General features: G+C 43.2%; 2 protein-coding genes and 1 long non-coding RNA gene across 10 annotated transcripts; 1 reads left to right on the top strand and 2 right to left on the bottom strand.

The window, feature by feature from the left end:
• Positions 1-130,054: 130,054 nt before the first annotated feature.
• On the top strand, positions 130,055-361,852 carry FSTL4 (follistatin like 4). Of its 2 annotated transcripts, XM_054842214.1 has the most exons (16): positions 130,274-130,335; positions 135,268-135,403; positions 148,910-148,943; positions 203,789-204,037; positions 254,628-254,818; positions 258,474-258,594; positions 320,299-320,465; positions 333,013-333,133; positions 340,504-340,665; positions 341,689-341,823; positions 343,285-343,311; positions 348,561-348,679; positions 351,568-351,717; positions 352,026-352,133; positions 355,201-355,310; positions 358,387-361,852. In XM_054842214.1, exons 1-16 carry the CDS (start codon positions 130,274-130,276, stop codon positions 359,087-359,089), a joined length of 2,595 nt encoding a protein of 864 aa, XP_054698189.1. In that variant the 3' UTR covers positions 359,090-361,852. The 2 variants fall into 2 exon arrangements, with proteins under 2 accessions (XP_054698190.1, XP_054698189.1); XM_054842215.1 differs by lacking the exon at positions 343,285-343,311 and having other exon boundaries at positions 130,055-130,335.
• A 30,160-nt stretch (positions 361,853-392,012) lies between these two features.
• Positions 392,013-395,248, bottom strand: LOC129212950 (uncharacterized). Its single transcript, XR_008579325.1, has 3 exons — positions 395,162-395,248; positions 394,878-394,984; positions 392,013-392,321 (listed from the first exon to the last, which is right to left on the bottom strand). It is a non-coding gene; the product is annotated as an uncharacterized LOC129212950 (long non-coding RNA).
• Positions 395,249-445,539: 50,291 nt separating this feature from the next.
• On the bottom strand, positions 445,540-576,426 carry RAPGEF6 (Rap guanine nucleotide exchange factor 6). 7 transcript variants are annotated; one of them, XM_054841971.1, is made up of 32 exons: positions 575,991-576,425; positions 575,495-575,623; positions 549,456-549,526; positions 548,779-548,835; positions 547,398-547,481; positions 533,098-533,167; positions 527,379-527,522; positions 494,822-494,953; positions 488,030-488,213; positions 487,056-487,192; positions 485,947-486,105; positions 485,246-485,398; positions 484,563-484,727; positions 482,266-482,373; positions 481,706-481,909; positions 480,837-480,945; positions 478,610-478,853; positions 478,116-478,273; positions 477,057-477,071; positions 474,498-474,738; positions 472,994-473,377; positions 470,645-470,856; positions 469,625-469,748; positions 467,275-467,298; positions 464,372-464,592; positions 461,802-461,993; positions 460,254-460,388; positions 458,742-458,855; positions 454,460-454,685; positions 451,952-452,463; positions 448,282-448,593; positions 445,540-446,664 (listed from the first exon to the last, which is right to left on the bottom strand). In XM_054841971.1, exons 2-32 carry the CDS (start codon positions 575,561-575,563, stop codon positions 446,639-446,641), a joined length of 4,986 nt encoding a protein of 1,661 aa, XP_054697946.1. In that variant the 5' UTR covers positions 575,564-575,623; positions 575,991-576,425; the 3' UTR covers positions 445,540-446,638. The 7 variants fall into 7 exon arrangements, with proteins under 7 accessions (XP_054697946.1, XP_054697950.1, XP_054697948.1 ...); XM_054841975.1 differs by lacking the exon at positions 448,282-448,593 and having other exon boundaries at positions 575,991-576,426; XM_054841973.1 differs by lacking the exon at positions 467,275-467,298.
• Between the last annotated feature and the right edge of the window lie 290 nt (positions 576,427-576,716).

Here is a 576,716-nt window from a genome sequence, read left to right as displayed (position 1 = left end):
AACTCTTCCTGTGCTGATGCAAACCAAGTCCCATCTTCAAAAGATCCTCTGTTTAATCAACTGATTCCTCTTTCTTATGTTATTGGTTTACACATTTATGTATGTTGTTTTGCATGACTTCTGTCAAGCCAGCGTTTCTTCCCCTACAGCTAGGACAATCAAGTGGTGTATGAAATATATAATGCTCTTTGATTAATATTAAACGTGGAGAACAAATACATTTGGAAGATCTTTATCTTCAGACAGGCCTGGTTGTTTGTGGTGCGGAGGCTGGAGCTTGTGACGGCTTCTTAGGGACACGTGGGGTCTCCTCCTTGTTTTCCAAAGCCTCGTTACGATTGAGCAAAACCGAGACCTTTCCTCAGTATTGGTTGTTGTTGCATCTCTAATATTTTAGATATTTCTTGGCTCTTTAATGTCTCACACTTATATTAAGTTTTGTAATTGCTGCTTTTAGTTTACTTTTAAAAGGCAACAATTTGCTATTATTAAGGCTCTATCTGCCATTGCTCTATCCTTCCTGATACAGCAGAAAAAAAGGCTCCTTTACACTTCGGAAGTCAAGGTTTGCTTTATGTGCACTACAGTACTATCCAAAATTTTGCCCAAAATAGTAAACAGGCAGCTATAACAGCTCTACTTTATTGCATTTTAGATTAATTTCATATTCTTTGGGGATGACAAATGTTAAGAGGAAAAAGGTATTTTTGTGAATGAAAGATGTATTAAGTATATATGAAAAGAAATGTAATGCTTGCACAAGGTTCTGCAAATCTGTTATTTTCTGGCCAGAAATAGCTTTCTCCTGCTTGCAAATTGCTTTGAACACAATCAGTGGTATTACTACCAGTCATTACATTTTTCTGTTATGTCTCTTCTGCCTTTCACAGCTTTTCTTGGCATTCTGTGTCCAACTGTTTGCTCAGTGAGATAAGGAAAGTGCCATAGCTGTGAGTAAATATTCCAGACTTTCAGGAAACTCTGAAGAATGACACTATGGGGGGTTGGGAATATCGCACACTTCTGGAAGCATTGACCAGGGTCAGAGGTTATGAGAGAGGAAAGAGAGGACACTTGACAGCAATAAGTACTAATGCTGTCAATACATTCTGACCTTAGAGTCTGTGGTGTTGGCTCTGGTGAATCAATAGCATCTCCCCGAGATGGGACTGCCCTTGGACACGTTTGTGTGATATTTGGTGCATACCCTTGCCCGAGGTGGGTGGGTGAGTCCATGCATCGCTGGCTTATGCTTTCATTAAGCTGTGCTAGCAATTAAAACCAAACAAAACTAGAGGTTGAGATCAAACCTGGATGTGTCGGAGGGAATGGGGGAGAGAAGATCTCCCCATGCCGTAGGGAAGAGCTGAAGGCAAAGACTGAAAGCTGGAGGGGCTCCCACCCATCAGTTCATCTTGTATCCACTGTGGGACACTGAATTGGTGGAGCTTTCATCAGGGCTTCATAAGGCAAGTGATGTTATCTATTACAGCAAATCTTCTCTTGTCGCTGCTAGCATTTGCAAATTATTTGTAAATAAAAGAGCGCTTTTTTTTTTTGCCTATAATAGAATTACATAGATAAATCAGTGCTCAGCTCCTTCGCTTTGTTGTAGCCTCCTGCAATTTTCTCTATGAAGTCTTCACATTGGATGGCCTCTCCAGAGGCTTAAAATGAATCACAGAACAAAATGAAACCTGACCGTATGCTGTATGTATTTTTTATGACTGGAGCTTATCTTATCAGCCGTGGTTGCCTACCTTGCACCAGAAAGAAATTCTGGCTGATGTTTCCTAGCAGAAAGAGATGTTGTTTCTTCAAGGCTTGATGATACCGTCAACCTTGTATATATGTTTCACCCAAGCATGACCTCGCTTAGGAATAAAGCCATTTCTGAGCTCTGTTTTAAGCGTGGCTTAGCAGGAGCCCAATTGCTTGGCGGCAGTTGAGCGTGGAGGGAAGGGGTGTTGTGATGGGGCTGACGGCACCGCTGTTTCCGCTTGGCGTTGACGGTAATCGGGTTGGGCAGATGTCTACAACAGCTGCGGCTAATGGGCTGCCGCGCTGGGCAGGGACCAGACCTCGACACTTTCTGCTCCACAGCAAATGTATGGGCCTTAGTGCATGGAAAAATAAAACCTGTTCCGCATTTAGCATTATTATTAAATTCTACCCTCGCTACTAAATCAACAAATTGTTGGTGCTTTACATTTGGCCTTCTCTATATAAGGTTGATTATATTTTTTTTTGAGGGGGCTTTTTTTCTTCTATTTTATTTGTTTGAAATCGCTATTTAAATTATTGATAAGATCTTAAAACTAAGCTAATTCACTTCAATTTATCCGATAGACAAAACTATTTATAATTAACAGAGAAGCAGAGGTCACTTCGGTGTATAATAGCTGCCAAGCCAAATGAATAACAATTAGGCAGTTTTTTATGCTAAGCTAAAAATTATGCAAGGACTACCTTCTGAATAGCCTTGAAATGATTAGCAAGAGATTCAGGTCGCAGACTCTGGGGAAGGAGGAAAGAAATCTGGGGGGGAGGTGTCTCAAAACTGTGCACTTATTTATCTGGTTAGACTAGCTGTGTTGGCACTGGAAACAAATGATCTTTTAAAATAAACCTTATCTTTAAATCATAGTGACAGTAGAAGCTATTGTAAGAACATGACCATACATAATTGAAAAGGACAAAGGGTGAGGGTTTTACATAAAAAGAATAAGATTTGAATGGTGCCTTGCTTCATCTGTCCGTATTTGGGCAGTTCCTAGGGCCGTTGGCATGCTTAGCTCAGGTGGAGACTGCTGTTATCAGTTGCATAACCTTTTGTTTTTCTTAACGTTAAGATAGGGGAAAAATGTCCCTAAAACGTCCCCACCGCCTTGCTCGAGGTTCCTCAGGGGCTTGTGTGCTATTTGAGGAAGCAAGACATGAAGGCTTAGCCTTGCTCATATGCTGTCTGGCTAATGTGCTTTTGTTTGCACGGCTTATTTTATTACTGTGAAACAATGAATGGTTAAAAGAAAAAAAAAAAAAGAAAATTAATGTAGGCTACAATACAGAGTTATGGTACCAAAGCTGAAACAAGTGTAAAAGGTAGCACCAGTTGCATAATGGAACGATAAAAAAGGCTCCTTACCTTTGCTTGCAGGACATAATACCAGCTCACAACACAATATAATTAGATTGCCACATCGCCCCTTGTAAAACTAGAAAGAAAAGAAATGTAGGGGTGCATTAAAACTTCTTTCATTTTCTAATGCCTTTAGAGAGCTATCGGACATAGAGGACTTGCTCTGGCAAAGAACTCTAGTGAGCTATTAGGTTTTTAACTATTTTATAGGGTTTTTTATTGTTGCCAGGCCTAGTTTTTCAGTACAATGACTTTGTCCTCTCTCCCCCTTCCAGCCTGTCGCACATTTATCAATCTTACAGATAACATTCAGAATAAAGATAAGTCCATGGTCTTATGAAGCACTGTGTCCTGCTGACATAGCCTTCCTTCCCCCTGCTTTTTTTAGCGAGTTTCACATGACTTCTTTTATCCGATGATCTTCTGATACAAATGCCTTGTGTCAGCTCCAGATCCCACAGACAACAGGAACAAAACCCTGTCATGCAAGGAAGTGGACACCATCACCTCTGGGCCAGGTTTAAGTGGAACACAGGAGAGGAGAACAGGGACCCTTGTGGGTCAGAAGATGACCTTTCCTAAACAGTTAACCACAAGCAGAGCCCTCGCTCTTGTTTCCTGTTAATTAATATAATTTTTTTGCTCCCCATTAAGACTGTAAGGCTAAAATGCTAGCAGTTGGAAAGGAAGGATTGAATGTTGAAAAGCAACTTCATTTTCTCTGTGAAGCTGATGAAATTTACTTCTAGAAGAAGACAGCTTTTGCCAAGGACAAATAGATGCAGAAATCACTACATTGCCGTGGGTTGATTAGAATTGGGCCTTTTCAAAGAAAAACAATATTACTTATTAGTGGACCTGCCAAATTTTGTCCTGACTCAAATTTTTTAAAATCTGTGGAAATGTCAGAGCTGCTATAAGCGTGCACAGCTGACAATGATAAGTTGTGTGTATCTCTAACCAGGAGTCTTAAAATGATGCATAAAAAGAGCAGTTGAAAGAAAACTTGCAAACTGATATGAGCAAGAAAAATGTTCCTGATTTAATGCAGTAGAAAAAAAGAAAGTTGAAACTTCCTTGTGTTTATCGTTTTATGGCAGTGGGAGATGTAGGCTTAGCTGGGAGTTAAGGATTGATCATGAATGTCACCATCCATGATGAGCCCTTTGAGGCTTCCCAGGCCGCTTAGCAGTGCGCTACCAAAAGCACACTGAGAAATAGATAGGATGCTGACCTGGTAAGTGAATGTGTCTTAAAGTGTCCCAGTTCACCTCTTCCACCTATTTCATGTTTAATTGGCTGTGACTGCTCTCCAGAGCAGTGTTCTTGGATCCATGATAAACAAATCCATGTTGCTGGAGAAAGACCAGGACAAGTCTGTCTGGTTTCTTCCCTGTCCAGCCATCCCTCCTGAAAGCTGGCCCTTGGGAGCTGAGATGAGTTTGCTTCCAAGCCACTGTGGGGGCTTCTGGGGCTAGGGCTGGAGTGCCACATCTGCTGGCTTCCCAGAAACGTGTCCGTGACTTTTTCCTGGTCTTAATAACAAATTCACAACATTGTTTTGGCACTAATGGAGACCTCAGCTGAGCATTTCAGTTTAGATCTGCATTTTGAAGTAAAGAAGTGATCAAGAGAAAACTGCTCTTAGCTCCCTAGGTTGAATTTTCTACCTGAGCTACAGGACTTTTAGCAGGTTGAGTATGCGGAGATGACAGAATAAGGCTGGACCATGCAGTTCCAGAGACAAGACATTTTCAGCTGGCCTAGGCTGACATGATCTGTATATTAAATTAAATTCAATACCACAAATATCTGACAAGACGGTGTGAGGCACCTCTATTAGACTTAAGCTTATGCAGGTACCGTGTGTGTGAGTGTACGTGCATGTATATGCCATAGGTTTTGTAAGTGTAATATATCTATGTTGTTCAATTATCCCTGCTATTGTTAAATTTTATTTAAACCAGGGTGTTGACTCTTGCTGCCTGCAGTGCAGCAACTGAACAGTGTATTTGTAAGCATGTAGAAGATAACAAAAAGAAAAAATAATTAACAAGACATCATGTCAAACCTATTCGGTTTTCATTTATAGCGGCAACAAACCTTGTGGGTAGTGAGCCAATTTCACATAGCATTACCGTAAGCAAACACTTCCAGGGTAAGAATAAAACTGGCTGGAAAATTCTACTCCAGCACTAGAATACACCCTGCAAGTGTAGCTTGCTCCGCACAGAGCGGAGTGGATGAGAGAAGGGCTGAGAGGACAGGTTTTGTGCAAAAAAAAGCCCATTATGAACAAGAAACTGAACAGGGGGTTCTTAGAATAGAATAGAAAAGTCGACATGTGGATAGGACTAGAAAGAGTAGGCTTAAATTGAAATAAGGGCAAATCAGGCTGGATAAGTAAGAAAAAACCCCCCACAGAAACCCAAACACACAGCAAACCAGAAGAGCAAAAGGTGTTGTACATCAGAGGGGTTTGCGCAGGAAGGTGAGGGCTGTCACTGGAGCCAAGTGACGAAGATGCTTGCTCTCTTCTTTCCATAGGGAAGAATAATGCTGTCACCCAATGAGGGACTGGGGTCTTGCTCCCTTTTTTCTCCTTTTACCTCTCCCTTTTGCTAGACAAGGCCACCAAGGTCCCAGAGTAACCGAGCAGCATGACCTGTGAGTGGCAGCACGGTGGGCAGGAGGCGTGGGAATTGCCCTGGCTACGTGCAGGTCCGGTCCAGCCAGCGAGGTGATGCTTTGAGATGCAACCTAATGGCCACGTAAATGCCTGGGAATAGAGCCAGTATTTCTACAATGGCACTCAGCACGAGAGGAAATACCAGGGAAAATCAAATGAAACTTTAAAAGTGAAAATGTCTCTTAATTGTTCAGTGGTCGCAACCTCTCTCCATCAAACCCCCGAATAACGAGTTTCTCTTCAGCCCTGTTTGGCCTTGTCTTCCCAAGGTAAAAATCTGAGCTTTCAAGCATGAGTGACAAAATTGTCACTGTTTTCTAGGTTTGTGTGAAAGGACATGCTTTTGCTGAATAAAGCAGCTCCTAAAGAGAGGAACTTACCCCAGTTTGGGGAAATTTTCCTCTCTGATGACAGTTCAGCAGTATAGGAAACGGTCTAAGGAAAGCAATTCTAAGAACACGTATTAAGATGTTAATTATTACTGTGTTTCTGCACTAAATCACGTAAGTTTACTCAGAACATAAAGCCTAGTGCTCAAGTGCTGCTGGGTAATCAGCTTCCAGAAACAACCAAAGATGACTTTTTTATTTATGTTTGATGTTTCTTGCTAATTCAAATGTCACAGCTCATATCTATGTCTCTGTTACCTCAAGGGTAGGCTACTCAAGTGTGAACTATAATAAAGCTGCATCTCAAACAGACTTGAAAAGGTACTTCAATGCGGAATGCCTCTGTTTACATTTAAAATGATATATTATTATTTATTATTTATATTGCAGTAATACCCAGCAGCTCCAGACATCTGTTAGGAAGCCTTTACGGTCAGTGCAAAACAGACTGTAAAATAATGTCCCTACCCCGATAGCTTTCATTTATAAGTAAATCCAGCCATGAATATATCAGTATGTCTTCACAGAAACCAGATACACCTGTGTTGCAGCGTTGAGGTATTAGTGTTCGGTGATACAGCTGCCAATGGACACAAAAGGCTCCATCCTCCTCCTTCCACAGCTAAAATCACCTCAGGCATTCAGGCTTGGGGCTACTCGGGTAAATGAGACAAAGCAGTATTTATGGTTTGGCTTTTAAATGGGCCTTATTTGGTGCAAATAACAACAAATTTGATAATAGCTAAGTCACCTCGCAAATTTTGGGACGTTACCGATGGAGGAGTACTATTGGGGTGTTCTCTCTCTCCCCCCTCTTTGTTTCCTGGAGCTGAAAGGTTAGAAGCCCACATCACGTGGAAACCCTTTAGATCTATTTACGCAGAGATTCCCCCCCAGATGCATACAGCTGTTTGGCCTTGACAGACAGTGCAGCCTCTGCCGTGTCTGATGAGAAAGGCCCTGCGCTAATAAGCTAATATTCTCAGTTGCACTCATAAATGATGCAATGATCCTAACAGGCTTTTCAGCTGCTACCAGAGGTCCCTGATCCATATGTTTAAGTGCACTCATAAATGCCGCAGGAACAGGGAAGGTTTGCCGCTCATATCAGCGAGCAGGTATGGTTGATAACGTGGTTTTGCCCTTTTCCATTTTTCTGTACGTCTGTTGTTAGATGAACTGTGCTCAACTGTATCGTGGAAGTAGAAGGCAATAGTACTGAATGCGGAAAGACATTGTATCTGTTTTGTCTTGAATGAGATGGCAATCTGATGTCATACTGGCAATACTTTTTGGTATCTGGTGGATGGAAGGCAGGTTCTTTAATAAGGATGCTCATGTGTTGGAGGATGTGGCACCCCAATCCAGGTGATGGTGTGTGAGATAAGAGTTGGGCTGAGATTCTGGAGACTTTGGGCTGTGACATAAGACTCACTCATGTTTTCCAAGACCCATATATAGCTCTACAGCACGTCATAGAAGATGTGTTGGATGGGCTTCTTTATCTGGAGAAACCAAAATTGCCGTCCCTCTTTGTTAAACTTGCTGAGTGCTTGGTGACATGCTCAGCCAGGGGCCCCTTGTGTTTTGTAAAATCAAGGCTTTCCAGAAACGTTATATTTTATGAACTTGTCAGCATCTCAATTAAGTTGCATTGTCTGCAAGCTGGGCTCTTGCTGCTCCTTTGTATCATGTACTATTGTTTGTTTTTCTGTTAAGAAAAAAGGGAGTTAATTTAAAAACAATATTTGAACTGGGTTTATTTAACATGCATCTATTCAATATGTAGAGGCACATCTTTTCCTGAAATTGCCTTTGTTTTCCTTGACACTAAAACATTTCCTTGACAGTCTTGGCAAAAGCAAGACCCCACTAAAGCTGTCGTGACCAGCCCAGATGTTCATCCTGCCCCAAGTCAAGGCTTGTGAATCCAGCTTTCCACGCAGTCAGTAGGAGACAGCTATGCAGAAGATGAAGAGCAAGAGACTCTTTGCATCCACTAACTGTGCTGGAAATCTGGGGACGCTGGTATCCTCGTGTGTATGTTCAACTTGCATGTCCAACGCTCACTCCTATGCTAACCATCACAGTCATACGAAGGTTAGCACAAAAATCTGCCTTTCCTCCTTTTTTCCTGCCAAAATTATCTCCCCCTTGAGTCTTTCTTTTCTGCCTTGAAAAAAATCCCCACCTGCTAACCTGGAGCCTTCTGTTTTATGTGCTTTTCTATTGACAAAAAGATATATTTTCAGGCTAAATTGTTGCTTTACTACACTTCTCCAAGAGCAGATCAAGGCACAGTTTGTTCCTCTGTTCCCTTTCTGCCGCTTGAGCGAATGCCTGTATTTAAAAGCATTTGCCTGAATTGAACCCAGTAAATGAACTCGCAATATTTAAGAAAAGCTGTCAGTGGTGCTGTGTTCCTTATATTTAATCCAATAAGTATCATATATGTTCTGAAGTACAGAATTCAATGCGAGATGTCTTTGTGTGCTTGTGGGCATGCATCTAGCTATTTATCTTCTGTCTTTCTGACTGCTCTTCAATAGCCTGGACATTAATGTGATCTGGCCTGCGACCGAAATCTCTTTGTCACGCTATGCTCATCAGAGTTGGATTTCCAGCAAGAGCTCCAAGTTCCTGCTTTATGATGGGCACTGTATGATGAGCAGGGCAGAGGGATGAGCTGCTGTGGAAGATGGAGCCGGCAGTGGCTGATGGTGATAGATCCTAGAGGTTCCTCCATGGACTGCAGTGCTCTCCATGGTGGCTCCAGTTCCAACACACTGTCCCATAAAGAAGGCATGCAGGGGAGAAGTAATGGGAAAATGGGGATTTGGTTGCTTTGTGTGGCTTTTGGGTGACTAGGGTTGAGGATATAGTGAAATGAAAGCCATGCAGCTGGTGCCCTTCACCAGCGGCAGTACGGTCAATCCTTCCCAAGGATGACAAAACACTCTTTTAGGGAGGACAGAAGGCAAGGCTACGAGTAGCAAGTAAATCCACAATAATTTGGAGCTGGTTTAATGAGAGTCACACTGAAAAGCCTTTAAAAGCTCTCTTCTCCCCTTCCCCATCTCCCACAACTTTTCATGTACTGTACACGTGTCTTCCAAAAGCACAGAAGCGGATTGATTAGGCTTTAACTACTATTGGTGTTAATAAGATTCAAGCATCTAATCAGTTTATATGCGTGTGAGTTTTTAAAAAACATGTATTCGCATTGTTAAGTACCTTAATGTCTGGAAGAAATTTGGCCCTTGAGATGGTAAATATTAATTTGCACAGTCTATATTGATAACTGTTTGTGGTTACTGGCATGCTGAAAAAACTGACTTCCCAGGCATTTCTTAAAGAAATCTTGGAAATATGGCTGTTAATAATGATTGTTGTTAGGAATGGTGTCATGATGGGGAGCCTTAACTTTGTGAATAATGTCAGAGGAACGTATAGTGGTAGTAGATAGTGGAGCCTAATTATTCCTTGATGTAATAGCTCATAGATTTCTTATACAACATTTCTTGAACCCATAGGAAGAAGTACTTTCCTACACCTGGCTTTGTAGACTTCTTGGAGAAAATAGCCTTTAACCAAGTGACATGAATAACTCCATTTAAATTAAATGGAATAATAAGAAATATGAAATCTCTAGCTAATATTTTGCTTCAGAAAGGCAAACCCAGGAAGGCAATGTGTTGGAGTGAGTAGCTTGTGAGAGAAGGTTGGAGTATCTCTGTGCCAAGAGGGTATAAAACCTGCCTGCCGGTGGCATCCCTCCCCTGCATGACAAATAATTGTATATAAAGCCTCCAGACATGCTTACCTCTTCTGCAGGAAAAACATAGGAAACTCGACAGGGAAGGAAAAGTGAGATTGATTATGGGCTTAGAGACTTGTAGCAAGGATTGGTGCTGTAAAGTGGAAACTCATCAGCTAGAAATGCCTAATGAGAAAGATTCTGGCGTGGTGTTTGATCACAGGGTGACTATGAACCACTAAAACAGTATGGCTGTATAGAAACCAAATGTACAGTAAGATTAAACAGCTCAAGTATTTCCTCCATTTATACAGAGGCATTAATTTCTTTGTGAAAATTATCAGTAAGGGTACGGAATACAGCACTGATCCCTTATGGTCAAAATAGATGGATTCAAGCTGAAAAAATATGGAGCAGTGTGTAGAGTTTGATAATGATGTGGGAGAAAGTATCATACAGGGTGAAACTAAGAGAGCCAAACCCATAGCTTATTTGGCCCAGCAAAATGAAACCTTTGAAGGTTGCTCTATATAGATAGAGAGCAAGAGTAAGGGAAGAACTTCTTAACCTAAAAGATGATAGCAAATGAGTACAGATGAGCCATAAGGTAACGGGAGATGGGAGCAGCATGGTTCTGAGAAGCCCTTGCAGGAGCTGGCAGGGTAAAAGAAAAAAGTTGTTTGAGATGCTGAAAGTCGTTTGATCCAAGTGATGCAGTTACCTCCCTCTCAGGGGACAAAGTGACCCAGGAGAGTCCTTCCAGTCTCATGTTTCTAACTTTTTTTTTTTCCTTCTCTTACACTTGATCAAGTAGTAAGTACCTTCACTTACGAATTGGATGACTTTGTCACTGTTTGCAAAGTAATTCAATTCAGATATCTGTTTAATAGCCACGAAAATATTCGTGAATCCTGATTGTTTTGTGGATTTCAGTGCCATAATCAGTGAAATAAGATGTATTACACCTTGGTGACTAGACAGTAAAACACTAGTTCTTTGCTCCATATAAAGTGACAGAGATTTTAATTGCATGCTTGAAAGGTCTGGGGTTGTTTCTGAATGAATGAATGAATCTATTAGTGCCGTTGTCTTTGACTATAAATGCTCTCGCATAATGATGAGGTAAAGCTATTACATTCACTTGTACGGAGCACTCCCACTCTCGTGTTGTTCAAATTGTTTTTAGTCAACGGTCAACACTGCTTTGAAATCGTGATCTCAAAAAGCGAAGTGGAAAACTAATGTAGAGTACCGCTGACCCTTTCAACATTTAAATGTTTTTTGGATTATTAGAGGAGTATACCTTCAGCTTACTCACACCTCGTTCCCTGGCTGTAGAGAGTGTATCTTGCATGGGTTTAATGTGAAGCCTTATTTATGCTGGTAGGTTTATTATGTTAGCGGGATTGGTCAGCTTAGGGGATCAAAGCCACTTTTTCTCCTCAAAAATAAGGAATATGTTTTATTTGGCTATATCTAGTATGATATCTTTGCAAAAGGCAATCCCTAATGCCCAAAATACTAGTGGAGAAAACCACTGGGAAGAGTTTTGTATCAAAAGCAGTACTGTATGCTTTATTACTGACAAAATATTGTGATGCTTGCTGGCTGCATTGTTCTGAATCTTGCTGTAGCATCCAAAGTCTTTTAAGAGATTCCTCTGCAGGTACAAAACCCTGTGATACGTGGAAATCCTAAGCACTGGCTGTAGGATTTTCTGGGCATGCTGGAGAGCTTTGTCAAAATAGCTGGAATAAACATGAGTGTGTCTTCGCTACTAAAAAAGGTACATTTTTCATCTTACGAATGAACTTTTAATATAAATTAATATGTATGAATGATGCCAACACAAAAACCACCCTGAAGGTTGGATGCGTTAATTGCAGTGTGTTGACTACGTCAGGTTTATTTGTGGTAAAACTGAAGTGGTTTCCTCTTGCTAGAGTCAGTGCACTGAGTGGTTTTAGGCTAAAAAGACACATCCTTTTTGTTCGGTCGTGACAAGCTCCTGCTGCAGCCATGGTTAATGCCAACCAAACAGTGCTTTGGGCACTGTTATTGTTTATATCGGTTCTGTAAACAGTCTCTTGCTGGGATAACTGGATCTTCAGTGGGGTTTTTATTGCTGCAAAATATCGTGCTTATAATTTTATGCTTGACTGGAATAGTTATCTAGTCAGTAGTTAAGTGTCCCAGTAAGAGTGAAGGGTCTGTAGACTGGGTGAAATTACCTTGAGTCATAGGTTGACAAAGAGGGCGAGTCTTGGGCAATGAAGAAATGGGCAAAATGACTTCAGCAAAGGTCAGTCCCCACCGTCCTGCATCGGGGCTGGATTCCTGCTGCTGAATCCAAACGTTTTCCTCCTCTTTGTGCTGGACTCCATAAAAAACATAAAACCACCTCTATATGTTAGCACAAAACTCAGCAAGTGACTATCGTAGACCATAGGCAGAGTGGAGAAGAATGGTAAAAAGATGATGTTTAAGGACCTATAATTATTTGCATGGAAAATCCGGCAGTTGAGAATAATGGATGGGGGAAGGGATGAGGGAGAAATTTCCATGTAATAATGTTCTGAGTCAAAGGGACAGACAAAAATTTGGAATTAGTCCTGGGCATCTCTGAGTACTTGTCTGCATATTTAGGAGCCTTAAATACATAGATCCTAAGTTCTGCTCCCACTACTGCAGACGCGTGGTTTTTCTGTTCTCATTTTTTCTTTAGTGCGTATATATCCTGAGTAATAGCAAGCTTGAAGTTACATCCTTCATTCCTAGCTGCACAAAACCAATAAGACTAAATGACTGAAATACAGAATTATGGAACAAAAGCTTCCTCCTCCCTCGTTTTCTTCCTACATGACACGAGCTGATGACATGTCCTCAGAAGTATTATATAGAAGAATATCGTCTATGAAAGAAATCCTGAGCATCACTCCTTTCTTCTGTGACATGGGGAAGCGATATCTCCATGGCATAAAATCGGTGCAACTGGGCGTGGAGTCAGATTCCAAATGTGTGATGATGTCTTAGTGTAATAGGATAAATTAATTCTTGCAAAAGACAGCAGCACGTTATTTGTCAAGGGTGTCAATAAATTTCTGCCTATGTTTCCTTTCATGAGTGGAAAGCAGACAAGAGAACTAACAAATAATTCCTTGCCTTCAATGCCTCCAACATCACTATAATGATGGGAAAACAATGGCAACTTCTATAACCATCATGAAACCAAGAATTTACTGTCATGTTTCTCATGGGATCTAATTTAAAACAGTGTTCTTAGAGAAACTCAGGTCAAGAGTGAAGAAGAAAAACTTGACGGAGATCTGGTTTGACAGCTGGAATATCACAGAGCATACCAGGTTAAACTCGGAAGGGCTTTATGGAAAAGAACTTCTTATGGGGAATGTGCTTGAATCCCAACTAACTGGAAATAAATAGCAAAGCTTTTCTGTTTCTCTGTATGTAATTTTCTTTACGTATGCCTACTCTAAGTGCAGACAATTTTACCAGAAACGTTTTCACAATCTGCTTTCTTCTTGCAGCAGTCCTGTGACATGAGTCTTGCCTTTCCTTGGGAAAAAGTCCAGGGTTTTGCACTGGGGTCAGCGAGCAGATATGACTATAGCTCTTTGAAGAGAATGCAATCCGAAGGCAGAGCGTATCTCAGTCGGTTGGTGTCTGTCTTTCACAAGGATTTCTTACCTCTTGCTAGTTCATAGACCCTGTAGCTAACACGAATTAAGAAATAATCTTTCTGACTGGTGATGACGTGGCTTTGGTCACCCAGCAATGTGGATTTAATCCGTCTTTTGGACTTAAGCGCTTCTCTACCAAAGTCTAAGAAAATGCAGTACATGCCTAAATTAAGCAAAATTTGACATCTTTGCTTTAGCTTTCTTTGCACTGTGTAATGTTCCTTCCACGCTTACTCTAGGAGTAAATTTGGCACAAACATTTGTCAGAAGCACAACAGCTAAATATTTTTTTTCACTCGAACTTCTCTGAAAGGATGGGAAAAGAATAGACTCTTCAGTTTTAGTCAATATTCCTAACTTCAGAGAAGCAAAGAGGTAACCTTAAGCTTTCAGTTCCTTGTAATTTGTTTTAAACTTTTGCAAAGGTCATATAAGTGAAGGGGTGGGGGGTATCTGCAGAGAAATGTCTCTTTACAGTAAAAGCAGGAACCCACAGTTAAGGCTATTTTTGTGGATTTTGCTAACAGAATGGGTTTTTAAAATGGCTTTATATTCTGGATATTTTTTTTATTGCTAAAGGTAGCAGACCACTTCAGCAACGTTTTAAAAAAAAAAAAAAAAAAAGGCCCCACGGGGTCTTTGAATTAAATGTTCCTTTTGCTTTAAAAGGTTCAGGACTTTGAAATAATGAATGGTGAGGTCTCCTATATTTGAGGGCTTTCCTTTTTGAAGCATCACTTTTGTTTTACCATCCGAAACATCCTCTGGGAACTTGAAAACACTTTTACAAAGCATGAGCCCAAAAGTCACCTGTTTATGGCAAAACTCTCCAGAGGAGGGGAATAAGTAAAACTGAAGTAATTCACCTCAAATGAAGATATAAAAATAGGCACAAATGTTATCAAGCTTTAATAAAATATTAAATGTTGCCAAACATAGTCCTTTTTTTTTTTTTTTTTCAAGAGAATCTGTATAAATGGAGTGCTAGACCTCATCTTTTCCATGAATGTCATTGAGAAATATTTTTGCTTTCCCTAGTGTGGCATATTTGCTTAGAAATATCAGAAGTTTTCATGGGTTATAATCAACAAATTCAGGAACTAATGTATGCCACTGAATTTTCCCACACCCTGGCCATATTGTGTTTTCTCTAAACAAACCTGTGCTCAAGAGCTGCCATAAGCTGGTAAAGCTAAAAGCAATGTGTCTGCAGGAAAGTACAATGTTGCTGTCTTTATTTTTGTAATTTAAATGGAGTAGCAAGAGCTGCTCTGTATGACCCAAATTTTCTCTCGCTGAAGTGGGACAACAAGAGATGGTTCTTCTCTATGAAGAAAATAGCTCAAGGCGGGCCAGAGAGAGGTGCTCTCAGCCATTAATGAAGCCAAGCTTCATCACAGCTCTTCAGGTCTTTGCTTTCAGTTCAGGCAAAGGACGCACGCTTTGGCATGCACAATTTAAAAATAGTTCATTTGATCTGTGTTGGGGGAAGGACATCTAAACCCAGGGACTTGGAGTAGCTTGGAACATGTCCTCTCCTGGAGAGAGCTCTTTCTCGGGTCACCAGGAGTCACTTTGACCTCCTCTGTATGCTCTGGTCTTACATCTCATTGTATATAAAGTGCATTTTTCACATAAAGAAACTCATGTTGTAATATGAAAGTATATTTTTCCAAAAAGACACTTTTGGCAACCCGACAAAGGTCATCTACACACACGTGCCAGCTATTCTTTTAAAACCTCAAATTCTCCAGTACAATAATGATGCAGAAATATGTTTTTATGCTTTAGAGACTAGTTTATTTGGTCTTTTAGTTTGGCTGCTACAGAATGAAAAAGATTATCTTCAGATTGGTTTAAAGTCTGAGATAAAGTCTCCCTGGACATACAATTCTGTTAATGTGGTAAACTTGGGAAGATTTTTGAGCTTTTAGTCTGTGAATGTGAATTCTAAAAATCTTAACAGCAATGGAATAATCCACTAAATGGGTTAAATTTAAAAACAAACAAACAAAAAAGGAGCTTGTTCTAAAGAATGCTATAGTCTATTATCCAAAGTTTATCATAAGATGAAAATAATCACAGTTTGTGTTATAACTGCAATGTAATGGAAAAGGTTACATCTGAAATGATGGACACGCAGCTTTGCAAGCTTGAGTTGAGGGTTCTGTTGGGAGCTTCACACCCAGCCGCTGACCTTGTGCGTTACTTCCACGTAGAGCTGCAGCTGGATTGAGTGCATCCCAGGTAGTGCTGTAATTTCAATGTGCCAATCACCTCATGAAAAACTAAATGAAAACATTACCAACTAATAAGGCCTAATTTCATCATCCTTTTAAGTGTTAGAGATGAATAAGCAGTATAATTAGACTAACACTGTCAGTGGCCTTCAGAGGAGAATTGTTGTTAAGCAAAGCCAACAGAACCTGAATAAGGAAATAATTGGATTTATGGGCTTTGGGATGTAGATTTGATAGCACTTTTTGATGAAATGGCTAGTGTGCAAACAGTGAAGTCCCACAAGGGGTCAGGCATAGGAAGGGCTTGAAAAGAAGGTGTGCAGCACCGTATGGCTGCTTTATAGAAGCCATAGTGATCTGACCTTGCTGCTGTAGGTGTCTTCTTGAGAAGCACTTGCGTTATTAGTCCAAATGTTATAGTGATTTTCATACACTGATCAGCTAAGAGTAAATTTAACTTTAAAGTTAGAAATACGCAGGTGTGTTCAAGGAGCTGTTAGTTCAGGTAGAGCATGTTGACCTGGGCCTTCAGTAGGTTTTGCTACCTGCCTGGTGGCAAATTAGTAGGTGCTTGTAACAGCTCTTCCCCCAAAAAAGTTCTTTCTAATTTAATTAGCAAATGACCTACCATTAAAGTACAATGCTATTTTCCATCCAAAGATTTTTCACTGACAGGTCTCAAGGTACCGGAACATTTTTATCTACAAATCAATAGCAAAGCTCCCCAACACTTGTACTATCAGGCAATCAAAGCTCTGATAGCATGGCAATCAGTCATAGCCACCGAGAGTACAATACTGCCTTCTAATGACATGAGTGTTATCTGAGATTTGCAGGACCTGATCAATTGAACGAGACAGTAGTTGACAATCAATAGTTTTCTATCATTATAGCAACCCCATTCATACTGCTGGAGTAAGAGTTTTGTCAGCATTTTCATTTCATGCATTTTTCTGGGTTTTTATCCACTCAGATGCCTGCACTCGATTTCCCAGACGTGTTCTTGGAAGCAGGCTTTGCTCACATCCCAAAGACCTGAGTGAGTTTTTATAATTGCTTTTTATTGAAAATTATTTTTCTGCATATGCAAAAAGGGAAGGCTAATGATCAGTCACCTAAGTCAACGCTTTTTTGAGGGGAGAATTGCAGAGGTGATAATGCTGCCTGAGGGCCACAACTGCTGTTGTCAGTATCGGTACCCAGGGCAAGGTGGCCCATATTCCACAAAATTGCAACCACCTTGGTTGCTACTCCATCTGTGTCTCATATCCATGGGTGTGCTTACATCACAGAGTTAAAAACCTTGAATTTTGGCGTTTATTTTATGAATAGGCCTGTGCAAGTAGAGCATGACACTAAAGTCTTCCCAGCCAATATTTTTCAAAAATAGAAGCCAAAATCAGTCTCTGAAATCTGTAGCCAGGCTCTTAAATAGAAGACCTGATTTTCTCAATGGTAAGCCCAAGGTAACTCCTATTAATTGGATACTCAGGAGTCTTGAAATCCAGTTATTTATGAGCTGAATTACGGATTAAAGAGCTTAAGTTCAAGTTTTTCTTTCCAACACCCCAGTTTTTGTCATGCCTGTATTTTTAAATTTGGTGTTCCAGCCATGCTGAGAGTCTGGTTCAGAAACTGGCCCTATCTGCAGCAAACATTTGCAGCTTCACCCTCAGGTTAGCAGCTCCGAGCTTGCTTCTACCCTTTCTCACGGATGCTGGGCTGAGCAAGTTGTTTTGCCCCCCTGCCCAAAACAGCCTGAGCCTTGCCTCAGTTTACCAAAGCAATGGTGAATTTTTGTGTTGCCTTTAGTAGGGGCTGGAGTGAGCCTTTGGTGATAACAACAACTCTGCCAGGACTAGCTTCCCTGTTAAATTTAGGGCAAAATGATTGGATTCAATAAAGAGGAGGTAAAACACTCTTGTGTCCTGGAACTACTTTGCACCTTTGCTTGATGCTGGCTTGTTAGCTGAGGTCTTTTAACATGACCGCTGGCCCGAAGTAACCCAAAACTTTCATCTGGGAGAGGAGGAGTGCTTGGGACTTGCTGTCTGGCAGAAGTAATATGTTCTAGTGGAGAAGGAGACCCAGGAGGGAGATTCTGGGGCCAGCAGGCGCCTGCGGGGCAGGATGGGACCCATAAGTTACCTTCAGCTCCAAAGTGGCTTTCTTTGCTCGGCACACAAACCATCACCCCTGCTTGATGGGAGCTAAAGTTCATGGTCTGCTTATAAGACCAATGGAAAAAATGGTTCTTATTACATAGGGTCATATACTTGTCCTTGCCCGTTAAAAAAAGTAATGGAGGTTTAGGATCAGGTTTCCACCTTTGGTTGGAAGTTAAACTGCTGGCCATGTGGAAAGCTCTGCGCCCTGCTTTCATTCATTATTTTGTTGTGTAAATAATTCAGTTTAATATTTCCTTGTGATCTCTTGCCTTTGCTGTAGTTTGCTTATCCCCACAGCCATCAATTTAATCACATATTACAGCTGGATTTGGGTTGCTGGCTGGGTATTATTTTTGGGCTCCCAGACAGGAGCATATCTCTTTATAAATTCTTTATCATATTTGTAGAGAAATATACTATCTCATTTGAATGTAATTAACTTAGTCACTACACAATTAGTTTATAGGATTTATTAATGCAACTATTAAAGCCAGCTAACAAGCTCTGGCAATCCCTATGTGGATTTTAAAGCACAATACAGACAGGCATAATAATAAAAGGGAAACTTTTTAATATTCTCCTGTGGGTGGAATCCTGGCTCCCCTACATGCTTTACACTGTCTTCAAATTAAAGTGCCTGTCAGCAGTTCAAACCCTGAAGTCCTCACTCCGGTTTTACTGTGGCTGCTTCAGGCAAATTCCTATTGCCTTTTGGGTTTTTTTGGGGGTGGGGGGGAATTTTCTGTATTTATAAGGGTGGAATTTGAGACAAGTATTTTCGATAGGACTTTATCTGTGCTTAAGCTGACATGATTATGGGAATTATCTTACTCAGAAAGATGATTATTTGAGGAGCTGGGTTCGGCTGTTGCTTTAGCAGAAGTCAGTACACCTTGAAAAGAAAATTAGGACTGCACTAATTTAACAAGAACAGACTCGGAGCATGGAAATGTTTATGATTTCAGTGTTATGTTTGAAAGATTTGTTCTTGTTCTATGTTTATGTATTCATAGCAGTTTATATAGAGAGTAGATTTTAAAAAATAACACCAGCAAACCCTAAAGCCAAAGCTTCTACTTACCACATTTTTTATTTACAAGGAAATTAGAAAATGCTAGCCTTTTTATCCTCAAGATTCCTACTTGAGGTAAAATGGCAAAGATCAGGTTTTCATTGCAACGTTATTAGATTTGGCTTTATGTGGATTCACTTTATAAGAATTAAAGGAAATCTTAACTGTGCACCTTGCCTTGTCCCTGTGGCTCTCACAGCAGAGAAAGACGTGATCTTTTCCCCAGAACAAACAATTATGCCCTTAAAATATAAAATGATGTAGTCACAGGTAAGTGCCATAAAGGCTGCATGGTCCGACGCAGCGAACGGGCATCCCCGGGTAGGGGGACAGTGTCCACAGCTGCAGTGACCCCAGCCTGGGGCCATCGTCCCCCCCGGCTGGACAGAGATGTCTCCTTTTGGTAAAGCAACCTGGTGCAGAGCTGCAACTCGTGACTAGAGGAGAGAAAACCTGATTATTGTAATTAAATCATGAGGTGCGTCATGCCTTTGAAAACAGCGATGCCTTGGCAAGCCATGGCGTGTACTTCTGTTTGTCTATAAATTGAAAATAACATGCCTTTACATTAAGAAGTCTAAATGATGCTCAGATCTTGCTGTGAAATCTTTAGATGAGGAATGGTGCGTGGTGTGAATGCAAAAAGTGTGGTGGATGTTGTTCGTTACCAAATGTGGAAAGAAATATATCTGATTATCCACTAAAAAAACCCAGCTTTCCTTCTGGCCCGTGCAAAGACCATGCTCTTCGCGTGAGCCTGGCTGCTTACTCCAGGATCTCTGTTTCCTACAGATCGGGCTGCTTTTCTTGCACAGGACTCACTCCGCTCTCGGACTTGAGCGAGCAGTTATCCCTGGAGCCCATGGATGTCTCTAACAGGCCCAGGTTTTCCCCTGAGAGCAGAGGATATCTGCAGGGGTTATGGAGTGTATGGAGCTGTGTGCTTTCTTCCAGGTCAGGAGCTGGGATTTCCCTGATTTGGACACGTCTTTGCTCTCTTTCAAAGCCTGTTATGCAGGTTTGTCATGTGAGAACGGGTGCTCCCAGCTGCGTTGGAGGTGCTTTGCCATATGTCACAAAATGAGATTTCTGACTTCGCTCCGGGTGAAGCATCAAATTGATTTGAAATTTCTATTGAGTGATGGAAGTTATTTTCAGAATAATATTTTTCTGTTTTCTCTTTACTGGATAGTTATTTTCACAAAAAGATAAAGAGAAACTGTTACTGGAAAAATGAGTGCAGTCTTTCAATTAAAAAGTAGAGGATTTATGTTTACATAAATAAACATAGAGGGTAAGTAGGCCATTAGTTAGAAATTTCAGGTTTTGAATCAACACACACTGAAGAAATGACTGAAGTTATAAGCATTAAAAAGAAATAACAATAATTCAAGTTTCATAAGCCCAGGTCATGCTTTGTAGTTTAGAGCTTCAGGTTTGGATACAGAGGCTGAAATTCTGGCCGTGCTGAAGTTAAAGGGAACTTTGCCATTACCTTCAGTGTGGCCAGAATTTCACCCTGAGGGAAGCTGCTGCGAGAGCACAGGATGATTTTCCGTGGCAAATTCAGATTTTCCTCTCATCAGAGTGTGCAGTTCAGAGCAGAGTAATAAATGGGAATTTCAGCTATTTGTACACCTGAAAAGTGGCGAAAACAGTTTCCCTTCTCCTTGTCCTGCCACCTGGAAGGGAAATCTCAGCTGTACAAGGGGCAGACAGAAAAATTACACAGTAAATGGAAATGTTTATGTGAAGCAACAATCATATAGATGTGAGAAAACATCCAAAATAAACACAGTACCTGAGAGTCTGATTATGGATAGATGATACCATTTAAATTATATTGTTATATTTTTCTAAAGTTTGTAAAACTTTAAGGTTTGATTCAGTAACAGGTGCCATTAAAATCTGTTTGTATTACTTCCTCCTTTTCTCCTTATACTGAATAATTATATTTGCTCTTTGGTGGAGACTCGTATTTTATATCAGTCATTGCTCCCTGAAAAAATATTTTCCTTGGAGGCGAGTTAAGCTTAATTAAATAGACTGACTTAATTCTGAAAGAAGCTGTCCATCTAGAGTTGCGATGCTGTTCAATTTACCCGTTCTTGTGTTCTCCTTCAGTTAACTCAGAGGATCTTCCTTGAGAAGCTCGTTCTGGTTTGTAAGGTTTTGAAGAGAGAAGTTGTACTAAGTCATGCTCATGGAAGGTGCTTTTTCACTCTCTGTTATTTAGAAAGGGGATAGAAAGGCTGTAAGGAGAATATAACTGCTTTGCCCCAGCGTGGGCTGTCCAGGCACGTTCACTGCTGCCTCTTGAACTGTGGCCTCCTAGCTTCAGGCAACTTTGTGATGGCTGTGACCCCCAGGACATCTGCGTGTGGCTCAGTGAAGGACAGAAACCCAGAGATGAGTCTCAGCGGGACTGGGAACAACTTGTTCTTAGCCAAGCTGCTTAGGTGTGAAATTAATTGCTGGAGTAATTTGCATGGAGACAATCTCTATCAGGACATGCCCATCTGTGAGGTGAAGAGACTCTTCTGCAAGTGGAAAGATGTAAAAACAAACCAAAGGCAGGCAAATACCGGGAGAGTTTCCCAACCTCCGGATTGAGGGATGTTATCAAAGTGCTCCGCAGGCTTTGCACCGCAGACCTGGCTTACCGGGGTGTGCCTGGGGACTGGGCTAATCTTCCTTTTAACTCGATGATCATTGAGCAGTAAGAAAAGTGACTTGCCCAAAATGTAAGTCAAGATACAAATTCACCAGATAGCATTTTTGTTGTATGTTGTGCATGGGGACAGAGTTAAAAGCAAGGTGGCACTTTAGGTCACTTGAAACCAAATGCTTTTTTGTGCTTTATTATTCTAGTGATGTTTGCTGAAGGATCTGATGGTTATGGCAATCTTCCTTCTGCTCGTTTTGTGGGTGATTTTGATAGGATCTGTAATTTTGGAAAGAAGCTGTTTCCTGCAAGGCAGGAGCACCTTAATGTTGTAAGTATAGTCTTCCTGTGATAGCTCCTGGTAGAGACCCTCCAGTATATTATCAGCTCATCCTGAACCTCCTACTCACAGCTCCTGCATTCCCCTTTCCGGGGCCGTTTGCCTTTACCTGCTCTGTGCGTTTCTAAACAAAACGAAACCTCTAAAGAAAACAGTTGCTTCTCTAGACAGAGAGCTGTCGTCACATCCCTTAAAACACATTTCCACCTGGGTTATGCTGACATGCCCAATCTATCATTATTTTGTTTACTTGGCAAACATTGAGCTGTCTTTTGTGTGTATTGTCTCTGGTCTTAAGTGATCCTATCAAATTTTAAATGATTTGCGTCTATTACGGTTTTGGTAGCATCTCTCTGCATTATATATGGTGAGTCCATTAACCCTCTCTAAATGCAGCTATCTTCTCTCTTAATTTCCTGAGTCAAACGTCAGCACAAAATCACAGACCTGTATGAAGTTAAAAGCCAGAAAAAATCAGTATTTTTTTTTTTCCCCACATCAAATGATATTAGGAGAGATTTGTATTGTATTTGCACTGACATTTACCTATACACTTCTGCATCAATAACCTGTGCTAGTTTGCTTTTCTTTTTGTATTGAAACAAAAACCGCTGCAGGCACTAATGCATTGAAAAAACCCTATTCCTTGACTTCTTTCCTGCTTATCTTCTTTTTCAAACTGAAATCTTCTGATGTAAACTCAAAACCCTGTCCTGCAAATAGCATATACTCCACCCAAATCCAATTTAATATGCACAAGTGAGCAGTTTTGTACAGGCACGTGAAGGAGCTGAGTTGAAGCCCCTTTGGAAAACATCATGTTCCACAGTAGAGAAGTTGAAAGGTTTGATTTCCATGTTGGTTTTCTCAGCTACATCTTCAGGAATTGAGAATCCATCTACTTAAAGATATAAACCATCGGATTTTTCAGGCCGTGTGTTCCAATGGAGATTTTCCAGGCACAAATAAATGGCAGTTCCAGCTGGCCCCAGGTGGGATATTGCTGCCAGCCGGGTGCTGTCCATGGAACAAAATAATTCCAATTTTTGAAGTTATCTGAAGCATTTGAAATTATACCTCTTTATCCAGTCCCTTATTTCATGTGTCTGTTGCTCAGAAAGCAGGCTTTCTACTGTATAGGTGGATCGTATGGCACAAGCTTGCACTGACATCCAGGCAAGACAGGCACCACCTGGGAGAAAAAAAAAAAATGTTATTGACTCTGTTTTACAGAGGAAGAACTGAGGCACAGAGTGAACCGATGCCTTATCTGACAATAGGGTGGAAGACTACAGTAGAGCTGAAATTGGACCTTGATCATTTAAAAGAAATACATAAGTCTTAACTGCACATCTGTATCTTCTCCTGCCACTTTTGGGGTGTCGAAGTTGCTTTCTATGGTTTCCCTATCGATATTTGCAAAGTCATCCTGAAGAACTCGGTTTGGTGCAGCGTAGCTGAACTTTTCTCTCTGGTTTTACACTGAGCATCTCACACAGAGGTCCCTTAACATCTGGGCTGCCAGCTGTAAGACTTTCACCTCGCTCTCCCTCTCCCACGCTTGCTGCTGAACCTGAATTGTTTTTATGATGAGATGACGGCAGCCATGCCTGTTTACAGTTAATGTGTTCTGACTACCCAGACACAGACCAAAGGCTTGCGTTTCCCATGCTGGAAATGCCCCTCGGTATCTTTTAAAATGTGCAATAATGTTCGGTTTCCTTCTAGCTAGCTTTTCCACTTAGAGCACAAGTGTAGGATTTCTTTTCAACAGCGTATTTAGCATGTAACTCCCCTTTGTGCATCCTTATATTGAAAATCTCCTTGGCTAGTCACTAGATTTGGGAATATAAACTCATTTTCCTTTTGATCTTCCTCTTTTACTTGGGCTTTTGCTTTACCCACATACTTAATGCTTTTCCGGTCTTTTAAATATAAGAGTAAGAACAGATTCCTGGATATTCCTTATTTGTCTTTGATTAAAACAGGACTGCATGAATAAAGAATCATATTTTATATTCTGAACATAAGGGAAATCTGATAGTTCTTGAAAATTAAAACATGAAATTGAAATGAAAATCAAATTTCAGTCTTTAATTAATCTGATAAACGGGAAACAACTGAGTTGATGAAGGGGAGCCAGATTTCTGCGTGACATCAAACTGCACAACCGCTGTGCTCCTACAGTTCTGCGCCTTTAGCTTGGTCGAAGGAGTCCTGTCCCCACCGCTGCTGGCATTGCGAGGTGAAACATCACCGTGCTAATGCAGATGTGAGTGGCCGCTTATTAGAATATGAGTTTTAAAATCTGTTTAATTCCCTTTGTCTCTTCTCCTGTACAAGTACGGCCGCTGGTGCTGTGTCGCTTGCCAGGTGGTGAGCTGCTTCGCAGGTTCTCCCCTCTGAAGGCAGCTAAAAATATCGCCGAGCCTTGAAGCATCAAACGTGGAGATTTGCTAAGTTGTCAAAGCCAGCCAGTGCCGCAGAGCACAGCGGCACCGCGTACATCTAAATCCTCGACGCAGAAGTTTCCTTTGGAAGTTCACTGGCAGATGTAACAAAAATCCATAGTTTCTTGGGGTAAAGTCATGCAGCCGTGGGTATTCCCGCCGGCGCGGATGTGTTAGCGAGGCGTTGAGTGTCTGGTTGCGTTGATCTGGTGCACTTTGTATGGCCTCTGTAAATGCTGAGTGGCTCTGGCATTCCTCCCACGTGGGTCGTGGTGGGGATTCTTCCAGGTCACACGTTCTCCAAAGAACGTGATTTCCAGGTGGAAGACCGACAGGAGCTTTTGCCAGCCGTTCTTACCCCAGCAGGGTACTCCAGGGTAGGGAGCTGGAGCAGTAACACGGACTTTAGTCCTACCTGCAGTCCAGTGAGGATGTGGCACTCATTTCTTACCCGTGGGACAAAAAGGATTGCCACTGAGAAAGCCAAAGCCACTGCTGATGTCAGACTGCATAATTCTCTACATTTTGACATTTGCACACACGGATACTACTGTCAAAAACTGAAGCTATCGTACACGCTTTTTTCTCCGAGGTCGGATTTGGTAATCTTGGGTCTCAGGGAAGAAGGGAATTATTGACACTTCCATAAAGAAAAGGTTCTCTGTCCGGATTTTCACCCTTGCTTTCAAAAGAATTGTTCTTTCTGACATGCAATGTGCAGGTTTCCCTTTGTGTGCTTGGTTGCTGGCCTGATCCCGGATGTCTGGTTTTCCTCTCTGTGCATAGGCAGAAACGCACACTCATTCCTTGTACACACAGTCACTATTGCTGTGTTTTACACTGTGTGCGTGGGGACGCTGATTACTGACCCTTAACTGTTCCACACACCGAGAGCTGTTCTGGCCGAGCTACTCCCACTACGTTAACATGTCCACTACCTCCCCACCAAGAATCATCCTTAGGGATTCGAATGGCTTTATCCATCAGCTCCTGAAAGAAACAAGGCAGGATAAAATGGCATTTTGTTGTATTATTATTCAGTATCTTGAGCAACTTGAGTGCTTTTCTCAGTGGAATTGGGTGAAAGAAAGTGGAAAGGGATTGGATGGCTGTATTTCTGTGGGAAAACACACAGTCCATTTTCGTTACATTATCTCCTGTGAGGTCATGAAAGGATGATGAAATAGGTCCCACGGGATGTCTTTGAAGTAATTATTTTCCCAGGTTATTTAGTGAGTGGGGTCTCCTTTTACTTACAGCTCTGCTATTTAGAATTAAATAAATGATTTGCTTTAATAGTTAGTCTCCAATCATTGTATGAATTATGTTTGCTGCGCATAATGAGAAAATTGCACTGTGCAATTTTAATGTGTATGTTAACATATTTATCGTTGGACTACGTTTATGTTTAAAGAGATGAGTAATCATCTAAAAATGTGTTAAAATGATATTTGATTTTTTTTTTGATGGCTTAACAACTAAAACAAGACTCCAACCCTCTTCTTTCCCTGATAATGGAGAAGACCTGTAGTGGTTTGGGGGGGGGATGAGGATGGTGCTGGTATTGTTTGAGTATTGTTTATCTGTTCAGTTTAACCCTGCGTGGTTCGGTATGGCTCAGTGCGTGACAATAATAATGTACAAAGACGGGTTTTAGTAATAATTCCCAGTGTGGAGAGAAGGGAATGCAGCAACAGGGCACTGAGGCACTCCGAGCACGAAGACAGGAGAGATTTAATTGATTTCACGGGTGCAGCTGCTGCCACACGCCAACCAAGCCTGTCCTGGAACTGGCACTGGGGACAGTGAGAGAAGGGAGGAGGGTGGAGAACAATAAAAAGGAAAAAAAACAAAACAAAACAAAACAAGAAAACAACCAAGGGGGGAAAGTCTATGTGGCAATGGAGGATGCTGTGCACAGGTCAGAGCTGCGCTCGGTAAAGGGCTGGGCTGAGAATACCAGACAGAACTGGGAATTCATGTCACTTTAATATAGCTGTGTTCATTTCCTTTGGCTGGTGATAACTCACTACGTGTGACACGTTCGGTGGTGATAGGGCAAGTATCTTTGGGAGCTACGGCTGTGATGCTGCCGCTGTGTATGTTACAGCTGGGGTAAGGCATTTCCCCTGGCCTCGCCGGGCTGCTGGGGCGATTCGCGCTCGTGCAGCTCCGTGCTCCCACCAGCCTGTGGTTCTTGTGCGCAGGATCGGCTCCCAGCAAGGCACCTTCCGTCAGTCCCTGGCCAACATGTTAAGGGAAACAAAGAATGAATATCTTAATTAGTAATTTTAATCATTTCAGGAGGAAAATAAATCCATTCCTTCCCCACCCCCCCCACCCCCCAAACCAGCAGGTTCCTGACAAAAGAAAGGCTTAGGTAGGTCTCAACCTCCAGAACTATGAAATCAGTAAAAGCTAAAAAATATTCAGGAAGGCACCTTTTCCACTACATGAAGCTTTCCCCCATCACTGAGCACATGCTGCCAGGTGAGGAGAAATCCCCCCGCTGCCCCTTGTACAGCCAGGGAAACATCTCGATTCATTTCACAGAAAAAGCATTTTAAAAAAAATCCCTGGTTCCCTTTATTAAACTGATTCTTAGTCTGGGCCACTCTAACTTGGGGCAATATGGGCTGCTTTTTCTCGAAGCCTTTGGCTCCCGGTCTTGAGGAAGAGGGTTTAGGTCTGTCCTCCTCCAACAGCTCCACGGGCAGCAGTGCTGCAGCCTAACTCACAGCCTGGGTAAGTTTTATTTCCAGAAGGGAAAAAAGCACTAAGGCTTGATCTCCATGGGAAAGAAATCAGAAGATGCAAATCTAATATGGAACGATCATTTTGCTTTAAAAATCTTCCATTTCTAGTGCATTTGGATAAATGTAGACTTTGAATGTGCACTAAGAAGGGCTTTATTAGCCTAATGAAAATGGATTATGATGTCTAAAAAGGTCTGAATCAGTGGGGCCGATGGCAATCCAATACGGCATCACAGAAATTTCTTTTAAGGTCTCACTGAATTCCACAGAGAAGCTGATCCGTTCGCTGAGGTGAGGGCTCTGCCCATCCAATTCCGACACAAGGATATAATTTTCTGTTCAGCTCTGCATTACAGGCTAAAAGCTGCTATTTTCTATCCACTGAACTGCTCTTTAAAAGTTGTCACGGAGGTTAATAATTGTACCCCTGGTAATAGAGTCTGCTTAAATTTAGCTCTACATTGGGATCAGCGGAGAATGTTCCCAAATGCATAATGAACAAAACCTGTCAATAGAGATCAATATAATTTTCAGCTTATGAAAGACAACTATTTTGCCTTCCTATGCTTTGTACGACTGTCCCTCCCTGCTATGCACAGTGAATTTAGATCTTTTTCCTTTTTTTTTTTTTTTTTAATAGCATAGCATAACAAAGTAAAAACTTGGTTATTTAGCCATGGACAGTCCAGCAAGAGCATGTCCTGCTCTGAGATGGTGAACATTATGTTAAACCAGTGTGTGTAAGCAGGCGTAAATGTTTCCATATGCTTGCTATGCTGCTCTAGCTATGGCAAATTGAATTAAGAGAAAGGAGTTGTCATTTTCCAGGATACACTTAGTTTCACTGTTTTCCTCCTATAAAACTACTGGATTGTTAAATGACCCTGCCAGGGATTTTTTTTTCCCAATCTAAGCTGATTTAAGCTCACCTGCTGCAAGCTGAGACCTGACGCACTGCAGTGCTCATCACATTCAGCTCATCCCGGGGCTTGGCAGGGAAGAAAGGTGAGGCGGCTGCGGAGTTTTCCCCATCACCCAGGACTCCTCCTGTGTTTGCCAAAGCCTCCGTTTACCCGCGCTCAGATTGCATGTACCTGGAGTGGCATGTTTGCCCATACGTGAAGACAAAAAAAAAAAATATTATTTTAGTTGTCCTGTGAACATTACTGATTTACTGCATCTGTGAAATCTCTTAACAATAACTATCTGGGGCTGTGCCGACTGCTCAAGGGGAGAAGCTGTGGGGTATCTGGTGGACAGATGAGTTCCCATGGCTGGGAATTCAGAGGGACTGGGACAAGAGGTATAACGGAGACAAGGAGGTCAAAGGCACTCTTGGCAAGCACAGAATGAACTATTAAGACCACAATTAATTGCTAGGACTAGCAACGGGGTATTAAGGGGGCAATCTCTGCCTGTGAGCTCCAGAAATGGGCTTCCTGGTATTCATGGACTTGTGGAAACAGGGAGGTGATGGAGCAGAATTTCCTTGGGTCTGTTATGAAGATGGAAACGTGCCACTGTCCTACTTCGTGTGCCTCTGAGCTGTCCAGTAGCCTGGAACAGGAGGAAAATTATTCCTGTGTCTGCCAAAACGGTGGAGGAGCGAAAGCAAGGGTCATGTACACCAATGTCATGATCTGGCTCATTGAACATTTCTATTCATGTCTCTTGTAAGGGACTGAGGACACGAACTAAATACGTTCTACTGATAGAAGAGGTTTCAGCTTGTGTCTGGAAAAGTGACCTTTTGGATCCAGGGGCTTGGCTATGAAGAATTGTTTGTTGGTCCAACGTTATCTGTATTTTCAGTGCTGCAGAGATGCAGGATGCTATGAATATAAATCTTCGCTAAAAAGAAATAAGAAAAAAAAGAGCAGAACAGCAAACCTAGTAAAGACCGACTGTCAGTCTTAATGCTAGAATGTGTATGTACAGTGCATTCTTGTTTATTAGAACTATCTGAAATTTGGCATTGCTGTTCTGTGGAAGACTGACATTTCAAAATTCAATGAAAAATTAGAAATCACAAATATATTTGAAAAAATGTTTCCATGCAACCAAAATATTTTTTTTTTCAATGAAGTTAAAATGTTTCATTTGGTTTTTGGTGGTTTAGTAATACATATTTTCATTTTAGCTGGAATTCCAAGTTATTGCTCTGAGATGCACTTTAAATGGTGGTCTACAAAGAATTGGTAATCTAATAATAACTTGTTTCATAATTTTTAATTGGTATTCTAATTAATTGCTTTTGTCATTGGTATTTTTATTGGATCAGCAATTGGTGCTTGGTTTTCACGTGTGATTGGTATTCAAAGTGTCCTTTGTAACTGATACCTAATCCTCTTAGGGTGGAAGAGAGGGGCTGTGGTTTCGGGTTTTGTTCCTGTTTAGCTGCTGTTGTTACAGAGCAAAGAGAGCAGAAACAAAATCCCAGGCTCTTTTTAAAATTTATTTTAACTCTATTTCTTGTTTCCTACTCTGCATTTATTCTCAAAGAGTGATGTTAGAAGAGAGACTATGCTTCAAATGACACCTGGAAAACAGTAGCCTCTACCAAAAAGTTGCATCAAGTACAGTTCATTCACTTTTCGCTCTCTAGCTAAAGTCATTAAAACAAAATATAACTCACTCCCCCCAATAATACTTAAATAACCCCTTGAATTCATTGCTGCTACTTTTTATTTGATGCACAGAATTATATTCTATAAAATACCAGAAGCATCTTAGCACTTTGATGAATGTGCTTACTGAAATATTTTATTCTGTGCCTGGTTTCAAGCCGTTGTAACAAAACGAAACAGGACCTGGCTATGAAGTGAACCTTAATTCAAGCAGACACATTTCTCTCTCGAGGGGGATGTGCTTTCCTGATCAGGATGTGTGGTGGTGTAGCCTCTAATACCGGGTTTTTGCTTCAGTGGTAGACATCCAACTTTGAGTGGAACGTGAGGGAAGTTCCCTCCCGGTGGATGTTGTCTGGGAAAGGCTGGCTGTGATGCACGGTCCCTGGCTTGTCTTGTTCAGGGGAAAAATGCCTTTGAGGAGGAGACTTCTGAGATAGTCCATGGGGAATGGCAGATGCCAGTGGAGCTGGAGAAGGTGCTGTGACGGTGCAGTGCCTAAAAGCAACTTGCAGCACTTTTTCATTTGTTTAGATTAACGTAGCGAACTTTGAAATGCAAGTTTAGAAAGCGCACCTCATATAAATAGCATTTTCTTCCCCATTTCTGCAACAGATATTGATGAAATCCAACTGAGTGGCTAGAGATGACAGACAAATTCCCTATGTTGTAATTGCAGGGGCAGATTTTGGTCAGAATGACACCTGTGTGACCCCATTAGTGCCCTGCTGATGTCAGTGAGGGTGGGAGTTCACCTGCAGCATCTCTCTTGCTGGGAATGAGCTGAATGCCAAGAATAACTGAGCTGTATTTCTGAATTCCAGGTTGCGGGCTGCTCAGGTTGCAGGTTTTTCACGAGGACTTGCTGTGAGATTCCTGAAAGACAGTAAATATGTGATAGTGTGCAGTGTTATCTTCAGAGTGATGCCTCAGACTTGCACTACCCTTTTAGAGATGGTGTTTCGCATCTTCTTTTTTCTCATATTGGAGCCAGTAAAGAATTGTAAACTTCCCCAGCTGTCTGAAATCCAACGCATAAAAATGTGCGTCTTTATGAATTTTTATGGGTATGTGAAAAACCAGCCAGAGATGAAAATGGTATTTGTTCTTCTGCAAAGCAGTGCTATGTGATGGAGCCAGGAGATACTGTGACCATTAGTAGTGTCGGCATGTCCACACTGCAAACGTAGAGCGTTGCTAAGCAACATCCAGAAATGCATGCGTTATCTTGGCACGTGGGCATCGATCCTGCAAAATTTTTCATGTGTACCCAAGCAGTTCAATTAGATTCAACCAGTCTACCCATGCAGTGCCAGACATCAACTCCTTTCCAGAAGTGGGTCCTATCTGCTGGACTAACTGGTGCTTGAGGGACAGGTGATGGGTGTTGCAGCCCGTGTCTCCTGAGATGTTGTCCAGGTGCTCCTAAGGCATGGGCGTGTTTGTCCTCCCTAAAATTCTGTCATCACTGAATGCTGATAAGTGGCTCATTGGTTTTTGGTGTCTCCAGCTTGAGGGTAAAACAAGGGGTAGAGGAAACCCAATCACATTTCAGTGATAGGTTCAGAGGTTCCCAACATAATCAGTTCGTACTTTATGATCTTTGGCTGAAAATTACTGACTAAATGTCAGTCTGTATCATCCTCCGCAGATCTTTACAAATGCATAAATGTTACTGTTTAATACCTTGCTTATTCTGAACTCTATTATAAGTTTCTATTTTTAAGGCTATTGAAATCAAACTGGATTAGCTAAAATTTAGACTACTGAGACAACTAAAAGAACATTTTATTATCAGTTATTACTGTAGCACTGAGCTTTTAAGATTCAATTATTGTTTTACTTTGCTGCTGACAGCTCCTACACCCTTCACCCATTCTGATTTAACTTCTCACCGGTCCCTTTTGGTTTCCCTTGTCTGCCAAGCATTGTTTCATCAATACTGAGGAGCAGAGCTTCCTTTCAGCAGATAGACAATAGGTGGAGGGAAGCCCTTAGGAACCTATCAAGTTAAAACCACAGAAATGTAAGTGAATTATTAGCATTTTGAGTACATACTTGGAAGGATAGACATTGGCACATTAATGATTTGTTAATTAATACAAGCAAAGAGCATAGGTTGGAAAAGACTTCTGTGAAAATCCTAAGCTTGATTTACTACATTTTCTACCTAGCTCTTGGTCAAATCTCATATACCAGCTATGAACCCAAAACTCCTGGTAGAGTCAGTAACATGTCTACGTCTGCATCAACCCAGGATGGTACCTTTAGCACAGGAACCCCCCACTTGAATGTTGTTATTGACTTGCTGGGGCTCCCTGACCTTCCATGAAGCTCTGCACTGTGAAGGATAAATAGCTGGGTCTATTTATACCGACTGAAAGAGAGGAAATTCCTAATGCAGTTTGTTCCACGCTCTGCCTAGTTTGGTTGGCAATAATCGGACATTACAAAAGTTTTATATCGGCTCTTCTGGTAACCACACTTTTTATGTAAATGAGGAACAAAGAGATCAAGGTCCAGAGGGTGTTCAAATCTGCTTGACCTCATCACTTAACTGTGCTGGGATTCACACTGGGATGCAGCAAGTACAAGAAAGGGAAGCACAGCCGATGATAACCATCACAGAAAATTCTCCAGGAGCTCCTGGTAACCAATTCATCATAACAGGTGAATTTCACCCCGGTACTGAGTGTCACTACAAGCCCTATTCATCATTTATGTCTCAAAACGCTGTATTTGGAGGAGGTAAGTGGTGCGTAGGCATTTTGCTGGCTTGCTGCTCAGGATGAATTTTGACCTACATGCTCAGAGTTACTCTAAGTAAGCAGAGAAGAAAGTGAACGTATCTAGCCCTGAGAAAGAAGCTCTCCTCCTCGTGATCAGAGTTTCAGAGGTGACAGTTCGAAATGATGAATGGTGTGTACTGCAAACAACTGAAGATTAATTAAAAAGAGAGAGTTAACATTCTGCACTATTTCATAATGATGACAATCTCCTTGAAATATATACAACATTTGCGTGCTGAAATTCAGCCAGACACAAGACGTCAGTAAATACTCTGCTTGGAAAAATATAACTTCTTGATAAATATTGCATTAAAGAAGATGATGCTGGTGTCTGTTCAGTGTCTGTTGGGTAGCCTGGCAAGACAATATTGAAATTATGCGCTGCACTCTCTGCGTGTGTTGCGTCAATTAGGGCTCAATCCATCTCCTGCTGAAGTCACGGCTAGGTTATTACGGCAGCTGGAGTACCTTTGCTATGTGTGGGTCCTAGCCTGAAAGGACATGGCACCTTCTAGAAAAGAATGCTTTCTCGCCAATTCTGCAAGCATTATTTCCATCAATATCAAACTAATTAAAACCCCGGTGATCAATATTCCAGCCTTTGTATTAGTTTCTCTTATCTATTTAAACATGTGTTCTTGCTCTGACTCTTCCTTTTGCCCAAGAGGTCTTAATTAAAGATTAACAAATCAGCTGGAATCAAATAGGAGCAACTGAGCCAAAGTAAAAATATGAACTTGTAGAAACCCTAATACAAGCTTGGAAAAATTATTAGTGGTTTTGTTTTTTGGTGTTTGGTTGGTTTGGTGTTTTTTTACCACTTACAAAGTGTCTCCTCTTCATCTCATCTTCATGGTGCCCTGCAGAGAGAAGCAGAAGCTCATCAGTGCTGCGAGAGAGGCTGCTCCTGTGTGTTTCTTCTGATGCAAATAATGACATCGAGAATGCTGTGGCTACCAGTATTCATACCAGGAAAATGCTTCACTGTTTATTTCAGTGAAGTGGGTCTTTGAATGTGGGAAGTGATTTGTTTTGATTTAACAAGGTTGTCTAAAATGCAGCAAATTCAAGTGTATCCACAGTGCCTGTCAGTACCAACGCAGCACAGGAAAAAGAACCAAACACAGAGTCGAGTGTGGGAAGAGAGCAAAGATGGGGAGATCATGAGGGCTGAGAGCATAGATTGCAGATTGAGAAGTCTGTCATGTTAGGGGACTGCTAAATTATCATTAGTGTTAATTAGTGAATAGGAAACATGAGTGTTTGTTTTTGCTGAGGTTTCTTAGCCTGACTCAGCCACACTTCCAAAGGTTTCCGAAAACTAGGAAAAAACCTCCTTGTATCTGTTGGACAACCTCAAGGCAAAGCCCAAGGCTTCAAAGCTGCCTACCAATAAAAGCTACTTGGGATTTGAACCTAATTCCAGACTTTGCCAGTAGTCTCAGTGGTGTCTGATGCCACACAGATATGAGAGGTTTAAGCTGTAATGAGTGTGAAAGTAGGGTCTTCCTGCAGCTGGAAGCTGTTCTCTATGAGCCATGCAAGATCTTGGTGGTTTCCCAAACCCTGACCTAGACCTTGACCTTCTGGAGACCTTTGCCCTGCAGATCAGCCTCTCCCTTTGCACGGGGGTGCACAGCCATCCCCAGCTGGAGCCAGTGCAGGTGGGAGACGGGCCAAAGCTGCATCTCTTTGCCCCTGCACGAAGAGCTGATCCATGCAAACGCTCTTCTTTTATTTATCCCTTTATTTGAAGAATCAAATCACTTGGCAGTTCCTAATGTTTCTCTCTTCAGCTACACAGATACAGTGCCAAAAGTGAAGCTTCTCCTGCTCCTTTTTTAACCTGTCTTTTTTTTTTTTTTTTTTTTACTTTGGCTGAAAGCAGCAAATGGATAAATGTGTTGACAAGCAGTAGCTCAGCAGAGAACAAAAGTAGGAAAGAACAGCTTGAAAGAGGTAATCTTCTCCTGCGTGAGAAGCAAATGCACATGGGAGTGAGAGATGAGCAAGTAATAAAGGTACTTTTGCCTTTAATGCATCCAGCTCCTGGTATGCAAGCAGAAATGAAATGAGAGAGAAGCTATTTCTTACCTGGACAGAACAAACGTCTGGCAGCAAGGGCTACAAACATGCAGTGCTGCTGGGTCTGCTGTGGACTTACTGATTTCTTGGTATGACGCCCATTCAGAGTTATCAACAACAAGAGATAGATGGTAGACTTGGGGTTTTTTCCTTTTTTAGTAGGTATATACAACTGTGAAGAATTTGCAATAAAGCTTGCAGCAATAAAGCAGAGAGAAGATGTAGACGCTTGACAGAGAGGCTCGATAAGGAAATAATGGGAGGGATTACACCACCAAGTGGGATTTTCCACACACGCTTTGCTGGGTTTTTTTTCCTCATAATTGGTAGTTTTCGTTTTCTGAGAGGGACCTTTGGGATATATGGATTGCATTCATCCACCACCATCATCCATAACTTCCCTGCTATCTGCCCCTCCTCTTTCACCCTCCTTCCTTCTCCACTCTTCACTCTTAGGAAAAAGGAGATAGCAGTTGTATCTTACACACGTTTCCACTCCAGTTTCTGCTGAGGTTGTGTCCTGCTTAAACTAGAACACAGCTCCAGTTATGGTTGTGAGTGCAAGTTCAAATGAATATTAGTAGCCAAGCAACCCCCAAATCTCTGGGAGGAATGCCAGCTGGAATATCAACATTAAAATAACAATTCATATTAGATATCTCTGCCTGCTGTGAATTGTGCCAATACACGAGCCAAATGGAAGTGGCAAGAACTAGGTCTAGCCCTGTGTACCTCTAGGTGGTCTCTAAATCCAAATGCTTTTCTAACCCATACCTGCCTTGCAGTGATCAGACCTGTTTCTCTTATTTAGACTAGACAAGTAGTAGGTTGGTTTTGTTTTCTTTTTTTCTGTTGAATCACATTTATGAAAACTCATGCTTGCTTTCTAGCTGGCTGGTCCATGGTTAATAGTTCTTATTCTCTGAACAGAGGAATATTGAGCTTGAACCCTTCCCAAACTGGAAATTAACTTGCAAAAAAGCAAGCTCAGCTGACCAGTGTTTCCTAGACCCAGGGATTACTGAGATGGTCTGCTCCCTGCACTAACTGACCTTCTCACCCACTGTACCTCCGTGCAGCCTTCTGGGCTGGCGGGTAAGAAAAGCATTCTCACACATTACTTTTTTTCTTCTCTATTTCTTTTGGTTTCTAAAGAGATTAAATTTCCTGCTCTAATATTTCCAGTTTCCATTGGAAATGTCTCCCTCAAACAACCTATAAACATAAATAACAATGCTCAGAGACTGGAAATACATACAGAAACTCTAAGATGTACATGCAGAAAATGTAGCAAAAGAGATTTTTAAGGAAACCCATAAAACAATGTAATCTCACTATTGATTTAGAATTATGCCACCCTTTCTCTAAAGCCCACGAGGCAAAGTTTACATTTACATTTTACAAATCTAATAAATTTCCATGCAAATAAGTAATTGCTTACCTGTTTTGTGCCTGCAGCTTCCTTTCAGTAGCACAAATGTAGCAGATGGGTGTAATGGGTGCTCTCCTGTTGGCATTGCGCTGTTGTGAAAAACAAGTAGACCAAGATTTTGCTGTTAGTAAGAGTCAATACACAGCTGCTTAAAGTATCGTTCAGATTTGGATAAACAGTTTGCGCTGTTAGGGGTAGATACAGCATTTCCAAAGAGTTTCAGCATTCTTTCTGAAAAGCTGAAGAGTAGTCTGAAGGGTTCCCTCAGCTGAGGGCACTGGGATTGTTTAGTCTGGAGAAGAGGAGGCTGAGGGGAGACCTTATCGCTCTCTACAACTACCTGAAAGGAGATTGTAGCGAGGTGAGTGTTGGTCTCTTCTCCAAGTAACTACTGATAGGACGAGAGGAAACGGCCTCGAGTTGCATCAGGGGAGGTTTAGATTGGATATTAGGAAAAATTTCTTTACCAAAAGAGTGGTCAAGCATTGGAATAGGCTGTCCAGAGAGGTGGTGGAGTCACCATCCCTGGAGGTGTTCAGAAACCCTCTAGACGTGGCACTTTGGGACATGGTTTAGTAGGCATGGTGGTGTTGGGTTGATGGTTGGACTTGATGATCTTGGAAGTCTTTTCCAACCTTAATGATTCTGTGATTCTAAGGGTGGCCAGGGGAGAGGAAAGCCATGTCTCAGCCGGCAGCAGGGCTTTGCTGGCAGCTGGAGAAAGGGGCACCAGCAGCAGCTCTGAGGAGGTCAGCAATACCTGTATGAGATCAAAGCTGCAGCCCTTCTGATTTCATAAGGACTGAAGATATGATGCAGTCCTGTGGGTGCAGGTCTCTACCGCTTTCCTAACCCTAGCAGAGACGGACACCTTGTTGTTTCCATCTGCGCTTTGTTCAGGTCTTCGTTATCTCTGGAATGGTTCTGCTACATGGGAGAGCCCGGTCTACAGCCTGTGTGTACATGAGATCTGCAAAATGAATGATTAACTCCCTGTGAATTTGAGGGGGATCCAGACATCTAAAAGTTTTCTGAAGGTTTAGGTATCTCTTACCCTTGCACCAAATGAAAAGGTGACCTAGGAGGTCAGACTGCATGCAGGCAGTCATTCAGCTTGTCCCATTACGATTTTCTCCCACTCATCCTATTTTGGAAAAAGCCTGTGGAGTGTCCTGTTCAGAAGGCCCTTGCAAAGCTCATGTGCTCTTTAAGCCTTCAAAATAGGGCTTAAGTAGAACTTAAATAGTTCACGGACATTGACCCAAGGGGGAAAGTCACACCAGTAGCATTCAAATCTCCCTATCTTCTTGGCTGGGCCTTTAGCTTTTATTCTGCTTAATAGCATTGGTGAAAAGCCAAAGAAATGATAAAAAAATCTAACTGGGTACAGAATCAGCAAAAACTCACAGTAATGGATATAAGATTTCTTTTCCCCCCTCTAGACCTTGCATGTAAAAGAAACATCAGCAGTTCGCCCATGCTGAGGACCAGAATTGAGCAGTGTGACTGACGAGGTAGATCAGTCATCCCTTCCACACCGTTGCAATACTGATACGAGCTGTCACAGTGAGAATTATTTATTTAAGGAGATTGGGGGGGGGGGGGGAAGTATAGAGTAAACTGATTTTTTTTAATGTTTAGTAGGATGGTGGACTTAAGCTCTTAGTAATTTTCTGTGGCTTAAATCTTTTCCCTACTACACAGCAAAGCTCTTGGCTATATATAAAATTTGGCAGCTGCTGTCAAGCCCATACACATTGACAGCAGATCTGTCTGTTGCAGGTAGCTTCTCTGTCAGGAACTGATACAAATCTTAAACTGATAGGGAGAGGTTAAACCAGCAAGTTTTGTAGAAAGGATTTAACAAAAATCTGGAATGAAATCTGGAAATAATAAAAAAGTATTTATAAGCTTAAACAGGATCCTGTGGAAAGGTGATAAGTATTGTGTGGTTCCTGCTAGATTGAGGGCTGGTTTTGTGCTGGCTTAGAAAGAGATAGTATTCATCTTTATTTGTGCTACAGCTTCGATAGAATGGGCTTAAAAGGTAAGATATATATGAGCTGTGCTCAGTCTCCAGTAGCAATGACAGTTTGATTTTATCACTGCCAAATGCAATATGTAGTCTTGTGTTCAGCAACCCTCCAGAAATCGAGATGCATTTTAGATGCAGGTGTAGAGGATTTTTTTTTTCCATAAGAAGAATCAAAGAGCCTGGCAAACACTGTGCCTGTTACAGAACTTGATCGTTACTTGGTGGCACAGCTACAGATGGGATTTGTGTTTCTCTGTATATACAACTTCGGGAAATGCAGAAACGTGGCTTCTAGTCAGTGGGCTACGGTAGCTAAAATCTAACTTAGCGGAGCACGTATCCTTGGATTACTGCTGTACGGCCTTTTGGTTACATCAAAGTGGCTGGCAAACAGATAATAGTCACTGTCAGGAGTTTGAATGGGGTTACTGAATTGGTGCAAGCTACTGTAAATTGAAGCGAGCGCGGCTTTTCGGAGATCCTAAGAGGGAAGGGAATAGCAAGGCTGAATCTGTAAGAACACGTGCACGTACCTTTTGGGAGGCAAATAAATATGTTCCATCCAGGTCTCTTAAAACTAAAATCTTCCTCTTGCCATCTTTGAAATAGGACCGCGTACTCCTGAGACAGAGGCGTTAGCAATTGCCGAGTGAACTGCTCTGAGAGAAAACGTGGTTGGGTTTGAAACTTAACCTTGGAAATGAAGCAATTTGGATTCTGTTCTTGACTCTGGCCCAAACATTCAATTATAGAAAAGTTATTGGAAACCCAGTAAAATTTCAGTTTCATGATAAATAAAATGGGAATGATTGCACAGGTTCTTTGATACTATGTTAAATATTAAGCGACAACATTATCATACTTAGTCATCAATATTTGCGAAGCACGTGGAAATACGTAGCTGTGGTTTCTCCAGGTAACGTTGATGTTGTAAAGCATAAGTAAATGAAGAAATAAGTAAAGGTAAATAGCAACTTGGTAAGATGTTGCTGATATTTGCTTCCCATAGATATTTTAGGTAATACAGCTCAGAGTTTGGATTTCTGGGAGTAAATATAGCCTAGTTCTGCAGTGCCTGATTTATGTGGGTAGTTTTGGGAAACAAACAAGATTTTGAATATACCCTGATAAAAATGGAAACTACTGTATCACAAATATTTCCAGCAAGGCAACCACCATATGTAAGTGCATATATATACAATCTTGCAAGAGGAAATACTGATCAAACCCCCATTGTTTTAATGGGTTATGGCATGGCAGGTCATTCAGTATTTTACATATTGCAATAACGTGAGAAAATTGTTTCACAACTTTTCCTAACAGGAAAATTTATTACATGCTTGCATTAATGAGAGGCTTTCTTTAGGGAAGGCCAGATATGGGGTAGGTAGTCCATGCTGGAGTATCTGTTGAACTATCATTATATGTCTTTAGAGTACAGTTTAGGCAGAGAAACTTATTTAGTGTCAAGGTCAAGAAAATCGTGTTTAAGTTGGATATGGTTAAATACTACTGAAATGGGTAGAAAGAACTTGAATTGAAGGAGCCCATAGAGATCACTTGCTGCCAGCTTGAGAGACATGCTTTCTGACGCTTTAGTTAAACTGACTCAAAAAAATTGCCTTTGTGAGTATGATTGCTCTTGGGGAATCTTTCTTCAAAAAAAATGCAACCTTTTTCCCCAACCCTTTTGGCCTTTTCATTCCCTCACATCTTGGGCCAATGTTGATGGTGAATCCATGGAGTTTGCCTTTTTCCCTCTCCCTTCTGGGTGGTTATGCACAATGAACCTAATGGTTCCTCCCGGGGCTACGCCTGTCTGAGCGTCGCTAATGGACATCAGCGATGTGATTTCCAATGAAGTTCCTGGGCACCAGTTGAAGTCAGTTCTAGTTTCATCATCGTGGTGCTTTGCTGAGTTTCAAAGTCCATCCTTCGTTAGTTTTGGGTGATTCCTTATGGTCATACCATTGGTACAGTATATAGCTATTAACACCATACAATTTAATTTATTGGCTATTTTCACCCAAAATCAAATCCCCTTGGGGTACACACTGGACTTCCCCATCCTTTCTTACCACCCACCAAGTGCACCCTGGTCCCTGAGCAAAAGCAATCCCACAGATGGGCTTGCCTTTGCCTGAAGCAGGGATAACTCAAACTGGTTTTCCCAACATATTTTTCATGCGCACTACAGGAACTTTATCCCCTTCTACTGAGCGTGGAAATTTTGATTGGGCAGGGCCAGCTCAATTGGCAGATCCCCTAGTGTTAACTAACCAGGTGGCCTTTGCTAAATGTGTGTCCCAGTATTTGAGGGTCCCACCACCCGTTGCTCTCAGGGTAGTTTTTAGCAGTCCATTGTACCTTTCAATTTTCCCAGAGGCTGGTGCATGGTAGGGGACTTGATACACCCACTCAATACCATGCTCTTTGGCCCAGGTGCCATGTCGCCACAGGATTTGCTTTTCAAGACCCAAGATGGTGTTCCGGGCAGTGGCATGGGGCACAGGATATGTTTCCAGCCGTCCAGTGGTTGCTTCCACCATTGTAAGAACGTAACACTTGCCTTGGCGGCTTTGTGGGAGTGTGATGTAGTCGATTTGCCGTCCTTCCCCATATTTGTATTTCAACCATCGGCCTCCATACCAGACAGGCTTTACCCGCTTGGCTTGCTTGATTGCAGCGCGTGTTTCACATTGATGGATGACCTGTGAGATGGCGTCCATGCTCAAGTCCAACACTCGATCATGGGCCCATCTATATGTCGCATCTCTTCCTTGATGGCCTGAGGTGTCATGGGCCCACCGAGCTATAAATAATTCACCCTTACACTGCCAGTCCAAATCTACCTGAGCCACTTCAATCCTGGCAGCCTGGTCCACCTGCTGGTTGTTCTGATGTTCCTCAGTGGCCCGACTCTTGGGTACGTGGGCATCTACGTGACATACCTTTACAACTAGCTTCTCTAGCCGGGCAGCAATATCTTGCCACAATGGGGCAGCCCAGATGGGTTTGCCTCTGCGTTGCCAGTTGGGTGCCAAAAAGGACTGACGTGGTTCAGCCCCAGCTGAGCACCATGCGCTGCTCGCTCACCCCTCCCCCGGTGGGATGGGGAGGAGAACGGAAAAACAAAGGCAAAGCCTCGTGGGTTGGGATAAGGACAAGTTACTGGGGCAGCAAGGGAGAGGGAAACAATCAACAACAGTACTGATAACAGATATTCACAATGGGTGATAACAGAAAGCAATTTACTGATCAGACAGCGGACGGACCGGACGCTCAGCTGGTTCCAGAGCCACGTAGAACCCGCCTCACCTCAACTAGCCCCCTTTTGTGGTGAGCATGACGTTACATGGTATGGAATAGCCCCCGGCCAGCTTGGCTCGCCTGTCCTGGCTCCTTGTGAAATTAACTCTATCCTAGCCAGAACCAGGACAGATTGCAATCCCCATAGCTGACACCACATCCTCCTTCCTCTGCCGTCCTTCACATCACTTCTAGATTTTACTCTTTTTTGGGAATCTCATTTGCAAAAATATGCTTTTCTTATGCAACATTATTTGCAGGCCTGCTATTAAACTCTCACTGCATTTATATTTTTGACAGTGTGCACCAAATTGCTCATAATTCCATTATGATCCGTATATCACCAAGCTGGGAGAGTAATTCTGGCATATGCTAATGCCCCTTGGTTTACACACATAAAATGCTATTCTGGTAACAAAGTAGTGAGTATGTTTTATAATGGGATATATATCATTATAAATGGAACACTGGTTTTACAAAATATTTTAAGAGGAAGGTAAATTAGATCATGAAAAGTGCATAAGGGCTATAAATTATGCAATAGCCTAAAAATTATTATAAAGAGATTTGGCTGTGGCCTGATCCCATGGAACCTTTAACTGTGGTCATTAAAATAAACCATATCAACCGCTCACAGCCACAGAAGATTTATTACATCCCATGGAATGGTCACCTGAAACCATGCATACTGCATGAAAATAATGGTTACGCCTAATTCTTGATGTGGTTGTTTTTAATGAGCGATATGAAATGGGAAAAGGTGGTAGTTGAAAGTGGAGTTTTTATAGTTCTCTCTCAACATTCAAAACATTTCCCTTAAGAGGCGCCTAGAATTTTTAGATAGGAAAAGCTTAATGTCTGATTTGGCTTGTGAAAGATGCTCAGGGGTGACACACTGAAGCGTATTTGAAACCATCGCTGTCGTTTAAGTTCTTCCTTGGGTATTGCGAAAAAACCCTTCGGTCTTCTTCCTGTCTAAACGTGGCATCTCTTCATCTTTCTCTCTCTTCTTTCTTTTTCTTTTTTTTCTTCTCTAATTTGCCTATTCTTTCTTTACAACATCACATTGCTTGTCTTTTGGCTTTCTTCAAGCTTATGCAGCCAAACCCTTTTCTCAGGAGGATTTCCTTCAGAGTCCATTCATGGACCTCCCTGAAAACTTCTTGGTTAGGTGTCACACCACAGCAGCAGTACAAGAATAGTCTTGAAATGAAATTCTTGGAGAATTAGCAGCACTTCCATGCCCTGCTCCCTGCTGGAATGGGGCAGCAGATCAGTCTCCCAAGCCCCACCAAGAGGTCTAAGTCCCCAGTGCAGGAGGGACTTGAGAGGCTCACCACGGTGTGTTTCTCTGCTATTACAAACTTCTTTAATTTTTATGCTGATGAGAGAGGAAATCTCAGATTATAGTTAATGATTAGCTCTGTCATGGAAAATGCCCATCAGGAAATGTGAAGAAGAAACTGCATATGTTTAATTTGTGAGCTGTAGTAGCTTTGAATCATGGCTTTAAGACCTGAAGAACACTTTGCTGCTTCAGATGGATGTAGTGATCGAGTCCATGTTAGTGTTCTGGCACCTGGGCTGAAATTTGGAGTAACTTCTCTAGATAGCAGAGCAAAGAAGTGCTGCTCATGAAAAAAGCAGAGGAAGGGATAAAATGAAGTATCTTTGAAAGAAATGAAATTAGATAATGATTAGGCATTAACCAGGTCATTAATTTCTGGACTATTTTAGGGAAGGAGAAACCCTGCAGAAATGTGTGGTGGAGGAGTAGTGCTTCTCCCCACAGACCAGATCTCTCTGGGATTCCCAAATTCTCTCTTCCCTATTCCCCAGCCTGGGATCAGCAATCACCCTCTCTCCGGGTGGGTCAGGCTCCCCGCGCGTCTCTGTGAGTCTGAGAAGTCGAATCCTTAAGTCCCTAGAAGTTTCCATTAGTCACCGAAAATTGCCACTTTTGTAACTACACCATGTGGCTTTTTGTCAACGTAGAGTAGTTTTAATGTCGCTTCTTGATCATCATCACAGCAGTAGATAACATTATTTTTTTAAAGATGTGTGTAATTTCAGTACAGCTGAATTAGTGCAGAGATGGATCACAAATGAGCAGGCTTCGCGAGGCAGAGATCCAGCAGCCAGCTGGGCTCATCAGGGGCATGTTCTCACCGACATCCAGAGAGGGTCAATGATTTTGGCATCTTGCTGAGAGACCGAGCATGGCCAAGGACTCTGAGCACCTCAAATAGCACTCAGTGACTCCAGAACGTGTCTGCAGACCTGTCTCCAAGCAGGCTAATTCTCACGTCCCGGTGAGATGCGCTGGGTACCACTGTATGAGCTGCAGGGGACTATAAATGTTACCTTTGGAAGCTGTTTCTCACCAGCATTTAACTGCGGAGCTGTGCAATTTTAGGCACAACAGCCTGAAAGCTCTATCTTCTAGATGAGGGAAACACTTCTGTTAATTTCTGTTATTATATTTTTTTTTTTCTCCTAGGTACATGTCGTAAAATCCCATTAATTTCAATGTTGTTGTTGTTTTTTATACTGCTACAAAATAGGACTGGGGGAAAATCTGCCTTTATAGATGGCCACTGTACTTATTCTCCTTCCTTTGACCCTCACTCCTCAGAAACTGTGGGGAGAATGATGAAAAGTTAATGCTACTGCCCATCTGCAGCTATTCTTGGTGCATTAGTGTCAACAGGAAAGCAGTCCTGTGCCCTTATATAAAAAAAAAAAAAAATTCTGCATATTATATACCTTGTGACAGTCTGCACAAACTTTCATTTGAATGCATTTTGTTGTTTGTGCTATGTGACAGCATTGCCAGCTCTAGGGATTTTATCATTAGTCTCCTGACAGGTTTTTTTGGTTTGTTTGTGGTTGTGGGTTTTTTTAATTTCTTCTGACAACAGTGCTATGTGGCTTTTGTCAGTTTAGCCTAGTTTGATGCTAGTTGATAATAATTATTCTAGTAGTTAACCGTACTTTTATAGGATGGCTATAATTTGTCTGTAATTGTAGCTGGAATGATAGCAATATATCTCCATTTTTAAAGGAAAGTAAAATTCTAACCTTCATGGTACTGGGGAAAAGAGCTTGAAAATGTTATTTTCAAAAGTTTAAAAGCTGGAGGGCTAAAATTAAACCTTCAATTATATTAAAGCCTAATCTTGTGATACTAAATCCTTTTTTATGTTTTGGGGATCTGACCTGTGATTTTTGTGTGTCTGGGGCTGACAGTATCAATTACATTACAGCAACCCATTAAGCCCGTGTCCTTTGGGCATTGACCTTTTCATCTCTAATGTTAAAGGAATTTATGCAGGCAGAGTTTGAGATGAGTATATTTGTTTGCTTTCTCATTTTTCACAAGTTGGCACTAACATAAACCGTTTGTAGTTTCTGGGTATTTTGCCTTCTGCTGACGGCACGCCATGGTTTCTCCAAGCCCCTTTCTAACGTCCCTTTGCTGCTTTGCAAAGCCACCATGCAGCTTGCAGTAACTGTGGGGTCTATATTTCCCTCTAGAAACAAACCCGGTACATATAAGGTGCCCATCAGGGAGCTGGATAAGCTGGAAATGTTTCTGTAGCAATACAGCAGGTGCAGCGTCGGTGCCAGCCGTACAGACACAATCCCACCATCTCGCTGGCAGTGAAGGTCCTATAAAACAGGGATGAGAAAACGATTCAGCGTTGTCTATTTTTGCTATACATCATCACTAGACGAAGTTCCTTAAAAAGGTGGAAAGAGGCTAGTGAATCGCTCCCTAAAGGTTATAAGCAGGTTTTGCAGAATTAGGCTGTTTTGTCCTCGTAATTTGTGCCCAGCTGTCTCGGCTCTGGTGGTGCAGTACACCGTCTGGTGGACGGGGTGAAGGTAGAGGTTCTGCATCAGCCCTGGCCATGACTCAGCCCTTGGTTTTGTAAGTCTGTAAAGTGTCCTGAAGCCTGTAGAAGCTGCTGGATAGTCATAAATGGTAATAACGTGAGGCAACAAAAGAGATTAAGGCTTTCAGTGATTCTTTTTTTTGTGAATTGTATGAAAATGTCTGAACAAAATAAGGAAAAAGTCCTTTTTTTGTTGTTGTTTTGGTTTTTGTTTTGTATTCCTGTCATCCTGAACCCTTATAATCCAGAAATATTTCCTGGAAGTTTTTAAGCTTTACCCTTGGGTAGATTTAACTCTGCTTCAACCGGTGAGTCCTCTTGCGTTTCCAGATTGCTTATTTGATATTTATCCTATTTGAGTTGGAAAACATGTTCCTTTTGTGGGTAATTTGTTTTAGCCAATCCACATGACTAGAAAATGAGCTCAAATGCCTCAGAGGAGCCTATTCTTTCTAATGTATATATTGGATGTCACGTATTTCTTCCTTACTCTTTAGACATTTACCATCCAGTCTTACACAGGGCAATGCCAGAAGTAGAAAAATGCTTATAAATGTACCATTAAGCAGAAGAAAAGCCTCCAGCTAGTTTTAGTGGTGATTTAATTAATTATGAACAGCACAAATACTATGTACATTTAGTCATTCTTCTTACATAGCAATTATGTGTATTATGAGTCTTTATCCCTGCTTTCTGCATATGGACAGACAAATATCTATATAATTTAACATTAATTATGTATGTATGAACCCTTAGTATGTTTGTAAGTATGCATCAGCTAATTAGAGCTGTAGATTGAGTCCTGATTACTCTGTGCTCCTTTCCTATCAGAACTGCCCTTTTGCTCACGTCTCCCTCCTGACAGCAACGTGGAAGTTGGAAGCAGGTCCAGCCCCCAGCTTCCCGCTCCCCAGAACGGAGCATCATCACCATCAGATTTTCAGCAGCCTACCCTTCCTTCATCACTGTCCCTGCCTTCCCATGTGCTCTGAGCACCTTGATACTCATTTCATTGAAGCCCTGGCCATCTGCCGATGTGTGATCTGGCCATGTATGAACAGACTGTACATTCGTGTATTTTGGTTTATACTTTATTTTCCCTCCAGGTAGTGAATGTATATCTTTGTTTAAAAGCTTGAGGGACAGACATGTAACTCTAGGTTTAACTGGTAACCGAGTTAACTCTAGCTCAGCACATGCCCAACCAGCAAGCCCACCTAGTTCCTGAGACCCTACCCTAACCCCAAACCTAAACCTACTCCAGAAATTCCTGTTGATAGAACAGGCCATGAAATCTCTAATTTCTCTAATGCAAGCAGCGCAGAGAAACTGGCCGGCCTCTGACCTAACTTTAGCAGCTGGCTAAAGTCCAGGACTACTATCCAGGACCAAGCAGACTGCAACACATCTTTATAAACTTATCTGTCCAGCAATTCCAGGGAAATTGCAGTTGCTCTTTCAAGGGCTGATGGTGGAGGAGAAGCTGAGGAAGGCTGGAGTTGTGACATGAGCCGCTCCTGACACTTGTCAAATCTAATTTTCTCCAACTGGTCATCAAGTATCCGTGGAGTAGGTCACATATCTGGAGGGAAAATGAATTATCTGGTTTCTGAGCTCTGAGGGAGGCAGCAGCTCAACCATGACATCAAAATTGCTTTTCAGCCACCTTAAAAAAATCATGTAGGAAAAGGCCTGAGGTAAAATACCGGAGCAGAGAGACAGTCCGGCACATCTGGAGGAGAAGACAGAGCTGTATCAAGGGAGGTTAAGTTACACCTTCTGGGATCTCATGTAGCAAGGGTGAGGGAATAGCTTGAATTGCAAGGGGAGGACAGGCAAACAGTCACCTACGCACTGGTTTGGCTACTCTGGACTTAATGTCTCTGGGGCCTTAGAGTTTTACAACCCAGGGAGAAAAAAATTGGTACTGTGATAGAAGGATGAGTGGAGCCATTTGCAGATTTGGTGAGGGGATGGTGCCTCCGCAGGTGTTTTGAGTGTGTCTGTTGGGCTTTCACTGATGTGACCGTGTGCACACTTTTTATGGAAAACACCCTTGAGGGTATTAGAGACCCAGCCATCTTGGGTCTTTTGACCCAGGTACCCATCCAAGAGCCAGCTCCAGACTGTTGGGTGGCTTTGGACACCTCATTAAATGGGCTGAGGCTTTTGAGCATTTCATTTCCACACACATGAACTGGACTTGAGCAAAACTTACAGTGAATTTGAGATCTCCAGCCCTTATATTGGTATTGGCGTCTGAGTAATCAAAATGGTTACAATAAAGAAAATAGTAATGCTACCATGTGAGATGGGGACTGCTTTCCTCATTGTGCACCTTCCAGCTCTGAGACTGTAATGTTGCAGCCGATGTCAAGTAAGAAGTCTCAAAAGCAGTTTGTTAGAAAGGATTTGGGGCAGGACTCTACCTCTGTCCCTTTGTTTCTAGAACACTCTCTGTCTCTTAGGTTCTTGCCCATTTATACTTGTTTCTAAATTCTTAAAGACTACTCTGAAAAGAAAATCATTGAGGAAAGGGGTAATTGAAATTTCCCAGAGGGAACGCTTTAAGGTGGCAATGACTCAATGGTTGGCCAACACCACTACGAGGCTTCCCATCCCATTGTCAAAGCTGGTTAACTAAAAGGTTTTCTCCCATCGTGGACTGTCAGGCTGAATTTGTCTTATAGCATGAGGGTGAATCAATGAACTGATTAGCAACTGTTCAGTTGGGTATTTTGGGAATTAGCACTGGTATGATTTCCATGGCTTGCTTTGTGTTTTTGAATGTAAAGGACCATGATCAGGCCAAGTATAAACAGCCTTGTGATTTCAATGGCTGGATTTGTCCCAGGGGAGGTTTTGGCCCACCGTGCAGCAGAGGAGATATTGGAGTAGAAAGCTTTCAAATAAAGTAAATCAATTGCCCTTCCTTCCTGTATTCCTTTCCCTTTTCTGTTTTAATATTATTGATGAAGTGACCAAAATGGTATCTGGGCATATCTGAAAAATCAATGAAAAAAGTAAATCTTAAAAAAAAAATCAATTGTCCTGCAGCGTGAATTTAAATGTGACCTGTTTTTGCTGTACTGTATATATACTACATAAAGTACCACCTGGCTGTCAAGATATATATTTTGCTTTATTTCCTACAATCGGATTTCTGTAGGAGCTAATTTCTTAAGACAGTAAGAGGCTGTTAATTTTAGCTGTTCCAGCAAAGGTCCCAAATCCAAGCTCCCTATGTCACAACCAAACAGTGCGGAGCAGGTGCTGGCCATGGGCAAGGGTGGGGTACGCACCAGCCATCGTTTTTCCTTTGCCCACTCTTCCTGACATGCAAAGTGAAGCACAGAAGCAACTTCTCCAAAGTTACCCGGTGCCAGGAGCCAAAGTCAGGTCGTCTTAGTGCAAGGGCAGTATGCAGTTCAACAGTCCTACTTCTATAGGGATGTGACAGCATCATTTAGCTGTACTGTAATTTACTGTGCCCTGCTACGTGTTCTACATTGCAGTGAGGCTGACCAAGTTTGTAATTTTAGTGTATATGATCAACATGCTGCTCATTTTTCCATTATCAGGGAAGTCTGTAATTCATCTTCCTCACTCGTGTCTCATACCAGAGCATTTAATTTCCATGACTGTGAATTATCAGCACCCAATCCTTGAAGGTATGATTGGAGATAATGGCCTAAAGTTTCCCAGGTGAATAATTACTTCAGCTGTCTGACTTGCGACATCTTTGAGGGCCTTTTGTTTTTGCCTACAGAAGAAAGTTTTCAGCATTTTCTGAAGACCATGACCTTCTACAGTGACTAAATCCTATTTTGTTTGAACTCTTATTTGTACAAAGTCTGTTATTACGTGTCCTCAGTTTAGTTCTCCCACTCAGCCTCTAAAATGTTAATAAAAGTATAGCAGAAAAATAAACAGTGATTGTGCTACTAGCCTTCCCCCCCCCCCCCCCCGCCCAGGTTGCTGCCTGATTTTGAAATAAGGTTTTGCAAAACTGCCCAAATTACGCTGGAGCATAAGTTCCAGTGAAAGTTCTTGGGATCTGTGCATCTTCATTTGGGTCTATTTAAAAATCCTGTCCTTGTTGCCCGGTAATCACTGTTTACAACAGTCAGAACAAAATGATGAGTTTGATATTTTGAAGGCAGAAAGGTAATTAACATCTCATTTCACACTCAGAAGGAATTATGTGCTGTTAACGAAGTCCCATTTCTATCTTTGAAACTCTCCTGTAGCATGGAAACATGGTATTTGGTACAAATATTTGTCTCAATTCTACTATATATACTGTGCAATAAATACCTGAGGTAATCTGTATATGAATCCAGCCTCTCCAGGGCTTTTGACACAGCAGAATCCCCTAAATATGTGGTGAGTCTTAACATCCTTGTCACAAATACGATTCATCCTGAGTGCAGAGCTCTAGATGATGCCTTCAGGCCACTCGGTGACACGTGTGTTGAAATACAATGAACATTGTTCTTGAATGAGCTGGTGGTTACGCCAGCTATTCTTGGTCTGCCTTATGCCAAAGCTCCATTTTTTAAAAGAAGCAAGGTTTGGGAATTTCGTCCAGCGAAGCAGAAGACCAGGCTAATTGCTAGCAAGCTCATATTGTAAAGGAATTGCTTTAACTTCTCAGCCGGTGTGAGTTTCAAAAGAACAAGGTGTGAGTTTTAAGGATTCTATGAAAGTACTCTGCGAGGCGTTAACGAAGAGCATGTTGAAATGCTGAACACAGGGAGAGCATGTGTTATTCTGGCACACTTTGCATGTGGCTACTGCGTTTTTCAGAGACATCGTTGCTTAGGTGTGCAAGTTGTGAGCTGTTCAGCTGGCCAGTAGCGTGCACAATTGCTAGGTACCTGTTGTTGTGTATGCACATCTCCATGCCTACAGTTAAAAAATTGGGCAGAGTTTTAGTACGTGAACAAACACGATGAGCTGTACTGAGCCATCCACAAGGTTTTCCTCCTGTTGGTACAGATAGCAGCAAGCACAGTCTTTCCCTGGAAGGACAATTTGCATGGTTTATCGTCTGTGGAAGTGAGAAGATTTAAAATGCTCTGTTGTAAATTATAGGAAAGCTCAGGCGTTGGTGCTGTGGGACTGTCAGGACTCGTGCAGGGTGTAGTTGATCTCCGCAGTGTTTCACTTATCTGCCGGGGTACATCTGTTCAAAATTCATTTCTTCTGACTGTGCATCTTTGTTCCGTGACTTGTCACATTCACTAGTGTTGATCACTTCCATTAATGTCAAGACAACATCCATTGACATAACTGGACAGACACGTCACTGTAATTGGTCAAAACATCTCAGAAATGTAGGCATTTTTCTGAAAATGGCTGTTACTTGTTCTAATGCTAAAATATTATTCAAGTTTGTTTTAAGAGACTGGAAACAAGAAAATTGCTTACCTTGATCTTGCAGAGATTCTGGCTAGGGGATGTCATTAGATTTAAGAAAAGTGGTTGACTACAAAGATTCACTCACAGGTAATTTATTAGAAAATGTTAAGAATTTTATTTTTATTCTTTTTTAAATACCTCAGCTTTTTATTTGCCTGCTGTAAATGCAATGTAGAATTCATTATTTGTGAGAGATATGTATTTCCTGGATATTTTAAAATTTGCAAAAATGCATTTGCTATGTCATAGCTTAGTGTTTTTATTGCTACTTAAAACGGCATAGATGTTTTATTGATCACAGGTCACGCTTTAGGAAGCACAGAGCAGCTCTGATCCCAGAGGGTGTCATGGTTTGGGTGAGCGGGTGCTGCTGGGTCTGAAGGACCGCTAAAGGTGCATAGACAATGCTTGTCTGCTGAGGATGTGACCACAAGGAGCTGGACAGAGCCCATAAACTTCTCTTAATGGTCATCAAATAGTCATCACTTGTAATGGCTTTTTATTACTGACCCATGGAGTAAAATTTTCAAAATCCAGTCAGGCTCTTGAGCCTGTGCCCTGATGAGTCGCTTGGATATAGGCCCCGTAATTCTCAAGGGTCATTGTTGTAGAGATGTGAACTCAGTGCAAATCTGGCACACAAATGCTTGCAAAGGTCTGCCCTAGCATCGGTTTTGAAAATACCCTCATGCTGGAGTGAATTATACTGCTACATTGACAAGCAACACAGCTCTCCCTCCCATCCCCACCCACATAATAGAGCGAGCCGTTAATTTTCATATGTCAATTTGTGAACTGTGGTCTCCTGGGAGCTGCTACACACTCATTTTGTGGGAGCAGAAAGCCACGGGGCGGGTAGGGTAGAGAGCGAGTAGCAGGAGTTGGCTCAGCCCTTGCAGTAAAGTCAGCCACCATACCTGAACCCACACCAGAACATCGTGCCGGGGAAATGCTTGGCCTGTATAGACACCACAGACTGTTAAAAGAATGCAGAAGCTCTCCTGTTGTGTCCTGGAGCAGTCCATTCCTTGGCTGATTTAGTTCTTGATATTTTTTTTTTAATTTTTATTTTTTATATCCTGGCAGTTTCCTCCTTTCCCAAATAGCCACACCATCATTACTGCAATAAATGGAAACAAGCATCCCAAAAGCTGTACACTTGTTAATCAATAATTGGAGTCACGTCTGGTTAGAATTAGAGTCACCAAAATGTATTAAAAAAATACATTTTTCATCGCGAGCTAAGCTAGCAACACATGATTATAATGGAATGACTAACTATTGTAATTGGGCATTGTATCACATTGTATGGCTTTAATTTAAGAAAACAAGTAGCAATTCAATAGCATAGATGCTGGTATTGCTTTTGAAACACTTTCATGCCTGAAGGATAAGTAAGGATCTTAAAAGAATTGCAGATTATTTCTCTTACGATACCTACAACAAAAGAAGGAGCAGAAGTGGCTGGGTTTTAAAAGAGCCTGGTACTTGGTCAGGGAAGGCATCCTGCATCCCACACCACCTGGGGAGGGTTGCGGTGTGATGCAGAAGGGGCAGACTGCGGCAAACTGCCTGTCCGTGACCATCACCCAGTAGAGCTCACATAATGGCATATATTATATTCTTCTATATCTAGTCTTTGGAAAAAACCCTTTTTAAAAGATACTTTGGAAAAGTAAACCACTGTGAGCAGCACTGCGCCGTTACTTTTGTAGCAAACCTGAACACTTGCGTTGGTATTCAGCTTGGGCGTTGGTATTTAAGCTGCTTTGGGTTTCACTTTTATATCATGGATTGCCTTTGCACCATGTTCACCACCTCTGTCAAAGAGCAGGTGGATAGCATGAAATTTAAGGCAGCTTTTTTTCCTCAGAGAGATGAAAGTCAAACCCTGTGGTGCAGCCATTGTGGTCCAGCAAAAGGACAACCTCTACTGGCACATTCCCTTCTTCTCGTATGACAAGACCCCTAACATTTGCACCACATAGTGAAGGGGTGAGGTAAAAATCTAGCACATTTTCTAATGTTTGCTATATGCATAAGAACACAGTGAGAGAGAAAGGGAAGGGATTTGTCTGTGGGGGTTTTTTAGGGCGTTTATATCAGTGAAGTGTACCAGCAGATGAAAATGGAGACCCAAGTCCAAAAAGGTACAGCTTAGCCAGCAGATTAGCACAAACTTCTCTAACAAATGTGCTTCAGCCTCGCTTGTGACATGCACTCACATCACTGTCACTGCCTGTTTCTGCTGCACTGCATCACTCCCCTCACCGCATGTCCATCATCTCCTGCGCGCCTAACAGCGGCGCGCTCTCTCCTCTACCGCTTCCTCCACGCGGCTGAAATGAGGATGATAGGCTGCGTAGCTGTAAGTGATGCATTGGATGAACAAAGCTTGATATAAATAAATTAGCCCCCGTGTTGCTTAAATTAATGATGCTGTTGATGATGACAAGCCAAGGTAAACTGGGAAGGCTCTCCTTTCCTGAACAGGAGCTCACATCATGCTTTTTAGGTCTATGAACTGGAAAATTAATATGAGGTTTTACAACCTCCTGTTGTGCTTGGAAATGGAGGGCTGCGATATGCTTCTCAGAAATACATATTTTTAAAATTATACTTGAAAAATATTGATTTCTTCGAAAGAACTTTTTATGTCATATTAATGATTTTTGCCATACACTTTATTTAAGTGCATAAATAATTTTTACAGAATGATATGATATTTTATAGCATCACATTTAGGCCAGTACTCCCCCAAAGCATCTTCAGAGCAGTGTGAAAACTGTTATTACTATATGAGCTGTTCACTTGCACATATAAATCTACCTTTCAGGTTGTTTTTTGGTACCCTGATGGGCTACTGCAGCATTTAATTTCTTTCTCAGTCTCAATGGACCTTAATTTTAATTGGGAATAGTAAATTATCATGGTAATTTGAGATATTCTCATGTAGAGATTTACGAATAGCAGGAGGTGATCAACATTGTTTGTTAACTCACTGCTGGGGAAGAGGCCTGGGAAGACGATGGTCTGAGGAAAACCGAAGAAAAGCAAATTATACCTTGCATGTGAATTAGAAATGTGAAAGCTAGGAAAACAACTTCTACAGGCATCTGCTTTTTCCAGGGAAGGAGAATGCAACACAGATACACAAAGTAGAGAGGAAAATAACAAGCACAAGCTTGTCTTCAACCTCCACTGATTACCAGTGCTTTCTCCAATACATTGGCTTCCTGCATGATTTAATTTCTTCCACCAGTGATTATTTCAGCAACTATCATGCCTAAATCTAGAGGCATTCTTCTGTCTTCAGTGAGAAAAAACTGAGAGTCTTGGTCCCAGTTGTTTCTGATGTGTGCTTTGCTCTGGATTTCTAACATTATTAATCTTTTTTACCCTGCAAAAATACCCACAGTTTATGGGTACGGTATGAAAAAGAAGGGCCCAACAGCCTGTTGTTAATGACACGTAATCTGTTATTCCACTGTCTACCTAACTGGTTCGTATCTCCACCTGCTCCTGCTATTCTTGGTTTTATTTCTTCTACTACTAGGCTGGAAGGGGATTCAGCATTCTCCACTGACTTTTGAATAACGGTTATGTTGGGTTTGTTTGTCATTCGTACGGTCGTACATATCCTGTACTGTTTTCATGGAAATTTTTTTCCACCTCTTTTCAGTCCTCCCCTATATCACCCAACATTTGGTGTCCACCTGCTCCTTGTATGCAGAAAATGCAATGTCTGCCTTGCTGTCTGCAAAATTGTGGGTTGTTGGCTTCCTCCTTCCAGTAATTTTCTAATAAACAGATGCATGAGCACTGGAAAAACTTTGCTATTGTGAGTCTTAGACCAGTCAGGATCTCCATAAAGGTTTGCTATTCTTCTCGCTATCTCCTGAGATAATCCACATTTAGCCTTTATCTTCTGGAAGCACTTTTGCCGAGACTATCAAAGGCTTTTTCAAAGTCAATAAAGTTAATGATGATGGGTGCACAATTCTCCTCCAAAACCTTCTTGTTTTTCTTTTAGCTGCTTGTGTGTCTCTGATTTCATCTGTGATAAAATTATCCTCTTAGGAAGTTTTGTCTGATGCTGACAGTAAGTCTATGCTGCACCGATTGGTACAATCTGTCAGATCACAGTAATTTGGCAGTTTGGCAATTAAAGCCTTTTTCCAGTTGCCTGTTACTTTCTTGCCTCTCCAGGTTCACTTGTGCTTGTTTAACAGCCACAAAGTTGTTTTCTTACATCCTACCTTTAAGCACTGTTTTGCCAGCCCCAAACGATTCTGCTGCAGCCTCTGCCTTCCTGGAAATATTTCCTCTGCAGCCACCGGTGCTGGTGTTAGGGCTGAGGGTATTTCCGTGCGCATACTGTGCACCCCGGGCGTATTTTAGTCTCTTTTTTTTTTTACACCGTCTTCTGTTTATTGATTTTTTTTTTTTTAACTTAGTTTATTTTCTTTGTCTCTCTACTTGCAGCTCACAGAGATCTCTCTGATGTCCCTGGTGCTGTGGAGGAGAGGCAGCGAGCTGCCTTCTCCGCCTGGCATGGGAGGACACCAGTCCCAACAGGATGCCCACTGCCGCAGCATCTTCCCAAACAAAATGGACTTTATCCTGCTGAACTAAGCCAGAACAGGCAATTATTTGGGGGGGGGCGGGGCAGGGAAAAGAAGGCAATTTACTGCTTTTTGCATCGATTCTTATTTGATTAAACCATAAAAGGAAAATACACAAATAGGGGAAAGGTTTCCTGAGTGTAGGGAGAAATACTGCCAGTGCAATGGTTTTGTCTCACATCGAAAAGCACAGGGAAATGCTTCTGCCCTTTTGTCGCTAGGTGTTTTGCTTTATTAACATTTGCTTCACCCCTGGAAATCCATGCAAGGATGAGTTTGACTCCTATTCTGTGGGTAAACTTTCTCCATCCCAAATAATGTCCACGCTGCCCAGGAGGCTACAAAGCATTTTGGCTTTCTCCTTCTCCCTCTGCTCCCTCGCAGCGAGTGGCAGTTGTGGACTCTCTCCTCTGGGTGGCTATGCTGCAGCGCCATTTCTTTTCCCATTAATCTGAGATTTAGGCAAGTCGTTATAGTCTTTCTCTCCGGGGTCAATGGTATAGATCCTTTTTTGTGTGATTTTTTTTTTTTTTAATTGATGTAAATAAACACTTGTAAGTAGGACCCACATTTATCTATTTACTGACTCTAGAACGGATGCCAGGATCTTATCTCATTTTGTGAATTCAGCACATGTCTGATGCTTCAAATGGTCAAAAAGCCACTCATAAAAATCAAGTTGGAATTTCCTTCCTATTTTAAGCTTGTACTAATTGTTCCTTGATTGCTGTTCTGGGTACCTGTGAATGCAAATGGGCAGTTAGACATTTTGATGCTTATTAGCGTATGCTGGTCTACTAATTTCATGCAAATTGTTAAACCTGCGTGGGAAGATTAGACAAATAGTAGCAGATGCATTTTTATATGCGCTTGATTTTTTAAAAAACAAAAAATCCCTAGTGTGAGAACTTTCATCCTTTTTTGAATACTTGGGAAGTAAAGTTTTGGTACATCAGTCACAGTTACTATGTCAGGGATGACCTAGGATCACTGTTAGGCGGAAATACAGGCTGGTTTGAATGCAGAAACTCTATGGAATCCAGTTCTAAAATATCCATAGAATATATTTATTCTGGGATGAAAAGCGAGAAAAGAAGAAATACATCTGAAAACTGCTTGGCAAGGTAGAGAGCGCCAGTATGGAAACAGTAACGATGGGAATGATGTAGAAATCTGTACAGAAGAGTTTAAATTAGAGAAGGGGGTGGTGGCAGGACCGTGCGGGTATCCTGGTCCTGTGGAAGTCATTGTGCTTTTGGGCAATCTTTTGGCTTTGTCGCTTATTATTTTGTTCATTTTTAAAACAAGCTCTTTTTCCCGTCAAATTTTGATCTTGTATTAGTAAGGTGACTTAGGTCCCGAGGAATTTCAACATTAATGGTAAACTTAAGCAAGTTTCAAAACTATAGATATAGACACGCAGGCACAAAACCACATAAACATCACTTTTCCTACTGCTAAAGCACATCCTCGGAGCGAATTTCAGTAGCTTCATAAAAATGCTGGTAGAAATTGTTCAAAGCAAGCAAAACCATCATTTTTCTTTTGAAAAACATGAAACATGCTGGTATCTAGGCAGACACCTCTTTTGTTTAAAATCAGCCAACCAACTGAAAAACAGAAGATAAGTCCTTAGAATATTTGAAGCCCTGGCTGGAGACGGTTGATCTGCAAGCAGGGAGATGAGCTGTTGTTTGTCCTTTGACGTGAGGGCTTTCTGCTGAAAGTGATGAGGGCTTACATGTCACTGAGGATGAGATTTTGTCCAAAGTAGGTCAAGGGAAGAAAATCTTTACTGCCCGCCTACAGCCCATCTCTGGAATAGGAGAGACCAATGAGAAACACCAGCTTGTGGCCCAACAAGTACAATTATTGTGTACTGTGTCTTCATTTGGATGCCACGCTCAGTTAATAACCAGATCTCCACCATACTTCTTTATTGCTTAGGCTGAAGGAGAAAGTAATTAAACTTAATAGGTATTGCCCTTGCTTTAAGGCCACTATACATTTAACATTGCCAGCGTAAGTAATTAATACTAATAGAAGTCATGAGTTCTAAACAAAGACATTTGTACACCAAGTAATTTACAACATGTACTTTTTGGAATAAATTATTTATATTCTTATACATCCTTATAACCATAAACTTCCTGCTTCGTGGCCCTCATTCTCTCTGTTGCAAATTTGTGGTGAACTTTCTTTTTTGTGTCTCTGAATGCCACTTCTCCCCCAGAATTTCTTAAGAAAAGCTGTAAGCTCACCATAAATTTGATTTTTTAAAAAATGTTAACTTTTAATTGGAATGCAAGCAAGAATTTAAAATATATATTTCTGTGTTGCATGTTCTAATAATGCTGGGCAAGCATTGGGCATAGCTAATTGACCATATGGCTCTTTGATATTCACAGAGGGGGGAGAGTTGTATTATCATCGGAAATATGATGATGCCAACATCTTAATGCAGCATCAATATCAGCTCAGAAGAGGCATGAGTACAGCTAACTGAACTCCTCAAGAAAGCTATCAGTACCATGTTCGGATGTAGCTATATGATCTTTGAATCATAATAGACAACGTTTTGCTTAGAATTAGTGTCATGTTTTCCCATCGTAAATCATTTGCTACTTACCCACCAGTCAAGCCTGGCTTGGTTGGCTGCTGCATGGGAACAGATCAATTTCTGCATAGAAGACAGACAGAAATTGCTTCTAATTGTTTTCTGGGGGAGCCATTAGACCATCCACGTGAAACCTAAGTCTGCATACAACCTTGGTGTAGTTCCATGAATAACCCCTTTCAATACTTTAGTGACCCAATTATTTTAGTTCTTGAAAAAATGAACAAGTAACTTCAACTCTCACCAATTTCCCAAGGACAAAAAGCCAAGTACCTACATGTATTCTCTCTACTGTCAGAGTGATGTCAAAAGACCAGTCTGCCAGGTGCAGAACTCCCTCCTCAGCTTGGCTTGCTAGTGCTGAGCGAAGAAGAAACAGCACAAAGTCAAGCTGTGCAGTGAGAGGAGAGGAAGTCTTCTCTGCAGCTTGAAGCATGGTTAAAAACTCTAAGTGGCAAAAAGTGAAACATCTGCCTTGGGTTACAAACTTTAATCAGTGCTAGGAAGCTGTATATTTTCTTTTGAGGTTGAGTTTGTCCAACTTCCAACGCTAAATTTTCATTATACCTTTTCCTTAATGTCAAACGTTCCCTACATCGTCACCGAACATCCCCGTGTGTGAGAGTGTTTGCTACTACTGTGTGTTGCCCTTAGGCCAACTCAACGAGCTCAGCTCAATGAGCTTTACACAAAAATAAGGCGCGTTTTATTTTTTAGCCACTGGGTATGCACTGGGTCCTTCTTGTAGTCTCTTCCCAATACTTCCATGTCCTTCCTGAAGCGTGAGCGAGAGACCAAACACAATATTTAACAGCAGTTTTGCTCATGTTGCTTTAGGAGGCAATGTTACCAGTACGTGATGCTGGTATGTTGAGGTTTTTGGGGAACTGGGTAAGGACAGTCAAGCCCCCACTGGAGAAAACATAGTGACAAATGGCCTTAATATTGTTTTAGGTAATATGTTCTCTCTGTACAGATATTGACAAAAAGGCCATTAAAAATTACTAGGCATCAAGAAGGTTACTGAAGGAAAGCAAAGATCTATTGATTTCTCACTTTACAAATATGCTATTTATCCTATTTAGCAGTCGCAGTTTTGCCACGATATCTCTTGTAAGGGCAATTATCAAACTGGTGGAATTAATTATGTGGCCAGGAAAATCCTATGGAGATTTGTATGAGGAGAGGGAAAGAAGGGAGGGAACAGTCCTGCAGCTGCTGAGGACTATCTCTTCCTTACGGTTCTGTGGAAGTGATTCATCAGCGATGGGCTGGTGCTGGGCTCCATCGTCTCTCTCTGATGTCTGAGTGCCTGATTCAGACCCTTTACTGGGAAAGAAAGCCCCTACTCGTAGGCATGGAACAGAGCATCCTCATTTACCCGTGCACTTGCAAGTGGGTATGTATACATACATATGTGTACCCTCACTGTTTATGAAAAGAAAGAACAAGACTTTCAAGAAATGCCTTGCCATGCAGGACAAGATATCTTTGATTTCGGCTTTTCATTTGACAGTGCCACGGTGGAGTCTGTTCTCGTTTTTCTCTTCTATCTCTTTTCTCCCATAACATAACACCGAAGCTCAGATTGGGATTGTCTTTGCAGTAAATTTGGTGTTCTTTCTTTCTTTCTCTCATTTTGAAGAAGCTGATGACCTCCAGTAACACTGGTTTTGTCTTTTGAACATAGAAATAGGCATGATAAAGATGTAATATGACTTCTTCTTTTTTATTTGTATTGAGCAAGCAGAGGGAATCAAACCAGCATCTCTAATGTCACAATTCAATGAAGTATGTAAAGGAAACTCTCAGAGAATGCTCTAAGCACCATCCTATGAAAAGCTCTCCAGGTCTGTTTCCAGAAATTACAGAGCAGTGGGGGTGGAAAGGATCTTGAACTACTGGGTACCAGGCTTCTGGGATATACATCAGACTAAACCCAATGGAAAGTCTTGGGCTTGATCTTGATTTGTTCACGAGGCAAAAGGTCTTAAGAGAAAGTAAATGGGACATGAACCTCATTCCGCTGGCAGGGATCCACCAGCTCTGCCCCATGGCTGCCCCTGCGCTCCCTAACCCCATCTCCAGCTCTGGGGCAATCTGCCTTGCCATTGCTCTCTAACAATTTGTTTTCTCCTTAGGTGACCAAGTTCTCTCAAGTTCCTTCATAATGTAGTCTGATCCTTTCATTTTTAAAGACTTGTCTCTTTATTAAGTTGCTAATTGGCTTTAATAATTCAGACCTTTGTTCTGTCTTTGTTCCTGATGTCTGACAGGTTGTTTCATTGCCTCTTCTCCACTTTCATCCTCTTCTGGGGTCTTCATCTCTCTGCCCTCCCTCCTCCACTTTTCCTCTTAGCCTGAAAAATTTGACCCTGCTTTTAATATCTCTGCTGGCATTTCACTTAATGATCCTATTACACATTCTTGAAGCCCTTTTCACTCAAGATTCTCAGGGCTCTATCAGTATCAATTAATTTCCAAACACCTCCGTTTTATCATGCAGATTTTACACATGGGTAAACTGGGGCATGGAAAAGTCAGACAGTGCTCAGCATCACAGACAGAAGTAGCACAGCTTAAAAAGTGGCATGATCTTCAGTGCTGCCAAGCATCTCTGGCTCCTCTAGGCTTCATTTGTAGCTCTAAGTGGTAAAAATCAAGCCCGAGTAGATTTAATACCCATGCACTCATCCATTCCCTATGTGTTGATGTGAATGAAGCATCTCTGTTGGTCTGTGTGTTTACAAAAAGCATAGCTGAAGTTAGCATCCTATTAAACTGAGTATTTCAAAGCTGAGCTAAAGAGTGCAGGATAATATTTAAGCTCCTTAGATAAATATCAGTGTCCGAAGCATCCAGTGACATAAACATTAAAGCATCAGGAAAGCTACTCTTATCGTATCATTTTGGTCTCTTCTGCTTTAACTTGTTCAAAGTAAGTTGAACACATTTATCACGACTGAGCTGAAATTTGCCACTTCAATACCAAATTCTTTAATGGCTTTTTCATGTGACCAGCACTGCAGGGGTCTTGTTTTGATGTTCAACAAGAAGGACACATAAACGTTAATGCCTTGCTCCTGACTCTTACTTATTCTTTTAAATTGAATTCATGAGTTTTCATGTCAATACAAATTAGATAAATAGCTGGAAGAACTTGTTAGCCTGTTTCTGGTGGTTTGGGTTTTTTCAGTTTACCAGACTTGATTATGCATTTGTTGACAAAGGGAAGGGAAAGAAGAAAATCCATCACAATTATGCACATTTTGCTGCAAGGCTTGAAAGGGCAATTTGGAAATCAGATGATAAAGTAGTTAGGCAGATATATTAAAAAACGGCAAGGAAACAAAATTCCTGCTTTTAAACTGTCAGGCAAGTGCTCATGCACTTGCTCTGTGTATGTCATCAAATTAAACAGTAAAAGAATCTTCATCTCCTAAATGTCCAGCTAATATCCAGAGACGACCATGAGGGATTTTCCTTCAATCTGTGCTGGACCAGACGTGATGGAATATGGTGGGTTGGTAATTGCAAGAGTCTTGAGCAGAAGTCAGAGCTGTTCCCTCCCTCCCTGCTTGAAGGCAATGACAAAGCTCACGGTGGTTAATTGTAGCAGGTCAAGAGCGCTAAGACGACCCATGTTGAAGTGGGTCTTGTGTAGAGCAAGAGGTGAGCGGGGAAGAGGCACACAGTTTGTGATTCTGGATGCCGCAGAGAAGCAAGAAACAGGCACGGTTCCTCCTTCTCAGTTAAAAGTAAAAAAATGTGGCCAGCCAGCTTTATTCTCACACTTTCAGATAACTACTTATTTGCAAATAGTCAGCACTTGCCTATTAAAAAGTAATATGTGGCAAATCTTGTCCCAGTGTGGCACTCAGATAATGAGCTCATTCACCAGAGATTGCATATTGTGGGCAGGGAAAACGCTCCTCAATTAGGGCTTTTCTGCAGGAGGAGAAGGAAGTTCATGAAAACTAATTTGTCTCTGATTGTTACCCCTTCTGACCATTTATAGTGTGTGACACTCTCCTACTGAGGGCAGATTTTTCTCCTGAACTTTCTCTAGCTCCTTCTGTGGAACTTCTCCCCTTGTTTCAAAGCTTGTTTTCAAGGTCTAACGAGGAGGGTGGCGGTATCTGAGTAAATCCTACGCTTGGAATCGCTCAATGGAAAAGAGATGTGCCCATTCATGCATATTTGATACATCACTTCTAAAAATAAAAGGACCTTTTTATCTAAGAACAATGCTTTTTCCAGTTTAAGACAGAAATAAATCAGGTGAGACTGCTATTTTGAGCTGTGTTCATGCACCTTTGACTGCAGGGTACTTTTCCTAAGCAATACCTATGGAAAAGGAGGGCAAAAGTTGATTTTCAGCTTGTTGTGGTTTTTTTTCAGTGATACCTTAGGATATTGGGGATATCCTGAAAGGAACGATGGGTGTTGCAAGTCCTATAAGATAAAGTTGAAGGACACAGAAGAGCCTTGGAAAATAAATATAAAAGGACCTGCTTTCTCATTTTTCAGGACCGGAGCAGTGGCCTCCCCTATGAGATGAGGTTTTCTTCTCCAGGCTGCTCTGAGCCTTTGTCTCTCAGAGCTTAAGGAAATGGCAGGGGGCATCTCTGCCGCATTTCCAAGCAGCGCCAGGCAGATGCCTTCATGTCTGCAGGTTGCAGCTCTGCCCCACCGCAGCTCGCTGCTGAGCTACAGGATATGCAATAATTAAAAGAATTTATCTCCTCTTCCCAGGATCCTGCCTACCATGGCAGAAAAACATTCCTAATAAAATGATCTAAATGAAATGGGAAGGAAAGGGAAAGCTTTATGTGCTCAGTGTTACTCCGCAGAGGCAGAGATTGCCATTTTTCTGGGTGAAAGTGAGCTTCGCTCATCTGAACATCAGAAGCTCAGGCTGAAACTCTGGATGAAAATGAATTCATAAAGCAACCTGAATTAGGGGCTGGATCCAGCATTTCCACCGAGTAGGACACTCTGTGTCACTGTGGTTTTTTCTCTCTCTGCATGTATGTGCGCCCTTGTATTTTTCCTGTAATTGTTGGGAGAGGCTTTCTCTCTCATTATCTTCCCTCAATTCGTAGAGATCTTGTAATCTATCTCAGACCACATAAAGGCACTCTTTCATGCTTGCCGTCCCCGTAATGATGGCTTCTGTTATGCAGGAGCTACTTTCTATCTGCTGCTGTATTCTACCCTTTCTGGAAGAATTGATATTGTTCATTTGTCTGTTGCACACCGCTATTAGGAAATGCGATGGAAGGGCTTCCTTTCCGAGACATGGCTCCTACTTTCTTAATAAGAGAGCAATGGATGCAAGGTCTTCCATGCATTAAGAGAAAGGGAAGAGAGAGCAGGAGCAGCATCCTTTTCCTCCATGCCCTATCTGTTAGTGTAACTACTAATCCTGAATTCCCTTCACCTGCACAAAGGCAAAGGGCTGAGCTGTGCCTTTGTGTGCACAAAAAAGGGAATGCAGATATTTCTAGTAACTGTAGCTTTTCTTCTTCTCCTTCTCCTTTCTATTTTTTAGCCATTTAGCATATTTTGTCTGAAATCTTAGTTAAGCCTCTGTTCTTGGTTATTGCACTGCAGTTTTGTACAGACCAAAGCAAAAAATTTATAGGAGCTGGCCAGAGCAGCAGAGTTGAGAGAGTGCGATCCTGGAATGACTGGTGTGCAGTTTAGAAGGTTGCTAGAGAGGGCCGTAAATTATGTCATGTGTGGTTCATCAATTATATAGATAAAACTGTGAAGGAGAGTGGTTTGTCAGAAAAGATAAGAAAAGAGGGACTGAACCTAGATATATATTCTGTGCTGATGATCTGGTCGTTTTTAGAAGTGAGAGGAGTCACTTGTAGAAGCCACTTAATAAATTTAATGACTATTGGAAGGGACAGGATAAAAAAAAGAGCTAGGATAAAATGTTAAGTATGCTTGCAATTGCAAAATCACTGCCACTTTTCTTTAAGTTTGCTAATGAGAGTAGGTGTTCTCTGGCAATAAAGCACAGGTTGGAGAGGATGGGGTTATCTTCCTCTGACCAAAAGGGGAAGGCATCCGTTTTTGGGGCTGGATATGGGCAGGAGCCGGGGCATCACCCGAAGGGCTTTCATGGTCATCAAAATGTCTTTTCTCAGGTGATGAGAAAACTGCAGATGTGACAAGGTCAAGCCCCCCCCGCTCCGGGTTATGTGTGCTTCCAGATGTGAAACAGCACAAGAAAAATGTGGGCATTTTTCTCATTTCCTCTCTGCTCCAAATGGAAGGAGGAAGGCAAGAACAATTTGCACATCCAAGAAAATACACATAAACCTTCCTGAGTATGACATAAGCTTGGGCTGGATTTCCTGGCATTTCTCCTCTTCCCTTACCCTGCGTTCATTTTACCCTGTGCCCCTTCGCAGTGGGGAGGTGTGGGGCAGAGCCCCTGCTCCTCAAAGGCAGCTGCAAAGAAAGTGAAAAACAAATCCCCCCCTCCTAGCTGTTGTCCCACTGGCATTTTTCTGGAGCAGAAGACAAAATGACTTCCTATATGTCAATGACAGAAAGTCCTCTGAGCTGTATTAGAGAAGGGCCCTGTGCAGGGGACAGTGACAGGGGTAGTTTTTCTTCACTGAGTTGCTCTATGGCTTTCGGTGAGGGGAAGGTCCTTTGGGAAAAGAATAAAGGGGATCTCACCTAAAAAAAAAAGGGGGGGGGGGATTGGGAGGAGAAGAAGGGGGAGACTGGAATGTGCAGTTGTCTTTTTCCTTTTATGGGCTACTCATCTGGTCATTTAATTGTCTGATTTCTGTGGGTAATAAATTGTGATGCTCATGGATGGGATTGATGGGGTGTTTCATCAAGGCCCTAAGTATGTCCTTAGCATTGAAATAGGACAACCTCCTTCCAAAACCAGCCTTAATAACACGTGTTATCAATGCACACTGCTTTGTGGCTTTATTTGCCAAAAGATGGCAATATTCGAATATGTAAAATTTTCCAAAGTGTAGAAAAGTAGAGGTTGCCACTGTGCTGTGACCACTGCTCCCTCTGCTCTGTCCTGGCCAGAGGACGCTGTCATGGTCCAGGGCCGAATTACATCGTTGTCACCTCTTGATGATTATTTGTAGAGCTCACGAAGCTCGATACTTAAATACTCCTGGTGGGTCACTGATTTTGGACGAGACGTCAGTGCGCTGTGCTACTCTCAAGCATCTGGGGTGACTTTACGGCAGAGACGCAGGGGTGCTCACTGAGGCCATCCAACACGCAAATCCTTGCCAGCTCACAAGTCTCACGGAAGAATTCAATGGGCAGTTTTTCATTAACAGTAAATGTGTTTGAGAAAATTCACCTCTGCTATAAATCTGCATGACTCTGCCGAAATTATATCAAGTTACATCCTCAGTCAATTTGGGCTATTATTTGATTTTATAAGTTGTATCAAGACAGTATTTTTTTTTTTTAAATTAAACCAGATCATTTCCCTTTTCTGTACCTTATTGCTGACAGAAGGCTCTCAGACAGCAAAGTTTACCTTTCATTTGTTCCTGTGTAATAACCCATTAGGTCTGCTGAGAAATACCATGTTTCTTATGCAATGTCAACACCTACTTCCATTTACTCTTTCTCTTCAGAAAACACAGCATGAATCCCAGATGCTGCAGCATGCTGATGTCCTTGACCCGTTGGAGTGCTAAGAGAAAGTAATTAAAGGAAACAAATTGATGGGGATTTAAGGCTAGTTAAATGCACAGCTTTTTGTTTTCTTTTTCCTTGTTGCAGTGGTGAAGTTCACTGGGAAAAGTGAGGTTGAAGGGTTTCCAGCTGGGTCATAGACTCTGTATTGGGACTTCCTGAAGGCCAGAGGTCTGAATAGTTTCAGGAATGCTTGATTTTATTTTTCAAATTTTCTTTTTATAGTTAGCATCAAACTAACCTCTGAGATTTCCTCTGTTACTAAATAATTTTCTCTGTTCGGTGAGGAGATACACAAGGTTAAATGGGAAGATCTCTTCTAAGATTTTTATCTAGGATGTTTACCAACAGAAACTACTGGCAATTTGTTTTCATCTCTAAGTCCTATCTCCAGATAAAAACCTACCGTATTTTTTTTGTGGAATGCATCAAAGTCATGAGATGCATTTCAGATACTTGAATAATTCAGGTGCTGACGTACACAAGCGCTCATATTTCCCTGATATAGTAACACAGATGTTATGCTGTTAGTTTAAAATGATTTATTCCCATGTGTTAATAAAACAATGATTCTGAAAGACTCTTCCAGTCTCCTTTAGTTAAATCTTGAGTACTCTACCAAGTTTTCACAGTACCATCTGCAAATAAATGCAAAGCAAACACATGCTTTTGGGGTTTCTCTAAAAGGATATTCTTGCTTGAAGGGTTTCTTAACTGGTAAGACTGATGATTGGTGCCAGATAACTTCCAAAAGCTGCAAAACACACAGTTTCAGCTAATTTTTCTGGTAGGTATTTTGGGGTTTGTCTTCTTTTATTTTAGGCTAAATAAATAAATAGAGCAGAGGCTTGACATCAACCAGCTCTTCTGAACTTTGAATTTGCTGTGTACATATTTACTGTATGAGATCTAGGGAGTCTTACTGGACCCAGAAAATATATTAAATCCTCCCAAGCCCTTCCCATCACAAGAGTTACTCAAAACATCTAGAAAAGTTTTGATAACTTTTCCTTTTTTTTTTTTTTTCTTTACATGCTTAATTAGATCTATGCTTTTCAGATTTCTTTCTAACTAATAACCAGGTCCTTTTAATTGCTGTTTCTCTGGCTTGATGGTCACTCAGCTGAATGGGCAGCTCATGGGTGGGAGGGCTTGGGACAGATGCTGCTGGAGAGGTCACCAGGGATCTGAGCAGTGGGAAGAGATGAACCTCCTTGATAAAAGGGGATTTGCAAAGGTAGGAGGGTGCAAGTGATCTCAGGGGCTGATACTGGAACTAAAATCCTTTGTGGAAGTTGGTAAGCGAGGGAAAGGAAGGTTAGCTGTGACTTTGTCTTAGGCTGGAGCAGTTTATTAGAGAACTACAGTATGTCATGCTGGGGGATTTGGGAAGTGGAGCAGGGAGACCAGTTTCTGGAGGTGAAGGAGTTAAGGTGAGTCCTTGGGATTTTTATATAGTGAGAGGCTGCATGAATCGAATGAGCCCCAAGAGCTGCCAAACACCAGGTAACTGAACAAAAAAAAAAAAAAATAGATGTGCAGTTGGAGATGCAGAAAACCAAGGGCTGGGGTTGCAGCTGGAAAGCAGCCCACTTCATTTGTGGGTTATGGGTGGAGCAGATGATGCTTTGCTAACGCATCTCTGCCTTGCCACAGCAAGGCTTGCATGGCTGTACCTTGCATGTCCTTGTCTGGTGAAGGACTTTACCAGGTGCATGCAGCTCCTGGCAAAGACCTGATAGCAGTGAGCAGGGAGCCAGCTTAACCCTGCTGCTGCTGCATATTTGAGCTGAGTTTTCTAGTCTTGCTCTGTAACGTGCTGCTTGGTTGCGGTGAGCTAGGTGGAGGTTTTGGAGATGGCTTGTGGACAGTTGACTTGATGCATAACAGCTCCCTCTTGCATGTTAGAGACCTCTTATTGCAACCCCCTAACTCTGCAGAAACGTAGCACTTCTGACCCTGACACATGTGTGCCAAGAGGGTCTTGCAGCTGGATGAGAACTGAGATAATAAGTGATTTGCCAGAAGAGGTAATGGAATAAGGATGGAGACTCTCAATTGTAAATATTTTGGGTAGGGAATAAATATTGCCTATAAAAATGCTTTATCGCCATTGTTAAGACTCTAACTACACCTGTGGAGGAACTAACTATGATAGCTAAATGATTGGTGTTCAAACTGATGTAGTACTAATCAAAGGGGTTTGTTGGGGTTTTTGGTTTGGTTTGGTTTGGTTTTTTTAGTTTTGCAGCATAAAGTAAAGCAGGTGGTATATAGGGACTTGAATAAGCAACACTGGCATACCTTACTTAGGTTAACTTTTGACATCAGTGTTTAAAGAGGGTGGCCCCTGCAACTTGCCCCAAAGTCAATCCATAAGTCAGCGAGGCAATTCAGACCAGACCCCAGGAGTCTTCTCCGATTGGCCTGAGCAATGTCATCTCCACCCCGTTCGGGACTTGTTCTAAATTAAGTGTTAGAAATTTTATATTTATAATGTATAATTTATGTTTTTAATATGATTTAAAAGCTGAAACATTACTTCCAATGAAGTCTGGGGTTGAGAAGTCCCTTGAGCACTTAAGCAGTTAACTTTGAACAAAATGTATGTCGTGAAGAAGTACCTAACTGCGTCAATTTAATTCCCAGGTCACCGGATTTCTCCTGGTTCAACCAAAGTAGCACAGAGTGTGTTTTTAGAATTTTCTCCAGTTCATTTGTTCATTAGTTTATTTTGGATTTGAGCCCACAAAAACCCCTGTAGTATGTGAACTTGGACTGCAAAGCTTTTTATATTGAATTTCTGTTCTTTTTAGGGCAGGTAAAACGAAGCCATTAATCACGTACCTTAAGACACATCAGTAAATGTAATATTTAATATGCACATCTTCCTATGCAATTACATTGAATGCTATGTGTACTTAAAGACCTTCATAAAATTGGTGGAAGAGGGAGTCGCTTTATGCCAGTAGGACATAGTAAGGCAAAAATACTTTGGAGTGCAAGCCCAAACGGACTACAGATGCAGTACAACGTGCTTATTTCACTGGAGGACCCGTGGCCATTAACCTAAATTGCAGAGTTTGCTCTGTATTCCCCAGAGCTGTTGTATTAAGTGGGTGAGTAGGTATTTTCCATTTCGTAAGAATCGCTTATTTTCCACCATCTTTGGCCGTGACCGCTGGCCTGGCTCGTGGGGCTTCAGTGCTGGAAGATGCAGCTTTTGGGTTACCCCCTCGTGTACTCATGGCGTTGGCTGGGAGGTGCAGGGCTTGTCCTTCAGCTGCTTAATCCTGTTTAAACAGTTGCTTCAGGCACAGCACACTTAAAGAAGTGCTCATCTATAAAGCACCATCACACATGCAGACGCACATTTATTTATCTCCTCTTTCTTTCCATGTGGCTCTATATTTCCAAGTTGGCATCCGAGTGGACCAAGGATAGTGAAGGATGTCTGGTTTAGAGACGTGTGTATGTATAAATGGACATTTGAAAGCCAGATGGGATTTTCATCTCCTCCTTGCACTTGATACTTCTTTCCTTTTTTCCCTCTTCCTCTCATACAGTGACAGAAACGTTAGAGAAAGAAGAGATACCCACTGATCCTGACCCCACGTAACCTGCCTGGATATATCCCCCACTGCTGTAGGAAATACCAACATGTGAGGAAACAAAAACCTGCATGGACTATGGTTTTTTCCAGTGATGCATTTCAGCCAGCCCTAATCAGGGTCTGGAGCACGGCGCGTGGGATGTCATTGCTGCTTTTTCTGCCAATAGAAAACTTACAGAGCTCTAACTTAAACTAAGTTATCTTTATTTCCCTAACAAAAACTGAAAAACAACTGCAGGTCTTTGAAAGAAGAGCAGCTTGGGTTAAATGTTAAAGGAGAAAACCTTTAAATCCAATTCTGTTGCATAATTTTGGAAAAGTCTGAGGTCAAGATGTTAGGTGTTTTCCCAGCACTGAAAGCTTATGAAGGCTGTGCCTCTTTCTCTTTTTACCTTCCTACTTAAACCCCTAACACTGAAATGTTAAGTAATGGAATTATTAAATCTGCATGTTGGGACCCTGTCTGTGAGTTTTGTGGCATTTTGGCAGTAACTCAGTAAATTGACCCGGGGGCTCACAGGCGTTGCTTGATGGAACAAGTGATCGAAGGATCTGGCAGTCAGATCTTCATGAATTTTACAGGGTGTTCTTGTGGCCAAGGACAGACCTGATAAACAGAGGAAGGATGATCGTAATCAAAGTCTTGAAGACAAATAGACAACCCCGGCTCTAATATGTATTCAAATTCCTTCTCCTTCCTACAGGGTTTAGGTTAAAGCTTTTCACATGTGAATCTCAAAATAGACACTTACTTTTCAAATTTTGAAGAAACTTGGGAGTACCCAGGGAACACTGAAACCCATGGGATGGCTTCAGTGTGGATTAAATCCTATGGAACAAATGTAGCGACTGGAGCCTATGAAAGGATGATTTAATAGAAGAGGTCTTGGATTAGGATTTGTAGATTAAATTTTTAGCTCAGCCACACACCTCCTATCTGGTCAGCCTGTTCCCTTTTTCCTCAAATAGAATGGATGTTTCCATTTATTGGGGTGATAGTAAGAGAACAAAATCCAATAACCGTGAGTGTCTCAGATGCTGGTGATACAAACTGTCCGGCTATTTGTGCGGAGGGTTGGGGTTAGTAAAATAGAAAAGTGGTCACCTTCTGCTGTTTGGTTTCCTTTCATTTAATTTCATCATACACAAAGGAAAGGAGTATTTGAACGACTTCCTGGACAGGAAAACAATTATATTGCTTGTTTTTCTGCTTCTCCTTTGATTTTTTTTTTTTTAAATTTTATTTTCAGTTTGCTTGTGGTTTATTGTGTGTGCATGTTCCAATTTTAGTAAGCATTTGTGCAAGACAATGAATGTGACAGGTTGGAGAAAAGAAGTAGAAATTATTGCATGCTGAAGCTTTTTAAGAAATGTATTGACTTGGGAAGGTTCTCTGCTGCTATCATGGTCATGTTCACCCATGTTGGAAGAAAAATTTCACAGATGCATCCAGGTTCATATTCAGTGATTAGCTCAAATTTTATACATTTATGTACATCCAAACTGTTGAATTTAAAAGACTTCTGAAGAAATGACATGCTCATTTTAGAGTACAGTTTTTAAGCATCTTGGTTGTTGGGAATAGCTCCAGACCAAATAAATATTTATCGAAGTCTCTGAATCACAAAGATAAATAACCCAGAATTGAATATTTAAGTCAGTCTTATGATTTTTGATGCAGTCTTGTGATTTTGGAAAGGGGGTGGGGGGAGCTGACGCAGAATATTTTCACTTCTGCTGCTGTCAGTACTGGCAGACAGAGACAATATTTTCTCCTGGGCAGTAACGTTTGTCGCGGGAGTTCAGGTCCAGGCTCTCCGCCTGTGTCAGGCTGAGCTGCTCGCTGGCTGCAGTTCAGAAAGCCCCTGAGTGCTGAGATGGGTTTCGGTACATCTACGGCTTGGGAGCCAGAAGTACAAAATTCTTCATTTCAACTTTAAGGGCTGCTAATGCACTGGCTGAGATCTCGACAACCACATCCATGCGGATCCCTGTAGTATGGAAGAAACAAGCTGGACTATGCAATATCTGTTATTCTCTTGGGGAAAGGATGAGTTGTTTGGCAGGTGCATGAAAGACTTTAATTTTGTTGAAGGCATAAAGAAGGCTTTCTCTGCCTGGGTCGGCTGATGCTCTACACCTAGCTGAACTGCACCCACGGCGCAGTGTGGGGGAAGGAGGCAGCTGTATTCCCCTTTCTACTGGGGAGAAAACCGATGCCAAGGAATGGAAACACACTTCCCTGGGTGGCTCCGTATCGCTTAGTATTTGCGGGTTTTATCCACAAGGCTTATTTTTCAGTGTTAGCTTTAGTCCTTAAGTAACTCTTTTTGCATGTTGAACTCTGCTACCTTATTTTCCACATGCTGATGAAACTTGGGCTGTTTGTCACAGTTCCCTAATCAAACTTTAAAATGTCTGTGTATTTAATGAGTAGTACTGGCAGTCTTAACTATTCAGTATAGCTGGATGATGAAAACATTTAATTTTCTCAAAAAGATACATACAAGTCAAAGCTTTGCTTAAGAATGATGCAATTAAATCCAAATGGTCTATAGTTTTCCCAGACAACAAAAAACTTGGTTTAGTTTTTCAATGTACATCTTCAACGGGGAAAGTTGAATCCACTGAAAACTAATCACAGCTGAGAAACTGGCTTTAAAATTCATGATCAGCCTTGTACACAGAGCTTTTCACTGTGGCGGATGATGAGAAGATGCAGGTTTAATGCAAGTGGAGGGTCTGGCACTTGTGCCCATCTTCCTGTTTCTTTTGTGCCATTTCAGACCCAATCCCCCTATCCCCTAATTTTACCTGTTTCTATGGTAATGTTTTAATATCAGCATGGAGCAGCCAGTTGTGTTTGTCTTATCTGATCAGTTAAGTTTTCCATGTAAGTTTACCTGAAATACCTGCTTGCTGTAGTTATTTTTGCTTTTCCTGTAACAAGGACATAATTGTGGTTTTTAATTATTATTTTTTTTCCTGCTTAATGTAGATTGTACACTTGACTTCTAGCAAGTATACCATTTTACAACCTGCCGCATAATTTTTGAACTTGAGATGCTCCAGATGGTCCTGACCTGGCATCCCAGCTGTGGGTGGCTGGGGTTGGGTGCCCGACCTGGGCTGCTGTCCCCTTCTGGCCAGGAGAGCCAGCACTATAAAAGATGAGATAATCTAATAGTATAATTCCGGAGAAATCCCAGGAAGATAGAAGGGAGAAAAGATGAAAATAGAGGTGAGGGGCAGTTCAGGAAAGCAGAAAGGAAAGGAGCAAGATGGACACTTTTTTCTTGGATTTTCTGTCTCCTGAAACACACTGCAGGCTTCACAAGTTCATAAAACAGCATTTTAAAGTCTAATCTCCTCAGGCAAGAGAAATAGATGGAGGGGGTTCCTCTGTGACTGTAAATCACGCTGGTGGCAGGAACAGTGGTGGGAGGTGGCAGGTCCTCGGGAGCCCAGATCACTTGGGTAGGAGCTGAATTTCCTTTTGGAGCCCAATGTCAAGCACCAAGGGACATATTCAAAGGTACAGATCGCAGCTATGCTCCTGACTGAGATTTGTGCCTTTGAAAATGTCCTTCCTAAATTTCAGTGCAATGTCCCTGCTCCTGGTAGATCATGAGACACTGTTTAGTCTCCTTTTATGCTTACCTCCAGGTAAACATGGGGGAGAAACACCTTTCATTTCTGGAGTTTACTGTGAAATGAGGCCACAGGATACTCAAGACTTAAAATCAGGATCTCTTGCTGATTGAATTGAAAGAATTTCATTAATGGTAACAGGCTGTTTCCTCAACCGATAAGGGATATGCATGGACTGAGCAGGTCAATGTGGCATCCAGGTACCCCCCCACACACACCTGGAGCATCCCTGACCCGCCTGCACCTGGGATGCTGAATGGCTCTGGGACACTCGGGACTGATGACATTTACTGGAGAGGACAAATTGTAACTGGCAAAAGTTAGGAGGTATTACTTTATTGCATCTCAATCTGAGTTTATTTACTACTTATTCCATCTAAATATGAGTTTATTCAATCTAAATCATTAAATATGCATTTAAAAACTATTGAAATGAAATCACTATATTTAGAGATTTTTTTTTCTTTCCAAGATGATACACTTGAGAAAATTCAATGAATTTATTCAACAGTTTTAAGTTATGAAAACAACCAAAGAGGTTTCAGCCTCCAAAAAGGCAAAGATCCAAGCCAAAGAAGATAAAACAGACTTAAAGTAATTATTAATAGCCAGCAAATATGTAGGTTTACCTGTGAGACAGTGAATGTGGATGATAATGTTTGACATGGATTTTTCCATATCAGCTAACTGCATTGCTTCTATCATATTGTTGGACTCGATGATCTTAAGGGTCTTTTCCAACTTAAATGATTCTATGATTCTATATAAAACTATGAAAACCCTAGCATATAAAATAAAAGGCAGATTGATTTCTGAAGACAAAGTTATTTTTATGAAAACTTGGAGACTTGTAGATTGAAAGAAAAAAAAAAACAACCAACAAACCTCTTCTGGAGTGTCCCATTTCCCCAGAGAAATCTGAATTTCCCCATACCCATGACCTGCTTTCTTCCTGAAAAAACTGAGTGTTGAGACTGATACCACAGGCGCTTGAAAGGCATGTTTTTGTCTCAGACCACTCACTAGCAGCACGCTTTTTTGGCTTCAATTTGATGATTTCCCTGTACTAACCCAACACTGAGAAAAGAGCAATTAGCAAATGTTGCAGTTAACGGAGTTCAAAGTGATGGAGGATACCTGGCCAGCGCAGCCCCAAACCCGCACTTCATTTTCAAGAATAACGATGCCGTTCCCTCTGCAACCAATACAGCTCAGCACTGCTGCCAACAGAAGTTAATTCCAGGTTTGAAGGACTATCCTAACTATAAAAGATGGAAGATTACTGCAGAAAGTCAATGAGTTTTAAATCAAGGAAGTTGTATTTGCAAGAAAATCTGTCTTGATGACTAGCATCAAGTAACATATGGTCTTGGATTTGTCAATAAGAGGCATCCAGGCTCCTTTTTGGGAATATTCTGAGAAGCTACTAATTGTTGATGAGGAGAAGTGGTAGGTCTTGTGATTAAAAGTAATCTTCTGTTACAGAAATTGCCCATTTGATATGAGTTCTTCAGATTTTGTCCCACTTCTGCGATTACTGTAAGAGCAAATATTTATTGTGCTGACGTGGGGTTTGGTGCTTTATGGATCGCAGCACTTAGACCAAGACCTCCTGTGTTGCAGCGAGAGCTGTAATCACTGGGCAACAGTGTGGGTATTTCCCCCTTTTCTGCCTCTATTCCTCCTTCTCTTGCTTCTCTTGAAGGGTCTTGTTTTCATTATAATGCAGATTAGAAACCATTTCCAAGACCTTGAAATAACTTTATGAAATGAATCTTTGTTTTCCAGGCAGTCTCAATCAAAGCCCCAAGTCAGGCTGTGTTTCTGTAGTTTTCTTTCGGGCTCTTTTTAGTTGTCTCTGAGGCGACTTGCTGCCATTGCAAAGAGCTCTCGAGGTGCGGGGTTTTCAAATGCCACTTACACTTGCTGGAAGACCAGAGCATTTGAAAGGCTGTAGCAATTTTATCCGATCCTTCTGCTGTTGAATTATGTGCCCTTGATTTGCAAACATTTACCATAGACCCCCACTAAAAATATGAGATGCTTGTTGGATTTTCTCTGGAGACTTCACTCACTAGGAATATTTGAATTTTCATGCAAATAGCTCTGTATTTTCTCTTATGTCTTCCTTTAAGTTTACTCCTTATCTGCAGTTTTGCCATTATTCAAGTTTGTGTCAGCTGCTGACACCATGCTTGTCCCAGGTTTAAGAAGACAGAAAGCAGCTTCAGTCTCTCTTCCCAGTCCCACCATTTTGATGCACAATTAAGCAGAGCTAAAACTGGAAGTTATTTCTGAGATGTGTGTTAGAAGACACAGCAGAAGGAGGCTGCTCAACCCCCCGGTTCCCTCCAGCCGTGGAGTGACAGTTTCAACAGTGAACTTAATCCATGTTTAATCCAATCTTCCTAAGCTAAATATTTCTTTTGATGTTTAAAGAGAAAAATATGTCATTTTCTCTAATTCTTTTTGTCAGGGGAATATATCATCTGGAGATGACGCCCTTTGCGTGTCAAAAGGCCTCCATCACCTGTTATTGTAACATTTCGCATCTTTCTTCTGCTGCCACCTTTTCTCACCCTTTTCCTTGTGTCAATGCCCAGCTGGAAGAAGCTGCTTTGGCAGGTCTATGGTAAACTGCCATCAGGATGGCACATATAAAACTCTATAAATTATTGTATTTCTAAAATACTGGTGTTTGCCTACATCTTAAGGAAATTAACTGTTCATAATGTTGTGAGTGGCAATTAATTTCCCCGTCTGAGGAAGGCAGCTCACCTCTGGAGAATCACTTCTACTTCCATTGAACTCTTTTGGGAACTTGGATCTGGTTGCTACCTATAGCCAGAAGCAATGATGATACGTGCTTATATTTGACAATTGCCATTTTTTAATAATTAATTTAATAATTTGGAAAGACTATTAAACTACCTTTGTTTTACTGTTTCTTTTGTTTCCTTTTGTTTTGGTTTTGTTGTGGTGTTGGTGGGGTTTTTATTGTATGATGCTTAGGAGTTTGGTAGGATTTGTTCATGCGTAACCTGCTCTCTGCCCATAAGTAGTCACATTTATATTGAACTTTTCCTCATACAATTGCACAAGTGAAAATGAACCCCATATTTACCACAACTAGCTGAACCATCTGTGTGTTGATGTCATTAATATGTTCTGACCTCAACCTGCAGTCTGGGTTTTGTTATTTAAAGGTGTGTCAGGAGAATGACATTTAGATTTGACTTGCTTTGGTCACTGTTTATTCTTTATTGATCAAACCTGCTGTACTGTGGATAGTTTAGTCTCCTAAGCTATATATTGTATTATTACTAGTGATAAGAGAGCATCCGTTTGTGCTATTACTGATATACATCTTTAGCCCATTAAAATGCAAATTTTAAGGTGTGCAGCAGATAGAAATCTGCACTGAAAAGGCTGGCTAATTATGACTCCAACTATTTTTCAGATAAGTGAGCAGTAAGTCATTATAAAATTCGTAATGTGAATCCTTTTATTTCCCTTGTCCCCTGACTATTGAGCTGCAGATAATCTCATAAGGCAGTCTCTTTTTTCCAGAATTAGTGCCCAAGAATTTATTCATTACTCTAAATTTGAAAGCAAATAGAGCTACGAAAACCAACCTACAGTGCCTATTATTTGTCTAAAGCTACATGAATATATGCAGCCCAAAGATGTATAATTTATGTCAACAAGACCAAAGATCAAGGTTTTTCTTATCGTGTAGCTATCACATGCCTCTTTTGTTTGCAGAAATGATTTTTGGGTAGTCCTGTTTCTGGTATCGTCTATCTCAGGGCTCAGCAAGAACCTAGAGATTTATGCCATTAAATATGACTCCAGGACAGACCTGACGACTTCTCCAGCAGAGAGCTGCCCTCTGAGGACAGACCCTCTCAGATGTTGCCTAAAACCCTTCTGTACACCAGCACCCCATGTTCTCCCGCTCTGCAAAACTCCTCGGGAAATTCCTGCCCTGAGCACCTAATTCGGCTGAACTATCACACCAGTATCTGCAAACGTATCAGCAAAAGAATCCATTTTTACCATAATTTGGTAAGAAATTGCCAGAATCATTTGTGCAATGGCATTTAGGTACGGTTAAGCCTGAACGTCAATTTTTGTATGTGTGAATACTCAGCAGGCAACGTGTACTATAGATTTCATTCCACCTGAATTTACTTTCCTGCTGAAGTGTCTCTTGATCTGGTTGGTCTGGTATTTTTATAGTCGTTCCTTTTTGAACGTGGATGGCCCCATTGTGTTGCAGTCTACAGCATGAATGCAGTTGCTGTGATTAAATACAGGAAAAATCCGATCTTCTTTGCAACTTATGATCTTCCGATATAATATGACATTTATGATGATAATTTTTCTCTTTTTCCCAGGTTTCAACTTTTTTGGCCAAGAGATTAACTGTGTATGTGTTAAGCCAGAAATAAGCCCTAGGCAATATGGCAGAGTCGCTTTGTAATAAAGCAGGTCTCAATATTTGTTCCAAACTGAAGAGGAAACTTTTCTTTGAGTTAAAGTTTAGTTAACTTTCCCCATGTCGATTTTTCTTTGACTCTATTTGAAGAGTCCACCTCCAGCTGTCTTTTGAGACACAACCAAGATCTTTGAAAGATCAGCAGCTACATTAAAGGAAGAACAGAGAGCGGTTCCGATACAGCAGGTTAAACAGGAAAGTCTGTCAGGAGCTTTAATTACAAAAATGACACTGTATGGCTACCCTGATGTACTTTGTGTTGCTTGTATGCAGAGGCAGAGAAAGGGAAACCAGATAACCTCTGCGTAGGGTACAAGGGGGAGAGACTTACCAATGGCACTTCTTGTTCCAGCTCCCACTGAATTTGGGGTGCAGGAGGGAGCAGTCCCGAACCCCCTCTTTCCCGTGGGGATTGGGTACCGCTGCTCAGCGGTGTGCGTTTGGGATCCTCTCCCACACAAGCGCTGTCTCCGCCACTGGGATTTGGTGGGAGCTGGAAGGCAGCAGGCGAGCGCTCCTTGGCCACAAAATGTTTGACCTCGTCTCAGAAAGGCAAATTCAGTTCTACGGTCCTGGAAAAGGACACTTTAGCTCATTTGAGGGAAGGAGGGCTGGAGGGAGAAAGGGAAGTTTCTATGTTAAAAAATATGTTCTGGGTTTGAGGCATTTTCTAAATGTAATTGGACAAGTGCACCTCCCTCGGTGGCTGCTGCCAGAGACTTTACAAGCAGAGAACCAAACACTTTTACGCAAGATCCCCTATATGCGCATAGCTGCTGGCTCGCCTGCAGGGCTGTGTGTCCCAGCCTTCCAGGGTGCCTTATGTAATGCGGATTTTCATTTTTAAGTTCTCTATCAAACAACGGAATGGAAGTCTGGATGGCGAGGGGAAATACATGCCTTCGCAGATTAAAAAAATAGAGGGAAGGGGAAAAAACCCCATCCAGACCCCAACTCCATTTATGCACGGATGAGTTGTTGTGTATCTCTTCCCCAATTTTCGCATGGGCATCGCCTAGAGCCTTTGCCTATAGGAGTGCACGGGCTGGTACCAGTTCAGCATCTCTCCCTCCACTGGTTTTGGGAGGTTTCTGGGGAAAAGCAGCTCCACCGCAGCCCCAGCAGCATGGGAACATTTGACTTTCAGATTTGAAGTGCCTGGCCTGAATCCTGCTTTCCAAAGCAAGTCTTTGGCATGGATTCATTCTGGGGTGCGGGTGACATTTCTCTTTGTGTTAAGCTATAGTGGAAGGGAGACAGGATAATGCAGCCAAAATTGGCTTTTTCTGCCCCTGGCCACTTCAGATCAATGAGAAGATCTATGGAAACCCTCAGCTGGGAGAAAATAAAGAAAAACAAAGGGAAAAAAGAAAACTCTTCTCCTGAGTGATCGTTTAAACCCCTCTGACAGCCCTGGAAATGGAATTTCGCTTTCTCCTCTGCAAGTCCAGCCCAGATTGTTTACTTTTATCTGCGGACTTGTCTTTACTAGTTTTTCACCTTGAGTTAATTGATTGATCGCCACAGGGTAGTTAGTTAACACAATTGCAAACCTTTCCGGGTGCTCCCCAAAGATTTATTGCAGTGCTGTTACCCTGAGCCAAGTCCCCAGTATTAACACTGGGGATATATTCGAATAGAAAAACCTGTGGCATCTTTCTACCTGTTGGTCTGTGTCAGTATAATATCCACAAATGATCTTTAGTTATCACAAATATTAAGGCCAAATTTGTGGCAGGGGAAGTAAAGGTGACCTTTCCTATTAAATAACATCTTTGTAATTTTAGTAGCTAAGGTAAACCTTAGCAGGACACAAGTAACATATTAAAATACCGATTCCCATAGTGGAGATTGTTTGAAAGTATATAGTAACTGTGCTCAGCACAGGCAACAGACTGTAGAGGAGCATCTTTAAATTAAAACTATAAGTTTAACTATGTCTTAGCAGAAAGCAATTACCCAGGCTGAAATTTGAGCCAACCATCAGGATTAATATGCCATCATTCTTGAAGAAAATGCCTTTGGATATTTAGATTTCATAAGCAGATAGAGGACTGGGTTTATATCTCAAGAGAAAGAGACAAATAGTAAATAGCAGCAGCTCTAGCAGTTGGCTTATTACAGAAAACTATTAAGATGTCACCCTTTGTATGGCTAGTGCCACAATTCCCATCACCACTCTGGCAGTTTAAAGCTCGATTGCAGATGTGGGTAACACCTTTGCCCATACAGCTATGATGTTTGCACGCATAATATAAACCATCTTGCCCATAGACCATTTTTTTCCTCTTGCATAATTTGTTGTGCCTGCATAATACTATATATTTTTATTCAATCTTTTACATATAAATGAGTTTTATTGAATAAATGTTGCCATTGTCCATTCTCCACACCATATTTTAGCTCTGTAACTCTAGTGAGTTTATGATTCTTCTTCGATTCTATTGCAGTAACAAGTTTGTTTATTGCTTTTTAAATCTCCTGCGCTGACACTGTGTAAAATTAAGGACATGGTTAAATTCTTTATAGTTTCAAAGTGTTTTTAGAATTTCACATTTCCATAACCTCGGATGCTTAACGTCACAAATCAAACCCGAGATGTTGTGGCTAGCTGCTGCAATCTGCTGGCAAAGTCACTGCAGAACTTTTAAGGTTCCCAGTGCAAAAGTAATGCACTGCTCCACTTTAGTGAGAAGGACTGAAATACTGCATAAGCATTTTCATCTAGTTTTATTGTTTCTCCTTTTGTTTTACAAGTCTGTGTAAATCCAAGCTGGGAATCAGTGGAAGTGTGTGGCTGGCTGTATTTGAAGATTTTCTGAGCAAGCCAACTTTTTTTTTTTCCTCTTGGATGACAGAGGGTGTTTGTGTATATATGAAATATTAAGACCAATGCAGTGTGGATTTGAACAGGCTCGTCAGCTACTATTATTGACAGAAACTAATTACCCAGCCAGTCTCAGGGCTAATACATGCACAAATAGTGTAACTATAACAAAAGATGTCTGCAAACATTCCAAATAAAATGAAAAACCACAAGTCCTAATCCTCCTCTTCCTTAAGTCAACAGGAGTTTTGCCTTTCAGTGCGGGTGTTGTGCTGTGCCGTAACCCCGCATCAGCTCAGGATGCGACTGGTGCGAACTGGGGCAGAATGGGGCTGGGCAGAGCCCTCGTGTGCTGATGGGGTCAATCCAGTATCACGCTGGGGGCAAGGTCGGTTCTTTTTTGGAGAAGACAAGCGTTGCGCTAGCTTCAGGTGTCCTATGCTGGAGGCTAACAGCCTTTACAGATCACTTCCAGGATCTTTGTATCGTCAAGTTTTAATAGAAAGTTAATTGTAATGTGATTTATCACAGATTTTTCTAATGCAGAAGGGGATTTTTAAAATAATGCCGTAGTGACTAAAATTGTACTTGTGTGCGTAAGCGCATGAATGTATTTGTGTTGTGTGCGTAGTTCAGGCTTTGACGTGGAGCCTTGTAATAGCTGAAATGTTAATTAATACGAGAAAATCAGAGACTTAGGCAAATGGAACAGTCGTTTCAATCACGTAACTAACACACCTTTTTACTTTGCATTTTTGGCCTAGTAAATGGGGAACGTTTCAATCCTTTTGACTGCCATGCTTGAAATCGGGGCTACTTTTCGGCTCATGAAAAGATCTTTGTGGCTATTTGGCTCTATTTTGTCTGTGCACTCTTCTCTTCCAAGTGTGGAAACGCTCTTCCCTGTTGAAGGTGGTTATTGAACTCCTCTCACACAGCACAGCCTGTGCTACAAAGCATTACATTATGGGGTCAGGAGAGAGGACATCAGATAGAAAATGAATCGCAGCCCCTACGTTCCCAGGTAATTCAATGTATTAAGGAAATAGAGGAATTTCCATGGGAGTGAAATGGCAACTAAATACCTGTTGAAACTAATGGCAGGACTCCCACAGCCTCAAACGGTCTGAGAGTCTGGCCATAATTCAGTTGCCGCTAAATTACCGCTGCTGTTGCAGAGAAGGTTAGTGAGGTTAGTTTATTACAAGCACAGTGATAGGGAGGAATTCGGGGGAAGAGGATGAGCTTCAGGGTGAGATGAAATAGCAGATGAGTCGGTCCCTCTCCCTCGGCCGGGAAGCGAATGAGCATCTCGTGGGCTGGGACGCGATGCCCGGCTGCTGCGGGCTGCTGGGGAGGGGAAAACAAATGTTCCCCAGTAACAGGGTGGAGGCGAGTTTTGTCCTCGGTCTCCAAAGAGCACGGGGGAACCAGGAGCCGTACTGCAGCTTGCCAGCAAGACAGGCTTCCATCTGCTCCCTGGGTTGAATGCTAATTTTACCGAGGCAATCTGGGGAGTTTTTTGGATGCTGAGCTCGGTTTTGTTTTTTATGTCCCTGTGGCAAATAACGGTTTTAGCCTCAGTAATGAGGGTACTACATTATACAGTTATAGGTTGGATTCAGGTCTTAAAAATGAAACAAAGTGCATTTAAAAGCTTTTTTTTTAAAAAAAAAAAAAACCCACAACGGAAAATATAGATGCCAGTCTACTTTTCTTTTATATCACTTTCTTTGCTGTGCTATCTGCATTTCTTTCAGTAGCGCTTTAAGCGTCGTGGCTAACATCTGACACGTGTTTCATTCTTCCTATCATGCAGTATTTCAAAAAAACCAACAGTAAATTCTTTGCATAATGTATGGGATGCTTTCCTTGGAGTAAAATTGTGCTATGCTTCAGGGAACAGCCTCTGCCTGCTGCTCAGTGATACTGCCCTGCTCGCAAACCCAATCTGTCGCTCCCTGATGAAGTGTTTCATGTCTATAAATGTGGTGATGTTTTATGTGGTCCACGCTCAGCCTATGATCTCGACTGCTCCCCGGCTGCTTCTTTTGGTGTCTTTTCTAGAGATAAAGGTGTGAGTGAAGCCCTCGCAGATGGATCCCAGCGAGCTGTGAGGTTGCTCAGCTTGGCCAGTAGTGACTGCAGGGAGCTCAGCGCGGACTGGGAAATCTTCCCCAGCAAATCTGCTGGGAATATAATTAGGTGGCGAGTCCAGGGTGAGTCACATGCTGCTGCAGTCAGCCTAGTTTAACTAATTAGGTTATCTTAAGTGAGCGTAACTACAGCTTTGGCCCCGATGTAGGGATGCAATGAGAGTGCAGGCGTGTGTAGGGCAGGCAGGAGTGTGGGGCTGCAGCAGCGTCCCGGGGATTTCTGCACTTGGCTGTATTATAAGAGGAGAACAATGCTTAAATTAGTCATACAGAGGCTACAGCTGTTAGGATACTTATTTGCAGTGTGGATGTAACCGTACTTTGGAGCTGGCAAATGATGTTAAGTCAAATACTCGAGGGGTCAGGCCTAATTGAGATGTTGGTATCAGATTCTGAACTAATCATGCAGGGAAAGTGAGCTCTACATCATTATGTGCAAGTTGTTGCACACAAAGGTAATGCTGATCCGTGTAGTGGAAGGAGACGTGATCCATAATGCACGCGTCGTGCTGAAGTCAGACCAACCACCCAGCTTGAACCGAGCAGCAAGGAGCAAAGGGGCTGAGGCAGTCCCAGTCGCTTACAGTTGCAAAAGCTAATTGAAAAGTGACTTATTTTTGAGGAAACAGTGGTCTGCTGGAGAATATTCCCCAAGGGAAGAACGAGGCCAAATTCGTCGGATGCCTCGTTCGTTGTAAATAATTCACTCTGCTCTAGCCGTGCAGCGAGGGCAGCCCACAGCCGCTCTGCCGAGCAGCCTCAGAGCACAGCCGGCTTCTGCACCGAAAACACGGTGGAGTGTTGAAAAGCTTCGAAAGGTGCCCTCTAACAGCCCTCCCTCCAGTTTACAACAGCTGCTTACATTTTGACGATGCTGCTTCAGTTGTACAAATGCACAAAACATCTGACATTGAGCCACAATGAAAATTTTCTGAGAAGCGGCATTTTAATAGCTGTTCTTGCTCCCACAGACACCAGTGGCCAGCTCCGCTGAATTGATGAGTAGGTCTCAACTGGCATTTCTTAAGCCAAGGGACAGAAAGCCAGAATACAAATGATAAGTGTCCTCAAGGATGTAAAAGGCTGCTACAGAAATGACGGGAATAATCTGTTTTCCTTCATGTCGTGACAGGCTTATACTGAAGGAGAACCAGGTTAGACATTAGGGAACAGCTTTTCTAATGTTAAAGGTAGGAAAAGGTGGGAATGGTCTTTAAAACTAGACATCACCCTCTCCATGCAATACATTTTAAAAGGCTCCAAAACTAGGTTAGACAAACATCTGGGACTGTAGGACTGAGACAGCTGTGGAAACAGCCTTGCAACTCCTCCCCCTGCTTTGTGGCTTTACCTCTTCCACCCTTAAAAGCCCCATGTCCTTAAATAAATTTCTCATAGGTCATCATCGTAAATAAATAACAGTGACTTAAGAAGGGCAGTTTCGCATGGGTCTTGCCTACGGGCTGTGGTACAGAATGATAACTTCTGAAACTGGCATTTTACAAGGGACTTTTCAAATCCGATTGACGTTTCATTTAAGCCAACAAATTTCTCCTCAAATCAGTCAAATTTTGGAGTTACTGAATAACTTATTTGAACTCTCTGTGCTTCAGAGATTCCTGGTAGACAAGACAGCTATGTACAGATGGAGAGCAGGACACTGTGTCCTGGTTTCACTGAGGCAGCCCATGTCACTTAGTGCTCTGTCCCTGTTGGTTTTCATCGGGGCATTAAAATGACCCAATTTTCTCCTGCTTTGCTATTATCCTCCCTCGCTTATAGGTATTGGTGATATTTAAAGTCATTCTTCTTTGCAGAATGTCAGCTGCTAAGACACCAGGACAGGTAGTGGGAATAGCCGATAGAGAAAAGCATCCAAAACCAAGGTTTCTGGACGAAGTGATGCAGATTGCTGTAGGTAGCCTGCTTTGCTCACATCCGTGCCGTGATGCACTGAGCTCACTGCTTTCCAGGCAGAAACGGTGCGTGAACAGGCAAATGGCTCGGGGAGGTGGCAGCTGCAATAAAGATGTGGGTAACAACAGAGGTTGTCATCATCACATCTTCGGACCTCATCCAAGACAGGAAAAAACCCTGATACTAGCACTGCATAATAAATGCAACATAATCAGAACCTCTTATAATCTAGTTCTGCTTGAAATTCAAGTGGTTTGGACTGGAGTTCATTTTCTATATGCCTCTAAATAAAGTTAATGTGTTCCCTACTTCCCCTTCCCCCTTATTCTATACTGTAACTTAATGAATAACAGGCTTAATCACTCTGGTATCAAGATAGCCTTTTTACAGCCATGCAAATGTTCTTTGGTATATAATTTGTACATGCTTCACTCATCTATTATCATTGTTCTTTCTAAATGAGAAAATGCAAATGTTACACCAAGGGCCCCATCTTCATAGCTTACCGAATATAATTCCTGACAGCAACATGAAGCTGTTTAGCATAATTTTCCTGTTAATAAACTGCCAATTACAGTAATTTAGTTCTTAGCTTCCAAAGACCAAAAGGTATATGATGATTTTCAGCACCCTCCCAATTAATGTCTCAGTTTATTATTTTGGTATGTCTGAGAAAACAGAAAAATGGCAAGGACTCAGTTGTTTAAAGATAATACTAATGCAATTTCCTTTCACAAATTCAGAAGCTTTTTTCATCTGAAAAGCAAAATGCAATTTTATGGGTATGCACTCCCCCTTGCACGTGCACATTCGTACATGTAAAACACCAGGAACAGCATCAGAGATACCTATATTACACGCAAATGTGAGTCTGCTTGAAAAACTACCAAATTAAACTTTGTAGAAGCTCTTAGAAACACCTGTCAGCAATGAAAAACTTTTTTTTCTCTCCCAGTAACTTCTGTTTGTTGTTCAAATGCTTCGCAAACTCAGATGGTTGCGCAGCACTTTATTAAAATCAGTGGGAAATACTGCAAAAGAGGGAGGGGGAAGACAATGTTTAAGGAAATGTTTATAGTTGCTGGAAAAGATTTAGCAGTGTTACATTTCGAAGCAATAATGTTTGGAGCAGCTCTTCACGTACAGCGTTTTCTGTTCAGATCTCTTCGCAACCTTTCTTATTAAAGGGAATTTGCATGAAAAGAGAATCCTTGTTTCTTAAGAGTTTTTCTGATCTTCCCACTTATTTCCCACCCCCTGCTCCATCTGCTCCTGAAATGATCGTTCTCTGTGATATAACGAACAATTTCTGAGGCAAGTTGGACTGATTTTAATTGAGGAGTAAGCAGTAGAGGGGATCTTGGGAATTAAAGGTCCTGCTTTCAATGCAAGTATCTGAAGTGGGTAAATGTAGGAAACAGAAATGCTTTTGGTTTGGGGAGAAGCTGAACAAAATAACCTAACTAGATGGGGCCTTTCAGGTGGTTTGTTTTGGATACCGGCTTTTTCCCCTCCTATTTGGAAGTAGCTCAAGAACCTGTGTTTTCTGATCTATTATTTCTTTCAAGGATATACCCACAGTTTCTGTGAACAAATTTTGAAAATTTTGTCTTGGGTAATTACTTCTCAGTCAAAAAAAAAAAAAAAAGAAAAAAGAGAGAGAATCCATCCTTCCCTCAACTGTGTTCAGTCCTTTGCAAATTTAAGAATCTCTGCTTTGGCAAAGCCTCCTGTTGCCTGCTGGAGGACAGAGGCAAGCTGCAAGTGATTAGACCCCAACCATAATATTTATTAGATGTTCAGGAGTCAGGTTTGGCAGAGAAATTTCCATTATCTGTATAAATACTCGAGTAAAAGCCTCCTCTGACTTCTCTAAACACCTAGAGTGGGTTGCTTCAAAGGGCTCAGCGTTGGTGTCACTGGTCTCGGTAATGAAAATGAATTGACTCCTGCAGAAGCACGGTTAGGTCGATGCTAAGCGCTTACTTAAATTCCACCTTCCCGCAAGCTGTGTTTAGAGCACCAAAGCACATGCAGTGCCATCGCCATGTCGTATTCACCCAGTTGCCTCTCGGTGCTAGTGACTGCGTCACCCCGGACCTCCGGCACCTGAACCCAAGCAGACCCTGTGCCTAAATAAGTGACCCTGCCCGCTTGCTTTTGGTAGCCAGCAGAGCAACCTGCTTGCCCGGCTGGCTCGGTGCATGGCCAACATAGGCAAGGGGTCCATTTCATCCGGAGGCTATGGCCAGGTCTGGGGTCCTGCAGCATCACCTGCACGAGCATCATGATTACCATCGGGACAGTCCCGTAGAGCCAGTCGCTACAGCAAGGCAGCTCTTTGCAGAGAAACTGCAATAGCTTTGAGGAAAAAATCCAGGTGAGCTTGTCTGGGGACTTTATTCAAACAGAAAGTGCCCTGTTAAGCTGTTTGCGTGTCTTTGATGTTGTTGATGGCATTCGCTCACTCGGCCAACTCCTCCCCAGTGCAATGCCTCAGGCAAGGGATCAAGCCAAAGAGGTTCCTCCAACGCTTTGAAAGCTAAATTGAAACAAAATTATTGAAGTTATTAAACTTTAAAAAGGTGCAAGTGTATGTGCCAGCTAGTTACTTTTTGATAAGTATATACTATTAATAGCACTTTAAGAAACCCAACTCAAGATCTGCAGCATAGGTATTCTTCACGATTCTTTTGACTATTGTGAGATTAATGGATATGGGGCAGTTTGGAACTAATGCATTAATTTTAATCACTTAGCTCAGTTTGTATTAATGAGAGATAAGTGGGTGAATCCTATAGAAAGACATGAGAACATATACCTTAAAGGCATATGTGGCAATTATGCATTTGGTGTTAAAAAATTATTGCGAAGCACTGAAAATAAGTGACAACTGAGTTCATCAGATGGACACATCTAATACGTAGGGGAGTGCAGCAATATATAACAGCGGCAATGCCACTTTTCTACGAGGTTAAGCAAATTCTGAAATAAATCTGGGGAGTGAAATAATTGTATTTCTTCCCACTGAAGACCTTCATATGTGTGTATTGGGAGTGTGCGGGGGTGTATTCGCCTGCACCTTTACCATGAATGTTGCCTTATGACCATGTTATGGTTTTTTATACACTTGATAGTTTGGTTGGAGCTGAATGACTCAGATTAATCATATCACTTTTCAAGTACCTTTGGTATCAATTTGTTTTGTTTTGTTTATAGACTAGATACTTAGGGCTCTATAGTATTTCCTTGCTGGCCTTGAAGCTAGCAAGTACTCTTCTTTTCTAGCCTGACCTCTCTCCCCTGCTCCTGCTGTAAGCTCATCGCCATAGCCTGAGGCTGGAAAAGCCTGACAAGGGGCTGCCCTGCAACCGGTGTCAGGTTATTACATGGAACAAGGAAAGAGCTCTGTATGGGAGCGACACCCCTGCAAACCTGCCTGGGGGCACCGCCTCTCTGCCTATGTGCGTTATGTCTATACGTTATCAGCCTGAGGACCGGGAGCCCCGCGGACGCTGCCGATGTTTCACCCCGTGTAGGGCAGGCTGAAGTACCGCTGCCATCCCGTTGGGTTTGCGCTTCACTCAACAGCCCGGAGGTGATTTAACACGATGGGATGGGCTTTCATTACTAGGAAGCCTACAAATGTTTGTAGTTATAATTAGGAAATGTGCTAACACTCCTATTAACCTGATTGATGTGAAGCCTTGGTTAGGCAGAAAACTGATTTTGGCCCCCCCTCCCCCAAGTGACTGCAATAGAAGATCGTTTAGTTTGAAATGGGAGTTGTAAAGAGTGCACATTTCCAATGATCCCTTTAACCAAAGAATAAATGCTTAGGTACATCTTCAAAGGTTTATAATGACAGAAGAAACCCCAAAATGAGGATGTGTGTTATAGAAGGGCAACTTTTTTTTTTTTTTTTTTTTTAATTCTATAGCTAGGACCACAGCACAGTCTGTCTGGATGGACAGCCCCTACACGACCACCATTCTCTGTCCCAACGCCGGGCTGTGTCACTGACCCAAAGCAAAGCTTGCTGATACTGTGCCATCCTCACCGGCTATCAAATTTAGGACATGTCTGTCCTTCCAAAAGGACAAGGTCATTTTAAAACTGGGAGGAGAAGAACCACATAAAAAGCTAGGCTGATTATACCAGCGCACCAATACAGGCATATAATTCGGGACCCACGCTGATATTTGCACAGTGTCGAGCTGTCCTTGCCACCTTGGGTCAATGCTATTTCCAACATCTCTATACCGTCTTCCGTGGTACCGCGAAGACGTGCCCTCACTGACCTAATGGAGTGATAAAGAAATCTGCTCTCTTTTTAATGCAGTTCTGGGAGAAAATGGCCGCTTTTCAGAAATAAAATGGTTTCTGCCACAGGTTTACCGCAGTACAAATGTATGAGTGCTGCAGTGGTAGCTGTGCTGTGTGGCTCTTCACAATGCAAAGTTTCTGACCTACAGAAGAGTTTGTGTGCCCAAAAGCTTTTTTGTTCTCCCACTACATTCACTGGTTTCATAAAAGATCGTAGCTCTCCATGCAAACCTTGCTGTCTATACCATGAATTAAACTCCTGCGTCCAAAAGGACTTGATGTTGACCTTAAAAACCTTGAAAACCTGTTAATATTAGGCCAACTGAAGAAGATATATAGAGCCAGGGTAGATCACAATTTACTTGTACGCAGACAACCAAAGTTTTGTAATATAATCAGAGGCCAAAAATTAGCTCTAATTAGATGCAATAGAGCCACAATGACAGTTATTGGACAGCACTTTGTCCCATTATTATTTATGTATTAGTTGAAGCCACAATAATATTAAAGTCACCCTCACTAAACATACAACACTTTGTATTTTGACAGCACTTCATAAACATTAATGAATTAAGCCGAAGTAAACGTTTCTCTGCTATCAACCTTTCCTGAACTGACCTGCAAAGGCAGATTGCAGTTCAAGCAGATAAAACCCCTCGTTGCCCAGCCAGGGCTTGAGGAAAAAAAAAATAAAACGTGGACCTTCCATCTGCTGCAGACCCATTAACAAGGTATCACAAGCAGCTTTTATGTGCCCTGTCATTTGGATATTATACTAATGCGGGAGAAGGGTCAAGATAAAAATACAGTTCAGAAGGACCTTGCAAAGTTCAATGAATTCGGGCTTACAGTGATAGAGAAGATCTGTGCTTATGTGCTGAAAAAAAAAAAATGTACCCCAAGCTAATCTCATATCTCACTGGTTAGTTGTCAGAATTCAGGTGACGCAACCTCCAGGGATTATATTTGTGCAAAAATAACCCAGGCTGTGAACTGATATGCAACAGCAGCAAAGTAATGCGGTGGCGGTCAGCAAAGACGGCGTGTGCTGAAACGCGGGGGGTTTGATGCCTGTAAGGAGAGCATGCAGAACTGCTTGCTGGCCGTGTGGTTTTGGCTGCAGGCAGTTTTTGGAGTGAGCCGTGCTGTCGCCCTGCATTTGGTGGGACCGATGTGCCTGTCGCCGGCAGCTGGTGGTCCCTGATCCGTGCCAGGGGGGCTTCGCGGGTCGCTCCACGAGCCAGGCAGCGCCGGGCTGGCTTTAGCACGAGGGTAAAGTACTTAACAGGCCAATTGTCTAATGACTCCTTCACGCAAAATTGTGACGGTTTTACTTGTCTGAGTTTCGGACAAGCAGAACTTAAATTTTGGACTTGTTTTTGCTGAACTTGCAGGAACTCCTGAATGCAGACTTAATTCCCCCAAAAATACGGATAAAAAAACTACCTTAGCATCTTAATGGTCCCTTTGGGAGAGCTGGCCAAGTCAGACGGTAACGTTCAGTAAATCCTTGTTATCTATGCTTGCTTTACTAATGAGCCTGAGTATCATATTTAAATCCCTGTAGCTGCATCTCATATATTGGCTGGCGTGAAAATAAAATATTTCCGTTCGGCGTTTGGTGTATATCACAGGCAGCTCCGCTCTGCTCCAGAAATGCCTTTCCTGTTATTAGCACGTTGCAGGCCTTTGAAGGGTCACCGTGATGAATGGGACGGTGGAGGCCGTCGGAGGGCAACATTTCAAACCGAAAATGTTACAGCTATCGGAGGGTAATTGAGATACTGTATATTTACACAGGTCTGTCTCGGAAATATTCCTTTAGCAAAGGCTAAGTTTGATTAAGGGCTTTCCTCCTTGGATCAGGGCAAAGACAAATTCAAAGAGCAGGAGGAAAAAACCAGCAAGGGAGGCTGGAAAAATAAACCGGGACATTTCCAGTAGAGCCTGGCTAAGGGGGAGCTGCGGATGTTGGTCGGGAGCAGACGGATGCAACTCTGTCGTGGAGGCAGGATTTTTTAGTGACACCTTGTGTAAATTTGTCACGACCCATTTTCTTTTGATCAAATTTGTGCTGCGTTATGCAGAATATTTTAAACAAAGTTTTCCTGAAGAGTTATTTTTAGTAGGATCAAACTTCAGAACCAAGCATTCATTGGGCAAAGCTCTCCTTCCTTGACGTGTTTTGCTGCTTTTCCAAGCTGAGTTGAGAGGAAAAAATTATTATTTGTAGATTTATGGCAGTCCATGTCCCCTTTAGGTCATTAGTAAAAGGAACGTGCTGAGGTGGTGTTTGGGGAGCTGTGTTTGGTCCCCTCATCCTGAGCAGGGGCTGGCACTGCCGTGGGGAAGGCAGTAGGATTTTAGAGGAAAACCACCCAGACAGCTTAGAGGGTAATCATATTTTTCACTCCCAATCTCCGGGAATACTCCCAAATGAGATGGGGGAAACGGCACAAGGGGGTGTGAAGAGCTGCTCCCCAGCGCTCGCGGGGAAGGTGTGCTTCAAAGTGAATTGTTGGTTCTGAAAACACGGGCTCTCTTTGTATGCAGAGTTTTTTATGTCCTGCTGCCTCATTATCTCGGTAACTTATTATAGTTTTATGTCTGTGTTGTGCTGCAAATGGACTGCCTATAATCCCTTTTTTATAGACTTAATCTGGTTGGTGATAAACGCCTACGGAGTCAGCATAGCATCCTCCTCTGGGTGGTGGAGGGGGGGCACAGCGCGAGCCAGTCCTGGGCAAGCCGAAAACACCCCTCCTGTCTGTGTTTTAAAATCCCTTCTATTCCAATCTGACTTTAAAGAGATGTTGGTGTTGACATTTCTGTGTGAAATACAGCTGTGTGTTTACTTCTGGAAAGATCACCGCCAGCTGTCATAGCTGCAGACTTCTGTATGCGTACAGCGATGATCTAATTAATATCCCCTTTGGTACCTGGAAGTTAACGTTGGACAAGTCTCTAAAGCTGCTTTTTGGAGATTTTGGTATCTTAGGTACTTACCGAGATAGGCTGGATGAATTTTAGAATCTGCCTTCTCAAACATTCGGTGAAATAACTATTACGATTTCACATCACCTCTACACGCAAGCCAGTTAATTTGTTTTCAGTGAACATTTGTAGAAGTGAATTATTCACCCATCTGCAATATTTATCTTTAAAATGACTAGACAATTCAGCTCTGTGTGGAGATGTGCCTCCGTATGAATTCATAAATCCACGATCACTGTCAGGACATTTTCTGCAGGGGCTGATGATCTATTTATTCTCCCTTTTTCTCTCTCCAAGGGTTAGCCCAGGCCCTCTTGCTTTGACACGAACTGCAAGCAAACAACTTGTATAATACTTTACTACTTCCTAGTTTGAATATAAAGCTCCGACAATGTTCTTCACGACCGTAGCTTGTCAGGATAGCAGCTCTCTCAGATGATTATAAGGCAGCAATTTTGTGCAAATTTTTTTCCTCGCGCACAGCAGACATAATGAGCAGAAGGGATTATGTGATGAGCTGAAATTACTGAGCTAAACGAGGAATTGCAAATGCAAATTTGGAGCCTTTGCAACTATTAGTGGTCAGCTCTGAGTCTGCTAGCAGAGGGCTAACGTTAGGGAGAGGGCGTCCCTTCTTCTGTTTGGAGATGCTCGGAGCTCCCATGCTCTGAGGCAGCACAAAGAGGACACAGAGGGACATAAAATCACCAGTCTAGATAGTGAAAATCATCCTACCAAAATTGTCCTTCCTTGCCCCAATGGCTGGGATTGCCCCAGAGCTGGTACTTCCCCTGGCTGGGAAGCGACTGGGATTGCTCTGAGTTTTGATGGCCGATGCTTTTCCTCCAGGAGAAGGGGAAGAGGATTACCGGCAATTGATAGTTACCTAAACTAATGATTCAGAAAATTGTTCCAACAGCTTCATCTGAAGAGAGTCTGGGTTTTAAAGAGCAGCGAGGATCTTACTGAAATGGCATTCCTCCGTGGTCATTAATAAAGCCGTTCTTTGTCAGGGAAGATCCAATATGATTAGCATGAGGGACTCCATCTTACTAGGCTGGAGGTTTGGGGCTTGATCTCAGCTTGTAGGAACTAGAGCAGTTCCACTCAACTGAGCAGTAATTTCCATAACCTTAGGAAGTAATCCTGAATATCCATGTTTTTGAAGAGCAAATTTGCTGAAGCATTTACTTAAGAAAATGCATTATTTGGATAGACCAACATTTACTGAAGTGCTAAGAACTGAGTAGTGCAGTGAAATACGCTGTGTGAGGGATAGCTTTCACTAGCAGTTACTAAGTGTTAGAGTCACGTTTTTGTCTAATTGCTGATACGTGGCATACAAAGAACTATACCTGAATTTCTCTCTTAAGAGTCTCTTTCTTCACATATTTTCTTCAACCCTTTCCAGAAAAAGAAAAGCATGCTTCTCTGTGACAAGCTTTCCTCATCTGCAAAGGAAAGGTTGTATTTGCCCCAGCTTTAAATTATTCTGAAATGACTCACAAATCTTACCTTGAAAGCAAAGTGGTTTGCTACATTAAAGGGTCTTGTGAAGAAAGCAGCTGAAATACTGTAACCTATTTCCACCGATTTTAGGATTTAAGGTCTGCTAATACATGTGTACCCTTTGTTAATGTCTACATGGAGAATAGAGTGGTTTTCACTTGAACCTTAGTACCTGAAAGTGAGAACAGTGCAGCTGCAGTTGTAGTCACATAGCAGAAATGATCATAGCCACCCTGACTCTGTTAAGTACCCAAAAAATAACCTGATACAGAATAGATAAGCCTTCTCCTGGTACAGGAAAGATTTGCCTAGTAAAGGAAGAGTCTGAATCAAAGTTGTCCTGGATTGACTAGACACCAGCTCTCTAACCTGTATAATTTTGTTATCTGAGCTATTATCTGTTGTGTGCCCCCGTCCATGCTCTTCTAATTAGAAGGATAACTAACGGAGCAGTGTGACACTGCTAACAGGGAGACTGAAGTTTTAGTTGAATGCACAAATTAGCTTTGAAGTTTCCTGCAGTCCTAAAGATTTTATGGTAATTTTCCATTTCTGCATAGGCATATTTGCATTTTGCATGACAGTTTAGCTCTAATCATTTGTCAGACATTGCCAATCTGTTGTCACTAGGGTAGAGCCACCAACTTGGAGAGCTTTTACTATTACTGTGCCCATTGTCTTTAATGGGCATCTGGGAACTGGCTCCTGGGAACAGACCGCGGGTGTTCCAGAGCAGAAGAGGCGTTAAGGCGTCAGTTTGACCCAATGAATCGCCCAGACCGACTCTGAAAAATGCTGCAGGCAACCAAGCAGGCATGTAGTATCTGACCAATAATGCACTGCGGAGTATTTATTACCTCCCGCTCTTCTTTTCTCATTTCCCTTTGCTGCACAGAATATGCCGATCTGAGGGATTGTGTAACCCCTGATTTTGGCAACGGTGAGAGACATCTATAGGTATTTACCAGAAATATCAGCTGTATGAACAGCTTTTCCTTGGTTACTGCTATTGGAAAATGAAGGAGCAAATTGATAGTAACTTTGGAGCATAAATTCTCTGGATATATCCTCTCCTCAGCCAGGTCCTGTTTTCATTACAGAGGCTGGCAGAAGGCTCTTGCTCCTTGGTTCTTCTGCAGTGTTGAAATGCAGGTTCTATTATCAAGCAATTAAAAATATGGCACCTCTGTGACCTGTCATTTATTTATTTGTCAGACTGGGGTTTTTTTTTTGCTGTGCAGTGTCCCTCCTCCCCTGAGCTATCACCTCCTTATCACATCACAAATTTCTTTTGTTTTCCTGAACTATCCCTGTTGACTCAGTCCCACCTCTTGCTCTGCTTGTGCATCACCTCAGCCAGCAAGTCATGCTGGAGGTTCACTTTCACAGCGCGGCGGCAGACGCTGATCCCAGCGCTCCCCTACATTACTACAGCTATGCCGCCGGCATAACATGTGCCAGGCATGCCTGGTGTGTGTCCCTGCCCAGCAGCTTCACTTTTACCTCCTCTACCTCCCCACTGCTGCTTCCTTCAAAAGCTCATTCACTCCAACTAGGGTTTCTCTTTCTGCTCAAGCCCTCTCCAGCCCCACAATGCAAAAATCTCTTTCTAGATGTCTGGTTGCAACCTGCAGAACACATACAATCAAGTTGTTTCCATGCCTTGCAATGCCTCCTCCTCATCCCTCCTCCAGTGGCCTCCTCTCCGCTGCAGCAGCAAAGTCTCCTGGCCCCTTCTTGCAGCTGTAGCCCTGTTTGTCAGCTGCACGTTCTCCTGCCTTGCTGATTTAAGATCGTGAAAAAATCCCCACAAACTCACAGTTCCTCCTTTCACAGCCCTGCCTGAACTTTAACCAGCTGCTGTCACAGCCCAGGCCTCATTTGTTAGCCAATTCCTTGTCCAATTGATTATTTCACTAGCCTTGCTGTTCTAACAGCCTTATTGAAGTTCATGTAAATCATATCTCCAATCTCACTTCTGTTCTCTCTTGCTGTCCCTTTCTCAGAGATATGAATCAAACATTAATATTGATCAGCATTTAATGCCAGACACAAAGGAAAATCTGCTTTCATGTAATATGAAATATTAATAAAACATTAATGAGGGCAAAGGAGAAGGTTGCAAACATGATGGCCAGCTCATCTCTTTCCTCCTGCTCCAATATGGTATTAAGACGTTATGCAGCGGTCTGGGCTTTCGGCTGCATTGAAATTTGGATTTGATTTCTAAGTCCAGGTTTGGAAAAGTCAAAGTACTTACTGCTCGAAAGGATTGACTGGGAAACCTTAGGTGCTTTCATCCTCTGTATACACAAAATGGGTCCTCAAATACTAGTGCTCTGAATATTAACATCAATCATTTTATCGAAGTTGGACGTGTTAATCACTTTCAAATGCTGTGCCTCATTTAGCTGGACATTTACTCGTGTTCTGCTGTGTGTTCCCATGAAGTACGGTCATATCTCTAATGGTGTAGACTGGCGCTCAGAAAGCAGCAGCTGAGCTCGACTAGTCACGGGGACTTGGACAGGTGAGTCCTCGGTCGGATTTTGGTTAGGTGTGGGCTTGCTTGAGGTTGCTCATCAGGAAACTCTGAGGTATCACCTGAATGCTGAAAGTGCATTCTCATTATTCTCCTATTAGCTTGAGGGAGAAAATAATGAATTTAGGTGTAAAGAAAAGAACCAGAAAGTTAAATGCAGTTAAATCTGTTTGGAGGATTTGGAAATAAGGAAGATTCGTAAAACTATACTTTGATCTGATTTATAACCACATCTGAGCTGCAGCAAAACAGGCAATCTCCCTCTTTGCTATGTAAAGGTAATCAGGGATAAAGCTAAGAGAAAATAGGTAGGAAAAAATGAAAAATAGAAGAGGAATATAGGATGAGAAGAACAGAAGACCCAAAGAGAGGACGAAGAACACAAACGTAATGAAAATTGCATCTCTAAAAGAAAAAGACCTCGGAGTACTGTGTCTGTTGTGAAATTAGTTTGTTCAGTGTAGATTGCGGAGCAGCTCCACCGGATGGATCCAGGTTCTTTGGATACACAAAAGCATTGCTGAATGCACTTTTGGTGAGTTGGGTTTGATGCTCTCCTGGGTTACACCTGACTTTGATGTGGTTTATGCAGGTGTGTGTGAGGGAAGAAGCTGTACTCTGAGAGTAATTGTCAACTAATAGCAGGATATAAGGAAAAAAAAAAATAGGGCTAAAAAGATTATGAGAGCCACCTAATCTGGAGATCTATCATTATACTTCAAACATCAGATCTTGGTAGGAAAAAAAGCCACTCTTACCCCAGGTAGGTTTTTTATCATGAACTTTGAAGATGCTTCAGTGTTTACCAGTATCTGCTGATTGTTTGATCTTAAAGTTAAGTGTAGCCCCTGCTAGATTTATGAGCTGCTGAAAGAAAGGGAAGCAGAGTTATATTTCTACCACACTACACAGTAACTAGAGACTGCAGTCTTCTAAATCATTATTGCTTATTAGGAAAACTTCCGTTTGCACTGCTGCTGGATGACAGTTCATTTTAATTTTGCTTTCTGAGGATCCTCTCCATCAATGACCTGCAGTCTGCGTAAGTGGGAATATAAAGCAATTGACATGAAATCAATATTAATTCAGGAGTGTGTCGGGTTTTTTCCTCCTTTTGTAACAGATACTTATCACGGTGTTACGACCTGGCAGTCTGAAGCTGTTGAGTTTCCAAACGCAGGACTCCGAGGCTCTCGGAGGGATGCGTCTGAATGAGCACAGGCAGTGTCCTTTGGGCCATGGTTGTGTTCTGTGCTCAACTACATACCAAGATTAAATGTCAGGTTTGTGTTCTTGCTTTTTATCAAAACCACTCACTGCAGATACTTCCAAGGCTTAGAGAAAACAGTCTAAATTTCACAGCTGTTTCGCTCAGAAATCTCTTGAGCAACTGGTTTGGTCAGTGTTCAAGTAACGGTGGGCCTGGTCTGGTTTTATTTTCTTTCATTTTAGGTGGAAGTGAAAGTAGAGAAAAACATAGGGGTTTTTTTTACTGTTGGGTTTTAAATAGGTCTAAAGCAGAGTTTTTCACTTGTGAACCTAGGATCAGGACTAGAGTTTCCAACCATCATAGCAGAGATATTAGGGGAAATTGTAGAGGAAGCTGAAGCAGATGTTGCTGGGTTTTTATCGTGATTTCTTCCCATGTGTGAGAGGTCAAGTGGAAGGAATCTCATGGATGTGGGAGAGAAAGGCTGATGCCTGTGGATCGGTTTGGCATTGGAGTCACTGCAGGATGCTGTATCAGTTAGTTATGCTGAAGACAAAGTTAAGAACAATTTCCTATTTAAAGACAAGAATATGGTATTTAGTGTAAATTTGAAGCAGGTAACACAGGAAGGACTCCAAGAAGAACTTGCTGTGCAAAGATTAATGAGCCAAGATGATTTTAGGGGCAACATTTCAGGAGACTGAAGGGAAAAAAGGCTGCAGTGCAGCTGACAGGGGAAAACCTTCCAGTCTTTTATCAAGCACTAATCTAAATGGGGTTTATTTCTGGCTTCGCAACTTTTTTTTTTTAAACCTTGAGCAACTGCGGCCAGCCTCAGTTTCCCGTGCTTGAAAAAGGCATTGATGGTACTACCTCCCTTTATAGTGTACTTTTCTACATATTTCATAAAAGTGTGTAATAAAAGTTTAGCACTATTTGTAGCACCTAGGAAAAGCTTTACCAGTAGCTATAACCAATGGGGGAAAAAAGGTCCATCACCCAAGGAGTCTGGCCACTGAACATCTCTCTCGTCAGTGGGAGGAGAGCGTCAAGCTGAAAGGCTGATGTGCAGATCTGCCTCCTGCATGCCGTGCCTCTGAGAGGGATGGAGGATTTTAGTTGCCAGGGCTGTTAATCTGGCACCTTTAACCAGGTATCTATAAAAACTGGGGAAAATGATGAATCATCAGTCTCAGGTGCTTGTTAAGTGTTCTTGTTAGAGACTGTTTCCAATGGTCCGTAGCTTCAGTCTGCCAAGAGTAATTCTGTTCATCCTCCTGGCTGCCCAGCAGATGAGCAAAATGACTGACAGCAGAAATATTCCAAAACAGGGGATATTAAGCAAGCACACTGATGACTGATGTCTGCTGTTCTCCCAGTGGAGTTATCACTCATGTGATTTAAGTTGACTTCAGTGACATTTTTGCCCTTGAGGATTTCTCTCCTCCTTTGCAGAACTGCGTGCACTTTGCTTGAAGTTTTGTAAAGAGCCATGCAGGGAGGATCTTCCCACCGCGAGGCTGCGTTTCCATCAGTGTCACAGGCATCAGTCGAGCAGGGCTTTTCCGGTGACAGCAAATGTCACGAGCATCCCAGGACCAAAGCTAGTTCTCTGCTGGCCACTTGATCAAACCTAAGACCCTGATGTCAAACTGTAGAGTCCTCAGTTGGCCTTGGGTTGCCCTGTGATGTCCATGACATCGTCTCACACTGAAACAGTAGTTTTTGGCAGAGGGGAGTCAGCCTGACTTCCCAGATTAAGGCAACGGTAGAGACTGGGGAGGATCTGTAGCTCTGAAATGGCTTTCCCTCAAAAACCTTGCTGGGTTTCAGGACACGCTGGCCGGAGTGGTATTTGTGGGGGTCACCTATAGTGTGGCTGATGGGAACACGCAGAAAAGGCAGGGGAGCTATTCCCCCTAAATCGGCCAAGGCAAGGAATGAATGCATCTTCCTACATCGACGTGTGCATCAAAGCATATAAATAGATGAGTAAAGTAAATTCATACAGTATCAAACTAGAAAGATGTGATGTAACAGCTTCATTATCATATTTATGTCTTCCTAATTGCACTCCACTGAGATCACTTGCAAAGCTATGATGGATTTCTGTATAATAGGATCTAGCTGTATTTGATCTTAAGCCTTTTTCAACAGGAAGCTGAAATGAAAGGTGAGATAAAGAAAAGATCATGAAAATTATTGCCTAAATTTAATACCAAAAATATTTTCTCTTAAAGGAACTTTCTTCCTGTAAACATGTGACCCATTTTCTAGAGTCCATCTGTGTGTTTGCTCCTGCTGTGGAAGCAGGAACCGAACCCCAAGGACTTCACAGGTTGGGCTGGACATGTGCTAAGCGAAGCAGGAGTTATACATCAGGAAGCGATTTGCGGCAGGGAGCAAAAGGAAGAACTATGCCTCCTGCATAGATTATAATATTGACTTAAATCATGTTAGTATCTGGTCTCAGAAGTTATCTCCAACCTTGAAGTCTCTTGGCAGTGTTGGGTTAATGGTTGGACTTGATGATCTCAAAGGTCTTTTCCAACCTAAAATGATTCTGTGATTCTACTTTTGGCTTCTATGCTCAACGTTGGTTTTAGTCACTGGTTATTTTGAGTGACAGTTGTCAGAAAAAAATATGTAGAATTCCTTATTTGGAGATGTTCAGCTCTTGTTGCAAACAGCCAAGGAAAAGGAGCTGGTCTTTATCAACACATGATAAAGCGTGACACAGCGTTCTGGAAAGGATTGTTTTAAACTTCTTGCCCTACTGCGCTTGTCAGAGACTGACGGGCAAGTCTTGCTGGCTCAAAATGCTGCTGACAAGATTGGCGGTGTATTAGGAAAACTGCTTTCTCCTGGGCATGAAATTATTCCGACAGTCGCTAAGGAAATGTATTCCGGTAATCTGCCACTTCATGTGCACTGCAGAGAACTGGAGATTGCTTCAGCAAAAAATAACATCTGTGCTAATACTGTGTAAAATCAAAAATCATCCAGTTGCTTTATTCAGTAGTCAGAAAAGTGAATTGCTGTAATTAGTGGACGTACTATTTTTTTGCATGTATGCATATTGTTATTCTACCCATTTCACAGATGCAGACATTGAGTTCGCAAAAAAAGGCATCTTAAGAGACCATAATTTCAGCTGTATGCTCATACTTTGGTTTGCACTGTGGGCTCTCACATGGACGGAATCGAACACGACTGAGTCTCAGGCCCTCGACCAGCAGCCATAGGTGACCCTCCCTCCTTTGAAGAAGTTGTTTTTGACAAATTGGCGGCTGTAGAGGACTGTGGCTCTACAGTATGATGTAGTGCTGCATTAGAAGCGCTCCATCTAGGTACGCAGGATAACGGCTCTGAGAGGTCCTTGCCAAGGAGGTTTATTTCTGGGACAGTGAGTGATGACTGAACAAAATTAATAGGAAAGTTAGAGGAACCATACTGAAGAGTCTTACTGAAGGCTTTTTTATTCAATATTAGTCTTATTCATAGCTGCTGTATGTATGATAATTGCCAGGAAGATATGCGGGGTTCCTGCTTCGGGATCCATCACTCAAAGTTAGTAAATAGTCCATCGGCTGGATCGATTCCTGCCCACTCCAGTTTACTGCAGGCAGCCCAGGGCTGTGTCTGCAAGGTCTAACCCGGGGTGGTGAAGGACTTCTTACAGTCTGTGCTCCCAGCGCAGCATCTCAAAGTGCTTCCAGGGTGGCTAGCAAAGTTAAAACCGCCTTGGCATAAAACCACCAGCCTTTATCCTCCCCATAAATTTGTCCAAGGACTAGGAGTGTTTTAAGGCACATCAACCTAAAGAAGTTTTAGAGTGCGCTGGAAAAGAGCTATAGTGCTGCGATTTACAGTCAGGAACATTCACCTGGACAATAAGAATCCTGGTGCATTGAGCTGAAAAATATGCTGCAGTGTATGGTATTGGCTTGTTTGTAATAAAACACTAGCCTAGTACATTTTATTGGTTTTACAGCCATTTATTGTTTTGTTTTCAGAAATACAGTATGTAAGCAAAACCAATAAAATAGTTTATTACATAGTAATTGTTCAAGAAGAGAAAGACCTATCAGAAGAGATATCTCTTAAAAAATATTCAGTGGGTCTCGTGTTAGGAGACAAAATGGAGGAGATGTTTGAAGGCCGACCAGAGTTCTCCACTGTCTTTAGTGGGGCTGGACAGAGAGTTTTTCACAAGCCCTTGGACAATTGCCCGTGAGCTTTATCACTGGGAGCCCAAACGAGCCAAGAATGCAAAGCAGAAGCACCATATTTAGTAATGGTTATTTATCAGGCTTTTATTAAAAGGTTTCAGCTACCCAGTGAGAGAGCAGGGCAAATCAGAGGACACCTCCGAGACCAGACACAGAGACAGAAGCAATTTGGCTAACAAGTATTGCATTCAGGTGGCCAGTTGTGGCTGTCTTACCCCTTCTTTTGGATTTTCCTCTCACAATATTAGATATGCTTGCTTAAATTCAAGTCTGGGCTCTGCAAAACCTTGTCTACTTGCTCACCTCTTCTTACCTGGGCAGTCATGTTACCACGGTGCCTATGATAAAATAACAACTCTATGTGTGTGTTTGTAAGATGGGAGCCCTGGATTTCAGTATTTGTAAAGTGAAACTTGTTAATGACAAATGAGAGATTAGTGTCAGCCTTGTAAGACCAAGTCCAAGGAGATGCTGTTGAAGGAAAATCACCAGACTTCTGATGATTTAGGACAGAGCTGAGTTTACTGTGGTTTACTCCAGGAATTTTACCAGAAAACTCAAGAAATTGACAAAATAAATGGTAAAATGTTGCATCAAATCAGTTAGAGACCAAATCATCTTGGGAACCTTGTTTTCTTCTTTGTCCATAGTTAAATAATTTATGTCAGTCTTCAAGTCCTCTGGAGTAGCTCAGCGCTGGTGTCTGGTGTATTTGGAAGAGCAAAGTCACCACTCTGCCTTTTCCTGCTCAGCTTCTGTACACACGAGCACCCAGTAAGCAGTGTCTTTTCCAGGGACGAAGCAGTTCCATGGTACTCATCTTTCCAGCCCCATTGAACAAGACTCTCCTTTATATCTCCAGATAGGTAAAAACAAACCACCAAACAAAAAACCCCACCACGTTTCCTGAACTTCCAAAGGTGCAGGTGATTTCATTTTCAGAGGTACAGAACCGTCAAGGACCATGATCCCTAGCTTTGGACATGCGAGTTTGGACTATCAGCCATAGAAGGACTACATCTCCCCAAAGGATGCCTTTGGGAAGTCGAATTCCTTCAACACATGTCAAGTATCCTAACTTTCATCCTGACCTGAATCTGTAAGAAGGAGTGTTTGGTGCACACTCAGTTCCACCTGCAGCCTTTCCGCAGCTTGCAGTGTTTGCTGTATCCCGTCTCCTATTTAGCCTTTCTATTCAGCTGCCTGTAATTGCGCAGCTCTTTCCAGCACACCCGCTACAGCTTCATCCTTATACTGCAGCAACCAATTCCAAGCTATTATTGCACTGCTTAATGATCCCGTTCAGGCTGTTTTGGAAGAGTAGTCCTTAGCTCTGCGTCTCACCCCAGAGATTTAAATAGGCTTGTACATCAAGGCCAAGCCTTGATAATTCCTTTATTTCTGGTGGCATTTTAAATCACGCGGAAACCAGGAGCTTCTTCTGAGCAGGGAAATGACTTCCTGCCATTAGGCAGCACCTATCACCGACCAAGAACGCACTCAAAATTTATATTCTTAACTCTGGCACTTGCTCTGATCTAATGAATTGGGCTGGGACAAACAAATCACTGTTTCAAATGTTAAATTTCTCATCAAAGGATTTGCTTTCAACAATGTGTCTTAGTAGTAGGAGGTTGTTGGTTGTTGGTTTTTTTTTTTTCTTTTCTGTGTTTTTACTTAGTTTACAAGCCCATATGCAATTCCATATTGCTATTTCAAACTGTATCTCAGAGAGCTATCGCACCAAATCCATGTTTTAGTATACTCTTCCCTATGTGCCAATATACTCTGGTTTCTTCCTTCTCCCTTTAATTTCTTTAGCCTGTGAGTTAAGGACTTATGATAGTGTGGAGGGAGCAAAACACGTTAAATCTTTCAAATCAAAATGAGAACTTTCCTTTTGAAGAAATAATCTTCATTATGGCAATAATGAGCAATTATAAGAAGTTGGTAACATTTCAATAATCATACTCCTATTGCTTTGTTCAACAGATCATAGTTCACATTTTCAAGAACTCCTTTATATACTACTGAGATCATCCTTGTAAAATGACAGATTTCCTGACCTTTTTCCTCTTCAAAAGATTTTCACTGAGCACGCTTGTTCTACAGAATAATTGTTGGTAGCACTCCTGAACTCCAGGTACTTTCAGTTGAACCTCAAGCAGTGTGAAGTTCTTTATTTCCAGAATGTGAAATTCTCTTGACCTTTGTTGAGTGCCATCAGAAATTATTATAGATGGATTTCTTTGTAAATATTGTTATATAAATAGAAGTTTATCAGAAACACAGGAGAGGATGATACAGCTCTTTCCTTGGAGACATCTTTATGGGATTCAGAGCTTTCCTTGCATAAGGGCAGGAGGATTGTGCCTGGAGGATAAAATTATGTTCTAAGAAAAGAGAGGTTGAAAGCAGGAGAAAGAATTAATGCCCAATAGTTCTATTCGATCACAAAATCAGATCTAGATTTTATTTAGGATGCAACCAAAAGCTGACAACAGTCTAAATATGTACTGAATTTTAACATGGGATTTGTTATACAACGCAAATATTCTGACATATTCATTACTCAATATTATTGATGTAATTGGAAATGAATTAATTGATATAACTTGTTTATGAAGGTCTGTTTAAAATGCTCAGCATCAGAACTACCAAGAGTTGTGCTGTGTTGGTTAATGATAGGAGAATTTTTGTCAATCTTTCTTCTCCCATTCTGTAACTAATGAATTCAGCATCTCTTTTGATTTTTTGCTATTTTAAGACTTACAAAAAATACAGATTTTCAAAATGGCTCATTATAAACTGTTGAAATTATAAATCACAGCACTCCCATGTTTTTAAGACAGTAAAATTAAGAGGGTTGAAGGCGAATCAGCAGCAGACCCAGCCTAGCTACAAATACTGGTTTCCTTGGTTGATATTGATAGGTCTTTGCCCCTACTTACTAATGCCTAGCGTCAGTTGTGTGATAAACTACTTGCGTTGTTTATTGTCATGCATTTAGTCTCAGCTTGCATCACTGGGATAACGGTGTGTCTCAGAAGCAAACACAGATTACGCAGAGTTTGGAGAATGGGGCTCAGCCTTGGGCTCCTGTCTCCAGCTCCGCAGTGATGCTGTGGGTAGCTCTCTGTGTAGCAGTGGCAAAGAGCTCTCATGGGGTCATGATATCCACCTCTAAGGACTGAACATCTCCTAAAGACTTGCAGACCACAGACCAAAACCAGAGATGGGCAGACCCACGCAGGGAGAGGCACCTAAGGTGGGGGGGCTGTTGGGAAGGAGCAGGCACCTGTGAGGGACAAGAGTGGTGGGCAGCCGAAGGGCTGTCTGGGTGTTTCCTTCCCATGAGGAGCTTTCTGGACCATAGACATGAACGAGAGCTCACTACCACACTGCCAATGTGGAAGGAGTTGCTGGGGCAGAGCCATGGTGGTGCTGTGGCAGCAGCAGTTTCATGGCTGTGAGTGGGGACTCTTTGTGTGTTGCTCTGGTAGGTATAATTCCCCTGAGTCCTGAACTTCACTACTATGGTCATTTCAGTGTTCAGGTCTCTGAAATGAGAACATGAAAGTTTCCTTATGATCGCTGGTACAAGAGGAGCAGCAAGTTACAGAGCCCAAACCTGCACTGCTGAGAGCATCAACCATATGTGGCTGCTGTAGCTCATGAACCCTGTGATGCCATCCTACCTCTCCCTATGAATCTTTCTCCACCATTTTCTCTATGAAGTTCTCAAAATATATCCTGCTGCCTCTGCGGTCTTGTTCTGTGACCCACACTTTCTCCGTGGTAGCTCTTTCCTCCTGACCAGCCAAGAGGTGGTCAGGATTGTTGTGTGTCCCTGCGGGTGTTTGTCACATGGACATGCAGTGATGAATAATGCACTGAACTCGTTTAACTGTGCTGCCATTTCTGATACTGGCTCTTGAAGTCAAGTACGTCTTTGGTCTTTCTTTGTATTCAAGTTGATTGAGAGGGTTTAACCATATACAATATTCAAATTGCTTTTATGCATGAAGAGATTTTCAAGAAATCAATGCACTCTTTGAGTAAAATAATTAATACATGAACTGACTGCCCTTTAAAGACAGTAGTAATGCTCCTTACCAAGACCAATGCACTAATATTACATTCAGTAATGTACTTTTTAAAAGTTAAATTCTTCAACGTCGGTATTTGAGTAGGACACAGAATTAGGCATGCTGAGCTGTATTTATTAGCAGAAAACTGATTATTATTACTGACCAATCTGCTTTTTAATGATTCAGCGAACATGTTGGTTTTTATAGTAATGAATACGGGGCTCTTAATCAGGTGATCTGACAAGTGTGCAATTTGCCTGGAAAATTATGCTGGACTGAAAGCGTTTTCATGAAGAATAAAAAAGGGAAAAGAACCTATAAAATGTTGGCATTTAGAGGAGAAAGAGACAGGGAAAGCTGAAAGAACAACATTGCAATTCTTCATGTCTATTTTTTGTATGTAGATATTTGTCCAAAATTCCCAGTTAATATCAGGGTCATATTGTGCCCAACTCAAGGCAAATTTCAGGTCTGTTTTTGCTGTTTTCCACTGGAGGTCAAAGGAGCAGGAGCGTAATGCCCTTTACAAGCAGGAGGGTAGTGTTGGTGCTATGAAAGGCCACTGCAAAATCAGTCCCCTTGTGATCTGATGGCATGTTTACCTTAGTAATTAAAAAGGAAGTATTTATTTTCACTTTGAGCGCATATTTGTCTCATTCTTTACCCACTCACGTGCCCCTAAGGCATCTTAGTCTTTCTACCACCTGATCTATTTTCTGATACTTGTCTTGTTTCCTACTCCTGAAAGATGCCTTCTCCTACATCCAAGAGCCTGGGCTGAAGGAACAATGATGGGACTTGTGGGTTGCTGTTCACACTCACCACAGTCTAAGCAGTTTCTTACACTACGGAAGTCCACGAAATGAAATAGCTGACATACATCTGGCAACAGAGATCGAACGGGGTTCCTTGGAGACGACTTCTGTTGACTTTAATGGCCTTTGATCAGTCAATAAAGAGTCACTGTCACCAGTGACCTTTACCAATGTACAACCTGAGAAAAGAATATACTACTAAAAAATACACCAAACCTTTCTTTTTTTGATTTTTCTTTACTTCGCATCTCTATCCTTATTCTGCTTTCGATGATTGGCTAGATGGTACAATTGTATTTCATTCTGTTGATCCAGTTGTAAGTGGGCATCCAGTTCTGGGATTCACCTTAAGAGGTATTGGACACTTTCCATTCCAATTGACTTTATAAAGCAAGCAAATCTATTTTTAAAAGAAAGATCCCAATAATTTATTCATGGAGGACTCAATGTGGTAAGCAGGTAGATAGGGAACTCCCTAGGGAGCTACTTTTAGGATTATATACTAGTGTTTTTCAAATTCTGGCATAGCATCAGAATTAAGATGTCAGCTTTTGTCATGTGTTCTGCATCTCCTGTTTGAATAATGAATATCAGTCTGCGTCTGCTGTCTCCCAGGTCACTCACATGCTAAAGGCTGATCAAAGGCTCACTGAAGTCAATGGAAAGAGCCTCATCGATGCCAGTATGCTTTATATCAGCTCTGACTCACAGCTCTGGGGTCCTTCGTATTGTGTGCAACTTAATATGAGGCAGCGTTTTGCCTGGAGGAGCCACCTTTGTTAGTATAAACTTTCTGAGTCTTAAGTATCAGAATTTATGCTTGAAGAGAATTTCTACTGAAGCCATTGGAACTTGTGTATAAATAAAAATGTTGGAAACCATAGTTGCCTGTTACACTGGAGGACCAGGTATACCTATGCTTTTTTCTCCTTCTGTCCATCTTCTCCTCTTCCCCAGCTGACAGGCAGAAAACTTCATTAGAATTTCAAGGTAACAGGTGTGTTTTCTTTATTTGCTTTGGAAAAAAAGTCATCAAATATGACAGACAATGGAAACAAAGCATGAAAGAATTCTGCTTTCTTGTTCTTAAAGGACTAAATGGAGCAAGGAAGCAATTTCAACTCTAGTCTCATAAATACCTTTACTTTTTTTTCCTCCTAGGTTTAGTATTATTTTTATACTGTGCGCTGACCTCATACAAAAAGGGTGTGTGAAGCTGATAGAGAATAAGCACCAGCAATGAATCAATATAGGTGAGCTAACCTCAACTCCAGAAGTAAAAGTGCATTGGAGAGAAGCAATATTGCATTATTTTTGTATTGTCTGCAACACCTGAGCCTTGAGTATCATTTAGAAATACAAAAATGTCCTTTTATCTACATTGTTAAACCAAAAGGATTCCCTGTCTATTTGCTCTTTGTCATCAAAAGCTCTTGTCCATGATTGCACGGTATTTTGTATTGTCTTCTGTAAAACTCTAAAATGACTGTTTAGATTGAAAGCCTGAAGTGAGCACTAGGTAAGTCAAAGAGCGTTGTATTTCCTTTCCAGACCTGGGAGACAGATGCGTCACTCAATAACATTTTTTCTCTATATTGCAATCACAAGGTGCTTTACTGCTTTTGTTCCACAATGATGAAAATTACTCTTTTTTTAACCTGTCTTGAAAACCACTTGGTGGTGTGAAATTTGGTGTAGAGAAGCTGTAAAGTTTAAGCTTATAGTTACATATGAGTTGGTCACTGATGTCGCCCACAGTTGACCTTCCCAACAAGTAACTAACTCAGAAACAGTCACCATAACCTCTACCTCACAGACAAAACTCCCACTGCTGCTAGAGCTATTCATTATATTCATTATGGTAAAACTTAGGTAACTATCAAAAACTGGGCTGTGTTATACCAGGAACTAAATAAATTCAGAACAGTAGACACTCTACACTCTGATGAGCTCACAGTCTAAAAAGACAAGACAGCCTTGGTCTGGGGTTAGAAGTATAACTGTGTTTTTCAATAATCTCGCATCAACCTATGGATTTTTTTTAGGAATGATGGAACGCAGTCTTCAAATGTTATGATTCCCTGTACAACTTAATATCTTCTTAGTCTTCAAAACTCTATTTTCTCAACAAAAATAAATCAGTGACGCAGTGAGCTTTTCTATACACAGAGCCTAGCCAGATAAAAACAACTCAACTTCTCCTCCAAGCTTCCAAGGCTGAACACCACAGCCATTGCTCCTCAGATAGCTGCTGCCCCTACGGTGAGAAGCCACGGCTTTCTAGCACAGGTTTAAATCACACCACAAAGTCCTACCATAACTGACCGGCCCTTTCACGAAACGTTCCCAGTATTTACAGTCCAGAAGGTGTATGCTTTTATTGCAGTATTTGTTAGGTGTTACCTGACTTGACCAAGATTTCAGCGGGGACTTAGCTTGGGACTGGCCGTGGAGGGATCTCAGACAAACTTACACCTGACTGATGCTGGTGCAGTTCTCTTCAAGTTGAGTCGTTTCTGAGTGTTTCTCACCTTAATAGCTGAAGAGCGACTGTAATTCTGGAAGTTAAGTTCATTACAAGCAACAGCAAGAATGGGACGAGGAAGACCAAGCATCCGTCAAAATGCTTTACTCAGGTAACAAATTTAAATATCTGAAAGTACATTCTATACCATAAAACATTAAAAAAAAATGCATGTTACCTAAAGTTAGAACACTTTTAGCCTTGGGGGGGGGGGGAAGATTCAAAATTAATCATCATCTAGGGTAGGCCAAATGAGCTCATGCTTTGCATTATTTATTATGAAGATCAGCTATCATTCTTTCCAGTGTCACAGTTCTAGCCATTCATTGTTTTGACACATCCTCAATGGAATAGCTTTCCTGTAGTGACAAATTGGGACCCAGTAAAGAGTCTCACCAGCAAAGGTGGCTTGTTTTTACATAACATTGTGTTGATAATCTGGAAGTTCTGTAGTAAAATGGTAAAAATCAATAGGAACCACAGGAAGGGGAATTGGAGATCTAATAATTCTATTTATGTAGAGATGGTAAGCAGGAAGATTATGGGAATTAATAGATGTTAATGTTTGTGTTGCTTTCACTGTGGAATACATGGATGACTAAGAACATTGTATGTACCGTTCTTGGAGATGCTAAGCAGCTGTCTCTATTTTGTTCCATGTTTCAGTTGTACTTTGAAAACATTTCTCCGCAGTTAATGGTTTTGTCACAAAGTACATATTCACTGCACTTTGCAAACGTAAGAACTTCTCCCTGAATAAGGGCCCATTATGGCAATTAAGAGCTGCTGGTAGCCATGGAAAGAATCACTTTTCTTGACCCAAAAAAGGTGGTGGTGTTCTCTCCTGCACAAATCGCATACCTCAGCTTTTTGGATAATTTACATGTTTCTGATTTAAATGACGCAATGCAGCTGTTGCGCTTTTGAGAATATAGGGCGTAAATCAGTGAGAGCGGTTGCTCCATAGAGAACACAACATAGTCCTTGGACGTACACATATGTCACGCGCTGACTGAAATCAATGCTGTTTTGCTCACCTAAGGACAGAATTTGTCCCGTGCACCAACTGGAAAAACTGAGCTGATGAAGAAACAATGGGACTTGCACAGAGAGAAAAAGGCTTATATCTTGTGTCATAAAAATCGAATGTGAAAAAGTTCATAATTTAAAGCTGCCCCAGGTCATAATAAATAATTCAGTCCTCAATTATATGCATTTCTCCTTAACATAGAACTATCTCCCCATTTTTTTTTAAAAAATCAGTCCATAGACCCTTATCATATATGCATGTGCATATATATAGATAGATAAATATATGTATATAAAATCTTATGTCATGGTGATAATTTACTTTGATTTATCAAGATTTGCTTTTTGTCCATGAATGGTTATCTTGTTGGGTTCTTTGTACTATATGAGCTACAATAACCCAAGCAGTAAAATAGAGGTTTTCAAGTGTGACTTCATTGGATTTACTCCCGTATTCTGTATGTATAGTACAGATGCACGAAGCAGTGCCAACATGAGATTTAACTAAACCAATAAAGCCGAATGGGTGCTTTGCCAGTAGCCTTAATTCACCCTCACTTTCTCTTCCTAGGATTGTCACTAATAGGCAATGACTACTTCTTAATTATTATTTAAGTTTAATAGCTGATTATTATTGCTTAATGACATGAATACTTTTAGCTGCAGTTGGTCAGAGAAATTACTTTGCATTTCAGGTTCCTGAATGGATACGTTTGCAAACATTTTGCCTGGTACGTTTATTTAGGAAGAGTTGAAATCCCCAGTTCATGAACATGCTTTCTGACTCCTTTAAATTCCTTTTCTACAAACACGTCAATTACTCTGGGAAAGGCAGTGAACTTTTCTCAGATATGAGCAAAAATAATTTAAAATTTGGATGAATATTGGCTTATTTCTTTGCTTCATTGCTTCTTCAGTTTTATTTGAAATAGAAAAATGTATATTGAATTAGGTAATAGGAGCTGTATTGGAAAGTCTTTGTCATGCAGCAGATGCAGAAGAGCAAGCTGAGTCAATGTGGCTTGGCTCATCCCACCTAATTTTGGGATTTAACTGAGGCACACAACTGAACCTCATTTTGAGCATTTGCCAGAATTGCCCTATGATGTGTGTCTCCCTCCTAGGACAGAAAAGGGCTTATTATTGTCTGAAGAAAATCGTCTCCTTCCCAAGTGGTCGTGACATAAAATGCTCATTTTCCTTTCCCACAAACCAGAAAACTCAGCTTTATGGAACAGAAATCATACATTAGCCAGCCGGCAGCCTTGTGCGAGGAAGTAGGTAAATTTTGCTCCTACTGAGAGGCTCAAACAATTAAATTTGTGAGCTCTTCCACAGAAGAGTTATAATGCTCATAGATTTGCTTCTGGGTTTGGGTTTTTTTTTTCCCTACCCCACCTTGGCTTCTCTTGAGCCCAGACAGGCAGGATTGACTTCCACCAGTCCGCAGTGCCTCTGGGACTGCCAACGGACTTGTTAAATTGTGATAATAATTTTTAGGCTGTTGGCCACACATTTGTTATGAAATGAAGTAACTCTCTTCACATGAGCTGTCAGACAGAAATTACTTTTAGTCACAATCAATCTAAATTTCAACTGGAGACTTCAAGGTGAAGGCTGTGAACTTTGTTACCTATTAAAGGCCCATGAAGCCATCCAAGCTTTTTCATTTTTAGCTAGAAGAATATTTCTATATTCCTGTGCTGCAGAAAGTATTGTTTATATGCCAAAACTCCATAGCATTAAATGCAATAAATCCTGTATTTCAGCAAACTACCTCCATCAAAGTTGAGATTTAATTTCTTCAGGTCAAAATCTGCTCTCCCCTCCTTCTCCTGTTCAAAGCAGTAAATGCTTTAAATAAACTCTGGGGGAAGTTTCTGGCCCCACAGCAGTAAAACCCAAAAGAGTGATCAAAAAATTATGTATTTATAACATTTCATTAGGCTTAAAATTACCTCTGTTCTTCTCATGCGAACGTTTAGGATTTATCAGGCAAATGGCAGTCTCATTACGCTCGTTACAACACTCACCCTTAAACCGTTGGAGTATGGAGCCCACGAACTGAGGCTTTGTGAACTTCAAAGACTTCTTGTGGAAGGAGCCTGAATAAGCGACTGTGAGCATCCGTAAGCACCATATAGTTACATACACGAGAATCTACGCGGTGCTTTGCATTTGAATATTTCTCCTGAATGCCTTTTGCTTACGCTTCATTTTTAATCAAGCGAGTTGAATGCAACCCAAAACAAGACCTTTACCTAATGCTGAGTTTAATGACCCTTTTAATACCAGTAGAGTTGGCCGCCTTCTCTCTCTCTGCTGTTCCCTTGTAGCTTTGGAGCGTTAAACGTGTTATAAAAATGACTTTTTGGTACGGTCCACAAATTAACCGAAAGGCGCACAGAAGCAGTATACTCATCCAGCATGAAATCAAAATCTAATCAATGCAGATTATGTTAGATTAGCTAAGCAAGTAAACAATTAGCCAAGTTAATGTTACCTACCCTGTCCTTCAGCACTGAACAGTTAAGGAATTTGTCTTCCCAGACATGTTTAGTTCCAGCTCAGGTTGGTGACATTGCAGGTTATTGGACGAATTTTTCAAACTAGCAGCTCCCGTTGGCCTGTTATTTTCATTCTGCTGTGAGTCGTGGACAAAAATGAAAGAAATGTTGGTAGGAGAAGGGGACTCAGCTGCTTGGGAATGAATTGTGGATTTTGATGTGAACCCATGATGCAGACTAAGGAATTATCTTCAGGTTTGAGTCGTCGCACACAGCAGCTTCCCGCCAGGCTGGATTACGGGGGATTATGCAAGATTAATCTGCTGCTCACTCCTGGTAAGGTTGAGGAGCTGGGTCCCCATGAACCACCACCCCACTGGTGGCTCTGGCAGACTCAGGAAGGCAAAACTGCTCTAACCTAATATTAAAGTATTTTGGCAAATATGAAAACTAAATAAGCAGTTGGGTTTGGTTTTGATTTAGTTGTTGTGGGGTTTTGTTATTATTATTTTTACTGATGGATGCATGCAAGTGTCTGATTCCTCCCTCTGAATTCCCCATACTGTTCAGATCGACTTTTTGCTCATCAAGGTCACAGTGAAAATGAAATTAGCAGCTGGAGTTCTAGGACGGAAAAACCTGCTTTATCGTTCTGCCCTTTGCTTCAGTTCTCATAAAACTCACTGCTCTGCTTGTGTGGACGGATGGTCTTTGAAACGTACGTTGGGTATGCACAAGTCTTTCTACTATATTGCATTTCACTTTTGATTTATTCTGCCTAGCTTTCAGTTCTCTTTGGATTAAGACAAGCACACCAACAAAAATAATTAATTTAGCAATATTAAACTAGTTTCAGAGCATCTGTTTGCTAATATCACTGTTACCAAGCTTCAGGAAAACTGTGAGTCTGACTTTAAAGTTCTCACAGTAATGTAGGAATTAAATTGACTTTATTTGCACAGTTAATTCCCTAAAAACAAATATAATCCATTTTTAGCTGCTGTTCTTACAGAACTATTGATGAAATGTAATTCATCCAATGGTCATATCCAAAATATTACATCTATCTCCTATTTTAATACAAGCTGTTTCGTCTTTTCTTCATTCTAAGTAAATCTTGCCAACAATATCCCCACCTATATTTCCGTTGTCTCCATTACTCGCAAAATTTCAGATCACCTCCATTTTTTTCATGTCATTATATGCTTTGTAAAGCATTACATTCCATGTTAATCAGTATTATAGCCACTAAAAGTTTAAATTGACGTAATGTATTAGTATTTAACTCTAATCAGTGCCTGCCACACCAAGGCACCTTATCATACTTTTTCAGTGGGGTGGAATGGAAATCACAGAACTTTTAAGAGGTTTGTCGTAGGAGCTGTACTTTGGTTAAGCCAGCCCTAACTGCTTTTTATGATCATGTAAAGTGCTGAAAATGTGGGCTTTTTTCTTGCTATATTAAATTGAATTAAGATGTGACTGCTTAGGACCAGCCAGCATCAGCCGTTTCTTCAGTTTTGATTTCCCCAGAGCATCCAGCAGCAGAATTTGCTCAGATTTGGTTTTGTTGGGTTTTTTTTTCTGGTGTTGGGGGCAGACGATGGGTATCTTTGCACTGCAGATGGGTGGTACCTTCACCCTTCCCTGACCAGCCTTGTGTGCCTGGCACGTTGAGCAAGATGATCCTCTGCCTTATGTATTTATGATGGCTGTTAGGACCTTTGCCGTTAAATGAGATTTGGTGAGTAAGTGGCAGGGGCAAGCACAGGTATATGTGCATTATCTTATATAGTGCCATAAAACACAGTCTCATAAACGCCATGATGTGGGGTTTTCACTTCTCTCAGCGGGGAGGATCCTGCTGGCGTAAAGTAAAAAGTTCGTCTTCTCAGCAGAAAAATGCAGAAGGTCAAATGCAATTTTGTTAACAGGCATTTGGGGTATTTTTCCACTTTAACAAATTAATTATATTTCTTTTTGATCTTCAAAGGCCTTGCCGAATCATTGTTTGTTCCTTTTTTTTTGGCAGGGAAACTTATTAGCAATTCTGAGAAATAAATTGCAAACATTTTCTAACTTGAGGCCAAAACCTGCTGGCGTTTAGGTGTTTCCAGATGGCAAATATATGAGGGATTGGAAAAAGTAAACTAACACCAACAGCTACAGAATATTTTTTCTTTTCATAAAAAAAAAAAAAAAGGTGAAATGTGTACAGAGATTCTTCATCTACTAGATACTAACTACAATTTGTAAAGATAGTTTCTTAATATTGAAATTAAGGGGTTTGTGGCTGGCTGGCTGTGTAAAAAAAAAAAAAAAAAAAAAAAAATGCAAGCTGTGATTTCCATTGTGAAATTTTCCAGAAATTTCCAACTTCTTATCAGGTGGCAGATTATCACCATGTTGATAATGCGACAAAGACACCCTCCCACCGACCTGATAAGGGGGCTGCGTTTTATCCCTCCTGCCATTGTGCCATGGTGGAGGTGCTGGCTGAGCCCCTCTAGGCTCTACTTCAGCGACAATATCAAGACCAGGTGCCGGCGTGTGGGCAGGGGCAGAAGTAGGAGTGAGGGGTCTTCGTGAGCTGTATTGGTGATGCTCTGAGACCTTCTCTTCACAGCCCAGGGAACGACCATGGATTCATCTAGGATTTCACAAGGATGCTGGTTTTTTTCTTCACATTGCAACTCACATACATAATGCGCTGTTTCAAAAAACTATGGAAACTTTCCAGTCTAGAGATTCTTTTCCCATATTTTATAATTTGCTTCCAGATTTTTTTCTAAGAGACATTTTGTTGAAAACAATAACATTTCCAAAGGAGTCTACCCTCTCCCCCCTTAGGGGGAGGACAGGAGGAGCTATCCCTGAAGCACCCCAGCCCCATCCCACGTGGCGCCTGCAAATCCTTCCCCTTTTGCTAAAGCGGTGGCAGCTCCTGGGATGCTCCTCGTCCCCTCTCCAGCCTGGTGGCTTTGGTCCCAATTCTGCTCTCTTTGCTCACACTGTGAGATCTTATTCAGCAAACAGTCTGTTTGAAATATGAGCCTAATCCCAGGGTAATGTACTATTCCTCTTAGATTTAACTTTAGCTGATCCCTACAGAATGAATTTTTTAGCAGGACAGTGTAATCTGTCTGTGAGATCTTGACAACAGGGTCCATAAGGAAAATGGAAACTTCTCAAACTTGCGATTTAAATGCAAACCTGCGATGATGTGCTGTGCTCGTAGGTACTGTGCAGAGAGGACCAAATCCTGCCAAGCACCAGTGACTTTTGCTCCTGAGAAAGAAAAATGCTTAGCATCATCTGGACACTTACCATCACCATCCAGCTCCTTGCAGACCTTCTGCAGGTGCTGTGTCCGGGTCCTGGCCCCGCTGCTCAGCCATGGCTGCAACACGGATACGGCGACTGAGAAACAGGAATGGGGTCTGTAACACTAAAGGAAAAATATGATTTTTTTTTTTTTTCCTTTTTTGGTGGTTGTTGTTGCCAAGTCTACAGCTGGATCCTTGCCAAGCAGATCCTTGTGGGTACATGGATTTCCATTTACCCGATTGTTTGACAACATCTGGGGATCGTTGCAACTGATTGTTATATTAGCGATACTGGGAGCATTTATTCTGTGAGGCCACAACGGCATAAATAATCCAAGGAACAACACAGCAAAATGCAAGAATAAGGAAAAAAAGGCTAAATATGAAAGCAATCTTTGATAGATACAAGTTTTACTTGATTTGTAAATAAGACTGATTCATATAAAAGGATTAAATTTTATCAAGTAATAGTCATGGGCTGATTTCAGTTACCTCAAAGTCTGAACTGACTCAAGCTTTAAATACTATTGCCTTTTAAGTTTGAATTCAAAAAGAAAGTATCTTTGAACAACTGAACTTGTAAGGAAATTGTACTGTGGTTTATTAAGGAAATTTTGTATTCCCAGCACTTTTTTAAAAAGAAAAAAAAATCAAAATCAAAATTTTTGCAATGTGTTTAAACTTGAAAGCTTTTGATTATTTAAGTGCTTTGATAATGTAAAGAAGTCTCCGTTAGAAAAAGGGAGCAAATCAATTTCTTGGTCATTTTCCAAAATTTCCTCAAACACACATTTTATTATTTTACTGCGGACAAGGAATCCAGATTATGAGATCAGTTCAAGTTTAACAAATGTTGAAGCCATAAAAGCGTAACTGGAAGTATACAAGTGAAAAGAACGGTTACTAAGATCAAGGGAATTGGGTTTAGAGTGAACGGCATGCCGTTTTGGCAAGGATTTACACCGTTTTCGAGACTTTGACATTTTCAATGAAATTCTATTTATTTGTGATATTTTTTTCAAGTTTCAGTACTTCTACAGCTTGAGCCTGGTCTTACTGCCTCATTCATGCTCATTTAATTTGATGGAGTCCATTTTGATTTATGGAGTTATTGAGGTGGAATGCTAAACTACTCCAGATTACCTGGTTTTGTGTATACGTGTGGATTAACAGACACAAGAATAACCACCATCTGAGATTTACAGATGCTTCTTTTTCCCATAACATTCTTATGATGTTTTCTGATACGTATTCCGGAACAAAAAGGATCAGATTAGCTTCTGATCTGGAGCAGATGCTTTTTGCCTCCTGAAAGTCAGAGGATTTCTGCCAGCTGATTGCCATGACCCATCCAAACTCTGGGAAGTAATTGTGAAAGTTTGTGCACTCTGATTCACTTCAAACAATGTGTTGTGCAATGACAGTAAAGAACAAAAGCCTATCAATAATCAAGGGGTTGCAGTTAAAAAAAAAAAAAAATGGCTCTCGATATAAAATTGGATCTCCAGGTCTTCACTCATCCACTTCAGAACTAGTTCAAAGCTATCCAAGGTAATAAAAGACCTTGCTAAAATAAAAGACCTATCCAAGCTAATAAAAAACTTGACAGAGTTACTGTGTGTCATTTTCCAGGGAGCTGTAACTACTGCGTTATAGCCAGTTCATTGAGAACTAAGTACAGAGCCCAAACACTGACGAAGCTTTGGAAGAAAAATGAATCATGGCTGGATCAGATACAGACACAAAAGTACTGTGTTAGAGGTTAAAACCATTCCAGGAGCTGAATGCCTTTGCTGCATAGAAAAGGATGTGACAATGAGTTTCATTTAAAGACTGAATTCATTTGCCACGGGAACAATGAGGTTTTGCTTTTTTAATCAAAATGCAGACAAGTAATTTCTTAGGCAAGCATAGCTCTGAATTATGCTAGGGAAGATACAACGTGAGTAAACAGTCTTTTCTGTAATACAGCTATAAAATATTATAATATACATATACATGAAATAAAGAAGTGATTGAACTTGTCATTTAATTGTATTACCAGATTTGTAGCTTGTGAAAATGTCAGGGAAAATAACATAGTATGTAGCACGGGTCAATTTATTAATTGTGGATAATTTTTGAGCCAACTCCAGTCAGTGCTATTGTATTTCTTATTTATAAGTATTCTCCAAGTTGCTTGGATAAATTAGCCAGCAGGTTACTTTTTGATAGTCTTCCCATTTTGATGGCTGGTTCGTTGTCCAACAGGATCAGTGACCGGTCTCCAAGGTCACACAGCATCCTTTCTACCTGGGTGCCTGTAACTTTTCCAGTGGGACAGTAACGTTTAGTGCCTGACCAGTTTGAGCTTTTTGATGATCTAACATTTGTGATGCTCTAAATATATGTAACCTTCCAAGTAATAGGAGAAAAGGGTTAATTTTTTTCATGCATTATCTTTTTAATTCTTGCCCATTTTCTCCCAGCTCTATTATAGCTGGCTTCACTCACTTCTTAAGATTGAATCACATAAAAACTCCAGTTAGACCAGTCCAACTGGGGGCCAAATCTTGGTCTAGTTATTCATTTTCACTCCAGCAAAAATTGTGAGTTTTATCTGAATAAGAACTTAAGCTTCATATCTACTAACTAACAAAGCAAAAATGCCAGTTAGAGATCAAAACAATCTGTCAATACACGCTTGAAGTCTAAGTCATTGTTAATATTTTCATCAGAAGAGGCACAATGACTTGAAGGCTTCTACTCATGTGAGGAGCAACACTCCCGTCCCTGATTTCAGCAAGGGTTTGGAGAAACTGTCCCCATAGCAGCACCAGTAAAACCAGCTGCCCCAAATAAAGCCTCGCCTATGCAAGCTGTCCTGGTCAGGCTGGTTCTTTGCTTTCTTGGCGATGCAGGAATGATGCAAATGTCTGGAAACAATTTGGAGAGAATTCGGTCACCTGAGATGTAGATGAGATGCACAGAGGCTCCACATACTCTCCAGCAGGGTTTCCAGAACTAGATTCAAGGTGGGCTTTAGAGTACAGAAGTCACTGGATTTTCAACATATTTCAAGGTGAGCTGTACTTTTGGTAATCTTGTTGCTTCTTTAAGTCAGTAAGAGGAAAATGGAGGAGCTAATCTAAAGCCCTTCGTCCCGTGCTCGCTTCCTTCCTTCCTTCCTTCCTTCCTTCCTTCCTTCCTTCCTTCCTTCCTTCCTCCCTCCCTCCCTCCCTCCCTCCCTCCCTCCCTCCCTCCCTCCCTAGGAGAGCAGCTCTCCGCGTGGAGCTAACACAGCTCCCCATAAAGCTCACGTATATCTCCTCTGGAGGAAATAATCTCTTATGTGAGTTGAAAAGACATCTGGGGACATGGAGAGTGGGGCAGGAAGAAAATGGGATATTTCATCCACTTCTCATGGGAATGCTGCTGTAAAAATTGGTTTTGTCCTGGTTGTAGAAGTCTTTTATTTCAAGTTTCATCAGGTTCATGCCTTGACTCCAGCATTACTAGAAGGGTAAAGATGTCTTAAGCTTGGCCGTATTTCCTCTTTATGCTGCGGCTCTTTTTAGGTTTAAAGCTCTACTTATTTGCAGAGACTTGTTTGTATGTTGCTCAGGAAGCCTGGAATAAACAGTTTCCTGGTTTTCAGATTTCAGTTTGGGGTTTGAGGCAGGGAGAGAACATTTAAATGCAGATATTAGATGGTACCCATGTGCCCCTAGGGAGACAGGATTGCAAAATCTTCATTAAGGCCATGTGAGAGGCAAAAAAAACGAAGAAAAAAGGATTCAGCTCTTCATATTATTCATAGACAGGAATACATTGTCTTGAATATTAGCTGTGGGTCTTGTCCCTCGAGATCTGAACACACTGACAATGAGGAGTTTTGAACAGGTTCCCAGGCATTAGGGAATTACACAATACATGAAGAAGGTGAGATGAGAACAGGGACTAAAGATGTCCCCATTCTCTATTGCTTCCTGTTTAAAATGCACCAATATTAAAAAAAAAAAGGAAAAAATGGAATAGTGGCAGATTTTGTAACACTGTCAAAGAAAAAGGAGAAACAAGATATATACAGCCTGCAGTTGACACTAACTTTTTCCTTTCTTTTCCACCCGAATCTGAGCTAATAGGAATAATAACTGTTCTGCCTGCCCACTGACCCAAAAGATGTGTGTTATTGCGCTAATCGACTTCTACCGGTATTGACTGCTGGTCTCTATGGGTTTGTCTTGCAGAGTCAGAAATAAATCACCCATCAGAATCAATGAAACTCATGGCTGTGTTTACGCAGATGTAGCTCTGTCACCCATACTTGCAAGTGATAAGTGCTTGCAGAGTACTTCCATACTTCATCATTTGAGTGTGTAAGGGCGTGCAAGCCACCCTTGGGAGAAACCCACTCGTCAGCGTATGGTCACTTTTGGATCATTGCTATTGCTTTGCAGTACCGTGGGGTTAGACAAATTAAAGTATCTTCAAAATCAGCATTGCTTTTGCTCCTTGGTACGGAAACAAAATGAGAAGTTAATTGAGGGTGGTGATGCTGGTGTCTCAGTGACACTGAGGTTATTGCACTCCCCCAGAACTCAAATTAAACTGAGAAAGCACAACTGCTTCACAGCCTGTGTTGTGCCTGGTGCACCTTGACTTTTAGTTAGTTTAGTTCATCAGTTATAAGCTGCCTGATGTAGATAGGTCACCGACTGTGGGATCGGTGCTGTGAGTGAAAGAAGAGCTAAGTCGCCTAATGATGACTGCCTCATGACTTTGAGAGATCCTCAGGTATCATTAAAATCCACAGAAGAGGGATGTATATACTGAGAGTGTGCCGTTAAGTTGTGGGAGAGATGGATTGCAGAATTCAACAGCAGCACCAGTAATATTTAAAGCCAAGTCAAGGAACCTCAGGCTGAAGGGAGCTGTACGTTCAAGAGAGAAAACTCTTGAAGCTGCTGGGTTGGGCTGCTGGAAATCTCTGCTGAAGCAGCAGCAGCAACATGGAGCAGTGTCACCCAAAACGTGCATGACCCCAAGCGAGCAGACATCAGTGTAAGTGAAAGATCTCAGTTCCAACCTCGTCAGGAGTTTTCATAAGAGTGAAAATGAAATAGTAGATTTTTTACATGTGTTAATCTTATTTAATATCACAGCAGCAACTGTTCATCATAATATCCTATGTGTAATTTTCAACCTAACTTCTGCTTGTAGACAGAAAATAAGACTTTCTAGATCACTTTTCACTATTGATTTGGAGTCTGAGTCTCTGCTTTGCTGTTTTAGTTAGGAGTCAGCTGGATACCAGTGACTTTCAATAGCATTAAACCATACAAGAGGAAAATACTAGCCTCGTTGCCTGAAAGTGATCATGGGATTAGCTGTTTACATTCACTAAATGATACGCCTTTTTTCAGAGGCTGATGTCAAAAGCTATTTATAAAATCACAGAACTGTAGACTAACTTAGGTGGACGGGACCTCTGGAGGTCACTGAGCCCAAGCTCCTGCTCAAGGCAGGCTCTGCTAAGAGCAGGTTGCTCAGAGCCTCGTCCAGTCAAATTTTAAATACCTAGAAGGAAAGATCCCACAACCTCTCTGAGACCTGGTTCCAGTCTTTAACTGCTCTCAGGGTGATATTTTCCCCCCCTTCTATCTAACCAGAACATCCCCTGTTGCGCCCTTGGCCGTGCACATTCACCGCGTGCCCGTGAGGAGCATCTGGGGCCATCTCGCTGCCCTCCCACTCTGTAACTGCAGGTGCAGCCTGCTGAGCCTTTTCTTCTTAAGGCTGAACAAACTCATTTAGATAAGCCTTTATTCTTTCATTTATGGAGTTACAGCGTAGCAAGTGTCATTAGCACAGCGTAACTATAGAGAAATTTGGTTTTTTTCATTCATTGTAATATTTTCTCCATCTGTGTTTGCAAATAGCTATGATACGAAGCCATAATTGTGCTGTTTCCTTTCATACAAAACTTCTGCTGGCTTCCGTGCAAGCTGTGCACTTACAATTAAGGTGGCCCATCATGTTTGGGCTTTGTGACCCAGTTTCATTCCTTCCAACCCAGAGTAACCCCCAGCAGTGTGACTCTGCCCCTCCTAAAGACAGAAGAAGATGAAACCAAAGTTCATCCTGAGGACCTGGTTAAGAGGCAGGGGAGAGCTGCTTTCAGTTGAAAGGACGCTGAAGGAAGCGGTCTTTATCTCAGTATTTCACCGCGGGCTGTGAAGCGCCCACGGCTTTGGGTGATGCCTCCAGGACTCTGCAGCACCCTCAGCCGAGCTGCGCGGGCGTCCCCACACACCGCTGAGCCGACACCGCGGGTGCTGGTGGCACCGCGGCTGTGACAGCACACAGCTACACGCAAGTTCCCAGTGCAAATAAATATTCGGGGCTGGGGTGGGTTTTGCAGCCCTCTGCTCTGCAGTGCTGGGGCTCTCAGTGCTTCCTTTAAACCCGGTTGAGTACCTCCCTGTGGGTTGTAGTGGCATATTTGCATTGCGGCACAGATGTACCCAGTGTAACACCACATATAACTCTGCAAAGCCAACATCTGGTCCCATTAAATGCGATAGAAATATTGTTATTGGTTCCAGTGGGCCTGGTAGCTCATTTATTTATTTTGCATTTTTTTTTTCTACAGCAAATAAAAGTCACTCATATGATTTAACAACCTGTCTGAACAAGTCAAAGCTCTGACCCAAAGGTTTGGTCAGTATGAACAATTACATGGTTGCTCGTGTGACTTTCACAGATTTTATGCTTTCTTCCAGGTCACTATCTATTATTTTCAGAATGGAAAATTCAAAGATCTGAAAGCACCTAATAGGTTGAGAGAGACAATGCCTTATAAAAATGTTATTGCTATTGACTTTGTGGAAGATTTGATTACAATGAATTGGCAGGGAAATGATTTAATACTAAACATTGACAACTGCAATATCCAAGAGTAATTCTGGACAATAAGAGACAAGAGAAAAAAAATGCATTTCCTTTTACTGCAGGAGAGGCTGTTGCTAAAGGGATAACAGAGACTCAGTATAGTAACTACTAGGAGTGATATGCTTCTAATAGCAACACAAAAGCAACCAAAACTGTTTGTGTTGGAAGAGTTACAGTAGAAATTTGGCCAAACAAGAAAAATATAGAAGGAAAAATAGTTCCATAAGCAGCTGAAACAAACGTAAAATTAAACTTTTACTCCTTTAAACATTTTATCAACTGTTTCAAGTGAATGGCCATAAATAAGGCAAAACAACCAAAAATTAATGTCTACACAAGGTCCCAAGACAGATTTGTTGAAGCTATTCAGCACCTTGCTTTCTCATTGGTGTCTGTTTGAGCCTTAAACATGAGAAATTTCAACTACTGGCTCAAACTACAGTCCCAAAAATTCTCCGTCAAGCTCGATTATCTCCCCACTTTCTCTGTTCTGCTGTTCACATCTCCCTGCGTGTCGTCCCAGCCAGGGCTTTACAACCCGTTGTTTCAGTTCAGCTCGAGATTGCGTTACAGCGCAGCCAAATAACTGTCCGCAAGAAAGTAAAAATCTTTGTACAATTCCAACCGGAGACTCTTTATCTTTAAAATACAGCATTACGAAGCCCAATGTCCTCCGGTTTTATTAGCTATTCTTGAGGGGTGCTTAGCTCGCAAGTGCAGCATCTGCCACCGCCTCGTCGCGGCTTTAACAGCCTGCGTGCAAACGTCCCAGCCTGTGCACAAATAACATTTTACGGGGCCCGACGGCTGCGGGTGGTGGCGGGTTTTGCTGTTCCCAGGCTGCCGGTTCCTCCGGGACCCAGGTACCGCAGCGGCGTGCAGGATGTGACCCTTTTCTGAGCCAAGGGGAAGACGGGACCTCGGTCCCCGCGGAAAGCAGTGGTCCCTGCCCCTCTCCGGTAAACCATCCTTTTTTGCAGTAAACCATCCTTTTTACCCCGTTCTAGCTCCCTGCGGTCAGGGGAAAAGGAGGGGCTGCTCTCGTGGGTCAGAGACAATTCTTCATGTGTTTTCCAGCAGGTATAAACCCTGCGTCGGAGCCTGCTCGTGCGGAGGGGACTGCGCGTAGCCAGTGACATTAATTTACCATGAGGGGAAAATTCCAGAGTAAGTGGTCTCTACTGTGTATAAAACACTCAGTACCAGTGACATTTGCCTCTTCTCTTAGCGATAAAATATATTTATTTGTGAAGTAGATCTTAATCTATCTCAGAAAAGTGTTTTTAGTTTTTCACAGTAGCATTTATAATGATTGAAAGCGTAGGCTAGAGAGGACATCTTTCTGTAGCAATGAACAAAAATAAGAATAACTTTTCAGCATTACCGTATATCAATAGCCAATTATTTTTGTATGGATGGGTTCTGGCTGGCTGCTAATGGACTGACAATGAGATAAGTCTTCCAGGAGAGAAACCATCATTTTAAAGATGGAGTGGCTGGCCTTTTAATTTTAAGGTATTACCAAAATCACACCTTTCACCTTTAAAAATTGTAAATGATCACAGTCTTGTTCTAAATCATTTAATTGCTGTTTGAACCGAGCCTGACTCATGCTTTGCAGGGGTTTGTCTTTCTTAGCACTGATGGTGCCATTTACATTTCTTACTTTTTCTTGAAGAACGACGTCCTCCTTGCTTGTACTCTCCCTCCCAGCCTGCTTTCTGGCCATCTGTCTGCAGAGGAAATTTCAGGAATCTGTACGCAATTCACCCTTGCTCCTATGTATTTCTTGAACTTGATATACAGCGTAGATATGCACAGGCATAAAGTGAAACCTATTAAGTGATGAAATAAAACCCGAAGATGCTTTAGAAAACTTTTTTCAAATGCTTCAGATGAGGCAGGCTCGCATTTCTTGCTGGTTTTTCTTCTGCTTTGGTGCATATTCTTTCCTCTTCACCTGTTTCGTTCATCCCCCTCTTCCTCTCCGATACAGGGAGTTTTGACGACGTGGATTAGGAGTCCCGTACCTCTGTCCGACTGCTTACTCGTCTGCCGTGCAGCCTGTGTTGGAACAGCTCTGCTAAAGCTCCTCGCTTTAAACTTCCTCTTGAAAACAAGCTTGAAAGAAAGATCACCATATGCTCCAGAATATGCGTTGAGGCTTCCCTATGACTCGACTGTACGTACAAATAGCCAAGGAAAAAAATCTAAACGCCGTATTATTCACTGTGCCCACGGATCAAAGTGCTTTCTTGTCTTCAGATAACCTCTGCCCACTGTCTCTGATGATCTCTGCTGTACATCTGGGAGAAGAGACCAGCAAAATACGCAGAGATGGGTAAATTGAGGAAAACAGGCGCCGTTCCCAAAGCCGCAAGCTCGGTCAGTGGCCATGGGACCTGCTCAGACGGGTCCTGCCGTCAGCCCTACGGTTAGCCATGCGCGTTCGGTGGCCTGGGGCAGTGGAGGTGGAGGGAGCCGCTGAAAACCGCCACAACAATTTTAATTCAGGTATCTGGGGCTATTTACTCGAACCCTCCGCATGTCCCCTCCGCAGCAACAAGCCAGCTGCTCTGACAGCTCCCAGGAAATAAGAAATGTGCCTTGAGTTCCTCTGACATTTTATATTCCAAACTTTGCCCAGTGGCTGATGGTTCCTTCCTCAAAGTGACATATTGATTGTGGGTACACGTAGGGCGAGTATGATTGTGTTCAGTATTTTGAGCTCATCATCTGTTATCCCATTCTCATTGTCATCCAATGCCCAGACAGTATCAAATTGGAAGCAGTAGTGTAGAAAATTACGAACAAATCAAAAAAGACTACAGCTGTGAAATGAATCAAACCACTGTTTCCACGTTTAGTATTTCCTTTGGTATAAAACATCTTTTACAATTTATTTTTTTATTATTTTTGGGCTTGCAGCTGCGAAGGCAGGGACGAAGCCCTGCAATCCAGCACCCAGTGTTTGCGGGCCAGAGCAAGCGTTCCCTAGAACGTGATGAAGACGGAGAAGGATGGGTCACCAAGGGCAGCACCCACCTGGATCTGGGCCTCGACACATTTTGACCACCCAAAGGACGTGCCACTGCTCATCCATAGACATCCCATCCGGTAATGCCATGGGAGAACGGCACCCGCCAAAAACTCCTGCGCGTTTCCAGCTCTTGACCTTGGTCTTCCCCCTTTGTTGCATCTTAAATGGAGTGATGAGGTTAGAGAAGTTCAAGGCTGAGCTCCATGTCAGCTTTTCAGAGCAGCCCCTCGGCGTGCTAATGCTGTACCCTGAGAGCAGGCTCTAAGTATGTGTGTGTTTGTATGAAGATGACCACATTAAATTTAAGCAGAAATAAATGGTAATTTAACTGGCACAGATACACAAGGCTGACATAATCTCTAAAGGTTTGAGGCTGCTATTAAATTTGTTCCTCCTTATTAATTTGTGACCAAGAGGATAATGAAAAACTGGCAACTCTAAAGTTGACATAAAAAGTAAGAGATATACAGTTGGCATGGATAATTTTATGCGCTGTCAAAGTGAAAAGTCTCTGCTAAATATATGTAGGCAAAGATACACACTGTCATCTTAATGAGCAATTAAAAGATGGACTCCTAATAATTGAATCGTGACTCTTGTCACATTTGTATTTGTTTAATATCTCTAGTTTTGGTTGAATCTGGTTTTGAGTTCCTATTTTAATCAGGTCTGATTTAGGCTCTTGGTTCAAATAACTAAAAGTGATGAGCATGAATCTTGTTGTCCTATTACCTCCTCAGCTTCTTGTTTCCAGTGAATGCAATGTTCTTTTAAAAACTCATGTTTAATTACTGCATTTAGATAGCAGGACCGGACAGGGGGTGGGTGGGTGATTCACTGTCGTTCAAAGTTTGAATTTTTAAAGATGAAACCTTAACTTCCTCTTCTGAACCTCACTTAGTAGATTTTGGAAGTACTTCAGATGGCTCAGATGGTTACCAGTTAATTCCTTTGCCGGTAGAAATCAGGGAGTCTTGGCTATGTGCATTGCTCTGTTGTGGTGGTGTTTTGTTTTTTTATTAAAAAAAAAAAAAAAAGCCCAATAAGAGAAGACCATCTGTTCTTCAAAACTCTTTCCCTTAAACTAACTGCCATGGTCACCCTTGAATGCTATCGTATCTTCAGTGACACGGAGTTCTGCCTCGCCAATCTGTTGTTTAAAATTTCTCATCAAATTCCTGAAGTCGCATCAGTCAAAGCTGACAACAGGTTGCACATTTCCAGCTCCTCTCACCGACGTACGCGAGACCGGGACTGGCCCGGGTCTCTCCTTCTTCACAGTCCTCGGATTTGCCTGTGTTATATTAAACATACTTCAGCAAGCTTCGACCCCTCCCAGCTTCCAGGGTGCTTTTACTTGCTTGCTTGTTTTCTGGTTTTAATTATTGTTTTTTTTTTTAAACTGAGTGGAGGGGAGGATGCTTAATTCTCATTTCAGTGAACTGGTTATCCTGTATTTTAGGAAAAAGAAAATTGAAAAATGGCAAACTTATTTTTCCCCTTTCTCTGCATAGGAATCTTCCCCTCCTCAAATCTGTCTAACTCATTTTTCTTTTCCTTCTAACACCAATCACTGTTTTTTTGGGCCTCTCCAATTCCCAGTTCAAAGGAAAGCAACAATTATTTTACTTCCTACTCATCCAGACCTTTAGATGAGGAATTTATCAGTTTTTCATCACCAGCCCACTCTGGAGCAAGCAGCAGTTTATTTCTGCAGTTCTGTAACAGAGCTGTTTGCTTTGCCGAGCGTGGGGGGGAACAGCAGCCCCCCCCCCAGCAAAGCTCCCACGGGTCCCTTTCCAAAATGGCCCTCGGGATGCGGCCAGGCTTCCATGGGGCTTTCAAAAGGCGTCAGGACAGATTGAAAGTGTTTGAAAAGGAGGGGGACGGAGCTGGATGGAGGCTGAGGATGTGAGGAGGGGTGCCTGCCAGTCGCTTTTTATAAACACTATTTTCAAAACATCACAAGATTTTGAACCAAAATATCAGAGAATCGCATAGGACCCAAGCGTGCCAGAGAAGACACTAAAAATGACTGTTGGTACCCAACTGTGCCGGCGGTGGGAAAGAGAAGTCTGGGCATCCCGAGGTAGCTGGGTTAGGAGCACGGGCACCACGGGTGCCCGATAGGCGATGGAGGGGCAGACGGGCGCTTTACGTGAGCCGAACTGCCCATCGCACCCAGCGCGCAGGGTAAATGCTCTCCTCGTTCAGCTGCCAGGCTTGGGCACAGGCGTGAAAACGGCAGCGACCAGCGTTCCCCGGGGACTCGACGCTGGGACCAGGGACCCCTCGCTGGGGATTCGGGGAGGGTGCGCACGGCTGACGGCGTGGGGAGGTCGCAGCAGCCTTACGGCACCGCCACGCCGAGCTCGCCTCTTCGTCTCGGCTACAGGAGTCACGCAGAAGCACAGCAGCTCCAGCCTGGGCGTTTAAAACTGCATCAGATGATGTAAAATGAGCAAAACGTGTCTGCTGCTACAAATGCGTGGTGGCAAGCGTCACCTCTGCAAGCTGTTGGTGGTGAAGAAACACGATCGCCTCCCGACTCTGTATCCTCAAGCATGTGTAGATATAAATAAATCGGGGCTGTGCAGGTACTTCAGATGTCTCCTAATGCATCTCGTGTTTATGTCCGTCTTTAACAGACACAGAGAAATTACTAAATTGACAGCACAAACATCTTTCCACAGAATAAATGATGTTGGTAACTGGCAAGACTTTTCTTCCTTCACTTCAGGAAATGGGGAAGAGTTGTCTCCATTGATATTATTTCTGATTTTTTTTCTCCTCAGGAAAAAGATCTCACTGAAGATAACATATTTGTCTCTGATTAGATTTCAGCTTTATTTTTTTAAAGCCTCAGACCTCTTAAACCTATAGGCCAGCTGTGAAATATGCACTCATTTCTTCCTTCAGGACACTCTGCAAAGCCCTGCTTTACATTGCCCGGGCACAATTCACAGTGGAGGCTCCCCGTTTTATTACATTTGTGATTTCTTTTTAATCCAAACCTTAAATCAGCAATTTCAGATCGTTCCCTTCCTGAAGAAGTCCCTACAAGCCGTTGTGCGCAGTTTGGGTAGAACAAGCTCCATTTTTTTGTAAACACTGAAAATATTTTGGAAGTGCTGCGTTTAACAGACCAGAACTAAAGGTGTGAAAAATCTGGGAAAACAACCTGTCTGATCACTTGGTATTTCCTGCAAAGAAAGTCTCTTCTGCAGCCTCGTGCCTAATTTTGTGGAATGATTTTTTTTTAATAAGCAGATTTTCTTCCGGTCTAGACCCGGTTTCTGAGAGTAGCCTTGTGTCTTTTTAAACGTCTGAACTAATGGGTCCTGTCCTTTTCACGCCAAAGCCAATGACAAATCCAATTTAATTCAGCAGGATCCAGCTGTAAGAGTCTTTTCAGGAAGAAACACAAAACCTGGCATGGTTTATCAGGTCTTTCAGACCGCTCATCTCCTTCCGTTGTTAATTGTGGCCGTTACGACACCTTTGTGTCCAGTTTGTGCCTAATCCTCCTTGCAGCCTTTGAAACCAAACATCCTAAATCCTCCTGCAGCCCCGTTGTGCCGTCCTCTCCCGTAAACATCCAACCCTTTTTAAAAAATAAATGAGAAATGATTGTATTGATTTTTTTTTTTTTTTTGAAACCAGATGCGATGGTGAAGAAGAGAATGAATGAATTTCAATGTTTGCCTTTCTGTAGAGCCACGGATCCGTGGAAATAGAAGGAGCGCTTCGCAAAACAGCGTGCTCCTGGGTTGCGCAGGGGAAGCTCGTGGTGGGGTGCGGGGTCCCACCGGGGAAAACCGGGCGCCCCATAAGGACACCCCCGATTGATGGAGCCATCGCAAGGCGTCAGGGGCCTCCTCTCGCCCAGCTCCAGAGCGGCCGGGGTCCCGCATCGCCCCGAGCGGCTCTCCCGGGGGTATCAGAGCGGGGGGTACCGGCAGCCGCACCCCGAGGTGCTGTCCACCGCCACGGGCGTCCCCCCGCCGTTTTGGCCCACCAACGGCCCCGTGCTTCCGGCACCCGCGCAGGGACGCCCCGAGAGCCCCCCCGGCCCCTCTCGCAGCCCCTCTCTGTGCTGCCAGGGGGGTCCCCGCTGCCGCCCCCCCCCCCGCTCCCCGCTCCCCGCCCCGGACCGCCCCGACGGCCCCCCCTCCCCCCCCGCCGCGTGCCCCGAGGGGGCGGTCCCGCCGTCCCCGCACAGGTGCCGGCGATTGGGTGGAATATGCAAATGCGGCGGTGACGTCAGGCGGCTCCGGCCCAGAGAGCAGAAATAGGGCCGGCCCGGCACGCGCCGCGTACTCGGCCGCCGCCGCTCCCGTCCCAGCCTGAGCCGCCCCCGGCCTGAGCCGCCTCCGGCCTCCGCCGCCCCGCTCCCCTCCCCAGGTGAGTGCCGCGGGGGAGCGCTCCGCAGCGGCTGCCCGCCCCGGGGTACTCGGTACCGTCCGCCCCGTACCGCGGGGTTCCCGCGCTGCCCCGCGTCTCTGCGCGCCCGGCGGAGCGCTGTCATCCCCGCCCGCGCTGAGGGGAGAGCCCGCGGGAGCCGCGCCGCTTCTCTCCGCCGTCCCCTCCGCGGGGCGCGCTCGGGGCTGGGCACCTCCGGATGCCGCTACCCGCGGACCCCCGTCCGCCCGCTCCGCGGCCCCGGGCTGGGCGAGGTAACAGGTGGGCGCCCGCAGCGGGGCTGGGAGCCGGCGGGGTGGGACGGGCTCGGGGGGGTGTCGCCCCCTCCCCACGCCGCGTTCCGGAGCGTGGGGAGCAAGAGGGGGGATTGCCGCCCGTGGGGCGGACGCGGCTCCCTCCCCTCGGACGCGGCGCGGGGACCGCGGTTCCCCCGTGTCGAGGCTGCGAAGCCGCCGCCGCCGTCGGTGGGGCGCGGGGCCGGGCGGCGTGTCCCGCCGCGGTCGCGAGTGGGGCCGGCGTTTCCCCCCGCGGCCCCTGGGTGGCGCCGGCGGCCGTTGGTCCCCGCGGAGCGCCCCGTCGGGGCCCGCTGCCTGCCGCGGGGCCCGGGCGCTGCCCGCGGGGCGGAGGTAGCGCAGCGGGGCGGGAGCCCCCCGGGTGACCTTCAGCCTCCCGTGTCTCCGTGCGCGGCCGGCGGGTTGAGTTTGCAGGCGGCAGCGGGAGTGATGATTTTTTTATTTATAAGAGATCCTGGGCTCCCTTCCCGACTTGTCTAAAACGCTTCTGCGTGGCGGAAGGCAGTGGCTCTCCGGTGGGGTTGGCGCTGGGTGCCCAGCTGGAGGGCGATGGTACGGGGCTTCTCCGAGCGTCACCTCAGAGCAAACCTGTGATTGAGATGTACCGGAGAGTCACGGAGGCTGTCTGGAAAACAGAGGTTAAGCACCTTTTATGTGAGGTTTAGGAACTTCTTGGTGGTCCTTCATCCCTGCTGGGCTGATGATGCTCCTCAAATTTTTTCTGGGAAACGCTGAAGTGTCTTGGAGGATTTAGAGATCAAATGAAATATTCTTACGTGTGCTTTTGCTCAAATGAAATGTCTGGTTTGTACTGAAACATCACAGCTGATTCCTATGAGTTCTTAACGCATCAAAACTTTAGGTATTTATCTAAGATACTGCAGGTAGCTGACTGAAATTGTTATTTGGCTTCATTGTACCTTGCTGAAAGGTTATCTTGGAACAGATTTTCTCCTTAATTTCGTAGCTTAATTTTGTAGCACTCAACAAGGAATTATGGACATAAAAATTATTTTGCAGGCCATAGAAATGCTGTTTAGATAAGGCTGAAGCAATTGGAGCAGTTGATGGCAGAGGAACTGATGACCAGATTCTTATCTGGTGTTAACAGAGCCAATTTGTACAGAGGTAATGGTTTGGTCTAAATGCTTTCCTTTTGCCATAGCAACAGTCGTAACTTCAGGTAATTAAGTTCAACCTCTTTCTTTCTAATGTGAAGCTTGTTGGAGATTATTAAAAGCTATTGTGAACTATTAATTTCTCAATACTTAAAAAAATAAGCTGCAGTTTAAGTAGCCTGGAAAACAAAACCAGTAACTGTTTTTGGCAAATTCTTTGATCTTATTACAGTTACCATAATTGAATTCTTAAAGCTCCATAATTGAATTCTTAAAGTTGCGGAGGAAAAAGTTGTGGGATCTCTGCAGCAATCTAGCTGTTCAGCTGCTCATACTGCATGTCACAGAAGTACTTTAAACAATTTGTGGTGTTCTCCACTCAAATGGCTGGTGTGATTAGTCTGCTTCCTTTTTCAAGGTGACCCTTTTTGCTTGAGCAGCTCTAAAACCTGTGCTTGTATCTTTGGCTTGCCTCTGCTCGCTGTTATTCCTCTTCGTTCAGAGGCGTTGTACCAATTTTCTTGCGAGTTGAGACTCTCCCTGTGCGTTGGTGTCTGCAGGAACCCACCCGAGCTCGGGATGGGTTGGTGTTCTGCTATTGCCAGGGTTACAGCAGCGCTTGCAGGGCTCGGCCACGGTGCACGATCCGGCCAGGCTGGGCACTGCACGCACAAGCGAGCCATCGTGTCTGAGCTTCTTCAAACAACGGTGCGTAGTGTGGCACTGCTGTGCTTGTGGTGGTGTTTCTTGGTGCAGCAATGCCAGCTGTAAGGAAGGCTGTGATGCTGTTCTAGTTCAGAGGAAGAAACCGCAACCTTTAAGGTAAACTTTTAGGCTTTGCATAGTATCTTCTTTAACATAAGAGCCAAAATTGCTTTGGAAGTAATTCACTGAAACCAAAGGCAATGCTGCAAATGGATGTGATGCTCGTCTTTGCTTGCTTTAGAACGGTTTGGTTTACCTCTAGTGTCTGCATTACAATTACTAATTTCTGCATTACATAGTAGATTAAAGACTGTCTTGCTAAGACCAGGTGTGTGATAGACTCCCACCTCCACCCCCCAGCTCTTGAGAGACTTCTAGTGTTAAGCCACAAATGTTGTTCACCTATTATTTTTTCTTTTGAGTATAACTGCTTGTTTGATGCAAGCTTTGATTTGATTTATCTGGGCAGCGGTGTCCATTCAGGCTCATATCGTGCAAATCTGTTGCTCATTCAAGTGAGGAAAGGAAATTGGTAGTAAAACTTGTCTGAGTTGACGCAGGTAGTCCAGATCTATTCAATCAATTCGAATTTTTTTTTCTGTTGACTTCAGGGAACTTTAGACTGCAATCCGGTAGCTGTATTGCATGATGCAGCTGCAGACCAGATTCTGCAAGGAGCCTTCCGCGTAGCTCAGGGTAAGGTGATGCTGAGCAATGGTTTAGGATGCCAGGTGACATGAAAATGCTGTATGATTTCAGAGTTAACCCTCACTTGTTATTTATGGTGCATATTTGTTGCTTGCTTTGGGCTATTCAGATATATAATGTGTATTAGTGTGTCCTCCTCTTATTACGAGTGAGAGCAATTAGTGTACTGTCAGTCAGTATGCAATAAAAATAAGTAATTTCTAAACTGACTGGAGAAAGATGCTCTACAAATTCCATTTATAAAACAACCAGAGTTTCTAGCAGGTGGAGGCTGCCTTTTCAGTTTCATCACTGTTACAGGCATCGTAATCCAAACACCATCATGCTTCCTAGCAGTTATTTACTAAATATACATCAAACTAGCTAGTTGCCTGTTTTGCTCTAGGATTGTAATTTCAAGCAGCATATGAGTCAGAGGTCTCTAGAACTGCAAAGTGAAATAGTTGTATTTGCTGTGATGGTATCAACTGAGCATACAAAATACCTCTATAAAAAACCTGTGAGAAACAGTATTGCTGTGCAAGAGCAATTCATAATGTAACAATGTACTTGTTGCTTATTGATATAGTGACTTTGGTTTATTAAACATTTATTTGTAGCCCCAGTAACATTACGTCTGAGGTTTCTAATTGGAATTTAGAAAGCCTAATAAATTTTGATTTCATCCTGAGTGCTCTCAATTCAGGGTGTTTACATTAGTGCAGAGAACAAGCAATGCCTGAACCGCATGGGCGCGCAGCCACGGGCTGTGCTTGCCCCATTGACGGGCTGTCTTCGGGCAGGTGAAATAGCTCAGCCCAAGTCAGTGCTGGTGTAAATGGTCACGGCTCCAAAATTAATAGTGATGCGCCAAGGCGCGATATACCCTGCAGCAAGTACGTGGCATGAAAACACTAAAATGAGTCCTGTCAAGACATGGTATGTCATGGTGACTTAATTCAGCTAGGCTTAATTTTGCCATTAGCAGGTAACTCGCCTTGTTAATGTATATTGCTCAAACCAAGCAGCAGCCTGTCACTTGCATGCTATAGAAATGCCATCGCTTGCCTCGTTAAGTGGTCATTATGCTTCGTTATGGGTCTGCGTTAGCATCCTCTGCAGCTGCCGTGAAAGGTCAGCACTTCCCTCAGCTGCCATGGAAATGGTACCGGGCCTGAAGACACCTTTGGTATTTTTAATGTGAAAAGTAACGACACAATCCGGTGTTCTGTTCCCAAAAAAGTTTGGACGAAGTACAGGGCTTTTCTGGCTGAGCTCCCAGGGCACCGGTGCGCGGCTATGCGCATATGCAACACATGGGGGTTCCATCTGACAGCCCTTGGAGTAACTGCACTGGATTTACTTCCAAATTCGTTAAAAAATAAAACAAACACAGAAGGCAAGAGCTTCTGCTCAAAGTGAATGCTGTTGTGGTAGAAAGGTAGAAAAATCCTCGCTTGCATCTTCCCGGTGTCCTGCAGCCGGCGCGGGGCTGTGGTGGGGCACTGCCAGGGGATGGTGCTGCTGTTGTAGGATGGGTCTGGGAGGGGTTGGAAGCGTCTCTCTGGGGCAGAGGCAAAGGAGTGGAGGAATCACAGCCCCAGGCAGGACTCACGTACGTTGTGCTTGGAGAAACACATCAGCCTTTTTCAGCGCAGAATTTGTTTCAGGCCTTGCAAGTTTTAGTGTGTTTGGTGACCATCTGGGCCCATGAGGTGCCTGCATCTGGGGGAAGAATGAGTGTTCCTGCACTTTGGGTGTCAGCTGGCTGGCCCCACAAACCTGGTTGTAGCCTAAGGGGGTGGCAGTGGCTGTGTCCGCTCAAGGCAGCATCATCCTCTGATTCTGAGGGGAATAATGATGTTTTCTGTCATGTTGCTGGAAGCCTCCAGTGGTCACAGAAGTGAGTGTGGGTGTCTGGGGCTTTCCTGAAGATCTGCTGAGGGTACAAGTGCACGTCCCTGATGATGAGTGACCCTGTGCTGCCAGGTTGTCTGGAGATGGGATAAAGCCACCCGTTGGTTTCTGCAGTACCATAATCTCATGTTTTGATGTGGTTTGCTCTTGGCTGCAGTAGTTAAGATTTAGGAATCCCAGGGCTCTGGATCTGCATGAGCTGTGTGGGAACAGGCTGGGAACAGCGTGTCCTGTGGAGGGTAGTTTTGGGGTAAATGTTTCACAAAACTGCTGCAGTGTGGGAGTTCATTGCCAATACACTGATGGGTGCAAAACAGGAAAATCGGTGTTTTGCCGCGGGAGTCTGCAAAGCTCCATCGCCACTGACCGCGCGTGGATCAGCACTGTCAGCTGAAGCTTCTGCCGTGCTTTTGAATCTGAGCTGGGTTTTGTTGTGAGATGATGTTTTACGACTGTTCTCTTGTTTTCAACAGACGTGAAATGATGAAATCAAGAAGCTTTTGGTTATCTCTCGTATTGCTTGGGGTTTTCCCGTCAGTCACGAGGGGATGGATGGATGCGGACAGGAGCAGAAGGCTGTATTCGGATGCGGGGAGGTTGCGTCAAGAGGTACTGTACACCGGCTGCTGCTGCAGCCACAACTCTTGTGTTTCTATTTTTGTGCTGTGTTCAGGCTCTCCATACTGTAAAAGCAGAAAACAAGCGAGGGCTTATCCATGTCTATTTATATTAAACACCTGCTGAGGAGGTCAGTGAAGAAACAGTGAGGCAGAAGCTCTTACACTTCTTGAGCATACTGACACCCTTCTGGGACTGAAATTGTGCAGCTGGCCATTGTGGAGGTGCTGCCTTTGCCCCAAAGACTTTATGGTATGCTCTGTCCCAGGGCTGCTGGGACCAGTGAAACTACATTTAATAAGCAAACTTTGTCCTGGCTCTTCATTTGGGTCACTGCACCTTCAGCTGAAACCTGAAAAAAGTCCTTTTGCTGCTTAAAAAAAGGAAACCTGAGCCATAAGAGGTTCTGAGAGAACCAGCAAAGTTACTGCCCGGAGCGTTTCCCTCCTGATGTTCTGATGTCAAACCCCTGTGAAGCACAAAGTAATCAGACAGGGACCAAGGGAGCACGGTGGCCATGGTGAGGGATGGTGATCCTGATCCAGCTGGAGAGGACCCCAATGCCTGGTTCGATGGGGAGGTGGGACTCCTCGTGCATTGATGCAGGATAGTAAGGCGCTCTTCAGCGTTCAATCCCTGGGCTTGTGGGAGTGGAGAAGCAGCCGGACCTGTTGTCTGTGCTGAAGGTGACAGCATTGGCTTCCGTGGTGGTGATGGGCAGTAAGCAGGTCCCTGTTCTGGCAGGTGTTCAGCGCAGGCTGTCCCAGCAGGGACGGTGCCTTTCTGGACCAGAGTGGGCTTGCTGCACAGATGTGGGTAGGCTCAGATTTTCGCATGTTTGAGGCATGAGAATAAATCTAGAAATGGGACTTTTTGTGCAAAGAAAATGATGAATGCTGAAACAATTTTAGTTATTTAATTAGTTCCTGATTACCATAGGTTTGCTAAATAAGTGCTCAAAGTGGGAGATGGCGGGGGAGGCAAGGGAAAAGAGACTTTGGTATTTTTTAACCGCTGCTGCCTAGAACACTTATGTACCGGCAGAGACGCGAGTCAGTGCCAGGCTAAGGACGAGCCCTTGATGGATTCATGCTGCAATTGGATCTGTTTAAGCCTCAGGATTCTGTTCTAGTTTGAGAATCCCATTTCTCCCAGTCACATCCCATCTACAAATACCCACAGTTGTGTGCATTATTTCAATAAAGCAGTTTAAGCCAATTAAAAAGATGCTTTTTGTTGCTTAGCAGGACTCAAAAATCGTTTCAGTGGAGCTGGAGGTTCTGCAGTTCTAAGTTCTGTCTCAGCTGTACGTTTTCCTTGAAGTATCCATCCTCTGTTCTGTAAAAGTGAAGAAAAGCAGCTCTTCTCCACACTGCCACTGTTGTTTTGTACTGTGTAGACTCAGGTAGTAGTACACTGGCACGCTGTTAAACATGTTCCTGTATTGTCTCAGATCACTTTTGCTTTTCTATTAAAACTTAAATATTTTGCATGCCTTTGCATTTTAAAAAAATCTCATTCTTCACTAATGTGTATTAGTTTTGATTTTTTTAAAAAGTTACTCTGAGAAATTAAATTCATTACTCAAATGATTTACTTTAACATAAATTGTAGCACTATTATACTACTTGAAAGAGATTAATTCATTTGATCTTCCTCTAAAACCCATGATGTTCTTGTACAAATTACTTGATCTTGCTTGAGGTGAAGGGATCTAAGCTAGGAATGTATTTGTTCAGATTTGCCTAGAATTTAACAGGTGTGAATATTAATATTTTTAATGTACAAAGAATGCAGTTAAAGTAGCTTCAAGGGACATAAGTTATAATGCAGATTTTTTTAAAAATTAACTGTACAGAAAGCTTTTTTCACAAGAAAGAGTGTTTAAACAGTGTGGCATGAAACACGAGAGGAATCTGGAAGCCCTGAACATAGCTTTCAGGTGGTAGGTCAGTGAAGTTGAGATAAGAGTTTTCTCTCAAAAGGTGTTTATTTTCTTTCAGAAAATAGTTTAGCCATAATACCTTTTGAATATTAAAAATTACCTGAAATCCTTTTCTAGTGATATTGGGCTTTGCTCAGTTTGGAGCTCCTTATTCACGAGAAGTGTTTTAGTTACCAAATTTGTGGTTTGATTAATATGTAATTCCATTAACACACATTTGAAACATTGAATCACAACTAGAAAAGCTCCTAGCAATTCGCTAAAATCACTTAAAAATATGTAAAGGGTTAATTTACAGGTCAAATAATTTGAAGTGTGCTCTGATCTAAAATTCCTGTGAATTTCATCAAAGCAAATAGTTGGGTATGGGTCACTGACCTTCACTAATACTTGTTCTGATCTACATAGGAACAAGTTTACTGAATCAAAAACATTGCTTAATTTATGTTCAGATTTCTAAATTGATTTCTTCATGGTCTGTGGTAGAATTATTGCAGTTGTGCTTTGCATTTATAAAGGAAAAATAAGTCTTGAGGCCGTAGACTACAATATACAGCCCTTCTGCGTGAGGAATGAACTCTCTAACACAGCAGTGGTGTATGTTTTCCTGATGCTGAGCCTTCCACCTCTCAAATTCATGGCTGCTACTGAAGAGGTCTGTTTTCTGAAATATTTTTAGTCCTGATGAGAACAGTAATAAACATGCACATGCAGGCTGAAATTCCATGGGTGCAGAATGAACTGAAATAGAAAACCTAGTTAAAAAAAGGGCAATGTTAGTATTTAACAGAAAAGCTGCAACTTGCCTGGTCCATATTAATTTTGGAGGATACTGCTGTCACTTTTACATTGCGAAACTTCTCATAGGCTGGTTCCAGAGGGTGCTGGAAAGCTCTTGAAGCTTTTGGTTGCTGCACATGAACTTCTGTGGAAGTAAGAGGTGCAGCTTCTCAGGGTTGGACCATCATGGGACTAACTCCTACTGAGTGGAGTATGTGCCAAAATACCTAAATATAGAGAGCTCACTGCTCTGGGGTGATATTTTTGGACAGGTTTTGCTTCTGCCTTCAGCAAGACTGATTCCATGCTAAAGGTGGATGTTCTAGAGGTGACCACATCTCCTGGACAGCTCTGTGCTGGCTTAGAAGGGCTCAGAGTTGCCCATGAAGCACCAGGTGGTGTGAGCTGGGGTCACCTCTCCTTTCTTGAAAGGAGTTCTCAAAAAGGTACCTCTGCAAGTCATTGCCACCAGCCGTGGCTGAAGGGAGGTTCCAGCAGGAGCATAGCAGGAGAGACAAAGAACCTGGATCCGAAATAACCCTGGAGTTCAGATCTGAAGGAGAACTTGGCCAGGAGATTCTGATGGAAAGCCAGTAGTACTACTCCACTCAGTGTCTACGAGATAATCGACACTAGTAGCTCAGGCCGGTTTTTCAACCTACTGGGGTATTTTACAAAAGCATCTCATTAAATGTTGAAATGTGACAGCTAGTTTTCCTTCTCCTGTTCCCTGTGTGTGAGGGGCTGCTTCTCTGTATATGCTGAAGCCAAGCTGGTTTTGCCATGGTTCTTGGGGCACATTGCTCATCTCCTCAGCCCATGGTGCAGCAGAGCAGCGCTGTAGGTCTTCATCGGCTCTTCCAGGAGCAGGGCTCCCATCTGCTGCAGGGAGCTCCTCAAACAAGTTGGCGTAGTGTTGTGTCTCAAATGAAATTCTGTATTATGTTTTCTGGGGTACTGCTGGCAGGTAGCCTGAACAACATTGTCCTAGCTGGGTAGTGTGAAAGTGGAGAATAATCCTGTGTTGGTATGTGTATAGTTGGTTTGTGCTGAATTGTTAATGGAAATGTTTGGATGTCACTGATAGCTCCTGAGCGGTTACAGCACAGGCTGGCAGGCTACACAACCAGAACTGCTCTGTGGTTTTGTAGAAATACTTAATTGCTTTCACTTGGCTTTCATGCCATGCTCTATTTTTGCCACCCACCCTCCTATTGGAGTCTGACGAGGCACGTGCACAGCATCCCCTGCTCTGGCAGAGAGGAGAGCTGTGTCCCTGGAGAGGCTCCTCCAGCATGGAGCTCCCAAGTGATGCTCCGAGTGCTCACCCAAGTACCAGTGGCTGTTGCAGATCCAAGCACTGGCACGTTTGCTTTTCCCCTGTTTGCTTTTCCCCTCTCCGTGCTGCAAGATGTTCACACCTCACTGATGCACCTTAACTGTCTGTTCCCCGTAAGGAGCAAGACGCAGTTGGTGTGCAGTGGTATATCTAATTTGGTCTGTGACAGCCCAGTTCAAGGGGAAACTAGACCAGCTGTGCCAATGTTATTTCAGTTCCTTGATAATTTTTACCCGTTATGTTTGTTACCTCACCTGGCTTATGCCTTAAATTATATCACCAACCTCAAAGTATCATGTGTAGTTATACCAACACTTCTTTGTATGCTGATGAATGTAGCAAACATGCTCATTTCTTTAAGTACTGTAACTCTTACTGGCATTTGGAAGGATATCCATGGTTTGACTTGTGCATTAGTTATTACTTGCATGGCACCTGAACTGCTTACAATCTCCGAGTAGTAAATGTCACCGTAACCTTCGCCATGACTGCAAGCACTGGGTCGTACCAGCCCTTCAGTGCCATCCTGCACAGGATAAAGCATCCCTCTGGAGTCCACTCATAGCCTCAACTGCACTTGTCCAAGGGTATCAATTACTGCTGAAACTTCTAATTACCTTCAGATTCTTAAATGTTGTTTCACTTGCTGCTGCAGCTGAAGACCACAGTTGGTTATTCCAAGCAGCAAGGGAGCCATGGGGATGATTTTGTGCTCCTTCCCCCAGCAAAGTTGTATTTCCTAATCTGACTACGAAAGGAGTGCTTTGGGAAGTAAGGTACAAAACTGCAAAGGCTTTTGGTAAAAGCTTTTGCTTATAATTCAAATAGAGGTGTAATTTCAAAGCATGAGCTTGGAATAAGACAGGCACAGTGTATCAGTTTTATATGCAGTTGAAGATCTAATATCCTGGTATTATTTTAAGAATTATTATTAGTAATGTATTCTCTGCTGTGTGTGTGCTCTTCCTGCTTGTAAGTCAGTTTGAAAAAAGAAAGGAAAGAATCAAATTTGAATTAGAATCTATACTGGGCTACAGCCTGCTACTGTTTTAAACATTAATGAAGGTAAAGGAGGATGACACTTAAATTTATTTTTGTATCACTTTGATACGTACTGATAATTCACTCCTTGTTACCTGCACTTGTGGTATCTCTAACAAGCTGTAATTGCTGTTTGTAGACCATTCCAAATCTTAACTACTATATCAGCCCTGTGGAGATGAGAAGCTTTTGCTCCGAGTGCTGGTTATCTGCAGTTCGAGGTGCTGTGGAACATTTTCATAGTAGTTGGATACGCGTGTTGGGGTCTTTCCTCTGCATCCCTAAACCCCGCCTACCCCCTCCCATGTACCCCGAGGGTTTAATAAATGCTGTATCTTATGGGACAGTACCCAGGGGGTTAGTAAATGCTATATCTCATGAGATGCTGTTATGCTTGAAGCCCTAGGAAATTTGAATGTTGGGTTACTGGGAACAAGGCAGGTACGGTATCCTTGAATAACAGCATAAAATTTGAAGAATTTTAGTTTACATAAATGGTTATGGTTCAATAGTGAGAGTGTCAGGGATTGTCAGGATGCATCTATAGCACGACTTAAGAGATGAAACCCTCGTGTATGCAGTCCCTTACAGAACCACAGTCCCACTTCCTTTGTTTTTTTTTTAAATTTCTGGTAAGATGCAGTGTGTTATACCTCTTGGCAGTCCTGCGCTACCCAGCCTGCTGTGGGTTGTCACCTTCCAGCTAGCCAGGACCACCAGCTGCTGCAGGGGTGCCCTCCCTGCAGCTTAAGTGGTGCCTTGGATACTAATGACCTTGAATTTCGGTGCTGTAGCTGAAGGTACCTAGTGCTTGGATGCGGTCCCCCAGGGAGCGGAGGGACTGTGGGCTTGGGGTGCCCAGCTCTGTGCTGAGCGGTGGCACAAACTGACCCCAGAAATCAAATTCCAGGAAGTTTTTCTTGTGTCACAGTTGAGCAACTGTGAAAAATTATACCTAGGTGGGGAAATGCTGGTATATTCCTGAAGCAGAGAATAAGACCAGTGAAACATCTTGCAAATAAAAAATCTAAGGCAATTTTAACTTGGCTGTGAAGTGGCAGAGGGTTATGCTGATGTTCTGTTCAGATGCTACTTAACCTTGAAAGACTAAATATTGACTAATTGTTTTCCAAAAGTAGCATATTCTCCCTTCCAAAAAAAAAAAAAGCTCTAGCAGTAGTTTTTAAAGGAAGACAGTTCTACCTAAAGTGCTTTCTACCATCAAGCAGGGGAATCCTCTGTTTTTTAGATTAGGAAGGGTACATCTGCAGATTTGGGGTTTCTAAAACAGGCATCCCGTGAGCTTCCCTATGACAATGTGGAAATTTATGGAGCTATACCTGGGTTTCTCATCTGAAGTCCAGAAATAGTAGTGAGTAAAATCAGAGATGCAGCAATTATCTCAATTAGCTACCGTATGGGTGAGCAGATGATGCTGTGTGATGTGAGACATCAGAGCTTCTCTCAATGTTTATACCAGACAGGACAAATCTAAATTGCCAGCGTCTGTACTGATAGCAGGCTTTTTCTCTAAACAGTAGTGCATGATTTATTTTTTCCTCGTGCCTGGCTCAAAAAAAATAAAGTGGATGTTCTCTGCCTCATTAGCATCTTTTTTGAAAATAAACTGTGTTCGTGGTTGTAAACAGAAAATCCTGATTGTCCAACTAAGCTGTGTATTAGTCATAACCACTGCAAATGCTACAATCCGTATGCAGAGTGCCTCATCTAGCCCTGTGCTGGATGTCAGTGTAATTTTCTTGACCCCTCACTTGAGATAAGGAAAAGCATGCTCTGAAGGGGGGGGGGAAAATCCCTGGGATGATAATCTATTAATAGGAACAGCCACTTCTTTATTAATTTGCTAAATGAGTCAGGGCTGTATATTTAGAAACTGTACAGCAGTTAGGCTGATCCTGAGAGCAGGTCCCTGGAGACTTGGTGTGTGCAGAGGTAACATCTAATTTAAGTGACAGACCCAGCGTGAGCCCAGCTGCATGTGCTGAATTTGATTTATCCCCTTGCACAAGCACTGCAGTCTCCTCCACAAAGTATCTGGTAAGAGGGTTGCTACGGTCCAGCAGTACAGGGAACTTGCAGATCTGAAATGTGTTACCTGTTCTTCTGCATCTCTTCCATCTGCTACATTAATTGGCTTTTGGCAAAGTTCCCTATGTTAACCTTTGCTTATGGTCATGAAAAAGGGACTCCTTTTGACTAAATCTACATCAGTATTAAAGGGCAGGAGACTGAAAGCCCTGCAGGGTTATCCTGTGGATGGCTGCACTTGAGGGCGGCTGGTACCCAACTTGGTGGCACATGGTAAACATCGGATTTGTGGGATCAGAGGCTGCTGACAAAAAGAGGATGGGAAATGTACAGCCATGTATGAGTCTCTGTAAATACTGGTCTGCAAGCGGAGGAAGTTGGGAGGGAGGACTACAAAGAGACACTGTACTATGAAGATTTGCACCTTAAAATACTACATTGAGCTACTACTCGGTGATTCCTGCTTGTGATGTGCCTCTGCATGTCTGGATTATAAACACTCGTCCTCTGGTTTTAGTCAAAGGAAAACTAGGGAGAAATAACAGACAGGAACCTGTCTTTCCTGATTTCAAGCCTAATTGTGACTGTTTAATTACTAACCTTGCAAAGCGTGCTCACTTTTCTCTTCAAATTAGAATGCAGGAAATTGCATGTGGCCACATGTGGATGTGCAGGGACAAAAGGAAGAACAACTGTTACAGAAAAATCAGGAAACAGTCCTCTCTCCCTCCTGGTTGGTACATTGTCTGTGTGCATTGCATGTCATTACAAACCAAATATAAAGTACTATGTAGCTACTGTAATTTATAACCGTGCTAGGCTCTGCATGCATTTCAGCAGTATTTTAGGGCAGGGAGCCTTGTCCCATGCTCCATCTCTTGCTGTGCCTGGTCCGCAGCCCCACGGGGCAGCGCTGGGGTTGTCCAAGTGCCCTGCGGGCAGGAGCACCTGGCACAAATACATCCCACCTAGTGTATGACAAAGCATGTGTGGCTGGGACTGTTGTCAAGCCATGGGCAATTTTAGTGTTGGGTTGGCATATTTTTATGTAGAAGGCTGCTAAGGGTGTCTGTTATACTCTACACCTTAATGGCTGGTCCGCAGTTGTAGGATCCAAGTTAACAGATTGCTTTTAATCATGCACAGCATCTTCTACTGATGTGATTTTTATACATGCATCAAGCAGTTATAAAGTCTAGATACCTAACGATTGTTTTTAACTGGCTGTGGGTGGTTAAAGTCCAGCCTTTAGACAGGCAATATTTTCTGGAGTTGAGAACTTCAAGAGCAGCTTGTTAGCGTGTTTGCATCTTGTCCCCAGTCCCACGAGTGTTTTCGAGCTTTGAAGCTGTGCTTCCTGCAGACAGTCCTGGATTAGCTTTGTTTCTGAATGACCTCCCCTTGCTCATGCTGCAATAATAATTTAGTGTAGTTAGAGCATCCACATGGCTGTTCTGCTCTGCTCATTCCTTGGCTGGAGAGGATATGTGGATGTTATTAATAGAGACTGCCCTTGAGGTGTGGGAATTTGATTTCTGCATGATGAACAAGTCGCCACAGTTTGGCACAGCAATTTCTTGGGTTTCATAGATGGTTATTTTCCAAATCAGAAATTAGCCCTTCAGTGCATTGGTCTTGCCTGTAGTTATAAATCTGAGAGGAACAAGCATGTGGTCCTTCCTTGCCCACCCCCCTGCCCCGTTTACTGGAGTGCAGCTCTAACATGAAAAATGATTAATTGCTGATTAGCATTGTTGTAATAAAGCTAATCTGAAGTGATGCTAACAGAGAAATTGGTATTCTTAGTGTAGTGGTGGTTCTTCTACGTTTCCTGGGCTTCACTTACTGAAGACATTGAAAAGCAGCACCTCAAAGGTACGCACAGATGCTGCGTGCGGCCGTCCAGCAAACCTGAGTTTGTTCAGCCACGGGAGAGTTGAAGCCAAATCTTCCCTTATCCAAGAGTGCAAACCCACCCAAGAATTCAGTGGAGACAGAAGTAAAATACAGTGTTGGAGAGAGAGAAGACCTTTGACTGTAAAGTGTTTTGGTGAAAGTGGGAGCCTGAGCTTGGAAGGTGCTGTGGGATGGATGCCCCCCTCTTCCAGTGGGGTCAGGACATGAGGGGTCTCCTGCTGCAGCAGCAGCAGATGAGCAGAAGCTCACGTAGCCCACGCTCCCTGCAGCAGGGATGTACAGGAAGAAGAGAGCCTTGTATAGCGCACAACTGGTCTCTCTGGGTATGTAGGACAAATGTAGATCTGTTCTTATACAGAGGTGTTTAAAGGTTTTATTTACACTGATACCAAACAACCTGAAAGTGGTTTTGCTGCTTGGATCTGTCAGTAAGGACTGTCGGTAAATCCATTTGCAGCACGCGGGCTCCCAAGCAGGGTGCTGTGTTGTGCATTCCCTCTGTGTAGTTGTATTTTAACTCTGCACAATGAAGTTCCCCCCACCCCGTGTTTGTTCTGAACGAGGTCTGATTCTTCATTCCAGAAGTGCTCTGCTCATCCATGGGGCCATGATTCAGCATTAATCAGGAGCCTATAACACAAACCGGCTATTATGTCTTGGCAGGACATCCAGATGCTGTCTTCTGAAAGACTGGCGTTCCCTTTTTGTAAGAGCAGAAAAGGGCTTTGTGCAAAACAGTTGTTAAATCGCGTGAGCTTCACGCAGGTGTTTGATGTGCAACGCACGGCAGCTACGGAGGAGTGGAGCCGTGTGACAGCGGGTGCCGAACTCTAGTTCTGATTTTTGCTTTTATTTTTGTCCCTCCTAATCCAGGTAGGATTAGTAATTGTACTTGATGACACTATATCAGCTCCCATGTGCTGACACCGGGTTGGTTAGTCTTTTGGAGATGCGGGTTTTTTCCAGTAGCGACATATCTGGTGAAAAGCAATATCAGAGCAAACATACTCCATTGATTTCCACATAACAATGATTAGGCACTTGAGATACAGAACAGAGGGACCTTTTATTCTGCATTGAATTAACTAACATTAAAAAGGAGGAAAATAGGTGCTAGAAGTGAACCTTGACAAATAAAACTGTTGTATTGCATTAATGACATGCTATTTAAAATGGAATTCATGAAGAAGCTTTATAGAAGGAATGAGAAATCTGAAACAAATTTTTCCCTTCAAAGCATATGATTTATGCTCTGATAAAATTAGATTTTTAGTTAAAGGAATTTGCAGTCATTAAATGGTGTCCATGAAATAAGTCTCATTTATAACCATCTGCTTTATGGCTTCTGCAGAAAAGTATTCTTCCTCGGGCAATGCATCCAAGAACTTTAGTGTCATTTTTATCAAAATAGTTTGGTTCTCTACTAGTAACACTATTAAAACCTCTGTGTGATTTTTTTTGAGAGCAGTATCTTGCACTTCAAAGAAAGGGTGACTGCTCCTTTTTGTGAAGAGATTGCCCAAGTCACAGCGTGCACCACGGTGCTGTGCCCGTGGCCATTCTTGCTGGTAATGTCTTAGCGGTGTATTAGGTCACTAATAGAAAGGTCTTATGTTCAACATGCCCTCAAGGAGAAAAATTAGCATCGTTTCTTCTTTTCTGTGCTACATGAGAGAAATGATTTAGCTGAACCAAACTAAGAATGAGAGTCCGTGCCATAGTTTCACTTTACTAGAGGGATGGAAACCACAGTTGGGTCGCTACCTGGAGCCTTTTTGTGGCTGCTCTTTAAGCCCTGCAGTGGCTGCCAGGTATTTTTCCCATTTATCTGAAATGTTGAGAGTTCTCAATGCCATTGGCCTTTCTTCCATGGAAGGGGACGTTTTGAGGGACATACCAAGTGCTGATACTTGCCCAGGTAATGAGCAGTGATGACTTGCAGCCTGACCTCACGTTCTCCCATTGCGTTTCTAACAAGCTTTTCCTCTGAATCCTGCATCTGTTTTTTTGGGGTAGTTTACATTCATTAGAGATTATAATTAGAAGGGGAACAGAGTAAAAGAGGGGAAACTTTGAAGACCATCCTTTGTTTTTCACGATGTCTATGCAGTTCTTTTCATGGAAATACCAAAAGGGTATTTAATATGAAGGAACTGACACTTGATTTTTTTTTTATAGAGTGCGATTGTCTTTTTTCTTTTGATCAATGTAATAGTTGTAATTAGTTTTAGTGTTTCTAAGCTTTTGAACTGCAGAGAATTCAAACAGCTTGTTAAAGCGAGGGACTCCAGGGGAACTTTAAAAGTACTCTTCCCTTTTGCATATATTACATGTACACAGGCTTAATGATAGCAGGCTGTATCTGAATTTTTTTATCCTGTGCCCCACCTCTCAAACTAATATTTTGAAAAGCTCTGAGAGGTCCCTGGAGTATAACAGTCTACGCAGCTGAGAGCTTTGCTGCCTAAAGAGGATAAATGCTTTGAAGTCTGTACTAATCCTGAATGCCATTTTACATATTTCTCAAGATCACTGAGGTAGCATCCTACGGGGAATAATAATATTTTTATAAGCAAATACCCATTTTTTTGTTTACCTCCCTCAGTTGACTTGGGCATCGAGGCGACTGTTTCTGCTGTTCTGATCCTTCTCAGTTTTGGTGAAAGCTTTGTTTTTGAGAAAAACAGCTTGCTGGTCACTTGTAGGAGAGAAGCAGCATCTCCTGCCTACACAACTGGTGACGATGGACAAAGTATAAGTTGTCACTGTGTTTGAGCAGAGCTGGGCCAGGAAATGTGTGATGAGGTGGGGTGCCCTGGGCTGGAGGAGCCCCTCTCTGGAGCTGGGTCCTCCCTGGGGTCCTGAGAGAGGGGCAGGAGGCAAAGGAGCATTTCTGTAGGCGGTACGTGGATAGCTATGGCACTGTAGCATGTGCTGTGTATAATATTACACCCTGGAATAAACCACCTCATTCTGCATTACCTGATGCTGTCTGATGTACTCAGGTGAGGGATGTAAGTCCTTCAGGAGTTAGCTGGGCAGGTATGGTTGTTACTTCCATAAGCTGATTTTTTTTCTTTTGTTTATGTGTCTTCTGTTTCACTTTGAAAAGCTCTCTATTTTTTATTGTGTGCTCCAGTGGCAGCTTTCCATATTTTCAATTACCCTGTGGCAGGGCAGAAGGGGACTGTGGATATATTTCATTAGATGCGTAGCACTATACTTTACTTCCCTTCATCTAAATGTGATCTGCAGGGAGGTACTTTATTTTTTTAAAAAAAATGAAAAAGTACAAATAAAACTATAATAAGCATCAGGTGGGCCAGAAAGTGCAGATGTCTGTGGAGGCTGTGTGTTATTTCCCTATCAAAAGGAGGAAAGAAAGAAACCTTTTTGTTATTTCACTCCAATAAACAAACGCCTGAGAACAGTGAGTGCTAAGGGAATGAAATGAGGTTAAAAAAGACACATCCACAAGAGTAAAAACCATACGAGGTTTTGGCAGGAGACTGGACCGCTCGCTCCTCTTCCCTGTGTCTGTGCCGTGGGGCGTACCACGGTGGAGACGGTGCTGGGGTCTGATGGTGCTGGTGGGCCTGCCAGGGTTGAGTTTGCACTGGAGTTTGCAGGGGTTAATCCTGCATCATCCCTCAGTGGGCGTTCTCCAGCTCAATGTGCCTCTGGGCAAGATGGTCTTCTCCAGTCCTTTGTGATTGCACTATTCTTCATACTGGTTGCAAGAAGTAACTGCAATGATGGAGATTATAAGCATTTGTAATTAACCCATAAATAATGTTACTGCTTGGAATTAAATATTTGTTCGTCTGGAGTCTCACCATTAGTATAAGTAGATAGTGCTGTCTGGGAATGCAATACCCTTTGAGACTTCATGCCGTGTCTTTTGGAAAGAAGTTTATTAGAGATGGTAGCGATGCCTTTCAAGAAATAGGGCGAATGATGTAGGTGTGCAAAGATTGAAATGAGCCCTCAGCTCTGAGCATGAGTAGTCCGGTTGCTTTGAGATTATTCAGTTACTTGAACAAGTCTCTGCTAAAAATATCTGTAACGGCTCCTCCCTCCTCGATGCTAAATCCTTGGTCTAGTAGTAATAACTCTCCTAGCTGCTTTCTCTTAACATCAATAGAGGGGGAAAAAAAATCCATTTTAAAGGAAGATATTGTGCTCTACCATGTAACTTATCATGGAATGATGAATCATTTTAGGTGATATATTGATCCATTAAATATCTGTGGACAAACTGAAATGTATGCTTGTAACTACTGCTCAGTTATTGTGTAGAGCTTCATAGATGCTTCTCTGGGACAATGACTAATGTTTTTAGGGGTTTCTGTTCATGCTGCCTTTGAACAATTCTTGTATTTAAAAAAAACAAACAAACCACAAAAAATTCTCTTTTTCCTTCTAGGACTCCAGAAGGTTTGAAGATACAAGAAGAAAAGGTAGGAAAAAAAATACAGTTTTCTTTCAATGTGTGTGTTGGTGTTGAGTATTCTTGCAGTAACTTTTTAAAACAAACATGAGTTTATACACTGGAAAGAGTGGACTGCTGTGGGATTTCAAAGAGAGTGCCTCCTAGCACTTGCCTGACAGTTCTTAGTGTTGCAAACTGTAGAGATTTTTTTTCAATGAAAAGTTGCTGTTTCAGCATAGAACTGCATGGTTGTATTGGGGATGGAAGTCAAGGTTTGTTGGGTGCTGGCAGAGGATCTAAACTCTGACAGTGGCGTATTTCAGGGAGAAAAAGGTCCAGACAAGGCTTTCCATGCATCAGCACACTGGAAATCCACCCAAAGGTGCAGCAGTGTTAAATCCTGCTCCTGTTAACTCTTCTGTGTTGGTAACTAATTGGCTGCTGCTGTGAGTGGCTCTTTGAAGGTTCCCAGCAGCTGGGTGAGAATCAGCCATCAAAGAGCTCATTCTGGTCATTGTTAATGTTGATTTTGTTTAGCCGATGTTTTCTGGATCAGGCAGTTGCTTGCCTCATCTGTCTCGGTATGATGTGAAGCGGGTGGCACTCCTCTTCTTCAACAGATTAATGCATTCCCCTGTTTTGTTCCAGTAGCTTCTTTAATTGCTTCAGGCATCCTGTATATTGGGAAGAAGTTGTAACTACTACTGTTGTACTGCATAAATGAAAAAGGTCAGGTCCAAGGGTAACTTGTCATCTGGGAAAATAATCTCCTTTTGGTTTTTTTGTGTGTGTGTTTTCTTTCTGTGAGTCTGAGGCAGCAGAGAGTCTTGAATAAATTAACTATATGGCCGTTGGTAAAGGTGAAATCTGTTTAGCTCAGGCTTCTAGCATATGTGTGTGTTTGGTCAAACTTCTACCACTCTTTGAAGAAATCCAGTTTTATTGGACTTCCCTTGATCTCAGACTGAGGAGGGCTCTTGGATGGTTCAGGGTTGCTTTGAGATGCAGAAGATCATCTTGGCGTCCTGGATGTGGAGACCTTCCGGTCATGCTCTAGTTGTAACATTTGTGGTGCGATTCATCATAGACATGGAGACTGAATCCAGTCTTCTGAAAATGGACCTCACGAATAAAATTTTGTGGAACTACCTCTAGTCCTTTTTCAGATAGAATTTGGATCTCCAAAGTTTACTTCCCAGTGAAAGAAAGTAAACACCTACAAGAACTTAGATACAATATAGTTAACTTCTCTGTTAGAAGGCTGCTTAGATTCAGGGATGGAGTGGAGAGAAGGGGATGGAAGTTGGGGAGTTAAGGTCTATAGATAAATTTGGCTTATGCCCAGCAACGCAGTCTGTGAATAATCAAGTATGTCTGAAGAGCTGCAGACTCCTCAGAAGTCAAGAAAATGCTAACAAACATGGTAAATACATCTCGGTCACAAAAGCCTGTGGATTTGCAGAGCTACCTGGGGGTTTTCAGTAATGATTAAATATCTTCCTCTCTGGAGTTAGTCCTTAATAGTGCCTATAAAATAATTCAACAAAAGCCTCCTTCAGAAACCTGTTCAGTATGAAAATGTGCGCAGAGCAGATACCACTCAGTGCTAGGAAAAAAAATAACAGGAGGGTCCAAATGCTTGTTAGTATAAATTTTGTGATATAGTATGATCTGATTTTAAGATTCAGGCCTTTTCTTCCCCCAAATAGTAATTTTTTTGGATAATGTTTTTTACCTGAGGAAATTAGATGAGAGCTGCAGCAAACTTGCTCTGAGCCTGCTTTTACTATCCCATGCTCATGGATGAGCCGGGATAATTAAAAAAGAGCTTTTGGTGAAAGGAGGGGCAATCCTGGCTTACACTTTTCAGCATTTTTCTTTTTCTTTTTTTTTTTTTGGACAAAAGGTTTGAGTCCTTTAGATTGAAAGCAGACACTTTTCTTTCAAAGGAAACAAAGCCTTGATTGTTGTCAAATGGTCCACGGGTAAATGCTAAAGTGCCATACTTATTTCCTTCAACAAATAGTCCATTTAATAGACAGTTGATGGTCAGTTGTGCTGGGTTGTGTTTATATTAGATGAAAGAAGGAGATGTGAAAACACATTCTTTCTTTTTAGCTGTGGATGAGTGTAGTTAAACTGGGAGGATTTTGGCTTCCAGAGTGTCAGGACTACATACGCTGGAGAAATTTTGAAGCTGCTCCAAAAGCCATTATAGTCGATGAATGGCTTTCCTTTGACTTCCGTGGGCGCTGGATCAACTATAATTACATGATCTTTTAATTGCTGTGGTACGGAGGGGAGATGCTTCCCTGACTGCAGCTGGCAGCCATCTTCCGTGATGTATGAAGACTGATTTCCTTCCGAATTTAAATGGAAATGGCTGCGGATTCATTTTGTTCCTGGGATGCCTAACTGGTGTTCAAATATTACCCTTTTTGACTAAAAATGATTTTTTAACCCAAAAAAACCCTAATTCCGGTAGTTGATTAGAAGCTGCAAGAATATTTTCCTTAATTCAGTTGAAGCTCATTAAGTTGAAAGTTTGCTCTCAGTGGGTCACACGTATGACCCACTGCCGTTTCCATCTGCATTGGGCTCATGTAATGGCAAACAGAATATGGTGTGAGGTGCCAGGAGTTTGTGGTGTTAGCTTAAAAAAAAAAACCACACCGAAACCAAACAACAAACCCAAACAAAACCCCACAAACTCAAGAAAACCCAGCATGTGGTAAACAAGAATACCATCTCTTTGTATTGCTCTTAAACGAGAATCAGGGGGCAGGTTAGAGCAGCAGGCAGACCTTCTTTCAGTTATCCAGTCTTCTCTTTTTTCCCATTTCCATCTAAATACTTTTCCGTTATTCACCCCATATGTTTATATATGGTTTCAGGTGTTAGCATTGCTGCTGGTTCCTAGGCACTACCTGCTCTTAGTGCACAGGAAAGGGAAGCTGAGGCAAAAAAAGTTAACAAACCTGCACGTTTACATCAGCTGCCCAGGACAGTGAAACAGAGCAGGAGAACAGATGAGAAGAGCAAAACAGGAGTAGGGAGCTGGGAAAAGCAGCAGATTGTGCAGATCAGGTGGATGTGACAGGCATTTAGTGAAAAGGATAGAGAATAGCATGCAGCAGAAAATTGGGTGACTAAAGGGTTTATGGTAAATTGGAAGAAGCACTGGACCAAGGGAGCACCTGTAAGCATGTGGCTTGACAGTGGCAGGGCTTAATTTTAAAGATTGGTGAGTCTTCACTCTGTGATGAGTGTAGGTGAATGTGTGATACTTACCTGTTGCTGTAAATTAGACCACACAATTTATGTATGTAAAAGCCAGATACATTCACATCCATGACATGCCCATGTCTAGCAGAACAGGACCTCCAGTGGCTTCCCCAACTAGTTCAGTTGCAAGAACGCAAGAACTAATTCTGCAACTTCTGGAGCTGACAAATGCTCCTGCTCCTGTTGGTGGTGTGGTGCTAAAGGATGCTTAGTACTGGAATAAATTTTCTGCTGAGTAAAACTCTATGCCTGAGTGTATGTATAGTCACATTAAGCATAAAGAGCCAGATCTTCAGCAGATACAAATCAGCAAAGCTGTGTGGAATTTAATGGGCCACCTTTGCTTTTTTACTAGCTGAGGATCTAGCCCAAGCACTTAAAACTTTTAATTTGTTTTTGTTGCTCGCAATCATCCATTCAACAAATTAGTGTCAAAAGATGCTTTTGAAACCATTCAGCCAAGAAATGTTCAAGCAGATTGCTTCCACTCTGTTTGTCCATATAATCTTATTAAATGAGATGCAACTCCAGATTTACTCAGTCAGATGACATCACACTACCATAAAGATATGAACTTTAACTGTCTGTTTTGAATTTAAAGGCTGAAACCTCTCTGTATTCATAAGCTCTATATTGTGGATGCCCTCTTTGTATTTATATATATTAAGGATACACAATCCTCAGCGTGTTTCCTCATCACAGCGAGGAGCGATAGAATAGAGCACACCCTGAGCTTTCCCAATTGCCGTAGTTTTATTGAAAATCTCTGGGGCTGCATCAATTAACAGTGGTGGAGGATCCAGCCAACAGCTTAAGAAATATTTCATTACTTGCCACTTGACATCAATTCTTATGCCCTAGATGAAAAACTGACTCATGGTTATAAAACAGTAATGCCCTTTAGAAATTCTATTCACTTCATCCTTTCTTCTTGCACATTTCAAATTTCTACCTATCCATGGAAGATAAAAGGCTCTCAAAACTTGGCAGGAATGGCAAGTTTCTCTCAAACCCTTCATGAACACAATGAAGTGATCTGCTGTAATTATTTTTGTAGTAAATCACCCATTAATTTCCCATCCTGTTGTTCTTTTCCTATTGCTAGAGTCCAAGAAATTGGGTTTTGTTTCTTATGACCTGGTCAAAACTCCCCCAAAATCAGTAGCTGTGGCTGTATTGCTCTTTAGAAGCAGCTTGACTCCCAGGATCTTTGGCTATCCCAGTGACATCCAGATTAGATGACACTATACCAGATATGTATATATGTAGGTATATGCTATAGACATAGAGTTGGCATGTTCAGAAACACGCTGGCTTTATCTTCAGGATATGCCTCAAGTTCAGAGGATGGGTTATACACCAAAAATACCTGGTTTGTGGGATCACAGGTAGGAATAATTTCCATGTTTATACTGATTTTAACAATTACTGAGACTTTACTGAAAGTAAAGGTTCATGTCTCTGTCCATCTCAGCTGCTTTGTTTTCATAGAAATTTTTAGTATCTCTGGCTTTTCAGGGCATATGTTGTCAGTGAATGGCAATCTGTTACCTGGGGAAGGATATTGGACTGGCTCAGAATATTAACCTGATGTTTAGCTCCTGCTTTTCTAAATTTGAGAAACTGCAGTCCCTCAGCATTTTTTTGTACCTCCTCCCACTTGAACATTATTCTTCAACTACACGATGCAGTGGGGATACCTAGTTTTGCAATGTTGGCAGAGGATTAGGTAGAAATAATGAAGGTTAAAATATTTTCAAGGAGCTGCCAAAGGTATTTTTTAGCTTGGATTTTATTTTAGAGTCAGGCTAACCAAATTGAGGGGAGAAGGGACAAAATTGTTCACTCCCACTTATTGATCAGCAGTGATGTTTAATTACGACTGGACGTATTTTGTGGCTCTAAGTGACAAGAGTTAACAGAGGGAGTAAAACCATGTGGAGGGGGAAGAACGCCGAATAACTCATTAGCCAGTGTTAGGCGCAGTAGTAAATTAAACAGTAATATGGGTACTCCTCGATGGTCTTAGTGTAGCTGTTGGTATTGCACACACGTGTATGGGACTCTGGGCAAGGAGCTGCAAACACGGAGCAGTGAATTGCAGCTCAGCCAGGGAGTTTCTGAGCAGTTTTCTAAACCAAACAGTGCTGGTTCTGGTGCTCACGTTTGGCTTCCAAATGACTGTTTGTTCATTCAGATGGATTACTTCTAAAAATGTGAACGCTGCAGTGGTTTAGCCCAGCTTTGCCAGCAGATATAGGAAACCCATCGCATGCCTGGCTCCTGCGTTGCTGGAAGCAGAAAGGTTTCGCAGGCTCTTGTAAATTGATCCATCAGTTTCTGCAGTTAAGCACTTTGGGGCAGGAGGAGGAATAAATTCTGTTCATGGCAGAATGGGCACGAATGTTTAGTAAGTAAATATGCTATGTGGCTTTGCTAGAGCAGCGGATTGATGGACACAAAGGAGTTGAAGCAAAAACTTCTTGAGCAGCAGGAAACCAGGCAGCTGTTACCAGCAGCAAGTTGGAGGAAGGAGCTTGCAGACAAGATTAGGAAGTGGCCAGACTTCAGTTCCCTGGGTGGGGAGAGGGAGAAGATGGAGATAAGCCAGAAAACTATATGAGACTTTGAGGATTTACAGGGAGATGCAAAATAATACATAAATGTATTCCATTCTACCATACTTCATAAATAGGTATCCCCAATGCAGAGTGCTGAGGCTGGATGTGCCTGAAGGCATTTCTCTTTCTCCATCTGAAAGCAGAATGAGCTGTACTGATTTGGCAGCTGAATAAGCCCCTTGTGCTGCTGGGTTCTGTGCTGCTGGGGCTGGCTGCCCCACCATGCTGCCCACCGCAGCCCTGCTTGGCCATGGCCCACCTTAAAGAAGTCCCAGTTCCTAATTTGAGCATGTGGGGAACAGCTGGAGATCAGTCAAATTCATGATCTCTTGGCACACAAAGGGAAGTTACTAAAAAGACAAAAAAAACCCCCAAAAAGGCAGGGTGCTACCACTGTGTGCATTCTTTGTATTTGGTATCCATGGGTGGATATTGCACAGCAGTATCAGATCCTAAACCCAGACACGTAGAAATCTCAAGCTGCAGTTAGCTCCACTGCAGGACAGTGGAAGATGCTGGAGCTGTCCCTCAGTGATGCTCATTTGCAGCAGGTACCACGGGGCACGAAGCCGTGCGCTGACCTGCAGCAATACAATGGCCTCATCTGCTGGCGTGGTCCAGGAGACTCCTTGAACTGCTTCGTGTCTAGGAAGCTTGAATCACTTGAGATGCTTAGGGTTTTTTCACAACCAATTATATCACACATGAATTGCTGACTTGTGACCAAAATACACACCACGAAGCCAACTTCATCAGCAGAGCTTCTCGGAACAGTTAACAGCGAGACAGAGTTTACTGAGCAGACTTTTGGCTTCAGGCTATGCAAGAATTTTAAGTCAAAAGCATGCAAAAAAAAAAAAGATATGGCTGTGTTGGGGGAGGCAGCAGGAAGCATGTAGTGTCCAACCTGGAAGGTAAATCCCTCCTGCTCGTCAGTTCACGTTATTTGGAAAGTTTGGAAGATAGATGAGCATATTTTCTGGAGTTAAAGGAGAAGTGGGTTTTTTTCCTGGTGCATGCCACGCGCTCTGCCCCTCGGGGCACTGCTGGCAGTGTCTGCCCCATGCCCGCGTCCCCCAGCGTGGCATGTCAGGGGCTTCCTGCGGGGAGATCAGTCCCAACGGGTCGTGATACTGTGCTGGTGGTGCTGCCTCTGCCAGCTCCTGCCTGACATGGGTGACCTTGCCAGCTTGAACCCCAAATTTTGATGAAGACTTAAGAGATTAGTTTTATTCCACAGGGCAGTGTCTCTCTCTTTCTCACCTCTCCCTCTAATATCTCTCTGCTCCAAGGCCTGTAAATTATTTGTCTCTTCCCAAGAGATAACCACTCTGACATTTCTCCCTTCCCTAATGTCCCTTGACTCCACAAGCTTCTCCACTTTTCCCAGCTGAGCTGAGCAGTATTTTGGAAGATACCACTTTGTCCTGCAAACCTTGTCTTGGCAGCATCCTCACCCCCAAAGCACTCGTCTCCAGCTGACCTAGAGCAATAAAACAGGACTGGTTTGCACTGGTCTTTTAAGACAACCTGTCTCTAAGAATAAGAAAATGAGAGATTTTCAGACAAATGGGCTTTTGTTGACTTAAGCATCCTTAGCAGCAGCCAGGTTGAAATTCCAAGTGAGATCTGAAGTTGTTCTGTGTGGTGCATTGCTATTCATGTGAAATACTACTTTTCTGTCCAGCCACGTAATTCTGCTGAAATACTGTTGGTACAGAATATTGCCTGATGTGGAAGCCTCTCTCAGATGGAGAGGGCACATTCTGCTTGCACATAATATTGAAAGGTGCAAATTCATTGAAAATCCAGAGTTTTCAGATGAGCTGTAAAATAAACTTCTTTATAAGCATCGAATAAAAAAACTGGCAGCAGATGTTTCTGATAATGGCAGTATAATGTAATATACAAATATTCTTCAAGTCAGCTTATCCAGCTTGTCTCAGAATTTAGCAAAATAGGAAATTCGCATGTTGAGCCAGAAAACCCAAAGCCCAGGATCGCTTATGGGCTCAGTCAGGTTTTTGAGTCACAATTTTTGAACGTGCTGCTGGTCTACTTAACACATAAGAGCGTGGTATATTTTCAATTACGGATTTATTAGATTCCAACATGCCATTTCTTCCTGAACTGAGCTTTAACCATAAGGCAGACCAATTAGGTTAATATTTTCAGAGCCTCCACTCACTGCCCAAATAGGAGATAAAATAAGACAGAAGTTGCCCTTTGTGCTCTCTCAGTTGAGGCATTTATAACCAGATGGCCATGGGTTCTCCCCGTGGCAGATGCAGCATGTTGGGCGCTCAGCCTGGATTAGCCCAGCGTCGGTGGTCCTTGCAGTACTTACCTGGGGGCCGTTACCTTCTTCCACCACATCCAATTCTCACCAAACCCCGCGGGACGTGGAGACCGAACCGTTCAGGTGGTTGGTGCCGTAGCCGCGTCCCTGGCTGCTGCCATAGCAAATACTCGGCTTAAATTAGTGCTTTTCCAGGGGGCTCTGCTTTGTTTGTAAATGTTTCCTTTGGATTTTACATTTCCAAGCAAGACTTCAGCTTAGTAATTAGTGCGTGTCAGTATATTTCTTAATAAGAACTTATGAGCCTGTGAAATGGTCCAGTTGTTTTTGGTGTTTGGGAAAGAAAAATCTACTGTGTGTAAGGTAATGTAATTACTTTTCGAAAGGAGTTTTTATTATGCACCTAACTGCACATTTACTGTACTTGATAGACCAAAATAAAACCAGAAGAGAATGAATAAGCCATTTTGGTCCATTGGGTAAATAAAACAGCTAAAGCGTTTATAAATATGTATTTAGTCAGCAGAGCTGATTGGCGACTCTGCAACTGCTCCAGTGCCTGAGATAAGTAATCCAAGTTTAATAGCCTTCCATAAATATTTCCTTTTTTGTCACGAGGCAGTAGTTATTTATCCACATCATGCTGCTTGTTTGTTGTGTTTGATGAGATCTTTTGAAGAGTATTAGAGAAGTTTGTTGTTTTGCATATAACAGAGGATGTTAGGTGTGTTTTATGAAGTAGCGTGAGAGTGGTCCTCGTATCTTGTCCCCCTCTTCTCCTTTCCACCCTTGCCTCTCCCTCGCAGGTGACATGTCTTTTTGTCACTTTTTTTACTCTTTCAGTTTTGAGGAGGTTAAAACGTGCTGCCTTTCTGCTGAACTTCTAAATTCCGTCTGCTAAAGTGGCCCCAAAGATGGGACAATCAGTAGGGCTGAGTCTCAGCCCGGCTGCTTTTTCCAATTAAGTGTAAAACTACTTGACACGTGTTCTGAAACTCATCTAGCAATGTGTTTTACCAGAATGAAATTAGTATGTGTGACAGGTGATTCTGGACCTATAGGACCTATAGACTTCAAAGCTTGTTCCTTCCAAAGGCATAAGCTGGGTTCTGGTTTTTAGATTTGTTCAGCGCATTGGTCCGGGTCTGTGGAGGTGATCAGTAAGTGTCCGTTCCTGTGGGTGGTTGTGTGCAAGAGTTGGTGGAAAGGCCACAGCTGAAATCCACCTTGTGCAGCCAGCAGGTAATAGCGTAAAGTTATGCTCTTGCTTGGAAAATAAAAAGTACAAGGGAAAAAAAGTGCTGTGTTTTCTGTCTGCAGAATTGGAAGTTTTTCAAAATGTCACTTCTTACAAGATTTCAATTTAGTTTCTCATTGCAGCTGCAAAGCAGGTGACAATGGCATGCAGTGCCCCTTCTTCTATTTGTTTTGCTTCTCCCATTGAAATTCTATGATGTGAATTGCCTATAATGTTTTTTCTTTACTTTTCATATTTGAATGTTTTAAAGATTAACTTTTCTCTCAGTTACTAGTTAGATTTTTTTATTATCCTTTCTAAGTTTCCCTTTTTGTTTTCCATAGTATTCTTTCTTCTTTTACCCATATTTTTCCAAAATTATTAGTTTTCTTTATACAATAGTCATATTTAGGTTTTAGTTCTTAATGCCCATTAAATACAGAAGTTCATCAACCGCTTTTAGCAGAATCAACGCTGTGGCAATCCTTGTTCCCTGGGAACAGAGTCGGCGAAGCCAGAAATTGGAAGCAGCCCTATGCAGCTTCTCAGCTGTTATCAACACATCCAACTCCACTGGCACCCGTGTCAGTGAGGGATGATCCATTGCCAGGGACATTTGTACGGAAAAAACAACAGGTCGTGAAAACAGAGGGTTGTTGTAATTAGAGCAGATGTACTGCCGGGCGTGCGAGGTGACCGTTTCTGCACCCCGAGATGCTGATGGGACTTACCCAGCGTGCAGGACTCGGGACTGGGGCTATAGCTCAGCGCTGCCCAACAGTGAAATAACTACATGACCCATAGAAAACCCTAATAAAGGAAGAACTATATTCTTCTAACTATATAATAAGACTTGAAACAGTGAACCTCAGCAGCAGCCAGTAACTGAACGAAATTAGTGGATGAGCCCGTGAGCGGGTCGGGCTGATGGGAGAGCTCGTGGCCTCTCTGCGCCGTTACATGCTGCTCGGGGGGGGAGCTGGACCGGTGTGCTGGGTTCCTGGTGCTGGGAGCTGGAGTGATGCACAGCAGCCAGAGTCACAGAAGAGTTGGAGAGAAGGCTGATGCCATTCTTGTAAAAACAAGGTTGTTTTTGCCATCGTGACAGGGTGAATTGCCCATCCTGGGCTGCAAAATGTGTGCTGGATGTAGGACTGTCACAGCTCGCGGTGGTCTGTTGGTCTCAAAACCAGTAAGCGGCAACTCCTTATGGTAAGGCACATCATGGGGAGTAAGTCAAAGCCCTTACAAGTACGTTAAATTATCCTGGGAGCCCTGAGTGTTCCTCAGTACTACGAGGCATCTTAATTAGAGGGAAGTCTCACATGGAGGTAGTGGTAAAGGAGCAGAGACAGCAGAAAGCCTTCTCTTTTCCTTTTGGAAGTATAATAAATGCTTCCCACATTGAGGTTCACATTTGGATGACATCCCTAAATGTATTCAAAGCAGGTCAGCTGCAGTAGAGGCATTGCTAAGCGAGCATTTTTGGTAAGTCGCAGTGTTTGTGGTTACCACTGGAACGTCCTGACGTGCGTCTGGGAAGCGTGGAGATGCTGCGGAGTAATGGGGCTTTGAGTGACCTTCAGAAAGATTTCTGTTTGAATGTAAGGCAATGCTGAAAAATTACTCTTTTACCACCTTTTAATGTTCACCCAATGTAAATAATGTCACCAGAACAAATTGTTGCCGATCTGTGTATCGGGCTTTGCAATTCTCCCTTCGAAGGAAGGGTGTTCATCAGGGCTTGTTTATTGTAGCTGAGCTGTGTTCCCTCTGATTAGATGACCCCATCATCTTTCGAACATCTTTAACTGAGCATCCTCTAGTATTTTAAACCAGAAATAATAATTACAGCTCTCTCCTTTCACCCCTCTGCCTTTCCAGCAGGCAGAAGCTCTAATGTGATTATTTCACAAGATGATGTTTGTTTGCTGGAGGGTGAGAGAGGAGGCTCGTCGTGAGAACAGGGCTGCTGGCCTTGGGAGTGCCTGTGCACAAACGTGGACTTTTGCCATGGGTTTTCGCGGTTGGGGAAACCTGAAGGATTATTTTCAGTTTCACATACTGCAGCAATTAGTAGTGGGAATGACATAACTGAAACATTTTGTTCTACTCGTTTAACAATGGGAATGTGATGAAAATCATTAAAAGTATCCAACTTGTTTTCCTTTGCATGGAGAAACTAATACTGACTCAGTACTGTCACGGTGGAGGTTCCATTTCACTCTCGTGGTTTTGTAGCAATAATTTTCAGACCTTCCTTAAACCAAACCTGTTGTTCATCCTTTCAGTGTACTCCCGTGGGACAACAGGATTTCTGTCAAAACAGCCATACCGTTCCTTTCAAGGAGCTAACTGGAAGCGGGGAAGAGAGAGCGGAGGGGGGAGCGCGGCTCCGTGCGCGCGTGTCCCCTTTGCTGATGTGCTGATCAGCAAGTGGCTGATGTTAGTGCCGCTCTCCGGGGAGAGGCAGCTCTGCCGGGAGAGCCATTAATATCCAGCCACTCTGTCGGTGGGAGCTAAGCACAGCGCACTTATTTAATTTAGACATTAAATCTTTTTTTCTTAGTGCAAACAAATGCTCCTTTGCTAGCTTAAAATTCTCCTCTGCAGCTTTGGAGGCCGAGCTTTTGTCTGCAAATCTGCTCTTTTGGGAAGGGCTCCGAGGAGGAGGAGATGATGGGTCCTTGCCTGCTCTCCTGAAGCCCTGCTGACCCGTGCTGGCCAGTCACTGCTGGGGCAAGGGGAAGGGACTGTGTGTCCGCGGTGGCTCCAAGGGCTTCAGGTCACTGAGTGGTTAAAGGTAGTCGGTCACAACTGCTCTGTTGAGTTTGCAATTGAAAACACGAGCAAACAAGGGAAAAAAACCCAACCCCAAGCTAGATGTTTTTAGCTTACCCTTGCAAAATCCAATCTGCAACCTGTGAGGAGACACCCTGTAGCTTTGCTTAGAGCTAAAGGCCATATAAGCAAGCATAAAATGAACTAATAGAGCTAATAGTTATTAAAACTGGGACTTGGGCTGACTTAAATACAGCAAAGTTGGTTGTTTTTATTTCTGGTGAGAAGGGATGAGTTCAGATTTTGCTTCTTCATGAACAGAGATGAAGCTAACCATTGTCTAGATCCATAGTGAATCCTCATCCTTTGATGCTACACATGCTGCTGTAGAAATAAATGGGTTATTTTCCACAAATACCACCTATGCTAGTATTGCTTTTTAATTATTAGAAAGACTGTTGATGCCACCACTGTTTTCTCAGGCACGCTGTATGGCAAGATGATGATCTGAGATTTCCAGAATACACCCATGGGTTCCTGGGAAAGTGATCTAAATCCAAAGGGTTGGGTTTCATTTAATAAGATTCAGTTAGTCCTTGGAGAGAACACACAAACTTTATTTTCTAAATTCAGATAAAAATATGTGTTTTATGTGCCAGTTATTTATCAGGCACTAGAATATGAATGTCAGGGTTTGTAGGGAGAAGTGATACCTTTTATTAGGGCGACTGAGATTGAAGGAGGCCAGGGAAGCTGTTGAGCACGGGAGCTGTTTGTCAGATCCAAACATTAGTGGTAATTGTCAGATACTGGATTCCCTCCCTTTAGTCTTGAACAGAATTTGCTGTTTTAAAGTTACTGTAAACACAGTCTTTTTACTTGCTATCAAAATCTAATTATGTGTGTTTGCCAGCTGTTATGATAAAAATGGCTTTCAGGTCTCCCATCCTTATCTCCCTTGTCTGTCTGATTTATTATTTTTTTAATCTTTTCTTTTTGGCTGAAAAAATGATAATTTTGATGGAAGAGTTTAACGTGACGCCAGCTGACTGTAGGACTTCAGATAAGATGGTGATCTGGCAGCGAAGGCTTTGGGGGCACGCTGCTGGGGGGACATCAGCGGAGTCTCAGCCTGGCATATTTCTACTTTCTACTTCATTTACTTTATCTTTCAGAATTTAGGCTTTTTGCTGTGGCGTGGTCAGGCTAGGGTTCATGCGTGTCTATGGGTGACGTGTGCCGTAGGGAGCAGGGAGCGCTGGGACTTGTCGCGGGAAGCGGCACACGGGGGATGCCAGCCTGGGGGCTGCAGCGGGGCAGCCGGCGGGTAGCACGGTCCCTGCATTAGCTGTCTGGGGTATTATTTCACCCGGAGTTAGATCTTATCTGAGAGTTAAGCTGTTAGAAATGAAAATTCACGGAGCAGATAGTGAAACCAGAATATCTTTGTCTCGGGGGGTGACGCTGCATTTGTGGATCCCAGCTCTGTTCTGCAGCCAGGCTGTCCCCCGCTGCCAGCTGGCACCAAGTGCAAGTGGTTTAGCTGCAATTCTTCACTTGTTTCTTGTCCCGAGACCTCACTCAGGATTTAATAGGAAATAATTCTGATAGAAGTTAAAAAGTAATAATCACTTCTTCAGTCATGCTCTTGGGTATTTTTTCCCCTAAGATTTTCTTCTTCTGCATCCTCTGTTAGCGAAACACGTGCAAACACGATTCACTGGAGTGCGAACATCGCCAAAGCTGGGAGGATTTCTGAGATAAAATCAACTTAAAACTAATCATCATAATATTTAACTACATAATACTAGCACAAATGTCAATCTCATCTAATCCCATAGTCATGACGTGCCTGTCACGGTGGTGGCAAATCCTTTAGGTTTTGGTCAGGGTTTCGCTTGTCGCTGCCTGCCAGTGACAGTCTGTTGTCTTTGCTCATCCAACCCTATTGACTTTGATGAGCTCCAAATAATTAAAATTGTGTGCGTCTACTAAGAAGAAAGGCAAGAAACTTAAGTAGCAGAATATCCTCCAAAATTGGAGTATAGCTTTTAGTATTTTCCCCTGTAATTGGGGTCACCTAGTTATCAAGACAGATGAGAGCCTCTGAGGGAGACGGGCTGGTATTAGTCAGAGTTGCAGTCCCACAATTATTTGTGTAATTATTTGTCTAAAAAAGGAAGGGTTATTTTACATGGTGTGAAGAAAGCTCTTCTCTCCAGGCGGGACTAATCTGTAGCATGTTTTTAGTGCATCCCCTGAAGGAAGACAATGCATAGGAAGGAGCTTCTGCTTCCATTTCTTGCTGCTGTTTGGATTTTGGTTTTAAGATTAGGAGCACAGCGCAGTGACCGATACGTTGAAGGCTGCGAGCCGTGACCCCGTCCCTGGCACGCCGTGTCTTTCCAAAGCTTTTGCGGAAGCAAACCAAAATACCATGAATTGGACTCTGTTGGTGCCTGAGAGGCTCCATCTATTCTGGAACTTCCAGTAGCAGAAGCAAAGAAGAAATTTATGAGAGCGGTTAAAAATACTCCTTTTGATTCTTGGAGCTATATTAGTCTGAGTGATTTGCTACGCGTTACTTTCTCTGTGTGCAAACCTCATTCGGTTGCTGTTTTGTGCCTTTGTCATGATTTTCAGTGAGGCGAGTTTAAAAGGAAAGTAGTATCAATTGATCTAATACAAGTTGTAAGTGGGAAAACAGGTATTGCTCTTGAAACAGCAGCAAGGAAATGCTGGCTCCTCCGGGATGCCGGGGCTCCAACGCTTTGTCCTGTATCTGCACTACTTGTGCTGAACGTATGGATCTACTGGATTTGTGTTAGTTATTTCATCAATAAGTTGCTTTACGTTGGCTGTAACCAATAAGTAAACCCTATTGTTTGGTCTTAATGGGGTTGGAGGCCCTAAGATGTATCTTGACAATTATGAGCCTGATACCTATAGCTGAGCGTCTTGGATTTAGAAACCATTTGACTCCTATACACACAATTTTGAAAATAACTGGAATTAACAGGAATTTCTTGTATCTTTATGTTGACTATATGTATGTTCTCAGATGGATTTCAGCATTTTATATTGAATTTTATTGACTATTGGGGTTTTACCCTAAAAGCTACTGCATTATCTTAGTCGCAGCGAGTAACCTTTCTCATGTGTGAAATGGGGATAACACTAAGTAAACTTAGAAACATTGCGTTGGGTGGTTGAAGTATTTTGGTACCTTTAAAATAAAGCTGTCAGAGAAACTGTGTGTGTGTGTGCCACGGATACGCTTTGCTCTGGCAGGCAGCAGCTTTCTGCCCAGGTGACGCTGTGCGGGTCGGTGACAGATTGAGGCAGCTACAGCAAGCTGCTAAAGTTATTGATGGGTTGGGGACCACCACGATGGGTGGGTCAGAACTTGCCTGTCATTGATGTGTGGGGTTTGGATGTTCCTCGGCAGCATCACTCGCGACATCTGCAGGACATGTCTCTCAAGTTACTGGAACAGAGGGGCTGGGCAAGCTCTTGCTGAGACTGTTGTCCTCCACTGATGGAAGTGCAGAAGGAGATGGATGCGGGAGGACCGGGGCTTGTCTAAAGACGTTCCCTGCTCCGTGGGGAGTTCTGGACTTGGGGGACCAGGTGAGGGCAGTCATTTGCTGTGCTCCTCTGGTACTTTGCCCAGCAGAGCTCCTCTCCCTGGCATAGATCCTCCATTTATAGACTGAAGCGTGCCTGATATTGTCAGGTATTAAATGTAAAATTATATGGAGACATTAGGTCTTTGGGAACTTAATTAACATGAAAAAATGAGGCTGTTTATTTCTGGCCTTGTGTCGTACCCGTCAATGATGCTGGAGGGTGTTGGGGCTGGCGGTGGCTGGGTCTGACCCACGCTGGAGCAGAGAGGTGTCCATGGGGGTCTGCCCTCAGCTGCACTTCATCTTCTGCAGAGCCTGACCCTTCAAAAGCGCTGGTTCCTGCTGTGCTTGCACCGCAATATTGCATCACACGCGGATGGGCAGAGAAAGTGATTCTTCAAGTCTGTTAAGAAAGAGCTTTAAGGCTTTCTTCTCTGGAAGTAAATTTATTGGCGAAAGGAAAGTTGAATGGGATCACTTGTGAAAGAGGAGCAGCAGCAGAATGAAAAGGCTGGCGGGGTGCAGGAGGGTCAGGGAGACACAATTTCTGCCCATGGCAATTAGAAAGGGTGAGAGGGAGGATTGAGTGGAACAAAAGAGAAACAAATGCTTTGAAGGAAACAAGCCCCAGGTCTAGACTTACTGATCTAAATCTTGATTGAATTAGTCATTCACGGAGGTGGGGCAGTGACTGGAGGAGGCCAGGAGCCTAGGAGATGGATTTACTCTCTGCAAAAGTTATTTACTGGGCAGCTGCTGGTGCTTATCGGTGCTTTCTGCTGGTTTTCCTATGTGCGTATTTGGAGCAGGTGGATTTCCTGTTGAACTCTATGGCAAAAGGAAAAAGCTTCACGTCCTTAGGTGCGCTCATCAGAGCAAATCTAAAGGGAAGCCCAGGGCATTTTAGCATTGGCGTGCCATGGCAGATGTTGGCATCCCTTCAATGCTAAAAGATTGCTGTGCGCTCTGGTCCGCAGGGTATTACCGGCTTCACTTCTGCATGGGAAATCCATCCTTCTGCCCCAAAGTCCCCTGGAAGACATGCCCCCCTTCCCATCACCCTGCAGCGTCGCTGTGGGCCAGACTTGCTGGAGGAGCCACCTTTGCTCCCCCCAGCCCGTGCTGCTCGCTGCTGTGTCTCGCCCCTCCGCTGGCAGCGGTGGGAGTTGTGTGCCTGCCTGCGTTTGCAAATTTGGCCTTTAGCTGCTTGGTCTCCCGTTTTGTTGACGGCTGGAGAGATCATGCAGAACATACAGAAGGATGCGGTTGTGTGCGATGAATAATTATTAAGTGCTTGGTTTGTGTTATTGCTCGAGCCAGGTTTGAGAGATCAACCTTCGTGGCGTTTGTGATACAGAGCCTCTCTTGGCACAAGGGCAAGCTTAAAGAAAAAAACGACAAAATTCAGCATCTCAGCCGGTACCTCCAGGACCAGCACCCTCCTGTCTGTTAGACATCATTGTGCGCCCTTCCTGCAACCCTCCCCGTATTTAATGAATAGCACCCAATATGCTGGAGGTGGAGTATCTTTAGAGGAGAACTCCGCTGCCAAAGTCGGTATGACTTTTCTGTTTAGCTGTGCTGAATTATTTTTGATAGATGTTTCTGTGGTACGGACCAGCCTCAAATGACTTTCGTCTGTACCTTGTTGTGATACACAGCTCTGCAAAATAGCTTCTTACAGCTCTCTCTGGGGAAGGCAGTGCTTTACATTGAATGAGAGATGAGATTGCAAGGTCTGCACTTATCTTCCTTAAAAAACAAATAAAAAACATTTCAACAGCCTGAGGTAACTAAGTGTTACCCTGGTATTTTGTAGCAACTTTTTTAAATAGAGGGAGGCTTTGTTAATACCATAGTACCGGGGCAATACTCTACAGCTGACATCTGCAAAATCTCTTCAGTTTTGTGTTTCATTATTTCAACAGATCTTACTCATCCCTAAAGGTTTTGGTGTAGTCCTAAGGAAAAGCAGTGGTGCGTACGTGTGATCCAGAGTCATGAAAGAAGAATATGGGTATGCACACCTGCTTTTTTCTTATGAATAGGAGATCCAGACGGGGGGAAAAAAAAAATCTATCATTTCACAACCATCTGTGCTCTTCCATTCAGTTAAACCAAGGGACCCCAAATCCTGTGGGTGCAAGAGCCAGTGCACAGCGTGCCAGGGGTTGGGAGCTTGCACGCGCATCTGCACCTCGTGTGAATGCAGCAACGCTTAAGCCAGGAAGATGCAGCAGAAACCCACCTGCCCATAATGTTTTCAGCACTGACTGTACAGGATTTTGCTCCTGGTTGCCCACCTGCAGGAGGTGGGAGAAAACTGAAGCCTGTACAGATTTGTGCGTGGTCACGGGGAACACGGGAAAGGGCATGTGGTGGCACGGGCAGGAACAGATCATGAGCACGACTCCTTATCTAGAGCTTGTGATGATTTTACCTCAAATAACTCATCCTGCTCTGTCCTTCCTATCTCTCCCTCAGCTTTGCAAAATGTATTTCACGTACGCAGTGTCTCCCTGCTTGAGCCAGTTATCTGGCTCTCAACAGCTACTTATTCTTTCAAAGTACTCTATTACTGCTAGAATTTGATTTTTATATATATACAATCATTTTGCTATTGTGATGGTTGTGTGTGGCTGTGGATGCAGAAGCACCTTAGCTTCCTGCCTTCCCATATGCTCCATCTCTCACTGCAGTATTGATATTTCTATACCTGGTGGTAAAATTAATTAAATTATGTTCTCTATTTATTAACTAGTTTATTGCTTTAATTATTTATTGCTATTGCAGCTGATTTGATTTAGGCAATATTTAGTTCTGTTTCAGTAACTTTTCATTTTAAAAACAAACTGGTTTGAATTCATTGGCATTAACAACCTGTTATTGATTAGTTTGGCCTCAAACTGTGTGATGGGGAAAGAATGGCTGTATGCCATGCTAAGCCTTCAGACTTGAGCGTTAATGGCAAGTTAAACGATATTTTTCTGGGAGTAGTTCTTTAGAAAGTGTATGAAGACTTGCAGGTGTCTAAGGAAGGTCAAAGCCCCTCAACAATTTCTGTGGCTTGAGCTTATCTTTATAGGAAAGAATGAAGTAATGGATGCAGAGCTAAAAAACTGCAACACCTCCTCCCACTTTTGTACCTCAATCACGGCATTCAGGCATGCCCTTTACTAAGTTTTTTGTTGTGAACTGGTAATAACACCTGTAGTGGTGAAATTCGTTCTGCTAGACTGTGTATCTCTTAAAGTCTGCTCTCCAATTTGAAGAGCTTAATTCAAAACCTATTAAAATCAATTGGAAGGTTTCCTCTTTCACTGGTACTTCATGTCATACCTTATCTCCAATAATGACTTGCTAGCTTTTCTCTGTGTCATTACTTTCTTCTGACTGTTCATGATTTAAAAGACCAAGAGGTTAAATAGCTTCTCTTCCACCATCTCTGGTTACCTGCGAGAAAAGCTCAAGGGCTACACTTGAGAGCAGAAAACGAAGGTCTTGTTTGTAAATTATAGTTCAAGGTCAGTTTGAAGAGTGTTTCTTGAGGGATCGGGGCCGGGGCTTATCCTTCTTTTCCATTCCTACCACAGTGGCAGCCAGGTGGTCATCGTGGCCATGGCATTGGGTTTACGTTCAGCCAACATGAACTTGTGCTAAGTCCAAACCTCTCCTGGGGCCGAGCTGTCGTGGTGGTCAGAGCGCTGCTGCCCATCCACCGGAGGCTGGGGGCTCTGCTTGGCTGCATGGTCCTTGCGTTGGGTCTGGCCAGCTGCAGTATCATGTCTTTGCCTCAGGTGAAGCATATGCTGCCTGACGGATATGAAGTGCTGTAGGTCTCCTTGGTTCTCCTGCCTTCCAGAGGTTGCAGGTCATATCTTTCTGTCCATGAGCTCTTTTATGGAAAAGTGAAAGGTTGAGGGGGGCTTTTCTGTAACCTCCTTCTTCCTCTGAGAAATATCCTATATTTATTCCGTACTACAGTGTGTTGTTTACAGCATATGCAGTGATATTAAACAGCTGCCACATCTCAAGCCGGAGGTAGCTGCAGCAATCCTGGAGTGCCCGCGTAAGCTCATGTCGAATCCCCGGGGATGAAGGGCTCTATTAAAAATGTAAGATCATTATCACTAATCTTGAAAGTGGACCGATGCATTTAACATATATAATTATAAACTTTCAAACGAGATGATTTCATCTGGTGGAGCATCTGGGAATTGTTTTTTCATTATCACGTTTCAGAGAGTGAAAAATCTTCCTATTCTCTCAGAGGATTTTGTGGGATTAGTTGCTGCTGTTTGCTGTTGCGTATTCCTGCAAATGTTTGTATAATTATGCACGTTTCTAATTCATTTTGCATCCTTTTGGGGGGGTTTGCATTGCCTTCCCCAGTGATGTGCTGGGATGGTCCCTTTCAGATGGCAAGGAAAATAAGGGCAGGCTTTTCCCATGATCAATTTGAAAAACGGTCTGACAACGTGTGCAGGAGTTTACTGATGCGGCAAAGTACTTGCTAGCGCAATCAATTTGTGAATAACCGTACTGACTCAGAAAATCGCCTGATAAAGTGATTTGCATGAATGATATTTTCAGCATGAAATGCAATAGTAAACATATACTGATATTTTCATCCAAAGATTGTCTAAATTGCCTTCTAAGCCCCTGAAAGCAGGTCACGCTGTCCGGGCAGCAGCTCTGACCGCTCGTTGGTGGAGGTAAGGTGTAAGAGGAGGTCTCTGTGGTCCTGGTGATTGAAAATTTTGCTTCGTGAAGGAAGTGCTTCCTCAGTAAGATTTTAAGATAAATGGTACAGACAGTCAGAAGTCGCTATGAGAGTGTGTTTTTACCTGATAAGAACAGCTCATCCCAGTTTGGATTTTCAAAGTATAGGGCTATTGTGACAACAACTGATCTTAAATTTTTTCTATTAGAATAACACTCAGTAAAGGCAAACCCAAGGCATGTAAATTTTAAGTTAGCAAAGACTTAATTTCATCAATAGCCTTAATTCTCTCTCCCTCTAATACTAACTTTTATAGGGAAGGTTTTGACAGTGCTGGGGGAAAAGTTGGTGATGATGGACCAGGAATATTCTCACAGTTGTTTAAAATCTAGTTCTTGGAGAAGCAGCAAGACAAATATTCATGAAAAAGGCAGAAAAAAAGGGGGAAAGGTGTAGTTTGTGTGGTGCTTGCTTATAAGCCTGTTGCTTAAGAAACGTGAGTATATCTGCCACACGCAACCTAACCGACGTACGCCAGCATTGGGGTTTTGAGGCAGGGTTTGTGCTCTCTGCTTAAGGACTGTTGGCATTGCAGCAACAAGAACATCTGGTGAGTGAAGCCAGGCTCTTAGCGAAGGCAATGGCAGGGAAAGGGAAAGAACGGCTTGGGAAGGAAAGCAGCCTTCGGAAGAGGAGGCTTGTTTTTGTTGCAGGTAGGATTTAGCCCATCGACTGAAGGTGGCGATGCCGTTGGGGTGAGCCCTTTTGATAAGATGCCCGTGGGGCTCTTGGTGAGGTAGCTTTAATGGAGGAGACGGGAGAATGATGGAAACTTATTGCTTTGAGATCCGTTCTCCCAGCGTTTTGATCTTTACAAAACTCGAAGGACATTAAGAGTTTAGAATGAATCCATCCTTTTCATGTCTTAATTCTTCTTCATGCAATTCCTGCATTATATCAATAGATATCTTCAGCCGGACCGAAGGGGTTTTGTCTCTTGTTTAACTCTGAGTAAGGTACACAGTGATGGGTTGTTGGAACATCTTTGGTACCCATAGCACTTGTAGGATTTGCCCCATTCTGCGTTTGTAACAGAGAATTCAATTGTAGGGCACCTCTTTCTTGTAAATAATATGACTTGTTTTAAAGGTGATCTTGATCTTTGTTAGATTTTAGGGTGCACAAAGTTATAAAGGTGCTGTTGGATTTCCCATTTGAATGCTAGTTCCTGCCAGAGATGCTGGCTTGCTCCTCTTCTTGCTCTGTAATTTCACTGTACACCCAGGAACTGTGGGATGAGCAGGGACTTCAGATGTCATATTCTCTGTTTAGCTGCCTGGTTATCACTCCTTACATTCAGGAACTTAACTAGAAAGGAGAAGCAGAGGAGGAGAGGAAGAGGTAAATAGTGTGGGGAAGGGAAGGGGGAGACGGGTGCAAATCTTGCGCTTGGCTGGGGTATTGAGCTGATGTGTCCACCAGGTAGAAGCTTTCTGGGAGTGGGAGCAAGCAAGTGTGAAAGTGGTGGAGATACCTGGTACTGAAGAATGTTTAAGTTCCTACTGAGGAAGGATCACGGTAGGTTTACCATTTTTTGCCAAAAGTGATCCACTTCTGGCCAGCCAAGCATGTTTAAATTAGATCAGTGCTTAAGGCTCTTAAATCACATTCTTTTATAGGATGTTCTAAGGGTATTAAGAGTTTTTCTTGTGATATTGCTTTCCTGTTTCCAGCGGGTAAGACAGGAGATACTGATGGAGGAGCAGGCTTGCTTGGGAATAAGGGTACTCCAGAGAGTCTTAAAAGATACAAGTTAAATGGGAAATTTCTCCTTGTTCTTGCTAGGGAGGAAGATCCATTGCAGCTGCCTGCCAGGAGCAGAAGCATAGCTTGCCTGGCAGTTGGGGAAGCTCAAGGTTTCATACGGGAGGTTGATGAAAACCTGTGTCCCCCTCAGTACAGCGTTAGGAGCCAAAGGATTTTGTAACAAAATGGAAGAACGTTTCTACTGGTGCAAAAATTATGGGAAACAGTTAAGTTTGTCTTTTAGGAGTCCCCTCTTACCCTCTGAGAAGACCGTGCTAGTGGGGATTTTCAGTAGGATTTACTCTCTTTTTCTGGTAGAAATGGTACAGCACCACAAGTGAAAATAGTGACAGAAAGAGAAACTCACACATAATTTGAGCAGTATGAGCTCACTGCTCAATATGTGACACTGCACAGTTCTTTGCCCACATTGGAAAGGTACGGTGAGGCTTGCTGGCTTTACAGCAAGGTCTCAACCAACCTGTGACCTTGGTGTCTTAAGTCTTAATGGTCTTTTCACAAACAAGATATGAGCAAAATAGAGTCTTTTCGTAGACTTGTAAAACTTAATTATTTTACAAGGGTAAACTTAATTAATAGAATTCATTGACACCTGCAGTTGAACTGGCTAACACATTCTCTTTCCTCAAATGTTTAACCACTAGTAATTAATACTATTTTGCAGTCTGCTAAAGCATCCCTACCTTTGTTCAGCCTTGGAGAAGCCGGGGGTTTCTTTTGTAAGAACGTAGGTGTAACACCGATTCCAAACGCCAAATCTCCACTTTTGCTTGGAGATGCCCAAGTTCCAGAGAAAGAAGGGCTTAAGATGCCTTTTTTTTAATGGGCTGGCATGGTTGCTCAGCCTGATGGCACAGAGCTCGTCTCTGTGGCTCCACGTGGAGCCCATTCACTCCTCTAGAAACCCTTTCAAATAATTTCAAAGTTAGAAATTTAGGAGTGCATACGCTTTGTGAAGTGATGCAATGATTTAACACTATTTAAAACAGAGGAACTCCTGTTATGCCTCTCTCTTCCCTTTTAAGCTTTTCCATCAAGAGCAGTTGAAATCAATGACTTAAACTCCTCTGTGCATCTGCATGTCTCATGGAAGGAGTGAGGATGTTGCTGAAAATTTAAATAATGACTGTGGAAACCAATAGCAAGATGAAATGAGTACATCTGCCAGTCACTGCAGCCCCTGGGTGCAGCAGCAAAGGAAAAGTGGGCTTTAAAACCCACCTGGCACAACAGTGCCCTTACTGACATTGCACACGTAGTTATACTTCTTCCGATAAAGATAAATGTAGGGTTTTTTTTCCAAAAGCACAAAACAAGTGATTAAAGTCAGGTTAAGTTTTGCATTTTTAGAGCGGCTTAATTATAACTTTAAAACATGATGGTTAATAAAAAGGATCAGAAGTAAAAGGGGATATTAATTTTACTTGGTCTGTAATATTGCGGCAGTTATGTTCAATCATTTGTAGGACAGAAGGCTGTAAAATACACCCTGTGATGAGGTTATAGTAAAACTAAACATCATCATAAATAACAAAATTCAACTATTTATTTACTGATCTCTAAATAAGATGTGATTGGAGTAAATATGATGGGAGACATTTAATTAAACTGAATGAAGGAGTGTAGTAAGCATCACAACATCGCCAACGAAAACAGCAAATTATTGTGTTAAGACTCTCAAATGCATCTATAACTGTGTCCTTTTGACAAATGTTTCATTACCTCTGTGAATGCTTTCAAATTGATTCAAGGACATCCAAGTGCCATAATATCTTGCCCAACCTCTCAGTCAGGGTTGTTGTGCTTCTTATTTTCAGTGAAAACATTGCAAGTAAGGAATATATTCCGTAAAGATAAAACTGGCTAATACCCACAACTCTGTAAAATGAAGATACAGTTTGAATTTGAAGGATTGATAAGTGTATTGTCACAGATGTCAAACTATTCTTCTCTTGGTAGTAGTAAATCTTTTTCCGTGAAGTGCGTCGTTTCTCTTTTTGATATTTTCAGGAAAAACATCAAAATACATTTTAATTGATCCAATGTTTGATATGATTCTGCTTCATTCTCCTGTTCTATTTTGGAATAGCTAGATCAAGAAAAGGAGGAGAATTCCTCCTGTGCACAGGGAGGAAACCTTGTCTAGGATGTGGCTCCTGCTAGAGATGTTATTTTGAATAGCTGATAAAATTCAGCCCAAAGGCTTCTGCTCTGCTGCAGTAGAGTTTTTCTTGTCCCCACCATGCAAAACTGCTCTGCTGCCTCCATTTTGATCCCCTCTCCCTTTTTGTATCTTATTTTTATTATTTTTTGAGGGCAATCTAGTCAGTCGTGCTCAGATTCCAGTTTCCCACTAGACAAGCTGTTGTTGTCCGTTCGCTTGTAGTATCGCCACGGGGGAGCTGCTCGGGGTACACTAATGAGTCCTGACTCTGGAGCGCATCTGCCTTTCACAAAGTGAACAGAAGCAGCATCTCTAAGTTTCTTTGCTGCTTTTCGAACCAGACCGGTGCCTAATTCATGGGAAGCCCATGTGCAGTTTACACAGCCGTGTTCGCTCCATCAAAAATAAAATCAAAATTTCTTACTGCATACAAAATAGATAGTAGGAGTTCATAGGAGAGGTGTCAGAACCATGAACTTACCAAGTTGGTAAGTACTGACTTTGTGCTTTCGGAGGACTTTCTCCATAAAACGAGGTGGAGAGGACTTGAGGTTAGAACACCAAGTACACTGCAGAGGCAGATGAAACCAGAGGCCATTAAGAGCCCTATCTCTTGAAGCGTGCTTTGTGATAGAAGTACATGAAAACCCCTCACTGCAGGTCCCCGTCTGTAACGGTGCTAATGGAGCTTTGAATAACACAGTGCAGCATTGCTGCGGTCTCATGGTTTTATCATGCGTTTTCTATTATTTCTAGTTCTTCTATGGGAACCAGACTCATCCTTTGTATTCTTTCAATTTTTTTGAACATAAAACGTGCAGGACACTGCCAGGTGGGCATCCCTGCCAGGAAGATGGCAGCATTGCACTGTACCTGTGCAGGCACGTTGAATTGTCTCCCGCGGCTTTGCACGCTCCGTAGCACAGATCTTGTGCCCAGCAATTAATTTCTGTTTCTGCTCTCTTCTTGCCCAGCTTTCCCTGGACCTGGGCTGAGGGGGATGTGCAGATCGCACCCCTGGGTGAGCTGGGAAGCATAACGACTTGTTTTTCCCTCCATGTGTATTTAAATGAGTTGGGAGTAGAGCCCCTGCACTTGACATTTTGTCAATACTGCCTTCATTAGAAGCTCACTTCTGTTCCTTAAAGGTCCCTTTTTAGATGTAATTTGTCACTTTTGTTCAAGTGAGAAGGGTATGTGGAGGAATGGGGTGGTTGTGTTATTTCTTGGTGGTGTAGATTCACGAAGAAATGGGCAGTATCAGCACATTGTCTGCTGGAGTTGATCAGGTCCAGACTAAAACTCCACAGGTTTAAGACCCATCAGCAGTTTTGGCTGGTACGAGCCAGCTGAGCTTGAAACAGTGGGTCTCATGGAGCCAAAACATCCTTCTCTTTCCTACCCTCATCTTCCATTTGACTTTCTAGAGAGCAGCCAGGGACATCAGCTCACCAGGGGCAGATTTCAAATTCAGTACGTATTTGTAGTGGTAGGTTTGTTTAGAGTCATGTTCTTTGCTTAAAACCAGTCTGTGAAACTTCACCTGATGATTCCTGTAGTGTCTTTTCTAATCTGGACATCAATGTGATGACCCATAGACTACTGAACTACTAAGAAAACTCTTAGGAAGACATTCAGGCTTCATTAAAAGCTTCAGAAATGTTCAAAATACGCTATATGTTTTTAGGTATAAAGGAAAACGTAGTTGCTTTTCCCTAAAACGTACAACAGTCAAGCTAAATGTGGAAAATTGGATGAAAGTCTCTTACCAATAAAAACTCTGATATTTGCAGTGCTCTAAGACTTCCCACTCCGTACAAAAATGAGCTGTTGGAGGTGTAGGTGGTTGATCATCACAAAATGCAAAACTGAAATACCAAGTCCAAACTGCTGGTGTAGTGTGTGTACATGAAGGAAGGACCCAGCGTAGCTTTCCCTGCTCCCTGAAGTGACTGTGCCTTGATTCATATTTATTAAGTTATGATGGGAAGGCTTGGTGGCTTCTTGAGAAAAAAACTACAACATTAATGTTGACAATTAACCCAGTTGTTCTACCATGCAAAAAGGTGCAATTTTCCTCTTCATGAAAAATTAAGATCTGCTTTGATCATTTGGAAAGCGTAAAGTGAACTAATGAAGCAACTTCAGTACGTGAATTCCGACGTTCTTGGTAAGTAAATACGCAGCGTTGCTCCTCATAGGCCCAGAGGATCTAACTACAATCTCAAAATAGAAAACCACAGAAGAAATTGCAATTAAATTTGCAATGCATTCCAAGAGCTGAAAGGAGATCGTGTCATGCTTGAAAATGTATAATTTATTCTCTTTGGTAATGTGTACAGTTTTTTCCCATCTCCATCAGAGAGAGCACCAGCTCTCCAAAGAAGTAGAGAAGCTGGCACACAGACGCTTTCTTGCTCATTAATAAAGTCAAGCGTTTCAAGATGAGTCAAGATACTGACAGAGCAAACTGCAACGCGTGCAGGAGCGTGTCTGGGTGTGCGTTGTAGGAAACAGTGTGGTGGTGGTCTTCTGCTGAAGAGCAAGACATGCCCACTGTGTGGATTCATCTGATGAGAAGAAAAGCTTGCTGGGCCGTGCCGTGTGGGATCTCCTAGGGTATCTGAGATAGGTGATGAGTTGGGCGCTAAACCTACATTTTGGTTTGCCATAAAAAGTAATGCCCTTGAAAGGGAAAGGTGGATTTTTGATGCAAGGAGAAGTCTGGCAGAGCTGTTGCTCACGGTGCTGGCACGGAGCTGCGGCTCGGGCAGCCTGCAAGCAGCTTCAGCAGGTGCTTCTTGGTAAGGGATTGCAGTTTGCCAAAATGCCTGAAGAAAAAGCCTCTCTCTGCCTCGTGTGGCTTAAATGACTCCTTGAGGAATATATCTGCTGCATCTGTTCAGGGAAAAAAGGATGGTAAATCACAATAGTGCCAACTGATGGCTATAGGAAAAGTTTATACCGCTTTCATTCTGTAAGTTAATGTGCAGTTCAACTACTGAAGTAGAAGCAAGGTCTGCCAGAAACGAAGAACATTCATACCCATCAGCATTTGAGGACTGTGCTTATTTAAAAACCTTTCAGGAGATATAAAAATTATTGCTGCTGTGAACCTTGCAATAGAGCTGTGAATAACTTCTTTTCGAGCACTTACAGCTGCATCAAAATAGTGAGAATTAATAAGTGCATCCCACGGATGTGCTGGCACAGCAGAAAGCCTTGCGGGCAGCTCCTGGTACATGTCCTCCTGCCTCATGAAGAGCAGCAGCATCGGATGAAGCTGGGATGAGGGGATGAAGCTGGGATGGGAGGACCTGCGGCACCCGGCCGTGCTGGCAGTTGGACCTGAGGAACGATGTGACCAGGAGCCAGTCTGGGATGGAGGAGGTGCCCGTGCTGAAATAAATACTGCTCTTGCTGAAGCTAACGAGAAAGCTCCCACCGATAGACATGCAAGCTTAACGTGACAAGATAGGACAGAGGAACAGAGCAAAGAGTACAGTTTGAAAAGGACAACTCATCCAAGGATGGTTTTTGGTTTTTATACGTCATTATATTCATCCATGTGTCTAATTGAAGGAGAAAAGTATTAATTGCGTTTAGAGAAAAGTGCCAAGATGTATTTTGAAAAGCATTCAAATGTTTTGATAAGTTCTGGAGCACTTCAAGGGGTGGCTTGGGTTTTTTCATAGCTTGACTTGATGTGAGGATTATCTGCAATGTGAAAGGAAATTGTATCTTGAAAAGGCATCTAAGCTTACGTTGACTTGACTGTCATTTTCATGCTAATAGGTTATTAGAGGCTGAGTTAAACTGAAGACAGGAAACCTTTAGGGTCTGTTTAAGGCGTCATAAATATGAATACTGCTGTCTTGTCTTCATGCAACTCTTTTTATTAAGCAAAAAAAAAAAGTAGGACCATCGTTTTTCTTCTAAAGACCTTACTAAAAAGAATGATAAGTATTTTAGTTTATTTTTTGATATTTTTTCCATTCTGAAAGTTTCCACACTCAGTGGTGTGGTCTTACCCTCTGTGGGCAGGAGTGCTTATTTTGTACCAAGGTCGCTGACACAAATCTGATTTGATGGCAGCTGTGCTACACGAGGTCTGGCTGTGCACTGAGCTCCGGACAGCGGGGAAGGCTCTGCCTCGGCAATCCCCACCAGAACGCCAGCAGGCGAGCTGTGCGTACCTTTTGCAGAAGGTTTCATTTGACCACCTTGCTTTGCATTGTCAGGTCCCAGCAGCATCAGTTGTGATGTCTACCATCCGCTGTCATTGGGCAGAGAGGAATTGGAAAGTAGAAGAACACTTCTTTAGAGACAGCTGAGTCTTACAGAATTAATAGAAAATTAGGCATGGCATTCATTCAGCTGGCAAGTCTTTTAGTTTACTTATAATCATTAAGATTTTTCTCTTGCTGCAACATGGCAAAAAAGCATATGAAGTCTGTGTGCTAGAATAGTTTGGGATGGGGAGAAGCAATCCACCTGTAATGCTTTGGATTGTGATTTCTAACCTCATCACTCCACCAGGAATCCACTTGCTGTTGAGCGCTGTGTTTTGATAAGGTGTTTATGCACAAGGCTGGGAGATAAGTCTGTTCTCTCAAAAAACAAGCGCCGTACCTTGCCATTGTCTGCATCTTGCTCCTCCACCTTTTTATGGCACAGTCCCACGCAACAGTTTTGAGGATACGACGGGAAAACGTGAAGGGTTTAGCAGGATTTGTTCACTTTGCTTATGGAAACTTCTCTGTATCAAGGGTAACATTCATAACACCTACCGCATAGAGATTAAGCTAAGTCAGGGTAGTTAATATTTACGTGACACTTTGTAGGAGTACAGTGATAAATTTCCAGAGACAAACCTACCATGAAACCCATGAACAAACAAGAAACAAGCCACAAACAAAGTGGATGGGTATCAGCATTTTGCATCCCCGGCCCTTCTGTCGTCTGTCCTTCCTGCTCCTGCCGTGTTGCAAAAGAAAGGCAGTGGAAGTTGGGATTCTTCAGCAAAGAAAGTTTCTTATTCTTCACTCTGATTTCTTTACTCCGTACCGACCACTCTCTGTCTTCTAGACTTTAGATCTGTAGTAATGGACGTTCGTTCATTCTTCCGTAAATAGATCAGGTAGATAATAAGTAGTTATTTCAGAATGCAAGCCTACACACTCAGTAAAGCTAGATGTAAGGGAGACTTGCCAGAAGCAAAATCAATTGGTTAAACTTTGAATATTTCAAAGAGGTTCAGTGCTGCATGTAAACAGAGATTAAAGATGCTGTAATGCACTTGAACCATTTTTCCCAGCTGCAAAATCATATCTGATGGAAAAATAACATTGCTCAAATTTGCAGAAGTAAACAATGCCAGCCAAAAATAAATTAGTAAAATGACTGGTCGCAGTCCTGTAATAACCCAGTTCAGATGCAGAGCTTTGATAATCTGTAAACTGTTGTAACGCGACTGGGCTGCAAAGAGAAGGGATTGATTAAAGCTTAACCCGCCTGAAACGCGTTCCCGGTTGTCCGAATCACTTGGGCGTTGGCAGGGTACAGACGGCACCAACGTCAGCGTGAGTGCCGTGCTCCGGCACAGGACCTGCAGCCTGGCGGCGGCTTTCCACGGCGGATAATGTGCGTGTCCCTGCCGTGGCGTTCAGGTCCTGCAGGGTCTCCAGCGTGGGTCGATTCACCAGGAGCAGGGCCCTGAGCATCGGCTTGGTGCTGTCCCGTTGGGATGAGGCGCTGAGGTTTGGCCGGAGGGATTCCCCTTAACGCACAGCCAAGCTGATGTGCTGTAAAGGTGGGATTGCTCCTGTGAAAATCGCAAGGACTTTTTATTATTTATTACTGCTTTCTTAAAGGCCCTTTAGGTCTTTTTTTAAGGATTTTTTTTTTTTACATTGTTTGGTACTTAAAGTTTATTAAATATCAGCATCTTTAAGGTCCACGATGTGCAGGGAAGAGCTATGAGCTCTGTCCTTGAGCAAATGTATTTCTGTTGTAGTCAAAGATACAGCCCTTTCTCTCTCTGAAGCATATTGCGGTATATCCTGGTTAGAGTTTTAGGAGAGCTAACAGGGAGAATACATTACTGTGGGTTTGTATTTTAATTTCAGTACGACAGACGGCCTTGGTCTGTAAATCTCCACTGTCTTTTTATTGTCTTATGCAATGTGAAGTGCTCTTCTGAACAGTCTTTTTCAGTCTTTTTGCTACAAGTTCTTAGCTGCACAAACTTTTAGTAGTAAAATATATTTAAATTTTGGAAAAAGGGACAAAGTAAGGAATTAATTTTATTCCTTATATTCTGCCACAGTCCTTCCAAATTTTGGTGGGAGAAGACATAAAATAGTTTTGTAGATTTCTCTGAATTTCAGTGGGATAACATTTGCTAACAGAGCGCCCTGGTTCTGGGGCTTTTCCATACTCAGCTCTGCATACAGCTATATACGTTTTCTCCTTTTCCATATCCATTTCGTACTCAGCAGCAATGAATTAAATCTTTCCACTCACCTGACTTCTGTGGTCGCTGTCTCTAAATGCTTGAGGGTGACACTTTGCCTTGTCCCTTTGGCTTACAGGATTCCCAGAGACCGACACACACAGCTTTATAGCATCTGGAACTAAAAGCAGTTTACAATGCAACTAAATACATAAGGAATGGATGTGTGTAAAACCTGTATGTTTTTGAAGCTTGCTTGTAAGTGCAGTTGTATTCTTCTGAAATAAGTTAACCTGAAGATGAAAACGTTGCAAACGGTTCTCACCCATTAACCGTACCCGATTAAAGAGTGGCGAACAGATACCACAGGGGATCGGGTCTTTGAAGACGGTGGGAAGGTGGCTGCTGCACTTGTAAGAACGTGGATTTTATCTGGCAGCGCAACGTTGGGTTCTGGCTCGGTGTTACTGCTTAGAAATGTCCCGATCCGGTGCAGAAAGCAGAGTCTCCCAGCTGGGCCCTCAGGATCATCTTAACCTGACGAGGAAACCAATTCTCCATCCACAGTTGTGCTGCAAGGAAACCCCTGTTCTCAATGTGGGAAAATCTCCCAGTTCTTGTTTCCAGGGGCAGGAGCCCTGCCCAAATCACAGGGGAGGTGCAGCACAAAAAATGTCCCAGGCAATTAATAATTTTTCTCATCCCTCTTAATCTCTTTTCCTTTTTTCATTCAGAAAATGCTACAGTTCTGGCAAAGGCTGATGCCTCTTTTGACGCTGATGGTGTCTGACGCAGCATTAATGTGTAGTCAGACATGAAAAACAATGCAAGTAGCATTGATTTGTTGTTTTCCAGGTTGGTTAAGTTCCTTCCTATTGAGGAAAGGGATTTAAATATAGCTTGGTAGGCTGGAAGGAATAAATACAACCAGGAGTTCTTGTTCCCATCGACATTAGTAGTGAAGTTCCCACTGCTTTCAGGGGATTCTGGATGGGACCCTCGTGATGCTTCCAGAAAAAAAGGGATTTTTAGTTTCTCTCTCATTGCGGTAGGTGTTAAATGCAGCATCTGCCATCCACGCTCACGCTTTGACTCCACTTTCATTAAATTGAGCAATACCGTACGTGGGGCAAAATGCAGCTAAAGATGAGCAAAGGTACTAAACGCAGTCCTAGACAAGGAATCAGAATTAGTTATTGGGTGTCACGCTTCCCTCGGGATGAGACTGGACTATTCTGCACTTCTTGTCACGCTGTGAAATTCTGCCCACGTGAGCTTTGCTCCTCTGCTCCAGTGATGACCCCGAGCCGAAACGTGTCGGTGGAGCTGGAGCGCCAAGGCGAGACACATCGCCGAAACATCGGTGGGATCTCTGTGGTTCAATGCTCACCCAATTTCTTTTACTTTGCTATTTTACGTATGTAGCAAACTGGTTTTGAAAACCCTACGTTCGTCCGAGGCGTGGAGGTGCTCCGCCGAGGACGTGGCAGCGGCTGCTCGTCCCTGATCTCTGCACAAACAGCCCTCTTTGTATCGATGCTAGTTCCGGTGTTCTGGGGAGGCCAGTGATAGTTTCTGTGGGTGGAAATTGGGAATTTAGCCATCACCATAACACCATGCAGACAAAACCACGATTTTCCCCAACCACAGCGAGAACATTTCACCACGCTAGTGGCTAAAGTAAGTTAGATTCCCCCCCCTCCCCAGCATGGTTATGTTCTTGCCATGCGAGGGATAAAATTTTACCGAGGATCAAATTCACAAATTCTCAGTGAGGTTTTGCAAATTAGCGTTTACAAAGCAAAAGCCAGTGGGGGCTGCTGGCTCCAAATACTCACGTCGCATTTGCAAAGTTCGTCTGGCACTACTTTTAATTAAAACTGGGAGCAGTCTGTCATGCCTTAGCAATGGGAAGGCACTTCACTTCCTTCTTGAATTTTTGTAAGGTTTTTTTAGTCTTTTGTGTTACATTTCTGTCTGGGAGGTTTCCGGGTGCCTCCATCCCTTAGGGACGTGTACTTCAGGGAATTGCTGATCTGTACGGTTTCTCAGCTGATCCGAAGATGTATCTGAGTCTTATACGTGATAGCAGAAAATCACAGCCTAATATAAACTGTTTGCAATGCTTCGTGTAATCTAAAACGTATTTCTGAACTGAACTGGGAATGGACTTTTTAGCTGCCTGCGGATGTAGGCGCTTTGTAAGACATTGCGTCATGCGCACCACTGAAATGGGCGCTGGGTTTGCTGCTTTGGGTTTGAAACCATCATTTAAATTAGGAGGAGAGTCAACACTGGTTTTACCTGCGGAGTTGCAACGAGCTGAGCAATTAGAGCAGTCTCACTCTGCGTCTCAAAATTGAATATAAAAAAGCGTCAGCATCAGAAGTCGGTGAAGATGTGAGTTTTCTGTGCAGCACCTTCTACCTAGCACTGAAACAAACACCTTATATTTTAATCTTTCATGTGTTTTCAAAAGAGCATTGTTTTTGTGCTGAACAAGGGAACAGTCAGACTTCTCAACTCAATCCGCAGGGCTGAGGTGCAGACTTGCACTGAATGTAATGGAGAATTTGCAACACGCTCCCGCTAACGGTGCGGCTGGTGCCGGTGCCCTGCTCTGCTGTGCACCGCTGTGGTTAGCCGAAACCTGGAGGCTCCGTGCCGTGGGGCGCGGGTCGGTGCTGTGGTGTTTTCAGCACACCTGAGCAGCAGCACTGAAGGTCTGCGATCCCCAGATGTTTTAAATGCAAAAGTCACTGCAAGGATCAGGAAGGGAAAACTTGCTCTGGGTGGTTCTGCAGGCAGCCCATGTTAGTAGGAAGGGTCTCATGAGTAGAATCGCTTTGTCCTTAAAATGTTTTGGATTTAAAAACTCTGAATTTGACACTTCCAAAGTTCCATTTTTTGTGCTTCGTTTGAAGTGAGGAATCCAGTTCTGCCATGTAACCTGGCCATACGTTTATTCCTAGGGACACAGATGGGTTGTGTGAACGTGGTGGGGCTCAGGTGTGGTGGGAGCAGGAGGAGCACGGTTGAATCTTGCTAATGCATCACATCTGGTGGTGCTGACTGGGGAGGGGTGGGGAGCACCTTCAGTCCTGATAAATCTGGGCTCCCTCCAGTTGCTTTCTCTCTGTTCTTCTGTGTAGTCATATAGAGTCGGCATGGAAGAGGCTTGGGAATAACAAGCAGGAGGCAAAATACCAGGCAGAGGTGGGTGTCCCGGGTGAGCAAGCTCCAGAGCATTACAGCAGCAATGGCCAGGCAATTCCTGTGGTCTGATGGCTGGCATGACCCAGCGGCAGGGGCTGTTTCCCACTGCTGAGGACATGACCTGGTCTGCTCTTGGGAGAGAGGGGGTTGAGATGGCTCTGCTGAACTTGCCAGGCTTGGAGAGGAGTTGGGCGAGTTGGCCAATGCTTGCCGAGCAGTGGCATCCTTTCTGTGCTGTGTCTGAAGGACCTTGTTGGGTGTGTGTGTTCTGAGCAGGGGCCCCAGTCCCGTGCTGGTGCTCCCCGCTCCGAGCGTGTGGCAGGAGGGTTGAGCGTGCGCTGGTGCCGTGCCCCAGGGGACAGACTGAATGCCGGAGTCCTTATGGCGGCAGAGGAAAATAGAAGTGGGATGCGTGTGCTGGAAGGCATCATTCTTGCTCCCCCTCAAGTAGGAAAACAAAATAAGCCTCGGGCAGGTTCATGTTGGGTGATGGATGCTTCTAGCTGCTGGAGGAGCAGCTGTGTGCCCTGGGCTGTGCTCGTCTGCTCTCATCAGCTAGGTGAGGCAGAACCCAGCTCGTGCTTGGTGGGGGCACATCCAAGTGCGATCAAAGTACTTCAAGGAGTAATTCTGACTTGCAATGTGGGACTTCTTTCCCCCCAGGTCAGTAAAGAAGTGCTTCTGCAGCAGGGATGCTTTGTTCTCTCCTGACTGTGGTTTTGGATAACTCTTTACCATTCATAGCCCTCTGAGAGCTTACAGGGGTCATTGCAGCAGTATCAGCCCTGTGCTGGACGTACCCTTCTGACCCTGCCGCTTACACCGACCCTGACCTTAAACTTCCCTATCGATTAGTGTTGCTTGGGTTTGCTGTTTGTAGTGATGCATCCGTTGCTCTGCTCGTCTGCGTGGCTGTGAGATGACTTGGGAAAAACTCGAAGGGACCCTTCAGCAGAGAGCAAGCTGAGGAATGTGTTGTAGCCTTCATGCAGAGATGCCCTTCGGTGCAAAAGGAGGCTGCAGAAGTCCTGCATTTGGTTGTTCAGGTTGGAGTACGGTATTTTGGTGGGGTTCCCCCTCCATGTTTTCATTACTCAGCTGTATGCTATCTAGCTCAGAGAGATTTTTACCAAGTCACTCACTTATTTGCTTGAAATGTTTGCTGGTTCCAGATGTGCCACTAAGTGTAACGCTGTGTCAGTGTAAGGTGGCAGCAGGGACGCCGTATATTGTGTTTTGTTAGTCGGGGATAACGTAGGCCAGAGCTTTCACTGAACTTCACGGGTGCGTTGAGGTTGAGGTGTTCAGAGAAGCACTGGAAATACCTGATTTAAATTCTGCTCCAGCTACTGGAAGAAAGAAGATAAATCATAAATAAACCTAAATTATGTTCTGCCGCCTTTGCAGATTTCTCTCCCCACCTCATGTAGTAGAAAAATGTGTGTTGTAAATCCCATTTGAAGCGCTTTACGCTGGCAGTTCGTGTGGCTGTGTTAAAAGGGATGCTCACTGCCGTATTGCAACCTTGCACCTTTTATTTTCCACGTGCAAGTGTGCTCCTGGGTGCAACTGGGGGAGAGGGCGTGCGGTTTGGCTAGACAATGTGCTCTGCAAGCTCAGATAAGAATATTAGATCATGATCTAGAGAAAATAAAAAAAAAGGTGGGAGGGGAAGCCCCCGTAGCTCAGGTGCCCTTGTTCCCTCAGATCATACGGTGCACTGCACAGCACGCCTGGGGATGGAGACCCATCTCCCTGGAAGCAGAGAAAGTAAAAGGTACTGGTGCTGCTGGGGGGAAAAAGAGAGATTGAGGTCTTTAGGGGTTTGGGATTTTTTTAGGTGACTGGTTTCTGAGGCTTCAGCTCAGTTTAACTTCAATATTCTGCTCTGAAAGAGGGAAGGGAGCAGCTATGTCAGTGTTACCACTTCCCACCGTACCTACTTTACTTCGCTGCTGAATCAGAGGAGGGAAAAATACCTTTTCTTGTTGCTATGTGCTCACCAAGTTTTGTGTTTCAACAATAAATCGGGAAGTGTCTCATCATCTTTGTACCATGGAGATGCTGAATCTGCACATGGGATGTGGAAAAGAACTCTTTGACCACAGATTTGGGCTCTGTGCTGATGCTGACTTTTTTTTTTTAACACAGCTTAGTTATACTTGCCAGCTGAGCACAACACAAAGGGAGCAAAAAACCCTGCAAATCTGGTATTACAGCTTTAACTGCAGAAAAGTGGTATTTAGAGAGATAATGGTGTGATGGTGTCCTGATACGTGCAGGGTGCTGTGAAACCAGGAGGATGAGGGTGATTTTCATTAATTCCCTCGCTTTAGAGATCTCTCTCTCCAAGTTCTCGTGTGGTTTCTGCAAAATTCCTCCACTGAAAAGAGTTTGGGCCAAGAGCAGGAGCTGTGGATGGGCTATAGGCTTGGGCTTTCTAGGTTTGGCATTCACCACATATAATTCTGCATTTGTGGACAGTATCAGGTATATTCTGCCTCTTTAGAGTGGCAGAGGGAGTGATGAGGCAGAGAACGGATCGGTTGCAAAAGTTAACTCACAGGTGGGACTTCTGGCAGCCCCGTTCCCAGCACCTGACTCCACTGTTGGGTTCGGGTGATCCTTCATTTCTGGGGAGTTTAGGTTTTTCCCAGAATATATATGCTACGGATGAACCTGAGGATGGGTGGGAAGAAGCAGTCACTGTGCCAGCTTTCTCTTGTTTCAGTAAGAAATATTGACTAAAAGCTGGTTTAGATTGAACGATCAATTAATACCCCTCAGCGCGCGCACACACGCTGAATTAATTGGATAATCCCTTGTGTAAAGTCAGTGGAAAGAGGAATATTTTTTGTTAGTTTACAACAGGAAGAAAGCGTATCCTCCAAAGGTAAATGTCACCATATTGATCAAAATTCAGAACAGCATCTCCAAAACTTTGCGCCATTGCTGGCAGACTGGCCGTATTTTCGGTAGAGATGCCGATAATTTTTTCCTTTCTTTCTTCCTTTCATTTTAAAGGTAGCGTCTTTCACAATCAATTGCATCACAAAACTTTTCAAGGTATGGGTGGTTTTTGCTTTTTTTTTTTCCTTTTTTTCAGTAGGACTGAGTAGTTTGGGGTTTACTGGTCGTCCCTGGTGAAATCCTGCGTTAAGCTGGCTGCTGGTGGGGCAGGGGTGGGGGGGTACGGAGCTAAGGAAGGGTTTGCTCCGTGCCGTAATGGAGCTAATGGCATTACGCTCAGGACAGCTGCGGGTACATCTGGTGTTAAACTACCGTTATTTAAACTTTATGATGCGAGAGACTGCCAACTCTCCCACTTGCAGCATATAAATTATGTCAATTGCTCATGCACTTTTTTTAACCCTGATTTCTCTTGAATTATGGATGATAGACAGGGCCAGAATTTGCTTTTAGTGTTCCCTTGTGACCGCGTGTATGCTGAGTGCACTGAGCAGTCATAATCTCACTGTGTGCAGTCGGGGGATGCATAATATAGTTTGGGCTGTGACCATACAGCTTGTATCCTAACTATTAAGGGAGTTATAACATCTGAAACGCAGAGCTATTCTGGGGCAAGGTGGGTGCTTTGATGCCAGGTTTGTGCAAAAAGCCCCACCGAGTCCGGAAGGGTTCGTAGCCGTGAACTCCATGTCCCAGATGGATTTTTGAAAGGCGGCGTGATGTCCCCTTTCAAGAGAGCCCTCCGTTGTGGAGATCAGAGACCGTCAGGCTTCATTGTGGGGAGGAATAATAGCTCCTGCCATTAATGAGGATATTAGGATTGGCTTCCTTTGAAGTTTTCCAGCCCGTAGGGGTGATGGCGGAGCGCGGTCATCAAGCCGCGCACTTCGTTGCGTGAATACTCCTGGGTGGGAAGGGGACAGGTTTGGCTGGTGCAAATTAAAGTAGTGTGTGCTGGAGCCGATGGGGACCCTGCTGAAGCTGCGGGTGTTGCTGTGGTTTTTGACTACTAGTACTGCTCCTCAGAAAGGGAAACCTTTTAAAAAAGATGTTAATGCAGTGTGTGGATATCACGGCGCTTTTGCAGAAGCGAGTCAAGGCGCTGCCACTTCTAAGATAATTTCCGCAGCATTTATTGAATAATGTGTGTTTTTAAGGTGCGCTAACAGCAGGTGTTTGTAAATTATATAAAACAGCTACAGATGCTGACAAACAGCGTGTCTGCACTCCTGTTGTTGCATTTGAATGCTACATAAAATTTAAGACTTTTTTTTTTTCCCCCTCCATGCTTAAATATAAAGAAAGCTTCACTCCCTAGCATATTGATTTTGCAAGCATTAGCTCTTTAATCAAACAGCCCTGAAGTTTTGCACTTCATTAACTGATCTTTAGGAGTAAAGTGCAAGCTATTTGCAGTGGGCTGCCTGGGTGAAGCCTGTCATTGCTGATAGCGATTGAAATGCTGGAAGATTTTAGGCAAAAGTTGTGCTTGGAGTGGAGACAGCAGAGGTTAGAGCTATGGAAATGACTGGGTGGAAGAAATGAGGAGGGTCGGGTGTAATGGCAAGTATTGCTAAGGGAAAAAACACAGCACTTGGTAGAAAAAGTCTTCCAGGGCTGTGAAGCTGTATGGAAGTGAACCTCAGCTTGGCTCAGAGGAGATGGGGATGGGATGAAAAATCCTTTTTATGTGCCCAAATGAATCCTCCTGCAGGTGCCATCGCAGAAGGAGGTGCTGCCGTAGCCGGTCGTGCGTCAGGGCTGGCCAGCCTGGGCTGGTGCTGCTGCCTGCCCTGCCTGCCCTGCCTGCCCAGCGCCGCACGCCTGGCTGGCGGGTGCCCTTCAGCGGGTTGTATTTCTCACACTGAGGGTGAACTGTTTGCACACGTAATTATGAGGGCTTATTAATACTAAGTGTTGTATACTGAACGCATTTCCAAATAATGGCTTCATAATGTTGCCTAAATCATTGCTTTAAAAATGGCTAGAACATTACCTTATTAATGGTTTTTTAAAGTGTGCCATCAAAGCTTTATCTTCTATTTCCATTATTTTTCTGTTTCCTTATTTTTCTTTCTACATTGCTATTTTTGACATTCAGGCGTATCCAGACGGTCACCAGTAAGAGATATTAGCTGAAAATACTCTGGAATCTCTTCCAAAATATTGAGCTGTGTCTCTTTGCAGCCTGCAGCCTGTCACTTCCAGGCACACGTGTAAAATACCGTGTTATGAGATGCGTTTAATGGCTGCAACTCATTAAAAGAGAACAGAGCGGTGGCTGCTCTTCACCGCAAATTGCTGCTCGGTCCCCAAGACGCTTTGCAAGCACAGACCTCTCCGAAGGAAACCACTTAATCCTTGGGTGAGCAAATATGATGATAATGTCCTGTGCTTTGTTGTGTACTATGATCTAATTGAGATTTAATGCATTCTGCCTCGGCCCTGCCGTGGACTCCCTTTGGACCGTGCAGTACAAAGCTCGGGGTTAGCAGCTTGCTTTGCCATATCCCGGTCTACGTAGTTGTGCTGGGAAAGATGTGCGAGAAGGGAAGAAACGAGGTCTTTGCTTTTCCTTTCAAAATGCAATATTTGCTTTAAGCAAGCGTATTGAATTATGAGTCTTTCATTCTCCCAGCCCTCTGTTTAATAACTATGTATTTGCTACTAATTGTGTTAAATACATCTACGCGGCATGTGATGGTATCCAATCCCACAGCAAGATTTTAGTATAAAATCAATTGAAATTGCCAGCACAAATGTGCCTAACAAACCCAGAGGGAGAAAGTCTCGGGCAGCTTTTGCAGCCGGGTTGCTCTGGCCGGGGTGGCCCCGTACGGGGGGTGTGAGCCCCCAAAGCTGCCTCGGGGATGCCGAGCCCCCAACTTGGGTGGCCCCCCTTCATTGCCAACCGGGGGCATGCTTTGGGTTTTCACATTGCAAAACAAGCAAAAGGGTCTGTCTTCTCCCCACTTCAACTCTGGTCCTGGGAATCTGAGTCCTGTTTCTAACGGAGAGGCATTTACACGGGAAGAGAGCTTGTAATTTTTAATTTTTCATGCGTTTTATCCACTTAAGTGGCCGCTGTTGAGACAGTTACGACTTTAAATGTGAACTTTTGGGAAGCTTGGTTTTGATTCAGGATTGTTCCTGCCCTCGCACGCTGACAGCACGTTGCTTTTTTCTTATTTTCTCTTTTTCTTCCCTCTCCCCTCCTCACCAGCTGGTCATTCACTCCATTTCACAGTCAGACCCAAGGGATTTCTTTTCATTGACCATTTCAGACTTTTTTTTTTTTCCCCCAAAAGGGGCACTATGCGTGTTCTTCCACCTGAGTAACCTGGAGGCAGCCATTTAGTGCCTGCAAGTCGTGTCGGAGTCAGGAAATCACCCTCCGGGGTCCCGGTGGAGACCTGCTCTGCAAACACAACTCCCGTTGGCATTGGGGACGGTTATGAACGGGAATAGTTTGCACTTGAGCTAGAGACAAATATTTCCATTGAGATGTACAGGTTTTTAAGTCAAAGCTGCACTACATTATTTAGTGCAGAAAATTTTCAAATAAAACTTTTTTTTCTCCTCCTTTTTCAAACATTTGCTGTATCTGCTGGACAATCCCAGCTTGCAGCAGCTATGAGGTTGTTTGAATCTCCCCATGCTGGGTGTTAATGGGAATGGGAGCAGTCGAACACAGGCGCATCAATAGGAGACTCAGAAGTATAAAAATTGAATTCTCTCCTTGCTTTTTCCTTTCCTATGGAGAAAATAGGCCCCATTAGTACCGAAAGCTTTGGCAAGATGGTATTTGCGGTCCAAGGCTGGGAAGCAGCTGCCGTCTCCAGTGTGTTGTTCAGCAGAGGACTTCACTTTTCACTGCTGCCAGTAATCCTCTTTACCGCAAGCACAAAATACCAGCTGGGTTTTGCCTGCTGGATGTGTTCTCCCGTTACAAACGGGCTGAAGTGATTTCGTGCTGCAGTTGATCTGATGAGGTGGGGAAGATGAGGACACAAGGAGGGCTGCGTCGTCCGGCCGCGGCTCGGGGCTGCCGGCGCTTTCTGAGCCACAGTGCGATGTGAGGAGCTACGCCGGGGGTGAACGAACGTGGGTTTTGTCTCTAAAGCAAATGTTCTTGAAAGTGAACTTTTTCCCAGGCCGTTCCAGTCATCCCTCCCTCGCCACTCACAGGCTTCCTTTGCAAGCTGTCGGCTCCTGTATCGCAGCGCCGAGCTGCAAACTCCTTCTCCGCGGATGAATTCATCCCTCGAGCTCTGTAAGCATAGGGAAGAGGGCTGTGTCCTTAGCAGGGGACATTCAGTGTTTGCTCCTCTTTCAATGAATAATATCTAGCCGTTTTGAAAAGCTTACTTTTTGAGGTTTTTTTTAGCTTCTGAGACATTCTCTCCTGATTAAACTGGGAAGAGTGCTTTTCTACTGGCATAACTAAAGGTAGTACAAGCGATGGCTGTAATTTCACATACTGGTAGAAGTTGTTGGTATAGAGCCCCATACAGCGACTCTCACTTCTGTTTTCCGCTCTGGTCCAAAGCAACTGGGGAAAGCGTTGCCCCGCTGCATTTCTTTTGATCCAATTCCGCATCACGTCTTTCCCCCAAAGCTGCCCGAGGGCTGCGTGCGCTAATCCAAAGGAGCCGGTTGCGATGCCAGAGACCGGCAAGTTTCTTGCATTGCCCCTCAATTTTAGAATGAGTAGATTTACTTAGTTTTTCTAAGGCACCAGGGAAGGAATTTGAACGATAAGCTGGTGGAAAAGCCTGACGCCAGCCTCCAATCTGCAATTGCCTGCCCGTTCTTGGCTCGCACTGCACGCTTCATGCCAGGCGTCTCGTGTCTCTGCTTTAAACTGGTGGCACTGGTCTAACCACTCATGTAACCGCTGCCTTGGGCTCGTGGATGTCTGCACACCTCGATTCGTACAGTCATGCCACATCCGTGCGGATCAGCTTAACACGTGAAATGTGCCCCGCACCAAAATGCGTTTTATTCCATCCCCTTTCTTAAAAGAATAAAAAGCCCCATAATGCTGCTTTTACCCAATATACTCTGATGTTGATGACTGATGATTGCGGCATATTCCTGCTTTTTATCCCAAGCTTTTCCTCTTCCGCTATTAAATGTGACCCTCTTGTTTTCATTTGGTGCCTTTGTGTTCAAAGGGAAACAATGTTTTGTTGATTTTATCAGTCGTTGCTTGTTTTTATTCCTTGTACAGAGCCCGTTCAAAGGGAAGGCAGTGAATACATGGACTGGTTTTTTTTTTTATATATCTACCCTTTCAGATTCAGCTCTCCGCGTGCTCCTGGTGTGAGCGAAGGAGGAGCGCTCCTGCTCCCCGGGTGCAGGCTGCTGTTTTCGTTTAGCAGCAGGATAAGTCCTTGATGGACTCTCGGCGTGGTCGTGGACCAGCACTGATGCCACGCGAGGGGATGGAGCTCCCGGGTTTCTGCCCCGCTGGGCAATTTTCTGAACCAGCTACCCAGTAGTGCAAATTAACAAAATTCAGATTAAGTTCAAAACACATTTTGAAACAAAAACACACCCAACTGCAGGAAGTCTTAATTTGTTATTGATATTTTAACCTATTTTCAACTCTTCTAGATTTGTCTTTTTACGTCGTGAGTCTCAACCTGAGAAACTGGTGATGTTCCTAGTCCTTAGAATAATAATAAAAAAAGGCAGCTAATGTGTTTTAGCGCTAACGTTCCATTTCTGCATTGATACCCTCCAAGCCAGTTTTAACAGTATGTGAAGTTTAAAGGCTTTTTCCTTTCAAAATAGCTTTTTAGTAGGTTTTTCATTTTACTGTGTTATCCTTTCAATAGCCTATAACTCTTCCATCAGGCAAATGCATGTTAAAATGCTTCCTTCGGCACAGAGCAAATACAGAGGGAGTAAAAGGTTTGTAATGCAATGGAAATGGCACTAATTCTTCCGCCCCCCTTTGTACAATAAACACCGGGAGAAGTAACTGCTGAAGGGTAAGTGAGGATAAAAAAAGATGTCGTATGTTTAATTTAGGAGCTTAAGATGTTGATGCATATACTTCCCACCGCTTGGTGCAGGTCGGGGTGATGTGGCAGAACTGGCGAGGGGGTGGATGTGTGCTGGGGGGGGGCATTTACCGCAGGAATAGGAAGAGATCTTGAGATCTGATATTCAGGAGCAGGATTGTTAGTCAGACTGTCTGAAGAAAGAGATAAATCTTCAGTCCAAAGAGATAAATCTTCAATCACTGTTGGCGTAATTTCCTTTATTGATGAGAAAGTACCATTGTCAAGAAGGGGGCGAGAAATGGATGTGTCCTGGGGACAGAGCCTCAAAGGGCTCGGTGTGAACCCCAGGCTCGTAGGTCTGGGGTGCGTTTGCTGACAGTGACCGAAATATCAAGGTGTTGTCCTGGTGAAGGTTTCTGTGCGTTCCCACTGGCCCCAGCTGGAGCAGGCAGGGAAAGAAAATGCTGTGGCCACAAAATCCGTGAGTGCTGGAGTATAACGTCCTAGAGTTAGACAACAAATAGAAAATTAAACCGGTGGAGAATTGCGACATTAGCATAAGGCACAGAAGAACTGGATGCGATTGCTTAGAAAATAGTGTTTCTCCTTATTTCTTTGTGTTGGAAAAGAACTTCATTAAAGATAACAGAGATGGGAAAGGGGAATGCAAATGGGTATTGATTGGAGTTGTGCTGTGGCGATGTTTCAGGCTGGCTTCAAGCTCACGGAGCGTTTACTGCTCGCTCGCGCTGACCAGCGCTCAATTAAAGCTTGAAGGCGCTGCGGTCTCTTGTACTAGGGGAGGGGAGTTACTAGGGCGTACCTATAGTCGGGGAATTCGGGGGGGTACGTCCTATTTTTTAATATTTTGGTGACATCCCAGTTAAAATTGGCTCACTCAGCCTGGCAGCGCATGCATCTGAATCCAGATTTCCCTACGTGCGTTCACTGGAGCAACAGTCTGAAAACATCCTCAGGCCACAGCCAACGCGACTTTGTCCATCCTTTGAGCTGCTGAGCAGGTCACCGTCGCTGGGCAGCAACGCGTTCATTTAAGAGTTATTTGCAGTCTCCGTGAAATGTGTACGTTGGCCTTTTGCAACTGTCCCGCTGGCAGATGTTGGTTTTGTTTTGATCTGCTATAATTTTAAATCAAATGTACTTTGTTCCTGATGGAGTTTTTATGAACCTCATCTGAGAAGCATTGCATAATGCGTATTAAAATAATATTTGGAAGACACATCCTGTTCTTACTAATTTTAAAGGCAGTCCTCTGGTTTGGTGGTTTTTGTGGGTTTTTTTTTTTTTTTTTCCAGTTTGCCTCTAACAACCAGCTAATTTTGAAAGCTTCCCTTTGGGCTCAAAAACCTGGGCGGGTTTTCAAGGAATGAAGCATTTGGCATAAGTTGTGGTGGCGGCCGGCTCCACGAAGCACTGGCTCTTTGCCTGTCCCCCCCTTCACCGTCCCTCCCGAGGTGGGACACAGTCCTGGACCTGCTTGAGAGCGATGTACCCCACACGCCCGCAATGCACGGATCTCCTGTGCATCCCTGTTTGGTGCAAGCAAACTCCCAAGCTCCCCGCGCTCCTGTTTGTGCAGCAAGTTGTAGTTTCTCTGGTGCAGAGTTTTTGGCAGCAGGTCTCCTAGCACGGGGGGTTAGGAGGTAAGATCTCGCCACTAGCTTGGAGAAGGTGTGGGTGAGGCTGGGTCTTTGAAGTTGAAGTTACTCTTTTGTTTTAGAGCAGCTGAAGAAAAATCATTTCAGCTGTGTGTGAGCCAGACGTGGGGGGGCAGGTTTGAGCAGTGCCTTGCTCCATCTGATGAGGCACCGCTTTTTGTGTTCAGAGAGAGGTTTGATTCATGTTTTGGTCAGAAATGGTTGGGTCCTTTCCTGCAGTGGTTGTCTTTTAAAAACAAAACCAAACCAAAACCCCAAATATAAACACACAGACATACAGTTTTCTTTTAAAATGCATCCATGAGGTTGTTCCAGCAGCTTCAAAGAAGCTTGAATTAGAGAATGGCCAAGTCATGGCTGGGGTGTCTGGTGGGGTTTGTGGCTGGAGTCCCGGTCCTGCCCCAGTGCCCTCTCTTGTGCCAGCACAGCCGGTCATTGGAAAATGCTCATTGCTTCCTCCTCGCTGTCTCACTGACCTTCCCTGGAGTCCCTCTGAAGCCTTTTCAGGAGGAAATGTTTTCACAAGTGCAGGGATCCCCATGGATGCGGTATACCAAAATGTTTTTTCTCCCTTTACCTCAAAGGACATCGCTCACCATGTCAGCCGTTGCAGCATACGCCCAGGCCAAACTTCAGGTAAAGCCTTACTTATAAAAGATGCCGAATATCCCGCTGAGTCCTAGGGGTGATCTGCAGGCCACCTGTGATGCTCTTGGAGACCACAGAGGGGTTGTAGACAACAGGTAGGACATCTGTCTGTTACGCTGTACTGGCCAATGCCTCTTCAAACTGATAATCCCCAGAGCTTCACCTTTTCCCTACGTTATTTTTGATTGCAAAGCTGAACCAGCGACGGAGAAGGTGGCTTTGGAAGCAGCAGCCAAGCTGCTGGTGATCCATTGCTGCAGGCTCCTCCTGTGGCTTTTGTCTCCTTAGACCATTTGCGTGCTGCAGTTTTCTCATAGGCTGAAATTAAATGATTCATCAAGCATGAAAAGAGGGGATGTACGCAGATGAGCAAACAACTTAGATGGAGTCAGTAAGAAGGTCCCTCCACCAGTTATGTCCCTTTCTGAAGAATGGCTCAAAACCGATTTATAAAAACATCCTTTCCTCTGTGTCCCAACGCAGGCGTAATACATCCTCGTTCAGTAGTTGCATGATTGTAATTCTCCCCATAACGGACCTGTTTGGCTCAGCCTCCCGCTTCTGTTATATGGTAACGCTCCTACGCTTGTAATCTATGAGGCTCTAAGGCATCTAGTTGGGAAGACATAAATGAAATGTCTTGGGGGGAAAAAAAAAAGTGAAAAGACGCTGTGCAACCTCAACAGTTTCAAGCGGGCAGTTTATGCTGATTTAGATGTGATGCAGGAACGCCGCTAATCCAGTGCTGGGGCTGCCTCTTCAGTTGAGTAAAGTAGCCAGGAGTCAAACATACATTACACTTCACCCAGAAGTAAAAACCCACCCAAATACAAAACACCCGCACTAACACAAACCCCATTACAACTAAATAGCTGTAATGCTTTTTTTTTTTCCCTTTTCTCTCCACTTCTTTCCAGCAAATGGCAACTTTTAGAGAAAAACATCAGCGCTCAGAAATAGACTCATCGAATGAACCCAGTCCCTAATTTTCACACGGCTGTCTGCCTTCGTTTATGCCTAGTACTAAACGACAGAAGTGTCACAAGTTGCACGTATATGCAACTATTGATAGATTTCCTCTGGAAACCTTGAAAATCCTTGAAAATTAATCCTGTTGGGAGGAAGGGGCAGGGGGAGGGACAGTAAAAGACCCCGTAGATTTATTGTCTTAACAGACCAAACGGAGTTGTCCCTGGAGGTGGATCTGCAGGCTCGCTCTCGCTTCCTTTCGAGGGTAAGAGCTTTCCTTTGGTGAAGAAAAGCGGCTGGTTTGAGGATTTTGTTTCTGGCTGCTGAGGAGGTGATGGGTGTAGGGCTCAGAGGGGCGGCTCTGCCGCGGATTCACGTGTTGCGTGTTTGTCCCCTCTGGTTCGCACAGTTAAATGCCGCTGATGGTGGAGCGGAATCCAGCCCGTTCCTCCAAGTCACCACGTGTTTCCAAGTAACGCTGATAGCCACGTGGAGTATGGCAGTTACTGGAAGACCTGGTATTTAATTACTGTATGTTTAGGTTGTACCCAGTGCCAGCCTCCGTCCTTTTCTAGCAGCAAGGGAAACGGGTGGAAGTCTGGTCATTTTACCTCTTCTACATTTTTTGGGCTGTGCTTTTACGTAGCTTGAAAAATGTTTTTTGGGAACGCGACTTCATTTGTAACGTTCAAACGTGCGACGCGCACCTCTTAAAGGAAAGGAAACGCTAGTGGAAGTGCTGACACAGGCATCGCTGTGATGATGCTGAGGTCTCTAATCAATCACATTGAAACCTTGTGCAGTGGCACTTGTACAATTTGGTGCGAGTCAGATGATTTCTTTTTTTACTAAGAGCAGAATTTGAGAATAATGTAATAAGGAAGCTGAATGTATATTAATTATAAAAGCTCGTTATCTATTCTTCTTCCAACCAAAAATAAATAATCAGAATAATGTTCTTTTTTTGAGACAAACACGATGATGAGCTGGCTTTCTGTTTCTGTTCTTTTTCCTCAATGAGCCTTATAAACTGACGCACTGAATGAGAAAATAGGAAACTGAAAACATCTTTCTATCCAATCTGAAATAACATTTGGTTTGTGCATATGTAAGGGGAAAATAGGCATACAATAAACAAATGCAATGATTTTCTGATAAATGGTCTTATTGCAAAGTAATGAGTCAAAAAAAATAGAAAAATGAGAGATTTCTGTGAGACTGTAGAGTATCCCTCAGATGGAAACTTGGCATCTTTTGTTCTTGACCCGTTGCTGATATTGCAGGATGTTCTCTGCTTTGACATGGGCGTGATAAGCGATGGCCGTGCGTGTGCCCCTGCCACTGTGCGGGACGAGCAGCCCTCGGGGGAAGCCTCGGATGGCGTGTCCGGGGGGAAAGGGGAGCGAGCAAAAGGCAACAGGCACGGACAGATTTAAAGCCTAGTAGCGCAGGCAACTGGGACGATCTAGACTGTTCGGCTTGCCTCCAGCAACTCCACCGGTAACCTAATTGGAGAAATCGCCAGGAAAACAGGCAAGTCATCTGTAGTTACAGTATTATTGGATTCTAACCTCCTCGTAGTCTCTGCCAGAAGAACTTCATTGAAGGAATAGCAGAAAGATGCATGACACCATGTTATTGATTTCTCATGTCTTTTATAGTAGCCCATAGAGTGCTAGGGCTTGCTGTGCTGGTCAGAGGATAAAAGGCTCCTGAAAACAAGGAGAGGAGTAAGGCTGGTCCTGAGAGTAAGAGTGAAGGGATGGGGCAGGCAGAAGATTGCTGAGCAAGATTAAAGGCAACAAGACTGATTTTGAGTGGTGACCTATGGGAATTTCATCACCTTCCTTCAGAAGAGCTTGTTATTCTGAAATGGAGTTTTACCAAAGAAGCCAAAGTATTAACGTGATCTGTTCCCTCCAGATCCAATACTGGAAAGTTTCTGCATTCTTCAGACTGTGCAATACTGAGATAATTAAATACACAATCAAGTAAAACACATGTGTGTGTGCCCACACACACGTACACGCTCGCTGCTACCCAGCTCACTGGGTTGCTCACAGCACTGTAAATACGGGTGCCCAAGGAACATTAAATGAACTCCTGATCAATGCAGGCAATATACCGGTCATATACTAATGTCGTGATGTTTCTTGGCTAGCTGGTGGTGGGGACCTGCCTGGCAGCTTGCAGACACAGGATGAGGTGTGGTGCCACCAGGAGCTGTGCAGAACAGCAGTCCGGCAGATCGAAGTAGATATCTACGCTTGCTGCTCAGTGGTAGTGTAATAAAATTGACTTCAATACGTAGTGCCTACGATAGATAACTTTAAACATTTAATAAAGAGCAATTTTATGAATCGTTTTTTTAGTAGCTCTTCCAAGAAGAGGACAAACAAGCAAATTGTGCATAGTAGAGTTCCATGGCAAGGACCTAAATATATATGGTCTCATATATTGGCTGGTATTTCTTTCTCAGGAATTTGCATATATGCTTTCCATAGGATCATAGAATTGGTTTGGTTGGAGAAGACCTTTAAGATCATTAAGTCCAACCATTAACCTAGCACTGCCAAGTCCAACCACTAAACCATGTCCCTAAGCAGCACATCTACGTGTCTGTTAAATAGCCCCAGGGATGCTGACAATGGTGACGGTTGCATAGTTGGGATCTTTTGATTTGTACATCTCTGTTGCCTCTCTTTTCATGTTAGTACCCTCATAAACTTTATACTACTATCCAAAAATAATGTTTAATGAAGCTTTTGATCTCATAATGGTTAAAGGGATTTGAAATGGGGCAAAAATTAGGTTAATTACACTAGGAATAGCCTAGTTACCTGAAATTTTCAAGTGCCTTTTCATGGTGTCAACTCTGATGGGTTTCATAGCCCTGACAGATACGGAAAGTAACACTAAACCCCACTGACTTCAGATGTGAGAATTGATGTAGAAAGTTTTCCTATGACTTTTGAGTACTTCCTTGCTGTTATTTGCAGAATATCTGCACATTGTTACTGAACTTTGGTTGAGCGGCTCCAATTTTTGTATTTGATTTTAAACTATGGACACAGATTAAGCGGTTCCCTCGGTGCTGGTGTCATCAGTGTAACTATCTGTTGCAATACTCCTTTCCCGAGCAGATTTTCTGTTCCTTTTGGTGTTTGTTTTCTTTTTTTAAACTCTGCAAGAGTCCTCCTGAAGTAATGTGGCCATCTGGGAAGGTTTGCTAGTTTTTGTTCTGAGGAGGCTTTCTGTGTTCCCCTGCCTTTTGTTTCATGTAAAGCATCTAAATTAGTAAAAGGGACCGATTTTCTGTCCTTCCCTTCCGAGGCGGATGTGTCCCTCTCCGTCCTGCTCAAAGGTGTGCACGCACATACACACACGCAGTTTTCTCCTGCACCTTGAAAGAAAACAGGTTGCATCCGTAGCAAAATGTACGCTTGAAGCACATCTCATTTTCTGTATTATTCCCCGGGATAAGTCACCGGTTTTGCTTTATAAAAATAAATAAATCACAGCACCAAAGGCTAGTAACGGAGATAACGAATGCAGTGTTGCCGTGCCCTATTCCAGGTGATTTACCATGGCTTTCCTGCCTCTCCACTTTCATAACAGGCGTGCAATGAAAAACCGAGAAACTCATAGAGCGATTATGAAATTCCTGCTTTATGTTTCCTTCCTTATTTTATTGCGGTAGTACCAATGTACGTAGCACACGCATTTGCTAACCGAACGGAAGCCGGGTGCAGTAGTCACGCATCTGAACTGTTGTTCCTTGCAGCCAGGAGTTACTCAGGATGTATATTAAAGCTGTGCTGGGGAAGGAAGGTTTAAGGCGCCGTGCTGCAGCATCCGACTTCGTATCGTCAGCGAAAGCGAAGTTACGGGATGTGTCCAGTCATGTGTAAACACGCGTGTCCCTGTGTGTGCACAGATGTATGTAAATACGTACTTGAACACGCACACCTGTCTGCATATGCGTTGTGTGTGCTGACAATGTATGCTTCTCGGCAGTAAATAGTGCTTACAGGCGTGACGTTTTACACTATAGAAGATTATTTAATGTGGGAAGGGAAAAATTTTGGAAAACTGATGTCAAGATGCTGGAGGAATAGCTCATGATGTGTTACCTCACTGGTTTACCTAATGGAAGTAACAAACTAAGGTTAGAGACGAAATATTTTTATCATGTTATGGAGGGTTTGATTTTATTTTTTATTTTATTACAACATTTGCAAGGTGCAGCATTGCCTTGAAGGACTTGGTGCAGAAACTTCTGGTTTCGGTTATACCGGTCTCCAGCGGCCCCTAATTAAAGTTTCCAGTTTTGGCTCCGATCCTGATGTAACATCTGAACTTTTTCCTTCAGCAATAAAACTGGATGTCCAGCTGCCTGCAGGAGCTCACTGTACTTGAAGGCAAATTGGCTTTTTACATGTAAATGCAGTAATTTACATTTCTGCAGTGTATAAGCAACTTTTTATAAAGGCGTTTGGTTTTTTTTTTGGTTTTGCTGTGTGTGCGATGGGTTTGTCTGGCTGGTCTTAACTGAAGTCAGAGCTTGTCGTGAACCCAACCTTCCCCTGAACTCTTTGGGAGTTTTGCTAAAATGAGGAATAGGGTTGTATGTGGGAGTAAAAAAAAAAATGTCTGTGAGGCTTAGTCTGATCTGTAACATATTTAGTGCTGTGTGAAAGGTAGATGAGGTCTCTGTCTTTAGGAATTAATGAGCAGCCAGAGGATGCATTTCTTCAGCGTGGCAATAACATCTTCATTTTCTCATAAAAGACTTGCTTTGAGATGAAGGCAGCCTGCTAAGCACCTTTACGAAATTCCTGAACTCGGTTGTGTTACTGCCTGCACCAAGCTTTTGTTGGCTTTCCACCAAAATTCCAAATTTCTCAGGGGCAGCCAGAAACCAATTTGAGAAGTGTTTTCATGGGTGTACGCAAATGGGCTGCTTCTCTCCATCCTGCTGGCTTCAATACGACAACTCAGACTCTAGCCATGTTGGGTAAACTTAGTGTTGAAAAGTGGCTTGTTTTGCAAGATGGTAAATTTTTAACCTAAGTAAATGACTTTCTTTGCGACTAATAAATTAAATAAATTATGCCTTTTTCCATGCAGTACAGTGGGGCTCGTAAATACTGTGAGCAGTTAGTTGGTAGTTTCACTTGATTACCCTTCCCATTTCTGTTTTTAATAATCCTTGTAAGAGTGGGGAATTCAGTCACCTTTAATGATGTGACAAGACCCCAGCGATGGCAGGCGCGTTCCGTGCTGCTGAGCTGCCCGCCGGCGTCCTTCCCACTCGGGTGCTGCCCGCGGGATCAACGGGAGCAGGGACCTCGGTGCAATCAAGGAAAGTCCCTTTCCCTGGTGCGTGGTGCTGCTGTGGATTAATGAATTACCTGGGTAAAGCCAGCAGCGCTGTTACAGTCAAATACCTTCTTTCCTCCTGGTTTCCAGTGGCTCCGTTCTGTTTCGCATCCCGTTACTGGGCGGAGGGTCTGTCGGTATGGCTGAGCGTGCTTCTGGGGAGCTTTAGTTCTTCAAAGGATTGTGCAAATAGTAATTGAATTAAAGAGCTGCTATCAACGTGATGGGATTCTGGCAAAGACATCCCGCGTTAACAGCCTGCTTGCAGACACGAGGACTTAGACTAGTAGAAGCACATCGGAATTCCTGAGGACGGGAATGTTTCCTTCCTGGCTGTTTGCGGGGTATCCTTCCTACCCCCTCACCCAGCTCAGGTGTGTGTAAACGGGAGTTCTCTGTCCGGGAACACAGAATAAACCAAACCGTGAGCAAAACGAACGAGGCATAAGTGCAGACAGCCTTTCTGCTGTTTCTCCATAGTAACCAGGGTGGAGGTAAAAAAGACAAAGTATTTTGTCTTTTTTTTTTTTTTTTTTTAATAAGTTGGTGCTTAACCAAATCTTGGCTATATCATTAAAAACTTAAAACTTCCATTGCAATAGGAATAGTGGATTTTTTTTTTTGTAATGCTACGTTATATTAAAAATCAAAATACCAACAAAACTTGAGGCTGCGAAGAGGGTTTTTACTGCTGCTGTTGGGGCAGGGTGCAGCTCTGGGCTGCACGGGTGCGACCCAATGCATTAAATCAGGGCAGCCCACTGTGAACGAGTAGGGAAAAATAACCTTCAATGAGATGCATGGTGCAGTCCTCGGCTGGTGCTAGCTCTGGGAGATCAATTTTTAGCAATCGAGGCAGCACAGGAAGGGCTTTGCTGTCACTGTATCTGAATTACATTTATATAGCTCCTGAATCTTGCTTTTTAAATATCTTTAGCATCAACAGCAATCTCCAAAACACATCTTTTGAGGCACGTGGCAACAGATAAGCCAAGTGCAGGTGCAGGTCCTGCCACCGAGAGGAGGAGGAAGAGGATGCCTCACCAGGGCTTCCTCAAGCCCTGATCCTTCGTGCTGCTCCGATCTCCAGCAGACACCGTAAATGCAGGTGGCCTTGGCAGTGAGGTCTCCTGGCAGTCACAAAATTTGCATTCTTGAGGATGTTTTGCAGAAACTCCGGAACAATTAGTAACGTAAATAAAGAATATTCAGATACTCCTTCCAGGGACTGTACTTTATGCACTGCTCAGAGATGCTTTGACCTTCTAGTTTATTACAAGTCAGGAAAAGTCAATATTTCTTAGCTTGCCAAGTTGAAGGAATTTTAATGAGTTATTGAGTCAAATAGTTAATCCTCCAATAACAGATTTTTTTTCCCTTTCAGATTTACAGTGATAAAAACAAAGGCTTAACAGGGACCGAGAAAAATGGGGTTTTGTAGAAACTTTTGCTTGTCTTTGTGCACACGCTTTAACCCCTTGATCGCTAGCAGATGAACGTAGCTTCAGTACTGAGGCGTTTCATACCGGCATAAGGTGCTGGGCAAGCAGGGACCGTGTCGGCGTTATCGAGGTATTTAGCATGATGAAAAAGGATTGATAGATTGCAGTAGCTGGTGCCGATGCTCCTCAGGTCTCCGTTACATGTGATGATTGGGGGCAGGTCTTTGGATGAGATCTGGTCTGCTCTCCTGGGCTGAATAGTTCTGCTACTTGAAAAACCTTTGAAGGGCAGAGCCTTGGGCGCGTTTCGGAGCCTGCAGTCGCTGCAGGATTGCTCCTGTTGGACGCTGGAGCAGTGCTTCCTCTGAAAGCTAGCGCACACCGAAACCTCGCCGTGAGCCAAACCGACATGTGGTAAATGTAGACAACGGGGATTTGCTTCGAAACTGCCTTGCTGGTCCAGACCGAGTCCCTGGCGTGGGTGCAGCCGGAGGCTGCTGGAAGGCTGCGCAAGGCTGGCGCATTTAGTCCTGCTTTAATTATGCCTTTTGCAGCTTCCCTTTGTAATTCTCAACTTTGTGTACTCCAATTAGCGTAGAATAATCTAATTTCCTCAAACTCTCTTCGTTGAGTATAATGCTAATTGTTGCTCTGAGTAGTGGCTTGTTTGGAAGTACCCTGTCCTGTATGAATTATAATAATGTTCTGTTGTGAGCCTTCAAGCGAGGAAACTTCAGAAGCAGAAAACATTAGAGCACAAGGGCAACTTCCTTAGCCTTTTAATAGTATCAAACAGCAGATAGTCCAGTAATGGTCAGAACATTATATCCAATGAATTCTTAAAAGTTATTTTTCATTATATGTCATTATTTGGAGTGTAGGGACAGATATTGACGGTCACTTTTACAGCAAGAAGCATCTTCCTGTAATCTTCCCTTGACGTCAGTGAAAGTCTTTCTTGGGGGTTGTTTTTTTTTTTTTTTTAAAAAGCTCTCAGCAATTGTCTGTCTGAGCTTTCACTGAAACCCATGTGAATTTTAGCCTTGGGGGTGTTCTGCTTCTGGCTCGCAGGGCGGAAGTTAGACTCTGAACGCGGACACCGGTACAGAACCGAAGTGCCGGCAGTTAGGGCGCTTCGCTGCCGAAAATGAAGCTTCTCGTGGGCTTTGTGGCTGGAGGAGCGTAGCTTTTCAGGAATGCTTTCTGAATGTAACTCACGGCCAAAGTTTGGGCGCTGAAATGCTCTCGCCGGATTTTATTCTCGGGTCTGGTTTTGCAAAGGGCTAAAAGAACAAAACGCTCCGTGTCCTTCTCTTTTCATTAAAGCCCTCTCCTGTTTTTGGTGAGCGAGAGCTGGAGCTCTGGGACCACAGATGGGAAGACGTTCTCCGAACCGCAGCTGTGCTGCTGTTCCAAGGGACGTGCTTTTTCCCTCGGAAACCTTGTCGCTCCTGCAGTTGTTGTGCTGCTACGCCAGACGGGTACGGGTCCTTAGGAAATACTGCTCACACGGACTTTTTCTGCTTTTCCCAGTGCTTTATGGGCAGGATGGCCTGCACGCGTCGTGTGAGAAGAAGTACTGCGGCCGGGGGAGTAAGTGTGTCGTGAACAAGGACACCGATCAGCCCGAGTGCAGGTGCGTAGAAGATTGCAAGTCCAGCTACGTGCCCGTGTGCGGATCTGATGGCAAATTTTATGAAAATCACTGTCAACTGCATCGAGCCTCCTGTCTGCAGAGGAAGAAAATCTACATTATCCACAGCAAGGACTGTTTCTTCAAAGGTAGGGCATCATTAAAAATAAATACTTCTGCAGAACTTTCATCACTCATCTTACCGTAATCCTGATAAATGGCCCAATGGTATATTTTATTTCAAAGAAATAAATTTTTCAAGGATGATTTATTCTAGGACACTGTAGAACATAACACAATGTTTTATGCAGCTAGTAAGCCCCTGAGTGTCATCACCACCCAAAATGTAATCAAACTGGGAACTGGTAAATAATTAACATCGCTGTATGCATTGTGTGCACCGTAGTTGTGCTGCTTGGTACTTTCAGCTGCCAGTGTAATAACTTTTTACAATCCAATTCATTCGGTAAGGCTTTGAACAAGACAAAGACATTAAGAAAAAGTAGATGGTACTACAAAAACTTTGTTGCAGAAATGAGAAACAAAAGCCTACTTAAGCAAATGATACGGGGAAAGGAAAGGAGCTGTTTATGTGAAACAAGAGGAGTGGGAAGGGTACTGCCAGAACAGAGTTTTAAATAATTTTAAAGACAGTTCTGGTTTCCAGTAAGATGCATACATCTTCAGCTGTTCTACTGGTTCAATAGCAAATTTCGTTATCATTATTGCACCAGATCACCAAAGGGATGGAGTCCTCTGTCTTTTCCATTGATAGTGTGTATGCCGTGTACTGTCACAAATCAAGCGAGGCCACAGGAGCGCGTGATAAAATGGCAGGGAGTGGAAGAAGTTGTAAATTATTTTACTTCTAATGAGAGGTCTTATAAAGGCCTCGCTAGAGTGTATCTTGAAAACTCATTGCCACGTATGACTCCATATACCTACAGAAAGATTTGAGTGGGTTGTTGCAAATATATCCGGTGACATTTGCGTGATCAAATATGAAAATAATTCCTTTATCTTCAGCTCACTGGGTGCTTGAGCCCCTGTGGAGCTCGGCTGCGTACAGAGCTATCCAGCACAGGTTCTCGGTCACTAACGTGATGCTCGAAGAGCCTATTTAAGAAACAGGAGCCCATTCGAAGAGTCTTATTAACGTATCCTCATGATACCCTTCGGAGATAGAAAAGCATTACCGTTCTTGTGCCTCGGAGGAGGCCTGGAGACCGAGACCGGCCCAAAATTTCCAGAGCTGTCCGGGCGCTGCTTTGCCCAGCGTTGCAAAGTCCCGTTTGTTTTGGAGGTCTGGCTGTGGGTGGGACGGAGGAGCCGGTCGGAGCGTTGCCTCGGGGCACGCTGCCTGAGCCGGGTTAGCCTGTCACGGGCACGCTCTGGACTTACCGAAGCAGGTGGTTAGGTCTAGGATTGATAGACTTTGCACGAAGTTAATCACGGAAAGGGGTCACCTAAAGGCATATTTGGAGGGACGGCACATGAGCAGGTGAAGGTGAAGAGGGGTTTTTGTTTGTCGCTTCATCTAAAAAGGACGCCTGTGCCCTGCTCCTAGTGCTGGTGTTTCTGCCTCTGGGTGTCGAGTCGGACCAGGGCACGGATGTGGATGGGAACTGCCTCCGTCCCTGAATAAGATGCAGGTGGAACTGCAGCATGAGAAACCTCCCAAAGAAAGGGGAAACCTTAATTTCGGAGGTGCTCAGCAGCCCCCTGACCCTACTTGATGCCGGGGGTTTTCTTCCCCTGACTCCCCAAAAAGTGTCTTCAGTTTTCTCGTTCTTGTACGTCGCCCACCTTTTGACAACGATGCTTCTGGCCTGGGTTTTTATTCATTCCTTATCGCGTATAGTGTTAAAGAAAATGAGTTCTCATTGCAGTAATCAGTGCTTCTGCAATGGCTGTATTATACCTAATGATACAATGTCACGCTTGAATACTTTCCTGAACGCACCATGAAATGATGTCAGAAAGTAGTAGTTTTGTGTCCCAGTTTAAAGTAACCCTTAAACTCTTGCCATGGATCACTACTTAAATCTGCTTTTCAGCAGAATAACAGCTTTATGCAAGGGAAGAAAGAAACAAACTCACTTCTTTTCCTGCATGAATAAATAAAAAAGTACTTCACAGTGCTGTCTGCAGAGATAAAATGTGGGGGAAAAAAAAAGTTTACCTTAAGGGGGGAATAATCCCACAGAGTGGGGCTCCACAGGGATATTTGGCTTCAGCCCTTGTTTCTGCCATGCGGTCCCTGAGTAACGTTCCGCGTGTCTTTTCATTTCTTTGTACTTTAGTCTCCTGTTTGTAAATCAAGAAGGATAGTGTTTTCTTTTAAACAGAAATTTGTAGTAAGGAATTAAGCTGCAGGTTTGTAAGCAACATTATAAATGAAACATAAAGCGTAAGACTTTATGACTGGAGAAGAATGTTAAAGGTGCAGAACATATTGTTTCGGCTGGATATTAGGTGTACGTCTGTCAGTAGGCGCACGCTTTCTATTTGTTTTCTCTCAAGTAGATAGTTTAATTATTTGAGTACAATTAGGCTGATGAGTGGGCTGCTTCATGGTCTTTTGTCCCAGTTGACTTGTTCAATTAAGACTTAAGTCCCTGCACAGAGCTGAGAGACACCGCAGATTGCGTCTGTGTGCTCTCCCAGTTTACCCAGTTATCGGTGCCAAACTGGATGGCCTTAAACTGTGACAGAGATCAAATACTCCGATTCCACGTTGGTGACTGGGCTAGGTCTACCCACGGTAAACTGATAACAAAGCAATCAGCAAAGATCTTGTTTTCTTTTGTGTGTTTTGGGAAAGGATTTTTTTGTCAGATAACACATTCGTCACGTGTGGAGTGCTTTGTAAATACTGGTGCGTAGCAAACGCTCGCGTGCGACTGGAAGCATCACTCGATTTGTGCTACCTCATTAGCGTTAGTATCAGGAAGAGCAGAAGAGAATTTGGCTCTGGGCAAATGACCGGCTTCTCCTTTGCCCACCTTAGAATGAAATGGCTCCTTGAAACCTTGAGAGTCCAAGAAGTCAAAAAAAACTTGTGTGCCTTCAGACATCCAGATTCCCCCATGGTATTGTTAAATTAACGCATGTCTCTTTGAGATCAGTCTGGAAAATCACACAGATCTGCTGGGCGAGGGCAGGCCACACGGAGACGACAGCTCTCTGGTATCAGCAAACGTGGGTCGATTGTGTCAATGCTGTGTTCATGAAAGATTTCGTGGAGAGTGTCAGCCCTTGGTGTGCAGACTTTTGGCTGAGCTGGCCACCATGCCCAAGGCTTGGTCTGGCTGGGCTGGAGAACGGACACGATGTCTAAGGTGGGAGCATGTGGAAATGTGGGTGAAGCAATGAGAGGTCCCAGCAGGGGAGATCTCCCCAGGCTTCGTCCTGCACCCTCTGGTGCAGCACAACTTCCCAGTGCTGCCATGCACAAAAATACAAATGCCATCCCTCTTTCTCAGTTGACCAAGCAAATGATAAATAGGTGGAAAACTTCACTTAGGAGTTTGGAGCCCGAAGGGAAATACTGTAAACCGTAAGTCCTACATCCAGAGGTCTCTGGAGAAATGTCACTCCTACTCATAGCTGTTCAAATTCTCCTTGGTCTGGTTGTTTTCACCAGTATGAAACATAGTTTGGTTTTCCCGTAGGAAAATGTTCTATTTAAGACTTACCTACTATGTGGTGTGGGCTTTTGGTTTTCTGTATTTTCACTGTTTTGTGAGTTTCCATAGTCTTTTGATTTGAGTGTTGGTGATGAGGATAAAATGCTTTTGCTCTTTGCCAAAGAGGAGAAGAAGAAAGAAGTTTGTCTTCCCCCAAAGCACTCCCAATACCCACGAAACCCAGAAAGATATCTCTGCTCGTAATGACAATTGTCCCACAGATGTCCAAAACGAGCAGTTGGCCTGGAAACGTTCCTGTTTGAATAAATGCCTTGGATAATGCAGCTATATCATTTTAGCATGGTGATTTGGACTGTGCTTTTCTTTCCCATAGCAGTAGTCCCCTTTTTTCCACTTCTATTCCTTTTTCTTTCCTTTTGACTTCTTACACCCACTCGGTCTCTTCGCTCATTTTTCTCTTGTTATTTTTGCCCGGCAAAAGCCGTGCGTACGCCACTCAACACAGTTTTTCTTCCCTCCACATCGGAGCAGTGCGCTTCTCTAGTACCGTACATACATTAGAGAAATTCTTTCTGTTTAGATCTATGCTTTTCCATTTTCAGGATTTGGGAGTAATTTTTTCCCTTCTTTCTTTCCCTCCCTGCTCTTTTCTGCGAGATCAGCAATCCTAAAGCTCCCCTGCATCAGCCAAGCCCCTGTTATAGGAAGGCAGCCGCGTTGCTTGCCCGAGCTCATTCCTTATTTTCTCCGGTTCTGACATCCTCCCTTTATCCAGGTATATTGGGGTTTTTATAAAAAGCTCAGCTTTTCTTGCTGGGCTGTACAGCGGCTTTGTACTGCAGCTGGTCAGATGTAGTTTGTGCTCTGGCATGAATTCAATCCAACTCAGTTGACCAGATTCTTGAACTTTCCATTATGTAAATGCACTGTACCTGTACCCATTACTTTATTCATTTTTTTGATTCAATCCAACTTCTATTAAAGCTATAATTTTGAGATCTGACAGAATTTTACGTGGAGAGATGGAGCGCTATAAAGGCACGATCGTATCTGGTATTCCAGTTCTGTTCTCCTTCTTCTTCCCGTCTCTCCCGAAATGTCGGTAGTAATTTTTTTCAATAATCTCATTGCTTAAATTTTTTTTTTCTTTTTAACAAATGCACAACAGTAATTTCCTGCCTCACACAAGGTCAGTTTTTGCCCCGTAATAAATCATATTTTTGTACAGATTTTGTACAGAATTTGGCAAGAAATCCCTATGGAAAAGCACTTGCCTTTCTCCTCCCCATCATACACGTGATCACACCGCTGGGTTTGAGCCTTTCGCTGTTGCTCAGACCAACATTTCATGGCACGAGCCTATATATAGTTTTTCAAAATGTACGTGCCTGCGTGCTGGGGTGTGCGTGCACGTACACGTGCGTGTGCACGTTGAAAGAGCGAGAGTAACTTGTTACCTCGTGCCGTTTATGCGCCTGTAGTATAGCGGACGGAGCCCGGCTCTGCACGATGGAGGGAGAACGAGGAAACAAGGGGAAGAAGCTGAAACGAGAGGTTCAGCCTGGATGCAAGGAGATGGTTTTCCCATGAGGATGGTCAAGTGGTGGGGCAGGCTGTCCAGGTGCCGCCACCATCGCTGGGGCTTTCAAGACCTGGCTGGGAACGGCCCTGAGCAACCCGGTGTGACCCTGCACTAAATGTTGAAATGCTGAGTTCTCTTCCAACCCGTGTCATCCCGTCATCTCACCATTTCATGGCCTTAAGCGGCATCTTTCATTTCCAACTCCTCATCTATCTTTCCTCCAGTTCTCAAAAAGTTTCTTTCTAATTACAGAAAATGATAATCTTCTGCATGTTGACAGAAAAATTTCTATGCTTGAATGTAAATAAATTACAAACTTGGAAAAAACCGCCGAGCAGGCTAATAACTCGTGCGATGTATCGCCGCAGTAATCTCGAGCAGATATGAATTCAGCCTCAGGTGGTGGTGGGTTATTTCCTCTCTACTTTATTTGTCGTCCATGTGTTAGTTCGGTGCTTTGTTACTTCCAGAAGTAATTTGTTCTAGAGAACAACATTTCAAAACATCTCTGAGAAGGTGTTGAATGTTTTGCTCATTTAGTGGTTGCGAATCAGGCAAACCCGCTCCGTCGGCTGATTTGCAGACTGCAAAGAAATCTGCTCCATTTAACACTCTCTATCTTTCCAGCTGGAAAAAATCTGAGTGTGAACTAATGGCGTGTATCCCAGCTGGCAATTAATATTTGCCGATTTAACTTTGCAGCGCTGCTGACAGGCCGCTTTGGTGGCAGCGAGATGGATGCGGAGCTGTTGGGAGGCATGCGATTAATCCCTCTCGGGAGGAATCTGGGGTCTTCGACATGTAGGTCTGGCCTATAATGATCTTTTCAGCGTCCAATGTAAATATATTAGGAGTTTACAATGTTGTGTAGAGAGATAAATGCTATATGTAATGGAGGTGTGCGTTTGCTCTCAGTAGAACTAATACAGATCTTGCTATACTGAATATTCCTCTGAATACCAGGGGGATTCCCTACTGTTCCCATGCCACTTTTTCAGCTTATTCCACTGAGTCTTTTGGGGAGGGATCAATTTTACCTGGCTTTTCAGGCTCTTAAATGTGATTGACAGCTTAATTCCTTATAAACAGACTGCATACATCTCTGGGGTGATTTATGGATGCTCCATTGATTTATCTGAGGTTGCAAACAGTCTGCTCCTACCTTTGGTAATAGGAAGTTTGTAGGAGTATGTCTAAGATTTTTATGAGTATTTTCCATCCATTTTCATTTTAAAAGACCTTTGCTCACACTACTGAAACTCATGGAAGGGAAATGTTGGCCCGCTAAGAGTCAGTTGTTAAACTGTCCTTGATATGATTGGGCTTTCATTGGAAATTAAATGCTGATAACAAGAGAGCGTGTAAAGTTTGTGCATAAGAAAAAGAATGAACATTACCAAAGTTCCCAAAGAAGTCCCACAAGAAGAAATGCAAGAATTAAAAAAAACTAATAATAATTTAAAAAAGCAAACAAACAAAACCCCAGAAAACCAAGTCTCTGAGACCTAATGTGATAGGAAGCCTTTGAGGACCATGGTGGTAACCCTGCAGGTTCAAAGGACAGTGGGACCGGAGAACTGGGATGGACGCTGAATTTGAAATAGTCAACCAAAAAGTGAATTATGTCTGCTGTAACTCCTCACACCGGTGCCGCTACCTGCGTCTGCTTTGCCAGAAACAAATCTCTGTTTCCCTGATGCTCTGCATAGACCGGTGGCAGATTCAGATGCAGTTGGTAAAGCTGAAATGAGGGAAAACGTACCACGGATGAAGCCAGTGGAAAAAGTGGTGTTATCTAAAGTGATCCCTCTCCAGCATTCCCGGTGTTTTTATAGCTCCAATTTGAGGCAATGGCCATTTGGGGAGTGCAGGAGTAACTGTAATGTGGCCTTTTGTTTTTAATAGGACATCGTGTAAAGTTTGTTTTTTACAACAGTCATGACTGGGGCCCCCGTGAACAGTTTTATTCGGTGACTGTTATCTGTTTCATCTTATTTAAGGACCAGTCTATTAATCTTCTCCAGTTTCCAGTCTTGATGTGTATGGCCATAATATCTCCCATAAAACCAAACAGCTTCGTATTACGTATCAACTAGTCAGCAAAGGAATTAAAGGATATTTCAGCAGCAGTATTAACATCTTTAAAAAAAAGAAAAAAAAAATCAGAATTCTCCTTTCTAATTTCTGTCCCCCTTATAATTTAGGGTGTACTGGTTGAACTGCAGTGACCGAAGCACACAGTTAATGAATTATGCAGCCTGTCCACCTTGCTGGAGGACCATGCCAGCATCAAGCACTGTTTGGGAATCCCTGCTCTGCATGAACGTAAGGGAGGGTATGATAGGTGATTATGAAAGGGGTTTAAGGAACTGTTTGCACATTAAAAATAAAAAAGCTTAGCTTAAAACTCCATGGCGTGGAGGAAGACAACGGTAGCATGAGATGGTCTCAGTTTAAAGCGCCCGGCGTTGCAGGTTGATAGTGTTGAGGGCAGAGAAATGAGATGAAACTCGTTATTTTTTTAGCGTGGCATCTGCTCACCCGGCTCAAAGCCTGGCACTGGCGAATCTTCGCTGCAGCCATTTCGGGACAGCTGAGGGGTGATAATGATATGTCTTTTGATGCGCAGCCTTAGCAGCTGTGAGGATGAATGAAAGCGGAGGAAGAGGATGGAGAATCAAAGTAAAGGATGCGGGAAGAGACCCAGGGATGTGGCTTGCGTTTACTGGTTGGAGTTCCTATGCAAACTTAGGCATGTCAGGGGACGTTTGTCTTTCAGTTTTTACCTATTTTTTTTGTTCTTTGCATCCGACACATGCTCGTCATGATTTGATGGCAGTCTGGACTCACTGTGTCCACCTCGCTTTTCTTCTCTGCCAGTCAGGTTAATATTTATTGTACATGCATTTGGGAGCTTAAACGGTACTTAAATATTGAAAAGCCCTATGTAGGAAACCTTAAAGAAAACTTTTGCTTTTCCATTTTGTGGAATTTAATATTAGCTCTCACTGTTCTATCAGCAGTTTTCCAAACTGCTCTGGGTGGTGAATACGCTGGAGAAATGCCAGCAAAGTGGGGCACAGTAGTGCAAAGCCGTGATTAAAAAGTGACACATTTACTGAGCCTCTGCATTGCTGAATCTCTCATAGTCCAGAAAAGAGCTTGGATGCTCAAAAGTTACCTACTTTTTTCCGAAATGTTGTTAGTCTAATAAAAGATATTGCCTTTCTCTGTAATCTCTGCGCATATTTTAGTTCTTTGACCATTGTGGTTGCACCAATGCTACTACAACAGCATTATTTTTTTTTTGTCTTATATTTTATTTATTTTTCAACTCTTCTGTTGCTTCTGCAGTGATTTGGAGAATTTCTCATGTGTCAAATGTTATGAAAATGCAATTACATGAGGCTATAAATTTCAGAATGCAATTTCCCGAGAGGTGCTCGTGGGGAGGACTGTTCCTCACCCGGGTGTCACTCGGGGCACGTGCGTGGACAGTTTTTGTGCAGCAAAATGCTGAGTTAACCGAGCTGCTGGCAAAGCACCCGCTGCCGCCTGAGGTTTCCCATTGATTCTGACTGGAGCTAATGGTAAAACTGGTGATCTGAGTATTGGGAAGGACCAAACCTATTTCTAGATGCTCTGTGGCCACGCTCAGCTTTGCGTATAGACTCCTACTCAATCTCTCTCCTAATGAAGCGATATTTAGATTAAAGTTTGATTCGGTTGAGTTTCTAGGGCATGTATCAAAAATTAATGGACTCAAACAAGTGTCTACATCCATGGTTTTCCCAGTGGAAGGGAAGGATAGCACGTGACATGTTATCCAAGTAATTTCAAGTGGAGTAAAACGAATATTGCATAAAAACAGAGAGCAAATAGGTTTTTATACTTTCTTCACCGGCAGAGATCAAGAATTCCTATTGCTGTTTAATTCAGGTGTTTTTCTGTGTTGGAAAATCCTCAACTTTCAGTACTGAACTGCAGTAATTCAGCATTATTGGAACATTCTTTAAGTGCTTCCACCTGGAAGAGCATCAGGTGGAAATTCAGGGTGCTGGTTCAAGAGAGGGAGCATTTATGTACGTGCAAGGTGTCACCTATGGAGAATATATCATAGAGTGGTTTGGGTGGAAGGGACCTTACAGATCGTCCAGTTCCAACTCCCCTGCCATGGGTTGGAACATCCCATATTGTGATTTTTCTCCTAGGTCGGGGTTTCTCCCCAGGGGCCGGTTGCCTTTCCCAGCAACCACTGCAATTGTGGAAGAAACCAGGTCCCAGTTCGGCATGAAATTGCTGCTGCGAAACAAGGCCAAGTAATTTGAACAGATTTCCTGTGAGTCATTGTTAGACCGAAAATGAAAATCACGACTGTTTTCTTTTTCCCTAGTAAAAAGTGCTGGGAATATGCCCTAAAAATTTGGGTTCTTAACGGGTGACCGCAGGAATCAGGAGTTGAGCTTTTCCATGCTCTCGTGACGCTTGTGAAGTTGCCTTAATTTCTCTAAAATTACATAAATTGTATTCAGAGAAAAATTACTGATGCAATTAAGGGCCTCACAAGTCACCTCTTGAGAGGTAACGTGCAGTTTGGTGCCAGGCGACTCTCCGTGGGACACCTCCAGCTCTGTGCCGAGCCAGAGGCCAGGGAAAACCTTAATTAAAAAAACCCCAAACAACAAACCCTGAGAGAGACCAGGAGGTTGCTTTAAAAAGAAAACTGAAAAGGTTAAAAGGTAGAGATGAGTATTAAAGATTAAGACTGTGGTAGCAGGGGCTGGAAACTGAATGGAGAAAAAACAAATGTATAAAATAAATTTTAAGGCTAGGGGAGACTCAGGCAAGAGATTTAGAAGTGCTTTAAAGATAAAAAGGACTGACACTTGAGAATAGTTGATTAAAAGCTATTCAGCACAAATGCTAATTTTTCTGGGTGCTCAGTATAAAAATCCATGGAGCAAATTGAAATTCTGAGTGCTGGGGAATACCAGCGGGCTGGATGCTGCGGATTCAATTAAGTGGCTGCAAGGAAAAAAGCCTCTGCAGCTTCCCCCAGCCCTCGCTCCTCCCCGCTCCAGGACCGAACAGCACTTTTTGCCAATATACTCGAGAGGGCTGAAGCCTTCCGGAGGTGTCGTGAAGTCAGCGGAACACTATTTAAAATAAGCACTCCGCCAGAGCTTCACAGCACGAGGTACTGATAAAGCCCTTTGTAATTCCCCGGTTGGGGTTTTTTTTTGGTGTTTTGGTGGTTTTTTTTTTTTGCATATTGTATTGAAGCCGTGTTCTCGTTGGAGGCACGCGAAGTGCCGGCGGTGAGGTTATCTGCCTTCCCTTGCCGGTGTGAAATCAAACTGTTCCCACGAACGCGAAAACTTGACGTAGCGAGCTAATGCGTGATTTGCAGATTTGGACTATCTGCTACTGACTCAAAGGCGCTTTGAGTAGAAATTTTTTTTTTTTTTGGTAAAATGCTGTGTCACAGGAAGGAAATTCAATCGTAAAGCGCGTGGTCAATTAGACGTGCAGCCGTTGCAGTGTTTGTGTAGGGATGGGTGCTGCGGGGCGGGGGGGGTTGTGCCCCATCCCTTCGCCCAGCGCTGATTTGGGTGATCGCTGTGCAGTTCTGGGTTGCAGCATCCAACCGTGGCTCGTTGAGCTGCAGGTACCGGTCGCTGCTTCACGTGAATGAACACCGATGCCATCACTGGCACCTTCCTGTGGGGGCTGCCCTGCTCCTGGAGTCTGCGTGTAAATCCCATTACCTCTAATTGAGTGGGGATCAGTCACAAATTAAGGAGCGAGAGGAAGGCTTCCAGGCGAGATTTAAATGGGAGTCTTTTACCGATAATATTTTGCATTTTCCATCAAAGTGTCCTAGAACGCTTTACAAAGATTAATGAATTAGACCTCACAACACCCCTGCGTGCCAGGAAAATAGCAATTCTCCCATTACAGAGGAGGAATTCCAGCCCAGAAGAGAGCCAGTGTCTTTCCCAAGGTCATAGAAATGACTGTCAGAGCTCTTGTTGAATCACCCCAATTTTGGCTCCCTGGCACGCGAAGGATGGGCACAGACTGGCGGGGGCTACTGAACGCAGAACCCCTGTGCCCAAGCAGGGGTGCAACAGGTAGCGGTCAGCAAAGGGGTGGTCGTGGTGCGGAACGCCTGTACGCGTGGGGTTGTGCTGCCCTTGGCACCCAGGACAGCAGGTCGTGAAACCCGTCCAGCTGCTGAGCTTGCATCGAGAGTTGCCCCGGGATCGGGTCTGGGGCTCTGGGAGGGAAAGGAAATACCGCGGTTTTACAAATGCCACCGCAGCCCCCTCATCTCGTAATGATCTTGCTGAACAAAAAAACCCCCACGGTAATGAACGTGTGTGATGGAGGAACCCACAGCTCAGTCCTCTTCTGCACAGAACCGCACACTGCGGAGTGAGGAACTTGCTCGCTTACAATTGCATTTAAATGTAAGCTTTGTAGTAAAAAGCCGATTGACGTGAGGAGTCCAAAGGAAGACAGTTGTTTTCCTTTTGGGTGAGGGGTGTTTTCACTGACAACAGCCTGATGGGCTAAACAAAAGTTCACGTGTAAGAGGTTCGCCACGTAAAATGCACGGGGTTTTCTCTTCCTGCACTGGTTGTGATCTCCTGCCAGGGTCTGTCAGAGTCATCCTCTTCCCTCCTTGCATGCTTTTTGTTTGCCACACTGGCAATTTAGTTGAGGGTTTATCAAAAGCAGCGAAGAATTTTATTTTTCAAATTATTTCAGAGTAATACCTGAAACTTTAGTGGGTTTTATTTATTTATCCTGCTCAGAGGGTTGGGATCAAGACATAGAAAAGCTCCGAGGAAAGAATTTGAGTGCACTCAAAATATCTGTGGGGCTTTTGCTTTGCTCTTAGAGCTCAGGCGGGGCTTTGCCGTAGCAGCATCGTCACGTCCCCGCTGCTCTGGCGCAGCATCTCGCCGGGGAGGTTCTGTGCTGGGCTTTGGCCAAGGCATCGGTGCCCCGGTGCTGCCACGGTTCCTCTCTGCGGGGTGAGGGCACGTGCAAGGACCCTGCGGGACCAGCTCGATTCTGCAGCGCCGGCCGATCTCCTCACCAGAGGTTTTTTGGTGGAAGCCGCGGTGCCGAATGGCAGGCATCGTTGGGGGGGGGGGGGGGTTCCGTTAAATCTAGAGCAAGCCGAATGCTGTGAGAACATTTGCAGTGAATATTTAGTTGTATTTTTGTATGTAATCACTCTGGCTGTGTCCATGGCCCTTTAGTTTGCTATTCATGAATATTTTAGCAAATTGGTTTACTAACAGGAATGTTGCCAGCAAGCAAATGTTCCTGAATATTTGTTTAAAAAAAGCAAAACAAAACAGATTTAACTTTGTATTTGCTGTTACTTGCTGTGGAAGCCCCATCTTAGTGCTCCTCTGGGAGGACTGACACAGCCAATTAAAGCAAATCTTGTTTGGAAATGTGATTCTCAGAACCTGGCCATGAATAAACTCAATCACAGACTGACAGACAGCTGGACCAGCTGTGGACAGTCACCCCTCACCGTAGCGTCTGGGTGCCTTGCAGGTAAACTGGTAGCAATAGCAAAATCTTTTGTGGGCTCGAAGGAACCTCTGGTATTTGCCCCTTTTTTTGGATCGGAGCTGTGGTCGGGCTCTTCTGAGGGAAATACTTAGAAATAAATATTTTTTGTTTGGGGTGTCCCATGTGATGTGAAGGTTTTTGAAGGGTAGCTGGGCTCTGGGTTCTGCTGCGTTCCTCTGGCTTGAGTTGTAAAACAGCCTAAAAGAAAATTGCCGCGGTGTTATTTTCATATGACCAGTGTTCGAGTATTTATACTGAATTCTAGGATAGTGCGGAGGAGGGGAATCAGGTGCTGTGACTCCCCGCTCAGCACCGGGACTCCAAGCGAGCCGTGCCAAAGGCTGTGGCAGCGTGGGGCCGTGGGGTGGGCATCGCGCTCGGGTCCTCCTGGGCGCAGGAGCTTCGGGGTGCTCCTGCACGGGGCTGGAGAGTTCTGTTCGCTCAGTGCGGAGGATCGTCTCCATCCCGAAGACCCCGTGGTTTAAGCTGTACAGAGGCGTCACAGCGGCGCGTGGCGAGGGAGCGCTGCTTTCCCGCGGGCTCGATGCCGTTGCTGAGTCAGCACTTGGGATGCCTGCTTGGGGGAAAGGAGGTTGGAATAAGGGATATTCACTATTCGGAGCATAAAATCCATGCAAACCACTAGAGCCAAGTGGTTTTGTTTGGTTCACGCACTGTGACAAGCGCAGCCCTTGTTTGAGGGACAGGTTCATGGCTGCTCCTGCTCCGCCGGGCTGGCATCACCCTCTTGCGTTTGTCCTTTCTGTCCCGAGAACAGAGCAATCCGTGTTAACAAAACCTCAGGCTGCTGGAGCCCTTGATTGTCTGCGGGTTTCTGACGCTGGATGGTTTTCCTGCTGGCTGGTACCTGGAGCGTGGGTGTGCAGTGGAGAAGGCACGCTTGCGGTGCTGCACCTCTCCGTCCACGGCTTCCCACCGCTTTCCCATTTGGTCCATACAATGGTTATCAGCAGACTTTCTTCTTCACCCTGCTGTAGGCATCTGAGATACGTGGCCATTTTCCGGAGAAAATCATTCATAAGGATAGTTTCCCACAAGCAGAAACTCAGGGGTGAACCTATCTAAACGCAGCGCGTACAACTCGGATAGCGTTTTGGAAGAGCTCCGCATCCAAAATGTATGTGGGATGCTGAGCACATCTGGAAGACATCTGTCTCAGGCTCATAATTTGGCATTGTCATTCTTAGAGTAACTGTAAAACAGGGCCTTGTGGAAAATGTCTAATACTCCTGGACACATTGTGTTTTGGTTTAATGGTAAAACAGCTTGTTAGGTCCAAACAAACTGGCAGAAAGTCTTGCTGAAGCTGTACGGTGTTGAGAAAGGCAAAGGCTGTTCAGGCAAAAACCTCAGCGCCTCTGAACCCATGAGATTTTGGCTGCGTTTTTGCTGGAGCAGAGCTGAGAGAGAACCGACGGCATTGTGTGGCCCCACGCTGGCTTTCAGCTGGGTTTTATTTTGCATAATGAGTCAGTGAAAATCGGAGTGCGGTTACTTTGGGGTCACTTTAGGAACGCAAACAGGTTGCAGGTTTTGGGCTCGTTGGTTATAGCTAATTCCTTTGGCTCTTTTAAAACTGAAAAGCTTCGTTTTCCTTTGCAAGAGGTGGCGCGGGCTGCAGCGAGCTCGGGGGAGCCGTCGGAGCCCTGCTCCTCCCCAGCAGCCGCTTCCCGCGTGCGTCCCCTTTTTCTGGCCTGGTGGCACTTTGGGTAGAGTTTTGAAAGTCAGATTTCACCACTTTCTTAAATTGATGGCAATTTCCTAATGGATGGAAATTATTCAAAGGGGCAGCTTCTCGTGTTTTCAGTAATACTGCTGTCTTTTTTTTCTTTTTTTTTTCCTAATGCTTTGAGCTAAGGTGTTTTTCATCATGTTATATGTACAGACATTTGGCTCAGATATTTTTTTTACTATTATTATTTATTTCTTTTCAATCTGGCTGCAGAGCATGTGCTCTGGAGCGGAGGAGGCCACATTTATCTACTTAACACTTCCTTGCACTCACCTTTGTTTTGCAGGCTTCAGAAAAGATTGAGAATTAGAGAAGGGTTTAAGAAATGCATCATTACCCTGTTCGATACTGTTTTGGCCACGAGAGTGGCTCTAGTGATGGCATCTGACCTGTACTGTCTTGTCTGCGCAACTGAAAGTCTTTGGTAACCGAAGATCTGGGAATGTAGTAATATAACTTATTTTTCCTGACTCCAACGTACATAAAATACTGATAATTATCCTAAAAGAGCATGCCTTGAATACCCAGATTTCATCTCCTTGTTCCTCAGAAAGGCTCCAGGAGAAGCCATCGTCCCCAACGAGGAGCCAGAGAACTCTGACATTTCGAAGTAATCGGGTAGAATTACAGCATCTCTAGATATCTTTAACCTATTTACTGACATTTCATTCACATCGTCTCATTACGTTCATTGGATCAGAAAACAGCCTAGAGCCACATCTGCAAAATGCTTCATGAAGTGTTTTGATCTGGAAACACAAAATCTTTATATAAGTTTCCTATGTAATATTGTGTTTCCTGTCTTTTTTTTTTTTAAGTTCTGTGGCTTTCTCCATTTATTTATTATTCTAATTTTCTCCTCCTTTTGGTCACCCAGCAAACATTTACATACTCTTGGTGCCAGGCATAACTACCATGCTTTTTGGGGGGCGGATCTTCTTAACCAAGCACAAACTGGAGCCAGCCCATAAGAACTGCAGAGATCCTGACTCGGATATATTTTATTTTTTTTTTAGCCATATTTCAAACGTTGCCGCTAGAGCCATTGCTGTCAGGCAGGAATGAGAAACTGCTAATGTAAATTGGGATAAAAAAATCAGTGCAGGGTCGCTCAGGCTCCTCCTCGGCTGTATCCCGCGGTATAGAACAAACCCATGGTGGCTTTGCCCAAGTTCAGAAGCGTACCTGATGGCAAAATATATCTGCAATTGATAAGTTAAAAGGAAATGTGAATAGGATTGGGTTTTTTTAAAAAAAGGAATATCAATATTTAGTTGAAGTGCAGGAAGAGCGTTTTGTAGGGGCGTTGAGAAGTGTGTTCCGACTCTGCAGATGGCTGTGACTCGTGTCTTTCGGCAGCAGAAGGGATCTTTGTAGGCTGCTGTGGCTTTTGAATGATAGAGTTGGAAAACCTTCTAAAAACTCTTCTTCTAAGGAAGGTAAAAAGAAATCTAGCTTAGTGTGTTGAAGAAAATACTTCAAACTGTTGTAGAAATAATGCTCTAACTTACTGTCTTGGGCTGAACGAGCTTTTGAGTGAGTAGGTGTTGTCTAAAGCCGAGCCAAGTGAGGTTTATCCCTACTGAGACATTTCAAATACTGAGTAAACAGGAGATTTATCTATGAATTAGTTTCTATGATAAGTCCTGCCTTTCTGTGCTGCATGAAGTTGTGTGTGTTTCCAAGGTACCTCTTAGCACCTGAATTAATCTTTTTTTAAAGGTTTAAACCCCCCCAACTCTTAGCATTGGCATCTCTCTTCTGCTCCGAGATCGATGGTAAATAATGGGGAGTGAGGAAAGTCCTGAGCGCTTTGGAAGATGCTGCTCTTAATTTTTCTTTTGTTATTGCATTTGGCTTGGTACTTGTTACAGTAGGAAAAAACCATCCCCCTGAATGTTTCATAACAAAGAGCAGAGAATAAGTAAAATACTAGCTATCGGTTTATTGCCCTTGTATTTCCAGTGGCAGTTTATAGTTACCTTTGATGAGGAAAGCACAAGCTGGATGATGAAAATCACTTGTTGTCACTAAAGGCTGTTTGTAGGAATTTACCACCTGTAACAGGTAGAAACTGGAAGCTTTTTTTTTTCCCCCCTCTGTGTCTTAGTACCATGAATTGTCCCCAAATTTTAATAGCAGCGAGGAGCCGTAAGGATGACGGATGACTGGAGCAGGTTTTTGTCAAGCCAGTGATGCTTGCGTCGCAGCTCCCTGCTCACGCCGACCCTATAAAAAGTCACTTTGCCACAGGCTTCGCTCTGTGCTGCTGATCGATACAGCAAAAGGTGCAGATAAATGGAAAAATAGATTTTTGTTAGCATAAAACAGGGAGGAGAATTGACATGCCCTTTTTTTTTTTAGGCCCATTTACGCTTTTCGGTATATTGTTCATGCAATAAGGGATCTTCTCAGCAGTTTCGATCCAAGGGATCCAGTCCAGGGATCTGGCTGCGAGACGGAGAGCCCGGCAGGCAGGTGGCATCAGGCACGCAACGGAAAGCCCAACATAAAACCAAAATAGGCTGTTTATTTTCTGTCTGGGCGTTATCGGCCCATTTTTAGCAGACTGTTTTTGAAGAAGTTATGATTAATTGGGTATTAAAATTAGCTGCTAAATAGTTCCCGACTTGATGAATTTAATTACTTTTTCTTTATTTCTGCTTTCTTTGTCCAAGGGAGAGCCTGTGTCAGCGCCGATTGCAGCCTCCCAGGGCTGCCTGCACCGCTGGAGAGCATCTGTGTGGGAACGGGTTCTCCCTTCTGCTCCTGTATTTTTATTTTCAACTCTTTGCGTGGGTTTATGCACTTTAAATTTTTTTTCTTTGTAAATCTACTTATTGCATGCGTCAACGTGAAAAACGAGTTTCCCAGGGCTGAGTGGTGCAAGCCTTTGCACGCTGCCGTGTTTAAGCCTACCAGCAAGCCAGAAAAGGCTGCTCCGGGCAGGTTTTTATGCACTTTGCGCTCTGATGAAAGGGCTGAGGGCACCCAGGGATGTTGGTACTGTGGCTGGGTTTCTGTGGATGCTGTTCCCAGGTGTGGTGGTCAAATGCTCTAAACAGTCACCAGCACCAGGGGACAGGACGGAGTCTCCTTGCTTCTGCTGAGCCGAGGAAACACTGAGAAGATGCTGTGCTTGGGTGGAAAACCGGTCAGAGTCGGGGGCAGGAGAAGAAGATTGAGTAGCATTTGAAGATCTGCTCCTTGTGCTCTTAGAAAATCACACTTCAGAGAGAACAGTTTTGGTTTTCAAAAGGCCTTGAGCCACCCACGGGAGGAGTTTGAATGGCTGATCCAGGAGAAATCCGTCCGTGTGAAATGGGGGTTGGTGAATCGTGTGTTTTTGGAGACCATCGCTAAACCCTGTGGCCCCAGCAGCACCATGTCACCCTGCCCTTCCTGCAGCATCCTCAAAACGGGCCGTGTCCCATCCTCCAGCGGATGATGCTGTGATCCTGGGCAGAGACGTCCAGCCAGGGGCAAGCCTGGAGAGGAGGAGGCAGAAGGCAGCATCCCATCCCCAACCGGTCATGAGCTCGGAGCAGTTTCGGCAGCACCTGCAAAGCACTTCGGCTGCTCGCCTCTAGTTGTTAATATTACCAGGCAGGGGAGGAAAAAAGTCTGCGGGGAGCTCTCAGACAGGGAAGGCTGGGATTATAAAGCTTGTCTTGATATCTTCTGTGTATGAAAAATTAATTTAGATACTTACAGTCCTTCAGCTGAACTCTGTTCAATATGTTTTATGGTTTTATGTATCCCGGGGCAATCTAGAGGATGCTCTCCATCTCACTTTGCCGGTCCTCGCTCACCTCCAGACGTCACCTCTGGCTCCACGCACTAGAGATTGCGTTGCCGGTTTTTTTTTTTTTTTTCCTCAGAACTATTAAGTCCATCTTTCCAGATGGTCTTCCTCAGTTTTAATACATCTGGAACGAAAATGCCAAACTCTTTGAATTCTCTGCATTAACATAGAAATTATTAAAGTAGCTGAGCACCGATCAATAATAACTGATACGGGGCGGTCATAGGCACGCCGTGCTTGGCTATTACTGTTAGACAAGCGTTTTAATCCTTAACTAAACAGGGGACATTTAGGAGAATTTACTGCTGGGAGACTGTATTCAGGTGAGATACTGACGTTCAGAATTTCAATAAAGTATTAAATCCCTTTTAAGCCATTAAAAATTAAAAAGTTTATGAAGGAGAGTAACTCATACCTTTTAATTTCAGTTCTGTGAAGTAATTTCCCCTCAAAACACCACTGTAAATTAATACCTCAGTAATCGAGTCTGTCGTTTTAAAACAAAATAAAATTAAAATAGTTAAAGAGCGTAAAATCAGATTGAAAATTTGTGGGGAAAAAAATGCAGTTTATGAAAAAATTCTCGGCTCGGAGAATGTGAGTTGTTGCAAGAAGGGATTCTCTGCATGAATAAACTGTAATAATTTTTAAATAATCGCTGCTACCACTTTTGGTGACTACCTAAGTACATGATGGCATATGGTATGTCAGCATGAAGCGCTGATTTAGAGTTTGATATTATATACCAGTTTTCAAGCTGTTATAAACTAGAAGAAGCTTTATATAAGCAGACAGGTGGCAAGTATTCAGCAGCTTGGCGGGCAGGTGGGACGCTCCACATGCTGCTCGCGATGCAAAACCCGTCCTTTTCCTGCTACCTCATCGCCCTCTTTTCCCCATCGCCACGTTTTTTCGTCTCTCTTGCCGCTGGTTATTTCCCAGCGTCCTGTTTTGGTGGAGGAGCTCTGGTGTCCCCAGCCCAGTGGGGACTTTGAGGCACCCTTGGCGTTATGGCTCTTCCTGGGGCAGAAATTGAAATTTCCTCGGGTTTGGGGGTGAGAGAGTGGGAGGAGAAGGAGGCAGCGTCTCCTTTTATGCCAATGAAAAAACTTCTAAAAGCTGCAGGTGAGCGTTGCACATTAACCCTGTAAATTTTGCAGCTCAAAATGGATCCTATTTATTGTTTTAAAAAGCAGGCGCTTTTTCCTCCATGAGTTAGAAAGCTTGCACGCTTGAATAACCACCTTGATGTAGCTTTTGTGTAATTTCTTTATGCGACAGTTGCAATAGCTATCTTCTGAAGCTTTAGCAGCCAGCTTTGGAAAAGAAGATACTGGCGGTTTTCCCAAATTTCTGCCATCTGTTGGGGACGGCCTTAAAAAGTACAAACTTGCACCTGCTTTGTACAAAATTTCCAGGTAGGAGGTCATGGTAATGTAGAGAATGTGTGCAAAGTCATGCCGTATAGTAAAATATGATATATGCAACTGCTTTACTGAGAGGGACACCTTCCAGCCGGTCCAAACCCACGCGTGGTTTGGGCAGAGCTCCTGGGGAGCATCCCCTGGGTGTACGTCCTGATGATTTTCAGAAACAATTTATAGAAATCGCTTCATCTACCAGAAGAAGCACCCAAGATGCTTGGAGAGGAGAAGGGAGAGAAGCAGCTGACATGGAGCATCGTTTTCCCCTTTATCCCAGGGGTTTGCTTGTGAAGCTGTCACCCAAAAAGCGATAGTCCCACCCTGGTGCAGTTAACGTGGCCTCGAGTTCTTTCTCATCAGCGCAAGAGGGAACTGATTTTTCTTATGGGCAGGGCGTGCGGAGATGGGGAAGGGCATCGTGAGTACCTCGCGGTATCTATTTGCGTGCGTAGCTCTGCGAATGTGAAGTCTCGTGCTTGGGAAGTCGCAGTGAATTCAGGCGAGTTTGTATCACAAAGCCTCGAGAAATGGCACCAGGGATGACGTGGAGAAGCAGAGGTTGTCTGATGTAACTTCTGGTTAGAGAGGACAGCGTGCAGGCAGCAGAATGCTTTGTGGGAGTTCAAGAAAAAAATTTCCCCCTTCTCTCTGTCTTTTCCTTTTTTTTCCTTTTTTTTTCTTAACTCAGGATGCCGCATTTTTTTTTTCCTGGGAAACTTAACAATAGAGCTGTGCTCGCTCTTGAGCAACAGGAAATCCAATCTGTGATACGAGGAGGAGCTGAAGACTTCTCAGCTGGAAGCAAAGCTCCTTGCCAGGCTCACCGCAGCAAAATTTGTCAGTGCTCAGCAAGTAACAGAAGATGTTCAGCTGCTCTCGAAGGCAGCCGAGCAGGGCTGATGGATTCTCGGGAGAGGTCAGGTGAGGAGACACGCAGGGAAGAGTGGGGTGTTATAGGAGATGATGCTTTAATACTTCCTCAGGAGGAGTATTTTTTTCCTACACCCATCATCTATTGCACACACAAACTGACTACACCCAAAATGTTATAAATATATATATATGTAACGCTTGTAGGAGTCTCAGGTGCTGGTTATGAGCGTGTGCTTTAAAGACACCGTAGAGCGAGAAGGGAGTGAGACAATATGAATAAATATGTTTTTTTATGTACTGTAATGATATAGGTTTTTCATTGGGCTTGGGCTTTTGGGGCATCATACAGCTTTTGCTGAAATCTGGATTTAAATTTTTGCTTTTGTATTTTATTATGGCTGGATTAAGCCTTAATTGTCAAGGCTTTCAACAATTGCTCACCAATAAATACATGAAAAAGTGAATGTAAATATGAGTTAGAGAATGAAATGCAAATGTGTGTATTTGTGTAAAACGTGGTTGTATCTTGTAGTCAAGTTTACATTTTTAAGTAGCTGCTTTTACACACCGTCTGCAGAAACCTCTTAATATTAAACAGATAAATCTTGATCTTCAGACTGGATTCACACATAGAAATAGCCACATATATTCTTAATACAAAGAAACTTTACAGGGTCATGCACTATGTCTAATACCTTGTCATTTTAATGGATTCTGGTTTAATTGCTCATATCCCACAGCTGAAACCAGGTTTTTTCCTCATTCTTCTCAGGACCTGTTGCTACCGTACAATATTGGCTGGAGGTCATAGCCTAAGCTAAAATAATTTGCCGAGCATTTTCCCCACGTTTGCAGTAGGACAACAGCCGCTGAGATTTGCAGCAAAGCCGGAGCAAAACAAGCGGCTGAGGCTGCACGCGGGGCAGGTCGGGGGGTCACAGAGGAACCCCCCCCATGCTTTGCACCCCAAGTTGCCTATGGCCTGAAAAAAAGCAGCTGCTGCATCGCTGTTTTGTTTTTTTTGGGTTTTTTTTGTTTTTTTTTCTCCAGAAATCAATACCATACACAGGGTGAGCTCAGACAGAGTGGTAATAATACCTAATATCTCTGTAAGCCTCCATGTAACAATGAAGCTTTGCCGATTGATTACGTGGGCTTATCCCAAATCAGCCTCTGTTAAAACGGAATCATTTGGCAGGAGTAAGTCATCCCGCAGGGAGCTTAGCGGAAGGAGATGGGCGATCCAGGGAGCTGTTGGCTTTCAAGAACACCGACGGGTCCCAGCAGCCATTCCCAAATTCTGGTGGACGCTTTAATGCTTCCTCAGCTCGAGCCGGCGTATCTCTTACCCTCCCACTGGAGAGGCGTCAGTAAGCCCCAGAGGCAGGCTGCAAGGTGCAGGAAGGACAGGTTTGTAGGCATAGCAGGAGCGGAGGCTCCCTGCTGGGTTTGCCTATTGAGCATCACGAGTGGAACGTTTCTCCTGGTGGGTTTGGGTTTCAGTGCCCAGAAAACGGCTCTGAGGGCAGGCGGGGGTGTCTCGAAGCCGTGGCCGTGCTCACCGTGGGCACCGGGAGCGCGAGTCGGTGGGTGTGAGGATGGAAGTGAATGGAGATGATGTCTGCTGAAGGCTTTGATAGCTTGTGGTGAAATCTTACGAGCAACTCAGTTCACGTCATGTCTTAAACTGCTTGTGAAGTAAATATAACTGACAGATCTGCAAGTAGCAATGAACAATTTGTGCACAGAATATTTTTCATTCGAAGCAACCCAGAGGTAAAAATAGATTAAATGCTCCGAGCACCAGACTGCTTACCCACGGTGTCGCTACGTGTGAAGGATGAGTGACACATGTCCTAATATATTTTGGATGGCAGTCACTCAGGCACTTCCCTGTGCTGATAATAAAAACAAAGTGACCAAATTTGTTTTGAGATCTGAAAATGGGGAAGGCGGTACGGCAGCTGCAGCGCATCGTTTCCCTTGGGAAGGCTCCTCGCCTGGATTTCCAGGGGAGAGCTAGCAGCAGAAACACCCCTCCGTGCTCAGCGCGGGGACCGCCCGGGGCTGCGGGGCTGAGCACCCCTACGAGAGTTTGCAGGGCAGTTGGCCTTCAATTTGCATCAGCATGACGTACCTTCGTTTTGGGGAATTCCCCCGGTAAAACACACGGCTCTGTGTGACAAACTCGTTTTCCATCTCTTTTTTTTTTTTTTGACCCTACTCTTATATATTTTCTTTAAAGAAAGATGACGGTGTGTCGCCCGGTTCCCAGCTGTCCTCCCTCTCTGCTGGGTTACGATGTGTTATTCGCGTTAACTCTCTGCTGGGTTATGATGTCATGCCGTAGGTCTCTTGATCATCTTCGTGGAGGCTGGGTGAAGTACGGTGCCTGTTAACGAGAGCTTGTCATTAGTGCTGACCTTATTAGAAAGCCTCGTTCCTATTTCAGTAGGTGTTGGTTTAGATACATAATATAAAAAGGAAAGCTGTACTGCGGCTAAAAATACTTTGGAATAGTGGGTTTCTGGCTTTTGTTACACTTCGATGGTTGTGGGTTGTTTTTTGCTGGGAAAAATGTTCTTTCTGTTGTATTTTATGAAGAATTGGTGACATCTGGTGATCGCTTATAATGAGCCCTCTCAAGACTGCCGACAAACATAAACCTTTTAGTAACAAAGATTTGCCTTGCGACGCGTCCAGGAGGGCGACTGCAATTAGTACGTAATCCCTACCCGCTGCTCTGCCTGGGGAAACGCTCAAAATCGCTGTCAGAGCAAATATTCTTGTTTTCGGCGTATTACAAAAAGAAAAAAAGGTCTAATTGAATAAAGGCCTATCCAAATGAAAAGGGCAGCGGTGATGCTCTGGTCCCTGCGAGACGGGCGCACCGAGCTGCCGGTAATGTCAGAGGGGGAGTCGTTTGCAGGATCGATACTGACTACGTCTTAAGTGAAATACATTTATATTTGTGGGCAGTGCGTGCAAGCTGCTTTACTTCAGAGTTTTGTCATTTGTCTTTGAAGTATAATAACCCCAAAATGAAAGAATTAGAAAGCCGGCTTGGAGCGCGGCAGGGTATTGATCACGAATCGATCAGGCAGGGAGGTGATTTACCTGCTCCGTCTGTACGTACGCGTAGCGCGGATCTTCCCAGCTGGCATCGAAGCGCCTGTAGCTTGCTGCTGGCGGCGGGCGTAAGGGCTCTTACAAGCAGGGTGATCTGCATCGTTTGTCTCTTAGGGGATTTTTTTTTTTTTTCTTTTTAATCAACTTCCCGAGTGTTAATACCTTTTTAGGTAGTGTTTTTTTAACGTGGGGCAGGTTGGATTGCTGTGGGTCCATTAGCTGTGTGGATCTGAACAGTAAAGGTGGCTCAGGGGTGGTTTTTTGCGTCCTCCAAGAGGAAAAAAGAGTGTTGTCTTGATTGTAGAACTTTTGTTCACAGTGTGAATGTAGATGTTTTCAATGTTCTGCCTTTATTTGCAAAACAAAGTAAACTTTCAAAAGGGTTTTCATTTTAGAGTCCTTGAAGTGGCCTTGACTTTGCGATAGCTTGAGAATTTGGCTCCGATTTTTTTTTTTTCATTCCGACATGCTTTTATTCAGTGAAATTCATATGTATGTCAGGAGTCTGATAATATTTTTATTTTTAAAATGGTAACCCTGTTCTTAAGAAGCTATCATTTTATTTTTAAAAACTTTGAACAGAATTGCTATCCATAGTTAATTAAAATACTTCATTAAAAATTCAGAATGACTCCTCCTCTCGAGCTGTGCTCTGCTTTAGAGCTGTCTTACGTTTTTAAACAAACAAAAATTAGCATTCAGAAAAAAGGAAAAATACCCCTCAAGTAAATACCACCCATTTCGTGCAAAGCCAGTTTTATGGAAGAGATTTGGGCGCCTCAACTCATTGAACACGAGTGCTGAAGTTGGGTAAAATAGAGGCGTATGATGCAACTTTCAAGAAAAGCAGTTTTAACTCGCCTTTCCCTGCAGCGTCGTGTGCGTTTCAGGCGGGGGGGACGGGACACGGCAGCTTTTCGGGTGCTTCGTGCGGTGCCAACCTGCAGCTGCTCTTGGTGAGTGTGAAGCTCTGGGAGAAACTTTGGTCAGATTTATTTTTAAGAAAGATGTCTCCAGATTATCTGAATTGTGCAAGCCTAAAGCCTGCCTGCGTAATCCCTGGAGAAACCACGGTAGCTCGTGAATAAAATGAGATCTGAAATACAGAACTAATGGTCACGGTAGCGTTTCTTTTATTACTTTGATCAAGTAAGGTCTGCTCTTGCTCTTCAGCTCTGTAGCCATTTTGAAAATAGCATCTTTCTAATCCAAACCAGAGAAGTGCTTTTTCTTCTCCGTCCGTGTGACTTTCTCTTTCCAATCCTATGAATAGATAATCGATGGAAGAAGCTCGTTGTTAGCCCTGGCCGACCCTCCGTTGTTTTCTGGTGCAGCAAATAGATGAAGCTATTGATGATATCTCTGGATTAAGTGAAAAACAAAGCAGTAGCTGGCTCCTTGCAGACACGGGGTGATGCAGACGCTGATACGGAAACCAAGCAGCAAATCCTTGTGGGCTTTTCACCTCGCTGGCTTGCCAGGGGAGACGCGAGCGCAGGCAGCAGCTTGGAGGCAGTAGTCTCTTAACTCCTGCACTACGCACTTAGGTGGGACTCAGTGGTGTGACCCTGGTGGGGAGTTTCTCAATGACCAGGGGTAGGGTGGTCCTCAAAGTCTTCCTAATACCGTGGACCATTAAAAGCTGATTTGCAATAACTGGACACCGGTGTAGTGTGCGCTCTGCTAGTTTCTTATTCTCTCTAATCTGTTTTGAACTTTCTAATTTCAACGAAATTTAACAACAGAGGCGCGGAGACCCAGACGATGGGTTTCATCAGGTTTGAAAACCTGTTGTGGTTGTCCACAGGAGGCCAAGGCTGAAGCTGAACTTGGTGAGAGAAACTGGAGAATCGACACAAGAGGGAGCCATTATGTATGAAAATACTTGGAAATTAGCTCAGTAAGGCCCAGTGCTCGGGGCACAACTTCTCGTCTGTGCAATTGCAGAGGAGATGCCACCATGCTTTTGTGCCAGGGCTTGGAAGGAGAGGGATGGAGGGGCTCTGCTCCTCTTGAAGGTCCCCAGGGAAGGATGGTATTTGGGTATTTGGGTACAGTTTCTGCTGTACAGCTGCTTTGGATGGGCTAAGTTTGGTTTTCCAGCCCTGTGGACAGCAAGGAGTGATGGATGTTGGGGCAGGAGAAGTTTGAAGGATGGATGGAGGCCAAGTGCAGGCTGTCCTTCTACTGACCTACAGATGCCTTGCTGCTTATTCCCTCTCAGCTCTGTAAAATTTTAGTCTGGATCTGATGGGCACACCTTGTAGAGGACATTTGGCCTGTCAGCAGCAATAGCTGAGGAAATATGGATGTTTTCTTCTCTCTTTTTTTTTTTTTTTTTTGAAGACATAGAAGGACTGGGTTCTTTTTTATTATTTTATCTCTTTTCCCAGGAGATCAGTGCCCGAGCCAGGTGCCTCCATCCCCCGCAGCACCCCCAGTGTGGGTCCCCACCTCCCATTTGATTGTTAAATTGAATTATTTTCTGCTTTATCTTTGAAAGCAAAACCGTGTTATCATCTTCCGAGTGTATTTGCAGACTATAACCATTTCCATTCTTCTGCAGGATACGATGCGGCAAACCTTAATCAGAGATCTATACAGCTTGGATTTATGGCTTCTCTCAGTCCTTAAGCTTTTCCTATTAATTAAGATTTTAGAGAATGTCTTTCAGCTTTTCCTTCTGCATTTTATTGCTCATTTTAGCAACTTCTTTTGTCCAGTGGCTAATTGTTTTGTACTCTTAAGACCTCAATCCTCACTGGGAGCACAGAGCTTCGTCAGCCCGTGACAAGGTCACGTCTCCGAGCACTGCGGAGGTGAAGCTTTTGGCCCAGGTGGGACCATGGGGTGTTGAAGGAATGCTGCAGAAGTGCTGCGATGTTCTTGCAGTCTGAAGTCAAATGGAAAGCTGTGTTTGAATCATAGAATGGTTTGGATTGGACGGGATCTCCAAGCCCATCTAGTTCCAACCCCCTGCCATGGGTAGAGACACCCTCCGGTAGCCCAGGTTGCCCAAAGCCCCATCCAGCCTGGCCTTAAACACTGCCAGGGATGGGGCATCCACAACTTCTCTGGGCAAACCTCACTTTGACCTCACTTTATCCGTGTCTTTTCTCTCCCACTGTGTTGTCTGACTACATGTTGAAGATGCTTCCACATTTGTGCATCTAAAACTTGCGGTGGGTAGCAGGAGGGCTGCTTGGCCACGTAGAGCCGCTGTGCTGCTACCCTTAGTGCCCATCACCCCAGGTGTCGTGGCGCTTAAACAAGGCGTCATTTCCAACGGCGAAGGTAGACCCATGGCTTTTACTGTTTGATAGGATTATTCATTCTCCAGTTAATTATGTTGCCAAAAGAAGAGTTTGTGGCTGTTTCTGACGCATGGAAAACTTAGTTTCACTGCTGAAATGCCCTGGGAAAGATTGTCAGTAGTTATTAATGTGGGTGATTGCATATGACCTCTCTTCCAGCTACGCAACTTCCCCTGTCGTTTAGTTGTTTTACTGTTTGTTAGTGAATTACGTTTATCAGCATTTATTACCTGTCTGCGCTGCCAGGAGTCAAAGACCTGCTCCGAGTCCCGGGGCTGGTGTCCGCTCCCCGGTCGTGGGCACCCCAGTTATTTCTACAGGGCCGGAGAACTCGGCCGCTTTTATGCAATGCTCACCAGCGGCCAAGCTGCATTTCCAAAAAAATGGCCCTCGTGATGTTTTTGGTGCTACCAGCACCCTCTAGATCGTGGGAAAACAGCAAAAGGGGAGCGAGAACATGGGAATGAAGAGACTTGCTCCCAAAACGCAGGTGGAGAGAGGGGGAAGGAAAGTTTTTAAGTTATTCTATAGCATGAATAGGCATTAGAAATAGCATGTATTTCCTTCCCTTCAGCCCAGTTTTAATTCCTGGTTCTTTATGACATTGAGGTTGTTGCTTTGTCTCCTTTGAAAATGAAGATATCATCTTCGGGTTTTTTTGATGAGGAGATCATCTCCCCATAAGGGAGATATCATCTGCCTGATTCATGTTTGGAAAGCGTGGGCCCTGGAGAAACATTCTTTTCATCACATTTTAGTTATTTATTTAGAAAATGGAAATAGAAAAATATATATATATATTTAGAGTCCGTATTTCTAACACTTTTTCTGGCCTAGAAAGAAAGAAATGTTGAGTCCTCCGAGAACCGCATGGAACATGTTTCTCCGAGGCTGCCGTGGGGGTACCGGGAAGAGACGCGTGTGATGTTATCTGCGTTGGTTCCTCCTCGTGCTCCTCCTGCCTGTGCCGGCAGCCTCCTCGCAGCAAAACGGGGTCGTTTCAAAGTGTGCCAGGTTCTGGGTCCCCTGTACTCACCCTCTAACAGGCTCTTGCTTTCTGCTCACCTGCCAGCCAGCGCCCTGGAAGACAGCATCTGATGGCCTCTAATGGCCGATTTGTTTCAGAGGTCAGAAGGGGCAGCTGTAAATTACTATATAGCTCCTCATTCATTGTCTGGATAAAAGGGATACTCTTGATTTTGAAATAATGGTGGAAGAACAGCAGGCCTTCCTGAAGATTTTTTTTTTTTTTTTTTTTCATACGAGGACTAGATCCTCCCGATCTTGCTTTGTTTCAGTAAAACCTTTCTGCCATTTCTGGCACATGTAAAACCTTCTGCTCTGGTGGGATTATGCCACCAACAGAGGTGGGCAGATGCTGGGCCAGGTCAGAGGGATGCTCTAGCTTTTGATTGTGGCTGGTTGCACTGGGGAAAGCCTAACGCCCCTGGGCGTGACTGGGAGGAAAAGGTCTGTATAGGAAGATTGTTGGAAACTTGTTATCCTGAAAGACTGCAGCATTTTCTTTGTAGCTGGGAGGTGTCTGTCTGGGTCCACACAGATTGTCTGAATCCATATGGGTCGTAGCTGCCTGGATCTATGCGAACAGATATTTAATTGAACTGTTTCTTTTTCTTCTTGTTAATGCAATGTTTTATTTGTCAGCAATGAGAAGAAGCACCGAGGGAGGTGTCCAGCCAACTCAGAGAGTTCTGCTGACAATATTAGCTACTTCTGTCGTGTTTATTCCTATAGTCTCAGCCTGAAACAAAATACTTGGAGGGGTAATGGGGTGCAGCCAGGGATGTTTGCACCAGGAAACCAGGCATGTTGTCAAGTGATGTACCCAAGGTGTGTTTGGGCTGCCCCACGGGTACCAGGAGCCCTCGGGCCATGTTATTCAAAATATGGTGTCGTATAGAAGTCTTTACAGACTTGCAATAATTTTTACCATCTTTTCCAAAACTTTGTTATCTTAGCTGCAGTTTTAGCCTTCTTGAGAGTATTGTTGGTTTATCTATACTGTTTTCTGCAGACCAGATTATGAATTTGGGTTATCTCAACGTACCTGGTGTGGTTGGCGCCCAGGTTGGCTCTGAAGCTCACCAGGAACTGTCACCACAGAGAGGTTTTTTTGTTACTGGCAGGTGCTTTGCCTTGTTTTATGCTTCCCACATCTCCAGCACCTTGAAAGGACATCTGCCAGCACCTCACCTTTCTCCTGAGCCACTGAGCTTGTCTCAACCCATGACTGGTAGGTTTTGGCTCCCCCTTGAGAAAATCTTGGTAATTTGGAGGTACCCCAGGGCTGAAGCGGGGGGAAGCAGTGGCTGTGTACGCGAACGCGGTGGTGGGTCCCAGTGCCATGTCACAGCACTGATCGCATCCTCCTCCTCCTCCTCAGCGCGTGAGCCTGTCGTGCAGCGTGGAGGAGGGTGGTGGGGGAGAGTTGTTATTGAGCAGTGTAAGTTCCTGCTTACTTGAGCACCAGAAACTGGGTAACGGTGACAGGCATCCCCCGCTGAGCCGTTGCCTTTGTGCTGCCCTCGGTATCAAATAAACGACTATTTTATGTGTGAAGTTTGAGGACTGTGCAAGTAGAGCATAGCCTGCAATAACAAACACAGGTCTATAAACTGCATGCGTTGGGTAGGTTGTACAGGCTGGCGTGTTTGCTGTGTCTGAATAATTGCACTAAAGAGGAATCGATAACCTATAGATTTTACAGAAATACAGTACGTTTCCTGTCTGGTACGAGTAGCCGTGACTTGGGTGGACATTCAAGGATTGTACCTCTTAGGGGCATTGCTGTCTGGCAGGCTGGGTAGCTAGCCACTGAAGTACTTGCCTTTACATTTAGTTTTAATTTAGGTCTGATTTTGTCATCTGTTAGTTCCATGAAGTTATATAGGAATTGTGATCACAGTTATTTAGGTAAGAATATATAGACAGTAAGCATGGTATGAATAAGGCCATTTTTCATTATTTCTATCCAATTTAATGTGCTTATATTACAATTTCAAGATACTGATTTGAATTTAATACTGTTTAGAAAACAAATACATGTCCAAATTGGCTCCAGATGTGATTCATTTTATTTTGTGCCTTTCAAGATGTTTTTAACAGCTGATGCATGTGTGTGGTGGGAGATTGCCAAAAGAGATGCTTTTTGATTCAAATCAAAGAAGCAAAAACTCTTCATCTACAACAAGATAGGATTTTTTTCCCAATGTTTTAAAAGAACCCCTAATTAGATATTTTAATGAAAGGAAACTTCTTTTGGCTCTGCATTAAAATAACGAGCGTCAAACGTAAACAGTTCTTCTGCCAAGAAGCGTTCGTTGCCAGGTATTGCAGGCACTCGGGCTGTGATGGACTTAAGGCTGGAAAGGTGATGGAGTGACCAGCTCTCCGTAGCGTGAATACAGCTACGTGCTTGGATGAGCCGGAAAGAGATGGATCCCTGCAGACAAACGCCATATATAGGTTGCAAAGGAAAAGAAAATAATTAAGCAAGTAAGTCCAAAACAGGTGCAGGGGATGTTTTGAAAGCTGATGGCTTTGACTCCTTAGATGCCTTTTTTGCTGCAGAAAATCCTAATATTTCTTTCACAGCCTGGTATATAGCATTAAGGGAAGAGAAATTCATAAACTCGCAATACACTTCCATTCCTAGGATTTTTATTTTTTAGTTTAGAACGTATTTTTCTGAGACCTTAAGCTTTCACATGCAGAGGATGTACACTGCAAAAGCAGATGCATGTCCGAAGCTTCACACCCATTAGGGACGCAGCAGCCAGCTAATACGGCTTAGGGCACAGTTTATGGCGATAAGGATGCCAGCTCTGAATTAGCCAGCAAGCAGCTCCTCTTATCGCAGACCCACTGAGAGTTTGGCCCACATTATTGCTGCACCGTATCCCTGTGTGTGCAATCATGTGCACAAATGTATATGAAGGTATTAACGTGACATGCGTGCCCTGCTGAGCTGGCTGAATTTTGGGCAACGTGTGCCACCAAGTTCAGGAGAGTTTAGATTAAAGCATTCCCGAGTTTGTAGGTCATGATGCTCCCCAAACCCACTGCTGGCCGTAACGGACAAGAGGAATTACGTAATTTAATGTCTTCATTGGCTGCACCACAATATGTGTTTGAGTGCCTTTTAATTAAGCTACATATTAAAACCTGTAGGGAGTAAAAATAATCCTACCCAGACAGATCAGTGTATTTTTCAAGCTCACAACAGAAGCAGCTGATTATTTCATTTTCATAAGTTCAGTAGTCACCTTCAACTGCTGTCTCACGTAGGCACTTCTCACGGTGTTTTCCAATTCACGTGATTTGAGGTGAGTTGGGAGGATTTTGCGTGCAGAGGAGGATGTGCTGGTAATGTCCACTCCCCGGGGAAAGAGCCGCTTTCCTTTCCTGCAGACGTAGGTGGTGGGGCTTTTTGAGTAGTGACATTCATGGCTGTGACTGTGAAATTAAGAAGAGTTTTTAGCAGCGACTTGTGAAAAGTACAATTAAAAGGCGGCATCAACTCCTCCTCCCCTCTTCTCTCCCAAAAGCTCTTGATACGAATTTGAGATGTTTCCGAGCTCATAGGTAGCGTACTAGAAAAGCGGAGGTGCAGATAAGCAATAGCTGTTGACTTTGAAGGCGGGAGATTAGCTTCATTAATAACATCTCCTGATATTGTTAACAAACCCATGAAAAGGATAGCAGCGTTAGGAAGTTTGCCTTGATGTTGTGGGCTGCTCCCATTTTTTATTGACCAGCGCAATCTCTCCAAGGTTTGATGCTGTCTCACAGCAGTGCCGTCGTGGTGGAATGATGGAGGACGTTGCTGGTGTCATCCTTCCTTAGAAATGGTCGTAATCTTTCAACCTTCTTATCTCCGAGATTTCTGCAATTGTAGTTTTTCAGCATTTCCCTCCTCAAGGCAATACTGTAGCTGCAGTCTTTCCTGTGATGACTTGAAGGAGTCCCATCTGCAGATCCTTCTGCCAGGTGTTGTTTTAAATGTGCCATTATCACCGTCTTGAACTGTGCTATTTGTGGTTTATCTCAGGCTTTTCTCTGGTCTTCGTTGCATCCCTCTCCCCCTGCAGCGTAACAGCTAAGCGAGCGTGTGGGAAGCGAAGTACCAGGGAACATGGCGTTACAAAAACGTGCGTTAACGTTTTTCTTCCTTCACCTCCCTCACTTCACAAATATGTGCCCATGGAAAAAGCGTGCTCTTGGAGCGTACCTTTCTCAGACAAGGCTTTTCTAAATGTCCTTTGAGGAGTTTATAAATTAAAACTGGGAAAATAAATTGATTTCAGGGTCTCTCTGGCTTTTAATCATGTTTTTTTAAAGTTCAGACTTAGGTTTCTTAAAATGTCTTTTAACCTGAAAGACCGTGGAGATCTACCTGACATGAAAATTTAATTTTTTTTTTTTTGTAAGACTTAACAAATAGAAGCAAAGGAACTGTTTTGACATTTGAATCTCTCTGAGAAAGCAGTTACGCCATAATATGCCACAGAGCTCACAAGACAAAAGGTCCGAATGAAGCGTTGCAGAGAAGGGCTGTCCCTTAGCAGGATGAGGCTGCGCGTGGCTCTGCCGGGCGAGTGCGTGGTTTGTAAAGCTTTGGGTTGGCTTCTCACGGAAATTCAAATGCTTGAGGTTTCCTCTGATGGCTTCCTCCAACCTGAACGCGTGGAGGGAACAGCAAAAGAGTCTGTTGGAAGGGATTGAATGAACTGGACGCCAAAGGCACTAAGTAACAAATTTAAAAAAAAAATGTGGGAAAAGGTGATCTAGGCAGCGGCACAGTTAGCTAGAGGGCGGTCTCGGTTCTTTGTGTGTCGTAGGAAAGGATAATCAAAATTTAATGAGTATTGTAAAAAGCGTTGCTCTGCTGACATTTGCTGATTTGCTCAGGGCTTTGGCATATGTTGTGTTTTCCACGCAGATCCAGGAGGTAAGAAATGGTGGGCACAGTGATTTGCAAAGAAACAACTGCGTGGAAATGCATTTCCGTAGTTTCTCCGTGCGTCTGTGTAATACAGACATCTCAGGCTGCACGGGCTGAGTCGCTGCTGACCTTCTGCACCCCTTAACAGAGATCCAGATATGCAATCTTACTAGATTTTTATTTTTTAAAAGTGTGACAGGGTTACATTGCTGCTACAAATCTACTCATGAATACCACCATCACATTTGGTCTATGGGTCACTTGCAATATCTCTGAAATACGAATTAGGCCAACGGGCTTTTGGCTGGTATCTTCGGGATGACAGGATGCTACCTTACGCTAGATAGCAATATAATTTTTTCACAGCTCGAAAATAAATTTATCTGACAACCATAGATATATTTTCTGCTTGATTGACTGCAGCTCAAAACATTTTGTGATACTACAAATCCCAGCATGTGAAGCATAAAATTTTAGAATATTAGTTTTAAAAGTTTTCAGATGTTTGGCTGCTATTATATTAAAAAAAAAAAAAAAAGAACAAAACTCAAGAGGTTACTTTACTTGTTTGGATAAGCTTGAGCTGGGAGCTTAGTCCCATTGATGTGACTGGCCACTGCTTATCAGGGTACATCAGCCAACAGAGGGAATGGTTAATTTGTTTTTATTCTGTTGATGTGTGCGCAGACAAAGCTATCAAATGATGGTCTGAAGCTTCTGTTTTTCCTAGAGTGGTCATTCCAGCCTAGGCAGAAGAAATGACCAAATTTGTATTTTACACGGCTGGGAAATTAAACACAGAAAATGCATTTATTTATTGACTGCAGGGAAAAGATACTGAAATAAATAAGCACGGATCTTGGTTCCGGTCTTCTGTGCTGCAAAATGAACGCCAAGTCCTGCAAACTCACCGATACTCCACCACCATAAAACTGGGGGGAGCAGAGTGGGAGCAAAAAAGGCATCCCCGAGAGAAAAATGCAGTCACACCCCGCAGCATTAACACGTTACCTACAGTTTACTTTAAAAGCAAAGAGATAGAGACGTGGCAGACTTTTGGTGCTGTTTTAATTTGCCTGGCTGTGGTTTTTGAGATGCTTGGAAGGTAGGCAGGGGCTGGAGGATGGCAGGAGGCTGTGGCGCACAAGTGGTTTTCATCGCCTGCCACGTGGTTTGGCTAAATGTTTAACTAAAGCTTGAACATTGAATCTCCTTTTTTTTTTTTTTTTGTCACATTTCAAATGGTTTAACTGAAAGCTGTAGTGATACATCTTAGTTTGTACATCACAAAACCACATGGCATATGAGAAGGACCTGACATGACTGAGGGCCTGACCCTGCTTCTAATAAATGACATTAAATTCTGTGGCTTACCTTCTAGAGCAGGAACTTTCACTCGTTTTCTGTAGCTGTTGTATTTTACGAGGTGCTATAGACAAGGAAAAAAGCATTTCTGCAGGACCATGTATAAACCGATTTGACTCTCTCATTAACGTAGAGTCTTTGTACGCTTGCGGGGGCTTTAGCAAGATACTGAGATGATTAGAAAAGGTTTTCACGGGAGAAACAAGCATGTTATCAACACGTCTTATTATCTTACAGAACCTGCTGCGTTGGAAGGACTTCCTTACATAAAACTTAATTACATCACTTCTTCAGAGCAGTCAGTACCCAGACCTTTGCTCTTCCTGCAATGCCAACACAAGCACTCTGCGATGCCCAAGGTGTGTGGTGCAGCGCGGTGAATTACTCGTGCCTTGCGCTGCGGGTTAAGCTGCATCCGTTTTCTGGCAAAGAAAGAAAATCACTTTGGGTACCCAGTGGCTGGGAGTGCGAGGCAAGAGCATCGCTTCTTCCTTCAGAGCCCTCGACAAATAGAATTTATGTCAATAAAGCTGTGTTAAACCAGACTTACCGTTATCAAACCGCCTCTCTGAGCAAAGAGGAGCTAAATCTGTGCAGCGTTTTAACATCCTTCTCTTCTGCAATATTGAATTTTAATCTCCCAGCTGTAATAAACCTCAGAGTTTTCTCCTCTTCAGTGGTTTGAGTTTCAATTGTGTCCTGTGCTGTTTGGACACAGCCAGGTGGGATGTTGATGATCTCTGTAGGAAGGAAGGCTGGCTGTAAATCGTGAATAAGCCCAAGCCCTTGTGACTCTCCACCGTTACTGGGAGCATAAGGGCGTGAAGTCGTGTCAGCTCATCGGGCGGCAGAGCCCTGGGAGCCAAGGGATACGTCACTTGTATCTGTCCCTTGTGTTATACTTAGTGCACTTGAAATACATACCGAGTGTTAGGAATACGGAGCAGAGAATGAAATGAAAAGATAACTCCCCGCCGTAGCTGGGGGTCTGTTGTAGTGCCGTTTGGGCGGGAAGGCGTTAAGATGGTAAATACGTTTTGAAGGCTGTCTTGTAAATGGCTGAAACTCCTTCTTTCAGAAGAGTCTAGCGATGTGCTTTCCTTTTCTTCCCTCTTTCCTTTCCAATGCCGAGAGGCTCTCCGTCGCTGGGGGTGGCTGTCGGGACGCAGCAGGACGATGCCCTGTGTTACCTCCATCCTCTTCAGCACGGCCCTAGCGCGGGGGTTTCGGCTGCGTCCCAGGCAGAAACAGGCAGCGTGTGGGTTTGGCGCGGGAGAGGCAACCCTCCTCCAAATGAGAGATGGAAATTTGGGGAGCCCCTGTCTTTAGGGGTGGTCTACGGGGAGCCTGTTTAGGCAGAGCACAAGCTGAAGCGTTGCAGGACGGGGACAGGAGTGCCGTGCCTGCGCGGGCAGCTCCCTCGGGGCCGTCGCTGCCTGCATTCCAGCCTTCGAATTGGGCTAATTCCCTCTCGACAGAGGCTCAGTGCAGCGCTCTCGCGGATCAAAACACGGTGATTTGTCAGTTGTGCTTTGCCCTGGAATATCTGTCACTCTCGGTGCTGGAAATCTTCAGGAAAAACATGTTTTCATCCCCTTATTTCTGCAGTAAGAAGCTTCCCTCTGTACTTCAGTGACATCTATAATGAAAAATCCCACTGCCGACGTTTCGGTGTGGGGATATTGTTATCTTGACAGGCCTCCAGCAGATCTGCTCCAGAATTGGTACCCTGAACCGCAGAAAGGTTATTTGCGTTGTCAGCAGCAAAGCACTTCCAGTGCTTAGATGATTGTCCCATTCATCATCTATCATTATAGCGCTTAAGAGGAGAAAAAAAAAAATAAATCCCACGAAGAAATAGGAGAGGAATTCATCCCCCAAATGCAGCCTGTTGCATTGGTGAGCTTTTATTTATTCATTCTGTTCGTGGATCTGCTGCATTTGCTCCTCATACATGGATTTAGATTTCTATTTCTTCTTTAACTGTTTCTGTCGTCTGGGCTCCGATGGGAGAGGGCAGGAGAAGCGGCATGGGTTTGTGGTGTTAATGGGAAGCCAGAGAAGATGTGTTTGTGTTTTTCTGTGTTGCAGCCCTGAGAGCTGTCACGCTGCGGCTGCCGTGGTGCGGGCAGGTCAAGGTGTACTCAAAGGTGTAGCTGGGTTGAATGTTGCGGTCAGTTGGCCAGGTTGGTGCAGTAGGAATCAGAGTCCTCGTCTGCACCGTTCGTCACGCAGAAAGGATCCGATTTAACACGTGACCGAGTTGGGATGTTCTGTCATTGTGGCAAACGTTGACTGTGGGAGGCTCTGTTGATTTCTAGGGTGGCATATATTGTGCAGGATGATTATGAAAACAAAAAGCCAACTGAAGTGTTGCAAACCCCTAAAACTACTACAGTGGAGTAGTTTTGACCTCATCAAATTTTGGAGGAGTTAAGTGGACTCTCACGTATACGTGTGCGTATTGTAAACGTTTCCCTTTAATCTGTTGTTGCTGGACCAGTTTAAGAGTTTTCTGTGTGAAGTTTCTTACTCCTTTTTCATTTTTTTATTTATTTTTTTTTTACATTAGAAGTGCTTTCTCCCTCCTTGTGCATGCTTTCCTCTTCAGAAGTTAACATTTTATAATTACAGTAATGCCCTTAGGGTGTACGTTACGATCTACTGATGAGATGCCTGAGAGGTCTCCTAATGACATGCGAACAACAGTCACAGCACATCGTTATTAGGCCATTACACACATCCTTAACAATAACAAATAACTCCTGCTTACTGTAATCGTATTGTCCTTTAGTGCTTAGCAAAGAGGATCTCCGAGCCTTCGCAGGTCAAGTGCAAGGTGGGGAAGTGCCTAAATCAGCATCTCTGGATGTCTTTGATGATGAGGGTGTGGAAGGACACACAGCCTGGGGAGAATGATGGTGTTTTCTTAGTGCAGTTGGATTGAAAACGGCACGAGAACTCGGTGCCCTCTGCTCTCCCTGTCTGCAGTCGTAAACATCGCACCGCTGCTGAGCGGGGGTGTTACGGGGAGAAACAGGGTAACCGCAGGCGAGGGCTGGCTCAGGAGTGCTTAAAAAGTTACTGTGATGGAGGATGAAGCCGTCCCAGGGCAGATCCTGCGGTCTGGTGGTAGAAGCCAGAGCATCTCCAGATACACAAATGTTCTCAACTCCATCCATCACCGAGGATGGCATGCAGTAGCCTTTCTCGTACACATTGCCGGCCACTTTTCCCACGTGTACTGCGTGGTACGGATAAGAAACCAGACAGTAAGAAGCAAAGTACCTTTAGCAGGGAGTCGGACTGGTGGGAATCCCTAGTACGGAGTGGTGATAAAGCACTCCTTCCGACAGCAGAAGTCAGCGAATTGTTTGGAAAGGTAAGTGTTTCGGAGCACGACAGGATCAGTAAAATTTACATCAGTGCCAGAGGGCTTTAACATTTATTAAAGCTTCCAAATAATACATTTGCTATCTAGAAGTATTTGATAGATGTGCCAGTCAGCCATAAAAAAGTGAGTATTGGTTACTTCCCGGAGGAATCCAGACAATTTTGCTGTCTCTAATAGGAATAAAGTAGAGGATTGTAAAATGTCAAACAGCAGATTGCCTAGCATCATCAGCTGAAGCAGGCATAAGGAGCAAACGTACCATTTATCTAACAAAAGCCTGTTTAGTTTGGTTAATTTAAATTACAGGATGTCTGGGTTAAGGTCGTGATGAGATTTTCCGTATAGAAAAGCGAATATGGCTGCGGTGAAAAGGCAGCCAAGGCCCTCTGGTCGCTCAGAGCAGCGGACCAAAACTCTTCCTCATGTTACCACCGAAGTGAAGAGTGAGCTGAGCTGGTCATCGCTGTACAAAAATTATCCTCATCCAGTTCATGGTGACAAGTGGATGTGCCATAGATTTTGTCTTCAGGTGTTCCGACATGAATAAAGTAGCACGAAGATTTGGCTTCAACATTAATAAAGCGGCACTGCCCAAACATTAATGGGACTGCCAGGTCTATTCCCTTCCTTTAGAAAAAGCAATCTCAGGTGCAAAAATTAAAACTAAAGCACAACAAGAGGTGCAAAGTAACTTTTACCGCATTGCAAAAGATTTTATTGGTTTTAAAAGAAGTCTTCCTCTTGTTTACCTGTTGATGTGTTTGGTTTGGTTTTTTCCCTTGTCTCTGGTCTCCAGCCATGGGTGATAGCTCTTAACTTCTTGTCCATCTCCTGCTTTTGCTGTTTCTGGACTTGAAGCTGTAATCCTTCGCTGACAACCACATCTGATCCTACTGTGTTTGTAGATAGAAGGGTTGCAGCAGATCTGTTGAGCTGTATTTATTCTTATTGTTTGTATTTTGGCAGCACTTGGAGGCTCTAACCCCGTGCCAGGAGCTCTGGACAGAGGGAAGTCCGGATTAGTGCAAACTGCTCCCCAACCCCACTAAAATCCCCCCTGGGCCCTGCAGTTCCCCCCTAAATACTCCTTTAGTCCATCAGAGCAAAACCACGATGACCAGAGCCTTCCTGCCATCGCTGGTAGTCCAAAGGGTTCACCCGTGCAAAGAAACCTCTCTCACCCAGCCGTCCTTGCAGCAAAAGCACAAGGAAATATGTGGAATCAACATAATGTCATTAATTCTTTCTAAAAGCAGGGGGTTTAGTTGTGCAAGTCTGTAAAAGCGAGTATGGAGGTTCCTGAAGCGTCACGTCGCGCTGCCGTGTGCGGCTCAGAAAGGACCAGCACGGGAGCATCGGGCCTTCGGGATGGATGATCCGACCCCAAACCGCACGGATCCCACGGGTGGAGATGTCAGTCCTACGCAGCAGGATTGCCTTTAATTACCTTTGATTTGTAGAAGCTATGAAACAAATCAAAGTCTGGATTTATGCAGGACAGCCCTGTTTTCAGGAGCTCTGCTCAACCTTTCCTATCCAGGAGCATGGCTTTTCGTAGATAAGTATTTTTACCTGTTGTTGTTTCTTTGTTTTGTTTTTCATATTGCAAAGTGGAATAATATGAAATATCCCTTACGGGCCAGACTGAGCACAGCAAAGCCAGGCTCCCGCGGGAGGAAGAGCAGCGGTGGCTTTCCTAAGGACGCAGTCCGGGTGACGGTACCTCTCTGAGACATCACTGGTGTTCAGGAAGCAAACAGCTACCTCGACATCCCGTGACAAGTTTGCTGAACCGCTTTGTTTCGCGTTGCTCGGCTCTTTACCTGCTTTCCAGCCCCTTCGTGGGGACCGAGCAGGGGAAGGAGCGTTCCAGTTTTGTCTGGACCTGTGTGAGGCGAGTCAAGCGCCTTGCTGTGCTCCCTCTAAAGTGCCGCCGACAGATCCACCCTCGATGTCTCGGGGAATTTGGTATTTGAGTCGTGCTGTCGCCTCTCTGCGCTTCGCGTTCCCAAGGCAGCTGGCAGCCACGCACAATTCGATCCTCTAAGTCGGCGCTCTCCAGAGGCGCGTACAACGTACCCACTTAATTCTCCTCTGAAGTGCTGGCCGCTCCCCGTCTATGCCAGCCCTCGCCTTCCCGCCTCCAAATCCGGTCCCCTGCCAGATCCAGCCCCTCGGACCCGCCTGCAGCTCCCTCCCCGCGTGCGTGTGGGTCCCTCCTGGGGAGGTGGCATCCCCAGCGCCCACCCGGCATCTGCCCTGACGCCTCTCTCGACTTATTTTCTTCCTTTTCTTAACCTTTCCAAAAGCCTCGCTGTCTTCCCGGACTGTTTCAATACAGCGTTCCTCAATAATTGAATCAATTCGTTAAGCTGTGAATTTGTTTTGGGTTGGGATCTTAAGTAATTGGACATTCTTTAAGCTCATTTTGCTGTCACTGTTCAAAACAGCTGCGTATGGCACATTTTCCTCTCCCGCTCCCCCCCCCCCCGTCTGCGACTTCGGATGCTGCACCGCTAATTTAGCTTAATAGTTTTTACAAAGGAAAACAACACAATCCGAAGACAAGATGTGGTTTGGAGAGAGCGCACAGCAGGCACGCAGACTGGGGGCTGTGAGCGTACGTGTGCGTAAGATCACGTCTCTGCGCAGAGTGATAGATTTATAGCAGAGCAGGCTGTGTTGTGAATAAATTCATCGTTAGACATTGCCAGTTCTCTGTTTATGAATCATGCATAATTCACTCGTGATTTCCATTACTTTATTTGCACTCGCCCAATAGTTTGGATGAGCAGTGTAGGGGATACTTCTGAGTTGTTTGCCTTGAGTGGGTGGCGTTCCTTCTTCATGCGCTTTTGATATTTGTGGCATTGTTTCTTCTCTCTGCTTCGACAAACGTTTTTAATTTTTTAACACAAAAATAACAGCTAATACTCAGTAGGCAGCGAGTAATAAAAACAGCAGTAGGAATAGCCTTGCTTGTTCATGGTATCGCATAGAAAACTTTCCCAGCCCAGGCACTGATGTTAGTTACGTCATATTTATGCTGAATGAGTGTCTGAGCGCATCTTTGGGAGTGACGTCCTTGTGGGATGCGAGCGATTGTCCACCATAATCTTCTAGAAACCCCTGGCCTTGGGAATGGGCTCGGGCTCTCTGTGGGTGGTGGAGCATCACCTTGTAGTACCGCGAAGGGTCTGAGCCAGCTCGGATGGTGGGCACTGAATTGTGGTCGAGCTGCCTGCTGCTGACTAGAAGCCAAAGGTTCTTGCGAACATGGCCATGGTCGTTTTGGTGCCCACCATGGGATGATGAAATTCCCAGAAAAGAGAAAAAAATCACAGTCATTCAGAATGTGAGCTGCCTTAGTGAGAGCCGCCGTGTCGCACAGCTCATCGGAGAGGACAGGTAAGGCGTGAGCTGAGCCCAGCGTCACTGCAAACCCGGGAGGATGATGTATGGGATATAAGGCTGATGGTTTGATGCACCAGATAAATGCGTAACAAAATTCCGTAGATGGAAATTGAAGCTAAACAAATTAAAAATAAAACATGTTTGTCCACCGAGACTAAGTAATCATTTGAAAAATTATTCTTATGTGCTTACATCAGGGCTGGAAGCCTTCCTAGGAGGTGTGCTATAGAGCAAACGAATTATGGAGCCGCTGCAGGGAAAATCCCATTGAATTTGGTGCTTGTGTAATGGAGGAGGTCAGAGTGTGCACATGATCCCTTCTGGCTTTAAAAATCTATAAATCTGTGGCACGCCGCCTAGGCGGTGATAGGCACTTGATAAATGACGTTTATCGTGCGCTTTCCCACCTGCAGGCTTCCTCCTGCCTCCCTCCCCTGGGGCTGCTCCGAGCATCTCCTGCCCGTACCGCTGCCCGCTCCCTCCCGGGAAGGATGCCAATCTAGAACTTGCTTTCGGACTTGGTAAACCAAGCCGTAATTCTTGGGCTTCCCGAGAAAGGCTGCAAATCCATCCGTCTCTTTTCCTGTGCGTTTTGGGGCTGAGGCATGTGATTCATTTAGGTTTATGCAGTTTGGAAGGTAATGGTTTAAGGTAGAATTAGAGTTTTTGTTTATAGAACTGGGAATTTATATTCTGATGCTGGTTTTTTAAGCTCTTAATATATTTTAAAAGCTCGCAGGGTAATAGATGGGTGCTTTTTCTTGTAATAAAATGAAATATTGAAATAAATATACGCTGAGGCAAGTTTTAACTCTTCCAGGTTGTAAATGTCTAGTGTTTAATAGTATCTACTTCATAGTATATATTCCATTCCATTTCTGTGATATATTCGGTGAGCTCCCAGTTGCTGCTACATTATATCTGATAAATGTACATCTTATTAACTGAAACATATCCCTAAGATAAGCAAGTTAGTTTGAGCTTTTATTGTTAATTGAATTTTTTCGGCAGTAGCAGCTGAAGGATTGCTAATGTTCATGAATTTGCATGGTGTTAAACATCTGCTCCTCTTAGCGGGAACTTTACCAGAGTTTCACTTAAGTTATAAATTCACATCAGGAATAAAACCGGTACTCTGCCTTTGAGGGGTTTAGCTGTGGGCAAAGTAGGCGGGCAGGTAGCGCGGCGACGGGAGCGTGGTGCAATTAGCCAGCTTCGCCCAAATATCACGTCTGCGGCGTGCGGCTCCCTCCGTGCACAGCGGCGGTGACGATCGTGGTGTTTGGAGGCAGCGGGATGCTCCTCGCGTTACTGTCAGGCGTTACAGAAACGTTGCGGTGCGGTTCCCCGCAGTGTCATCGCTGCAAAGCACTGCCTGGTATTTTATGGGAAGCTTTCTCAGAACGATCAAAAGTCAAAGGGTTGATATCATAACTTCTTGCAGATTAAGATTTGGGTTAGTTTTTCTTCATCCTCTGTTGGTTTGCTCAGACCTAGTACTTACCAGCCTGTAAAAATCAGAGCAGGGGAAGGTTCAAAACTGACAGATGTCTCTAAATTGCAAGAAATCTCTGAATTTCATAAGGCTTTCTCAGTATTCTTCTCTCTCTTACTTCAGCGAACTGCTACGCTTGCTCAGAGGAGTCTGTTCATGCAACTTGTAGAGAAAATCAGGATTTTCTTCTTCTTTCCAACCACAGAGGAAAAGTAGACAGAAAGTCCTTCCAACCTCTCCATGCGTGTGCAAAAAAAGAGCAATTAAAGGAAGAGGAAGATAGATAGAAGGCGACAGATACAAAATTTGCATGGAGGAATGGGGATTTGCAACGAGACCCCTGAAGAACTGAAGTCATCTTTAATTTTCCCGTTCCTGTGTGAACCTGCTCTGTCAAGTCAAACAGGCCACGAGGCCACGGGTTATTGGTGTAAAGAGTTCACATAATCGTCTCACATTCAGCAGTCCGAGGTTTTGGGGCCACGTTTTCGCAGTTTAGGCATGCCAACACTTTAGTTTTGTATGCATGAAAATGGACTGTTGCAGATAGGCAATTTAGCCATAAACGGCACAAGAATTAAGGAGCCACGCTCATAAATAAATTTGTATCCCGTAACGTTTTAGTTCAGTTGTTTTCCGATGCTTGTAACAACACCAGATAAAGCCTGAGTAAAGCATGTGAAAGGATGGGCTGTTTGAAAACAAAACCTTTCTCAAATCCCTTTAATTTTGTCTAGAAATGTTATTTTCAGTAACCACGTCTTTTTTGCCCCATGGATATGGATGAGAAAACAAAAGCTTAGTGCTCCCATCTCCTGCACTGAATTTCTTCCTGGAGCTAGAAAACTGCCGTAGGAACAGCCAAAAATAGCCAGCGTGGTCTGAGAGGAACTGTCAAATAAAATGACACCCCCGGTACCTCCTGCCTTAGAAATGACACTCTTCAGCCTGCTCCAAACTGCTCTTTATTACCACATTTGGTGGCGGGGAAGTGTTGCCTTGAAAATCAGTGCCACTGGAGTTCCCCTTCGGAGGTGGGTTATTTGCGCTGCGTTATTATTACGGTCCCCCGTGGCGGCCGCGAGCAGTGGCGCGGTCCCGCTGCCGCAGGTGGATTTCTGGCAGGTGATGACGCGGGATGCCCGGCGCTGATGTCCGAACTCACCCGCTGAGATAGCGTCCCGAGTCTAATCCTGGGCCGGGATTGTTGGGGTTAGCAGCGCGACTGCAGCTTTTCAAGGGCTGGAGCTCAGAGCTGAGAGCGCATGGGCTGCCGTGGGTAGCTGCGCCCGGGCGTGCAGAGATGTGACCCGGGGGAACCTCCTCCTGAGCTTTCGGAGGGTGACAAGAAGTTTGAATCTCCGTATATACCTTCTTGTGCGGATAATCACGTACTTTTGTACTTAGCCCGGATGCTAGTGACCGCACAGCTCTTGCCACGGGTTTTACGAAGAGCTGCTGGTGCCGCCTGCCATTCGTGCAGCCCCTGCGGTGGTGCTGAGAAACAGCTCGGTAACCAGTGGGGCTCAAATCCTCTAAAGGCTTCTGCACACGCTTAGGGTCACACCTACTGTCAGGTTAGCTGTACACCCAGGACTCTGAGATTGGCGCTCTATAGGTGTTATCAGATAGGTTTTGATATTTAAAGCAGTACTGGCATTGCTAGTAATCATTGCATTGTAAGGCACCTTGCATGATAATATTTTGCAGGGAGATTAGTTTACCCATCAAAGCAAGCTCTGCACTTCCTGGCTTTATTTTTATTTCATGTTAACTGCAGTCCTTTGAAGGACACTTAATCCCCAGACTTGCTGTTTCTGTGTTATCTGCTTTGACTCAGAAGTGGGTTGAAGATTTTCAGGGATCCCACTGTAAAAACCTGCTACAATTCATAGAAACCAGGAGTAAAATTCTTAGAGGACAATTATTGAGGGAACTGGATTAATGATCTGTCATCACAATTTAGCCACATTCACCACTGACCTTTCACAGAGAGGATGCTCTTGATAAATGTAGTTCATTACTGAGTTCTGACATGAAAACGGAATGGCACTCGGTGTTTCTTGGCAGGCTGATCAATATTTTATCTGCCAAAGCATGCAGAAGTGCTAAACAGGATGAATTACGTAGCTGCTGCAAAACAGAGCAAGAAACAGCGTTGGTCAGAGTGAGCATGTAAATATGACAGTTATTGGCCACACTTTAGCGATCAGACCTTAATACGCTGGATTTTTCTTTTACTTTTCTTCTGTCTTACTGTTTTTCTTTGCCTGTCTTTTTTTTATTATTATTATTATTATTTTAATTCAAACAGTGCTGGGCTCTTCACTGGTTTTGAAAGTGCTGTAAATGGATGAAAAGGGCTTGTTTCTTCAGAGATCTCCCCCGGCGTGGAGGGGGGAATTGCGGGCTTCCCTGGCCGGGGGTGTTGCGGCAGGGTTCCTCGCTTTCGGCTCCATCCTACATCGCACGATCGTGGCTGCTGCAGGAGTAGGGCTCGGGGATGGAGAGGCACAGCAGGCTGCTGCTGGGGGGTGTATTTAATGGTCCATTTCTACCAAAAAAAATTGCTAGAAATCCCTGTCTCTTGAACGTGGTGAGTATATTGAAGTTTTATCCAAAGAGCACAGGAGGGAGCTGCAACTTATGTGAGGTTTGTTTGAAAGTCACCAGCGTTTTCTTCTTAGGGCTACAAAGTCAGATGTGGAGCTCGCAGGAGGGATACGGGCTGACCTCCAGCAGTGGGATGGGAACAAAGGCATCTCTGCCCAGAGCATCCGACCACAGGACAAAAGCTTCCTGGGGAGGGCTGGTGTTTGTTGTACAAAGTGTTGCTATCAAATTAGGTTTGTGTTCAAAAAGTGGAGCGGCCATCAGTAGAAGTGAGACAGAGTCTCTTGAAATGGTGAAGGTGGCCTTTTAGTGTATTTTTTTTTTAATTCCGAAGCTGGAATCCAAAGAGTGTGGTATTATGTTAGTAAAGATCATGTGAAAAAAACCCCACCCTGTGTTAGATGATCAGTATTTTAGGTTTGATGTCAGATGCCTCTGGTATGCCCTTAGCTCTCCTGGAGCCAGCAGAGCAAACGATACTGCGATCACAGTTACAGACAGAAAAGGAACGCGCGTGACACTTTTCTCATCAGCCCTCATATAAAGTAGTGAGGAAGGATGATCAAGTAGAGAATTAGTTTAGGGCATGGAAGACAGAACAGCGGTTTCAGCTCACCCCAAATCTGTGTCTTGTTTCCCCCAGCTACGCGGTGGGGATGTTGTCCTGAGCACATCAGTGGGCAGTACGGACAGGGACCAGCTGGCGGTAGTACCGCACAGGTGCTTAAAACACGCGCGGTGGCATTTCTGGTGTTCAAAAACAGGGAGGGGAAGAAATCCTTTGAAACCCATCTCTGAAGAGCGGCGGCGGTCACCTCCTGGCATGCAGGCTGGGACACCCACCTTCAAACAAGCCGCCCCTGGAAATAACAAAACTTGTCTGAGCTGGTTGCAAGTGCAAACAGAATCCGAGTCCCCGGGAAGCCCTAACAAGGAAGCCCAGCTGAGAGACATCCATTAACAGGACCTACCGATGAGAACAGTCCGAGATGAGATAAACTGCTAATGATGAGCTTATGTTGCAAAGGAAGCTGCTGGCGGCACTTAGCGAACCGGAGACGAGAATGGGGATAAGTGAGAGGGCGCACCGACGGCTTTTCTGTGATTCTTTTTGTGTAACAGCTATGGGTGTAAAACCTGGAAGAACAGCAAACACGCAAGAGGTGGCAGTGCTGCTGGAGGCCTAAAGAGACGGTATTTAGTGGATAAAACTGGTAGATCCCAGGCACAATGTAAGAAGATTACAAGTGTCATCGACAGCAGGAGAGGGGCTGGAGGGAGGGAAGGAGAGAAAACACAGAGCTGTCCTTTGCTAGACCTATACAGCCAGTTCCGAGGAAGGACTGTTAGCAGTCTCCGTAGGGAAGATAGGGTAAAAGATGAAATAATAATTCCTAGTAAAGGAGGGGAAGGATCTGTACTACAGGAGACACTAGCTGTCCTTGGCATTGGCTTGCCAAACGATTCAAGTTGCCTGAATGTGTGTCCTTCCTTCCTCTGTGGAGGAGCACGCAGCGTCTTTTATAAGGGTGCCTCCAGCATCCACGTCTGGTCGCTGTGGTGGTGTGTTTGGAATAGCGTTAGGTCCAGCTTACACGGCAAAACATCAGCTCAAACGTCCCAAGCATGGATGATTTTGGAACTAAGACTTTGGCCAGACTTACTATGGAGTGATAGTTGCAGGTCAAACAGAGTATTTCCTTTGAGCGGTTTTCCCTGTTTTTCCACTACAGTAAGATTAAATATATAAATTATACATAAATACTTATACGCATATGTGCATCTATATATTCCAGTTCTAGTGCATTTTCCTATCAACCTTTTAGTTCAGCCTAAGAAGTACAAATTACTAATCTCGCGTCCCAGGGCCAGAACTTTATTGCTTTTACTCGTCGCTTTGCGCGTGGCGTGCTGCTGAGCAGCTATTCCATGCCGTGCTCTGAAGCCGCCGCGTCACCGCAGCCCTCAGATGTCTGGGATGTCAGGGGGAAATGTTGAAAGGTGCGAGACCCGCAGAGTCTGTCACGTTCACGCTGCGGAGACGTGCCGAGGGATCTGCTTCCAGCAGAACCGAGGAGTGTAGTTTTCTCCGGAGGGGAGTGAAGGTAATGGGGTTTCGGAGCAGTTTTAACAGGGGCCGAGAGCACCTTCTGACTGTGGCGTGTGCTAACAGCATGTGAAACTGAACTTTAAATAGGAGACATGATTGTCTTACTGCTGGTTTTCTTTGCTGGGTGCGCAGCGGAATGGCGTTATCCTGCCACGCGGCATGGGGCTCTGCTGGGCGCATGGTCCCCGACCCTGGACACGGTAGTGGTGGGAGGGGGAAAAGTATTGCGAGTTTCTGGCAGGATTTGGGAAACGCTGCCAGAGGCTGTCACCAGCTCTGTCCTTCTGCGGTTTCCTTCATTTCACTCTTCATGCCCATCAGATTTGCGTGGAGGCTGCAGCATGGCCGGGACCCTCTGAAAGCCCTGAAATGGGGGCACCTACCTGGGTTGTGTCCTGCTGTCTTGCAGCCCGATGAGTGTGGGGTTTTTTGGGGTTTTTTTTGAGAAAAGCAGTTTTGTGGTGGCTTTGAATCAAGGAGGATTTTAGTGCAGCGAAAGCAGATCGCCGGCTCACACCATGCACCGTGGTGGAGAGCCAGGGTGCATCCCCAGCGGGTGACGGGGTAGGGTCCCACGCGTGCAGGAAACGAGATGCGATGTTTGGATTCAGGCATCCACTCCTGCGGGTATTGCTTCCGTTTTGCCGTTGCATTAACGCACAGATCGTACTGGAACTTCTGTTTAAGCATGCAGCTGGGCTTGGTTTATGGCTGAGGCTCCAGTGTGCGAGGAACTATTGCACCCAGTTAATCCTCCAGGCAGGTCCATGGCATCAGACTGGTGCCAGGGATTGCTGTTAACCGGAGAACTTGTCCGTATAAGCTTAATAAAGTGAGAAGGGCTGTTAGAAGAGATGAGGGGGCTTCAGAAGCACTTAGGTCCTTTTCCAGTTCTACCTTTTGTGGTCAGAAAGAGGGTTAAGGTGGAGGTGAGTCAGGCGGCCAGCCAGAAGGCTGGGAGAGAACTGCTCCGGGCTACAGTTAGGGAGTGTCTGGAAAAAAGCCCCAACTGCAGAAAATAAAAGGTCTGGAGGCCTCGGCATACGCTACTGGCAAAAGCTGACAGGAGGAAGAAGTGAGAAATAAAAAGGGCTAAAGGGAGCTGTCGGGGTGAGCGCATCTGGCGGCTGCAATGCCCGCGCGGGGAGGACCACGTAAGTGGGCAGCCCACCCGGGTGTCACCACGTGGCTCGCCTGTAGCCGTGCTTGTGCTCACGGATGAAAACCACAAAGCAGAAACAGAGGTGGAAGCAAATTCAATAGATTTCCCTGTCTTTAGTAGCCTTAGGTACATCTCTGGGATTAAGATTTGACCAAAGAGAAAGGAAAACTCCGGGTCAGAAAAAAAACTATTATTGCAGTAGCTAAAACAGCATTTACAACAGGATTGCAAAATTCCTTCATTACACTGGATACAGCAATCAGTTTTTCTCTTAAATAAGTACATGATTAGAAGAAAGAAATTTCTTCGTACTGCCTTCACAATAGCCATCAAATGACATAGTTGGGGGGAAAAACCAAAACCCACAGAAATAATAAACAAGACTAATAGTAGCTGAGCAGCTTCATTTTGTCCATAAAATGAGCCTGATCTCATGTTGGGACTAAGAGCTCTTTGGAAGTTGTTTAGAAGAGAAGGAAAAAATTTGCAGCTGCTTAGTATCCCTGAGCAGTGAGAAACTCTCAAAACTAGAAGGGTCTGAGTTCAGGGTGGAAAATAAGCCTTGTCTTGCAGTTACTGCTCGTGTAGCAGTAGGGCGCTGACCCGACTGGTGAACGCGTGTCCAGCCGCTGCGTCCTCTCTCACCTTCTCAAGTCATGGTGCTTTTGAAGTTGTGAGCACAAAATATGAAGGGGGAGAAGAAAAAAAATCTTGACAGTAGATGGGTTTGCTATCAGAAAAATGCCTCCCACCTGGAATTTTAATTGGGTTTTGGTTGGAGTGGGACCAGAGGACCAAAAATGGTGCAGCTCAGCAAGAAAAGGACAGGAACAGGAGTTGTCAGTCTGCCAGTCTTCTGGTATTTTTTTAGAGGAGTAATGTTTGGAGTCTTTGGGGAGCTGATCCACAAGGTTATTTTACTGTCCCTTAAACTGAGGTGAGACCAGGTTCCCTCAGATTTAATCCAACAGGGTCAGTGATGGGACTTAAAATAGAAAAGTTGTTTTAAAACCATCATTATGGAGAATAAGGGCATCTACATTATAGAGGAAATATATTACAGAGAAAAGGGCACCTAATGGGAACAGCTGAATGCGTCGGGACTGTTGGTGGGTGACGGTTGATGCCCACATAGTGTGGGACACCTCGGGGTGCTCCAGGCTCCGCTCCAAGGCAGGGTCAGCCAGGTTCCTGCAAGGCACCAGCCGCCCTGATCTGCGCTAAAGCAAACAGATTTGCACAAAAAAGACGGTTGCCGTTCTTCATTCTGCCAAGCTCTGCCAGACAGCGGTTGAGCAGAAAAGGGCTGTAACATCTAATACCACTTTGGGCACGTGGATGTGTTTCTCCTCTAAGAGGACATCCTTAAATCAGAGCAAGGCATTCCCCGGAGAAGGACCACGGAAGAGCCGGCTGCTGCGAGCGCAGCAGGAGCTTTCAGGGTCACGAAGGCTCAGTCTGATTCCTCCAGCCAAGCCGGTGTCACTTCAGTGAGCCGAGTGCCTTGAGGGCTCTTCCGTGGTAATAACCTTTTTTTCTGGGCAGGGGCTGAGGAAAGCGTTTATGTCAGGCTGCAGGGGCTCCCCGCTGCCCCGCTCTCCCCCCTGCCCATTGTGCCACCGTGGGCTGCCTTTAAGGGTTCCTTAACATCAGCCCCGTGTTTGGCACAGGGTGACACTCGAGGTGCCATTTAGTTCTGTGTCTGGCACTTTCTAAACATCAGCTTCCCCAGGTTTATTTTTTTACTTTATAATCATGGGATAGATGAATTTATTTTCTCTCTCCAAAAACGTAGAGCCAGTTTAATATGGGTGGGGATTACAAAGCTGAGCGTGGCAGTCTGTAACTGAAGCCCTATAATCTGGAAGGTAACGTGCTGGAGAGCATCCTTGACAGCAGGATTTAGAAAAACCGCCGGCTATTACCAAAGGTAACGGCTGCGGGAGCTCCTCACGCACAGAGCCGAGCGGTGCCGTGCGTGCAGACAGCCCGTCTCTGACTGCGCCTCCTTATTTTTCCCTTTAGTAGCTCAGTCCTTTAAAAAGATCGAGGCGAACGTTATGCGGTCTGGTAACGCGGTCTTCTCTTTTAGGTGATACCTGTACAATGGCAGACTACAGCCGGCTCAAAAGCATCCTCCTGGACCTGCAGGCTCATCGGCAGAGCCCACCGAGCAGCCCGGCCGAGGACAGAGTATCCCAGAAGCGCTTCTTAGTTGAAAATATGTTTAAGCACTTGGATATAAACAGCGATGGGCATCTCAGCAGCTCTGAACTGGCTCAGGTGGGTTTATTGTTCGATGAAAATGGAATTATGAAGTGGATTGCATTTTTCATTCAAAGTGTGAATTGAATGTAACGCAGGAGCACTCTTGTGAGAACAGTCGTTTGTAACTGTCCGGCTGGCAGCAGGTAAAGGAGGAAAATCTACTGCAGTGTGCGAGTCTCTCTCTGCATCTCTGGGGAGACGGTGTTGTCTCAAACATTTGAAGCTCCTCTACAAACAAAAAACATGGCAGCTTTCCAGCCCCATCCCTGTTCCTGAAAATAGATACTAATCCTCGCTGCTAACCGTCATCCTCTGAAGTATTTCCAGCTAGCCGGCTTGGGAAGAATTAATTTGGATTTTTTAGGTGCATGTAAGTTAGGCAGAAATATCTTAATTCTTCCTCCCTGCCTTCTGGACCGTTCATTAGCATGTAGTAACATGACAGCAAAGTTGGAATATTTGTTAACAGGTTTATTTTCCCAAAAATCCCTAGGCAGATGCTGAAATGTTGATTAGCAGAGCTTAATAATGATAGAAAAGGTGAGAGCTTGGAAAAAACTTTTCTTTCTAATTATGGGCGTGCTGTGCTGTTGGAATTCATCTAATTGGTAAAGCGAAGCGAACACACAGCCCGGGCGCTCGAGCCGATGACTCTGTGTCCTGAACTTGCTCTTTGCACGCGCAGACCTGAGAAAACAGTCCTGTAAATATGAGAAGACACGTTATGGCAGATGTGGGGAGATCTTGTCTGGACTTGGCAGCGCTAGAGGTTAACGGTTGGACTCGATCATCTTAAAGGTCTTTTCCAACCAAAACGATTCTATGATTCTATTCTATAAGCGTGTCACCCATGAGAAGAATTAAAGGCAAACACCTTTTCAGAGCCTTTTGGAAGCCAGTACCTGCCTGGGACCTGTTCCAGTGCCCTGAGCTGGCACTTCACCCTTTGCTCTGCAGGAGCGTCTCATCTGCACTCACGCTTCCCAGCGAGCGTGAAGCGCGTTGCAGTTCCAGCGTGTAAATGCAAGCTGTGAGCAAGCAGGAGGATGGACGCAAGCTCGCTCCTCCCTGAGCTCACTCCTGCGTAGGACAGTTTGCACTGAATTTTAATCCTCAGGCTGTTGACATGATGCACGATCCTTTCTGCACGATGCAAAGCGTCGGTGTAAATTCCCTTAGATCTCAGAGCTATGAATGCGTACAATACTTCATCTAAAGGCGATGATTTTTTTATAAAGACATGGTAGGTATAAGAAAACACTTTTATCTGAATTCAAAGCCAGCTTTTGCATAGTGACATCTAAATGTCTGTTCTACTCTCCAGTTTTTTTCCCCTTTTTACATGAAACTTATTCCATCAGGATATTAAAACTCAACTCACATGGAAGTAAAGGTTTGGCAGCCTGCAAGCCATTGCCATTAGGAAGAAGCCATGACTTACATTTTAAAGGAGCGGGATTCCGTGCCTTAAGGTCTGCCACAAAGTTACTACGGGCTTTGTTTGCGGATGTGCTTGGAGCCCAGGTCTTTCTCACAAGAGCAAGCATAGACCTTGGCTACTATTATTTTAATTCTTCCTCTTCTCACTGTTATCAGAATCAATAAACGTGCTTGCACGTCTGGAGCCCACTCCAGTTCGATGGACCAGAAGTTGTTCAGCCCCCAGCTCGGAGCCCTCTCACCCAACCATCCTCCACAGAGGCTTGCCATCAGCATTGCCGAGTTGACAGCGTGATCACCTCTCAAAAGACAAAATAATGCCAGTTAATGCAGAATATAGATAAGCCATGAATGCTTTTAATCCCGAGCTGAGTGACACTGATCTTGGGGCCCCTTGGTGGGAGCGTGGCTGAGGTCCCGACCGGGCTGAGGACACGTCTGCAGGGCAGCCCTGGGGCTCTCACAGCGGCAGCAGCCACAGGTTACGTGTAGCATGTCAATTCTTTAGTTTTCTCGTTAGCTCTAACAACAAGATGATTTCCTCGTGTTCTTACACGACCGGTTTATTCACCCAGTTTTCAAGGGATTTTATTTTTTTAGGTAATGAGCAATTTTTCATTTTCCCTGTTACAGTCTTAACAGAAGTTGTCTTGCCTTGTTAGGTAGATTCGTGATTGATTTGTGCCGGCTCTTTAACTTGAAGCTCTCTGCAACTTTAAAATTCCCCCAAAGATGGGAATTTCATTGCCCATGGGTAGAGGCAGCTGAAATGAATGTGGTGCGGTGGGATCTTGTTCTCTCTGGCTGCTGGATGAGCTGCTGCTGTGCATTTCCTTTGTTTTATTTAAAAGAAAAATAGTCTCTCGAGCGCTATAACCTTGTCTGCAAGGAAAAACTCGAGGCAGGTAACGTGCACTGCTGCAGAAAAAAAAGTCATTTTTGAGACCTGAAGGGGGATCTTAAGGAGGCTTATTGCAGAGGGATTCACCCCAAAGGAGAACCTGGCAGCGGAGTCCCTCCAGAGAGGACAGTCCTAGCGCTGGGAGATGGTGAAGAGCTTTGCCCACTCGTTGGTTCTCCGCAACAGAATTGCTTTGAGCAAAAGAATGGCAGTAGATGGTCCGTCCCCCTCTAGAGCTGTTTTGCCTCCCGGCAGACCCTGGTGAATAGTTTCCCTCCGGCCCCGGCAGCGTGAAATGCCCGTGTAGTTTTGCAGCCATGACTATGCAGGGCTATTAACAAGGGTGGTAATTGGAATGTTATTTCCATTTAAAACTTTAATGTATTTTAAAGTCAGATTCATAAATCTACTGAATTTGTTGCAGCTGAAGCGTTTTGTGTTGGTTTTGTTTTTTCCCTGATGTTAAATCAAAAGGACTAGTAAAAACTTGTCAGTCTTATGAAAAGTTAATCAATTTTCAATACAAAGGTAGACAAAGGGAAATTTCCATCTTTAGAAGATTGATCTTGGAAGTTATGGTTGATCTCACTTTTATTGAACAATTTTACTTGCTAGGTGAAGGGTCATTTTTTTAGCATTATTACTTTAAATTGCTTCAATATAATGGGCCAAGACTAGAATAGTAAATAAAAGAGTCCCTGGACTACAGCAAAAAGCCTTCCTGCCCGCAAGATGCAACACTTCAGCAGTTTTCTTCATGTTCTGCAATAAATTCAGAGAACCCAACATTTTCATTATGCTTAGGTCTTATTTTGCTTATTTGCTAACTTGGATGTATGACTTGTAAAACTCTTTTCATTTTTAACGTAGACTGTGTGAAATGTTTAGAATACATAAGAAACAAACTGTCAGGGACTGGAAAAACACCTTAGGGGTGAATACACCATCCAGTCTTGTCCATTCTAGTCCTAAAAGCAAGGAATTCAATTTTGTCCTTACCTATGGAGGAGAGAAAAAACCCAGACTTTCCTTTTTCCCTGTTGAATATTTATTTTTCAGTACATTTGCAAAGTGAAAATATGTTCCCGTGCTGCTGCTGAAGGAAGAGGCTCCTCACCCTCGCCAGTCCATTGTCCATGAACTGCTGCAGGAATGCGAGTATCAGTTGTATGTTGATACAAAGCAAATACGTAACAATAGATGATACGATATATATCTCTCCATATATATCTCCCCAAAGGTCATTTAATGGAAAATTCTGCTAGATGAGCCAGGACAAGAGTCTGTAACTTTACATTATATGTAAGATTACCTGTTCTTTTTGTACAGCTAATGAAGAAGGAGGACCTGGAAGATGATTTATTGGATTGTACACTAGAAGACCTTCTCCGGTTTGACGATTACAACAATGACGGCCGCTTAACCCTGCAGGAGCTCTATACAGCCTTCCGTGAGTCCCGATGCTTTTGTCTGTCCTGGGTGTTGCAAGCATGTGAATATCTGTGATGGCAATGTTGTCTTCCCAGACTTGGTCAGCAAAAATAATCCCTTTTTGTATTTAGTGCCATGAAAATACTATGGAAGGCTTGTTTCTAAAGATTACTGTGCTCCAAAGGATGAGCATGAACTAGGAGGCTGGTAAAACTGCGTGGGGCTTATTGTTTTCTTGCGTATTTTGTTGTGCTTCTTGTTGATGACTTCTTGTTGATGGCAACGGAAAGATGTTGGTGAACCGGCCAGGTCTGCAGACCTGAGTATGTGGTTTCTGAGTAACCCTGAGAAAACGGGATTGAAACCTGTCCAAATGTCCTGTGGTAATGTGAGTTGCTTTGCTGTGGGGAAGGTGTTTTGCTGAATATTCTGCTTGGAAATGATGTTTTCCGCATAAATACTTGTGTTATCCCATTTATCTTCATAACTTTATGTTCATGCTTTAAGTTTCATTGAAATCCTTCCCTGGAAAAGGCCCACATTGTCTCCTTCACCTGGACCATAGAAAGTTTTATTGATGCCTGTCCCTTTTGGGATACCAAAAAAGACAGAGAGAAAATGTGGGGGTTTATTCAGTAATCAGGCTAGTGAGCTACAGAGTACTTGTATGTGGTTAAAACTCTTTAAACAAAAGCAGGATTCAACCATCGAACTGTTGAGTGCAGGCAAAAGGCCGATAAGAAGCTGGTTAACTCTTAAGCTGGATTCTCAAATCTTTGCATATGGCGTTTTATAGACAAAGTAATTTCAGTAGCTCATGATTTCATATTCTAAACCAGGACACCCTGCTCCAGTGCCTGCTTGGTGGGAAAAGCTTGGTGTGCACGAGAGTCACCAAGTGCCCCGCACCAGCCCATTCCTCGTTGATGCTCTTTGGCAAGCTACGATGCTAATGCAGAACCTCTATTTTTGCCAAATATCCTCTTTTCTAGAGAGGGTGGTTTCTGTTTTCTTGACTTCTGGCTTTTCATTAAAAAAAACCCCAAAAACCTACTTCGGATAATAACGTTTAAAGTGCTTTAAAATTAGCCCCAGTTGTCACCTTGGACCCGTTTGAACTGCATATGCATTTAATTCAACACAGCACGCTCAAACCAGCAGATACACAGTAAAACATAAAACCTCATACATTAAGAAGGGCCATAAAGTGAATTAACCCAGCCATAAAGGCTTGACACGCAGTTATTTGGGAGCATATTTGGATCAATGGGTTCTCAAAGTCACAGCAACTCGAAGTTAAATTCCAAGAGTCATTTGTATGAGTTTTTGGTTCAGTGAATTTTAAGTAGGCAATGAAAATAAGACAAGTACAAAATATTAGCCAATGAATAGAGATAGTAATCGATAAACTGCAAAAATACTGTAACAAAACCCAAGGCGTAACAATGAGTGTCTATCAAAAGGATTTTGTGTAGAAGAGAATTGTTCTCCATCTGAAGCTGAAAACCAGACTGACTTCTCCATTTTCAATTTTCCCAGAATCTCCGCTTTTATTGAGAGCGGTTAATGGCTCATCAGCTTTTAATTTAAAAACAAAGTTCATTGCTTGCAACTTTCAAAATTTTGAGACTCTGTAAGTGAACTTTAGTGCTTAGTGAAAGTATCTTTTTCTTTTACTTTATTACACGACGTAGGAAAAAGATCTCAAAAATACTTGAAACATTTGTCTTAAGCCACACTTCGGTTTGCAATCCTTAAGTGTATATGAAATTTCTGCTTTATTATGAGCCAGAATTTGACTTGCAGTAGTAAAGGTACAATATCCTGCACATTTTTCATATTTTTGGCCCATTAGGGTGATCATTTTGTTGCTTGAAATTCACCCAAGCCACTCATTTTTCCGTGCTGGCAGCAGGGATGGCTGCTCAGCAAGCTGAGGAACATAATTACCAGAATTCAGTGACATCAGAAAGTCTCAATCTAATTTATTCTCTCAAAAACTCCGTTACATCTGTTTCAGTGTACCGTGCTCTGGTGTAGTGTCGCAGTGTTGGAAAGGTTTGAAGATGACCTTGATAATGTGAAGAGCTTTCCAATTTGCCATTCTTGTGCTGCTTTAGAAGTTGCATTTCATTTTAAAGAGTCTCATGGCCTTTCTGTAACTTACAATTCCATGAAATGGTCTCCTTCTCTCACTCTGTGTGCGTCTCTTGTTTTCTCGTGACCCGTCGTCTCTCTCCAAGACCAACAGAGATTCAAAGGGAGTTTTTGATCCCCATCCATGTTGATCAGCTGTAAATGAATGAAAAGTGCAGGGATGAGAAAAATCCAATCTCTTACCTTTTCTGAAGCGTGGTTTCACCCTTACAAGCACTGCATCTGATAGGTTCTATTTTTAATAATAATTCCTAATCTTGCTAATCATTTGCTTACACATTTTAATGCACAGTTTTGGGTTATGGACAGAAATAGTGGCCCTCCTACTAACCCTATCATCTTTCCTCTGATTTTCTGAAAGTTCTTTTGTTCCTGAATCCCAAGAATGCAACTTCTAGGAGTTTGCTTGGGTGTATGGGGATGACTAGAAAAATCTATTAACACAGGATTAAAGTATCACTTTTCAAATCGCCTTAATCGTACATAAGTAACATACGAGAGGGACAAAATGCTCTCCTGGCAGCTCTGGCAAGAACAACTTGTAGGAGTCTTCTAATTTCTCATTAATAAATTTTATTAGATAAGCAGGCTCAGGACCATAATTAAAAAAAAATAACTTTTAATATGATGATCTCGAGATTTTCACATTCCAAAAATAGAGTACTAGAAAGTATATTTGTCTGGTGTCTTTTCTTTATATTGTCACAAAGATTCAATAAATGAGTAGTAAATGAAAGGCTTAGTTGTCATAAGAGCTAAAGCAGAGCATGTGTCTAATTAATCAGCATGGAGATAGTCTGGTGAATTGGCAAGCACATCACCCAGCTGAGTCATACTTTAAATATGCTCAGACGAGTGATTTTTGGATATAACTTCTGGAACCGTACCTGACTGGAGGTCATTAGAATTAGGCATGTCACTTTTGGCATTCCTGTTGTCTTCCCTAATGGGAAAGTAGCAGGTTGGCAGATGTGAAAGCCTAGCTGAAGAAAAAAAATCAGTGTAATCTTCTAGATCTATCAATGTGGACAGGTCAATTTGTAATACAAACATGTCGAAGAGAGGGAAAACATGCATTCCATCAAAATGGCTTTATCTTGTCAACATTGTTTAGCTAATAAGACGTTATTAACCCTACGATAAAATCCCCTTAAATTCTAGCTCATTGCCAATTAGAGCGCTCTCCTAACGAACATCCACTTCTCTCAGCTCGCCTTTGCGTTCATTGAAAGCAGAGAGAAGGGTGAATTTGAATGAACTGGGTGAAGGACTGAATCGAGAGCCCGGGCTGGGCATGGGTGTTGGGTCAATCGCTGCCAGTGCAGAGACTGGCGTTGGACTGGCCCCAGATTTACTGCAGTGGTCCCAAAATCTCCGGTAGCCGTATTCCCCACCAGGCAATGCACCCCCATGGTGTAGAGGCGTGAACCGTCCATCCCTGACCCCTCCAGCTGTTCTTCAGAGGCTCATTAGAAGTGCAGAGTATAAAACGGATTTATTTTTGCCTATTTCTGATTTGCTGGAAACTACTCTAGGACGGAGCTTCGTAATTGTCCCAAAAGCGTTGAGCTGGGGAAGAGCTGAGCTCTACCTTGAGGAAGAGGAAACGAAACCTAAAAAGGGGCTGTTGGGTCAAGTGGGAGAGGGAGTTGTGGTCTTGTCTTAAGGAAGGTGATAAATTGTGTGTGAGGAAAATGAATACCTGTATTTGGAAAAATATGTCCATAATATATGTACTCCCGCACACCTGGTGAGCCAGCTGTTCCAGCAGAAATTGCATCTGTAAATTCCACGTTCAGATGAAGTGTTTACTCACATCTTGACAAAGCTGTTCTCCTCGATGGCATGGCATGTAGGGTTGGGTATTTGTTACTGCTACCTTCCAGCTAGATTGGTCAAGCCCGGTTAATTATATTGGACAGCTATATTGTGAGATAAAATGTTTTGCTTGAGGTGTTCTCTTAAGCAATGGTGTAGCAACAGCTATCTACAGGATCAAATCATAGTCCTAAAATATTGACAATTTGTGCACCATGCTCTGCCTCTTCAGCTGTAATCTCCCTGGTATGTGATTTTTCTTTCATGTTGCTGCAGATATTGGTACAAAGTTGGAAATAATTCATTAGCTCACCAACATTGATTTGCTTCTCCTGTGAGCTATGTGATATCTAAACTTCAAACACGCCTCAGCAAGCAGAGGAGCGCTGGCCTCTCCTTTTGGTTTGAGGCAGTGTTAGAGGTGATGTGAACTACTCGGGAAAGAAATGAGGTTTCCTTCCGCTGGCTGAAGCAACCCATTCCTGCTTGCCTTGAGGAACGACGTGCAGCCGTGTTACTGAGGATAAAGGCAACTTATTGGGCATTGTCTGGAATGATGAATTTAATACTGCAATCTTACAGCAAAAACAAAACTAAAAGTTAAAAATCAAGCAAAAAGGCAGAAATTTAAAACTGTCTAGCTGATTCCTGTAGCAGGTACAGACTGGCTGAGCAGAGATGATGGGAAGAACCAACAAGCATTCAAGTCGCTGCAACAGCATTTAATAATCGGCGTTTCCACAGCCGAGCTGTGATCCTGCGCTGGGTTTTTAGGCTTTATTAGGTCCGAACTGGCACTGTTGTGTTGTAGGTGGACGCAGCAGCTTAGTAAAGCGGAGACGCAGAAGGCAGTGCTGGGGGGCTGCTGCCCATGCTCCAGCGCAGGGCTGAGCTCCAGGAACGTGCTTGAGGTTGGGGTGCCTTTGGTCAGCTCTCAGGTTCTCCCTGCTCAATAAGTTCTGACTTTTTAGATCATCTTCAGAAGCACCTAACTCCTTGCCTCACCATAAATGGAGTGTAAGATGCCTGGCTTTTAGCACTGGGAATGATCCTGTTGCGCCTGGAAATGTAATTTTGGGCTGGTAGGACACCTCAGCTGGGGAGACATCTGAGTGGGTTCATCCTTACTCCATTCTAATGGGCAGGTAGTTTTTGAATGTGGAAATTTTTCTTGCTTTGATTTTCCTTTTTTTTTTTTTTTTTTTCCCTCCCTTGTTATCAGAGAAACACATTCTGCAAAGAAGGTGATTTCTTTTTCAGGCAGTGAAAATCTTCAGTCCTGAGCTTCAAGTCTAAAAATCTATCACTGGGCTCCAGCAAAGTGCCCTGCATAGTTTGCAGTTGCACAAAACAGTGGTCAGAGTTGGGTTTTCTTGTATATGCTCAATTGTTTTGCTGCATTTTGAACAAAGTAAAAGGCATTTTCTCAGAGGAAAAAAAAATACCCAGAATTAATTTATAGCAAGAAAGACAAATTTAAGGCAAATTTGATGCAAAAATGCTTCAAATGCTAAGATATGGTTCCAGAGAATAAACTAAGATCAGGAAAAAATACGTTGCATGTGGATGCATCTTTAGCGGTGGAAAGAGGGACATGGCCTTAGGCCAAAAAAAGGGAACGTTTCTGTGCTGAGATCAGAGATTAAATCACCTAACCAGGTTTGCTCTTCGGTGTTGTACTCTGCTTAGTTTATACAGTTTGGCATTATGATTTAAATTAACTGTGTCTCCTGAAATAAAATTTTGGCAGAATTACTGGCAAATATAGACATGGTTAAAATTCTTGTGATTTCATGCTTTTTGATCAAGAATTGCTGTCCAGGTTTTTTCAGGGAAAGGCAGAGAGAGTATCTGACGCTGGTTTTGCTGTTTGTTTCCGCACAGACGTATCAGTTGCACGCCGGAACTGGTGCATTTGAGTGTGAATTGCCAAACTCTAGTAGTTTTTCAAACACTTCTTGTTTCAAAAGATACCATCAGCAAAATGTCAACGGGCTCAATATCTAACGACTGCATAGGAGAAAATGAACTAATTACAAGTTGTTAGGGGAAATCTATTGTCTACAAATTGCAAAGAAAACTCACTAGAATACAATGTACTAGTGATTTTAAAATGCTTTTCAGGGTGCATTGATTTGTTAATCTTGGTTTTAAATGCAAGAATTTGCAACATGGAGTGGTGCTTTAGAGGTGATGTAGTACAACCCGTATCAAATGTCTACACACACTCTTGCAGGAGTGGAATATTTAAATATTTATAAGTACTTATGAGTGACTCACTGGCGCATAAAACCAGGCAAATACCATTTCTCAAAAAATTACTTGATCCATACCAGCAATGTTCACTGGAGCAATTTCACAGACACAAATAATAGTATTTTCGGTTGCTTGCGGACACAAAATGACGTCAGTGAGCAGCAAATACCAATACTGGTGAGATCACAAAATGGCTGACAAGTCCTAGACATACATGTGCACCTTTGGAGCACATAGGTAGAGATCTAAAAAGTATAATTTGCTTTTTCAATGAGCTGGGAATGTGGAATTGCAGGCTCTCCTAGGGCTTCCTTCGGGTCTCGCAGGAGCAGGTGCCATTTCTGAAAATCGGATCCAAACTTTCTGCGTTGCATTTGCTTTTGGTTTTTTCAGTCAGTCTTTCTCAGGAATTTGTGAAGCGAATGCAGCATAGTCACGAGCCAATAACGTCTTTTCACTAAAAATGGGGAAAATCACCGTTACAATGCATGAGATTTTACATGAAATCAAAGGGGTGATACGGCAGCAGCCTGGGCAGGCTTTTCCTTTCCTTTTGTTTTATTACGTACAGACTGGAACATCTTACCTACCATTTCCTCTTGTTTCTTGTTTTCTCTACCTGTTTCTCCTAGTGGGTAATTGCCAGAGTTTTCGTTTGAGATCTGCCTTCATCTAAGGGAAGCTGCTGTGGGTGTTCTTTGTCCTCGCCCTTTCAGGCATCTCATGAATCGCTTCTCCGCCTACATGCTCTTCATCTTTTCTTCGACCGGTTTAGCAGACTCATAGCTTTTAAGGCCAAAAACGTTCCTTAATGTATCAGAAGTCTACCTAACCTCTGTTTCAGGTGCGTCTACTGCAACTGCCTCTCCCGATTCATGTTGTATTTGTGTTAGGTACCTCGTGATGCCTTTTCGGTTCGGTACCACCAGCATCGGTGCAGAGGGTCGATCTCCACGTGCCCGTGCTGCCCTTCCCCACCATCCAGGCAGGGATCACGCTGGTCTGTGGCCGCTGTTGTGTGTTCTGTCACTTAAGTGACCCTTTTCCCCACTAAAAGTGGGGGCAGGGTTAGTTACCTCGTCTGGTTTTCATTTTATGGTTCTGTCCTGCATTCCTTGTTCCTGGACATGGGGTCAATGTGTTTTATATATAACTCTATACAAAATTATTTTATTGTGCATGGGCGTGGGTTACTAGCCAACCCAAAAAGCTCAGTACGTCAGTCCTGCCTTCCACTCCGTCACTCCGGTGTCCGTAGTGTCATCTGGGATTTCTGTGTTTGTTCCAGATCTCGATGGAGAAGTTGAACAGATTTGGGCTTTGGATGACTCTTCATGCGGCGCCACTAGAAACAGCCCCATTTGAGTGGTCCCCTCTGAGAAACGCTTTTTGAGATCTGTCCGTCAGCCGGTTCTTAGTTCATTTGGCACGTTCTTTATTGTGTAGCACTACGGAGCTGCAGTGCTAATTTTTTAATCAAAATGCCAGAGCAGCCGTCAGAAAATTATCAAGTACAGTACATATCCCCAGTGCAATGATACGATTTATGTAGAGCCACAGCTGAGATGTTTTTATTTCATGTTCTTCACAGGAGAAAATCTCCTTGACAAATCCAGGATGTCCAGATAGAAGCTGAAAAATATAGCAGTAGGAAATTGAATAAGCTGAACTCAAAGGTTGGTTCTGCTTTAATACTTCCAAAAAGAATGAAAAAAGGTGCTAGCCTATAGAAAAAAGTAAAAAGCTTCAGAGATGTTTCAGTGGCATCAGGATTTGAGGTGAAACTCAGCTGTTGCCAATGTCTGTCTTTAGCACCATCATAAAAAAGCTCATTCTCAAGTTTCTTGATGATCAAAACTTCAGAAAGAACATCAAGAGCCATCAATAGAAATAAATAACTCAGAGCTCAGGCCTGCCGTGCCTCCAAAGCACAGCTTCTGCCGTCAGATTTTCCCTCTGCAGTATATAAACTACATCTGTAGAATTTTTGTTTCTCTTTGTGCAAACCGGTAGCACAGGTCCCACTGAACTCGTGCTTGAAGCCACACTTTAGATCCTATAACTTTCACTACAGTCCATGCACTGACATCTCAGCAATATTAGTAGAAACTTGTTGCTTAGAGAAGTAATTTGTGACTGTGATTTACCAAGAAGAAAAAAAAAAAAAAAAAAAAAGAAATGTGCTAAGCCTATGCAGCTTTTTTCATTTTATTTGTCATTCTGGTCATCATGCAAACCTGAATAATGTGTTAGAAAAGGTCACGGGTACCCCGTGGGTGCTGAAGGGCATTTGGAGCAGTGTCCTGCTCTGGGAGCAGCTGAGACCTGGCATCCCAGCCCCAAAAACTGCCGGGGTGGTGGTGGAGTGCAGAGAGGGATGGAAAATGGGGGGGGGGGGTGACAGTAATTTCAAAGCAGAGCGTCAGAAAAGGAGCAGAGTGAAAAGAAAGAATAAAAATATCCTCACCCTGTGATTTCATAAGGCATACGCACCTTTTAAATATGAGATTAAACGTGAGAATCGAGAGCTTGCAAGACCAGGGACCATTGAAATGACGCTTTCAGGCTGTATTTCGACGTGAACTGTGTTTCACAGGGTTCTCCCATGGCCAGATCCCGTGTAGTGTCCCTCCGGCCTGAGGGAGCTGCTGCCAAAATTGCTTGCAGGTAGAGACTGATTTTGAAGTTTTCCCTGAAAGATGTTGCCCAGACTGACTTTTCCTGCGTTTTGTTCTCCTGTCTGGCTCTGTGACCAGATTCTCCGACATCATTCATGCTTCATTTTAATTGCGGGAGAACATACAGTGTTCCCCAGTGTTCAGTGCTGCCGTGAAGTGGAGTTGTACCTGCAGCCTGGTTTGCCGTCCTGCTGTTCACACGTGGAGGCAAAAAAAAAAAGCCAGATTACTTTGCCCCTGGTCTCTGAAAACCCCAGAGCCGTGGCCAGTGGTGACAGTGATGGGCCGATTTCAGGCGGTGCCACCGCACTGTTTGTTTTACAGCAAAGGTGTTCTATGCATATTTGTAATATACAGTCTCACAGCTATTATTTGATAGTTCTTGCAGTTAGAATCTTAAAAATTTTGCTGCACAAATGTCTACCTTCTGCGTTCCGCTCACCTCCAAAAGGCTGTTGATCAAAGGAATCCATTCCTGGTGTGGGGGGAAAAAAAAACCAAACCAGAATCATTTCTGCCATGAAAAATGCAGCACTACTACTGCTGGTCCAGGCTCAATACTGTTCTGGGTCTCTAATCTATCTCTGTTAGCACAGCCCTCTTGAATGCCCTCAGTAAAACTGGGGGCTGGAGGAAAACCACTGGCTAATGGTTGTTTGATGAAACTGGAGAATGACATGCTGTGTCGCCTGCTACCCAGCATCTTCCCAAAAACCTGGTGCTTTACGTGCCCGGGAGAGGGTTCCTCTAGAGGATGATTACTTATTTGTGGATGTTCCACGTGGAAAGTTGTAATTCCCTGCAGTTTACAGCAGTGCTGGTCCTGCGCAGAAGGACTGTGGTGGCCTGTTGAGGACACCTTGGCTGGGGAGGGAGGCGTGGACCTTCCCATCCTGCATGGCCTCCTGCAGCGGGGCAACCCAGATTTGGGAACAGACCAAACCAGATGGACCAAAACTCCTTTTTCTGCCCTAAAAACTTGAACAAGAGTATGGCAGTCCCAATATCTGTAGCTGATATGCAAGCATCACTGGATAGGGTTTATATTTCTGTAGGACGTGGAGGCAAAGCTGTTTCAGAAGTAGTGATAACATCTGGTTGCATTTGGTCATTGGTGATGTCAGAGGCTGTTGCCTTCAGTCTTTTCTCTTCAGGGGACTGCAGTCTGTCGCAGGAACAGAGCGAGCTCGGGGCCAGATTCTCCTGCAGCAAACAGCAGAGGTGTCTGCACTCTCCGTCGTTAATTCGTCTAACACGCTGGTGGCCACCGAAATCATCTCCAGCCCCCGAGACAGGCCCGTTTGGTGATTTGGGGGCTTCAGAGCATATAAAATGGGCATGTGTTCGGACTGTTTGAGAGAGCACATATCCACTTATTTTAACACGAATCATTACTGGTTTATTCTCACCGCTAGTCTATATTCAGTGTGACGCAAACCATGAAAAGCACGTGTCTCTCCTTGGTGAACTGGTTTGGAGTCTGCTGCGAGGTGTAGTGCATCTTCTGGCAGAGCTAATGGAGTTGTTTTAATGCAATTTACTAACCAATCATCTGCTAAAATATTAGATGCATATGAGTCTAAATTTGTTACAGAATTGCTATTATCCTCCGTATTTTGTTTTAAGATGTATTTTTATGAACCCATTCACTCCAAGTCAGGCAAGATACATTCATGGAAAGACTCCAATATGTTAGTTGGCATTTATTGAATACTTCAGTGTAATGTGATGAACGGGCACCATGGATTATAATTAATACATTGACATCCAACAACTATAGCTGAATGGAAGATGAAAGCAATTTATAATGGACATAGCATCCATTCATTCTGCAGCGCTACGCAGACACCCACCAAATCAAATAGCTTTCAGAGAGAAGGGAAATGCACTTTTTTTTTTTTTTTTTTTTTTTTGCCAGACAGGAGTTTTGTGGCAATGGTGAAACACACTGCCACGGCAGAAATACAGACGTGGGGGGGCTGGAGGGGCTGCAGATGCACTGACACCTCCAGGGAGCAGCGCATCCCTCCAGCCCTGTCGGGCTCCCGTGAAGGAGAGGGATGCTTAGGACGTATTCCAACACACTCTGCTGCTCCAATCCAAGGAGCACCGCTGATGTCTCCTCCTGCTCTCCCCTTCCACATTTCCCTCACCCTGCACCCTCGCTGACTTGAGCTCGGTGAAAGCAAACGCGTTGGTGGGAGGGATTTGGCTCAGAAAATAGTTTTCTCCTTTCTCGAATAAATAGAGAGTAACCCACTTACTCCTTTGATGCATTAGCACAGGTGGCCTCTCGAACGTGATGCATTAAACAAATTATATGAACTGCAAATAATATGGTTTGTATTCTAGCGCATAAACAGGGCTTCAGCAAATAAATAAACCGATGGCAAAAAGCCGCTTTTGAGATTGCACTTTTCAAGCCCTGCAATGAGGCACCAATACAATTATGTCAAAAGTGTGTTGAGCAGATAGAAGTAATGAACTGTTGGATTCCTTTTCTGTAAGAGCTCTTTAACAGAGGACGTTGAGGAATAAAAGATTTTCCCTGCAATAGGCATCATGTGTCCAAGAGCTTTGAAAAATAAAAAAAGAGTGGCAGGGTAGCTTCATTCTTCTGGCTCCTGGGAGGAGACCAGCAGCTCCCAGCGACCGTTGATCAGCTTTCCCTGTGTTACACATTCGCCAGGGCAAGACTCGGCAGTGCGATCGCCTTTAAGGAGAAAGCGAGAGCGAAAAGGAAAGCTGGGGGACTCGGTACCCTATCGTACCGAGCCATCGCCTGAATCCTCCCGTCCGGTAACTCTCCAAGTTGCAGGTTTTCCGTCAGGCTTCGCAAGCGTTCATGAAACAAAACGTGCTTCAATAAGTGTTGATTGATCCGCTAATTTCCTATAATAAAAGAAACTTTGAAAAAACCACCAGGGCCAGTGGCAAAACAATTTCATTACGTATCTGTTGTCAGCGCACTGGATAATTTACTCTGAGGATTAGGCGCAGGTTGAAATGTCTGATGAAGCAGTTATACGACTTGTGGGCATTTTTGGTTTCCTATCATTATTGTTGTTGTTATTAGTTTTTGTGGACGATGCCCCATAGGACCTGGACTGAGAAGCCCAACTAATTTCAAATCGGCTTCAAAAGTTGTCGGAAGAAAACTATTTAAAGTAGCTTGAAATAACAGGTTTGGTTCAGGGTGGTGCAGGTGACGGGTGCTGGGCTCTGCGAGTAGCCGAATAAACGTTACAGGTGTCGTAACAGCCGTACGGAGATAGTAGAAGTGCTATCCGAGCCTTACGGTTTCTCTTACAATTATCTTGTGAAGAATTACCTAATAATGAGTCAAACTGAGCAGGATGGTATTGTTGTGCTGAAGTGTTATTTAATTAGTCGTCGGGGTCGTTTCGCTGTCGGGAGTGCGGCTGAGCCCCAGGTTACGTGGGGCTGCGCTGCTGCACCCGCCTGACGTGCCCAGCGCTCGGTCTCCAGCAATCCCAGTGGTGGCCGACTTTGAAGTTTGTTATTTATTGTAAATCTATTATCTCTTGTATCAAGTTTGTATCTGAAATGCAAATTCTGCGTATTCTGATGGTCTTTGCCTGTTCCAGGTTTAAGCTGGTATGACCTCTGGCTATCTGATTCCCCTCGCATACAACTTTAACCATTTTTAAAAAGCTCATTTACTTTAAGTGGAATTGCTCATGTGTCACAACACTCCTATCTATAGATATTTGCAGTCTCAGGTGCTGAGAAACCTCCTTTTCGATCTATTTCTTCTGCCCACTCCATAAAATCACCGAGACATCACTCATCGGGGTAGCCTGCCTTATAAATAAATAAGTAAACCAGCGACAGCCCTGGAGGCAAAACAGCACGAGGAGTAACAGAAACTGCGACTTTATTTATTTTTTTTTATCCCTCCCTGCCTTCAGCAGGCTCATAAAGTGCCGGAACGAGGAGGCTGCACGCTGTTCCGTTGCATGCCGCAGCTCTGCCGCTGCCCCCCCGGTTTGCACGGGAAGGCGGCTGCCCGTGGCTGCCCGCGGCTGCCTGCGCAGGCAGCTGCCACCTGCCTCTGCGCCCCGGCGCTTCGCTTGGCTGACTCGCTCTTCTCAGTTAGCTCCGGGGCTTTTCCATACCTGCCTCTTTCTACTCGGGCCGAAATAAAGGGAAAGGTTTTCAAATGAAGACACAGTAGGAACGTGAATAACTCCCATTTTGGCAAATTGAGGGATTTCTATGCCTCCTCCTTGCGTACCTCGTGAAAAATTTGACTATCAGTGTCTAAGAGATGTTTCAAAGACTTTTTGATGCTTAGAAACTATTCTGTGTCAACAGCAGATGGGTCGCAGCTGTCATGGGCTATAGCATCTCTCTCCAATTCACGGACGCTGAAAATCTGGAAAATTCAAGGGTAATTTACGTCTCTCATCTCACAGATCTCTTTCTAACCAGATTAAGAAAGAAACCGTTTCTTCACCACTTAAACCCTTGCTAACCCTATCTGTTGCATCTGTTGCCGTGTCCTCCTCCTCCTCCTCCTCCTCTGGTCGTGGGCAGTCTCCTCTGTCCCTGTCCTCTCCAGAGCAGAAGGAAATGCATTGGTACAGTCCCTGAAAAAGGTTGCAAGTTTACTCATTCCTGTGCTATGAACTTCTTGGACACATCCACATCGGCATTAGTTCCTTAAGTTATAGCAGGTGGAGATGTGGAAACAGCGCCGTGGCTGTCGGAGTGAATTAGGTGTCACAAGCTCTGCTGTTTCTAAAAAGGGATGGTGATGGGAGGTGTCCGTGCTCCAGTGGATGGACAGCATCTCCATGCCGTGATAAAGCTTCACGAGTTTCTTTTCTCTTAAATTGATGGGCAGTAAATCAAGAACCCCACCTGGATTTCATGTGGTGTAATGATGCTCATCACATTGGTAGTGCTGGCTGGAGACTGGTGGTAGCCACGTGGAAAAGCCCCGGCCGCGTAACGGGGTCTTTGCTACCAGAACATTAATTTGTGTGAGCTATAGCTGTGGGAGTGGAGTTTCCTTGGCAGAGAAAGTGTCTTCTGCTAGGCAAAGGAGAGAATCATCCATCTATTAGAAAAAGGATTCACAATTTTGTATGCTTGAACAGTGTTACAGTGTCAACATCACGATCTCGTTAGATCACAGGGGTTTAGTTAAATCAAAATGACAGGAAATTTCCTTGGGTTTTACCCGTCATCTGAAGAAATTGGTTAGAGTCTGAGTTTGTAGAGCAAACACATCAAAATGAGTTTGAAGAACTGCTGGAAATAGAAGACCTGTGTAAGTAACTTTCCTGAAATTTCTTTCTATTATTTAATTTCTAAAATTGCCTGCAAATTATGACTGCGAATCTTTTGTTACACTACCCAAGAAATTTGTTCCTCTTCATCTTTTTGTGAACACTTTTTCAAATGGGTTTTTTTTTTTTTTACTTTGTTCAGCGAAGGGATTGACGACTTCTCTGTCATAGCTACTTACACGAGGTTTGCGTTTCACGCGAGTCTAATGCTTACCTACACTTGCGAGTAATTGAAGTCTCCATTCATTGGGATTCGGGCTTCTCCCCGCGCTGGCGTGCGGCAGGACAGCAGAGCCGGCGCCGGCCGACGGGAAGGGTTTGGGTGCCGTGTCGGTCTGATGGAAGCTGTCGGTTTTCAGAAAAGCGTTTGTTCTGTGGTGGGTTTTTTAATCGCGTTCAGCTTTTTTGCTTTTTCCACCCTTCAGAGTTCCACTTTCCTATATGCTTTGTGTCTTTTAAGACCCTTTTCCCGCAGCCAGCACCGGACGGATGCTGTCGGGGCTCTCCGGCGAGCGCTGCAGCAGGATCAGCCCCTGACGATGCCCAGGGCTTCCTGCCTGCCTCGCTCGGGGTGCTGCTTTCGGTGGGGGGACCTCCTGGTGCCGGCCGTGGCCCTTGCAGACACACAGCCCACTACAGTGACATCGCCGCTCGCCGCTGCAAAGGGTTTTCATGCCAAACATCGCGTTTATTTTTTCCCCTTATAAAAAGCCCGACTGCCTTCTAGTTCAAATGGAAACTTCTGAAGAAAACTTTACCTTTACTCCATTTTCAGCATACCTCGGAGTGACTTTTCCCCAGAACATGACCTTGCCGTCGCCGCTCGCTCGTCACCACCCGACGCGCTGGTTGTGAGAGCGGGGGGTCCAGGGGAATCGCTGCCACCAGCCGCTATTTACCTTTCTCTGAAGTGTAACAGGCACAGTCTGAGACAGCCGCCCTTGCGTACCGCACGCGAGGACTGGAGTAACTTTAAAGCCGAGGTGACTGTAGTGTTGAGGAGTGATTTACAAAGAGGGTAAAGGATCATGCTCTGGGTTTTTAAAAGCGATGCGTTTGCTATAGGTGGTTTCTCTCAAAGCCCCCCCTTTCTCCAGAAGGAGGAAAAAACCATAGGAGAGAGGTGCCAGGTTTTCCTGTGATTCAAATGCCATCATTTTGTTGCAATCTGTAAACGTAACCTAATTGTGGTTGTAAAAGATAGAGGACCCTGGACCATGAAAGAAAGTATTTCCAAGAGAATATATTGTCTCATTTTTATAGAAAAGAATAAGCCGTTCACCGCGTACTGGGTACGCAGCAGCTCTGATGCTCGGGGGGGATGGGTGAAGTCTATTGCTGTCTTCCTGAGCATGCAGGAAGATGAGGAGTGTTTGGTCCTGGATGGTGGACACCAAGAGTTAGGGCACGTCTCTCCGATGCGGAAAGTTGAGGGGGACACGGGGGGCTGCTGCCTCCAGACATCACCTGCAGGAAGGGGCAGGACGGGGACGGGAGCGGTGAGAGGATGGCCGTGGAAGGCGGAGAGGTGGATCCTGGTTTCCACAACTGACCAGGACTGTGCTGGAGCAGAGCTGCACCGCTGCGGGAGCCCTGGGGTGAGACCTGCTCGGGGCACTTCTGGGCTGACTGCAGCCACGCAGGAGTTGCCTGGTTCCACGTGTATTTGTGGCTGGCTGGGAACAGCTGTATCAGCCTCTGCTGCAGCTAAATCGACTCTAACGGTGGCACGAGAATATGAAGAAAGGACTCTTGAAAAACCCTCCGAGGCTGAATTGAGTAACTCAGCCCTGCAGAATGTGGGACTGTCCAGCCTGACTGTCTCCCAGAAAAATAAGATCTTTTGTAGAAAACAGTAAGAAAGGGATTGCGGTCCTGTCTGTGCTCCAAGGCTATGTCTTTAAATCAGTGAACCTGAATTTAGAGAAGTGAACTACCTGTCAGTTCCCTTGGGGGGGATTTTTTAGAAAGCAGCAATGTTCCTTTACATCACGAGCCTTGTCAGGGCACTGCAAACAGTGGGTCTTTTTCCATCATATTACCTTGCTAGAAACAGCAAATAAGAACATGTGACAAGGGTTTTTTTCTGAGCAAGCTCTCCTGCAGGAGGGCAGGGAGGAACCCTCATCTCAGTCTTGCTGGGCTGTCTGGAAAGCTTCGGCCTGGGATCTGATGGCAGTATTTCAATATTGCTTGTTTTCATGCATTTGGCTGGTATCTGTTTGCTTCATCTCCCCTTCCCACCTCCCCCAAAATTGTTGGGTCTACCTACTAGTTTCAGTCACATTTTATGAGCAGTAAAAGTTTTAAATCTGGCAAATCTTTTTAAAAAAAACAACTGAAAAGGAAACAAAAATTGTCTTTTTTTCCCCAACCGAGGGAAACATTAGAGAATGAGCTCACTGCCTGGAGACACACGGGGGAACCCACCGAGGAGAAAGCCCTGCTAACCCTCCCACGGGCAGAGAGCATCCTTGGGAGCTCCCGTCACCTTAGGTACCAAAGTCAACCCACCTTGGGCTGGTGCTGGATGAAGCAAAGCTGCTTCAGTTCCAGTGCTGATGGAGATGCTCCTTTGTAAGTATAAGCAGATAGTCAGATGTTTGTTAAGTTACCTTCTTACTGTATTCATTTGTAATAATACTAACAGCAGAGTTCGCTATGAACCATGCTTTACTTTCCTTGGTGGGAGGCGCTAGTTAATTATGAGATATAGCTACTGCTCGTCTCTTCTTATTTCACGAAAGATTTTCAAAAACAATAGTCTGAGCAACTTGCCCAACCCAGTTTAAACATGTCTCACCACGGCTGCGTTTCAAACCATTCGTCTCTGCTTTGTTCATCGTTGAACGTTCAGATTCCAAGAGGTTAAACCCACGTATGGCAAGACAGGGAGCACTGACCTGCCTTTAAGCTGTCTATTCACTTACGGAAGCCGATAGCCTAAACAACTTCCTTGCTGGCCAAAACCAGATGAAATTCCATTTCATTCTTTTGCTCTCCTTACATCCAGACGTTGTAATATAAAATAATTAATCCTGATGCAGCTCACGCGGCAGTTTGCAGCCCTTGTTGGTATTGCTCTGTTGCTCCAAGCAGAAGTAACTTGCATGGTTGCTTAACAAATTGACTGCTTAGAATTGGTTAGAATACTCATTTTTCTTTTAGACTATTCTTTTCTTGGAGGGATGAAAAGCTTTCAGTAGGCTGCTTTTTATTGCATCTATGGGCAAGCAGGAATATGTTAAGAGAGGACATAGAGTTTATCTTCACTTCATTTGCATAAAAATACAATTCAAACTATTTTCTTTTTCCCGTGCTGTTTTCCATATTTTTCTCTCCTCAAAGACAACTGTGGAAAAATCAAAACAGAGTTATGTTAAATTGGTGCGTGTCACAACACGGCAAGATCTTTCACACCGTAGGATCGTGGGGGCAAGGGCAGTGTCCTGGTATGTTCTTACGGAGTGCGGAATACTGAGACTTGGGAAAAACAGTTGACTTTGGGTATTGCTGTATTAAGATAAACTATACATTGCAATCAGATGCTATCCAGTGTTCTGGGAGGTCAACAGAAAGTTTTTAGTAATCTTAATTTGTTCACTGCTGGTGCTGTGTAACAATTCATTAACAATTTCAGTGCCATCTTGTGTGGAAAAGAAAGAAAAGACTGAAATTTGGAAATCTGGTTCCCTGAACTTTTCAGATAGATTTAGTCTGGCTGCCATAACTAGTTGAAATTGTTATAATACAATTCTTTTTTTTTTTTTTTTTTTTTTGGTTAATATGACACTTGAATAAGGGTGCGGGATATTCTGGCAGCTTGAAGTCAAGCTATTTCCCCCTCTAAAACCCATCATTTTGAGTGATTTCAGGTGAAACACCTCTCTGGTTTTCCATCTTCAGGTATCCATTTTACACGTGCTTACCTTTTCTGAAGATTGAGTCTCTGCCCATGTTTTGGTAAAGAACGCACACGGTGGGTGCGTAAACTGTCTGAAGCAACATCTAATACTGGAATAAAAGTGTGCTTTCCCTATTCCTCCTTAATCACATTACTTCTAAGAATTTCAACAACGATAGGCTTGAAGGAATTAGTATTTCCTCTATCTTTTGTTTCCCTTTGCCCTTTGGTTTCCCTTCCAAAACCAGAGCAGCTTTCACATTTAGGTTTTGTGGCCCTTACTCATTACAGAAGGTGTATGTTTTACCCAGAATAAAATAAATACTTACTGGTTGTGCTTGGGCAGCCGAGCTGAGGGGTTGGCGAAGACCTGCAGGGTGTGTTGCAGACGGGACGTGTCCCAGGGCTGAGCTGGGATTTCTTCTGCCAGATCCTCCGTCACACGTCCTAGACGAACCGTTCTGCTCCGACGGCAGATAACGAGTGGCCTGTGGGCCTACGCAGCTTTGCTTGGGGATTTTTATAGTTTTAATAAGTTTTTGCTGTTTCTTCAGTCAAAGGACTGTGTCACTCAGGGGTTGCTTGTGTCTGCCTAGAAACCAGAGAGAATAAATACGTACGTCTGTTTTCAACAGGCATACTGTGAAAACACAATTAGGCACTCATGCTGTTGTTACCGTTTTATATTTACTTATTTAGGGTCTATCATCTCTTTTGAAAGCCTCAGTTCTTTACTGCTTCATTAAATGCTGTCGTCTCCTCCCAGCTCCCTCCCATCTCTATTTAGATAGATTGGACACATCTTGTTAGCTTTCTCCTGGTAATAATGGGGACCAAAAAGTCATTTAAACATATTTGGCAGGCCATACATCTTCATGCTATCCGGTAATAATTCAACAGAAAAAGAAGTCTTGTGACTGCGGGCTAAATTAAATGAAATTAGGGCTCCGTGCTCCCCGTGGGCCAGAATCCCCTTGTCTCGCTTGATGTAAATGAGATGGGCATTTGGGCTGCGTAGTCAAGATGGAGAAATGATGTGCAGGGTTCTTCACTGGAGAGCCGGCGTCTGAGCGCCCCGAGGCACAGGCTGCTCCGTGCAAGATGCAGAAACTGTTGCAGAGGAACCTCAGACCCACGGCGCGGGTAACTGACGTGCAAACCCTCTGCAAGATGCCAGCCATCCCCGGAAAACTTGGAATCTGCTTTTCCGGCAATAAACAGGAGGAGAGAAACTGTGAGCAAACAGGGGTGACAGGCGAGGGTGTTCCCGTACCAGGAGAAATCAAACGTGGTGTTCATCACCGCTGTTGCAGGAGCAGAAGCTCAGGTATAAACAGGGCGCAGACATTTTTATGACTGTGCCATCAAACCCTGCCCAGGGAGATTTAAGGCATTATTGCTGGGGGGAGCAGTCAGCGTAGTCAAAGCAGCATCTAACCTCAGTGAAGAAATTATCTAAGCTTCTTGCTACAATAAAATTTATTTTCCTGGCATTAAATAAAAGGGGAGGATGCGTGCCTGGGGTGGGAGACGTGCCACTCCCAGCACGCTCTGTGCTGCTGCCGCTGAGCTTTCGTCTCGGCTGTAAACTTCCCCTGGCAGTTACGTTACTGTCTGGGGCTGCAGCTTCTTCTGGGTTGCGTTTCTTTATATGAACCACACAAATCCTGGGGGTTTATTGCCCAGCTTGTGGCTTATGCATAGTTCAGGCTGCATGCCGAGCGCAGCAGGGAACCGAACCGCCCGAGAGCGCCGGGTGCCTCGTAACCAGGTGCGTTAAATTATAATAACCTCCTGCGCATCAGAATTTTAGCTTGGAGCCCCAGTTTTGGGTCGCCCCGCAGCAGAGCGGAGGTCAGGGGCTCGGAGGCTGGCATCCATCCCTGTGGTCTCGAGCCCAAAGAGCATCGGTTCCCACTGACGTTTTTGAGGTGTTTAAATGCAAAGGGACGTGTAACGTCAGCGGAGCTTTTCTAACGTACAGCCAGCGTACGTCTGAAGCGAAACGCAGGGCTGCTCTGCTCGCCTTTACAAGCAGGTGGAAAGCACCCGTGGCCACCAAGCAGCTAGCACGGGCAGTGATGCCAGGCAGCCTCTTCCGCGGTTGTTTTTGCTACTGTGAACTAATTTCCAGTGTTGTGTCATCAATATTTGTTCTCCTCCTTCCACTAAACGCTTTCTCCATCACCCTCCATTCTGAGGCTCGGTGACTTCAGCAATGATTTGATTGTTGTTTAAGGATTTGATCCACTTGTAAAAAGCTCCGTGACAAAAAAAAAAAAAAAATCCCAACTTGTTGCAGGCGTCAGATCTGATGTCAGATTCTGCAAGTTCTTTTACAAGTGTTTGCGTGGCTGTAAAAAAAACGACAAAAACAACATCAAAAAACCCGCACAAGCAGAGCCCTGAAATTAAAATGACAGCATAGGAGAATAAAGGTGTAAGAGAAGGGGATTTCAGCTCTATTGTCGTTTTAGAAACTTCATTATCTAGTTATGGGCTTTGATATTGCTATTGATTTCACATAGAAGATACTCAGATGCTACAGTGATGTGAATCTCATAAAACTCTGAGACAGATCACTGCAAAAATATAATAAGGTGGTGGTTACAGCTTACATTTTTAGTGAAAACTTCCACTAATAGATAGAATTCTGTAATAAAATTGCAGATGAATTTAATTAAATGAATTATTATTCAGGAAATTTCTGATTAATATAAATCCCCTATTATGTCATACTCCAATTAAATTAGACAGGATATTATTTTGTGTGAGATTGTAATTAACTAAGATGGAATTTGGCCAAGTAGCCATAATTTATACCTGGACTGTGAAGAGCTATGTGAGAATTTTAGTATTTACAGTTGATTGAGAACTTACCCGAGTTTTCCACTCATTCAGAAGACAATATTTTGCCTTTCATTCACAGTTCATACAGTAGAACTTAGGACTTTTTTGTGACTCCTACCTTTAAAGTTTACCTTCTTTCAAATATTTCGGTGGCCGTGAAGCATCACAGGTGACATTTCAGCCAAGTTCATTTTTTTGGGTGGTAAAAATAAGAGGATAATGGCAATGTTTGGCATGTGTGAGGTGATGCTGTGCACCCGCGTGTACACCAGAGCTATGCAGGCAACCAGCCCAGCTCCGAGAGCTTGAAGTCAGAGAGATAAAAAGATATCTGGAATCGATACTTTTTGAATTAGGTTTCTATTTTATAGGATTAAAAATGTTTCATGAGTGACCCAGAGGAAAAATGGGGGCTGGAGGCAAAGTAGAAATTATTACTGTACCTAATAACATCCAGATGTCCAGCAATATTTTGAGTAAAAGGGTGAAGTGCCAGTTTCCAAGAATTGTAGATTATGAGTTTCAGAGTGGTGTTTTGGTGTTGGTTGATTGATTGTGTTGGTTTTTTTTTTAATTGGTGGAAAAGCAGCCTTTGCTGGAGAGCTCTTGAAATAACTGCCTTCTTTCTTAGAGAGGAATACCTGTATAAACACGATTTTTAGTAGTTATGAAGTGGGAAGAACACGGTGTATTTTCTAACGTAGTTTTAAATCATTCTTAACGCTTACACAAGCCAAATCTCTTATATAGGAGCGTAAATTAGCACACAAGGTGGTTGGACCATGGTCTGCTCTTACAGCATGGGAAGTCATTTATGGATCTTTACAGGACTTAATAGAGTTGTCACGGACTTAACGTTAATAACAGCCTAATGTAGTTCAAAGTAGCTCATCGTCGTGGTATTTTATTTCTTCGCTGCGGATTGGCTGGTCCATCGTGGCACTGGAGAGAGGAAAAATCTTGAAAACTCTGATGTTTGCATGTGTTTCCTAATTGTATAAGAGTAATCCTGTGTGTAGGCCTGGAATGGGATTACCTATGTGGAAGTGCCTATAGTTTCATTTTAAGACAGTATTAAATATGGCAGGTCCGAGTCATACACCTGCAGCCAAAGCCATGAGATCTGCTGTGCACAGCGACTCGTTGCTGTCGACAGCAGAGTCATTTTATAACCTCACAGAAAAAAAATTAACCAAGATAATACTCAACGATTAACCAAAAAAAAAAAAAACCCCACCCCAAAATATTAAACTTGTCAGCATATATTTGCTTAGATCCCAGTGAATAAAACCCTCTTGGTTCTTTCTCTGTCTTTAATAAAACCAAATCCCCTTTCTCACCTGGCAGCTGTCAGCAACAGAGAACTTTACCCTTCAGATTATCATTTGTTGAATCTTCAGGAAATTGAATTGTTCATTATGTGTGTCAGCTGTAGTTTACCAGAACACCTCTGTCCCTCCAGGAAAGAGCTGATTGCTGCAAACATACAACAGATTTAGTCAAAATTTTAGAAATCCAGATACAGTCCTAGAGCATGTGTATTCCTCCTTTCCTTCTAATATTATTGTAGACAATTTATTAATAGGAGTTTGCCCGCCCATCACCCATAAACCAGATTTAATTTAAAAGACAAAAATGAATTTTAATTAAAGGAATCCATTCTTTTTATGAATATGGCTTGCATTAACCTTTGTCTTTTTCTCTCCTGATACCCATACCTCCTAATCCAAACACACAATTCATGTCTCCTTGTTGATCCCAAACAACCAAACTTCCTCTCAGTCCAAAAGGTCAGCGGTCTTTTCGGAAGAGGAAGATTTACTTTTTACACGACTTAATACTTGTCCACCTCTTTCATGTGTCAGGCAGAGCCGGGGGTTCCTTCGCCTCCGCATCTGGGTGCCGTTATCGGGTATGGGGTTATTTTTGATGTGCAGCATGGTTCACGTTTACTCGGCACGGCTGGCTCGGACTCATCCTTTCACACATCTTTTGGAGACTGTTACCTTCCGCGTGTGGGAGCGGACTCGTGGGCGGATCAGCTAGCAAGCGTGCACTGCTTTATTCTCAGCACCAGTAAGCGCAAAGACACTCTCGTCCCACCCAACGTCAGCCTTCAGACCAGCAAAGAAAACGCCAGAGTGTTTAATTGCAAATATTTTAAAACAGGTTACCTGATTTGTAGTGGGTTTGTCAGTTCCCTCCGTGAATGCCATCAATGGAAACTATTTTGGAGTTGGGTGATCGCGTACACTGTACAACACACACCGCTAGGCTTATCGTAATGCCTTGATTCAGTGGAAGATAATATTCCGCAGGCGGCATGTGGGGCTCTTTTGCAAATATTTTACATGAAAGAATATGACTGTGAAGCTGCAGGAGAGGAACCTTAGAAGGATTCATATATCAGACCCGAAAACCAGATAAAGATTCAAATCCTAGCTCATTCAACATGACACAATCCTTTTTTACTCTTTAATGATTGTGGAAGATAAATGCTGTGGCAGTAGCTTGCATAGTATGAGAAATCTTGTAAGAGTAAAAAAAGGTGGTTAGTGGAAATCCCAGCAGGAACATATTCTTCACAAATTGCAAAGGGATTTACGAGGATGAGGGGAAGGAGCGAAGCGGGATGCTCTGTGCATCAGTGAAAGGACTCGGCAGGACCTCCGCAGGTGCTGCTGGGACCGGCGAAGGGAGCCGGGTGGTGCTTCACCGGACACCGAAGGCTTCTTTGCTGGCAAATGAGGACATTTATACAGTGCTTTTGGAGAACTTCAGCCTGGTGCTTTCAGTAGGAGAGAGATCGTGGGTTTGAGGTTTTAGGACAGACGTTTTCTGACCTCTTGCGATAGGCAGTGTGCGGAGATCCTCTGCTGTGGAGAGCAGCGTCACGAGATTTGTCCGTGGTGCTGTGAAGAGCCTGTAGCTGGCGAACAATCGTAGGGGAATGGAGTTGGGGTGTGTCTCATACCTTCGCATAAACGTCAGCACTGTTGGGTTTTTGTGTGTGTGATGCAGTAATGTGTAATACAGTGCTGAGCAGGGGAAAAAGAAAATATAATCCTGAAGAGGATAGGTTAAATGGTAGTGGCGTGTATCAGACAGGGGATTTGAAACTAAGGCTCCCCTTGGCTTTGTTCGGATGGCGTTGTTTGGTTTATTGGTGTGTGCTAAATTGCGTGGCACAGGGCAGTGGCTGAAGCAAAGCGCGATGCCGGCACTGCAGGATCCCGCGTCTCGCAGCAAGTGTTCCTGCGGAAAGCTGGTGAACAGGGGGGAAAAATGCAGCTTGCGCTCAGAAACATACGGCTTTTCTTGCTGCTTATAAATCTCCGATTTCAGCATCTTTGCATTGCATAGAAACTCTCCTGGCACCAGCGGGATAACCAGCGACCCTCCGTGCTGCCGGTCCAACGGGAGAAGGCACCGTGGCACGGGAAGGAAACTGCAGCAGCCCCAGCGCGGGCGATGGGTCTCGTCAGGTCTATCTACGGACGGAGCGTTTCTGTGCCTACAGAGACATCATCACTTGAGGACTGCGGAATTAGCTTATACGTGGGCAAGGCTGACTCGGTAGCAGAGGTTAAAATCCTTTCATGGAGTTTGACCTTTCTGCGTGTGTGGAGCAAGAGGGTGCACGTGTGTGTGACAGCCGGGAGGCAGCGCTTGTGACCCATCGGTTCCATAAAAAGCCGATAGCACCTGAGATACGAAGATACCCAAAACCTGCCAGGGCAGGAGACCAAAGGCTCCTGCTCTGCAGCGATTCGTAAGATCTCAGCTCTTCTGAGACTTCTTTTTCTGTCTCCCAACCTTGTTTTTCTTCTTGGCCTCCTTTGGACACCAAAAATAGTTTCTGTGATGGAAAAAAATTGGTTTCAGCCTCTCTTCTGTTACATCAGCAAACAGATGGATTGCATCGTGTTGAGTGCTCAGCAAAGGAGGTGGTAAGTGCTGGGTTCCCAGATGCCCCAATTAACGCTTAGGACGCTATATAGCCAGCTGCAGAAAAATAATTATCTGAGCCTCATACATATACGTGTGTGTATATATACTTTTTTTAGTTTAGTTCTTTAAGAATTCCTAATGTTAATATAGCAATCTTCCATGTCCTTCCAAGACGTTTTGTTTAAACCTTCTAGACAAGCGTGGATGTTTATTTTGCAAGTGTCCACATAACACATGCGCCATTAAAAACGTGCGGTGATGTAAAAGCAGGAACTGTGCCCATAGAAGAGCTGCCCCAAAGCACTTTCTGGCCATCCAGTGGTACTGAAATTTCATAAATTAGGTGCTGTAAAACTCGTAGCAAAAATTGTCGGTTTATTTGGTAAGAATTCTTTGCTGGGTATGGATTGCAAGCTGGTTTCTCCTTCTCATGGAAGCCCTGATGATGAGAGCCTGCAATGTAACCCACAGCTTCTTTCTCACTACTCGTTCATTCTAGGACAGTACAGCTGCCGTAGGACCTTGTGTATTTTTCTTATCTCGTGAGAAACATTGCCATTTGGGGTAAATATTGTGCTGTTGCTAATGGGCTTAAAATTCATTTTAAGTTTTCCAATTACATATTTCATTTATTTCATGAATGTGAAATGACACTGCAGAGAGCAAAGCTGTTAGCTGGCACGCGGCAAGTTAGGAAAGGTTTCACTGCTGCGTTTTGCATTTAAACACGCAAAATTAATTAACGAAATGAAAGTCGTTCGTGTTTACTGAGACGCCTTGAGTTTCTCTGCCTAAGGTCCTGATACGTACCTACCCCTTCTGTTTTACGTAGCGGGAAGAAAAAGGATGGTCGCTGCTGGCCTAACCTAAGATCTGCTGGGCTGACCTTGGGTGATGGCTCTTTGGGAGGTGCTTTGTGAGGACAGAAATACTTTGCGATGAGCAGCCTGTGATGGAGCAAAGTACTCTTCATTCGTTAGCTGCCTCATGCGAGGTACGGCTTTTGCTAACGGATGTAACCACAAATCTCCAGGAAGCTGGCTGCGCCCGCAGCTCGCTCCGCTCCCACGAACCTCCCAGCCGACGACGTACCTTGCTCTGGTACCTGTTACTTTAGCATCGCCTCTCGTTGTCGTTCGCAGGGAGCGTTTTCTTCCTGGCTTCAGCAATAGCTCTGCATGTCGATGAAGCGCTGCGAGACGCGTCCCAGCCCTCGCTCCTCTCTGCCGTTAAATGTTAAGCACCCGTCTGGAGCCTCTCTGGCAATGGGGCTGGAGTCTCCGCTCCCTGTAGGCTACTTGGTGGTTGGAGGCTTGAGGCAGGGTGGGGTAGAGGAGAAAAAGGTGCATTTCTAGTTATCGAGCATTTTGGCTGCTTCTACAGTGCAATCTGCGGTATGGTTTTCACCTAAGTCAGGTGAAGGAAAAAGCCTGGTACATTATAACCTTCCTTGGCATAATTTAGCTCGCCTCCCCTCTCGCTCCTGCACGTTTAGTGCAGACCGAGGATTGCCCATCTGCGCTTGAGTCTGCTCTCACCTTTTCCAAAACCTGGTTCAATAAACCTCGATGTAAATGGCATCTGCTGTGCGCTGCCGCTCAGCGTTTTATTGCCGCAAACTACTAAAATGCTCCTCGTACGTCGGGAGGGGAACGGCGAAGCCTCAGTCCCTGCCAGCCGCCGTGGCTTTGGTGACGACATCCGCCGTCACGAATAACCCCGTGCAAAGCAGAGGAGGAGGAAGCTGGCTTGTGCTAACCCATGCTGTCATTCGGCCAGCGTCAGTTTGGCAAAATAAATGTTTTAGGACTGAAATAATTACTGATGGAGCATATGGAGCTCAGCAAAGCCCGAGGCAGTCCATAGACTCCTGCAGTTTATATTATAATACGTATGTTAAACCTGTGACATTAAAAACAAGCTTTTCACCAATTAGCTTGCTTTGTTACTTTTCTACTTAAATTAGACACGGCGCTGCTGCTTGTGCCACGCAATTCAGTTAAAGAAAAAGGATTACGGAAGGTTACTGAGAGTTATTGCATACCGGGTGGGTTTGTGCTCAGTACAAAAATGCTTGTGGTGGTGTTCTACCTACCTTGCCCTCTGCTCTTCCTTTCCAGGATGTCTGGGTTTCGGTTTGGGGTCTCTTTCCTCCGTCTCTCCTTCTCAAAATCGTGGGTTTACGTCCATTTTTTCTTAAAACATGCCTGGCTCTGCCTACCAAAGCTGTTCCTTACTGTAGTGCAGTTCTTAAATTACTTGCAGATATAGTTTTGAAAAACAAAATATCTTCCTGGTCCTCACTCTTCGCTCCAGAGAGTGTTAGAGGAGAATACCAGGTGATATGGGCCACGTTGAGTGCATTTAAACATCGAAAAAGAACATAGATACATGGGGGGAATTTGGAAGCACAAGAGCAGCTTTTCAGTGGCTTCTCAGTGGGAGCTGGGGATCTGCTTGGGCATCCTTGAAGTTCATAGAAGGTGTTTGTCCAAATCTTTAAAAATTCAAACGATGTTAAAAATGAAGAATAAATGATAATAAATAACCGAATGAGAATAAATAACTAAATCTAGAGCAAAATAAAGGTTAGACCATCCTGGTTTACAATTCTGCATCGAGTGAAGCTACAAAATCCTGCCCATTTTTTTGCTGTTGATGAATAGTGGCAAATTCATAAAATCCCATTTAGGGCCTTAATATACAGATCTTCTGCTGTGTTACAGCTGGAGACCCGAAGGTGTGGGTGTGAGAACGCTGTTCACTGATTGAATTTGCAAATCAAATGTCGGTCCTGGGAGTCCAAACCCGGGGACGGGCTGAGGTGGTCCGGTTGGTCCCAGCCCACCATAAAGAGCCGGGCCTTCTTCGAGCGTGAAATCTGAGCGTTCAGGGGGTTTATTCTGCGGTCTGAAAAGAGGAATTAGAGTTCTTTGTTCAGCGATCAGAAAAAAAAAAAAAAATATGTGCATGTCAGAAAAATGCATTCACATCTTTATTTTTCATTTGTGCATGGAAAGCATCAATGAGAACAAATGCTTGGTGCAAACATTACAGATGATAAATTATTTCGGATACCTTTCTCACGAAGCGTGGGAAGCAGTCAAGTAAGACCCAGCAGGTAACTATCCCAATGTTTCAGGTAAAATCTTAACGCTCTTCTTAAACCCACAGTTCTTCCCCCATCTAAGATACACAGAAAGAAAAATAATTTAAGTTACTTCATCTCAAGCTGAGAGTTTTACCTTTTAAAAACTGGCAAACTGATTTACAAGGTTTCTCCTGTAAGTCCCTTAAAGTAAATTACCTGTCACGAGGGTCGTGGATCCCTGTCTGCATGTTTGAATAAAACGTGTAACAGATTTATAGCATTAATAACTGGGCTGTCTTTGGAAAGCTCTCAATTTGCAACAGTAAGAGAGGAAAGATGGCAGTTTGGTTATTTAGCACCCTGTCTTTCTTCTGAAGTTCTGAGAACTCCTCGGCTGCTGATTATTTAAGTTGTGCTCAGGAGCATTGACCTTTACTGGAAAGCCTAAAACTCCCGTTGCCTGAATGGGGAGTCAGCACTGGGAAAAGCTTTGGCTGGAAGAGGAGAGAGCTTGGGGAAATGGGTTGGTCTCATAAAGCAGTGCCTCGTCATTAGATTTTACTCTTTTTTCTCTATGACTGAATAATTTTATCAGAAAAGCGTAGGAATAAAAAGTTTTTGGCATCCCCAACTTTCCCCGTCCGAGGAAGAAGAGTCCATCTGCCAATGCTTGTTTCCGAGGCAATCACCATACAGGGAAGTTAGCATGCAATAAAATTAACCAAGTATTGTGGGAAAGTAGGAGCAGTCTCATCTTCAGCCCTGATGGACTTTAGATGAATTCAGAGTATCCTGTTTAGCCCAACCATGAAATGTCCTCCAGCCATCCTGGCACCCCCTCCTCTTTGGACACCCTCCCAGCATCCTGATTTCTGGATGGGGACCTCCCCAGCCTCGGCTGTCCTCCCATAGGACTTTCCAGCCCTACCTCCCCAAAACGAGGAGTTCCTGTAGCTGCCCACGTCCTGGTCCGTACGGCTGACGGTAGGTGCTGAGCGTACGAGTCGCAATGCCTGACAGGTGAGGTGAGGATGCACGTTTTCTTTTTCTTCCCCAATTCTTCATTTGGCAAAAAGCTCCGGATCAACTGACTGATTCAAGCCATGTGGATAAAATTTGTTACCATTCCTGCAGAAATGGAAATAACGAAACTGCTATTTTAGAGCCTCTCTTTAATAAAATACACTATCATCAGGCTAACATTGTATCTCTGCAGAAATTCGTATACTCGTGTGTACATCTCTGAAATTAGATTGGAGCACTTGAAATAAAATCCCGCACTTTATGAACGATTCCAGCTGGGGCCTGCTGTAATGATACTTCTGTATCAGACAGGGATGAGTGTCACCACAAAATAGAAGTAGCTGCTCCTCCATGCATACATAGGCTATTGTTTTATATAAATGCCCGTTGCAGAGCCCCAGTGACACGGCCTGTATATCTTACTCGTCTGACAGGAGTTTACATTTCGTTCTCATTTATCTGTAAACAATCCGCACAGCTCCATGGCAAGTGGGAGATGGATGGAGTCACTGATGGGAAATTTAATGCGTATCTGGAACGCGTGCAGAGACATTCAGATATACATCCTCTTCTCTTTTTTAACCAGATCAGCTTGCTAGAAGCTTGGACAAAAGCGTCGTTCTCTTTTGATGAAGCGAAGGGTGGTACGTTGGCAGAGCTGCCTGCGGGAACAGGAACGCGAGGTATCGGAACTCGTCAGCAGCTGCCGTGAGTAGTCCACACCTAAGCTGTGTCTTCTGGAAGCCATCAAAAGAGAGCACAGCCCGTGGCTTGAGGAAGTCAGACCTTTCCATCCTGCGGGGATGAACGTCTTTTTGCCCATCTTTGGCATTTCTCCTTGCCCAACTTCATTAGGTTCCTGTTGGTCCACTTCTCCAGCCTGTTGAGGTCCCTCCATAAAGTTCATAAAAGCTCTTCCAACCCCCTCCCTTCAGTCGCTGGGTAAAATCTGCCTTGTAGAAAGGGAACTCTTTCAAATTGCATCATGACGCTTTATTTTTTCTCTTCCTATTTACGTCATCACACCTTGATGCATCTTCGGGATGAAAATCATGCCTGTGGCTCCCAGCCGTCGTGTCGCGCTTTCACCCGGCGTGCGAGGTGAGCGTCCCTGGGAAGACCACCGGGAGAAAATCACTGGAAACCCTGCGGTTTCACTGGGAAGCTTTCTCTAGTATCTCACTAACATCACCTCCAAGCGCCAGAGGTATTTAGGGCATGAACGTGAAGCGTGGAATGGCACCGTAACAGAACAGGAGACGCGTTTGTCGTTAACCTGGGATGCGCTGATGGGGAAAGCTTTCCTGCATTTTCATTAGGGGGAATGGGAGACAGTGGAAATACCTCCAACATAGCGAGGTTTTGGGAAACGTGATGACATAGAAAAGAAATTCTTGAAATGCAGTAGGTGCATTTCAAACTGGAATCTCATTCACAAGTCAATTAAATCACTATATTATATGCTCACACACAAACATGTGTAATAAGGCCAACATTAAACTATTTTATACTTAAATTAAAAAAACAAACCAAGACCAACAAAAGCAAGCCAGACAGACCTGAATTATGAAAAACAGGAAAAAATGTCTGAACAATTACTACAATAAGTTTGAAAATACTGATTTAAAAAGCATTTCTTTTTGATAGAGACCACAGCAGATTTCAGTGCAGTCACTTCACCAGGAGCTGACCGCGTCCATGGAACTTATTTCAAAAATCGAAAGAAAAATCAGCCCAGGGACTCCCCTCCTGGGGAGCAAGGTCAGCCGGCCGCGCTCCCGTGCAGCTCCCCGGGTGCCATTCCTGCACCAGCGTAACTTCAGTGCCAACATCCAGATTTTCCTCTAACATGTGCCGTTAATCACTGGAGAATTACGCAGTAGAGAGTAAAGCAACATAGATATCTTTGGGCATGGGGATGGTTGGATAGCACCTGCTTCAGCACGGCTCTGTAAGCTCCTGTTCCTTGTGCAGTTTCAATACAGACACCTTGGCACCTGGCTTTAACTTTTGCCTCGGAGTTTTACGCTAGCATATAGGCGTATGCTAACGTATAGGCGTATGCTAACGTATAGGCGTATGCCTAATCCAGAGGGAAGGGAGAAGAGGGGATCAGGCTGGGAAGGACTTACACGTCTGAAGGACATAGCAGAATTATTGCAGGGACAGATGAGGTGACCTTTCCAACACGCCTTCGCTGCGGCGAGGATCGGCGGAGCCGCCGCTGCAAGGCTGCTCTCGCAAAGAATGGGCGAAGCTGCCCGGGCCAAACGCGCGGTGCGGGTGGTGAGGCCGAGTGCTCTCCTCTTCATCAGCACGTGTGGGTGCGGCGGTTCTCCGGGAGGGAAGAACCGTTCTCCGACAGGTCAGTGAAGGCGAACGTGCACAAAAGGTTTCTGTCTTAGTCGTCTGACCACAAAGAAAATAAAGGATGTGGTTCTGAGTTTTGCAGAACTGGTATAATTTGCACCTCGTTTGCTTTGCCAGACGGTTTTGCTGCTTTACGTGTATGGGTGTGTTCAAAGTAAAGGACGTAGTTACACTGGGTTGGAAGAATCGTACTGATGTGAGTTAGCCAAATCTGAGAAAAAGTTGGGACAGTATCGGTCATCTTCGTACCACTATAGATGGTATAAACTTGAGCGAGCTTTTGCCGGTATAGGTAATGGGATTAAAGAATGACACCCTGAACTGCGGTAGTGCAGACCGGGCTGAGGACGGTCCTGCGCCATCCCGCTTCTTCCGCAGCGTGAGGAAAATTCAATCCTAAATGAACTCTGCAGCATCTTGCTGTGCTGGGCAGTGATTTTGCCAGCGCTGATGATGGAGTCGCACCTGTATTATCTGCCGCGTGGCAGAGCTGTACTTAACCAAAAAAAAAAAAAAAAAAGCTAAAACCACAGACATCCTTGAAATTGTTAATGCAATCTAGAAAATTTTAATGGAATACCAACATTAATATGATTGTTTCAACACTATTAATAGTCCCAAAGTACTATTTCTGTATCATGCTATTTAATGAAATGGCAGTGTTGGGTATTTCGGCTTATTTGCAAACCTCCTGCCACCTGGATCTGAATTTAAAAAAAAAAAAAAAAAAAAACAAACAAAACCCAACACTTCCAGTGGAGTAAGAAATAAGACATGCATAGAATATTAAATTTCCACAACAATTTATATTACGTTATTTTTAATTACATTAGCTTTCCTGCCACGTAATTACTCTGCAAATGTATTCCTGAGTAAAAGATGTGTAGATTTGTTTGCACTGCTGTCTTGCATTCCAAAAGTGTAACAGTACTTTTTGGGAATATTTTATATGTGCATAACTTAACAGGGAAATTTGTTAGATCTTTAAATGCAAACCATAATTCTAATAATCGTGTGCGTTCTTTGGCGAGTCGAGGTTGCTTTTGCTGTTGCAGATTGCATTGCTCAGTTCACACTGGGCTGCAGATTTCACGTGGAGTGCTGTACTGGCCAGGAAACTTTTATTTTCCTAAGAAAATAAGCAAGTGGGACTTTAAAATGAATGTACCAGGAAGGTGACCTCTGCTGCCGTTGGAAAAGGGGAAGTTCAGTGAGGGGGGATGATGATATACCGCAATTAAAAATACAAAACTATGGGGAAGGATGCACCTGGTATCGACTTGGCCTAGTGCAGAATCAATCCATTGATTTATTTTCTCGGTTGCACCAGCTCCTAGTGCGTACGGTTGCTACAATAGGTTTTTATCCAAATGCCGTGTTAGATGTAGCATCTAGGTAACATCTATGCGTGTTACCTTGCAGAAATTTAAGATGAAGTGATACCCATAAAATGTGAAGCTTGCTTGGTTGGTTGATGTCTAGATTAAATTATCATAATTTAAAATTAGACTATTCTAATCTATTAGACCCACATGCGGAGCTGTTAATTTAATTTCATTACCTTATTACTTGTCCATTCAAGTAGCATGTATGGTTCTTTCCAAGCAGTGTGACACTAATAATGTAACTACAGTGAGAAAGGAAATTAGCATTAAGATTTGATGTGGTTTTTCTATTGATCCTTCGTTAGAGGTTTTCGGGGGGGCTGCTGCTAACCCGGGTGGAAATCCTGGACAGAGGAAATGAGCTGCGCAAGATCTGGGAAATCAAAATTGCATTTAGCATTTGCAAAGCATAAGGAGATTCTGAGCAAACTTTCCTCTCTGTTCCCAGCGGTCTAATACATGGCACTGTATTGTAGAGAAAGAGCTAAATTGGTCCCTTAATTAGTACTCAGGTATGATTCAGTGATTTTGGTAGAAAAGTGGACGTTTAGGACTATTAAGCGTGAGTGTCGGACCTGGGAACATCAAGCGGTGAGAAGCATTGTACTCCTGCAGGAATGACCTTGCCCAATTTTAAAGGCAAACCTTAACTTTAATAATTTTTGGAGTTCTAATGCTACCTAGTTAATAAACTATTTCTGATCCTTGCCGTGTAGGTTTGGGTCTTGATATACCGCTGCAAAAGTAGCGCCGTGCTTTGCCCTGTCTCCATACGCTGGGGAGGATTTTGGGACGTTTTCCTTACTTGACCGGTGTCTGCGCTTCCCTTTCCCACCCACCCTGCACCTGGGTGGTATTTTCCTGCTGTTAAGTTGGAGGTTTGCTCCTTTTTTCCCTGGTGATTGCTTTTCCCAGTCTTTCTTGGGCTGTGCAAGCCGGCATCTGGCTTTTTTGTGTCCAAGGAGCTGGAGGGGGTTTCTCTTTCTCTGACGTGGGTTGAGTCTGTCTATAGGAAACATCCGCATCCTTCCCGCGGGATGCGAAACGCCAGTGCAGCGTACCGGCAGCATCAGCGTTACTCTGAAACACTCTGGGATCTTGGAGCGCTTTTTGTTATAAAACCATTTTATTCAAGGCTGTGCAATTGGGGGGGGGGGGAAGTCCAAAATCTGTAATTTACCTACCAAGTAATGTGCAATATTCATTCCTGGGGTTTCTCTGTACTCACGCAAACTAAATGAAAATAAGGCTGTAATATCCAGCGGGGCATTAATGCTGAATTGCTGCTTTACATATATTGCTGGAATTTAAACACTACGCAAGAACCATAACCAGAAAGTTAGAGGCATGCTCTGCTTAAGCAGCAGTCTGCTAATTAGATCTCTGAGCCTTGAAGTAACCTTGTCTGGGTTTTGTGTAGGTTTTTACAAAGAAAATCTTTAAAAGCTTCCTTCATAATCTAAGTGTTGAATTTGCTTCAAAGGGCTTTGACACAGCGGTAAAAACCACACTATAATATTTGTAATATTAAATTTACTGCGTGCAATAACATTTATCACTGTCATAGTGATTATCTGCCTCTAATTAGGAAAGAGCAGAGAAATCCATCAGCCCTCAGTCACCACAGCAGTCGCGGGGGGGGCGGTTAACCTCCCGTCTAAACCTTTCCCGTGGAAATAACGCTTTTCTGCTCAATCCATGTGGCGCTCTCCTGACACCTGCAAGATGCCGGCTCACAGAAACTCATTAAAATGCATTTTTTAGACTTCTGATGCAAATTACTGTGAAGTGTGCTTCATCAGTTAAAAATGGTACGTGCGTGCATCTTGTTGCTCAAGCAGTGCAAACATCCCCGCCCTGCAGAGCCAACGTGGGACGCGGTCCCCGCGCGGGCTGTGGGACGGTCTGGGCTCCCCGCTCCTCCCTGAGGGTTTGATGCCGGCGTGTTGCACAAGATGGTCATTGCACGAGACGGTTGTCCGGAGGATGAGGAGGCGGCGTGGTGCATAAGTGGAAATTTTGGGTGGTTGCAACCTGGCGTTCTCAAAATCCTCCTGGGACGGCAGACGCTGCTCCCACCCTCTGTCCAACCTCTGCACGTCCGTGGAGGTCCAGCCGGCAGCGAGTGGCACGGTGTAACGCCGCTGACTTGCTAAGTAGAATTAGAAACAGCAATTTGCTGCTTTCTACCTGTAATTTATGTACAGTTATTCAGGCACAGGAGCTATTTCTGATTATTTTTCGTTGCAGTGAGTGAGAATCCTAACAAGGGCCTGAGCATCTCGTGGTGTCCTGCCCTCCGCTTCAGGGGCTCCGCGCATGCAGAGAGGCTTTCCGTGGTGTGGTTTGGCTCACCACCAGATCCTTTCGTTTCGCTGGGCGAAGCCGTGGCAGCAGCGATGTCCCTGCATAGAGGGAAGCATGAAGTTTTCTCTTCAGAACAAAGCAGCGATGCTGCTGGAGAGTCTTGCGTAAGGTCAAAGCGGGAGTTTGAACAGCCGTTTAAAACAGATGTAATTCTGGAGACCACAGAGGGAAAAAGCTTTTGGCTTTGATTTGGAAAGACGTTAAAATGCGTGCTTTAAATCCATCCGTATTCAGCAGCCAGTTGAGCATTTACCTGGGATCAAAAGCGAAGCCCCTGAAATGACACTCCTGCGTCCGTCTGGATGCGGAGGGCGAGCGCCGGAGCGGGAGGGAGCAGAGCAGGCTTGAGTGATGCTCAGATGGGAAGGAGGCACAGGAGCTGGTACGGTTTTAAATGTTTCCAGAGATTTATGGAACAGGATTTGATTTGTTCGTTGATTCATTTCAGTCTACATAACCATAAGCAAAAAAATACCTAGGACTTTGCTTTAACAAATTGAACCTCACCTGCACTGAAACGATCGGTGGGGTGGGAAGCGAGCCAGGCTCGCACTTTGTTTTGATACCGCTGGCTGTTTCAGGAGAGGCAGGGGACGGCTCCAGTGGGCGTCCTACCCTGGGAATGACATGGGGCGGGGAAGAGGCAGGATCCCTTGCACCCTACGGTGCTGCTCAGCGTTGTCCCGGCGTGTGATGAGGACAGAGAGCCTCACGCACACCACCGAGGACTTCAGGCCTTGCGAACACCGCTTTCGTCTCCCCTTTTGGAGCCACCTGCCATGCCGAGGGGCGCTTTGGCTGGCTTGGCTCTCGCTCCGGGCTGTCAGGAGCTGCATCAGTGCAAGCTCAGCCTGGGCTGGTAGGTCCTGCTGGGACACGAGCTCTGTGGGCTGCATGTGGCCGTATAGGCATGGCCATATGGGGAGCCCCAGTGCGCCGGGAGGAGAAGGGAGCAGAGCCTGGGAAGCACCAGCCGCTGGGACAAGCAGCGAAAGAGCCACCACGTGCGGACACGCCACCGCGAAGTGGACTGAAGTCCTGTCGCCGGCAGGATGCAGAGCTCACGCGTTCCCCTCCGAGGTGGGCGATTGCTGGACGTTGCTTTGCAGCTCTGCACGGCAGAACATGATCGCTGCCGAGACCGGGGCTGCTCTGGAGAAGGCTGTTGGTGGAATCGTGCCGGTCAGGGTGGAAGGTTTTCTGTAATATTTTTGTACCTGGAATAACCCCGGTGTGGATGCATCGGGCTCAGCACATCAGAGTTTTGCTGGGGTAGGTATTTCACTGAGGGCTGGTATAAGCTGTACCAGCAAAGCTCATTTTATGCCCCTATAAATGGCAAGCGGACGAGGCAGATTTGCCGGCGTAGCTTATCGCTGCTGGACCTCTATCAGCAGACTTTTCCTAGCAGGCACCTATCTTCAATTTAGACTTTGTCCCTGAGCCCACTGTATACCCAGAAGACATTTGAAAATCTTGGAATAACTTGCTAAAGGCCTTTTATCCAGCACTGCTTTTAAGCACTTAATATTTAAATACCTTTTAATCATCCTAATATTCTTATTATCGCCTACACATACTGCTGTTCCCTGGAGTCTTTATGGATTCAGGTTGACGGAGAAGGTCCCAACAGCAAACCACTCTGCTTCCACCGTGATGCCGGTCCTGCGTGCATCACCCAATGCAGCGATGCCGATAGGCGACAGGGGTTTCACAGTAACAGGCAAAAACCCCTTTTTAAAGGTGCACCCAGCAGAGGGTGGAGAAAATGCAAAGCAAGATATACCCAGCTCTTCCAATGGCTGTTAAGGGATGAAATATCATTTATATTTTTCTGGAGTAGTACAGTGAGTTACATTGCTATATGAAAATGCCAACAAGGCTACAGTATTCCATTAATAATGAGCATGGAATAAATTATCTGCAGATGATATTTTTTAATTTAATTGCAATCTAATATCCCAGTAATATATTACAATAATAAGAATATTAGGATGATTAAAATATATTTAAAGCTTGAGCCAACTGAAATGCTGAGATCCGGTGCTGGGTAAAAGGCACATGGTACATATTTGTCTCATTGGTTTGCAAAAATGGGCAGGTAATTTGGTGGTGTTTGGCTCTGCGGTGTCATAAAGTTCCTCTCTGATGTGTGCTTGAAGGCTGTTTGTTGTCAGTTTTAAACGTCTCTTCACAACAGCAGCGGTACTGGGGGCTACCTTAAGTGCAAGCATAAGATACAATACATTTTGCATACGTCTAAGCAGAATGCATAGGTAATGGGAAAAGCTTAGTTCCTTCTCTGTTTCCTCCAGGAGAAGACCGGGCACTCAGCATCTGAGCCGAAATCCTCTGGAGCGAGTGAGAGGGTTTCTCTTGGTGGTGGTGAATTAGTGAAAGTTGTTGCTACGCATTTAGGGTTGGTGACTCTCCCTGGGTGACTTGTCTAAATACCATGAAGCCAGCACGGGATGCGCAGTTAGGGAGCGGGTTGACTCCAGTGTGATGTAAATGTCTTTTGTTTGCCCTGGAGATTCGATGAATCACTTAAACCCTACGCTTCGGTGTAACTCACGCGATTCCCATCACGTTAATTACTGGCAGGTAAAGCGTTTGCTGTGAAAGCTGCAGGTAGGACAAACACCTCACTGGCCCATGGTGACTGGTTCGTATTAGTTACCTTGTCAGCTTACTTCTTGTTAGCAGAAATGCAACAGCCTGCGAAGTCAAATACATATGAAATATATAAATTTATATGCAAAATATATAATATTTTATATTTATGTAAGTCCTGAAATGGACTTTCCTGCTTGGCTTCAATAGGAATAAAGGGCACAACTTTGTTAAGCGCATCCCTCAGGAAACTCAAGGGTGACATGCAGCGCTCCGCCGGCAGCACGGCATGGTGGATCCCGGCCTCTTCCCCCCCTCCACCTTCCTTCTCTCCTTTTTCCTTCCGTTCTGCATCCAAACAGACCATCCTCCACTGAGTAACACAGGAAAACCAGGAAAACTGTCCATCGTGCAGCTTTTCCAGTGCCATGAGGCGCAGTCCTTGAGCTGGGAAGCACAACAACCTTCTGTTGCCACAACGTGCTATAAAATTTATTATGCCTTAATTGATCTTTAATCGGCCCGTCTTGGTTAGCACTTATTTATTGCTGAGTAACACGTACTCCAGAACCCATTGAAATAAAACCTATTCCAGGAACGAAACTGCTGACTGAAGACTCCCGCTACCAGTCACAGGGGAGAATAGCACAGACAGAATCCCGTTAGATGAATGCCTGTAAAGAAGCAGCCAGCCTTCTGTGAACGGAAAGATAAAATGCAGTCATAATTTAAACTGTTTGATATAGTAAACAGTTAGAATATGTTTTGCAAATTCCTTACCGTAGGGGTGAATCACTCCCAATTCACTTACTGCACAACTATCGGGCTTGGCAAAGAAAAAGTATTTCCTGTGCGTTTCCATTTTGGAATTAAATGGGTTGGGGGAAAGCGCGAATACCGAGGTGTGCTTTGGGGGCGTCTAACCGCGCGCGCATCTCTACGTACACACGTTCGTGTACTGTGGCCACCTGAAAGGCTGCCAGTTCAAGGACTTGAAAATCATCCCGCGCCACGTTTGCAGCTAGGAAGAATTAAATCGGGTTGCAGGCAGCGGTAACAACCCCAACCCCCTGGTCATCAGCAGCCTTGGAGCGCTCGGTTTTGATCGCTGAAGCAGGCTGCTGGTGTTGAAGCTGCCGGGGCAGCCGGAGGCTGTTTTAGCTGTGGGGGGAGCGGTGGGAGCGTGGTCCAGCCACCGCCGCGGTGCTGGGTCTGGTGGAATGGAGGGAGGCTTGGTCATGGAGAGGGGAAGGGATGCAGGGCTGGAGACGGAGGAGAGGACTTCCCAGGAGGTGGGTTGTTATGCCAAAACTTTGGTGTAATAACGTGGTTTCAGAAGGAGCCAGGAAAGGGGCAAACAAGGCGAGAAAAGCGGAGAGTTTAGGAAAAAGATGGAGCTTTCTGCTCCCGCCCAGCTCTGCAGGACTGCGGGTGCCGGCGTTCCCTGTGCCGCGCGGTGCCTGGGGCTGCGTGGCAGGGAGCAGCCTCCCTTCGACGCTTCCCATGGAGAGACTTTATTTTCAGTTCTTATGCCTTTGCCAAACCGAATCTGTTTGAGCTGAAATGCTCCATGCCAGGAACCCGCTGAAAAGGAATTTGTCTTTTTTATTTGCTTTCTGGAAACTGCAGTGAGAATTGCTCAGCAGCTTTCGGTAACAAGATTAGAGAAATGTCCAGTGTTTAGTCCATGCTACAGGGAAAAAAAAAAAAATCTTATTATTACCGCTACAGTGTGAAGCTCTGGACATTTTGCAGTATTGGCAGTTGGGCTGCAGTTGGAGTCAGGAATTTTTTTTTCTGAATTTGCCACACGTATAAAAAAATTTACCAAAATTCAAGAAAATTATGAGTCTTTGACAGTGTTACTTTGTGTGTGCAGAGCAAGGTGGTCAGCAGCGAGAGAGAACCTGGCAGGGATGTATCCTGACTGACCGTTATCCCGTAATCTACATCGCTGTTTAGTGACTTCTGGGAAGCTTCACATCACCAAATTTTATAAAACAGTCACTAAACAGCGATGTTCCCTTCCCCTCCTAAATTTTCTTTTTTTTATTTTCCCCCCAGAATTACACTGATAGTAAATTCCCACCTGGCAGAGCAGCAGGCATCAAGTAAAATCATTTATGTCTCATTAGCATGGTGCAACTTCCATGAACATGGAAGATAATCATCTCAGTTTGGGGAAGCACAGTGCTTACAACCTTTGCTAGCACAGAGATGCTAGGGTTTAAAACCGCATCGTTGGAGTGATAAAGATTATTTCTACACCACCTGCAAAGGGTTCAAAAGATGTAGTTTTTAGTTTCTTGAGGAGTCGAGAATTACAATCTGTTGGGGATCTTTGACAGTGTTTGGGCCGTGGCGTTTATTAAGACAAGGATATTGGAGTCGAGTCGTGCTTTGGGGTGCCGTGTGGGAATTTCTGTGCCTCTGCAAACCCAGCAGGTCAGGCTTGCTGCTGAAATCCCCTTTCTCCTCCTTCCCAGGGTATAATAAACAGACGCGACGGTTCTTGAGGTGCTCACGTATTGCAGTACGAGGCGTTTTCTAGGTACTGCTGGATGGAAACAGTCAGATTTACTGAATTATTTCACCAAGTATAAAAACCCGCTGGCGGTGGCAGGTTTCAGTGAGAGCCAGAACGAATCCTTCAGTCGCCGCAGACGGGGACGGCTGATGGCATCCTACCATTGAAGTGCCAGCCTGCTCCTCTCTAGGAAAGCATTATGAATAATTACACTTTTTAATTATAGCACCACTCAGAGCCTCACATATGCCCTTAAACAGGAGTAAAACTCCTTGACATCCTGCACGGGATGTTCCTCTGCCTGGTGGTGATTTCAGGGGATTTAACTAATTTTATAATCTCCCTTCAGCTTAAAGCTCGAGAGTTAGAAATAAGCTGAAGGGAACCACTTTTGTGCTGTTTTCCATAACAAAATGTCCTCGGTCTCCATCGCATAAACACTCAGAGGAGCCCAGCCAGGTCCTGACCTTTTAGGGCTACAATTAACTCCCTTGCCACCCTGCCTTTTCTCTCAGCTTTTCTGGTGGGCAACAAGTTTCAACGCTTTAATTTGTGAAGAGCCTGGGAGCTAAGGAACACAACAGGGAGGAGAAGAAGCAATCGCGGCTTTGTCGTCTGAGGGGGAGGCTGACCCTGGTGTCCTATCAAATTTAGTCCTAAATATATTTTACCTTTATTGTAAAATGCCCTTCAGCTGGCACAGGAGTTCCTCGCGCCCTGAGCTAATGCATTCGACAGCGCAGGCTCTTTAAGGTGAGAATTGAATCTTGTTGCCCCTTGACAGAGATGGAATAATAGTGTAATGCAACAGAACATTCCTGAAGTGCTAATACTTGCCACCTGCAACTTAATTTTATTTTTTTTCTTATTGCCTTTTTTTATGACATTTCACAGTCCCATAGTCTCAATAGATGGATCTGCATCATAAAAATGACACACCGATGATTTAAGAAGGATAGTCAGTCTGAGGGAAACGGATGGAGTGCTTTAAGAGTGTCAGTTTAGCACCTATTACATAGGGTCAATGTTCATTTTCAATACATCATTAAAGCATCCTGCTAAATCACTCAGAAAATGTTCATGTTCTCCTTTTTGAGCCACCATGTTAGATTACAGGGATAATGAAGTGTAACTGCACATAAATGGTGGTATTACACAAGCATATTTTATTGTTTTCAGGGCCACTGTTTTAGGTTATTCTGAATATGAAACATTAAAAAATCCACAATGAAATACTGAGTACCTCCTTAGGTGATAGTTCCCATACTTACGTTTGCAGTCAGCTACCAGCTCCATCAAATTTGATATCTAGTGAAGTCATTTTCCCACTCTATCAGTTTTACAATATACAGTGTTCACTAAACTAATATCAATAAAATCAAAACTGCCCTCAGCCTGGTAGCTAGTTCTTAAATTACATTACAGAAGATGTATTTCTATTATTTTGAGAAGAACCTGGGAAGCTCAGTTATTTCAATAGAAGTCACTTTGCCAAGGTCATTTCAAGTGCAAGGTGATTTTTGCTGGCTCCAGATGCTATTATCAGAGCAGAGTCTCAATGATACCTCTGTCACAATTAAAATTTTCATTGTCAAGGTAAGGTTAAAAATCAGACTTTGGAAGACGGGAGTCAGGACCCTTCCCACAATACATGCTGATAACCACTTGGCATGAACCTGGCTGTGTGGATAGCATGTGCTAATACTGAAATAGGAACTTCTGTTGTACTGAAGGAGGGAGCACAGTGCTGGCTAAAGCTACCTTCAACCTAGCAGGGAGAGAAAAAAATGTCAGGTTCCCTCAAGCTTATATAATATTTATTTTCCTGTATTGCATTTTGTAATGGAAAACATGACTTTTATTTACAGAAAGGTGATGCAACTATGTTCCAAGGCACCCGTTCTTCATCCTACCTAATCCAGGACATCTAACTGAGGGGCTTATATTAATTCTTCGGTTGCTTTGGGCTTTCACTACCTTCGCTAGTCAGAGGCAGGTACCTCTGACTTTCTCTCTGTTAAGTATGGAGGGAATTTCCAGTTTCAAAGTCCTAACTTGTAGACCACATGTGTCAGGAGTCAGCTACTCTATTGGTTTGGATAGTGTCGTTTTGGTGTATTATAAAAAAATAACATATGAAGGTAGAATGAGCTGTGACGTGGGAATAGAAAGTTTTGAAGATACCGTTATGGGCGGGATGGGGAGCGGCTGGAGAAGAGGGAAGGACCTAAGGGACAGCTATCCCGGAGGATGGGAGCAGACTTGGACAAGATCTGGCAGATAATTGGGGCATATTTTCAGGACAGCATTGGTTTGCCCAATTTTTTTCTGGTTGACTTTTCCTTACGTAGAGCTGCAGTTGTGGGGGTCCTATCATTTTCATCCTGTGCATCAGGCAGCTGAACATGCTGTAGGTCACAACACGGTGGACACCTTCTAGTTTTCTAATGTTCTTCTCCACTCCAAGTTAGCGCAGATGTTCTCTTTGCCTGCAATGCAGACAGAAAGGACCTGCACATGACAGAGACTTTGCAGAGACTAGGAATCACGATGGAAAAGGCTCCGGGGTGGAAGTGGTGCAGGTGAGTGCAGGAGAAGGTGGCATTGGCCATTGTGACATGGAGCTGCGGACAGTGGAGTAGCTTTCCAAGGCAGCTAATGATGCAGGCACTGCAGGTCTTTTAATGCTTCAGTTGGGAAATTCCTACCATTAACAAGACGTTTGTCTTAATGACAGGCTTATTTTAGAAAACGTTCAAAGCTAATAACTATACTCAATAATGATAGTGAACATTATTGAGTTTTCCCCATTCACCTGTAAAGGATTGTAAAAGGCTTCTACCCTCCTGCCAATAACGTCTTCTGCAGGCTATATACTCTGCTGCTCAGCTCCTCTAGTCCCACCTTCTTACCAAGGCTTGCAGGGAAATGTTTCCTGAGAAGGTGCTGGTTCACAAAACAAGGAAGAGTTACAGAAAGAAAGGATACTTGAGTAAAGGGTTTTCCCATTACAAATAAAACAAGTGTGGTCTGCAGTGGGAAACTCTTATGTGAGGAGCAGAGGGTCACACTCCTCATTTCTGTTCCCAAGAGCAGTGGGTATTTAAACGCCGGGTATTCCTTCCCCAGGACAGATTTACGTGGGTTTGAGCATCCTCTCAGGAAGGGGACCGTGGCTCTGCTGTTCTTTTTCTAGGATCAGCTCCCAGCTGTGGTTCCAGGTTGGCACAAGTCCTCTGCCTCTTGTCCCCCTCTCCTGAGCTGAGGGGAATAAGCCCTTCAGCATGAACTGGGGGTGGGGGGAGCTCCCTGCTCTCCAGGTAGGGGAACCTTCATTTGGGCCCAGGGAAGGACATTTGTACATTTGTATTTGTAGAGCAAATTGACTTTCTACAAAGTCAGTAGAAACGGTTCCACGAGCTACGGAATTTGGTCCTGATTCAGAGACAGTTTTCATGTCCTTTCAATTTATTTTCCAGCCTTCCCTTTGGAAACAAGCCAGAGCTCCTTCCATATTCTTGGCTTCCCTTAATTGCCTGAAAAAAAATATTTTTGAGGATCTATTTGGTTTATTTTATGAAGCTGCTCTGAGTTCTCCAGACTGCCCGTATTTCCTTATTATAACACTCTTAACTCTTCACAAGTGTGGCAATATATCAGTATTATCAGGTCTCCAATCTTTTCACATTTTGAAAGCTTCTGTGAGTAATCCCAATATTTTCCTCTTAAATTAGTGAGGGCTTTATTTATGACCTACCCTCAACCTTTCAGATCTCGGACTGGTTCTGGGGCTGCAGTATCGGTTTCACGGGGCAGTGACACTGTGCTCCTCGCCGCAGCCACCTAGGTACAGTAAGCAGGAAGAGATACCACAGCATTTTGTTTGTTTTCTTGTGCCATTATAGCTTTACTTTGGTTTTCTTACTGAGCACTAAATGGTAGTCTCGAAGGTTTCTGTTAAAAATTAATAAATTAATGCTCAAGTCCTGTTGAGTGTTGCACATGACTGCAGCAATTAGCAGCTGCTCCCTCGATAGTTTCTCTGCTCATGGGCTAATTATTTCACGTTTGTCTGCACCGATCAGCAGCTGATTTCTGGAGCTGCAGTTCCTTGTGTCACGCAAAACTTCTGGAAGACAGCTCTCGCCTTCCTCATGCTTTACTCTGCTTCTAGACTTAGGGAAACCTCTTGACCTTTGCGGTTTTCTGTTGCACGGAGAAGCGACCGCACTTGCCCCAGCTCCAGCACGGAGTATGTAGCCCCAGATTTTCAAAGAACTTTGCCCTTGGCTGACAAATGCATTCCCTCCTCCTGCCTTCTCCCCCCAAGGAGTGCTCTCCCCAGGCCAGCACTGGCCATGGCTCATTTCATGCTTTGTGAAGCTGAGGACCCTGAGGGAACTGCAGCAGCTCCGTGGCCATGAAGGTGTACACACAGGCTGCCGTGTCCTGCAAAACCCATCGTTAGAGCATCTGGAGCACAGGGGCTCCTGCAATAAATACAGCCAAAGAATTTAAGTATTACCTTGAGGATTACTGTACGGTCTGATTTAATTCTTCTGGCATTTTACTGACACGTCAAAGACAAAAGTGATTCTCTTAAGAAGCTTGCACAAAAATGCTGCAGCTGAAGCTTTTTAAAGGATCATTATTCAACCTGTTGTATGCAACGCTGTACAGCCATCGTATCCTCTAGCAGCTGGCCCTCAAAACATCTTCTGTAAACCTTTGAACCAGTGATTTGTATGATTTGTCTTGTCATTTCTATGGCAAACCTTGTTCTACAAATGATCTTAGCATGAATTAGTCAGAAGAAAACACTGTACCTCATTTAGTACAAACACAAGATCCTGAGCAGTGGCATAATTTGGTTGTAGGGGCTCAGACATGGTCTGATGGCTTGGAAAAAATGGCATTTGTGTCTGTGGGTCAGCATAGCTCTCCTCAGGTGAAACCCAACTGAGCTGAACCACTTTGGCCTGATTCATATACATGCCTGCATCTGAACGTTATGCCACTGTAAAACAAGATACTAGGGGATAAAACTTTAAAGGTTGGTAATAAAAAGGTAATAAATGGGGATATACAATAGGCTGATGGGAAACTTCATTTATTTCCCTGAGTTACGGATGACCTCATAACTCATGAGTGGTGGAGCGAGGCGGAGTTTTGAAAGTCATGAAAGGTCATCAATAACAAGCGGAAATAAATGAGTTAGTCTATTGTATGTTCTGTTTGCATGCATTGCCCGATGGTAAATGTGACAGCGATGTCGGGGTGATGAGGCTGGGAGGGAGCCCGGCAGGAGTGGAGCACCCCATGGCAGCGCTGCTGGGACCCCAGCCCTGACCTGCCTAGGACACAGGGCCATCTTCTCCATCCAAAATGGGGGATGAAGGAAAGCTTCTAGCTGAAGCAGAAAAGAGGTAAGGAAGGTGCCAGCACAGCCACGGAGGTGACTTGTTGTCCTGGTCCTACAGGCACTGTTGTCACCCTATTTTGCTTTTGGGAGAGGTAGCTGGTGCAGCTCTCCAGGGCACATGGGAAGGCCGAGCAAGGATCAAAGGACTCCAGCAATACTGACTCAGATGACTGATAGTGTAACATAACAGCATGAAGGTGCAGAAAGTCTTTCAATGACGTTTCTTGTGGTGTTAGGCTGTGGTCGTATATTTTAATCCAGCCCCCTCGGAGACTGCTTTTTTTTAGGTTCGATGGTAAGTGTCCCCACTTTGCCCTTCTGCAAACCATTGCAGAAGCCAAGGTCAAACCAAAGCATGATGACCACTGAAAACTCAAACCTTGCTCACATTTTAAGACTAGAGCTCCAAGAAGGCAGCTGTGTGTGTATAGCTATTCCACCCATAATGGGATTATAAAGTAATCTCGGAGAGGCTGGAAGAGTAACCTTGGGAAATAAGGCATGTCTGGTTCTGGTTCAGATACGCTGTGTAACTGCAGCTAAATAGCGTCTGTCTCTGCTTCAGCTCACCATCTGTAAAGCAAGGATTTTTACGTTCTTTCCATAAAGGAATATTACTGGGGAGAGGAAAAAAAACAACCACAACTATGAATTGTGCAGATAGTCTTGTACTGGAGAACCAGCCACAGAACAGTACTCGAATGGAAAGTCACTAGAGGAAACTAAAAGAACAGTATTTTGATGAGTCAGTTAGAGCCAACACTCTTCCTGCTGACAGTATTGAACTTCAAAATTTGGTTAGAAGGCACTGTTTTGCTGACAGTACTGTCTTTCAGAGGACATGCAAAATCAACACCTGACCATCTGTAGTCATTTAAGATTCACCCATAACATTTTTTGTAATAGAGGGGTTGTTGTTAACCTTGACATCCTGAACAAGTGCCAGCTTCTCCCACTCTATATTAGCCATCAAACATAAACTACTCACATCCTCTTCTGTCATGAAATACCCTTTTGACTTCTTGGACATTTGCTGCATTTCATGCCTCAAGAGCAAGTGTAAGTTTGCATCTCCCGCTGCCATTACACCAAACTGAAAGGTTCGGTGATGTGGTCCACATAGAGTGGAGTGAGACCACTTCAGACCTAAAGTCTTCCCAAGACTGTGTTCACAGGAGACCAACCCATGCAGGATGTTCCTTTAGTGCTCTGGCCGACGTGACAACCAGGCTTCTCCTCGGGGCGCTCTTCAAGGACGTACGTGGCTGGTGTGTGGAGCCCTTGTGCCATGGAGCAACGAGAGACTAGGAAGGAGGGCTCTCCTGACTTTTACCTTCCAACTTGTGTAACCCTGCAGGAGATAAGCATGCTTTTTCGTTAAACGTGTAGCATAAATTTTGATGAGCAGTTAATACCCTCAGGTATTGCTAAATGAGGAAGCTAGGAGAAAATAGTTTAAGCAAGTTTCCACACTGCAGTAGGCAGTATTACAGAAGGTCAACGTGAAATATTTCTGTGCCTCCTTGCTTGAAAATATTGGGGAGCACTGATTTACCTGGTTCAGTGTCCTTGGTTTTTCTCCTTCCTTCAATCACTATTATCTGTAACTTGGGAATAAAGGCTCCGTTCAGTCTGAAAGGAGCAGTTCTGCCATGGTTTATGAATGCTTTGTTTGCTCAAACATCTGAAATATATTACTCCGAATCATTAAGAGCCTTTTTTCACAGTATGTCCCTGACTTCAGTACTTCATCCTTGACGTTTCCTATGTAAGCATCGCTCTTGATTTATACTGAGTTAATGATTTGCACTGCATGAAGTATAATGGGATAGCCATGTCTTCAGAGAGGGGGATTTAAAATTACAGGCATAGCTTTAACTTGGGGCAAAGAATGGAGATGCCTCTGCAGGTCAGTCCTTGGGGCACACCTCGAGGCACCACTGATGTTCTTTGTTTTCGGGTGCAGTCCGTGGCTTGCTGCAGGGCGTCAGCCAAAGCACAGATCAGCAGGGTTCATTTCACAGGGCGCTGGGATGGTTCCAGGACCTGGTCCTATACTTCTGCTCCAACCTATTTGGCAAGGTTCATCAAGCATCGCCCACAGCCCTGGCTGCGATGAGCCAACTGACCACGGCTTTGCACGGGGTATGAGGGATTTTTCCTGAGAAGTTCCTAGTGCCCGTGGTTGGAGGTGAGATGTGCCTTGCTCATGGCAGCGCTGAGCACTGCTGTGCTCTGCTCTTAATGAAACGAGGGTGGAAAATTATAGTCCTCCTTGATCCGACCTGGCTGGAAGAGCAGTGTCTCTCGGCTTTTGGCACGCGTTGGAGGCATTTTCATTTGTGGGATGCCCTTTTTATAGCATCGGTGGCAATCTTCTCAGTTCCACATGTTGGCATTTCGCTGTCTTGCTCAATGCAGCCTTAGTAAGGGGAAGGGAGAAAATAGTAGAAAAGATAGAGAAATTAGAGGTTTGGCAAAAGATGAAGTATAACTGTAAGACAAATGGAAGTCTATTTGTGTCACCTGGTTCAAATAGCATCATTTAGTTAATGCTTATTAAATCCCTTCCACCTGGGACTCACCACTGCCAGAAACACTCACTCAGGCACCTGGGGTCTTGCCAGAGACAGAGGAATCCCAAATACTTGTAGCTGACTCGGTCACCAGAATTCAGGGATAAGATACAAACAATTCTTCCCACAATAATTTATCACATTTTTTCAGGTTTTGGCAGTGCTGCTCACGAGCGAGGAGACAAGGTTTGCTCTGTTTGACGCGAGTCATTTTATCTAACCGTGCCTCGGTTTCCCGTGCCGGCTTCTGGCACAGTTGCGTATTTCCATTGCAGCTCTCTAGGGTGTGAACCTTTTTTTCAGTATATGTTTGAACAAAGCTTTGCCCTGTGAACCCCTGATCGTGGTTGGGCCCTTTTGGTGTGCGGTCTCACCAGCCATATATCAAATCCAAACCAAACCTTGCCAGGTATCATGTCTGGTGCTGCAACAGTGTTGAGACTGATGAAATAATAGCTCCATAAATTGCCATTAATTGTTGAGCCAATTGAAAACGTAGGATTTGAGATCACTTTGAACGGATATAAGCCACAAAGGACTATACATCAATTAAAGTACTTTAGACGGCTTTTCACTGCATGCCCTGCAGGTACGTGTTATATCTTGGTTGAATGAATGTCATGTTACGTTTGTGAAAATCATTTCATTATCAAAGCCACGATTTACACAATGGATAATATATACTGACGTGTACAAGCCAACCGCTGATCTTATTAATACTTGTATTGGCTGCAGGTTTTACGTGGGACTTTTTTACTTTTGACGTTACCGTCGTTGAGCAGTAGCTACACTTTAACACTGTTTTCTGTGGTTTTCCTGTCACAGAGGTATTATTTAGGTAAGATATTAGCAAAAGCAGTTGAGCCATCAGCGCTGACGTTCTGTGCACGACAGCGGCTTTCTATGACGTGCTAATTTGTACCTGACCTTTGGTGAGCGAATGAATATATTTTGGACGTTGTTTCTCTGTCTCTACATAAAACAGAGGGGGAGGAGGGTCTGGCCGGAGCAGGCGAGGAAGGCTCTTGTGCAGGGAGAACTGGCTATGAGGAGGGACACCGCTTCAACCACTTCTTGATTGTGGTGGTGGTGTGATGGACTTGCAGTCTGAGAGAATTTCTGGTTTCTTCTTCGCATTGAGAGTGAATTGTTTCTTGGAAAAACAGAGCATCTGGTTGATAATATTTGTGATGAGCACTGTGCTAAAGATCTTAAAAAGAAACTATCCCCAGACTCTCGATGTGCTGAATATTGTTATTTGGGGCACTTGGCATATGGTGGATATGCTGGCAAATAATTTAGCATTAAATGAGCTTTCGTTTGGCTCACTCGATTTCTGGGCTGTTGTAAATTAAATATATGTTTAAAGATTGTGTTTGTGTTTAAGTTATAGACTTAACCAGCAATAATTCATTATGTATAGTGCAACGTGCGTTCCTCAAATGTTCGCTTTATTGAGCTGATTTTAATTTGTGATCATTAAACGTAAACAAGGCATGTACCTACTGCAGTCAGCCTAAGAAGTCAATATTTAGCAGCCATTACCAAAACGGTGATGTCTAAGATTGTGTTCTGTTAGTACAAGAGGAATCTCCGTGTCGTGGTCGGTAATCACTTGTGTAGGGAGGAGGTGGTGGGTGGCACAGAGCCACCGAATATCGCATACAGAGAGATAATGAGATACACTTGGTGGGAACTGAGAAGGGAACAATTAAAAAAATGGGGGGAGGGGAAAAGACCGTTTTCATAGGAAGAAGGAATGTGCAAGTTATTTTAAATGCTGTCGGCTGGACTGGCTGACGAAACCCGTGTTGCAGACGGATGGCGTGGCAGGAGAGCGGAGGTGGGATGAGGGGGCAGAGGCGGCCCAGGCGGGGCTGAGCTTTAGGCTGCAGACTTAGGCGCGGTTTGCACACGCTCGGGGAAATACTACTCGGGTTTATGGCGGAGAAATTCCCGGGGTGAGAACGGCCGTCCCTGCAGAGCCGGGAGCAGGACCGAGCCGCGTTTTGTCGCCATCAGCCTTTGCCAGACCCGGGAGGCGTGAGGATGGCAGGTGTCGAATCCGGAGGGAAGATCCGATGGGAAGAGCTGTGCCTGGGATAATGGGGAAGGGAGATGGGAACCAGCTCTCCGTGGGGCGACTGGAGCTCGGCAGGGACGGGAGGTCTGGGCCGGGTCGGAGCTGGGAGCAGCCTGGAGCTGAGCAGAAATGAGGCAGAGGGGCTAAAAATGACTTTGTGCCCAATAATCCCTCTCTGAGGCCGCACAACTCACTTAAACACGTCAAAGGTGCTCACGAGCGTTTCTGAAGCGGATTTAATGGTGAAGGGTGTTACAGAAAAATCCAGGGAGAAATGAATCGTTTCTGCCTTCAGAGCCACGTTTGAATAGTTGAAAATAATGTTGAGGATATAAGATAAGAAAAACAAAAGAGTGAATAGCTGCTCTCTAAATAAGCCCTGTCCTGTGCAAAAATAGCGTGCACTGACGGAATTAAGAAGGACGCGCGTGCGACCCAAGCGATGCCGGCTGTCTCCGCTCCCCTTTCCTGCGGTTGCTTCCCTTTGCAATCTGAATGTTCTTCTGACGCCAGGGGGTTTTACGTGACATAGGACTTATAAGCCTGAATGATAAAGAACAGCTTCCATAAATCATTTTGCTCTGCAGATTTAAAAGTTTCAAGAACCTAATGTCGGTTGGTACACAAAGTATGACCGGCCACATTTGATTTTGCCAGCGTATCTTGCTTTTCAATGTGCCTTTTAATATGATAGTCTGGATGATTTGTTTTTCCTGTTACTTTCAAGGATGCAGCATTTATCATTCTTGTATTACTGGAATTTAAGTTTCTCACAGCAGTAGCTGCAAATCTGTGCTTCAAAGTATTTTTGTGTAATTAAATGTCAGTTTTATACGTGGATTTTATCTGTGAACCTCTGAGGGGTTTTAATGAGAAATCCACAGACACGACATGCTTGTGGGTATTTGTGTGGCCCCTATGACCATGGCTGCTGAGAAATCTTTTCAAACATGTAATTCCTAGAATGGCCCGGAGAGCTCTTTCCCATGGGGGAAACTGAGGCAGAGCAGGGGCCACTGTTTGTCTGGGCGAGGACTTCAATCTGCTTCTTCTGCCGTGGCCACCGCTCATCCCCATCTCTGGAGCTCTCTGCAGGGGTTTCCACTCCACCTCGGTGCTCGTGTGAAGCCTGTGCTTTCCCCTTCCCCGCTGAGCCCTTCGAAAACTCTTGCTGTCCATCCTGCAATTCCCCGCGGAGACTAAACCCAGGGGAACGCCGAGCTGCGCCGCCTTTGAAATGCTGATTCAAAATTGGGTTAAAAAGTCCCAGCTGCCTGCCAGGCATCGCGCAGGAGCGCTGAGGAATTACCCGGCCCTTTCTGTGCGGTTCTTAAAAGGTTTTTAACTGCAGGGGATTTGGCTTGAAAAGGTTTAACCAGGAGAAAACCTGCCCACGGCAGTAGATGTGCTGATAGCACGAACCAGGGGATTTTCTTTAGGTACCGTTCTTTGCTCTTTGGTTTCCTTCACCCCCCTCACCGGAAGGAAATGTTATTTAATTACCTGTTTCTTTGCAAATCGCTGCTGCTTGTCTGCACATTTCTGACTTTCTCCTAAACTTTAGTTAGGTGGTTTTGAATATGGAAGGGCATGGACGAGAGTGCTGATGCAGAAGTTTTTATCAACTAATGTATTTTTAAAATACAAGATGTTATCTGGATAAATGTTGCTGCAGAGCAACCTTGCTGTAACCTTGCATGGTCTCCCCAGCCGAATTTGCACCGTCCGTGCCAGCTCCAGATCTATATATCACTGCAGCACGCATTAAATTGGTCCGAAGCCTCACCCTCCAAGGCAGGACCGGCAGCATCAGCGTCAGGACGAGGAGAAATGCATCCTCGAGTCTTTACGTCCCTAATCCTGCTTTGCAGCCCGGCAGGCAGCATTTCTGAGTGATATTATGGAAGTCCCACGTCCAGCCAGGGGTGCATGGCATAAATATCTGGATATGCCCTATAGCCACTCGCTTTTTGTTGCGTTGTTTTTCCCCTGCTTATGTAGCTATAATTTACAAATGAGATGTGCTCTGATTTTATACTGCTGGCCTGGGACCCGGGAAGCCGTTTGCAAGGAAAATCACCAAAAGCTTCAGAGAGAGACTGAACTCTGACTTTAATGAGGCAAAACCCCGATGGGCAGCAGCTGGAGTGGAAGGCGAAGGAGGGGGATGAAATAGCTGAGGTTCTGGCTTGGGACAGCGTGAGCACAGGAAAGCAGAATCCTTGCATTTATTAAGTATCCTGAGCGTTGCTACAGTCAGAAAAGATGCAAAATCCATATAATCGCTACGGCTAAATTTGCAGTCGTCCATAGAAAGAGCAGTGAAAGCTCCATGAAAAATATTACTAACGCTTATTTACAACTGGAAAGGTATGCTGTCACTGATTTGGTTGTTTATGAACGCAGTAAATGTGGGAATATGAAAGAAATAAATACGCTTGATTTTAAATGCTTGGGATTTTTTTAGAAACCCTTAATGTGGGGTTTAGAAGCAGTGTGGGGCTTTTTTCCTAGACTCCTTGTTTCCTGGTTCATGCATTTTTCAGTGTATCGCATTCATTGCGTAATGCTGGCCGAGAACTCAGAGTGAAATGAAGGGGGAGTGAGAGACTGGAGCAGTTCGACGGAGCCATTTTTGATGTCTCAGTGGTTTTAAACTATATGTGAATGCTTCTTGAACCCCAAATACCCTGTGGCCTGACTTGTCTCTATTTTCGAAGTAATTCACCTACTCATTACAGCGGTTCCCACAAGTCACGCTGGACTTAATGGTCTGACAGTATTTCCATGATAAACCCTAGGGGTTTATAGAGCAGCCATAAAAATTCACTCCAGGGAGAAACTTGGCATGCCACGTCCTCCACCAGAAGCTATCTTTTTCTGCCTTAAATCAGGTATAAATCAGTTCAGCTGCTGTAACTTATAGAAGTTACAGAAAAAAGTTTAGTGGTTTCATATGGTTTTTGGTCCTCTGGAACTCTGAAATACCGTAGTTTAAATATAGATAGTGGCTGTTCATATAGATAGTGCCACTGCTTTGACAGAACCTGCCCGTGCTAAAGAGTTCTCCTTTTCAAAGCTAAGGAATTTCTGAAGGACTGGGAAAACTTTTAAGCTCCTAGAAATGCTGAAATAAACCTTTTACAAGAGACAACGGTTGCTCTTGTGGCATTGAAACAACTAATTATTTCTTTCAATTCCAGTAGCATAGAGAGTGCGAAACACAGGGAGCAGCTGTAACACCTCACATCTGTCCCCAAAAAACACAATATTCCTTTTTTTCTGTGGGTTCAGTGAGAGATTTTAATACTGCTCTCCCATAGTTATTCAGAGAGTATGTATACTATAGTATATTATATATATAGTGTGTATATAGAGAGAGTGTATATATAGAGACTATACCATATTATGGTTTTGACTCTTCTTAAGAAAAAGAGACAAATCTTTTGAGTCAAGTGTTTAACTGGTGTGACTACCAGAAGTAATTAGGTGAGCCTATTAGACCATTAGCAATTTTACTTTTAAAATGAATAAATTGACTGGGAAAATGCGTGGCTGTTACAATCTAGGCAGGCCACTGTTGACACAACATGGGAATATTTTATCAAAAATTAATCATACCAACATTGCTCTCAATCTGTGGGAAATAGGAATTTAAAATAAAAACAAATGCATTTATGTAAACTATTCTCTAAAATAGACTACTTATGCCTATTTACATAATGAATCCATCACTTATCACCCTCAGGAGATTAGATAATTAAGCACTGAACAACTTATATTTATTCATGTGCTTTCAAGAATGAATGAATTATCCCTTCCTGCAGAAACTAAATGTTCTCCCTCTGATGAGTAACAGGAGGGCAGTGATGGGATTTTATGATGGAAAGTGTGTTGCTTGTTTTCTTTAAAAAAAAAAAAAAGAAAGAAATTGATCTTTAGAATAGAGTCCATAAAGAAGCTGTGTTTGGTTAAAAGTCGATATAAATGATTTTTAGCAAATTTCTTAGCTGTGTGTGCTTGATACAAATTCATATGGGAAAGCTGGGCTTCTGGTTTTTGAATGTGTATGATTTTTTTGAAGGAACTTGTGTCTAATTTAGACCAAATTCTAAGCAGCTGTTTGAGCAGCGTTTGCCTCTCCAGCCGCAGACGTTTCCCGTGCAGGTGGCTCCATTGGAGTTACGCACCTGAAGTTTCTCCGTAGTCAGTGTGAGCCGTTGGCCCTCCCTGGAGGAAATCACCCCATCCCGCAGCACGGCCGAGCCAGGGTGACCCAGGACCCACGTAGGGTGAGAGACCAGCTCGGAGCTGGTACCAGCCTCCAGATCTCTGAAGTTCAGGAGATCTGAATCCCTCCGCACAGAGCCGGGCAAGAAACGTCCTCGGTTGCTCTCAAATCCAACTGGAAACGATGTTCCCTCCTCTCCTGGGGCACTTCTTTGCTCTTCCAGAGGGTCCGCGGGAACATGCAGGGATTTCACAGGAGCAAGGGCAGCTTGGTCTGCGTGTGAAGTCCTAAAGCCTCTTAGTTAGAAGCTGGACCAGACTTTGATGTAAGATTATTTTTTTTCCTTCCTTCAAGTTAAGCTTTGTTTTATTCGGCATATTATCGTTATCTCAACAATCAACTAATTTGAGCAACCTAATCTAGTGACAGGTGTCCCTGCCCATGGCAGAGGGTTGGACTAGATGATGTTTGAAGGTCCCTTCCAACCCAAACCATTCTGTGATATGTCAGTGATAGTGTATTGTGGACACAGGTGCTGAAGAAAAGTAAAAAGCGTTGTAATATTTAATTGTTTTAATAGCTGCTTTTCTCTTACATTTAATCTAAAAGTCATGGTCACGCAGTCTAGAAGAGCTGTTCAGCTTGACAGGGATGAGAGACGGGGTCTTGTCCTCTAGCACCACGCCAGACCTGAATATCGCTGGTGATCTGCACACATTTATTCCGAATTCCACGACAAGACAGGTTTTAGCTTTCAGTGCCAGGTTGGGACCTACCTCAGGGAGCCATAGCCTGTGGCCTTCAAGAGTAATGACATTTCATTCTGCTAGAAATATGATTATGCCTTTTTATGACTTAGAAAACAGCATTACTAATTTAGTAGAGAATTTACAATAAAATGCTTCCTGAAGTAGCACACCCAAGGTCCTGAGGATTTATAAATTACAGTAAGAACTTGAATTATCGCGGTTAGAAAATAAAGCTGAGATATGAACATTTCTACTTAGCTTCAGAAATCATTTTATTATTCACATTAATTAAGCTTGCAAGCCTTAGAGGAATGCTGGATTGCGGTACCGCTGTTTGAGGGAAACCAAACTCCTCAGATGTCCCCCGGAGACCAGCTGGGCAGTGGGGGGTCACTCTGAAGGTGGCCAGAGGCAGAGCCAGCTCTTGGTGGTGTTTTCCAGAGGTTATACAGCCAGAAGCCTCATCCCCATCACCTGCTCTGAACTGATGCGGGAGCCGTAGGAATTCTCTGGGTTAATCAATTGCGAACAACTTTAATCATGTTCATTAACAGCTCTAATGTTGTTAATTAATAGCATAAACATTTTTAGCAGGATGACTGGCTTTCCCGTCATCCTAAGCTGGTGTTCAGAAAATGGAGTTCTCTTTCGGGGCTGGGTGATGGATAATCCTTTCACCTGACTCTGGGCAGGCGAGAAGACAGCAGATACGCCTAGGTAAGACTGGCTTGTTGAACCTTAATAACCAGCAAAATGTGATGGCGTGGCAACGTGTCTTCTGGAGATAGCCCTAAAAACGGCCGGTGTGACGGCTGCGCAAAGGCACGCAAACCCGGGGTGATTTGTGTACTAAGGTCTTTATTCATTCATTTATTTGGTCTATAGAGTAGGGTAGAAACTAAATCACTTGCTGATACGAGTAATTTATAAGCATATTATACAGTGCTTCACAGATTCAGACCCACTGTGAACTGCCCTTCATTTCGTTTAATCTCTCTCTGCAGCGACTAATTAGATGACCACATCTCTCCCAAACAGCATCACCGGAGTCGCTCTTTGGCTGGCCAAATTTCATGTTCAATTGTGTGTTTATAAATACATCTCACATATAACACGGTCATTTTAAAATCAATTAGCTGCAGTCGGCTCAGATTTTAAGAGGGTCTAAAATTGCTCTCCCCTCTCTATGCAAAGCTAAATACGTCTCATCAAAAATTTTGGGGAAAAAATAATTATAAAAGGTATATCCTGGGTTTTTCTCTGATCCATTAATTGGTTTGATTTTCTTGATTCAGCTAGCTCCTCCCCTGAGAACATATTCAGCTAGAGAAGACTCCTTTATCTATTGAAAGAAATGCTGAAATCACCATTGACCTTCGTGCTGCAATATTGGGCCACGAGGCAATAAAGAGATTTTACTAATGCAATGTGCAGGGCATAAACACGGCTGCAGGACTTGGGGAGTTGAGTGGAGGCTAAAGTTTTCACCCCATTAAATCAATCCTGTCTTGAACCATTGCTGGAGAAACGTGACGCGTTTAGGGCTGCGTTACCCATGCTTCAGCTCACAAAGAAAAGGTCTCTCTGCTCAGGAGCATTAATTTGGGGGCAAGAATCTGTGCTTGAGACTTTGTTGGAAAATCATCCTCCCATTGCTTCAAACAAGGCTGCGTTTTGGTTCATTGTCTCCCCACTGAGAGCAAGTTACAGGATTGGAAAAGTATTGCCTTGTGCCCTAAGCAGAATCTAGGCGATGGAGTCAGTTGCTCCGTATTCTGTTGTAGCAAGGCACGATATCCGTGAGCAAATGTAACGATGATTAAAGGTGGCAACAATGTATTACAAAGTATATTTCCTTTAGATTTAAAGGAAAAGATCTAATTAATGATATTAAGCACTTTTTAAAGCGTGAAATCTGTTTCTGTATGTAGTGCAGCATGAGCAAAGCCAGGCAGGCGACCGACATTTCCTATGTAAATTATCTCCACGCAGTGCTAAATCAATGAGTTTTCCTCCATAGATGCTCATTCCAGGTTGCTCCCTGTAATGACCTCAATTATACATGTCTTCATTGTGAAATTATGATTGCCTTTGGCGGGCTGCACACGACAGCAGAGGAAAAGATTTCCGTGATAAAACAGCACAACAAGTAATACCTGCTCGCATTAGTATGCACAGCGTGCAGAGGTGCGGTGCAACTCCAGCTTGGCACCTTAAGAAATAAAATCGGAGCGGAGGAGGGGCCGAGGAAAACGTTCGACAACATCCTGACATTTTTAACAAGCAAAGGAATTGGTAAGACTTCACCTTCTCACGTGTCACCGTGGGACTTGGTATCGCGAGAAATTTAGCGCAAGAACATGGGTATGGCTACACCTGGCTCACCGAGGGTGCACGGCGCTTCGCGGCCTCTCTCGGACCGAACGTAATAGCAGAGAGAAAAGGTGCAAGAGCCAGGGCAGAGCGGTCCTTCCCCTGAGTGACCCCCTGGCACGCAGGGAGCGATCCCTCACCCTCCGCACCGGGGAGGACGGGTTGGAAGGTGGCACTGCCCGAATTCCGGGACCTGCACAGTTTTGGGGCACTGAGCTGCTGCCGTCACCAAAGGAGAGTTTGCCGTGTCCTGGCCGCCTCTTACTGACCTTGCTTTTGTTCTACGTTTGGCACGATACCTGATGAGAGGTTACTCCCGGACCTCGGATACACAGAGCCACCGTTACACCCATTCCCTTGTAAAAGTGATTATTACGAAGGCTTTGCGCCTGCCTTGAACTAATAAAAGTTGAGTCAAAAATGATCGCATCCCATTCTCTGGTGATAGCATCTCTCTCTGATGGCAGAGTAGTTGGCAGGAACATTTTTTTATTTCCGGCTGGAATAGACTGAGGAGTTACTTCAACTGAAATCCCAGAGAAAAGTATCAGGTTTGACATGACTTGATAAATGTGATCAGCTAGGACTGATACTGCTTGAATCTATTGAATACAGAAAGCTATTTTCCATGCATCATCCTGCAGAATTTCCAAATGAACACAAAATTGCTCGATTTTAGGACCAAATTCCATTCCAGCCTGTGTTCTGCAAGCGAGTGCACTTTGAATATTACCCGTTTGTTCTGTTCAGTTTTATATGCGTGGTAAAAATCCTTTTATCTCCTAAAGGTTTTTAGAAGTAAAATGAACAGTGTTCAATATTTAGTCTAGAGACTCTACACAAAATCATTGCGGTGACTTGAATAATTTGTACACATAATCCAACTAGCGTCGGTGTGTCTAAGCTCTATAACTGAAGTACAGGATTCTAAGGTTTTTTTAAAGATTTTTAAAAATAAGCCCAGCCCGTGCATCCTCTTAGGGACTCTTTGTTTCCTCCCCAATACACCTGGTTATGTAAGGAAATCTTTTCTGTTGATAACAATAAAGCAAAGACTAAAGCCACACAAAGTAATCCTGTATTAGTGGAAAGGCTTTTAGATGTTAATACGATGCCCTCAACCATACTCCATAGAAATACTCAAAAAAGGAGTGTGCTTGTATTGTTAAAGTGGTCTGTACTAATTACATGCTTTAACATAAAAAGTCATCTCTTGGCCTGATGTGGTTCATCCAAGAATGGCAGCCATGCAAGGTGTCTTCTTAATTAAAAGTTAATGTATTTTTCATTATTATGCTTCTAAAATGTAAAAGGAAAGCCTTTTTAGCTGTCACTTGGAAGATGGGCAGGGAGCCTGCGACATAACGCTCACAAAATGTTGCCGAAGAGGGAGGCGATGGGAGCCCAGCGTGAGCCGGGGAACTCAAGGCAGCGTGAGAAACAACGGAGGGAATTAAGGAAAACAGCAGTAAGATGAAAAAACAATTCTCTCATAAATGAACGACCCTCTATTTCATTTTCCCTCACAAAAAGATGTCCTCATTAGCCCTACTCCATGCTACAAATTATTGTAATTATCAGTTCTTTATCCTGTCAAGTGCACTCCAAATATTTTATTCATAAAAAGGAGCTCTCTCCTGTGCAGCAAATACCGACATTATTACCCTCCGTAAAACGTGCTGTCGGGGAGCCCCGGGCAGCTGGACGCGGGGGTGGGCTGGAGCATCGCCCCTCCTGCGGCCGCGGTCCTCCCACGGGTGCTGAGGCCGGTGTGATGTCACGATGTGTCATCCATTCCTGGCTTCGCCGCTAACCTGCTCGCTGACCTTGGGTGGGTGATGTTCTCCTTGCCCCCCCGTTCGGCTGTGAGGTTTCAGGTGTAGGAACTGATGGTCTGGTTGTGTCGGACCCTCTTCTCATTTAATGCCTGCGGGAGCCACCACAACCCAAATAACAGCGGGAAGTCGGTCAAACATTCCTGGTTTTGCTCAACCGTGTATCAAAGCTATAGCTACCGTTTCTTTTCAAGAGCTCGTGCTCTTTCCAAAACGGCACTAGGCATTAATATGCGGGAGAAGGGCTGGCAGACACAACGTGCAATGCTGCATTGATCTTCGCAGCCCTAAGTCAGCCTCAGATCTACAGTGGTGAGTGCGATTCGTGGCGCATCCAATTAACTTCTCGCTTAGGTGGAAGACGCAGGAAGAGAAGGGAGGCAGAGCTGGTTGGGTACCGCTGCACAAGCAGGTTTTGCACAAAATGTTCGCAATCAGTTGCTAGACCAGTGCACTGGAGTGGGTCCTTCCAGGCTTCCCAAGGCGACTGAAACGGACTCGGTATTTTAGTGGACAGATTTAACAGATTTACCACTCAAGAGATGTTACAGCAATTTTTCCATTGGAGGGTATGAAGAGATGGAAAATGATATTTGCAAAAGTAGATGCTAGGGGTTTTTTTATTTTTATTCCATGCTTTTCCATAGTGTGAGCCCCGTAAAAGAGTGCAAGATTTTCCCACCAAAGCTCTTCAGGCAAAATCACATCTTAAGCTGTGAAGTGACATGATAAAAATGAGTGTTTGGAATCACTGAAAGTCAGTGCTTCTTCAGAGGGCTAGAAGAAAGTGCACGTAGCATTTAGATCTTACCAACGCAGATACGCTGTGTGTGATGCGCAGACCTGGCGCGGGTCGTAACGACAGAGGTGAGAAGCAAGCCGGCAGGACGAAGAGCGATTTTGCCAGCTGACGGGAGGGAGCAGCCTGACCCCGAATGTCATTTTCTAGAGTCAGCACGGCTTGAAGTGGTTTTTCCCAAAGTGCACGGCTTTGGTGAGGCAGCGTCTGTCTGATCCCTGTTTTACCGCAGTTAATGCCGGTGGACGTGAGGAAGGAGGGGGCTTGGGGCCAGGAGCGCGTGATGCGTTTCCCAGTCCAAGTTCAGAGGTGGCCGAAGCGATGTAACACCAAAGGAGCTGTGAGCGTTCCCCGTTCATCTGAACGGGCCATTACCTTGAAAGACCAGTTCTCAGCATTTATATGCAATATCGTTTCTAGGATTTCTTATTTCAGAGCCTGTGAATAAGTAAAAAACACCACGCGAATGATAAAACTGTGAATGCGGCAGCTTTGACAACGTGGCCTGAGCACCCTGTTGCTGGCTCCCTGCTGCCGAAATGCTCAATATTGACAATCTGCACCCATGGTCCTTCTGGTATCAAACGTCTTACCTACCTGCGTGGCCACACGTGGCAAAATATGCAGACAGGTCGTGTGAGCGCTGGCCAGAAGGACGTGGTGTGACCTTGGTGCGGTTTCAGAGGGATGTTGGTGAGGTTGCTGCTTCAGGTGCTTCTTTTGTGTGGTACGGATAAGTCAAAATAACTGAATTTTTCAATTTAAATAGAATACGAGAAAGCTTCTCACTCCTTGGCTGTAAGAACATCTGGATCTCGGATGCCGTATGTGGCTGCATTGGTAAAGGAGTTTTCATGCTTGGTGACTTCCTGATACTTGGGCAATTTAATACCAGGTTTATTTTTATTTCAGTGACAACACTCTTACCTTAATTCTGCTTCTTCAAGGAAAGAACCTGACTCATTCTTCTGCCTTTTCAAAGGACCTTGGCAGGAGTCCTCCAGAGGAACAAACCCAGACAGTCTCAAGCAGGAGAGCCTTTGCGTGTCCTTGTAGATTAAATATTGCGGCCAGGTTTGCCAGAGGACCCATCTTAGTGCCCTAACGCCGCAGCTACTGCTGGGTGCCTCAGGAAAATGATGTAGGGTGTTAGGTGGTGGCAGATTGAATTGCTGTGTCTCTTACTTGGCTTTATTGTTTGGGGTCTTTTTACAGCATCGATATCCATCTCCTTGTCAAAATCTTGCAAAGTTATTCCTGGAACGGAGAAGGAAGGCAGAGGTGGGAGAAGGGAACAGCTCCCCTTTGTAATATTTTGTATTATTCCTGGTTTGTTGCCTTTTGCAGAGGTGGTTCGGCTGAGCCTGCCGGAGGACCGGAAGATCAGCGTTACCACCATCACAGTTGGCCTGAGCACCGTTCTGACGTGCAGCATCCGCGGGGCGCTGCGGCCCCCCATCATCTGGAAACGCAACGGCGTCATCCTCAACTTCCTCGACTTGGAGGATATCAACGTAAGTCCTGAATTACTCTTGTCGTTTTCTTTTTAGGGCATCAAATACGACTTCATTTAACAGATGATAGTTTTAAGGAACAAGTTTTATCTTCTTATTATTATGGAAAACTGGAAGCTGGCGCGATATTTTGCTTTTATGGGAATACGTCTCGGGAATGCAAGCGAAACAACATATGTGCAGCTGAGAGTACGAGTATTTGCAGTATGTTATTATGAAGTTAAAACGCAGTACTGTAGTAACCCAGGACTTAGCACTGGTACTTCATCCCCTGTTGCTCGTTCAGTTTGGTGCAGCCTCTCGGCAGCAGCCCTGGAAAGCCGGGTCTCCAGCAGCTCCACAGAGCATTACCTCCTCAGGGATCTCCTTCCCAGCGCAAAGAAACAGGTTCACCAAGAGCACGGAACAATACGTTTACGGTTGGCAATGAAACCTCTCCTCTATCTAAATCAAATAATACGTTTTTATCTCTGTTCCTCCTGTTTCACTTGCCTTTCAGCCAATTCTCGTATCTCATTCCTGAGCTACTATTGCTGATGAGCATTTTAAAATACAGGATTATTCGGCAGGGTGTGGCACTACCCTCGCAGGACAGCACATGAATCTCTTTTAATTCAGCGCTGCTCTGATGTGTGAGTCATAGTTTGTAGGAAAGACAATACCTGAATAATGGTATAAACTTACTCATCTATTTAATAACATTTAATTATGGAGAGAGTGGAAAGTAGTGTACCAAAAATATGGTCTGTATTTCATTTCTCTTTGCATTAAAGTACACAGTAAATCAGGTTTTATTTTAATTACACTACAGCAACAGTTGATTTATATTTTTGTTCAGCTCCTGCTAATTTGATAACCACTCAGTTCAGAGTTGTTACAGTCAACACTGCAGCTCCCTAAATTGTTGTGTATCCAGGATTGCTGAAATGTGAAAAATCTTTGCTTTACTCTTCTGCATTAATACATGAAAATTACAGCATACAGGATAGAAGTGTGTGTGCTGCAACTCTGTACATTATTTGTTGACTCTACCTTAGCAGGAAAATCATGTGCATTATATCTAGGTGATTACTGTGTGCACAAACTTGGTAATTGTAACCATCTAAACATTGTTTTATTTCATCAAAGCGAGTATTACCCTTTTAAAATGCATTTCTTGTTGCCATTTGGAGCATGACATTGAAATGCAACATAAAACCAGCAAACATCCCGCTGCAGGATTGGCACAGGACTGTGCAGGAACCGTAACGAGGATGCTCAGGATTGCGGAGCCAGAAGCCGGTGTACCTGACCAGACTTCTTATAGACATCCATCAGCGCCAGGGTTAGAATAATGACCTTCGGGTCACTGGCACTAAAAATACATGGAAACCTGCCAAGCTGCGATGCGCAAAGTCAATCGTTCCCTGCTGTAGTCGGAGCGTGGCGCGGCCAGCCGTGCACGTGGTTGACCTGGCAGCCTACTGCCTGGGCCGCCTTGTGCAAATATTCTTCAGGACAGATCTATTCCTTCACACAGAATAAGCTTAGTAAAGATTACGCACACCGCCGGCCTGCTTAGTTCAATCTGCTTTGTGTCACCAGAGTCTAGGAAGAGCCTTTTCTTTTGGCAGTTACATTCACTAGGTAGATCTGAGATGATGTGGTTGTAGGCTCAGTTTTGTTGCTGGGTTCAAGATTGAGCTGGGGTTACAAGCGAGGTTCGGCTGTTCAGAAAACTTATTCCCACGCACTCTGGAGGTTCAAGAGCAGTCTTAGAAATTTTTTTGGCCAAAAATAATGAAAATTCCAGGTATTTTCTTACCTTTATCAAATTTGGTTATGATCACATTATTCTTAAAAGATCAGAAGTTCATGGGTGAACTGGACACAAAATGTCCAGGAATTGGAGTACAAAGACGTCCTTGAAGGATAGATAGCACGTGGCTCTGAGGCTTCACTTGCAACTCATACTGTTTTAAATAGAATTTTGAAGACTAAATTTTCAGGCTGAAATGCCAGTTCCTCCCTAATTTAGTGCTGGCCCAGGTGGATTTCTGGTTTACCTATAAATAATTCTCTTTCTCATTGGTTATTAAATGTTAAGAGGAGGACTTGCGTCCTTGCACAATGACTGGTTCCTGAATGATTCGACACCCCCTAGGGCAGTACCATGCAATACAGCGGGGGTGGGGGGGGGGGGATCACTTTTTGATCTGTTTGAACTACTATATCGCTGAGAAACTATATCAAAGGAGCACTCCGAGATTCTTACAAGGAGGAAAAACAGGATTTATGTCTCAATTTTAATGTTTCCCCTGTCAGTTTATGACCTCTATCAGCTTGTCACCTAACACTGCTACTACTGCACACCAACTTTTTTTTTTATCTAATAAACACCTCCACACCTTTTTCATCTTTAATTAAACAGCGAAGTTTTTTATGTTCTGTATATCTCACTGCCACCTGTATTCTGGTCTGGTTACTTGAGGTGACACAATTTGGGGATTACCGTAGTTTGTTTTCCCTCTCCCACCGTGGGCAATCTGTAGGACTCTTGAGCTCCGGTGCGACCCCTGAAGCACTTGTTCAGCGTGGGGATGAAGAGATGCTCCTCTGAAAACTAGTATATAGCCGTTCTTTCCATTCGGAGACGACCCACTAACTCCTCATCCCAGTGCAAAGGCTGCAACAACTAGTAGACAGTCCAACTCATTCCTTCAGCTGATAAATCCAGTCTTTTAATTTAGATTAATCACAAGTTTAAAAAAAATTCCACGCTCGTGGTACGTGAGCCGCATTCATCTGCGGTATGGATACAGGGGTATTTGGGGTGGATACTTGCGTGTAGCGTGGAAGTTGAATCGACGTTCACTTTGAGGTTCGCAACGTGGAAATACGTGCAGCCGCACGTGCCCGACGACATGGGTCGGGGTGGGTGGCAGCAGACGGTTCAAAGTTTCAGCCTCTTGAGGGTACAGAAACTCACATTAAACAATAATCTATTTAAAGGCGTCGACAGCAGGAAAGTAAAGGCTGTGTGCTTCTTAATATACTTGAAGTCAGTTAATTAAATTACTTCAGTTTTCTTTTAGTACGCCTCAAGCAGAAACTCGATTGCATTTCTGCTTCTCACAATAAGGTTAGCAATTTGGCTAATTGGAAGTGCAACAGGAGATTAATTGTACCTTTTTAACTTCTAGAAAATCCTCCCTGCTCCTGGCACAGTGGTAATCACAGACAAACCTACAGCAGAGTCACATACTCAGAAAAATCCTCATATTATATTTCAATTAAACTCTTTTCTAAATGCTAATTCATGAAATCAGATGAAAATAGAAGCCCAAGTCTGGAGAAAACAGAATCTTTCCAACAAGGTGTGAGAGCAGCACAGGAGAGGCTCTGCCGAAGAGTCCTTCGTGGCTTTATTCTCTCCGGATTCGTGACAAATATGATATGAGAAGGTTGACTGTGTTCCAGATTAATACTAGAAGTGGCAAAGACGGTCAACAAAAACCTAGATAATCCTAAATTTACGCATAACTGAAAGGTTGAAGATTACTATAGAGCCTGGTTGTTTAAGTGCATTACTTAAATCATTTTTATGTGATATCTTGATTGGCAACAAAATATTCATAACTTTTCATTGCTCTCTTAATCAGAAGCTTTCATAAGCAACATATTAATAGTTTGTCTTGTCCTGTCTGTGAAGAACTCTTGTTAATGAGTTGTCACATAGCTGTTGCAAAAGAGCCATCTTAATGGTACATGTAATTAAACCATTTTTCTTGCAAACATTCAAGATTGCTTTTAGCATAAAAATATTATTTATCCATAAATTACCCATCCATATTATTTATCCATTAGAAGTCCCTTTGCAGCTATACTTTTAAAAAGTCAGATCAACTTCTCTCATGCAGAAAATAACTATAATGCAGCTGAAACTGGTAAGATTGTGATAGCTATAAATTGATTTCTGACTACAAATAGTGAAGTGGTTAAAATGTGTCATCTTTCAAAATAATACACTTTTGTCCCCTAGACAAGCAGAATGTTTTCCCAAATATGTGATTATGAAAGCATTCCTCAATTTGAAAATAGAATAAATTCCTCATGGCGTCAAATGTATTTATACAGCATTTATAGGATATTGTTTCACATGATTTGACATTATCTCCAGAGAAACGTCCGTACGTTTATGAACAAAATTTATAAACAAAGGTTTATCCTCCAGAAACATGGTGAAAGCCTGTGCAAACAGAGAAGAGAATATTACCGTAGAAAACAAATGCTGCAGAATATAGTTAGATCAGAATTTGGTGAATTACTGAGTGTAATGCAGGTAGCTATGGCAGATTTTCATTAGTACCTTTCATTATGCATTTCATATTAATCCATACACTTTAACTTAAATCTGTATTAGCTTATTAGTTCAAAAATATGCTTTTCATTACAGATGATTGAAATACAGGTTTCTTCATTTCTGCTGATGCAGAAGGGGATTAAAGGCAGGGGAGTGATAATGCTTTGCAGCGAGTTTATAACTTCTCTTTCTCCTTGTTTGATGAAAAATCAGTAATTGCCCTTAAAAAGCATCCCCCCAGGAGTTAACAAAACGCAGCGTATCATTAGTTTACTGTTGTCACTTGTGTGTATCAATCGGCTCACCTTGCACAAAGTACACGGAGGGATGCCCAGTGAGAAGTCCACACGCCAAATTCTCCATGAAATCTTGTGTGTTCCCCCCGCACCAACTGCACGCGTGTTCGGGTTTGTGTTACGGAGTCAGGATGGCACACAGGCTGAGGGGCAGACGGGTTGAAGCTGTGAGGAGACAAGTCCGGGGTCGGGGGGAGAAGCCGTTCATCACGAGGACCAAGTCCCCAGTTCGGGAAAGGTCTGAGCAGCAGCCGATGGGAGCGCAGCGGCGTGTCCTGCTAAGGCTCGCCCACTTCCCAGGCATCTTCCTCTTCTCACGGGAAGGAATCTCCGTTGGAGACACCACTGCTCTCTCCTTCGGCTGTTCTTGCCCTTGGTAAGGCCCCACGAAGAAAGTCTGGGGTTTTGCTGTTGGGGTGTCTGTCGTCACACAGGACCCGGAGGTGCCTGAGGTACGTAGGCTGAGCTCGGAGGCGTAAGTCCCTGCTTGGAGGAAAAGGAGCGATTCTCTTCTCCAAACAGGTTTTCCTCCTCCCCGTACACATCTGCGTGCCGTACTCCAGCTGAATCCCAGCCTGCCTCCACCTCTGCCCACCAAACCTCTGCCAGGTCCACGGTGGGGAAGTGGCAGAAGTGAATCTAGGGGGGCACAGGCCACTTCCTAATTCGTTGAGTGCTCCTATTCCACATCTGCCTCTGCACCCGGGAAGATTCACCTCCGTGTATATCCATGTCTCATGGCTCTTACAAGATCCGTGCCTACCCGCCTCGAGACCCGTTTCCTGCACGTTCAGTTAAATGTCCATTTTCCATGTGTAATATTTGAAACCCAAAGCAAATGGTCAACCTTTAAAGTGCAAGTCACTTGGATTAGTTTTCTCATTAAAACAGGCTGTATGAAGGCGATATATTCCTGTTGATGTTTTTAATGTAGTTTCACTGTTAAATAATAAAAAGATCATGTGCGAATAACCCCACTTAATACCCTGCTAATAGAAATCGGGCCGTTAAAATGATCAAACCCTGTGTCATCCCAGATGCTGCAGTAATAGAGTGATGAGAGTAAATTACAGGAAGTATTGTGTTTAAAGCCAAGTTTTTTCTCTTTCAAATCAAAGTTTAAGAAATTGCACGGTGCTTATAGTATCTTAGGTCTTTGCAGGCTGTAAAATAGAGGTTAAGTGGAAAATTAATACTCACGGTATTTTCAGAAAATATATATATAATCTCTCACTTCACTGTAATGAAGATCACAGAACTTATATCCTCTTGTGCCTTCAGTGGAATAGCTCATTTTTGGGTCACAGACCAAAGTTGGTAGGTGATTATTGGAAATGCAGAAATACCTTCATGGAGATAACAGAGTTGTTCACCTGATCCTAAATAACTGGTGGAGTACGAGGCTTCAGTTTCCTAAACGTCCCGTTTTTGTGGAGGAAGGTGTTACTCTGGAGTGGTTTGGTTTTGGTTGCAATCTTCAGAGGCGTATAGGGCACATACTTTGTGAAGTTTTTGGGAAACCTCAGATTTTAGATGCAACGCTCCTAGAGATGAACTGCATGCGCTCGGCCTGGGGGTTATAACGGAAAAGCAGAGCTATGAATACAGAGGGAATCTTCTAAAAATGAGAAGGAAGAAAGGAGTGAACCCATCTGCTGTGAACTATTAAGGTAACTAGACAGGCACGCTCAAAAAATGCATTAGGAAAAAACTGAGATGAGTTGGGACTCTCTGAAATCAGTCGTACTCTCCCGTACCTGCTCTGACTGTTGGAACTGATAATCGAATTACAGACCCAAATCCACGAATCCCAGTTACCTGCCTCTCTACTGTAGGGAGGAAGTTGGACTTTATGAATATAATTTCCTCCCAGGATTAGTGCTTACCTGTTTCTGAAATGTCTAGTAGATCCAATTAATATAAACATTTCCCTAAATCTCTGGTGTGCTAATTCCTCCCTTCCAACAGCTCCAGCAGGACGGCCTACCATTGATTTTCCTCATGATATTGTCTCTGTGAGTTTTTCAGGATATAAAAGTCATCCTTTTTTATCTATATTTTAATTGCACGGCTATCTAAAAAGCTCATTTCCATATGTTCAAGCCAACAACTTTTTTGGCTCACCAGCAAAGTCTTATGTTGTGCTAAATTCTTTGAGCAGCAAAACAAGAAAAGATAAATTAATGCCCCATCAGGCTGTGTTTGCAATAGTTTTCTGGCATTTGCTTAAGGCTGATTTTTTCTCCGTGTAAATTACTAAAGTGATAGCATGTGTAAAACCAAGAACAAATAATATTAATGAAGCATAAGTTCTCAGCTTGTCTCTGGAAATGAATTATTAAAAGCACCAAAGAAAGTGATTTAAGAGCCCATGACTAATTTAGTTTTTATTATTTTTATATGAATCACTCGTGAATCTATTGTAAAAAAGATCAGAGACATTTGATTAGTGAGGAGAAATCATTTTCAAAGTGATAGCCATTGTTGTAGATTTTGCATAATAATAATCTCATTAAACGCTTGGGTACATTTTGTTTTAAAATCCTGTAAACATTATCAGAGAGAGATTGCTAGGACTCTGAAGATCAGGCAGGCTTTTTTAACGTGAACTAGTTCATCCATTTTTGTTGCCGTGCTGGTTACTCTGAAATTGTGATAGTGTTTCTCTTCATCTGCTGGAAAACCAGTGACACCAGCAAGCCCCAGTGCTGGGACTGGTTTAACCAGCAGGCACTGAACCCACATGGAGGAGGCTCCCAGCTTCCCTGGGCTTGGCGGAAAGGGCCGGGTCTAAAAGTGAAGCGAGTTGTGATTTAGGAAGAAATCCCCAAATCTGGTGGGAGTCTCCTAGGAGAGCAAACCCCTCGGGGAGCTCCATTCCCTCTGTCCTTACTTCTGCTACGGACACGCTGAAATCGGCAGGTGAGGGGGTATCGACCGTCCTTGGGGCTCACCCCCAAAGCATATTGAGAGCATGTTTTTCTGTTCCTTCTTCCTGTTTATACCTACAAGGCAAGTCTTTTTTTTTTTTTCCTCCTCTCAAATAAGTGGAATTAACCTAAATAATTACAAGCCTGAATCTACTTTGTGCTAATTCCTCTTCAAACTGAGACTTCCTGGAAAACAAGTGATCCTCTTTGTCAAAAATTTAAAGGGTTTTAAATATGTTTCCGTTCTGGAACAACCCCAACGCATGTTTCACAAAAAAGCAGCTGAAATGGGCAAAAAAGGCGGGCGGCCAGTGCCCCACACCCTCCGGCATCGCCCCGGCTCGGCAGCCCCGGGTTAATGTGGGTCCCTCTCCGCCGGCTGCGTTCCTGGGTGTCAGAGCAGGAGATTTGTGGCATTACAGTCACATATTGGATTTCACTTGAGACAGAACGCGAACGAGATTTACAAGCAATATGCAATGTTTTACACATTTCTAAGCGCGGTGTCTCCGAGCCGCGGCAGATTGCATGACCGGGGAATGCATTAGAAAGGAGGAATGGGATAAATAAATATGAAAAATCTTCTGTTTGGAGAGACCGATGCCTTGGGTAATCAGTAGTGATGGAAAGGAAATACAATACGAAAAAAAGTACATATCCATTTTCTAGGATCCGCTTTGTTATTTTTTGAAATTGACTGTGTGCAGTAGCAACTTTTTTTTTATTATTTTTTAGATTACTGAGCTCTTACCAATTTAAAATGCAGAGTGGTGCATTTTTTTAATCTTGAAAAGTTAAAGCATACTCTGAGGTCACTTAATCAGTCCTTTATTTGAAAGGTAACTGCAAGACATAAAAGAAGCTCATGAAGGGCAGAGAACTTTTTATTCCATAAAGGGAGAAAAAACATGAGACAAACTGCTGGAGAAGTCAATTTATCATCTGCCACTAGACGACTTATCAATTATGAGAAATTATAAGCATAGCTTGCTGAATTATTTTTTTTTTTACCAGATCGTGTAACATTATTTTATAATGAAATTCATAAAAAAGAAGCGATGAACACCTTACCCTTATCTGGCCCCTTCGATGCGAGGCTCCTCAGTTTGTGGGGCTGGAATGATTTCTGCCTTTTGCGCACAGATTTTCATCTCTTCTGTTTCTTCCTCTTCACAAGAAAATTCACCTTCAGTGGTAAAGGCAGAAAACCATGTCCTGCAAGTTACTTTTTTGCCTTTCTCCTGGTTGCTTCTGCTTTTTCATGGGACGATACATAAAGGTGTCTGTTCAGTTCAGCGGGGGGGTAGGAGTAGGGCAGTCCCAGCTCCGGGGGGTGCAGCACTCGCTGCAGCTCCTGCACAGCCCTGAGATACGCTGCTTTAAAAGTGGGGTAGTTTTAGGGAGAAAAGAATTAAGTTACATCGGTTTTTATAGTTGTTTATGGTTCCCTGTGACTGCTTTCAGCCTTGTGGTGACTTGGAAACCTGGCTTTGCAAGCAAAAGTCATCGGAAGCAAGTCAAAGCACATGAAACGTTTCCTCTGCCTTTTTCCAGCGTGAATTCTTCCCGTTCCCTCTCCCCACCCCAAGCAAGCTTACGTGTGTGTGTTTGGATGGAGGGACGGAGCTCAGAACCTGAGCCTCTCGAAATGTTTTGCGCTAAACAGTTTCTGGAACTTTTGTCCGAAGAGCTCCCACTTGCCTGATACACGTTTTTGAGAGGCAAGAAGTCCTTACTGACCTGCAGTTCGTCTCAGCTTGATAAAACAGTGTGCAGCACGACGGTGTTACACCCTGTCGAGGACAGCTTCCCAGCAAACCGAAACAGCAGGTGAACACGCTGTCGGTGTTAACTTACACCCCGGTGAATACAGCGGCAGTGGCGAGAGATGCGCCGGAGCAGCTCGCGCGAGCTCCCAAAGGCAGCGCGGTGGGAAGGGAACCAGCGCAGGCAAGAAAGTGGTTGTGCATAAGAATGCATGCATATATATAAAATATAACTGTGAAATCCTAATGTACTAATTATATCCACAGGGAAACATAAGGAGAAACCGTGAGCTGCAATAATAAATACATGGAAAGTCTCCTTGATTTGTAATCTTTTTGTAGCAACAAAAGGTGTTCAGTATTAAGCCTAAATTTCATAATCTCTTTTTCCTTCCCACATCTGATACCGGCCATTCTTAATAATGTTGTACTCATGTGAATTTACTGTGTGTGTGCAAGTCCTAATACAGGGCAGATACTTTCCTTCTATGCCTGACATAAATGATATGGTGTTAACCTAAATCATCTTCGATAACCTTCTTCAAGTGCTAGAAGTCAGAAAATAGTTTTTAAAAGTCATAAACCATGCTTTTGCCAATATAAGCTTCTCTTTAAAAGAAGAATGCATTTGGAGAGGAAGACTACTACCATAATCTTGCATCAGTTTGTTTTGCAAGGGTCTTTACTTCTATTAATACATTTGTATGCATTGGAAAAAACAGGTCATCCATAAAAAGACAATTACAGAGCACAAACCAAGCATTCATAATATTTTTCTGAGATATCTTAAAGGAAGCAACATACTTAAAACAGTGAAGATTTTATTCTCCTGTTTTTCCACAGCTCCTTATAAATCATTCCATAAAAGTAGCCATCCTGCTTTTATTGATCTAAACTCAATTTGAGTTGCTTTGGGATTAACTTTAAAAACTGTTATTAAGTTCCCTCCACCGCCAGCACTTTCTCTATCTCATGCAAATATCATTTGAACAGGGTTGATATCTTTTCTATTTGCAGTTACTCATGCATCTTTGCTTTCCGGCAGGAAGGATCTAGCTGACCAGAAAACAGGCAAATGACTGAAAATGGGAATTTTTGAGTAGATATTTGTAATAAGGTATTGGGTAGCACAGCCAACTTATCCTATCGTGTGGATGCCAAATCTGCCTGACACCCGAGGTGGCAGTAATACCTGCTTTTGATGATAGAAAATGAATTTCAGGAACATCTATGGATTTGCTCTTATTCTTTATAATTGTTCATACATTTGCACATTGGGGCAGCACAGCCTTAGGGTAGCAGACAGCAGAACCAGGGCTGTTCTGTCTGTCCCCTCTCAGGTGCCATCTCTGCTTTGGAAAGGGTTGTTGTCCTGCCTGTAAACTCTATTTCTCGGTGCTCACTCTCGGTCTGCCTTGTAACATGTCTAAAATCTAGGCAAGTTCCCAAACTTCCTTCCCCACCGCCAGCGCTGGGCTGCCACTGAGAAGGGAGGCGTGAAGATGTTTCTCTGGTGCCAGACTCAAGTTATTGGAGAAGAGTCAAGAGCCAGCAGAAGTAGTGCCAGATCAATGCCATGCTGCAAGAGATGGGCTACTTGGTGCTTTTCTTTAGGGGTGCTAGCTGGCATTGCAAGTCTGCGTCAGGATCGCAGCTTCCTTTGAAAAATGTTCAAAGCGTCATGGCTGGGAAGGAAAGCTTCAAACCATAAAGCAGATGCACCCTGAAGATGCAGAAAATGTGAGATATAAGGAGCCCCAAATGGTTTTGGTTTAGAAAGCAGCCCATCCGATGATCAAACAACTCTTGCTCATAATTTCTGAGCACCCGGTGGGGGGGTTGGCACTAACAGCGTGGATGAGGATGGCTCCTTGCAGCGTTGGACCTGCCGTGGGTGCAGCGGGGAAAAGGAGCGGCGTCAGCACCTCTGTGCGTGGATTCCCTTCCTCCATCACAAGGAAGCTGGGATCCAAGTCCTTGACTCCCAACCAGCAGAGCAAATTTGCATTCCTCTTTCGTGCTGTCCGCCCTGGTAGGTTCAACGAAGTCGTGCTGGAAGACCCTGGCTGTGAGTTTTTACCTTCTCACCTTCCATGTCACTGCTGGTGGCCGTGCTGGAGGGGTGGCAGCAGGCACAACTGTGTGCAGGGGCTTTCCCCGTCCACCCCTTGGCTGCAGGCTGGCTTTCCACCTACACAATGGAAATTTGAACGAAAAGTCCTTGGGTTTTCACAAGCAAAACCACTCTTCAACACTCACCCTGTCGTACGGGTTTTGTGCCACCCTGGTTCTAAGTCGAATTTTACCATTTTTTTTTTCAGTGAAATTCTGCAGAGTTTAGTGAAACATACTTCACGCATGGAGCTAATTAAAGAAAAATCATTCTTTAAGCTCATGAACTGGTTTTTAAATGTGTCCTTCTGGGTTTGCATAGAACTACAAACATTCTGGGGCAGCAGAAGTCTGAACATTAATGGAGTAACAAGAGAAGCTGCTTTGTGCACCCATCAGTGCTGTGGTTCTGTTAACTATAATTTGAAATAAATTCCTAAGTAGGGCACTTGTACAACATATTTGAGTGCCAAAACCTCTCTACTAACTCATACTCTCCCCATCTATAATCAAAAATTGAAGTAATGCAAGAGCAGATCTAGGAAGATGAGGGGGATAAAGAAAGATACTTATCAAGCAGTTACAGATCAAAACAAGTTTCTTTGAGAAAATGCTTTTTGTCTTCTTCCTTGTCTCCTGCCTAGGATATTGTCTGAGAGAAGCGACAAACAGTTTCAGTTCCGTCTCATCAAGTCTCAAGGTTACAGTGCATTTTCTAAGAAGCGGCATAGATAAAGGGAACCTTAACCCACCCAGAAGTTAGCCTTTTCTGCATCTGAGGTTAATGGCTAGATATTAAATACCCCCATAAATTAAACAGCTGGAGATTGCCATCTTTTTTATGTGCAAAGAGCACCTTGTTAGCAACCAGCACAAAAGTTCACGTTCTCAGATGAGTTACTTTGCCTTACTCTTAAATTGCCACTCATTTTCTCCCTGCATGTCGATTTATGAACTTTAAAACTTACCGTTCAAAATTCAAGCTGTGTTCCCAAGCTGCGATGCTATCAAAACCACCAAACAGGTAGTCTCCCTTCATGCGGTGTTGAAAATATTTTTACTAAATAATAAGGCACCTTTTCTGTCTTTTGTTACGTACAGGATTTTGGAGAAGACGATTCCCTCTACATCACCAAGGTAACAACTATTCACATGGGCAATTACACCTGTCATGCCTACGGCTATGAAGAGCTGTATCAGACCCACATCCTTCAGGTGAATGGTTAGTAAATGGCACATACGACAATCCACAAAAACGTTCCTGTAAGCAAAGTTGCGTGTTAATCTCATTGGCACAGAGGTGTGAAAAGCCACGCGCCAAATTGTACGAGAGGGTTTGCTCACTCGTGCTATCACACAGGCAATGAAAAAGAAGGGTACCAAGGGGGGACGTGTACAATTACCTGGGTTTCAGCAGGTATCCTGACTGTAAAACAAGCTGCCAGTAACATTTCCGTAGAGTTAAGAGCAGTTTTTCAAAGCGTTCCTTAGACTAACGACCATTTTTGTCAAAATAAGTGTTGCTTCAATAATTTCTTCTTCCAGAAAATCATTTCTGTTACATGAAATAGCCCGGGATACGTAAATAAATACAGCACAGTGTTTCCAAAACTACCTAACTCCCAGCTGTGTATCAGATTATTACCTGGTTGTAGTCAGCTTGGTTCGCTGAGGGCTGTTTACACTGCGTAAAGATATGGCCCACTGCGTTGCAAAATGAGGGCAAACCATTTTACAGGTGAGAGAACCACACGGGCCATATTCCTGCGTTCTCATTCACCTCCGTCCCCTGGACCACATTTGCGCCTGGTGGAGCTTATACTCAGGCATTTGCTATCTTTCCTCTGACCTCAAACTCGGTCAGTGGGATTTAGTTTAAAATTACATTAGCTTAAACCGGCATTTCATCGAGGGCGGAGGATCCACCTCCCCAGCAGCAAAGTCGTTCTCCAACTTGAAACCCATATGTACCTGTGCTAAGGTGACCAGCAGAATCTCCCGAACAGGAGACGGGGTAATCCGTTACTCGCTATGGGTAGATTTTGACGTACTCTGGTATGAGAGCACATACTTTAACAGGAAAATTCAGTAAGTTTATTACAGGGGATACATGATAAGGAAAATTAACACTTAGGTCTTTCTCTAGGTGTGCGCAGACCTCTACAAAGGAGAGCTGTCAACTGGTGAGAGCAGACAGCTACGCGCAGGTTAATAGAGAGAGGCTGACACGAAGAGAAACAGTAAAAAGGGATATTTATGCACTTCAAGAAGCACCGTGGTGGTCGTGGGGTTTAGGTTTGACTGCAGCTCAGGTCTTCTGGACGTGTGTAAGTGCTCCCCACCCACAGCGAGTACCTGGAGGAGAGCACGAAGCATCCAGTTGATTTGAATGAAAACTGACTCAATGTTTCTACATAATAATTTGTCATCTTTTGAGACAGTAAACTGTGAAGTCTCAGCAATGTGGATAACAAGATTGTGCATGCTGCAGCTGGGAAAATAGGTTTACTTCCTCAAAGTGCTATTTGTTTGATGAATGGCAGTTGAAAGAAACACAAGCTAACAGCTTAATCCTGTGTATATTATGTGATATATTATGAGGCCTGAATGGAGTTTAGTTGGCAGACAGCAATGTAGACTTTATCACTGAGAATATAAGGCCCAAAGGCTTTGAAACTAAAACCAGAATGAGAGGAAAGCTAGATGGAGCGTGGGGAGGGGTTGATTCCTTTCGTACTCATGCCTGCCACTTAGATCTAACTTGTTGTTGAAAGATCCCATTTTCTTTTTAAAGAAAAAAAAATGTTGGCTTTTTAATGTTGCTCTGTAGTCACTAAATACTGCAAAAAATGTCACACGTTCTGGTATCAACCCACTCTTGCTAGAAAACGCTGCAGAGTCTAGAAATCTTTGTCTTACAGTATCTGATATTTCCATATGAGCCATTAGGCTTTGCAAAGCCGGGGTTTTGCAGTTTTTGATGTGGCTGGCTGGCTGCCCGCATCACTAAATTCTCTCTTTTTTTGCTTGTGCCGTGTCTTCCTCCAGCAACTGCTGTTGGGGCAACAGCACCGATGACAGGACAACGTTGCTTACCTTCAGATGCATGGTGGAGTTCCCAAGGCAGAGCCCTGCTCAGGAAATCCTTCTCGGTTTTTAGTAACTTAAAGGACAAATTGAGGAATTTCTATTGACAGGAGTAGAGGGAAGAGCTGAGCTGAACTGAGTGAAGATGCCGAGAATCTGAGTGTAGTTGATGGGCTCTGTTCGGCGCTGGGGATTGCCTCTGTCTGTCTGTATCGAACTAAAAACTCCATCTTCAACACGGGAGGGGGTTTTTTTTGCTTTTCTGTATTGGACTAAAACGCTAAGAAAATGTGACCGAACCAAGTCAGCCAGAACTCGGGTGTATCTGCTCGCCTGTCTCCTCCAGGGAGGGACTGATACACTTTTAACATCAAAAACATGGGGGTTTTTATTCTATGAAAACGATCAGGATTATTTTTTTTTTCTTTTCAATAGAGAAAACTAACTCAGCTTCTCCGTTGGGAAAGAGTAGAGAAAGAAGAACAAACTGGAAGTGAAAGGGTTTATCCCCAACCAAGCTCACCCTGTCTCTATAGGCAGGTCCCAACTCTTAGACTGCGTTTCAGTTAATTCAGTGTTACTCGAAGCTGCGGTAACTCTTCCAGTGTCCTTTGATCCTTTTTGTACCACCTGGGCCATCATTCCAGCTTACCAAATATTTTCCTTTTATTGCCTTTTTCTCCTTAAAAGAATCTGATCCTAGTTATATGCACCCTCTTCATCTGCTTTTATCCAACATATTCTCTTTATCTCACTTTCTCCTCTATCTCTATTTAAACATAACACTGGCTCGTAACAGCTCGTTGTTTGGGTGATAAAGAAAATTAGGAAATACAAGCTTAAACAGAAAACTTAGAGCCCAATTTTGATAAACTTAAAAGTTTCTGGGATTCAGAGCTGTAGCTGAGTATATTGCAGACTACTCAAATTTATCAGAAGTTTACCCATAGAAAACCTTGCTTTCGTCCCCGTGTGTTGTCACGGTTGTTTCTTTTCTTGCCCAAGGAAAGTAAATTCACTTCATCGCAGGCAAATCCTGCTGGAAGTGCTTCCCTTTGTATCAGCTGGTTCACAGTATCAGAAATAACACGGGCAGATCATTTTGACAAGCAGAGACGAGAACCCTGTTAGGCAGAAAATGTGACGACCGCCAGATGAATGCCCCAAACCGCTGGCTTACAGCTGGGCAAGGAGCATCAAGCACACGTGAAGTGCAGCCTACACGTGACATTGGATGTGGTAGGTTTGGGTTGAGCTCATCAATCTTTGGATTCGGTGGTAAAATTGAAGTCGGCATCTTTATACAGCTGGCCCTTAATGTCTTTGGAAGAAAAGAACGCGCTGAAAGGCAGCACAAAGTTTTAAGAATGAAAAATTCATCTCGAGTGCTGGTATCTTTGATCAGGAGAAGCCAAGAACAGTAGGAAAATTATGTTCTCTCCTACGTATGGATATTGCTTGGGAAGTGTGTACAGCATACACTAACTGTAGGGAGGAAAAGCAATTTATCACTTTCAAGAGGAAAAAGAGTTGCTGAGGATAAAGAATCTCATAAAATTGTAATCAACTACAAAAATTGATAGTTTGCAAATCAAGAGACTGCTGAGTGTAGGGCATCATTTTCCTTGGTCTTTGCACTCTGGAAAACATCAGCATAAATCAGAATATTGTATTTCTTGAAAACAGTTTTAAAAAGCCATTCGACCCTCGGCGCGGTTATAAGGGTCCAATAGGACAAATTTTCCAGTAATAGCAGTTTTCAACACGGATGTTTCGTTCATGTGGCTTTTCAAGAGAAAACATATAATGCTGCAAACTCCTTTCCAATCATAACTGGAAAGATTAAAACATCTCAAGGAAATGATTAATCTAGTAATTATTATTAAGCCCTGGAGTACGTAGGTCCTATAGCAGCAATGTATGTCTTCGGGGCTTGTTACCGCCACCTGTGCTCATCGTGTGCTGTATCACCTGAGCTGTTTTATTGTAATGAATTGGTCTGCTCACAAGTAAGGTACTATTCAGTATGCAGTAGTAGGCAATCTACCCAATCTCTTACTTGTTTGAATGCCTCTTTTTTCCTACTTTGCTTAAGATAATAGCATTTTTATATTGCCTTTGGCTGCAGACACAGTAATGGTTAGCAGTGATATATATTCACCAAGGGAAATAGCAAAGGATAATCCATATATTCTAAAGTCTGGAGCTGAAATCTTTGCAAGTTTAAAGTAAAATGTGCTTACTTGGAATGTATTAATTTGCAGCGAGGACAATAAAAATGCATTCTGCAGTTTGCAGACTTTCTGCAGTTTTGCAGTTTGCAACAAGGCAGTTGCATGCAATAATTTACCCGTGCAATGAATTATGTAAGACAAGGGAGAAGAAATAAAAAGTTTTAAAATGGAAGGAGCAGGAAAATGGTAAGAGAGCAGGAATGGAGGCGCAACACATGTTTTTGTAGCTGAAAACAAGCGGTTTCCTTGTTAATCACTCTTGAAAAGACACCTTGCTATAATTTCAAGATAAGCTGATTTTCATGCAGAGCGCTGAGTCAGTGTCTAGGACCCCTGAGCTCCTTTTCGCAATATAAATCTATTCTGTTTTCAGCTCTGCAGGTAAAATATGTGGATTACTCACATGCAGGCTGTCATGGTATGAGGCAAAAAAGTGAGAGCTGCAAGTAAACTCTGCGTTGTGCAGGAGTGCCCTGTTTCTGGGGAGCGCGATCCTTGTGGCAGTCGTTGGGAGTGCTGACATGAGTGTCCGTATGAGGAGGAGAGCCTGAAGCAAACCATTATAGGAAAACCTGATCAACCCACGCTGGTTTTGAGAGCGTTAAGTAGGTGATGTCTGGGATGGGTTCTATCTCCGTTAAAAGCTGGTGGGTGAGAAAACACAGCTAGGCTTGGAATGAAACTGCTCTGGTGCCTTTGGCCGTTTGGGGTATGTTAGAGAAGGGCTTGAGCCTGGCTGGGGGATCTCCGGAGCCGGGCAGGCGTAGGCAGGCGGCCGTATCCTGGCAGGAGCAGAGCTCTGCACGGGGCACGGGACCTCACCGGCTTTGCTCCGGAGCTAGTTTTCATGTAGCCAGCTGCAAGCATGGGCACGCGAGTCTGTCTGCAAGAGGCTGGGGCAGGCAGACCCCCAGGCAGAGAGGGTCAGCATTGCTTGTGCACTGGAAGAGGCAGGTTGTGCCCTCTGGAGAATTAGGAAAGTACCTGGGGACGTCAAGAACTAACTGCCCCTCGACTTCACCGGGATTTGAGCATCTAACCTGCTTGTATTGTAAGTTTTTTCCTATGCATCTGTAGGAGACAAACTGCTTCTCATCTATGAGTCTGTATAAATCACATAGGCTTTCAGTGGACCTCAGTTCCTAAATCATTTCATTCTAAAAATGTTACTAGTAGCAAGCAAATCATAGGTGAGACAAGCATTGAGTGCAGGACCTTCATAAAATTCTGTCAAAGTGGACAAAAATTACTATCTTTATCCTATCACGCCTGGAGACACTGACTTGGAGAAATTTAAATTAATTTTCCAAAGTACAGACAGAATCAGAAGCTCCTGACTCTCAGTCTTATTCCCCTGAATTGCTTGGGCACTGTCCCTTAAATAAATGCAGGGATGCTCTGACAGCTGCCAGCCATTCCCCGCGGCACATCGCCTCCTTTGCTCTCCTTCTGCTTGATCGGCCACCTCCTGAAGTCAGGAGCTGTGAACCTGACGGTGATGGGAGGAGGAGAAGGTAAAAAGCTAGTAAATGCTTTTATTCAGAATTTGCAAACTCAGTTTAATAAAACAAACCTTGTCTTTTTGGTAACCTCCTGATTAAAAAGCTCTTGCATGGTGTTTTACTCACTGCCCTGCATCTTACATCACGTTTTCTTTTCTTCTCGAGTAAGGGAGATAGAAAACGAGGAAGTAAATCCACATGTCCAGTGCAGAGGTGGAGTTCAAAGCCATTCCTTTGCTAGAAGTCCCCATTTTTTTGTCTCTCCAGTTGCTCCTGGGCATTTCCTCTCAGATTACACTTGAACAATCTCCTGCTTTTAAAGCTACAAAAAACAAGTAGACTTGAGGGCTTTCTGTCTTGGCTGATTTCCTTCCAAGGTGATGACTCAGCTCTGGTTAATACTTGGCAGCTGGTAGGTAAGACAGAAGTAAAATACATCTCTCTCTGGTAAGGCCCATAAAAAAATAGAAAGATGGAAAGTACACGCTAGTGAATGTAATTATTGAAACTATCCCCATATGGATATATAGACACCTAGCAAGCTGCAAACACTGATTTCGTTTTATTCTAAAGCAACTCTTAAGTCAATTTAATTCTGCCAGTCCTGGAGCCTAATGATGGACTACATAAAAATGCAGCAGTGAGTTAGGTACTGTAAACCAGTGATTTCCAGTGGAAGTTTGTTATTGACTTATTCAGGCTTTCTAAAAAACCCCGCAGATTTTCTTCAGTCCTCCACTAGTGCTAGCAGAGGTCACTCGTTTTCCTTGAGGAAGAAGCTGGGCCCCTCCATATCACACCCACGTTTGACCGTGGTTTTACAAAACTGTACACCTTTCAACAGTTACATCATGAGTCCCAAAATCTCCTAATCTGATAGAAAAATTGACCACTTGATTGTGAAACACAGCGGTCCATGACCACCCTTCAAATACCGTTAGCCGTGGTACGGCACATCCTCACGTTTCCTTTTGTTGTGTCCCTTGAGGTGAAAGGAAGGAGGGTCCCACTGATATTTTTCACTGACATTGCAATACTGCAAATTCTCTTTAAAGTATACGAGTAAATTGTTAAGAAATAGTTAATGTGTGATATTAAGCCCTGTTGATTTGAGCAATGAAGGCAACATGATTGAAAAATCAATAAACTTGTTTGAGATTGTAATATAATTAGTAGTTCTGCCAATTGAGTGTATTAAATAGTTCAGAGGGGCCTTCCTGAAACGGGGTAAATCACATTTCGAAAGCCTCTCAGAAAAAAAACAAAGCAATTTAGAAACACTTTATTTGTTCAGAATAACAGGTAGTGAATCTACAGGCTATTTCCTGATGGATATTTAATTGAAGTGTTGAATAATATGCTGCTTCTAATAGGCAAGAACTCCAATTCCTTCCTTACTAGATTCAGTGAAGGTTTGGAGTTTATACTTTAATTTTTAAATATGTGAGTACCCGTCGTAGGTTTTAGTCCAACTTTACTAAAGTTCAATCTTAATGAAAGAAAGCAAGAACAAGCAAGAATGGTCTAAATATAAAATCAGATATCGAGGTTGCTCCCTGGCGTTGGTTTATGAGTTTACTCTTTTCTATTATTATTTTCTGTTAAGGTGAGCCGTAGAAAAATCCTCACTGTGGCTCGCACCGAACGCCAGGGCGTTGCTGATTTCCCCGGTGCTCGGAGCAGAGCTCTTCCGTGGCGCCGGTTGAGGCACCGGCAAGGGCTGGCGCCTGGCGGGTGATTTAAAGTGGCCGATTCCTTCTTTCCCGCAGTGCCACCGGTGATTCGCGTCTACCCTGAAACGCAGGCGCAGGAGCCTGGCGTGTCGGCGAGCCTCAGATGTCACGCCGAAGGCATCCCTAATCCCCGAATTACCTGGCTAAAGAACGGCATTGATATCGTGCCAAAACTATCCAAACAACTAACGCTCCTAGGTAAGAACAGAATTTTGATTAATTAAAGTATTGTAGACGGGGATTAAGGGGGATTATTTTGCACTTTAAACCAGAGGTTCTTGTACTTTCGATAAGCCACAGTTGTTGGAAATCGTGTTACAAACCCCCTGTTCTTCCTTTTTATCTTTTTCTCCTGTGAATTTCTCGGGGAATAGAGGATTGATTGATATAAGTGGCAACGGCGTTCTGTTAGAAGACGGTGTGCCTGGTTCTCCGCTGCCTCGTCGTTTGTGTACAGCTGTGCAAATCAGAAGAGAAATGCCTTAAATTGTTTGTTCAGGTTTAACGCTACGTCGGCTGCAAGGCGGCTGAGAACCAGGCTGCAGCTCACCTTCCTTCCCCCCCCCCACCTCTGCAGGGGGAACCAGGCTCTTGACTCCTCTTGGTCCTTGTTCAGATGAGGGTGCAGCAGACGCAATGAAAGGCAAAAATATTTGTTTGTAATTTGCTGTGGAAAAATATTTAAAACTTCCCCACAGGCCCCCCCCAGCCTGGCTGTGGTGCATCGCAGCCCTCAGCCAGCGCTGGCAACAGATATCCCTGCGTGGTTGGGTGTGATATCTCAAAATCTTCCCAAGGTTTTAGGTTTTCCCATTCCAGAAAGCAAAATGACAGGGGGAACTGTAGAGACACCCCTCCCAAACGCAAGTTTTTGGTGATCTGATGAAAAAAGTTTGCAAAAATGGAAGTTAATTTTTCTCCACTGAAGCCAAAGCTTTTTTTTTTTTTTTAACAAGAAGAAATAAATGAAATGTAATTTGTTGTTTGCGCTTGGGATTGTTCTTTGTTCGTTTCCAGCACAGAGCGTGTATGTGCTAATGGAAAGAAGCAAAACATCGGCTCTCATGAGAACCCCCCCAAATACCTCTATTTATGTACAGGGAAACATTGTGCACTGAATGTCGAGCCTCGTCGGGCGGCTGCAGCAAGAGAAGGCAATTAAGGGCAGTGAAAGCAATTAGCAGCAGTGAGGAACACTGTTTATGGGTGTCTTTCTTACAGCAAACGGAAGTGAACTTCATATCAGTAGCGTTCGATATGAAGACACTGGTGCCTATACCTGCATTGCTAAAAATGAGGTGGGAGTGGATGAGGACATATCTTCACTTTTCATAGAAGATTCGGCAAGAAAGACCCGTAAGCTTAATTTTCCGTGTATTTATTTCTTTAAAGTGCATTTAAATGTAGTGGTATACATGCAGTTTAATAGTTCTGTCCATTGCATGTGGTATGTTGGACTCTTACTCCTAAGGTGATGACAATTTTGTCTGCGCTTTGGTCAGAGGATTGGATACTGGTTTGGGAGGGAATTGCGTGAGGAAGGGAAAATCTTCTCGTCCAGATCGATGATGCCTTTCCTGTGCCAGATGTGTACTGGGTGTGGTACGGGAAACATCTTTACTAAAGTAACAAATTGGTGATAGTTTTAGATATAACAGAATCCAAAACCTAATGTTTTGTCAAATTATATGTGGTTTCCGAAAATAAATTTCATTGATTTCTGTACGAGACTTCTTCTTTTAAAGCCAGTCACGCGTCTAAGTTCTCAAATATTTAGATGCTTGAAAAATGTTCTGATTGAATTATTTATTTTACCCGCATTTACATCGCTAACTAGAAAAATAGGTTTTCCTTGCTGTGAAATTATCTTCCCCTTCAAAGACAAATATTGTCCCAGCCACTCTTAGTGCATGTCTCCCGTAGGAGCGCGGCACTGTTACCTTGACCGCGCCGTCCCCGAAACACAATTAATGAAGGAGGTGATTAGTTGCCTCAGTGGAAGAGCTCCCAGAGGCCTGATCCTTCCTAATTCTGCTGTTGTAACTGCCTGGGAGATTGCCGGGGTTCCCGGTGATACTAAAAGGCTAGGTGCGAATGGGGGCTTCGCTACGGTTCTGGCTGTTAATAGAGAGCAAGAATTGAAAACAAAGTTAGCCATAAATATGCGCTCTCATGGCGATTCTTTGGAAAATATATTCTATTCCTCATTAAATAGATTTATGTACTCTTGTTAATATTGGTCGTTTTCCCTTGAATAGTTGAGCAAGGGAAATTACAGTATGTTGTGAAATAATTGGATGTATCTGAAAGAGAAATTCAAATGCAGGTGTACTTTCAAAGAGTATTTGAGTCCTAAAAGAATGGGGTTGCGTGAAATTCCAGGAAGAAATGCAGCAAAGTGCGTAGCTGCTGTAACTGCCAGTCTCAGGCTTCTGAAAGGTGTCATGTTTGCTTATTGAACCTGTACAGAAAATCACAGCCTGTACCATACCTCCAAATACATGTGAAGTTAACATCTTCTCTTTAGTAAGACTTTGATCTTTGCACAGGCTAAAGTTGGCTTCATTTCAGTGAGGATTTTTCCCATGTCAGCGTTTCAGAATTGTCTCTAGAAGGAGCAAATGTATTTAGAAATATCTGTCGTTCCTGATATTTTATTTGAATGAATGTTACAGAGTTTTCACAAATTAAACAGTTCATGTAAAGATGAGTATTAATCCAGTTACTTGCTACAATGAAAATTTTGACATTGTTTTGTTGTTTTTTTTTTTCTTTTCCTGATTATTTTCTGGCTTTCCCAATTTTCTGATGCTGCAGTTGCAAACATACTGTGGCGAGAGGAAGGTACTGCAGTAAAGTTCTTTTGTCGTAGTGATAATGTGCTTGTCTGCTTTAATAATTCCATGATGGGCCATTCTCCACTGACTTGCCACTAACTCTATCAACTTTCACAGTTACCGGATTAAGTACAGACCAGACATTTAAAAACTAAACTATTCAAAGAAGAGATGTCATTCTCGTGATATAAATCGTACCTATAACTTCTCACATTTTCCCACTGTGAAATAATAGATGACCATAAAATATATAAAAATGTGATTTTTATATAAACTGCCACCGATGCAAGTAGCCTGAGATGCTCAAGCTGCATTAACAATTGCACAAGTGTCAGAAGTGCTCCCAAATTACCATAATTGAACAAGTAAGACATAAATTCAATTCACTGCATTTTTAAGCAAGCAATTCAAGGTCTTCCTCCTCAGTAGCACATATTGATGTGTACTAGGTGAGCAACAAAAATTGTGGTCTTGACTGTTAGGCAAAAAAAAACCACAACAGGTTTTGCTTCCCTCTATCCTTTAAATCGATGCAAGGTAAAGGTTGCCCCATTTCTCCTTGTTTTAATTGGCAGTTAAGATCTCTAGTTTGATTAAATTGATAGCGTGCCCTGCACAAGGTCAACATCTGTGTATCTTGGAAGCCAAGTTAGAGAAAAAAAAACCCCATCCTAAACAGCTAACTGACTCAAAGATATTATGGAGGCACTCGAAGTGAAAATGTATTTGATTTTGTGCGTGCTTGTGCTGTCATAATTTCCAAAACGCACAGTAAGACGCACCATGCAAAGACCCCAGGAGCTCTGCAGCAGCTCGCCCATCTGCCTCTGTCGGTACGGTGCCCAGGGGCAGGGATGGGGAGCCTCCCGCCTCCGGGCTCCTGAGCAGGGTATCCGCTCACTGGAGGAACGTTCTAGGATTGAGGGTCAGGCGTAAGCCAGTTCTTACATCGGCCGGTTGCATATGAGGAAGCTGGGACCTCGGTGTCCTTCCAGCCTTGTGGGGAAGGTCTCTGTGCACATCCACGCTGCTCTCGGCCGCGTCCCCCTGCCCACGCAACCCCCCCTCTGCCCCGTTGTTCCTTCAGGAAGGGCTGCACACCCACTCTGCGTTTGGAGGGTGCAAAGACCCTTGCATAAGTAGTGCCTCCAGGTACCCAAAACGACAGTTGTGCTTCATGCCCTTGGCTTGGAGCTTTCTGGATCGCTGTGGCTTGGCCCAAAGGGTTGTAGGGGCAGAAGGGAAGTGCCAGCCCTTAGTGACCGGTGCAACCTCGGGCAGGTGTGCAAACCCCTGACACGTACCTGCTGGCTGCAGACGCGTACAGGCAGCAAATGCATCTGGCTGGAGGTCGTGAGATGGGGCACAGCCACCTAAGACGGGTCTCCAGCGCTTACTCCCAAATACGCCACCTGCGAGTGCCTGGCGCACGGCAGTGAGGAGTGTCTCTTTACTGCTGAGGTGCCCGTAAATGGCCTTGTGGGCACGAAGAACTGCTGTTTCCCTTCTGCTCGGAAGTGAAGTCTCCAGTGCACCTAATCAGTCCAGCGTCAGCTGCATGATGCTACGTGGCTGTTTATACACTGCATCCCTTATGCTCCTTCTTAAAGAAGGTAGTTGGATAACCCTAGCAGGGGTAGAAGTATAGTAGTATTTAAAGAGCTACTAAGAAGTTGGTTGCAGAAAGTCGTATTATAATTTTGCTAAACAATACGGACTTACTGCTTGTCAACCTTGCACATTTTAAATAAAAGTATGAGCAATGTACAGGGAAAACATGGGCAGTAAAAGCTGATTTACTATTGATGTTCCTAAACAATTCCGAATGTTTAGAGCAGGTTTATTCCCCTGTGTTGTTCTGTAGTATCTGACCAGCAAGCACATTCATTCTAAACAAAGAATCCATCGAACAACCTTTAGCGTGTGAAATCTTGGCACAGACAAAGCTGGAAGAGAGGAACGGCATTTTCGTTTTTACATTTTAATGTAGTTTTTAAATTCTGTTAAAACGAAAACTTATGTGTAAGTAGCAGTATCAGCAAATGGATTGGTAGACTTGAGCTCCTTTCAAATGATCCCACCCTCACGCCCACAAGGTCTGCAGTAACTAAAGCTGTTGGTAGCCTAGACAGAATAGTGCGTAGAACAAGCTTTTGCTGCAAGCTGAAGGTTTAACACAAGTAGTTGGTCATTTTAAAAGTCAGTCTGGTAGTCTGTTCTCAAAACTTTTCACAGACCATGCACAAGTAAAACCTCAAGAAATGAGTGCACATAGCGTGACCGGCCAGTTAAACACGGAACTGGAAGCACATGCAATATTTACTCAATGTAGAAACTAGTTTTTAATTCTCTACAGAGAAAACTACAAGCAGCCCGAATGTAAGGTAGAGATTTGTCTTCAAACAGTGTTCATTTTTCAGCGACTGTTGCTTTCTTTATACCTGGATAAAGGGCGCATATCACACCAGGAGGCAATCATCAGGCAATGAATGCATGCACTTAAAAAGCTGAAAGCCTTTTTTTACCAAATTTAAGTTCTAAAATACTTCCAAGCATTTAAATTAAATTGAGGAAAATCATTCAAGTATCAGATCAGAAGAGAGTATTCCACAGTGACAAATTTGCCCTTGGATCTCAAAGGAGGGAAACACAAATGTACACTCAGGTGGAGACTGTATTCCTCAAATAAAGAAAACTCTCGTTGTCATCAGGTGTCCTCCTAAATTTCAGTCTTGAGCCAACAAGTGTCTGTGCGTTATTTCTTCTGCTGATTAAAAAATAAAAAATAAAGATGTTAGAGTCGACTTCATCTGGAACGGTTCAAATAAGAACTGTTATGTTTAGGAGAGCCTCCCCATTCTTAATGGGGTTTTTGTTATATTCGTTTTTGTCTTATACGGATGAGGTATGTTGCCTTTTTATAAAGCCTTTAGTTTTTGAACTAGTAATCCACCTGAAATGTCTTCAATTAAAGAAAACCCCTCCTCATTAGTCCCCTAGTTCCCAATCTAGTACCTGCCTCACTAGTATAAATAACACAGAATTCTCCATTGCCCACCTCTCTACTGAAATAACTCCCCAGACTGAGGAGCTGCAGAGGTGTCATCAAGAGTGGAGTCTGTTCTACCAATGTCCCTGAGGTTGTTTAGAGATGTACCCAAATCAAGACTTGGCAAATACATCATAAGTCACAATAAACGACCTAGTTTGTCTAGTAGAAAACCTGCTTTGTCTGAAAATCAGAGTGAAGATTAGTCTCTGAAAAAATATTTTAATTTAAATTGGTAATTTTTTTAAAAAAGAGGGTACCTGAATGCTATTAGTAATTTATATCACATTTGAATCAGTCAGCAGAAAATCTTGCACTCATTTTGCTGTAAAATAAGTGGTGGGACTTGCCAAGTCACTAACTCTAAACCTACTGGGGTAAAATTATTATCAAAGTATTTCTGTGACTAATTAAGGCCTTAGTTCTGAAATACACCCTCATCGTAATAGGATCATCAGACAAAATCACGCTACTGTCGTGCATGAAAATAATAATAAGCATCTTCACAGTGGTCATAATTTGTTGCCTGCCTGTTTCCACTTAGGATTAAAATCCTTGACTCATGAAAATATGTGCACTCATTCCAGCCAGGGTCAAATTCTGCCCTCTGACGTATTCACTCAAATCCCATTGAAGCAGGTGGGAGTTGTGTGCATGCTGTGAGCGCGGATTTTGGTCCACAGTGCCCAAATGAAGTGTTTTCACAATGTACTCGTAAAGAATTAGCCCTTAGTCAATAAAGATAACATAGTTCTGGATGGAAGTTCAGTAGCTTTTTTTTTCTCACGTGCATGATCCCTCGCTGTGGCATCACATTAAGGCTCACGGCTCCTGTACCCGCCTGATGCCCTAACTGGGGTATTTCTGTGGGGTGGTTTAGAGAGACTCAGCCTGAACAGTGTCAGTGCCGCACACACCACAATGCTGAGAAGCTGTACTCTGAAGCCACTTATTTGGCACAAGAAGAGGGTTTTTTAGCACCAAAAAAACCCCTCCTAGCCTTACTAAATGCTATATATTTTATGAAATTTTCCAAAAATACATTTATCCAAATTACACGTGTTTTTACTGTGGAGGTTTCCTAAGACGATTTAGACCTCAATCCTGCACACACTTAGGAGATGTGAGAAGCTCTGTAGACGTGGGCAGTGTTTAGAGCTGCCACCACAGGACCAGCCGAGGGAATCGTAACGCTGAACGTCGTTCAAATTTGTAGAACCAGGACCTTATTACTCCATGGGTAAAGTGTAATTAATTAGAAATTACAAATTATCACATTACCATATCGCTGGCATAGAAGTACACTATCAACATTAACAGGGATGACAGTGGTCATTGCAAACACTTATTGGTGGTGGTATGAAAAAGATGAAATAACGTTTGGATCTAACTAGAGTGTTCGAAAAGATCCTGAACGTTTCTTAAAGATGCTCGTTAATGCAATTGCATGTAGCTGAAGAACAGCTAAATTATCAGTGGTTTAAGGCATTTCTGCATGACAGAAATGATAAAATACAATCTCCTAACAGCAAAGCAATGACAGTCAGACACTTTTCCAAATCTCCTGGAATGCCCCAGTTGGATAAATGAGTGCTATTGCGATGCTGATCTACACATTTGTGAATTACAGTTTGCAAGATTTCAAAAATGTATTTGTTTTGGTGGCTATAGTTAGTTCATCCAGATAGTTTAAGAAAATCAAGAATATATTCTCATTCGCGGAACAGATGGAACAGTTAAGCACTTCCACTTTGCATCAAGTTACCTGTAACAGGACAACCTTCAGATTAATTTTAACTAAAGCTTCTCTCTCAGTTCTCAAATTATTAGCAAGCTATTTTTAATGAAATCATGAAAAACCAAAGTCATAATCTGAGGGGGTTACGATGTGATACGGGGGCTTCTTGCAATCAAATCCCGCTTTGGTACATATGCGCAAGACCTGAGCATAGTCACTTGCGTACCACCGCCGCCACCAAGGCAATGCATTTTTGAATGTGTCTGTACCTCTTCACTCCTTGAAGCCCTCGTTGTGACATGAAATTTGATTTTGTGAATGCACCGACTGCATCCAAATGACCAACTTTTATGTAAGGCAGATTTTGTTTGTTGGGGGAGGAGGGAGAGTTCTTTAAAAAAGTCCTAACGGCTATGGATGCATTAAAAAAAAAATTAATTCTACTTCTTTTGCTTTATCCCCCTTCAAGGCCTGAGTGTTGGGAATATGTTCTACGTCTTTTCTGATGACGGGATCACAGTCCTTCAGCCAAACGAATGTGAAATCCGGAGACACATCAGGCCCGAAGAGAGGATTTTCACAAGTTATGTAAGTCCTGAACCCGGCAGCTACAGCCGACAGCTGGGAAACTTTCTCTTAATCTCTGCAAAGGTTGTTATTGCTAAAGGACACGTTTGACACAGTGATGCTGGACCTCGGTGGGTTTCGCGTGCCATCCCTGAGGTGTATCATCTTCTCCTCTTGAAAATTAAGGGAACCACCTGTGTTATAAGACTGACGTGGAGGATTACTGACACGCTGCAGAGAATTTGACTGGTTATCATGTCGAAACGTAGGCAAAGACTTTCACTTGTCCCGTCTGACCTATTTACATATCCGTGCCCAGAAGCTGTAACTGGGCTGTAGGGAAAGTCCAAAAGTCAATAGCAGAGAGACGCACACATCACTCGCTGGTGCTAACTGGCCCCTTTTACTGAGTGGGAAAGGAGTGGGCTACTTTCTGCTCCTTAGAAGTAGTTTCCCAGGTTAAATCACAGCAGGGAGGTGAGTAAGATTGCACAGAAGATGGTTGTGCCATGCTGGTCCTCTGCATCTGCTGCTGCTAAACTGGAGACCCACACCATCCTTGTTTGCTGTCCGGCATTTTCTGCCAGCGCTGAGTTCACCTAACCCTTGCTTTAGGGAATCGCAAGGAAAATTGGTTCAGGTGTCAGTGAACGTCAAGCTCTGGCTCGTACGCAGTGGAGCTCAGCGTGGCAAGTGGGATAACACGTGCCTGGAGGCCCTGTGAGGCCAATGGTTTCAGTGACCCGTGCTGTGTCCTCTTCTGTAGTAACACACATCATACACGTGCTCATGAAACTATCAAATGTCATAACGTACGGGTGCTGAAATACATCCAGAAATGCTTTCTTAGTCGCTCTTCTATTTAGGTGGGGTTTTTTAAAGGCTCAGTTTACAGGGGGAGCTGAGAATGTGGCTCCCTTCTGAAGAAAAGGACTCAGCCTTGCTTTCAGTCTTGGGAGAAATAAAAAGGGAGAATCACTATCATGACCCTGCAGGCTGAGTCAGGCTCTGCCATGGGTCAAGATCTTCTTCAGAGTCTGTATTCAGTATTTTTTAAATCTCAATAAATTTGTGGTTGATACTTGGGGTTTTTCCACTGAATTTTAATATACCTCAGTAGAAATCTAGACTGATGCTCACCCCAAGCCTGGCCCTTAGCATGGGCTTAATATTGTTAAGCCACACTTGAGTTGTTGCTACTCAGAGACAGAAATCTTGTGTTTCTTTTCCAAAGAGCTGTAAATATTGAAGAGGTGGTTCTGGAGAAACAGCTTGAAAAGAACAAAGCAGAGAGGGCACTTAAGGAAATAATGTCAGCACAGTGGTGGGCATAAAAGGGATTTTTAACGTCATTACTTGGCTGCCTTTCAGAGAAACCTCTGAGGGCTTCCTACAGATATCATAGGGCCGTTTGCCTTGGTGTAGGGAGGACTGACTTTTTTTCCCCCTCCCTTTTCCCTTTTAGTATGTTGAGTGTTTGCCACATAGACAGAGACACCAGCCTGCAACTTTAGGAGGATTTCTACAACAAAGCTTTCTTCATTTGCTGTTAGAGAGCACAAAAGCAGAGCGGCTGCAGCTGAGCGCAGTGGCAGAAAGGCCAGTGACCTTTCCCTGCTCCTGTTGGTTTGGGTGGATGCTGTGTTGCGAAAGCCCAAGCTGAGGATGAGGAGGGCAATTTGGAGGCTGTCAAGTGCTTGGCTGCATGAACGGCTGCTGGAAGCCCAACACTGGGCTTTTGTAGCATGCTTTAGTTTGCAGTGGTGTAGATCCCCAGCCCGGCTGGAGAGCCAGAAAGGGAAACGCGGCCAGGCTGTTGAGTCTTGTATCTTCAGCCCTTAGATGTGGTCTCCACCAAGGTAACAGACAGAGTTGAGCTGCTTAGAGGTGAGATCTTTTTTATCCATAACCATCGCTCTGATACAGACCTGGTGTTGGCATTGCTTTTGCTTGTACCTCCTCTTTCCCTGAAAAAACTCTGCTGCTCTAATTGCTTTCCCCTTAGGGAGGTTGTGCCATTATTTAAAGTGACCCGGCTGTTGTATTGACAAGATTTAAAACCAACAGTTGTGCTCACTGAAATATATATGTATTCATTTAGTTTTACCCTCGTTTCCACATCACAGCCTGGTCCCACACAAATGCTCTTTCACATAAGGCAACTCGACGGAAGGAAAAGCGATGAAGAGCAGTCAACATGCAGAGGCTTGTTGGTGAGATGATGTGTGACTTCAAACTTAGGTACCGGTGAGCTCCCACTAAAGCTAATACCAGTTTTGCACAGGACTCAGTGAGTGGAGGATCAGAGACAAAATACGGCATCAGGCAATTGAGAACAGGATTTGGTCCAAAGCAACAGGATCTGGTTCCTTTTCAATGGGGCAAGTCTCTGTGTTGGAGCAATGGACTGTAGGACCCTACTTGGTTTTGCTACTTTTTCCCTGAGCACAAGCATCATAGAGCACGCTCTCCTGAACTGAAAATTAAGACTTTACGAAAAATATAAAGCTGTGATTCAATTAATGTAGATCTCTGTTTTTTTTCAAAGCACAGAGTGGTATTTCTATTGCTAACAAATACTGACAGCACTGCAAGTCTTGATGAACCACAGCGTACTTGAAAAGATAGATCCATAGACTGTGTGGTTATTTAAATTCAGTGTGAGTTTGCAGGCGGTCCAGCTGTTTAATGTCACTGGGTAGAGCCAGGCTGCAGCATGCTACCTGATAAAATAATTATTTCATATTTTCCAGGAAAGAAAGGAGAAGAAAATCATCCTAATGGAATCCCCATGGAATGTTTTTCTATGATTTTCAAGGCTAAGCTTCTTGCTGCTCCAGGCCCTGAACTTGTAGAAATTAAACCTTTTCTCCTCTTCTTTTTTTTTTTTTTTTTTTTTTTTCCCTCAGGAAGAGATCTGTCCTAGAGTGGAAGGTGAAGGCACTCAGTCCTGCCTCTGGGCTTCAGCGGTCAATGTCAGAGACAAGTACATTTACGTGACGCAGCCTAAGCGGAATAGAGTAATGATAATTGATATCCAGACTCAGAAGGCCATGCAGGTACTTACAAGGGGAATACTTTATTCAGTGATGGCAAAAGACTTTGATTGGGGACCAGAAAAGTAGATCTTTGCCCAGTGGATCTGCTTACATCACTAAAACGTTGGGCCTGTGATGCTTTCACCCATGGGGTCACACTGTTTGTAACCTCACCGGCTGCCGATCCCCAGGTTGATTTGAAGGTGGTTGTGCAAAGCTGCACAAATGGGTGTAAGAGCGGTACGCGGGAGTGTCTGCAGTAAACTAATACAATATTCGTCATGTGCATTTGGGTCACTATGTAAATACCTGTCTCTGGTTTTTTTAAGTCCTTGGCTGTTGACCCGTTACCAACCAAATTACATTATGACAAGTCCCACGACCAAGTCTGGGTGCTTAGCTGGGGTGACATGCGGAAGTCCTCACCGACGCTGCAGGTAAGTCCTTATGCGCCTGAGCCTTTGCCCTTCCTTGGCTTTGCTTCATCAATAGCAAGCTGGTGTTGGTTGGTTGCAGGTAATTAACGGCATTTAATGGTCTGGATATAAAGCTGCTCTTTCATTTGCATATCTAGTGTGTTTTATTCATCCCTCCTCCGTCCATCCTCACATATTTTTCCTGCTGTTTAATTTGTTTTTGAGCAATGACTGTGCCGTAGGCTGGCAGCAGGACTGCGTTGTTGCCAAGGTCTGTTTTGGTTTAAGGCTGATGACAGAGCCAAGTGCCATAAAGTCATACAGCAAGGGCTGGCAGCTGACTGCGAGCAGTATGAGCCTGCGATGCTCCGAGTCATTTCTGCAGCCTGCGTGAGCGCAGCTTCTGTTTAACTCGATCAAGGTCTAAAAGGCGTGGGTACCAAGAAGCCACGAAGAACACACTTTCTGCATAGAAATCTGTTACTCTTTAGGCTACTGGTAGTGTTCCATCAGAGGTGTAAGTCAGGCTGAGCACACATCCAAGGATAAGCCCAATGTAGGGACTAAGTGTGTGTTCACTGCAGAGCTCCAGCGCACCCTTCTCAGACATTATGATGACCTGCAAATTTTTCTGTCTGCAGAGTTTGGGGGCATTGCATGTAAAAAGAAACATTAAAAGGTGAGTGCATTGTCCAGTGCCTCAAGAGTCATACCTCTTTCAGGATTACTAGCCTGTCACCCTCGTTATGCCTTGAGGAAAACCACCCTCTTCTCCAGCTGGGTAAAAGCATTTACCTCTTCTTATCTTCCACACAAAGTCCAGGTTTTCTGCCAGTGCACTAAATTGCCACTTATTTTCTTTAAACTCATTTTGTTACTTGTCTCTCGCAAGCCTTCAGCCTCCTTTTGGATGATGATGGAGCACAATGTGGTAGAATTGTTCCTCTCACAAGAAAATGCAAAAAGGAGCTCTCTAGGGCAGGAAAAAACCCATAAACAGCAAAAGTAAAACCTCAGGGACAAATTCTGTTACTGGCTGTCAGTGACTCCACTGGAGGGGTGCCAGTGAGGTCCCTGGAGCTCAGCACCATCAGACCCACAGTGATACTGGGCACATAGGTTTGGGCACCTAAATTAACTTCTGTTTCTGAATTGCCCTGGAGGATTCACTCTTCTGTTGACAGTACAGAAGCACTAAGTGTAGGCATATAATCGGGCATTTTGCTGCCGGTCTGTGTCATATGACAGAGTTGACACCAGAGCTGATTTGATCCATCCAGACATAGCCTTCTCTAGTAGTTATTTTCTGGCATTTGCCACCCGACCTTTCTGGAAACATAGGTGGCATGCAAATACTCCTTCTACCAGAAATGTTTGCTTCTAAGCCTGCATTAAAGCATTCGCCAACAGGCAGAGAAGAACAGTGGCTGTGATTTCTGACCTAAAAACCTACAAATCTGGAGTCTATGTTAGTCGTGGGGTTGCCCAAGGCTTTGCTGGAGATGCTACTCCGTGAAGGTAGGACGAGCCATCCCCACCAGCCCCATGCTCCATCCAAGATAACGGCTGCAGCCTGCGGACTTTCAATAATAATAGAGTGGACCAGCAACTCAACATGGGCATTTTCAGGAAGAGACGCCAGAAACAGAATGAGGGGAAATAAATGAAGGTTTCTGAGGCAATGGCACCAGCTTGTCTCACCTGGGGATGAGCAGTTTCCTGTACGGGGTATAAGGAGACAAAATGGGCTCTCTTTACCCTTTCTGACTTAATTTCTTCCATCCAGCTGTGAGAGGTTTCTGTAATTAAAGGAGAGATGGCACAAGCGTGTGATTATTAAGAAGAACACACCATCTGCACAGTTGGAAACTTGTTATAAGGCTCCAGCTCTCAGATAGTCCTTTCTGTTATCTTTATGAAGTGCAGTTACACATGTAGAGAATGAGATTAGCATCAGCATCAGCAGATCTTTTTTTTTTCCAACCTTCTTTCCCAAAAAGTGGGCAGTGACTAGTTGGCAGAGTTCGTTCTTAAAACCTGCAGTGATTAGTTGCAGACATGCAATAATTATTTTTGTTTGTTTGTTTGTTTTTTTACAAAGATGCTACTGCAGAGGTTGATCTAAATTTCCACTCGTGCTTTGGAAGTCAGCGATTTGTCAAACAGCCCGTGCAGCCGACTAATGGGATGCTGTTGTTTAGCCATTACTGGCTTCTGGGAAGCAAATGTCTGGCCTCGTGAAAGCACTGTGCAAGAGCAGGCATCTTTCTTGAGCAATCTAATTGGAAGAAATCTAAATGGCACGACCAGAACAGCTGTCTGAACTAAACCTTGTAGGGTTTTAGCATTTCCTTAATGAATTATGTAGCTATAAATTCAAAACAACTACTGTTGCGCGTTAGAGCAGCTGAAGTTCCTAACGAATGGACTAGAGTCGTCTTGAACTGAGCAAACAATTTGAGGATTTAACATTTTAATTATTGAAAACTTCTACCTCTCCTTTTCCGGAGCGGTGGAGGAGGTGAGTTCCCGTGGCCATGGAGGTGTGCGCTGTGCTGGAGGACAGCACGGGGGGGGACAGCCAACGGGGCTTTCTCTGCTCCTCCCTGACTGCATATGGTGCGGTCCATGGATGAACAGTTCTTCTCCTTCAAAGTGATAATTACCTGCTGTGAGTTAGTGTTTGATCCTTCAAGCTGGTAAATGATCGCTGTGCATTTAAGTGAGATTAATAAATATGACCATGAAATAAATGTTTATTTTAGACAGCGAGGAATAAATTATTGTGGTCTTAGTGTTGTCATACTACTTCAGGTCCTGCATGACTGCTCTTTCTCAAGATAAAAACATCTAATGAAAGTAGAATTGTGTACTTACCTTACAAATGTCAAGCCTCAAATACTATTTATTAGCACACCTTTTTCAAGACAGCTACACCAAACAATATTTTGAAGTCATTAATCAATCTGAGTCTGCTACATCCCTGGGAAAAGCCACTCGGTACCGTGAATGACTGTGTAATCTGTATTTACCTTTCTGCCTTACTCGCTGCTTCTCCTGTACTCAACCTTGTGTGTATTTATTGTAGGTAATACCAGAGGCAAGTGCAGGGGAGGATCAGCATGTTATCCGCACGCCGTTTGAAGGAGTGGATGATTTTTTTATACCACCTACAAATCTTATTATTAATCACGTAAGGTAAGGAATGGTCTTAATGGATAGCAACAGTGACCATGCTGCTCTGTTCTTGTGGGCATCTTTCTCATCATCTTACGGCACTTCACAAATGCGAATGAATGAATCCACGGTCAAGCTAACTACTCTTATCCCCATTTTCACATGTGAAATGGAGAAATAATTGAGCAAATTACCAATATTCGGTGAATCAATGTAACAGTGAGACACAAAGCTGGACTTCCCTTAGACCATGCCCGGGCGTTCAAACCCCAGCTTGCTCAGCCATGCCTCCGTGCAGCAAAGCATGACACACTGCCCCAGCTTGCTTGTGCCAGGAACTCGATGACCAGAAAGTTGACTTCCCTGCCTCAAAACCACTTTATAGATCTGGACAGAAACCTGTGTCAAAGATTTATTACCTGAAGTAGTAACAGTTTCTTCTGCCCGAAGCATAAAGTGTGATTCTTCCACGTGTTTCCAACTTGTTCAAATGCTGGATCTCTGTGTGAGGTGTATGGTTTGAGCAGAAATGGTATGCGCCGCATATTAAAAAAACCCCACCTCTATGAACCATCAGTTTTGAATGTTAATGTGATGTAGTGGTTAATGAGATTGTATAACTAACATACTAATAACTTGGAGTAATACTGGCTGCTTCCCAGCAGGCACAGGAAACCTCCCATTAACATTGTCAAAATTGATGATGACTGCACAGCAATTTATACTATTCTTACCATGTTACAACATAACAACTGTTTAACCATCCTCTGTCCCCAGTATAGTTTAGCTAAGTTAAACACTCAAAAACTCATAACGTAACTCCTTAGGTTCCCTACAGTGAACACCAAGAGCAGGGGAGGGTCACACTTAAGTGATTATGTGTTGAATCTGATCCAAAATAAATAACTTTGCTTCCTGAAACACAAAATAATGAGACAGACTTCATGGCTGTCTTTCTTAATTTTTCCCTACCTCATTTTTCCAGTTTGTTTTCAAAATATCGTTATGACTGATAGTAGTGCCAGGAGGTAGATGACTCTGCTGAATGTTAAAGCCTGAGATGAGAAGGTGTGGTCTGGGTTGAAAGACAGGAAGGTGGAACAACTACACTTTTTTATTGTCTTTTTGCTTCAGTGTGATTAACTGGCTGTGTACAGGTGATCTTCCTTAAGAAATATTAAATGTAGATAATTGTCTATAGTTTTTCATGTGCAAAGCAGAGAATGCTGTGCCTCATTTCCTATTTCATTTGTTCAGAGCCAGATCTTTGTCCGTTCTCTCTCACCCTCAGCATGAAAAATAATTGCTCACAGTTTAATGAGACTTACTGTGATCATGTTCTAAATTCTCCACTCAGAAACAATAAATGGCAATACCAGCATTTCCCAGGAAAGTGAATATTTAAGCCATCTCTTCCGCGAGCCAAAAAATATATGTATGCAAATGTCCCGCATATGTATTTCAGCTGCCTGTTATTTCAGATGGATATCTGGGAATGTATTCATTTTTATTAGTTCCCAGGGTAGATTGTTGTCTATTAAAAACTCTCTAAGTGCAAGGTTTTCTTTGAGATTTCAGATCACAGATTTCATGCAAGCGCTGCGCCTCTTCTGCAGCTGTGTGCACATAAAACACATTCTGACCCACTTTTTTTAAATTAAAGTTTATGATAAGAACCATTTTTTAACTTCTTTGGGCATTTGGCCAAGTATTAAGGAAGTCTTGGGAAAAAAATGCTGTAAGGGAAAGCATTTTTTAAAGTGTACTTAAAATGCATTCATCCAGGAGAAATACAAGTGTCATATCCAATTTCCCCACACACAGTGCACTACAAATCTCCACTGCAGGTATTTTCTGAAGTCTCTAATGGATGTGAGCATAATGGGAAAATGAAAGGCTTAGCCCAGTGATTTTCATGGGATCATACACTACGTTGGCTCGTTCTTTAGAAGTGAAATCATTGCCGAGTGTCTCATTGACAGGCGGATTAAGAATAAAGAAATAAACCCACTGTTTTAAGCGAAATATGTATTATCTGCACGCAACCACGTTGTCCTCCACACTTCACAAAGCAATTTTACATCTTTTGGGGAAGAGATACAAAACCAAGCACTCACTTCATTTCCTTCTGTCTGCATCGAATGGATGAAACGATACTCGATGTAAAATTAGTTTTCGTAAGTCAGTATCAGTGACCTGTGAATCCAGGGGAGCACAAACGGGCTGTTTCTATGGTCTCCCTCTCAAATTAAGCAGAAACCTTTCTTGGCTATTCTTGACCTTTTCTTGTCTTCAGCAAAGGTCAGATGTCCTGAAGCATATATCTTTTACAGAACATTTATTCTCTGCTCACTGTTGTCTGCCCTCTCTTGAGACAGAAAACAGAGACCCCTTTTCTTCAGTGCACCCCGGCTGGTTATATTCCACGAGAAATGTTTTACACCTTCCCGGGGCTGGCGGGACGGTGCTTAAGGCAGTCTGCTCTGCACCTCAGCCTTGCCAGCTCCTGCAGTGGTCCCCAGGCACCACGGGTAGCTAACGCACATCACAGCTAGCCTCTGATGCAATAGTTTAGGAGATGAGGTTGGGCATGGTCTTCACTCAATGGTCATACACACAGCTCGAAGTTGCTCTCTGGCCCCATCCTGGCAGGGATGTGCTTTATTTTGAACAGTTTTCTATTTTGAGGTTGAAGAAGTCTTGAGTATATATTGAATGACATCTCTTTAGGCCTGAAACAGATTAAATACAAAATTGGTCAACACTAGCCTACAAAACACCCAACCTTGGTATTATTCCTATTGTAAATTGGTCTTCCCGATAAAAGGCTTCAGCTCTTGAAGATGTTATTCAAATATCCGAGCACATATCCTAGCTTGCAGGATCATGTTGCTAATTTTAACTGAAATATATACCTCCTTCTAGCACTTTTTAGAAGCACTAAAACGAGAGATTTCTTACAGAAAAGAGATGGCATTATTGCACAAGCTTCCAAAACGAACAGGATAGAGTTTCCCCGTTCTGCTGACTTTCGTCTTTTCTCAAGCATATCGCCATGTCTCCAGAGATGACTTCAGTGTCATGTTTTCTATTTCAGGTTTGGCTTCATCTTTAACAAGTCAAAATCCGCAGTTCACAAAATTGACCTGGAAACTGTGACCCACATCAAGACTATCAACTTCAAAAACTATAGCTGCCTACCGCAGACCATGGCTTATACCCACCTGGGCGGTTACTTCTTTGTCCAGTGTAGGAGGAATCGGTCGGTGGCTGCGTCACCGCAGCTCATTATTGACAGTGTTACCGATGCCGTCATCGGCCCCAACAGCGACGTGTCGGGCACACCTTATATCTCACCAGACGGACGCTATTTGGTCAGTGCGGATGAAGACAGTGGCAGGATCAAAGTCCAGGCTCTATCTGTCCGAGGGGAAATCAAGTTGATTTATGACTTACAAACAAACATACACGTATCTGATCTGACATTTCAACCCTCTTTCACTGAAGGCAATCAGTACTATATATATGCTACTTCACATTTGCAAACAGATGTGCTTTTTGTAGAGCTGTCAACGGGGAAAATGAATGTACTGAAGAATTTAAAGGACCCTATCACATCCAAAGACTGGCCCTGGAGCAACTACAACAGAATTATGAAAGACAGTGGGTTATTTGGACAGTATCTCATTACACCAGCTAAAGATTCATTGTTTGTTATAAATGGGAGGCAAAATACGTTACGCTGTGAGGTTTCAGGTATAAGGAGGGGTAACACAGTGGTCTGGGTTGGAGAGGTATGAGAGGGCAATAGCAGCAGAGCCTTTGGCAGGCAAGTACCGGTTGGACCTTTACGCTGCAACAAATGAGCAGTAGCATTGTATATTTTTACACTGGGAAAAAAAAAAAAAAAAGAAAAAACAAAAAACCCCTGTATAGGCTTCATGGTACAACACTGGTCTACTTGCAAGTTTTATAATATAAGGTATGCTCTGCTAATAGGAAGTGGTTTTGAAGGGATGTTTTTTATTTGGGGGTATGATTTGTGGTTATGAGAAAAATGCTGGGAAGCGAATAATATCTCCACTGAGATATCGTATAAGCCACGAAACCTAGTGATTCTGCAGAACAAAACAGATTTTGAGTTTCCATGCTGAGGAGCTTTTATGTTATGTTCAAGCCATCGGTTTTTCTTCCCTGTATACCTTGCCCGTTGGCTGTGCTGACTACCCCACCCCAACACAGAGAGACCACAGAAGCAATGACAATGCTTAAGTTAAAATTCACCTTTGGATGATGAGGGAAACTAAGCATCAGAGAGCGGTTTTCAAACCACAGAAACCTAGGAGAGCGATTTAAATGAAAACTGATCAGTTTTCTCTGCAGGATGGCTTTGGGAGGATCCACGGATGTGATTTCAGAAGGAGGCATAGCAGAAATAGTAACTGTCAGCTCACTTTCTTCTGCACTTAATTTTGCTCTTGGTACTACTGAAGGCAACGTTACGAGTCCCCCCTCTTCTAATGCATATCTGTGTGATTGTATTTGAGAAATTTGGCATTATGAAATATCCAGGCCATTAGAGTGGGTAAAAGCCAGGAAACACTGAGGGGGAGGTGTCGGAGTTTGTAAAAATTTTTGTTGAGAAGGGGGCATTAGTCTTTCAGCAGCTTGTGAGTGCGGTCAGCTTGGGCACAATATGCAAAATCTGCTCTTCAGGGGCAGAGAATTAGTTACGGTTATTCCCATAGGAGGCAGCAACCCTTCTAGAACTCGTTGGTTTCGCTCATTAAATATTTAATAGCACTGAAGTCACTTGGTTCTTTCTAAAATAATAGCTACAATGACAGAGGCTATTTTTAATAGAAAACTCACTCATTTTCTAGTCATAGCCTTAATTTGCCTATTTCTTTTCAGACATCCGGGGAAACAGTTTTTCTTTGTGGTTTTTTTCCTTCCCATTTATAGTACACTTGTTTATAGTCAATTATCTTTTAGTTATGAGCAAAGAGATTGATGTAAAACCAGCTGGATTACCCTAGAATGCAACAGCTGGCATTGAGAAATTTCAGTTGAGTTGCCGTAAAAATATAGATCCATTTGCACATTTGGAAGATATAAAAACTTTTCTAGTTGCGTTTTTGTAACTTTCTATATGCATCACCGTGAAGTAATCAGGGCAAGAGCAGCTGTGGCTTGCAAAGGGGCACAAACCAGGTGAGCACCACTGCCACCATGAACGGGCGCATCCCAGTTGTTGTATCCCAGGAGCCGCTTTGAAAATGTGGTCTTGAGGTGGGTGAGAACTCTCTCTGAAGGTAAACATCTGTTGCATCGGAGCCACCCGTCAGCCTTTTGAAAGACCCAGCTCGTTGTGCGAATGACCTTGTTGCCCAGAGTTTGTACGAAAGCAGCTGCTGAACAAACACGTCCAGTGATAGGTAGTGGCGCGGTAATTATTTTCCTCCACAGATGCTTAAAGTCACCCATTTCACAATGCACACAGAGGGATTTTAAATGAGAAGGAGGCAGGCTAGCACTGGTAATCTTTGCTTTAAATGTTAAACTTTTACCAAAAGAGTAGCATTTTAGCATGGCTGTAGACCTGAAGTAATTTAAACCATTTCGGTTCTATAGAGAATATATAAAAATCTGTTCAGACAGACGACGAAGGGGAGCTGAATCCTATGAATTCATTGAACATGGAGTCCTTGAAATTGCCCTTCACCACCCACAGGCTGAAACCTACATCTCTTTTATGAGCCATAGGGGTTAGAAGAGACTATCCCATCATTGCAACACAGGCATACAAACCAGATTGGCGTAGCCTTCCTTCAGCAATGCATGGTGTCCATGATTTTCTACTCATCTGGTTAGGAAACATAGCCGTGTCAAGGAAAGGAGAAGACCAGCTTTGTAAGTACCTTTAAATATGCACAACTCCTTTCTTGAACAAAGCTGTATCCATACATTGCAGCCATCCTAAATGTGTTTTACGAAGGCCGAACACTGCTCTCGTGTTATCTTTTATGACTTCTTGAATATTTTATTATGCCTATGGTAAGTTTCCCAGTAGAGGCGTTCATTGTGTCATAGATCAAGCAAATATTACTTTTTTAAGAATATTTAAAAAAAACTGTATATATCTGTTCAGGTAAATATCCTTGAGGCTGGTTTATATATAGGCTGTGAAAGATGTGTAACAGACCTCACTTCTTCCTGTTTGTCGCAAAATATTGGAATAGCGTTCACTTGAAAACTCCCACTTGGACCTTCCAAAGATGTTCCCTTTCTTCCCTCTTCAGCCCAAGTTCTGGTGATGTGTTTTCTAAATTATCCTAATGGTTATATATCATACTTAGAAAATGAAGTACAACTTAGATTGTCCACACTACTTGTGAACAGTTCCAATGACAGTCAAATCTGACATTAAAGTGCTGCACATTTGTTACTCTGATTTTATTTTTTTTATGACACAGAAATTTTATATATACTCAAAAAAAGTTTCAACTCGTTTTTGCCTTTCAGCTCTGTCGCAAAGAGACTACATTTCCTTGTTTGCAGTTTCTTTCCCACTCTCTTCGTGTTCTCCACCAATTCACTTCTAATACCTAGCTAATAAATTAATTAATCACAGTGATTAATTGGAATGAATTTAAATTGAATTAATGACCATTTGGTTATCCTATATCACTCTTATATCAGTTGGGTATTCTTACACTGGAATCGTGGGAAAAAATAGTCCCTGGTTGACAGTAAGACTCTAGCCCCAAGATGAGATGCATTTTCCATTCATCGTTGAGGTTCAACAGCAGTATTACGGAAATACTGTTTTGTCTTAGTATTTCCCTCAGTATTTTCACTTTCTGAATGAGTGAGAGTTTTTACTTAACATCTTTAACTATGCAGTTCAGTGACTATTTAGAAACCATCCACTTTTAAATTGGAAAGAAGACTCACGAGTGCCTTAATTTGGAGTCTCTGACAATAATTAACATATTCTTATCATTTAATACTTTGATTTTATTATTTTTTTTACCACTACAAAAAAAAAACCAAAACAACAAAATCAAGAGAAGTCCCAAAAGACTTTGGTGGGCAGAGATGGGCACGTCCGCAGGATGGGTGGGAGGCAGGAACCTCGCAGGGCTGCAGAGGGGACTTGGCGAGGGGGGGCTATCGAAAACCACTTCGCCCTCCCTGCAGGAGGTTGGCTGTTCGGCTGTGTTGACCTCCGTGAACGTGGCTTTGCCCGAGAGACACCCGAGTCCTGATGACCTGTCGACAAGTACTTATTTACTTGATTTATACCGTGATTAGGTCTTAATTACTAGAGTGCCCGGTAGTGTGCGAGGTACTGCGTAAAACAGATAAAAAGGCCAAGATCTCAATTCTGTGAGGAGATAACAGCTAATTCCCCACGTGACCTTACAGCAGGTCGGCACAACGGGCAGGAAAGCAGGACCTGAGGTGGGGGAGATGTAAGAGTTGACCTGAGTGCAATAACCTGGTTATTCATCAAAGATACAGGCGTGCCACGGTGCCTGTATTTTTTTTCCCCTAAGACCCCCTTTGTGCCTCCCCATCCAGGGCTTTATTTTAAGTGAGCATCCCATAGTTGCTGCCTCTCTTCATTGAGCCCCTGGGACAGGGACGCTCCACCCCAGGGATTTCCCTGCCTGCTGCGTACCCTGACTCGCCACCTCACGCTCAGATCATTTCTCCCTTGGAAAAGCTGGGGTAAATCCTGCTGCTTGTAACGACGTGCATCCCGCAAGGCCAGCAGCCAGCGCCTGGTTTCCGTACCGGATTACAGCTCCCACTCTGCCTCCCGTCGGAAACCTGCGCTCGCTGCCCGACTCACTGCTTTGTGCGTTTTCTCTTCGGCCAACAAAACCCCAAAACCCCACAATACAGTCAGATTATGGCAAACAAAGCAGAGATCAATGTGATATTTACCTCTTCTAGTGCTGCTACGGGCTCCTAAGAGCCCATTCCCCCTCCCCAGCCCGGCAAGCCCACCCCCCCCCCTCGCGTGCCTCTCCCCTGCCAGCCGTGTCCTTTCCAACGGGCACCGCCGGCTGCTGCTCCCCAAACGCTTTGAACCCTTTTCTGGATTTCACCCCTGCTTCCCGCTCCGTGCACCTCTACCCTGGTGCCGCGGCACGTTGCACCTCAGCCGCGACGTGGACGCAGCTCCTGCGGCATCGCCATGGTGTGCTCCCACCCAGCCTCACCCAGTCCCCCCCTGGAGCAAGGGGGTTCTATTTATTTGCTTCCCTTGTTAAATTTTTGAAGCAGAGTGAAATAAAAGACAGGGAAATCTCTCCATCTGGAGAGCAGGAAAACTTGTGTGTTTCTTTTAAAAAAGAGATGGCGCGGTGATATTTGGTGTGAGGACAGGACAAATTCCCAGGCGAGCACAGCGAGCCTGAGACGAGAGCAGTCCTATCTGCTAGAGGGCGAAAAAGACACCTGAAATGTCACCTCTCTTTTTAACCTGCCTCCACAAGAAGGTTGGTTCTCTTTTAGCACTGGTCTCTAAAGATAAAGAATGAAATAGCAAGGCTATGAGGGTTTTTTTTTAATGACCCTGAAAACAGAGAGGAGAGACAGGCAGGAATCCCACCTCTGCTCACATCTGGTAAAAATTGGGATGCCCCCCCCCCCCCAAAAATGCAGAGGCACTGGTTCAGGGCTCGTGCCCGAGCGGTGGGGCTGAGCTGCAGCCCAGGCTGGGGCCATGTTCCCGGCGATGAAGGAGGCTGCGCGTACAGAGCTGCGCTTTCTCATTTATTGTTTTTATTCCGTGCAATGCAAGCTGGCTGTTGCAGCCCAGCCTAATCCGTTTGCTAAAACACCTCCGGTGCTGAAATCCCACGGCTGCCCAGTTCGGTGGGGTGGGATTTACAGCCCGTACAGGTGGAGCAGGATGGTTGGAGCAAACCAGTGCATCTTGTTACGTTCTTGGCCCGATCCACTCTCTGCACCAGCCCATAACTCAGTTCAGCGGTGTGTACGGCACAAAAGGTCGGCCCCGCGCAGCCCGGGGGGGGAAGATGTACCGGTGCCTTTGCACGCTGCTGTTAATGACCCTCGGCACCTCGGGTGACTTACGGTCCTCACAGACAGGACTGGTTAGTAAAGAAGCTCTATTTTCCTTTGGTTGTTTTTTTTCTTTTTTTACCTTCTTGTAATTTTATTTGTCCCTCGTAAGAAAAAATTCCTGGAAAAGGGATGAAAACTCATGCTAGTGGCACTAAGCCCAAAGGTGAGCAAGGCTCTTGCAGGTCTCATCTTAAGTTTGGAAACACAGGGGGGATTATGGGGCGTATTTTCCAGTGCTTGCAGTTGCAAGACAAAAAAACATGACCAAAAAGAGCCATTATGCTTTTTTAAACAGTTCCCAATACTAACTTTAAAAAACAGGAAAAACAAATCATCCCTGCTGCGGTGCTTCTACCATGCAAATTGCCACTGCCTGGGGGCTCGTTTAATTAAGCACTTCACCATCTAACCCTTGGCAGTCTGTGGTGTCTTTGACACTTGTCCAAAGCCATCAGACAAAGGCAGCGAGCGCAGCGGAGAGCAGAAAGCCAGCTGCGTCTAGTAAACAAGACAAGCACTACTCAAACAAGAAGCCCATCCCAATTTACAACGGTCAGAGCACCGGCATTTCCAGAAATAAAACTCCAATCCCTGGATTAGCAAAGGTTTCTCCCCACAGCTGCATGTGCGTGATGCCGTGCGTGGCTTGATGGCCGCGTCGCGCTCTGCTCCGTCGGATGGCCAACCCAAGAGCGTTGTGCTTTCAGTTAATCTTTAACTTCCAACAAGAGTGTGCAATGATGGCTGGCACTTCAACCGCCCCGTAACCACGGCAGAGCAGAGAGTGGAGCATTACCTGAGGAGATTTCTTTTTTACGGCAAGGAATATTGCGGAGGGAGAGTTTGTAAAGTTTTATTTCAGGCCACAGTAAACTCAATGTTAATTGACTTCCAGAAAGTGGAGGGACGTTTCTGCATAGGAAAGTCCGTAATTTCTACAGAGGATTTGCTTCGAGGACTTGCAAAGACTGATCTGAGTGGGGTCAGGCAGGGAGACCAGGCTGGCGTCTTGGCCTCCCACCCGGCTTTTCTTTAGGCAGGTCCGACCAAGCTAGGAAAGACTAACAAGGCGTCTGCTAGTAATTTTTATTTTTTAAACAACTGTACCGTTTCCTGCTTTCAACCCTCATCTGCTCTAGCACAGCCGCACCTGCAGGCCGGTACCTGCTGCACCTCCTGCGAGCGGCCTCTGAGCACGGAGCATGCAGAATTTTCCCATCATCGGCCCTGGACACCCTGTCGTGGAGACAGTTCAATATGAGCAGCTGTATTATATTTACCTGTATCATCTGGAGTGTTTCACTGGGCTCCAGTCTTGTTTTTACATGGAACCCAAGGCAATTATTTTAAAATACAGTGTCAAAAATATTGTCAGACCACAAACAGAGGCTAACTACCGACTTATTAATTACCCTCTCTACCATCACGTTCTTTCAAGTGGCTGACCTGAAACGGTCTGTGTCCCACCTGATAGCTAAGCTTCGGGTTGGTCCCATCATCCAGCTCATCAGCACATCTAGTCCTAGTGCAAATAAAATTCCCTGCTGTGTCGAGCACAGCTGAACTCCTCCAGGAAGATCCTACACATCGACACAGAGAGCAAGCGCCAGCAAGCCCCGCGCTCTCGGCAGTTTTCCACGTCCCGGGCTTGCTCAGCACAAAGTCAGCTCTGTATTAGACACAACTTCAGCCTGAAAGCTGGCTGGCTCTGGCATCCAGCCGCTGGCACGCAGGATGCCATCTTTATCCTGTAGCCGAAATTAGTCAGTATTTTCTCTCTAAAATTATTTCAATCCAGTAGATACATCAGTTTCTTTATGATTTCTTAAGCAGATTTTACTCTCTCAAGTCAAGGCATTTTCTCAAGCCTGAAAACTTGTCAAGGGATTCCTTTTTTTCTTTTAATTTTCATATCTTCAATAGCCTTTATTTTTTTGATGGGGGGAGGGGATGTGATCACGCTTGTCGACAACATCCCGGTGCAGCATTGCCCTTTCTCCCCTCACACATGGACCACATCAGCACAAACCCCAGCAGGTACCGGTGATTTCTAAAGCCAACAGGGCAGGAAAAATGCTGGAGCAGAAAGCACAGCACTGCCCTGCGCTGCCACCACCACCAAAGAAATGCAGACCGAAATGCAGGCCCATGTCACGCACTGTGACCGGCAAGAGCCCACTGCCGAGTTAGCCAAAGTGTCCTGCATTAAGCTAAAAACCCTCTCCATCAGCCGCTCGGCGTATAGCAGGATGCTATATGGGGAAGGGGAGAGTAAGAGGATTGATGCAGATATAAAGGTTTGGGAGTTTTTTAGGTTTAGAAGGGAAAGCAGCAGTTGCCCTACCATCCAGTGCTGGTGGGCCGTGGCTGGTTCTTCCCCTCACCCATCAGTGGCTTCGTCCAGCCCCACGAGCAGGAGCACGGAGCCTGGCACCAGTGTCCACGCCGGTGAGGAGATGGTGAGGCCACCGAGACATGGACTTGATGGAGTCAGTTTGCTGGATACTTTATATTTGCACGGTTTAAACCAGACTAACCACTGGTAGCCCTGAGTATGTGCACGGCAAAAATAATAGCATCCCTGAAGTGTACTAACTACACTAAGTTCTCACTTCTGAAGGCATGAAGCCTTCCCAAGCACAGGACATCCCAGACGTCCTACCCCTTCCTCATGGACAAATATTTGGGCAAACATATGGTCAAAAACAATAACCCAACAAATTATGATTCTCTCCAAATAAAAGGTGAGGGGACTGCAGGCTAAGAGCTTTTTTTATTTCTTTCCCCAAACTTCTTGAAGACACTGAAAACTTGTGATTAAATTTGAAAGCTACGGCTGAAGAAAACAAAATTCAAACGGTACTTAAATCATGAAGAGCAGAGAGCAATATTTTAATACCCATTTGCATTTTAATAGACAAATATCTGCCTCTTTTACTACAGCTTTACGTTTTGGACACACGAACCTGTGTTTTGCCTATGTGGATTCCTTATTCACCCTGGACTTCAATGTGGCCTTTAAGTTCACCTTGTAGCACAAGTCTAGAAATAGCGCCAGGAATCTCGAGGGAAATTCCCACCCGGCCGTGGCAATGATCCCCAAACCTGGATCCTCATCCTGCAGACAGAAGCTGATTCAGCAGGTGAATCGAAACAACCCCACAAAACCTGCTGAAAAAGCCTCGGGAACCCGAGTAGGTGGGCTTGGGGTGGTTCTTTCTTTTCCCCTTGATAGAGGAGCCTCTGCGTGGATGGAAAAATTTGCACGCTGGTGTCAGTGGTGCACGGTCCTGTACAGCACGTCCCTACCCTTCGAGTCTTGCTGAAAGTCTTAAAGTTCATTCGTCTCAGACAGACTAATAACAGTTTTCAGCACTGAACACATACACCGGAAAATGTGCAATGGGAAAAAAAAAATAAATAAATAAAATCAGCTTTGCTTGAAAAAGCCTCCTCTTGTAATGCTTGTACATGTGAATTCCCCCCCCTTATTTATAAAATATATAGAAGTATTTTTAATACATCAACTTTAGTAGAGATTTGTACCAACACAGCATAGTGCAACATTTGAAATACATTCGTGTTTGCTTTGATGTGGTACGTAGTACCACTCACTCAGTGTAGCTGCAGTAACACCCAGTATAAAAGAGGAGGGGCAAAAAAGAATCACACAAGGTGCTCTCTATAGATACCGTAAATGCTCTTTTTCTTCAAATTTTGCAATAAAATTTGACAAAAGCTCCTGCTGACAGTGTCTATTTTATCCTTTTGGTGGCAGACCTTCTCCTAAAGGCAATAAGGTTGGAATAGGTGAGCTCCCGGTTTTCTCATACACGGTGTACTATGGCTCTGTGGTTTTATATTTAAGATTAGCCTCCCATGTCTGTGTATTTAATTTATAATTATAATTTTGGCCTGGGAAAAATTAGTCTGTTTTCACATGGAGCTATTTTAACACCGAGACACAGATGGCTGATTATCGAAATGTCTAATAGCATCTTTGTAATAGTCCTAAGGCAAAAAAAAACCCCTACTTGTGACAAGCGTTATTTGCTGAAACAAATTCCATTTAATTAAGACATGAAGACTGCACTGAAAGACATCCTAGCTTGTCAACAATATTAACTGCAGCATATATTGCTAGAGGTTATGCTTTGCATTAAAGCTAAATGGTAAAGGGCACGAGCTTTGTGAAGAATTTCTTAAGTTTTCCTGTGTAGCAAGGCTAAGCTGGTCATTTTTCTTGAACACTGTTTTCCTTTAGCAGCTCAAATCAGTGCTGATGAAAACACCCAACTTGACAGCTTGGGAGGCTAAAAATCCTCTCTGTACCCTAAAACCTGACGTCACCAGCACGGGCTGCTCTGCATGCCTTGCCCCAAGGTCTGCAGAGCCCTGACATCCCCGGCATGGTGCAGGCTGCGGGTGCACAGCAGGACCATCGCCACTCCGGAGTGCTTCTCCTAACAGGACGGGTGTTAGCAAACCCCATCAGCTGGACAATATCGCACCCAAGACTCAGCAGAAACCGTGGGCTCAGTCCCAGGGATGCGGAGGCTGCTGCGCACCACTCGTTGAGTGAGACTCGTTAATGCACGGAGGGGTTATGCGCAGAGCCGGCAGCTCAGGGCCTGCAGTATCCCATGTGGCAGTAAAACTATTCAAGGAGAAATTATGCAGATAGATAGCCAACTTCTTCAAGCCGCAATGAATTACGCTGAAAACATCAGCACAAGTAGCAGTAAATTTGCGTTACGGTCAACGAACGCAGCTTTGTTTGTTTTCTCCTGTTAGAGGCTGCGGGGGCTCAGGGGCCTGGGATACTCAGGGATGCTCTAATAAACACCCCAAAGCTACTGCTCGTGCATCGGTACGCAACAATGCTTGGAAGGGAAAAAATGTTCAGTAGTAATAGCCGTCGTGCAAGTGGCACACCACTTCATCCAAAACCAGTTCATCCGCTAGTTTTCCGGACACACTAGAGGGAATTTTAATTGAGGCAGGATGGTTTTGGCAAGTGTGGGAGGAATAAGGGCAGCAGAGAAGATGCTATGTTTAATTACTGCAATTTCGACTACCGGCTGACTCCCAACTCTTGCTGGTCACCCACGGTTTCCCTGGATGCAATGGGAACTGCGGGAGTCCAGCCGCTTTGCAGGACCTGCCTCTCCTGGGCAAGAGCAGGAAAATGCACTGGACCATGCAGGTCACAGTTTTATAGCCAGGCTCATATTTATTAGCAACTTCGACTGCTGCCTTACGAGTGAGAGCGCCAGAAAGTGTCTCCTGGCGCAGAGTCCGATGGCGACAGTATCCGATAAAATGGACTCTGGTTAAGGAGCAAGTTTTGGGAGCTATAATCAGGTTTGTGTCAAACATCCCTTCAAAGCATCAACAGAGCAGGATGGAGGCTGATATAGTCTTCAGAAAACATCAAGTGGTGATACAGAATATGTTAAAGTTGTGTTTATTTAAATCTTTCCAGCAATAGAATCAAACCCACTGGCAGATGTTTCAAAGTGTTTCTTTAAGAAAGACAGTCGAACAAATCTCTGAATTATCATCTGCAGCAAACAAAATGCAGACACGCTATTAAGCCAGGCCGTAAATATTTCTGAAAAGCACACCCTGACCAATAAATTAGGGGCGGTGGTGGCAACAGTGTTAATGCAAGCCTGGAAGGAGATGCTCATGAGGGGCAAATAATGTATTTGTGGTGTTGCAGGAGAGGGGCAGCTAATGGATGTCGGGTCTGTAGCAGACGTTGTTCACAAAACCGTTCCGACCGCTGCCAAGCACCCCGCGATCGATGGGCACGTGATAGCTGGGAAGATTTACGCTCACTGTCACACCTCCTCGGGAAGGCTGGGGTGGTCCAGAGCGCACCGTGAAAGGCTGAAAACTCAGCGCCAAAAAAAACCCCAGGTCACCCAGCCCTGGGTACAGGCTGCCGCTTTCCAGACCTTCAATAAAGTGAATATGGCATCTTCAAGGATTTGCTGTCCTCTCCCCCTGTCCAGAGGAAAACATTCGTTAGACAAATCTCATGAAGGGCTGTAGCGAGCTGTCTGCTGTGCCCGGAGCGGGGAGCTGAAGGAGCCCAGGGGCCCCAGCCAGCACAGCAGGATCCCAGAGCCGTGCCGTTCCCCTGAGGGGGTGACTTTTCTGGGTGATGGGGACAAGACGCCGTCTGATGGCTAGGGCTGTGCCGAACGAAAGTGAGTCAAGATCTGTAAGAATCTAATACACCGTTACTATAATCCTTTCACAGATCAGGATATGCTTCATGGTTTCCAGCAAGCTTCTAAAGCAATAAACCTCTGTTTCCCTTATTTATTTACTTTTGCTCAATCAAGGTGTCAGATGGTTCGTGGAAGATAACAAAGCTTTGCAGGACAAAACTCAGCGCATGATGGAGGTTTCAACCTCAGAGGACTTACCGCAGAGAAGTTCCACCGGCGGCAGAGCAAAGCACTGCAGATGTTCCCGCACACGGGAACATGAGAAATGTCCGTGAGAGCCCTTCGCTGCTTGTGCTCAGGACCGGATCCCATGACGAGACAGATAGTAGGGATGGTGGGACTAATGCCACCTCATGGAGTGACTTTGGTGGAGGGAGGAGGGACAGGGACCTACGCCTGCTGCAAAATGTGCACGGGAGCTGCCTGGGAGATGTTAATCCCTGCTACAGGCACGTGAAAAAGTGAAGCAGGAACCAGGCAGCAGTAATGGAGCTGATTGCAGGATGGGCGTCTGCCTCTCCCACTGCTCCGTGTACGAAGCACAGATGTCCTTCCACCTTCTGCCTCTCTGGGCAATATTTCAGGGCAGCAAGCTGCTTTCCCTTCTCTGTGCAGTGTCCAGAACAAAAAGGATCAGAGCTCTGACTGGCTACTGGCATAAAAAAGAAATTGGAAGGAGCACTGGTCTTCTGAATATGGAGCAGTCAATAGGAATACTGGATTTGCCCCTATTTCAGGTATTGATGATGGAGAAGCTATTTTCAAAATGGAAAACAAAAAAGAAAAAAGATCTCTACCTGCAACCCTTAAGATGGCTGTTAGCAGTCTAATAATCTGATCACTAATGGCTTCCATCCAGCTTATGGGGATTTATGGCCTTAATTCCCTTTGGAGATGCGGTGCTGCAGGGTAGGAAGAGCTCTACTCAGATGTGGAGCAAATGTCCCGCTCCTGGTGTCGGTGTGCCCAGTGCCCCGGCTGGCCCAGGGGTGAATCAGCTCATGGACTGTGCTGCTGAGCCAAAAGTTCATCAGATGCAGCACCAATTTGTAATTAACTGCAAAAGCAGAAGTTTAAATCAATATGCTTTTTAAAAAAAAAAAAAACAAACAAAAAAAACCCCCAACTTTATGGTCACTACATGGGGCGTGCAATTTCATCATCCTGTGGTAACAGATACTTTAGCTAAGGAGCATCATTTAAACATCAGAAGATAATGTTTAAATTGACATTAAGCTCATCATGCCATAATAAATATTCAAAAACTAACAATATTTTTAATATCTTAGTGGGTGACTTCATTTTATTTACTACATTTTTGGTTGTGCCACCACGTGTTTTAATTATTTAATGATATGGCAAGGCAGCAGCCTCTACCGTATATGGGTAGACCACAGAAGTCATATATGTCACATGCATTAATTGTTCCTATTAGGACTGTGTGAAAAAATCCCGTGATGGCAAAAACACCAAGAAGCGATTCTTCTCGTACCTTTACTCCAGAGGCAAAGACTGAGTTGTGATTGTCTGGCATAGCTTGGGGTTACATGTAATCATAACCTTTGAGGGGCAGCCCAGGATCACTAGTTAAAAATAGTCATATGGAAATATCAATGAATCCAGCAAATACTATGGCAACTGGAAGTGGCGCGTATACAGATTACACCGCACCCTCCCGTGCCCCGGCAGGTTTGGGCTGCACGATCCCAGTTTGGACCAGTCAGGCGTTACCCAAAGGTGGCCCCGTGGGTACCCGGGATTGGAAACCTTGACTTCGGGTTCCACTTTAGTAGAGCAAGTCTCCCTACATTGACTTGATGTATGAGTGCACAGAGAAAGGGTGGGGAAAAATCAGGAAATTTTAGTGGAGATAAATAGGATTTACAATGCTGTCATGTCTAGCAACTTTGGCGTTTCAATTCATTAAAAGTCCAGACAAATTAGATGTTTGTATTCATTTAAAATAATTTCTCCTCTTTGACCTGGCTTAATTTATCATTTTACATCTTTCTGCAGTGTTTAGAAGAGCTGCTGCTTAAACGAACCCAAAGGAACATACAAGTAAAATATTAAGTAGTTATCATTAACAACACGGTACATTAAAACCCAGCACCATAGCTTCCCTACAGCTATTTTTGCCAAGCCAAACACAAAATATTCTCCTACAGATGTAGGATTTGTATTTCTTGCAGTATTAAAGCCGAGACACCTTGTGACAGTGTTTTCACAACTAACACATGTATCTCAGGAATTCAGTTGTAGTCACTGCAGAGAAAAAGGAACAGCAAAAGGGAAATCCTGCACCTCAACATAAACCAGTCCTTATTCAAATAGGTTTTTTATTATTATTATTTTTAAATAAAAACATCCCATGGTTTATTTCTTCCATTTTGTGTAAATTTGGGGATTTTATGTGCTTTTACGAGTAGCTACATTTTGGTGATGAAAAGTGCTATTTATAATTTTGTACATTCAAATATTTTCAGAAAGGAAAGGCTGGATAATAAACAAGCATGTACCCAAACATTCATATCTTTAATTTCAGAAATGAATTTTGGTTACATCAGCCTTGGGCGTACTCTGACAGGTCCTACCTGAGGTAACAGTTATGCAGTTATTCAGAATTACAGGTAACCCAAGAGTAAGGCTCTCTTGTAACTGTGTTATTCTTTTCACCATCATCAGAAATAGATAATGTCTCTCTATATAAATATATATATTACACACACACATATATTTATCCAGTGCCTATATATATATATATATATATACACACACACACATATATTTATCCAGCGGGCTTAAGCAAAGACATAAGGAATTCTGCTAAGGGTTTGGTATCTTCTTTGTAAATGACATGTATTCATGTGGTTGTCAGGTGCAGAGAGGGATAAGGAAAAGATAGAGGACTTCCCCAACATCTTGAGCAAATCAGGAACAGAATGGAATAAACTATACGCAATACAAATACTAACTACATGAAAGTGATACTACTACTATATTACAGTGCTTCCTGCATAACATAAAAACATAAAAAAGTCTAAGTTGCAACAAAACCTAACATTATCACCAAGCAATTTCTTCCATAAATAGTTAATCTGGGCTGCACTACCATCGTCTCAAAAGATCCTCTCCAGGATGGTCGTCTATTAGATGCCAGCGAAAGCCATTACCGTGGTCTGATAATAACAGAGCACACATACGCGTGTACCCTGCGCTGGAAAACAGCATGGCACCTCTGCCCAAAGCAAAAAGAGTAAGTGCAAAGAAGGAAAATGTACGCATGTACGTGTGTGTATATATAAATATATATATATATATAATTGAGCGGCTTTCTGAAGATGATGTGGATTTTCATTACGTTTAGCAGTCAGGACATGGTATCAGCAAAGGCTGTTCTCTCCTCTGTTTCTCCTCCAGCACCGAAGTCTGTGACGTGGCATTACTGCTGTTTCAGCCCTTCCTTATTGAAAGCTTTTTATAGAAGACTTAATTTAAATGTATACTTTTGCTGCTCATGGCCATGGGTTTCCCAGGTGAGAAGGTTGGCTCTTAATGTCACGACGACCATCTGTGGACTGTCTGAGATGTTCAGGGGGGATCTTTCCATGTGGTCTGATTTGATTTCTGCCTGAAATCCGCGCTCCTTTCTTTGGATGACATCCAGAAAACACCTGTGATTTTTCATTTTGAAATACCATTTGCAGCTTGTTACATGCTGACTTGGGAGTTAAGAGATCTGTGGGGAAATGAGTGACACCAGCATGAGCAATTTGTTATAATGACTCAGAAAATTACAGGATAAAATGTACGTATCAGCATTACAATAAAAGGAGGGCTCAATTGTTCTCCCCTTCAAGTGCGTGGGACTTTCTGCTCCAAACCAAGACCCCGTCTCACCTCGCGCTGAGCATGAAGCAGAAGGCAATGGGCCGTGCCACGGTTTGCAGAGCGTTCCCAGACGATGGACACAACCTCTTGCACCCCAACTCAAGAGCCTGCGAGGCTGAGGACAAAGATGTTAGGAAAAAAGCCAGGAGCCCAGAGAGCAGGGGGGAGGTGGCACTCTATCAGCTTTGGAAGCAGAATGGTCAGTTGGGTGCGGAGAGGAGAATTAACTAAGGATTAGTAAATAAACACTGTTTGGGCCATCAGCTAAGCCTAGGAACCGCCGTGGTCTGCTTGGAGCGTTCCTGTTTGCTCCGTGCCGTGACATCTCAGCAGGGACCTGGCAGAAGACGAACCTTGCGAGCAGGGACACGTCAGAGACGTCGCGGCAGAGCCGGGCTCTCGACCGCAGAGCAAGCTGCCAAGAGCAGCAGGACTCAGCTAGGTGACAGGTTAACAGGCAGAGGGACAGGTATCCACAGGAAAATATCTATAAATAAAAGTCATAGTCCAGTGAGTTGTCGCTGGTAAGGCTATTGCAGCCGATCTCCAGACATTGCCGTGCATTCGTAGAGGTTTCTCTTCACGTTCAGTAGCTGTTCAGAGCTCAGAAAGGGACCTCTGCCACACTGCCTTGTAATATAATAATAAATGTGTAATATCTGAAGATCAAGACCATCTCTCTATTAAATTAGATAACAAATAATTAGATAATTTTAATTTACTTTATGAATCTTCTAGAGAGTAAACTGCTTACAGACAGCTAATGCAATAAACTTACTTTATAAGCAGAGAGCAACATCTGTTACAATGAAGAGTCTGCAGCAGACATTAGGATTCTGTGCACGCCCAGCCGTAGTTAGAGTAAATGTATCATTAAGTTGGTATCCTTTCCCATTCAAAGCACACTTCTCAAGATTTATGTACTGCAGACAATAAGATACCAGGAGAATCAACTCACACTCGACTCTTCTTGCATTCACCCCCTGTCCCATGGCAAGATAACGTTAATAAAAAGGGTAAAACAGAGCGTGGAAGTTAGGTCGCTTCTCTGCATGGCAAAGAAAATGAAATTTCAGCCCCACACACATCCGAAGGCATTGACAAAGGCAGAAGCTGTGCTAAAAGGGCATCGTTAAGGTCACGGTGTCAAGTGTTCAAAAATCAAGCAACTTCATCATGCGGCCTTCCTTGCATACACGTCGCTGCCAGAGATGCAGTTGCAGGGAGTGTCCCAGGCCACAGCCTGCCCAGTCTTGGCAAAAACCTGGATTAACGGGACTTCCAAAAAATCTTAAATAGCTTAGCTAAGTATGTGCAAACTGCAGTTTTTCCAAAGGCGCGTAAAATCAACACATTAGGCAAATAGAAGTAACGGAAAGGGACATTCTTGATACAGAAATCTACTCTTATCGTGGATGTGACATGCCTATTCCAAACCTGAAGGGTACTATAAAAGATCAACAAATATATTTTCACTTGGGCAAAACAGTGTCTTTAAGGGGACAAGGAAATCCAGACACCTACCTTTTTCATAGTTACAATGATATCACATTTTCAAAAGTGACCAGTGATTTCTTAGGTGCCCTGGCTGTTTGAATGGCAGAGGAAGCTGTTTTTCGGTGGACGGATGCTTTATTGCCACTGATGCAGCTTGTCTATATTTGTAATTGAACTGGCAGCACAATATAAAATAAAACCAAGTCAGCCGAGCAATGCTACTGTGCATCTTAGCAGTAACAGAAAACCACATTGTCCCTTCAGGCAGATGAGCATAGCACTAAAGATATCTCCTGATGTCATTTAAGTGAAAGTTGCATTTTTATTGTAAATTAATCTACTGTGTCAGTCACACATACAAACCCTGTCAATGGTCATCACACTCTCCAAGAAAACGAGCCTTGCTCGCTACTGGATTTTGCAGTTGCTGACTTCCTCTGTTTAAGGAGAAGTCAACAAGGTAGGATTGATGGGCAGGAGTGTAGTGACAGGCACAGTTTGTCTGTCTGGGCAGGAAGGACGGCCAGCCCCCCGCACAAGCACGGGGCCGCATTGCCCACGTGCTCGCTGTGGGTGAAACTGCTGGGACATCCAGGGCAGGTCAGCTGGGGAGACAGACCATTGTATCTGCATTTTCACTAGCAATCATGGGTCCTTATAACCCCCCTCTTCCTCTTTTTAGAGTCTGGGGCAAGTCCCAGTGAGGGTCACGGTGTGTATGGATGGCTTGTGTCAGCACTTTCAATTTCCCTCCGGGAAGATTAAAGGCTTTGGAGAGAACGAACTTGAACAGCATGAAATAAAGCAAAATAAATCAATGCAGGAGCCACATCACAGTCACCCACACAACAAAATCTCCTCCCAAGACTTTGTACGTGGTGGAAGAATGCAGCAAAGACAGCTGATTTACCCTTCTAGACAGAGCTATTGAAGAGCTACCCTCTGTGCTGAGCTCTGGATAAGATGCAATCAAAGTTCCTTTGCTGCTGGAAGGTGTCACTTGCTCTACATAAGGACACAGAGATACTGGTGTGATGGATGGCCAAGAAATGATCGTGACAATCCTAGCACAAGTTTACGGTACAAATTGCTCTACGCCAACATTGGAGCTAACCGCATCTTAAACACAGAGCAGGGGCCCTGTGATGTCCAAGAGAGCAGGAGATGATGTGCTGAAACCTCGGCCCTGATGTACCCCTACAGACAAGAGCCCCTGGTTATACATCACTGCTATGCTCAGCAATGAGCTGCTGAAGACTCTTTTTTTACCTCCTGAAGATTATTCCATCCTAGACTAGACTGTTATTAAAAATTCCTGGGGCTTTCAGCACTGAGGAGCCAATCCCTGTATATTCCCTACCCTTTGCCTGGTGGATGAGAAGAGCCTGCGTGTCCTGTGTCCTTCTCCAGGTGGTTATCCATGGAGGAAATGTGTGAAATTTGCTTTGACTCTGACTGTGAGTTTTCAAAGTAAAGACCAGTGCACGTCTCAACGCGGAGCCTGAGGTCAGCATTTATCAGCATGCATTCTATAGGAAACAGAGGCTATTTTGAACCTCTTTGTTCTCCTGGTCCTGAAAATGTGCCTTTTCCAAAAAAAAAAAAAAAAAAAAAAAAATCCTCAAGCAAACAAAATTCAGAGAAAAACCTACAACTGCACACACTCCAGGGAGGGCAGATACCTCTGTTTCTGGGTGCTGAAGCTTACACACAGATGTGGAGCTGTGCTTTGCCTGCGTGATCCAGAAATAACCAGGATATTGACGGGTACGTGAGTCTTCCTGGGAGAGCACTAGAGAAGGTGTACGTCCACAAGCCTAAGCACAGGCACATCTGCCCTGACATTGGACCTGGAGTTTGTTCAGCTTTAGATAGTCCACACGGTAACCTATGGAGCCTGTGATCACAGTGCTCTGACCCGTTATCTGTGGTTGAGTCAACTGGCATAGAAACACCCATAAAAGAGCTGCCTCAAAACAGCTTTCAGCCTCATGGGCCATTCAGAAAACTGCAGGTTCTCTACAGTTCCCGTCTGTGCAGAAACCCCCGAACGAGCTGCGACATGAGCTGCTCTGTGGGGGGGAAGGAGGTATCGGCTTAAGATGCACTGAAAATTTGATAACTGAATTAGAGACAAGAAAGAATTTCCTGCAGGGGGAAAAATCCACATCTTCTCTACTGAAAAAGATTTCTAGACTAATCTCATTTATCATGCATTCATTTGTTAAGTAAATATTCATAATATATAAATGCTAGTGTCACTTTAATATTCTGATTAGCATGGTACATCTTTTCCTCTGTCTAGATAATGGTGAAAGTCATACTAATTGAAGTAATGTTGTGTGTCAAATGATATAGAGCTGATTTACTTAAGACTTGAATGTCTGCTCCAATTAACGTCCAAAGTAAATTGCACTGAAGTTCCTTTTTCTGTCTTTTATGAAATAGAATGCCTAAAAAGTGTGTGAGTTGCAAAGCAGATCTGCCAAAGTTCTCTTATATTACCTCTCCACATATTCACTGACCTTCTGCCAGTCATTTCTAAAGCAGAGAGAAACCTCCAAAACTCAAAACAGTTATCCCCTGCTCCCGCAATAAATTCATATCTATTTGCAAATATAAGATCAGTGCACTGTCTAGTTCAGATTTCAGGGGTTTCTGTACACTGCACAGCTGTCACGGCAAGCAGTCACATGAGAGAGAAAAAAAACTGTACGTGGAATAAAGGATGTGGGAGATATAAAGTCCATATGGTGGAGTGACATAAGCTCATTGTGTCTAAATTGCTTTTTTGACTGTTGCTGGATGTGTTTATAATCCACCTTTACAAGTCACACAGAAAAGCACCACTTGGGTGGGTTACCATTGACTCTGACCTTATTAACATCCACTGTATCTTGTCACTTGGGCTAACGGTACTGGAATACATTGTACCGGCCGCTACTGTATTTTTGCAGTTCAGAAGTGCATTTGAAAAGTAGTTTACATGATAATCAAGCATCAATTTCAGGCCAAGTGAATGAAACGAATAATGAAATGAAAGGAAACATTAGCTGGGCACCAACAGTAAAACCAGAATTATTTTGGCCACATCAGTTTCTAATGAAATGAAGTAGAACAAAATATTCAATGGTTGCACAGATATTACTCAAGAATAAGGGGAGAAAAGCATGAAAGACTGGAATCCTAGTTCATTTGATTTTTAAATAGCAAAATCACAAGTTCAGTTGCTAGCACACTGCTCATATCTCAAGTCTATAAAACTTAACTGTGGGAGACCTTATTCAGGCTCTGATTCCAAGCACTTCAGCCCAAGGCATGACTCCACGCTCCCACCTAAACTCACTCATACTCAAACGCACATAATCTCCTAAACAGTAAGCACTTGTTCACATTGCAGTGATTTTAAGGGGAATTTAGATGTAGGCTTCATCACTTTGCTGAATCAGCTCTTAGCAGATCTTCTGGACTTCCACAATCTGTAGTGTCAAATCCCAGGAAAGCGTTTACGCAATATCTACAATTTCTGAGTGAAAGAGTCTGTGAGGGGATGCCCTGGTGGCTTCATGGGCGAGGGCTGCCTGGAGCACACGGGGCTCTGCTGAGGACCACCATCACCCCCACCATCATGACCACCACCATCACCACCACCACCATCACCTCCATCACCATCACCACCACCACCATCACCTCCATCACCACCACCATCACCACCACCACCATCACCTCCATCACCATCACCACCACCACCATCACCTCCATCACCACCACCATCACCACCACCACCATCACCACCACCATCACCTCCATCACCATCACCATCACCATCACCACCACCACCGTGCCCACAGCCCCAGCCCCTCTCCCACTGCATCCCAGCTGCTCCTCTGCATTTAGTACCACTTCAAATTCTCCTGATGAACCAAAGGTACCTGAGGAGGAAAAAGTAAATATTTAATTTACTGTCTGAGTTTTAACAGGTAGATCTGGGGAGAGCTATTCAATTTCTATCTGGAATGATGATTTGTGTGCTCAGAATATCAGAATCTGATGCTTACAGGGATGTTCACAACAGCGAACTCTCCCCAGAAACACTTCAATTACATTTCAGCTGGTCTTTTAACGACTCTTGCCTAAGCCGAGGGTCCTTTAGCGATATTCGTGCAATGGGCCGGGCAGGGAAGCTGCAACCGTACCACTGATGACTTTTCAAAGCCGGGGATGAAGTTGGTTGGCACTGATCAGCCACCAATAGCAATATCAAATACACTTTAATCAATAGCAGCCGACAGCGCCGCAATAGCTTTGGGGATGCAGACGTGCCCCCAGCCACACGCTCTGTCAGAGCGGCGGATATCAGCACAGTCGCAAAGGGGATCGCACTCCCACCGGCTCGGCTCCAGCGGCATAACCTTCGAAAGGACAGAAGTGAAGAGACTCCAGCCTGAACTTTCTTATTTTTAATTAAGTTAATTCCTTAGGTTACTTTAATTTAGTAATTTGTATTTAATTTCCTGTTCAAGGGGGGAAAAGGATGAGGAGAAACAGATGTTGCCCCCTGCGGGCTGTAGAACAAAAAGAGCCATGAAAACTCATCCGTCCGTCTGATTGCTTTTTTATTAAGTAACACAGATGCTGGGAAGGTGCCGAGAACTGAGGTATGTCAAAACATTAACTTCTGTTTTGGTTATTTCTTTCATTCTGATTTGAATTACCCAGTAAAAAATAAGATGGAAAATAAGGTAGCAAACCTGCTTTCTCTTCCAGCCATTGAATACACAGCAAGCATCTGGTTTTGTCTTTTTTCTAATATATGAGAGAGGATTGTGACTAGGGACTTTTTGCAGTAAAGCACTGATTTTTCTAAAGGATGTTTAAGCAGAGGTTTATTTATGCGCTTCATCTGTAAAGGGTCGGTGTTTCTGTTTCATGTAGAAGTTCAAAGTCGTAACTGCTAAAAAAAGGTGCAGGACTGATTTAATACAGGCTGACATAAATGTAAGTTTTGGCCACGCTATTCGAAAACTTGTCAAATGCTGCAGCAGTTTGATGTATCCTCTACGCAGCTTGGTACGGGTTGCTACGTGAGCTATACTTTCCCCCAGCTCCAGGGGATCAGGGATGCTCAGACCCAGAGGTTTGCAGCAGATTTATTTCTGGCAGAGAGGAGAGTACACACGGAGGAGGCAGGCTGCAGGCATTAACTGGAAGGAGAAAAGTCGTAACTTTGCCCTGGGAAAGTGTGCAAGCATCACATTTTTAGGGAAGAGATCCTTCTGTTGGAAGAAAATCACACTCTTTTCTTCGATAAAAAAAGTATTTCAAATCACTAAAACATGCGAACTATTCTCTTATATTCCACTAGCTCCAAACTATAAAATTTACAGCTGAAGCCAACTCCGTGGCGGGCTGACGCTGGTAAAGGCGACTAGACCATGACTTGTTATGTAAATAAGCCCATAAAAGTCTTGAGATTTTACATGAAAATCAGATCTGCAACAACCATTCTGCCTTAGCTTTGTGGCTTGTTTAATTTGTATGCACATGATTATGTGGCATTATTATACAGAGAAGGCACTTTATAAACCTTTAAATGATCAATCAGTTAAATAAATAAAGCATCTCTGGTGATGCCGTACTAACTTTTTAGGAAGCGCCTCATCCTTCTGTCATTAACATAATAAGCTTGAGTAATGCTTTCACAGCAGTTACCACCAGCGGGTCAATGTCTGCTATTAGCAACCTTTCCTCCATGGATCATGAGCATCATAAAGCATGACAGCCCCAGAAGATGCCGTGTGTCAGAAGACTTTCTCCAGCGTCGTGCCAGGCTGCTGTAATGTGGCACGTCTGGTGACAATAGATTGTCAAGGATCGTTCAATGCAACAACAATTTACTGTCTCAGTGGGAGTTTTCTCGTTTTTGAGAAGTTCAGCAAGCGTTATAAGTCTGTAAATTATATCAGACGTAAGAGGAAAGTACATATATACCAAAGTGGTTTGTAACAAACAAAAGTTGTACCCGCTCAGAAACTGCTTTTGCAAACTGCATTTCCTCTCCCCGTGTTGTTACCTCTTGGCATCAGTTCACACGGGGTCAGGCTGGCACGACGTTCAGGCTTCAAAGCAGTTTGTTGCAGAAGAAATGCCAGTGAAATGCTTCAGAACAAGCAGTGCTTGGCCACTAAACTTAATTAAAAGCAATGTGATTTAAACCCAACACCCAGGGGTTACCTGGGGGTTGTGGAGGTTAATTGCAATTGTTACTGTATTACTTTCCCAACTCAAATTTTCATTCCTTGTATGCAATAAATCCTGCGAAGTCAGGTTAAAAAAAAAAAAAAAAAAAGCTCTGCGTACAAGAAACGCATCTTCTCTAACTCAAATATAGGGAAGTGTTCTGCAGACGCTCAACTCCTTAGCACAGCTGGGAAATAACCCGCTTTATAGGCTGGTGGAGCCGATAGCGCAGCCTTCATGCCAGACCCCGTGGCTTCAGGGCGAGCGTGGGAGCAGAACCGCATCTCGCCCCAAGGAGCAACCTGGAGATGCCACCTGCCCGGCAGAGATGTTTCAAAGCAATAGGGCCACTAGAAAATGTAACGCTGCAAAATATTCCGTTGGGATTAAACCAGACATTTTTCTCATAAAAACACTGATTTTTTTTTAATTTTCTTATGCAAAATAAATGTACAGCCAAATTTGTCCACAGAAGTAAAAAAAAAAATTCATCCTTATTTTAACAGTGATAGGTGTCCCTTACCTCCAGCCTACAGATCTGGACCCTCTGTCCGGTGCTTTGGAATGATTCGCTCACTTCGTTTTACCACCTCGCAGAGTGAAACCATCACCTTCTCCAGTCTGGGAAAATGAGCTGAGGCTTTCTACAGGCAAAGGGGTGGCCAGAGAGCTGCTCAGCCTTCATGATGGGTGCTCATCCCTTGGTAAGCAATAATGTCAGATTTCCTGACAAATCTAATTCTACCGGATAAGCAAAGAACAAAAAAATCAAACTCCTACAAGCGTGTGGATAATATCTGAGGTATTGATTTGAAAATAGATTTTACCTTGTTTTTTAAATTCTTTTCTCCTGCCATTTTGAAGTAACAACCATGCAAGTCTCATGTCTGGTATTCTAACATACAGTAAATTATTGTATTTAGTCTGCAGAATTTAATGTGATTTATGCAATCAGGAGTTTGAAAAACAAACCCCACCTCTGTCTTCTGTTCTTGGAAACATTTCAGTTATTCCCAGTTTCAATTATTTTCAATTCCACCAGTGTGATCAGCATATTTAAAATTCAATCCGCCTTCTTGTTTAAAACATTTCATGTGTGTGTCACACCAACAATCAACAAGAGCCCTGAATTTAACATCTGTTCCTGCTAGTAAATGGTTTTAATTTGAGAATTGAAAAAATATATAAAGTAATTACTAGGCACCCAATCACAATGAATAATGTGTTTGCTACCAGCAGTTCTGTCCTGTCAGCAAAAACTCTGGAGAGGCAGAGCGGCAGCAAAGTGGAATTGCTAGAAACTGGGGGAAAAACTCAAAAGACTGAACCTGGGAGCAGGATGCTGCTGCGCCTTTCCTCCGGAGAGACCCGGGGAGCCCGGGGTCACCGCTGGGCGATGCGCGCTGGCCGGCTCGTGGGTACCACTGATGCTGTCTTGGCTTTTGCATCTCATCACGCCGTCCCTCTGCCCGTATTCTTGCTTGTCTTCCGAAAACCGGTCTGATTTTGCTGCCACGGGCGGCAGGGTGGGTACAACGGCCAAAGCTGTGCCCAGCACGGCCAGACCCTCCCCCCCCACAAGCAGCCCACCACTCCTCTGGCTTTGTCCAGCACAGCCCCCTCCCACCACCTCCTCAGCAAATGTTACTCATTTAGCTAGATGCTGACATTTTGTAAGTGGAACCAATAGTTTTTTTCTGCAAGCTGTAAATCTGGATCATTCAAGAATAAAAGGAAAAATCTGAAATAAAATAGCAGTAGGAAAATCTGTGCGTTACAGAGCAAGTCCTGCCCAGTGCTTTGCATACAAACAGATCTGATGCCCTGCAGAAACGACGTGTCTCTGCCGTGCAGGCAGGGAAAGCAGAAATAGATAGCTCAGGGATCGCGAAGCAAAGTCCTGCAGAGGCTCCCGAAGTGGGGGCTGCTGGGGCTGCGCAGCTCAGACCCAGATGGCCTCGGTAGCCGTTATCCCTGGAGACCTCTCGGCTGCTGCTCCAGAGGCACTCCGCAGCGTCCCAAGGGAGATGCTGTCCTCCCGCCACGTCCACAAACAGACAGAAAGTCACTGTGTTTTAAAACACATGAATAGATATACATTACACAAACTTTAAAAAAAAAAAAAAGTTTCGTCTGGTTGGTTTCCTGTGTGACTAAGCACGTCACGCCCTTTGGGTTTTTTAGAAACCAAAATTCGAGCAAAGAATTACTTCTGTCCTTCTGAGCATTAAAAGCTTTAATGTTGAAGACTTCACTGGGCTGGAGGCATTTTCACCCCAGGCGCTTCTGGAGAATACGGGACCAGATACCAACAGGTCTGCCACAGATCAGACAGGAACGTGCTTTTTCGCCTGACGTAAAGAAAGCACTTTTTCTCTCCTGTTTCATATCATTGCAGGTAGCAGTAGCACAGCCTGATGCTGTGGATTTGTCCCCTGAAGAGGCTCGCCCCTCTCCTTGGCCTGCAAATAGCACACGCCACCGTCCGACACGCACAGCCCGATTCATTTCATGTGTTTATCCTTTCCCGAATCACGTATCGGGGAGGATTTACAGCGGCAACGCGCACCACCGCAGAGGGACTGCAAGGCACGTCCACGAGCTGTTGCCCTTCGGGACCAGCAGCTCCTTGAGTCCAACGCGTGCATGATGTTTCAGGGTGAGGACCTGGAACAAACCCTACCTTCCGTTGCTGCCCTCATACCGATTTTTGACGTTGGCACTTGATGGGGATTGCGGTGGTTGCTGAACGTTACAGAAATGGAGATTGCTTGCGTGATGTTTGGGGACAGGCTCTCTGTTAAACAGGTCTGTTCGCCAGTAGAAATGATCCCTTGAAGCCTGCAGATGGATAAAAGTGGTTGCAAAAGCCATCATGCCTGCCACGTCGCACCTCCGTCCTACAATGCTTTACTGCTGATTCCTGGCAGCGCCTCACACGATGACTCCAGAAGAGCCGACGCTCATCGGCAAAGCCGGGGAAAGTGGCCCCATCTCAGCACTTTGCTCCATTGGCTTGACCCTTAACTGCTTTTGATATTTGGGGAATAAACTTTCTCTGCCCGGGGGAACAGGGACACCGGGGCAGAGATTTGCATTATTTATCTGGGACGTGCTGCTGCTTACACCCACATCATGTTATAGCCCAGCAGGACATGGGTCCCTCTGTGAGCATCTGATAAGGGCAAGCAGTGGGAAAAATAAATACATAGAAGTCGGCCATCCTAATATAGTTGAACTTCACCAAGAAAAAAGAATGACTTCTTGCTTTTCTGAAGTGCATTGTTTACTCCAGGTCTACCAGAAAGGGCTGTTTAATGTTGCTGCTAAACGCAATACCCTTTACAAAGACTATACACGCTGCGCAGCGCCACTGACCTCGCTGGAACGAGGAACATTATTCTCTTTTTTCATGTAGCCCTCGCAGCACGAATCCCCAGACTGCAACTAGAGGCTGCAAAAAATTCCCCGTACGGGATTTCGGTATTTGATGCTAAGCTGGAAACCCAGTTACAGCCAACGACAGGAGAGGGAAGAGATTTGGCCTTCGGACGGGCGAACGAGCGCGAACCTTAGGGTCCCTCCAGCAGCCCTGCCGTGCCTGCTCCTCCCAGGGCTCAGCTGGCGTCTCTGCATCCTCCTGCGGGAATCACTGCAATTCCTAAACACCATTTCAGTCTCCCATCGTTGTCAAGGCATCTCATGAAATTCTTAAGATTTTCATTGAAAGGAAACAAAGCCACCATCGTGACGACCGCACCCTCGGCGCTGCTGGAACCTCCTTGCCCCATGGAAATACCTGCAGAGTTAAATCTGTGCGCGCACCAAAGGAAGGAAGAAGCCGCAGTGTGCACTGGAACACGACTGATGAGACTTGTCAACACGCTCATGCTACAAGCAGTAATTTTAATAATTTTCAATCCTTAGAGAAATTACCAAATTCTGTGCAAAATTACCAGTTTTTAAGTAACCACATTCATCTCAACATTTCTTTTATTCCAGAAGTAATAGTTTTACTTGCAAATCCCTAATTCTTCCATTGCAATTATTTTAACCATCATCAAACAGCAACCAAATAATAAAACATCCTAAGCGCTATACATTCTCTCTGCTGCGAACATTACTGATACCGATTCCACTGAAGGCAATGCAGAAAAAAAAAAAATCACTGCTTCCAGCTCATTGGACTTAACCCAGAAAAAAATTACATATTTTATAGAAACATCTTCTGATGATTCACTGTATGTTGAGGAGGAAGGGGAAATTACAGAGGAAAATATGGGACAGATCCCAAATTATTGCCATTAGGCTGATGTCAAATTAAAGCAGCAAGCCCACAGATCGGTTTGCAGTGTCTAGAAATAACTTTTTTTTTTTTTTTTCCCCCAAAATGTTGTTCTGTTGAGTTTAACACAGGCATCTTTTGCTCATCCCTCGGAAATACAGAAATAAGATCACACAGCACTTTATTCCTGAGAATTAGTGCTCGTGGAGGTGACACGAGAGTGACTGCACGCTCTCTGCTACAACGTGATACCTGTACGAGACTAAATATGTTCAGCAGCTCTCACTCAACAGGTATCCAGCCTTGCTTTGGTATTGATATCAAATTATATATATTGATATTAATAAACTGCTGCAGTCAGTCAAGGCCGTATCGAGCACAGCTATTGCCTCTGAGCGTACAGAGAGGTGCAGCTACCCAGCACTGCAGAGATGCTGAAATTTTCCCAATATTGTTTGGACCTATATTATAGCTTTTTTAATTATAATTTCTAGCACATTTTCAGACACAGGAAAACAAATGGAAACAAAATGGTAATTATTTTGAAATATGGGGATGTAGAAAATACATATTCACTCCTTTTTGCCTCAGAAGTGAGAAAAGTATTTAACTTCTCACATTTGCTGGCAACGCTCCATTCGGTTCATAATTTAGATGTATGATTTTGTACTTCGGATCTGCTCGGTCAGATGCACAACACAATTCTTAATTATTTTAAAATGATTTAAATGGAATAATAAATCTAGCGTTTGATGTAACATGGCTGCCTGACCCAAAGAAATATGTGGGTAATTATTATGCTTCCCAAGTGGATTTTTTTTTTCCCCCCAAATCAGTCACTAATTATTGGCTACGCTCGCAATGATCACTTGGAGTAATTGTGATGTTTTGCCGCATTGTTTCGGACAAGAACAATATAATCCTCTTAATGAAAATAAATGTATAGATTTTATTCCTAGGCCAAAATGCAAATGTAGTTGGTCCGATAGTTGTGAACATAATAAACAGAAGCGACTTAAAAAAGCAAAGGTTAGGAACTTGCAATACTCATTTTCGGAACAAGAAAACTCGGAATCGACCCCGGGCGCAGGCAATTTGTGCAGACTCTGCAGAGACCGCCCCGGTGAAAAACCACGGCACCCGGCCAGGGCTGCACCGTGCTTCGGGGAGCTGCGCCTCCAGGTTATTTGCCTTTCTGATTTAAGCGAGCAGGGGATTCGTGCTGTCTTTGGAAGTATCTATTATCATTGCAGAACCCTTAACAAGGTCACGGCAAATGGAGGTAAATGTAGATCAGTCTGGTGGTGAAAGGGGCTAGCCATGAATATAGATTTTTGGTTAGAGGAAGAAAAATCAGTGTACCCTAGATATGTTTTAAAAACTTTTCTGTGTAATAACTCCCGTGTGATAAAACGCCATTCCAAATCACACCTTCTCAGTCTAGCACAACCTTCTAACGTCCAACTTCGGGTAGCAAAGTCCTCCTTAAAGGCCAACAACCTAAATTAAAAATAACCAGAGGTAATAATATTGATTTATCATCTCTAGAGGTATATCTTTCACAGGTGTCTCGTTAAAATTCAAGTAATCTCCTCAATTAGGACACTTTTACTCTCAGCACAGTTACCCAAGTGCAGGTTTCAGCTGCATTTAAAGTTGCTCTCAGGGCTCTAATCCGCGTTCTGTCTTTGATTGCTCTGGGAAAACTAAATAAAAAAATCGGTTGCTGAAGCATGAACAAAGATGAGGAGAGCCAAGAAGAAGACATGAAACAAAAGCTCTCCCCCAGTCCTGCTCCATTTCATAAATCCTTGATTAAATGTGGAGAGGGTGACATAACCTCGGAAAAACTTCCTCAGACTTCTGTAGTATTTCAGATGAAAAGAAATGCACCTTCTCACTTTCCTTTTAGTCTGAACATAGCTTTTTTTCTTACTGTAGTTGCTTTAAAGAAAAATATAGCTTTGCCTACATATTATCGTATTTTTTTTCTTTAATTGTATTATATAAATATGTATGTATGCACAAAAAGAAAGGGAAAGAGCAGCTCTGCACAAAGCCCGGCCTTTTTATACTGGGCTTCCTGCATCTTTAACTTGAAAATGCTCTGACAGCCTCTGTCTTTGCAAGCACAATGCCTGATTTACTAAAGTATGTAGGAATAGATTGTGTGAACCAGAGTGCAGAATGAAGTCCCTTAATGCAAGTAGTAATCTGAGTTGTGTTGTTAAAAAATGCATATATAAAAAAATATATATAGTGTGCTACCTTCAAAATAACTGCCATATATGTGTCTGTATACACACACGCATATACATGTATATATGACAAGTTTACCTATATATACCTATAAATAATAGTGTATCCTAACTAGGATCTCTTTAGTGGAAAACTTCCTAAAACATAATGAGCAAATCAGTTAAACAAAACCTAGAGATATCATCTTCCGTGATGACACGGAGCCGTGCGTAATGACACATTGGTGAGTTGCTCTGGAGAACTGCTTGACCAAAACCAGCACAAACGTTCCCAGCCAGGTGACCTAACCCGTGGAAGAACTAACCAGACCTGCAGGAAGTGCACTGTGACTGACTTCATTTCACAGGAATTTTCAAAAGTATAGAGCGTGAACTAATCACAGTGGCAGTTAGCAGCTCTTTTAAAGAAGGAAAACAATCAGTGGGTGGAAATAAAAAAGGTTGGTTTGTCACTGTTGGCCATAAGTTGGTTTTCTGAAGATTTTGGTAGTGAAAGGGAAGGCTGTGCGCCCCCACCGCGCCCCGTCTCCGCTCCGCAGGGATCACACTATAAAACCAAAGCGCTGACCCCGGCACCGTGCTGCCGAGCCACTGACACAGATGGTGACGGTCGCCCGAGCCGGTGTCCTACATCTCCTTGCTATTCTGCGTCTCTTTTGAACGCATTCACGTAGAAGCGAGTCGTGCTAATCTTACTCTTATCAGCAGTTGCCAGGGCTTGGGACGGTAACTTTGAATTAGCACGAAGCGAGTAATTCCCCGAGTCCTTTGCAAGAGCTTTAAGCAATAGCTGCTGTACGAAATTATTCATTTCCCATCGCTGTCAGCAGTCCTTTTATTTACCATGATTTTCCTATCCTTTATCCCCAGCCCTAATTTTGACCTTTAACTCATCAGTTCAGTTTTATGCTTTCCACAGCTCTCATAAATTTCTATTACTCGAAGAGGCTGCGGTGGAAGATGCTGCGTGACAGCAGGTACCGCTGCTCTCGCTCCCTGGCTCCTGGGCGGATGTGCTTTATGTCAAGTCTGGTTTTTGCATGTCTGCATCCATCAGAAGTGCTGATATATGGGAGCACCCCATCATCCCTGGCAGGACTGCAGGAAAATGCCCCCAAGGCGTACGAGAGGGACTGCAAATACGGTCACGCACAAAACTTCGCGGCTCGTCTCATAAACATGCTCATCACACAGACAAAATTAAAGTCTTTATGACGGCAAACACAAGCCAGGGAGCTCAGCAGCTTGGTCCTGTCCTGTCCCCCATGGCATCCTCTCTCAGTCGGTGTAAGGGACTCCTGCGCAGACAGACACATCTAGCAACAAAAATGTTTGCTGCAAGCAAACCCTCGTCTCTACATTTCCATTTTGATGAGTTTATCAAACACGCTCGGCTTCAGTTCCCACCTCGTCTGTGCTCCGTGATGGTGTCGGTGCGTCAGGGTTGCGAGATGTCACACCGTTAGCCCCAATGTACCTGGGGCTGGGGACCAGGAACGCCAGCGCTCACCCCTCCCCGCGCACGCCTGGCAGATGGAAACGGAGGGCAGAGACCGCTACAGCTTTGGCTCCTCTTCCACGGTGACACATTTCAATCAGGATGGCTGGTTCTTTAATTATTTCCTCATTATATATGATACAGCACCACTTGCGTGCAAGCTGTTTCAACTAATGTGATTTTGCTATGAGGAATGTGAGAGAAAGCGCTTCGTTAATTGGCTTGTCTGCGAACAGCAATCAATGGGACTAGCGCACCCCGCATGACCAGGAACATACAAATTGAGTCATTCCCACAGCTTCCATCTATGCTCTTCCCATCCAGGTGCACAGAAAACACATTTCATATTAAATCCAAACCACATAGTGGACATAAATTTATACCAAAGTATTAAATTGTTTCTTTTTATAAAGTAATTCTGGATGAGATTATAGATTCCTGGCTTGGATTGACTGCAAATTCTCCATCCTGTGACTTGATTAAAATGCATTATGAAAGAAAGATGGCAGGAAGGCAGCCTGCATTTTCAAGTCAGGAGAAAAGTGCCCGGCTTGCCCTGCCGAACGTCCTTTGGAGCGGCAGGAGCTGCTTTAGCAGACTGCCGCATCTTTGCTGCACACTCAGATAAGCCCAGCTCCAGAATGCCACATTCTCCATTCTGCATTTCCATTTAAAATTCCTGTTTCATATGCTATTCTGAGACCACTTACTTGCAATCTGGATCTTAATGCAAATATTTAAAGCTTAAGATAGAAACAGGAATAGCTAGCTCGAGAAACTGATAAAGCATAAGAAAGCCTTTTATCTTTCCAAGTTACCATTTCACATTTGATTCAGCATGGTAAGTAATTGTGCATGGGCCCGTATGCGTATTCTCATTAATGAAAATAAGGACAACAAGAACAAACAACTGAAATAAATGTCACATGAAAATGCAATTTTTAGTGAATGAGAGCATTTCCCGTTGCTGAGCCCCGGGGGGGCTGTGAGTGGCACGAAGGGCCGAGCTGAACACGAGCATCTGCAGCAACCCCCCAGCTTGCCCGGGGACCGGTGGGACCTGGGGGAGTGGGACTGGCCAGAAAACCACAGCAGTAACACCACTGCCAAACCTTACATATATATATTTGTGTGTCTCTATATACTTTATATAGATTTCTATATACACTTTTTATACATGAAGTTAATATATATAAAAGCTTATATATATACATATATATTGCAACAAATTATGAACTCATCAACTTTGGTTTCACTCTGATTTGACAACTCTCTCATTTTTTTCCGGCATGAGACTACCCTTGAAATAGCTGATACCATCGGCCTTTCTGCTGGAAGGGGAAGAGCCAGTTCCAAGCCCTTGCACTGCCTGATTCGGGCAAGGTCTGATCCTGCACCTCCCGCTCAGCCCCCAGGCTCCTTCCCTGCGGAGGGATGCGGAGGGATGCGGAGGGATGCAGAGGGATGCGGAGGGATCTGTCTGCAGGAAATCTTTAGAAAAGAAGACACCAGCTTACAGCAGCAGGAGGGAAGGAGCGCTCTTAGGGCACTTTTCTTGGACACAAGAGCTGCCAGATTCAGAAAAGACACTGAGAAACCCAGGTCTGACCCAGCCCAGGTGAAGGGCCAAAGCAGCCGGGACCCTCGCCCAGCTCTGGCCACGCTGGTTTTACAGGCTCATTGCCAGCAAACTGATCTTACCAGGAACGCTTCACCAGAAGGTTCTCGATGCTCCTGGGTTTGTCCTCATCTTCAGCCTCTTCCTTTTTCTCCCTTCCCCATGCACTTCCTCAGGCTGCGTCTGCTGCGTTCAGTTTTTACTACACAATATCCCACTTCGAGGAAGAAGTGATCTTCCTCCGTGCATTGGCAGCAGATACAGACATGATAAGAAATTCAATTAGGCCAGCGGGCCAGGCGAGCAGAGTCGAGACAAACATGCTCAGGCCGAAACAATAACCCGAAGGTAATGCTGGCAGAGCGGTGACTGCCGTGGCACGCTGCTTGCTGCAATCGCTGAAACAGAAACATGTTTCAGGAGATGAAGCTACGGTCACTGGGAAGCAAAAAAAACCCCCCCCCAAACCTGTAGGAAAATATAAGGCTCAGCACCATCCTTTGCCATTGGCCCTGCAGCATCTTTTCCCCTCCAGATCTGGCTCTGCAGAAATAACCCAGAACTGACACCGGCCGCAGTCAAACCGACCCACCTCTCTCCCTTGTCTTTTTGATTTGCATGGTGCAAAGTTGAACTATGGCCGGGTGGCACCACCAGGACCTCAGCATCTTCCAGCAACCAGCCCCAAAGCCCAGACCCTGCCTGAGATCCAGCGATATATGGGAGCAAACCAGTTTGCTCTGTCCTGGGTGTGGGCAATGTGCACCGAGAGCAGGGCTCCTCCGGCATCACGGAGAACACGATTTTGCATCTTTTGCTAAGCATTTCGCTATCCTACACTTCATCAGCTACTTTGCTACCACTTCCAGCAGAACTTGCACACCCACTGCCACTGGCCATAGCACAGAGAAATGTTCTTATCAAATTGGATCCAAGATTTCTCTTCTTAATATAGAATCTGAGAGTGTCCGGACCGAGGTATCTCATGGGAGGACACGCAGACTCAGATATTACTCTGTATTATCCCCACTTGATCTTCTGAGATTTAAATTAAGACCAAAGCACATGGCTTGAAACCTTTGCCAAGCATTTGGCTCCGTCAGGTGTAATTGTGGGCATCCCTTGTAGCCATATGACTAGCTAATCTTCCTGGAATCTGTAAATCTAACATTTTGGATTTAGAAGAAAATTCCTGGGCTTTATTTTCAATTTCATCCTCCCTTACGGAGTTAACAGCAAAATGCTCCTAATGTCACTTTTATAGGGATAATCGAAGATACGTACCATAGCAAATATACCTCTAATAAAATGAAATGTCTGAATTGAATTAAATGAGATTCTGTTGATATCTTTTGCTGGAAAATCAACCTGTTTCTTCTTAAATTAACCTGGCCTTCAGTCTTTTAACACCTAATTGTTACTTCCCTGGTATCCGCTAATGGGCTTTAAATCAAAGGAACGCGAATGATAATTGGAACTGTTTAAATTCCTTCTCATTGATTTGGTTCAGTAGTTTCCAGCTTCTTGAGTCTGGCTCTGCCAATGCACTCTGTGTGTGTGCACACGCATGTGTGTGCGCACTCGTGTGTGCCTGGCTACATGCGTGTGAGCGTGCTCTGAAGACACCTGCACACATGTGTGTGCTTCTGGTTTTGTACTCAGGCAATGCGTGAAACCCAGCTTTGAAATGGCAAAACCACAATAATGTATATTCAGCCAGTGCTAAATTTCAGTTTGGTGATCAAAATCTCCAGGTCTGTTAAAATGACATCAAATATGTAATTTTCTTTGGGTTCAATACTTAGGAAACTAGCAGACTCATCTGATTTTTACAGTCCCGTATATGATCGTGAGCATGGGGTGAGGTGGTGCTATAGGAGGCTGGGACGCCGGGTGCTGATGGTACGGCTGGAGGTCAGTAGCAGCTCTAACAAGTACCCGATGCTGTACTTTATCTGCTCATATTTGAACCTGTAGTCCCAGAAGGTCACTTGCTTCCGAGCTGTCACTACCTCCAACAAGCGACGACATCTTTGACAGTGTCACTCCCCCTCGCCTTTGGCCCGTTCAGAACTTGATAAATAAATCATGAAAAAATGCCTTTAACATTCCAGTCATACCTGTCTCCTCATCTGGCTTCAGTAATGCCAGCTAGGTGGAATTTATGCTCAGTGTAATCAATCTAGATAGTTTCCTGCCTTGATTAATTTTCTGCCTGATATTTTGATCTGGTGTTAATTCTGCTCCCTCTTTTAATCCTGCCATTTTGTCACCGGGAGCAGGGCACCACGGGGCCAGCTTATAACCACGTCTGTGCATGGGAGCTGCACGTGCTGGTGATTGCCCACTCCTGTCCCCTGCCTGCTCGTGCCAGCCCCAGCATCGATCCCCTCCCCAGAAACATATTGGGTGGGGGGCCCACTGGTACGGGTGTGATTTCTTCTCCCTTCCCAAAATTGGAAGCATTGCCTCCAAGCAGCAGTTTCCAGTCTATTCTCTCCTCTGCTCGTTGCCTGCACGGCATCTGCTAATTCAGATTTTAAAATAGGTGCTTCTTCAGAGGAAAACAGAGATTGCGTATTGCAAGGGAAGAGAAGACTCCCAGCAACACCAGCACCTCCAAGACCCACGCACGCCTGAGAAACAGAGGGTTTATCTCTGCATCACTCTGTACTGGAAATATTGCTCTACTCAAATGAAGAGATATGGCTGAAAACCAAAAGATACAAAAAAAGGGTAGTGTTTTTAACACCCAGCGAGATAAAGGCAGTGTCATTCATGATCACAGCTATATTGGAAGGATTTGAAAAAATCCTGCATTTTGTCTCTTCTTCTGACAAACAGAGGATGCTGGTGAACTGTTGCAGCCACGGGTAGTGCTGAGAGTGTAACAGCACCGATCCAGACCTCAGCGCTGTGCTCAGAACCAGGTTTCCCCTTATGGTGAATTTTACCTTCAGAGTGAAAACGCCTTCTCTCCATTCCTTGCTGTAGAGCACAATCAGCTGCAAAAGCCTTAATTGCTTCACATTGGGCTGCTTGGTCCTGATTTCCAGAATACCTTGAAGAATAGCAATTAAAAAAAAAAAGCATCTCTATTCTTTCTGAGCATTAGCCTCTACATACATAAAGATACACGATAGATATTTTTAGACGTGGCTCCAGCCGTGTCTCCAATATTTACATAATGTTCACGCAATCCCTGTTTTAAACCCCCTTTTTTAAACTCAGTTCTTACCAGTCACAGGGCGAATGTATACGGTCTGACATCTCACACTGTGTATCACCATAGGAAGACGTGATCGGATAAGACAGCGCGCTCCGCTTGGGATTCACACGGCGGCTGGACGTACCGTTACTGCTTGGTCGTTACTAGGCAAAAACTTCATTATAAACCCTCCAGAGCAGCAAGGGGGGGACACAGCTTTCAGACAGGGATCTCCATGACTCTTTAGCCACACTTGGCAGCCTATGAGCTGAGAAAATACACATATTTTAACCTGACCCCAGTGTAAGGGCTCCAGACAATCTCTTTTAATTAGAAAATAGGTCGTTGTGGTTCTCCACGATCCTGGTAAGACCACGGTGCAGCCTCCATGCCTGGAGCAGCACATGTCCCCTTCAACCTGCGTGCCCACGGCAGCCAGCGTCTTCCTCCATTTCCAGATGTGGTCTCATTTCCCCCCGAGCAGCACTAACATACAGCTCTGAGCTGACCCAATGTGATCGTACAGTATCGCGATAATTCGGACATCAAGCCAAGCAGGTGAGTTCAGTCATTGACTGAGATGGAGATCTCGGAGAGCCTGGACTCACAATGTGAGGATCGCCTCGCGCGGAGAGCGATCACCCTTTGGATGGAGCCAGGAGCAACGGGTCATGTGCAAAACACAACACTGGACAGCAGAAACTGAAGCAAAAAAGTGCAAGGTGAAAAATATTAAACATCTTTTTCAATATTATCAGCAATTACGTTTTTATTTTTTCCCCAGAATGACGATGTCTGAAATATAGGTCATACTCATCATGTGTTTTCACTGGAGAAGATAATACAGGTATTATATGGTGCAGCACACTTTGAAATATAGTGTCTTGATCCCACCTTTTTTTCACTTGAAAATACTGTGAGCAGGTATTGCGTTAGTCCTCACGGCTCTTCTGTCAAAACCTCTGTAACCAAAAGGTGCAAGGCAAGGTTAAAGTAACCAAATTAGTGTCTCCGCCATTGGCAGGGTTTACTGAAAACAGGAACATTTTTATGCACTCAGTATTTTCTCACTGAAGGCAAGTTGGATGTTTTCTATCAGATTATCAGCAGGCGGTAATATTTTGATGCTGTAATGCTACTGAAATAAAGACATCGCAAAAAGCGCACCGTACGATTTTTATGTCGAGGAAATCTAATGCAACATGCCACTTTTTGAATTTTAGTTATATGTCCCTGTACCATAAAGAACAGTAGGTATTTTGGCTGCATAGCAGAACTGATCTTCCAGGTACAGCCTTTCCCAGCTGTATGACAGTTCACTCTTACCTTTTTTAATACAGGGTTATAAGACAACTATTATTAGCGCAAAGAGCCTTAAAATCACACTACTTGCAAGTTTAGGCTCTTGAGGAATACAGCAATCTCTAAGGACACCAAGCACCACCAGGATGAGAAGCAGAGTACACCTTCGCTGCCGTGTCAACAAGTATTTTAAATCCTCGTTGAAAAAACACAATTACGTTACGAGGGGAAGTATCTGAGCAAGTAAATACTCTGTGATTTCCCCTGCTACGAGGGCAACGCTGCCTGCGAGTTGCTGAGACGTTTCGAGATCACGCCGCAGTTCAGGCAGGAGCTGATGAACACATCATGATGGGTAACGAGGACAAACCTTCATCACTTAGAGAGCTGGGAAACCTTCTGACAGGAGAAGGGAGTTTTCCTGTTTTTCTTACAAATGATGCCTTGCAATGAGAGGGTTAAGGAAGATGGCCTGAGACATATGTGCAGCCCATAATAGCACCCTTCTGTTGCTGACAGATTATCTATACAAAATGCCAAATATTAAAGTAACTATTCCCTCGGCTCTCGAGGGGAAGACTTCATCTCAGTTTGCTTGGACAGCTAACTCTTCCCTTATTTCATAGCTCGGTCACAGAGAGTGGGCCAAGACACGCAGGTGGGGAGGAGGAGAGCCGGAGATCTGCCGAGGAAGGGGAGATCTGCGCAAACAAGGAGCAGATAACCCAGAGCAGCACGGTGTCCAGGGAATGAATCCATGTCTTAGTACCAAAAAGTTTTTCCAGCCAGGTATTTTGTCACAGACCTTCCTGCCTTCCCATAACGAAGGTGAATGAAGTCGGCATCCACCAGCAAACCCTGCTGGGGCAGAGAGACGACTAGAGGAATAAAATCCAGTCCATCAAAAGAACTGATGGCCAACTATAACCTAATACCTACCGGCACTGCTGACCGAAACGGCTGTTGGAGGTAATAAGGAACGGAGACTTATGTTGCTGATGTCTTTGGTAACTGCCCTTCCCTCCTCCGCAGTGCTGCAGCAGTACTGCTCCTTGCAAAAGTTACAGCGAGGCACCAAACGTTACCTGAACCAGCCTGTTTTGTAAGCGTTTTAGCTGCCCTCAGTGTAAGAAAATTAAATTAAATAAAAATAAAAACAATCACTAACACAGCAGGACAAGAATCAATTTTGCTTTAAAATGATTACTCAAACCTTATAACAAGCTTATATAAGCAAAAATATTAACAAGTTTTGCACTTTTCCTCCACAGCCATCATTCCCTGCAAGGTCTCGTAGCTCCGTGCAGAAACTCCCCACCCGGCCGCAGTCCTGCCTGAGAAACTCGGAAATATTCAGGCAAAGCGATTTCTGAAGCTAAATATATGCAGCAGAAGTTTGTTTCCAAGGGTTATGCTTAGTCGAGGAACGGGGGTTTACCAGAAGCCCAGCATGTCCCTTCTGCACTCAGAGAAATATCTTGTAATGAAACATCCATGAGAAAGTCTATGAAGCTTTGAGGAATTATTTAAAACTCACTAATGCTTAAAAGCAGCAACATTTTGTGGATAATAAGGAAGATGGGATTTATCAAACAAATTGTGCACTCAACAGAAGCTTCTAAAAAGCTTCCGTAGGTTACCAAGCCATTTTTAGGCTCAGGATGCCTTACGAATATTTCTCTAGGGTGCCTGATTTCCAACCAGCTGTACTGGCACATCGTCCCACTAGATGCGAGTTGAATTTACATAGTGTGTTCAGATAATCAGAGTTGTGATCATTTACATGAAACAAACGAGACAAATATTTAAACAAATAAACAGTCTATGGTTTTATGAAAACATGATGACTGCATAATTAATTCTTCCCAGGCTCTATGAATTCCTGCATAGTTTGAACCGATGTTTTCAGAGCGTGACATTTAAAAAAGAGGGGAAAAAGCACTGGGGCAAGTCTGAAAATTCAGATTACCTTTCGCGGTGCTGGTGCCTCGGCACTGCAACCAGCCAGGAGGACTTGGTGGGCAGTTGGGTGGCTCCTACCCCGTTCCTCAGCATTGTCCAGGCATCCACAGCCCACACCGCCCATCAGGAAGGGAAGGCTTCCAACATCTTGAAGAGCTCAGAGATTAAAGGCTGAAACACGCTTCAGGAGTGCCCAGCACTACAGCTGGAATATCTCCACTGCTATCTTTCATTTTCTCACCCTCCTGAAATGCTAAGATTAATGACTTTGCAAAGTCTGCCCAAGCACTCTCCTCTGGATGTTCCACTTGAAGACTCCCCGTTTCCTCGGCCGCTTCCACATGACCCAGTCGCTGGGACAGTAAGCCCCATTTTGATCTGAAATTCTTCATATTAATAATGTCATACATTACATTTGACAGCCTCTAACTGATTCTCTGACTTTTATATGGCAAAAACTTCTGGCAGTGTTATTGGCTTTCCCTTTTTTATTAACTGCTCCGACTGGCAGCAAAATCCCCAGCAGAAATGGATGCTCCCAGGGGAATTTTTCAAAGGTTAGATCCTCTCATGCTGATGCAACGTTTTTGTCATTATTCAAGAAGACAGATTAATCATTTAGGCCTATATCCTAATCACAGTAGGGAAAAAAAAGTTAGTCAGGTGCTTAAAAAAGGTTTAAGCATTTAAATATACTTCACAAATTTAGTCCCTGGTAATCAAACACTGGAACAGGGAGAGCAGCAAAGGGGGAGAATCAGACAAAGCAACGGACGTTCACTACGAGCCCAAAGAGGATGAAGCAGTACAGCATGAGGAATGGAAAACATAGCTGGTGAGCTGTAGGAAACTGTTTTTTTCTTAACAATAAGCTAAAGACTAGCACAAAGAGTACTGACCCTGCAAATGCAATAAAAATGGTCATAATTCACAGCTTCTGAGGACACAGAAGCTACAAGCCAAAGTCACTCACAAATGGATTCCGTAGGTTATGCTGGATAACAGCTCCATAGTTTCTCCAAAAAACATAATGCTGTACTGCATTCCTACAACGGAAACACCCAAATGAAAAAACACGGGCTAAGACAACACAACATACAAACTGCCCTTGATGTTTCACCATTTATTATAACTCTATGTTCAGTCCACTAGTCCACCTTGCCCTTCTACATCCACAATACAAAAATGACTTTTTGTAATTAACAAAAGTTACTTTTGGGAGATACTCTTTGCAGAGAATCAAGTCACCTTAAAAGGACTTGAGATTAATGGTCTGAATTGAGACATTTAACTACCTTGATTAGAGAGACTCTTGTGATGGGTGAGATATTATTGAGAAAAGTCTAATGAAATTAGTTATGTTGAATATTTTTATTGTTAATGGAAGAGTGGAGCAAGAGCCATTTTAGCCATCTAACGTGTGAAAATGAACAATTCTCTCCTGGAACGACAATGGGCCACAGAAGAAACCTTTTAAGTACGTACTAAATCCATTACCAGCTCCCATTTTGGATGCATCAATGGCTATTGACAATCTGTCTTCCAGAACTTACACGCTAAAACACTTTGTTGTCTGTTTTCTTGTTGTGTACTGGGGAGGTTAGACTTCTTCCCTAGGTGGAAAGTCTTCAGTGGCCATACAGAAATGTGCTTTAAATATCAATTCCTCCACAGGTATGCACCTTTGGTATGGCAGGACACTGATGAAATAAAGGACCTTTTCTCTGATTTTCCTTCCTGAAGAATTTCTACTTTGCTCCTGCTCCAAAAATGCTGCCTTAAAAGGGATTTCTGTTGTCTCAACAAGCAAGTACTGCAACAAACACATTGACTTAGCCCAAGTTTCTTGGGATCCAGATTACATTATTTCTACAGGCAGATGCATGATTTCTTTCCCATAAGTTTACAGCACCCCTGAGACAGCTCTGAGGAGATGAAATTGGACATTGAGAAGATAGAGCTGAACATTACCTCCAGCACAGGAGGTGAAGGAGCATTCTTGGCCTCTTGTGATGGCAAACTTCCTTTGTGGAGCTGAGTCTTGGCTTTTACACTCAGACAATTAAAAGATTTATTGAGGGGCCTAAGGAATGCCCAAGAGAAAGGCAAATTTCCACCTCCCATCACTGACAGTCAACTTGCCTGTAACAAATATGAAACAGCATCTTATAAAAATATAGCAAAAGCAGCCTGGTTTTTCACTTCCAACTGAAGAAGAAATATGCAGCATGACACATCATGACTTCAAGTGTTCCCTAAAGACAATGATATCCTTCACCCCCCCTACACATTGGCACCAAGCAGCCTGTTGTGTCCAGAGTACACAGAAGCTACACAACAGGAAGAATTAATGACAACTTCCTGTGTTACAAGCAATTATTTTGGGAGAGGACAGAAAAGGGTGCTCTGGAAACACTAAACAAATTTAAAAGACAGTGCCCAGAACACTCTTCTGCATGACGGTTGCTTCATCTGGTGTAGGGATGAACTTGAAAGTTTGGGCAAACTTGCATTTTCTTCATGTCTTCACTCTAAGCTGGAGACTGGCTAGCTGAAATCTGTTAAGCGTAATGAAACCTCATAGGGTGTTCCACTGATTTGAAGCCTTAAGTGATATCCCTCAGATGGGCGGGGAGTCAATGGATCTCTCGGGACAGACTGTCTTTGCAAAACATATCTCTCCACCAAAGGATGTTTGTCCTCCCTCCCTCCTGCTGCTGAAGAGCAACCCCTCCTTTCCTTCCCTCCCTGCCCCACAAGGCCAGCTGGAGAAGTCCACCTCCTCTCCCCTATTCCCTTCCAACCCAGCTAGGGATCATGCTCAAGGTCCACTTGACTGAGCAATGCAGACCAACCCCGTGTCCTTTGGTTCTTAGCGGGCAGATCATTGCTCCCGTAACAAATTTATCTTCCATTGTACTGAATGCTTTCAGCTCATAAATTGTGCAAAGGTATATTTTGACAGATGAAGTATATTTTCTTGTTGCTGAGCCATGGTGGAGCTCATCTGTTCAAATCAGCTCCCAGATTGTTTACATTCCCGTGACAGAGTCCTGTTCATCATGAAGCCAATACGAGGGCCGATTATTATGGTCAAATGGCTCCTAAACCTCCAGGCAAGTCAGCCATTGATCTCTGAAAAACCCTGATGCTACTTGACTTCAGGCCTCCATGCAAACTCAAGGTGAATGAACAGAACTGCTCCTGCAGGGCTTGCAGGTTGTGCCTGTTCAAGGCCACGTACAGTTCCCTGCATACCATCGCTTTATCCATCCTTATTCCGGGTTTTGTTGCAGGACTTTTAGGTCAAATGAAATTTGGCTGAAAAAAAGATATTCCAGCTCATGCACAAAACCGCTCAAAGCAGCATCCTGCAACACCCTAAATAATCCTCTTCCATGAACCAGCTCAGAGAGGCAGAGCTGAGAAATGAAGGCTTTTGCACTGTTTCCATGTCCATATGCAGACAGACTATAGGACAGTTTTCTTTGTAAACTTAGAAGAATCACAACAACAGTGTTGGGACTTTGCTTAAATTCCAGACTTTTAATTCCATCGCATAACAAAGCTGACGTGATTTGTCTTCCTTCCAGACATTACAGCAGTAGCCAGCAATTTAAACCGGATCATTCAGGACTTGTCAGATTAGCATAAATCCCTTCCTAAGATGCAGAACAAGCTTAAAATTAATAAACAGAAACGGGAGATTGCCCAAAGTTATATAGACTATATTTAGTGTTTAAAGGCCTGACAGAGACTCCATTGGAATGTTCCTATTAACTTCATTAGATCATACTCTTGGTTTACTGCAAGCATATGCGTACAAAAATGAACACGAAAGAGCAGCTCGCCTTCTATCTGATGGCTACTCAGAGCAGAGAGCCTGGCACACTATGGGAAAGTATGCGTTTTAGAGGAATTTATAAATCCTTTAAATTCATAGATTATTTCTTAAAAAGAGGAATTTATCACATTCAGTTGAAAATTAAAATCTTAGTACCTTTTCATCTGAAGTAATGAGGAAATGCATTTATTCTTTACTCTGCAAATCTCCTTATTTCAGTAGACAGCACTTTTAAAATGCTGCAGTACATTTGTCATGGCGAAGGCATTTCTTTTTCAGATGCCCAAGTACACGCTCTTCTGGAAAAAAGGCTCTCCTATTGTCCTAGGGATATTTTGTACAGGGTACAGACAAGGGGAAATGCATTTGCACTGTTCCCCGAGGAACTGAAGACATTATGCTTCAATAGTTAATTCTTTCCTTTCCTGAGAGCACACCTTGTGCCTGTACAGATCTTCACTCAAACGCACGGTGCATTACAACAGAATTTAGAGAGCAGAATCTGTCCATCATTGTGGTGATAAAATTTCATGCAAAAAGAAGACTTATCCAGTGCACAACCACACTTATAGATATAATTGTAAAACTCAGCCAAGTATTCAGAGTAACCAATAATTTATTTGTCAAGTTTCATTTATTTCTCTTTAAAATGTTCAAGAGAAGATGTTGCATTTATTCTTGACATTTCCCCCATGTAGATAATAGCTCGCATAAACATGGTGTGAATATTCAATGTTCAAGCCTTAAAATTTAGACTGTCAGTTAGTTACAGAAATCATGTAGTATTATTGCTTTTCCTTCATGACATATGTAACTAAGCAACAAATCATGAATTTAAATATTGAATTTGTTACATTCTGCCCTTTTCATGGTGATAAGTGATATAAAGATCTCAGCTCAACAGGAGGAGGGTCGTGCTGTCCTAAAGGTGGGGAATCCGAGAAACATGTCAACTCAAAATCCAAATGATGCTGCCTATTCTGGATTAGAATTCACATAACGAGCATTATTGTCCTGGTGAGGCTCAATTTCCCAGTTATTCCAAAAAATTCATTCAAAACCCCAACAATGAGGTCAAGCCTCGACTTGTTCTTGAATTCAGATGACGATGCAGAAAGACCTACGTGGCCACGGCCACCACTTCATTGCCAGTTGTAAATTACCAGAGCACCTAAAGAATTTGTCGGAATCGCTGCAGGTAGTTGCAATCGAAAATGGGATGTGCTAAGACAAAGAGCTGGAAAAGCAGTGCAAAATGAGGAGCTCTCTTCCAAAGAGTTGGGAGACACATTTGTCATTTAAAACAAAAATTGAAGACTTCTAAGGGAAAAAATGGCAGAATAACCTTAGAGTAAGAGGTATTAAGGTACTAAAGGGAGTAACCTTTAAAGCCTGCCTACGAAATGGATCCCTGAAGTCCTGAATCATAATAGCAGAGGGGAGGAAGACAGCCTTGAAATGAATGAGCATCAGTCCAGAAATCTCCCAGAGATGGCGGAGAGTGCAGAAGTTTCATGCTAAACTATTTTATTTCTTTGATAAAACCTGAACTCCTAAGTAGCATGGAGTGCAAGAGGAAAGGAGAAAGGAAGGATAATAGGAGGGGAAATAAATCTCTTTTTTAAATGCATTTAGTGCTGTAGCAATAGGGGTAGGGATTACACTCAATTTAATCTGAATGGATAACACAGTGCAGGATATTATCTGTAGTTTTCTTAAAACCTCCTCTGAAACATGGCTTTAGCATTTCTTTCTGCAACAGTAGCTTTGCTCCCCAGCTGGGCCATTTCCCATAGCACTCTGCTGTTCGGTTTAGCCCTCTGCAAAATGGGCCTTGTGACACAGCCCAGGAAAAAACAGTTTTCATTCAAGGGAGAAATTAAACTAGTGAATAGGGTGGCAGGAGTCCTGAGCTGGTTGATCTGGGGAAAATTATACGAACCGCTTGTGTAAAACAGCATGGGATCCACCAGTAACAACTGTAAGCTGCTGTTGTTGTTAACCAGACAAGAAGAGATAAAAGGGATTACGGGAAGATCTACCCAAAAAAACAGCTATTTGGGTTCACCTCCTTTGTGCAGTCTGCGAAGCCGAGAAACCATTCACCCTTCTGCAATAACAGGTTGCAATATTGTCTTTGTAATCTGGCAAATCAGCATCCCTCAGCTTGAGCAGCCCAGCTGGGTTACGGCTCCTGGCTGCTCCAGCTTGCCGTCCTGGTCAAAGATGCGCGCTACCCGCTGTCGCAGGGATGCAGGAACGGGTGACCCCAGTGAAATTCAGGAGTTGTTTGATCTGAATTCGCTTCACTCATTCACTTCAGCGAATACCCCGTGGCAGGATTGCACCTCCTGAAAAAGCATAGTCCAGCTCATGCACAAAACCACTCAAAGCAGCGTCCCGCAATACTCTAAATAACGCAATTCTCTTCAATGAACCTGAGTCTCACACCTTGCTTCATGTTCACATCTTCTTCTAAAGTTGCTACCCAGATATTGGACTAAGATTATTTTACGTGACCTAATAACACAGTGCCAAACATGGGATAGACAAAACAGATGATGAAGATTAGTTCTATTTTTATGGCAAACTTTCTACCAGTGCTTAATTAACAACATTATAGTGGCTAATCACTTGGTGGTTCCTACCTCCACTCATTTTCTCGGTGGCACGAGGGCCCGCGACAGGGGTGAGTGGCTGTACCGTGTCTGCTTGCAATAATCTGTCACTTCGCAAAGGGCTGTGGTGCCATTAACTGGGTTAATTGGGTTCATAATTGTTGCCAGTCTGGACATCTGTGCTCAGCTGCTGCCACTGAAGAAGAAAAAAGAAGTTAAACACAACTTCCTTGAAATGTTGATGATGAGAAACTTGCCCCTAGACAGCTTTTACATCCCAAAGGAGTCACGGAGAGAAAGAGGGTGCACAGGGGAGAACCCTCTCGGCTGGCGAGATTTTCCTAGTGTCAGAAGTTATTTCCAGAAACACAATTTCCAGAATACGAACCCCTGATTTCCCAGAACAGGTGTGGGAAAATTTCTAAGTAAATAAGACTAGAAATGCAAATGGGATTTGGCAAAGGGAAAATATCAAGGGAATTCTTTTAGCTAGGACACATTTATTTTTAAGTAATCTTCAATATTAGAGATGTCTCAATTCCTTTATAGTGCCTTTCTCAGGAAAGACACTGGGAGGAAGAATTTATTGTTTTCTAGCTCACAGATCACAAAATGCTGTCTCCCTCTTTCCAACTGAGGTGGGCATAGGGTGAGGAAGTTTTAATTGCTGTGGGTAACAGAAGAGTTACAGGTAAATGGTAATTTAACTTAGTGAATATATGGAATTAGACAGCATTTTGTAAAAACTCACAACTAAAGAGATTTTATGAACAAAATTGAGAGGTTTTGGCTTTTTCTTTCCCTGTAGCTAACATTTAAGGTATAATAGTTCTCTGTGATTGATGCTACATTTCAGACAAGAGTTTTGTTTTGGTTTTTTTATCAGCTCCAGAGAGCGACACTAAGTTATTTCATGGGATTAGCAATTTAAGTAATGTGAGTAGGTTGGTTGTCATGATTAGCAGAAGCTAAAGCAAAGCAGCATTTGCTAAACGCAGAGAAATGAGACGATGTGGCTGGCCGCAGCAGCTTATTAAATGTATAATGAGCTCAGGCAACTTATAAAAGGAATCAAAAATCTGTAATGCAGGGAAGCAAAATTCCAAAGTACCAGCGTATTCCTGTAAGACTCTGAGGTGACACAAGATTATTGGAAAGTATTTAGTGAACAGACATTTAATTGAACACATGAGTACAGGAAGAAAAATTTAGGACAGTGTGTTTTTCTGAGAAGAATTTCCAATTTTGGCTTAACCAAGCCAAGAACTGTTGCACTGCCATGCTGCTGAGGTGGCAATCGGCCCCTCTTCTCTCACCACAGACCGTTTTTTCCAGGCACTAAAGTATCACCTTTTGAATCAGTACATTGCTTCTGGAGACATTTTGGGGGCTTTCTGTCATCTACTATACTTAAATTCCCCCGGCATCATAATATGCCCCCTTCAATCAGACCCTGCTTTGATTTCGGACACTATCCTCCTGATTTTGCCTTGCAGACCTTTCTCCGCTGTCTCTCAGAGAGACCTGCCTCCAGCCGTCCCATTTCATCTGATGCGGTTGCTACCAGTCTGCAATGCAAAATAATGTTTTCAGCTTTTCTTAAACCGCTGATTTCTACACCCCCGCTATAGCTTACCTGCATCGCCTTCCTACAAACGCACCACTTCGTTGACGTTAGGTTTTGTTTGCATGGTCCCCAAAGAGATACAGATCTCCATCTCCTGGAAGCGCGGGTCCAGTGTGCCGTTTAAATACGGGATACGTGGGCAGGTGATGTAAATCTCATCGGACAGTGGAAGAAATGGGAAGCAGCTGTAGGCAAGTGAGAAGCGAGAGCGCTGCCAAGAGCGGCTTTATCAAGGTTATCGATTTTGGGGGGGTTTCTTGCAGTCAGGCAAGAGACGCCCCGTTTCCATCAGGTCACCGACACCCCCTCACTTCCCAAACCCACCAGTACTTCTGTTACCGAGTCCAGCACGGAAACGTCCCTGCCGCTTTCTGATCGTGCTTTACAGTTACAAAGCGTGCGTTGCTCCTGCCTCCCTAACTCCTCACGGCTACTTAGGAGCACAGGGCGAGACTCGACAGAGGATGGCAGTAACCGCAGGGCTGTGCTTTCCTCTGGGTAGGTGAAGAAGGAAAAGATGTTGTAAACGGTGGTGCAAACTGAGGGTTGCAAGAGCTCTGCTCCCTTTTGTAGCAGTTAACTCACACAGCATTGTCCCAAGACACTCGGATCCTATTTGCAAGTTCTGTCCTTACCGATACTCTCCAAACCATCGCGCTGAGAGTCGTCTCCTGGTGTAGGGGTCAGAGGACACGCAGTGAACAGGACACACCACCAAAGGTGTCGGAGCAAGACTTCCAGGAGTACGGCACGTGAACCAACAGACAAGAACGTTAAGCGTGTAACTTGCACTGAGTTTTAGCAAAATTTGGGAGTCTGCCTCCTTTCCTCTCCTTGAATATCTTTAACAATCCCATCCCTAATGAAGCTCAGATGCTGGAATTGATGAGGGTCTGCAAGCCACAGGAAAATATTAATTTATCCGCGACTCCACAGCATAGCGCTTATTAGGCAATTCTCTGATTCGGGGAAATATGCGCTACCTCTGGGAGGTTTTTAGCCATTTTTCTCCAATAGTAAAGAAAAAGTTTTTTCATTTCCTTTTGTGGAGGAATATATACAAGCTAGGCAGGAAGGCCTCAGTTCATGTAAAATATAGGAAGATAGAATGGAAGTTTCACAATACCCTTTCAAAGTACCTTAGTACACATTAGGCAGACTATTTCAGCTGCTGAATTCATTCAACATTTCCCTTCTTTCTGTTCAAAACTTGTGAAATATGGGGGTTTTATGATTAGAGCCTTGTCACTTATAGGTTTTACTTCAGTCATTCATTTAGCAAAAAAACCTTTGTCCGGCCGAAGAGAATAATTTCATCTCTGTCCAGTTGGGGAATATCTAACGGTGCTGTTTAACTGCAGCCGAAACTCGGCGCAGAGTGTGCTACCCATCTTTTATTTTCATCTTATTCCTCCCAATTCAGAAAGTTAAACAAATTATTTTAAAATAACCGACCTAAGGAGCTCATTCAATGGCAGCAGCTGGAAGAAAATTTCCTGCTTGCACAGAAGATATTATTCCAGAAGGGAAGTGGCAAAAGGGACATTTACTATTCAATTACAGACCCGCTCGCGTGCCAGCAAAGGTACCGCAAAACGCAGACTTGAATTTCTGTGCAAAAGGGGAGACTGAATGCTTCGGGGTACTGCAAATATAACACGGGCTGCCTTGTCAGGGACGTGAATTCAAGCCAGATTAGATCTCACCGCAATGAAACAGCAGAAATTTTATCATAAAATACGCACCACATACTCTCCTCAGGTTTATAGGGGGGTTGAAAGAAATCTGGCACGTGCTGTTTTGTAGCAATGATGAACGTTCGTTATCTTGCTCTAAATACACAGGTCAGGCGGCAAGAGCATCCGAGGGAACAGGAGGCAGGCTTCAGCGTACATCTCCAGAGGGTTTGTCTTTCCTGCACACATTAGTTGAATACACACCTGATTTAAAAGAAACCCTTCGGTTTAAGCTGAAAAGAGAAAAAAAAAATATTTGGGTTAATAATCTCAGCTCCTTCTCACAGCAAACTCTCTACTCAGAGGAAAAAAAGTGCAGTCAGAAGGTAGCGAATTAGCTGTAAAGGGCAGATTTTGACCTGATAAAATTGGCGTGGCTATTTAGGGAGCAAGATTTCATTAGAGTTGCTATAGCAATTGGAACAGTTTGGCAAAACCTAATGAAGGATTATGACAGAAATAGAGAGAACTATAAGCCATCAAAAGCTATAGGAACAGAAGCTTCATAGATTTCTGAGCAAAATCCCTCTGGAAGTACACTGATCTCCCTGGAAGATATCACACTCATTTCAAACATTTCTCCGGGGTATTCACTGAGCAATGATTGCAATACAAAACCGAGTGCTCTCTCCACTGCTAAGAGTTATTCGCAGATTTTCCCCTCTGAGAGGCGCACTTTATTATTAAGTGCTTTATAATAAAAATACTTGGCTCTTGCATGGCACCTCTCATCACAGAGCGGTGCAGAAGTTACTCCTGATACCTCCTCAAAGTGGTATTAGATACGTCGGGCGGCTGAGTAAACGGAGCCCGAGACATTAAAGAACTTTACTACAGCCTTTCCAGGGATGCAGCTGGGATGTGCATGTAAGGGGGCCTCCCAGATGACCAAATAAAGCTCCCGGCACATGAGCAGGGGGTACCTGCAGAGCTCTCCCCCACGCGAGGTGCCCCCATGGAGGGCAGATGCTGCAAAATATCTTCTGTGCTGTGGTGCCTCTCCAAGGTGTAAAATCAAAGCTACTGTCAGCGGGAGATGTTCTCAACTCAAACTCTGCGTGGGACCAAAAGTGTTGCTCAGGAACAACATAGCAATATGTATTTTTATTCCATTATGCCCAGCACAACCTCTCCCACCAGGGGAGAGGGTTTTCCCTCAGATCTGAGACTGAGTAAAAAAATTGCCTCCAGGACAGCAGAGCAAACTTAAGACAATTCCCCACCAAATCAGCATGCACCGAGCTGGTCCAGCCTGTGGCGGCTCATCCACCGCAAGAACAAGAAGGAAGGAGGCTTCCTGCCTCGCCTTCAGCTCTCAGCCCATCCAAGTTGCTGCTGGTTTTGCTCTGCCCTTATGGTCAGGGCCCTGATTTCCAAAGGCACGTGCAAGCCTATAGCCACCTATAGGTAAACAGCACTGAGTTTAGGTACAGGATTTTTAGGCCATTGGATGTGTTGAGCAGCAACTCAACTGGAACTGCTCCATCGCTGGGCAGAGCTTCAGCACAGGATGGACCTTCAAATGACAGACGGTCACCTGCAGCAGGGGCTGAAACAATTTTTTCTTTCCCAGAGAGTTCTGGATTGTGTCTTTACAGCGTAAAAAATCTAAACCAACAATAAAACCTGTCCTTCACTTAGTTTAAGTAATGTTAATGGAGTTAAATGGAAGATAATTTGATACTGAGCTCTTTGAAGCCTCCAACCCCAGAACAGCCCCCAGAGCCTTCTAGGATTGCCAAAGGGTATTCTAAATAAAGATTTGAATTAAAAAGTAGATTTCTTTTCAATTTTGTCAGAATTAGGCAGTCAGGTCCTGGGCCAGCCAGCTCCGGGACTGGGCAGCGGGCCCCGGGGTGCCGCGGGGGGCGGCTGGGATGGAGCAGTGTGGTGCAGAGCGTGCCGAGCTGCTCTCTGCTATAGGAAACGGCAGATGAAACATGTTTTCCAAACATTTCTGCTAACGGCTCTATAAATGAATTTTCTCTGTTTGTTCAGATGTATCAGTGGGCTGCTGGTGAGTGTTTGGAACGTGCCTAAGCATCAAAAAATGTATTTTGACATTAACTTTGTTTCTGGCAGAAAAACCACAAAACATTTAACACATTGGAGGCCTTGACGTGTCAAGTCGGTATGCTAACTATGCTGTGGTAGCTGTAAATCACTTCTGAAAAACTACCTTCAGACTGCCTTTGTCAGACAGACGCAAAAACAAACAGAGAATTTGCTCACCAGTGTCAGCGCAGAGGGCACACAGAGCACAGAACACTCAACAATTTACTGATCGCCGTATTAAACCTGCAGGTGATGTCCCACTTAAACCAAAGCCATTAGCCTGCTAGGAACTATGTCTTTAACTATATTCAAGCAATAAAGATCTTGTTACGTGATTTGGAATACGTTCGATGTTGAAGTCCTATCTTATTTTTATCCTGCCTTAAATACTTCAGAGCTAGACAAAATAATTACATTTTAATTTCTAAATGAAGGAGCTTTGTCTCTGTCCATGATCCCATCACACTCATTTCCTCGGGACCTTACCTTGCATTTGTTAGCACGTGCAGATGGAAACACATCTGGAATTCACACCCAGCATCGGGCAGTCCCTCTGAGCTGACCCTCCGCCACACATCGCACCCCACGCCGAGTCCTTCGTGTTGCTGACGGAGAAAAGGCGAGCAGGGTCCACGCGCTGTGCGCCAGCCCGACCCCTGGGGCTGCGGGAAGGATTGGGAGTGGGACGAGATGTCATTTTTGCGGGCTTTGGGTTCAGACCATCACCAGCACAGCTGGGAAAACCAGAGCAGCACCAAAACAGGCCAGGGATTTATGGGAAACGCCAGCACCTGGAGCAGCCACTATCAGGCATTTCAGAGAAAGATATAAAAAGGCAAATATGAGACACTCTTCTCCCCTAGAAAAGTCTCCTCCAGTCTCCAGCAACAGAAGACTGGTTCGATACCACTCCCCAGGGCTCCTGCCGTGCATCACAGCCCAAAGGCAGCCCGTCCCCCGCGGTGATCCCCGGGGCAGCGCCGCATACCGCTGCGGCAGCCGGCGAGGTCGGACCTGCAGGGACACGCTTCTGCTTGCCCCAGACCTGGGGAAATGCTGATTTAAACTCAGAAGCACAAGCTTTTAATCTCCCTCCAGAAAGTTTTTGTTACTGTTAACTCTGATAACGCTGGTTATTTCTCTTTGTCATATCAGATGGCTAATCCCTCTATCAGGTTTGAGTCCTCCATCTAAATGCTACGCCATGGCATTCCCACTTAGCATTTAGACTAAGGACTCAGCACTGATAGGGGGATTAGGCATTTTATATTGCCATGTTCCATATTCTAATATATTTGAGATCAGGAAATTATTTCCTTTGTGCACTTTTGGATTGCTGCCTTTCAGTTTCAGTGAAAGTTGCTTAGTACTTGCACAAAGAGATCTGGAAAATGGCATTTCCCAGCTGAGGTGAGCATATAATGTACGCTTGAGCAGAAAATGGAGAAGAAAACACATGCTTTCCATCTTGCATTATTCGTTCAGCTTTAGCTATCGCTCATGATACCCACCACAAACACATGCAGGTGTGGGAGGGAGCTCCTGTTGCCTATTTATCTAATTGTCTTACAGTTGGTGCAGCTCATCGGTGAATGCCACTTTGGAACTGACCGTTGGTTCATGAGCTTCACAGCAAATCTCCCTTGTTCAAAAGGAAGGTGACAACCTTAAAAGAGGTCCTTAATCTGATCATTTCTACAGAAAGAGACTTAATACATGCAAGGGCATGAACAAGCCCTAAAGAACAAAATATAGAATTATAGTGGTGTGCATATGAAGAGGGTTGTACGCTGATGATCTGCAGCATTTTGTGCAGAGATTACAGTTTGGTTATCAATTGTAGTATCTTTCTGGTAGGATTGGTTTTTTTCTAAATGAAAATTCTTGCACAATTATTACCAAGAAAAGAGAAAGGAACCACTTTGGTTGGGTGGGCTGCGGTCCTGCTTTATAACCTGCTTCACTTTTCCCTTTTGGCCACTTCTTAAATGCTTTTATTTTTGGTAAAAATCTTTTTCGGGGTATTTGCAAACAGAGTCTAATACTCAATACAGTGTTATCAGAGAAATGTATTTGTGCAATCAGGATAGCATGAGGCAATTTTGAGAAATGAAAAAAAAAAAAAGGAAAAACTAGTGATAAGGGGAGAGAGATCTTGGTTTCTCTTCTTCAAAGGGATGGGGAAGGGAACCGTTCCAACGCTTGAGGGAAGTGAACTCATCCTGTGAAGTTTTTAGGCAGTTCCAAGCACATTAATGATAGAGAATGAAAAATATGTGCACTAACCTCTCCGTGGGAAAGTAAAAAACGACAGAGCTGGTCCCAGGTCTGCTCTAAGGAGGCTCCTGGTGGTGCAGAGTCAGGCCCTAGCCTGCTCTGAGAAGGGTTGAGTGGCTCGGTAACAATGAAAATTAAAACTATGAATCCTCCTACAAGGGGCCATTCTAACTTCAGAATAGGCCAATACAAAACACGTGCGTGCATTAGGGACTCAAATCTAAACACAACTTTTCATTTTCATTCATTTAATCGTTACATTCCTCAAAATTTATGATTTTAAAGTAAGAAGGACCTGATTTTGCAGCAGAAGAGTAACTACATGCTGCATTATCATTTGAGACCCCCAAAAAAACCCCAAACTTTCTGCTTTTTGAGTTGAAAGCAAATTTGAATGAACATTTGTTAAAAAACATTAGCAAGAAATAAAAATTTGAAAAAAAAAAGAACAAACCAAATTCATTTGAATCTGTACAGCTGACACACAGTTCTGCTGTGGCTATGGGAACATTTTCTCTGTTTCACTAACCCAAAAACCAAAGGGAAGTCAAGAGGCCTCCTCTCCACTCTATTTCTTCTGGCGCTGAGCAGTGATTGATGAGAAGTTATCTGCCTGCAGAAACAGCAATGCATCTCTCCACTGATAAACCGCACGGGTGGCAAGCGGATGAGCCAACATGCAAGCAAGAAAACCTTGAGGTGACAACAGCTTTGGGCATGACAGGAGCTGCCCAAGCAACTATTTTAAGACATTGAGCAATTCCCCTTGCCAGGAGCTGATGATACTGGGAGTTGGAGATACACTGCATCAGCGTCTTTATCAACTACGTAAGGCTTTTTTTTACAGAGTTGGGACTTGATATGGAACTGTTACCATAAAAGGACCAAAAAAACTCTTTCATGGGCTCACCATTTCATACTAAATTGCACTACCACACTCCTCAGATCGTTAAAATAGTGAAAAGAAAGCACAACGATGTTTGCAGGCTACTCTCACACCTTAATATCTCTGCTTTCTTGCATGGTCAGTGATGCAACCAAACACATGAGCAAATTGAAGGACAAGATGATTAAGGCAGGTACCCATTCAGGCCGGCACTGCCCCGTAACCCAATCTTTTCAGCCAACCTCCATACTCAACAAACGGCCAGCGTGAATCACCACTTGAAGAACCTCTCTCCAGTGACTATAGAGGCAGGCAGGCAAAACCAGGCTCACTAGGCTAAGCTTAGCCCCTCTGAATACCCAGCAAAGTGGCTCAAAAAAATGCAAGGAAACAGTGATGATAACTGGAAAAGAAGCAGGAAGCCTCGATTCACTTAGAAGATAATAGTCACAGCATCTCCCAAACGCTTCTCTTCGTTTTCCTCCCTGCAGTCACTTGCCAAGCTTCTCTCTGCTGTTAACGCTCAATCCTACGTTTTCCATGTGTTCAGGGTCACCACGGAGTAACTGGCTACAATATGTTTGGCACAGTCTGGAGTAGCTGGGGGTCGTACCATTAGACTGTCATTTTCGTAGAACTTCAAAACAGCCCAAAAATAAGAAAAAGTAGCATTTGGGGAAGTTTTCAACATATGGCTACATGAGCAAATTTTAAACATATGGGCTATCACATGCATTCAAAATGTGTTAAAGCCCATTCAGTGCTCCCCAGTCAGCTATTACATAAGATTTCACAATACGAAGGAGCTAGGTGCCCTCTTCAGTCTCACAACTAGTCCAGGGGCACTTCATCCGCAGGAGAAAGATTAGAATTCACCTCATTTAAAAGGTATTCATTAATTTATTGTCTGGAAATTTGAAGAGTAACTCACTCACCTTTGGGATTTCTCATCTTTGGCTTTGGTACGACATAATATCCGTTTGCTACTAAAGAAAAAAAGAACGATCAAAATAAGTATTTAACTTCATACAGGACATACAGGAGAGTTGGTTCATCCATCCTCTCTTAAAAATGAAAGCCATAGTAGGTATTATTGATTATATCATCCCACTGGGAGACAGAAATAAACCTGAATGCGGAAACTTAAATCACGACTTGCAATTTACTAAAACAAAACAAAAGCAGAAAGAAATGTTGTATCTTCTCTTTTTATAGCAACATCCAATGTAAAAATGACAGCAATGGCAATTCATAACCATGAATAAGTAACCGATGCTAGTAGATCTTTTGTAATGCCAAAAAATTGTTATATAAAGCTGTAACATTTTTTTCCTCTGAGAACTAAACTGCTTCCTATTGTCTTAGGTATTACAGTGAATCATGAAAATTATTCATTTGAAGGGTGAAACTAATGGATGGCTTGTAAGAGCACAACCCTTCCTCTTTCCTAAAGCACGATCCCAAATAAAGACGCCCGTCTTAACTTACACAACAGATACTCACCAAGACAGCTGCAAACAGTCAGGCTAGCAATGTGAATTATAGTGTCATTTGTAGATTATTAATAACTAACTCAGAGAAGTTGCTTAGCCTTAGCATTTCAGTGATCAGCTTCAAAAGAGAGAGATTTTTCCTTGCAGTTTCACCCCATTCCCCTATCTCTGGTTTTGCCTTTGTCCTAGGACTTGCCATCTGCACCTGGTAGCGGGTGAATGCATCTTCTGCTGCGATGGATATTATCCTTGCCCTTCAGCTCAGCTCCAAGTGCTCTCTATGATCACTTCAAAAATGTCAGCTATGGTGCTTATGTCAGCACTAGTAAATCAAGGGAGAGAAGAAAAATCCTGAATTTCTCCAGAAGAGCAACTGATACTGGAAACCTGATTCTGCCCCAGTAGACTCACAAACCGATTCACAAGTCTGACCATGAGGAGTACACCTCTTTGGTGGGTGCTCTGGATAAAACTGTGTTCCCCTTCTGAAAATCAAAAAGAATACTACAGGGGAATTAGGAGCAGTGACCAGGTATGGTGGTTTAAAAGAAAAAAAGAAGAAAAAAAATCCCAAAACCAGAAATAATTTTTAAAGGAAACACCACCGTGTTTGATGGAGCTTAGTTCTCCAGGGCTACCAATCCCTTTGCAACCATCTCCCTTTGCAACCATCTCCTGTATATCTGCATCGGCTCCAGGAACTAAACAATCTTTCAGTAAATAGTGTGCAATTTCTGCCAGGTTATCTTCCCTGGGGAGAACAGCTGGGACTCGATATACTTCGGTAAGCATTTGCTTTACAAGGTTCATTAACACTTACAGAGAGTGCATAAAAGTTTGGGTTTCACCTCTGACAACCTGTTCACGGGCATTGCTGGTCCCCACAGGGCTGGGTGGAGGAAACAGCCGGGCTGGCGGCACGGTGCCGAGTCCGGCCGAAGGCTCCGCAGCGCTGCCGGGAAACAGGGTGAGCAGCACCGACAGACCGGGAGGCACATGTGGGGGTTTTTTTGCCCTCATGAAGGACAAACAAAACTCAGAGACTGTATTAAGAGGAAGAGTAAAAGTGCAAGGTCGCAAGGACACTAAGGTAGACACTAAGCAACGTTAAAAATAAGTAAGGAGGGAGAAACTGTGGGAAGCAGTGGCACCTCTAAACAGATTGCCATGGTGGAAGTGTTGGGAGAAGTGGTGTAAGAAAGCGTTGGTCAGAGCTTCATGGCTGTTCCCTTTGGAAAATTCCATTCCCACGGTCCATAACCTTTGCATTATCCTTGATTTTAAGCCATCTCTTGGCCGGGCAGCTCGTCGCTGGCACAGCTGGGCATCCCTGCTTGCTCCCTGCCTGCGGGCACGGCTGGAGCTCCTCGTTCGCTGTGCCATCAGCAGCATCCCCGCAGGGCAGCCGGCGCGGAGCTGGTTTCATGAGCGCCAGGAGCCGGTCCCTGTAGCCATGGTCCAGCCAAGAGGTCTTGCTCTGTTTTACCAAAGGGAGCATCTCCGCTCGCCCAGCCCTGCTCTCATGCTCGGAGGGGCTGCTGACTAATTTCCACGTCCATCATGTTACGCTAGCGAAATGAAGAGAGACCCGTTCTTTACCTTGCCCTTTCTTTATTCAGTGAAATGCATTGTGCTCACAGATTGAAATCTGAGCCCTGGCTGAATTTAAACTTGTTATTTTGGTCTGCTTATTTAGTCTGTTGTTTTCCTATCCATTTACTATCTTTTTTTCCTACCTGGCCGTGCATGTGAGAGGTTTGACTGAAGGTCATTTACACAGGAGCTGTTGAGCTTGTCCTAATCCAGCCCCACAGCACGTCCGTATCCAGCCCCACAGCACGTCCGAATCCAGCCCCACAGCACGTCCGTATCCAGCCCCACAGCACATCCGTATCCAGCCCCACAGCACGTCCGTATCCAGCCCCACAGCACGTCTGTATCCAGCCCCACAGCACATCCGAATCGAGCCCCACAGCACATTCCCCGCCAGCAGCTTTCAGGAGACTGCAACATCCCCATCACAGCACTGTGCAAACCCAGGTGCTGGGGGCACCTCCCCCTCCATCCCGGGCAGTCAACCACCGGCTTATATCAACATGCAATGGGAAGATTAATATACGGAGGAGACATTTTTAAGGGTAAAACAAGAACTATCACAGTCAGTGTTGCAGTTCTTTCTCAGCAAAACTCTCCACTGATGAAGGCTGAGGAAGCAAAGCGTAGGACGTGACCCTTAGCAGAGGAGACTCTTTAAAAAGTCAGATTTAATTGAAACCCTTGGAAGCCCTTCATTTTTAAGAAGTGGGCCACATTTTCTTAACACTGAAAACAAGAGCTGTGTAGTGGAAGCATGAAATTTAACACTCAAAAGAAGGACTATAATATACCGTAAGTGCAAGCAGCCATTGAATTCATTGGAAAAGCAGAACCAGAAGGATGGTTTCCTCCGGGAGCACCTCCTCCAGACCGCCTGATTTATCTGATACTTGTGATTTAAACAGCTACAGTTTCTGGATGTTACTACAACTCATACAAAGTGATTAAAACACTACATGGTTCACAAACAAATATAAAATATTCAGCTGGACCAAGGCATTTTTGTTTGGGAAACCAGGGAAACAAATAAAATTCTTAGGGCAGAAAAGCCACAGAAGTGTTCGGGGATTAGACAGGCTCTACCTGGCCTCAGGGTTTCCATATCAGAAAGCAATTGTTGGCCAAATTAGAGATGGGACATCTTTGGTTAAAACACTTTGAGAAAGCTGTTTCTTCTGCAGGCAGCAGTCATGGGGGGACACTGTGGCTAGTGTCGCATTCACTCCATGCCACCCCAGGTGCAATAAAAATTGGGTTTTCTTATCAGCTTCCTCATTAGTTAGATTAACGATTCCACCTTTGTGATGCAGAAAAACAAGGATAGCCGGTCACAGGCTGCCCAAGCACTCCCGATGCATTTGCTTGTCCGTGCTGGAAACCAGCAAGGAGAGTATAAGGCTGTTCTGTTTGGGAATGGCACGGCCAGATTTCACCCAGTGCCCATCATCCACACCTAGTGTTTCTCTGTTCTCACCTATACTTGGAGCAACGTATCCCTCATCACCCCATTGCTACCGCTTTTTGGACTCTCAGCACCTTGAGGCAATGACTTTTTCCATATGCTGACCAAGATGGAGCCCAGCTTGGCTGTTCTCCAGCCTTTAACATAACACCGAGGAGTTTAATAAAAATCAACAACCTTCAGTGAAACACCGTTGCCCACAAACACCCCAGTGACTCGCGCCTCGGTGTACAAGCAGTCAAAAAAGAAACACAAACAAAAAGCTTTATGGCAGGACAAACCATGTCCCATATTCTCTGAATGCGCTTCATATTATAAATCACCCGTGAAGGTGATAAATGTGCGCACTTAAAACAAAATACATGCTCTGCTCAACGGGGCTGTTCAGCATAACAAAGCTGCCTGAGGGCAGCTAAGCTAAAATAAGTGTATTGCTCTTAATGGCATTTTTTGTGGTCTAGATGAGTGCACAGCAGCAGGGTTTCCCAACTCACCGCCCCGTTTCTGCTTTACCCTGCAAGATCTCCCCGCCACGTTGGCCTGAATAAATGCAGAGAGCAAACGGCCGGGCAGGCGCTCTGCGCTCAGCGACGGGCGGTGGGACGGGGCTGTTGTAGTTGGCATGCAAGGCTCGCCACCCGGGCAGACTCCGCAAACCTTATTCCAGGCAGTTAGCGACACTTGTCCTTCTGTTACATGCACTCCCTTCCTAACACCTTCATCTCATTACCTGGAAGGTTACGTTTTACAGGAAAGATAATTATCTGATTCTGTCAGCTGTTGTTTGATTTCTGTATTCCATTCCAGCGAGATTTTTCTTATAACAATGTCTTTGCTAATGGACAGTCCTCCGTGCTGCCCATTTATAACACCTTTCCCATTATACCTGCTAGACGAGGTCTGACACTGCACAACAAACATTACTGAATTAAACCTTAGCTGTAAAGTAAGCAAGCCTTATTATACTCAATTTTACAGTTGGGTAAACTTACATACTGGAGACATTTAAATGACTTTCCACGGCATTACAGAACGAATCGGTGAAGGCACAGAGCCTAGAAAAGTCCAGCTCTCAGTCACTCGCTCCAGGCCCCCCCTTTGAGAAAGCAAATTTATTAAGCATGTGGTTAATGTTAAGCTTATGAGCAAGGGGGCATTAAGCCATTACAAAGCTCCTTTCCTTCAACATGCCAAAAACCCACTGCCAGCCAGCAACAACAGGATATTAATCGTGCCTTCCACCATCCCCACGGTCGGAAGGCAGCAGTGATTTATCGCTTTGCAACGAAAGGATGTGACATTCACGCGTTCTGAGACAGAAGTGGAGGAAAGCACGCTGGGTCAGGGGACGTTTGGGGCCTGTTTGACCCCAAAACTTAAAGGAAAGCTACAGTAAAGCAAGCAAAATGATAAAAAGTGATACTGTTGTAAGAAGCAGGACAGAGTGTTTTGCAAAATTCAGATGTCCCTTAGAGGGATGCCAGCCACACTAGGATTAGCTTTCCTTTAAAAAGCATCAGTCTCCAAAGATTAGCTAACGAACCTGGCGTAGGCACGGACGGAGTCAACCGCTCGGAGGTGACGGTCATGTTTGCAGTGGCCTTGGACATGCTGGAGGGCTGCGGGGGACCAGCTCAGCAGCAGAACCAAGCCTGAACCTGCAGCACAGCCCAGGAGCGAGCACAGACTCACTTTGCCACACTCCCCCCCACCGCGAGACTATTAAAATCCCAACTTTTTCATTACCGCCCTTTCTGATTACCTGGCTGTCTGTAAACAGATGCATTTTCCCTTCCGAGTGCCCGATTCATCCTCTTGGTTTCATTCGATGGTGCTGCAGTCTCGCGTTCTTCACAGCTCAGGTCAAAGAAGTTGCAATCGCGTTACAAACATTAGATTGCCGTTATTGGCAGGATGAAGCAGGAGGAGCTGGTGGTGAAGACAAGAGGGGTTTATGCAGTAATAACCAAGGCAAATTAATAACTCCAGAGGGAATTGCACTAAATGCAAATGCTGCAATGGAAGGGTGAGCGGACTCAGGGGTGTAATATGTGATTTTTCAGGATTTGGGGGGCAGAGCCTGCAGGCTGGTTAAAAAGGCAGCTGAGGAAAACGGTGGGAAACGTTAAACTGAAATTATTCCAAAACCAAGAAACTGAATCACTGGTGTATTTGGAAACTCCTTGAGATGGGAAATAGCTCTTCAGCTTAACTTGGAATTTGCCATCAGACAACACGTGTGGAGCCATGCTCTCACACCTCATTTTATTAATAATTAATAACTTGATAAACTGGGAAAACAAGAACTAATTAAACATAGGAAAAGGGAGACCACTGTATAATTGGAGTAGGAATACCAGGCCAGACTAGAAAGGAGCTGGAACTTGGTAACAAATTCATCCTTCAAGACATCCCCCCCCACTCCAGAGCCCAAGCCCAACCTCTCGCCTGTAAAGCACTCAAAAAAAAAGGTCGCGGCCCAGGAGCAGCATTCCTTCCCCCTGGCTCCAGCTTACTTCTGCTGTCCTAATTGAGTTTTTGTGCTGAAAGTACATTTCTTCCAGAGGAACAAGAAAAGGGTAGGACAAATCCTGGCTGCCCTCCAGGAAGCTCTAGTCATTTCAACATCATCCTGAGATTTAGACCCTAAAATGAATTATAAATGGACCAATTTTGCACTGCTTAATGGAGGTTTGTACAAGGCAGAGTGGGGATTCCAGGTCTCCTGCCAGCTGGGACAAAAAGCCTTAGATGTACCGTGCATTTCATAACTCGGGAAAAACTCATTTGGGATTCCTTTTCAATAAATTCAAGGTGCCCACATGCCAGATAGTCCTCTTACTCACACTGGATTAAGCCCAAAACACTTCCACTGACCCATGTGGAGAGAGGGAAAGGAGAAACCAGGTGGCAGTGAGCACTCTGGGGGTCTGCAGAGAGGGGCTGTGGTGAACCCCAGTTTGATTTTTAACCAAATCCAAACATAGGTGAACGAAGGAGGCTTACACAAACACTGGCTTGGAGCTTGTGCTCTCCCTTCTCTTTCCATGACACTTGCTGAGCTGGGTTTAACTAACATCCCCAGAGTTTTGTCACCCAACAGGACCATTCGGGATGGGTGAGGGCACTGGCAATACGTTAAACAGGACTGCATCTTTTATCTGAATCCCTCAGCACTCACCATTCCCTCAAACTTCGGCCAGATCTGTGAGACCAGCACTTCAGAAATAATCATGCCAAGTTCTTCAGCCAAGGACAGCTGCCCGCCGTGCAGGACTGGCTCCTTTTTCCCCCCGTTTCAGCAGCTGCTGGGGAAGGACAAGCACCAACATGCTCTTTGCTCACCAAAACACCCGGGGAAAACTTTCCTTGCTCAGTCCAGGTGACATTGTACCCCGCGTGGGAGTCATGACATTAAAACTTGCTCAATGCATGTTACATAGAGACAAAGGAGCGAGCCGTATTTCATCACGTGAACTTTACAACCAGAAAAATCAAGCACGTGTCGGTACCGCTGCAATTTCATCCGCTCTCCGGTCTCCATAGCATATGGTCTGATGGTGCTATTCCATTTGCTGTCCCTGGGAGAGCAGTTTGAAACGGAGAGAAATAGCATGGTACATTTGAGTTTATGGGGTATTAAAAGGGCTACAGTGAATGGTAGCCAAGGCACTGAAGTGAATTATTTATAGTGCAATTGCGCTTTGTCCTAAACTACCCTTCAGACGGGTCAGGCCTCGGACATTCACATTAAGGTCTTGTTAAATCCAAAGAAGCCAAGGCTGCATCCAGCAATGCAGAAACCCCAGTTTTACATTAAATTGCGTTCCAGTAAAATTCCTTCAAAGTAGCACCCTGAGAACGACATTACTCAGTTCTCAGGTTAGGGGCAGACACAGATTTTACGTAAACCTCCCTTCATCTAATTTTTCTCCCTTTATTGGGTGGGATCTCCTAACACACCATGATCTCTATATTTTCAAAGTGTTAGGACAAACCCAGACTCCCTTATTTTCCCTCATCAATACTGAATATAAGAGTTAGCCAAGGGATCTCTCTGAGCTCAGGTACCAGCTAGGTCCATGAAAATCTAATTTGCACAGAAAAATGGCACCAGTTCTGCACTGCAGAGCGCTGCAGTGATTTGCTGCATCATTTTTATGCTGTTGCGATGTAGACCTTGCGGTTTGCAGGGAAAGGTGTTGGCCTTCCCAGGCTGGCAATGATGTTTTTAGGCTAGAGGAGATCTCCTCTAACTGATGCAGAACCCAGATACTGCTCAGCATCCTGCAGAGCCCTTTTTTTGTGGGTAGAGTTTGCTTTAGCCAGGCTGGCAGAAAGAACAAAACCTAACAGCCTAGCAAATTAATCAGGGCTCTCTATGACAAAGGTACTACAGAAAAGGGATCAGAACAAACCCTTAAGCATCGTCAGGCTACAATTCTCCACGAAATAATACTAAAGACTTGCTTCTTAGCCTACATTTTCTATGCAGTTACAGCTGGTAGCGGCTCGTCTCGCAGCCCTGCAGGCAGGTGTTTCGGATCCTTTCTTTGGGGCGCGGTTTCATGGTTAGAAGAGGCTAGATTGCATGGCTGGATTTTGGAGCAGGGCTGGAAATCACCGCTGCCCTGCTGTCCTTGGGCCCCCAGGCACCCTGCAGAAAACCCCGCCGCAGCTGACCGATGCCCCAGCTCGAAGGATGCGCGCAGAATGTTGGCTACCGGGGCTCTTGCACCATGGAAAGGTGGTACCATGCTGCTCCTGGTGACGAGCAGCCGCCGTGCTGCACGCTCCTCCTTGGCCATAAGCAAGTAGAGCAGAAATACTGTCTCAGCAGCAAACTAATGGGTACATATTTTTATGAGACTTGATAGCACTTTAATTGATTTTTATTGCAATTTATGGCATTTGCATAATGATGTGAGTCAATAGTGAAGCAGGAGGTTATAAAAAGCATTTCACAGTCTCATTCTCAAGGAGCTGAGTCCAATCCCAGGATTTTAACATTTCAGTTTTCTTATTTTTGGTAACGCAGTTGCATAACTTTCTGAAGCAAGTAGCAGCATTCTGACAATATGCTGACTAGCAATAGCATCTGACACTGCTACCTAGGAAACATCTGATATCATCAACTGATTGAATTAAATCTCTAAGTACAGGATTTTTAAACAAAGAAATCAAATTTACATTGTTAAATCCCTCCATCAAGGACTTCTCAATCAAACCAACAATCTTACTTTTAGCTAACAGCCACAGAAGAGGTACCACTTGTTTAGGCCAACTCGTTGCATTGCTCCTTTTTCCTTTGCTTTTCACGTTGCAGCGGCTGCAGCCAGCAGCAGCAACGCCACCGCCCCGCTCTAGCCAAGCCACGTGCCTCCACCAGCTCTGCCCTCCAACTTCAGCTGTGCTCTTGCACCAGGGACACAGGCCAGCTTACCAGCCACAGCACAAGACACAAAGATGATTAACTGAGCTAATGCAACTAAAGAAGGTCTTGTTATCTGTGAGCATTTCCATAGATTAAACAGTATGGAAGAGCTTATATGTTGAGTGAATTCAGTGGGGATCCATTTGAATGGAAGACTTGTAGGTAAGTAAATCTAAGATTATCAGCATTATTAGAGGGGTTTTTCCAGCACTTATGGCACAGCAGTCATGATCTATTACTGCATTAAAAGTGGTGCTCAGTAAACAAAGCTTGGCCGGCATCATGCAAAACGACTGCTGGAAATGGGAGCGCTGCCCACAGACACCTCATCTCACAGGACTTGCTGCCCTGGCAAAAGTCAAGCAGTCCCCGGAAGGATCGGTTTCCATCGCGCATCACAGCCCGCTGGCTGCGTTCCATTCGCTATCAACAGGGCTGAACCAGGAGATTTTTCTTGTTCTCCTAATGGGCTCCAACAAATGTGAGTTGTTGGAATAAGAATTCTGATTATAACAAATAACCAAAAAAAAAAAAAAATCTGTAATTAATGCTTGTTAACAAATTTGTGGAAGTAATCAGACTACCTTTCAGCAGAAGACATTACATCATCATCATCGTCATTATTATTAAACATGATCCTTTCTAGACGCTCCTGCTTCTCTGGATCCTGTCCCAGGTACAAATATCCAACAGGTCAGATTTTCAGTAAAATCACACAGTAATTCCAAGGCCACATTACAGCCCAGGGATTGCTATTTTAATACCAGCAGCTAAAGAATTTAAAGTAACAAAACATGAAAGACAACATCGGAATTAATCAAGTCTAAATCAAATCCAAGTAATTGTTCGTTTAGTCAAATGCATAAATACTCGTTTGGTGCTAATAGCCAACTGGTAGCAGCTAGAATACAGCTTTCTTTGAAAGTAAAAGAAGCAAAAGCAATCCTTTTATGGCAAAGTCTTTTTATGTTTAGTCCCTACCTAGCTAAAATGACACCCAAGAAACCAACGCGCGCGATCACTAATCCCCGGTTTGCTGTAATGGCGAAAGATCACGCTACCGCTTTGCCTGGCACTGCGACGGCATCAGCTGGGCAGCGAAAACCTGTCAAAAAGCACAAAGCGGGTGAGAGAAGGGGACAGAGGAAAATTGCACCCCCGCTCTGGGCAACAGGAGAGCCCAGCAGCGACCCCCCGGCTCCAGCAGCCCCCCAAGACCCCCCCCGGCCCAAGCCCTGCAGGGACCCGACGGGGCTGTGCCCAGCGAGCTGTAGCGGGGGAAACGTCTCGCCCCACCACGCAGCCGCTCGCGCAGGGGGCACAAAATACGCAATACCTATGTCATAGCCAGCTCACCGTTTCTGTTCTTGTGGCTTCATATGGCCAAATGCTGCCCCAAATACAGCTGCCATCTTAATTGATTACAGAAATTGAATAAAGCCCAGAATTAATACTACTCAATACTTGGACTTTCTTTCAACTGACAGTCCAAAACCACTTTTAATTTAATAATCCTCACAGCAGCCATGTGATTTAAATGGTTTTCATTACACTCATTTTACAGATGAAGAGTGCGGGGACAATCAAATAAAGTCCCAACCCCCCCATAAGCCTGACTTCAGGTTAGGCCTTTTGCCAGAAGGGTAGCAGAAACCCTGACCGAGAGGGGGGCAAAAATCCCATCCCACAGCTCCGAGACGTGTGTCCCCCCCAGGAGGGGACGAGAGACTCGAGTCATTCCATGCTACAGTTGGGTGTGCGTGTACTTTGCAAGATAAAATTACATCTACAGATGGTCTAGACAAAAAAAACCCCACAGCTAATTTTAGTTTAGACAGAACCTTGTGTATGTATCCGGGGGAATAAAATTAGATGCACTTTATGTACTTTCTAAATTATCGAGAAGAGTTTACTCCATAAATAAATATCAGCCAAAACCTAATTTTATGCTCTATACAATGCAGTCCAGTATTTAGTTTTTTCATGAAATATCACAAGCAGCAAAAAAGCATATTTCTTTTTGTACATCTACACAGACACATTTAGAGCCGGGTATATTTTGTCTATCTTGTAAAATCCCATTATCACACAGTAATGCGTCCCTAGTACCCTTTATAGATTATTTTTCTGCTTTTCCAATTCTGTTAAATAATTAGTGGTAATTGCCCTAAGCAAATGGTTACCAAGCAATCCAATACTGTCAGTAAGCAACTCGTGCTTTTGAGATGCCCTTGTCATCACACGTTTGTGTCGGTGGAGCCCAGAAGAGGACGGCCAATATGAACACCTACCGCACCGCTCTCGAGATTCATGGAGGCGATTAGCAGGAGGATTTGCATCACTGCCTACAGCTTTTTGGCATAGGTGTCACTGGAGAAAACGAGGGCAGGAGGGTTGGGGTGAAGGATGGGGCTGCCCAGCTCTGCCGTGCTGAAATTTTTTGGTTTAACATTTTACAGCATACACGCGAGCTAAAAATAAAACAAATTGGTATCTTTTTAGTGAGAGTCCAAACCCCAAACACACTGAACCACCAAAACACGGTACGTGAAAAGAAAACCAGAGATTCAGCAAGCGTGGGACATCATTGCCATTCTGCACACGGGGCATCGGCTCCCGATTACGCAGCCCAGCACCGACTGCGCTGGCTGCTCTGCAGAGCCCGGACGTTCAGTGTCAGACACCTGAGATTTTCAAGCCTGCTCCTTGGACTAACAACAGAAAAATAATGTTAAAGGCTATCCAATCTTTATGCCATTGCATACAATGAAAGAAATCCAGGCTTACCTGGAATAGCTCTTCCCTGGGATTAATTATTTTTATTATGGACAGTGATCTCCAAGTTCACTCGCAGCAGCCAGCGGGTGTGAGTGGTAAGTACAGCCTGTTACGCTCCAGACAAAAGGCAATTTGCAGCTTTTACACAGTGGTATGCAGAATAATGATACTGTTTACGCTGTTCAGTACCTTTCATATGATGAATTTGAAGTCCTTTGCGAACAATAACTCTTAAAAATCCCTCATGTGGGACATTTTACCTTCCCTTTACGGACAAGTGAGGCAAAAGCTGCGTTCAACTTCTGCGGACGAGGCTGCCAAAGTGACGGTGTCTTCTGCTGTGATGAGAAGTTGTGATGCCAAATCGCGGCTCAGGCTCCCAGGACTACTTTTAAAACATGCCTATCTTTCATTTATCACTACCATTTTACTACTTAATTCCTGCATACTACTCACTTATTTCATGATCACTTTTTCCAGGAGTACAAATTCTCCATTTCCTACACCACCTTGTAACAGTTTACTAAAACATATTAGCACTATTAGTACTTACATAGCCTGGATTTTCAGCACCGCCATGTGCTGCTCTAATTCATGTTTTGGCCCTTCAGCTCTTCAGAAATGAAAATCAAAACCTTCTCAATCCACTGAATAAATTACCGTCTTTATTATAAAGATATGACTAATATAATTCTAGTCAATTCAGAATATTTTGAAGTATTGCTCATGGCACCGCTTATGGATAAAAATAAATGTTCAAACAATTTCATACTTCAGCACAGTGATATCTCTGTGATGCATCATCCTGGATCCACATAATTATGAAGTAAAACTAAAGTGTATTTTAAAAGACTTTTTTCTCATTTCTCCTATATGTAAAAGTCTCATCACTCATGCATGCACGATCCCTGTAATTGCAGAACTGGCATTGTAGCATTGCTGTTTTGACAGCACATTCTAAGCAATTTTTCATTCTCAGGGAGATTATTTTTTTCTTTCTTTCTCTTTTTTTTTTTTTTTAAATAAAGACATACCTAATAACCCATTATACATTGCTTCTAGCAACATCCAAACCAATCAGTAACAATTAAAGGGAAGCGCTCTCCCAGCATCGCTGTGGCGTTTTCCAAAGCTGAAGCGTTGCCGCTGGAAGATGCCTGGGTGGGAACGACCGGGATTAACCGCAGCCAGCGCTGCAGCCCAGCAGACTTCACCGAGCTCATCTCCCACCTCAAGGGCAAACCAACTGCAGGGCTGACTGAGACAAAAGAAAAAAAAAAAAACAGACCAAAAATAAAAACCCAACCAAACCACAGGAACAAGGAGGTGCCCAGGCACCATGAGGCTGCCCTTGGACCCCACAGCCAGGGCTGCCCCGGGAGCCTGCTGGGGCGGCTGGGCACGGCCACCATGGCTCTCCCACCGCAGCACTTTCTGTGCCTTTCCTACACCAGCACGGTCATTCATCACATCTGTCCAAACCCCCTCTTGCAGAAAGGTGCACACCCGCCTGCGCCGCTGTTGCTAAATGCTGCAGAGTACAGAGCCCCAAAAACTTGGGGGGGCACGGAGCAGAAGCACATCCCTCTCCGGTACTGGAGAAAATCAAGCCACAAGTTACTGTTCCCAACGACGCCAGACCAAGGCTATAGCACCCAAGAGCCCACCTTCCCCCCGAGCATCCTCGCTACCCCCTACCCACAGCTGAGGGGTATCAGGATTTGGCCACGGAGCCACTCTGATATAGGTTATCTATCTACCGCAGCCACCCATCTAGATAGGTATCACCAACCATGAGGCACCTGAGGCCCAGAAAGTGGGCATTATTTCATGCTGATCGGTATTTTACAGCTATATGTCCAATCTCTCTTTTGGATTTCAGTAAAATCTTATCAAAATAAATAAGTCATTTATATGCAGGATCGTATAAACACTCTCCACTCTGTCTTTGTCTTCCTGAGAAACCGGCAGGCAACATTTGCCTCTCAGTTACCTGGATAAACAGATTGCTAATATAACCAATATATGTGATAATATTCCTAAAGCATCGTTTTACAAAAGGGCAAAATTATTTGACCCAAACAATTCCCAATATGCTTTATGTGTTACTGTTGATAGAAATCTCTCCTGCCTTTCACCTTAGCATAAATGAAAAAACAACTACAACAAAAGCCCTTCAAAATACATTTTGGAAAAATAAAAATCTGCAAGTCTCCAGAAATTACTTTCTCACTGGCATGAGCAATTTTGACCTCATCACAGGTCTGAGAAGTTCTGGTTCTCATTTTAGAAACTGCTCAGATCTAAAAACATCTGTTTTATCTGAAGTTTGATGTGCCAGATCAGTCCCCAGCTCACGAAGCGCTAAGAGGGAGACTTGCAGAAGCATTTAGGTGCCTAAAAATGAAGATAGACACCTCACGGGATTTGAAGTGAATGGGAACTAGGCTATTTTTTTCAGCCTCTGTAAGAACTCATCTGGGCTTCATAACAGCCAGCAGCACAACCGACATCTCCATCATGTTCCAGCACAGACAGGCCAGTTCAGCATGGTCCGTGCCTCAGAGCTGGTCCTTCAGCTACGTGGCTTGAGGACAAAGTGGAAAACCATGAGCGTGGCACGTATGCAGTAGAGTCCTGGAGCTCTGTCATCCCTACAGGAGATGCCCTGAGAGGCCACTGCCATTGCTGAATAGAAACCCTTGAAGATGCACACTGCATACATGGGTCATCATCTTCTGTGGGTAGTTCATTAATGGGTCCTGTAGGCTGATAGCATGGTCATCTCTTGACCAAAGTCTGGGACTCATTTCACTTCATCCACAGACATCTAGATAGATTTTAACAAGTCGGGATGGACCAGGACATTGGCTTTGCCTCCCATCACCCTGGATCTGCTATCTCACCCCACCTTTGAAGCACTCCTGCCAGCACAGGCTCCCTCTCGCACACCAGTTAATGCAGAAGGTGACTCCAGTGGTGCACGAGACCTCAAAATCCCACCGCAGCTTCACGTGCGAGTCAACTCTGAGAAAAGGCTGCCCAAGTCTTCAGCAGGAATTATGTATTTGGTAGTCCTAAAAACGCTCACTGCTGACTCACGGGCCCATCTTTGGCCTGGGTTGGAGTTTGTGTAGCAACAAGCCGTAAGCCCTCCGCTGCCTTTCTACTCCAGCACATCGGTGGGGCAGTGTCAATCAAAATCAGCTTAAAATAATGAAACTTGCGTTAGAAATACAAATTCCGCTTAGGAAAAGGCAAGGACACGGTGGGTCAGGGACAGCACACAGGGTCCGGGCGCTGCTGTGCTACCCCAGCCGGTGGGGGCACGTTCCCCATTAGTTCAGGGCACCCACCTCACCCTCAGGGCGCAGCGCAGACTTGTCCTAAGAAAATTGGCCTTTTTCCCAAAAAATCTAATTTAGATTTCACCCTCGAGGATGCCAGTTCACTTTCTGCTCATCCCAGACACTGAGAACAGACTAAGCAGCATCTCATTTATTTCACTCCAGGTTTGTTCCCTGCTCTCCGTGCCCAGGAACAGCCTTGCGCTATCTGGTTTGCTCTTCGGAAACGTCTGCATCCCCAACCCAAAAACCCTTCTCCCTTTTCTAATCGTTGGCAACAGGTCTGTGCCAAATGGCTCCGAGTTTGCATTACAATCAGCTGGCGGAGAGATCTTTATTTCTGTTTTATCTTCCTCGCAATGTGTGCCACAGCCCAGAGACAGAAGACGGGCAGCGAGGAGCCCTGCATCCCAATCAGGGGTCTGGCATGCAGCGGCTATGTGCGGAGAATCCCGAGCATGAAAACTACAGAAACGCTAAGTGTGATTAACCTGCCCTTTCCCTACCTTGCAGTCTCCACCGAGGCAAATTTGTACATGCTTAATTTTCATTAATAAAATCAATACGTGTGCACTTGCACATGTGCCACTGCAAATTACCTAAAAAAAAAAAAAAAAAAAAAAAAAGTCTGTGCGTCAGTTTCTTCCCCACAAATGGACTCTTGGAAAATATTTTCTCTGAAGTTATTAGACCACCCAAGATCTTTGGCTGAAATGTTCAAATTTGGGTGCTAAACACAGACATTTCAATTCCAGATTTACATTGAAATAAATGGCGTCATTTTTTAAAAGCTAAACCCAAGAGATCTCAGAGTTACATTAAAGGGTAGCATTTAAGTGAGAAAACAGTTTCTCTTAGCATTTATTTTTTGCCGTTATTGTAAGCATTCTGCAGGAAGAGTTTTTGTCCTTGGCATAATGATATTTAATAACCATAATGTCACTAATTTGCCTGGGTTTTTAACGAGGTTGGTCTGAAAAGCTCTATTCCTTTATTCCTGCATTTCCTTAATGAAATAAACTTTTGTTCTCATCCTGTCGTCTTTGCTGGGGTCTTTCATCTGCTGTTCAGCTGTTCTTGAGCTTTTCAGCCCATTTCATAAACTGCAATATAGACATTGCCAGATCAAAAAAAATGCTGCATTATCACCTCCAATTAAGCAATCAGGCTAAGTGAACTCACCGGGGAATAGGAACGTCTTTAGATCGCTCAACCCGCTGTCTCTGCTCCCTTCAGCTTTAAATTTTCATTTCTTGGGTTGCCACAGGCAGTTGTAGGGACATTAGACCGGACAGAAATACTGCCGTCGGTTATCCCAGCCAGCTGCCAGGGCAGGGGGATGGTCTGGAGGAAACCCACGGTATATCACAGCTTCTTCTCCAAAAAAACCCACACCACCAGACTATCCCGGTCCTCCACCAATGCATAAATACCTAAAGCTGCAGAGTTTTGTATGTGCGGCGCTGAGCTTGGTCTGAAATATTAAACCACGCAGGAGCAGCTCGATGGGACGCGCAGTGATGGAAAACCATTGCTGGTCTCCAAAGGTCTCCAGCCACCGGACAGGGCAACTGCCGACCCCTCCGGCAGTGGGAGAGGGCTTCTGGGCAGGGCCAGCAACAAGCAGCCAGAAAATGCAATAGTGCAGCCAATGGCAGTCTGGGGGATTGGGGAAAAAAAAAAAAAAGCATTTTACATCTCATTTTTTAATTGTCCTTCAAAAGGGATCTCATTTCTGGGGATTCACCCCACACTGATGCTCAGGGGGGCCCCACTCCAGACAGACAGACACGGCGTCTTGGCTTTTTCCACGGGAAGGAAAAGGGCAGCCGAAGCGTAGCATCAACGACAACTGTAACACGCCGCGATCGAGTGTTTAAATCACATGCCGACCCTAAATAATTCGTGGGTAACCAGAGGTGAGGCGCCGCGGGACCGCTCCCCAGCTCCGGGGAAGGCGCCTGCCCTTTGCAGAAAGGAAGAAACCTTTTGCAGCGACCGGAGCGTCGGGAGCAAGACCTGATGTCCATCTTAGCACCCCAAATACACCCCGAGCTTTGCCCTCTCCTCTCCCTGGGGATGGCAGCACCCGCGTCTGATCCCGCTCTCACGGCGTGCAGCTTCTTTTTTTTGATATTAGCAGGGCTTTTAAATATTCCAGGGCTTTTCTTTGTAAAATTTACAAAATGCCAGTTGAAGTGCCATTCGTGTTGAAAAGCTACCTCTCTCCATCAAGGCTTCTTGGACTAAACACAACAATATAACAAACATTGGCCATTAATAATTGAGAAAAACTCCTTCCCTGCGTGTTATTTTTCATCTGAATGATGTGTTATTAGTTTATAGATATATATTTTTTAGCTGAAGGCTTTTTTGGCAGCAATTTGGCCTTCACAATAATGGACTTTACTGTATGTAAAGCCTTGGAAAAATAATGTTTTTGAGAGAGGCTCAATAGTGAATGAATCTGGTTCGGAGAGGGAATTTGCTTTACTTGAAATAGAAAAATAGTGCCATCTTTTGGACTAACCGGCTCCGCCAGCATCCCGGCTGTGTGTCGAGATGCCCGAGAGCACATGCCACCTCAACACCTGGAGTTAGGTCTGGCTACTACTGTCTCAAAAAACTCTTCTTTTTCCTAAACCCACAATAATTTCTGGATTCAGTACATCTGCAAAGGAAAGAACATTTATCCTGGAGGTCAGGGCTCTGCTCTTCATTCTCCCCGCCATGCCCAGCCTCATCCAGACTTACACCTTATCCGTATACGCGTTCGTGTGCCTGAAAAGCACTGCGACAACGGGATATCCAACTTCTTCCCTGGGAGCTCACGTAACTGAGATTCCAGCTGTAAACCAAAAGGGCAAATGCCATGAGTTCCTGAGCAGCGTGCAAAGACTCACAGCCGTTCTACCAGCATTTTCTGCAAACCCCACTTGTATTAAATACAGTCCAAGGTTTTTTCCTCTCTCTCTCTCTCTGTGTATATATATATATCATATATATGTCCGTGAATCCAGCCAGGTGCTCTGTCATCCTTTAGCTGACAGCAGCAACTGAGTATTTAGCCAACAAAAAAAGTATTTAGCTGTTCAGCCCCCCCGAGTCGGTCCCTGCAGAGCTGCTCCTGCCCCTTGCTCCCTCCACACCAGGAAACCAGCTTCGAGGGATGTAAAACTGCTGATTTTCAGGCCCGGTTTGACAAATTTCCAGGATTAATTCCAGTGCAGGGCTCTGAAAATCAGGGGTGAGAATTTGAGCCGCAGCTCTACATTCAATTGCCAACTGATTAAGGGTAGTAGTAGCTCAATAATCAACTACATAAAAAGGTTATACTCCCACAACACACGGTATCGAGATATTTTTGCATTCATCTCATAAGGATGAGTGTAGCTTTTAATCAGTATTTTTGCCTATACGTCACCTTTTCCTTTCTGGTCTCGCAAATGAGAATCTTCAAATACTTTCCTTTTTATTCTATAAAACTGACTTACCGGAACAATTGGTAAATGTTTATCGTATTGAGAAAATGACACATTTTGGAGTTCTTTCTCTGGACCAATGAACATTACTCTACAGCACTGCATTTCACAATGTTATTTTTGTTTCCTAGGGTCATAGAGAAAACAATATTCTAGTTTTGTTCCAAAGATCGCGAGTTATTTGACACAGAAAAAATCGTAGGTGAGCCAGGATCCAGACGTGTTCTGCAATTAAGATCTTGAGTTATTGACTTTACATTGACATCAGGAAGTCTATTAAATGCTGCTGTGGGCAATATGTATTTGACATTGTACAGGCGCACAACACACCGGCAGAGCATCCAAATGAATGACAAAACCCTACAGAGCTGCAAAAATACCCTCCAGCTAAAACGGGACGAAGCTACATCTTGATTAGTCAGCAAAGGTTGCTAACGGCGGTGATGGAGTCATCACAAGGAAAATCGCGGTCAAAGGCAGATGACATCTATTAAAAAGCCACAAGAACCCAAACAAATACATATGTATGGAATTTTATAGATATACGTATAGATATAGTTTAAAGACAAAACAATTGCAGGACAAAAGCCAACATGTATTTAACAGAGTCATTTCAACTGCGGAGCTGGGTAGAGGTGTTCATATTCCATGGGGGGCAAGACATGTTCCTTCACAATTCAGCTGTCCAAACCTTCCCTTTTTATGCAGGCTTTTATTATGTTGTTTCTTCAGGCATCAGGGTTGGTCTGGCTTTTTGGTGGAGTGTTTTCTTTCTCCTTTTACACAGATAAGCTCTTACGGGGAGTTTCCTCTGACCTTGGAGACATTACGACTAGCTTAGCAATCATCTCGGATTTTATTCAAGCTTTAAAAGTGAGCAGGAGTGTTTGCACAGACATCACGGGGATATAGAGGCGGCTTCTGAAATGTTTGTCCTATAAAGACTCTAATGACATTGTGCCGGTTTTACTACTGCTACAACACTAAACCGTATCACAACTGACACCAGACTTTTATATCTGTAATGACTGTCATCTGCCAGCTCTACCCAACGCCTGATTATCTTGCTTAACCTTCACTTCCCAGCAATTAGAAAAAGCAATATTAGAATTCCTCCCTAGGCATCTGCTTCCCAAAGACAACAATTTGAAGCTTCGAAACTGCTGGTAGCTTTTAAAAGAACAGAAATCAGAAAAACTAAAACGCAAAAGGAAAGCGAGGAAACGCAAGCTGCATCGATCCTTCAACCATTTCAGGTATCGCACTGTTTATTTGTTCTTTGGCTAGAACATGTCCATGATTTTTATTTTTTTTTAAATATCTTTTAGAAGAGGCAGCATTTAAAAAACCAGCTGCACTGAATTAAATGCATCATCTGGAACAAAATCGTAAACAACTCCCCTGTAAGCCCTACACAAACTTCGTGCCACAGGATCTTTTTGCTCGACTCACTGCTCATTTGAATTTCATGAACACGAACGTAAGAGGTGTGTCTTCTGGGGGATGAAACAAACCCCAGATAGAGATCAAATATTGTTCCGATGCATGGCAAATATCATCAGCCTAAGTGGAAAAGGAGCTTACTGCAGATCCTGTCCGTAAGGCAAGCAAATTCCCTGCAGCTCCCAGAAGATATTGCAATGTAAAAGGATTGCGTTCTCTATCCAGGGCTTATTTCTCTGCGAATAGAAAAGAAACTCTTAATAGCTGCTGAGGTCCTCCACCACTTCCAGATCTCACATTTACAGCTCTCACCCGTATGACCACTGACAACTGGCAGCAGGGAGCGAACAGTAATGTCATTTTAGCCCAGCACCCGTTCATTGTAGCTCTCTGCCTCTTCAGCTCAGGAAGCCTCTTCGCAAGCAGCAGACGATGCTGCGCACGAAGCTCTTCGCTTTGTGTCATGCTCTGGTTGTCTTTTAACAAAATCCTGCTTACAAATAGAAATTTTAAAAATAGGGTAACACATCTAGGTGGCTTTAGGAACCTCAATTCCCATCTTCAGACGTGACTTAGTCTTTCAGACCGGGAGGGCTGCAGTGCCTTAGGATGCACAGAAGCATCAATAGGGACGCAGAAACCACGAAAACCAAACATTGGCGGCTGCCAAGACCAAGTACATTTTGAAATCGCCTGCCAGTCCCAAAAGAGCTGACGCGTTTACCTCGATTTGCCTCCGTGGCCGTCGGGAGCCTACATCCACTCAAACACCACGGAGAAATTCAAGGCACTTGTTTCCTTGGGAAACTCGTCTGTCCCCCGAGCCGTAACGACCAGCCTCGTGCCTCCCAGGAGCCTGGCCAGTTTTAACGCCACAGCGATGGCGGCTGAGTATTAATGCTTCCAATTCCAAAATCCCCATCGAAACGCAGCGTGGCGCAAGCCACGGGAAGGGCTTTCTCCTTTCGCTGTGCCGTTTACTGCCTTACCACCCTCCCTGGCTAACGTCTGAAACTGAGACAACAAAACCAAAGCTGGGAGACGCAACCCGAAACCCTGAAGTGTGTCAAAACAGATTGTACTTTGTCATTGAAACACTCGATTTTTGTGAGAAGCAGAAACAGGATTTAAGGATGGTGCTCCGTGATGTCAGACTGCACTAATTCTCCTTGACAACTTGGCTAAGCGCGTTACAGTCTCGCCAGAAACTGGTGCAATTCAGCTGCTCCTCCCTGCCCCTCCCAAAGCGGAGCTAAATCAGGAAAACCTTGACATATTTGTACCTTACTCGCTGCTGCTTAACCTGAAATGTATCTGGAGTAAAGCTACCCACAGAGCATCTCGGAGAGGCTGCTTTTCTTCAAGATGCAAATTGATGCCAAAAAAAAAAAAAAAAAAAAAAAAAAAAAAAAAAAAAAAAAAAAAAAAAAAAAAAAAAGGAGTTGAAGATTAGAATCCTCCTAATTTTGTTAGAAATGGCTTTGCATCCTTCCTCCCGCCGTTTGAGGAAGGACCATAGATGGGGATGGTGACTGGGTACGGCACCGCGGTGGAAATCGGTCCCATCACCATTCCCCAGCGATGGGCAAGCCCAAGAGTTCGGCATTTCCTCTTCGCTTGTCAAAGAGGCCACGTACACACACGGCCTCGTTCTCCCACAGCACTTAATATTCACCCTTACAGTACTGACACGGTGACAGAGCTCGGCAATCAGGCTCCGGTGTTTCTTCGATCCTTTGCAATACGCAGAGCAACCGTGTCGGGCTTAATGCTATTTCCAAGCGCTCGAGCTGCCTGTCACTGAATTATTGATCTGAAGAATTCAAGCTGGCCACACGTCATTTGCCCATTGAAAAAAGCCTGGCACGCTGTTGATACTCGCCGCATGCGGTCCTGGCTGCCAGAGGCATCAGCGGTGATGGAGCGGACGCCCCTGCCCGGTACCCGGCCGCCTTGCAAAGCAGAGCCCACCCGAAACCAAAGCCAGCGGCAGCACCGCAGGTAGGCCTGGCTTAACGTGCACAGCGGGTCTTCCCCCCACAGTTACTTTTCGTGTTTAATAAGGCTAGATGAAACATTTAACAATGCCTGCAAGTCATTTGTGTTTGCACGACTCGTCCACACGCACCGTGTAAATACCTTGTATCAAACCCGGGCACGCAGACCGCAGTGCTGAACTTCTTGTACTGCCAGATTCCCATCTGTGGAAAAATAATTCAGATTAAAAAAATTAAACCGGAGCATTTCTCAGTCCTCCCAGCCTTTGCTGCAGCTGGCCAGCAGCGGACGGTCTGCAGCAGCACTGCTGTGCATCGGGGATCTGCCTGAGCGCAGGTTGGGCTCCGTTATTCCCATGCAATAATAAATACTGCAAATAAAACACGCCCCGCAGCTCCCAGCTTTGAGGCCAGGGCTGTGCTGCGTGTTTAATTCCCTGTGAGGGTCCGGCTCTCAGCTTCCAGGGTGACATTCACAATTCCAAACAACCGAGGGCACTCGACAGCAAGTGCCAGCGCCGCCGTCCCCATCCCCGCTGCCGGGGCTCCCGCCGGCACAGGTCGGCTCCCTCTGGCCACAGGTGACATTTCCACGTGGCAGGAAAGGGCACGGGCAATGGAAGCAACAGCTACTGAATTTTTTTGGTGTGGATTTTTCCCTAGGCTTGAGGAAAAGTGCCAGTGGCACGTTTAGTCTTTTTAATTGGCTGATTTCTAATTGACCAGGTTTCTGCACCTCTGAAAACCACACCGTCACCAAAGGCCAGATTTTTAGTTTTAAACCGTATAATTGGCTGACAATTATGTTATTTTTAATACGTGCTTCAGTCACTAAGGGCTCCTCAACGGAGCAAAGGTTTTACAGCAAGGTCAGTCGACGAAGCATCTCCCCCTCGGTCCCTGTGCAGGGAGAGCTGCGCTGGAGCAGCCTCCTCCAGAGAAAGGGCAGCAGAAATCCAAGAACTTTCATTGCTTCTGCTGCTGCTATTATTTTTAAAAACATTGCTTTGCTGATGATGCACAAGGTACTCTAGCACCAGCGGATTTCTCCCACCCGTTACTGGCCGATAGCATCATTTAATTAAGCGGGGGCAGAGGCACGCCGCCCCTGGGACGGACACCACCGACGGAGACGGGGTAAAACAGCAGCATCGCCCCACACGCTGCTCCTGCGTGTCCTTGGTTATTTGTTTGTTCTTCCTGACGGCAAGCGTATTGTCGGAAAAAACCATACGGCCTTGTTTAGAAGTCACATCTCCAATTACATTTAATTGCTACTGCCGTAAAATCGAGGGTGACTTCTATTAAATTTAATTACTTCCCTCTGCGGATGGCAAAGGCGGATGGCCGAGGTGCGTCTCCCAGGCACCGCGGCTACTTGGTGAGAGACACTGAGTCACGGCGCCGGCACGGTGCCTCTCGTCGAGCCGCGCTCCGAGGCAAGGCGTGATGCCGCAGCCCCGCGGGGTGAGGGAAAGGACCACGCTTTGGGTGAAAAGCCCTTGCGGAGAGCACAAAAGCCTGGCCGGGCACCGCTGCCTGGCACGAAGCTGCAGAAGCAAGAAGGGTTTTCAGCATCCCACCGTGCGGTGGCTGGGAAATAGCACAGACAAAACAACCTGCACAGCACCCACAGGGTGCCAGGGCCATCTAATCCCAGGGTGCCGCTGCTCCCCAGAACCTCCATCGCTACCAGGAGCAGCCCGGAGACCCAGCGCCGGGATGGGCACCCGCACGGCACCTCCCGGGCTCGGCTCAGGGCGAAGCTGCCAGCAGGCACCAGGTCCTGCTGAAACCTCCCCTCACCACCCCTCTGGTCCTCCAGGCAGGAGCCCAGCACGAGACCTTCCTCTCCATCAGCTTTACTACGAATACAGAAAATAAAAGGGGAGAAAGCAAAGGAGGCACCGCATCGCATCGCAGCCAGGCGCTACTGCTCTGTGTTCCCAAAACCATGGTACGTCGAGGCGGAAGCAAGGTGTGCTCCTAATCCTGGGCAAGCAGGGCACGAAGGTCTCCATCAACCTCTGCTATCCCAGAAGAGCTTCTCCCAGGTTTGCAGGGGGCTTCCCCGACGCTCGTTAGCCCGGGTAAAACACCGGCACCTTCCCGGGAGGGCCAGCGCAGCCGGCCGCCCCCTCCCTCGGGGAGCCGTGAGTTTTGTCGTGTGTCAGCAGCATCCTGCTGCTCCAAATGCACAAACCAGCCCCGGGACTAACGCACTGTGGCACTGCTCAACACAAGTTGTGTTTACTAATAAATGAGTTTGAATTTATAATAAACTTGATGGCGCCTAACTGATAGGTCTAAAAAAAAGCCAATTATCTGACACTCTCGGCTATGATCCTAAAACAGATGTTTGAGTATATAAAATTATGTTGTGAGGTTTGAAATTGCAGATACAATTACAACCTTCATCTTTATCGCTGCTCATAAGTGTTAAATGCAACTACATCTACATTTGCAATTCAGTTATTACCATTTTTCTTCATCTCTCCCAAGCCAAGATTGACTTGCAGCATTGTCACACTGGTAATTACTCTCCTCCTCTGATGAATGCAGGGAAATGAACAGAAATGGTTGTGGAACCCATCTAACATTCGTCTTGTACAAATAACTTGTTTCTTCCTGCATTTCCAGGAGCGTTGGCTCACCCAGAAAAAACAGAGTCTTTAGGGCAATACCCCGCGGAAAGACATTGCACTTTTGGGCTGCCAGGGAAGCAGAAAGCCAGCGCCGGGGGCCAGCAGCCCCGCAATGATGAGAGCCGGGGGGAGGTTAAATAAATATGGGTCTTCATTTCCCTCCCGCTTATTTGGGTTTTTTAAGAATACTTTTTATAGTTTGCATTTTCAAAGTTTTCTTCACAGCAACAAGAGCTGCTTTACGCACCCAAACCCCCCCGTCATCGGTTCACGTCATCACGTGCCTCCAGGACCTGGATCTTCAAGAAAGCTAAAAATACGGCAAATTCTGGGACGAGCCGCAAGACCTGATGCCGTAGCCTTAAAGCACACAGAGAAAATATCACGGGCTCTGAGTGCTCCTCCTGAATCGAGGTCGGACAAGGAGAAACGCTTTTTCTCCAGCCCCAAAAGTGCAGGAATTTGACACAGAAGAGTGCGGTGCAGAGGCGGTTTTTAACACTCCTTGTACTCAAACACGGTCTCTCCAGCACGTTTTACCCTGTTAACAGAAGGGAACAGCTGAAACCAGCTGGCTGGCCCTGCCTGCAGAGCCCCGCGGCCGTGCCACGGCCCCCCGGGCGGTGGGGACACCTCGGGCTGCCGGCCCCACCACCAGTGGGTCTCCTCGCTTCTCCCTTGCAGCGAAGGGAAAGCAGATTTCTAGCAAGCGACATCTGCCAAACGAGCGGTCTTTTCTGCGAGGAGAGGGGATTAATCTCTCTTTTCATATCTACTTTGGAGGGACAACTCTCGACTCTTTCGAGCGCACGATACACAGCATTGCTGTGGCCAAACAAGCAGTTACTAATTCTTTCCAATAAAATCTGATTGATATTTGTTTTCCAGCAGAAAATTAGAGAATACGTTGGTTGAACGCCCTTGGTGAATGGAACTCAAGTTTAGGTCGGCAGCTATTTGATGCCCTGACTGCTGTCGCGGGTGACCTGGAGCCCTGGAGCACGGTGAATCCGGAGCTCTGCTAACGCGAGCAGCTGCCCACCGCTCCCACACCTGCAGGTCTGACCCCACGGCTCGGAAACCGAAAGGCGAGGATGGGACGAGGTGCAGCATCTCACACGTTGGGTTCCCACCCCATGGCAGGGGAAGGAGACTTTCCCAGCGGCTCGGAGCCAAGTTCAAGGCTGAAGACCCCGACCGTGGGTCCCGGGGGTCCGACGCTCGTTTCGGACGCGTGGTCGCTCGCGGCCGTCTCCACCGCCAGGTCCCGGCTTCCCTCGTGCCGAGCCCAGCACGCACCACGGTGATTTTTGGACTGAAGCCTGTTGCCCCAAGGGGTTTGCCATGCTCTGCCCGCAGCCCGAGTTTTGTAGATGGTCCCTCCCGAGGCGCGGGGTGAGAGCAGGACACCGTCGGACTCGGGCAAGGCTGAAAGCGCATCAGGGCGAGGTTGCCCGCTTCCAATTTTAGACACGCAGCAACAAATTGGGCTGTGCCAAACAGCTTTTACAGCCACTAAAAAGAGGAGGGGAAAAAAAGAAAAAAAAAAAGAAAAAAAAAGAAAAAAAAGAAAAAAAGAAAAAAGAAAAAAGAAAAAAAAGAAAGAAAAAAAAAAAGAGAAAAGCCTGAAATCAAAATAAGTCATTAAGCAGGAATGCTCCCTAATGAAACCGCTTCTTCTTAATTTGATTTTACACAACAAATTGCTCGCTGCAGTACGGCCATAATGACAGTACGCTTTCCACTAAACCTGAGTGCTACCCGCTGCCTTCACAGGCCGTCCCGCCCGTTCGCTGAGGTTTCTACCGCACAGACCCGCAGGAAGAAAAGCTTCACCACCCCGGGCGGCACGCCGGGGGCCCCGACACAAGAGGATTTAAGTGGAGAAAAGGGCACAGGATAAATGTTACGGATGAAAACAGACCATCCGGACAAGGAGGAGGAACTCTGGAGCACGTACCGGACAGCCTTGGCAAGTCCTAAATGCGAAGTGACCTGCTGAGACCCCGCGTCCTCCCGTACCTCGTGGCTTCGGGAGCCACGTTGTCCCTGCAGACGCCACCAAGGGTCCCGGCAGCCCACGGCTGGAGAGCGATGGGCAAAACCCCAAATGTCCCCGCGGTCACCCCCAGGGTGGTGGGTGCTGGCGGAGCATCGCAGGGACCAACCTGCACCAGCGCGGCCTCTGCAAAGGGGATTTCACAAACGCGCTGAGAAAAACAGAGGCAATGCTGTCCTCTTGTGGCAGCTCTTTTTTCCCTTTTCAAAAGAATGGTAATTTTCAGAAATTTAAAATATTTTCAAAAAAACCCCCTAACGACCTCCCAGAAACCACCTGAAATCAGAGATGCCCGAAAATAAAACTGAAAATCTCCCCTGGGAGAACTAAGATTGGGAACGGGACGAAGCTCAGCTCTCACCTGATCTGGCCGCGCGCGTGCAGCCGCGTCCCCACGTACGAGGCAGGGAAAGGGGCTGCCTGGGGGGACAAGAAAATGCCATTGGGTCTGGGGAAGCACACGAGCGGCTGCAGGCTTTGCTTGCCAGCCTGAACCCCTTACAGAAGGGCCAGGCTCCCTAAAAAAAAAAAAAAAAAAAAAAAAAAAATTAAAAATTTAAAAATTGAGTATTTATCTATGAGGTTCCCATGTAGGTTATCTTTTGGAAGATCAGTAAAGAAATGGAGGGAAAAAGAAGTTACATTCTGGCCCTGCAGCCAGGCCAGGGGGTCCCGGTGCAGCTCCTGCTCCCCTCACCCACCCCAGCCACAGCCCCACGGGCCAGTCTGCGAAAATGAGGAAAAAGAAGAGTATTTTCAGCACTGTGGTCCCACCCTCACTCCCTGCACGTCTGTACTCGTGTTGTACAGGGCGTAACAGTCTGCAGGGCGCACTGTGCACCCGATGGCATTTCTGCATCGGACTGCGTCCCGCTCCGGTTTTTCTGGGTTCGATGCGGAGGCAGCAGCGCCGGGGGGCGGGGGGGGGGGGTCCCTGGCCCTGTGAGCAGAGTCCACCTGGCCCTTGGTGTCCCCGAGCCGACTCCCTGTGTCACATCCCAAGCAGGGCTCAGGCCGCTGGGACGGATGGAGCTGCAGAGCAACGGGAGAGGACAACCCTCGTCCCTGCACGGCCGGGCTCCGACACCGCCGGGGGGGCACGCACACCCACGCGTCTGCACCAGAGGCTCTTCCAGCTGCTCCCCCCGCGGCACAAGCCGAGATGGGGGGGACAAAAAGCCAAAACCTGAGGGGCCATCGCTCACTGCGAGGACAAAGATCGCTCGGTGGCTGCTCCTCTCCGAGCCCGGGCTGAGCAACCCGGCTCCACACCAACTCGGCTCCCGTCCTCCGCCGGCTGCCAGAAAAAGATTTGCTGAAATCAATTAATAGATGTAGATTGTTTATTGATTCCAACATGTTAATAGATTGGATAATAAACAGTACTCTTAAACATTCTCTTAACCAAAAATATAACAAATATTTACAATCACTCAGTAAAAATACAAAAAGCATACAGAGGCACTGTCTTTCTAAAAGACATAAGTGTAAGAGGTATCAAAAAATAGGAGACAAACATTGCTTATTACAGAATACTTTACAATCACTGACTTGTGCAGTACAATTGCTATTGGAATATCATTACATCTGTGCAGTTTTGCCAATACGCTCACATATTTAGAATTTAATTAATACCAAGCTAAACTGCATTCCAGGTATATCAAAAATAAAGATAAAACAATAAAAAGCACAACATAAGCAAAAGCTGGGTTGGGAATTCAAGGTAGATTACCCTCTATACAAGCATTCTAAAATATAATGTGTAAAGCTTTTCTAAAGAGAGAGTATCCCTTTTTCCTTCTGTTTTTGCAAAGGCAGTGGTAAGTTTATCCTTTTAAAAAAATTCTAATTGTAATATTTTATAAAAACTGAAATGGCAGGTTCACATTTCCACTGTTGCCTGTGATGAAATGACTTGAGAGATGATGTAAGAGAGGTTTTGCAACACCACTGACGCCATGCAGACTCCTTCTGCAGGCAGCCTGACAGGTTCAGCCCTTGGGTGGTGGGTGCAGGCAGGGTGCAGGCAGGGTGCAGGCAGCCCTCAGTGCACCCCATCCCGAGCAATGGGCTCTGACCGTCTCCCAGTGAAGCATCACTCACCTCTGCGTAACTCCTAATGTAAGTAAAGGCAAAACAAACGAGCCAGGGAAGCAACGCGTTGCACGTGCACGCTGCAAAAACACGTACTGCAAATACCTGCAGACGTTGCCTTTCCCGCTTTTTGGTGCATTTGGGAGGTGAAACCAGTACTCCGAGGCTCCGTGATCTCATTTTCCCCTTTCTGCAGCTGGAGAGGCCAATTAAAGTTTACAAAACCACATTGCTTTTTCGGGAACTACTTGGAAATTTAAGATTTATAAAGCAGAATGAAATAACTGCATGGTTAAATCACAAATAGCTGACGCGCATCTCTCACCCGCAAGTCAAGAGCGAACAGACAGCGGGGAGCGAGCAAACCGAGGTATGGCAGTGGAAGAACAGGACATGAGGCATTTTAACTGTTCATCGGAATCAGACCCCGCGTCAGAGGAACCCGGTGGAGGTACCAAGTCAGGAATCTGCGACCCAGAAGACATCACTTGAATAAAGCAGCGTACAACAGGCACTAACCACCATCTTACTTCCATTTTAATTACTGAAAAAAGGGATAACGTCTCTTCAAATCCACACCAGACACACTACATTTGGCTATCGGCCCCGATCAATGTGATCGGTTGATTTAAAAACAAACAAACAAAACCCCCAGCAAGGACCGGCAGAGGCAAGCCACACTGTGCGAGGCAGGAGAAGCAGGAGTAGTAGCTGATCTGTCCATAGCTTACGCGCGGTTTATTTACACCAGCTGTATTGGATATTAGGAAAATACAATTGTAGCAAGACTTTCACTCACTTTAGAAACTTTTCAGAAAACCCTGCCGACCAGACGGATGCTGTTGATGTGCAAACACCACGTTTCAGCGGGTGGTTTATTCAACTGCTCTTACGGCTGCTGGAGGAGACCCCAGCCCCGCTGCCCGGGGGAGCCGCACCGGATCCTCAAGGGCAGCACTATCGGGTTTGGGGGGAAAAAGGAACCCCTCATCCCTCACGCTTTTGTTCAACAGGCGGAAATGAACTACAGCTCAACGCCCGAGGTCACGGGAATCGTACGATTTAATTTACCTGGCACAACACAGATGATTTTCTGACGAAACACAAAGCCTGTTGCGCACTCCACGGAGAAGTTAACGAGCAACTACAGCTGACGGTGGGATTGCGAGGACTTGGATTTATATCCCACAAAAATATCAATTTAACAGTTAATATTATCAACGTTACATGTGCTGAAAATAATCGCTCTGCCCTGCATCGCTTTGACACTTACATTAATCTTTATTCATTAAGGCCTGTGCAGGTTCATTATATTCATTAAGGCCTCAAAAAAGCAAAATGCATTTATTATGATATACCTCAACTGATTTTTAATATTTTTTTTTTTCAACCATTTGCTCCTCAGATACTTGTGCCAAAAATTCATTCAGCCAACCAATTAGTTATGAATTAGGCATCCCTTCCCCAGCATCGCTGTTCATTCACGTCTTTCGAATTCCAGTCCCTGCGGGTAACGGAATATCGAACCTGGCACCGCTACGAACGCGGACACGGGCTGGGCCCTCCACATTCACCCGGTAGCATCAGCCCCAAGCTGCTACGGGGCAAGCACATCAAAGGCTTTGGGCTGCTTTTGGTACTTGGGTATTTTTCAGAAAATTGCTGCGTTCACCTTGCACCCCCTGCACACATACAGGAAAAAAAAAACCAAAACAAAACAAACCTTAAAGCTCTTCACAACTATGGATATAGAAATCATTTCTGAGGCACTGTAAAAATGACAAACATCTTTCTAGCTTAGGCTGTAAACATCACAACAAAGATTTACAATTAAATGTTTAAATACATATTCACACATTCATGTCCAATTTTAACACTAGAATGGGGCGTCATGTGCTAGAAGAAAGAAAGAAAGAGACTGCAGGTATTTCCAGTTTTACCCCTCTGCGCTCTGGCTGGCTAAGCAAAATCAAACAAGCAATTTATCTGACCACAGTCAAACTAGAGGATCCCGTGTTAATACTGGCTGGCTGCAAGTCAAAACTGTCACTGACATCAACAACATCAGGATTTTTATCTGGGATATAAAACACAATGTTTTGATATCATCTGTATTTTCCAGATGAATGCAACAGGGTTTTTTTAACCCATCATAAAATGCATTATAGTCTTATATAAGAATTATGTCATTTAACATTCAGTTTCACAAATTTTACTGAGAGATGAAGGTGATTTTTAATTTATTCTTTTTCTGTGGGTTTTTTTGGTTTGTTTTTGTGTTTTTTTTTTTTTTTTTTTAGAAGATAACCTTTGCACCTAAATCCTGTGCAACTCTGGTAAAAGGCCAGAACGCGTGGGATGATCTTAAAACCCACAACACAGGGTTTCATTTTGGTTTCTAGCAACATGCTTTGCATGCTGAACATTGCAGAGCAAAACTTGGTTAAAGCTCTTCTGGGAAAGCTTCAAACCCCCCTAACAGCTCCTCATTTGTTCAAAGGATCCCTAAACAGGGGAGGAGAGCAGCAACTATTGCCTTAGTTGGCTTGCAACTAAAAAATTTCCAAAAATACTTCAAGGGCAGAGGGATTTTGCTGTGTCCGTGTAGGAGGGGAGCAGCAGACGGCAGGGCTGCCTGCCTGACACGCCGCTCTGCAGGGCTTTGTGCTCTATTTAATCTAACACCACTCTAAAATCCACGTATTTCTGTACCTGATAATGTCCCGTTTCTAGTTTTCTGTGTTTATTTTGAGAGCATAACAGTTTATGTGTAGCTAATTTACTATCACATTGACTAAACATTTAATTAGCCAACCAGAGCACTCCCAACTCAAATAAAGGAAATTCCCATCCAAAAAAAAATTAAATTAATAAATTATTTTCAGATACTTCAGCAATGTCCTTCGCTTTTGCTGACTTTCTGATATATTTTTTTTCTTAAAGTTCATAAAATAACACTCTTAGACTTATCATGGTCATGTAGAAAATAACAACGATGAAAAACTACCAAAGGATTATATGGTATCATACAGAAGAATGTTTCCAAGCGTCAAGTGGTGGTGACAACTGGTCCTTCCAAATGCATGAAGCCTGGTCCATCTCTGGATACCAACGTCGGCATCCAGGTAGTCAGTAAGCTCCTTGAAAACGGTTTTCTATTTCAGAGGCAGAAATAGCTTTTTTTAGGCGGTGGTAGACTGAAGTAAGGTAGAGAGACGTGATCCAACCCGTTCCATCTCATCCATGACAGAGGCAAACACAAAAGTTTGAGGTTAGTAGCAGCAAGTTGTTAGCGTTCGCTAACAGATCGTGTGGTCCTTCTCCCCACATCCCTTCTGTGGTGAAGTGGTTCACATAAATAGCCCAACGGTTAGACTGCTGATACTTGTTCATCTTCTGCAAAACAGAAGAAAAAAAGCAAATTATTCCACCGGTCCCCTGCCTCGGACGCCCCCAGTTATGTGATTACAGTGGTTCTGTGAAGACTTCACTACATCAGCGTGATGTTTTCACTGTCTTAATGATTGACCACAACACAGTCGGCATCACCATTTAACAAATCCTCAAGTAGTCTGAGGTATTACATCATACAATAAAGATGTATTTATTGAAAAACAGAAAATCCCAGATCCTCCAACAATTCTTAGCATGCAGCTCCCAATATCCCAACAGCCACTGATTTAGGAGAAAAGCCAGTAAATTACTGTCCAACATGCAGTGAGCGTTGTAGCCCAAGTAAAATTAACCAGGCACTTTAAAAACAGTAAAATAGGTGTATCTAAAAGCGTATGGTTAAATTTAGTTTAGAAAAATTCAGATTAAAATGTTTGAAGCAATTACTTCCTTATTTTTACATCAAAAACATTTAATATCACAACTGAGTTAATGCTGGGCAACTTTACGTTTTACCCTAAGTTTGAATTGCAGTACTAATATATATGTTAAAGACTGTTTACATATTTTAAAGGGCCAAGATAGGATCATTTTGCATCAGAAATTGTTTTAATCTAAATCCATGCTCATTCTAAGGCAGATTGAAATTGAAGGAAACGACCACAACATTCTAATAAAAAACCCCCGAGTTCAACAGCAAAGGGTACAGAGAGAGCACATCAGTGCATCGGTATTGGAAGTAAATCAGCAGATAAACAATTAAGTTGAAATTCCCCTAACCTGAAGTTAGCTTTGACACAATATAAGAGCAGTCTTTTTCAGACAAATCTCTTGCATTTTGGTCAGCAGAAACATGCCGTGCTCGGCAGCGTTGGCTGTTGCTTCAAACAAGATCGTGAAGAATTTAACTGGAAGAGACACTGTCAGGCCAAGTTGGGCTGAGAAGTCAGGTTTCATTAAATGCACTTTTCAGAAGAACAGAAGTTCACTGTTATTTTGTTCATTTTTAAACCCAGTCTCCAGAAATCTCTGTTGAGGAATAAGGCAGCTCGATGCTAGCACATGAGAATACAAACATGAAACAAGTAAAGAGTTGTACAACACCCCACCAAATCCAAATTCAAAATACTTGTTTCAGGTCATGATCCTGATGCCATCCTACAACAGCAGGACATCGGCTGATCAGCCCAGAGAGGCTGGACTTTTTCTGCATGTAATTTATAGCCTGACAGTGTCCCTTCAAGTCATCATCGCCACTGAGAGGGGACGGGTTTTAAAGAACAAAAATAGTATCTACATGCTCTTAAGTGTCTCAGTTGTGCTTTGGGAGATTTTTTTAATATATTTATTTATATATAATTTAAAGTCTGTTTGGTGTCAACATGCTTTTTCTAAAGGGAATGCATTCTTTTTTTGGTTTTTTAAGTGTATATACATGCATACACAGATGCATGTGTATACAGCCATACAAACGTATTTGTATATTTAGAGATTAATCAAGTTTTAATCTCCAAGAATGACCAAGAGAAAGCCCAGAACATCGTTGTGAAGTAAACACTGCACAGACCAGATTCACACAGCAGTTCACTTAACATCTACCGAGTCAGGTGTTGCACATACCATCCTCTTCACTATCTGCGTCAGTCATATCTGCTAGTTTGGGGTTGGACGGCTGCCGACTATGCCACTGAGGCATCTTCGATGAAATACAGGCCACCGGTTCACTACCGAGAGCAGCTGATGAAAGTCTAGAGAGGTCACTGGGCAGCATCTTTGACCTCTGCACTGCCACACTATAGTCTGGAGGTTTTAGGTGTGGGTGGTGGGGCGATCCTTCCTTTATGTCCGCTAAAGAAATCCCCATATATCCCGGAGGGGTGGGCGGTGGCTCCCTATACCTATCGTCCTTCTTAGGTGAGGTGACACAGTACACTGGCACAAGAAATAAGCAATGGAAATGTTAAAGAAGAAAACAAAGGAAACAAAACATTAAAAAATCATGAAATGTTACAATGGCAAAACAGAAACTGATAACAAAATGCAAATGCAGAAACACCGGTTATAACGACAGCAGCAGATATTTATGCTTTCATTTATGTTTTCTATTTATTTTAAGAACTCAGAGCAGCAAGAGAACCCATGAACTCATTAGGCAAGATGCCAGTCGAGTGGAAATAGGACCATAACCTTCTCTACGCTCAGCCTGCAATCACAGCGCTCACTGCGCTCCCTACTCCTGCGGCACCGCTCCGCTGCGGGATGCGAAGGAGCTCTACGGTACGGACGGAGAGCCAGCACGGCAACGCTGCCGGCCGAGTTTGCTCCCACTCTCTGTTACAGGCTGGGAAATCGAAACAAAAGAAATTAAGGCAAGTAGCCCAAAGTTACTTTTTTGCACAGCGTGCTAGAGACCGATAGCAAGAACTGTTGGTTGACTTCAACAATATCCGCTTCATCACCCTGCGGTGGCTTAACAGAAATTCATTATCATAAAATATCACTGTATCAATTCATATGCAGTAAGACATTAAACCATCCCATCAGCTATGCTACAGGAAGGAAAAAACCCTAGTATCACGTTAAACTGCTCCTATGAAGCAAACTGCATAGAGAGCCTGCATTCATTATTTTGCATTTTCTAACAGTAACCAATGGCTTATCACGTCCACAGTTTCCTTTCCCCTTCATCAGCTTAGGTCACACAGGCTCTCAACCCAAAACTTAACTTTTCTTCAGTTCCCTCCCACCCTCCCCCAGGTCTGGGGCTCATGTGCATGTTAAATTGGGCTTTTTCCATGTACGTGTTCCAACAGGAGAATTTCAAAGCTAGGGTATTTTTTTTTGATCTATTAGTTGAGTGAATTTGCATTCTTCTTGCACATACATTTTAAATGGCATGTTCATTAGTTTCATTTATTTCCCACAACTGTAATATGTTCTTATCTCACAAGAATGTGAAAGGGTGAAAATAAAGGAGTATTTCTTATTGTGCTGTGGACCTGTGAGATTCTAGGTGTTGGTATTCAGGAATGAGAGCTGGTTCATACCCGACGGCCTCGGTTTATGCTTGGGCTTATAGGAAAATAAAGAAAACTGAATTCACGCAGTCTGAGTTTTAACAGATACAGGTGGGTAGAGGCAGAGTTTATACCGCTGATTTATAGGAATCATTTTCATTTAACTGGGCCCCTATGAGAAGGCAGGGGAAGCGAAGGAGGCTTTTTTCTCCCTGCAGGGATGGGGAAGGGCTGGGGCCTCCGAGCAAACCCGCACCTTCAGTCTTCGTTGGTTCTGCAGGAGGACTGCCGGGGGTGGGTGTATTCTCCTTTGAAGGGGAGAGCTTCAGGCTTCCTAGAGCTAGTATCTAACATACTGTAATAACAAAAGTAGGAATAATGTGCCCTTTTGTAAAGTTCCAATTTGTAATATTTAAAAAATCCTATCAAAACATTCTAAGAGTATTTAATGTCCACAGCATTAAGTGTCCGTCCACCCACCCAGAGTCTCAGGAGGTTACGAAACCCTTTCCCAAGGAACCCTCTTTCCCAAGCAGCTGATTACTCAAATATTCACTTTGTAAAGAAAATAGGGTGAAACTCCACACAGTGGTTAAGGGAAACATAGCTAAAAGGCAGAAATACAAATTTTGATGTCTACTATAGGTAAAAGTAATGGAAAAGCTTTTCCTGTCGGATGTACAGCAATGGCACATCACCATTCCACACCTTCTCTGCTGGTAAAGCAAAGGTTGCAGCAAGAAACGCTGGATGTTGCAGAGGGTAGACACGCACGTGAAGTTAGGAAGCCATGGCATGGATTCTGCCAAGACCACATTCTGCCATTAGTATGCGGGCAGTGCCTTGCCAGCTCCGTTTTAAAGGTTTCAGGCAAGAAAGCTTGTGCCAGTCCTTTTGGAGCGCTATTCAACGCCAACACTCGCTAAGCAAACGAACTGAAGATTCTTGTTTTGTTTACAATATTCTGAAACCATGCAGTCGTTACAGACTCTGGCAACAAGCTGTTTGTAGAGAATAAGCAAATGGTGAAATTAAGTGAAAATATCTTTGACATATTGTATGATGGTGAACAGTTACCAGATTTGCATTTGCAAACCAGAAATTACATCTACCTATATCAGACCTTTGCTTAAGTAGACACGTGCATGCTCTGCTGAAGCACGTTGCTGTTTCTTACCAGTGACTGCACAGAGGAGGCAAGCTATATGGTGCAGTACGTAAACAGAATTCGAAAGAAGGGGAAGAGCTGTGAGCAAAGACAGCACGTACTGAACAGCTAACACGCCGTCTCCTAAAACAGCTCAGAGGCCCATGAGCAGCTCTGAAAGGCTACAAGGGCAGAGCACATGCTCAGGAGTGAGCTGTGAGCCACTCTTCTGCAAGGCTCCACCATGCTGCCTTTCTTCTACAAAGCCACGGAGGAGGAACGCAATCCAAGACCTCCACCCTACGTGTGATGTTTATTCAGGCAATTACCTTTGATAACATAAACCCCTCTAGCAATCTAGTCAGTAATTAAATTGCATTTCAGCTGCACCCTTGACATACAGTCTAGAAAGCTTTGCATTCCATGTTTTATCTTGTTCTTAACCCAGTTCCTTTAGTTTTGGCTGCTAAACTCACTAGGACAGGGAAAGAACATCTTGCTTGGTAAAACTATGCACCTTTGAAAAACATTTTAAAAGGTTTTTTTCTCCTTTCATACGTAGCCAAAATGCAGCTGTATAACCAAATAAATGGCAGTTTAACACAGCAAAGATAGGAAGGGAATCTGCTTTGCCTTTGCATTTCCAGAGACCAAAGCCATGTGGATGAAAGGTGCCCCAGCTCCAAGGAGGTGGGAGAGCTCCATACCACTCAGCTGTCACGCTCTTCCCTCTCAGGTTTGTGGAAAGTCTGTCTTATATAGTCTTCAAGAAGCCATGCTCATAGCTCCTTGCCAGGGGAATGTCTACAGGGATGTTTGCAAAATCATCCAAAAAATAAAAGGTCACACTACCCAGAGGAACTGCCTGACATTTCCATGAAGACAGTTCTCCTGCAGACTCATACAGTGACTGGGAAGTGGGCTGGGTTTTTATTTCAATTTTCCTAGTGCAAAAGAAAGTGGCTTGAGAACACGCTGTCTGTGTAGTGTTCTGATTAAAACCACATGTAAAGCTGAATTTAACATGCCTTCCAGCCCCCAGACCTGCTGATGTCATTTCTTAACAACTTAATATCAAAATGAAAAACAGATGTAGAAGCTTCCATAAGCTGTTGGCTTGACTTACCTATCAGGCCTTTTTCTGTACTCGAAGTAACAGTTTTGTAAGTTGTATCAGCGCCTGGTTTAGAGTCCAAAACCTCCGTCTGCTCTGCTGTAGAGTTCTCCAGCCCCCTCCGCTTAATCGTCCCATAGTTTGTTTCGTAGGTGTCTGACAGCGAGCTGGAGGAGGCCCAGCTCTGCCGAGACTGATCGAGCTCCACGCTGGCTTTCGACTGTCTGTTGGTTTTGGAAAAGGCTTCAGAATACAAATAAGCCTCCTCAGAGTAACAGTTTGTGGGATCGACTTCAGCTATAGGTCCGTCCAGCTGGGTGTGACGGTAAGAATTGAAGAGATCCCAGCTCTTCTGGTTTGGGATGTTCTGGAAGTTGTCATGAGAACTACTTGAGCATGAAGTCCAGCTTCCCCGGCCGCTATCTGCTGCCTCTACGGTGATATGTTCGTGGGAGATCTCCTCATTGCTCATGGAGGACGTGAAAGCCATCCCTCTGATGAGAGCAGGTCTAGTGATTGACCAGCTACGTTTGAAACAACAGAAAGCAGAAAAATCAAACCTCATAAGCTTTTAAAATAAGAGTGACATACTCAGAGACAATTACCTGTTTTTAAAAGGCAAGTAATCTCTAGTTTTCAAACAGGGACACAGCAAGGTCAAGGCACTCGGGAGCACTCATGAGAGACACCGTTATTCCCGACTCATTACTGCACGTGGCAGCTGGGCAGTTATTCCCAAGGGAATAACAAGTCTGCAGCAGGCATTTGACCCCAGATCCATAAAAACCTGGTCCACAGAAGCTTTCCTCTATCAACCACAGCAAGACAGTGCACGACGGAAAGCAGAGGAGTAACTACCTCTCGGTTTCAGGCTACTACCACTTTTTTCTTTGCATTTATAAACTAAAACCAAAATAAATATTTAGAATAAAAAACAATCCCTTCAGTGGCAGCAACATGAAGTTGTTTAGACAGAGTGGAAGTAGTTATGTTTCAAGAACATTTAGAAATATTGGGCATAAATAACATTTGTGGAAACGATCTGGCGTGACAGATTCTGAAACCCAAGCACAAAATTTCTTGTTTAAAGAAATGGCTGCTAAAAGCTCCAATCACTGTCAATACATAATTAAGGGAAAAAAAATAAAGCTAGGTTTGCATGAATTTAGAATACATGAAGTTACAATTGCTAGACGTTATTCAAGTCTCTTAAGCATTTCTGGTTATGTTAACAAATGCACGGACAACACAACATTAAAATTCAACGCTATCCCTCAGCAGTTTACTGACACGTTGCAAAATCGAGGAACATTTCTTAGATATGTACAAACAATTTTTTTCCTTGCTTTTCTAAGCTCTAGCATAAAAACTGCTTTCTTCCCTCCACACCCTACTGAAACTAAGGCATAAAGGAACAACCATAAACAATCTGCTTTTAATTCACAAAGAGAATAATGAGTTTAGACAGCAGCAGTGTCATCGTTGCAATTTGCAGTACTTCAGCCACCACTGCAGGTGGTTTTTCACAGCCAGTACCAAAGGTAACCCACCGTAACCTGGGCCGACGGGGCATTTCGCTCGGTGCGCTGAGACTGTTCTGACTACACATGTTCTCAGCATGTGCTATGCCTTTTAGAAAAGGGAATTATTTTGGTTTATGAAGCACACCTTTAAATTCCTGGTTTAGCACAAAGAAATTAGTGATTCGGTTTATTTCAGAAGAGCTGCAGCGCTTTAGCAAAGCATACACTACAAAGCTTTTTTTACAGGGGAGAGAACACCACCAAATTAAAATCAATTATACAGAAACAACATAGATCTCTTTATAGAGTTCAACCATTAAAAAAATTATATTGCTTTAGAGATGTGCTGTAAAGATTGTAAATGTAAGGAGAATCTCTCCTTGACTTGAATCCACAACATCTGAGGACAGAAGATGCTATCCCAAGAAGATTCCCATGTATTAAGTCTTATGGATCAAGGCTTAACATCTAGTAAGACAAAACCAAAAACTTCCAGTTCCACGTGTCATCTCAGGACAAGTTCTCATTGTGCTAAAGCAAAAAAAGTCTCTTGTGTGGAAACTCTGAGGAAGACAGTGGCAGAACGCTTCTAGTCAGCCTAAGCAACAAATTATAATAATAAAAATCCTTAAAAATGACATCAGTATATGTTAAGTGACTGGCACTGCTGACTCAGAGAGACTTGATAATATCCTGTTCTGCTGTCTCTCACGACTGTGCTAATTTGTTAAGTATCATCCTAGCTTTTAACACATTCGCAGTCTCTTGCAAGAGACGTCCATCTGAACCCCACCCCTGGGAACAAGCTGTTGTATACCCAAGTAATACTCTTAAGTTTCTTGGGAAAACAGGCTCTTCCCACACAGAGCAGCCCGTACTCCGGCCTCTAGCAAGAGCTTAATAACCACAGTAGAGTTCGTAACTGTGTCCTGACCAAAGCTTCGGTACCCCTTCGGACGCAGGACACCAAGCCCAACCAAAACCAGTTGCATCTTACCCTGGGCACGGCTGGCCGTAGTCAGCCAGCGGCTGAGGATGCTCTTTTCTCTCTGCTCCCCCCGAATCCACCACAATGAGAGACTGCGACAAACTCCTCTCGTCCTGCAGCGCTGCCGACATCGAGTCCACTGAGCAGTTGCTCACAATGCTGGACCGGGATGAAATCTCACTGTGACTGGAGTCCGAGAAGTTATCGGATTTAGTGGAAGGTATGAGGGCGTAGCCTGAAGGAGAGGAGAGGAGAACAGCTTGGTCAAAGAGCAATGTGAGTTTACTAGGTACAACAACAAAGGATTGACACACGGGTTTCAGCAAGGATATTTAAAAGAGAAACTAATCAAACCCTGTTTGCATACAATTGGTCCACTGAAGTTTTTAGGGTACTAAAGCTTTTAGCAACTATCAGTATCTAGCACTGTAATTTATTAATGCAAGTCTTCTGACACCAATAACCTACCTGCAACTCCACCTCTCTCCAGACCAGAAGGTTAAACCTACATAACCAGGATCAACAGCTGCAGCATGAATAGTGGGGGGCAGGTCAGGTCTTTCTGCAAGCGCTGAGTCCTCTAGTACAAATGCAGTGCGTTTCCCACTATCCATCTGCCCTACTGGTGTGTGAGACTCAAGAAAGATTTTGGCAGTGGATGAAGAGATGCTGACTAACGTAAAAGCCAGCTATTAGCACTCAGGGATAAGCCATATGGTCCCTTTCAATTTTATTGTCTGTTCCAAAATTAACAGGGAGGGAAGCAAAAGTGGGAAATACAACTTTTGGCAGGAGCTGGACCAGACGCCCGTGCTGCTCCTGCAGAAGGGAAACAGCTGAAGACCTCACCAGTTTCAGAGCAAAATATATAATGTGTTTTTTCTGCTTGACTTACCCTTACCCTCAAATAACCTCTTTCAGACACCAATAACATATAGCCCCATATATCCAACACCTCCTCTTCCTAGTGCCTGCAGTGAACATAAAAGAGACCACTATACTGGGGACTTCTATGGGCTCTGGCTACGCATATCCTGTAGACACTTCGGCTGGCATAGCTAAAGTGAGTCCAGATGGGATACCTGTCCCCACGCTGCATCAGACAAAGCCTTCGTGTGGACAACTTGCCTAAATCATTTATTTTGGTGACCTTAGAGAATCATGGAAAGAACTGAAATGAAATGAACTTGGCAAAGAGCATCTGGGCTGGTCTGAGGGAAACTACACTCAGGTCCTTCAGGTTTAGTGACTGGTCTCCCTCCACACAATGCAACCTAAAAGTTGAACCATGTATCTAAGAGCATTGTCTGAATGCTTCTTGAACACCAACAGGCTTGGGGCCATGACCACATCCCTGGGGAGCTTGTTCCAGTGCTTGACCAGACCCTCAGTGCACAACTTTTGCCCTAATATCCAATCTGAACTTCCAGCTTTAAGGTGTTCCCAGGTGTCCTATCACCGCACACCAGAGAAGAGACCAGCACCTCCCTCTCTTCTCCCCATCGTGAGGGAGCTGTAGACAGCAATGAAGGCATCCTTCAGTCTGCTCTGCTCTAAGCTGAACAGACCAAGTGACCTCAGCTGCTCCTCACAAGTCATGCCGTCTAGTGCTCTCACCACATTTGTTGCCCTCGTTTTGATACATTCCAGTATTTTTATATCCTTCTTCTATTGTGGAGCCCATAACTGCACACAGCACTCAAGGTAAGGCTGCATTGATGCTGAATATAGCGGGGCAATCTCTTCTTTCAACTGGGTCACTACACATCCAGAATCACACCATCCCAGGTGCAGAATCTGGCATTTGTTCTTGTTATACTTCATAGAGTTGGTGACTCTCATCTATCAAGACCTCTCTGTAAGGCCTCTCTACCCTGGGAGGAATCAACAGCTCCTCCTAATTTAGCACTGCTGGCAAACTTCCTTCTGTACACTCAACTCCCTGTGTACAGGTCATCAATAAAAACACTGGAGAGCACTGGCCCTAAAATTGAGTCCTGGGGAGCACCACTGGTGACTGGGACTGACCGTTCACCCATAGTATTGCGTACATGCTGGACGTTTTGTCCAGAAGGATACTCTAAGAGACACCATCAAAAGCTTTGCTAAAATCCCAAACACCCACATCTGCTGCCTTCCCTTTGCCTTCGAGGTGGGTAGTCTTGTCTTAAAAGGATGTTAAGTTAGTAAGGCATGACCTTCCCTTCGTGAACCCATGTTGGCTTTGACTCACGATCACATTGTCTTTCAAGCATTTTTCAGCAACTCCTAGAATAATCTTCTCCATCATTTTACCTGGCACTGAAGTGAGACTGACAGCCTTATAATTACCAGGGTCTTCATTCTTGCCTTCCTTGAAAATTGGAATAACATTTGCTAGCTTCCAGTTGACTGGGACCTTCTTGAGTCCCAAGATCGTTCATAAATAACTGAGGGATGTCTAACAATAACATCGGCTGACTCTTTCAGCACCCTGAGATGAATCCCATCAGGCCCCATAGACTTATGTGCCTTCAGTTGCAGCAGCAAATTTAGGATGTTCAGATTTCAAGGTCTCTGGTGTATTCGTCTCTAGATAAGCCCATGCACCATCTTATGGGCACACCAAAGTTCATTCTCTTGTGCTGTCAGGCAACAAAATCAGGAGGTGTCTGTTAAATCGGTTTAACCTAGTGGGTTTCTCTATAGCAAATCCATTTCATGTCAGGAAATACATCCCTGCCTTCACTAGGAGAAAACAGTCTATGATATGCCTTACATTTTGTGCATAAAATGACAACATTAGAACCTTTATTTGAAAACACTGGATCATCAACTGCTTCATGTATAGGTAAGTGAGCATCTGTAAATTAATCAAAGCATGGTCTTTCTTTACAGGAGACCATATTTTAATACATTGTTGACAGAGTCCTCAGATAAGCATTTTTTCCCAAATTCCTGCCAATCACTTGATTTCTCACTTCATTTCTACCTAGATGTGCCTTTAAGCTGGACTGCCACATATTTACATCAATTAGGTGAAAATGTGAAATGACTGGGCAATGTAAAAGCCATTCCAGTGATACACACAACTTAATACAGAAGATTAATGCCATTAAATCTGTAAAAAATACAGAGGTCATATAATATGACATCTGGAGCCAGTGGTATACATGCCACTGAGCATACAGCTCAGTTTGAGACATTTCACAGCTCAAGCTTGATTATTTGCTTTTAAAATCTTATAGCAATATAAGCATTAAATATCGATATTATCAAACTAAAGAACAGAACCTTAGGAATGAAAAAACTGTATTTAAGACCAGTATTTTTGAGATTAAATTTCAGTTTCCTTTCCTTTGACAATAATTAATATCTCATATTCGTCACTCTGTCTAATGGACTCCTTAAAATTAACACAACTATACTGCAGTAAGAAATATTCTCACAGTGCGTCTTAAAATTAAGATGCTCTTGGAGAACTTCAAAGATCCAAAGAACAAAAGGACCTCTCTTCATTAAAGAGATTAACACCACTGGAAGCTGTCATTAAATAACAGCACATGTATATACACAGACTAAACACAAGCCTTCACCGGTTAGCAGAAGAAGATGTGACCAATATACACCAGCGCTGGAAGTGAGCATTTGATTTACATCGTATAAAGGACTGTCTAGAGTCTAATTAAGAGAACATTGCAGAACTTACTGTTTTGTTGGCATTTGTGAAACACTAAGTAACAGAACTGTCACTGTACCTGTTCCTTGATTTTCTAAACTTCACATTATTGTCTTCACTGCACTGTAAGGGTGATAAGCTATAAATAACTGACACAAATATCTGGAAGGGAAGCACATTAAACAGCTTAAACATGTAAAGGAATAACGCTACAATAACTTTGACAAAATCAGTAGATCTGACACAAAGTGGACATCACAGTCTTTCTTCTAAAAATACATCATATAGTCTTCCTTCTCCTTCTAGACTTCATGCATAGGCAATAAGATGTCCACAGATTGCTGTTGCTATAGATACTTGCTGTACTCAGAGCATCACTGTCTTTCTCCTTTTGGTTTTCACTCCCTTCTGAGGCTTCAATGTGCTTTGCTTCCCTTTTAGCAGTAAAAGCTGTTCTTTCCCTGGAGAAGCTTCTTTCCCTAAGTCTTTTAAACCGAGATCCTTTTGTTTTCCTGTGCTCACGCTCAGCTTCTGCCTTTTTGCTCTCATCCTCTCTTTCTCCCTTTTCACTTATGCCAGAACTGTCTCTTGTTTTGCAAATCATCTGAATTTTCTTTTGTAAGTAAGCCCCACCTATTCCGTAGCTGCGCTGTCCACTGTTCTTGTTGCTGGTTTCACTGGCGAGTGATGAGGAAGAGCCAGAGAGATTCATCTGACTGCAGTTATCGGACCTTTGGATGTTACCAACTACAAGACAGTACACACAGACAGATCTTGATAAGTGATGAGATAAATAACAGCAAAAGTAACATCCTGATTTGAAAACCTTTTTTCTTCAATGCTATTTGCATATCACACGGATATAGCTCAAAAAAAAAATGAAATCTAAGATTAAGTGGAATGTGTTCATGCCTAAAATTATGTCTTTCAGCTGTCTGTGAAGCACCTAATTTTAGTTCAATGAGCTGTTAGCACTACACATACAACAGGGTACAGATCGCCTCAATCAAATTAGGTCAGCGCTAAAAATATGCTGAAAGCAAGTTGAATTAATGAAATAACCCCGAAGAAACAAAATGCTATTTTCAAAGAACCAGATGAAAGTTAACAAAAATAACATGTTTATAAGCGATGCTCAAAAATCTCAGTGGAGCTGGGTTTGGCAACCCAGGTAATTAAACACAGCATATGTATAAGAAGTTTAAGTAAAATAAGTGGCATTCTCCTAAAGGAAACAGTATCTTGTGAAGGCAGAAGTGGACAAACCAGCATGATCTCCCACTGGAAAGGGTGAGAAGATGCAGGAAGTCGCCATGCCATGCCAATCCAGTGCCTCTGCGCTGTCAGTGAGTCAAAAGCAGCACAGAGGGGAGGGAGAAACACCTTACACCGTCCGACACTGACCACACTGGCTGACTACAAAGTGGTGTTAAGAGATTTCAAATGAATTCCCATCCAAGGTTGACTAATGATGAAGTGATGCAGGTCTTTTAAGACGAAGACATCAAAAATAAAGGGATTCTCAGGGCATCATGATAGACAGGGGTGTATACAAAGCCCTGTGCACAAGAACAAAAAATATGAGTAGTGACTCAAGGACTTAGATGGATGCACTACTTTTGCAGCTATCAAAACCATCTGTTCTGGAGAACTATGACAACATTTTATCTCCAGCTCCATCTAATCACCTGACAGTCCAGCTACCTTGGGCAAAACATAAGATGTCTCAACAGCCGCAGTTTCTGTGCAAAACTTTTCTTCAAGAAATCCCCAGGTTTGTGAATCCCATTCATATAACCAGCCACCTAAATCGGAGCTGATAGACTGGCAGCCCGCAGCGCTTAAGAACTATTGGGAATCCTGTCAGAAGCACTTAAGCAGTTTTTAAAAGGGGGAACGATTGTTTTCTTAAACTGTAGGTGACTTTTAAGACCAAAACATACAAATACGTTGAAAAACTATGGCTATTCATAGAAAGACACGATTCTATTCTTGACATAAATATTCTAAACTACTATTTCTCTCACATGTCATTACCAACAAATATTCCTGCCACTGCTCACCCTGGTTTTAGTACACCACAGCCACGAGTTCCCGAGACGGATGCTGACACGCGCACTGTGAACATTCACGCAGCACACGTACCTTTGCGTGGAGAGCCCTGAGGAGAAGCAGGTGGGCTGGAGTGCAAAGAAGATGCCATGGACATGGTGTCATCTGTTTGTTTCTTACTACTTACTTCCTCAGACAAGCTTAATGACTTCTGTGGGGAGCCTGTACCTATGAACACAACGGATATGCATTTACTGCATTTTATTCTTCTTTCAAGTTGGTGATACCTGTTTAAACTATAAATAAGCACCATGTTGAAAAGAATCCCTGGAGTATTCAGCAAGGAGAGGGGCAGATGCTCAGATGGATTCTGCATGTGGAGGCAGTCTCCACTTCCAATTTAGATCAGATCAGCAGTGGCCACTGCTCCTGCTGGCTGCTCATCTGAAGTGTGTTGAAACACCCAGGTCGTAACTGGAACCATTGCAACAGATGATAGTCGTGGGCTTGGCAAAGCACTAAAAACTGTGTAACGTATAAAGCTTAGAGGAAACCCTTGCTCATGACACTTGGGACAGTGTTAAAGACAATTTGCGTCATAGCCAACAAGTCAGCTCAAGATGGTCACAATCAGGAGTTCTCAAATCAGCACCCACGGGCACTACACACAACTTAGCAAGTTTAGCAAAACCAGTGTACCACTGTACTTCGCAAATGGATGGGTTGGTGCTTCTTGTTCACTATTCGACCACCTTGCAGAGGACACAATGCTGAGGAGTTAATTTGTTAGATCAACACTGAACACTTAACACACGGGAATGAAGAAACACCTCTCAGCAAAGCTTCTAGAACATACCAAGCTGCACAGGCTTTTTAAGAGGCAACTTGACACAAATACTAACTGGGAGCACTATTTTATATGCTGCAAGATCCTGTTTTCTGAAGCTATTTTAATGGATATTGATGCTCGATGTATTACAGAATCATTTAATATCATTTACTGACTGCAACCAACTTCATTTAATAACCCACAATTGTAGTTTTCAAATGATACAACAGTTAGGCAAATAGGTCAAAAGCATATGTTATGGTAATAACATATGTTGCTCCATTTGACAATAATGTTGTTATAATGGCGTTCCAGAAGTTAAAATATTAAATGTCTGTGATTTGTTTCAACAATTTCACCTAAATATATTATAATTCATTTTGTCATGAAAAGAAACAAGCAATGTTGTTCTACCGTTTGTGCAAGATGCCTCTAGAATGCAGAAACACACAGTAAAAGACTTAATGCGCTACATCTGACCTATTCAAGAGAGAGATTAAGGTCACTTTAGTTAGAACATGTCCTTTAGTTCAAGGAAAAGGAAAAAAAAAGGAAGCGACAAAGCAAGAGCGTATTTGGAGACAGCACCTTACCATTAGCTGTTTTAAGACAAGTTAGCAAAGATCGTGCAAATGACCAAGTGAACGGCATGCTCTCTTAAAACACAGTAATATGCTTCAGCTATTTTAAAGTCAGTGAAGCACCTGCAGCACAATGGTATCTCAAAATAATCCACCCAGCTACAAACGGCTCCTCCCTCTTTCTTACTTCATCTATAAAACTCTCCAGGCAGATGAACTAAAGATACTCACTGAATGTGACATGATCCTTTGTCAGTCCCTTTTTCCTACTGGGGTATAAATTCACAGTTGGAACCTGAAGAACTTGACTCATCCTGTTTTGTTGATGCTGATGGGCTTTAGTGGTTTGGCCAATGGATCTCATGGGGACTGGAGACATTTCTGAGGATTTTGCTCCTCTTCTCTCGCTTAAATTCTTTGTCACTGTTATGGAAAAATTGCATATAAACATCTTGAGCTTTGAATTGCAGGATTATTACGGTCATTCTGAGTACAACCATCCAGACAAAGCAACCACGGTATGAAGCAGATAAAACATATTTGAAACCATTTCTGTTCCAAACACACCTATCTCGTTACACTGAAGAGGCTGTTACGTGAAATGGCATTAAAAAACCTAAATTCTTTAAAGGGTCATAGAAGTACTTCATCAAGAGACGAAACATGTAATTTATTTCTAACACAACTAAAGTCCGTATTCTAGATGTACGTACATAAGGTGCAAAAGCATAGCGGCATCTCCTTCAAACTTACGTAACGCTGCCGAAGGGAGAAGGATCAGTTGTTTTGCAATTGGCATCAAACCTTTCACTAGGTGGCACAATTGATTTACAACACAGGGCACTGAATCTGTTTCTACTTCAATCACACAGCAATTAATGAACTCTGAAGCTAAGGCCATCTGACTTCTCCTTAAATTCCCTTGGAAAAGTCTGGATTGCAGTATTACGACTGAGATAAGGGACTGGGGAGCCGTGCCTCCTACTTTTCTGGATACGTGCAAAACCCCTATCTGCACAAAACCAGTCTGTAAACCCCTGTACCAGGCTCCCTGATTCAAAGCTACCTGGTCGAAATTTAAGTGCGGGTAAACGTGCAGAGGAACTGCCCCAGGAGCAGTTCAGTGCTCCCGCTCCACTGGAACAAAAACCACAGGGGAGCTGACAATTCCTTCGTGCTCTGCATCGCTTCCCCATCCTTTCTGCTAGCTCTGCAAACTGGGAGTGTAATCTCAACCAGACCAATTACCTAATTATCTGTGGGGTTTTTTGGGGGGTGGTGTGTGTGTGTGTTCCAGTTTTTAAAAATAGCTACTTTAATAATATGCCACTCTATTATATATTTATTAGTATATCCACCTAAGCTTCATTTTCTTTTATTGAAGTTTAAGAAAAAAAGGACTTGATTTAACACATGGAGTAAAGCAGTCAGTATATATTCCCTATTTTTACTTCCAAATATCTACGGCTAGCACTGTGCAAACAAGAATTTAAATTATTTAAAACAATTGAAAAACAACCTCATAATATTTATGTTTGTCTTTTGGGCATGGTATGGCCACCCATTATCTTTGCACATAAATCATCTATCAAGAGTTCTTCCTGACATGCTTTCATTTGTTGTTTCAGCAGGGAAACAAAGCAAAAAAACCACAATGGTGTTACCTCGAAGTAGAAACATTCTGTGCTATTACGTATCTGGCTGAACACAGCACAAGCAGAACACCTCTACTAGCAACGTACGCCGCCGTGTGTATTTCTGTTCAGAGATATCGGTGGTTTCTGGCGACATCAGGCACAAGGCCAGTGTGAATACACAGGATCTAACATTTTTAAAAAGGGAGTCAAGTATGGCCTTATCCAGGATTCCTACTCCAGTGCTATTTAAAAGGAAATGTTAAAAAAATTTGCATAGGAAGGCACCTGACGAAATAACAAGGCTTTGCTGTCTTAATACTGAATAATGGAAAGGGCTTAAAGTTTTATCTTCAAGATGCCATCCCCAAGTCATGCTTTTAACTTACCTCAGAGACAAAATGGTATTTGAGGACCAAAAAAAGTCTTAAAATGCTGCATTTGGACAACAGACAAGCATGCACCGTTATTTTGATTAGCAAGGTTGCTACTCTTCCAGTTTGAAACAAGCCTACCTTTCAAGCAAGTGAAAATTTCTAAGGATCAAAATAAAACACAATTACCATTTCTCATTTTTAAATAAGAATTTACTGAACTGTGTAAGACAGCAGGTCAGGTAACAGTTTGTTTAGTTAGACAGCTGCACAGGAGTTCAAATTATGAAAACTGTCCTGCTGTAGCCCTCAATTTTTGACTGTCAAGCCATGTCAATCCCATCAGTCAATATTGACCTAACTTCTCCTTCTCAACAATCTTCGTTTATTCTAAGCTGTAATCCATTGCAGTTTCTATATTGATTTTGTCTCTTTTCATTTTCTTGCTGTTCGTATGGTAAACGTTACTTTTATCCTTCCTAATTCTGTACAAGGACAGCAGGGCAAGAATAGAGCTAATGTACTATTGAATTTCCTTCCAGACTGATGAAAAGACACACAGTTTAAGAACTATAGGTCAAACTAGAAAACACCACTGAAGTTTTCTGAGCTCAACCAAGATCAGAAGGTAAATGCTGGCTTGCTGAAACTGTCAGCACATGACTTGACAAACAAGCACTCTATTTTTTATTGAAGGGAGAAGAGAACGATCTTAAATGAGTATTTCCAGGGAAGGAACAAGAGTTTTATAAGTTTTATAGATCATGCCACCGTTCTAGATCACGGTACTTACGTGTGCTATAGGCAGGCTCACACTGAAGTGACAGTATTTGGATTTTTTCTTCGTCTGTCTCTACATTCAGGTTGGACAAGTACTGCTTCACTTTCCTCGCCATCTGGGCATCCTCGTACAGCTTCTTGGCATTCAGAAGTGAGCTGCGTCGGGCACGTTTTTTGTGAGCTCCTCCCTGTACATCCAGCATGTTCGAGTTTGTGCTGCCCTGGCTCAGAGATCTATAAAAGAAAAGAGCAAAGTAGTAAATTTTTAGTTCTCAACAGCAACAAGGAGCTACAGTAGCACACGCCAAAGCAGATTAATACCAATAATCTTCAGTTAGGGCTAGTGCATGCTGATGCAAATGAGTTAAAAGATGAACAGCATTAAAACAACACTTGTCTTAAAATATTCTGGTAGATTGATAGCAGCAATTTGAGTCTAGAAACGGATTGCGTACAAAAGTGCGGAAGTAGCAAGAATGAGGCGCAACACTGCGTAAAGTACCCATTTAGCTCTGCTAATGGATCGCAGTCTTGTTCCGCAAAACCCACGCTATTCCAGCTGTGGATTGTAAGAGCGGACCAACTTCATCACTTTGTTTGTTTAAGGCATTTGGTACAAAAGGCACTGTTTGCATCAGGCTTACAACAGACACTTCCTGCAATTCAGCTGAGTACAGAAGTGAGCGACTACTGTAATCCTCTTAGAAAACTGAGCTTCTGACAAGGTTTAAAGGGGGGAAATTATGTTAAATATGCAAGTACATTATATTACGCACTTAACTTCTTTCTCCAATTAAGCAAAAGCATTCACAGAAGAGCAGCTCATTAAAAAAAAAATGTATCCCAAGAAGGGTCAGGAAGGCAGTGACAACATACACGTGCCCAGACCTGTACACACTTGCACCTATGAAAGATGATGCTCCTTAATGCTCCTAATTTTGAGTTTCCAGTTCTATCAGCAACTGAAGCAAAAATAAATAATCCCCAAATGGTTCAGGTACACCAGTTACTCTCCCTGACAGCCACTCCTATTCACACTGGACCAGTGACCAAACAACTGATCTTGGTATAGTTCAAATATACACATCACCTGTTTCAACTGCCAAGAGTCCTACGGCCACACCAGTCCTCATCCATTTTTTAATAAACAGAGATCACAGGATATGTTACATGTAAATTCTAATGGAAAGTGTCAATAAAGGTGTTTAAATTTGGTTTTGTGGGTTGGTTTTTTTTAAACATTCAGAGGAATAATTTAGCCTTTTGAAATAAAGTTATTTGTAAAGCTGTTTATCTAAATCTTGGGTGCGTTTAGAGAATCACAATGGGCAGAATAAACCATCTCCAGCAGAGAAGAGCCATAATGGCTAAGAGTCAGGGTGAAACATGTTGTCTGAGGGAGTCCAAGGAATCGAGCACGCTAGGCTTAAAAAATAAGAAATGGTGGGAAACAGCTGAATCCAGTATTTTCACAGATGTTAAATAACTCCATCTAAGAGAAAACATAAGCTTAAAAACTGGCAGAAATTTATAGCTTAGTTAAATAAAAAAGTAATGCTATTCTAGGTAAAGAGCAGCAAGAGGCACGATGCCCTGTTCACACCTATCCAAACCAAGGGGACACTCCTATCTCCTACGGATCAGCACAAATCTCCTATCTATTATATAATGAAACAGGAAACTACATTATGTTTGTTTTTAATGATATAAATGTTTTATTGCTTACATATACACTGTTTTGCTTTTAAGTCTGGACTTGACGTTTTAAGGCAATTTAATTCAATTTCCTTTAAACATGATTTTTCCTTATTCCCTTGTGTTCACAGTAATCCCAAGGGTTAGAAATCACGGTGGCTCCAGTTGGGTCCGAGGTATTTCTCCCGTGAGCTGCACTGCGAGCGGTTATTACTGACCACCCAACGCTGCCAGCCGAGCTCTCCTGCACCACGGGCATCCCCACGGTGCTGATTTCGCATCAGGGACCAGTATCCAAACCTGCTCTCCCCAGTTTGTCTAGGCACTGTCCCCATCACTACCGGCGGGGATAAATCCCTTCCGTGACTGCACACTCTGACAAACCGCGTTGCCACACCAGGCTTCCTCTGCTACTTGCAAAGGGATTGCAGGGAGGGCAAAGCCCCGTGAGCATTTCTGCCTCCATCCTCTGTGCAAGGTGTCGACATACTAACAGATAGCTGGCTTTAAACTAGATGCCCGCAGCATGAAAAGAATTCCAAAGCGCAAAGGCACGTAGGCTCAGGTACACGGATAACAGTTCATGGGCAACAATACATGTAAGAACACAAAAAATATGACTACGGTGTCATCTTAAAATCAAACTGCCATGGGTCAGTCAGGAATTTGACCAGCCAATCTTATTACTCTTATTTGTAGTCATTTCACTATTCGGTCCTTGCACAATCCAGACTCCCAGTGAAATCAATGAGGATTTTGGTGTATGAGATGTGACACACATTCTAGATATAGCCTAAAAACAAATACTTTGAAGCTTGAACTCAGACTTCAGAGGGAAAATTCCTATATCATTACCACAATTCAATGTGTCCTCACGGTTTAAAATGCATAATGGCTTAAACTTTCTGTTACACGTTAAAAAGCCAGTTAAACTTATTTCCCAAAATAGTTTGCCTTCCAATATAATTGCACAGCGGGTTTTTTAATGCATAAAGCCAAAATTCAAACAACTTATCTAGTACACAAAAGCAACTCAGAATTCTGCAGAGCTGCAGTACATAGTTGACTGTAACCCTTTACTCCTGTTTTCCAAAAAATACGTATTGCAGGGTTAATAAAATGCATGCTGTATTTCAGATGCATGCACTAACGAGGAGGATGCAGTATGTTAAGAGTTGCATAATCTTTATTTATCTTAGTTGCATTCATCTCTACACTTACCCCAAACTTCTCCACCTCTTCTTCCTGTAAGCAAGAGCCATATACATTGAAGCATGTATTTGAACAGAAAAGCACAGGAAAAAAATAAAACAGTTGAGAGTCAGGAAGAAAGATGTAGACAGGAAAGAACAGAAAAGAAAAAATTTCTATACAGCAAAATTCTTCTCAAACAATAACACAATGTTTTAATGGAATGCAAGGGCAGGACTTGCTCAAATACTTTAATATGGAAGAACATCTATCAGTTTTTTGTTTAAGTTTAACCTATGAATTTAAAAATCAAACTCATGAAATTTTCTTGTTAAGTGTTTCCCATAAGTCAAATTCAATTTTGATGGAATGCGTGAAAACTGTTTAACTTATTCATATTGCAGAAAGAGTGATTAAATTAATTTATTCTTTGCATTAGGACTGCAGGAAGCGTATGAGAAATCATCATCAGTATTCGAGTTTATGATGTTGTTTTCTCTTGATTGCTTGCTGGAAAACAAGCTAGTTGCCAAATACATGCTGAAAAACTAGATGCTCTATATTAATTGGTAACGAACTTGCTAGCAAGTCTCACGTTACCACTAACAAACACCTCTTCTTGTTCATTTTTAATCTTCTTCAAAAGCATTTATTGGTGCTTCATAACACAAACTGATAGATCAAACATCAGAAGCAATGAAAATGAATATAAATGACGTGAAAACATGGAATTATTTTCTTTTAATCTTTGGCACTGTCTCTAATATTAGATGCCTAAGCATTTTATGTCAGTGTCCATATTTTAAATTATGGTCATTAAAATGTGTTCTGTAATTCTGAAAAACATACTGAAGGTAACTAATTTAGTAGTAAATTCATTTAATGATTAGACTTCATCAGGTCTTAGAAAGTGCACAGGGAAATTTATTTATAGACTGATCTCATCTGTGAATGCCAAAGTCTCTGAAAAGCAATCATTACTTATCAGTAAGTAGAGCTTTATAACTTTATGTTAAAAAGGAAACTCCAACAGTACGAAGGTGAATCCTGACTTTGAAATTAATCCGTCTTTAAAACAACATTAACAAGGGATCTGTTATTTTTGTCTCAAACCTCAACTGGACCAATTTGAAACAAAATACTTCTGTTTCCTGACAGTCAGCCTTGAAAACAAAACCCAGACAGGATTCACGATCGTCGGTGAATCCTGACCACTGGAAGACCACAGGGAATGAAATCTTTATCCTCTTACATACGCTACATATCCTTGCATACGCTCTTCCCTTCTACTGCAGGATGTAACCGAATTCATTAATCAAAGACCATTCCAACTGCACAGGCTGGTACAAAGCAGACTTCACCCAAGCAACTGTCCATTAAGCTTCCTCTGTGCTCTGCTCGCTCCAGGGTGCTGGGAGAGCTCTGCGCTGCTGGCCAGGCACGGCTGGGGATGCATCGCACCTAACAGACGACTCAGAAGACTATTCTGTCATTTTTTTGTAGTAGAAACCACGTAGTGGTTCAGCACAGGACATCATCTTGTCACCACCTCCCCACCTGAACTGCATCCTGAGGGGTTTTTGTCTGGCCCACAGCTTGAGAGGCAAACTAACAGTGCAAGGAGAGGACACCACCGCCCTTCTCGGCGGGGAGCCACAGGCATCGGACCCTGCACGGACACAACAGAGTCGCTGATGCTTCTAGTTCAGTGGGAAGCAAAGAGATGCAGGAAGTTATTTCGTTCCACTAAATATAATCTGGAGCTAATCAGCACTGGTTAAGAAGTTGTGGTGCTTTTATTCTGCATTTTGTTATCACAGAGCCTGATGATATTATGCGTCAGGGGAAGGGGGGGGGAGGGAAACAACAAAGAAAAAATAACACAAGAAAACACCCTCCACCTGCTTACAGCCTGAACAAAGCAAGCATTATGTAGGTGGAGCAAGCTGTGTTTAGAACAAATAAAAAAATTTTGGTTTTTTTTATGTTATCAGTGGAGTTTTGTTTTGAAGCAACATTTCAGATTTATACATGGGTGATTTATGTGCTTTTTTTATATATGTATGATTTTCTCCCTAATATTAAACCTCTCCCAAAACTCTACTGATACTAGCATTTTATTTAGCAAAAATACAAATCATTAAAATTAGAACCTATTCTTTTTTGCTTTTTAAAGATGACAAATTAGTTTAGTAGTCATTAAAAGCAGGTTGCAGAAGCATCAATTGTACTGCCACAATTTGATAAAGATTGCGGTGCTGATGGTAAATGTCGATGGTAAGCTACACAATGAAATATTAACATAGTGATGCGCACACAAACCCAGATCCCTACCCACGCTGAGACACCTTCAATCCTACTGTCTTTCTAAATTGCACACCTTTGTCTGAACATTACAGCCGGATCCATGTTTGCTGAGGTCATTCTGACAACTTGGCGAATTTCTTTGGCAATCATTCTGAGTTTCTCAAAATTTACCAGGCCATCCACTTTGGAATCATTTCCTGCAATATTGAAACACATACATATGAAAAAAAAAGAGTAAGAAATACTTTTTAATGGGCAATGTGTTCCTAAGTCCCCCACATTACCTTTCCTCCCTTTCTGCCTCTCCATCAACAAAACTGCTTTAATCAAAATAGCAAGAAAACAGGAAACTCTTGGCAAAACACAAACGACAATCAGGCCCACTCAGACTACCTAGCATTCCTCTTGTTAATCTATTTCTAAAGTTACGAGTATTAGTAGGAGGAAAAAGGAGTAAGTGAACTAAGCCCAAATTCACTGGCATAGATGTTAAAATAATATAAATATAGAACATCATAAATATTGGACATCAACAGCCTTCACATTCTGAAACTAGTTCAAATAGTTCTGAAACATCACAACCAAGAATCAGGCGCATTTGGAAATGCTTAACACCTTAACCAATTGTGTAAAAGGAAAAAAATGGAATGGTTGAAACAAAACCCCTTGAAAATGCTGAAAGCAAGAGTAGGAGGTGTTGTATCATCGTAGCTGTCTGAAAGCCACAACATGGAATGAAAACCTAGAAACACTGCAGCAACAAGTTTTTGTAAGAGCGATATATTTGAAGTGGTGTCACTACCAGTTAGCACACTCACCTACTCTTCCACCCTAAACCTTAGGACAGCTGATGAAGACTAAGCATTGATTTTTAAATATTAAAAATATGCATTTAATTTTTAATTTTTGTCTAGCATCAGTCTCTTCCATTATGCATTCAGAGTTCTATTTTATTTTACTCCTACTAAGGACGCACCAAAAGCATCTTACTGTTGGCAGCTTCTTTTAGACGTGTATTGAATCACAGAGTGCTGAAGAAAGGGCTAAAGCATATTCAATGCCTAGTTTATTATTTCTCTACGTTTGACATTACCTTCATGCAGAAATGTGATATCCTTCTTGACAACAGGAAAAAGTGGAATAATTGGAGGCTGCATGCTCTGGCTGCTAAGGATGTTGCGGTATTTTGCCATGTTTCGAGATGGATCAAAAAGATCTTGAAGGTCTCTGAGGTGCTTTTCATACTTGCTCGGTAACTTTTCCCAAGTGCCTCTGAGACGCGCTACCGGTGCTAGGTTTAACCCACTGTAAGGCAGACACATCGCAGTATTAGCTGTTAGCAGAATCATTACTTTTCATAAGAAAGTAAGGGGTTGGTTTTTTGTTTTAAGGATTAAAAATAGCTTTTACAAGGTTAACTGTAAAGCTGGGCGAACGCCAGGCTGCAAGTCCATCGCAATAAACCTCTGCTGTTCACTCTTGTGAGCATGTGAAAAAGAGAACAGTAAAATCATGACTGCTTCCTATTCACAAGGTACAAATTTCAAGTTAGCCTGCCGAACAATCTCTCTGTAACACAGTACCGATGCCCATTTAATTTAAGAACTGCTACTCTCCTGTAAAAATGTATACCGCAGTAAGGACAAAAAGGGTGAAACATTAATGAGGTGAATACAGGCTACAGTAGCAAGTGAGAACAGCGCATGGCTTATCCCAAGCAAGAGTGGCAAGACTTAAGAGGAGAATGTTTGGAGCATTTGTAAACGAGCACCAACAGACCAAGAATTAGAAGCAGCACATATGGTACAAGTTGTTATTTTGACCTCTTTCTCATTAAGTAAAAATATAGCCAGAATTATCTGGATATGCAATTAAAAAAAAATATATCCAGAATTATCTGGATGCAATTAAAAAAAAATTAAAAAGTAGAATATATCCACCCTCCCTATTATAATGCATCACCAACTTTGCTCAACAAATTTTGCAATGACTGCAAAGTCCTTGTAGCTGCAGAACTGGTAAGTTATATTCTCCAGCATTCATTAGTAAATCCAGAATCTTAAAATTACGGAATTTGCTATTCCAGGAAGATTTTTTTCTCATTCTGAAAGCTTCAAAAACTTATTTTGTATTTGTTTTATTTTTTTAATACAGATTTCTCTCCATGCTATTTTCAAACCACAAACAAAGCCTTCTCTCACGTGAAAAATCAAACATATGCCACCACACAGCTCCTCTTTTACATGCTACATTAGGATAGTTATCTTCCTGTTTCATGAAACATATGGCATCGTATTGATATGCACGGCAAGGCGAGAAAGAGAACCCCCCGTGGCATAGGCTAACAAAAACATATTTGTCTGGAAATAAGGGTAAAACAAAAGCTAATATATTTGCCTTTTTTTTTTTTTTTTTTTTTTGGACCAAAGACCACTTCAGTCATGCCCTGATTAGACTGAACTGAGAAGTAGAGAGTCATTTCTCCGCCTCCAAGAAACCATGAGAAATCAGGAAGCAGAATACAGGAATTAGATTCAGTATTACACGTGTATTCACCATGCAATGAGTAGCAACAGCCCTAATAGGTTCCCCAGTGTCCTTTAAGGAAATTCATGAACTCTTTAATGTATGACTAAACAGAAGCCAATACCATTTGATAAACTGGCTAGACATGGAAGAAAATACTTAAAAATGGTATTTTCAGAGATAGTGCTGGTGCTGGGGTAGAGCAGCAATCCAGATCTTTGTCTGATGAATCACAGCGCTTTTGATTTTTTTTTTCCCCCCAAGTAAAACCTGGGTATAAGATAATTGCAAATAAAGAAAATGCTGAACTCATGCTGTTAAAGTATCAGCATCTAGTATAAATCGGAAGAGAAAGTCTAAATGTGCGAATGAAGAGAAAAAAATAATAGAGAAGCAAGCAGATGACAGGAAAGAATGAAAAGGAAAATTAAACTAAAACAAGACTGATTTGAGGAAGTCCTTACAATGAAAGGAAGAAATAAAGTAATTTCATCATCACAGATATGACTCAGTGCACACTGAAAAAGTAACAATGACTGAAAAAAGAAGGGAAATTGGGTGCCAGAATCACAGAAAATGACAGCAATGTTCAGGCGCGCTTCTGCAGTTCATCAATCAAACACTGCTTTTGTCCAAATCTTCTCTTCCCCTGCCAGGTAACAGCTAAAGAAGAGACGGTCACATCAACCACCGCAATGAGACTGAACTGCTGAGGCTGAGGAAGGAAAAGACTGCAGCGACAAGACATCTCTTTGTACAGTCTGGCTTTTGAAAAGCTTGGTAATTCCCCTAAAACCACCCGGCACCATCGGTAGGTAATCTGTTCAGGATATTCCTATTTCTTTTCTTTCCGTTTGGATTAACGGAAATGCCTTTGACAGCACAAATCAGATCTGACAAACGGGAAGTGTTTTACCTTATAACCGCGAACATGGAATTGAAGTTCTTGCATTCTCGACAGTGGAGGGCAATTTTAATGAAATGCTTAATAATCTTCATTCTTTTGAGTTGGTTGGGCTCTGCTAAAATTTCCATGGCAACCCAGAACGTCTCTTGATTTATGACATCCTCAAACTGTTTCAGGTGAGCATTTCCTGTTTTGGAGTCCAGCTTATAAAGGTCATCGATGTATTCTGTAGGCTCGATATTGCGAAATAATTCAAAGTCCCTCATGGAAAGCTGAGTGGCGACCTCAATGGTGCTCAGCTGTAGGAGGGAAATCTGGCTTTCTCTCAGTAGCTCTTGAGCATCCTCATCTGAGCACAATGTCTCTGTCTCCATATTGTTTTTTAGATAATACCTGAAGAATAATTGAGTTACAATAAAACATTAGAGACGCTCTTCAGAGGGTTTGTGAACACAAAGACATTGAGCTATACCAATCAACGTGGATGTTATTGACGCCGCAGAGGCGTTTACGTGAGAGTATTTCTGGGGTAGCATTGACAACCCAGTGTCAGAGAGGCAAACACAGGCAGGAAGGGACAGCATAACCTTGTACTTCAGCTAGTATAAAATACCATCAGTACTGAAGTAAAAAAAAAGTTTCAAAAGCTGTTTTAATCTACCGCTCTGCTAATATCTTCTATACTGTACTCAGTAATATGCTGTAGCTTTTACCTTCAGAAAAAGGTCGGTTACTTTTCCATTTGTAAATTCAGCAGTGAAATAACATTTTAAATACGCATTAGTCCTGAGAAATCTCTTGTTAATGTATTTCTCCATTTCTTACACAAATTGAGTGTGGTTTCTTACATAAATTTAGTGTGGCATATTAATATTTACATGAAGCACATAGTATTCAGGAAATGAAAATTTATCTGGAAAATTCATTTCCACAGTCCCAAGCAGATCACTTTCAGATATACAAAGGTTTACTCCTCATAAATTCCCTCTGTTGCCTAGCAAAGACGACTAAACAATTTTTTTTACTTAATAAACTTTCTTGTAGTATGGATCAGGTCATCAGATAATATTGAAGCACTTAACATTTCAGAAACATTCATAGCAGCTTACATTAAAATGGAGGCATTTATCTCAGGTTGGTATCAGTTCATTGCAACATGACATCACTGAGAAAGGAATTAATTGTACGCTTTAATCCTGAAGTACATGCGGAAAGTGTCAGAAGAAACATAACTTTTTCCTTTCTAAGTGTAAGCCCCTATATACGTTACCCTGATCTGCTACATCTAGTTGTCATCAAGCAAGCTTGCTGCAGCTTTGGAGAAGGGTTTTTTGGGTGCAGAAGAGGAAGGTGGAACAAGGAGAGGGAAGTGTACGTTACTGACATTTACTTGCTTATTCTTCTAATAGACACCTGTCTATTAGAATTAAAACATCCCTCCCCAAGGTTTCTTTCAGACGTTTCAATCCTAAAAGGCAAATAAATCCAAAAATCACAACAAGGGTCCATTTACCGTCCGTTGAGTTGAATCCTGTCGGCCAATTTTGAGAACTGATCTGGGAGTCTCCGTTGCTTGATGACTCCCTCGGGGCTGACCGACACTTCGCAGAGGGAGTAGGTGTCCGGAGCTCCCGTCAAGTTGAATTCGTGGACGGCATGACTCACAACCTCTTTTGCTGTAGTGTCTTTGCTGATGATAATGTAACAACTCTGCTGATCTGCTTTGAAAACTCTAATTACTTGATCCGGAATATCTAAAATAACAGAGTGACGCCTTTAATGTATGAAGTTACTTGTCCCTTGAAAAGACACAAGGTCATTTACTGTCTCATTTGATAGCCAGAAAACAAAAAGCAGCTAGCAAGAAAAAAAGCCATGCTGGACTTGATATTCATTACAATATTCAGTCATTTCCCTCAACTTTGAGAGGAAAAAGAGGACTCTCCTCCTCTCTGCATTTCCACAACTCAATCGATTTATCATCCCATGATGACAATCAAAGTACAAGACACCAAGATACGTTACTAAGCTGTGCACTGTTCTTCTCAGCGTGTCTCAAACTTTGGCAGCATCGCTTTTTCTCTGGCTCTTTTGTCTTTACAAGAGCCGGAACGAACGCGAGTGCCGTGGTACCCTTCCTGGGGAGGGGAAGCCATCGAGCACGCGTGGGAGGGCTGCGGGAGGAGGACACAAAGGAGGAAGGAGATTTGCGTGCTCCCATAAGTAGCTGCAAACTTTTACTCTCACCCTGAAGGAGCTAAGCTGCTGCCAGCAGTTAATTCTTTGGCGAGTGTGCTTATTTATAGCACATTTTGTGTATTATAAATGCATTAGAGAACAGCTTTATCTGAGGCAGCCTACAGCAGGAAATAAATATCTAAAGAAACACACATTTAGTCTACAGCTTGATGATTGGAAATAATTCGCTCCATTAGCTATTACAGAAGGCTTGATTTTTCAAAATAAAACTGATTGGAAACAAATGTCAAGAGTCAGAGTGCACACTAATTTAACACTCAGGGAGGCACAGTTTTTCCCCTTCCTAAACTCTGAAGACTAAAACTTCTCAAGTTTTCTGGAGACCGGAGGACGCGGGAGGCTCTTGCTGAGCCCTCAGCCACATCTTCAGTGCCTGCAGCTTTTCCAAACCACGTCGGAGGCAGATGTGTCATTAACTCCTGCAGCAGAGATTCCCAGCGGGAGAAGAGAAGCACTGTTATCACAGCAACGGCCTCCAAAACAGCCCTTCGCTTCTCTCGCTGTTACCTGACCAGCCTTTAACAGCAGCAAGAAGTGCCAAATCCATGGATTGAGGTATGTGACCTGCCACCCGAGGGGAGCACCCGCATTGCACTTCTGCCAGGCGAATCATCCTGCTGCGCAGCGAGCTTTATATGCTGCTCACCCCATCACTGTACATTAATTTTCCCTGTCAAAATCCAATGCGTAAGGAAAAAACGAATATCTCTAATGGGGCAGTGACCTTGGGGTTACCTTTTCTTGCATCAGGAGTTAATGGTGTTATGGGGGCAAGTAGCAGGAATTTCTGAGCAAAAAGCAAGTAATTTATGATCCTGCATCAAAAGTTGGAACCATTGGAAAAAAAAAAAAAAGAAGCCTCAACAGCAGCTTTAAATAAATTGGAAAATGGGAGGAAACAAGGTGTTAGGAAAAAAATCTAACTGAAAACTAGCCCTACTGTTTGATTATTATGACTACCACATTACCAGAATAGTCACATCGATGGCTGGGGAGTAGTTGAATTTGAAAAGCTCTGTGAGTACGTGAATGGGGGCAATAAAAGGGAACAATAAATATTACATACTCATTTCAGAGTGAAAGTGGTGAGAATGCCATATTGAATTATTTGGGAAATGCCTGCACTCATAAAAATCATAATTAATCAACAGAAGAGTCAAACATCCATATCTTGGTAGTAACATAACTAAAAATCAGAACATAGTCAAGGCATAAAATCGAAACTGAAATGTAATTTGGGGGGGAACACACCATGCAACCAAAACAGTGTAACCTCTAAGTGACAGACAATGGGGAACTTGTATTACAAGCACGTGTATATCTTCGTGGTCTTTGCTTTTAAGCAGGTAAACATTAATAAAAATTCTTTTCCTACACATGCTTCAGCTTGTGGCTACAACACAGAACACATTTCAAGTCTGCATGCAGAAAATTTTAGCTATACAGAGTTCAACAAAAGAACAACCTAAATCTCAAACTACGTTATAATCTCAAACTTGGGTTTCTATGAAAGGGATGTAAGCAACCTGATTCCTTTAAAGCAAGGTCACGGAGAAAGGAAGTAACCTGCCAAAGGCCATTCAGTGTGTCGGTGCCAGAAATGGCAATAAAATGCAGGTCGGGCTCAGCACAGCACTGTGCTCGTAACGAGAACCTATGGATTTGGTTTATTACAGGGAAGGCTGCGGGGCACGTGACCATCTAATGCCCTCACAGTAATAACTATGTCAATGCAACGGACAAAAGTGTTAAGTTTAACAGGCAAGCCATGCAATATTAAGGTCTTCAGGATGCTGCACATCAGGATACTTACAGTAAAACCCAACAGCTGCGGGCAGGAAAAAAAGAAAAAAAACTGTGTCAACACCAAATCCAGATTTAGATATTTACAAAACTTATCAAGAGTATGTAGTACACTGTCAGAAATATTTTGGTTTTCTCTGCCATTCAAAAATGATGGCATATTTGTTATAGTAAACTTAAAATAAAGGTAAGAAGGACTAGTTATCCACATTTTATATTATGCAGTTACTTGTATAATACTAAACGAAGATTCTTAGAGAACATGTGTGTAGCTCTCACGCAGACAGAAAGAATCTGGATTTGCAGCAAAAAGGGAACTTATTTGCTACGGATACATATGCCTGATATATCTATTTACATTACCTTTAAAGGGGAAATCTGCGAGTTTACATAAACATAAGTCATAGCCACAAGGCATTTTATAGAATATATAATTATGCACAGATCTTACACTTGAAATAAGGAAACGTGATTCTCACTTGATGTTTACAGGCAGCTGCATATAACAACAAATACCTCCTGCAGCCATCCCATAAACTGCATTCCTAAAAGTAGAGACTACACACCTCAAAACATTTTCAGTTTTTCAGACATACAACTGAATACACAAAGTTTGTAAAACATTAAACTTTAATGTCACTACGTTGGTACCATAGCAGTCCTGTGCTATTCACAATACTGCTCGAAATATATATTCAAAGATTGTGGAGGGACAAGTCAAATCACCAGGAGTGCTGGTATGGGGAAGGGATGACAGAAGAGGAAGGTGCAGACAGGGACAATCTGCTTCCACCACAGCTCTGGTAACGTCCAGCAAATCAGATACGCTCAGAGGTGGCAAAATGCATTGCTTTGTAAAAAGAAGCTAAGTTTCACATTACAAAAAAGCAGGCAAGAGAGGTTCAGACAGTCTGGATTGTCAGCAAATCTCCAGTTTGGCCCTGTTAGGGCCACAAGATAAACGGGTAACTGCACTCGGCATGTTTGACGCTGCTAAGAGATCTCATTCTCCTCCTGAACCAGCTGCCTTGTAACCAACCTGTAAATCAAGCTAATGCTGCTGTTTTACCTGAAGGATTAGAGAAATCCAGAATGCTAGTTGTAGGCTGCAAGAGGTCAGGGCTACTGGATGAGAGCGTTCCCGGAATAGGCATGATGGCCAGGCTGTGTCTGCACTGCCGAGTCCCCACAATGCTGTCGTCCTGCGACTGGCTCACGCTGCCGTCACTGCAAAACACGTTTGTTTCAATTATGTGCATTAAACTCCTCATGTTCATCTTGGGATGAATCAAACTAGGAAAAATAATGGCACTTGGATGTTTTAATTACACATTGTAGACAGGCTTTCAAAACAAGGGCAGAGGAAAAGCATGTTTGAAAGTGTTCACCAGGAGAGAAAAGATATTTTGGTCTTATTCTGTTTTTATGGGTCGGGTTTGCTCTTTTTTTTTTTTTTTTTTTAAATGTAAGCAACATGGACATAATGACTGAAGATACTAAGCAAGTAAAATATAACAATTTAATAAGGAACAATTGCTGTTTGACCAGAAGAGTCTGACAAACCTGAACAGTTTTGGAGGCAAGATGCTGAATCGGGTCTTGTCTAAAATTTTCCTGATTCTGTTTCTCCCACCAGATACAGTGTTTGCTTTCATTTTCTTGTTTCCTTTTTCACGGGGAAACATCTGTTCCACATCTCCAGGCATATCTGGGATGGAATAACGGTTGTTTTTCTTTTCTGCAATTTTTGGAATATGTGGAATTCCATTCTTCTCTTGTCCTATCCTGCAGAGCAGCTCCTTAAACACTGTAAGAGAAGATACGATCATTGTGATTTACCTTTCCACACTTAAAACTTCACAGCGAACTCTTCTTTCCCCTCAAACCTTTTGCTTCCCACATCCCTGCAGAAAAACTGAACCAAAGAGTTACAAACCAGGCGATATATTGCATTTTAATTTTTGATTCTAAGGGTGTGGGTCTTTTCCCATTTAAGTTTTGCTTTAGGGTACCTTGGTAGAAAGAGTAACCCCAAAATGTTCAATAAAAGCCATCAAACATTCTGCATAGCAGCGTTCTCCTAACTACTTTTGAAATTAGCACATAGCACAGCAAATTTAATAGACCTAGTCTATCGTTACTGGATAGATAATAAGGAAACATTGCTTTCATGACAATCAGCTCTATGTATTTATTGACTTTTTTGTCTGCATCTTTTAGGTAATGGAGTGCAGATGCTTCCTCAAGAATAACTGCAAGACAGACTGATATTTTCCAAAACTGCCTTTGTTTGTTTTTTAGTAATACTACTGAACAGAAGCTGCATCAAATTTCCTATTGCATTTGTCAAACTAAGCCTGTCTATTACCAATACTGACATTCCCGAAGGTATAATTCCATGGAAAAAATAGTGTTTATGTTCTTTGTGTTTCTTCCCACATATAAAAGGTAAAAACAAATTGTTCAAATTGGTTTATCAATACAAATTATTTTTTTAAAATCTTTTGAAATCACTCAAGTCAGAAATTCAGTATTTGCTGTCGACAATATTGCGATACTGGGAAAACACAGAACTGTGCAGAGCAAATTACTCAGATTGTCCCTATGAACAAGGCAACCACGACTTTCTGTACGGAAAGTCCCAGTCAAATTGCATATTTCTATTATGTAATAAAATGTAAGGCTACAAGCCTTCACAGTATAGATTCAAATATAAGAACGGGAATTGCTCATTGTCAGCACCAGGCACTTAGTACTCAATTAAAAAAGACAGGATAATAAGTATCACTGCTGAAAAAAGCTTCAAGACATGAATTCATTAAAATTTATCAGAGAAATCACCTTGAAACTGTATCAGCTGGCAGGAAGAGAAGAGATTAGAATCCACTTGTAAACGTATGGTGCTTACATTTATAATACAAATGAACAATCCATCATTGCCTCAGTTACAATTATGCTTTATTTTATGTCATTCACATTAGTCTGGACCACTGGTTACCGTGGTTGTTTTATGCTTTTTTTTTTTTAAATTATGCTAATAAGCAACTGCTAGAATCTTGAAACTTTTTACCTGCACAATGATAAACAGAAAATAATAATTGAAAAGAAAATCAGTTGTGAACAAGGGCAGCTAACTGGAGGAAGAAAGTAAGGAAACCATCAGATGGTCTCAGATACAACTACCGAGAAGGAGCTATCTTGTGCGCAGCCTCATTCTTTTTGTAGCTATGGTTATTCTGCTGCCTGAACAGGATTATGGAAAAGGAACAGATGGTTTGACTGAGATTTTAAAGAGGTATTTATGTGTTTATTTTCACATTGACAATTAAAAGCCAACATTTATATGTCATACTGCTTTTTATATCCCCTTTTCAATTTTAGATATAAAGGCAATTTATCCTATCGTTCTTACAGCCATTATAAAAAGTTTTACGAAAGCCCGGTTTTACATTTTTCCTGTTTCTTGGCAAAAATATTTTGGCCCAGATCCCTTGGCTCTGTTTCAGCCATATCGCATGAAGGGACACTAAAGCTGCTTAAACAGTCATCTGAGGCTTTCTCAGGGAGTAAAGAGCTGGCTACGCTGGCTTTGTGCCACCCAACGTGCGGCCCTTGGCACACAAGAACTTATCTGAGCAAATGGGGGCACAACGAGGGGACTTCTGCACAACTTTTCACTCCTAGAGCAAGCTGGGTAAAAAAGGTGGAATCTTATTGCACTTCTAAAGCCAGGAAGACTGGAGTTATTCTTCACATACACAAAAATACATCATATATGAAGTCTACTCACCAAAAATGTTTGTTTTTACAGTAATGGAGAGATGAGTGTTGTTCCTTAAGATTTCCAGAGCTTTTACAAAGGTAATGTTCTCAAAATTCTGTCCATTTACTTCCATTATCTTTAAGAAATAAAAATTGGACTATTAGGATAATAACTGTTTACGACAGACAAATACAAAGGTGATAGTATAGGCACAGTAAGAACTTTCCAGAAGTTATCACATCATCTTTACAGCAGTTGTAGAATGAAAACATTCCTTGTAATATAACTATTTCCATCATGGCAGTGAAGTTCTAGCCTACACACAAGGCAGGACCTCCATTTCTCCCTGACAAATGCTTTGATCAAATTTATTTTCTGTGATACCATGACATTCCTCCCATTAGGAACTCCACCTGAATCAAAACTGGTGGATCAGGAACCGCAGAACTGATATTACTTTGATATTACATCAAAGGCCAGATCTTCACCTGGTATGAACTGTCACTGCTCCACCAGCCTCGGTAACTGGGATGAGTTACACCAGGTAGGAATCAATCCAACAAAACAATCTGACAGCTTCAACCTAACCAAAATTATGGTCAGAAAGTTTCCTGAAACAACCACCATATGGCTTCTTTTCCCATTCTGCTTTTGAAGTATTTAAGTATTTTAAATATTTTGAGAACTATTTAATAGAAACCCATAGTACATGTAAACTGAAGCTGAACCGTGGCATTCACAATAGAAAACTAGCCAGTTGTTTGCTTTTAGTAAATAGCATATTCTTTTTGTTGGAAACACTACAGTTGGTTGAACCAGGTTTTTGGTTTGGGTTTTTTTTTTTTTTTTTAATAAAATAAGAGATGGATATTTTATATGAACTTTATTCTTTTTACCTGATCGCCACGCTTGAGTCCAGCTTCTGCTGCTTTACTGCCCATTTCCACAGTCTCTACAAAAATACCAAACCCCTTGTCGCTTCCTCCAAGGAGGCTGAAAAACAGTGGTGAATCTCTAGAAGGTTTTTGCAGGGTAATTTGTCTCCATTTTGCTTTGGCAGCACAGGCAATATTCAGCAATCTGAGATGTCCTTTCATTTTCTGTAACAGCAAAGACACAAAATGCAGCACAATGTTTCTTTTACTAGAAAAACAGTAGTAAAAAAAAAACCCCAAGTGCCAGAAAAAGGACTTACGATGCCATGTATCCAAATCTTACTAAAAAACCCTTGTCCTCTTTTGCAGTCATGCAAAAACACATAAGTGAATGCCATATGTACTATTTTATATCGGCTTTATCTCTAAATATATATTTAAGAACAAATATGTCCATGTTAAAAGTCATCTATTGACTGCTAGACTTACAGACTACAACGTGTTAGTCACTGGTAACATACTGGAAAATGAAAACCTGTAATATATTAGGAAGTACGAGAGTCATTCTTTTTTGCTCCTACCGTATCTTCCAAGTTCTTTTCAAATTCTTCCAGAAATCGAGTCATAGCAGGATCTCCTTCAAAGTCATTAAAATGATTGTTCACCCACAGTAAGACCACTCTGGTAACCTGTAAAAAACAAAAAAACGTATATATAAAGGTACTTATGATTCTTCTATGGGCTTTAATCTATAAACAAAGAAGAATACAAGGACATGGCAGAATAAGACATGAGAGATTACTGAATCTGTTCAACAGAAGCAGAAGACATTTACACTTCATCTTCTCTTTTCCTTTATTTGTGGAAACAAATGAAAAATAATAAATCAAACATTTTTGTACCTAATTGGCCACATCACCTGGTACTTACTGGTGCACAGATCCATCTTCAGTCAACTCTTCCTTATGCTGTTTATAAAAATGTATCTTTTTAAAGCATCCTAACGATCTCCTTAAAGGAAGTTCTAGGAAGTACACTGTCATAACCAAGCTGTGTGGTGCAGTCGATGCGCTGGAGGGCAGGGATGCCATCCAGAGGGACCTTGACAGGCTGGACAGGTGGGACCACGTGAACCTCATGGAGTTCAACAAGGCCAAGTGCAAGGTCCTGCACGTGGGTCGGGGCAATCCCAAGCTCAACTACAGGCTGGGCACAGAATGGATTGAGAGCAGCGCAGAGGAGAAGGACTTGGGCGTCTTGGTGGACAAGAAGCTCAACATGAGCCAGCAATGTGCACTCACAGCCCAGAAAGCCAACCACGTTCTGGGCTGCATCACCAGCAGGTCGAGGGAGGGGATTCTCCCTCTCTAGTCTGCTCTCATGAGACCCCCCCCTCCAGTACTGTGTCCAGCTCTGGGGTCCCCAGGACAGAAAGGACATGGAGCTGTTGGAGCGAGACCAGAGGAGGCCACGGAGACGATCGGAGGGCTGGAGCACCTCTGCTATGGAGACAGGCTGAGAGAGTCGGGGTTGTTCAGCCTGGAGAAGAAAAGGCTGTGGGGAGACCTCAGAGCCCCTTCCAGTCCCTACGGGGGCTCCAGGAAAGCTGGAGAGGGGCTGGTGCCAAGGGCAGGGAGTGCCAGGCCAAGAGGAATGGCCTGAAGCTGCAGGAGGGGAGATGGAGATGAGATGTGAGGCAGAAATCCTTCCCTGTGAGGGTGCTGAGGCCCTGGCACAGGGTGCCCAGAGAAGCTGTGGCTGCCCCTGGCTCCCTGGCAGTGTTCAAGGTCAGGTTGGATGGGGCTTTGGGCAACCTGGGCTGGTGGAGGGTGTCCCTGCCCATGGCAGGGGGTTGGAACTAGGTAGCCTTTGAAGTCCTTTCCAACCCAAACCATTCTATGATAATAAAAAACTTTAAGAAGTTTTAGTTAAATCTTCAGGTTGCTTTTGTATTTGCTACATAGTTACTACCATTCATGATAAAGTCAGTCCAACAACTGTTTTATCCATCCATGTTATTAAAAAAAGGTTAATCTACAGCAGTTTCTCTCCTAAAAATAAACTATTTCTTCTTTTATTTGCTGAGACAGTTTTCTTTTACTTTCCTTTCCTTAAGATACAGTAGTTGCCAAAATGAACAGCACAGAAAAAGGCAAGAAGAGAAGCAGTAACCACAGCAAAAGACCCCAGACAATTTGCTACGCAAAAAACCAGAGCATTTTGATAGTCTGTTTGGTTTCCTTCAGCTCAAAGCTAGAACACATAAAACCGTTGGCTAAGAATTTTACTGCAATAATTTTCAATAAATTGGACGTGGATACAAGTTCCAGACTATGAACATTTTTCACATGTATGTGCGTACAGTTACATAGAGTTGAACCTGGTTCTATTTACAGAAGCATTTTTATCAACTGCACCTGTCTTGAGCAGAGTTTATTTTAAGTACAGAGTTTGTAATAAGCTGCTCAAACAAAATATGCTCAATACACTGAAAAGCTCTACAGTAGAAAATTAGGGAAGACAAGCACAATGCTGTTGTGAAAAGAAAGATGGTATGTCCAAGAGATCATGAACACAATTTTCCTGACTTTTTAGTGAAAAAGGATTTCAGAAACTGGCATTTACATCTGTAAATTAAATAGAAAATAATATTTATCTCATTCTGCAGAAGAGCAGCAGTGTTATACTTAACTTAGGATAGTACACTATGCATACACCACACTGGAGAATCCTTTCTTGATACCAGTGATAAATACTTTGCTTTAAAATAGTTCATATAAAATAGCTGTAGAGCATAATCCTAGTTTATCAGCAATAGAAAAAGGAATCAATTTGGAGACAATTTCACAAAAAATACTAATCTCAGACTCAAACCAACCTTATCCCTGAGGCTGTCCACTGTGAACCATTCCAAGAGTTTATTTCCAACTTCCAGGGGACTTGTTAGAAACGTTCTGTACGTTAAAAGGAAATCTTCAATGTAGGTTGGATCCACAATAGAATGTTCTTCTATTAAGTGCATGATGAGTCGCTCAGGTGTTGCCTTAAAAATTAAATGCAAAAAATAACCGATATCTCTCGTCACTACCTCTCCCTAGAGAGTATCTTAACATAAAACCACGTGTGCAGTATACTCCTTTTTCAAATTTCAGTTATGGCAAACTCAGGAGAAAGCACACTAACGTGTTTAAATCAAATCTTCATGCTTCTCAGCCCAATGGTTTGAATAGGTAATAGCTGGCTAAAACAATTAGTAATTTCCCTTAATTTTATTTTTAATAGACACTTCAAGTTCCTCTTCCAGATTACAAAAAACAGGTCAATACATAAAGATGCAGAAAGGGTGCTCCCAATACAAAACTCAATATATGTGCCGAACATGTCTAACTTTATTAAAAGGGAGATGGAAGTAGATTTGTAAAATAGTATAAATTCCTTCCAATCAACTATTTTGCACTGAGACAGACAAAACTGAGTATGTGTTCCAGATTCAAACCAAAACCGTATTTGTTTACTAATCAAGGTTTAATAGATTAATGGAAAGCACAGAAAGAAATTCACCTTGATAACTATGTGTCCTTTCCTGGTTCCACTGCGATCCAGCTCCCTGTGCTCCTTTACCATAACAATTTCTCCTTCTTCCTCCACTTTATGAGTGTTTTTTTCCACGTGGTTCAGAATCCTCCAGTAGTCTTGCTGGGCTATACACACAAACTGCCCCCAAACAACGCGGGATTGTTAGTAAACATCCAAAACACGAATGGATCGCTATCTCTGGGCTGCTTCGACACAATCACAATAGCACAGCATTTGACACCAACCCCACTCTGTTCTGCCCAACTACATAAGAAAGTTAGAAATAGAAGACAAATAGAGCTGGTCGCCTTCTTCCATCTCCAGAGGTTGTTCAAATGGGCTAAACATATAGAGGACAAAGGCTGTAAGAAGTGGAAATGGGTGTTTTCTATTTATCTGTTCTTACTCCATGTCAATCAAAGACACAGCATGAGTGGGGTAGGCTAAGCTTACATTTCAGCACAAAGGAAAAGTTCCTGTTTCTCACACAACAGCTGTGTGAAATAAATCTCAGCTACTGAAGAGTGTACAATTAACTCAACATCAGCAGAGCCCTTGACCCATAAAATACCAACCTCCTTTTTTCTGCTCCAGGAATAAAGATCATGTCTTAAGATTAAAGCAGTCTGTTTTCTTTTAATAGATGCTTAAAAATACGAGGTAGTCTTATAGAATTGTAATCTTACCTGACAATCATCTACTTTGGTTCTGACCACTCCATTCATGTACTGTTTGTCCAGAGAGGGAGTAATCCCAAAACTATTTCCCATACAGAGACTCTCACTCTTCCCATCAGGATAGCTGATTTCAACTGTGCCATTTAAAATAACGTACCAAGAATCGAGCTAGAGGAAGTAAAAAACAAGTTTAAAAAGTGAAGTTAATTCAACAACTTTTATAAGCTGTTCCAATGCTCTTATCTCAGAAAGGCTTATTCTTGCAGTCTCCAGTTTGTTGCCACCACAGTTTTGCAACATTTAATTCACTAAAAATGTGCACTGGAAAGCAAGCAATAAAGATGACTGAGACGAGAATGCTTTTCAGCATTCTTCATTCATTTCAGAACTAATTCAGCAGGGAGGCATGCTGATGAATAGATTGCTTTTTTAATCAGTGGGCTAATCGCTACAACACATTTATACCATTTAGTGAGAATGAACACTCTTCCCCTGCGTTCCCACTTGGTCACTACCACAGACGAGAGGGACGACCTGCTATGGCCATTGCAGACGGAATTATTCAAGGACAGAGAGAGATTTCAAGATAGCGATTCCGAGCACCTATGCTGGGAGTCTGATCACTGACTAATTTGGGTATCTGTCTCCTCCCACTGAATATGTATGGAAACTGCTCCTAATTTAGACATTCATGTTATAATACCTACACTGGTGGGCAAGGACACCTCTCCATGTTAGTATTTTAAAAAACTACGTTATAAGAAGAGAGTTATTTAGCAATGGAAACAATGCATTCTTCTATGCCACAAATAATCTTTGAAATAAACTCCGCCAGATGTTGGCACTTACCTGATAGCAACACACTGAGTGCTGGTTTATGTCTATACTTGGCCACTCACGTCTTGAACAAGATAGTAATACACAGGCAGAATCTCCCAAAGGGATCGGCTAAGGTTTGGGGATTTTGAATATGGGTCACGGTGAGAAAAGAATTCTCTAACTTTCAGGTGCGGGGGAGTTGCGGATATGGGTAACGCATTTTCCAGCCCTTCGCCCCCAGAGGCCCTTGCTAACCTACTGCCTATAGCGCTCAAATTGTCTTATAAGCAGTAACTTACTTCTTGGCCGTCTTCAAGTATGATGGCTCCTGCTTGCTCTACTACTTCAAATATCATCACTGAGCAAAGTTCTCTTCTCACAGACATAGTCATGTTTGCAAAGGCAGGGAGTTGATGCATAAATTCCAATAATTGCTCTGTTAGACAAAGGAAACATTGGTATGAAGACTGCAAGGGCCAGGGGTTCCTTAGATACCTTCCCCTCCACAGGTATATTAAATCTCAGTTCAATTCATGGCAAAATTGCTCAGTGGCGTTACAATCCCCATTAGTGCCTGTGGCTAAATGAGGCCAGTATGCATTTTGTCATCAACAACCACGACTTGGCTCTACAATCCTCATCGTGTTCTGATTGACTCTTACGGCAGCAGTCGGCTGGAGTAAGAAAGCACTTCAGCTTCAAACATTTACAGAATTTAAAAATATCTTATAGTACAGTAATTATAAGCTTGACAGGAGCATGAAATGATTTTCCAGAGAAGTAATCTGAAGTACAGCATAACGCAAATTTCACTATTAAACTAATGCCAATTTCTAGTTAAACACTGCAGTAAATTATTTTCATCTTAAATGTTTTCCAGTTTACAATTACGTAACTCTATATCGCAGTAATAGTATATTCTGACATTTAATAACTAATTGAACAGTTTCAAGCAGTCAAAATTACCTTGCTACCTATCCCTCCCTCATATCACCACATACCATGACTGTAATACTTAACAGCTTAAGTATCTCAAAGACTGTTTTTAAAACACTTAGTTTCTCAGAACAAATACTCTCTCGGATAGTAAGAGGAGAACTCACTCAATTAACAGTATCACTGGAGCAAAGTGATCTCCGGAAGGCATCATTCATAATTATGAGGATATACATTTAACATTAACTCATTAAAGTTTTCAGATGGGCTGCTCTTACACATGTTATACGGTATAGATTTACATAACGATTTTTTTTAGTATTTTTTTTCTCCTCACCAATATCATCATCAGTTTTATCTGCAGGCTCTTTCTCAAGGCACTCTCGTACAACATCTCGCCCAAGAAGCGGATCTGAAGTTCTGTCAATATCTTCATCCTCCTCCTCCTCTTCATCTTCAGAGTCTACAGGTGCTTCTGGAAGACCTGTTAAATCAACGTCTCCCATCTCACTTTCTGTAGCCTACAAAGAAAACATCCATCAGACAAAGAGTTCAATGTCTTCACTTTAATGATTTGTGGTCTTATCTTAGGTAGCTAATACAACAAAAGAAATTCTGTGACAAACAATTCAAACTAGAAATTGTAATGCTCCCTTTCTGGAAACAAACAAAAAAAAGGCAAACCACATTACACTGAAATCTGCAGTTACAGGATGGCACAAATGATACCACTGGCAAAAAGCAACACCATGCCACAGGCATTATGATCACAAGTTCGGAAAACAAGATTAACGTACTGGGACATTTGTTCTGTCTTTACTTCTATCCCTCCCCACCCCCAATGAACTACAGGATATATAAACCCATCAATATTAACAGTGTGACACAGGAAAAACCAAAGCAGATCGAGTGGCTAAAATGAAAGGGATTTGATCTCATTTTTAATTTTGGTATTATAACAAGATTTTAATCCTGGCACAGAGTATACAAATTGGGGGCTGATTCTCATTTTATAGCAGTTACTCCTTCATGCAAATTGATGTAAACAAAATGGTTTTTCACAATTTGAGAGCCTGTATTATTAATGAAATAATAATATAATTCAGTAACATCATTGGTTACCCAATGCCCGTAGACACATTTCTCCTGTCATCAATAGATGGCAATATAGACATCATGCTGAGCAGACACATGAAACATCGGTGAAAGAGAATGCAACACTGGCAACAAATAGCAGAATCATATAGGAATCATTTACAATAATTCCTTATGTAAAGTTTAAATGATGTAATTGCATGAAAATAACTTTCCAAACAGATGGAAGGCAAAAAAAAAAAAGTAGTTTCAAATTTTCAATTTCCACAGAGTGGTTGCTCAATCACTTTTTTTTTTTTTTCAGTTTAACCCAGCATGCAAATCATTTTACTGTTCAAACTCAAAAAACTGAACAACAAGATGTGTCACTGAGAGGTATAGAGCAATTATATAGAGACTTGCAGAAAATGGAATTTATTTTTTTTAAATGAACACATTTACAATATTCACTTTCACTTTAAAAGAAATCCCGGAGATTTTACAAAAACACTGAACAAACACATCAAATACTCTGCATGTACCGAGCAAAGCCTCCAAAATACAGGATGGGGTCCTGTGCAAACCAGCTTTGAACACTTCCAGTGATGGGGCAGTCACAACTTCTCCAGGCAACCTGGTCCAGTGTCTCACCAGCCTTATCATAAAAAATTTCTTCCTTAAATCCAAGCTAAATCTTCCCTCTTTCAGTTTAAAACCATTGCCCCTTGTCCTGTCACTCCAGGCCCTGGTAAAATGTCTCTCTTATAAGCCCCCTTTAAGTACTGAAAGGCTGCAGTAAGGTCTCCCCGGAGCCTTGCTCCCTTTTCTCCAGTCACTGAGGACTTCACCTGACCACCATGACTTTGGGTCCCACGGACCTGTGTATGCTCAGGTTCCTCAGGTGGTCTCAAACTTGGTCTTCTCTCACCATGGGAAGGACTTTGTTCCCCCAGTCCCTGCTTTGAGGTGCAGAGACTTGGGGGGAAACTGAGGCAAAAAAATTGCTGAGTGCCTCAGCCTTCTCCATGTCACTTATTTATGGGGGGGTAAGGGGAGTACATTTTCTTTAATCCTCTTTTTCTGACCAATGTACCTGTAGAAGCCCTTCTTGTTATTCTTCACATCCCTTGCCAAATCCAGCTCCAACTGTGCCTTATCCTTCCTGATCCCAACCCTACACGTCCAGCAGTGTCCCTATATTCCTCCGAGGCTACACGTCCCTGGTTCCATGGAATGCATTTCCTTCTTGCGCTGTAATCTGACCAGGAGGTCCCTACCCAGCCATGCTGGTCTCCTGCCTTCCTTGCCTCATTGTAAATGATTTAATCACAGCAGACTGCACTGCCTCCATCTTCCTACACGCTCCATGTTGATCGGCTAACGCAAGCCCCAGCGCTCTGACAGCTGAGCCACGTTTCCTTCTTTCACTAGACAGAAAAATACTGGGGTTTGGATACAACCCTGGACCCTTGGGCTTGTTCTCATTTAAATAATTAGCCAGCAAACATAATAAATAAGGCTTAACCGATTTAACGTAAATATTTCTTTCAGAGTAGGATAACAATACATATAGGGTTAAATCTGTTTTATATTACATCACTTTACTGGCTTATGTAGCTCACATTAACAGCTTTGGAATTAAGCCCAAGTGCAAATTGTGCTTGGAGAGTCTCAGCAGCACATGATCAGTACAGCATTTTATTCAAGGACTTTTCTAGCATTTCTTTATCCAAATAGCCACAGTTTATATCAACTTTTCCAGGCAGAGTAAGACAGATTACAGTATTAATTCCCACTCCGATAACCTCAAGCTAAGATAACAAAACTGGGACTATCGATTCTACAGAAAAGTGATTCTTTAACATTGTCACTGTATGTCCTATATAGGACAATAAACAAATCTTTTCCTGATAACTAAGTTGTAATTTGATCAAGCTATGAAATAAGAGATGGTCCTCAAACTGCGTTTCAAAGATTCTGTGCAGATGGTTGACAAAGCGTTGGCAGGTCAGGCAGTGCTGGGAGGAACAGGAAGGGGTTTGCTCATAAAGCTGTCTGCAGAAGTAGCTGCTGTTCCCAAGCATGATGCTCCAGCTGTTTCCATTATCAAATATCAAAATCATTCTTAACAGAAACATTTATCAACTACTCATTTACCAAATGAAACCAGAAACTGCAATCCTCAAATCTTACACAAATGTGGATTTTCAGGATTGGGTCTGTAGGGCAAGAACATCTATTGAGAGGGCAGCAGGAACAGACTCAAATGGTGTCTGTCACGCAGATCATCTGGAAAGTTAACACCAGTTTACTGTCAAAGCATCTGTTTGCTATTTTTAAATCAGACTATTATTACTATACAGCACTGCAAATTTTGCCAATCACCATGTTTCAGCTATGTTTGCCAAATGTTGATCACGGAAATGTCCTGGACACTGCCCTACGCCTCGGAAGTCAAAGATGCAAGAACTGGCCCTTGCAAAGTTTTGGTGATAACGATGTGTATTCCACTGTAATATGTGTCAGAAACATTCACTGACAGGAAAAAAAGTATTGAATATGCCTCACGTAAAAGATTTCCTGTGCCATAACTCCATACGATAATGTATTGTAGTGCTCGTGACTCCTGATACAACCTGCTATTAAGAGCAGGATTTTTTCCCCTTCCCTCGTGTCAATTCTGTCAGGGGAAAAACGTCCAAGCCTTTTTTCAGAATTGATAGAAAAACCCTCAGTAAGCCCCACTCCCTGATGCATATTTTATAGATAATCCATTTTAATATCAAAACCTTAACCACAATTGAAATTATTGCTGCCAATAATGTTGCTGCCCACAAATAGTATACACTGCCAAAGTGATAAATGAAAGATTTAAAAAAAAAAAAAAAAAAAGAGAAACTTGAAGCACTTCACTGACAGAAGTAAATAGATAAGAAAAAATAGATGCAAAATGGTTAGTCATTAAGAGAACAGGCAACTAATTCATTATATTAGAAGTGAGACCCTATCCACCCACATCTAGAGGTATGATCTGGGCTACCTACGTACCTACGTTACCCTGGCTGGCTGCCTTAAAGTCTGTCCCATGAAAGGGCAAAGAAAGATGTCTCCACTCTGGTACACCTGTTGAATCCTTTTTCCCCCAAGCACACCTATTACAGGTCAAAGTAGCTGTATAATCCCTCATTTCAACTTCTGTATGCATAACCACACACTTCCCCTACTTCTGTCTGAACACCATCGTTCTGAAACGAAGAAATGGGTTGAAAGAAAAAAATAAAAAAATTTTAAAATCCACTTGAAGTAAATTAAAGAAGTTGTTTTAAAAACTGTAGAGAATAACTTCCTTTTTTTCCTATATTAAAAAAATGTCTACAGTCCGACATAAAAACAACTGCTCTGTAGTATTCCAAACAAATTGGATTTTGTAATACATACATTTGGACATTTTACCACAAAAATACGGAAAGCTCCAACAGGGAGCAGTAACAGTACACGAGAAGGGAGAAAAATATCTTCATAAATTTATTTTCATAAGGTTCTGCAACTCGCTGAGGGTTTAATACAATGTGTTCATGGCAGTGCTTACAGGCAGGACTCCTTTTCTGCTGATCTCACCTTAAGCTTTATGTTCATCATTTCCTGTTTAACATCCTGGACTGAGAGGCAGCTGGAACAAGTGAAACCTCATTTCAGCACTATCGATGAATATAGTGCACACAGATGAACGGAAACCCTTTCCAAATCTTAATAAAAAATTGTTTCATTCTTTGGTTCTACTATTCTAATCATATTTTCTATTCTGGAATTACATTTGCACTACTTACTGTAAAAATTAATGTTAAGATACCATTAATTCAAAAGGTCATTTCAAGGCTACATTAATCAAAATTATTCAAAAACGCTCTTCCTCTGCTGACATTAATGATACTCCTGGAGAGTTCAGTACAGAATAGATCTGAAGCTGACTGCAAAAGCAAAAGCAAAGCATCATTTTCCAAATACTTAATGAAAAGCTGTATTTAACATACCAAAAATGCTTTCAGCTACTGAGCCAATACCTTACACTGAAAATGTAGGTTTATTGCTATTCAAAGCGATTCTCCGCCTTCATGATATCATGATGAATATTGGGGGAAACACTTTTCTTTTTCTTTCCGATTTCAAAATCCGTCTGTATTGATGCATCACTGCAATATAATGCCACGTTCAACACTGTGCCGGGACGTTATTACACAGTATCCATCCATGCACTTATAACTGGGTGACAAACAGTAAGAGACTGTTGTAGCTACTGAAATAAAGCCCATAAAGCACCCAGCATCTTTTGACAGGTTACTAGTTGCACATGATGCATACAAGGACAAGGTATAAAAATTCACTAAAAAATTAAGAAGGAAAAAAAACACCAAAGGGTTGGTTTGTTTTGGGGTTTTTTCCCCTCATCATATTCTTGTTGAGCATCTTATCTTCACCCACAGTTTATCAAATGCTTGATTCTCCAATGCTATCTTTCAGGATTAATGACACCGTAGCTATGATCCTACATTGCTGTAATATTATCTTTGAGGATCTCAGATGAGTCTAACAGTGGTAATCTGCCTCGGACACAGCCTTGGCTAGAAATTCTCAGCAAAATTTACACATGGCCACGTTCCCTGCAGGATGCAAAACCCAATGGGCTAACACCACTGAAAAGGAGATTCCTACCTGAAAGGTCCCCACCCCTCTGCTGTCATTTTCACATTAATAAATTAATAATTCCTTAGGGTAGAAAAAATAAATTTCACTACTGTATTTGCTACAATACATATAAATACACTACTCCGTTATTTCTTTTATTTATATAGTTCTTATTTGTTTAACAATTATGCTCTTTTGGCATTTTCTGAAGAGTAGACGTAAGGCATTTCAAATGCAACTAACCACACATGATAGAGTATTCACTCATTACTGGAACGGTATTTTCTTTATCAATAATATATTTTAAGTGCTTTTCACTTAGAGCAACCTCTCCAAACTACTCAGGTAGACAGGCAGGCAGACGATGGTCAGGAAAACTGTCCATCAGCATCCTAATATATGAGATGTTAAGGTACAATACACAGGCGAGTTCTGGTGACTCTAATTAAATCAATTCTGTTGACTCAGAAGATTAAAATAAATAAATAAACCAAGACACAGAACAAAATCTTCCAGCATTGCCTCTCAGAAGTTAGAGAATTCACAGAGCATTCTGAAAAGACTCTACTGACCTAGCTGGCAGCAAGCAAATCTAAAGAATTAAGGTAATAGATTAAATAGGGCAAAAATGCAGAGAGACAATGGTCTAAAAGGATTTTTCCTTTAAATGCTTTATTTTTAATGTTACCTACCGATACTGTACTGTAAATAAGATGCATCACTAATCTGTTTAGTGTATAGAAATAGTACCCAGAGAGTATGCAAAGGAATAAGTGTCTAAAATCAAGTTACACCTACATCATGCTCAATAGGTGCTATATATTCAGTATTGTAGTCAGATTTCAACTTAAGAGTGGAAAAGCTGTGGAATTGCTCATCAAGACAAACCCAAGATGAGCATCCTCATCAACCAGAATGAAAAAACCCATGAAACTAGCTCTGCAATTTGAAACGAGACAGGGAACTCATTAAGGATATTATCTGTAAACAAACGAAAGCTATCTCTGGATTTCAGTCAACTTCTATTCTCAGCAAGCAACACCAACAGTCAATTGGTGCAGAGGGTGCGTTTATTACCACGCTTTTGTTTGCAGAACAGAACATCTGTTATTAACAGGAAATACAAATAATCAAGGAAGGTATTTGAAACACCAGAATGCTTTCATGAAATTTGATCTGGTTCAGAAAGAAGGAAAATGATCCCATAAATCATCAAATATGACTTTGCTTCACTTCTATGTGGCTGTGGAGGTGGCAACGCAGGGATATGCAGAAGCATCAAGAGGGCGAGTCTTGGATAAACGGCCACTGGTTTTGTTTATGGAATGTTTAACATGAAGGAAGGAAAAACTAGAAACAAATGCAATTTTACCTGATAAATATCGGACAGGCTGCTGCTCCCAGAATCACTGGCAATGCTACATCCTGACTGGCTTGAAGGGACGTGAGTCACCTGAGGATGAGGATTGTCGGTGAGATGCATCTTGGTAAGATCAGCTGGAAGCTGTAAATAAAATGGATTTGGGGAAAGGCAGGAAAAAGAAAGGAAGTATGAGTGATTTGAAGACAAAGTTATTCATAAAACTTTTGTTACACGTTTGAATAATCCACCTGTAACTTGACATACATTTTGAGAACAAGCTAATTTTGACTTAGCTTGCCCAATCACCCTTCAGATTTTACACGACTGAGAGAAAACGATGCACCTTTCCATAAAACAAAGCTCCAGCCCCTTTCCAGCTAACTGACAGACACCAGCAGGATTAAGAGTGCGTAAGGACAAATAGATGCTGCTGGCCAAACAGCCCACAGGCTTAAATATCAGCTTATGTTGCAATCCGGTACGAAGCAGGATTCCTGTTTATAAATTCAATTCATGCCTTAGTTCAAGAATAACCTTTAGAAAACATCAATATAGAACAAAAAGTAATGTAATCTAAACAAAAGTCTCGGTCCATAAAATGCTTTGAATTTCTTTAAGAAAATGAGTTCACAGATTTTGGTACAGGTATGTACAACAGCACTTCTATCTTATACATCTATCTGTAAATGAACACATGTATAAAGACACAAATTATAGTGCATGATTGAAGCCCACAAACATATTCTTTCCACTGAAAAAAGTAAGTCAGCAGTAGGCTTCTGAAGAATCAGAGACACACGGAATACTAGAAAATAATCAGTCCTTTACTTCAGCTGCTCATTTATTTTCTGCCACATGTATTTCTAGTATTTTTTTTAAATTTACACTCAACTATATGGAAAGAATATTGTATCACAGAATCACAGAATCATAGATTCAATGATAAAATGTATATACTTTTATCATTTATCAATGACAGAATTATATACTATTCCTTTAAAAAAAGGCTCTGATGCAGAAAAGTCGTCCAAAACCACTCTGACAGCATCAAGTATCATAATCAAAATGAAAACGTTTCTTCTGTAAAACAAAATCCCACAGAGTCATGTCAGCTACTAGATATTCAGCCCTACAAATGAAAAGACAGTATTGTACAAATGTTGTTGATCCAATATCAACTTTATAAATACTGACTAAACTTATGCGAGGTGGAAATCAGATCTTTATTTGGAATCACATTTTTTCTGTCCATTTTTTGAAGAGCATGCAAGAGAAGCACTTTACCAAACACTAGTTCATGTATTTTCTGAAACTCTAAGGTCTCTCCAAACCTTCCTCATCCCCAGAAAAAAAAAAGTTGAGAGCCCCTCTGACACATGTAACAATTTTGACCATCGAAATTGTTATGAGGAACATGTTACTTGTAAAGTAACTCTGGGAACTGAAAGACTACAAAACTATTTTTCACTATCCTAATATTTACATTATTCTAGTTTTGTATATATTTTACTTACAAAAAGAAAGTATAAAATATCCAACCCGTAACTTAGTATCTATGTTCATGTGTATTTGGAAAAGGAGAAAGTTTGAAAAGCAAGAGATTGCTAACTTTCACAAACTCCCATAAAAAACCCCAACATCCAAGCAGTAGGTATAAAATAGTGAACTTGATCCAAATACAAAGGAAACACAACACTTTGAAGCCTATGTTTAGCCACCAAAAAGTTTTACAGGCTGAAAAAAATCTATTTTCAGGATTTGAAAACGGCAAAAAGGTCAAACCGCTCAGCTGACAAAATTCAATCCAGTGACCAAAAGGCACGCTCGCTCGCTGTCAGCACGCACGGGAAGAGCTGACGTACACCGAGACGTGACCTCTTAAACACCGATAAAGAAACGTATGAAAGCAAAGCAGGAAAGTTGAGATTTAATTCTGGTCTGCAGCACTAGCTGGGTACTTTTTAAATCCAAACAAATACTTCCTACAGTAGATGTTTTTGTGCCACGTACAGAAAAGCACTATCCCAACTCAGCAGCGTGAGGTTTACGGTTGGACTCGATGATCTTGAAGATCTTTTCCAACCTAAACGATTCCATGATCTACTGCTCCTCACGCACACAGGCAGAAAGCGTTACGTTATCCTCCTTAAAGCCTGCGGCAGTTTGGACATTAGTTAAGCCGTTGAGATTTCAACGATGCCGACCGCGGTGCTGATGGAGGTCGTTCCCCAGCTTTCCCCATCTGCTGCCTCCGTTACAGCGTTCAAGCAGCCGGGGCGGCCGGAGCAGCCTGTGCCGCAGGGTGACACCGCTCCTCTGCTCCCCGGAGTTTCACGCGTCAGCCGGCTCCTCTGCAAACACACCGCAGTGCTATCATCCACACGAAAAGGCACGTACGAGCAAGGTCAGCACGTCATTTGCCAGGGAGGACGACATCCAGCAGCAACCCAGCACTTGCTAGCAATTACTAGGCAGGGCTGCTGGCAGTCACTGATACACCAGAGGTCAGCATAACTGACAAATCCAGGAATTTAGTAAATTACAGAACTAATCAACCCATATAGATTCATTACCCCCAGCTTAAGAAGGCCACAGTTTTGCTGCAAACTCCTCAGCCTCTCCCCATCTTTATAATCTCCCTGTTCCAACAACCAGCTCCGAGTTCAGTTTCAATCAGATTTCTTTCTGTCCACGAGCAACTCCCACACTGACTGTGGTAATACAGACACAAGGAAATTTAATTTAAGCTCCCTGCTATCCAGATTCATAATGATTTTCAAACTTTCAGAACAGCTCCAGGAAAAGAATGAGCAGAACCCAGAGCAGAACCGATTCGGTGGAGTTTCCCTAGGGAACAAGGGGAGATACCTGCTTCTCTATCAAAAACTGGTGCTATTGCAGCCCATTCTGGCTCAAAGACAGTGAGACACACACACACAGAGCCACATACAGTTTTTCTTCCCTAATTCAGTTTAAATTTTGAGATTCTCATGACGAAGGCTGTTCAACATACCTAGGTTGAGAAGTAATGCTGGAACAAGACATGGCTCTCAAAAGACAAAAAGTTGTGTATGTACTTTGTATGCCTTTTTCACAAATATACATGCTCAGAGCACCACCAGCCCTCCCAAAGGAGTTTTTCTTATCAACTCATTAATCACTTACAACTGATCTTCATTCCCCCTGCCAGCGCTCCCATTCATTTCCATCACCTATAAAGCACATGGGCACGTACGATGCTCCTGCTGGACTCTGCAATACGCTCTTGTAAAAGACATTTAATGTAGGTTAGAGGCAAGGAACCACTGCAATATCTCTTTAAATTTGAGAGAGAGAGAAGGTTTATTTGAGACAAGTGACCTTTAAAGTGCTGCCTGCCACTCTACTCAATCTCCCAAAATAAATCACAGCTTCTGTCTTTTGTATGTCATTTTTATTACCCAAACTGATTGTTCTTTCTTTCAGAGCTCGCTAAACAGCAGTACATGGATAGGGTGTTTCTGTAACAATGTGACAGCGGACGCGGGAAGGACTTGCTGGATGCGGTAGCAAAGTTGCTGAAAGTGATGTAAAATTGTCTTAACTATTGGTGAAAAACGTTCATTTATGATTTGACTGATTTTTTGGGGGAGGGGGAGAAACTTAGAAACTGTTGTTACAATCACATCTGTATCTTGAAAAACTACGTGTTGGGAAACAAGTTCAATATAGCAACGTTCACCTACGTCCAGGTTAGAGGCTTTCAGCCACAGACATATATACCTGCATTATCTGCTGGCTAGCTGTGTGCCCCAGCAGCCACAGACAGGAAAACTCTGAACATCCATGAAATTCTGATAAACACTCAGCACAGAAATAGGCTATTTGCTTGTCACTTTAAACCATAAACAATTTCCTTTTTCCACAAGAAGGGATAATCTGGAATTCGCATACGAGTGCATCTGACACGCTGGCACAGCCAGTCCCTGCGTCGGTGCCAGCACATCCTTGTGACTGACCTTTCCCAACAAAGGGACAGTTAGCACCAACCCCCCCGCTGAAATGCCATACTGCGCTTCAGAGCTGTACGTGAAAGGAAGTTAAGAAAATAGAAGTTACGGTCTGTACAGCCACCTACAGCTCTGCCCTCCCACTGAGTCAGGAAAATACAGTTGGTGATTACACCGAAAAAAACCTGAATCAACAAGGGAATTTTTGAAGAGATATTGCAAATTGCAATAGGAAAAATGGAAAGAAAAAAACACTAAATCCTCTAGAAGCTCTTCCTCATGGTAGTGTCAGTCCATCTTGCCACACTAACCCAGAAGCAACAGCAGCCTGGACTGCTTTTTGTTGAACGTACGTGAGACTCCTGAAGGCGGTACGCGGGGGCACCCCATCCCGCAGCCAAGGCCAGCTCACGAAGCTGCAACGCTGGGGAGAGGGCAGGAGACATGAGAGTGTAAAAGCTGGTTCTGAGTAACAGTTAGTTAACAAAAGTGACATGCACAAAATACTGAACTCTACCCACAGCAACCCTGAAAACACCCACGAGGTGAAGACTCCACGAGGTCCGCAGGAACTTGGCTCTTGCCATTGATTGCACGGAGCAGCCATCCAGCTCTGAAGCACGAGGCGGCAGCAGCGCTCCCACTGCTAAACCAGAGAAACCCCAAAAACTCAACTAAGCCAGAGAAACTCTGAAAACCTCTACAAGCCCCAAACCTGTCCTTTCTCCTATTGCACAATACAACGCAGAAATTCTCACACTGAAAAACCCCCAAACATGAAGAGCAGGACACACAAGTGGGGTTTTTTTTCCCATCCGGACAGAAAGAACACTCACGTGCTGTAGAAGACAAATTGCATCAAGAGACTGATTTATAGGTTTGAACGGTGAGGCAGAGCCAGAGCAGCACAGCTGGGAGCAGCACTGCTGCTCTGAACGGCTGGACGAAGCAGAGGGACATAAAAACACAGCAAACGGGATGTTATAAAAGCAACGAAGCGTGGAAGAGAAGAATCTCTGCTCATATATGTCCTTGGGCATCCTTGGAAAAAAGGATGGTCCTTGGGAAGGGTGTGGAGAAACCAGTGGATGTCGGGGGTAACAGATGAAACCCAAAGAGGTTCCGTGGGGGAGACAAAGAATCAAAACGAGGAGGGAGGAACGAGAAGGAGACACAGACCCTGCAGCATCCACCACTGCCCGAAGGTGTCCCAGGGAAACTGCTCAGTGCTCTGCATGACACCAGGGGACACGTGTGGGGCCACACTGGTCTGACCAGGATAGACATTCTTTGGTTAGGTACAATTATCAGTTAAAAATTGTTAAAGACGAAAGAACCACTGAAGAATTGGTGAGAACCAAGTAATATGACAAAAAAGCTATAAACTTCAGGCACAAGAAATTTATACTCTAACAGCCAGTAAATTTGTCAAATAAGGAAAAACTATACACCCAGCATTCCAAAATTATTGATTTACTAATTAACCATTCAAAACATGTGATACATTTCAAGAAATTATTTTCTTTATTGTAAACAGTCTGAATGGGAGAAGAATCAAGGAACAGCATAACAGGAGAGCTGACAGCAGTAACTCCGGATTATACCCGGAAGCGGCAGGTTGGGTTGGCTGAACCACTCCCCAGAGCTTGTTGAAAAGTGGAAAGATACTTGCAAAACATATTTGATTTGATTATTATTTTTTTAAAACAGGCAATCAGGACATCTTGGTTTAATATCGAATTACCAAATTTCTAAGACTAGTTTGATAACAAGGGCAGAGCAATGACATGATGATTTCTCCCAGAGATTGCCAAGGTTTCCCGACGGTTCCCTAGCAAGAATCGTACGAAGTTTATAACAAAGATGAGTGCAAGGTCCTGCGCCTGTGGAGGAACAACCAAAGAGCCCAGCACGGGCTGGGATCTGCCCGACTTTGGAGCAGCCTTGCCGAAAGGGACCTGGCGGTCCTGGTGGCCAATAAACCAAATGTAAGTTTGTGTGCCGCTGCACACAATGAAGGGAAATCAGATCTGGGGCTGCATCTGCAGGGGCATTACTAGCAGAGAGAGAGACGTGATCACCCCACCCAGAGCTTGTCAAGCCACACCTGGAGTATTGTGTCCAGTTCTGGTCCCTACAATTCAAAAAAGGAGGTGGACAGACTGAAAAGGGTCCAAAGGAGAATCACAAAGACAATCAAAGGGCTGGGGAATCTGCCCCATGAGGAAAGACTGAAGGACTTAGGTCTCTTCTCCATGGAGAAGGCTCATGGGGCCCTCACCACAGTATCCAGTACTGAAAGGGCAGCTACAACGAGGACAGAGGCTCTTTCTTCAGAAGGAGCCACATGGAGAAGACGAGGGGCAACAAGTCCAAGTTTCACCAGGAGAGGTTTCATCTTGACTTTTTTTTTTTTTTTAAACTGGGAGAACAAACAATCAATCACTGGAACAACCTCTCCAGCGATGTGGTCCCCATCACTGGAAGTTTTCAAGATGCAATTGGACAGGGTGCTAGACAATCTCATCTAGGCTGCCTTTCCAAGAAGGACCATGTTGGCGCCAACACCAACAACTGACGCTGCTGCACAATTACCAAAATCTCATGGGTTATTCAGCATTTTTCTGCATCTGATGAGTATCAGAAGTGAACCAACCAGCCGATGTCCTGCTCATTTCCTCTTAGATAAGAGGAAGGTAACATTCTTCAAGTTTTATTACTTCACTACATTTCCATCACCAAAACCACCCCAAATTTACAGTGGGACAGTACTTTTCCTCCATAGCCACAAAACACTTTGCAACAATTACGACTACACTGAACTTCCACACATAGTCTTCGAGCTATCCAGTGCAGTAGACTGAACTGCATCTCACTCGATCTCATCTGAAAGTATCCAGTTTTCAAGACATCCAGTTTGAGGTGTCTGATAACCAAAGATGCAGGTAAGACAACAAAAACTGCCGTGCTACTGGGATGCATGTCTGAACAGAGACTTCCCAACTAACAGTCATTTTCTAAATTAATCCTTAATTTAGCTTTGCAGTAGTATTTCTATCTACACCTATGGCAACACATGTTATACAAGAAATTGTCAACTTTTTCCAAGTCTTATGTCTGTAATTTTGAAATTAATTGGAGTATAAATTCTGATACATGGTGTATCTCACAAGCTAACAGACCATTCCACAGGCCCAAGTAGAGTGCGTCTGCAGTGACATTTACTTCCTACGTAAACACCATTTACTCTCAGCAGTGAAGTCACACAGAATACTCGGGAATTAAATTAAAAGCTAATTTTGGTATAACAAATTTTTAAGATTGCACATGCCCTGTACAACAGAGCAAATTACGTGGTCTTTGACGAGATGACCACCAATAAACTCTTTTGAGAAGCACACTAAAAATGATTGTTAGCCTGAGGACATCTTTCCTTTACGCGCTCCCTAGGAAGGTTTTGCTAAAAATTAAGGCTATAGAAAAGTCATTGCAGCGTTTCTATAGAGAGAAGGGCAACCACACGAGTCATAAGTGATGTCGTAGGAGGGCTAAAGTGAGACTTTTGCCTTTCTATTCCCCATTCTTTCCAGGAAAAGGAATGAGAAGAACCTCTTTCGGCACAGGGACCACGCTCCTCGCACTGTATTTCCTATGTGACTGACTTTTGGATTTGCTGGTACCTTTCCCCTACAGAAAAGCCACATCTGTGCCTCCGCGCCACAAGTTTTGAAAATAAGTATCAGTGTTTCTGGGTAGAGTTTGGATACCCGAGAAACACATGCTGAAAAGGCAGAGACAACAGGAATTTGCAAAATACTCTTGACAGATGGACAGAAGACTTAAGAATTATCTTTTCCTATGTGCAAAAGAAGCTTTCACCATTATGTTTCAACCTGCAGGAAATGGCACATTTATTAAACGCATTCAGAAACATCCTGCAACGAGGGCACTGACCAAAGGACTCATCATCAGAAACCAAATTACTAAAGGAAGCACAGTCCGCATAATTCTCCTGGTGTATAGTGTCCATTACAAATTCAAATTAATGGAAAGAAAATGGGCAATAAGGAAGCAAAAGTTTTGCCTCGTTCTTCATTTGATACTCCTTGATAGCAAAGTTTTTCATCAGTTTTCCTAGGCCCCCGTATGGATGTTTACAACCGATCGATCTAGTCTGGACACAGAAGAAGCATCAGCCTCTGAGGGAACAGTCTGTCCTTTTATAGGCTGTGTAAGCAGATTTTCTGTCTGTCCTTGGTTTTACAGATTTGTCAGTAACCTTATACCTTATTTGCTTTTCTGAAGTTCCCTGAAACGTTGCCAGTAAGAATAATATTCAGAAACAACGCAGGGTTTATTTCCACGAAACACCCCAGGACAAGCATAGCACAGCCCCGCAGTGTCGCTGCACACAGACGTCTGCTCTGTCACCCTAAAAACCACCGTGCACGGCTACAGCAACTGCCCAGTCCACCGCTAAAAACAGCTCTCAAACTCCATGCCTAACAATCCCAATTTTAAGGCACATATATTTGTTATTTTGTTTATTGCTTGAGGTTTTTCATTAAGAGGTTTTCCCTGTTTTCCACTGGAAGCCACTAACACACCCTCGGAGCGATAACTGTGATGACTCTTGGTAACCTCGGAGCTTTAGGAACCGCTCAGCCCCATCGCACCCAAGTGGTTTAAGGGTAGCAGTTTTCCTTTTGCAGCTGATACAGAAAGTTTAGACTGTTACAAACAGCCAGTTAGAAAACCTTCTTTGCCTTCAGTTTTAAAATATGAAATTAAACAAAACTGCCAACCTAAAAAGACCACGATCAGAGAGCTGACCAGGACCACAGTCCTCTGAACCCTCTGCCACCCCCCCTCTCCTTTTCAGGGACTATATCCTTCCATTCCCCTTCATCGGCCTTTTTGATACCATCAATTCAAAATCCTTCATACAGTTAATACTCGAATGAAATAGTTCTGTCCAAATTTCTTCCTTTTAATTCCCATTTGCACTTTCAGTCTTTGGATCTCCCATTTTTCAGCAGCCCTGCTGGGAGGTTTTCCCCCTTTACTCTGCAGTTCCACGTACATCCCCAATACCTTCGTGATTTCCTATAAAGCAAACCACTTCCACAGCAGAGGAAAGCTTTGTCTGAGCGGCCAGAGGGTGGGATGGGTTTCCTACACGGCTCATTCAAGAACACCTTGACTCCAGACGCCAGCAAGCGCTCCAACACATTATGCCATTAGCGGTCCTGGCCCTCTGGAGCGCGTCCCAGGCAGCATGCCCAGCCTGGCAGTGCAGTTGTCACAATCCATAGCTGATTATTTTAAATGCTTCATGGTCAAAGACTACCGTGTTCAAAAGGCTCAATGTAGAAAAAAAAAAAAAAAAAAATAACCTCCAAATGGGCATTTAGCTTTCCTTGATCTGTACCAAGTGTCAAGAAGCAGCTGGCCAACCCTGCTCAGCACAACGGTGCTACTTTGGACTCCTGTTTCCACCAGTACAGATGTGTTGCTAGCTTCACAGCCACTGCTGCTTCACTTGGCCTCCAGCTTGGGCAAGCTCTGCATTCTAACTTCTTATTTGCCAGTTGGTTTGATGGTCTATGTGCCTGCGACTCCATCATCAGCTTGTTCATTCTCAAAAGATAACTAAATTCTTTAATTAGTTCTATTTTTTCTTTCTACAACCTACTGAAACAAGAGCAGTGGTGCTTACTCCCACTGACATGCAGTCCATCTCGCACCAAACAAACCTTTCATATCCCACTTTTTGCTCTCATCCATTTAATTTATTCCATCTATGGAAAAAAAAAAAAAACACCCAACAAAACCCAAACAAAAAACCCCCACAAGCAAAACTCTCAGACTTTTTTCTTGGCATCAGTAAATAAGTTATTTTAATCATCTCCTATTTTACTCCCAGAATATAATGAGAAACCACCAAAACCAAGTGGAGTTCTCTTCTGCAACATTTCCATTAGCCTTTTTCCCAAGGATTTATATAAATCAACTCTGGTTTAAGTTCACCTTTTACATACGAGCTACAATTCTGCTCCAGTTTAAAAATGTTTAAAATACACTTAGAGCTGTGTTAATGGGAGAGGAGAAAGTTGCTCCTCTGAGATACACAAAGAGGCCACTTAGGTCTCCACTGAGAGGGTAAGATGAGCCCAGCCGAATTACCCATGCTGACATCAGTCCTCAACTAACTTAATGCAAACACACACATTTCCTCCTTAAAGACCACAGATGTTCCACCAGTGGCACAGAAGAGATTTCTTCAGATTTTTAAAGAGCAATGATGTCTTTTTCTGCTGTTTTTAAAGCCAACTGACGGATCAAATATTTTCCCAACAGGTTCAGATAAAATCCTGTAACTTCAACAACATGATGCAAAGAAAAGCGGTGCCTACCCAACTACACAGACTTCAGATCACTTTCCTTTCTAAAACGTACAGAAGATGGGCTTGCTGACAATATTTATTTCAAAATTTGTTTCAATTCATAAGCTACCATACACACTCCAGTTATTATTAGTACTACAGATATGAATCTCAAAGAAATAAGGACCAAGTTGATACCATTCACAACAGCCTCGCAAGTGCCCTGAAAACTGTCCTTATAACTTTCCTACAACAACCCCAGGTTTACAAAAAACACCCCAAAAAAACCCCACCACAACAAAAACATCTAGAAGAATTAAAAATCCCTAGAGGCTGTTCTACGCCTACAGCAGCCAAGAGCTTCTTGGTCTTCATGGCTGCTAGGGCGCACAGAAAATAAAATCCTCTGAAGTATCACGTTTCCTTAGTTACAATAAGGTGACACGAGGACAGAATTTCAAAGTAAATTCTGGTGTCGCCTGAAACCACACATGTAATGCAATTTTAATTTGGTTTTCATATGTCTAAATTATAGATTACTGCTATGCCTCAACTCACGATAATGCTAAGCGTCTGACACGCAAATATCTCTGCTTTGGAGAAGAAGTGGGGACTTCAGCTGTGAAAATTCACCTGTGAAAAAACGTACCAATATTGATGAGAGCTCCATAATACCGGGAATATCCAACACGTAAACACAAGTTGCATTTTTCACAACCATCAGCTAATACAGATCAACTCTTCTCTGGTCCATTCACAGTGTAACAGTTTTTAAATATCAAGAATTGGGTTTTGTTATTACGAAAACATAACAGGAATGTTCAAAAAGACTTATTTTCAGTGCCAGCATTCAAAATTTACTGTTTGTTCTCGCCACTGAAAACTAATGCATTACAAGACTAAAAGTAGCCTTGTCTAAATAATTACAGTGGAAAACAAACAGCAGCTAGTGATGCTCTAAGTTCCATAAGAAGCCCAAGTTTCACAAGTCATTAAAACTCCAGCAGCCGTGCAGGCGACAGCAGCCCGACGTTTGGGGAGCTCTCATCCTGAGACAATACTGCAGGGCACATGAAATTCCAAATCTACATCGAGTTTCATCTCAGCTGAATAATTTATAAACTCTTATACACACTGATTGGTAAAATACAGCGGTGATGATGGTCTCTCTTCACACATCCTCAGGCTGCTACAACCTTAACTTCACAGTAATGACACGCAGGTGACAATCGGCTCTGGGGATGCACCTAGCAGGGCTGCGAGGGCGCAGGGAGCAACGTATTACTTCTCAGCAAACAGCCATGTAATGAGGCTCTCAGATCCTGTATGTGCAAAAGAAATACAAAGAAGCCCCAATCTTCCATCTGCGTTTTCTTTCTGTATTCATAAAGAAATGCATTCATGGAAGCGAGTGGAGCAAAACAGGGTGGTCCTGAACTCGGGTGGAGCTGCAAGCAGAATTGTAACAGAGCAAGTTTAAAACAAACAAAGTCTAGGAGGGAATAAATGAACAGATAGGTGTTTATTTGCATATTAAGAGCCAATTTCCGATAAAAACAATACTTCAGGAAAAGGCTTTTTCTGTCGAAAAGTAGTACAATGTGTACTTGTATTTAACATGTTATATACTGGAGTATAAGAAAATCCAAGCTTTCTAGAGTAAATGGCCACATAGCTCATATTAAACCAGTTTTATCTTAATAAATTATCAAGCAAAAAGGTAATTTGAAAAGTTTTACAGAAAGTTTCACGCAAGTTGTTATAAAAAACAGAGTTACACTTTTAACTGAGTGTCAGGAAAAACGGCATTCGTTGGTCCAAGCACTCACTCTCCAAGCGCTCAGGGATAAGAGTATTGAGTAACCAAGGGGCTGTGCTCCTACAAATCACTTAAGATGAAGAAACAGGGCAATCCTGCTGCTGCCGGGGATGGAGAAGAAAGGGATCCAAACATATGGACTAGGAGAGACCATAAATACTCTGAGGAGCTGTCTGAAACTCCTTAAATTCAAAAGAGAGCTAAATCATGCAAAGCGACGATCATAAGAGGGAAGAACGATCTGGAACCAGAAGAGAGGAGCTTGCAGGGCAATTCCCCGCTGCCTCTGCCTGCACACAACTCGCACACTCGGGTGATGAGCGCCCACAGGTCCCACTCTGAGTGATGACGGGTGCTCCGCACCGCAGAAAGTTGGACTGGAAGCTACAGGCATGGGCAGAGAAAGATTGGTGGGAGAGGCAAAGCCAAGAGGAAGAGAAAGACGCTGTCAAAATCGACTGAAAAAAGAAAGCAAAGGATCAGTTACTCTATTTGCACTGAAAACATTTAAAATTCATACTGCCAGGGCTATGTTCCATATAAGTGCATTAGCAAAGACAAGGACGACATCCAATCAAATCAAGGACACACTATCCCAGCTCTGTTTTTCTTCTGAAGAGCTGAAAATAATCTTTAATTGCATGAAGGTTTCAACTCAAGATCCTGGAGATCAAATCGATGCCCCTTGGAATCAGAAGATGGTGTTACACTGATTTTAGTTACAGATAACTAAAACTTGCATCATGTCCCTGTGAGACAACAGCAGAAATAGGAATGGGACTGAAAAATGACTCCAAGTGTTCTGCTTTAACCCAAACACAAACTTTTACAGAGCAAATGTACCTTGTTATTATGCTTAGCATTATTAGATTTTATCTAAACAGCAGAAAGAGAAGAACACAGAAGCCTAGAGAAAATAAATTACTGTCTACTGTCACAAGACAAGTTTAACATGCACCTGGGATCTTAAATGAAACTGTTTTCCTTCAGGAACAAACATTTTAGAAGCTTAGATGTTAATTCAAAAAACCTTATTTTCTATAAAAAGCACATTATCTCAAAAAGCATCTCTTTTTAAATATCCTCTATAGATACATTATCCAATCATTCCGTATTTCCCCCATCAGACCCTCCTGCTAAACAAATAGGGCAACTGTGTATGAATTCCAGGGTTGGGAAATTGTTAGGATGTGCGTAAAATTTCTATTACAGGAGAACCGCGTACGTCTATCGTTACGTTTAGAGCTCTCTTTCATAGTGACTTCGTAACACATCTATGTTTAAGACTCTAATACCACAAAGTGCATTACAGGCAATTTAACAGACACTGAGAAAGTTATGATCGGAATTACAAAGACGATTGGAAACTTGCTGAGATACACCAGAAATATTTAAATTTTTTTTGCCTTAAAATGTTGCATTGATATCAGAGGAATTTAGTTTAATAGAAGTTGAATGCCTCTTGTCCTCACTAATACAGTCAGTCCGTGGAAGCAGATCTCCACAAGACCGATGCAAAGGCCTCTACCTTCCTTCATCTTCCTCCAGCGTGCCAGTGGCCTGACAGCTGAGACTGCTTTGATCACTGTTTTCCATACTGCTTGCTGCTTATCATATTCACCCTGTTTGCTTGAGGATGCCTGTATCTATTTATCTCATCTTCTACAGTCTATCATTCCAGAAAGCGAACAGTCCCCAGGGCAGAGACCACTTCTGATGTGCTTCTGACTCGGGCTTCTGCCCCGGTGCTGATACCTCAACTGACAGAGGAACAACCATCATCTTCCTGCAAAGGTGATGGTGATTCCTCTTGGACACATTTCCAAGTATCAGCATAGTCTTGAGAAATGCTGTTGACCTCTACAGGAGCCAGCACGGAAGGGCTGAAAGGCTCCTACAGCTCATCTTCAGGTGCCCTGCAGAAATTCACAACACTCGGGGTTCTCTCTCTGTCTATCCTCCTTTCAGCAGCTCTTTCTGCAGGAAAATAGATTGCGATGATTACTTTACAGATGCCTACTTTTACTTTCGGAAGGCAAAAGCAACGGAGTTTCTGGGTGCGTGCCATGCAAACCGCTGCGGACACCCCTTCTACTCAGAGAGTATCTTCCAGGTGGTGACAGAGCTCCTAAAGCTGGAGCTTCTCCTGCGGGTAACTCCCCAGCCGCACAAGTGAACCTCCTCTGGGTAAGGTTAACCTTCAGAAGGATTCTCCTTTACGTACCTTCACAAAAGCTTACCTTTCTGATTAGTCATCTGAAATATGACTTCATTTTGCTCCGATTAAATGGATGTCTCATTGCACTGTCACATTCAGAACCGCTGTAATCACAACTGAGTCAACAGCCCATTTTCAGACTGTTGTCCTACACCAGTTTAAAAGCAACTAATTAAAAAAAAATTCTGGGACAAGTATCTATGTAAATCTAAGAAATTTTGAATTTAATCACTGAGAAAGCAAATGAAAAAATCAGATGTCTACTGCTTTATGGCAAGAAATGGCTCTGGTTTCAAAACAGTATCATAAAATCCTTGACATTTTCAAGTTAAAAGTTATAAACTTGCATATTTAAAATTCTGACATCAGTTATTTTTCCATAATATATATTATTATAAAACACCTGTCAGAGACAGATTTGTGGTATAAAATGGAACAAACTCAGATATAATTCAGCTCAGCGTGTTTAACCCTATGCACATTTCTCTTCAGAGTTGCAGAACATCATGAACAGATTAGTCAAAAAGTTTGGGGGGGTTGCAGGAGTTTTGGGGGGCTTTGCGGGGGTTTGCAGAAGGGGGCTACAGGTGCTTTTTCTTTTGTGGCTTTAAAGACAAAGAACTTTTAGCTATGGATTGGAATGCAAAACCAGTGAATCGGTTCTCCTCCGCCATTTAAAAAAAAAAGAAAAGAAAAGAAAGAAAAAGCAAAACCTCCCCCTCCAGAACATTTTACATTTTACACCATTTCATTTATGAACAGTAAATGAGTGAATAAATGGCTTGACTGGCACGGCAGCAATCTGCTGGGTATCATCCGCAGGGGGCCAAAAGCCTTTACCATTTTTTTTAATATTATTATTTCACTTCCGCCAAACCCTGATTTGAGCACAGGGTTTCTTGTTTGTGGTTTCTCACTTTGGCCCAAACTCTACGGAAAGAGCAATCTCAGCTGAAGTACCAACGTGACTAAGCATTCCCAGTTTTTAAGGAATATTACACGTTCAGCCCTCCTTAATAAGGATGGTGCAGGTAAGCCAAGCTTAAGTAAATGGATCCTTTCCTACGTAAGGTCTAGAGAGTAGGAAGGGTAAAAAGCGAAGGGGCCTACATGTATACTGGAGACACGGATGAGGACAGGAACCAGCAGGAACTCCAAGGTGAGGAGCCGCAATTACCTGGTTGAGCACACAGAGCCCATCTGCCCTGCGAGGCAAGGAGTACCGGCAGCATCGCTTCACCCGATGAGGGGGTGGACTCAGCACACATGAAACAGCCAAAATTTGGCCACACGTACACCCGTGTATTTACACACTGATGCTGGCAACTGCATACGGAAACCCTGAAGCCCAGCGTTTTTGCCCCCAGACACTGTGAGCCTCCACTTACATTTCATCAGACATAAAAACCAAAGAGGGAAAACCATCCTGCACACGGACTCCACACACCCTGCTGTGTTTCTCCCCTGTGCCTCTCCGCACCACCATGTCACTGAGAGTCTAAACTTGTGGGGACCAAAGTCAAGAGCAAATTTCTTGCTCTGAAGTCAATGCTGTATCTCCTGATGTCAAGAGCACAAGGGTTTTGCCCACTGCCTTCAAACCCTGCCAGCTCTCACACGCAAGAAAGTTGCACAATCTTTATTCTGGCCTGTATGAGCCGCAATATAAATCCAAAATTGTACTAAATAATACTGAATATATGCCCGGCCTCAGGTTTCTAAGGCAATTCCCATGTCTTAGGTGACGACTACTTGGCAGTAGCATTAATAAAATACCAGCAACTCGGCTAATTTTCTGACCGAGCACACCAAATAGTAAGGGTCTGACAAATACCTTATTTTGTAATTTCTTTAAAGGATTTTCTCTCAATAGGTGGGTTTGCTCGAATGTTCTAGATTTCATTCCCTCCTTTGAAAGAAACACCCTTCCCTCCCCAGTTTCACAAAAATACTGCATCTTTAGACACACAAAATAATTTGTGTCCTTTAAAGCTAATTACATAGTTCAGCTAAATAATTAAGCAATTCCACAATGCTGCACAAAGGAAACAAGCAGTACAGCTTCATACAGCTTGAAAATCAAAACATCAGTGGGTTTGTATACCAGTATTTTCAAGTTAGCAATACATGCAAGCAGTCATAAAAATGTTACACTTCAGTAATACTTGCTCCATATATTAATAGGCTAAAAGACAAGCTTTACACATTTCATGAGCAAACGGCATTTTTTTATACTTCCTGTTAATTTACAAGCTATTCGTATATAAAACAAATTCCAAGATTTCAAGGTCCCCCTTTCCCGTTTAAGAAATGATTCCACACGAACAGCCCATGCACAGCCAGGAGTCCAGCATCTCAGCCGAGCAGCACTCAGGGTTTGAGAAGCGAACATTCAAATCGCCCCACGGTTGCCAATACATGTCAGAGAAATGCAGCACAGACAAAATCTTACTTACTTTGGAGGCCCACGGCTGCAGGCAGTTGGCATAACATCGAACAAGAAAAGCCATTTCTTAGGCTGGGGAAAAAAGTTTCCTTTTTGAAATAAAAGCCACAGAACTAAAATATGGAGTAAAATCCCCTCTGGATTCTCTTTAAAAATCATAAACCAAAGCAGCAAATGTACATGTATGCAACTTCTCAGGCTTGGATTTCACGCTGAATTCGATTACAGCTTCCACTATATCTGAGTGGTTCTCAGTATTGCAGTGAGTTAGCAGCAGCAGCAGCAGCTATTCCTATAAAAATGTTCCAGTTTTAACAAGCACATAAATTCAAATCAAAATGTTTCCTAGCTTTTCAAATACAAATATCCATACGTTCCCCCAGGCGAGAGGCTTGGACCCAAAAAGTGCTGCTAAAATTGAATTAATTCTGAAATGGATTAGAACTGCAGGTTAAAGCAACAATACATTAAAAGGTGAGATATGAATTCTTCAAATTCCTTTTTTCTCTTCACTAAAATGCATTTACGAGTGGCTTATCTTCGGGTCCACTTTTCAGAAACTTCACTTTCACATTGTAGATGAAATTTTGCAAAGGTTCTTCAGCATCTTAGGCGATTCAGGAATCCCACACCCTGGATATCAAAGTTTCTTCTTTATACTCTTGTCCATCATAACTGCAAAAATTGAATTAGTGTCCGGATTGTAGCTCCAGGATATATGCTCTAACAGGTTTGCACTGTGGAATGCATTAAAAGCCTCTGCAATACAAACCCTTTCCTCTTTTGCCCCCCCTCCTTCTCTTTTTAATGCAGTTTACAACTCTGCAGTGTTGCTTAGTATTCTAATGCATCAGTCAGATACCACGGTTAATCCACGCCTAGCTTTTCCAATTAAAACATTTCTGTAATGCACAACAAAACAGTACGTCCATGGCTACAGCAAGACTGACTGCTGGAGTCCTAATTCCTTACTATCTTTGCTTGCTTCTCAGCAGCTCCCTCAGGAGAAGCTCCCATCGATTGGATGCTCCGCAGCAAGATGAAATATCTAATAAGGAGGAAAGAGAGTGGGAGGGGAACCGAGCTAAAAGGATGACATCACCTGTATAGAAAGCCTTTAGAAACTGCATTAGATCAATTGGCTACTGTATCTGCAGATGCAGCCAACAGAGCATCTTTATTGACCTAATATAAACACACATCTCAGTACAACAACTGCTCAGCAAAACATCCCTGCTCCACATTATATTTTATATCATTTTATGATATATTCATGCATATACTATAACTCTGAATGTTTTGATTTTTCTATATATTTTTTCAAACGAATCTCATGTATCTATTAACAGTTTCAACAGCATTTAGGTGGATTATTTCTCATCTTTGCATCCAAATTTAAAATTAAGTAAAATAAATATCTGCAGACGTTCACATGCATGCACACGCAGATACAGCCATAATCAGTTCACAATAAAATAATTTCTGCTTTTATGTATGTATGTCACACAAAAGCCTCAACATTTTTATCTCATCCTATACACTCATTAGGAGATTTCTGTCCAGAATGAGAAGTAAATTCCTTACTGAAAGGTGATGTTTATAATTCTCATAATTTTAATGGTTTTGAAACCATGTAAAAAGTTTTGGTGAGTGGGGGTTTTTTTCCCCTCAGTCAAGACCAATTCTGTTTATAACCAAAACTGCCTTAATTCTGCAGCAGTCAATTTAGTTTTAGAATTTCTTTTTGCAACTAAAAACTGAAATATTTGCAAGCAGCTTAGGATCTTGGATGGCAGCCCAGCCTGCTGGAGAGCTGCTCTGAGGAAGCACCTACGAGATCCCACACCTTTGAGCTGGGTCTGCCGCGATGCTTTCAATTCCTAGAAGGCAACTGACTTCTGCTACCGTGCAAGAAGGGAGGAAAGCACGGGAGAGAGAGGGAGGGGGACAGGAGGTGCTGGCTCTGTTAAAGACATTATTTGATGCTCTGGATCATTTACTTCATCTGCAAGAAGGGGCACTCACTGTTTCTGTTTTCCTCTCTTTGGAAAGAATTTTCATCGCCATGCATCCCATTATTCCCAGTTTGCATCAGACTTGAGGGTAATTCTCCAAAATCCTTGTAGCCCTTGATGGCCATACCTCCCATACAGAAAAGGACCTTCCAGGAGCAGCCTGGTGGCAGCAAGGGCCAAAAATCCCTTTTGTGTTCGCTTGTTTGCTTATTCTTGAGTACTGAATTGGGCGGTTTGAGGCAATCCACAGAAAGCTCTTTTTCGTCTACTGTGCCAAGGGGCACGTGGAAGAAGATTCTTACATTTTGGAAGCCAAGCTGCACCAACAGGACACCCCGCCTCATCTCAACCACAGGCTCCTTTCAGCAGTCATCCGGAAGCTGAATTCTCCCTGGCATATAACCCAAGATACAACGGGAGTTGCACCTTAACTAAGAAAAAACCTTCCCCCCTAGCACCTTCCAAAACTCTCTTAAAAAGAAAAAAAAAAAAAATTGTATTAATGTCTGAATTTACTTAACTTCTATCAGACAATGAGAATAATAAGAGGCAACCAGACTTCATAAGTATTACTAGGTTTAATTTGTATTTAAACATAAAGGAAAAACTGAACTTCATTCCTGCACGTGCAAAATTTGCAAACCCAAAGTCTATTTGATTTTTAAAAGCTGCAAGAATTTTAGATAGTTATTTCAGATTTTAAAAATGCATTACACCAGCTAAATAAATAGCTGTTTCTTTTACTGTTCCTTCAATAGTGAACAATAGGCTAGATATGTCAGCTTCACCTTACATATAATTGTATTGCATCTTTGCTAATAATTCACAAAATTGTATCCAAAAGCATCTTAAACATCAAATATAATGCCACACTGATAAATGTTCAGCAGCAATGAACATCCAAATACTTTTATGCAGTGTTACCTGTATTATAGTTATCACCATCACAATTTACATCCAGGAGAAAAGAAAACCCACCCAGCTAAAGGAAACCTCTCCCTGCCTGCACGCACACCGATAGCACACAAACTCCATCCCTCGGCTAACCGGGCAGATATTTATCTCCCAACCGCATTTTAAACCTGCTGCATTGTGCACGAAACCCAATCCACTAAAGATTTTGGCGCGGATGCCATATTTTACAACTACTGTAAACACGAGCTCAATAATGGGAACAAAATTCTATTTCCTTCTAGTTTTGCCTTTAAGTGAAGATGACATCATCCCTCTGCCCGTCCCGCCAATGAGCGCAGCGGCGGTGGTCCCGGGGGGCTGCAGCCAGCTCTGCGCAGCCCTGCCCGCCCGTGCAGCCCCGAGCGGGGGGAAAACCTGACCTAGTTCCACACCCCAGCTTTTGGGGCATCCCCCCCACTCATTTCTGGGGTGGTTTGTTGTGGGGTTTTTTAACACAGACTCATTTCTGCAGCCCCAGCTCCCTGCAGCACAAGGCTGTAAGTTTTTATAAAGCGTCTGGTTAATGACAAATCTCAAAACTAAAGGAACTTGGAGATGAAAAAAAAAAAATCTGATACAAAGGCTGCTCCATAGTGATCGCAATCAAAATACTTGTGAAGAGCTGCAGCATCAGGCAGAACCACAAACAGTAAATCATCAGTCTCATTTTAAGCCAGATTCCAAGTTTTCAGAGAATATCTTAAGGAAAAAAAAAATCCTTCGGTCTACAATCTCTGAATTAAAGGTGGTCTTTGTTTCTTCACACCGATTTCTTTCCATGCTTGAAACATCACTCCGTACATTTCTATGCATCATTCCCTTTATCCTCCCATAATGCTATCTGAATCCTCCCGACTGTTAAATAAATCTGCATGTTCTAATTGTCTAACAAGAGTAAGTCACTGAAAAATGCGATGTTTTTAAAAGGGTAGTAAGGCCTTTCATAATTTAAACGCACGTTCAGTTAAGCACGATTAGAGTCTTCTCTTATTTAAGGACACCACAAATTGAAGTTCTGCAAAAGCAGAGAGCACTGGCAGCTGACAGCAGAAGGTACCCATCAAGCAGCACCACTTTTCCTGATCAATCAGAGAAAGAAAAGCCCATTGTGCAGCACCGGCGGGGAGGACGAGCGCTGATCTCAAAGCCGCCATGGCACTGGCTGAAAAGGCAGAAGCCGCCTGCCTGCTGGCGAGCGGAGGGGCCTGGGTCCGAGGGCTGGGCTTGCGGACTTCTGTCCTTTTGTCCTGAGCGCTGGCACGCTGTCCCCCTGCCACGTCCCCCTGCAGCAGTGCTCAGCTATGAGCAGGTACCTTGATTTGCTCCCCCCATGCTGAGTCCAGTACCGAAGGTAGCATCCTCACTCCAAGCCCACGATGGGGGCTGGGGAAGGAGACCAGCTGCTTGGAAAGCAATCTGTCATTTCCCACACTCGGGCAAAGAGGTTTCAGGCTAAAATAATTCATCTTAATACAGTCTGGCAAGTGGGAATCGCCAAACACAGAGGCAAACACAGAAATATTTTAGAGTTAAGGGCACCTGCATCAAGAGGTTATTTCAATATATTGGAGTACTTGAAATCGTTTTTGAAAGGGCAGGTGATGGGGAGCATGGGGTGCAGGACCCAAAGCCAGCTGCAGCACGAGCTGGATGCAGTCCCTGCTGCGCTGGCACAGCTTGCTCGATTCAGTGCCTCTGGCATGTTTCTCCCTCTTCTCCCCGCCATTTAACTTAAGCATCTTAAATGAATCATTGTACTTTCATGGCAAGGTTAGACCCTCATTAGGGCTTCTCAGGAATTCCTGTTTAAATTTAAAAAAAAAAAAAAAAAAAAACAGAACTCTCCACCCTGTTCCTGACCCTTTTAGGAAGCTGCAGCAGGGAAAGCAGCACCGTGAGCTCCCATTCCCCTTCAGGGTGACATTATGTGATGCAACTGCATCCTTACGTACATCACTTTCCACAGTAGCACTTACTAATAGGCTGTAGAAAAATCCTACCGAAATATCTGTAGGACTCCTAAGTAGTATGAAAACACGATCCATCCTAAGGGAAGGAGCAAGGGAGAGCGGGAGGGAGCGGGAGAGGGAGGGCAGAGACTGTCATCATCCCTGAAGTGATGTAAGCTTCTAAATATAGCACCAGCAATACAGAAGGAACAATAAAAAGGCACCATGGATTCAATTTCTCCATCGCTTTTGCACTACCCCAACCATCTTTTTTCAGCCGTTGTGTTAAGCACAGAAAGGTCATCTTCTATTTGCAGCGATTCAGATTTATATGGTTTATAATACTTTCTTAAATACATTTATAAATTACAGCGCTCTCCTGCAGATCTCTGTCTGTCGGAGCACGCTCTCTGCAGAGTTGGGCAGCAGCATGCTCAGCATTGCAAACAGGGATGATGCCAGTGCAGGGGGAAGGGGGAAGCCCCCTCTGCTACGGACTCAAACAAAAAGTTCATTTCTACGGTTTGAACAGAGATGATTCACATCACCCTCCTCCCTTCCTTCCTGACATCTCATTTCAGCAAGGGGTGGGGAAGTTTGGGAAGGTACACAACCCAAAAATCCCTGGTGATGAGAAGGAGTGGGTACCAACCCAGCAGGGTCGGTTTGTGGGACTAAATCCACCCAGAGATCCTGAACGTACAAAATCTCCCACAGCAAAATTTCTCAAACACATGCAGAATTTTGCTCACTAAAATGTTACCTCAATCTAGTCTCGAAACTGAAATCACAGCACAAACCTAACACGGATCCGGCCGTAATCTCCCCAGCTGCCTCCTACCTGGGAGGCCAATCAGAGTTTCGTGTTTGGAAATTGCAAAGCTCATCAACGTACAGATTCATTTTCATCCCCCAGAAGCTGATATGAAAGCAAATACAAAATACCATTTTTTCTTTCCTCATTTATAAAAACTGCATCTCAAGTTAAAACCAGTAGATTAAGACTATTTAGAACATAAGGTATCAGCACACCTCTCACAAGAAAAAGGCCTCTGATTAAATGACCTTGAGAATAATACATTAACTCCACAGATGAGGTTAAAAATCATTAAAATGCCACTTGCAATTTTTTTTCTGCCATTTTTCTTGAGGATTAACACTGAACTGAAAGCAGGAAGCGGGGAGGAATCTGACTCCTCCTACCAAATTTCTAAATTTCCCTCTAAGCAGGGGTGATTTTGAACAGTCAACTCCCATTTACTGGCGGTCAGGGCATCCAGCTTGAAGAGCTGATGTGACACGAGTATCGTCTCAGGCATGACATCTCATGAACATTCTTTCCCCAGGAGCAGACCCGTGTCTGGAGGCACCACGCTGCTTTTCTGTGTGCAGAGTCTACGCCGACAGACTTGCCTGGGCTGAGGCGTAACTCCATGCATAGACATCTCAGCTGTCCCTGGACCCAGGCTGGGACCAGCGCGGTGCGGCACAGCCTGAGCTCAGTAACAGCGCGAGCAGGGGAGAAAGAGGGGTAAGGCACTGGCAACAGAGCTCCCAGCTCTGCGAGGCTTCCCTCATCAGATGAAGCATTGCAGCATGGTGATTTCCAAACTTTCTCATTTTCTGGTATGGTCCAGCCCTTATTGCCTTTAAAAATGGGAAGCTGAGTATGCTCTTGGGTGATTCCCCACCACCACCACCACCACCACATCATTTAGGGTCCATCCCTCCACTGAGAGGGAACCAGCAGCAAAAGCCCAGTTACTCTCACCTGATTCAAGAAACTGATCTTAACAGATAAAGCAAGGGATGGGCCAGATGCCACCCCTGTACTCCAAGTTGACAAACCACAACTGCTAACCAAACTTTAAAAGTAAACAAAATCAAAAAGACAATACAAGCATTGTGGCTACATTACCGCCAACTAAAAACTTTAATACTCAGCAATAGAAAGCAACTCTGACTTGCAAGAACAAAGTATCAACAAGGAATTAAGCTACACTGATGGTCCCATTTAGCCAGAGACTTCATTTAATCAACTATTTCAAGTATTTCATCTGTCAAATATATCCCCATTAAGAAAGTTTCCACATATCAAATGTAAAATTACAAATGCTGTTAAATGTCATTAGATAGCAATCAGTTCTATGCCAAAACCAAAGATATTCTTCTAGCTATTCCCTCATACAGATAGTGGTTTTCATGCCAAGTTTTTCAAGGAAAACAGGGCATCCAAATGCTTGCATTATGCACTGACATTTTCTGATGGTGATTTTAACTGAAAATTGCTCAGGATATTCTCAGTCCCTAACTTGGTCCAGAAGGCTTCCAAAGAACACAACTGAGTTTATGTGAATTTCCATATTCTAAATTAGAAAATCATTTTAACTTGAATACAAAGTTGAAGGTACTACCACCACGATCCTTTAAAGAAGTCCTTCAGTGTTACGTGACATTCCACCCAATGATTCAAACTTACAACTCTTCAGACTAAAATACAAAATGACCCTCCACATGACTACCGTGTTCAAAGGCGTGATAAACCTAAACCTAAGCCAAAGGTTGAGTTGGCTACAAACGAGAATACAACCAGGCTGCTATGCTTCAGTACAGCATATTGAACAGAAACAGCCCAGATGGAAGACAGGAAATAAAAAACAGATCCACGCACGCTACCATCTCCCTGCGTGCAGGCAACCAGCTTGCTGGCTACTACCCTATCGGTTTTCCACAAGAAGCCACTCAATATGTCATTCCAAAAGAGTGAGACAATAATGTTAAAAAGAAGGATCCGACAAAGACCTGCAACTCATACACAAACAGTTCTTATGTCCCCCCAAAAGACTGAAATGCCTTTCTCAGGTGCAGAGCACTGCTTTTTACCATTAACTACTTGAGTGACACGACACAATTATAAGCAGTGGGCACGACCCTTATGCATCATTCTCAATCTAGTTTGCATAAGAGGCTGCTTATAAAGAATTAATGACTTTGGAACTGCCACCCAACCCTTTAGGGTTCATCAAAACAGACATTAACTCTCTGAACATGCTACATAAAATATTTTCTCAGGCATTTTTCAAGAAACTGAGTTAATTTCTACCATGGTGTAAATTTGTCTACATGGTGAAAGGAGGAGAAAGAAACAGGTAACCAATTATTGTGTAGAGAGCACATTTATTAATGGCTCAGATTTTTATTTCTTGTGCATGTTAATTTGCAAAATGTCTAGAATTTTTGAAAGGTTCTTCTGGAACAAGGTGCCACGGAGCAACAAGAGGCACAGCAGTGTAGCCCTCCCACAGCACTGCCAGCACCAGCTTAGGTCAAGGTCTGGAGCAACTCTCCAGTTCAACCCCAGTTAACGGAGTGGGGGGGACAGACTGTGCTCAGGATCCATTTCCAGATGGTTCCAGGTTTCCTGGTGAAAGTGCTCAGTTGGAAAAACAGTGCTGTGTTTGGACTGCAAGTAGGAAATCAGTGTAAAAACATCCACAAGTTGTTCTTGAATACTCACACGGACAAGTGCAGCTCTGCTGAGCGAGGGAGGGTAACACACAAACCCGCTGCACCCCAGCTTTCACCAACACCTGGGGAGGGAGCAGCTCTACAACTAAGTGCTCGTCTTACTCAAGATAGAGTCTTTGAGATATGAGAAGAATAGAAGAGCAGAAAATTATGGTGTAAGCACTGGTAGGAGGAAAAAAAAAAAAAGAGAAAATTTCTTTGAAGCAGTTGGAAAAATATGTATGTGTCCACGTGGCAAAAATGAGCTTCTGCTTCAGCTGTAGAAAAGGTGAAAGATGAGTAAGTCAGCCCTGCGAGCCACCTCACAGTGTAGCTCTCCCCAACAGCAACTTGGTACCTTGTTCCAGGACGGAAGCTGGCAGAGTACGAAGACATCTGTCCATCCTGCAGAACAATGCCACATCCCAAGATGGTGCCATCGCCCACTGCCGCAGGCTCTCCCAGGGGCAACAAGAAGGGCTGTGCGCTACTGCCAGCAGCCAGAGTTGAGTAAATACAGGTGCTCACTTAAAATAAATCCTCCCTAGTTTCAGTTTGATGTAGTTTCATTTGTGCATCGCTGATAAATGCTGTTAAACAGCTGCACATGCCACCTCTGAATTGAGGTGATTTCTGTAATTCACAGTTTATATGTAATCTGCTTGTCAAGTCTGTAAAATCTTCAGGGAAACTCCTGAATGTAAGTTTTGAATAACTACAACCACTTTCATTATGGATAAACTAGGGTTTACATGTTGCATATAGTTACTTTTTTAAAAATAAAATTTCAACCTGAAAAACACAGTTTTTAACCAAAGGGCAGTATTTTCAGTAAGTATTTTCTTATTTTGTGCACAGCCTATCCAAGTCATTACTCTTTGGAAACTGCAGACACTCATTAACTGGTCTGGGAAGCACCAGTGGTCTATGGAAATTCCTAGGAAGAATTTTAATGTACGACACACTTTGAGGACTGGTGTTTTGTTAATGACCATCACAACCAGCGACAGACTTTGAAGAAGTCCTTGACAGTAACACTGCTAACGAAACAAGCAGACAAAACCAATAAGCAAAATAAAATATGAGGAAGATGCATTTGGCTTACAAAAGCAAAGGGAAGTGCCCCAGGGCAGCTGTCTGGGCAGAGCAGGGTGAGCTCCAGGTGCTGGACACCAGCAGGACCCTGCCAGAGGTTGCTCCCAGCTCTGCCTGTGAAGTGGCATTTAGCCAGGGAAGCCGTTACCTCTGACATAATTAGTTAAGTGGTTACCTCTGACATAATTAGTTAACACAGCTGCTTAACCAATATGTCATTCACAGCCTCTTCCCCCACCCCCAAAGACCAGGCTGGCAGTCTGACAGTAATTTTCATTTCCAGAAAGCCGGGGGCTCCAGCCACCTGCACCCCCCTCCTCTCCTCCACCAGCCGGTGCCGGGTGCTGCGGCCGCATCTATGCGCCCGTCCCAAGCACTGGCACACTGTGGCAGGCTCCAGTTAGGCACAGACCACAGCAAACCTGAAGTCATCTGCTCAGGAAGTGAAGGTGCTGCAGATGCACTTCTTTTTGATCACAGAAGCAAGAAAAACACTGAAAATGGCAGGAGTTCAACAGAGCTGCAACCAAGCAATGGTGCACATGGGATTTTATAGAGGTCCTGTCCTGCGCAACGGAGGTTCCTGCACGCATCGCTGCTCCTGAGCCCACAGACCTGCGAGTTGGGATCCGACCTAGGCCACGCAAAATTTAAGACAGAGATTAGAACAGAGAAAATCCTCATGTTGTAAAAAGAGCATCAGGAAGAAGGAACTTGCATTATTCTCTCTGCATCACACAACACCTCCAGAAAGCTATCAATGATGTAAATTTCTGTACCCACGAAGTGGGCAGCAAGACTCCTGGATTTCAGCAAGACCCAAATTTTCTTCTGATTCGTTAGTTAATAAAGCTAAAATTCTGTCAAGCATTTTTTAAAATTGTCAAAAAGAGGAAGTGTGGATGTAAACACATTTAAAAGCAATCACCTGCAAAGAGCATCATCCTCCAGCTCGAGAACAAGTGATGTTAGCCACTCACGGCTCAGCCACAGCCTCATTAAAATTAACTGATATTAAAAATAAACAGATGCCAGTCAATGCTGCGTCCAAGTTTAACAAAAGGCAGCCCAAGGCATGCTGTAAGTCGGTCAGTTGGTTTAGATCAACAAAAGGTACCATTTCAGCAAATTTACCTGGTGGTTAAAAATAGATTATAAAAGACCCATAGTGTTTGATAGCATTTAAAAGGGACAGGATTAGCGATGGTGAAGAACCTAATGGGTTTGATCCAGTATTGAAATGTGACTTAACTTCCTACAATTGTGAGATACCCTACACCAACTCCAGCCTCTGACAGGATTACATTAAGTAATGATCAAAGAACAAGAAACTTGCCACTCAAGCGGTCTTCAGTGACAGACTTCTCTGAAGATAAATGCTTCTACAAGGCTCCAGGAAAAATTTTACATGATGCAAGTATTAAGATACTGTCTGCAAAACTTAATATTATAATAAATCTTTTAAACCTCATCATCTTCTTACAAGCATTTAAGGAAAGAAAAAAAAAAGTAAATTTGCATCTCTGAGAAAGGGGATTACTACTAAAAGTTTGGTTCCAATTTCTTTATTCTGTTCTACAATGAACTAACAATTGAAAAAATTCAAAATTTGTCACAACTTCATAGAAATATGCACTACATCATACATGCACTATTTTTAGAAATACAAATATTCTTCATTTTAAAAAAATCAGAGAGAAGAGAACTGTCAAAAATGTAAGTAGGTAATAAATTAGAAACATCTTATTCAAATGAAAAAAGATTTGAGTTTACAGGCTTGAGGGTCATACAGAAATTTGTATCAAATTGTTAAACCACGTTTGGTTTTGATCATAGTAAGTTTTGCACTCATATTACTTGCAATCTCAGGTTTTATTTTTTAATTGTGAAGATAATTATTTGAACCATTTACTTCTCAATTACTTGATCCAAGATCAAACCAGCAATTTAACTTTTATAAAGCACCAGAACTACCATTAAACACTTTTCCTAAAAGCATTAACATAAAGTCACCTGTTGTTAGTCCGGCTGTAGTTTTCTAAGCGCCTGCTGTACGGTCACAAGAGTTTGGGACATAGTTGAACAAAGACGATCACAGTTACTTTTATCTCTTGTAATTCAGAAATACAGTTACATTACTTATTGGGTTGAGAACTAGAAATCACTAAGGATTTATCTTGGTTGTGATAATGCCCAGCTGCATGACCCTGGTTCCTGTCTGGATTCCTATCTATATTACAGACAGTAATATGCACTGGGCACAGATCTCCAGAGATATGCAATCATACTAACAACTACGATTTGAAGCAAGAGCAGGCATAATTAATACCAATGGCACATTTCTTTCTACTCCATTAAGTCTGAGTAAGAGCTTTCTCCAAATGACTCCAGCCTCACTTTTCCCCCCCAGAGCCAGGACCTCACTCCAGGGATGACATGCAAGACGCTGAGAGTTTTCACGTGACAAAAATGAAAAAGGCAAGAGAGGCCAGAAATGCCAAGGGGATAACGAGCTCCCATATAATATGGGGATGCTCAGACCTGCCCATGGCAGAGCACCGGCCACACATGCCCGGGCTGCCACCGTGGCCTTTGCCTCGCACATGACCCACAACAGAGCCACCTCCTCCGTCACTTCAAGGGCAGCAGTGCTATTTTGCATCTTGAAAAAAACAATTGAGAAGCATTTTGCCAAATACACATTTATCCCCAGGATCTTGCTGGCTAGCTATGCTGTAGAAGGGAAAAACCCAATGTCAGCAGAACCTCTGGCACCTCTGCAAGTGGAAGCCAGACGTCAGTCTCGCCTAACGAGAGCAAGTCTAACATACTTTCTACATATGTATTGCAAGAACAAATTCACATCATTATGCACTTTGAAGATATAAACAGAAATATAAACCTGTTCAGTTTGAGTGAGAAGAACGAACACTGTCAGCATATGTTCACTGTATCTTACTGGAAGGAAAAAAAAAAACCAACAAACCAAAACCAACCTCACAACTTTAAATACTTATTCTGCAGGAGACCAGTGCTCTTGTTAAACAACGTTGCTCTGTGAACCACAAAAATGTAGTAAAGGAGTCTAAACGGCAACTCCTTCAACCAACCAACCAGACGATCCACTTCTAACATCATTTCATTCAAGGAAAAAAACAAATTTAAGATACCCACAATAATTTGAATGTCAACTATCCTGAAGATATACAGTTAAATTAAGTACTGAGGCTCTTTTACCTAAGAGGCATAAGAGAAAGGAAGAGCTTAAAAGATGGTAACAATCATTTCAAATATTACTGAAAGTATCTGTACACAAATCTTTGTTTCATGGCCAGTCACAGGGATTGCTACAGAGCAAGTCCCAGCAATAGCAGGCAGGGAGCTCCATGCGAGAAGCAGATGCAAGCTCACGTCACAACCTAACGGGTAATGTTTTATAAAAACAAAGATTAAGGTTAATCATAAATACTAATCATAGTATATTTAATGCACAGAGATTTACATTTTAAGGAGTTAATGGAGATTGCACAGATTAATTCCCCTTAAAAGCAAAACACAAGAAAACTTCTATTTAATTGAGAAAGGAAAAATTCTGAGCTGGGATAAACCACCGAATTTCAATACCTATGGAATTGAAGTTTCTTTAGAAAGCAGAAAACTACCTGTGTCTGCGAGATTAGGCATTTAAAAAACTTAAAGAGTGTCACACCGAGCACTCCAACGTCGTACCGCTGGAGCGAAGCCCTTGCAGAGGGGCTGGAAGCACAGAGCCCTCCCCGAGCACGAGGGCACGCAGAAGGTCCGTCAGGCCATGCTGGGCATCTCTCAGCAGCATTTAGCAACAGGCTGGACAGTGACATACAACACTGCCTTTATTCATCAGCCTTTTGCCAGAGAGGAAATCTGTCGGCGAGTTTGTAAACAGTTTTCCCCACTCTGGCAGAAAACGTTATTGCAAGTTCTCATCAAATAAAAGTTTCATTCAAACCCCTGCTCCTTATCCTGCCCATTCTCACATGGGCTGACATGAAGGGTTGCATTATAAAGCCTGTTTTTCAGGACCATTTGGAACCAACAGCCATGTATGAGCAGATTCATATAGGGAAGAGTTAAACCTAGGCACAGAACAAAGCATACCTCAGAAAAAAGTCATTATTTTATCAGATTATAATGGAATATGGAAAAATACAGGCACCCAATTTTTATTTACTTGTCAAACAGGCAGCTGGTTATCGTGGTTTGATTTCTTAGTCATCTGTTGAGTTACAAATTACTTTTCGCTACACCAAGTACGGCGAGTATGACACTTCCCAATTAGGAGCTTACTGTCTACAAAGCAAGAATTGGTATTTCAATTCAGACTGCTGAAAACCCAACAGCTTGCAGATTTTCTATCAGAGGTGATTGTTTACTCCTTGCCACTTAGCACTCACTCGTCCAGGAAAACACCTAGCAGCGTTAACAGGACTCTCTAGATATTCCTAATTAACTGACAAAAAAGCAGATTTAGGAATATGCTGTTGATTTATGAAGTTTATACCATTTCCCATCAAATGCTGATCAAAATGTATATATTCATGAATCTGAGGAAGCCACCAGATTTGCCACATGAAACTATACGTGTAGACATACACATGCATTCTGTGGGGTTGGTAACAAAGAAATAAATCAACATGAAGAAAAATCCTAACATAATTTGTCAGCTAATCACAATCCTGCGAGCGTACCACACTGATTCCCTCGCATCAATAACTGAAAGCCTCTGAAATCGTTCCAGAAGCTGTACAACTTGGTCTTTCTGAGACCAAAAATGCCACAGTCCCTTCTCCCATGCCCCTCCAGGCAAGCTGCACAGGTAGCACCAGCATCGGCTGTTCCTGGGATTCTCTTCCTCTTGGCACTGAAGTCTGAGAATTATTTTCCATGTGCTTACTCAACATCACAGAAACACCGAAGAGAGAGAGACACATTTTGTCACACACAGAGTGGAATTTAATTCCTAATAAAGCCTTATGCATGACTGCCCAGAGCATCTCATCTCGTCAATAACTAATTCAGATGACTTACTAATGATAAAATCCAACACATGAAATGAGATGGCAGAGGACGTTAAACTTCAAGCAGCATATTCTCTTCCTGTCACAGCAATGAGAGCTTTCCTGCTTACAAGACAAATGACAAAGTAACCTCTGCTCACAGACACGCTTGTGCTGTGGAGAGTCTAAAATCACCACCTGCAATCCAACAGCTACCAACACGCAAAAAAATAGCAGTTTATTCTGAAAGAGAGGAAATCTTTTAAGTTTATATCTAACTGCACACATCAGATATTTTGCAGCGTATCAACTAAGAGAAGCTTTGTACCTTACAGGGAGATGAAAAGGAAGATGGAAAGAAGGGGGAGAAATTGAATTTGTTTTTTTTTCCGTGCATGAAGACTACTCCAGGTTTGTGTACTTCAACATTAGTACTGGTTTTTAACCTTTGATTTTCAAAGCAAATCAAAATTATTTTCAGTGAAATAATTTGTCTACATCATAAGTATATCCTGCAGGAAGTTTGTACGTGAAAAATAATGGTAAAGAGAAACTTTCATAAAAGCATTGTGGCCTTAAAACCACAGCCGTATGTGCCTTCACAGAGCGCAGATTATATAGTCTATGATGTTATTTAAAACTAGCAAATGAGTTGCCGTTACTCTTTTTGATGCTTGAATTACCACTACACTATTTTTAAGCAAGTAAACATTACCAAGTACAACAGTAGTGTCCATACTATATTGAACTGCATTCGTGATTGACTCAATTCCAAACCATAGCTCAAATTTATTAAGGAAAAAAAGAAACAACTAATTCCTACATCTTAGCAAAAGAACTCCAGGTAAACCCAACAAAACCCAAGAATGACCATTTCTCTGTCCAGCCAACATGTTAAGATTTATTTGTAGTGCTCCACTGAAAACCCCTAAACCAAAAAATCTCTTTTCTAACTAGTGCCTGAATCTTTACTTCCACCCATGGTGTTCAAATCCAAAGCATTCTCTTGCTCCCCCACAAGAAAAAAAGTGTTCTGACAAGTAACAAACACGACTCCTCCATCTCAGCAGCGTTTCTCAATAAAACTCCACGCCAGTCAGCCATGCGGATGGCGCGATGCCCAGGACATCGGCCAAGGGAGAGCGGACTCACCGACAGGTAACTGCTGGCATCCACGTTGTCAGTGATGGTCTGACGCTCGCCCCTCTGGTTGATCTTCCGAAACCTCCGACGGGACTGCCTGAGCGGGACTTCTCTTTGCAAGATGTTTTCCTCATTGTCTTTGGAGTTCTCCACCTGAAACACACGTTCAGGCTCCTGGTTAAACATCCAGTTCTTCCATATCTCCGAAATCCGATGGAGCCGTATTAAGCTCATGAGGAAGGAACAAACATAAGTTCAGAGCAGTTAAACTTTTCTTGAGAAAATGACCGCAGACATTTCAGAGAACTGCGGCTGTATGTCTCAGAACTACGTTATTACAATGAGCTGGAAGCCACAGCTTGCTTCCAGGAAACAGGGTTTTTTTGGGTTTGGGTGGTTGGTTTTTTTTTGTTTCCCCCCTGCCCCCCCCAAAAAAAGAGAGGCACACACACATATCCTCTATACAATGTCACTCACCAGCAGAAAGCCTTTTGCACCCACACGTATCATACGAGTTACACTTGAAACAAGCAGTGTCTGTATCTTCAACACAGAAGTTACCATTTCTTTGAGTATTTGCAATCTGGTAAAGGCATTGAATTATATCCTATTTTTATTGGTGCAATTTTTAATAGCATAACTGATTTCTAATACCAGTCATAGCTAAACAACTTTAAATATTCCAGCTTCTTATAAATAACTACTTCAACTATGTCATACTGACTTCTAATCACTTCCAGTAGATTAAGAAGAAATAACTGGAACTTGATTCATAACTTGGTATTAAATATTATTTGTGACTACACATTAAAAAAAAAAGGTAAATTTATCTTGTTAGTAAAAGCCAACATGAAACCTTTTTATCTCACTAGTTATAATTCCTTTTTTCTATAAAAAGCAGTCTCATCCTTTCCCATTTCCTTCTGATGTTTTGGAAAAATCTCTCCTAGCAGGAAGCAGAGTAGACAGGCATGCAAATAGGCTGCAGCCAGGCAAGAAGCTCCTCTACAATACATTTACTGTAGAGGAGTTTCTACTGTCCTCAATGATTTTTATTTTTTTTCTCCCTCCAAATCTCACTTTAAAATCCTAAACATAAGACTTTAGTACTAGAACAGGAGAAGAACCTCTATGGGGTCTTATGCAGCCCTCGCTTCACATACTTGGGTAAATTAGCTCAAAATTAACATTCAAAAGGTATAAAGGAATGAAAACCAGAAAGACTTAACAGACCAGAACAAGAAAGTAACTAAAATATCTAAATCATCACAAAAGCAAGATCACATCTACTTTCCACATCACTTTTTCCTAACAGCTAAGTCTGTCTGAGGTCTATCTGAAGGTGCAAGCAGCTGGGCTTGCCTTGTGGGTTATTTTTAATTCCACAGAGAAAAATATAAATTGACAACACAGGTTAAAGATACAATAGTTAAAAAAGAAGAGTGAACTTCACACCACAGGGTTGTCAAAAAAGCAAGCAGAAAAGCAGAGTTCCCCTAGCATACAACCACCACACTTTTCACTAGAATTTTACTACCCATTTGCAAAGGCACAGAACAATGAGCAAAGATATCTAGTAGCAGTATTGCTGGAAGCACGATGGTATAAAGATGTTAAAAAAAAAAACAAGGCATGCAGGCAGACAAAAAATAAACAAAAAGCCCCTTTTTAAACAGACCATTTAGTAAGATTCAAACATGGGTTTCTAGTTAGCAATAATGTTGCTCCCAAATTATAGACAAGGCTTCCACAAGTAAGAAAGTTTGGTTTTGTACAGTTACTCAAATAACCAAAATCGTGTGGATTTCATTTCTAATTTTTGTATGTGTGCTACCGTACGCAAACTCCTTCAATAAAAGTATTATTTCCTTCTTTCTCTGCGTTCAGTCTTACAGGATCATAGAAAGTAAACCAAGCGCTGAGCTTCTCCAATATAACAGACTAACCTGGACACCAAAGGCTCGCTCAAGCGGCCAATGACTCTTCCAACACTGAGGACCCTTGTAGTTAGAAGTCCCAAAATGAATAGACATTTTTAAGACCAAAGTAAAACAAACACTCAGTGAAAGGTGAAGTTATTTTTCTTCCACAATTCTAAGTGAAAACTAAGAAGTGAGTATAAATGTATTATTTGTTAAGACAAAAGCAAACCAGCCAACTGGGGGAAACTCAGAAACTGAGACCACCTGCTTCCTTCGGTTAACGCCACTGCTGCTGACAAAAACAAAACAAAAATCAGAAAACGAAGACAGACCTCCACACCACATAGCTTCCAGTTTAGTGCCACCATTACAATCCATATTTTGAGTCCAGCTGACCATCAGATTGTTTATGCTTATGATTTACAGTAACATATACATGTGGGTTGTGATATGCTGCACATCAGCAGGACAGGCATGCCAGGGCTCCCTCGCACCGCTGAGCGCTCAAGCCAGACTTTCACCTGGTTAAAACTACAAATTTCTGCTGGCAGAGAGCGTATTCAGCCTCTTCATAACCCCCCAAGTGGGATAAAAACTGCTACGGAGGAATTCCGCATCTCTGCGGATGCTGCGAGCCGGGCCCCGGCATGGGAGGACCAGGCTGCCAGGTCAGATGGAGACTGCTGCCCCGTAGACATTTTCATATTATTTTGTTCTCATTATGTAACAAGAAGTTCAGAATAGCATATTAACTGGCTAGTTTCTAATCAAGGGTGGTGTTTTATTAACCTTGAATGCTGGCAGCAACAGAATGCTTCCATACAGCCAGCTGCACCCACAGCACTCGCTGCCATGGAAAAATCGAGGAGGATCGTAGGACTGTCCCAATTTCACTCTGCAATCCATGCCAGCAATGAATTATTTTCACCTCCAAATATCATGCTGCTCTTCTGAAATCTTACGTTTAGATCTGAGAAAGAAAATCAAAGCACCAAGGAACAACAGAAAAGACACTTCAGTACACTGAGATACGCTACAATTCTGGGCCATTTTCTTAAGTGATAAATGGACCTATTATTAATTCAATAGATTGTTCAGCCTCCAAAAATATGAGCTACAATGCCCATTCACACACTGTCTGTTATCCTCATTAACTTAAGTTGACCACATTTTATGGCCTTTAAAATGGGTCAGTTCCCAGAGGATTCCGGCTACAAAACTGATTTACATTCTAAAAAGAAAGAGGAAGGAAAAAAAAAAAAAAATCAGTCAGCAGCAGAGAATGATGGTGTTTTTAACTACATTAACTAATTCTTTTGCTTGAAGATAAATATTCATTATGTATTAAACTTCATTAGTATGTTTCAAATTAAAAAAGAGAGATAAAAGAATTAAGATAAATTAATCAATTAATCAGGGAAATGAAACTCAAGTACACCTTGTGTTCATGCAGATCATTAGCAAGGTGCTTGCCACCACACTGATGCTTTTTTCTCACCCCATTTAAGCCCTACCTAGAAAGCTGACAGTTAATAGTACCTTTAGCTATATTTACCTGCAAAACAGGAACATAAAAATAATGAAGAAACAATTTTGCACTTTTAATTCTCTGATTTTCCTACAGAAAAATACATTGAAGTTCCAGAAAAGGAAGGATTTAAGATACTTTCAAGTGTCTCTATACTCTCCTTGGCATTTAACTACAATTGTAGAAAATTGAAGAGGTTTGAAATACAGAAGACGGTTGTCCAAGGCTGTGCATTTGTCTCCAGGAACACCCCCCACAGTGTTTGACATTGTCAACACAGCCAACGCCAACTTTTCCAAAGAGTGTGACAGCGGATTCCTCTGAAACAACTCATCACAGTTTTGGCTACTCGAGTTACACACACACTAAACTCTCTAGCTGCTTCACAAAATACTGTAATAAGGGCAGTTTCTCTCCGGTAGCACACACTGCAGAGAAGCTACTCTTTTATTTGCATCTTCTTTTGGGTTTTTTTTTGTTTTGGTTGTTTTTTTTTTTTTTTTTTTAGACAACAATGGTGATAAGGCCAAAGAAGGATGTATGTATTTCCTAAGAATTTCATATTATCACATATTTTGCCCATGGAATGTATTTCATGTAAACTTGCAGACGCACTTGCAGCAAGCGAGTCGCCAGCCAGCCCTGGAAGGAAAGTTGCACGCTTCCCGCGGCGCTCCAGACTGCTCCTGCTGCCAACAGCAGCTGCGTCATCATCTACTAGGTTTTGGTAGGAAGCAGCGCATCAGGTCTGGTGATGTCTGCAGCACCAGTACCAGTTAGAGAAGCTAAGAGTTGAGTAACTGGTTTGTTAGTGAAATTGGTCCAAACAGATCAAATTCTTACAGAGATACAAAAGGTCTATATATGATCAGGTAAGTGAGTGTTTGTGGTTCTGTGCTACGAGATGCCAGGAGTGTTGAGGTGCAAGGCTCAGCTTACACCAGGCAGCGGACACAGGCGTACTCAGCACAACAAATCCTCAGCAGCAGCAGTTAACAGGCAAAAATGTGAAGCAGCAGCAGCAGACCAGAGTGCCTGGGGGTCCACGTGACATGGCTGCACATATCGTCACCCAAGCAGTCCTGTGGCATGCCTCAAGGCACAAACCTCTCCCCCAAAACTCCAGCTTTGAGAAGAGATTGGATAATTGGGACTACGCAAATGAACTAATTCACTCCAGAGGACTGAGACAGGCTTCTTGCACTCTTACCTGTGCTTACTTCATGACATGAAGCTGTAGCTTAGAACATCTGCTGCAGCAAAAAGCATATTACTGATGCTATCAAAGCCCACGAGCAGAATCAGACTGACGCTGCACAGAAAGAACAGCACAAAGGACAGCAAGCACACTCGGTACAGCACATCTCTGACGTCCACGGCTGTTAGTCAACTGTGAGAACCGAATTTCTCGTAGAAGCTGAGTATTTACATATTCAGTGAGTAGGAGACATCATCGAATACTGGTTTGAACGCTACCAAATCTAGCTGTAAGGAAGGTAAATCAGTCGCAGTCTGGAGATCTGAGCCTGCTTAACAGATGTGGTTTCGGAGCAACAAACGTTTTTGTTCCAGCTCCATTAGAAGCAGAAGTGAGAGATCTTCCTGAGCCCCCAGTCATACTACTGGGGTCCAACATCGGTCTGCACTACAGAAGGTAATCCTAACATTCCAGCTGCCGACAGTATGTGTGCACCAACCTGGGGAGGACTGAGTTACAATCTATTAGTACACGTGAACTGGGCAACAGTAGTAAATATTCCGAAGAAGCAGACGGAAAGCTGGACATGGAAAAGGTCGATGACAACTAAGCTGAAAACCTTACCCTTCAAGCTTGGCTAAGCACCCTTATGTTCCTTCTCCTCTTACCTAAAAGCCTTCACACTGTGTGGAGCTGCAAAGAAGTACGAGGGCCTTTCCTGCCCGACCCAGCAGGGCCGGTAAAAAGCAGTGAAAAGGGGGGTGGGGATGTAAATAAAATATAGCAGGCTATCGTTGCCTGACTCAGGAATGCTCAACTCAGCCATAACTGGTAGGCTTTTGAAACTCAAGTAAGCATAATTTTAGAAAGAATGACCTAATCATCATCATCATCATTTACCCATCTAGATTAAATTTACATAGCTATTGCTGTTACGATAGCAGCCATAGGTATAATTGAAATCAAGGCAATTTTGCTGCAATTTTATAGAATACTTTACAATAAGCTTTCTGCTATAAAACAGAAAGAATTTGCTGAAACCAGCAATAGATTTAAATACATTTGAAAAATCTGTCTTACCACAATCATTTCTGAAGGCTCCAATATGATACATTCGCATCCTCGTTTTCCTCCAGACTGCTTGCCAAAACTAGAGTGGGATGGAAAAAAACACAAACGAAAAAGACTGAGATGAACAGCCTATTTTACCTTTTCAGTAATAAAAATAACCAGCAATGGTGTATGTTACAATATCCTTAAAAACAAAAAAGGACAAAGAAAAATTGATGAAAACTATTGTGTGAAAAATTCTAACCAGACAGTACCATTATCATAATTTTTTTAATTTACTCAGCACCTCTCATCATAGCCTGCTATGTAAAGTCTGAATACAATGAATCTTCTTTTGTACAATCATTATCACTTGCAGATACTCAAACCCCCTCACAATGCATTTCAGTGTTGACAAGAAAACATTAGTAAATGTTAATTAAGCACTAAACAGGCTTTGTAAAAACAAATACACATAAATTCCAAAACTCCGAAGAACTTCTTTGCACACAGCATTTTTAACAAGAGTTCCCTCAGCTCCACGTGGCCCCTTCATCCTCCCAGCAAACGGGAGGACAGAGAACCTCTGCTCTAAAACTGAGCCTTAACTTGTGACCTCTGCCTTTACGTTGCTGCTTGTACCATCACAACAAGCGTATCATTGCATGGGTTCTGTTTAAGAAATATGAAAATACACAAATGCAACAAAATGTGATGGGCAGTGTAACACAGCAACAAAGGAAAGAGGCTAAAAGCAACTTGATGTGCTTCAGCTGATAGACTCTGCAAGGACACCTACACCAGAGGTGACTTTAGGGGACTCAGCTCAGGAGAAGGTACCACGCCAGCAGATCTGAGGGTGCTGGAACTACCAGCAAAAAAAGAGCTGAGGTAGGTATTGCTGGGGGGGGGGGGGGGGTGCATCACAGACCAATAACCTCTTCATCACTTAATCTGTGCCTGTAGTAGTACCTGGAATTGAAAATAACCTGCTTCACACATGAAGTAAGTTTGTCTTCACTACAGACCTGGTAGCTTGAGTTAGGTACGCTTGACCCACTCCACTCCACTGAGCTCAAGTGAAAGCAATCCCATACAGATGTCAAGTTAAAAAAACCTTCAATTAACAGCATTGTGGCTGGATTAGCAGTTTAGTAGTTGTAGCTGCCGTGTTACAAACTCAGACTGACAACAGCAATCACGTTTTAACACATATCAGCAGGTGAAATAATTCCAGAACCAGTTAACTCAAAGCAGAGATTAACGTGTGAATTAGAAGGAGGTTAAGACAAGTGTGGAGACAAATCCTGAAGAAGTGGGTCAGCTCCATCTGCTTTCACTAAGGTTACGTTTGGAAAGCACATCTGAAACTTCAGCCACACAAAACATTTGAGTTACATACACGGTCATCTCAACAGCAAAATCCTCTGACACATCACCACTGTGTAGAAAAGATTTAAAAGACTGGTGCTTACAAACTACGTGTTAGGGGAGCGGACAACAACTTTTGTAGAATATGTGCATTTTCAGGAAAGGAACTTAAGCGACTAACAGTGAAGTCATTCAAGTGAAGCTTCAGACTATTCCAACGAAGAAACTATCAGTGTAATCCGGTTAGGATAAAGTATTAACAGCAGCATGGCAGTTTAAACTGTCAAGTTTTGATTTTGCTAATGGTCTACTGAAAAAAAAAAAAAATCTTTAAATTACATGATTGCTATGCAGTCATAAACAACAACCGAGGTTTTCTCACCCCATGCCATAGCAGGCCAGAGAAGCACAAGTTTCACACGGAAAACTGGCATTTTCACACATCTACAGTAACTCACCCATAGCTAAAATTTTCATGCTTTCTTTCATGCTTTTTCCACACAGCATGTGATCCAGGCATGACAGTCTTATGTATTTGCGATACATCAAAAAGATTAACCAAACTACTCCCACTGTTACAACAAAGTTAGTTTAGTTCAGAAAATACAGAAATGTCATTTTTTCACATAAACTCAATGTAAGCTCTAACTTTGAGGCAAACTGAAATTCCCTGTTACGATTTCTCCACAAACCAAAAACCAAAGCGAAGCCAACTTTGGCTAAGGTATCATTTGCAATTAAAAAAAAAAAAAAAAAAAGTTAAACAGTTCTAATTCTATTCCATACAATAGAAAACTAATAGATTCTTTTTTCCCCCCCAAACAAAGTTCTAAAGGAATTACGTGCAACTGAAAGTTTCGGGTTTTGCAGTTTAAAACAGAAAAAATGATTATCGGTTTTATCACAAAATAGATTACTACTGCCGCTATATCCCCAGCAGTCAGGAAAAAGCTACCATTTTCTGCTGATGGTTGCTCAGGACCAGTATATTTGTTGTATAACAACAACTTATCAAACCACCGGAGGTTGAGGGAGGGTTGTTTTCTTTTTGTTTTGTTTTACATGAACACATCCCTGAAATTAAGCTACGGTCAAGCTCCCTTCTGCTTATGTTGCAACGTTTGCTAATTAAGTAATGGCAGCAAACAATAATGCTTGGAAAAGAACACCGCTCATAAGAAAGGTCAAGCTCTTGGCACTATCATTTCTGGTCCATCAAGCACTTTACAACACCCGAACACTCAGAAAAGGATTAGGTTCCAAAGACAAAACTCACCCTTCTAATCCTAAAAAATAAACTACTCATCTGTGCAAGCCAATAGGTCAAGTTTAATTATTTCCTGGTGCGCATCATGGGATGTTTTATCAATTATACCACAACAGAGCTCCTTCAGAGAGAGGCGGTGTCATATGGGTTTTCCCCAGCCATAACCACCACATTTTAAAAATACCAATTTTTAACATTCCTCTTAATTAACATGCTTTAGAAACATGGATTTTAACTTTTTTAATGACTTATTCTGCATTTTTCTCTAGAATACAAATGTGTAGCTTCTCAATCAGTTAAGAGGTTTGCTGACATCCATATATTTCACCAATCTGCCAATTTTAATCAAGGCTTCCGAATGATGTTCATTCCCAATTGTCTTGTAAAATTACACCGTGAAATGGTCAGAATAAACAGAAACTCAGCCCTGAAACCACTGACTGAGGAAGACTCTTTCTTCAGTAGTAACATCCACTAACATTAATAACAGGCAACGAGAAAATATCATTAGCAAATACGTAAGCAAAGATGCACACGTATTTGTCTAACTGATAGAAGGTGGTAATGCACGACATCTGTCACAATTTATTTCCTTTCTAAACTAAAGACCATTAATCAACATTATAGTCCAACTATTTGCTTTATTGGTTTACTGTCACAGAATTAGAGTTTTAACTAGTTCAGGCAAATACATTAGGAAAAATTAAAAATAGCCAGAACCAGAGTGCGTGCACATCTGAGGGAAAGACAGAGAGGAGGTGTGGGGAGGCGTAACAGCCCCAGAGTCATCTAAATCTGATTTGAAGTGATGGGTAAAGTCTTTGTGGGGATTTCAGGTTAAAGTCTTTGTGGGGATTTCAGGTAATCAGCAGTTACTCACCTTTTTTTTTTTTAAGAAATAATTTCAAGCATTAAATTAATTAATAACAAGCATTGTGACAGTAAAAGAACAGAATTATTAGCTTTTGGAGTCACCTAGTCATGTCTAGTATTAAATCTGCCATCTTCTACTTAATAAGTATTTACATTTTAAAAAAATTAACAGTACAGTATTTACAATGGTATGAAAATGCTTAAGAGATTAACTGATTGCCATATCGAAACATAAGAGGATGTTTGGAAATGGAAAAGGTTAAGTTAACAAAGCTTTGGAACTGGAGGAGACAAAATCCTGTTTGGAGAGACAAGAGCAAGCTTTCGTACGGAGCATTTTTCCAAAGGAGAAGGAACATTTCTGTGACAACAAACTATTCAGACACGTCTTTATACTCAGACGTTTAACACCCACCCAAACCTAAAACTTGCTCCTTCTCAAAGAGGAGAGCTCAGAGGAGTTCTGGAAGAGATAGGGCTATCTTTCCTTTGGGGACTAATCTATGCTCTGCTGCGGTGCCAAGAGCTCGTGGTGTTCCTTCGTCTCTCAGCAGCAGTTACCCAGCTCAGCACTTCAGGCCACCGCAGTCCCAGGAGACCATGGCCGTGGCAATCAAGTCCCAGGGCCAGGTTTGCTCCCCAGGGAGGTCTGGTCCAACAAGGCCATTTCAGCTGCCCATCAGCACCTCTGCTTACAGACCACCCCGCGGCTTCTCCGGCCGCAAACACAGCCCTAAACGTTAAGTCTTCCCAACATCATACGTGGCGAGATACGGAAGAAAAGCGGGAAAGACTCATTAAGGGACAGCACGGTACAGGCGCTTTAGTGCTTTCAAGCAGGGAGTGGGAAGAATAATCCAATTAAGAATTTAAACTAATACAAATACTGAAAGTGTGAGAAAACATGAAACTAATGTGAATTAATCGCTACCTACAATACAGTAAAAACTACGTCAAAGGACATACTACCAAAGGTATAACCATTAAAGTTTTAAACAATCCAACAATTTAAATTTTGCTTGATCTGTATATTGAATCACACATATTTTAACGGGGTCTTAAATGTAACATCATTACTCTGTAACTTCCCACTGCTGGAAGCCCAGAAAAATCAGTACTATAAACTATATTATGCGGTTTTATTTATAATTTTATGGTACGCTCCTGTCACTTAATATTCGTCTATTACATCTGCATCATTAATTTTCAGACACTCACTGCAACACTGTCATAGGAAAAAAATGTCTTCCACATACCAAAGGCAGCTTTGTTTATCCTTGATTTATGGATGCCTCATTTGCAAGAAACCTTGCTTTCGTTCTGATTCACTGCTATTTGTAATTAAAAATGCTCAAGCAATTGCATCATGTGAGAAAGAAATGTAAGTTGAACTGGCATGACATCATATGCCAAGCACTAATGGGTGCTCAGGCCATGGGATCAGACTAGAGCTACTGAAACGAAAAATCCCAGAACCGCGAACAACCCGGGTCTCAGTATCAGCTGGTTCACTCGGTTCATCTGTCCCTTTTCCACTGCATGACTTGCTAACACAGAGAAAACCCTCCACGACTGTGGAGCCGAACTCCAAAATCTTAAACACACGAACAGTGAGTATACATTTGACTTCACTGAGACAAGGGCATCGACCAAAATTGTTAACTGGCGAGAATTGCCACTAGTTTGAGAATGCTCCAGTTTTCAAACTCACCTCCGTTCCCCAAAACACTGCAAGGTGTTAAAACTTCTTTAAGGTGCTGGAGCTGTTATAACAAACCTTACTTTTACAAAACAAACTACTTAGAAAAGCCTCCAAAATAAGATATTTTGAACATAACAAAGTAGTTCTTTAAATAGGATGTATACAAATGCTTACAGCACTAAACACTGGTGTTTAAAAATGCTTAATAGCCAGCTGTTAAGTGACCTGAGTATTTGGTGCTGAAATACATCTGGAATTTGAAGACTGACAAATTTACAGAATGGCAGTCACATGTGACTCGATCATTTCTTGGTATCAATTTGCTGAAGTTACTCATTACTGATGGTTTCTCATTATGCAATACTCCAAATACAGTACATACTTTAAAGGTAAAAAACACAGCCTGTCCTGAAGAGCTTTCAGCCTACAAACAGATGGAGATTGAGACCAAATGCCTTATTATTTGTTTGAACACTAATTAGCAGGCATCTTCAAATTTACAATATTCTACTACATCCTGAAACAATATTTTCAGATATTTCATGCATCAAAGCCTTCAATGATGAGATGTCAGGCACTTCAAAAGTTGTTCTGTATTTTCCAGAAACTTCAAAAATCACATTATCCTGGCTGTGTAAGTTGGTATCAGTACTGCGCACGCTTATCTGTGATTGCCGATATAGCTATCTGCAGTGATACTCGGTACTGTATTACATGTAGGGCTGGGCTAGGACACTGATATACCAGTTTATCAGTATAACAAACAAAGCATTTGTAGTTTTTTCTAGATGTTTTCTTCTTATGAATATATTTGTCTCTCAAACTGTTTGTCAGGCTGCTTTGAGGAACATAAAGATGAAGACAAATTGTACTTTTTGCCACTGCAAAAAGAACCCTGTGACTCCACGCATCCAGCAACCTGGCTGGATTTCTCCAAAGCAAAAACATTGTGCATGCAAGTGCACAACTTGGCCTGGAAGAGACAAGTTGCATAAAAAATGGACATGTTGCTTGGTTGCGTTTTTAACAGATGAGAATGTTTTTGTTGGGGTTTTTCCCCAAGTCAGGGTTTACCCTTCACTTGAAAAGCATTTCGTTTTTCCTCTCCACAAAAAGCACCTCTTGTGCAAAACAGCTGTTCCAGCAAGCACCCGGGATATCTACTGCAGTATAGCCGCTGTTCAGATCCAAGATAAAATACGTTCAGTTACCACTGAATGTACTGTACAAGTGTATTATGAATGGCTTGAACAGCCATTAACATTATTAAACCCCAATCTAAACAGTCTAAAAATGTAGTTTCACACTTAAATTCCTTGTCCTTGGCTGGGAAGTAACAAAGAGGGAAAAACCTGCATAGCCACAGAATCAGCAGTGATACAGCCCTGCTGACTGCGGATAGAGAAGGCAGAATCTGCCCTTCTTACATTGCAGTCGTAGCATATGAGTGTAATCGACACCGAAATCCTCACGGGAGTAACTTGTTTTGCTGGGCATCTGCATGGAGGTCTTAATTTCTCTGGATTTTTCTCAGATCAACCATTATCTGAAAAACCATGCTGCTGGGGAGACTCTCAGCTCCCTTTCTGGGGTGCAGTGACAGTCAGGACGGTACCGTCAGGAGCCCTTGCAGCAGTCTGCAGCATTTCCCATTGCACTGCAAACTGCCGAGCAGCCCCAAATGCACTCTATTTGCAAAACAGAGTAAGGAGACGGGGACAAATGTTACGTGAGTGCAGACCAAAAGTTTCAGCAAATGCAGATGGCAGGGTTTCTGTGATACTATATGCAATACAAGTTCTGAGCATTTCAAAGTAATTTAATTATAAAAATATTAGAACACTTAACTCCATCAGAAAATGGTTTAAAGGAAACCTGAAACCACAAGATACATGGCTGAATGCAAAACACCAATTTCAATTAATGCTTGGTCATCAAAAACCATTTTTGCATTAGCTCTCAACAACGTTTAGCAGGTTTATCTCTTAAGCTTGCTGAAAGTTTTAATTGGGAAAGATTTTGGAGGCTGCATAACAGGCTCCACGATTTGCAGGCTGCAAGCTCAAGATGTCTATACTAATTACTTTATGCTTTGAACACGATGATGCTTTGAGGCAGCCTGTATCTTACCTACCACTTTCTGTGAAGCTGTGCAGCTATTCCAGGCCACGTGACTACATAGTCTTAATAAAACTATATTTTAGATATAAATAAACTGCACATTACCCTTTGCTTTCAATTTCACATCTCTTGGACTTTTTTAGTTTGGCCAATAAAAAACTATTTCTGTGGTGTGATCAGCATCCCTTGCGTTCTATGAAACCTCTCTAAGGCAGCTGTTGTAAGGAACTGCTAACAGAGAAAAGGAAATTACTGAGGAATGGGGAACTGTGGACAAGATTATTTGGTCATTTAGTCGTGACAGGTCTGAATACAGTCTTTCTTCAGTCCATACTCTTTTGGCTTGCTTAGAAGATTGTTCCATGTCAAAAAATGCACCACGTGCTCTTGGTTTGCAGCACCTTCTCAGCCCTTACTCAACAGCAACACCTCCAGCACGAGGAACTGCACTTGGGGAGATGAGGCCACACGGCCTCTCACCGGTGCGTTGCCTCTCCACATCCACTCCCTTTCTCCTCACAGTATTTTCATCACAGCATTAGCACTGCCAGAAGAATTTCAATACAAACGATCATATCTGAATTAATTAGCTTTACAAAAACCATTTATTGGTAGCATTCCCAAGTTGTAGTACAGCGTTGGTTTACTTACTGGCTGTCAGGCTACAAGTTACAGCCACCACTCACAGGAATACCCAGGGAAAACAGCACCGTGTCTAGAGCCACAGCTGCACTGAATAACCACTGCTGCTTATCCAGCAGCGAGTATAGAATCTATCTGGTCTCGACAAGCACGGTGACGTGAGCCTACAGCTGTTGTCTTGAAAGCAGAAAAATAGTCTACAAGAGTAGTTGCAAAGAGCTTTGAAGTCTGAAGCAAACACATATTGATGGAGTATCATCCTAAGACCACTGCAATTTTTGCAGTCACACAAGCTCTAAGAGCTTTAAATTACAATTGTTTCAAGCCGCATCACAATTCACAACCTTACTGGCAACTGCAAATATGTCAAAAAATCACATTTACTGTATGCCAGCAGTGGACTGGCACACATCTGTATCCAGACCTCGGCAGCTGATGGAAGAAAAGCAATATTCCATACTAAAGCAATCGTGACTCAAATGGCCAGGACGGGCATGGGGACAAGAAAGAAGAGGAAGAGCGGAGACTAAGGAGCACTGGGACAGAGCTTGGATACAGCAGGTATGCTCTAAGCAGAAAGAAGTATTTAAGACAGTTAAATCTGGAAGGATCAGTGGGAGAAAGACACCAGTAAACCTTTTTTACTGGGAATGCAGGAGCTATGAGCCACTCATCTGCTTCTTCAGTGAATGGCACAAATTCATAGGAGTTTGCAGAAAACACAGGTTTTAGACGTAAAACTAATCTGGTTTGAGATGATACATTTGAGGTATAACTATACTTGAAAACAAAGTTACATACATCAAATTTTAAAAGATTTCTAATGTACAAGAAATTTAAGTTGTGCAAATTTAAGTCTTTGATCCTGTGTTCTAATTTACCAACACCGACAGTCCTGTAAAAGCACAGAGTTTTCAGTGCTTCTACTTCACATAGTATAGACTGGAACACTATTGACAGTTGCAGTAAGTTTCAAAATATATTAAAATATTGCTATTCACAAATACTAACTTAATACAAAACATACTAAAGTAATTGCAACCCAAGCCGCTGTTCATATTGCAAAATTGGAGTTCCTCTTTCATTATAACCATTTCTTGATCCAAGCATTTCCGCCTTCTCCTTTTACCGGAGAAGAGAAAGAGAAATGGCTTATTGAGTCATTGAGGTGTCTACAACGCTCGTGAAAAAATACCGCAATACGACCTTGAGTCCACTTTGGATAAAATAAGTGTTTTCAGCCAAGAAATGCACTACCTGAACAGGACAGCAATACTAATCCTCTCCACTTGTGAGATTTCGGAAGGGCTGTTCCTGAATTTCTTGGAAGGGCTCGGAAAAGAGAAGTGTTTTTTTTTAATAAGACTACATCTTGAATGTTTCAAGACTTTGTATTTTTCCCTTCAAGGTTCAATTCTCACAGCTGTAGGAGGCTGTCATCCACATAATTGGCTTCAAAAGTTCCTCCAGGCCCTTGATATATTTCCTATGGCTAATCTTGCTGTGAGTAATCTCCTTCAAATATCCTGTTCAGATGAATTATCTTGATTAACAAGCAAGGTTAACACAAAAACTCTTTAACTTGCTGACATGATTTTCTTTCCACAAAATCTGTCAATCCTGTTCTTTTGTTCCAGCCTTCGCTTTCATGTTAAAAGTAAATTCATTCTCCAGGCAATAGGGTAATCAAGGTTCCACCATCTTTGTACCGATATTACTGATTGATCTGCTTACTTTAAAAATCTTACAGGGCTCTTCTCATCATGATCATCAGCATCAGAATATTGACTAGATTTATCGTACCTGGATGCAAGTTTTACTCCTCCAATTTTTAAGCCGATTTCTGAATTATAGCTTGCATACAAATTCATCCAAGTTGAACAAAAAGCCCTTCTCAAGCACAGTGAGCCACAGCTTATACCATTACTCATTCAAATACTTATAGAAAGTCAATAAAGCAGTGACTGCCCACCTTCCTATGCTTCTGTGGGGCCATGCCTCTCTCTGGTTCGAATCTATAGACTATTTTACTTCAAAAAGATCTGCAGAAGAAAATTAAAGTTTCCCTGAACTCTGTTGACTGAAACTACTGGATGGTAGACAGTGGATGGAACAAGGCATGCAAAAGGAGGAGAACTTAACCAACATCTTAACCAGGTTAAGTTTACAGTTGTCTACTAAAGTCTCCTCTATCTGTCAAGGTAATCATAGGGCAGATGACAGAAAAAGGACAAGTATTGTGAGGAGGTACCAGGAAACAGTCACTAGATTATCATCACCTTCCAGTCTCATTTATGGAGACTGAAAGTATCTCACTAACAATCAATTCTAACAGCAGTTTCTCACATAATTATTAAACAAAAGTTGCTAGGCAGTCAGTCTGCAACAATCCTGAATTTTGAAGAATGACTGCCAAATAAAACAGATTAAAAACAACAACTGGACAAGAAAAGGGGGCCTTAGAACCCCCTATTGCCCAGGAAACCAGCTTCCTTTAACTGAAAAACACCGATATCCTGCTTCTCACATTTTATAAAAAAACTGTTCCAGTATTCCTGGCAAAAAACCCTAAAGTTCTTTAAATATGAAGTGTGTGTCAAATGCTCCAGAGGATGGACATAAAATTGAAATTACTGTGTCAACGTTACAAAGGGATAATTGAGAAGTGGAGGTTGTTACAAACTATACACAAGGATTAAGTCTCAAACTAGAATCCATTTGATAACTATTATCTGTTTTACAAAATGCCTCTGTCTACCCTGTTCTTCCAGAATGACAATTATTCAAACCTGGCTCTTGAGCTTTTCAAACCACTAGGAGGTCTCCAGATTAAAGCCTAAATTCTCATTGTTGGTAGTTATCACCTTCCTCACATTAAGGATTCTATTTCGGTCCTCATCCATTTTCCCCCATGACATCTCAAAGCCATCATCAGTCTCCAGCATCACTTCTGTGCAGATGACATCTGTCTCTTAAGCTCGCTCCCCTCTACTCACATGCTGACACATTTATACCATATTCAACAAATCAAACAGGTAAGCTTTATCTGATGCCAGCGTCTGAGCAGCCGTAAGCCTACCAAAACCTAACTGGCTGGAAGGACGTCTCCATTCCTTTCAGCAATCTCAGAACACTTCAAGTGTGATTTTCTCTTAATTCCCTACACTTGCCCACCACTTTCCTCTTGCGGAAGTAAAAAAAAGCACAGACAAATTAGGATCACAAACAATGTCCTCTTCCATAGAGTTTATTTCACTAATACTATACAGGTATAGCATCAGATGGTCATTAGGCACAGAGAACGTGGCATCAAGTTCTTCATCAAAGATGAATTCTTTGCATGGACAAATGTTCTTCATATCCTCTTTTAAACTCATACAATTTTCTTCCAATTACAGTAAACAATATTGCCAGAGGTGGTCAGGCAACATTTTCAAAAATACAAAAAACTGTACTTCAAAGATTATTTACTCTTAAGAATATACCGTGGGTCATTTTCACCGTTACAGCTTATGCAAAAGCAAAAAAAACCAAAAAACCCCCCCACAAACAAAAAAAAAACCCCAAAACCCCGTAACTAACTTATGTTTGATTCCCATCAAAAAGAATAGTTCTGTAATACCTGAGGCAATGAGAATGAAGACAATGTTGTTTCCTTACAGTTGTGTATCCTTTCAGAATGACTCACATAATCAGGAACTTGGTTGGGGACAAGGAATAATGCATAGCATTTTAATTACATTTAAAGTAGTATTTAATGGTGCTAATTACAATTATAAAAGAATACTACTAAACTATTCAAGGCACTGTTGCATATGAAAATAACCTGTAAATGATTGGTGACTGTGCAGCTCCCTCAATGAAAAATGTTATGAGGAATTCAGACCAGGGAAGTAAATTAAGTTTATCCTACTGTTAGAAGGCACTTAAAAAAAAAAGTATCTTAAAAAAAATTTAAAAAAATCAAGAAATTATTATATTTTAAATTATAAATTGAGGTTGGACAATGCATGTGTTTACTATGAATGAAACAGAAAGCAAACTGCACTATTCCTTCCCCTGTTCTCGTGTCCAAGTGGCGATTCTCCTTACCCACCCATGCGCGTGGGCCCAGAGTCCCAGGGAGGAAGCAAAGGGGAGAAGGAGTTTACAGGTGGCCCCAGAGTCAAAAGCATTGGGGGAAACAAAGAGGCTCACAGATTTTCAGCATCCTTTTGCACTCAACCAATGAGCAATAATTTTAGTTCATCTAATTGAAGTGCTAAAGGTTTGAAGGAGAAACGTGCACATGTACAAAGCTCCTCTGACATCTGAATGTTTCACTTCCCCCCCTGCAATGAAGACAGGGACAGGAACAACCTGGCTCTCCAGCAGAGGAGTGCCTTCTCTTCCTTTTTGACTAAGTGAAGGACAATACACCCCAGGAAGCACACCACCTATACTGCAACCTGCCAGCAGTGGCATCTAACAGAACTGTGACCCTTTCACCATCTAGCAGCTATTTTTCCTCATTATCCCCATAATAAACTAGCTGTAATATTGTGAACTAGCAACAACAGATCTGTTTTGCCCTTTTTTTTTTTTTTTAAAGCACAAAAAACCCTAACGATGCACTTTGGTTACTTATCCTGTGAGTTTAGCAAAACAATTTTATCTAGGTTTTATGCAAATATCAAACTTGCCACGTCCTCACTTCTGACACTGTTGAACTGCAATCACTCAAGAAGCATTAAGAGTTTAACATCCAGCCTATAGCTAACCAAGAAGAGTGCTGAAAAATTCAGTCCTACATGTTCTTATTAGTATTTACCATGAAATGCTAGTATATGGAAATGTATTTGAGATGGAGTTGACATTTTTAAGTCTATCAACTCATGATCAACTCATGCTGAGTAAAGCCTTTATTTCCTTTGATAAGAGGCAGCAGCACTTTTGTTAATCTCATCAAAAACTATCCAAACTGGGTTCCAAGGCAAGCTTAAATTATTTTTTTTAAAAACCATTTCTTCCTAGCACAGAAGTGCAGCTTGAAAACAAGTAACATGCAGCTTCGAGATACAATGAAGTATAATTTCTCAGTGATGTACAAGGTCAGAGTATTACAGTGCAGCAAAGTCCAGCTCAAGTCAAACAGTATGCTTCAGTGAAAGCACATCATAATGTTCAATCTGCTTCAACTATGAGATGCAGACTCCTGCCATACGCTCTCTGTAACCAATGCTGCTGGCCTCTGTTCTCCTGCTTTGCATAAAAACCGTACATGCCGTTAAAAACAGCCTCCAACCAAATGGTAGAAGCTGCGTGATCTACAGTTGTATTTTTTGAGACAGGGGACTCTATACAAAACAGTAACAAAGCAGCAATTATTCAAAAGAGCCCCCAAGTTAACAAGCTAACTACAAATTCTCTTATAAACTTAAAAAGCCAAATGAGATGTAAAAACCATGAAGTGCAGTATTTCACACAGAAATTTCAACGGGCAGGAAAAGCGAAAGAGAATTTAAACTAAATTAGCAGAACATTTCTTCCCCTATTCCAACACTCAGGGGTGTTGGTTGATGAGAAGTTCAACATGACCCAGCAATGTGTGCTCGCAGTCCAGAAAGCCAACCACGTTCTGGGCTGCATCACCAGCAGCATGACCACCAGGTCAAGGGAGGGGATAGTGCCCCTCTACTCTGCTCTCATGAGACCCCCCTCTGCAGTACTGTGTCTAGCTTGGGGGTCCCCAGGACAGGAAGGACATGGAGCCGTTGGAGCGAGGCCAGAGGAGGCCATGGAGATGATCAGAGGGCTGGAGCACCTCTGCTCTGGAGACCTCAGGCTGAGAGAGTTGGGCTTGTTCAGCCTGGAGAAGAAAAGGCTGTGGGGAGACCTCAGAGCCCCTTCCAGTCCCTGCAGGGGCTCCAGGAAAGCTGGAGAGGGGCTGGTGACAAGGGCAGGGAGTGACAGGACAAGGGGAATGGCCTGAAGCTGCAGGAGGGGAGATGGAGATAGGATCTGAGGCAGAAATTCTTCCCTGTGAGGGTGCTGAGGCCCTGGCACAGGATGCCCAGAGAAGCTGTGGCTGCCCCTGGCTCCCTGGCAGTGTTCAAGGTCAGGCTGGATGGGGCTTTGGGCAACCTGGGCTAGTGGAGGGTGTCCCTGCCCATGGCAGGGGGTGGGACTGGATGGGCTTTGAAGTCCTTTCCAACCCAAATCATTCTATGATTATAAAATAACAAAAAAAAAATATTTTAACATTGGGAAAAGTTTACAGTAACATCAACATATAAGAAAGCATTTATAAAAAAAAAAAAAAAAAAAAAGAGAGATCAATCTTGCCTTAACTTAAATAACAACAACTTTACATACCTGCAAGGTGGTAAAAACATGGAGTCCTTCATGAGCACAGATCCAGAAAGCAGTATATACCAGCATCTTGCAATAGTTTCTGAGCTGTAAGAAAAGAAAGCATTAATATCTACTTTCTTCTTCTTACAGCAACTCAAAAATATATTATCCAAAATGTTACTGTAGTAAAATAATGATTTACCACCCTACCCATCTGATATGTGGACAGGAAACCTAAGAAGGCTATCAAGAATTAAGATTTTAAAATGTCTACATACAGAATGTTTCTTATACCGTACAATTTGACATTTAAGTCAACTTAAAAATTTACTTTATTAAAATGAAATTATTCATTTTCAGTAAAAAACATTTAATTCCAATAAAAGTACACATAAAACTACAAATACAGGAATGTTTTTATTCTGTGAAGTTGATTAGCATTCAGTAATACTACACGGACCTGTCAGGTGTTACAGATAAAAACACAAAACTCGTAACGACTCCTTTGCATTCCTCCATCTCTGCACTTCCATTGCTTCCACGCACGGTCTTATCTCCCATTGTGGGATCTGCTAACCACTTCAACCTACAGCCCGTAGGTCTGCACAAAAGTTACCATGTTTTCCTGCAGTAGATTCTGCCTCTTCCTAGAGCGCTGCATTGATACTTCCCAGCGACAACCTAACATCACCTTCCTCTTCCAGCACGCAACCCCACACATACACAGACCTGGTACTGGAATAGGTCCCTGTCACACACACACACCATGGGAACTAGTAGGTGGCATCTCATTTAGACTCAGGTGCACTGGAAGATGCGCCTTATACAGAAAGCTAGGATTAGCTGTGAGAGGATAAATACACTATAAGCAATGCTAAAATATGAGGGGGGGGGGGAGAAAAAAAAGTGTATTTGTCTCCCAGCAGGAGCCTAAAAAGAACTCTAAGCTAAAATACTAATTCTGGCAATTTAAAAGCATAGTGTTTGAGCTCCATTGCTCCTCCGATACAGGATACTCCTACAAAGCAACTGGGTTCCTGACAACGCAGTCAGTGCCAGCTCCAGGGGAAGAGTGCCACCTACTGAGTCGTCACCACGGCTCCCACAAACCACAGAGGTGACACTACCGATTTTTAATTGATCTCGCATGTGCACAGACACTCCTCTGCTGTCCGGGGGAGTCGTGCTGATAATTCACAGGCACTTTTCAAATGTCAACACCGTACTATTGGTACAACTCCCTCCTATCAAAGCTTTTAACCAGTCTGGCCAGGCTTAAATGTTGTAAAGTCTTATATTTACAATTACTGAAAAAGCAAACGATACATTAAGGCATGCAAAACAGTGGGTTTGTTTACACTTCTACTGAAGAATTCAAACAATCAAAGTGGTATGTACTTACCAAAAGAGAACCTGGTTGCCCTTGTACCTCTCATAGCGGGCACTTGATGACATTATTCTGAGGGAGGAGGAGAAGTTTAATTTCAATTTCGATCCCCAAAGATCATAAGCTATTAATCACCACATTTCAGTAGAATCGCTTTAAGGCTCTAAGACCTGAAATTCAACTATTTTTTTGTTCTAAACAAAGGATGTGTGCTTAACCATAAAATTCAAATTATTACAGTGTTTCATTATCCAAATAGATAATATACAGCATGTTCTCTAAGTGTTTAAATCACTCCCACACATTGGAATTACCCATAGCAACAGAACTGAAGGAACTAAAATACTTCCAACCCACTTTTTGTGCTTTGTTGGCCTTCCATTTTATGCATTCTGAGATCATCCAAATGTCTGAAGCATTAAAAAGCTTTTGTAATCTAGAGTTAGCAGAGAGCACTGTCTACACAGTCCTTTGCAGACAAATGGGAGTAAGCTCTGCCTTCGTTCTTAGCAAAGCTAATTAGTTTAGATTCCATGCCACATTATTGCAATGACTTAGCTCAGCAATGGACTTGGCTAACGCTTTGCCACCTCGAAATGTGGGCAGACAAAAGCTTTGCTCATCTCCACAAAAATACAGTCATAGATACCAGTTGTGCTAAGCAATACTAACTAGCTCCCATAGTACTTTACCTTAGCTGATGTTCCCTGAAATGTGAGAGTATGTCCAGTCCATGAAGGAAAGAATAGATAGTATTTAAGTCCTAAAAAGAAAAAAAAAAGGGGGGGGGGGGGGGAGAAGACATGAGCAACTTCATTCACAGCATCTGATCACTTCAGCACTAACTTCTTAGATTCTGCAGTGAGTTACACAGACTTGTAAGATATGAGACAAATGCAGACTTGAAGAACCCTGTCCACACTTAAGCTGTGGAAGTGAAAAGAGTAAAGTCCAACTGATGCATAAACACTTACCTGAAAAAGATTTATTAAAAATATCTCTGGAAACACTATTTACATGAATGGATACAGCAGCAAGCCACACGTGGAATAAGCCAAATAGGACAGTCCTATTCATTCAAGGTCAAAAATTGTTGAAGCCTTATTAACACCTCCTTAGAGAGGGAATTTTGCAACATTAGTTTGCTAATAGCAAAGAACCCTAGTGCAAACCTAAACCACATGGTCTAGCCACAATATATGGCGCAGAGAACCACAGTACCTTTTCATAGTAAAATGTTATGTTTAGAGAGAAAAAATGTACTTCATGTCCACCTCAGATCTAGCTGGTAGCTCTACTACAAACTCTACTCCATCCTACTGCCTAACTCAGTCCAGTCCTTGACTGGAGGGTAACATTAGAAGTTACTCCAAAATACTCTTTGGCAAAGATGAAGACAATTAAGTTTTAGATTTGTCTCCCATCTCCTGCTCCGAAGTCTCAGCATCACATCAGGGCCATCCATCAGCAACCACAGAAGCAAACAACTTTTTTGAAGCAACAGTATTAAAACATGAACATTATTTCATTTTAAAAATTGGACTTTACATGGAAGCTGTAATTAGGAGATACAGCTGTTTAAACTTCTCACTACACAGGATCCTCTTCAGTCACAAAAATATCTGTGCTGATGGTGCAGACCACATGCTAGGGAAAAGCTCACTAGGACTATTCATCATTTAATTTACTATCCTGAACAGGTGGGCTGTTAGCATTAAATACATGCACAACAAAATCATTATATACCACATAGCAGTCTCTCCAGCTTGGCCTTGGAAAATATGTTCTGAATTTTCGAGTGCTGCGTTTATACAGTGTTTACAAAAGATAAATCAATATGAATGCTAGCCTCAGAATTTACAATGGATTTACTTTAGAAAAGTTCTTTGGCTTAATAGTCAATGTTTAGAAATATAACGGATATAGACTGTTATACCAAATGAAAGGTCATACGTAATTGCAGGCCATGTAAAACCAATAAAACTCTGATTTTATTTTTTTTAAATGTCATTACCAAAACCCATGAAAATTAAACAGAAGGCCTGAATGCTTAACACATATATTCATAGAGCACCCATTTCACACAGTCCAATCTCATTTTAATCCTCCAGCTATGAATTACCACAAACTTGATTTTCTTAGTGAACCACCCAAGAGCACTAGCTATGAATCAGAGTCCAAACACACCACTTGCTTGCAGTGCTCAAGCTTGAACACCAAAGCCTGGCAGCCACAGGGTCACTCGAGGTATCGGAGCAGCTCAGTTCCCGAGCGCTCCCCCTCTCTGAGCCGAGAACTGCCTCGACTTCACCACTGGAAAACGTCAGGCACAGGAACGCAGCAACAATATCCTCTGACCTTATAGTGTCGTAGTAGTTAATGGTATCTTGTTCCATAAAATCTTTAACTACCAACTGAAATAAACGCCCATGCTCCACGTTCTCCCTCCTCCACCCGGAAGCCTGCCTCTCCCAGTCCAGAAGAGCACTCGGTCAGGCAGGTAAAGGAAGGACGAGCAGTGGATGCTCTCAACTCCTGTGGAAGCTGGGCCACCAGGCAGCCAGGGGGAGTTCATATTTGGCGTTACCATTAAAGCTAAATTTTTCAGTCTTCATAACTCATTGTGACTATATATACTTTCCTACATTTTCTAATATTTTTGTACATAATTGAGACTAAGACATAACAGAACGTCTTCAAAATACATTTTAGATAAGCAGTTGTACTGTCATGAGTTACAGAAAATTGTAAGCAGAAGAAAAAGCTGAAGTTCACGTTTAATCACAAATTTTTTAAGTTGTACTTATGAAAAATGACCACATCCTTACTTGAGAATTATTCTCTACAACTCCACAGAGCACAGCCCCTTGGCAGGTTAACTCAGCATGGGCTGGCTGTCTCGTGCGCTCCTCCTGCAGCCAGACTGACCAAACGGGACTACTGTACTGACCCACCATGCTTGTTTAGGAACTTGATGAATAAACAGTTGGTAAATTAAAGAGATGAACATTTGCTTAAAGGGATTCATGCCTGGAAAGCATCCCTTGCTTCAGACTTCGGCAGTTGAGATGTGCAGCGACAGAGACAACGGCAGAGCCAGAGCGCAGAACAGAAAAAGGAAGGCAAAGCTTCTGATTCTTTCATCACAGCAGAGGGCATTTAACTTAAGCTAGACGGTATTGCTGCTTTAATGTTGATAAACGAAATAAGAAACATCGTATTGTTCACTACCCAGCCAGGTGATGTTTCAACAAGCTGTAAGTATTAGCTACTCATGCATCCATTTCTGTGGGTGTTTTTAAAATCAGGATCTGTAACACTCTCTGAACTACCTGACTCTTATGGCAATCACCTCTCCACCTCAAGCAGAGCAGGTGACTTCGTTGGAGCTAACTGGGAGATGGCATCTCCCCGGCAGGTCTGCAGGCTGCCTCTTTCCTCCGGTGTGCCAAATGTACCAATCCAATACGTCTTGTGGAAATGATGCTTTTTTTTGTTTAAAGAGATTCTTTACAGCCAGCCAGGTAAAATTCTTCCTCTCCCTTGCACACTACTTCAAGGTCTTACGAGGGAGGTTAAGTGCAGCTAATCTAGCCCAGATTTTCCTTATAACAGGAAAATTCACATCAATCATACTTTGTGAAGTTTGTTCCATTAGTCCCATCTTGTTTAAGAATAAATGCTTATAATAGCACTGAAATTATGTTTGAAAGACTACATTTAGAGGCTCGTCTTATATTTTTGCAAGCGAGGAACATAATTTACTCCCACTGCAGCTGGAGGTGGCAAGCGGTCAGTGACAGGCAGGGGCTGCAGCCACCTCACAGAGAGACCCTGCCAGCCCAGCTGCACCACACACCCAAAAAAAATCCACCATCAGAGATGAAAGCATTAATTTCTCTAATTCAAGGTTTATAAAACTGAAAATAGGATTAGAAGCTGCTGTTTTTAAAACCAGATTTATGTTGCCACACAGTTATAAAGAGCAAACACATAACCACAGTACAAAGGGTAGAGATAACTTTTTCACAGTGGGTATCTGCAAAAGGGCTGTAAAGGACGATGCCAAAGGGCAACAACCAGCGCTACAACAGCGGAAGGCAAAGTATTTGCTGAAACGTTACAGGCCTTTTCCATACCCTTCCCTATAATCTCTTCACATACTCCTTTCTGCCAAAACTCAGCCGAAACATGATTATTGATGAACAACAATTTCTCCACATGCTCTAAACTAGAGACGAAGGTCAAAATTATTTTATTTTGTAATCTTTATTTTCAGAGCTTTTCACCAGCTGAAATAACAGCTCAAACTAAAGCACAGTATCTACCTTTAAATGGTATGCCCACACATATTCTTCAATCTTTGACAGAAGACTGCCTTGCCTAGGTTATTTAAGGAGAAATTAACTCACATTTTTCTATCCAACTAGCTAAAACTGCAGATCCAGGGAGCCAAGGGAAGGAGGGGAATCAGGCAGAGAGTGGAGGGAAGCAGGTGGGGGTGGTTAATCTTGCTAGGAAGGAGATTTTCTAGACTACAGAGACACGAAACGTGAACACTGCGACCACAGTGATCCTGCACAAAGCTGCCTGGGATGTTTTCTCTCACCTCCAGTTCTCACAGCACTGAGTTCCTGAGCAGAAGTGTTCTCAGCTCCTACATTTAAAAAGCAGAGGGCAGCTGTTTCTTCATTTACTTCATGTGAAAGAATGTCCTGTATGAAATAGCACGCGTTTAAACAGAAGTGCAGAAATCAAGGGCTCACTCTGCAGATGGTGCCGTTACCACCAAACCCAGCCAGAAGGAAAGCACGGCCCAGCACCGATACACCAGTAGCCCCAGCTTCATTCAGCAGCAGCTTTTATCATCCCTGACACACACATCCTTCCGACAAAAAGCTTAACCAGCTGATAAACCAGAGGTGGTGTAAAAACATGGCGATTTTAGTAACAATACAATGTCATTTAAGTCAGCTTTCTTTTATGGTAACATCCTCATCCCATACACTATGAAGTGAGCCACTTGAATAACTAGATCACTTCTCATTTTCCCTGCCAGCTGTGAACTCACATAATTACCACAAGATGCCACAACTGTCCAATGAGGAAAAAATAAAAGAAGCACCAGTAGCATCAACTGAAAAATCATCACACAAAAGCAAACCAGATTACTACTACCACCACTCATTTACCCCAAAATGCTTTTACGTGAACGTAACTTGCTACAAGGAAGGTGAAATATTAGTTTCTTTGTTGCCAAGATGCAACTTTATTTAATTTTCAAAGTCAGCCAAAAAAGCTGTCATGAGAATATAATCAAACCTGAAAATTGCTGAGGAAATGGTGATCATCCTTAGTTTCATTATTAACATATTTATTTAAATACAACCAAGATGTGGATGCTTCCGAACAAGTACCATAGCACAGAAGCGCGAAGTACTGCTGGAAGCAATCCTCTCCTGGTACGGCCACCTCTACTTCAGCAGCACGCCAAGCAATACAACAGCCTGTGTACCCTTTTATTAATCCAGGAAACTTGTGGAAGCACAGATTACTTGTGGCCTAAGGCTAAAGTGATTTACGCAGCCACCTTTGAAGTTTGAGTTGACTTTTAAGAATTTAATGTCCACCCTCAGTAAGGGGTTTATACCTGCCTCTGTTGCCTGAGCTGATGAGCAGAATTTCTGAGTTTGTATCACTGCCTTCTGCTTCACCCTCTTCTCTCCTAATCTTTCACCTTTACTCCAAGGAGCAACTGGACAAAGCTTGGAATTAAGGAGCCAATGGAACAATGGTGGTCTCAAGTACAGAGTTCTGAATACAAAGTTTTCCAGCCAACCAACAACAAATCCAGCCAGGTCAACTGTAATTCTCATGAACTGCATTCATAGGCTGTTAGTCCACAATAAGGTCCAAGACAAATTCCCATGCAGTGTTAGAAGCGGGCAAAAGCTGTGCGATGCTCTGGAATGAAGATGAAATGATTGCATCAAGAGCAACTTTGCTCTTGAGAAACATGAAATGAAAACCTGATGCTTTACTTGATGTGACCCCAGCCAGGTGTTCCAGTAACACATGACTATTTTAAAAACACCAGCTAGGAAATCTGTTCTAAGGAAAATAAATTGTTCCAGAATGACCTCCCAGTTGCAAGTTCTAATAAGTCTCACAAAGAGCCACCCTCAGCAATTGCACTGAGGTATTAGGGAAGCTGAGGAAACCTTAAATCCCCACAGACTCCCTTTAGCACTGCCCGGTACGTTATGTGCTTCATGTCATGTGAAAGGGGAGAGGCAGCGCAGTCCCTGAAGAGCTGCATCCAGCCACAGCCACCCTGCACCAACCGTGGGACCGCTGCTCCCTGCAGTGGGGCCAGGACTCCGTGATCCAGTAGACTCCTTCCAGCTCCCAGATCCCAATGAGCTTGGGCTTCATAGATGCCCTAGATCCACACTGAACCTTAAATGAGGGGTCTCCAAGAATGCAAACAAGCAGGTATTATTCAGTCAGTCCTGAGTTTTGCACAGGGAACGAGAAGGGAGCAGAAACTTGCACAGCAGTACCAGCACTTCAAAGCCACACGTAAGAAACAGCTGCGTCATCAAGTTCCAGACAGATTGCTCTCACATGCAAACCTGTCCCAAAGAGCTACGCAAAACCTGTCTCTCAATTCCACCCCAAACACATTAAATTCCTGTTGCAAGAACATATGCTTGGCTCACTCGAGGCTCCCCACACCCAACCCACGCACGCTGCCAAGCCACCCAGGATTCCCTGGTTCACACACAAGAACCTGCTTCTGACGGAAGTGCAAAGGATGACTGATGGGATTTTGCATTTGTGCTTTTTCCAAGGTAAGAGGAGACAGCTGCCAGGATGTGTATTTTATATGCTTCAGAGCAAACAGAAATGTTAGTATTTTCTAAAGATCTGTTACATATGCAGCTGTATTACAAATAATATACATTAAAAGAAACAGACACACATTTCTGCCTTTGAAACAACAGTTAAACCATATGGTAAGAGCTTCCCAAATTACCATGACATTCAAAAAGACCATCAGGTACAAAATCTTCCAGGGAAGGAGGCAGCATGGCTGAAAGCTGTCACAGCCTCCCTATGTTTGTTACAGAGAGCTGCTGCTTTCTCTTCAGTGCTCTGGCCAGAAAGCACCAAGTGGGAAACAAGGCTGGAAACAAACTTCAGCAGACTCAAGCACTCACTTGGTATCAGGACAAGGATTTTAACACTCTCGGACATTGGCTGAATTTCTCTGTATGAAATTTGTTATTTTAAGTGCCTAGATTTCAAGTAAAGCAAACAGAAGTAATCCCTGGAGCACGGAGAGCAGGTTGTGTAAGCTGTAAATAGGAGGCTTTCCTCTAGCCTGCTGCCATTACTTGGTTCACAGTGATTCAGCAGGCTCCCATACAGATTGAATGCATCTTTTATTAGGAATCCTGTCAGGCTCAATAAAGACTTTGTCACCCTTAGGGGGGTGTAGCAGAAAAGAGGAAATGTTACTCAGCACGGTTTATGGTTTTCATTGCTTCCCTTCCTGTTACTTCATCGAAGGCTGGAATCTGCGCCGCTTCCTTTATTCTCCGTTTAAGGCCAATTGTAAAAATAGTACTCCCAAATTCTTTCCTGATAGTGTAACACCAGGAGAAAAAAAAAAAAAAAAAAAAGATATTGAAACATGCTTAAATTCTCTGATTCACATTTTACCTACTCAGGTATCTTTGCAGCGAATTCACCAACCTCAGTGATGCTGGTTCAAGAAGCCCAACCTATACACCCGAAACCAGATGAGACACACGGGCACCTACCCCTGACCTTCGCAGGAGGAGAGGTCAACTACATTTAAAAGCGGGTAGCAGAGCGTATGGCCCCTTGACTAAAAGGAAGATGACGAGATGAACCAGGAAGCAACTCCTCCATCTTATTATTTACTCTCCCAGTTCAGTGGCATCAGCTTTTGATTTTCATTAAAGTGCAAGCGGTGCAAAAGAACATCAGCACAGGGCTCTTCACTAAGAGCTGGACAGCACACTTAGAGTAACAATTCCCTTTAAAGTATCCTCCTGTTTAATTGGAGGCCTTTAAAAAAAAGTTTTAAATACAAGCATTGAGGCACTATTAGGGAGGAGAATGGATGGATTAGTCAGATGAATGAAAACGTTCTCAAAAGACTTCACCAAAGTATTTTGCAGAGAACAACATAGTTTAAGTAGCACTCATAAGGAATGAAGCATCATCATGCCACCTAAGAAATACCACCAATGCAAAAAGCCTAATTAAAGTACTTCTCATAAAACACACTATCATCAAACTCCTGCAGGATCTTAAATCACTGCCTGAGACTGCACCCAGTAACATTTGTGTAAAATGAACTGGTTCAGCCACTTCAGAGCCATAACCTATCATTCAGAAAAATAGCATATATTCCATAAAGAAGTTTTCCATCTATGGTAACAGGTGATGGTTTTCTGGCCTCACTTGCCAGTTGGCTCGCTTATAGGCATTTTGAGCAATGCTGAGTTTTTGTAGGACCTTGCTAAAAATCACAATCGTTTATTCTGGTTTTGCCACACAGGATCACTACACCTGATCCACTGAACAGCTTCAAGTGACAACTTGATTTCTTAGAATTATAGTCTTTGATATGTCCACAACCTCCTGGTGCCTATGTCCATCTGACAGCTACGGACCATATTATGACCATAGTACATGACTCTGCCTAAACTCTAAACTTTACATTTACCCATATAGATGACGGAGTCTGTTTTGTTCCAAATAAGGAAATGTTGGTCTAGTTATTACAATATCTTTATATAGGAGAAGAGAGATAAACAGGGACTTCATTTCACTCTTTTGTAAATCCAGGAAGCAATTACAATTGACAGCATCAGTTAATAACAGTATAGCCACAAATAGGAAACTAAGATCTGGCTTTTTGTTTTCCAGACTGTCAGAAATAACATTTGCATGCTTGGATTTTGGGGGTTTTTTCCTGCAAAAGTAGCAAGTCTCTCAATGGGGCTAATACAGTTTCCTTATATATTATTTTCTTATAACATGCACACAGGGCTACAGGCACAGACTTAAGAATTACATTCCATTCCTAGGAATAGAAGCATCCTTGATAAAATTTGGAAAAGCCAGATCTCGTTTAAGAACAGAGACCCTAGAACTGCTACTACAGTTTATTTATACAGTGAAAGTACCTCCATTCAGCAGAATACTTCTGAAAATAAAATTTAAAAAAGCAAAAGTATTTCTACATGAAAATAAAACAATGTGTCTCTACTCACCAACAGCTCCCCACACCCAATACAGATAAACACCTTCCACCTAACAACCCTGGAGTATGTTGATATAAGACTCTGGCAGAAAGAAAAACATTTAAAAGAATGAGGGAGGGGAAACTTTGTATTATTTTTACTGCTGTTTCATCACACCAAGTCAGCATTTCTGGAACCCTGACTTCACCAGAGAAAAAACTTCCGTTGGAAAAGCTGATTTTGCAGAGTGAAATACCAAGGGCCCTGAACTGGAGAGACAGGAACATCAAACGTCATTGCTTCAAAGCAAGCAGCTTATGGAGAGTTTTGAATATCTGAAGCACAGTTTAGCCCTTATCATGGTTCAGAACAAAAGTACAGCTATGAAAAAGTATCTTCAAGTAAAACATTACCATAAAGTTCCCAGACACTCATTACTTAGTTTTAAAATATCTTTCAGACTTATGTGCTGATAATAGAAAACCAAAAGCAAGCTGCCTTGAAAACATTGAGCTCCTAGAGTTCAACATGATGGGAAGTTCAGAATATCCAAAATTAATCTCAGTGTTTGCATCTATCGAAGAGCAGGATTTTATACCAAACATTTTTCAGTAAGAAATCAAAGACCGTAAAAGCAGCCTGCTTTCCCAGGGTCTTGAAAAGTCACCCCAAATCAACAAGCAAAACAGGCAATTTCAGGCTTCCAGTCCAATCAATGCTTTGCTAGTCAAGCAGCCGACTACATGTCAAGATTAACATTCTCCCTTCCGGAGGACAAGCATCCATCAAATAGCAGTATTTCGGTTAAGCCTTTTTTGTCGTAACCAAATGATTTTGATTTGTCAAAATCATCAGCTTGCCTAATTCACAAAGGAACTCCCTGCTCTTTTCAGAGGAGCAGGCAAGAAAGTACCGACATCTGAAATTTCCTTTTAAGAAAAAAAAGGAACCATGATAGGAAAGGTCAGAACACTGAAATGCTAAGAGAAAAGGTAGATTCTTATTTAATAAGAAATTTGGTAAGAAATCTGGGGATGAGGGGGTGGAGGATGAAATCCAAAGGTCAATTCTATGCTTCTCATAATGACAACTTGGGAGTATGTCTGTATGCAACTTAGTTGTGTTGAATGTCTAAGTTTGTTACCTATATATGACTTTCCTGTTATTGCAGAGAATGCTCTAGGTTTTGTACTCTTTCCTCGCTCTTGGACTAGAGCTCCAAGGGCTGCTGATGGAGATTCAAAGTGCTTTTTTTACAGTAATCCTGTTAACTCTAAATGAGCTCCTATTCTAAAAGATTAGCTCCAGGATAGGTACTGCAGGAAGGAACAAAGGCAGAGGTAATGATGTCTACCCGAACACAAACTGGTCCCACAGACATGGCAAGGAACATACCACGAGATAAGCAGATAGATAAACAGGCAGCTAGACAACCTATAATAATACATACTTACAAAGGCAGGAAGATGTGCTATTCTGAAAACCATTGCTGGCTGCTTCCCCCCCATATCAATCACTCAGCAACTGCTGTTTCGTGTCTAACACACAAACACACTCCATCGTAAGGATTTTCCTCACTCACTTCCGTCATGCTTTGCCCAACGTACCTTTGCAGCCAGTGAACACTACTATCAAGGTCCCAGAACTACAGCTCCTGTTCAAAAGGTATCTCAAGCAGAGAAAGACTAACAGACAGAATAATAACACTTTACTGCAGTTTGTTTCCATCATATTAAGTCAGATTTTTATACAAATGGATAAGAATATTGTTATTTTTATAATGGCACATTTATGATTTTGCAGTATATAATTTCATATTTCTTTGTGGATTCAAGCAAGCAAAGATCATGTCTGTCAGGAAATTAAGTTCTACTTAATAAATAACAGTGAAGACAAAATGAGATCTCTTATCAATATTGTAACTGAAGTCACCCACTCATTATCTATGTAATGAAGAGGAATATAGCTCTACAAACTGTCTCAAAATGTTCTGGTGCATCAGTAAAATATTACAGTCACTGCACCGCTTCCAACTAAAGTGTTCTGTGTTTTCATTCAACATTGAAGACAATGCACCAGCACATTAGAAAAAAAACCTGAGAATGATAAGATTATAATTGGAGAATAAAATATCACACAGAAGTAAAGCTCTCCTACAACCTTTTTCAATAAAATCACTGGAGGAAAAAAGAGAAAAAAAAATCAAGCTCCAGCTATTTTATTCCCATAATAATGCCATTACGAACCACGAAGGAATTCCTGTAGAGGACAACAGTAATATGTTTACTGGTAATTCCTCCTGCATCCCAGTATTCGAGTACCCAAGCACTACCAAATAGAGCAATTCAGGAAAGTTACTGTAAATTACAGTAGGCTATATCCCTTAGAGAAGTTGTAAGTTATCTCAGTGCAGATTCCCACAATGAAATTCTATGTAGCAACTACAATATCCTCACACACAGAGAAATGCTGACATGCCTGCATACATGTGTATCCTTATATTGACAAACATACATATATCTCTCAAACAGAAAAGTGTAATCAGTAGCTCCTAGCATCTTCACTTTTAGCAAAAAAATAAGCCAGATTTACCCTACTGCTACAGCTGAATGCAAACCACCACAGCAAAACTCTTAAAAACTGACACTCTGTCATTCCTTTAAAATCTAGTTTTGTATTTCTCAACCACACCTGTGCCATAAACCACAAAAAAGCTTACCGATCCAAACTGAGGAGTTACATTGTATGTTTGCGTATTCATATATCTAAGTTAACGGTTTCAAGTTTGACATCAAATCAACACAAATATCAGAGGTACAGATACCTGTGCACTTCTCTAGTAGTTACACTTGATCACTGATGCATAATGTTACAAAGGGGATAATTTAATTAAGAAAATTAACAGCTTCAACTTTAGGAGAAACAACAAATGAGTGTACTGTCAGGGACTGAATCAACCACGAGATTACATTGTTACTGGGGAATTTCTAGCTCCAAATCCCACAGCCTACCCACCAGGCACCCAGCTTCCCACAGTGCAACAAACTTCACCTCTGTCATTCTGTGGATGTTAGTCAAGATGCAGAGCAACTGCCTTCCCCCCTCCATCCTAAATCAAACAGCTACTAATTGATTACACATGAGACATGGGCTACTTCAGTTGGGTTGTAGTGTATGAGAAGATATGGAAACCTCTGCTCCTTCAATCAACCATTCCATCCTCAGAGACACCAAAAACTTCAGAAGCTATAATTACTTTTGAATACAAACCCAAAACCAGCCAGTCTTAACTTTCTCATTCCTATGAAACCATGATCAACACTAATTGGTAATGTAACACACCAGAGATTCCTCCGACACCTCCCGTGTTATTCAATCACAGCCTCTATGGAGGTATATAATAAACCTGCTTTTAAACACTCAGCATTTCATCTAAAAAGACAACTTCTGCTTTCAGAAAGCAAGACTACCATTATTCACTGAAGATGAAAAACCCAAACAAACAACTAATACTAAACTTAATCTCAGTATCAAACTTGGGTTTATAAGCAGCAATGCAATGCATTAATTTAAGATTCAGACTTTTGACTCATCAGCTCACATTAAAGGAGAAGATTTGCACTGGGTGATGAAAGGCAGTTTGGACTCAGTAGCAGAATGCTGCAATAGAAGATTACAACATCATGATCTCTTGACGGTCGTGCTTGTGACTACAGACATAGAAAACACACATTCTAGATCCCAGCCCATACCCCCAGGAGAAACGGAAGGATCCGGTATTGCAGTTTAGACATTTTACACAATAATACTGAAAATTAAGACATCTCTGCTGTATGTTTTCTTGAAAAGCAGTGCATTTAGTGTATTAGCCTCTCATTCAAGTATCTAGTCCACTGCAGTACTTACTAGGTGCACTCTGTACAAGTGTCAGAAGGAGAGGAAGACCTGTTATCTAAAGCTTCTCATTTTATTACATGAGCATTCATCACCAAGAGCGCTAAAAAATTATTTCAGATAAGAATACATTAAAAAAAAATGTTTGACTAGAGCTTGGGAAAAACCAATGCAACACTACTGTTTGCAACACTAAACACTGAACTCTGACCTTTCAATTCTACGTAGCCAGATTTGCTGGATTTGAGAGACCTAAACTAAGTGCAAGGGAAATTCTTGGCTTTTCTCAAAAACATAGTTGTGATCAACTCTGACTGTTTATGCAGCATCTGTTAACTATAGGATTGCTATAGCCTAGAATCCACTTCTAGCTAATGCGTGGGGGCAGGGGGGACGGGACGACACGGGACACACACGAAACAACACACAGTTCCTCTCTTGGGCTGTGAACTCCACCCGAAAGTGCAACCCAGTGGCACAGGAGTCAGGCTGACACGGTAGGCTAGCACAGGCACGCAAGCTAAGAGATCTTTCCTAATGATCACAGCAGCTGGATTATGCCCCTTAACTTCTGTACTAAGACTGCCCATCAGTTAGGGGGTACCAGCACATTCTGAAGACTCCACCAAGCATCCTGTCAGTCAGATATAACAGCAGCTATGGCAGAGTTTGCTGAAGAAAGCATTACCATGCAACACAAATGGAAACGACAAATGTGTTTGACAGGAGTCTAACATAGGACTGCCAGTTTCCTTCCTACTTCAAGTGGGAAACAGGATCAGAAACTCCTTCTGCAACAGTTGGGAAGACTACTTCTACTTAGCCAAACCAACACAGCCTGCTGTAGGCTGGAAAATGTTACACAGAACCCTGAGAGCATAAGGTAAAGTAAATCAGATTTAAGTAGAATATCCTCCCTAGATAGCCTGCAATACTAGCGGCCAGAACCCTTTGTGACAAGACCATAAAATCCTCCCAGAATTAATGTTCAACAGCAGAAGTGATTCCATCATCTTTTAACGCTAAATACACAATACAGTTTACAAAGGCAGACCTCACTCTCCAGCTCTTTCAAATGCAAATTGTCAAGGTGAAAAACATTACAACAGCTCTGGAACTATCTCTTTGTAGGAATTCATATTTGGTCAAAAGGCCAAATTGTATGTGCCTGCAACACACCACACAAGAATTCCTTCCCTCCAGACCAAAAGGACCAACATTTGAGGCTCATTTTTAATCAGTCTATGGAGGACGGAAGGCTTAAATGTCAATGGTTTAATCAGGCACAAAAAGATTACAAAGAGAGAATCCCTTAAGGCAGTTATTTTTGTTCTATTCGGCAAGAATTTGCTAGACTCTCTTAACATGCTAAAAGATAACCAATAATTAGTAGAGCTAAGGAACCTAGAGAAACCAGATGCAGAATGCTAAATAGTTTGTGCGTGCTCCTCTGAACTAAGAGTATTTCCAAAATATTGAAATCATCAAAAGAGGAAGAAGGGTGTATCACAGTTTCATCAAACAAAGGAAAACCCTCTATATTTTAAGCCTGAGGGCATTGGAATAAGAAAACCTCCTAGTTTTAGAAATAGCTTATCTGGCAATACTAGCATGAGCAAAGCTATTTTATGGCAATGGCAGGTCTCTAACCAGAAAGGACATCAGAGCTTCAGGCATCCTTTATAGATCTGTTCTCCAATACACTTCTCAATGAAAACTGATTTCTCCTTGTGCTTGAGGAAGAGAGAAGAAACCCTACAGACTGGAAGTTTATCCAGACTGTATGGTCCTCGGAAATGTGCAGTTTATTCCCTATTGACAAGAGCACCACAAGCCACCTTTTAATGCCAAGGGACTCATTCCCACCTGACGGCTGCCAGATCTTTACACTCTTGTGACAGGACTAGAAGCAGAGTTGCATACAAGGGCTATTAGACAGTGCCACATCGTGGGGCAAACACCAGCAGCACGTCACCTATGCTTGACACCGCAGTATGTGAGGGATGCTCGGACAACTGCGTAAAGATGTTTGGCTTCCTTCCGCTCCTCAGAAGTGGTGCCTGGCAACAAGTGGGCAATACCTGGGCGCTTTCACCCCAATTTCAAAATAAACATTACAGAAAAACTCCTCTGTAAGGCTTATACGAAATAAGTTTTGGTATACTACTTGAAGAGATTTTTTTTAAAAAATTATTAAGTTTGTTATGATGACTTTTTATTCAGTACGGTATTTTGGGGCTTTAACATTGTTTCTACAAGGAATTTAACACCTACAGGTTTTCACTGCTTGCTCTCCACCCTTTGCAGTTTTGGAGAACAAAAGCAGAAAAGAAATGTATTTTTGTTCCATTTGGTAACTTTTCTGAATGCCAAGTGTACTTGCAGTTCTCTTCCACCTCCTTCCACACCCTCTTCTCGCCCTTCTTCACTATGCTAATATCTCCAAGGAGTTCCTATTGCAGGGTCAGTAATAAGGCACTGGGCTTGCCTTTTAGCTCAGATTAACAGTTTTGTAAAACACACCCTTACTACCTAAGAAGCCCCTGAAATTCATTATTTAAATTCAAAAAATACAATAGAAAATAGTTTTTTAGAAAAATGTTACATATTTAAATTTTAATTCATTGGTGAAAACTTTTAGTTAAATTAATACGCCACAGATGAAACTAAGTGCATGACCCCACTGCACAGTGAAAGGTGTATACTAAAGGAAATAAGATCCAATAAAGAATTCCAGGACTCCATCATAATTTCTGGTTTCACTCTCAGAGCTGTCACAGCTGCCATTAAAATAAAAAACCAGTTTTTCAGGAACAGTAATTGGAAGCAAGGATAGGAAAAGTAATCTTAGAGCAACAACACTTCACACGCTCCCTGGAAGATCACTGGGAAACAGCCACCCTGATCACTCCAACTGCCTTTGCTCTTTTAACAAGGTTTAAGGTTCACATAAAGCTAAAGGGTTATTACCTTCTAAAAAGAACCAAACACAGCTTGATACTGGAAAGTTACAGGTACTAGACTGCCTGGCCTCCAGCTCAACCTTAGCAGATCAGAGTAGAAACAAGGAGACACCACAGTCACTATCTGCTTGCTGACGACTGCTGCGGCATGCTCGCCGGCGTGCCAGATCCCCGCAGCTGTTCTGTAGCATTAAGAGTCTTCCGTGACAGCAATGGTCAGAGAATGAGAGTCATTTTTCAGCCTCCTACAAGCTAAATTTACCACCATCCTATCATCACAGTTTAGAGAACCAGGCCTTGAAATATCTGATCAATAATAACATATGACCTATTCTGCAAAAATCACATCTGTTGAGCCCTAAATCCCACATTTACTGTGAAGATCATCACAAAGCAAGCCGCCGTGATCTCTGTTCTTAGTTACAGTTACTTTGGCCAACAGCTTGAAAAAGACCCATAAATACTATCTGTGTAAGCTTCTAGCACGCTCTGACAACCACGCAGTGAAAACAGCAAGCTTCTGTTTTATACAATAACCTCCCAGATAGAAAAGCCTTGTTGACAACAGTATCATTAGGCCAGAAAACCCTAGAATAACCAAGTGCATCTTCTAAAGCCAGCTTCTTGGAACAAAGAATAAATAAAAAGAACAGGAAGGATGCGCATCCCTGTCAGGACATCCCAATAGCCCCCTGAGAGCTTGCTGATACAGAGAAAGGGGCTGCACATCGAAGGCAGATACACAACAGTGTTGACGCGGCCCAAGTGAAAGCAGAGGCTACCAGAAAGACCAGCCCAAGAGAACAAATCTGCTGAGCGGAGGTCTTCCCAGGGGCTGCTGTCAGCACAGCCCAAAAGCATGAAGCAGTGAGAGCTGTTTGCACGCCGTGCCTCGCAGACAGCGACACCAGCAACAAAATCCTTCTCCAAATACAACCAGCCCTTGTCAGACAGCAGGCAGCAACACCGAACCTCCTGGCTGCACTTTCTGAACTGAGGGGAAAGAAAGAGACTTGGGGAAGACTTTGTGCTCTGAGAATAATTTCACAGGAAAACTAGGAACTTGATGTATTCTGGAAATATTTGATTAAATATTCTGACCTACACCCACATCATAGTCTCAAATTCCTTTAACCAACAACCGGCACTGAATCAACAAGCACAATGCTAATGAAATCAGAGCTAGAATATCTCTCTATATTGGGTATGTAACAGAAGGAGAAGCTTAAAAAAAAAAAAGGCAAAAAAAAAAAAATCACTAAAAGAGATCAAACCACATCTGGTAACACGAGATTCAGACAAAGCTGCTCCTACACAGACTCTGGACACATTAAAGCATGACACAAAATACTCGGGAGCATTTCACCTTCTGCACATGCAGACACAGAACAGCCATAGAAAGTAAGTGACACTGACACACAAATACAAAGCTAAAATGTTTTGTTACCACTTTTGTTGTGGCCTTACTTCTTTCAACTGAATCTCAACAAGCAGGAGCAAGTAAGATTAGGCAACAGCCTCCAACGTTGTGTAACTGCACACAAAAGATACACCATATGTTCATACACTCGATTAGGATGTTCACATTCAACAATTCCACCAAGTTTTAGACACAAGAAGTGGTCAAAGCCGCAAGACCAGACAGCACACAACTGCACCCATCACTTTCATTAATATCATTAAGATCCCCAGGGCTCAGACTCACGGCTCTGTTCAGCTAGACCTAACTGTGCCCTCTTTTCTTCAGGTAAGCTGGACCGGCACTTTGAGACAGGAGCACTGTGTGTTTCAAAAGGCCAGGACAAAGCTTGAAGATACCCATTCACTTGTATTCCATAACAGAACCACATTCCTACTCACCACCTCATTTTAATGAATCAGAATTGGAAATTACATCCAGTAGACAAACAAGGATGGTGGAACTGCTTTTCACTTTGTCATGTGCAACTTGGTGGGTGACTCACTAAGCGTAAACTCTGAACTTTCTGCAAACAATGCCAATACACCTGAGCCATTGTCCACAGAATTTATTAGCACACTGTAATTTGATCTTCTCTTTAATACATCCATGTCCTGTATAGCAGACTTTACACTACATGAATTAGTCATGACCCAAGAGCAGCAGTTGGGAATCCAAAACGAAGCATCAAACTCAGCTGGTCTTGGCTGGCTACTGAGCAGAGCAAAACAGGCAGGAGGAAAGGGCCAAGGCAGCTAACTTACAACAACCCCTCCAATTCTGTACACGAAACCAAAAAGCATCACTTGTCACAGAGGCAACATCTGTACACTTCTGCTCTCGCAAGGCTAATGAGGTAAGATATTGCACAGTGCAGTATCAGCACAGGCAGAGGTTAAAGCCTGCAGAGATTCATACCAGCAGGTACCGAGGTGTTCACAGTTTAGAGAAGCAGGTCTGAGCGGGCCCTGCAAACAAGAACCCCGGGCTCTGTCCACGCCAGGAGAGCAGCAGTCATGCAGTCCCAATGACTCTTCATGGGCCTGCATGTAAAAGAGGTGTTTTACACACCAGCCTCATCGGTTTTAACACATCCCACCAAGCCAATCTCTGGGACGCTTCCAGGAGTAACGCTGATTACTTTACACTGTAATGACGTAAGCACCACATACTGACTTCACCAATGAAAAAGCCTTCATTGGACCTCAGGAACCATAAAGTCACAGCTATTAGATGGAAGAACTGTAAGCGTGTTCTGAGGTTATTAGCACTACATTAGGTGACGAACAACTAATGTTCAGTGTAATCTGCTTTTCTAAGTTTTTGGGGGGTTTTGTTTGGGTTCTTTTTGGGGTATGTTAGGTTTTTTGTGGGGTTTTTGTGTTTTGTTTTGGGGGGTTTTGGTGGTGGGGTTTTTTGGGGGTTTTTTGTTTGTTTTGTTTTTTTTTTTAAATAGTTTCAGTTAATACCGCTCTTGCAAAAAATCATTAATCAGGAGAATTCATACACTTACTTCAGGGCACCTTAAGTGTCACAATGTTTCCCTGTTTCCATCCAAGTTTTTTTTACTCCTTTCACTCCTGCCCAAGTTTTCCTTTTCAGGACAGTCTCAGACATCCTTACTCACTGTCTGGGTTAATACAGACACAGACTCTAAAAACAAAAGACTCGCCTGCCCAGCAACATTCATGCTATTTTCTCTACTTAATGTTAAATTTTTTGAACACGGAAACTTTGTTAGACAGACTCTAAATTTAAGAAAAATCTATTTGTCAATGACACTTCAGTACAGCCAGTAGATGTACTCAAAGCTAAACCCGTGCCCTGAAACCTGATTTATTTGGTTGGAACCATGAATCTATATTTGACTGAAGTCAACAGGCCTTAACTGTTAAGAAAGCTGGAAAAAATATTTATTCCTGTGAACCACTAGCAAAGTTTCCTTGCAGGTATTCCAGACAGACAACAGCTGCAGAACAGCCAAACCAGAAGCCCTCCACCATGACCACGGCACCTTGTCCAAGGCTCAACACAACGTTATTTGTGTCTCCGAGACATAAATAATCAAAAGACTAATATGAGCAACACATTCAGTCTTGCTGCACAACAAGAACAAGCTCAAAAAAACCTGGTCAAAGACAAACAAAAAACCCCTCCTAAGACAGACACTGAAGCTCTTATAGCTGAATATTTACATATATTAACATTTGGTTAAAAACTGGTAAATGGTCCAATATTGTATTTTTGTTCATTTGAAACAACAGATGGATTTTATTTTTTAAGTGCAACTAATTTAGGGCTGATTTCAGCTTCAGAAAGTGTGTTGTACTTAAGGTTCCAACTAGTGATAATCTTAATTATTTAGGTACTAAAACATATGCCAGGTTGTTGAATACTTCTGGCCACGAAACTGGCAAATTGACCGCACAGCACAAGCATGGAGACATGTCCGCATGGCGATGAGAACAACTGTAGTAAAACAGTCAAATTCCACCGATTTTAAGTAAGACTTTGTGAATTCAAAGTCAGTCCTACAATTAGCCACAGATTAATAATGCAAAAGAAGTTAATTTTAATCATCCAGAAGAGGGATTTGTCCCTGCCCAGCCTCAGGGAGGGGGACACCACATTTTACCTGCCCTGGTTTCCCAGGGATGCTCAGTAAGACAGACCAACTACCAGCAAACATGCATCGATTGGTCTCTGTTTGAATTTTTTTAATAAAAGATTGAGACACGTCTATGAAAGAACATCATTCTTGACCTTCTCGGAAAACAAGATGCAAATATAAAGTTTATGAAAATGAATTATAAAGAAGCATTTTAATGAGGTAGTACAAGAGTTTGCATGCTTGGCTTTTTTTATTACAGGAAAACCACTGGTCTAATTGAGATGAAGACTCACGATACTATGCTGTATTAAGAAACAATACTAAGAGACAACTACCCCCCGCAAAACACTCTTACAAGACAAAGTAGAGGAAAATGTAAGGACTAAAAACTTCCTAACTCATCAAGTTGGCAGCTGAAGAGACGCAGCTCTCCCAAAGCTCCAAGGCTTGTCGAACAATCCTCCAGGATTGTCAACGCTGTATTTATCATGAGCTTAAACACAGTAATTTAATGAGCAGCTTGGAAAAAAATGTGGTTTTGTTTTACCTTCAACTGAAAGCTATGTGGCAGGGAAGCACAGGAGGAGGAAAGAAGGTTTATTTCTGTTTCCTTAAAGTAATACAGAATTTCATGACCTTCTTCATTAACAAAAACTCTTATTCTGCTTGTGAATAAGACTAGAACAATCTTAAGAGCCATCAATATGATATCCAACATGTCACTCCTCAGGTACTACTGTTCTGAACTTTAATTTTACTAGACAGTTATAAAAAGAAAAAAGCTTTACAACACATTTTATTTAGAAAGACTAACATTAAAGAAAACTTCACAAACTTAGGTCTTCTCTAGTCTGAGAAATGATGCTGATAGAATATGATGTCAATAAGGCAGTGCACAGGACCGGAGTGCGTGCACTCTCAAGTCTTCCTCTAAAGCCACAGTTACTCAACATTTTTGCTAATAAAACAACTGATTTTTTCAGTCACCTAGAAGGAAAATAAAACTGTATCTATCTGTCACCCTCACAGGGCTGCTTATAAAGTATTCATAACGATATTACAAGGTTTTATGTTCTCGTAACTGTAAATAATAATTGTTGTGATACAAGTACTGAAAGGCAATCTGCATAAGGTACACAATGACCCAGCCAGGAATTTATTAGTAGTAAATTGCAGGCTTGCCAGTACACGTTCGCAATCACTTTGGTTATCATCCAGTGACAACCAATACATCGACTTTAAAGGTCTCTTCCAACTTCCAAGCACAGCCACATGCAAAGATGGATCCAAGTCTCTGCTAGGTACAGGATCAAAGTTACATGGCACTGGTCAGTTCGTCTCTGCTGTACAGTTTGGGGAGGCCTTGTGGCAGAGATACCGAAGCACAGAGCTACAGAACAACCTCAAGTATCTTATACACCAGGTAACTGCTGGTCATCTTCAATTTGAGCTCCAGACCTCTTACTCACGTGACAAAGTCTTAGAATACACCAGCTATAACAGAATATATCACTAACAAAAAAAAGGGAATGAAAATGGAAGACAGAGTTTAGGTAATAGAAAATTATGGCAGGAGTCAGGTTTCCATCACTGCTCTTTCCCTATTTTGGAGGCCCACATACTAACAGTAAGGCATTTTTATTAAATACAAACCAGCATCTGCAACTTCATTTAATATAAATTTCTTTTCGGCTTTAAGATAATTGCAAGCATCTAGATTTTTGTAGTGATTCTACAATTCCAATTATGTTAAATGGCTATCCAAAACCAACACCATTGTTATATTAACACTGCTAAAAGCTCACTGCGAACTACAGAAACAATGGATTTTAACAAAGGCTAATCCCCTGTTTCACCTACTGAGTTTACAGAAAATTATTAAAAGGATGAAAAAACCCACTTCAAAATACCAGTTATTTCTGGAAACAAGAAGCAGATGTTCTCCTCTGTTTGGCTCAGCTGTGCTACAGTACAAGAGTGCCTTTGTTATGCTGTCAGCAATAATTTATTTTAGTTATTACAGCCATTTTATAATGCCCATCAACGTACTATTTGTGCATGATTTAGATTCATGTGGATCTATTTCTCTATATATGCCATCAAGAAGCATCACATACATACTCCAAACAGTAGACCCTGTTATAACACAATTGTGCAAATTAGGTTTTTTCCTCTTTCCACTGTATTAATAAAAAGGGAACAGGAAGAGAAGGAGGAGTTAGTATTGCCAAATAAAGTTGAATTAACATTAATCAAGAATTACTGAAACAAGACATAGTACAAAGTTAGGAAAATACAAGAGCTTAGAGTACAAAAATAAACTCTACTCTTTGAAGTCCAATAAAGGCAAAGCTTTCTGAACCACGGAAAGGAAATACTGTCTAGAACAAAGTCATGAAGAAGTAAAAGGAGACTATGTTGGGAGAAGGACCCATTAAAAAGGGAAGAGTGCGTGCTCACAAGAGGGGGAAGAGAAAGAAAAAGGAACACAATCATTTGCTATTTGTCCTATCAGCTACTGTGACCTTATCTGTGGTAGGCATTAAACCACTCCCCAAAAGACTAACATCACAGCCTTTGTATGGATCTGATAAGGAATTCTGGGCCTCAAAAAATTAAACCTTTAATGAGAGAGCACACACGGGGGCATAAACGTTCATCCTTCCCTCCTACTGCTTTGAACAAACGATTTCCTTCTATCAAAATATTCCCATATTACTAATTTAGTATCCCCACCTGTGACACAAGAAACAGGCAGGATGATGTGTAAGACAAAGCTAAAACACTGCACAGAAGGACGTAAATCCCATATTCCCAACCTGCAAGAACTGGAGGTTCTGCATGTATAAATACTCCCACATTTAACACCACACAGACATCAGCATAACCCTGGAAGACAAATGCATATATTAAAATATTAAACCAGTGTATGAAAACATATAGTTTAAATATAGTGACGATTTTAATTTTTTTTTTAAAGTGATTAAGCGTCCAACTACTGCAAAGGTTTCCTCTATTTGACAAGACAGCGTGCACAGAAGAGATGATTTGTTAGGAACATCTGTTATCAAAACTAACATCTGAGGGAACCCTTGCAAATTCTGCACTTCCAGGCTGAACCTGAGAGACAGACAGACAGATTTCTAAACCCTGTCAGTACACGGTCACAGTCAATCTCTGTAACCAACGAGTCTTAAGTTTTACTGAAGTGGGACTCACATCCTAGAGTGGCAATCTGCCACATACATGGGTAAATCCACGAGCAAACGTTTTGAAAGACTTTCCACAAGAAAGGCCAGCTTGCATCATGTATCTGTACAATTTTACGATGCACCAGGGCAGAAGGAAGAAAGGCAAGAATTCAAAAGATTTCCCAGACTTGGGTAGTACCAAACAAAGTTTCTACATGGAGTAACAGAACAGCAATTACATAAAAATGCATACATCGTTAAATGTTAGCTACAATCTCCAGGAATTCATGAAAATAATTCCCCCCCTGTGAAATAAATTAAAGATTATAATACATGAAGTATCTGAGCAACAACCACCAAAAAAAAAATCAAGTGTGTACATGTCTTATACGCATAACTTATACACTTTAACAATTAGCAAACATTGGAATGTTACCACAACAGTGAAAACTTGCCCTAACAGAGATTTAGCAAACAAAAATATTTGCAGCATCAAGAATTAAAATTTTTACTTGAGCAAGCCACCAAGATAATTCCCCAAAATAAGTAAATTATAAAAATATTCTAGTATCTCCCTTCTTAGTTCTTTAGATCTTACAAATTAAAACATTTTGTCAAGAAAAAGTCCTAAAAGTCCAAATCATACGGAAAATTGTAACGCTCACAAGTAAAATTTGACATGTGGATTATTTATCTGTATTTTTCCAGAGAGTGCTGTACAGATGATAGTTATGAAGCACCAGACCATGGTACTAATCAGTGCAGCCCCAACCCTATAATTTGTAATACCCAGGTAAACTGCTCATATAAACTGCAGGATCAGAAGTGGAGAGGAGGGCAGAGAGGGACTGAAAGCCATTGAAACTCGTGTAGTCAAATGGCTTTGGCTCATCATCAAATACCAGTCATGGTTTGGGGAATTTTGGCGGGGTTTTTTTCCTGAATAAAAATGCAGTCAAAGTGCATGAGCAGCCCCATGCAGCTGATTTCACGTGGGAGGAGCTGATGATACCTTTCTACTAGAGTAGGAGGGGAGAAATGAAGCCAACTTTTTGTCTGTGCACAACTGGATACTTCAAGACAGGCGTCACCAGCTTGTACACCCCACGCAGGGACACCCCAAACTGGGGTCTGACCCTAATGGCTGCACTAAGCAGGTCTCTACTTCCCTGACCTAAGTCTTGCAGCCTACAGAAGAAAGTTGACAAGTCAGGACACTTAGCACAATTTAAAAAAAAAAAATATAAAGAAAAAATAAAAATTACATTGCAGTTGTTTCCTCCGGTTCCCTTATCACCCTACATCCATCTGTCATCACATCTCAGAGCATATGCTTGGGAAATCTGACAGGAGGTTAGATTTTTTGCTTTCTGTCTGAACAGGTAATATAGATCCAGAGAGGAAACCCCAAGACAAACCGTGCTACTGAAACAGGGAAGCGCTTTTCTTGAAATCAGGTTAGTTTCTGAATGCATATAAACAAAAGCACCCCAACAAAACAGAAGTGATTTGACTCTAATTATCCACTCAGCAACAGGCAACAAGAACAGAGGCCCCAATCCTGCCAAGTTTTAAGTACGTGTTTAACTTTAATCACGAGTAGTCTCACTGTGCAGTGTCTCTAAATGTCTGCCAAAAAAGGGCCAGATTAACAAGGGAATTAAGAATATTTTTTTAATCATTTTAGAGGTGCTATTAGTTAGATTAGCAAAGATTAGATTTTTATTTTTTTCCACAACTGAGATAACTTGGCAAATTCAAACCTGCACACAACCCTGATGTCAGTCCCAATGGGAACCTACACAAATCCACATGAACACACAAGCATGGTCCAGTGCAGTCAGACCTCGTAATACCTGACAGTTTAACATTACAAGGTTAAGCAACATATTTGTTTTAAGGCATTTTTAGCCAAAATAAGGTGAAAATCCTAAAGAATTCCATGACAAGTGCTAGGGGGATAATTGAGGATGCCTTAAAAAAAAAAAAAAAGAACAAAAAGCCCTACACAGCTGTGAGATGTCAGTAGTACAAGCAGCAGCGGGCAGATGTTTCAGGCTAGGCCAGATTACCTCTTCCCCAAAGTCTAACCCATGACGAGCCAGTACGGTATGCTAGCTCATGAATGACACTTCTGTCATGAACCCACTTGCCCAACACTGCAAACCACACGGCGAAGGAATTTTGCTAACTGAAGACTAGAGGTGAAGAGAAAGAAAGAAAGGTCTGAAGCAAGAGGGGAGCAATAAAAAAAAAAAAAATAAGAAAACAGAAAAAACAGAGAGACTGCCTCATTGTTAATTTAGGGAGCAGAGATGCAAGGAGGAATGTATCGGATATCCCAAGGCAAGCAAGGATTGGGGCTGAACATGTGGATTTCACTCACGAGACTGACTTGAAGGGGAATCGGGGTCCCTGTCCTGCTAGGAAGTACCCTGAAGCAGTCTCTGCAGCAGTTTGCCCTGAGTAGCCTTTTGATAATTAACTTATAAGGAAGAGCAGGCAGGACATTTTGCTCTCCATGAAGTATCAAGGGAGAACAGATGTTTCCCGGTCTCAGTGGGACAAACTCACGAGCATATCATTTCCTACCACTAATTCTTGAGCACAAAAAAAAAAAAAAAAAAGAAATCACAGTAAGGGAAACAAATAAAAAAAAAGGGTAGGGTTAAACAAACACACTCCAATCAGCCTCTCAATGAAATGTAAATACTATCAAACATATTTCATTATTAAATTAATGCTCCATGACATTACTATTCCCAAAAATACATGGCTGATTACAGACTAGCTTATAGATAAGGGACAGAGAAGGCAGTTAAATGGAAAATGTGTTTTATTGTAACTAACCAGCCTCGCACATTTCTACACTCCCACTCACTGGAGAAACAACTCTATGAAGTCTGCAAAGCATAATTAGTTTGGTTTTGTTTAAATCTGCATCACTGTACAGGTAAGCAAAGTCTTTCAGCTCGCTAACTTTTCCCAGAAGTTTTGCATCACTGAAATATGCATAATTCTACTTTTCAGTGATCTACCTCTTCTTCCTACAGTTTGCCTGAAGTAGTTCGTAAAGCGCCTTATGTCTATATCCAGCATGTTACTGGATGTTTAAAATGCTGTTGGTCTCGAGAGGTCCAACTTTGGAAAGCAGAAATAAATAAATAACCAGACTCCACATAGAAGTTTGTGAGCACCAGCCTGGTCATGGGCAGCACACAAACACCACGAACAACGCACCGCGCAGAAAGCCTGTTGGAATACAATTTTACGCAAAGGAAAAATAAAAATTAAAAGACCCAGCAGGGAAGGAGTTGCAGCCCTCTTACCTCCGGAGTCCTTTCTGATGGTTTCTTTCGCAAAGCCTGTTTAATCTTGGGGTCCACAGGAGAGCTCATTCTATTACTCTGCTCCTCCAGGTCCGTAACTCCTCAGAAATAGCTGCCGGGGGGCGATGCCTCCAGGCGCGCAGGGAACACGAAACACAAAAACACAACGCGATCAGCCGAGGCTCCCGCCCGGGCTCCGCCGCCGCCCTCCCGCTCGGCACCGCCGGCGCGGAGCGCAGTCCGGCCCCGCGGCCACGGGCGGCCCCTCTCGCCGCTGCCCCGTGGCGGGGCGGGGACGCGCCCCGAAACTTTCCCCGCGCCGGGGGCCCGGTGAGGGCCGGGGGAGGCCGCGCCACCTCGCACACCGCCGCGGGGCAGGCGGCGGGCCCGGGCGGGGAGGGGAGACGAGAAGGCCGAGGCGGGAGAGGGGACCGGGGACGCGGGGAGGGCAGGCCCCGGGCCGGGCGCGGTGCCCGCTGCCGGGCTGGCTGCTCACCAGGCGGGCGGCTCCTCCGCGGCGCTCGGGGCGCCTCCGGCTGCCGGCTCAGCAGCAGAGTGCGGGGCAGGTGGCGCCGGCTCCCGCCGCCGCCGCCGCCGCGTTCCCCCGGCGGCCGGCGCCGCTCCCCATCGCGCGGGCCCAGGCGGCGGCGCGGCACCGCCGTGAGGAGAAGTCCGCGCGGACTGCGGGAAGTTACCCGTCGGAGCGGGACTCCCTGCGCCCGCCCGCTCACCCGCACGCTCGGCTCCTACGCCGGGGCCGCACAAAGCGACGCGGGCGGGTGAGAAGTTTCGCGACGCGGCGCCAGAGGCCCCTTCGCCTCGCCCCGCGCCCAGAGCCCGGCCCGCTCCTCGCCTCAAAACGCCAGGAGCCACCGCTGCCGTCCCGGCCCTCGGCCCGCTTCACCCACCGCACATCCCCCCCCAGACAGAAAAGCGAGACAGCGGGCTCTTTAACCCACAGAATCAGCAAGAAGGGCGAGGGCGGGGCAGAGGGAAGGGCGGGGCTGGAACAGGCACCGCGCTCCGCCTGCGGTAGGGTGGGGAGAGGGCGGGGTCAAAGAGCAGCGCGGAGGGAAGGCTCGCGAGGGTTGGCTGGGGCTCGGCGCATGCGCGCTGGGGGCGCTGAGGGCAGCAGCCTCGCGGGCCGTGGGGAGGGCGGGGGGTCTCTGGGGATGGGACGGGGCGGGCGGCCCCGGCAGCGCGGAGCGGCGCCTGGCCCCGT

The sequence above is a fragment of the Grus americana genome, chromosome 14, assembly GCF_028858705.1.
Source record: "Grus americana isolate bGruAme1 chromosome 14, bGruAme1.mat, whole genome shotgun sequence".
Lineage (NCBI taxonomy): Eukaryota > Metazoa > Chordata > Aves > Gruiformes > Gruidae > Grus > Grus americana.
Note: the sequence above shows the minus strand (reverse complement) of the source record. Positions and strands in the feature narration are given on the sequence as shown.

Coding starts and splice junctions, on each gene's coding strand:
- FSTL4 (XM_054842214.1), top strand. CDS start 130,274: ATGCCGCTACCCGCGGACCCCCGTCCGCCCGCTCCGCGGCCCCGGGCT. Junction 258,595..320,298: donor GGAGCTCTATACAGCCTTCC/GTGAGTCCCGAT, acceptor TGCCTTTTGCAG/AGGTGGTTCGGCTGAGCCTG. Junction 340,666..341,688: donor CAAACAACTAACGCTCCTAG/GTAAGAACAGAA, acceptor TCTTTCTTACAG/CAAACGGAAGTGAACTTCAT.
- RAPGEF6 (XM_054841971.1), bottom strand. CDS start 575,563: ATGAGCTCTCCTGTGGACCCCAAGATTAAACAGGCTTTGCGAAAGAAA. Junction 547,482..548,778: donor GGCAACCAGGTTCTCTTTTG/GTAAGTACATAC, acceptor CTTTTCTTACAG/CTCAGAAACTATTGCAAGAT. Junction 487,193..488,029: donor TAAAACTGATGATGATATTG/GTGAGGAGAAAA, acceptor TTTGTCTAACAG/AGCAATTATTGGAATTTATG.